At 38.0% G+C, this 576,716-nt stretch overlaps 45 protein-coding genes, 1 long non-coding RNA gene and 2 pseudogenes across 47 annotated transcripts; 18 read left to right on the top strand and 30 right to left on the bottom strand.

Moving 5' to 3' along the window:
- Nucleotides 1-1,827: 1,827 nt before the first annotated feature.
- Nucleotides 1,828-2,758, bottom strand: LOC146405139 (olfactory receptor 5M9-like). Its single transcript, XM_085015153.1, is given in 2 exon segments — nucleotides 1,828-2,710; nucleotides 2,712-2,758. Coding segments are annotated over 2 exon segments (930 nt in total).
- A 7,388-nt stretch (nucleotides 2,759-10,146) lies between these two features.
- On the bottom strand, nucleotides 10,147-11,079 carry LOC146405138 (olfactory receptor 5M3-like). Its single transcript, XM_085015152.1, has one exon. The coding sequence runs from the start codon at nucleotides 11,077-11,079 to the stop codon at nucleotides 10,147-10,149; it is 933 nt and encodes a 310-aa protein (XP_084871278.1).
- Nucleotides 11,080-20,305: 9,226 nt separating this feature from the next.
- On the bottom strand, nucleotides 20,306-21,238 carry LOC146405137 (olfactory receptor 5M3-like). The gene has a single exon (XM_085015151.1). The coding sequence runs from the start codon at nucleotides 21,236-21,238 to the stop codon at nucleotides 20,306-20,308; it is 933 nt and encodes a 310-aa protein (XP_084871277.1).
- A 7,602-nt stretch (nucleotides 21,239-28,840) lies between these two features.
- LOC146405136 (olfactory receptor 5M5-like) lies at nucleotides 28,841-29,779 on the bottom strand. The gene has a single exon (XM_085015150.1). It carries the CDS (start codon nucleotides 29,777-29,779, stop codon nucleotides 28,841-28,843), a length of 939 nt encoding a protein of 312 aa, XP_084871276.1.
- A 7,148-nt stretch (nucleotides 29,780-36,927) lies between these two features.
- On the bottom strand, nucleotides 36,928-37,863 carry LOC100511186 (olfactory receptor 5M8). The gene has a single exon (XM_085015149.1). It carries the CDS (start codon nucleotides 37,861-37,863, stop codon nucleotides 36,928-36,930), a length of 936 nt encoding a protein of 311 aa, XP_084871275.1.
- Nucleotides 37,864-49,384: 11,521 nt separating this feature from the next.
- Nucleotides 49,385-50,335, bottom strand: LOC100522065 (olfactory receptor 5M5). Its single transcript, XM_003124125.5, has one exon. The coding sequence runs from the start codon at nucleotides 50,333-50,335 to the stop codon at nucleotides 49,385-49,387; it is 951 nt and encodes a 316-aa protein (XP_003124173.5).
- Nucleotides 50,336-59,441: 9,106 nt separating this feature from the next.
- On the bottom strand, nucleotides 59,442-60,404 carry LOC146405135 (olfactory receptor 5M11-like). Its single transcript, XM_085011634.1, has one exon. The coding sequence runs from the start codon at nucleotides 60,324-60,326 to the stop codon at nucleotides 59,442-59,444; it is 885 nt and encodes a 294-aa protein (XP_084867760.1). The 5' UTR covers nucleotides 60,327-60,404.
- A 6,147-nt stretch (nucleotides 60,405-66,551) lies between these two features.
- LOC146405134 (olfactory receptor 5M5-like) lies at nucleotides 66,552-67,490 on the bottom strand. Its single transcript, XM_085015148.1, has one exon. It carries the CDS (start codon nucleotides 67,488-67,490, stop codon nucleotides 66,552-66,554), a length of 939 nt encoding a protein of 312 aa, XP_084871274.1.
- Nucleotides 67,491-80,941: 13,451 nt separating this feature from the next.
- LOC146405133 (olfactory receptor 5M11-like) lies at nucleotides 80,942-81,925 on the top strand. Its single transcript, XM_085015147.1, has one exon. The coding sequence runs from the start codon at nucleotides 80,942-80,944 to the stop codon at nucleotides 81,923-81,925; it is 984 nt and encodes a 327-aa protein (XP_084871273.1).
- An 8,289-nt stretch (nucleotides 81,926-90,214) lies between these two features.
- Nucleotides 90,215-91,162, bottom strand: LOC146405132 (olfactory receptor 5M10-like). Its single transcript, XM_085015146.1, has one exon. It carries the CDS (start codon nucleotides 91,160-91,162, stop codon nucleotides 90,215-90,217), a length of 948 nt encoding a protein of 315 aa, XP_084871272.1.
- Nucleotides 91,163-97,006: 5,844 nt separating this feature from the next.
- On the bottom strand, nucleotides 97,007-97,954 carry LOC146405131 (olfactory receptor 5M10). The gene has a single exon (XM_085015145.1). It carries the CDS (start codon nucleotides 97,952-97,954, stop codon nucleotides 97,007-97,009), a length of 948 nt encoding a protein of 315 aa, XP_084871271.1.
- A 3,611-nt stretch (nucleotides 97,955-101,565) lies between these two features.
- On the top strand, nucleotides 101,566-102,109 carry LOC146405130 (olfactory receptor 5M1-like; annotated as a pseudogene).
- Nucleotides 102,110-107,431: 5,322 nt separating this feature from the next.
- Nucleotides 107,432-108,364, bottom strand: LOC146405129 (olfactory receptor 5M10-like). The gene has a single exon (XM_085015144.1). The coding sequence runs from the start codon at nucleotides 108,362-108,364 to the stop codon at nucleotides 107,432-107,434; it is 933 nt and encodes a 310-aa protein (XP_084871270.1).
- A 3,820-nt stretch (nucleotides 108,365-112,184) lies between these two features.
- LOC146405128 (olfactory receptor 5AP2-like) lies at nucleotides 112,185-113,123 on the bottom strand. The gene has a single exon (XM_085011633.1). The coding sequence runs from the start codon at nucleotides 113,121-113,123 to the stop codon at nucleotides 112,185-112,187; it is 939 nt and encodes a 312-aa protein (XP_084867759.1).
- Nucleotides 113,124-117,561: 4,438 nt separating this feature from the next.
- Nucleotides 117,562-118,515, bottom strand: LOC146405127 (olfactory receptor 5AP2). Its single transcript, XM_085015143.1, has one exon. The coding sequence runs from the start codon at nucleotides 118,513-118,515 to the stop codon at nucleotides 117,562-117,564; it is 954 nt and encodes a 317-aa protein (XP_084871269.1).
- An 11,509-nt stretch (nucleotides 118,516-130,024) lies between these two features.
- LOC146405126 (olfactory receptor 5AR1) lies at nucleotides 130,025-130,957 on the top strand. Its single transcript, XM_085015142.1, has one exon. The coding sequence runs from the start codon at nucleotides 130,025-130,027 to the stop codon at nucleotides 130,955-130,957; it is 933 nt and encodes a 310-aa protein (XP_084871268.1).
- Nucleotides 130,958-136,160: 5,203 nt separating this feature from the next.
- Nucleotides 136,161-137,114, bottom strand: LOC146405125 (olfactory receptor 2G3-like). Its single transcript, XM_085011632.1, has one exon. It carries the CDS (start codon nucleotides 137,112-137,114, stop codon nucleotides 136,161-136,163), a length of 954 nt encoding a protein of 317 aa, XP_084867758.1.
- Nucleotides 137,115-149,672: 12,558 nt separating this feature from the next.
- On the top strand, nucleotides 149,673-150,587 carry LOC146405124 (olfactory receptor 9G19-like). The gene has a single exon (XM_085015141.1). It carries the CDS (start codon nucleotides 149,673-149,675, stop codon nucleotides 150,585-150,587), a length of 915 nt encoding a protein of 304 aa, XP_084871267.1.
- An 8,518-nt stretch (nucleotides 150,588-159,105) lies between these two features.
- On the bottom strand, nucleotides 159,106-165,446 carry LOC146405123 (olfactory receptor 4C3D-like). Its single transcript, XM_085015140.1, has 3 exons — nucleotides 165,306-165,446; nucleotides 163,264-163,345; nucleotides 159,106-161,350 (listed from the first exon to the last, which is right to left on the bottom strand). Exon 3 carries the CDS (start codon nucleotides 161,313-161,315, stop codon nucleotides 160,371-160,373), a length of 945 nt encoding a protein of 314 aa, XP_084871266.1. The 5' UTR covers nucleotides 161,316-161,350; nucleotides 163,264-163,345; nucleotides 165,306-165,446; the 3' UTR covers nucleotides 159,106-160,370.
- Nucleotides 165,447-171,177: 5,731 nt separating this feature from the next.
- Nucleotides 171,178-172,119, bottom strand: LOC146405122 (olfactory receptor 4C3D-like). The gene has a single exon (XM_085011631.1). The coding sequence runs from the start codon at nucleotides 172,117-172,119 to the stop codon at nucleotides 171,178-171,180; it is 942 nt and encodes a 313-aa protein (XP_084867757.1).
- An 8,007-nt stretch (nucleotides 172,120-180,126) lies between these two features.
- On the bottom strand, nucleotides 180,127-181,071 carry LOC110259555 (olfactory receptor 4C3D-like). The gene has a single exon (XM_021085048.2). It carries the CDS (start codon nucleotides 181,069-181,071, stop codon nucleotides 180,127-180,129), a length of 945 nt encoding a protein of 314 aa, XP_020940707.2.
- An 8,343-nt stretch (nucleotides 181,072-189,414) lies between these two features.
- LOC146405121 (olfactory receptor 4C3D-like) lies at nucleotides 189,415-190,341 on the bottom strand. The gene has a single exon (XM_085011630.1). The coding sequence runs from the start codon at nucleotides 190,339-190,341 to the stop codon at nucleotides 189,415-189,417; it is 927 nt and encodes a 308-aa protein (XP_084867756.1).
- Nucleotides 190,342-198,329: 7,988 nt separating this feature from the next.
- On the bottom strand, nucleotides 198,330-199,274 carry LOC146405120 (olfactory receptor 4C3D-like). The gene has a single exon (XM_085011629.1). The coding sequence runs from the start codon at nucleotides 199,272-199,274 to the stop codon at nucleotides 198,330-198,332; it is 945 nt and encodes a 314-aa protein (XP_084867755.1).
- An 8,338-nt stretch (nucleotides 199,275-207,612) lies between these two features.
- On the bottom strand, nucleotides 207,613-208,554 carry LOC100512650 (olfactory receptor 4C3D-like). The gene has a single exon (XM_003124155.3). It carries the CDS (start codon nucleotides 208,552-208,554, stop codon nucleotides 207,613-207,615), a length of 942 nt encoding a protein of 313 aa, XP_003124203.1.
- An 8,002-nt stretch (nucleotides 208,555-216,556) lies between these two features.
- Nucleotides 216,557-217,501, bottom strand: LOC100512461 (olfactory receptor 4C3D-like). The gene has a single exon (XM_003124154.1). The coding sequence runs from the start codon at nucleotides 217,499-217,501 to the stop codon at nucleotides 216,557-216,559; it is 945 nt and encodes a 314-aa protein (XP_003124202.1).
- Nucleotides 217,502-218,943: 1,442 nt separating this feature from the next.
- LOC100513978 (olfactory receptor 9G1-like) lies at nucleotides 218,944-247,070 on the top strand. Its single transcript, XM_085010063.1, has 2 exons — nucleotides 218,944-219,126; nucleotides 241,930-247,070. The coding sequence occupies exons 1-2, from the start codon at nucleotides 219,034-219,036 to the stop codon at nucleotides 242,863-242,865; spliced, it is 1,029 nt and encodes a 342-aa protein (XP_084866189.1). The 5' UTR covers nucleotides 218,944-219,033; the 3' UTR covers nucleotides 242,866-247,070.
- Nucleotides 233,250-239,289, bottom strand: LOC146405119 (olfactory receptor 4C3D-like). Its single transcript, XM_085015139.1, has 3 exons — nucleotides 239,152-239,289; nucleotides 237,134-237,211; nucleotides 233,250-235,494 (listed from the first exon to the last, which is right to left on the bottom strand). The coding sequence occupies exon 3, from the start codon at nucleotides 235,457-235,459 to the stop codon at nucleotides 234,515-234,517; it is 945 nt and encodes a 314-aa protein (XP_084871265.1). The 5' UTR covers nucleotides 235,460-235,494; nucleotides 237,134-237,211; nucleotides 239,152-239,289; the 3' UTR covers nucleotides 233,250-234,514.
- Nucleotides 247,071-255,382: 8,312 nt separating the features above from the next.
- LOC110259718 (olfactory receptor 9G19-like) lies at nucleotides 255,383-256,300 on the top strand. The gene has a single exon (XM_021085469.2). It carries the CDS (start codon nucleotides 255,383-255,385, stop codon nucleotides 256,298-256,300), a length of 918 nt encoding a protein of 305 aa, XP_020941128.2.
- An 11,808-nt stretch (nucleotides 256,301-268,108) lies between these two features.
- Nucleotides 268,109-269,044, top strand: LOC110259554 (olfactory receptor 9G19-like). Its single transcript, XM_021085047.1, has one exon. It carries the CDS (start codon nucleotides 268,109-268,111, stop codon nucleotides 269,042-269,044), a length of 936 nt encoding a protein of 311 aa, XP_020940706.1.
- Nucleotides 269,045-269,543: 499 nt separating this feature from the next.
- Nucleotides 269,544-436,489, bottom strand: LOC110259553 (olfactory receptor 9G4-like). Its single transcript, XM_085015138.1, has 5 exons — nucleotides 436,117-436,489; nucleotides 434,023-434,091; nucleotides 282,520-282,595; nucleotides 281,452-281,492; nucleotides 269,544-272,464 (listed from the first exon to the last, which is right to left on the bottom strand). The coding sequence occupies exons 4-5, from the start codon at nucleotides 281,479-281,481 to the stop codon at nucleotides 271,508-271,510; spliced, it is 987 nt and encodes a 328-aa protein (XP_084871264.1). The 5' UTR covers nucleotides 281,482-281,492; nucleotides 282,520-282,595; nucleotides 434,023-434,091; nucleotides 436,117-436,489; the 3' UTR covers nucleotides 269,544-271,507.
- OR9G4 (olfactory receptor family 9 subfamily G member 4) lies at nucleotides 284,083-285,030 on the bottom strand. The gene has a single exon (XM_021085045.1). The coding sequence runs from the start codon at nucleotides 285,019-285,021 to the stop codon at nucleotides 284,083-284,085; it is 939 nt and encodes a 312-aa protein (XP_020940704.1). The 5' UTR covers nucleotides 285,022-285,030.
- On the bottom strand, nucleotides 295,547-296,497 carry LOC110259551 (olfactory receptor 9G19-like). The gene has a single exon (XM_021085044.1). It carries the CDS (start codon nucleotides 296,495-296,497, stop codon nucleotides 295,547-295,549), a length of 951 nt encoding a protein of 316 aa, XP_020940703.1.
- Nucleotides 308,832-308,911, top strand: LOC146405118 (U2 spliceosomal RNA; annotated as a pseudogene).
- LOC100515647 (olfactory receptor 5G9) lies at nucleotides 321,655-322,596 on the bottom strand. The gene has a single exon (XM_003122766.2). It carries the CDS (start codon nucleotides 322,594-322,596, stop codon nucleotides 321,655-321,657), a length of 942 nt encoding a protein of 313 aa, XP_003122814.2.
- Nucleotides 340,138-341,082, bottom strand: LOC100515469 (olfactory receptor 5G9). The gene has a single exon (XM_003122765.3). The coding sequence runs from the start codon at nucleotides 341,080-341,082 to the stop codon at nucleotides 340,138-340,140; it is 945 nt and encodes a 314-aa protein (XP_003122813.3).
- Nucleotides 349,453-350,394, bottom strand: LOC100517632 (olfactory receptor 5G25-like). The gene has a single exon (XM_085011627.1). The coding sequence runs from the start codon at nucleotides 350,392-350,394 to the stop codon at nucleotides 349,453-349,455; it is 942 nt and encodes a 313-aa protein (XP_084867753.1).
- Nucleotides 364,970-365,941, bottom strand: LOC100517453 (olfactory receptor 5G3-like). Its single transcript, XM_003122772.3, has one exon. The coding sequence runs from the start codon at nucleotides 365,939-365,941 to the stop codon at nucleotides 364,970-364,972; it is 972 nt and encodes a 323-aa protein (XP_003122820.3).
- Nucleotides 372,916-373,848, bottom strand: LOC100517262 (olfactory receptor 5G3-like). Its single transcript, XM_003122771.3, has one exon. It carries the CDS (start codon nucleotides 373,846-373,848, stop codon nucleotides 372,916-372,918), a length of 933 nt encoding a protein of 310 aa, XP_003122819.3.
- Nucleotides 436,490-436,558: 69 nt separating the features above from the next.
- On the top strand, nucleotides 436,559-545,594 carry LOC110259266 (uncharacterized). Of its 2 annotated transcripts, XR_014836964.1 has the most exons (5): nucleotides 436,559-436,990; nucleotides 438,045-438,192; nucleotides 485,953-486,112; nucleotides 516,036-516,195; nucleotides 545,446-545,594. It is a non-coding gene; the product is annotated as an uncharacterized LOC110259266 (long non-coding RNA). The 2 variants fall into 2 exon arrangements; XR_014836963.1 differs by lacking the exon at nucleotides 545,446-545,594 and having other exon boundaries at nucleotides 438,042-438,192.
- LOC110259550 (olfactory receptor 5AK3-like) lies at nucleotides 444,088-445,458 on the top strand. The gene has a single exon (XM_021085043.2). The coding sequence runs from the start codon at nucleotides 444,088-444,090 to the stop codon at nucleotides 445,036-445,038; it is 951 nt and encodes a 316-aa protein (XP_020940702.2). The 3' UTR covers nucleotides 445,039-445,458.
- On the top strand, nucleotides 458,961-459,890 carry LOC110259268 (olfactory receptor 5AK3-like). The gene has a single exon (XM_021083049.2). It carries the CDS (start codon nucleotides 458,961-458,963, stop codon nucleotides 459,888-459,890), a length of 930 nt encoding a protein of 309 aa, XP_020938708.2.
- Nucleotides 475,902-476,831, top strand: LOC146405117 (olfactory receptor 5AK3-like). The gene has a single exon (XM_085015136.1). The coding sequence runs from the start codon at nucleotides 475,902-475,904 to the stop codon at nucleotides 476,829-476,831; it is 930 nt and encodes a 309-aa protein (XP_084871262.1).
- On the top strand, nucleotides 492,861-493,811 carry LOC146405116 (olfactory receptor 5AK2-like). Its single transcript, XM_085010098.1, has one exon. It carries the CDS (start codon nucleotides 492,861-492,863, stop codon nucleotides 493,809-493,811), a length of 951 nt encoding a protein of 316 aa, XP_084866224.1.
- On the top strand, nucleotides 505,227-506,227 carry LOC146405115 (olfactory receptor 5AK2-like). The gene has a single exon (XM_085011119.1). The coding sequence runs from the start codon at nucleotides 505,231-505,233 to the stop codon at nucleotides 506,158-506,160; it is 930 nt and encodes a 309-aa protein (XP_084867245.1). The 5' UTR covers nucleotides 505,227-505,230; the 3' UTR covers nucleotides 506,161-506,227.
- Nucleotides 522,969-523,919, top strand: LOC146405114 (olfactory receptor 5AK2-like). The gene has a single exon (XM_085010097.1). It carries the CDS (start codon nucleotides 522,969-522,971, stop codon nucleotides 523,917-523,919), a length of 951 nt encoding a protein of 316 aa, XP_084866223.1.
- On the top strand, nucleotides 535,379-536,308 carry LOC146405113 (olfactory receptor 5AK2-like). The gene has a single exon (XM_085011118.1). It carries the CDS (start codon nucleotides 535,379-535,381, stop codon nucleotides 536,306-536,308), a length of 930 nt encoding a protein of 309 aa, XP_084867244.1.
- Nucleotides 545,595-548,912: 3,318 nt separating the features above from the next.
- LOC110259549 (olfactory receptor 5AK2-like) lies at nucleotides 548,913-555,923 on the top strand. Its single transcript, XM_085011117.1, has one exon. The coding sequence runs from the start codon at nucleotides 552,223-552,225 to the stop codon at nucleotides 553,246-553,248; it is 1,026 nt and encodes a 341-aa protein (XP_084867243.1). The 5' UTR covers nucleotides 548,913-552,222; the 3' UTR covers nucleotides 553,249-555,923.
- A 10,543-nt stretch (nucleotides 555,924-566,466) lies between these two features.
- LOC110258748 (olfactory receptor 5AK3-like) lies at nucleotides 566,467-567,396 on the top strand. The gene has a single exon (XM_021082014.2). It carries the CDS (start codon nucleotides 566,467-566,469, stop codon nucleotides 567,394-567,396), a length of 930 nt encoding a protein of 309 aa, XP_020937673.2.
- Nucleotides 567,397-576,716: the final 9,320 nt, after the last annotated feature.

The raw sequence follows: 576,716 nt of genomic DNA, 5'->3' as shown, positions 1-576,716 counted from the left end.
ATCTTTTTCCTATTATACAGTATGGGCAAGCAATAAACACTTGGAAACTTCCAAATTCTGTGGAGAGATACTGCATATTAACCAATACCAAATAATTTGGAAATATAATCACTGATTAATTTTTTTCCTAATTCAGTGTCAAACTGCTACTTTTAATTTTTTCCAAATTAAGGTTTTTTATATATGCTGTGGCCAGAAGGCCCTGCTAGAAAGCACTAAAGAATACCAGTGGGCTTAATCCTTTACTGAATAAAGAAATCCAAATGAGTCAGCTAGGTAAAGGCCTATTCAAAAGGAAATGGGGTTGAAAAACAAATGTAAAATATACACACTAGCAATATAAGATGGTATATACTGTGTCTGCACAGTTTGGATAGAGGCGAAGGTCTGTGAGCGGCAATAATTAGGCAAAGTGTTAGAAATTATGAACTAAAATATGATAAAATGCTTATCACTATGATTTGATCATTTTCCTTTTTTTTTTTTTTTTTTTTTGTCTTTTTGCTATTTCTTAGGCCACTCCCGCGGCATATGGAGGTTCCCAGGCTAGGGGTCTATTCGGAGCTGTAGCCACTGGCCTACGCCAAAGCCACAGCAATGCTGGATCCGAGCCACATCTGCAACCTACACCACAGCTCACGGCAACGCTGGATCGTTAACCCACTGAGCAAGGGCAGGGACCGAACCCGCAACCTCATGGTTCCTAGTCGGATTCGTTAACCACTGCGCCACGACGGGAACTCCTGATCATTTTCTAAAAATTGCACAGCACACAAAAATCACATCACAAGGGAAACATATTAATTGCACGGTGAGTTTTTCAGGACTTTTAACCATGCCCCAGTGTCTACCATTTTGAGCTGTCCTGATCATATTTGAAAGCATGCACAGTGCAATGACATTTAGTTGAACAGAGATTCTTATTTGGTTGATCCATTCTAGGCACTGGACACTTGAATTAAGCTGCTAAATACAGAACTAAAGAATACAATGTTAGTGAGAAGGAAAAGGAATCAAACAGTAGTTTCAAACCATACTAATCAAAGGTGTAATAGGACAAAGTCCTATGACCAAAGGTAGACTTTAAATATAAGAAAATCCATACTGGTTCTTTTTTTTTTTTTTTTTTTTTTTTGTATTGTGATGAGGACAGGAAAGTCTTAGGTCATAAACATTTCACCTTTTTAAAATCAAGAACTATAACCAAAATACAAACCAAGTAGCAGAATAAGGGTAAGTAAACAGATTGTTTGAAACAAGCATATTGTTAATTATCAAGCAATATCTATTGAGAACGAATTTTATGATTGCACCATGACACTAGTTGAAGAGTCTGAATACAATTTTGTTTTTAAAACTCCATGTATGAACATTATTGATAGATTTATTGGTAAATCGGGGTCCATCAACATCTTGCATTCATAGAAAAGGGGTGTATTCTTACTCTTTTTCTCATGATTTCTTATAGAACTTAGGTGAAGAGCATATGTATATAGAACATATCTTAGGAAATTAAAATTGTTCAACTGGAGCAAGGATCCTCCAAATTAACATGTATTTATATAAACTTATTTATGAGTCCTCCAAAGATTACACTTAGCACAATTTTACATACACCATGAATGACATTAATATGTCCGTTTTAATCATTCACATGCATATGCAAAATAAAACAGGCATAGTACTTAGAGTCCATTCACTGGGCACAGCATCACTGCGTTAGACTGGACTTCTTAGTATATGTAAGAGTTGCCTCTAGAAAGTCCTTTTTGAGCTAGAAACTTTTATGCCAGGTAGTGACATACCGCACAAATATCGCTTGCAGTGTCACTGCTCCAAGTTTGCCTTGATGATTGCTTTGTTGAGCGCCTCTTTCACATCTTTGTTTCTCAAACTGTAGATCATGGGATTCAGCATAGGGATGACTGTGGTGTAAAACACAGCCACCACTTTCCCCTGTTCCACGGACTCTTCCGTGGGCCTCCTGAGATACATGAATATGAGAGTCCCATAAAACATGGTAACAGCAGTTAGGTGGGACCCGCACGTGGAAAATGCCTTCTTCCTTCCGTCAGCGGAGCGCATGCGTAGCACAGCTACTACGATAAGGGTGTAGGAGATGAGGACGACTGAGAGGGAATATGTGAAGTTAATCCCAGCAATAACAATCATGGTGTATTCTTTAATGTAGACCCCCCCACAGGCAATCTTGATGAGAGGAGGGTCAGCGCAATAGAAGTGGTTGATTTCAAAGTTTCCACAGAAGTACAAGCCGTATGTCCACAGCGTGCATATTAGGCTAACAGAGAATCCATAGAGGTAAGGAACAGAGATGAGCCGAACACAGACAGACCTGGACATTTTACTGCCATAAAGCAAAGGGTTGCAGATGGCCATGTAGCGATCAAAGGCCATCACAGCCAAGATATATACCTCCACATGGACCAGGGCAATGAAAAAGTAACATTGCACCAAACACCCCACATAAGAGATGGTTTTTGTCTCTGATAGTAAGTTTTCCAGCATTTTGGGAGTGACATTGGAAGAGAACCACACATCCACAAAAGATAAATGACTCAAGAAAAAGTACATCGGGCTCTGAAGCTGTGGACTGATGCTGATCAAAATAATCATACCAATGTTCCCTAACAGAGTGATCATGTAAACTACTAGGAACATCACAAAAAAGAGAACCCGAAGTTCCCGACGGGTTCAACCCCAAAAGAATAAATTCCGTCACATCTGTGAAATTTGGCATTGTGTTTCCTTAGACCCAGTCTGTACTGCCTATGGAAAAATAGAATTTTTTTTAACTGTGAATAGATTAGTTTATTCTTGAAACTGGATCATGTTTATCTGTATTCTAATTCAAATAATTTAAAAATTAATGAAGATTTTCCACAATGTCCAATATAAGAATATCTAAGCACAATTATTTTCTTCAATGGGTGTTATAGGTAATTATCACCAATATTTATCAGGTTATTATCTGTAAAATAGACAATTACCTTCATATATTCTTAGAATTAGATATTTATATTCTGCTAAATTATTGAAATAATGTTAACATCACAGGGCTCAAATAGGTCACATTTGAAGGTAATATTATATAATGAGGACGTATAGATGAGGTTTTATTTATAATTGCTTACAATAATTCATTTCACAAACATCCAAGCCAATTATATGTCAGATATATTTGTTATATCTAGAAGTATTCTAAATTCTGGAAATATGAGATTGAACAAGATATATAAGACTCTGGTTTATATTATATTTTTTTCTTGTTGAAAATGAGTAAATAATAAATATACAAATAAGATACATCAGCTAGTGGAGCTGCTGTGACAAAAACAAAGCATGCTGATAAGATCAAAAATAAGAAGAGGCAGGATGCAGACAGAATGGCCAAAAATCTTGAGGATATGACTTTTGGGTTAAGGAAAAGTAGCCAGCTATGTAGAAATATGGGGGAAGAAAATGAAAATGCAAAGTGTTAGAAGAGGAACTATTTCGCTTGCCGTATTGAAAAAAAAGGTGTTACTAGAGACACCCCTTTAATATTATGAAGTGTATTAATTCTATGATTATATCATAAGTTCCTCTAACTAATAGCAGAGCACGTTTAGGAAGTTAATTAATCTCAAAATATTTTCCTACTTCTGACATTATTTATATAGGAATTAAATACACCACATATTTAAAAAAAGAAGTTCCTGTTGTGCCTCAGCAGGTTAAGAACCCAACATAGTGTCCGTGAGAATGCAGGTTCCATCCTTGGCCTCTCTCAGTGTGTTAAGGATCTGGTGTTGCCAAAAGCTGTGGAGTAGGTCACAGATGTGGCTCATATCTGGTGTTTCTGGTGCTGTGGTGTAGGCTGGCAGCTGAAGTAGGATTCGACCCCTAGCCCAGGAACTTCCATATGCCACGGGTGAAGCCCTAATGAGAAAAAATGAAAAAAGAAAGAAAGAAAGACAGACACCATGAATAAAATGAATTAGGCCCGTAACACAACAGACACAAGTTTCAGTTCAGATCTGAGCTCCCCTTCACTCTAGATTCCCATGAATTTAGACATATGCCTTCTTTTAAGTGTAGAAATACTTAGTGAGATGCGAGCTGCAGACTCTGGTTGGGAAATAGAACTAAGGTCAGGAGTTTCCCTATGTAAAAAACTCCTAACCCTGCTCAATGAAACCATAATGCTCTAATTAACAGAGTTGGACTTGGGCTAGTGGTACTGCAAAGTATAAAATACATTAAAAAGCATCAAGGCATCGAAGAAACATAAGCTAATATTAATTCTCCAATTTTGCTTCCTATATGATATGTGTATTTTTTCTTCCTTTATAAGTAATCATTAGCTCTGTGGTAGCAGAATTTGTCTCATTCATCTTGGAACCCTTTAAACTGTCTGGCTTAGTTGTTAAATATAACAGATATTCAAGAATATCCATGATGTGATTTTTTAAGAGCCCTATCTCTAGATCAGCTTCATTCAATGCAGTTAATATTAATAAATTCTCTAGGAAAGATTGTTCTAGTGGCAATAGCCTCAGTTTTAAGATGTACTAAGAATAGCCAATTTGTATTGAATGCTTACTAAATCTTTTGCCTGCAAAGTTCCCATGAATCCAGTGCCATTAGGATAATTCTAAAATTGAGGAAACTGAAGCACTGAAAGACTAAGAAGGTCTTCCTAGACTGGACATCTACTAATTGGCCGGATCGAGATGCAAGCCAATTAATCTGACTCTAGTAGTATACCCTTAATAACCTTCTATCACTGCCTCTTTGATAACCTGTTCTAGTATTCTACTTCTTTGTATTTAAAATTCAGTTTTATTATCCACCCCAAAAGAAGAAAGTTTTCCTTTTAATAGCTCTTCCTTGATGGACCAGAAGAGCCTTGCATGACCTCGCAGCAGGCTGAACAACAGAGTTAATAGACTATGGCCTCTCTCTAGCTCTCAAAGTTAGGCAACCCCTAGTTCTAGGATCAGAGAACCCAGGTGAATTCTGGGATAGAGCCAATTTACTAAATGTGTTCATCATCTATTAAAATAATAAAGAATATAGAACATGAAATTTTAAAATTAAAAAAATATATATATATTAAACTTTCAGGAATTTCCCATGAAGAACAGTGGAGGTACAGTAAGTCATCAGTCATCACCACTAATACAACACCTTCAGCTCCATTCACATACATTTTATTTATTTATTTGCTTTTTTTTAGGCCCGCACCTGTGGCATATGAAGGTTCCCAGGCTAAGGGTCAAATTGGAGCTACTGCTGCTGACCTACACCACAGCTCAATGCAACAGCAGATCCTTAACCCACTGAGCAAGGCCAGGGATTGAACCCACAACCTCACAGTTCCTAGTTGGATTTGTTTCCACTGCACCATGACAGGAACTCCACATTTTAAAACACAATGGTCTTTGCAGAGAAGAGGTAAAAGGGCAAAAAATGAAGAATAAGAATTTTGCTAAATAAACTGTGGATATAAATAATGATATTTCCCAGTAATATAAATTTCACCCAGTAAAACATGGTGATAACAAATAAGCCTACAATTTAGGTCTTAGTCTCTTCAAAATAAGAATAAAAATTAAAATACCTGACTGCATTAATCTGTACTGCAAAGAGCATAAAATTAGTAGACCTACCTTCAGCAGCAAAAATAAGGGAATGATAATTCCTCACTATTTATAATAGAATCTTGAACACTGAGAGGATTAAGAGCATTTCCCCAAGGAACTTTCCAGGTAATTATGAAAGACATAGTAATTAAAATTCTGGAAACATCTCGGGGTAAGAGAAGTTAAGGAATATTAATTAGAAGAATAATACCTATGATAAAATTAAGATATCGAAATTTTTAATATCATGACCTAATTTCTCCCACTTTCACATGGGCCCTTCCTTCTTTCATTCACACTTGACAGTTATGTGTCTCTGGAAAACATTCTTATTTTACATTATAAAATATCAGTCAGTGGCTTTCTTTTCTGTTTTGTTAGAGTTCTTATAAGCATCATCTGTCAGGATAGGTGATCATAGCAAAGTGTGATCTGGGTATCTCAAGATTGTCTTATAGATAGCAGATGCCTCAAAAGTACACATCACTTGGAAACATCTGGGGAGAATTAGTAAAACCGGAGGTCACTGGTGAAGAACACGATTATTAGCAAGACAATTTTTCTCACTTATTTTAGGTTCTTGTGGGAGTCCGTGAGGATTGACTTTGATGTCCGATTAGGAATCACACCTCAGCTTTGACTTCAACTATGTGTCCTTGGGTAAGTAAGATTCTCAATTCTCAACAGTAGAATGAGGAAATTGCTGTCTCACTGTGTGTCATGGTGACCTTAGATAATATTGGCATAACTTTCAGCACAATGCCTGTCTTATCTAAAGCACTCAAAAAAACTGAAATGATTTGTGCCTTTTCACCTATAAACAGTTCACAGGTATGATCTCACCACCTCTCTAGGACTGTGGCCAATATTATCCTTATGTTGAAGAATAAAAATATGCACATGTAAAATAACCCTAATGTTAAGTTTTTCTGCCGAGTTTAGATATAGCTAGCAGGTTAACAAACTAGAATGCCAACCTAGATTGTTCATAAACCTTAGACCATATACTGCTTCAATTTTGCCTGGAAAACCATGGGCAGAATAGTGCTCAGGCAAAGTCTTCTTTTGCATTCTTCAATGTCCAAGTACCCAGAGCTCCTGAGTTCCTTTTCACTTATTATGATGAAAGTGCATCATGTAAACTCATTGACACAAGCTTATTATAATGTAATATGCACTTTCTCAAGAAAATGTAGTTTTGAAAAGAAGAAAGTGTGTGGGGTGTGTGTGTGAGAGTGTGTGTTAGGGAGAGAACAATGAAGGGAGGGAGAATGACAGAGAAAGATAATGCACTTTCTGTTGGAGATGCTTAATATAACAGTGTTCATAGATGTCAAAATAAATGTACAATAAGACCTGTTTTTGAAAGTACTTGTTAAAACTATCCTGAATTTTCAGCAAATAGCAAAATTGCTTTAAGTTCTGCTAAAGAATGCAGACTCATGGAAATTCCAAAAGCCAGAAGAGATCTTGGACATCAGACTCTACAACTTAAAAATTAACTGGGTCAATACAAATGACTTGTCCAAGGTTATCCACAAATTACTTTGAAATTTGGAAACTCAAATCAGTAACATGATGTAACCAGTGACCTTGTGGCAGGAGATATGTCTCTACAATCTTTTCTTAGCCTCTCTGCTTCTATTCTCTGTGCTGAAAACTCCATCTTGTCCTGCTTTACCTTTACCCCATATTCCTGCCTGAAAAACAGTCACAGTGCTGGCAAATAACGTAAGCTTAAGAACAAAGACCAAAAGGCATAAGTTATTCATGTGGTCAGCTGAATGAGGACATAATGCATTGGTCTAGGCAACTGGTCTAGGCAGGACCTGTGCAGATAGGCATGCACATCGTGCGCAGCACGATATGTCCTGTTAAAATAAGAGGAAGAGGAGCCTCGTGGCCCCATGGGGTTTATGAGGAGTCATTAGCAGGATATGCATCAGCAAGGAGAACAAGGTGCAAACCGAGGCACGCCCGGGTTACCACAGATAGGAATGCTGTCTGCAGAAGCAAAATGGTGATTCTCTAGATGCTGTACATAGACAACTGATGCCAGGCTTCCTCAATGCTAATGACTGTTAAATGCCTAAAGGTCAGAATAAAAGATTAACCAGGGACCAGCTATGTGACTTTTAAAATAGTAAAAAATCTATATCCTGCACCTACAGCCCCCTCCTCACTTGACGTAATAAATCCTAAAAAGCACAATAAAATCAGTGTGGTCTCTTGAGGCAGGGCTCTTGGTCCCTGAGATTAAGATAAATGTCTCTGTGTCTTGATTTATGTTAACCCTTTCTTAAATTTCACAGCACCCATTCATCAGCCCTCACTTGCTGAGCTATTCTCGGAAAACTTGACATCATCATTCTTCATGCAACACTAAACCAACTCTCCAAAAAAGTAAATCAAGAAAGTGGTTTAGGTTTGGGGAGAAAAAAAAAAAAAAAAAAGACAACAAAGTCATCCAAATCCACTTGCTGACAAAGAATTCAAATGCTTTAAAACCATATTTTAAAATATATTACTAATCAGCAAGTAATTTAGTATATTGAGTTTTCCAATAAATGGTGACTAAATGGTGTTCGTGGCAAGATAAATTACTTTAAATTCACCTGAAAAGTAACGTTAAGTAAGGTCTTGAATTCCTTAGAGGATTTAGGTTTTGCGGTGATAGACACAGTAATATTATTATAATTTAATCTGAATTAGAAATTTGTTTATATGCAAATAGCTTTAAAAAATGCCCATGACATATGTGTGTATATATGGAAATGAGCTCATATGAATTTATGATTTCCCTCGAGGAAAATAAAAACTTAAAAATGGACAAAGGAGACTGTCCTCATATTGCATCAATCTTATATTTTCATCTTTGGAGATAAATTTGTGATTATGTAATGTATAATTTAAATATGTGGGTAACCTTTCAGTATTATATATATTTTCTGCACCAGGACAGCAGCACATTATTTATTTATGTATTTATTTCTAGCAGAGGGCACAGAAATGTTTTGGAAATTGTCAAGTCGATTCCTCATACTAGTACTTAGTGATGTGAGATTCAAAGGAGAAGCCAAACTATGCTAATAATGTCGTCAGGACATGTCTTTGTTAACCACAAATAGACCACCCAAATATTTTATTTCTATCAAATACAAAAATTATTTTAAAACATTTAAGGAGTTCCTCTTATGGCTCAGTGGTTAACGAATCCAACTAGGAATCATGAGGTCACGGGTTTGATCCCTGGCCTCGCTCAGTGGGTTAAGGATCTGGTGTTGCCATAAGCTGTGGTGTAGGTTGCAGACGCGGCTCAGATCTGGCGTTGCTGTGGCTCTGGCATGGGCTGGTGGCTACAGCTCCGATTAGACCCCTAGCCTGGGAACCTCCATATGCAGCCCCTAGAAAAGACAAAGAGACAAAAATAATAATAATAAATTAAAAAATAAAACATTTAAGTACCATATCTTGGTCACAAAAATGCAAAATGGGAGTTCCCTTGTGACTAAGCAATAATGAACCCAACTAATATCACGAGGATGCCAGTTCGATCCTGGGCCTCACTTAGAGGGTTAAAGGATCCAGCGTTGCCATGAGCTTCAGTGTAGTTCACAGCCATGGCTTGGGTCTGGCATTCCTGTGTCTGTGGCATAGGCAGGCAGCGGTAGCTGCAATTCGACGCCTGGCCTGCGAAATTCCATGTGCCTCAGGTTTGGCCCTAAAAAGAAAAAAAAGTGCAAAATGTCAATTTGGTTTTTTGTCTGGAGAACTGTGCTTTCAAAATGACACATCTACTAATTCTACCTGCTTTTCATTCAGAATGAAGGCACTATAGCGAGGGCATGCAGGAGGGTACACAGTCTGGTCACAGGAAAATTTGGAGTTAAAATATGAAGTTACCAGAATCTGTAAAAGAGAGACACTTACCATGTTATATCTCTTAAACTAAAAAGAGGGAAAAAGGATTAAACACAATAGGATTGCTCTTTTCAAAATAGTAGTCTCTGAACAGACCCACCCTTCACATTAAAAGCAACATTACGCATCAATCAATCTTACAACCACAGCTGAGACCACCTTTTATAAACCTTCACACTAGAAAGTTACATGAAAGATGCTATTTTTTTCTGCCCCAAATTACTCCATAAATAGGCAAATCAGTAAATATTTCCTAAATTCATCCACTGCACTTTTGAATAACTAAAACAAAATCTCTTCATTCTAGATAAGTACATGAACAGTTTGAATGGAATACCTGTGAACCTGGACTTAAATCATCTTTTCTATTAATTTATTTATTATTTTTAAATTCAATTTAACTACTTAATCAATAGGAATGAGTCAATCACCTCATTCTCTGAATTTTGATCCTTTCCTCCTTTTTTAATGTACACAGTCTTTAGCTTTTGTAAAATGTCTTTAGCTATGTATTAAACAATAATCTGTTTACAAACACATACATGTAAGAGATAGAGGAAAAAATTAACCCAACCTCATTTTATTTTGTTAAACCTGTTCTGCTGATCACTTTGCTCATGGCTTCTTTCACATCCTTGTTCCTCAGACTGTAGATCATGGGATTCAACATGGGGATCAGTGTGGTGTAAAACACAGCCACCACTTTCCCCTGTTCCACGGACTCCTCTGAGGGACGTCTGAGATACATGAAGATAAGGGTTCCGTAGAAGACGATGACAGCCGTCAAATGGGACCCACAGGTGGAAAAGGCCTTGCGCCTCCCTTCTGCTGAATGCCTTCGTAGAATGGCAACGAGAATGAACAGGTAAGATACAATAACTACAGTCAGAGAATATGTGAAGTTAATGCCCGCGAGTATGATCATGGTATATTCTTTCACAAAGGTCCCAGCACAGGCGATTTTGATGAGAGGAGGATCTGCACAGTAGAAATGGTTGATCTCAACTTTCCCACAGAAATACAAGCCATGAGTCCACAAGGTTGCTGCCAGACTCGTCAGAAAACCGTACATGTAAGGGAAAGAAATCAGTCGAATACAGACAATCCTTGACATTTTGCTGCCATAGAGCAAAGGGTTCCCGATGGCCATGTATCTATCAAAGGCCATCACCGCAAGGATAAAAACCTCTACATGGACAAGGGCAATAAAGAAGAAACACTGGACCAAACAACCAGCATAAGAAATAGTTTTTGTTTTTGATAATAGATTTTCTAACATCTTAGGGGTGACATTGGAAGAAAACCACACATCAACAAATGACAAATGACTAAGAAAAAAGTACATGGGGCTGCTGAGCTGTGGACTGACCTTAATTAACATGATCATGCCAATATTACCCACTAAGGTGATGATGTAGATCACCAGGAAAAGGATGAAGAAGAGAACTTGCCATTCCGGGCGAGTGGTTAACCCCAAAAGGATAAACTCCGTCACATCGGTGAAATTGAGCATTTTCTCAGTTCTTGGTTAATATTAGTTACAAACCTCGGTGATAAGTAAAAGGAAACACAATTTAAAATCAAGTATCACTTATTTATTAATTCATATTTTTCCAATGACCTCCTTCATTTTTTTCTTTATTAATTATCTATGACTGGGTTTTGCCATTCTTTTCAGCAAATCATTTCTGAGTACTTGCTATGTAACAGTCTGTCTGAAGTTTGCTTGGATAAATGCACATTCTATATTATATAACATTTATACAAAATGTGATTGACATATGCTAGGACCAGGTTTCCAAGACTCCTACTTAAATATCCCTTTTTTCCAACACAGGCATGTTTGGTAATTACATATTTTAAGGTATTTATGGAGACTTATGGTTCTTATTTTAACATAACTCAAAAGTAATAATTTTACTCTTTTTCATTGTAAGCATAATCTTCATGATTAGAGATGGAAGCCATTTAATCCAAAAATATGTTAGCCCTAAATCTGAGATAAAATTATTTTTAACCTAACTTCACATGTGCACTCATTTAAAGAGGGGAAAAATGATCATGTTAGTCATTAAAACGAAATGTTAAACCACTTACACACATTCATATATCATGCATATTTCCTGGATAGGGCTCTTTTGCATGCCTAACATGAAATTATAATCTTATAGATATTTTCCATTGCTATGTTCTGTGAATTCGGAGATATGTTAGGCAAGGATATTAATTTCATTATTTAAAACAGTAGTAACGTAAATACACTTTCTAAAACCCTGACATATTCCTTCAGTGTTATCCTGGGTGCAGAAAGCAGGCAATAACTGGATCTGTGGAGATCCAGTGATGTTCTAGGAAAACTTTCTGGTATTTGCAAATTTATTTTTAAATATGGATTGTATCATATGAACATTTCCCAGAACCACATTACACAAATCATTTTTCTAAGAAAACACTAGTTCTTGGAGTTCCCATCGTGGCTCAGTGGCTAACGAATCCAACTAGAAACAATGAGGTTGTGGGTTTGATCCATGGCCTCACTCAGTCGGTTGAGGATCCAGTGTTTCCATGAGCTGTGGTGTAGTTCGCAGATGTGGCTTGGATCCCACATGGTTATGGCTCTGGTGTAGGCCAGTGGCTACAGCTCCAATTGGACCCCTAGCCTGGGAACTTCCATATGCCATGGGAGCAGCCTTTGAAAAGGCAAAAAAAAAAAAAAAAAAAAAAAAGAAAAGAAAAGAAAACACTAGTTCTTTGCATTATGTTTACAGGAGATAAATCCATAAATCTGTATTCATCAAATAATGAGAAATATTTATATCCCATCCAAACTCTTAGAGATACACAATGTAACTAGTAAAGTTAAGCTGTGAGAAACTGTGTGGGAAAGGATTCTGTTATACATATTCTAGCTACCATTTACTTTGCTTAAAAATGAGAGAAAGAGAGAGAGAGGGGGGAAGGAAGAGAGAGATATTCCATCACGATGAGCAAACATTTATGTTCTGTAGACCAGAGAATGGAATTCCATCCAACAAGAATCTTGAGATAGATTTTCAACAGGACAATGAATTTCTTGGAGTTGGGATTGTGCTGTGTTCTTCAAAAGCTAAATGCCAGGGGATTATTTCCAAGGCCCTATCTGAACCTCTAGAATTACATTTTGTGGAGCTTTGATTTGAAGGACACTATCCCTAGTTATCACTGGGTAGTAACAAGGAAGGATAAGAACAGGAAAGAAAGGTAAATTTCATTGCCATAGAGAAAATAGGTAGGCTCTTATGCATAAAGGTCTACTGTCTTCTATTCACCCCATTTGGAAAGAACATTTTTCTCAGGAGAAGGCCAAAAGCCATCAATCAAAACAGATTAGACCGAGACTATATGATTCCAGAGTTGCAGGCTGATTAATGAAAAACTGAGGCATTAACTAATGGCATAAAAATTTAAGAATAATATCAGGAGTTCCCGTCGTGGCGCAGTGGTTAACGAATCCGACTAGGAACCATGAAGTTGCGGGTTCGATCCCTGCCCTTGCTCAGTAGGTTGAGGATCTGGTGTTGCCATGAGCTGTGGTGTAGGTTGCCGACGCAGCTCGGATCCCGCGTTGCTGTGGCTCTGGCGTAGGCCGGTGGCTGCAGCTCCAATTAGACCCCTAGCCTGGGAATCTCCATATGCCGTGGAAACGGCCCTAGAAAAGGCAAAAAGACAAAATAATAATAATAATAATAATAATAATATCAGTTAAACTTACTGAAAATTGGATAACCCAGCAGCTGCCTGCTATTGAATTTTTCAAGGATTAGCATTGAGGAATTTTTATATGGAAAGTCAAATCTAATTGCACAGCACCAAGGATGATTTAGAAAAAAAATATGTGTGTGTATATGGAAAGTAGTGGAAAGTAGTGTCAGGTCTGATCTTAGGAAGTAAAAGTTCTAGAAAAAAGGGAAAGTCTTGGAGAACTTAGAAGAACTTAGAGGCTTTTCCTCACCAACACCAGGCAAAAATATATACTCAAACTTCCCATACTGTATCTCTCTGTATTTCAAATTCAGTTACCAATAACAGTGGTTTATTTTCCCCCCAAGAGCAAGCATGAGGAAATACTAAATATTCCAGTAAAAGATTTCTGTTTATATTGTCAAAATTTAATTGTCTTGGTTAAATTCTGGCTCCACAATTCATTTTACAAACTTGGGCAGGTTTTATTCTCATTTGCTTTGTTTTTAATTTCTCTATGTCTTAATGTGATGTAAAAATAATAATAGAATCAATTTCATTGTGTGTTTGTATGAAAAGACATATTACACATGAATACACAATGAAAATACAAGGCATACCTATTATTAAATGCTCTCCTAGAAATTGTAGCTTCCATTATTAGTTTGTAATAATTAAATAATCAAATATCTACAGAAAATTTACTTTTCTATCTCCCTCTCTCTCTCTTTCTCTTGTGCATACACAAATACACACCAATACATAGATAATATGTATGGCGTAAGTAATATTAATTGATGTCAGTGTTAATTAATAAAGAATAACAGAAAATAAAAATCTAAGATGCAACATTCACCTTCCAGTTCTAGATAGATGCATTTGTACACCAACCTCAGAATGAAGGGAGGTATTCCCAGTAAGAATGCAGAATTGAAAAGTTAATTCTATCTAAGTTGTAAACAACATATACCAACAAAATGAGAACATTGAAATCCACAAAAGAGGTTTTTCTTAAATGTTTGCCTTAGGAAAAAAAAAAAGCAATTAAGAGGCTTCCCCTTGAAATGACCCTGGGGAAATTATACCTCTAGAGGAAGAGTCAACTGCTGAGTTTTGTGGGGTTTTGTAACAGACTTGCAGTTTTATTTTTCCCCAATCTCAAGTGATTTTGAAAGTGTCCTGGGATCAAATAACAAGTTGCTTTGGGTTTGCATCACACTGAACTTGGGGATGGCATTGCTCAACCTGCAAAGCCAGTCCCATGCTCTGTGCTTCATGGTCTGTGCCACTTTGCTTTTCTAGTGAAAGATAAAACTAGTATTATCCCCTATACCAAAATGATGACATGCAAAGCAGGAAAACCTGTATCTGCTCCAAATCCCTCACTTTATAAACAAAGAAAACTAGAAACTTAATCATAGCAACAATAAAGCATTGATTGAAGTTAGCATATGCCAGTCACTATGCTAATTTAATTCTCAAAACTACTTCCTGTAGTCATTATTCCCGTTTTACAAACAAGAAAATTAGAACCTTAGAGAGGTTCAGTGACTTGCTTAAGGTCACACTTTCCATGAATCAGAGACAAAATTATTTTTTTAATGATTTTTATTTTTTCCATTATAGTTGGTTTACAGTGTTCTGTCAATTTCCACTGTACAGCAGTGACCCAGTCACACACACACATATATATACATTCTTTCTCTCACATTATCCTCCATCATGTTCCATCATAAGTGACTAGATGTAGTTCCCTGTGCTATACAGCAGGATCTCATTGCTTGATTCCAATGCTACCACAGCAGGATGACCAAACAACACATGGTTGTGTCTGTTTTTATAGCTGAGGGAGAGAGGTAAGGTCTTGCAATACACCTCCTGGCCTCCTGATTGGTTGGGGGCCTTTATTGCCCCTATAGGAGCAGGGTAGAGTGGGACACATACCTTTTCTAGTCGGGGTAGGAAGGAGTAGGCCAGGTTGCTCAAGATGAGGGAGGGGGGCATTACAAAGAAATGAGTGATGCTGATAATTCTTTCCTTGAGTTCTCCTTGAAGAGGCCTTGAAGTCCTATAAACTCTCCGTAAATTAATTGATAAGTGTTTCAATTTTGTACAATGGGAGGCAATAAAATAAAACTACTTTTGCCTACAGATGACACACATAAAACTCGGAAAGATTAAAAGGCACGGGACAAGTAAATTCAAATGCAAAGAAAGTAAAGATCACAGTGTTAATATAAAGCCAAGTAGGAGTTCCCACTGTGGTGCATTGGGTTAAGGATCCATTTGCAGTGACTCAGGTCAAGGTGGAGGTGCAGGTTCCATCCCTGGCCTGGCACAGTGGGTTAAAGATCCAGCATTGCCACAGGTCACAGCTGGGGCTCAGATTCAATCCCTGGCTTAGGAATTTCCACCTGCTATGGGTGCAGCCACGACTAACTAAATAAATAAATAAAGCAGAAGATAAATTATAAATCATTAAATAAGAGAGAAAATGTCACTTTTTTTTGGTCTTTTCTAGGGCCGCACCCTCGGCATATGGAGATTCCCAGGCTAGGGGTCTAATCGGAGCTGTAGCCACTGGCCTACACTACAGCCACAGCAACGCCGGATCCCTGACCCACTGAGCAAGGCCAGGGATGGAACTCACAACCTCGTGGTTCCTAGTTGGATTCCTTAACCACTGAGCCACGTTGGGAACTCCGAGAAAATGTCACTTTTAACTAAAGAATGGCATCCATAAAGAAGATATAATAGTCAATGTGTGTAATGAATGAATTACCCAGCATAAATTATATTGAGATAATATTTTGAATTAAAATTAAATTTGACTTCTTAATGTCTTAGATTTCTCAAAAGCAAACAGAAAAAATAAGAATAAATATGCTGAAGAATAAATAAATAAATAAATAAAAAGAATAAATAATCATAGATGTTTAATATATAAATCTAAATTTTTTAGAAAGCATGTAATAACACAACCATTGAATACTTTCCAAAATTGCTATTGAAAAACACAGGAACTATAATGTTATCTAAAAGATGTCAAAGAGCACAAGGTTTTTAAGACAATGAAGTATACATTTTTAATTAATAAGTTATTAAAACAATTATTTATAAGCTAAAACATTTACTTATATCATTATTAGGTCTGAGAGTAAAAAATAGCTAAATTAAAATTAAAACATAACATAGTACAAATGATGCATTTCAAAATGTATGATATGGTGAAAATGAAATATATTATTAAATAATCATCATTACTAATCAAGAAAAATGTACATTGATCAATCAAGCATTGAACTTCAAATGTCAGAAAAAATATATTCAGAGATAGTTAAAGAATGAGATTCATAACATTGCAACAGAAACTGATCATAGAAAACCCTAGGGCTGATTTTTTAAATCAAAGATGTAGTTCTAGAAGACATGCAGTTGGCCCATTTACACATTTGGACAATTACTAGCTAATGTATTTAACAAAAAGAGAAATTATGAAAACATAATATAATGAGTTTTATTCTTCACTCATAAAACCTATGGACAGGTGTTCCAGATCACGGTCCAGTGTCCATTCGTGCTGTCATTTAGGGTCTCAAGTCATCAGCCCTCTGCAATAGTGGTTTTCCAAGTCTACTTGAGCATCTATATCCAGCTTTCAGGTGTTGAAGAAAGAATGGGAAAGCCAGCTGTACTTAACCTCTTCAGTCTAGAAGTTTCATGTATAACTTGCATTCCATTGGTGAGACCTATTCAATAATATCTAATTCTAGATAATAATATCTAATTGAATACCTATATTCCAGAGCAAGGAGAATTTGTGGTGGACCATCACTTGCAAGCAACAACTCTGCCTCATGGAATGAGAGAGATCTGTATTGAAAACAGACACGGAGGTTGGGGTTAGTAGATTCAGACTGTTACATTTGGAATGGGTAAACAATGGGTCCTACTATACAACACAGGGAAATGTGTCTAGTCCCTTGGGTTGGAACTTGAAGGAAGATAGTATTAAGACATATATGTATATATGTGTGTGTGTGTGTGTGTGTGTGTGTGTGTATGTGTGTGTGTGTGTGGAAATTTAAGAAATAGTATAAATCAACTATACTATAATAATATAAAAAAGAAGCTTGGATAAACTAGGAGAAAAAAGAAAATATTTCCGGAATCTGAAGACCTCTCACCACTTTTACTGCTATAGCTTAGCAACCATCTCTCTTGCCTGAATTACAGGCTCTTGTTCTTCTGAACTCCATTCTAAATTCAAAAACTAAAGTAGGCCTTTAAAAGGGAATTCCCATTGTGGCTCAGCAGTAACAAACTTGACTGGTATCCATGAGGACGTGGGTTCGAGCCCTGGCCTTGCTCAGTGGGCTAAAGTTCGAGCCCTGGCCTTGCTCGAGCCCCAGTATTGCTGTGAGCTGTGGTGTAGGTCGCAGACAAGGTTCAGATTTGGCATTGCTGTGGCTGTGGTGGAGGCTGGCAGCTGTAGCTCTAATTCAACCCCTAGCCTGGGAACTTCCATATGTCACAGTTTTGGCCCTAAGAAGAAAAAAAAAAAAAGCAAGTCATATCATGTTGTTTCTTAGCTTAGAACCTTCCTAGAGCTTCCCATTTTTTCTCAAGGTAAAAGTCTTCCAATGGCTCACAGGGTCTTAAATTATTGGCCACTAATCCTCTATTATTCCTCTGATCTCATATTCCATTCATTTTCTCATTGCCCTGGACTCCAACCACGATGAATTCCACATTTCCTTGAAACACCCTTTGAATATTTGCATTATAAGGCCTTTGAAGTGGTTATTCCATCTCCCTGGACTGCCCCTCATGCACCTCCATGGCTGATCTCTGAACCACCTCCATAAGGTTTTTACTCAATTATCATCTTCTCAATAAAATCTGTCTTCATTTTCATGCCTAAGCCAGAGTCACTCCTTCGCTCCTTTATCTTACGGTATTTTTTTCTAGATTTTTCCATAATATCACTAACATACTATATGATTTACTTACGTATTACGTTATTTGTTTATGTGTGTTTCACACCATATGCTCCATGAGATAAAGGATTTGTTTTCTTCTGTTTTGTTCATTGATATTGATAACAAACAATTCAGAGCCTGGTACATAATATTCACTCAGGTACTATTTGTTAGATGAGTGAGCAAATTATCTAATTAAGCAGCAGGTTAGAATGCTGAGAAATAGACCAAAAGAAATATAAACAGTTTATGTATATTATAATTATTGACATTTTAAACTGAGTAGGGGTAGAGAGATTGCTTAATAAGTAATGATGGTTAATGTTTTATGGGAATTAGTGTTAGTTTTCTTGTTTCAGACAAAAAAATAAATTCTGAATTAATTAAGTGGAAATGTTTTAAATCTGTATGCACTGCAAGGCCTTTTATGTGAGTGATAATGCCATTTTTTCTTTTTTTATAGTGATTTTTATTTTTTCCATTATAGCTTATTTTTCCAAATTAGTTAAAATAACACTAGTGGTCATAACAACCTCTGAAATTGTCTAGCTTTCAAACCCACCATGTTTTATAATTAATGGTCAGAATACAGCCAAATAGAGAAAGTAGTTCTTTTGTTGGAGAAGTAGGCAACTTGGAATTATGCACACAAATGTGGAAAGGAAAAAAAATGTGGTACAAGATAGAATGTAATATTATAACATTATAATTGATATAATTATGTTGTTTATTTCATGTGACAACTAGTTTGCTCCTGAAAGATACTCCTAAATGGAAATCTGGGGAAAGTGCTGATCAAGTTGATTCCTCTGAAATACACACACATACAAACACAAAAATCCATACATATACCTTTGTACACATGTGTAACCTATACAATATATATAAACTTGCATATATAATGCATGCATAATTTTGCTTTACTTGTGAAAATCCAGCAATATTTTTTAAATGTTCTTATAAAACATTGGTAAATAAAAGAAAGTGAACAGGACTTGAATCTCAACAAGAAAAGTTATAGATTTTGAGCATTCATAATCAAATTCAATTATTTGTGCCTCAAATTTTTACTTAACTTTTAAATAAAAATATGTTGAAAATGAGGCAAGAATAGTGTAAAACAATGAAATTCAGGGCATCCATTTTATGGATGATGTGTTAATTTTACAATCAGATATAAAATTTATCACAAGTAACAAATGCACATGCTAGAATTACTAAGGGTTCAGCTAGTTTCTGCTACAACCAAACCCCAAAAATATTTAAAAAAAATAAAGAGAAAAAAGTATATCTCGACATTTTCCCCAAATTTTCTAAAAATAACTTGCTAAAATATATTTATGAAACCACATTCCAAATCAAAACATCAATGAGATTGTGTTATTACCTTCTGATGGTCATTATAAAGTAAGACATAAATAGGATCTTAAGTGGATACCATAGGATATTAAGTATATTTACATATAAATGAGGTTTAATTAATTAGTATACACTTGAAAGTGAAAACTCATCTAGCATACAGTTATATTAATTAGCTTTGCTTACATAGAGTTTATAACATGTTCTGCATAGAAAATTCCACTCAGTCATGTTTTCTGCAATTATAACAGTGACTTACAGGGGAATAATTGCCAATTTAAGCATTTAAAAATAATAACATGTATCTTGACCCAACACCTATTTTAGGTGCAAGGAGAAACCATTGCAGTTCTTCTAACATCAGAATTTAAACCGTGAGTTTGTAAACAATTGAAAATCCATAATTTTTTTTTCTAGTCACACCTACTGAATTTGACATTGTGTGGAAGGGAAAAAGAGTAGATGAAACTGTCAGCATGTTTTCATCTTGTCAAATTTTATAGACCCAGAGAGTCTTGTTTACAATGTGCCTCTCTTCCCATCATTCTCTTTTCAAATATATATTATCTTCATATAGTCATGGAAAACATAAATCACAAATGTCCTCAAAATTACTCAAAAGAAATGGTTAATTTCTACCCTATCTATTGAACTCATCATACATTTTAAGTTTTTATGTTATCTAGTTAAAAATGTCCTACTGATTGCTTTGCTCATGGCGTCCTTTACATCTTTGTTCCTGAGACTGTATATCATAGGATTCAACATAGGAATTACCGTGGTGTAAAACACAGCCACCATTTTTCCCTGTTCCACAGACTCTTCTGTTGGACTTCTGAGATACATGAAGAAAAGAGTTCCATAAAATATGGTGACAGCTGTCAAATGGGACCCGCAAGTGGAGAAGGCTTTCTTCCTTCCTTCTGCTGAGCGCATTCTTAGGATGGCGATAAGGATAAATATGTAGGAGATGACAATGACTAATAAAGAGTAAGAGAAGTTGAGACCTGCCAAAGTGCGCATGGTGTACTCTTTAATGAAGGTCCCTGCACAGGCCATTTTGATGAGCGCTGGGTCTGCGCAGTAGAAATGGTTGATCTCAATGTTCCCACAGAAATACAAACCATGGGTCCACAAGGTTGAGATCAAACTAATGAAGAAGCCATACACATAAGGGAAAGAGATCAGTCGGAGACAGATGGTCCTTGACATTCTGCTGCCATAGAGCAGAGGGTTACCAATGGCCATGTATCTGTCAAAGGCCATTACAGCCAGGATGAAGACTTCCACATGGACAAAGGCGATGAAGAAGAAGCACTGCACTATACAACCAGGGTAGGAAATGGTTTTGGTCTCAGATACCAAATTTTCCAGCATTTTAGGAGTGACATTAGAAGAGAACCACACATCTGCAAAAGACAAGTGGCTGAGGAAGAAATACATGGGGCTATTGAGCTGGGGGCTGATTCTGATTAATATGATCATACCAATGTTCCCGATCAGGGTGACAATGTACACCAGTAAGAAAACCACGAAGAAAAGGAGTCGTAAGTCAGGACGACTAGTTAATCCCAAAAGAATAAATTCAGTCACATCCGTAAAATTGAGCATTTTCTTAAATCTGATCCAGGTAGAGATGCATTTTATCTAATAAAATAAACAAAAATCAGAAGATGCATATACCAAATATAGCCATTCTTTGTTTATATTATCTTTTCTTAACCCATTCTCTTTCAATTTCTCTGGGTTTTTTTCTTCTTTTTTTCTCTCCTCTCTTCTTTCTCACATATCTTTACTTAGCAGTATTTCTTTATCTTATCTATGTATATATACATGAGGTTTTTTTTTTTTAACAGAGAAAGTGATAAAATAATACAAAATTATAGAAAATAGCGACAGAACATTTTTGTATCTAGTTCTACTTGTCTGCATCAAAACTCCAGAAGGAGAATTTTTGTTCTTGCTCTCTCCTGGAAAAGGAAAGAATTTTTACTACTGGCCCCAACTTTTAGAACGTGCATACAGTTTACTATTGATTAGATTTGTAGAGTTTGAAAGTCTATAATATATATAAGAAATGATTTCAAAGCCGTTGGCAAAGAAGTGTTATTCCATAATCAGAAAGTAAATTGTACCTCCTTGTATTATTCTTGCAAACTTGAGATGTATAAAACAAATGGCTTCAGGAGTTCTCTTGTGGCTCAGCAGGTTTAGGATCCCACATTGTCCCTGCAGTGGTGTGGGTTGCTGCTGTGGTGTAGGTTCGATCCCTGGCCTGGGAAATGCCACATGCCGTGGGTGCAACCAAGAAACACATAACACTGTATAAGATGATTTAACGTAAACCAATTATCCCTATTAGCAAAAAAGAAAAGTAAAACCTCTGAAAGCAACACATTTATTTAGCAATTGTTTTAAATTTTGAAAATCAACCTAAAGAAACCCTGAACCCTTGCCAGTCATTGTCCACATTACAAACAAGCCTAAAAAGGATAAATTTAAGCATCACCAATTTTGGACTTTTAGACTCTTTTTAAGAATTCCCTTCTTTGTGTTTTGAAGCATTAACAAGTTTTATGGCAGTCTCTCTACTTCCTTTCTTTCTCTCTGAGAACTTTGAATAAAAGAAGAACAATAGAATATTATTATTTTTCTATAATTATTTAAGCTTAAATTAATGACATTTCTAAAATGTACAAGGAAGCTAAGGAAAAAAATTGAGGGTTAGGAGAAGTCATTTTTAGCGGTTGACTATATCTGATTAAGATGGTTAGCTATCTGGATTCTGGACCTTCTAGCACATTCTAATCTGCTAGATTAAATATGTTGAGCTAATTTTCCAGCAGTAATATTCCACTTATATTCTATTTATGTATGAACCATGGGCTTGCACAATTGAGGTTTTATAAAATTATCCTGTATTTGCCACAAAGTAGAAGTTAGAAAAACTTGATCACTTTTTTTTTTTTTTTTTTGTCTTTTTGCCATTTCTTGGGCCACTCCTGCGGCATATGGATGTTCCCAGGCTAGGGGTCCAATCGGAGCTGTAGCTGCGAGCCTACACCAGAACCACAGCAACGCAGAATCCGAGCCACATCTGCAACCTACACCACAGCTCACGGCAATGCTGGATCCTTAACCCACTGAGCAAGGCCAGCGATCAAACCCACAACCTCATGGTTCCTAGTCGGATTCTTTAACCACTGCGCCACGACGAGAACTCCCATCACTTTTATATTTATTCATTCATTCAAGCAGTTAATACGTTCCAGAAAAACCACTGGTTCTCTTCTTACCCATAATAAGCTGTTATGACCATCCTGCTTCTTACCTGCAGAGACACATAACTTTTCCCACCCATTATCAGGTGAGATCCGTTCTTCTCTCCTTATTCACTAGAATTTGCCTCTTAGCTCCCCTGTTATACCTGTGCTTCCCACTATTCATCTCTTGGCTGAAATTTATGTGATAAATATCAAAGACTGAAAAACTAATAGATGAGTTCCATCCTTCTCTAGAATATTGGTGGTGACCGATGTAACATAAAAGAAACTATGCTATATTGGTTGCTTCTGCCAAAATGCCAAATACAAAGAGATGCTACCTCATTTAACTACGAATTTGTAAAGGAGAGAAATAAAGGGTACTGCCAAATCTATTTGAATATCCACATGTCTCTGAAGGGAGATTTACATGATTCACTTTGCCTCTTTCAAATAATTAGCCATTTTCCACACATTAAGGCAAGAAATCTGTTCATGTTCTCAGGCTCTCTATAAAAACAGTCTTCAGAACAATTTTTTACATTGTATTGGTTCATATCCTTATATTTATAATGAGAATATTTAAAACTGCTCTTTTGCTTATATGTCAAATATAGTCAAGAGAGATAAAATTTTAAAAAAAGGAAAATGATGTTAGGTTTCAAGTCCTTAAGTGTGGATTGTATTAGTAAGCGAAGCCACATTAGCTACATTTCCAATTCTAATTTTAGTAGCTGTTTAATGACAAATATGCACAGAGGAGAAGCATGAGATTCAAACAGGCGACCCGCTGATAAAATCCATCTATGTCTGCTACAGCTCAGTCTGCTGTGGGATACGTGTAGCCTAAACAGCTGCCACCCAGTTTGCCCAGGAATTTCTTGGCTTGGGAATGCAAGTTTTGCCCCTTCAGTCTTAGGCAAACCAAGACAATTGGCCACCCAAGAAAATGTCTGGGTCCCTTATTTAAACTGACAGTCTTACAGACATCTTCAGGGACTTATTTGCAAGAGGGAAGAAAATTGTAGCAGATGACATGGAGAGTCAAGTTCTTTCCTCAGGCTGTCTTCATGTTCGACTCCAATAACTGGGGAGTTCCCTGGCAGCCCAGTGGTTAAAGGACTCAATGTTGTCACTGTTGGTGGTGCTAGTTCGAGCCCTGGGCAGAGAACTTCTGCATGCTTCAGGCAAGGCCAAAAAAAAGAGCAAACTCCAACCATTGGGATGTCAAAGGAGGGAGGATAATGGAGAAAGAAGTATATGGTTTCTAAGAAGCACAAGATCATTTAATGTTTTGAAGTCAAATAAACTTCTTTGACAGTCATTGTGTTTGAAGACGTATGGTTGGTATCTTATACATGCTAGTACTGCATAAAAGTTTAAGTCAATGACTTTATACACGGGTATGAGAGAAAGAGAGAGAAGCAAAGACAGAAAGACAAAGATAGAGCAAGAGAAAGTGAGACTGAGCCTTGCACTAAGTGTCTTTAGTAAAGAAAAGAAAAATAATTATTTTGTTGCCACTTACTGACGCTTTATGGGGAGGGTTCTCATTGTTTGTTAGGCAAGATGGTATACATTTCTGCTGTTATCACAAAATTGCAGCTCTTGGATAGGGCATCAGGCCAAAGCCCCAACCACAACTGACAACCACTGCCATGGTGAAGCCTCTCTACGCTCACTTCCTAATAACCCTTCCCAGAACACGGTCCTCCTACTCAGAATGCCCAGGACCACCTAGAAGGCTAGCACTTCAGACTGATTTTTAAAAATACATGGACTGCCTGTGCATGAACCTACCTGGGCATGAAGAAAAAATGTTCTTGGAAACATCTCACCTGCCATCATCCATGGGTTGTGCATAAGGATTTATAAGTGTTGGATCTCCCACTCTGGGACTTTCTCACCAGAGAATATATATAGACAGAAAGCTGAAAAGGTAATTAAAATGCTCCACATTGCATCATCTATGAAAGAAAATGAACCTTAAGAGAAAAATCTCTCAGCAGAATTAGAATTTTTTTTAATAAATAAAAATAAATTAAAGGGCTAGAAGAATTTGATATTTTATTTTATTACTTTTTTTAAATGTTTTCTTTGCATTCTGGAGAGAAACAGTGTTGCCTTTGGGGGTGGGGAGGCGGTTCTTAGTTTCCCAGGTGATAATAATCATGCCTATATTGTATCAATCACAACATTTCAAATAATCTGTACTTAATGAGTACATTTCTTCATAGCAATAGAGAAAGTCTCTTCCATTATTCAGTAAGGGTTATAAAATTATAATGAAAAGACACATGTCATATGCACATCATTGATGAGTCCCAAATAGACTTCTTGTCTGAAACAATATACTTGTCTAAAACCCAAATTAACGCTCAGATTAGAGTTGATAGCTTTGTTATTGTTTATGCTATTTTGCTCTGTTTTTAACACTGTCACAAAAGAAATTCACTCATCAATATTTTTTATTGACAGAAGATGATTTCTAATAGCTCTTCTTCTCATGTTTACAGTTTCTACACATTTAGGAGAAAAAATTAACATGCTCAAGAAATATTATTTTAATTTTTATCGAAAGATAATTGTTCACAAATTCAATGGGTATAATTTTTAGCTCACAATCTCTTTATTGTGAGACATACCACTTTATTCCCCTAATTGAGCTTAACTGATATTTTAAGGGTCCATTTTCCAAAGTGGAAAAAATTTAACTTATTCCCTCTCTGCTTTCTATAAGACTGCACCCACATTCTAGGGGATGAGTGTACCCCATGGCACTGGAAAACACAACAGTTAATTTTTATTATATTTTTTTTTATGGCCTTACCTGTGGCATATGGAAGTTCCCAGGGCAAATTGGAGCTTCAGCTGCCAGCCTACACCACAGCCACAGGACAAAACCAGGTCCTAGCTGTATCTAGGACTTAGGCCAGAGCTTGTGGCAAAACCGGATCTTTCACCCACTGAGCAAGGCCAGGGATTGAACACATAGCTTCACATAGACAACATCAGGTCCTTAACCCACTGAGCCACAACAGGAATTCCAGGAAAACAGAAATTCTTGACCTTAACTTTATTGTCTATAAATTGTGACATTTATTTATTTATTTATTTATCCATTTACTGTGTGCCTAGAATAGAGTAAAAATTAAATAGATAATAATGTAGCAGTATTATAGAAACAATATACTTGTCTGAGTAGCAGTAAGCTGAGTAGCAGTAAGCTACTCTCATGGACTCTATGTTCCCGTTATATATTGTCATTCTTATTGGATGAATTCTCCACCTTCAGAACTCTCTTCATTTTTCCAATTTTATATACACGATACTGGACCATAAAAAGCTTCAGGAGCCTGAGATCCTAATGTGTAGACATATGCCACAATTATTATTTTGGGAATATGTTGCTTTCAATATTTGGTGAGAAGAAAGAATACAGGTCACCCTAATACTAATACTTGAATTCTAAAACTTGAATATATTGAATGTTGTGTCTAGCCTCAATTCCCAAATCTAAGGCAGAGAAATGGGACTAAAATCACAGATTTCTCTGTTTCTCCAGTAAACATAGCCTGAAAACTTCTAGGTTATCCTCTGTCTTGTCTCTTCCTCCAAATAAAGATATTTTTCGAGCTGTTAATAAACTCGACCTTCTTATTTACCCTTTATTTCTGAGTCCCCTTCCTCTTTCCTCATATGTATGTAATATGTAATTGTACAGTATTAACTAACATTAACAGAATGGAATTATTAGCAGTGATATCCTATAAAGCAACACTCTTTGGACCACCTATCAGTCAACACATTTTTAATAAGTGCTCACAAACCCTGACGGCTATATTACATTTTCTCCTAAGCATAACTTTCAACATACTGATAAGTTGCATTGCTACTGGCAAAGCTGTTTTTAAGAAAGACTTAGCGAACTGAAGATGAGATGTTATTGATTAATATTAATTTTAAAAAATAGTAGAACCTATATGGGAAAAGAATCTGAAAATGAATAAATATATGTATATGTATTACCAATTCACATTGCTGTACATCTGAAACATACACAACTTTCTAAGTCACCAAGCCTCCAATAACATGTATTTTAAAAAAAGAACAAATGATTTCTTTAGACATAAAAAGTCAAAGAAGAAAACAGTGATAGTCATTATAAGTGAACTGCTGTTTAAGATAACATCGTCTTACCTTTTATAAGACAACGTAGATGTGCGAGGAAACACCATAGGGTTGGACCACTACTTAGAATATCAGGCATAGCCCTCTGCTAAGTGCTGTTTCTCTTAACCCCATAGCCATTCAACCTGTAATCCCAAAGAGGTATGTTTCTATATCCAATATTTAGAGGTTTGGATAATGTGTTTCTCAATGCAGCTGAGTAACTTGATTCTAGCTCCTTGATTCTTGGGTTTGCTCTTACTCACACCAGATGATTTCGCACTTATGAAAAATCCTGCCATGACAATAGCCTATGAAAACAACAGGTCTTCTCCTCCTACAGATAATAACTAAGTATTTGCCTTTACTGCTAAGAAGTTTTAAGAAATAAGGCCAACAAATAGAGGAACTAAGTAAGAAAATTATAGTGCACGCTTGTTCTTCATAGATTTAAAATTGGCAATTTTGACCATTTCCTCACAACCTCAAAAGATGAAGGTGTGTTGTAATTTGGGTGAGGCCACAGTAGAATGTCAGGTACTAGGATGGTGAGGGAAATGGGTGGAAGATAAGAATTGCAGTAAGTCTTTTATTTGCCTTACTCCAAGTGTTGACATCAAAACACAACTGAACACAAAGGCCATGTTTCATAAAGTAATTTCATTCAAATGAAGGTTAAAAATGGTTGTGTGTTTATTTCAAAAAGGTCGTTGAACACACCAAAGAAAATTTAGGAAGTTTGCACCATCATCCTACCCAAAGGAAACACAATCTTGTATACAATCTTGATTTTTAAAACAGTTGGATACATTGAGTAGACACATCCATGAAGGCATTTTTATGATGCTTCAAGAAAAAATCTTGTTGTAACACTGAGCCTCTGGAAAAAAATGTTCATGTGGCAGAATACGTTCAATGAGATTCCAACATTTATGGAGTAACCTGTATCAGGTATCTACTCTCCTCTCATCATCTGTGAAATAAACTGTTAGTAATTTCAAGTGTTGGACATCATCGAAAGTGAATTAGGAAGTTGTTCCTTAAATGAATAAGGGGTGAAGATGAGATATTTTTAAAAAGTGGTGTGGAGATGTCTATTTACCATCAGAATGGAGATAGAACCCTCCTCTTTTAGCCTAATACACTGTGCCCTGGGATAGACATTCCCAGAAGCTCTTGCAGGGAGTTTTGAACATATGATTAAGTTTGGACCCAAGAGCTATGAGATGACATGTCATATAGAACATTTGGAATGTGTGACAATCATTTGAACATGCAGGCTGGCTTCCTGGCAGCATTTTGCATCATAAAGTGACCTTAAGCATGTAAACCATGTTTCACTGTAAACCAGCTACAATTGGAAAAAGTAAAAATAATTATAAATAATAATAATTACAAAAGAATGTATGCCATTAAAGTAAAATAAGCTATAAGGGAGAGACCAAACCTAATAAAGCTAGCATATAAAGTGGACACTTAACCTCCAGGATTCTTTCAACTGACATTAAAACAAAACAAAGAAAATTCAGATTTGCCTAAGGCACTTTTTTTTTTCAGTAGGAACTGATACTAATTGATACAGAAATGTGAATGAATTGCCCAAAGGGCAACTGCCCTATTCTTCCCATTTTCAACCACTGTTTTTAGGATTTGTAACCTAGTCAGCTACCTAACATAGAGCATTAGAAAAGTATTACATAACTAGCTTAAAATGAGATATTTGATTCAATCATCTCATGTCTTACTCGACCTAGAAATGTTTTCCATGACAGTAGTCCTTTTATTTCCCCAATTTTTGTTTCCCTATTGCTCTTCTCAATGCCTCTTTCACATCCTTGTTCCTGAGGCCGTAGATCATGGGGTTCAGCATAGGGATCACTGTGGCATAAAACACAGCCACCACTTTGCCCTGCTCCACAGACTCCTCTGTGGGGCGTCTCAGGTGCATGCAGAAGAGGGTTCCATAGAAGATTGTGACCACTGTCAGGTGCGAGCCACATGTGGAAAAAGCTTTTTTTCTCCCTTCCGCAGAACGGCTTCGGAGGATAGCAACGAGGATGAACACGTAGGACGTGAGAATGATCAGGAGGGACTGGACGTTGCTGTAGCCAGCCACTACGTACATGGATAACTCTTTGTTGTAGGTGTCAGAGCATGCCAGCTTGATGAGAGGTGGGTCAGCACAGTAGAAATGATTAATTTCATTGTCACCACAGAAAGAGAGGTTGTAGGTCCTCGAGGTTTCCATCACGCTAAGGAGGAAGCCATAGACATAAGGGATAATGACCAGGCGGACACAGACCCTCTTGGACATCTTGCTACTGTAGAGCAGAGGACTGCAGATAGCCATGTAGCGGTCATATGCCATCACAGCCAGCATGCAGTGCTCTGTAAGGACCACAGCAATGACTACATAGCACTGCACCAGGCAACCTGCATAGGAGATGGTCTTCTTCTCTGATAAGAAATTTTCCAGCATTTTGGGAGTGACATTTGTGGAGAAACACAGATCTAGAACAGACAAGCTTGAGAGAAAAAAGTACATGGGGGTGTGAAGTCGAGCGTCAATTCTGATTAAAACAATCATGCCCAGGTTTCCTATCACAGTGACTAGGTAGACCACAAGGAACAAAACAAAGAAAGCAACTCGCAACTCTGGATGGCTCGTCAGGCCCAAGAGAATAAATTCTGTCACTTCAGTGTAGTTTCTTTGGAGCATTTCTTTGTCTCATCTGTAAAGTGCTGGTTGATTATCTAAGAGGAGATAGAAAAGGTTTATTTTTGTTTCTTTTATTACAAAAAAAAAAAAAAAAAAAACACTGAATCAGACGGAGTTCCTGTCATGGCTCAGTGGTTAATGAATCTGACTAGGAGCCATGAGGTTGCAGGTTTGATCTCTGACCTCACTCGGTGGGTTAAGGATTCGGCGTTGCTGTGAGCTATGGCGTAGATCACAGACATGGCTCATATCTGGCATTGCTGTGGCTCTTGTGTAGGCTGGTGGCTACAGCTCCAATTAGACCCCTAGCCTGGGAACCTCCATATGCCACGGGAGCAGCCCTAGAAAAAGACAGAAAGACAAAAAAAAAAAAAAAAAAAAAACCAAAAAAAACAAACAAACACTGAATCTGTGGTTAAAATTATACAAGGTTAGATGTAAAAAAATCCAAAGGGCTTTAGTTATGTTATCGCAGTATTGTTCCCATAATTAGATATTGAGATATACCACAAAGCAAGTCTAAAAATTTTTCAACAAATGATTTTCATTTATGTTGTTTTTATAATTACACGGCAATTAAGTTGGAGACTAAAGACAAAACTGTAAGGTTAAGTATCCTGATACTCTGCGAAATTTTAAAATATCTAGGTAACTTATATGACAAGAAAAAAACCATACTACGAACTTAATTTTCCCATCTATGTTCTTTCATAAACACACATAGATACATCGGTTAAAAAGAACCATGAAGATAACACAGGTAAAGTTCATTCTGAACACTGAGAAGCTGAATCCCAGGGAGACTAAGATTTGTCAGAACTTCATCTCATATTTCCCCGTTCAATGATCCACTGATGTGCTACATCTCTCGCTAAGTCTGACTCATTTTCTGGAAGCCCACAAGAAGTTTAATTGTTTATTTGTGGTGATGGATGGCCATGGTAGTGGTGGTGGTGGTGTGTCAATAGTGTTTGTGGTGTGAAGGAAGAATTCCACATCGAGAGAAGGGAGGGTTATCTTTGTATATATTGACCGACTATTAAGACAAGCATAGTAATGAACATGCTGAAAAGGTTGCTGTAAAATCATAGGGAAACAAGTGATCTGAGAGTTAGTAGCCATCAGAAAAAATGACAAGCAGTGGGTAATATAATCCAAAGATATGAGATTAAAAGTGCCATCAAAATCCAAAGTGCATAATTGGAAAAATTTACTATATCTTCAACCAACTCTCTTAACATTCTTTTCCCCTATTTTCTGATTTTAAACAGAGGATAATCTTTTCTCTGTAAGGAGTTTCCTATCAGATAACAAGACTTACTATAAAACTGCAGTGTGGATTCAGGACAATGTGTTATTGATATTGAGAAAAAAATGAGGAAAAAAATGACCAACGTAGTGGAAAATAAAGTCCACAAAGAGAAATTACACACATAAGTAAAGTGATATATGATGCTGGTGAAATATCAGATCAGCATTAAAAAAAGGAAACTTTTCAGTAATTGCTATATGACTTTACTGGCTACTTAAATGAGAAAAAAATTAAATCATATCCTTAGTTACAAAAATAGCTTATAATGCAAGGTACAGGTTTAATGTGTATTTCTTATGTTTTTGTCTTATAATTTATATAAATGGTATGCATTTTATCGAATCTATAAAATTTTTTTTTTTTGTCTTTTTGCCTTTTTAGGGCCACTCCTGCAGTATATGGAGGTTCCCAGGCTAGGGGTCTAATCGGAGCTGTAGCTGCCGGCCTACACCAGAGCCACAGCAGTGTGGGATCCGAGCCTCGACTGTGACCTACACCACAGCTCACAGCAATGCTGGATCCTTAACCCACTGAGCAAGGCCAGGGATCGAACTCACAACCTCATGGTTCTTAGTTGGATTCATTAACCACTGAGCCATGACAGGAACTCCTATCACAAGTTATTTCAAATATATAATCAAAATAAGCTAAAATATTATGACAATATATCTCCAAATTTCAGTTTACGAACAAATTGCTGTATACTAAGAGTCACATAAAAATAAATTGACATGGAAATGTCCCTTTTCTGTGGAACAATTCTGACATTAAGAAATTTTATTATCAGAGAACTTGTCAGAGGCTATGTAAAACTTTTCCTACCTTCTGACCATTATAAGATGTCAATGTGAGTAGCACATCCTTTTTTACCAGCTCAAAGAATGTAAATAAAATTGATAGACTTGCTTAATTATATGCTTGAAGGTTTACATGACAATGACAATAATAACATTTGTTGGGTTCTTATAGTCCATGCACCATACTAAAGTACTTTTCTAAATATTTACTTAAGTCCAACAACCTTATGAAATAGATACTATATTAATTCATTTTACAATAAAGAAATGCATAACATTTACTGGGCCTTCTGATTTCAAATCTTGGTGTTATCAGCTATTGCACCCATCTTATTAACATTGCATTTATAGTTCACGAAACATTTTAACTTACTTTGTAAAATCCTGTAAGCTCCGCATTCATTTAGCTAAACCTGCTTATGCACCTTTCAAATTCCAGACATGACAGTGGATAGAAGAAAGGTGGTGGAGAAGACAAAGTCAATCGGTTCAGTTAGGTCTGTAATCAAGTCCAGAAAATTTAACACTGTGACCCGGGCTCACATCTCAGACACAGAACTAGGAGGGAAATCAAATATGATAGTTCCTAGTTTAGTGTCCTTCTTCTGTGACATGCTACCTTCCCATCACTCCCTCTCAGTGGGATAGACTGCTTGGGAAAATGTTAAAATTTGATTTATTCAACTCTATCACCTCCCTTGTCTCCATCAATGATTACACTATAGGCTACTAGAAGAGAGAAATATGAATAAAATAGAATTCTCAACTAAAGTTCTTTGGAAGTACAGAAGATAGGGACGTACATTCTAAAAAGATAAAAGACAGAGGAAGAAGAAAAGATAACAGTGTCCTGTTAAAAATAGGAAGAAACTGGGGCTCAAAACCTAGGGCAGTGGCTAGAGATCATGATTAAATCAGTAAAGAAAGAAAGCCACGAGCCGCCCCCCCCCCCTTTTTCAACTGTCTGCCCAGGAGCAACTTCTTCAGATCATCTACAGTCTAGCACTGAAGGGTTCTGCAATTTTGGTCAGATCTCACCGGTCATGGCGGCATGGCAATTTTTAGTGGAAACCATTATCACTAACTATATTTTAATCCTAGAATTGTGGGCCTATAGCAAACAGAGACAGCTAATACAAAGATATAGCCCACAGGAGATGTGTCAGACTGCTGCTGAGAATCCAAAACACTCACAGCAAATATTCATATGCACTCAAGTGACTACATGGGCAACTTGACCAAATAAGGATGAAAATTTTCACCAATTTACTGTCTTAAGTTCTTTGACCCATTTAGTTCTTTGAGTACTTTTAGTCTGATTCATATTTCAAATATCTTTGTTGAAAAAAAAAGAACAATATTCTGAAAAAAAAAATTCTCCCTGTAGCACAAGTATGACTTGTGAAAAATCAGCTCCTTAACAGAAACAAGGCATTGGGAAAGAATCCAGAATCTTATAAATGACAGAATTATTAAGGACTTAGAGATGTCCTAATAAAAACAAACCTCTTAGCCACATATACTGAAACTAACTTTTCCATATGTTTAACAGTCACAAAAAAATCTTGTTTGAGCATATACTTTACTTCTTAGAGTAGGAAAAATTTAAATTATTATAAATTTAAATTATTAATAAACCACAAAGACCTAAATTTCCAATGTGTCTTTTTCATGCAGAAATTGGTAACAGTAGACACCAAGACATTAGACAAATGGAAAACACAGAAAGAATATTACTTGAAACTAAATTATTGTAAAACATATGCTGGAGGTCCATACTATGGAATTCTACCAGAATGATTCAAAAACACTGGTCATATCTACCGTAAAAGAGAAAGATAGAGTTGAGTAAGCCTCTAAAGATTTTCTCTCATGGAACATGCCTTATCTGTTCAAATTTTTCGCCAAAACTTTCTGTTTCAATACATCAATATCCTCCCAAAAATGTAATTAAAAGAAGAGACTAGATACATTACTAGGTATTAAAAGTTAAGGTACACATGCCTTTCCTACCTGTGGAAATAAGAGTGTCTTCTCCAGGACCACAAAGGTCAAATTCTAGCCAGTGCTGTAGAATTTATACTCAGGCTACTGACATTAGCACTTATCTTGGGAGAATCCCCAACTGTTTCAAGAAACAATTAGAAATGCAATCCCAGTGGAGAATATCCATACTGGGAAAAATACTAATTGGTAACACTGGACCTTCTCAAATCAAGTTTTTGTTTTGTTCCATTTTTCAGTCCATGGTTCATCAAAGTTCAAACTGTTTGTCTGCTATGAGGACTTGGGCAATGCTTTGAGCAACATTCAAAGCCAAATATAAAATACTCTGGGGACATGACTTCTTATGAAACTAAATTCAAGTAAATTCAAGGTGTCATCATTTCAAGATCTCTAATATTTCCTACATTGTCCTTAACAAACTCACACAAAAACTATACTCAATGCAAATTTCCATGCTTTTTAATCTTGAAAATACAAGGATGAAAAATATATCCTTTCTATCAAGGAGTTTGTTCTTTGATGAGTTGCTTATGTTTGAAAATAAATTGTATTAGGTATAAGTGGTTTGTTTTCAGAAGAAAGACACATAGAATGTGACAGAACAGACTGATATCTAGCAACAACAATGGCAGTGCCTGGCATAGACAATAATCAACAAGTATATGTAAATATAAGAATGACTTAATAACTTATTTAATTTATTGTTTCTATCATGCTTCTCATGTTTGGAAAATTCCCTAAAAGTGAGTCCAAATTTGAACTCAGAACATTCTTTCTTCAAAATGTAATTGAGGGAAATATTCCCTACAAATAGTATTTGATGTTTCCAATAATCCCATGAGATGGCATCAGTCAACATGTTGTTTTCCCTGTCAGTTATGAGAATCTGCTGACCATCCAATGAATAAGGAGTCCCTTTTCTGGCATCAGTTCCTCTGATTGTTTCTCCCATTTGTTAAGGTCTGGCCACATGGCCTTTCTTTTTGCTGCCCCATCCCTGAAATTTTGTTCTTGCTATTGATTCTTTGGGTTACAGTTCCCAGTGGATCTGTTTATGTTTGCCTTCTTCTGATCATTTAGGCTTCAAACTCTCCTTCTCTGGCAGTCCTTTCCTATCAGTGGCATCCACAACCCAGGCATCTGACTCTGCCAAGTCATCATCTTTTACGTTGCCTTGGTCCATTGCACTTCACAGTATCTGAAATATTTTATTATCTGCTCATTTCGATGTCTTGCTATCTAACTCTCCATTCCACTCTAGAATATAATGGACATTATTTCTGTCTTGTTTATTGCTAAATCTCCAGTTTGTAATATATTGCCCAGTAATCAACATAGGTTGAATGAATGAAACATTTTAAATGAATAGTAGCGATCACTACTTCAAGATAGCAGCTCTGCAAGAGACCCAGAGAACAACCCCAAGAGAATCCAAAAGGAGGATAGAGGGTCTCCAGGGATGAAATGTGTCAATTATAGATCATGTATCAGGTTTACCTCTGCAGAGGTGCTTTAGAGTACTGCAGAAATTGGGGGGAAAGTAGGTACAAAAAGAAAAGCAAAAAATAAGACAACCATTAACTCTACAAAAATCAGATAAATGGTACAATAAGACAACTGCATTCCCAGGATTACTCATAATGTTACTAACACTCATAGAGTTTTCATAGTATTTTTCAGGTACTACTGATTTCATGCTCATAGTAATTTTAACAAGAAATATTGATTAAAGAAAAATTTGAATGTGATCATATTGTGAAAATGAGAAGTGATGATTCTGGGATAGGGATGCAGGGACTGGTAAAAAATGCTAATACCTTATCAATAATAAATTGATGTCAATCAATCATGGCCATGACTGAAAAATCAATAAATAGATATATAAGCATATAATTCAAAAGGGGTTAATTATCAAAGGAAATAACAAAAAGGTGTTATCTATGGGGAGATTGAGGTGGAAAAGAATGATACAAGAGTTTATATAACATACTCCATTGTGGCTCAGCAAAAATGAATCTGACTACTATCCCTGAGGATACGGGCTTGATCCCTGGCCTCACTCACTGGGTTAAGGATCTGGTGTTCCTGTGAGCTGTGGTGTAGGTCATAGAGGCAGAGCTCAGATCTGGAATTTTGGTGGCTGTGGTGTAGGCCAGCAGCTACAGCTCCAATTAGACCCCTAGCCTGGGAACTTCCATATGCCACAGGTGCGGCCCTAAAAAAAAAGTTTATATAAGTCTTATACTATTATTTGACTTTTAAAACAATATTTATATGTTAGAATTATAAGTAGTAATTAGAATAAGAAATTTCAGCTAAACTCATGCATATGTGTAAAAACGTAGAAATAAAAGACTGGAAGAACATACAACACCAAATGTGATTCCTTTGAAGGTTGTGGTATTTAATTTCTAAATTATATGCATCTGCATGATTGAATGTTGTGGAATTAATATTGTATCAGTCAGAAGAGGCTGCATTCAACCCTGGAGTTAAGCAACTAAACATATTGTAGTAGTTTATAAAACAAAGGGCATTTGTCATCTATTCCACATTTCTATTGTGAGATGGCTGGGGCTCTGTTCCATATATTCACTCAAGAACTCATGCTTAAATCTTGAATCTTTCTGGTCACCATAGAAGGAAAAATAAATAAATAAATAAAGTTATCTACTGCAGATTCTTTCATCTGCAATGAAATGTTCAACTGAGAAGGGACACAGGAATTTGAATTTAACTCATTTTCTGGAAGTAGCTATATATTTCCACCTAAAACCAAGGGGGAGGAAATGCAATGGTATCATGTCCACAAAAGGCAAATAAATTAAAATAACTAGTGAGCAAGATAAATAACAAATGCAAACATGAAATTTTGTAATCAAATTTTTATTTTTGTTTGTATTTTTTTAAAAAATCATTCATGTAGTGCCCCATTGGAGTACCACATTTCTCATTTCACCATCAATTCTACCCTGAAATTTATGGAAAAAAATCTAGAAAACAATTAGAGACCAAAATAACAGGGATATATCTTAAGAAAATATTTTTTTCCTTAACAGCTCTTTGGTTAATGCTTCTCTCACATCTTTGTTTCTAAGGCTATAAATCATGGGGTTCAGCATGGGAATTACTGTAGTATAAAAGACAGCAACCATTTTCCCCTGTTCCACAGATTCCTTCGAAGGCGGTCTAAGATACATGAAGAAAAGAGTTGCATAAAATATAATGACAGATGTCAGATGAGAGCCACAGGTAGAGAAAGCTTTGCGCCTGCCTTCTGTGGACCGGACCCTCAGGATAGCAGGAAATATGTAAATGTAGGAAATGAGGATGATGAGGAGAGAAAAGGAAAGGTTACATCCAGCCACTACAAACATGGACAACTCTTTGTTGTAGGTGTCCGAACAAGCCAGCTTAATCAGCGGTGGGTCGGCACAGTAGACGTGGTTAATTTCATTGGGGCCACAGAAGACTAGGCTGTAGGTCCACATGGTCTCCATCAGGCCAGTCAGTGCTCCATACACATAAGGCACCATGATGAGGGACGTGCACACACCCTTGGACATCCTGCTGCCATAAAGCAGAGGGTTGCAGATGGCCATGTACCGATCAAAGGCCATCACAGCCAGGATGTAGATCTCCACATGGACCAAGGCAATAAAAAAGTAGCACTGCACCAGACAAGCAGGATAGGAAATGGTTTTCCTCTCTGCTAAGAAGATCCCCAGCATCTTGGGGGTCACGTTGGAAGAGAAGCACAGGTCCACAAAGGATAAGTGGCTGAGGAAAAAGTACATGGGTGTGTGGAGGCGGACACTGACCCGGATGAGGACAATCATGCCAAGATTCCCTGCCACCGTGACCATGTAAATGCCCAGAAACAGCACAAAGAAGAGGACCTGCAATTCCAGGCGGCTGGTCAGTCCCAGGAGAATGAATTCAGCCACCGAGGTGGAGTTTCTTCTCATAATTTCCTTCCATGGAAAATGAGAACTTAGGATCAACATAGAAAATTCTTTAAATGGAAAAAATTCATATTATCTTAGGGACACTGTTGTTGTTTTATTCCCTCTGTAGTTTCTCCTTTCCTTTCCCATGATGGTTTTGTCCAGGGAGATACCAGAAATAGTGGTTTAATTTAAAAAGAAACTAATTAAACTTTAGCAAACGCTTAAACCAGGAGTTTCTACCACAATGCAGTGGGGTAAGAATCCACCTGCAGTGGCTGAGGTCACTGGGGAGGACCAGATTTGATCCCCTCCTAGCAGTGGATTAAAGGATCTGAAATATGTCCAAGCTGTAGCTCAGATTCAATCCCTGGCCCTGGAACTTCGGTATGCTTCAGGTGTAGCCATAAAATTAAAAACAAACAAACAAACAAAAAACACACTTAAACTGACTCTGGGTCTCTCTCACTACTCAGCTTCAAATACGTTTCTTTGCTAACCATTCTCTTATTTCTCTATTTATAGTTTTGGTTTATGTCACTACATTTCTTACCATCTACATTTCTACATTATTTTCTTTATTTCACTTAACCTTAGGTCATTTTTTTCATTGTAAATTTTGCCAATCAGTGCCAATAAACAAATAGGTACTCACCACTTAACTAAATGATTTGCTTGCTGGAAGTTGAGAATCTTGTAGCAAATATTCTCTTTCTGGCAACAATTATTTCTTCCGGGACAAGTCAGATAAAATCATCTAGGTTCTTTGTAAAAAGTCACTAAGTGATAAGGTACATCTTAATTCACCTTCATAAAATATAAAAGGCCGCTATTTTCTATTTTAAAATGACTAGAGACTATTTGGGGGAAAATGAAAGAAAAGATAAGTCTTTGAAAAGCCGCAGTTGCAAATCTTTTATCATGATTAGGACTGCATGTGATGGACAGGAAATTTTGAAAAGTCTTCTATCATCTTTCCAGTTAATTCAATAAAATTTGGCAAAGCTAATTTTTCCATCCCTGTACCTGAATTAGACCACAGTAATTACTTAGTCCAGCATGTTGTCTAAAACTGTGAAAACAGATTAAAATCGCACACACTAGGATTCTATGAGAGTCTAAGCTGGAAGCTGTGCCCAGCTCCCCTATTCATTTTAGCGTTCACTCTGTGGATCTAGAATTGGTCTTTAGGGAACAGCACTTAGAAAACAAAGCCAAAGTAAACAAAACAAAGAGCCACAAAAACCTCCCTTTTCTTTGTTTATTCTCAAGCTAGATTAGCTACAAAGAAAGGTGCAATTGTTATCTATCCCTTTTAACACAGGCTTGCTCTCTCCTTCCACTTTTCTGCCTACCGCTGGCTGCAATAAGGATGAAGTGCTGAGCCACTCTGGATCATACGGGTGAGATGGCAGAAAAATGAGTGAAGACATTTGACAACCAAACAAATATACGCACAATCTAAAAGCTGAGAGTTATTTTTTATTTGGTGGACAAAACTGAGGACGTAAGCCCAGGAGGCTGCATCTCAAGTCACCCTGAGAAAACTGGTCCAAATAGGTGAGGGGGGAGCCAGGATATATGAGTTTTGCAACAAACGGCAAGTAGTAGGAACAAAAGATTACTGTTAATAAAAGAGAACAAGAGAGCTCAAGTTAAGGAATTTATCATTTTTCTACATCTGTAAAGATGCAAGGATCTGAGGTCACTGAAATTATTCCTTTGATATGCACCTCAGCTATCCAGGGCCAGTATTCTGTGTTTTCACATCCTGAATTTCCTCAGGGCTCACTCTCAGGAGTGGCTGCAGTCTGATGGCTGCTAGATGGCAAGTACTCTTTGTTTCCTTCCTGAGTTCCCTTGGGGCTCACCGTGGTAGGTGGCTGCAATTGCTGAGGACTACAACTTCTTTTGTTTACTGATCTGGCAGGCAATATTTTATTTCTGACATTGAAACTTATAAAATCATGGCCGTGTTGAACTGATAAAGCTGCTCAGAATTCCATATAAATGAGAATTGAACTTCTAATTTGTTTAACTGTTTTCTTTGCCTCTTGCAGGAATGGAAAGTATTATCCAACTAATGCAAACCTTTAAAATCAGTGCCCAAGACTCCCATAAGCCTGACTGCTATATAACACTATATCATGATAATAATTAGTTAAAATTTAATTTATCTTTCAGGGTTTATGCCCAAGGATCACACTATAATTTAAAAACGGTGACAATAATGCTTAGATAACCCAGCTATCAGGCTCTTAAAACCTTGTAAAATTGCCTTAAACCTCTTTTCTCTCCATCCCATGCTATTTGAAAATCCAAAATGCACCCAATACACATACACACAGCAATTCTATGGAATGCAGGTGAAAGATAATATTTTTTTGGAAAAAGAATAAAAAGTAAAATTTAAATGATAGTCATATTTATTCTCTAAATTCCAGCCTTGCACCCTAACACAGAGGATTTTTCCACTGATTATTTTGTAGTGTTTAATTCCCAGCTTTGTTACACCTCTCTGGTTTCTCTTGTCTCCCCCCATCATAGTTCTCACCTCTTTTCTTTTCTGGAATGACTCATGAGCTCCAGATTTTCCTCTCCATATTTAATGGTTCACCTTTGGCTTCTGTGTGTGCATGAATTTCCGTGCAATTAGGAAGGAGGGTGTCCCACTAATTTTTTCTCATCTCCTACTAGAGAAAACATTGAAAGATCATGTTGTACCCTGCTGTGCATTTATATCCTATTCTTACATCCCACCTTTCTTAAAAATGGTCTACCATCTGGGGTTCCTGTTGTGGTGCAGGAGAAACAAATCTGACTAGCATCCATGAGGAAGTGAGTTCAATTCCTGGCCTCGCTGAGTGGGTCAGGGATCCTGCGTTGCTATGGCTGCAGTATAGGCCATCTGCTGTAGCTCCCATCCGACCCCTAGCCTGGGAACTTGCATATACCATAGATGCAGCCCTGAAAAAAAAAAAAAAAAGTCTACCACCTGTGACAATCTATGTGGGAAAAGAATCTGAAAGAGAATGAATGGTTGAATCATTTGTTGTAAAACAAATTTATCATAGCCTTGTAAATAAACTGCACTTCAATAAAACTTAAAAAATGGTCTACCAAGGTATCTTTGTGCTTTCCAAAATTAATACATATCCATTTGGAACTGGAAAGATTTAATATGAAAAATCACAACTATGTTTGGAACTGGGCAGATTTAGTTTGAAAAATCACGACTATGTTATGTATTAGTTTTATAATTGTAGAGAATAAAATATTTATGAGCAGTGTTCTCACCTTGAAAATATTGTTCCAGGGATTTTCTCTGAGGGTTTAAAAAATTATAATGTATGTAAGTATCTGACCATGTGTGAGTCACATAAAGCCATGAAATTCTTTTTTAGTTTAATATTTAGAAGAAATAAAAAAAAATAAGATTTTATCATTGGTATTTCCCAGATAATTAACCCTAATCTTTTCTACGTGGACTTTTAACTATTTCTAATCATGTACTTATTTCTATCAGATAAGAAATTAGAATCTGAAAGAGACTGTATATATTTATATGTATAACTGATTCACTTTTCTGTACACCTGAAACTAACACAACATTGGAAGTCAACTACACTCCAATTACAGTTAAAAATAAAAGAAATTGGATTCCAAGTATACTAGTAATCTTTTGGCTGGTTCCTAATATACCCAAAATAGACATCCTAAAACGATGTAGGAAAACCAAAGGGCTTTCCAAAGTTATAAGTGAGGGAAATGGTTGCTTGTATTTATAAGGTTGATTTCTTTTCCCTGTGGCATTATCTTTTTTTTCAAGTCAGGATTAAGCAATCAATTCTTATAATTAAAAGTTCCTTGAAGATAGTTCAGAAACTTTGAATGTGGAAATTAGGACTAGCTTAAGCATCTCTCCTGTGTTTTCTTCTTCATCTTTCTTAGTAGTGACCTTGCCTACTGCTTGCCATGCATTGTTAGGTACCATGCTCCCTCAGTACTGCCATCCCTCAGAAGAAAGAGCTGCATAAAAGAGTGAGTTAGTCATTCATTTTACTTGGTCACCAATTCAGCAAGGGCTTATTTTTACCACATGGATTAATTGCTGTGATCATACATTCATTTGAAAGAAAACAATATTTTGGTCTTCCTTGTCCTGATTTTTAAAAAAATATATGTATATTTTTCTAAATATATGTGTATACACACACATATACACATTTTTAAGAAAAAGGAAAGACCACGGGCAAATGAAATCAATTAGAGACACATTAGAAACATTTTAAAAACTTAAGAGTTCCTGGGTGGCACAGAAGGTTAAGGATCTGGCATTGTCTCTGTGACTTGCTTTACTGCCAAGGTGTGGGTTTGATCTCCAACCCAGCACAGCGGGAGTGGGTTAAGAATCCTGTTTTGCTGCAGCTATGGCTCAGATTTGACCCTTTGCCCCCAAACTTCCTTATGCGGCAAGTGTGGCAAACAAAACAGAACAAAACAAAACCTCAAGTTAAAATTCTTAAGCCCACTGTACAGCTGAAGATACTGAGCTTAAAAGAGAATAAGCAATTTTCTCAAATTCAAACAGCTAAGTGGACTGACTTGCTGAGATGAGAATGCACATCCGACTACAAATCTCTTGGTTTTAGTCATGAACATTTATAGATTCCCTCAGAGTTCATCTCATTTCACCAAAGGATTAAACATCTACTACCATGAATCAAAAAATCCCCATGCTTTCTAGGTTTATAGAAGCAATTTCTAATACATTCATTACAATATTTAGCTAGAGAGAGAACTAAGAAAAGTGGGTTTAATTACACTTTAATGATTCTTTTTCTAGAGTCCAGTCCATTAGTTTTAGGCAAATTAACCTACGTCAGCTTCTTCAACTTTAAAATGTTAAATATGTATATACTAGGTGTCATTTCCAATCCAAATATTTTACCCTTCATATTTCTTAATATTTAAGAAAATCAAATACATATCTTGGGACTTTTTTGGGGACTCTCAGTGATAAGAACTTTTTTTTCCTTAGAGGTTAGTGGTGCCAACTTAAAAAAAATATATGCACAAGCTAAATTTGACAGTTAAGTTTTATTGGAGGCAAAATGAGAACTGTAGCCTGGGAGGCAGCATTTCAGATAGCTCTGAAAAACTGCTCCAAAGAGGTAAGGGGGAAAGTCAGTATATATGTGGTTTTGGTGGAGGGAAAGGTACGTGCACTCAAGCACACAAATTGCAGAAGTTTGCTGCTAGTTTCTTAAAGGTTATTTCTAGTCACAAGGAGCAGATGCCACCATGAAGGATTTTAGTGCTTTTCTAGATAGAAGGGGATGCAAGAATTTGGCTCATAATTTTTTTTCCAGAAAATAATTTACTGTCTAAGACATGTTCTGCCAGTTTTCCCAAAGCACAGGGTGCCTCCCTCTTGATCTTCACCTTGAGCTTCTTTCAGGGGGTGTTGAGGGTCCGCAAGTGCAGTGGCTCATGATTCAATCCATGTAGAGGCAGATGGTGAGTGCCCAGCTCTAGTTTACAGTGGAACTCAGCTTCTGCTCAGCAACTGGGGGGATAAGGGTGCTTCATAACCCTGTATGTTGGGACCTTGATAACAGCAGGAAGTGGGCAGCAGGACTCTAAATCTGTAAAGAAGTGGGGAGCTAAAAGGACAGCAAAGATAAGAAAAGATAAATAAGTAACCAATTCCTATGGTTTTTGTTTGTTCGTTTGTTTTAATAAAGTTAATCCCAAAATGGAAGCAAAGAATTCGAAATCTTGGCAAGAAATGAAATCGGCCTGGGAAGGAGACTGTCATTTGCCAGATTAATAATGGAGACCATTCAATCATACCGTCACTGTCTACCTTGGTCAAAAGAAATCACTGCTCTTTACAGAACTCTTGTGTCAACTAAAAAAATACAATGTGAAGGTTGACAGTTAAGTTTTATTTGGGGTGAAATTAGGACTTAAGCTCCAGAGACAGCATCTTAGGTAGCCCTGAGAAACCACTCCAAGGAGGCAAGGAGGGAAGCTAGGATATATGAGTTTTGGCAACAAAAGGGAGGTAGTAGGAACACAAGATATAGAGAACCAGACTTACAAAAGATTTAGAGGAAACCATTTCTATGGAAAGACGTAAAGGCCTGGGATTACTGGAATCACTCCTTTGGTATGCCTTCCTGAGTTCCTCAGGGCTCGAAGGTCCACCCTTGGAGGTGGCTGTTCTCACAGGTGACCACGACATCTTTCGTTCGGGCCACTAACTACAGCCCAGGAAGACATAAGTCATAAAGGGGAAGGGGGAGGTGCATGCAGCCATGCACACATTTTACAGATGTTCTCTGCTGGGCTCATGAAGGTCACCACAAGTCACAGACATTAATCATCATTGATGGACCCTGGTGTTCCTCTAGATATGAGGAGATGCAAGAATTGGGCTCATAAAATCATCTCCTGAAAATATCCAGCTACCTGAAAGCCCATTCTTCCAGCCTTCCCAGAGCACAGAGTGCCTCTCTCCTGGTCTCCACCCTGATCTCCACTCAGGGGGGTGCTGTGGGTCGGCAGCTGCAGTGGCTCATGTTCTGCTCCACGTAGGGGAGAAGCACCGTGAGGATTCTCTGAAATGCTGTGCAGAGATAGCTAACTCAAATGCTCCATATACTCCTACACATATTCTGGACTTCCAATATGATCCATGGCAAATAATTTTACTAGTAGCTGAGTAGCTGCAAAGTGGCAAGACACCGTGATGATGTTCCCTGTTGCCAACTCTGCAGAAAACAGCTATGATATTAAGTCTATACAAAACCACATCTATAGGCAATGGTGGCTACATTAATGTATAATATTTCGGGCCCCATACTATAGCTATACGAAAACTGGGTAACCATGTGGATATGATTGTCAGAGAAAGCAGCAGGAACAGAATATTGAGTTAACAGGAATGCAATCATGTCATACTGTTCAAATAAATTGGATGAGGAAATGAGACTTTTAAATAAAAAGTTCACCAGAATGTGTGGAATTGGTGGATGCACAAAGAGACCAGATGAGGGTAGGATCTGAAGAGTTAGGTCTAAGGTTTCCACGAAAAAGAGAATACAAATAAACAGGAACAAGACAAAGAAACCAGGCTGCAAAACGGGACAACTGGTCAACCTCAGGAAGCTATAAACTTCTCTCTCGTCTGATTTATTCTGAACATTTCCAGATGATTTCTTCTGTTTAAGGAAATAAAAACAGATTTGTTATACATGAATAAATTATACACATTTAAGATTCCATCAATATGTTTCATATTTTTGAATTCTCATCACTTTATAAGACTTACATTATAATTTATATTTTTTACAATTGTCTATATTTATATCTATCTATTTTATCTATTTTCTTATGGAGGACAGACTGTACCAGGCTAAGCAGTAGAGAACTAATTGCTTTTAAACATTATATCTGACCTTATGGCATTTATAGTATCATCAGGAAAACAAGCTTTAATTAAGCAACCAAATCTATCGGGGTGTTCTAACTAAAGAGTGATAAATATAAAATGGAAATATACAGAAAGCTATGAAAGGAAAATGAGTCTCAAATAGATGAAGTTATTTCCTAGGTAACAATAAATATGAGAACTTTTACTGAGTGAAAACTATTAAGCAGGTAATGTGGTCAGTATTTAATGTATTAGTCCATTTCTTCTACACAGCTTCCCTATGAGAAAGTACTATATATTAACTTATAGAGGAGAGAAAAACTGAGGGAGGGAAAAGCTGAGTAATCTTCTCAGTAAATCTGATTACAGAGTTCATGCTTTTAACTATTAATTTGGCTCATAAATGATGTCAGGTTCTAATTACAAACCTCACTTTACTGAACAAGCTGAATTTGTCTATTATAAAATAGAATGTTTTATCAGAGTAAACTGCATCATTAGGTGGCCATACAACTGTCAAATACCTGATCAACAATGCTTTTGGAAGACGGAAAATGATAGTTTTATTCATTGCATGATTTTCTCTTCAACAAAATATATTGAAAGAAAAGTATGGTACAGCAGAAAAACAAAAACAAAAACAATAAGCTTTGGATCCAGATACATTTGAATTTCTCTTCTAAGCTATGTGATTTTAGGTTAAAAATTAATCTGCAGTTTCTGTATGCTCATATTTAAAATAGAATTTGTAACACTGAAACTTACACATTACGTGAAACTATATTAAAAAAATGTCTGATCTTTGGGAAGTAATATTATTTCTTCCTCTCTCCTTCATGTGTGTATGCATGAGTGTGAAAGTCTAAACATTCTTCAGATAGCCAATACACCCAGGAAAATAAATGACATATGAATAAAAATGTTAGACTTATAGCATTACCATTCCCTGGAATATGCAATTTTTAAAAAATACTTATGGGGAGTTCCCATCGTGGCTCAGTGGTTAGCGAACCTGACTAGCATCCACGAGGACATGGGTTTGATCCCTGGCCTTGTTCAGTGGGTTAAGGATCTGGCATTGCCCTGAGCTGAGGTGTAGGCCGCAGATGCGGCTTGGATCCTGAAGTGCTGTGGGTCTGATGTAGGTCGGTGGCTACATCTCTGATTGGACCCCTAGCCTGGGAACATTTATATGCCATGGGTGAGGCCCTATAGGGACAAAAAAGGCAAAATAAATAAATAAATAATACATTTGGATCATTTTTCCTGAAGAAAACTACCAGTTAGAGTCATGATATTTCAGATAGGTCATAAGAAAAATATAAACAATTTTATTATAATTATTGTTCCTTAGAGAAATGCAGTAAATATTCTCTATTGTCTCACGCTTCTTCCATCATCCTGTGGCTAAATTTGTTCAGTAAATGTTAAATACTGCAGATTTAACTTTAAAAGGAAACAGTAAAGATTTAAAAAACTTCTAACATTCTTCATGAGAGGTTTTATAATTAATAATGGGATTCCCTAACTTTTAGGTACAAATCCAAGGACTATTGAAATAATTTATACAAAAGCATTTCATGAGCACATGCTTACTCTCTGAATAGCACAGTGTAATATGAACTAAAAACCAAGACTATCTGATGTCAGCCAGTCAATTCATGAAAGCAATGGGTGAAAATCCTCTTTTATCTTAAACTTGTGTGCATGAGTATATAACTTTAGGCTTTATACTGTTAGTGTCAGTCATAAATATCAATGACATTATGGGTCACTTGTATTTCTGAACAGTACTGCTAGCTTAAAACTAATACGTTTCCTCAGAGTCACTTGATTCATTCAAAAAATTTTTCTTATATATGCAAAAATGGAGGCTCTTTTTTCACTTTCAAAATGGACATTTATTTATTTATTTATTTATTTTATCCTGCAATCATTATCAAACTTTTATTTGGTGTCAAGCCAAGTGAGGCTGTAAAGATAGAGCCATGAACACTCAGAATATTTGAAATAATAAACAGGCTTGTTTTACATAACTGAATGTGTGTGTGTGCTTCAAAGCAATAGATCTCTAGGTATTTGTTTAAGTAGAAGCCAACAAACTATTAACTGAATGTTAAATTTACAAGAATAGTTACTTGTTTGCATGTGTGTTTTAATGCAATTTGTGGGCAATTATTTTTAAAAAGTTTTAAAATAACATTTAGAAATAGAGAGCTTGAAATAATTGAATGAGACAATATAGAATTAATGACAATGAAAATATTATTCCACAGGAAATATTAAGCAAAAATAGGTTCTGTGGTAGAAAGGATGCTTGGAAATATAACTGAGAAAAATGTGCCAATGAAGGACTAATACAGTTATACTGCTTTTCCCTTTCCTTTGAAAGTGACATCAACCACGTGTTTTGTTCAGACCCTGCCTGCCTTATCTGACACAATATTGTATTTGGAGCTATCCGTATGTTGGAGCAGGTGCACAAAAAATGAACAAGTTCTTGCCTTGCACAGTCATAAGACTACAATTCTCTTTCCTCCATAGGATCAACCTTTTCATTTTCTTGTATTATAATACTTAAACAATTGGGTCAATCTTTAGTTTTACAGTTGTACAAAACTATACAATCCTAGAGCTCCTTAAAATGTCCTTGGTACTCGAAGCAGTACTTGGCTCAGTGTAGATACCCAGTAAATATTCATCACCTTCGCCTGTGCCACCCAGCTTCAAAATCACCTGAAATGCTAACAGCTTAAAAAATCAGCTTGTATTTGCATCCCTTAGCATTAAAATATTTACAGATAACCCATCATATTTAATTCTAAAATCGGGTGTATAATAACTAATTGTGATAACAACTGGGGATAAAATTTGAACTATAGATTTATAAATGGCAAATACTTTTCACATCCTAAAAAACAGATTGGTAGGCAGAGATTAGAGAAGGCATGAAAATCCCAGGTTCTAAGAGGCTGGAATATTGATAAACTCTAGAGAAGTCACAGTGCTCCTGAAGCAGGCCCTCACTCTTTGTAGGAACCGTTCTTTGTCTACTTCAGCAGTTAATACTTAAAAAATAAAATTGTTTGAAGATTCTTGTTTCCTGTTTTGTCCTGAGGAGGAAGATGTCTCTCACAGGCCAGAAGACATAAATGGATGCCAGGCATGGACATGAGGGTCTCATTGATTCTAAGCTCTGTCTCTCAAGGCAAGAGCAAGTCTTATCAGCAATTGTGGTCATATTTCTCTAAATTATGGGATCAAAGCCCCTGCACGGTAAATGCAATAGAATTATAAATGACTAAAGTTAAAGATAGTCAGCATGTGTGTCAACAATTTTGTGGTACATATATGGCCATACCATATTCTTGCTTGTAGATACACAGATTTTTTTTTTTTAAATATAAGGAATTTTTTTTTTTTTCTTTTTAAGGCCACACCTGCGGCATATGGAAATTCCCACACTCGAGGTCAAATCACAGCTGCAGCTGCTGGCCTATACCACAGCCACAACAACGTGGGATCCGAGCCACGTTGGCAAACTACACCACACCTCACGGCAATGCTGGATCCTTAACCCACTAAGCGAGGCCAGGGATAGAACCTGCATCCTCATGGATGCTAGTCAGATTCATTTCCGCTGAGTCACAATGGGAACTCCATAAATATAAGGAATTCTTAATAATGGTAACTTTGAGAAGTGAGAATGGAAGATCAGGGTGGGGCAAACAAAAGGAAATATTTTACACTTTTATGTTATAATCTTTCAAAGATTGAATGTTACTATAAAAATGTAAACATTTTATACGGTAAAATTTACATATAAAGTTATAAAGGTAAAAATGTATGAAGAAAGAAGAGTTACTCCCATACCTACATATGTAATAAAATAGTGCCCAAATTTTACACACAATTCACACACATATCATATGTAAAGCTAAATTTTTTATACCTGTCTTTACTATTTTGTCATTAGAGTATAGCTTTTCATTATGGATTTAAAATCAACTCTTCTGTAAATGCGGTGAAACTTGGTTCCAGTTCTCACATATATATTTTTTTTATTTAGTGTGTAAAGAAAAATACACTGTAATTTTACTTCTAAAGTACATTTCTTCTGATCAGTTTCCGAAAAGCTTGTTTCACATCCTTATTCCTCAGACTGTAAATGATGGGGTTCAACATAGGGCTTACAAAAGTGTAGAAAACAGCAATGACTTTGGACTGTTCCACTGACTTGTCCGTGGGAGGTCTAACATACATGCAGAACAGAGTCCCATAAAACACGGTCACTGCCACCAGGTGGGACCCACAGGTGGAAAAAGCTTTACGCCGGCCTTCAGCAGAACGCATCTTCAGGATGGCAATGAGAATGAAGATGTAGGAGATGAGGATTATGAGAAGGGAGTTGGAGAGATTAAATCCTGCCACCACGAACATGGATGTCTCCTTAATGAAGGTGTCAGAGCACGAGAGTCGGATGAGGGGCGGGTCGGCACAGTAGAAGTGATTAATGACATTGGAGCCGCAGAAGGTCAAGCGGTAGGTCCACATGATTTCCATCAGGCCACTAAGGAACCCATAGACATACGGACCAGCAATCAGGCAGATACAGACCCCCTTGGACATCTTGCTGCTATAAAGCAAAGGATTACAGATGGCCATGTACCTATCATAAGCCATTACAGCTAGCATGTAATATTCAGTGATCACCATGGCAATGAAAAAATAACACTGGATTAAACAGGCTGTGTAGGAAATGGTTTTTTCCTCTGATAAGAAGTTTATCAACATCTTGGGGGTCACGTTAGTGGAATAGCACAAATCCAAGCAGGACAAACTGGCAAGAAAGAAGTACATAGGGGTGTGGAGGCGAGAATCTACCCTGATCAACAGCAGCATCCCAAGATTCCCGCCCACCGTGATCAAATAGATCCCCAGGAACAGCACAAAGAGGATGGGCTGAAGATCTGGATCATCCGTTAATCCCAAGAGAACAAATTCAGTCACCAAGGTGAAATTTCCTCTGACCATTTTCTTAGGTGCCAGCATCGTTCACTTAGGTGAATTAAAATAAATTAAGTGAATGGGAAGTCCATCATATGCTCTTTCTCTCTCTTTCTCTTCTACCCTCAGTTATCCTCACACCCAGCTATTATTAGATGGAGTCACACAGTAGGATATAGGATGTTTAAGAAGATCATAACCCCTAAATCTAGGTATATAATGTGCAGATGATTCCCCAAAAGAATGGCTCCTGTGACTCTAATTTGTTTTGGAATTGAGAGATTTATGACCCACAATTTGTCTTAAAATGGGTTGAACCATCAACTGCCACTTATAATTTGCTATAACGTCACAGGCTTCATCGTCAATCCCAGGAATGGTTTTGAATAAAATGGTGACATGTTTGAAAATATTTGCTGTCCTTGGTGCATATTTAGAAAGTCAAACCTTGAGACTTGTACTCCCTGCTTGCCTTACTAGAGAGCCCCAAATGGTAAGGGTTTAAAGAAAATAAATTCTGTGGGGCCTTTCATACTGCTATATCCAAAAAATACAGGAGATTATGGTATTCCTATATGAATAGACCAAAGACAAAGTCTCCAAATTTGGAAATAACAAAGTCCTGTATGAATTGCTGATGACGAAATTTTCACTGAGAAGAGTTTGTATGAATAACGCAAGAGAGGCTTAGATTGGGGAAAGGAAAAGTGGCCAAAACTTAGATCATAGTTTTGTTGCTTATCCATTTATTTATGTTTTCATTTATCCCAGAAAACATTTAAGAAGTTTATAGCACATGACAAAATTTGGCAAATTTTTGCTGCTAGTGGAACACAAAATTAAGCTTCTTGGCAGCCTCTATAAATAGTTCAACCCTTTTCATTTACTGACTTACAATGTCCAGAAGTTATAAAATAAAACTAATCAACGGAGATAGAATTATTCCTAGTACAGAGTTCAGGTGATAATAATTACAAAGAAAGGATTATACTTCCAGATAAAATGTTCATATGCACAATTGTACTATGAGACAAGCTCCAAATTTTTCAGGTACTCTCATATAATTTGCACTTTGTGTTGAAATTAGTACATATTAAGGTTTTTAAAAATCATACCTCCTTGAATTTTTTTTCTCTCTCTTGTTTTACTTCTATCTTGCCATCCAAGACTCTATTCCCAGGACCACTCTAAGTTTCTTGCCTGATTTGCACTTAAAATACTTGTAAAGAATCTGGAAAACATGATTCCCTGTGTGTCAATATTTTTTATTAAAGTATAGTTGAGTTAAAATATAGAGTCAAATTTTGCTGTACAGCAAAGTGACTCAGTCATACATACAAGAACAGGTAGCAAATTTAGAATATTTTTGATTAATTTATACAATAAATTCAAAGTAGTTGCATTAGAAATAAAGCCTTTTTTTTCCACTAAAAATATCTGAATGATTTTGGAATACTTTATATTAACTGAAAATTATTTGTTTGCATAAACAAGTGCTTAAAGAGCTTGTGCCGCTGGGAGGTGTCAAAGGCTCATATTTAATAGTTGTGGGAAAGGAACTTGATAGCTTCCTGTTTAATTTTACTGCACCCAATGTTTCCTGTGTTTAGAAATATTATTTATTTGATATTTATGCAAAAAAGTAACAAAATTTATCCTCCATAAATCTTCCATTTTTTAGCTCCCTTTCCAATATAGAATGCTAAGTAATTCATATTAAATTATTGGAGAGATTGCTGAACCAGTTTTAAAATAGCCATGAATACTTTGTTCTCTGAATGAGAACTATCACACATAAAAAATTAAGTTAAACTTCAATGTGGCAGGGAACAAGACATCCTTCTAAAAGGGATTTTCCTGTGACATTGGTGTCCAGTTTGAAATTTCTGGGTCATTTGTAGTCAGTGTAGGTAGCGATCAGTTTTTAATAGTCTATGCTCCTTATTTCAAGAAATATAACTGAAATAAAACTCTGCATTAGGAGTTCCCGTCGTGGCGCAGTGGTTAATGAATCCGACTAGGAACCATGAGGTTGCGGGTTCAATCCCTGCCCTTCCTCAGTGGGTTGACGATCCGGCGTTGCCGTGAGCTGTGATGTAGGTTGCAGATGCGGCTCGGATCCTTCGTTGCTGTGGCTCTGGCATAGGCCAGTGGCTGCAGCTCCGATTCAACCCCTAGCCTGGGAACCTCCATCTGCCGTGGGAGCAGCCCAAGAAATAGCAAAAAAAAAAAAAAAAAAAAAAAAAACCTAAATAAATTGGGTAACAGAGAAAACAGACTTGTGTATGATAATGAATTTGATTCACAAGGATATTGATATGCACATATGTTTACTTTTATTATGTAAATATGCAAGAAAAAAAGCATCACTTGCAATTTAGCAGAAATTATTGAGCAAAAAACCAGAGGTGACATTTATGATAAATTGATAAACATAATAAATATTTGGTGAAAAACTGAAGTTTCAAGAGTTTCCTCTTCTCCTTCTCAAAAAAGAAACAAAACAAACAAACAAACAAACAAACAAAACGAACAAACAAGGAGTTCCTGTCGTGGCCCAGTGGTTAACCTATCCGACTAGGAACGATGAGGTTGCAGGTTCGATCCCTGGCCTTGCTCAGTGGGTTAAGGATTCAGCATTGCCATGAGCTGCGGTGTAGGTCACAGACACGGCTTGGATCCCACATTCCTGTGGCTCTGGCGTAGGCCAGTGGCTATGGCTCCAATTAGACTCCTAGCCTGGGAACCTCCATATGCCGAGGGTGCGGCCCTAGAAAAGGCAAAAAGACAAACAAACAAGCAAGCAAACAAACAAAAAACTATCAGTGAAACTGCAAAGCTCACTTCTACAAATGTTATAGGTACCTGAAATACTACTCATTGAATGTCTATTGGGGAAACTTGTGCCCACTTAAGGGTCCCATTAAAATGATCCAGCAGAATAATTTTGAACCATTGTCACAGTCCATGTGCCTACAGCTCCCATTTCGTGGTCCTATAAGATGGATTGAATGGGAGAAGAGGGGATGTTGGAGCCAAGGATAGGACAACGGAAAATGAAAATAACTAAACTATGGAAGTTTAGTTTCAGTCTAGAAACTACATCAACTGGTCATTCAGACATAGATAAATCTGCAAGAATAGCTGGGCGAGTAATATTTTAAGGCAAGACATGAAGATAGAGAAGTCAGGTAGTTGGTGGAATCATGCATTTCAAGTGAAGATAAATTTCCCAGGAAGGAGCACTTTCCTCGTCTGTTCTGCTGCAATAAACTCCAGCATGTCCCCTTCCCTTCCCTTTCCATTCCAGTATCTCACAAATATAAGGACAAGGTACATTTCCTGATTACAAAGCATAAACCTAAATATAAACCATGTTAACATACAGTGGCTTCATACTAGCCAATGACATACCAGTAAAATCTCATTTGTGTCTTGATTTAGAAAATTGCCTTTTTACCTTGTTATTGGTGGACTTCAGAGTCCTCATCTATTCAATATCAGACTCTCCTCAATAATTTTCAAATTATAATTCTGGTTCTTTATTCAGGTAGTTACAAGTCCTACACTTATTACTAGTCATATATCTCTTAGTTAATATTTAAAGTTTCCCCAAAATTATCTTTCCCCAATAATTTAAAGAGAGATTTATAAAGTTCCAGGAGCTTTATTTCTTGCTAGAATAAGTTTAATTCTCACTTAATTTCATCTCTCTTTTTTTAATTACTTCATAAAGTTGGCTTTTTGTGGAGGGGGAGAGACTGTTCTTTCAACAGATATTCTAGAAAAGTTTATAAGGCTATCAGGCTGTTACTTTAATATGGTTATTCAATATGTGTTGAATTATTGAATGAATGGAAAGAATGATATTTGTAAAGTGAAATGATGAGTGTAAATACATAATTCCTGTAAAGCTCTATAATTTCTATTGACCATTCTATATAAGAAATATGTAATGACTTACTTTAACTGGCTAAGAAAATAAGCTAACATTCAAAGCTGATTTTGTTATCACCTGATTCCTATGGGTGAAGATCCAAAATGGAAACAAGGAAAGAAAATGTAGGTACAGAAGTAGAGTTTTCATGCCTACCTGAACCAAAGAAAGACTCTCTCAGCGACACTAGTGCCAAGTGATGAACTGCTGGGAATGATTTATATCCTCCTTGTAATTTGGAGCTTTTATCCCAAAAGTGTTTTTGAACACACTCTGGGGAAATTATTACAATGTTACTACAAGAGAAAACTCTAGGGAAATAGTAATTTATGTAGATTCATTCTCATTAGGGTCTTGGGATTTGCACCATGGGATTGCATCAATTGGTAAACATTTTGAGCTGATTGCTTTGAGTGATCAGGAGATTTTTTGCATTAGGTAATCACCATTTATTTCAATCCCATCAATAGAACAATTAATAAAAATACATAGTGATTACATAATTCATAGACTATCATGTTTCCATGATATCGTCCCAGTCTGAATTGCCTTCCACTAAATTATTATTGAGTATGTTTGCTTAAAAGATCTCATATCAAGAATAAAGTGGTTAAACTCTAAAACCCTCTGAGGAGAGTCATTTGGATAAGATATCATAATGAGTTGAGGTAGAGTCAGTTCAGGGTGATAGGTCCAGGTATTAGAAAGTAGCATTTTAGGAGTTCCCTTCGTGGGGCAGTGGTTAACGAATCCGACTAGGAACCATGAGGTTTCTGGTTCGGTCCCTGGCCTTGCTCAGTGGGTTAAAGGATCCGGCGTTGCCGTGAGCTGTGGTGTAGGTCTCAGACATGGCTCGGATCCAGCGCTGCTGTGGAGGCCAGCGGCTACAGCTCCGATTCAGCCCCTAGCCTGGGAACCTCCATACGCCGCAGGAGAGGCCCTAGAAAGGCAAAAAGACAAAAAAAAAAAGAAAGTAACATTTTATGGAAACCTGGTGAGCATGTAATTTAGCAATATTATTTATTTGACCAAACAGGATAAAGATGAGGTGACAATAGTATGCCTACTTCTTCTTTCCATTTACCAAGTATTCAAGTATTCTCTCATCAAAGATATGCAAATGCAGAAATGACATAATCCATGTGCTTACATAATTCTTATGTCTAACTGTGAAGGCAGGAAACGTGAAGTCTTCAGCAGCAACACATTGTCCAAATGCCATATGGAGATCAATGCTCTTACAATGGTCTGTTCTAGATTCTCTGTCATTCTCTCCCTTGTCTATTCATCTAGCCATTATTGGTCTTGTGACAACCTCTTTCTAAACTCAAAACCTTCCCATAGGCCTGTCACTGCTTTGAATACTAATTCTTCTAAACTTCCTCAAGTTATTGCCTATCCATGATTTAGATACCTTAAATGTCGATTCCTGAGACAGGTATTCCTCTACCTAAATGAAAACTAATAATCACCATAATCATTCCAGCTTGTCTCACCTTTTTTTTTTAATACCGTTTACTAAAATTTTTTTTGGGGGGGGCACACCTGTAGCATGCAGAAGTTCCTGGGCCAGGGATCTTACCCATGTTACAGCAGGGACCAGAGCCACAGCAGTGACAACACCAGATCCTTAACCATTAATCCACCAGGGAACTCAAATTACAATTTTAATTGTCAGTAAAGTGTGGTTTATTTTCATAAGATTTGTCTTCCCTTCCAGACTATTAAATTCCAAGAGAATAGGGGACTATTACTTTATAGTCACTATGTATCCAGCATTTAGCACACTGACTTTCTCTGCTAAATGTCCCATAAATATTTATTGAGGGAACTGATGGAAAAAATATAGCAGGATTTCAACCACAATGTGTTTTGCTTTTGTTTACACGGTGTTTTAAAATTGACCTATTTTGCATTAATTTATGGTATTATGAAAATTACTTTAAAAATCAAACAAAAAAATGAATATACAAAACAAAACAAAATGAATAGCAGGTAGAAATGGGGATTACTAAAGGGGAGGGGTATTGGGAACCAGGCAAAACAGATGGAGGGGGTCAAAAGTACCAACCTCTAGCTATAAAATAAGGTGTTGGAATATAATGTAGAATTTGTTGCAGTGTATACAATACTTAATCATTATATTGTACAACTGAAATCAATATAATGCTATTTATCAATCATGTCTCAGCTTAAAAAAGAAAAACTAAAAAAAAAGGAAAAACTAAAAATCAAGATAACCCGACTTCCCATGGCTTGCAATCTCATGGTAACAAATGACTGTAGCTGGGTAGCAGCTTCTTCCATTAAAGGATAAATGCTCTCTGGATGGCCAAAAACCCCTCAAATGCTTATTATTATCTTCTCACCTTCATACCAACTTCACTGTTGATTTATGCTATTTGATTTTTTTAGTCATCTTATTGAATATAGTGTGAGATGCACTAAACATTTACTTACAACATAGAATAGTAACAAAATAGAGACGATGATTACTTCTACTTACAAAAGCCTGGCAACATAAATCATCAGTGATGTCTTTATATCCACAGTGCCTTGATCAGGTGAGCAAGGGAGAACAAGGCATCTTTCATTTATGAAGGTAGAACGTCATGACCTTTCGTTGTTGTAATCACATCTGTTCCATTTGAGTTTATGTCAGCTTGCCCTTGAAGAATCTTAGTTTGCCCTTGAAATAACACCGTCATTAAGACAGTCTGATACTTAGTAAAATAACCCAGATTTAACAACAGATGGATGGATAAATACATTGTGTTTTATCTTTAACATGTAATCCTATTCAATAATAGAAAATATATCAAATAATGGATCCAACCAACAAATGGATAATTCTCCAAAACATTTTGCTAAGTGAAAGAATCTACATAAAAAGGAGTATAGTGAGTTTGATTCTTTTTATATGAATTATGGGTATAAAAACAGATATGTGATCATTAATGTCTGGGAGAAAATATTTGCAAATCAAAACAAAAATATTTATAACCATGAGTAATGAAGAAATAATAATACATATGCATTATTTTACATATATATTCAAAAAACTCATAAAACTGCAAAAAAGCTAAATAATCCAATTTTTAAAAATGAGCAAAAGACTAGAATAGACATTTTTCCAAAAAAGACATGTAAATAGCCAACAAGTACATGAAATAGGTGCTCAATATCACCAATCATCAGTGAAATACAAATCAAAACCTTAGTCGGATATAACCTCACACTGTTAGAATGGCTATTATCAAAAAGGCAAGAGATAATAAGCGCTGGAAAGAATGTGGAGAAAAGAGAACCCAAGTATACTACTGATGAAAATGTAAATTGGTACAGTCACTACGGAAAACAGTGTAGATGTATGGAGTTTCCTTAAAAAATCAAAAATAAAACTATGATATGCTCCAGTAAAACCATTTCTGGATGTATATCCAGAGGAAATAAGATTGTGATGTCAGAGGTATTTGCACCATGTTCATTTCACCACAGCCAAGACATGAAGACAACCTAAGGGCCCATCAGCTGATTAATGTATAAGACACACACACACACACACACGTATGCTCAAAAAAATATGTATACAATGGAATATTATTCATCAAAAAGAGAAGGAAATTGGCATTTGCTACAACATGAATGATCCTTGAGGACATTATATTAGGTGAAATAAGTTAGACAAACAGGAAGAAAATTACTGAATGATCTCACGTTTATGTGGACTCTAAAAACATTGGACTAACAAATGGTGGTCAGGGCCTGGAGGTGAGGGAAATGGGGAGATGTTGATCAAAGGGTACAAACTTCCAGATATAAGATGAATAACGTCTGAGGAGCTAATGTACAGCATAGTGACCACAGTTAACTATCTAATGCGTGGCACATTTGAAAGTGCTAAGAGAACAGATCTTCAATGTTTCACCACTGTAGAAAAACAACAATAAATTGTACTTAGGTGAGATGTTAGATGTGACAACCAGTATTATTACGATAATCCTTTTTCAGTATATAAATATATCACATCATCCCATTGAGCTATCATCACATCATATTAAACTTACAAAATATTACATGTCATGTATGTATCAATAAATTTGGGAAAATACTAGTCAGTATTTTTATAGTATATAGTCTCACTATACATTTTCAATATTAAAATCATAAGGCATATGTTCTCTGAAAAATATAACTAAATTATAAACATTTAACCATGAAAATTTTTTTAAAATCACAAATATATGTTCATTAAGCACCATCTTCTAAACAGTGCACAGGTTAACAGAGGCCCTGGAAAAATAATAAAATATTACAAGCTAAGGGATAAAGCATACGAAAATGAGGGGTTTCAGAGAAAGCACACTGTAGGTAAAATATATAAAATTTTGTATAACAAAAGAAGCAAGGCAAATCAATAATCCAAATTTCTTTAAAAAAAAAAAAAAACCTAGAAAAGAAGGTAAAAGGAAAACCCAAGTAAGTTCTAAATTTTTCAAGTCCAAGCACACAGAAAGAATTCCCTGTGTTCCTAGATCTGAGTTCCTGGATCCAAGCTTGCAGATCTGAGGGCAGAGGTAGGTCCCTACAGACAAAGAGCACACACTATACCCACAAACACAGGTCTAGGAAAAGAATGATTGTTCTAGTACTCTCACTTCCTATTCCATACAGGCCAATACACAAGACTGCTCATAAGAAACAGAAAATTATTATCATGACTCAAAATTTCTAGTTTTACTTTGTAAGTCAGGGGATTCCTACAGAAGGCTGTACTTCTTAGATTCCCAGACATCCCAAAATAGATGGTAACAAAAATAGAATAAATCCAAGGAACTAAGCTGAGAGCATGTTTATTCTGTTTATCATTTTAAAAAGTAAGAGCATACCAGTGTTTCAGGGAATACCAAGCATAATTTTCACTTAGAGCAGGGCTTCTCCAAATGTAATGTGTATACAAAATACCTAAGATTCAGTAAAATACTGACTTAAACATAATGGATGTGAGGAGCAAAATGCAATTCTTCAATTCTAAAATATCCAAACTAGTGCTATTTCTACTGACCCATGGACAGCATATTAAGGGCAAGGATCTAGAGTAATAAATACATGCAGACCGTTTACTCGCAGACCCGAGGATTTTTGAAACATGGCCAGAAAGAACTTGAAAACTCATCACAAAAATCCAAAGACATTTGAGACAAGGGATTGGAATTATGGTTTATTGAAAATGGGAGGCACTACCATCTTAGTGACCACATTTCTACTGAGCACTCTCTTCAAGGCCTGTTTTACACCCTTGTTCCGCAGGCTATAGATCAACGGATTAAGCAGTGGACTTACAAAGGTGTAGAAGACAGCTGTGGTTTTGGATTCTTCAATGGTCTGCTCTGTGGGTGGTCTTACGTACATGCAGAAGAGGGTGCCATAAAAGAGGGTTACACCCATCATGTGGGAACCACAGGTGGAGAACGCCTTGCGCCTTCCCTCTGCCGATTTGATCCTGAGGACAGTGGCAATAATGAAGGCATAAGACACCAGGATGATGGTGAGGGAGGTGGAAAGGTTGAAACCAGCTGATATGAGCATGGCATGCTCTTTGACATAGGTATCAGAGCAAGAAAGCTTAATGAGTGGTGGGTCAGCACAGTAGAAGTGGTTGATGATATTGGAGCTACAGAAGGTCAAGCGGAAGGTCAGGATGGTCTGGAACAGCCCATCTGAGAAGCCATAGGCATAAGGAAATGTGGCCAAGCACAAGCAGACACGCCTGGACATCTTAACACTGTAGCGCAAAGGGTTGCATATGGCCACATAGCGGTCATAGGCCATGGCTGCCAGCATGTAAAGCTCAGTGAGGAGCAGCGCTATGAAAATGTAACACTGTGCAAAGCAGCCAGCAAATGAGATGGTCTTCTTCTCGGAGAACAGATGAGTCAGCATCGGTGGGGTTGCGTTTGAGGAGTAGCACAAGTCCACGAAGGCTAAGTTGGTGAGGAAGAAGTACATGGGGGTGTGAAGGCGAGGGTCCAGTCGGATTAGCACCATCAAGCCCAGGTTGCCCAGGAGGGTGACAAGGTAAATGACCAGGAACAGCATAAAGAGGAGAGGCTGGAGTTCTGGGCGACCTGTGAGCCCCAGGAGGATGAATTCTGTCGGCGCACTGGCATTGGTGATGGGCACTTTCTTCACTGGAAACACAAGCCATCAAAGCAGATGTGGAGGTGAACAACGTATCACTGACTGTGAAAGGATTTTCTCTACACTTCCAGATGCCATTCAATGAATACTACCATAAACTAATGTTTTATTTGTACTGAGCCATTATTTCAGCTTTCTTATTTCTGAAACACTATTATATTTCTATCTCCTACCTGTGTGATTATTACTTTTATAGTATGATTCTGGGAACGTACGTATAGATATCTGTATCTCTGTACTCACCTAGTGGCGAGAGGCTGGGGGCTTAAGTGGGGAGGCAGGCCAGGGTGGGGGAGGGGGGGAGAAGGGGAGAGAGTCCTGGGAAACAGGAAAAAGAAAAGGATAGAGAGAAGGAGAAAGAAGCCTGATGACAAGGGTTAAGCCCTGGCAAAATTATACTGGAGTGGAACTCAGCTTAATAGACTTGCTGTCTAGATGAATTTTCTAATTACAAGAAAATGGAAAAAGACTTTGTTTCAGAAGGAAAAAAATGGAAATAAAGTTAACAGGAAACTTTTAGCAAGAATTCTTTGGAAGATTGTCCTTACACTTCTTTTATTAAATTCTAAACTATGAAAATCTATTGAAACTATAGATTATCAACTAAAATAAATGTACAACTGCAGTATCTTACATAAAAAGATCCACAAAACAATGTGTAAGGAGTTCATAGATTGCCTGTTTCTAACAAAAAAAACTCTTGTGTATTTCTTACAATAAGAACTCAACTCTCTCCAATGCCTGAAAATGTCCTCACATTTGTGAGGGGTCTGCAGAATGTTTGCCTTTCTCAATTCTTTTGCACTAGTGACACATCTGTAAAATATTTCCAGGAAATTCAATAGAAATTTCAATAAGCCTGTTGTCTTGGAAATCAGCTGAGGTTCAAATTCTCCTGTTAAAATGTATTTTGAACAAAGAGGATAAAATTTGTGGGCCTCCATTTGAAACTTTACTATAAGCTCCCTTTGACTAAAAATAAAGAAGGTAGAAACACACAGACTTACTTCTGCTTTGAATAGGCACCTATTTTCTCAACCTCTGATTGAGGAAGTTCATTGGTCCTCTCTAAGCTGAAAAACTTAGTCGCATTTCTAGTAGGAAATGGGAGGTAGGAAGCTGCTTTTAAAGCAAATCTCCGAAGGATGTAAGAGCAACATAAATGAGTATGACATGGAAATAACCATTCTCAGGATTAATTGGAACACTTGGGATCAGAAAGCAAATCACATGCCTCAGTTGTATTCTCCATCATTTCAAATAACTACTTGCCCTAGGAATGCACACATTTCAACCTGAAATTTTGATGATTGTCTGATATTTTTTTTCTTTTTACAGCTGCACCTGCAGCATATGGAAGTTTCCAAACTAGAGGTCTAATCAGAGCTTCAGCTGCAGGCCTACACCACTGGCACCACAAAGCCAGATCCAAGCTGCATCTGCAACCTACACCACAGCTTGCAGCAATGCTAGATCCTTAACCCATTGAGTGAGGCCAAAAGGTGAACCTTCGTCCTCACAAACACTATGTTGGGTTCTTAACCCACCAGGTAAAAATGGGAATCCTTCTTTTTCTTTAAACCAAAACTCTCCTTTCCAATATCCAGAGCTCTTATGAATGTCTTTCCTGATGAACATCAGTGTCTTGGACAGGGTCAGGCATGAGCAGGGATGTGACATAGACAAGGTAATTGGCAAACACCTTTCATGTAGGCAATTTAATTGATTCCTCTAAATAACTCTTAGAGGTAGGGACTCCAACCTGCACTTTCAGCTAAAGAGCCACAGGTTCCACTAAGGAACAGTAAACCCTGTGCCTCATGGATTGAAAGAGACAGGGTAGGATTTGAATTCCTGCCTTCACATACCCAGTTGACGACTTTTTCAACTGCAGGTAGCTCCCATCTCTCAACCTAAAGTCATAGTTTGTCCTTCACCCCTTCACCATTTTTTAAATATTTCATTAGCTTTCCTTCTCCTCCTCAGATTCCAGTGTGTCCTAGCACTGACTAAAAGGCTCACATTGAAGTCCTCTCCAATGATCCTTTCTCTGCCTCCACAGAACTGGGTTTGACCTCCATCTTCCATGCTGTCTTACCACTCTGCACCACGGTTGGCTCACACGCTCTGTTTTAGTTATCTGCTAACTTGTCCGTTGCCATCACTAGATCACAAACTCTTGTGAGTAAAGACTGGGATCTCCACAGCTAGCACACACCCGGAGATAATAGCTGATCAATAAATTCTTGCTGAATAATTTAAGGAGTGTGCAATGTGCATTTAATTCAGGGAATGTACAACAAATTTTGGTTATCCTCCCTCAGATAACTCTACTTCTTATTGAATGCATTTCTTCATTCCTCAAAAATGAAAGTCTATGGGGAGATGATATGGGATGAGAGACTCTCTGGTTTAAAAAACACAGGAAAGAAGACAAATAGGAATAATAATTAGATATAGGTAATAGGCATTGAATACTTAATATGTGCCAGGCATTATTAGCTTGATGACTGTACAAGCATTAGCTGAATTAATCCTCACAAATTCTGTGGGGTTTTAGTGGTATCACCTTCATTTTATAGAAGAGAAACTGAAGCCAGTAGAGGTTAATTAATTTGTCTGATATGTATAGCTAATAAATTGTAAGGCTGAGATTCAATTAGGCCAACCAATAATCTCTTGACATCACATTGTTTAGGAAAGAAAAGTGACAAGCTCACACAATGCTATGGACTCTCTGAGTACAGCAGCATTCATTCAACCAGTAATGCATCCATTCATCCATATAGTTAACAAATATTCAGAGAAAACTTTCTATTTGTCACCATACTATACATGCAGAGGTGTGTAAGAGAAAGTCAAAAGATGGTTTGTGTCCTTAAAGTGTTTTGGTTTCATGGGTGGGGGGGTGAGCCATGGAAGTTGTAAAATCAGGTTTTAGATTATCAAGAATTAGTGAAAGTCATGTTGGAAAGTGAAAGGTAGTAGAGCTTGCACTACTCAAATAGCTATAATGCAAGGGGCATGGTGATTTTTAGGTCAATAGATGTTTACTGAAAACCATTTATATTTTAGGTTTTCGGGAAAATGCTAACTTTGATCAATGAGCAAAGCCAGACATACACCTGGCCCTTATAAAGCTGAAAATCCTGGGTATAATATAACAATGAATCAGTCATACATGTAATGTTAAAATTATTGTGGTGGACAGTTCTACAAAGTTATAGGATGTTGTGAGAACATACACTAAGAGGATAGGACTTCGAGAGATCAGCCAAGGAGGCACTGAAAATGCAGAAGGATAAATACAACTAAATTCCAACAAAGACAAAAACTGAAACTGACGATCAGAAAATTTTTTAAAAAGACAGAGAAATAACAAATAATCTGGGAGTGCAACTATCTGTATAACCAAACTAAATGAAGCCAGAAAATGAAATATTTTTAAGTACTGAAAACAATTATCTGTTTACATTCATACCCAAATAAATTCTTCTTTGAGGATGAAAGTTAAGACAAGCAATCTCAGACAAGTGAAAACAGAAAAACTTTCGCTGAAGGAACTGATTAAGGGTTTATATCACTCAGAAGAAAATTAAATCATGAACGAGGATTGGGTGCAAAGAGAACAGTGAGAGAATCACTGACAAGTTCACTAAAGTTAAAGGAACAGTGATATTGGATAATATTAAATACAAGTATAATTGTAATTACACATAATATATAATATCTAAAATTCATGATTAAATAATAATTTATTATGAATGATTTATTCTAAACTTACAAATGACAGCATATAAATTAGAAGCAGGACATAACCAGATTAAAAATATTCTAAATTTCTTTTATTATTTCATAGCAAAGTAGACTTACCAATTAACAGAGAGTTTGAGTATGAATATTAAAATTTAAGGTACTTTATTAAAATCAAATATGTAATAATCAAACAGGAAGTAAAAAGAAAAGAAACTTAGAAAATGCAATTTAATTCAGAGTAGGTAATGGGTAAAAAGGCATAGGAAAAATTTGTAAAAAGCACAAAATACACTGTTAGAAAGTCTTCTGTTCCTAAGTATCAATATTCACAGTAAAATAAACTCCATGATTAAAAGGACTCAGGGCCTGAACATAAAAGTGTGTTGTTCATAGGGAAATAAGTCAGATAAAAGAAAAACAAATACTGTACAATATCATTATATGTGGAATCTGAAAAATCAAACAAAATAGTAACTATAAAACTATAAAAAAGAGAAATAGATTTGCAGATATAGAGAAGAAACTAGTGGTTACCAGTGGGCAGAAGGAAGGGGGAGGGACAAGATAGGTTTAGAGAATTAACAGGTACAAACTACTAGTAATAAAATAAATGAGCTACAAGGTATATTGTCTACCACAAGGATGTAGCCAATATTTAATAAGGACTATAAATGGAGTATAACTTTAAAAATTGTGAATCACTATGTTGTCCACCTGAAACTTACATAATATTGTCCATCAACTATACCTAAATTTAACAAAGGGTAGACATACATATAACAGGTGCCCACTAACCAAAAACAACTAAGAAAATACTGCTGAAGATCTACCAAGTTCAGAAAAGACTTTTAGATTTTAAGCACCAGAGATGGATTAGAAACTATAAAGATAAAAGGAATAATACTATTTCAGTACCTGACATGGTCTAAGAATATAGCCTCAATGCTTAAAGAAAAATATTACAAAAAGAAAGACACAAATCCACAAACATTTCTCTCAGGTTTTATACATGAAACAATAAAATATTTGTAGAAGTACTGGAGATCTGAAAAAAGAAAAACAACAGCAACAACAAAATCAAGTAGACTGACCTAAGTGAGCCCTGCTCTGCTCAACTTCCATCTCTTTTCAGAGCCTTTCACCAACATAGGCTTCTCCATCTTAAATGGCTCAGGAAAAGACGTCAAAAATGACAAAAAGGGTTCCATGACATGGAGGGGTGTGCAATATCTGAGTTTCTAAAATATCTGAAACAAAAGCGATATTGTGTGAAGACATTAATGATTAATTACACTTATACTAGTGGTCTTTATATCAGTTTCTATGTTTGGCTGCATATTAGAAATAGTTCATAACCAAAAATAAACAAAAGCTGAAACCACAAAATCAATTTTAAGAAACAGAAACATATTGATTAAAAAAAAATTAAAAGAAACCATTAGGAGCTCCTCCTGTGGCATGGGAGTTAAGAACCCAGCATTGTCACAGCTGTGGCATAGGTTGCAGCTGCAGCTCGGATTCCATCCTTGGTGCAGGAATTTCCATATGCTGTGGGTATGGCTAAAAAAAGAGAAAAAAAAAAGAAACAATTTAAAAAATAATACAGGAGTTCTCTTTGCGGCTCAGTGGGTTAAAAACCTGTCAGTGTCCATGAGGACTTGGGTTCAATCCCTGGCCTTGCTCAGTGGGAGAAAGATCTGGGGTTGTTACAAGCTCTGGCATAGGTCACAGCTGAGGCTTAGATCCAATGTTGCTGTGGCTGTGATGTGGGCCTCGGCTGCAGCTCTGATTTGAACGTGAGCCTGGGAACTTCCATATGCTGCAAGAGCAGCCATAAGAAAAGGAAAAAAAATTAAAATTAAAAAAATACAAAGGAAGTTTGGCATTTTCATCAAAACCCTCTTGGAGTAATAACCTGAGATTCCTCAGGATTTTCATTGTTATATAACTTGAATAAAAGAAAAAAAAATAATGCATGTTATAGTTGACAAATTTCTGGAAAATAGTTTGGGAATCATTAAGCCCTGAAAATCTAAATTGTCAATGCTGTAGCATCATTTGATAATTCCCTGTTTTATAACTCGGTACACATATGAGTACTCTGGATAGAATTACCTGTCATTTACTGATTTTATAGAGCAATCATAATGCTTTCTGGTCTTATCTTTGAATTTCCATGTGATATTTCTTTTAAATAGACTGAGACAACATGAGCCAATGATTGGACACATTCATCTAAATCTCATAGGCAAATTACAAATGACAAAATAATAGCCAATGACAAAAGGTGATTTTTTTAATTTAACATGCTCACACATTGTTCGGGGAATACAGATATGTTACACTATTGTGACCAAAATGTTTACCCTATTTGACAAACAATTTCCTTTGAAACATTCTCCTTATTGCTCCTTTAACATCTTTGTTCCGAAGGCTATAGATCAATGGGTTTACCATGGGACTCACAAAGATATAGAAAACAGCTACAATTTTCCCTTGTTCTACAGATGCCTCAGAAGGAGGTCTCAGATACATGCAGAACAGTGTCCCATAAAACACAGTGACAGCCGTCAGGTGGGACCCACAGGTGGAGAAAGCCTTGCGCCTCCCCTCGGCAGAGCGGATACGCAGAATGGCTGTGAAAATAAAAATGTAGGAGATGAGGATGATGGTGAGAGAACAGGTGAGGTTGAAACCAGCCACCACAAACATGGCCGTCTCTTTGACATATGTATCTGAGCAGGCTAGGACTAGGAGAGGTGGGTCAGCACAGTAGAAGTGGTTGATTTCATTGGGTCCACAGAAGGAGAGGCGGAGCATCAGGATGGTCTGTGCTAGACCATTGGCAAAGCCGTAAATGTAAGGAGTAGCAACAAGAGCCAGGCAGACACTTTGGGACATTTTGCTCCCATACAGCAAGGGTTTGCAGATGGCCATGTAGCGGTCATAAGCCATCACTGTGAGCAAATAATAATCTGTGATCACCAGTGCAATGAAAAAGTGGAATTGTAGGAAGCAACCAAGAAAGGAAATGGTTCTTCTCTTGGAGAAGAAATGAACCAGCATCTGAGGAGTGATGTTAGTGGCGTAGCAGAGATCTACAAAGGCGAGGTGGCTGAGGAAGAAGTACATTGGCGTGTGAAGTCTTGAGTCACTTCTGATTAACAAAATCATGCTGACATTGCCGATTACTGTGATAAGGTAGATGACGAGGAATACCACAAAAAGGAGAGGCTGCAACTCGGCTCGATCTGTCAGTCCCAGGAGAATAAACTCAGTCACCGCTGTGTGGTTGTTCTTTAACATTATTTGCTTAGCGTCAAATGAGGTCTAAAGTAAAGAGAAATAAACATGCATTTGTCTTTTGCTATTTTGCCCGCTACTACAACATGTCATCTGATACATACTGTCCTCAAACTTGTAAATACGTGTGGCATAAAGAAATAGCCTAGGGGTCTCCACTGTGGCTTGTTGGATTAAGCATCCGACTGCAGCGGCTCAGGTCGCTGCAGTGATGTGAGTTAGATCCTGCCCCTGGGAAGTGGGTTAAAGGATCTGGCGTTGGGGCAGCTGCATTTTAGATCGCAGCTGCAGCTCACACTCAGTTCCCGGCCTAAGAACTTCCATAGCCTGCTGATGCAGCCGTTAAAAAGGGGGAAAGAAAAAAAAGAAAAGAAAAAAGAGCCTAGTCAGCATGTAATTGATGTGTTCAACATCTAAATTAACACAGAGCTCCTTTATATAAAAGAAGTCATAGTTTTAAATGCTTTTCTGCAAATCTTTTCTTATTTGAAAAGGCTTTGTCTTTTCTGCAAATACCACTATCGTAAATTGTTTACTTACGGTCCCCTTAAACATTGATGTTCTTTGAAATTATGACCCTTTGTTTTTCAATATACCTTTTGATGTAGTATCAGAAGCACAGGACATTGAAGCTCTGGTGCTTTCACAGATGAAGGTAGTAAAAGGAAGTGGAACTGACATGTGACACAGATCCTTATAGAACCAGGGTCTGTCTACCTGCCCTTCTAAACTCAAGGTCATTTTCAAGCAGGTCCCTCACCCTGTAGTGCAAACACTTTTTCACCACACTTGTCTATCTCAATGGCCCTCATATACCAAATATTACTTATATTTTTAGACTCAGCTCAGGAGAGGCTTGGATTTACATAATATAGAGAATTGTTAGGGGCAAAACTTGGTATACGGGACACAAAAATCAATGTTTTTGTATAAAAATAAACATGTAGTACATAAACAATACATAATATGTATGTGTGTAAGTATATACTTACACATTTTCAAAGTTTTAAATTTTCAGGAGGGGGATACTAATTAGGGGAAAAATAATGTATTAAAAGTCTCCCTGGTTGAGTAGCTGACAATTATTTAAAAAAAGATTGACATATATACCCCCAAATCCTAATGACTTTTGTTGTAAATCTACCTCAAGTTAATTCATGCAAAACATAACCTGAATTAAAGTTCTTTAAAACATGTAAAATATCATATTGATAATAATAATTGCATTACCCATACAACTGAGGCAGTATATAAGAAATCATAGAGTATATCTCGCAACATTTGTGCAGTATAAAAATGACAATGAAGACCATCGTGGAAAAAAAAAAATCTGTATTTTCCTTCAATAGCAGATAACCAGCTATGTCAATATGTCAATGTTACACTGACTCTTGTTAATAGCTGTAGTGCCTAAGATGGACATAGGTCACTTTGTGAGGCCTTTGTTTATTGTTTTGCTTTTTTGCTCTCAGTTTTTAGGGCTGCACCCACGGTACCTGGGGGTTCCCAGGCTAGGGGTCCAATTGGAGCTATAGCTGCTGGCCTATGCCCCAGCCACAGCAACGCAAGATCTGAGTGGTGTCTTCAGCCTATACCACAGCTCATGGCAATGCCAGATCCTTAACCCACTGAGTGAGGCCAGGGATTGAACAGGCAACCTCATGGTTACTAGTTGGATTCATTTCCGCTGTGCCACAGTGGGAACTCCTGTAAGGCCTTTGTAAATGAGTCACTCTGGCTTTCTTACCCCTTTACATTATCTCATTCTGCACTTGAGGACTTTGGACCTACTAACCAGGGTGACAAAATGCAAGACAAATTACTTAAATCAATGAAATCATAATCGTTCTGTGGTTTTCTAAGTTCTTACAATTATAATTGTCATAATAAGTAAATGTTCTTTTAGTTATGGGGTATCTTTTAACGTCTTTAATTTTTAAATCATTAATAAAGAGTCAAAATAATTAATACATTCACCCTTTTTTACTGTGAGGAATGAAGCTGTGCAAGCCATGAACATAATAGATCATTTAACAGAGTACTTTATGGCAATAACCTTCCTTAATAAAATAGAACACAATGTCCTACGTTACTGAGCAAGGAAAGCTGAGAAAGAAGTATTAGTAGGTGGACAGAAGTGGCTCATGGGGCAAACAGGCTTTGCATCCTCAAGGATCACCTTCACCTTGAGGCTCTGTCAGGTGGCCTTTCATCTACTTCCTTTTCCATTATGATCCTACTTCACTGTATAGTTATAAATATTTGTACTCTGATAAGAAAGGCAGAATTTAAATCAAGACGTTTGCTAATTCACTAGAATGTGTTTTGGACCACAATTTTATTCATATTAATTAAAATATTATCTCTAGATTTCAAAGCACGTTTTAACAAAACTTAATCCTACCTATGAAAGAAGAGTGATCTCCCAATGACAGCACAGATACAAAGAAACCAAAGCGTTTATAACAGATTTGTTGCAGAGGGACCAAGTCCCTATGGTTCAATTATTTCTAGCAGAATCTCATTCAGACTATAAGCAACCATTGTAGTTTTATTGTTTCAAAACTTAGGCTCACCGAGGACTTGAGTTTTTGCCACTCCCCACTGTCATCAAGGAAGGAAATCTCCTGAAATGATGAAAGAGTGGGATTCTCTCTTTATTTTGTGTATGAATGTCGATACTTTGAGACTTGATTTGGGGGAAATAGTAAGTTCTCTTATTTACCACATGCAAGATAGAAAAGTGCACGGTATACAGAATAAGTTTTGGAGTGTGGAAAACCACTGGAATATCAATTAACAATTCTAGAATTTGAGTTAATTATTTTCTGATTCTGAGTCTTGTTCTTTTCATTTTGAATATTATCTTTATATCCACAAAGGGAACATTGTGGATATAGCGATAATATAAATGTGCTGGTGATTCTTCCTTTATCAGCCTTCCCCACCCAGACCTGTTGCCTTTTCTCCTCTACTTTGCTTTCTCTACCTGGAATTTCATCCTTAGAGTCCATCAATAGAGCTCCTTTGGTGTCTACTTTCCATCTAACTTTGGACCTTGGGAGAAACCAGGAACACATAAGAAGTAGGAAGAAGAAAAAAGCAGCCCAATTTGTTTTTGTATTTTCCCCCAGTATCACAGGGAAAACTGCTTCTGAGTAACGTTCTTCCTGGTTCTAGCTCTCACTGGATTCCTGACAGTAGCCTCTGCCCTGGTTGCTTTGGGAGTAGGATGGAAATTCCTTTCTGCAATTAGCCTCCAAGTGCTTCAGCTTCTCGACTGATTTCTCTTATCGTTGCTTGTATTCTGTCTTTTCATTAAATACTCTTCAGTTAAATCTTCTGAGTAGAAATTTTTTAAGGACGTGTCCTGACTCACATTAGATTGACACACAGTAGTTATTCAATAAATGTCACGGTGGAAGTTATAGCAGTAGGAATAATTATTCATTTTGTTAAAAGTTTAAAGATTTGAGATATTCCTGGCTTCACCATTGTTGGAGGTCCAAAGGGCCATTGAATCACCCTTCTTCTGGATGCTGGATCAAGTAAAGCCTATACAAAGGATGCAGGTATTAATATTACTTGCTCTGCTGCAGGTGAAGTTGGATTCAAGGATGCAGCTTAGGCATGATTTGCTGTCCCTTTTCTCTGAACTGACCTCACCCAGGCATAGCAGAGCTATGAGATAATCTGCTCCCCTCTTCCCTTTCCAGAGCTACACCAGTCAGCATGTTCCACTGAGATGAGACATGTACGTCAGTCACATACAGAGGAAGAGCATGTTTTGTGTTGACAGCTAGGCAGCTGCAATGATCTTTTTCATACTCTCACCAATCTCCATTCACCCTACTAAGGTAGGTTTGGTGGTGTATATGGAGAGGAATCTGAAGTTCTCCAAAATCTCTCCCCCTAATGTCATTTAAAACCCTCTGCCTTAATCCTTTTTATCATAGTTCACACCCTCTTTCATCTGTGTACACATTCCAGAAATTTCTGTCATCCATGATTTCTCCCCTTTCATTCCCACTACCTCCCTTAACTAAATATTACCTTCTTGACCTTTTAACTATCTTAAGAGTCCAGTTTTTCCACATGAGGAAGAAGAAAGAGGAGGAGGATGAAGAGGAGGAGAGAAGGAGGAAAGAAAGGAATTCTTGCTATTGAAAAGAACTTCCAAGAAATTTGCAACAATAGTTGAAAAGTTTTGGGAGACCCCTTTTCTTGATTTGGGGTTTTCTTTGTTTATTTTGTTTTGTTTTTTGGCCACAGTGAGCAGCAGCACCTTGATGTGGGATCTCAGTTCCCAGATTAAGGATTGAACTTGGGCAGCAGCAGTGAAAGCATTGAGTCCTAACCACTAGACTGCCGGGGAACTCCCTGGGAGATGTCTTTTCTTAAAAGCTGAAAACGTTTTATTAATTTATTTCTCCTATAAAAATTTCAAATTTAGGAAAGTGCTATGACTTGGAATTGCATGATTGAGAAAAACAGGTAATGATTCTGACCACGTTTTATCTCATCCTCTACTATCACACTATTAACCTAGTTCCAGACTCCATCCTTGTAGCTTGGAATATATGCACAATATATACACTTTACATATATATATTATATATATATACATACACGCACATATAATGCATATGTATGTATATATACATGTGTGTACTTACGTATAATGAACATGCGCATACAAAATTCAGCAATTTTGAAAATTGCCTGAAACATAATTACCCATTAAATATCTAAACCCATGTGATTTGAATTGTTTGCAGAACCAGCCCAGAAATATCTGAGAGAATGATAATTTAACTTGAAACCTAGCTCTATGTCCTTGGAAAAAAGTGTCTAATTTCTCCAATATTCAGGCTTTTCATCTCTAAGAAATAAGTTATACTATCTCTCGCACAGAGATATTGTAAATATTAAAGAAGTTTTATTTTTCCTTGATAATAAATATGTGTATCTATTTTAAAACATTTATCACACTTGTTTCTGGGATCTAATAAATATTCAACAGATGGTAGTAACTGTCAAACTAAGAGAGCTGCAAATGTATGCACTTTACCACCATAAAATATAAATAAATTGTGAAAAGGCAGCTTTTTAAATTCTCTGTAACTGCTTTCCTCTTCCACAAGAGTCCCAGTCATCTGAGCAGAGATATGGTAAAACTTTAAAGTATGTATTTTATAGTGAATCTACTATAAAATAATTATATTTGTTCAACCTGAATTTTAAAAAGTCAGAGAGAATTGCAACTACCAAAGGCATTTGTACAGAGTATGTAATGTTGAAGTCGATTGTAAAAAATGCCCATGAGGTCATTGTGGTACATAACATCAATGAGCAAATTCAAATTTTATAATGAACTTAACATATCATCTTAAGGGAAGAAATACATTTTTTTTTTTTTTTTTTTTGTCTTTTTGCCGTTTCTTGGGCCGCTCCTGCGGCATATGGAGGTTCCCAGGCTAGGGGTCTAATCGGAGCTGTAGCTGCCAGCCTACGCCAGAGCCACAGCAACGCAGGATCCGAGCTGCATCTGCAACCTACACCACAGCTCACGGCAATGCCGGATCCTTAACCCACTGAGCGAGGCCAGGGATCGAACCTAAAATCTCATGGTTCCTAGTCAGATTCGTTAACCACTGCGCCATGACAGGAACTCCCTGAAATACAATTTCTTAACTACACTTTAAAATGTAATTTCTAGAGTTCCTGTCATGGCTCAACGGTTAATGAACCCAACTAGTGTCCATGAGGATGCCAGTTCAATCCCTGGCCTTGCGCAGTGGGTTAAGGATCCATCGTTGCCGTGACCTGTGGTGTCGGTCACAGATAAGGCGCAGATCCCATGTTGCTGTGGCTATGGTGTAGGCTGGAAGCTGTAGCTCCTGTTTGACCCCTAGTCTGGGAAACTCCATGTGCTGCAAGTGTGGCCCTAAAAAAACAATAAATAAATAAATAAATAAATAAATGTAATTTCTTCTAACCAATATATTTAATGAGGGATTTGACAATAACATGTATTTAGGACTAAATGTCATAAAACATGAGATAATAATATTATAGGATAGTTTTACCCATGTCAATAAACCAACTCAACAGAAAAGCATTTTCAGAATGACAAATTAAAGAATTTATATGGCCTTTTTCCCCCCTAATCAGTAGGGTCTCTGCCCACCTGACAAAGTGCTTTTATGTGCTTTATTTATTCATTCTTTGCATGTTTATGGCAACATATATATATATATATATACACAATATTTATCTCATCTTTTCAGAAAAATATATAATATATATAGTATATTTATCTCATCTTTTCAGAAAAATATTAATGACCAATAGCTTTAATCATCATATTGCTAGAGTTGTTATGTCAAGGTATAATTACATGTAGACTGGTGAAGAATGGTTTTCCTTGAAAGAGGAATTTTGGACTTAGTCAATTATTTAATAAAGTCTTAGTTGATCTTTCTTTTTAGCTAAATGCTCAGTCCTCATAGTTTAATGCTTTTCCCCCTCATATGACTCATGAGACCTCCCAGCATGGGGAAGAGAGGCTTTGATCTGCATCCATTATTTGTGTGCTTCTCTCTAGTATCTCTTGGCCTCTCACCTGCATGGTTCCTCTGCCCTGCTGCTATCCACCAGCACAAATGTGTCTTGGGGTCATTACTCTCTCGGTTGGACAGAGCCTGCTAATTTTCTCTGCTGGCCCAGCTGCAGCTTGGCTCTTGAGGGAATTATGGACTCTGTTTAGGGTCTTTATATTCATCGGGACCTAGTCTAAGAAGTCTACTGTACAGTGGTCCACTTCTCTGGTACACATGTCTTCATCATCAAATTTTAGCTGTTTTCATATTTCTCTATTAGGAAGACACTGGAAATTTGGAAACCAGGTTACTGGTTATGCCCCATGGAAACTAAAGTTACTGTAGGAGCATTAACTCAGGTCCAAGCATGAACTGCTTAAGTAAGCTGAGCCCAAAGTTGACTTTGCTTTGGCTATCCAACAAATGGACTCAAGGCTAAAGTCTACAACAAGGAGATTGGGACACCCAGTCTCAGAGAGATCTCCTAAGCCCTTGAATAACCTTTTGCTATTTTTTCTATTGATTGTTACTATTTCCATGCTGAAAGGCATGACTTAGGGCTCTTTAATTTTTTTCTGTCATAATCAACATTTTTTAAACATCAAGCATAAAAGGTGAATGGAGTTTGGAAAAGAAAGATTGGTTTAATCATACAGAAGATGTAAGACTATTTTCCTATTTTTGTTGTTATCTGTAATAGCATTCTTATAAACCTAACCAGAAATAATAGGATTTGTCTCAAATACTAGTGTAGACAAGACCTAAAAGGAAATAGTATATGAGTTAACAGTTATCAAGAATCATAAACTAAACATATCTACATATAAGTGATCTAAGCTAATACATCTACTTGAACTAATTTCATGTAAACTAACTGTTTATTAGATCTGAGAGTTTAAAAGCTGATTCCCCTGGAATTTGCACTTTAGTTCATGAGATGAAATTACCTTAGATTACCAGTGAAAATGAGGTAAGGTACAGTTTACATGAAAAACCACTAATTCACACCCCTCTGTTTATCATCATCGTTTGGTATTTATTCAATAAGTCTTCACTACATTTTACCTATGAACCCAAATATTTACAGATTGCAACTGGAGAAATCAAATGAAATTGACATGAATGCTGTCTTCAGACACTTACTGTCCTTAAAAGAAATAGAAAAGTTATAAAAGGAGACAAGGATCATGAAAGAGGCAGAAAAACAGCCGTGGAGAATCAGAAGACAGAAACATTATTCCAGTTGAGGATAAGGTAAGAAGAGATATTTTATTACAAAGAATGGGAGAGCGTTTCGGCCGTCTGAGAACTACTCCCAATGTCAAAATTGGGACTATGCGCTTTTACATTTACTAAAAGACACTGTGAGCTTCTAATGATCAACCCACACATTAAGATCCTGTTCACAGTTTGGAGATACCTTAGAAATCTATACATAGAACTTCCATATGACCCTGCAATCCCACTCTTGGGCATCTATCCGGACAAAGCTCTACTTAAAAGAGACACATGCACCCGCATGTTCATTGCAGCACTATTCACAAGAGCCAGGACATGGAAACAATCCAAATGTCCATGGACAGATGATTGGATTCGGAAGAAGTGGTATATATACACAATGGAATACTACTCAGCCATAAAAAAGGATGGCATAATGCCATTTGCAGCAACATGGATGCAACTAGAGAATCTCATACTGAGTGAAATGAGCCAGAAAGACAAAGACAAATACCATAGGATATCACTTATAACTGGAATCTAATATCCAGCACAAATGAACATCTCCTCAGAAAAGAAAATCATGGACTTGGAGAAGAGACTTGTGGTTGCCTGATGGGAGGGGGAGGGAGTGGGAGGGATCGGGAGCTTGGGCTTATCAGACACAACCTAGAATAGATTTACAAGGAGATCCTGCTGAGTAGCATTGAGAACTATGTCTAGATACTCATGTTGCAACAGAAGAAAGGGTGGGGGAAAAAACTGTAATTGCAATGTATACATCTAAGGATAACCTGACCCCCTTGCTGTACAGTGGGAAAAAATAAAAAAATAAAAAATAAAAAATAAAAAATAAAAAAAAAGATCCTGTTCATTAGGATGTGACTTTTGTAACCACTTCCAGAGGGAGTTCTAATAACATCCCTAGGTAACTTCTTGATGAGGGCTTCAGGGATGAGCCTCGCCCCACTCCTCTCCCCAGGTAGCCATTCAGGTATAAATCCTCCAATTTGGGGGACTTCTAAAGAACCTAAGAAACCACCATTCCTTCACAGGTAAGTCTGACGATTCTGAAAACCAAGAATTCATAAGAAATATTTTTTGATTTCTTACTATTTCCTCTTTCGAACATAAAAATGCAATGAGTAGTGACTCTAAGAAATGCCACATTAAGACCAAGCAGCAGGCAGACAGACCCCAGACTTTTTCCGTCAAAGGCAGCAGGTGACTTGTGATGTATTCGGAGGTCAGGCAGGCCTTGCTACCATCCCTGACTTTACTTACAGATTCATTTCACAATATAGCCAGGATTTAGAGTAGAGTTATATGTGGAGTGTTAGCTAATTTTTGGAATTTAAAAAGTCCAAACATCATACTTCCCTTCTAACCTGTTTTCATTCTCCGATCCTAGCATCTTAGAATTTGGCACAAGAAAATATACTCCCACTCCACATGTTCCAAAATGATTTCAAACACTTATTTTTTGAGAGGAAAGTGTAAAGGGATTTGGTAAATGAGTGTTAGGTTAAAGGTGAGTGTTAGGTTAAATGCTGTGAGTGTGGCCCTAAAAAGACAAAAATAAATAAATAAATAAATAAAATTAAATAAAATAAACAAATAAATATATAAAATGTCTTCTTCATTTGAAAGGATTTCTCAGGTTTTCCCAACTTAGTTTTGCATTGAAATATGATAGCTTTGGTATATCCAGAATCATCAAAACAGGTTTACATTGTTTTATTCAAGGGGAATATACTTTTCTCTACCGTATTTGTGTTGCTTCCAACACTGCTGTGAATTTTATTGAAATTTCAGCTGAATCATCCTGTTTGGCCAATGTTCTTAGAAAAGACTGTATAGAGATTTAAAAATTTTTGGTTTTCTTCCCCCTGCATTGGTCATGGATCTTGTTTTGTGTGTCTGGGTTTGTTTTTTTTTTTTCTTTTTGGCTACACCCATGGCATGTGAAAGTTTCCAGGCCAGGGACCCCAGCCACGGCAGTGACAATGCTAGATTCCTAACCCAATGAGCCACCAGGGAACTCCATGCATGAATCTTTAATTCTTACCTATGCTAAGTATAATGGTGATTCTTTTTAATAGTTCTACTATTTGAACTGTAATGATTTTATACATTTAGCTGTTATCTTCTTTTGGAATATCTTTATCACTCTCATTTTCTCACGTACCTTCCTCATGAAATGAAGAGGATCTCAACAATTTGGAGTGCAGCCATATGGTGGAGATCCATGGCATCAAGCTATTTAAGGGGGGGACTGAAAAATTCTCAGACACCATTCAGCACAAGCAATGTGCATTGGTGTTTTTACAACTCTGAATACATTAGTGAGAATGAGAACAATAAGTCTTTCTCTTCCACTCCCTCACTTCAGCTCCTAACTTGAAACATAATTATACTAAATCTTTTCACAAATGGTGTTTCTCCACATGAATCCCAGAACTAAGCCCACAACAACATATAATTAATAATAAAAGGGTGTTATCCTTGACAAAGTTTTCTTCCTTTTCCTTCTATTTCCTGAATGTAAGAAAACTTAAAGTCACAGAGTCTCTCAGAAAGATATTTTCTTTTCCAGCTTCCTAAAACCTAAAGAATGTTACAAGGGCTGAAATCATAGAATGGGATTTTTCCTTCATTATGGTTAATTAACAGAGTTCCTGTTTGGGCTCAGCATGTTGAGAACCCAACTAGTATCCATGAGGATGTGTGTTCTATCCTTGGCCCTCCTCAGTGGGTTGAGGATCTGGCTTTGGCATGAGCTGCAGAATAGGTCATAGACATGACTCAGTTCTGGCATTGCTGTGGTTATGGCATAGGCTGGCAGATGCAGCTCTATTCAGTCCATAGCCTGGGAACTTCTTTATGCCATGGGCCATGGGCGGCCCTAAAAAGAAAAAAAAGTTAATTAACAAATGTCTGTATACCTTTGATGATGATAATTCCATGATTAGGGGGTTTAGTGCAATGCCTCAGAATTCACTGAAAGGGGATGGTGTAAATTATCAGAGGGTAAAATTATGACTCCTTTTATTTAGATTAAGCATATCATCTCAATTGTTTTACTAACTTCTTCGGCCCTGGCTGTGCATTAAAACTTGTTAAAAATACACCAACTTGTGTACCCACCTCAGTTGAGCTGGGACCCAAGGATCAGTGATTTTATAGAAACTCCGCACCTGATTCCAATGTGAAGACAGTGTCTGTAACCACTGATCTGAGTCTTATATGTATGAATATATGATTTTAATAAAGCAATAGAGTTCTCCATTTAAAAATGTGATCTTTCTGGAGTTCCCGTCGTGGCGCAGTGGTTAACGAATCCAACTAGGAACCATGAGGTTGCGGGTTCGGTCCCTGCCCTTGCTCAGTGGGTTAATGATCCGGCGTTGCCGTGAGCTGTGGTGTAGGTTGCAGACGCGGCTCGGATCCCATGTTGCTGTGGCTCTGGCGTAGGCTGGTGGCTACAGCACCGATTCAACCCCTAGCCTGGGAACCTCCATATGCCGTGGGAGCAGCCCAAAGAAATAGCAAAAAGACAAAAAAAAAAAATGTGATCTTTCTGTGTCCTCCTACCCTTGCAAAATTTGCTGTAGAGATAACTATAACTCCTTGTTTCAGTCAACATCCACCTGTTCCCAAAAGAGCACCCTGCCATTTTTAACTGCCAGTTATCAAGGGCTTAAATCAGGTATCATTATCACTAGATTGCATTATTATAACCACCCCGTAATGGTGCTTCCCTCCTGTACATTGTTTGCATGACATCTGGAGATGTCTGTAGTAACTCCATCTCTCTTACATCATGGAGGTAAGAAATCCACATGCCATGGAAAATCAATTAATGTATGTAAGTGGCAAAGTTAATGGATAGATGCTGCTTATTGACCATAATTAAAGCATTTGCTCAGATTCTGGGGCTATACCGCACAAAAAGTTCCTGCCCCTATGTGGGCTCACATTCCAATAAAACATGAAACTAACAGCTATTTGTATAAATAAGTAATACTCTCAGAAGCAATAAATGATATGAGAAAAAAATATGGTTTACAATTAATCTGTTTTGGGGATGGAGTAACTGAGACAAGAGACCAGGCAATGCCTTTCAGTGTAGATGTTATTAGAAGTGAGATCTAAATGAAATGATGAAATGAGTCACTTAAGGGTCCCAGGGAAGAACACTCTAGGTGGAAGGAACAGTATGTGCAAAGGCCCTGAAGCAAGAATGTGGTCAGAATGTTCAAGAAACAGCTTGGGATAGACCATGATGGAAGATATAAGAAACGGAAGGAATACACATATCCCTTTCATACACACACACACACACACACACACACACACACACACACACACACACATATTCCCTTTCATATATATATATGTATATATACACACATGCACACACACACACACACGTATAGGCACATATGTATACATGTATATGTATATATGTATGACTTGGTCACTTTTCTGTACAGTAGAAATTGACACAACATTGTAAATCAACTATATTTTGAATTTTAAATAATGAAAGAAACAGCAAAATGGTCAATATGGCAGGAGAAAAGGACTAAAGAGAAAGTGGTGGAAGAGTTTGAAAGACATTACACAAGTCCCTCTAGACTCTGGTAAGACGTCTAGATTTTAGCCCAAGTGTAGTGAAAAGTCTTGGACCACTTTACCAGATCAGTAGCATGATGTTTTTATGTTCATAAAAGATCAGTGGCTTGTGTGGGAGGATAGAAGCTTTCAACTGTGGAAGAAGGAAAATTATTAAGTAGCTTAAGCAAGAGCTAATTTTACTGTAGACCTGACAGGTGTGGAGAAAATGCTGCCAAGATATTTTAAGATTCAGTACATAATGTGTTAAAGGTGAGCGGATGAGACTTTCCTAGAGTTTCTTTATTAGGTATGAAGTCAAAGGTATGAGATTAATAGAAATGTGAATCTAATATATAGCAAGTATTAGGGTAAGAAATAACCCAGATGACCAGTTCTTGATATAGAACAAAGGCAATGGGATGGAGAACATCAAAGGACCGGGAGAAGTTTACTGCTGCTGGAGAGTAAGGAAGAAATAAAGAAGAAACTGAATCTGAATAAATGTACAACAGGCTCTCAAGAAGTATATGCCACTCCGATTGTGGAAGGTTTGCTTTCGGTGACAATGACAGAACCGATGTGAGAAAGGCAACCATTCTCTTCATTGCCCAATCGAGCATTTATGGCATAATCAGACGATGGCAGTAGTTATGGCTGAGTATCAGGGGTTCTGATTCTACAGCCTAAAGAGGGACGCCAAAGGGCTAAATCGAATTCCATATGGGCTAGTTGAATTAAGATGGGGGTTGCAAAGATGCCAACACAGGTGGTGCATGAACTTCAAAACATATTTATCAAATATATCGTCCAGTTTTAATCAGCACCACCAACCATCTGAAGGTATCTATTGAAACTCTTGCAATAACTTATTTGAACTTCTCTTCTCAAAACCATTTGGTTTTAGTGCTAATTGTGTGTCTTCTTGAACTGCATACAATTCGTTTCTCTTTTGATATCTGAAAAATAAATTCTGAAATACATATCTGAAAAATTATTCTTCTCTTAGTAGAGAAAATGAAGAGGAAGGTATTTCCCCAACACAATGGCACTGAAGCAACTGAGTTTATTCTGCTGGGACTGACCGCTCAACCAGAGCTGCAGCCCATCCTTTTTGTGGTGTTTCTCCTGATTTACCTCATAACGCTGACCGGGAACTTGGGGATGATTTTATTAATCAAATTCACTCCCCAGCTGCAAACCCCCATGTACTTTTTCCTCACCCACTTAGCATGTGTAGATATTTTTTATTCCACTAATGTCTCTCCTCAGATGCTTGCTAATTTCTTATCCAAGAAGAAAAGCATTTCCTACGTAGGGTGTCTGGCCCAATGTTTTGTTTTTGTGACTCTGCTCCTTACCGAGTATTACATGCTTGGTGCCATGGCCTACGACAGGTACATGGCAATCTGCAGACCTTTGCATTACAACAGCAGAATGTCCAGGCCACGTTGCATCTGCCTGGTCACTTTCCCCTATCTCTGGGGATCTACAGTGGGCACCATGCAGGTAATATTGACCTCTCGCTTGTCCTTTTATGGACCCAACACCATCAACCATTTCTACTGCGCTGACCCACCCCTCCTAATGTTGACATGTTCTGACACTTACATAAAGCAAACTGCCCTGTTTGTGTCTGCAGGGATTAACCTCACAGGTTCCCTCCTCATCATCCTCATCTCCTACTTTTTCATTTTCATCACCATCATGAGGATCCGTTCCCGTGAAGGGCAGCGCAAAGCCTTCTCCACCTGTGGCTCCCACCTGACAGCTGTCACAATGTTCTATGGGTCCCTTTTCTGCATGTATCTGAGACCCGCAAATGAACAATCTGTTGAACAGGGGAAAATTGTGTCGGTGTTTTGTATTTTCGTGAGTCCCATGCTGAATCCGTTTATCTATAGCTTGAGGAACAAGGATGTGAAACAGGCTTTAAGAAGAGCATGTACAAGAAAACTTAGGACAAGGGAGAAAAGTTCTATTTTAACAGTTTCCCAATGAAAAATAAGTCTGTAAAACAATCCAAAAGTATCTGTTGTTGGTTCTGCCAACATTGGAATGAAATTATCTGGACTAGCAATAACTTTCTGTTTTATTTCATTCTTGTCTTTTTGGGGCCGCACCCGGAGCATATGGAGGTTCCCAGGCTAGGGGTCAAATTGGAGCCACAGCTGCAGGCCTATGCCACAGCCACAGCAACACGGGATTCTCAACCCTCTGAGCAAGGCCAGGGATCAAATCCGCATCCCCATGGATGCCAGTAGCGTTCCCTAACCACTGAGCCATGATGGGAACTCCTAGCAATAACATTCTATATGCAGAGGTCAGGATCAATGAGAATCTAATGCAAACAAAGAATTGAGGAATTGTTTGGAAATGCTGATTGGTAGGAAAGAGCAGCAGAAGTAAGCTGTTTATGATTAGGCAGTTTCAAGTTTTAGTCTCACTCAGGAATTCACTTCCTCTTGACTAATTAGCAGAGCAGTTCTTCCTTTTACTTCCTAGGTTACCAATGTTGAGCATCACTGAGCTATTCTTTCCAGCAAAGTGACATGCATTACAGTATAGTTCCTCAAATATGCTGTAACATATTCCCTAGGACAGATTACATATATTTATATTCTTTTCATGAAATTTGATTATCTTCTCCAAAAAATTTCATGTCTCTAATTTTCAATATCTGTTCTGAGTAAACTTTGGATTAATTTTTGGGTCTACTACTCTTGAGTGCAAAACTATATGGATATTATTATTGCAACAAAAAAACCTGATACTTTACATTTTAAGAACCAAATGATTTGTTTCCTTAGCGTCCTTTCATCAAACAGACACCCTTATGAATGGGAGTGTCCCATGCCTAATATATAATTTTTATTTCTTATGTAAGAGATTTAGATCATTTTGTCCCTACAATATTATTTCTGACATAATTTTAAATAGTATCTTTCAGTTCTTGTCCAGCCACAAACAATTTTAAAATAAAAGCTATTCTAATACACATGAAAATTTGGTTTTAGTGTTTTGCAGCTAAATATGTGCAAGCATAATCCAGACTGCTTGATAATCTTTGAAATTGATCTTTACTTAAAAGCATAATATAACTTAACTGTGATACGACATATATAGTTCACCACTTCCTTTTAATACTTAGGGAATTTTAATTTTTCCACTTTAGGAAAATCTTTATGCATAGAAGTTCTTACTTCCAATCAGTTATGTTAAGATAAATTACCACAGTTTTATTCTTGGGTGTCTTCATATTTCTTTTCTTTTTGGACATGGTCACATATGAAATCAACACCAACAAATGTGTACCCTAGTTTCCCTACATCCTTAATAACATTAGGAGTATCATTTTATTGTGTGAATATAGTAGATATAAATACAATATAGAAAGTATTCATGCAACAGAAACAAATGGAATCCAATTTTTTTCACTTTTTCTCAATTTTATAGTATAGTATCATAGCTACTGGGCTAGTGATATTTAATTTCAAGAAGAATAAATGCTTTATTTGGAGGAAATTTCTCTTGAGAAATGAATTTCTGTAAGAAAGAAAAATTTGGGTTCCAGATTAAAACAGTGAAGAGGGAGATAGTGATTCTCATGTGCCCTCATCCCTCTCTCCTAACACCCACATAAAGATAGCTTTGTTAATGCCTGAAGATCTAAGTCTATTCTAAAGCACAGTATTTTTAAAGGGAAAAATAATAGAAGCTTGAATTAGGACTCTGGATGATCATCAATTTAATACTTTTATTTTTTTTTTTATTTTTTATTTTCCCACTGTACAGCAAGGGGGTCAGGTTATCCTTACATGTATACATTACCATTACAGTTTTTCCCCCACCCTAGAGAACAAGTTTTAACCCCTGCTTTTTCCTACTATCATATTTAAATTCTAATATCCATAAATAAAGATCTTTTAATTTTATATCTGGATGAGTTTGGAAATATGCATTTGTTATTTATTTTCTTGCTTATAAAAGCAATAACTTTGAGTTCCTGCAGTGGCTCAGCAGAAACAAATGAGTCTGACGACTAGTATCCATGAGGACGTAGGTTCTATCCCTGACCTCACTCAGTGGGTTAAGGATCCTCCAGCATTGCCATGAGCTGTGGTGTAGGTCACAGATGCTGCTTGGCTTGGATCCCAAGTTGCTATGGCTGTGGGTCACGCTAGCAGTTACAGTTCAGATTTGACCGGTAGCCTGGGAACCTCCATGTGCTATGGGTGTGGGCCTAAGAAGACAACAAAAAATTTAAAGAAATAAATAACAGCAATAACTCTTTACAAGGGAAAATTGGCGCATAGATATAAAGAATGAATTTTAATTTTCCTTAATCCTAGTATTTTACAGCTATATGTATTGAAGTATCCTTTTTCTGTAAATAAACTGCATGAAAAGATATGGCCTTTTCTTAATTGGGAGCTTCTCTATTTTAATGTCTGTATAACATTCTAATGCAAAATCTGTCACGTGAGAGTGACATTCTCCCTTGTGACTACAGCCAGCACCCCTTCCAGGGGTTCTAGTTACATCCATGCAGCCCCTGCTCTGTCTGGCATCTGCCTGTGCGTAACTGTGTATTGAATGCAGGAAGTCCTCCCTTTGCACAGTGCTGTGGTCACTGAGATTCACGCAAAGCAAGGACATATTTCCCAGTTGTATGGGTACAATTAAGCAGATCATGCAAAGAGAGGGCTGCCTGTATTAGCATATCACTTGTTCCCTTTCACTCAGCTCTAAACATGGCAATGAAAATCTTTACCCAAGTTTCTTATTACGCCTTCAGCACATTTTTAAAACAGGACTGAGTAAAAGGGTAGAAACTTTTTTAAGACTCCCCAAAACATAACATTAAATGATTTCCAGAGAATTGTGTATTATTATTTTTCCTGACATCACCAATGTTCGAAAGGGCCAGGTATTTCATTTGTTTGTTTGTTTTTTGTTTTCCTCTCAAATACAGATATACAAAATAGTATCTTAATCTGTATTTGTTTTTTCCTTTTAGGGCCACACCCACAGCAGAAGGAGTTTCCCAGGCTAAAGGTTGAATCAGAATTGTGACCACCAGCCTACTCCACAGCCACAGCAACGCCAGATCTGATCTGCATCTGCAACCTACACCACAGCTCATGGCAATGCTGGATCCTTAACCCACTGAGCTAGGCCAGGGATCGAACCCAAGTCCTCAAGGATACTAGTCTAGTCAGGTTCGTTAACCACTGAGCCACGACTGGAACTCCTTAATTTGTATTTTTGATGACCAGTAATTTTAGTCATTAATTTTAACATTTGTTAATTTTTATTATTTTTCTATTCATAGCCTTCAACATGTCATTGTTCATGTGATTTCTATAAACTTAAGTTTAATACTGTTTCCATTTTTTTCTGACTTGAGACAAAACCCTTTGTGAGTCTGGTGGGTGTTGCTTAATTTTAAATTATTTGAGCAAAATAATTAAATTATTTTAAGTCAAATGCCAGTGACTTTTCTGTTGTGAATTGCTCTCACTCCTATAAAGCTGAGAGATTTTTTTCTCAATATGAAATGTTTAATGCTTATTTTCACTATGATCAACACAAAAATTTTTCAGTAATTAAATGACTCACAGTTGAGGGTACATATGGGCAGGTCAATTCTTTTAGGAAACGGTTGTTGGAAAAAGAAAAATCCCACCAGGAATAAGACTGTATTTAGATACCTTTGTTGAAAAAATATTTTGCATTACAAACACTGAAATAGTGCAAAATAAATGTTTATGTAAAAGTGTTCATAAATAAAAGCATTAATATCCCAAGTTTACTTAATTTTCTCCCCCATTCCATATATCTCCTCTCTGGGTCATGACCACACTATAGCAATATAATAGTAAAATATTTTTGCATTTTTCAAATAATTTACAATGAATATGTATTATATATATAGTCATACTTTATTGTTTGATTTTTATGTATGTGTGTGTATATAGATAGATATAGTTCATAAACCGAAAAGTGATATGCATTACTTCTAAGTTTTTTTGGTTTTGTTTGTTTGTTTGTTTGTTTGTTTGTTTTAGGGCTGCACCCATGGCATATGGAGCTTCCCAGGCTAGGGGTCTAATCCAAACTGTAACCACCAGCCTACGCCAGAGCCACAGCAACGTGGGATCCGAGCCACATCTGCAACCCATACCACAGCTCACGGCAATGCCAGATCCTCAACCCACTGAGCAAGGCCAGGGATCGAACCCACAACCTCATGGTTCCTAGTCGGATTCTTAACCACCGACCCTTGATGGGAATTCCTACTTCCAAGTTTAAATCCCACCATGGCTCAGTGGAAATGAATCCCACTAGTATCTATTAGGATGCAGGTTCGAGCCCTGGCCTAGCTCAGTGGGTTAAGGATCTGACATTGCTGTGAGCTGTGGTGTATGTTGCAGACAGGGCTTGGATCCCACACTGCTGTGGCTGAGGTGTAGGCTGGCAGCTGCAGCTCCCATTCGACCCCTAGCCTGGGAAGCTCTATATTCCCCAGGTGCGGCCCCTAAAAAGCAAAAAAAAAAAAAAAAAAAAAAAAAAAAAATTGGAGAACTAGAAACTCTGATTTATATTCTCCTGAGATAAATTTGACAAGGACGAATTATCATTATGGAATTTCTCAGCTAGAAATTAAAACACTTTAAATCTGCATAAATTACAATTTAATTTAAAATATATATAGAGATTAGACAAAGATAAATAATGGATTAACTCAGTGTACGATGAAGAAAATATCACAAATTAGTGAAATGATAAAACATTGCTCAATAAACAGCAGGAGGAAATAGATTAACATATTAACATCTAAGAAAAAAGTTATACATAATATTACAATAGACAACAAAACTTTATTTAGAATATTAAAGATGTTCCTATATGAGATGGCTGTGAAAAAATGATAATGTATTATAGATAATTGCTTATTTAATTTTAGAATGGAAAAAAGCCATAAGACAAATGAAAAATTATCGTTTTTTCCAAAAATGTAAATATTCAAGTGAGTAATCATCAGAAGTATCAAAAATGATCAATAAATTGAAATTATATACTTTATTTGTTAAATATATATTTGAATTCTGTTTGAATGAAAACACATTCCTTTCCTGAGAATCTCAGATGACATAACAAAGAAGCAGACAAGCTTAAATATTATTTTCTAATGTTAATAAATTTCAGTGAATGAATGTAACAAAATAGGAGTTCCCATTGTGGCGCAGCAGAAACAAATCAGACTGGGAACCATGAGGTTGCAGGTTCAAACCCTGGCCTCACTCAGTGGGTTAAAGATCCCTCGTTGCTGTGAGCTGTGATGTAGGTCGCAGACAGAGCTCAGATCCCACATTGCTATGGCTGTGGCATAGGTTGGCAGCTGCAGCTCCAATTAGACCCCTAGCCTGAGAACGTCCATATGCCGTGGGTGAGGGCCTAAAAAGACAAATACACACACACACACACACACACACACACACACATACACAAAAGAGAGAGAAAATAACAACAGCAAACAGAAAGAGAAATAGAGTCACATATACGAAGAACAGGTGATTATCAGTGAGAGGAGGGAAGGGGGTAGGAGCAAGATAGGGATAAGAGATTCAAAGATACAAACTACTATGGGTAAAATAAATAAGCTACAAAAACATAATGTACAACGCAAGGAACATGGTCAATGTTTTACAGTAACTTTAAATAGGGTATAATGTGTAAAAATACTGAATAACTATGCTGTACCCCTGAAATTAATATGATACCATAAATCAACTTTTATTTTTAAAAAGAAAAAATAAGGTTATGGTGAAATGATTACTCTCGAATATTACCAGTTATAAATGTAAATGATTCATGTCTTCTAGAGAAAAGTTTATTCACAGAAAAATTTAGCAATGAATGATTTTTAAAGTGTCCAAGATTAAAATCAGCATTTCCACATTTAGAAATCTATCCTAAGGGAAATCAGAGGATTATATACTTAGAGATATGAATCAATTCTAACAATAAGAGCATCAATATGATGGAATAACGGTTTGTGAGATAAGCTAAATGGAAAAAATACATCAAATGCAGAGAGGATCTCTCTTTTATTAGGAGATTACAAATAAATTGTGCTGCTTTTATTCCAAAATTGATATTAAATAATATTCTAAAATTGAAAAATCTTAAATATTAAAAGTTACAAAAATCTTCAGTATTTTTCAATGTGCTTTTCTGCAACTGATACATGGTATTTTTATAACTGAAATCAAGTATGATTGGATATTGTGTATTATACTACATCAGAAATTACGTTCGCTGAAAAATTTAGTCTGTATAAAAATACAAACACTATACTATCAAGTGAAATATCAATATTCAAACTTGTATATGGCATACTATTCCAATTTTTATTTATGAATTATCAGAATATATATGCATGCCAATTTATTTGAGAATATATAACAAAATATGTAAAGAAGTTGTCCTTTGGTTTGGAAGATATTTCTGATAAAATTACTTCCTCACAACCGTCTGTGCTTTTATTTATTTTTAGTAAATAGAATCAACCTTATTCGATCAATTAAGACTTAATGCAGCTCAGTTTTTTAAAACTGATGGTCATCTGGGTGATTTTCTGGAAAATAATTTGAATACATTACAGTAAATATGGAGTTGATTTCATATTAGTATCTAGTATTGTGGTCTTAATTAAAACCAGAGGGCATAATATTAGAATACAAACACTTAGGACAAATTTTTAAAAGTTTACGATGTGTTTCAACACATCATCATTTAGTTGACCACTAATGCGCATACAATGGGGATGAATTGTGTATCTCTTTCTATCTTTAAGCTTCTACACTATTGATTTTCTCAGCAGGAATTTTGAAAACTACTAGAACAACGTTGCGTAGAAAGTAATGTCACAGACAGTTTTATGAAATGAAGTAAACATTGGGTGTCCTCTGCCAGAGAGTTACCTGAACATGTATTCATTTGTATACTGTTTCAGGGCTTGTTTTAATCCAAATGATAGGCTCCATTTACTCTCAATAAATTAGACCTAGGTCAGCGCTACCACATGAAAAATACACCTAGAATGCCACTATACTTTACTGATGATGGAATCTGTATCATCAAAAATTTTTAAACAGGGGTTGACAGATTATTTTCCATAATAAGAGGCATAACCAATGTTTAAAAATGTACAAAAATTTTCTCAGGATATCTCTGATTTGGGTTGTGGAAAAAAAAAGATTACAGTAAGTTTCAACCTGTGGGTGATCCATATATTTAAAATTTCCCGGAGATTATTCTAGTGATTAATCAGGCACCAGAGTCATTGTTCTAAATGACACATTGGAGAAGAAATTATTTCATAACTTAAAAAAAATTAAGGAGTTCCCGTTGTGGCACTGTGGAAAAAAACACGACTAGTATCCACGAGGATGCATGTTCAATCCCGGGCCTTGCTCAGTGGGTCGGGCATCTGGCATTGCCATGAGCTATGGTGAAGGTCTCAGAGGCAGCTTGGATCCCCGTTGCTCTGGCTGTGGTGTAGGCCAGCAGCTGTAGCTCTGATTCTACCCCTAACCTGGGAAATTCCATATGCCCCAGGTGCGATCCAAAAAAAAGGAAGCACTAGGAGTTCCCATTGTGGCTCAGCAGGTTGAGATCCAGACATCGTATCACTGAAGATGTGTGTTCCATCCCTGGCCTCAGCCATTGTGTTAAAGACCTGGCATTGCTGCAAGTTGTGGCATAGGTTGAAGATGTGGTTTGGATCCAATATTTCTGTGGCGTAGGTCTGCAGCTGCAGCTCCAATTCAACCCCTAGCCCGGGGAACTTCCATATGCCACCAGTGTGGCCATATAAAGAAAAATATATAAATAAGTAAAATTCTAAAAACTAAGTGTAAAACCTATCATCTTATTTTGAACATAACTTTAGTTCTGTAAACTATAAAATTCAAATGAAATCAATTTCTAGCAGTACCATCAGAGTGAGTTAATTACAATATCTACTCACAAGTCAGTAAAACATTAAAATATAATATGGAATTACTGAATACCACCCAATTTATTTTCAGAGGTTCTGCTAAAGAAAATAATTTTGCATTTCAATATTAAAGTTTTTAATGAAAAAATGTATCTTGAAGGTATTAAGTTTGAGGGGAGTTTGTGAAAACAGAAAAACTATGACTATTAACCAATAAGTTTTATTTTAAAGGGAGTCACTATGTAATTACAGACACTCAGTAATTACAAAGGAACAGATGCCTAAACTGCAATTCTATGAAAAAAAGTTCCCTTAATCATTTGCTGCATGGCATGGATCACATGCTTGTTCCGTAAACTATAGATCAACGGGTTCAGCATTGGGCTCAGAAATGTATAAAAGACTGCAACTATTTTGGACTCCTCCACAGACTTCTCAGATGGAGGCCTTAAGTGCATGCAGAAGAGGGTCCCATAAAATAGAGTGACGGTCATCAGATGGGAACCACAAGTAGAAAAGGCTTTGTGCCTGCCTTCTGCAGAACGGATCCTCAGGATGGCTGCGATGATGAAAAGGTAGGACAGGAGGATAACAAAGAGAGAGCTTAAGAGAGTAAAACCAGCCACTGCAAACATTGCCATCTTTTTGACATAGGTGTCAGAGCAGGCCAACATTATGAGAGGAGGATCAGCACAGTAGAAGTGATTGATCGCCAGGGAGCCACAGAAGGACAAGCGAAAGGTCAGCAGTGTCTGAGAGAGTCCATGAAGGAAGCCACAGGTGTAAGGGACTGTGACTAGAGAGAGGCAGATGTGCTTGGACATCCTGGTGCTGTAATGCAAAGGGCTGCAGATGGCTACATAGCGATCCAAGGCCATTGAAGCCAGGATATAAAGCTCAGTGATCACCAGGGCAATGAAGAGAAGACACTGTGTGAAGCACCCGGCGTAGGAGATGGTCTTCTGGTGTGCGAGGAAATTGCGTAGCATGTTTGGGGTTACGTTGGAGGAATAGCAAATGTCCACAAAGGAGAGGTGGCTCAGGAAGAAGTACATGGGCGTCTGGAGGTGGGGATTGGTCCTGATCAGCAGGATCATGCCCAGATTCCCTGCCAGTGTGACTAGGTAGATCCCCAGAAACACCCCAAACAGGATCTTCTCTAGCCCTGGGTCATCCGTGAGTCCCAGGAGAATGAATTCTGTCGCAACAGTGCGGTTTGGGGAAGACATATTCTTATCCCTTTAAAACGGAAAGTGACAAAGGAAGTGAGGAGTTTTGTCTGATCCAAATTCTGCATATATTCCATCCATTTTATTGTGTACTCATTGGTCGATTCATCTATGGAGCAGTCAATTTTCTTTTTCAACAAACATGTCAGAATTTCTACCTTCTATCTCTGTGTTATCTGTCTCTATCTCTCACGCTCTGTTTTTCTCATATGTATATACATATATCATTAATCAAACATTACTATGCAGCTATATTATTTATTAATTAATGTATAACAATATAAGAATATTGCATGTTATTTGTACTTATACAGTTTTACCTGTCTTCTTATGGCACTATATATTTTTTATCTTGTGAAAAAAAACTCGAAAGAATGAAAACAGGTATAAAAGCAGCAGATCATTGGCATCGTTCAAATGGACAAAAGAGGGAAGTTTGGTTTCCAGAGACCCACCAACTCTGATAGCCTGTTGTTTTTAGATACAAAATAGAAGACATATGTTCATTGGAGCATTTTCACCTAAAACTCATAGTTTTCTGGCTTCATTCCACTCCAAAGACATTGAATTAGTGACATTTATGTCAACATATGACTCAGAAATTGCAGAATGAAGTATTCATTCATTGACTCATTTATTAATTTTTATCACAAAGACGGATATTTTTTCTCTGTTCTGGGCTCTGAGATTACAGCAGCAAAGAGATTCCCCAACCTCATGAAGTATGTATTGTAAGAGAACAAATGGATGTAAAAGATGCAGAAAAGATGTATAACATAACGTCAGAAACAAATGCTATGAAGACTGAAGGTGACGGTTTTTGATGAATTTTTTCCTCATGGTGGGAAACTAATTTCCATTAAAAAATAAAGAGCTCATATTTAGTGAACAAATTTATCAAATGACCTACCTGTAACAGCAGATTTACCACATTTTGAAAAAAGGGGGGGGATTTATAATCTATATCTTAATTATATTCTCTAGAGTATTTGTAAAGTAATTCTACAAAACCAATTAAAATTGTCTTTGTTTCTGAAAAGCATAACATTAATTTGATGCTTTGGGAACTAGATTCTCCTCTGAGGCCAATGGGCCGGCATAACCCTACATACAGTTGTTGATACTGTTCATGAGAACTTTAACATAGAGACATCATTCATCACATCTCGTACAATGGAAGTTAGCTACAACAGGTGGCTAAGTTTATCACATATTATTGTAAGGATGAGGGAATTCCAGTCCAAAAGCTCCAGTTTCTCTATAAACACTGCGAGTTCATCTAATGAGAATGAGAAGCAGGAAAGTGAAGTAAGAGAAGAGACTTGAGGAGCAGAAAGACTAGGAATGTCACAGAACAGAAAAAAAATACATTTTGTCATTTTGACAAGGACTTTTATTCTGAATACATAAAAATCCTCTGCTTTTCACTGATCAAAATACTACCAGACAATTAAAAACTCTAAGATGTTAATAGATATATCATAGAAGAAAACTTGTGAAGACCCAATAACGTATGAGAAGGATTTCAATATCTATAAATTTGTCAGGAAAATGTAAATTATAACTATTTGAGATACCACTGCACATCCACATCAATAGCAAAAATTAAAGCAATTGACAAAAACCAATAGACAATGATAATGGGAATCTACTACAATTCTCATAACACATCACTCGATGGAATGTAAAGTAATTCATCTACTTTGGAAAATTAGTTTTTTTCTCTTAAAATTATCTATAGTGTTTTAGTTCTTGTATAACTATGATCCAGCAAATATTAGGATTTTTATCTAAAAACAATGGCATATTTCCGCAAAGTAACTCAAACATATGTTGGCATGTACAGAAATAAACTGTGATATATCCATATAATGGGAAACTACTTAGAAATAAAAAATGAACAAAGCACTAATACGAATTAAATCTCAAAAACATTGTCTGAGAAGGAATTAATTTTCTATTTTTTTCTAATTATTTTCTATTATAGTTTACTACAAGATATTCAATATGCTTCCCTCTGCCATATAGTAGGAACCTGCTGTTTATTGATTTTGTGTGTAGCAGTTAATATCTGCTAGTCATAAACTCCTAATTTACCCCTCCCCACCTCCTTTTCCCTTTGGTTAACATAAGTTTGTTTTCTACGCCTATGAGTCTGGGTTTTGTAAATATATTCATTTGTCACAAATTTTAGATGACACATATAAGTGATATCATATTTGTCTTTTTCTGACTTATTTCACTTAGTATGATCATCTCTAGATCTATCTATAATGCTGCAGTAGCATTATTTCATTCTTTTTTATGACTGAGTAGTATTCTGTTGGATATTTACATCATGTATATAAACATGACGTATATATTTCGTTATTTCAAGAAAGAATACTGTATGTTTTAAAGATTTCACAATATTTCCTTAGTTTCTTTTAAGTAAAACAGATTCTTCTCAATATAGGATACACATTCTTGAGTCAGACTTTTCTTTCTTAGAGAAAAGTTTTATATCATTGTCCCTAGAACATCATTAACAACGGTTGTTAAATAAACATATATTAACTTTAATTTCTTGCCTCCTCAAAATTTTAACACCTGATCAAGTATGCATGAAAATTTGGTTTTAGTGTTTTATAACTAAATAGTAGCATAAGCATATTCCAGATTACTTAATAATTTTTTAATTGTTCTTTATTTAAAAGTATAATATAGCTTATCATTGATGTAACATATGTTAGTACTTTACTTCCTTTTAATGTTTAGAGAGTTTTATTTTCCCCCTCTTTAAGAAAATCATTATGTACATAAGTTATTATTTCTGATCATTTACTATGCTAAGATAGATTTCCAAAGCTTTATTCTCAATCCCCTTTATATGTCTTTCTTCTTGAATGTAGTGGTGTGTGAAATCATCAGAAGCAAGCAAGTACCCAGGTTTTCCTACATCACAATGTCATTGTTAGTGTTCATTCTACCATGTGTATATGTGAATATAGAGTAACTAAATTAAACACAGAAAACATTGATCATCAGACACTATTTATTGGAGATGTGTTTCATTTCTCAGTGTCATGGTATGCTAGGTACATGATAGTGAGGTTTAAACTTACAGAGGTGAAAAAAAATTACTGGATGAATTTTCTCATGAGAAGTAAATTTCTGAAAGTATAATTTTCCTATCCAGATTAAAATATTCTGGATGGATATTGATATTGACTTCCCTCCATCACCCACTCTTAACAAACATGGGAATGGCTTTATTTACCACTGAAGAAACTTGACCTATTCCAAAGCACAATATTTTTAAACAGATCAAGGCCAAGGAGAGCAGACTTGTGGTTGCCAGGGGTGGCAGGGGGTGGGAGTGGGATGGACAGGATGTTTGGGATTGGTGGAGGCAAACTGTTAAACTTGGAATGAATGGGCAGCGAGGTCCTCCTATATAGCACAGGGAACAGTGTGTGATTGGGCCACTTTGCTGAACAACAGAAATGGAAGAAACATTGTAAATCAACTACACTTTATTTTTAAAATAATAAAACAAAATACAAAACAAAACCAAAAAAAAATCCTTTCCTAAGAACTTCAGTTTAGACAAAAATAAGCAAAAAATTTTAAATGATATTTTCTAATATTAGTAAAGGTACATTGAAATGGTTACTCTGAAACATTTATTAATAGTCATAAGTATAAAGAGTTGACATTCTCCAGAGAAGAATTTACCTATAGAAAATTTAGCTGTAGGAGTTCCCGTCGTGGCGCAGTGGTTAACGAATCCGACTAGGAACCATGAGGTTGCAGGTTCGGTCCTGCCCTTGCTCAGTGAGTTAACGATCCGGCGTTGCCCTGAGCTGTGGTGTAGGTTGCAGATGCGGCTCGGATCCCGCGTTGCTGTGGCTCTGGCGTAGGCCGGCGGCTACAGCTCTGATTAGACCCCTAGCCTGGGAACCTCCATATGCCGTGGGAGCGGCCCAAGAAATAGCAAAAAGACAAAAAAAAAAAAAAAAAAAGAAAGAAAGAAAATTTAGCTGTAAAAGTGTTTAAAGCATGTAAGTCAGCAATGATAAATTTAGAAACCTCCTAAAGAAACAGAGATATGTACATACAAATATAAGTCAATCGTAACAATAATAGGATACATCAATATGATGGAATAATAGTTTGCAATATAAACTAAATGGAAAAAAATACAACAAATGCAGAGAGCAGTTCTCTTTCAGTAGGAGATTGAAAGTCAATTGTTTCTATTTCAATATTGAAATTTAATTTTATTTAGAATAATTCAATATTTCAGTATTTTTCAATTCACTTATATAACTGAAAAGTAATTTTTTATAATTATATACAAGTGTAATTTAATTTGTGTATTATACTACATTACAAACAATGTCCACTAAAGATTTCTAATCTGTATGAAATTACAGACATGACACTATCAAGTGAAAATCACTGTTCACACTTATACATGGCATACCATTCCAATTTTGTCTCAGTAATTTTTATATATACATGCATCAATTTATTGAGAAAATACAATGAAATATATAGAGAAGTTATCCTCTGGTTTAGGACATATTACTGATAAATATTTCTTCCTCACATCTGTTTGTATTTTATTTTTTGTAATAGCAAATATGCTCAATAGAATAAACCTTATTCAGTCAAATGAGACTTAAGAATGGAGCCCAGTTTTCTAAAACTACTGGTCATCTGGATGATCTTCTGGAAAATAATTTGAACGTATAACAATAAATATAGCATCTTATTTCATATGAACATTTAGTATAGTGGTATTAGTTAAAATCAGAGGGCACAATATTAGCGTAGAAATATCTAAGGCAATTTAAAGTTAAATATACATTTCAATATATGACTTTTTAGTTCACTAATAATGCATGGATTAGTGCGGATGAATTATATATTTTTGTAAAACCTTCTTTACTCGCGATTTTCTTAATAGAAATTTCGATAAGTACTGGAAAAGGCTTGTCTAGAAAATAAGGAGTTATAATTTTATGAACCAAAGTAAACATAACTCTTCTCATTCAGAAAGATATGTACATATCTCCTCCTTGTATACTTTTTCAGGGCATTCTTGAGTATGCAGAAGGCTTTTAATAGATTTGTCCTAATTTACAGCTACCATATAAAAAATATATCTAGAATGATATTATACTTTATTGATGATTGAGCTGTATCACTATTATTGGAAACTCATAAGCAGGAGTTGAGAGTTCACTTTCAAAACTGAGAACCACAACCAGTATTTACCAATGGGCAAAAAGTTTCTCAGGATATCTATGGTGTAGGTTGGGGGGAAGCTTAAAGACAGTTTAAACCAATGGGTGATCTACATACTTAAAGTTTCCCTGAAGTAATTCCAGTGATTATTCAGACTATGGAGTCATAGCTATATATCACACATTGAAAAAGAAATTATTTCATGATTTTTTTAAAAAAGGAGTTAAACACTAATTAACCTATTTTGAATCTCACTGTGGCTCTGTATACCATTTAATTCAGAGAAGATAGATTTCCACTGTTCACATCAGAGTGGGTAATATTAATATTTACTCCCAAGTAAATAAAGATATAAAATATGATATGGAATTATTGAATATGCCCCAATTTATTTTAGCAGTGGTTTTATGCTAAAATATTTTAATTTCAATATTAAATATTATTCAAGAAATAAATTTTCTTGAATGAATTTTGAGGAGAATTTATGTAATGACTTCAAGAATTCATGACGATGAAAAAGTAATGAAGATAGAGTTATAGGCTTTTCCGTTAAAGAGAGAGAGTTTTTTTAACAGACAAATGGATTACAAATTACAAATGAATGGATCCCTAAACTGCACTTCTATGAAAGAGGTTCCCCTTAAACATTTGCTTCATAGAATTGATCACATGTTTATTCCGTAAACTGTAGATCAACGGGTTCAGCATTGGGCTCAGAAATGTATAAAAGACTGCAACTATTTTGGACTCCTCCACAGACTTCTCAGATGGAGGCCTTAAGTACATGCAGAAGAGGGTCCCATAAAATAGAGTGACGGTCATCAGATGGGAACCACAAGTAGAAAAGGCTTTGTGCCTGCCTTCTGCAGAACGGATCCTCAGGATGGCTGCGATGATGAAAAGGTAGGACAAGAGGATAACGAAGAGAGAGCTCGAGAGAGTAAAACCAGCCACTGCAAACATTGCCATCTTTTTGACATAGGTGTCAGAGCAGGCCAACATTATGAGAGGAGGATCAGCACAGTAGAAGTGATTGATCGCCAGGGAGCCACAGAAGGACAAGCGAAAGGTCAGCAGTGTCTGAGAGAGTCCATGAAGGAAGCCACAGGTGTAAGGGACTGTGACTAGAGAGAGGCAGATGTGCTTGGACATCCTGGTGCTGTAATGCAAAGGGCTGCAGATGGCTACATAGCGATCCAAGGCCATTGACGCCAGGATATAAAACTCAGTGATCACCAGGGCAATGAAGAGAAGACACTGTGTGAAGCACCCGGCGTAGGAGATGGTCTTCTGGTGTGCGAGGAAATTGCGTAGCATGTTTGGGGTTACGTTGGAGGAATAGCAAATGTCCACAAAGGAGAGGTGGCTCAGGAAGAAGTACATGGGCGTCTGGAGGTGGGGATTGGTCCTGATCAGCAGGATCATGCCCAGATTCCCCACCAGTGTGACTAGGTAGATCCCCAGAAACACCCCAAACAGGATCTTCTCTAGCCCTGGGTCATCCGTGAGTCCCAGGAGAATGAATTCTGTCGCAACAGTGTGGTTTGGGGAAGACATGTTCTTAACCCCTGAAACCAAAAGTGACAAAAATGTGAAGAATTCACTCTTATACAGACTCTGCATTTGTTCCATCTATTTTATATTATTTATGGATCTATTCATTTATGGAAAAATCCTTTTTTTTCCAATTAATACACCAGAATTTCTACATGAATATTTTATCATTATCTCAACATTATCTTCTCTCTATATATATATATGTAAATATATTCATATATATATATACCCTTTCATTTATATATAAAATAATTATTATTTTGTGTATAAAATAATTAGCAATTATTACATACATAATCATCAATTTATACAAAATAATTACTAGTATTTAATATATAACTATGTTACATATTGAATTATGTGTAATAATCCAGTATTACTATATATTGTATATTTCCGTACACTTATACCTGTCTTTTTGGAAAGTTGCACATTTGATATTTTTGTTTAAAACCGTGTGGGAAAAAATTACAAAGGAATAAAAATCAGGTATGAAAAGCAGCAGGTCACTGGCATCATTCAAATGGACAAATGGGGGTTCCCTGGTGGCTCAGCTGGGTAAGGCTCCAGAGTTTTCACTCCTGCGGCTTGGGTCACTGCTATGGTATTGGTTTGATCCCTGGCACCAGAACTTCCATACGCCATGGATGCAGCCAAAACAAACACAAAAGGAGGGAAATTGTATTTCTAGGATTTCACCAGCTCTAATAGCCTATTGTTTCAGATACAAAATAGATGATGACTTCAAAACCCAGAGTTGTCTGGCTTAATTTCATTTAGAGCATATTGAATTAGTGGAATATATCCGGACATATGGCTAAGAAGGTACAGGGTCAAAAGTTGTTCTCTGTGCTTTGTAAATTCAGGCATTTATATATTCATTTACACTGGAATTTTTTTTTTCCTGTTCTAGGTTCTGGTGTTACAGCAGTGAACAAATTCCCCAACTTCATGTAGAATATATAGTAGGATAATGAAGAGATGTTATTATGCAGATAAAGATATATCACATAATGTCAATTAGAAGCAAGTACTATGAAGAAAAATGAAGGTGGGATGCTTTTAAATGAATTATTTTTTCCCACACGGTGAATGTCAATCTTCACAAAAAGGAAGATAAAAAATATATGTTTAGTGAACAAATGTATCAAATGACCTACCTGTAAAACTGGACTTACCATATTTTGAACAACAAAATAAGGAAATTTATAATGTGTATCTTAAGTATATTCCTTAGAGTATTTGTAAAATAATTCTTCAAGACCAATTAAAATTGTCTTTGTTTCTCAAAAGTGTAACATTAATTTGATGCTTTGGGAAATAGATTCTCCTTTGAGGCCAATGTGCCTACATAACCTCTACATACAGTGCTTGATACTGTGCATGAGAGCTTTGGCAGAGAGGGAAAGTAGCCATCACTTTTAGGACAATGGAAGGAAAAAAATATGGGCAGATAAGTGTAGTATTTACATTATAGTGAAAAGGAGGAAAGTTGATTCATAAAACTCCAGCTTCTTGAAAAACACTAAGGGGAGGTCATACATTTCTAGTGAGAAGTAGGAAAGTGAAGTAAAAGAAGTTATTTGAGGAACAGAAAGGCTAGGAAATTCAGAGACTAGGAAAAATATTCACATTGGGTCACCGAACATGACTTGTATGAAGAATACATAGGAGTTCCCTTCGTGGCTCAGCAGTTAGCAAACTCAACTAGCATTCATAAGGATTCAGGTTCAATCCCTGGCCTCGCTCAGTGGGTTAAGGATCCTGCTTTGCCATGAGCTGTGGTGTAGTTCGGAGATGCAGCTGGGATTCTGTGTTGCTGTGGCTCTGGCATAGGCTGGCGTCTACATCTTCAACTGGACCCCTAGCCTGGGAACCTCCATATGCCATGGGTGTGGCCCTAAAAAGACAAAAAAAAAAAAAAAAAAAAAAGAGAGCGAATACATAAAGATCTTCCACATTCACTGATCAAAATATAACCAGAAAAAAAAAATTTAAGTCTAAGATATGAGCACATACTTCATAAAAGAAGATCTATGAATACCCATTAACCATATGAGGAGTTCCCATTGTGGCGCAGTGGTTAACGAATCCGACTAGGAACCATGAGGTTGCAGGTTCGGTCCCTGCCCTTGCTCAGTGGGTTAACGATCCGGCGTTGCCGTGAGCTGTGGTGTAGGCTGCAGATGCGGCTCGGATCCTGAGTTGCTGTGGCTCTGGTGTAGGCCAGTGGCTACAGCTCCGATTCAACCCCTAGCCTGGGAACCTCCATATGCCGCGGGAGTGGCCCAAAGAAATAGCAAAAAGACAAAAAAAAAAAAAAAAGTATGATAAATTGAAAAATATTTCAATATCTATAACTACCAAGGAATGCAAATTATAGCAACCTTGAGCACTCACTTCACGTCCACATCAATAGCAAGAATTAAAATGATTAACAAAAAATGATAGACAAAGACAATGTGAAACAACTATAATTCTCATAATACATCAATTGATGGAGTGTAAAATAATTCACCTACTTTGGAAAACTTGTTTTACCTTCCAAAATTACTTATAATATTTTAGTTCCGTATAAAACTATGACCCAGCAATGTATTAGGATTTATTCAGAACACAGCAGACATTTATCTACTCAACTCAAACATAATTTGGCATATATATAAAATGTGATATAACCGTGTAATGGAACACACCTCAGAAATAAAAAAAAAAATGAACAAAACACTCGTACAACTTAAGTGAACCTCAAAATCATTGTATTAGAAGGAGGTCAAATTCTGAATGAGAAAGGAATGGTCTCTCAAAACATCCTCCTCATGAAAGCATTGAAAATCCTGTAAAAACTGTTAAAAATTATCTTTACAGAATTCTGGATATTATCTAAATGTTTGAAACAATCCTCGGAGTGTTTATTCAAGTGAAAAAAAAGTTAGAATTTGCTAAGAGAGACTCTTGTGGCTTTTGTGTGTGTGTGTGCCCTATCTTCATCCCCACTCCCTACCTGAATAGCAGCTCTGTAAACTTGACTTATGATTGCATGGCTGTGCACATGTGTCAAACTACTTTAAAATATCTACATTTTATTGTAAATAAATTTACTCCACAAAATTGACTTAAGGGTTAATTTTACTGTCCATGGACTCAAGCAGATCAAATTATTCACTAGATATTTAATACTGAGGTACTACTAATGAATAACAACATGAGCAAATTGTTAGGAGCCTTTCCATAGTTAGTTTAAAATAAGATTAAAACTAAGCATTGAAAGCTAAGGCTTTCTTCAAACTCATCCTTCAAAGTTTTTTAACAAGCTTTGCAAGAATGGAATCCAAAAAGCTATATGGTTTATCTCTGACCTTTTTTCTTTTATTCCAGGAAGCTTGGATATAAGGGGAGAAGGAGGAAAGGAAGAGGAGGAAGGAGAAGGAGGAGGAGAGGGAAAAAGAAGAAAAAAAAAAGGAGGAGGTGGAGGAATGAGGGGGGAAGGAGAAGGTGGTGGAAGAGAGAAGCAGCAATAGAAGAGAAGTTAGATGAGGATTTTCAGGTAGTAAACTGAAGTGGCCAATGAAATACTTGTGACATTTCTCTCTGAACATTCATGACTGCTCCTTACTGAGTACGACATTCTCAATGCCATGGCCTATGACAGGTACGGGGCAATTTGCAACCCCCTGCATTAAAACAGCAGAATGTCCAGGCCACTTTGCATCTGCCTGGTCAATTTCCCCTACTTCTGGGGCTCTATCAGGGCACAATAATATTGACCACTCACTTGTCCTTTTGTGGACCCAACACCATCAACCATTTCTACTGCACTGACCCCACCCCTCTTAATGTTGACACATTCTGACACGTACATGAAGCAAACTGCCCTGTTTGTGTCTGCAGGGATTAACCTCATCTCCTACTTTTTCATTTTTATCACCATTATGAGGATTTGTTCCCATGAAAGGCAGTGCAAAGCCTTCTCCACCTGTGATTATGGTCCATGGGTGCCTATTACACATGTATCTGGGACCAGGAAATGAACGATCTTTTGAACAAGGCAAAATTGTTGTGATGCTTTATATTTTTATGAGTCCCATGCTGAATCTTTTTATCTACAGCCCAAGGAGCAAAGACGTGAAACAGACTTTAAGAAGACTATGTTGAGAAACCTTGGGATTATGGAGAAAGTTCTATTGTTCTACTTCAACAGGCCCCAAGTGGTAAAAAAAAAAAAAAAGAAGAAGAAGAGTCCCCAAACAATCAAAAATAATCCCTTGTAGGTCTGTGAATGCAGTCTTCAGGACAACAATAATACTTTATATATATATATATATAAAGCTTGAAATCAAGTGAGAGTCTAATGGAAACAGTGAGTGGGAAAATTGTTTGGGAATGATGATTAATAATAAATAAAATTGCAGAAAAGCTTTTGTGATGAAGTAGGGTCATGGTTTTAGTCTTAATAATTCATTCCAGTTGATTACTTGGCAGATATTTCTTCCTTTACCTTCCTAGTTCTTCAGTATTGAGCATCACAGAGCTACTCTTAACAGCAGTGTGAAGTGAATTACAATGAATTTCACGAATATGCAAATGATTTACTTTCATATGACATATACATAGTTTCCTTTAATAAAATATGATTATCTTTTCAAAAGAATCTCATATAGCTAATTTTGATTTTTTCTTCTGGATGTTTGGTTTATTTCTTAGTCTACTTCTCTGGAATACAAAACTATAGGTGTTTTATTATTTCAACAAATAATATTTTACATGTTTTAATGATCCCACATTTTTCATTAATTTGTTTTAAACAAAGCAGATTCCCTTCTCAATAGAGGATTCCCATTCCCAATTTAGAATTTTCCTTTCTTGCAGAAGAGCTTTATATCATTTTGTCTCTACATTATTGGCAAATATAATTTTACATTTATCTTTTATCTCTTGTCTTCCCATAAACAATTTCAACTTAACACCTGTTCAAGTATTCATGAAAATTTGGTTTTAGTGTTTTACAACTAAATAGTAGCATAAGCATATTTCAGACTGCTTTATACTCTTTAAAAATTGTCTTTAAGAGCACAGTATGATTTAATATTGATATGAAACATTTTAGTACATCACTTCCTTTTTATATTTAGGGAGTTTTTAATTTTCCCACTTTAAGAAAATCTTTATGCACCTAAGTTATTATTTCTCATCCTTTATCATACTAAGAAGTTTTCCAAAGTTTTATTCTTACTTCCCTTTATGTCTTTCTGTTTGGATTTAGTGATATTTGAAATCACCACCAGCAAACAAGTCCTCAGGTTTTCTTTCATCCTCAATATCACTGTGAGTCTTTATTCTATTGTGTATATGTATGAATATATAGTAGATGTAAATTCAACACAGCATCAGAAAGTATTGGAATTGACTTTTTACTTCTTCTCAATGTCATGCTGAGCTAGGTACTTGGTGATATTTAAAATTGAGGAAAAGAAAAATGAATGAACAAAACAATCTAATATTTTTCTGTTTGAAATTACCTACAATTGAGACATATGTGTGGGCATGTCAGTTCTTTTGGAGGACATTTCCTGACAAAGGACAATAGAGTTGGGTATAAAATTCCATATATAGATACCTTTGTTGAAAAATAATGTTGCATAACAGAAACATAACGGTAAACTATAAAAAAAAAGTTTGCATAAAATTTTAATAAACACACAGTATAATGTGGTTAAATGTTTTTCCCCTCAATTGCAGGACAACTTTCTGGCAAACAAACAAAACAATACCTTAAATCTTTTCATCACTGAGCAGAGCTCTCCTTGGGCTCCATTGCATACCTCTCCCCATTTGCTCTGGGAGACAAACTATAGTAATATTATGCATACTAAGATATTTCTCCATATATTTCATGTAATTTATAATATATATGTAGCTATAGTCTTACCAGAAGTGGAATCTGACTGCTCACTGCTCCAAAACCAATACTCAAGAGGCAAAGTTGGTGGAAAGGAAAGATTGCTTTATCTCAGAGAACAGCAACTTGGGGGGAGGGTGGACCTGTGGCCAAAGATCAACTCCCCACTGACAATCAGTGGGCAGTGGCTTTTAAAGGGACATTTCAGGGATATATCAGTGGACAGAGGGGGCTACATGCAGAAACAGCACAGTCAACTCTGACAGTCATCTTGAAATCGATCATGCAGTGGTCTGATCAGCATCTCTTGATTGTTCTAAATAGAGTTAGTCATCAGTTCCAGGGTTAGTTTGTTCCCATTTCTCCAAGGTCAGTTCTCTAAATTGTGGCAGCTTATGTCAGGGCGATAATCTTGTCATCATGTAGTTAACTTCTTCCATGTGGTGGGGGTTTCGGCCTCTACAAAATAGCTCATAGGATATGGCTGAGAATATGATCTATAGCCCCTGGGGAGAAACTAAAGGTCCTTGACTTTGTTTAATGATTAAAATATCATTGGAGTTCCTGTTGTGGTTCAGTGGTAATGAACCCAAATAATAATCACGAGGATGAGGGTTCAATCCCTGATCTTGCTTGGTGGTTTAAGGATCCAGGATTGCCATGAGCTGTGGTGTGGGTCATGGCTTGGATCTAGCGTTGGCTTGGATCTAGCGTTGATGTGGTTGTGGCATAGTCTGGCAGCTATGGTTCTGATTTAACCTCTAGCCTGGGAACTTCCATATGCTGCAGGTACAGACCTAAACATTAAAAAAACAAATATATATGTATATAAATTGTTATTATTTGGTCTTATTTGACTACTTTTCTTTGCTTCTTCATTTTCTCACTTCTATGATTAAACTTATTCTTTGGCTAAAGTTTTTCTACAGACAAAAGCAGATGGAGGACATGGAGGAGAAGGACCTGCTCAATTTCAGTATTGGAGTTTCATGTTTATATGTGTACATACTTTCTAGATTGAACCCTAATATGCATAACTTTTAGGTTAAAAATATTTGATATCTACAAATATCTGATTTGTATTATCCTAAGACAAATTTCAAAGAAAAAACAATGAGGGTGGAATTTCTCTACCAGAAATTAAAATATAGGAGTTCCATTGTGGCTCAGCAGAAGTGAATCTAAATAGCATCCATGAGGATGCAAGTTTGACCCCTGGCCTCATTTAGTGGGTTAAGGATCCAGCTTTGCTTAAGTGTGTAAGCTGTGGTCTAAGTTGCAGAAGCGACTCGGATCCTGCGTTGCTGCTGCTATGGCTGTGGCCATTGGCTACAGATCTGATTTGATCCTTAGCCTGGGAACCTCCGTATGCTGCATGTGTGGCCCTAAAAAGACAAAAAAATGAAAGTAAAACATATTTTAAATCTACATTAGTGGTAAGAATTTGGTTTAAAATACATATAAACATTTGGTCAAAAAATAGAAGAAATAAACAGAAATGGATTAATTCATTGTATAATGAAATATAATGGTACAAATTAGTGTGAAGGTAAGGGATTGCTTACTAAAAGTGAGAGGAAATAGGTTAAAATATGAGGGAAATAGTTATATATTTTCAGTATTTATCAGTGTGTTTTTCTGCACTGAATATGTATCCTTTTTTTAATTAAGTTTTAAGAATGGTTTAATTCTCAATATTAACTGCATTAAAATAATATTTAATAAAAACAGTCTGTAAGAAATGTAAATCTTATCAGGTGAAATTCAATGTTCTGATTTGTATATAGCAAAGGATTCCAATTTTGCTTTGTTTTATCAATTAAAATATGTGTATAAAATTATTGAAGTGAAATACTTTAAAATACACACACACACACACACACACACACACACACATAGAGGAATCATCCAGTTGTTTGGGATATGTCACTCGTACAATAATTCTTTCATGTTTGAATTTTCTAGTTATTTATATCAAACATTTGTGTTTTTATGATCTAGAAAATATACTTATAAAATACAGTCTATATAGATCTTCTACATATGTAAGTTGCCTGCTTTACATGGAACGGCAAAAGAGTTCTACTCTACTGCCTACACATTATCATGTTTATCTGACATGCCCCCCCCCAAAAAAATCCACACTAGCTATTTTTAGGTATATCTCTCATCCTCATCACCATGATCACGTAGGGCAATAACCTCATCAGTTCATCATCCCCAACATCCCGTCCAGCATTTGCAGTGTGTTAAGATGTTTAACCACTGCAGTGTGAATCAGAAAGAGAGAGAACTTGGAATCAAGGGATTTGTGTTTGTGCTACTAAGTGGCTGAGTGACTTTTGCTAAGTCTTTTCATCTCTCTGTGCCTAAGATTCCAAATATTATAAGTGGAGATAATAACTTATCCACTAGTTCATTTGTGAGAATAATATACACAGTGATATAAAGGTAAGCAATACAGAGTTCCCAGCATGGCTCAGCAGTAACAAACCTGACTAGTATCCGTGAGGATGTGGGTTTGATCCCTGGCCCTGATCAGTGAGTTAGGGATCTGGTATTGCAATGAGCTGTGGTGTAGGTCACAGACTTGGCTCAGATATGGCATTGCTGTGGCTGTGGTGTAGGCTGGCAGCTACAGCTCCAGTTCAACCCCTACACTGGGAACTTCCATATGCCCCAGGTGTGGCCCTAAAAAAAAAAAAAAATAATAATAATAATAATAATAATAAAAGTAAGCAATAAACTGTAATTGAGTGTTAGTTATGATTACTTTACCTATGTTGATTTATGGTCTATCTTATCTCTAAAGAATTTCTGAAATGGGTTTCACCCAAAGACATACAAAATGAAGAAACTTAAATCGCAAAGAGAAGGCAATAAATAGGGTATTACAGATAGCTCAACCCATTTGGATTAAAACAGTTGCCAGGATTAAGTTTAAATCTGAGCCCTGAAAGCTACAGTATTTCCTAGGAATATAAAATAAAAGGTAGTATATAATTATTTATTCAAAATGTCAGTACTTTGCAATGAATCCAAGACACATTTTCAAAGAGAATCATAAATCTTTATATCAGAACACTCTGGTTGCTAAGAATGAAACATAACTCTTTGCTTAACAAAAGAGGAAGTTTGTTATAAGTTAAAAGAATGGCCCACAGAATATATTATGCTGATAACCAAAGGGAAATTGAAGAGCTCGTGTTGTGGGTCAGCAGTTAACAAACCTAACATCCATGAGGACACGGGTTCGATCCCTGGCCCCTCTCAGTGGGTTAAGGATCTGGCATTGTATGTCACAGACACGGCTCAGATCCCACGTTGCCGTGGCTCTGGAATAGACTAGCAGCTACAGCTCCAAATGGACCTGTAGCCTGGGAACCTCCATATGACGGAGGTGCAATCCTAAAAAACAAAGACCAAAAAAAAAAAAAAAAAAAAAAAAAAAAGAGTGAGAGAAATTGGAACCAGGAGGTCTATCACAGACAGAATCTGTTACTCATTTATTGGCTCTAAACATGATGTTGTCACAGATACTTAGTCATTTCAAATGAACAGACACTTAAATTGAAATTTTATGAAAGATTTCTCTTAATCCTCTGCTGCAAGGCTTGGATCACATCCTTGTTCCTCATACTGTAGATCAATGGGTTCAGCATTGGGCTCAAAAAACTATAAAAGACTGCAATTGTTTTGGACTCCTCCACAGACTTTTCAGACGGAGGCCTTAAGTACATGCAGAAGAGGGTCCCATAAAATAGAGTGACTGTTGCCAGATGGGAACCACAAGTAGAAAAGGCTTTGTGCCTGCCTTCTGCAGAACAGATCCTCAGGATGGCTGCGATGATGAAAAGGTAGGACAGGAGGATAACGAAGAGAGAGCTCGAGAGAGTAAAACCAGCCACTGCAAACATTGCCATCTTTTTGACATAGGTGTCAGAGCAGGCCAACATTATGAGAGGAGGATCAGCACAGTAGAAGTGATTGATCGCCAGGGAGCCACAGAAGGACAAGCGAAAGGTCAGCAGTGTCTGAGAGAGTCCATGAAGGAAGCCACAGGTGTAAGGGACTGTGACTAGAGAGAGGCAGATGTGCTTGGACATCCTGGTGCTGTAATGCAAAGGGCTGCAGATGGCTACATAGCGATCCAAGGCCATTGACGCCAGGATATAAAATTCAGTGATCACCAGGGCAATGAAGAGAAGACACTGTGTGAAGCACCCGGCGTAGGTGATGCTCTTCTGGTGTGCGAGGAAATTGCGCAGCATGTTTGGGGTTATGTTGGAGGAATAGCAAATGTCCACAAAGGAGAGGTGGCTCAGGAAGAAGTACATGGGCGTCTGGAGGTGGGGATTGGTCCTGATCAGCAGGATCATGCCCAGATTCCCTGCCAGTGTGACTAGGTAGATCCCCAGAAACACCCCAAACAGGATCTTCTCTAGCCCTGGGTCATCCGTGAGCCCCAGGAGAATGAATTCTGTCACAACAGTGCGGTTTGGGGAAGACATGTTTTTAACCCCTGAAACCAAAAGTGACAAAAATGTGAAGAATTCTCTCTGATCTTGATTTTAGATGTATTCCATTCTTATGCCATTCCTTGTCGATTCATTTATCTGTACGAAAATTACTCTTCTCAACAAATGCGTCACAGTGTCGTCAGAAACATTACCCTTATACCTCTTGTGTTGTCTCTTGCCCTATATATCGCAACCACACATTCACAAATTCTCTCTCTCTCTCTATGTCTATATACCCATGCACATTTATACCTGTCTTCTTGGAGAACTCCTCATATGGTATGTTTTCATATTTGTGGAAATGAAAACCAGAGAAATGAATATCATGTACGAAAAACAGCAGACCAGTAGCATCATACAAATAGACAAATGAAAGTAGGTGAATTTTAGAATCCCTCTAGTTTTGATATCCTGGTGTCTCAGATACACAATATAAGGCGTACCTTCAGAACAGCATTTTCACCTGAAACCCAGACTTTCCTGTCTTCATTACATTCAGAGGACATTGAGTTAGTAAATTTATCTCTTGATATATGGCTAAGAAATGGCAGAATGAAGAATCATTCTCCCTGCTTTGTAAAGTCACCCACTCAATATTTATGTCTACTCTAAATACTGATTTTTTTTTTTCTTTTTTAGATTTTATGTTTATGGCCGTGAGCCTATTCTCTGTCTTCATAAAGTGGGTATTGTAGGAGAAAGAATAGATACTGAACCCATAGACAAAGATTTACAACAGAACGTAAATTAGAAGAAAACACTTGTAAGACATCAAAGTTCGTGTGCTTTTAGGTGGCTATTCAGAGAAAGCAGAATTTGAACAATAAAAAAAGAATTCAAGTATCTAGAGAAGAAAGTGGACATTTTGGGCTCCATTCTAACATTTTTTTAACTAACGTTATATGTATAACACATTAGGATAATGTTTAAATGTGGACTTAGCTCCCAGGTGGAGTCAGTGTGTCTGTTTTGTTTTGCTTTTTTTTCCTGAAAAAAAAAGATATGACTGGAAAAATTGTGCCTCAGGAATTGCACCTTTGGCCTTTTTAAATTTAGTTTTCACATGGACATCACAAGAGCTTGCATATTAGAACTGATTATTTAGAGATGCCATGAAATACTAACATATCAATAGAAAAATCAAGTACAATTGATCAAAATATTTTTTTTCAAAATTAGCAAGATATCAAACAAAAGCACCAATATAGCTTTAGTAAATAAATGTAGAAAATGACCTACCTGTAAAAGCTGACTTACTGTATTTTCTAAAAACAAGGTGGGAAGATTTATAATGTATTTCTTAGGAATGTTCCCTAGGGCATTTTAAAAATAATTCTTAAAGTACAATTAAAATAAGTTTTGTTTCTCAAGGGCATAACATTAATTTCGTGCTTTGAGGTCTTAGATTCTCCTTCGAGGCCAAAATCTCTACCCGTCTTTTTATTCTGTTTGGTACTAAATGCCAACAATCTTTAACAAAAATAGAGAAATTAACCATCCCTTTTAATAATATGAAGGGAGGAAAATATGGATGGAAGAATTTGGAATTTTAATATGTAAAAATAATAATAGTCTCATCAGAAAGCTTCAATGTTTCTCTATAAACACTGATGTGTGTCTGCTAAATGAACACCTGATGACTTTAGCTACATAAACATCACAAAAGTCAGAGAGTTAGAAACACCCCACTAACACGGTAAGTTTTTTACTTGTCTTTCTGTGATTATTTAATTGTTTATTTTGTAAAAGTTACAACATGCTTAGCATTTAACTGGAAGTTCTAATCTGTTCCAGAAAATTATGCTAATTAGAAAGAAAAAATAAAAGTTATGTTATTCATAGAGCCCATGATAGTTAGATAGAATCTTCTTTTTAATATATGCAAAAGGAATGTTAACTATACATTTTGGTAATCATTTTACAACATATACTAATATTGAATCATTTTGTACATCTGAAATTTTTTTTAATGTGCAAAAGAAAAGTTAAGAGTATATTTTGGGAGTTCCTGTTGTGGCTCAGTGGTTAACGAATCTGAATAGGAACCATGAGGTTGTGGGTTTGACCCCTGGTCTTGCTCAGTGGGTTAAGGATCTGGCGTTGCTGTGATCTGTGGTGTAGGTTGCAGACGTGGCTCGGATCCCGCGTTGCTGTGGTTCTGGCATAGGTCAGCGGCTACGCTCCAATTAGACCTCTAGCCTGGGAGTCTCCATATGTCATGGGGGTGGCCCTAGAAAAGGCAAAAAATAAAAAAAGTATATTTGGAAGGTCATATTATTATAAAATCAATATACATAGATTACTTACATTATAATATGAAAACAAAGCACAGCTGGAAAATATTTTCAATATTATTTGTAATAACATCAAAATCATAAACTAGTGTGGTTGTGGGATGGAAATCCTATAAAATTGGATTGTGATGGTCATTGTACAATTACAAATGTAATAAATTCATTGAGTAAGAAAAAAAGAAAAAAGAAAAAAAAAGAATAAACTAGTTTGAAGTGATTTTTTTAAAAAAACGGCAAGGGGTGCATAGAGAAAACTGCAAAATAAATGTAGAGAGAAATTAAAGACCACCTTGATAACAGAGAGAGATTTCTCACTTGTGGATTGGAATCGTCAACATTTTTATGTTGCCAAGTCTTCCTAAATTGATTAATAGTTTTAACACCAGCTCAGTCAACATTTGAGCAGGCTTATTTTTTAAATCAATAACTGACTCTAAAATATATAATATATAAAAAAAGACTTGGGTTAGCCAAAAAATTTTTAAGAAGAAAACTTTAATAATATATACTACCTAATTTTAAGTGTTTTTTTGTTTTTTTTTTGTTTTTGTTTTTTTTTTTTGTCTTTTTGCCATTTCTTGGGCCGCTCCCGCGGCATATGGAGGTTCCCAGGCTAGGGATCGAATCAGAGCTGTAGCCACCGGCCTATACCAGAGCCACAGCAACGCAGGATCCAAACCGCGTCTGTGACCTACACCACAGCTCACGGCAACGCCAGATCGTTAACCCACTGAGCAAGGGCAGGGATCGAACCTGCAACCTCATGGTTCCTAGTCGGATTCGTTAACCACTGCGCCACGACGGGAACTTCCATTATTGTCTCATTTTAAGAAATTTCCTACTCAACATTGAGCAACTGCCACCGTGGTCAGTCAGCATCAACATTGAGGAAAGGCCCTCCTCCAGCAAAAAGATTACGACTTTTGAATTTTCAGATGATGTTAGCATTTTTTAGCAATAAAGTATTTTTAATTAGGGTATGTATATTAGTTTTTAGACATAATGCTATTGCATACTTAGTAAACTATATTACAATGAGGATGTAATTTCTACATGCATTGGAAAACCATATATATATAAAATAGATAATACCATATATATATCTTATATATACATACCATACACACACATATACACTATATATATATATACACTATATATATATATACATATATATATATATATGCGCCATTGTGTAACTTGCTGTATTATGATGCTTACTTTGTTGTTATGATCTGGAATTGAACACAGAGTATCTCCAAGGTATGCCTATATTGGGTTTTATGCCTCCAAGCAGGGAGCTGAAATGAGATATTTCTTTATTTTCAAGTATATAAGTTCTATGGAGTAAGTGGGATTTATACAGAGCAACAGTATTCTCCAGGATGTCTGAGATATTTGGTCAAATTCCACTATCAGAACTTCGTAACAGAATGACACGGAGCCCGAGTAAATGCAGGTGGATTTTGTCATTTCTAAGTTCCCCCAGAGTCCTAAAACCCCAGGCTTTAATAATTCTAAATACAGAAGCGAAAAGAGGTTGTTTTAAAAATTTTACCTAAGGACGTTTTAACCTCTTTGTTTCTCAGACTGTAGATAAGAGGATTTAACATGGGGATGACCGCCGTGTAAAACACGGACACCACTTTGTCTTGGTCCATCGCATAACTGGAGCTGGGGCGCAGGTACATGAACAGGATTGTGCCAAAGAAGATGGTGACCCCCACCAAGTGGGAAGCACAGGTGGAGAAGGCTTTGCGCCTCCCCTCAGCAGAACTGATCCTCACGATCGCAGTGAGGATGTAGAGATATGACATGAGAACAGTCAGAAGGCAACTCAGTTCGTTAAAACTGGCAAAAGCAAAAATGACAACTTCATTGACACGTGTGTCAGAACAAGAGAGTTGCAGGAGCGGTGGCGTGTCACAGAAAAAGTGGTGGATGACATTGGAATGGCAGAATGACAGTTGGAAGGTAAGGCCAGTGTGAATGGCAGCATTTATAAAGCCTGCAAGATACGTGGCCAACACCAGCAGGACATTAAGATAGGGGGACATAGTGACCGTGTAAAGAAGAGGCTTACAGATGGCCACATAACGGTCGTAGGCCATCACGGTCAACAGGAAGCCCTCGATGCCAGCAAAAGAACCAAAAAAGAAGAATTGAGTGGCACACCCATTAAATGAAATGATGGGGTTCTTCACCCAGAAATTCACCAGCATATTAGGGGTAATGACAGAAGAATAACAGAAGTCAATGAGGGACAAATTACTGAGGAAAAAGTACATTGGCGTGTGGAGACGTGAGTCCATCTTGATTATTAGGATCATGCCAAGATTTCCAAACACAGTGATCATATAGATGACTAGAAATACCGTGAAAAGAAGACACTGGAGCTCTGGATGATCGCTAAATCCCAGGAGAATGAATTCAGTCACTGATGAATGGTTGTTCATACCTTTGTCTCAGAATGGATGATTCACTTGCGGAGATAAGACAGAACCCAAGGAAATAAATTATACAAAAAAGCACCAAGAAAATCAAACAGTTCTTTTTCTGCTCTAAGTAAGATCGCTTCCAAGATGGCCTAGGAATGTGTGTATGAAACCTCTTTATTTATTTATTTATTTATTTATTTATTTATTTATTTATTTATTTATTTTTCTGCAAAACAGCAACAGAAAAAAAAAAAAAAACAGATTTCTTAAGTAAACTCAGTAAACTTATTTATTTAAAAATGAATATTTAGGAGTTTCTATGGTGGCTCGGTGGGATAAGGACCCAGCATTGTCTCTGTGAGGATGTGGGTTTGATCCCCGTACTTACTCAGTGTGTTAAGGACATGGCATTGGCACAAGCTATGGAATAGGTCGCACATGTGGCTCAGATCCAATGCTGCTGTGGCTGTGGCCTCAGCTGCAGCTCCGATTTGACCCCTGGCCTAGGAACTTCCATATGTCACAGACGTAGCAGTTAAATGTGTGTGTGTGTGTGTGTGTGTGTGTGTGTGTGTGTGTGTGTGTGTGTGTGTGTGTGTGGTCTTTCATAATCAACCCCATTCATCTATATCCTACTCTCCCTCCCAGCCTTTATCTCCTCCTCCCTTATTCCTGACTTCATGATCATCTAATTTCTTTGTATTCCCCTTGGCAGTGAAATGTATATACAACTGAATACACTTGCTGTATACAGTTCTGTTTCTTCTGTTTTCTGCTAAACCCAGTCTAATCAAGCTTTCACTCCATCACTCCACAGAAATTGCTCCTATCAAAGTCATCGGGGGTCTTTACGTTGCCGAATTCAGTGGTCAGTTCTCAGTCCTCCTCTTTTTGATCTATCAATAACATTTAGCAGAGTTCATTGCTAACTACACCTTGAAAAACTCTTTTATCTTATCACCCAGGACACCAGAGTCTGAGGTTTCCTCCTACTGTAGGGTCTGCTTCTTCTCAGTCTTTGTTTATTCCTCTTCTTTTCTCTGACTCTGAAGGTTAGGGTAGCTCAGAGCTGCTCACTTCTTTATCCTCCTTGCTGTTCTGTTTACACTCCACCTTGGTGATCTTGTTCAGCCTCATGACTTCAAATACTGTCTATATACTTACAATTGCTGAATTTATATCTCCAATCCTGATCTCTTTTCCAAACTTGACTTATAATTCAATTGCTTATTCACATCTCTGTACTAACATCAAGTAGTGACTCAACATGACCCAAAACTTATTTGCTCCTTTAATTTTTTTCCAAACATAACATTCCCTATCTCAAGTCAATGACAACTCTCTACTCCCATTTGTTCAGATAAAATTAAATACAAACAGATATTAGAAAAATTAATCTCTTTTCTTTCTTTCTCACACACTCTGTAACCAGTCTATCAGACTGTTATGTTGTCTCTACCTTCAAAATATATCAAGCCAGCCACCTCCTACCACCTCTATTCCTATAGGAAGCCTCAAGCACACATCATCTGTCCATCTAGATTATTGCAATAGCCCTTTAACTTATCTTTCTATCTCTAAAATCAGCCAAAATCCTATCCTGTAAAATACTACCTTTAAAATTGTACAGCCATTTTGTAGAGCTCTATCTTATGCATACATATGAAACATTAACAAACATTAACAAACATATAAATTGACATAAATGGAATTTTATTCTATATGATGTATAGAATCTTACATACATGTATGTATACATGAAGATAAAGGCTGAATATTGCAATATTTTCTCTATCTGTGCATTTAAATGTACAAAATAATTTTATTTAATGCCCTTCAGAGAGCATTAAATATGCCAAGTGTTTTGGCACTCTTTCTTCAAGAAATTAATTAAATATCCAAGCTTTATACACAAACAAAAACACACATGTATACATATATGCACACATATATACATGTATACATATATATAGTGTATGCATGTGTTGAATATTCTATAAAATTATCATCTGTTATTAGCCATCTTAAATCCCTTACTTCTAGAAAATCCATGTTTGTTTAGTTGGTAATATTAAATTAAATGTTTCAGACATATTATATTTAAGATATTTAGTCTTAACTACTTGAATGTTTTCTGAATCCTCTTGAAAACTTTCTATATCCAAACACTTTAAGATAAATTAAATCATCTTACCTTTTGCCTTTAAGAAATATTTATTGGAAGTAGTATATTTATTATTTTAGTCTAGTTTTATTTATTGGTTTTTGGAGGAATATGAGTTTTCTTCCTTACAATGTGAAATTTATAGCTTTGATGAAAATAGAAGTGGCATAAAGAATTCAGCTATGACACCTTTAAGACATGGTTAATTAATTCAACAAAGAGTAGAAAACGCTGCTTCTGAATCTGAGGCAGAGGTTCAGCCTATTATAGTTGTGACAGTGCTCTTGAGATGTAATCATCTCTACAAAACACTAAAAAATATAAAGCTTGATATGAGCTAATCCAAAATTAAAACATCCACTTATTTTTCACTGAGATCATTGAACTGCATTCTCCCTGGTGAGCCATTCATACCCTGGAGAATAACTTAGATGCTTAGAGAAAGGCAAAATCTCTTTGACAGTCTTCAGATTCCATTGCACACCAAACTGAATTAAGTGGCACAAGACTTATTAGGTCCTTCCTTCAATTTCAGAATTCCACTTAAAATATAATCCTTACTTATTTCTATTAGAATCTGAATCTCACTGCATTAATTCATTCATTCAACAAATATGTAGTGAATACATTTTATGTGGTAGAAGTATCCATGGTACTGGTAGAGGAATCAAAATCAGTCTTGTTTATTCACACTGCCAGTGTGGAAACCTACAAGCAGGAGGGCTATCACAATCTCAGAGATTCCCTCTGAGCGGAGAGAGGTCTGAGACTTGTGTCAGGTTCCCCAGCCTTGGGGATCTGCACCAGGAACATGAGCCTCCATAACATCTGGCTTTGAAGACCAGAGTGCTAGGGGAAACAGAAACTACACTCTGGAAGGGCTTGCACATAATACCACCAGCTCTAAATCTCAGTACAGAGGTAGAAGCATGAAAAGCTCCTGAGTCGTATAAGGAGACTCCTTGATTAATTTTAGGACTTGTGCAAAAGGGATGGGTATCTGGTGAAACTTTCTCTAGGAATGAAAGCTGTGGTGGGCACCTTTTGTTTTTCTCTCCTTCCACCTAGCTGGCCCAGTGCTGGCAGGCATCATCTCTGTCACTGTCCGTCAATCTAGCTGACATACACCTTGCCCCAGCATTACCCAGAGGACCAGCTCACCCAACCCTTTTTCCTTGGACAGCACCTCCAAACCAGCACCTGGCCCACCTCATCCAGAGGGTGGCTTTGTCCAGCACTAACATACCTCTTTTATACCAAGCTAATATCACAGGATATAGGGTTTTTTTAAATTATTTTAAAAGTCACACAGCTGGTTGCTGATTAAGCTTTTATTCTGACCTTTAGGCATTTAAGAATCATTAGCATTTGAGGAAGCTTGGCGTCAGCTATCTATGCATAGCATCTAGAGAATCACCGTTGTGCTTCTGCAGACCAATCTGCAGCAACCCAGAGTGCCTAGCTTTGCACCTTGGTTCTCCTTGCTAATGCATATCCTGCTAACGACCCCTCATAAACCCCTTGGGGCCATGAGGCTCCTCTTTCTTTTACTCTTAAGAGGACTTTTCATGCTGCAAAAATGGCGTGCCAATCTGCACATGTCCAGTGTGCCTGGACCTACACATTAAGTCCTCATTCAGCTGACCCTATGAATAACTTATGCCTTTAGGTCTTTGTTCTTAAGCTTATGTCATTTACCAGCACTGAGACTGTTTTCCAAGCAGGAAGATGGGGTAAAGTAAAGCAGGACAAGATGGAGTTTTCAGCAAAGAGGCTAAGAAAATATTGTAGAAATGTGTCTCGTGACAGAGTCTGTTTGCCCAGATCTAATCAAACACTAACATATATATAGATATAGACATAGATATATATACATACACATATATACCCACATTTATTATACATATATATAATAAAACTGAGTGTAAAAAAAACAAAATATTGAAATAGGGATTTAAACTCAGGACTGCCAATTCCAAGTAGTTTGATACTTTACCAGGCACTTCCTTCCCCCACTGTGTTTCTTGATCCTCTAGGCCCATGAATACACATTTAAGACACCAAAATATTAAGAAGTATAACTTATTTTATTGTTTAATAATTGTAAACCATTACTGTTTATTTAATAAGGAATCAGTGAATAATTACTTCTCAAAATGAACTCCCCACATCAGTATACCTCATTTTAAACCATCTACTTTAACATAGAAAAACAGTGTAAGCATGTAGACAATACAATTAACGTGAAAACATTTCTTTTTTCCATAACAAGGTAATAGGCAACATGGCTTTTTATATTATCTGTTTCTGTAGGATCTTCTTTAGGGCCTCTTTCACATCCTTATTTTTCAAACTGTAGATGAGAGGATTTAGCATAGGGATCACTACTGTATAAAAGACAGAGACGATCTTGTCCTGCTCCATTGAATAGCTGGATGTAGGACGCAAGTACATGAAGAGAATGGTCCCAAAGAATATGGTGACCGCCACGAGGTGAGAGGCACAGGTGGAGAAGGCTTTGTGCCTGCCCTCTAGGGAGGGCATCTTCAAGATGGCAATGAGGATGCACAGGTAGGAAATAAGGACAATCGTAACACAGCTGATGACATTAAAGCTGGAGAAAGCCATGATCACAATGCCATTTATGTGGGTGTCCGAGCAAGAGAGTTTGAGCAGGGGGGGAGTATCACAGTAGAAATGATTGATCTTGTTGGAACCACAAAAGGACAACCTAAAAGTCATTCCTGTGTGTATGGCTGCATTCCCAAAGCCTGCTAGGAATGAGGTAGCTACCAGCAAGAAGCAAATTCTCCCAGACATGAGAACAGGATAGAGCAGGGGATTCCAAATGGCTGCATAGCGGTCATATGCCATCATGGCCAACAGAAAGCATTCAGTCCCCAGGAAGGAGCCAAAGAAATAGAACTGGGCAGCACATCCATTAAAAGAAATGGCCTTGCTCTCAGCCACAAGGTTCACCAGCATCTTAGGAGTGACTGAAGAGGAGTAAGAGGCATCAACAAAGGAGAGGCTGCTGAGAAAGAAATACATGGGGGTGTGGAGACAGGGATCAATCTTAATTAACAAAATCATCCCCAAGTTACCCACCATGGTGGTCATATAGATTAACAGAAACAATCCAAAGAGGACAACTTGTAGATCTGAATTGTCTGAGAGTCCTAAGAGAATAAATTCTGTCACCTCTGTTTGATTCTTTCCCTGGACTTCTTTGTTATATCTGATCATTTGAGCTACAATAAGAGAGAAGATAGAACATGGCACTTGGTCAGATGAATACATGACAGAGCTATAAACATAATTTCGTTGACATGTACACATGAAAATTCTTTTTTTTTTTTTTTTTTTTTTTTGTCTTTTTGCTATTTCTTGGGCCGCTCCCGCAGCATGTGGAGTTCTCAGGCTAGGGGTCGAATCGGAGCTGCAGCCACCAGCCTACATCAGAGCCACAGCAACAACGCAGGATCCGAGCCGAGTCTGCAACCTACACCACAGCTCACGGTAACACCGGATCGTTAACCCACTGAGGAAGGGCAGGGAACGAACCCGCAACCTCATGGTTCCTAGTCGGATTCGTTAACCACTGCGCCACGACGGGAACTCCTCATGAAAATTCTAACAGAAGTGTGCAAAGTGAAAACCTTAGTAAAAAATGTATTAGCCTCAATGTCAAGTAAAAATACATGAAAGGACTGTTGAGTTCTAGGTGTGCTGCCCACTAACAAACGATTTTCAGAAGAGTGACTTAATATCCATTAACTAAGGTCACTTCTGGCATGAACTATTTATTGGATAATTGTAGAAACTTATCCTGAAGAAGTATTTTGTCATTATTTATGATAAATAAATTATGACAAATAAATAAAAGCACACCCTTTAGACACAACTTCTGGAGAAAAATGTCCAAATGAATTCAGGCCCCTGACTGTTCCTCTACAGTATTAATGGCATGAATGAAAAATATTGAAAGTTAGTAAAACTAATCAGCAATGCCAAACGATAAAAGAGTTTGGATTCCCTGGGGGTGGGGGGAATTTTAAAATTGATGGCCAAGCCAAGAGATAGGATATCCCATACAGCTAGCATGGTTCCAACCCTATCCACATTTCCCAGCATCAGCATTTACAGAAAAAAAAATTTTTTCAGTTAAATATTGAGCATTTTGAATAATTCCCTCCAATATTTAGAGACTCACATTGTGAGAATGAGTAGACATCCCAGACAAAAGCAGTAAGAACCAGCCACAGCACTGAAGACTCCTAACTCTCAGATTCACAGGATCACAACAAAACAAGAAGATATCACCAGCAGCAAGAGGAATATTCCAGCTACCATATTCAATCTGGGGAAAAATCCAGCACTAGATCATCTAAATGGAAATAAAATCCACTCCTTGCAACATGTAATGAAGAGAAATCTAGGACAAAAGAAAGAAGACAGAAGAAAAGATAGGAAGGAAGAAAGAAAGAAAGTTAGTTCCTGTCATGGCACAATGGAAACAAATCTGACTAGGAACCATGAGGTTGCAGGTTCATTCCTTGGCCTCACTCAGTGGGTTAAAGATCCAGTGTTGCCGTGAGCTGTGGTGTAGGTCACGGACGCGGCTCGGATCTGGTCTTGCTGTGGCGTAGGCTGGCAGCTGTAGCTCCAATTGGACCCCTAGCCTGGGAACTTCCATATGCCACAGGTGCGGCCCTAGAAAGAAAGAAAGAAAGAAAGAAAGAAAGAAAGAAAGAAAGAAAGAAAGAGAGAAAGGAAGGAAGGAAGGAAGGAAGGAAGGAAGGAAGGAAGGAAGGAAGGAAGGAAGGAAGGAAGGAAGAAAGAAAAAGAAAGAAAGGAGAGAGGGAGGGAGGAAGGAAGGAAGGAAGAGGGATGGAGTGGAGGAGAGGAAAGAAGGAAAAAAGAAAATTCAAAATAGATGTCCAACCTGGATCTTCCAAGTTAAATTTTAGGCAACAACCCCAGTGGAGGTCTTCTCCATTTCCACTCCAATTCTCTACTTCATCCATGACTTCAGATTATTAAACAGTAGAGAAAACGGTTCTAATCCAGCTGGCAACTTATAGCTCAAAGTGTTAAATTCTTTATTATTCACAGCAGGAAGTTATTTGATTAAAACACCTAAGCTAATATTGGAGTTAAAGGAGCTATTAAGCACAGTTGGGAAGAAGGGTGGGCAGGAACTGTTCCGCAGGAACTGTTCCATTATCACAGACACGGCCATACACAAAAGTGCCTATTGATGCTCTGCTTCACCTAGTTTCCAGTGGGACAGGGGCTCAAAAATCCTAACCAGCAATAAAACCTGGCATTTTTATAAGTATTACAATACTTTCAAAGTGTCATTGCACCCATTTATCTTATCTAGGCTTGCCATGAATCAATGAGGAAGATAAGCAAGGACAAGGTCAAGAGCATTATCAAGATTATCTTTTGATAATATTAATAAAATTGTCTAAGTGAGGTCAGTGAAATGCAGGGCTTTCTGAGATAATCCTTGGTGAATCCAGGCTAGAACCTAGGTCTCTGGAGGCCACATTATTACTTCCCCAACACTGCATTGCCTCTCTTCTGATTTCACTGGACAGATGTATGTCCCTGGCCCTCTTCCTTGGACTAAACTTTGTCTTTGAACTTCAAAGATAAGCATCTCCAGAAGGAATTAAAGGAGAAATGGATTTTTCCTCTCATCTTCAACCAGAAACTTTCCCTGAGAGTCCTTTCCTACCAGAAATAATAAAAGAAATAGGAGTTCCCGTCGTGGCGCAGTGGTTAACGAATCCAACTAGGAACCATGAGGTTGCGGGTTCGATCCCTGGCCTTGCTCAGTGGGTTAACGATCTGGCGTTGCCGTGAGCTGTGGTGTAGGTTGCAGACGCGGCTCGGATCCAGTGTTGCTGTGGCTTTGGCGCAGGCCGGTGGCTGCAGCTCCGATTCGATCCCTAGCCTGGGAACCTCCATATGCCATAGGAGTGGCCCAAGAAATAGCAAAAAAGACAATAAATAAATAAATAAATAAATAAATAAATAAATAAATAAATAAATAAATGGAATAAAATGCCTGAGACATTTTTGTATGTGTGCCAGACATGCAAAGGCAATGATGAATAAAAATAACAAGGTCTCAAGATGTATTGAGCGCTCCCTATGCTTTACAAGCTCTGTGTTAAGATTTTTGCTGCAGGATTTTATTTAAATTGTATGAGATAAGCAGTATTATAACCATTTTTTGCACATGGGAAATGGGAGGAACAGAAGGTCAGTGACTTGCCCAGAATCCCAGAGATAGCCTATGAAGGTCTAATTTATTTCCAGTTAATGAAATTCTCAGTTTTTGTTCTGAGACATCATAGTCAACACTCTAGTCCAGAGGTTCTCTGTCTTGGTGGTCACTTTCTAAGAGTTTGTGGAAATAATAGTGAGATTTCCTGAGACTCACTGGTATTTAAAAATCCTTAAAATCATATTATTTATTGCCCTTTATAGTTCTTCTAATGACTAACAGATTGCATATTGATAAAAATGGACAGAGTATTTATCTAACATACTTTCTTAGCCACTCAGTGCCCCTGGAACTTTGGGTCTAAAGGTGATTGGAAAAATTAACAGGATTGTGAATTTTTCTTCAAGTTAGTAACTTTCACGGACAGAACCTTCAATATGTTTTCTTACCTTTCTTAACTGCTTGACTTCTATTTGATTCTTTTGCTTGTTCTTGTCCAGTGCCTAAATTCACCAAAAAGAGAAAAGCAGCAAAAAAACCCTAAAATATTCTTAGAGAAGATGTCCACTCTAATTCTCCCAGGTTAAGCAGTAGGCTCAGGTGGAAGGGACCTAAAACACCATTTGTTACAGAGATAAGAAAACTGCAGCACTCTATACCTTCCCTGTCATAAGATAGTTTCTCTTGAATTCAGCAGAGACTGAATCCTTCTTTATTTTTCCTTAAATGTAAGTACCTCGATCTGTTAAAATATAAAATACATTTCAAAATATAGAGTATGTTGTTGCAGTGCAGCTGCAATATTTTTTCCAGCTATTTCCAATCGCGGAATCCCTAGACCAGAGGCTAGAGGAAGCATCCCATCTTATTTAAAACAGGATGTATTCTTTGTTCTTTAGTCTCTGGGGACTACATCCCTGATGTCACTTCATTTTATTCCACTGGTTTTATTTCTCTACGGAACTAAAGAAATCACATGCCCCTTTCATATTTCTCTCCTTTACCCTCACGATAGCTGGGCTCAATTCCCAGTAGAGAAGGAATTTTCAGTCTGATATTCCTAACCACTATTAAACATCTTTTTTCTTGTCCCTTCCTGACAGTTAGTGGTCTGGTCCCCTTGGGAGTATTTAAAGTCTCCAAAAAAGAGCAGGTTAGTTCCACTTCTGGCCTTGCCTTGTATAAGGACTTTGGGCACATATAAGTTATCCTACCTGAATCATGGTGGGGGACTAATTGCAGGAGGTGCAAGGATGTAGCCAAAACAAGGACTGTCTTGGCTTTCAGTCCTGGCTCTGTAGCTCACCAATTGTGTGACTTCAGATAATGCATAAAATCCCATTGGGCCTTGGCTTGTTCATTTCTAGATATCTACCCCATAGGGCAGATAATTAAATGAATGTGAACTGTTGCATCCAATGATCACAGATAGATGTTTTCCCCACCCTGACTCCTCCTGACCGTCCAGAGTAAGAAATAATTATCAGCCTGTGCAGCCTAGAGAGAGATGTACAAGATTTCCCATTGCCTAAATATATCTTCCATATAAGAGATGCAAAGTCCAAAACAAAGATCAGTATCTTATGATCATTTACATTATCTACGTCACTTTAAGAAAACACACTAAGTTCATCTCTCAATACAATGTAATCACTGAAATTTTCACTAAATACTAAGGGACATATCCATTTAAAAGATGTGTTGCTTTACCTCTGGCAATTCAGACAATATTTGCATTATTTTTGTTAAATATCAAACCTTTGCTTTTTTTATGTTAGTACCTTGGAGGGAAAATAGAGTAGACTCCAATCAACACACAGTCTGAAACATAATTTGCAAATAATGAGGATGTACGTATCAACTGTAAGGAAGGAAGCACTCCTTTACATTGCCTGGGGAAAATTGGAATATTTAGCAAAATTTCATATTAAATTTCCCTTTGACTCAACAGTCCCACTCCTCAGAACCCACTTAGGTGATGTGCTTGTAAAAGTAGGGGAAAAAAAATGCACTGAGCTATTTATTGTCAGATTTTTTTCTTCCAATAACAAAAGACCAGAACGAACTCAAATGTCTATCAACAGGATACTTGACATGGAAACAACCTAAATGTCCATTTGACAGATGAATGGATTAAGACGATTTGGTACATATACAAAATGGAATACTACTCAGCCATAAAAAGAACAAAATAATGCCATTTGCAGCAACATGGATGGAGCTAGAGATTCTCATAGTGTGGGAAGTAAGCTAGAAAGAGAAAGACAAATACCATATGATATCACATATGCAGAATCTAAAATATGGCACAGATGAACCTATCTAAGAACAGGAATAGATTCACAGACATGAAGAGAAGATTTGTGGTTACCAAGGGGGAGGGAGCAGGGTGGGCTGGGAATAATTTGGAATTGGTAGATGCAAACATCACATTTAGAATGGATAAGCAATGAGGTCCTGCTATAGAGCGAGGAAACTCTATCCGGTCACTTGTGATAGAACATAATGGAAGATAATATAAGAAAAAGAGGGAGTTCCCGTCGTGGCGCAGGGGTTAACGAATCCGACTAGGAACCATGAGGTTGCAGGTTCGGTCCCTGCCCTTGCTCAGTGGGTTAACTGTGGTGTAGGTTGCAGACGCGGCTTGGATCCCGCGTTGCTGTGGCTCTGGCGTATGCCGGTGGCTACAGCTCTGATTCGACCCCTAGCCTGGGAACCTCCATATGCCGCGGGAGCGGCCCAAGAAATAGCAACAACAACAACAACAAAAAAAGACAAAAGACAAAAAAAAAAAAAAAAAGGAAAAGAGTGTGTGCGTGTGTGTGTGTATAAAACTGGGTCACTTTGCTCTACAGCAGAAATTGACGGAACATTGTAAATCAACTATAATACATTTTTAAAAAATGCAGACAGTGTAGGCAGTGAGACCCTTACAATTGTTCATTTGCCTTTTACTTTATATAATGGAAAAGCTGAAAAAAAATTGTATGCTATCTCTTGAAATTAAAAAAAATTAAAGCATGTAATTTTTACCAACTTAATCATTTTTCCTTTTTTTGTTTGGCCACCCCACAGCCTCTAGAATTCCCTGGCCAAGGATCAGTCTGAGCCACAGCTGTGACCTACACTGCAGCTGTGGCAATGCCAGATCTTTTAACCCACTGTGCTGGGCTGGGGATCAAACCTGTGTCCTGATGCTACAGAGATGTGCTAATCCCATCATGCCACAGCAGGAACTCCTTGATCACGTTTTTGATATTTGAATCTTATCTTTCATCCTATTTTCCTTACAAATATTTGTCATGAGATAAGAAACAACAATGGGAGTTCCCATCATGTTGCAGTGAAAACAACCCAACTAGTAACCTTGAGGTTGCAGGTTTGATCCCTGGCCTCCCTCAGTGGGTTAAGGATCCAGCGTTGCTGTGTGCTGTGGTGTAGGTCACAGACACAGCTTGGATCTGGCGTTGCTGTGGCTCTGGCGTAGGCCGGCGGCTACAGTTCCGATTAGACCCCTAGCCTGGGAATCTCCATATGCTGCAGATGTGGCCCTAAAAAGCACACACACATACATACACACACACAAAGAGAAAAACAACAATGTTTGGTAAGCTAGCCTAGATCTCTTCCCGGAGTAGGAATCTTTGACCATGAATAGCGACCTTCTCAGACTCAAATAGATGAGTGTTTTCATTTTGAAACTACTGATTGTGCTTCCTGGAAAAGTCCAACGATCCTCACTCACCCACTTTACTTATGTATCAATAAGTCATTCGCTTTATCTGAAGGTGGAGCAATAATATTATCAACAGAAGATCCAATGGATCACATGTAGAAAGTACCCTGAAGAATCTCTGGTGAATAAATATTTTTTAAGCAAAAATTATTAATTTCCTAGAGCCTCTTTGTTCCTTTTCCTATCCACCAAACTAGGCTCTCAAAAAAGATCAATCTCATTAATTTGTTTCGTTAAGTTTCAGATACATACATTTTATTTAGTTTTTTTTTTTTTTTTGTTACATTAAGTTTAGTCACTACGCTAGGGTCTCAGATTAAAACATAATGTAAGTATAGTCACTCCATATAACATTGAAAGTAGCATCCTTTCTGAAAGGACTTCAGGCATTAGTAAAAGGACCTTTCTAAATCGCCATCAAAATCATACCAGGAAGACAGCATTGGGCTTGTAAAAAAGATAAAAAGAAAAAAAAGTGCATGCACAGCACTCATTATTGACTCAACCATCCGAACTAGAGGAGCAGAAAAGAATTCCCCTGTGTTCCCTTCTTTTATCATTAAAGTTGAAGAAATAGAAAGTAAAGTCCCTTAGGGGATGACGGTTTATTAAATTGTTAGGTGTCCTGTGAGTGCAGAAGAAATTTCCTCACATTTTTTCTCTGGGGATAATTTGAGATTCTGCAACTTAAATATTTCCAGCCATCAGAAGCAAAGGTGGGCTGAGCAAGAGACAGAGACAACTACTAGAGCAACTGACCATCTGTGAATTCTCCTCAGAATATTTGTCCAGTATAGCCCAGTAAGAGAAGAGGAAACATTCAACTTGGCCCCAGAAAGTGAAAGACAGGTGAGAATTTGGGACAGAAAGAGAAAGAGATACAGCCTATTGGGATTGGAGCGTTATACAGCCCAGTCTGCCTTTGGGCATAGATTTTCTTGGCCCCAGGTTCATCCCATCTTAAAATTTCAAAAAGAGAAACAGACAATTTGTTTGGTTTTCAGGTGTCTCACTCTAAGTCAGATTTCAAAAAATGCTAGAATCGAGTTTGCATTCTCTGCCCCATTCATTTCACAGATAAGGAAGCTGCATATCACACAGCAATTCATCGAGTTCAAACAATTAATTAGTTGGAGAAACAGGACCACAACCAGGATTCTGTGGTCTTACCCCAGGATTATTTACATATAAATATACAAAAACAGGTGATACATAGAAATCTAAAATATATTTGACTTTAATTTGCTCCTGGAAGACAGTATTTTTTTAAATATTGGAGTTTATTGTTAATTATGGAATATTCTTATTTACTCACTATTCTGCCGTTTCAAGAGTCAGACCATTTGTACTTTAGTTACAAGAAACTAAAAAGAAAAACATAGGGGTTTTCTTTTCTTTTGTTTTAATCAGCCCTGATTTTATAGCCTCATCTCTACTTGTTTTATTATTCAATAGAAATGTTGTATCATTAAAATCATACCTTCCCTAAGTGTCAAGGCAGTCCGTAATACATCACCTTTATGGAATAGGCACAGAATCTTTTTGTTTTTTCTGGGAGTTTTGAATGTACGCTCATCTATTGAGTTAAATCATCTTCACTTACACACAACTGCCAAATGCATAAAGCAATTAGCACGTAACAGTCACTGAACTAAACATCAGAGAGAGAGAGAATATATATGTATGTACATTCTATTTTTGCACAAAGTTGTTAATCTTGTTTTAAAAATGAAAAACCAAGACTCCAAGAAGATATGTTGAATGCTAGCCATCAACAGCAGAAAGTGGCAAAACCTGCATTTGTTTGTTCATTATAACTGAGAACAAGTAAGGTGCTTTATGATCAGTGAGACACCTTCTCATATACTTCCGTATTTAATTGGAACACTGAATCTATAAAGAAGGAAATAATGATTTTCTAATCACATTTTCCAATTGAGGGAAATGAGTTGGCCAGCACGTCCTCAGACACAGATCAGTCCTGACTCCTGTGCTGTGTTCTTACCAGACATAGCACGCCCGGCTAAATGCTACAGTTGAGTATCACCATTGCATTTCATGTCTGATGTCTGTTTCCTCATCTGCAAAATTGTGAGGCTGGACTAATTGAGTCCTCCTAGGGTCAACAACAGGATTATTTTCTCTCTTGCTAAAGCGCAAGAGCAACCTGAAAAAGGGAAGAGCTAGAGTAGATCTTTTATGTTATTTTCATGGTGGGTTATTTTTATATTCCTATGTGAAGCAGTGGGCCTGGAGGAGGGATGAACACAGCAGTATAGTTGAAATTGGCAGTTCCTGATTCAATCGATGATTCTGCAACAAACTCCCTGAGACGGCTTTATTGATGTATAATAAGTATAATAATAGCTTTATTGATGTATAACTGATGTACAATAAACTGTATATATGTAAAGTAAAAACGTAATATGTTTATATATATATCACTAAACCATCATCACAATCAATATAGCAAACGAATACATCACCCCACAAAATTTTCTCATGCCTCCTGCTAGTCCCTCCTTCCTTCTCCTCTTCACACACACCTCTCCCCAGTCATTATCTCATCACTAGATTCACTATTGCTTAGCATGTAGTTTCTAAATTTTTATAAGTAAAATCACATAAGATATACTCTTTTTGTCTGGTTGTTTTCTCTCTGCTTAATTACTTTGGGTTTCATACATCACGTTGCAAATATCGACAGCTGGCTGTTTTTAATTGTTGGGTAGCATTCCATTTTATGGACATATTAAAATGTATTTATCCTGCCACACATGAATGGGCATTTAGATTGCTCCCAGGTTTTTTTGGAACAGCTGGGCCATACTGTAGATAGTTGTATGTTTAATTGTATGCTGCCAAGGTATTTTCCAAATTGGTTGTACCCTTCCCACCAACAGTGAGAAATTTCCAGTTCCTCCCCTTCTTTGTCATTACTCAATATGGCTCATATTTTTCAATTTAACCATTCTAATAAATGTGTAGTAATATCACCTTGTGGTTTTAATTTGTATGTCCCTAATGCAAATGATTAGAGCATTTTTGTACATTTATTTGTCAGTCATATATCCCTTTGGTGAAGTGTCTGTTCAAAGTTTTGCCCTATTTCTTTTGGGTTGTTTGTTTTCTTATTATTAAATTTTAAAGGGTTTTTCTTCTGCATTGTGGGTACACATTCTTATGAGAATTATATTTTTTCAAATAATTTCTCCAAGGTTTATTTTTTCATTGTTTCCAAATTGACCTAATGTATGAAACAATGCACACATTCCCAGCGTATTATGGATGAGATGAGTTTAATAGGAGTAAACATACTTACTTTCAAATTATAAACTTGAAAGTAAAAGATATTTTACTTTTATATATTTTTTACAAATATAAGTTATCGATTGTTTGTTTATAGGACACCTTCTTTGCTGCAGTTGACTGTGTTCTATGCATAAACTGGAAGATGGAGCACTACTTTCAACCACTCTATGATTCTAGATAACATATTATGAATGTTCACAGTCCCACGAATGATGCATTCTTTCCGCTTTCTGATATCTGATTTTTTTCTTAAGCAGTAAGCCAATTACAATAGATAAACTCTGACTTCTCCTTTCAGGTTTTGGTAGAGGATGCTACTTATTTCTGAATTACTTCATGTTTTGGTTTGGTTTGCTATGGTTTTGCACACTTCCTTCTGACAATTCTTCAGTGGATCAAATATCTATCCAACCAAAGAGACAAAAGTTGACCAAATATGTGCTTCTGTGTGTCCACAGAGCTGGGTAACACTTTCTCTGTTTCTCTGAGAGAAAGATCCTTGAATTGATCTGTGTGACAGTCTGTTGGCTACGTGACAGAATTGCCTAAAGACACAGCTATGTCTTCATCCTGATTATAACCCATATCAAACTTCTCAGTGCTTCTAAAGATCAGGGAGACCAAAGGGTTAATTCTGAGCCAGTGCATAATAGGCAAGACAGGAGAAAGAAAAGCAGGCACAAAAATAAGGATATGTAACCTCCATCAAATCACATAAAGTGAAGACAATAAAGTGAAGAGGACTCTAGAGTCAGACTGACCCAGATCTGCTACTTACTGGCTGTTGATTGTCTGTTCTTTTCAGATATAAGATGGAGATGATATTGGTACCTACTTCATAGAGCTACGTGAAGATGAAATTACGTAATGTGTGGAGGAGCTAAAAATTCTGGCATATAGTTAACATTCAGTAAGTAACTCTTGGCTTTTTAAAAATTATTCTTATCCACTACTCATTCTAATAATGCTCGCCCTCTTCTCCAAGTATGTCACTTTGTGTGGGTGTGCGTGTCTGTGTGTGTCTGTGTGTGAGAGAAAGAAAGAGGTTACATATCAAGATGCATTACACATCTGTTACACGTTCATTTTTCTTTTTGCGCCTATCTGCCACGAGGGTTAATGTTTATTCATTATCTGCTTTGTTTTAGAAAGAAGAAGGCACACTCAAAACTGCTCTTCTTTACTAATTAATTAGGCAGATAATTGCACAGATCGGGTCAAACTGGTACCATGTGATAAATAATCTCAGAGCACCAAGGTCTTTGGTGAAGCAGAATTTGCCATCCCTAAAACACCAACATCTTGTCCTATTTCTCCTGGGTTCCTGGAGAAGACATGTGACCATTGTCTTCAGCAAAGTCATTTGAGTTACTCTACCAGTGAGTCATTGACTCTAATTACTGGGAGGATTTTTAAGAATCACCCCAAACAAGAAACCAAATCCAAGCACGCATTAAATGGAAAAGATGGATAAAGAAAACCACTCAATGGTGACTGAGTTTGTCTTTATGGGCATCACTCAAGACCCTCAGCTCCAGATCATCTTCTTTGTGGTCTTCCTCTTGGTCTACCTGGTCAATGTAGTGGGGAATGTGGGTCTGATTGTCCTAATCATAACAGACACTCGGCTGCACACACCCATGTATTTGTTCCTCTGCAACCTCTCCTTTGTTGACCTGGGTTACTCCTCAGCGATTGCCCCCAGGATGCTGGCGGACTTCCTAACAAAGCACAAAGTTATCTCCTTCTCCAGCTGTGCCGCCCAGTTTGCTTTCTTTGTAGGTTTTGTGGATGCTGAATGCTACGTCCTGGCTGCCATGGCCTATGACCGCTTTGTGGCCATCTGTCGACCCCTCCACTACAGCACTCTCATGTCCAAGCGAGTCTGCTTGGCTCTCATGCTGGGTTCTTACCTGGCTGGTCTGGCGAGTTTAGTAGCCCACACTTCCCTCACCTTTAGTTTGAGTTACTGTGGCTCCAATATCATCAACCACTTCTTCTGCGAAATCCCACCGCTCTTAGCCCTCTCTTGCTCAGACACCCACATCAGTGAGATTTTGCTCTTTAGTCTGTGTGGCTTCATTGAATTCAGCACCATCCTCATCATCTTTATCTCTTACACCTTCATCCTTATTGCAATTATCAGGATGCGCTCAGCTGAAGGCCGCCTAAAGGCTTTCTCCACCTGTGGGTCTCACCTCACTGGCGTCACACTTTTTTATGGCACAGTCATGTTTATGTACCTGAGGCCAACATCCAGCTACTCCCTGGATCAGGACAAGTGGGCCTCCGTGTTCTACACTATTATCATCCCGATGTTGAATCCTTTGATCTACAGTTTACGGAACAAGGATGTGAAAGCTGCTTTCAGAAAATTAATTGGAAAAAAACCTCAATGATAACAAAAATTGAAAATATTTTATTACCACAGGTAAATGATAGGGGCAGAAGGTTAGTGGCAGAAGATAGAGAATACAGATAACTTTCCAATAAACACTACTGGAGTTACCAACTAATTGCTGACTCAATCTTAAGTTCTTTCTTTTTAAATTGAAGTATGGTCAATGTACCATATTATGTAAGTTTCAAGTGTACAACATAGTGATTGAAAAGTTTTAAATGTTATATGTCATTTACAATTATTATAAAATATTAGCTATATTCCCTGTGCTGTACAATATATCCATATAGCATATTTATTTTATACATAATAGTTTTCGCTTTACTAGTTTATTTTTTTGGAGTCCACGTATAAGCGATATCATACAGTATTTGCTTTTCTGTCTGACTTATTTCATTAAGCATAATATCCTCCAAGTCAATCTTAAATACTGCAGAGTTTTCAGTAAACTTTAACTCTATCATCTGAAGCAAATATAAATTAATATTTTTGAAGGTCACCCTAATCAAGATGCACCCTTTTTTAAATTTAACATTGGCTCACATATTGCTTAGAAATGGAGATAGGACTTGAGAGGGGACATAAAGAGCCAATTACTCTGAGCATATCTTTTCAGGGTCATGAGGAATGTTAGATCCAAATGTCGAAAATTTCTTAGCTGTGAAGGAAAGTTAGAGAGCATGTAGTTAAATACATGGGGGAACAGGGCTGGTATGAAGGAAGACTTAACTCATCCAGGATCCACCTGCTCATATACTCAGCAAAAACTTGTAAACGCTAGACATGTGTCAGGTAAGAGAGGATATAAACATAAGACATATATGTGCCAACAACAAGGATTTTGTTGTGCTTACTGTTACTTTGTGATCTCTATGAAACTGCTGCCACCCATGAAATCAAGAGCTATGCAAAGCCCAAAAATAAGAGCTGGAGCTGGCTAACTAGCATATGAGTATTGAAAATACCCTTTATTCTGTTCTCAGTTTTCACTTCTGACAAGTCATTGGTTTCGCCTAGTAATCACTGAATCCCTTTGGTCTCTTTTGCCTAATATTCAGAATTGGTAGTCATCTCAATTGGATCAACTTCGCAAATCAACATACTTTTAGCCTTCAAGGAAGCCCTAGGATATAGTTGGGATCAATCCCTAAGGCTCATTTTAACAAGACTGTAATAGCTACAGGATTGGTTATCCTGGTCCCATCCCTAATTTTCCCTGTGCTTTTCTCTACATCGCTTCTAATGTCAGTTAAAACCTAGCCCTTTCTCTGGGGGCCGATAGTCTTCATGCTTTCTGCCATCATCCAAGGACACTATCGAAGAATAGTTTTATTAATCCTGATGTATCGACGACTGACAACAGAGGAGGTTATAACTCCTTTTTGCAGGTTCGAGGGTACAGATCCTGAATTAAAAAAACAGAGTGCTAGGTATCAGCATCAGGCAAAGGCAACAGACTGAGATCTGGGGAAAGCTAAGTTGTTCTCAGATATACTGAAATTACATCACACCATCTGTTTCAAACATTTGCAGTTAATAATGTTTTTCTCTCAGCCCTTCCTCCAAGGCAATATAGTCAAAAGTCAGGGTTTCCCTAAAGTGTTAGCGCATCCCCACTCCTCATGAAAAGACACCAAAGAGGACTTCCAGGCTTTCTAATTGATGCCATTAATAAGAGTTGAAATTGACTTGGTTTAAATTTACCCAGTCACATCATGAATTTCAGAAATATCTCTAGCTTCGCATTATGAAGAAATTATAGGGGTTAATAGACAAATGTAGGGTTGGTATCAACAATCCAGAGATTTAGCTTTCAGGGGTTTTTTGTTTGTTTGTTTTCTTTTCTTTTCTTTTTTAGGGCCACACTTGCAATATATAGAGGTTCCCATGCTAGAGGTCGAATAAGAGCTCTAGCTGCTAGCCTAAGTCAGAGCCACAGCAACTCCAGATCTGAGCAGCATCTGCGACCTACACCACAGCTCACAGTAATGCCAGATCCTTAACCCATTGAGGTATCAAAGGCCAGGGATCAAACCTGCGTTCTCATGGATGCTAGTCAGATTTGTTTTTGCTGAGCCACGATGGGAACTCCCAGTTTTGTTTTTTAAGCCAATGTGTAAGTCTATATGCTGTGGGAAAAATAAGAAAATGGGCTTTCCTTTCTCATTAGCCACAAACCATGTAGTATATGTTATAGTCGAAAAAGTAGTTGCATTAAAATCAAAATCTTTGAAAATCCTACTTATATATCTCAAATCAGTGATCTTGTTGCTAGAGAACTACCTTTTTTTTCTTTTTTAATTGATCATTGCATCCAGGCAATAAACAAAGCACTTTTAGTCTTTTAGGTTCTTAAAATAATCAACATAGATATATGCATTAGCCCCATTTTAAAAAAGATAAAACTAAAGCTCAGAAAGGTGAACGAACTTGTCAAACTTAAACAGTAAAATCAAAAACAGATGTAGGGGCTGTACTTTGCACTAAGACTGACTGCAAATATTTGGGGTTTGAAGGATTTAGAAAGAAGCCCTCATCTAGATTCTATTTCTTCCTATGTGACTTTGGGTAAGCCTACATTTCTCCATCAACTACATGGAAATAATAATGCTTACTTTTTAGCATTTTTTCCAAGGATATGCTGTAATTTTTCGAAATAACTTTTTGCTTAAAAGAGAGTTAATAAATGTTAGTTCCTTCTCCTTTTCCTTCCTTTATCTCTTAACTATCCATCATCTTGCTGTCACTGTGATGCAATTAAGTGAGGAAACCAATTTTTACATGTAATTGGTGGTCAAGGCACACATACAAACTTATAATGGAAAGAGAAAAATGGATAGAAGTCAGATCACTTTAGTCTGAGTCCCAGTCCCACTAACAATCATGTCCAATAAATCTCTTAACATCTCTGCACTTCAGTTTCTTCATCAGCAAAATGAGGGCGATTATTTACACCTCATCTATCCCATTAGTTTGTTCAAATAAGTGATACATAAATGTCTGATGTTTGAAAAGTTCTGAATTCTCTTTCATACACCCAAAAAACTTTGTCCAGTAGTGAAATTATAACAAAGGTAAACATTTCAATCATATTTTCTATCTTAGGCTGCAAAAATCTTGTGAACTAGTGTGTCCTTTAACCAACAGAGCTGGTAATCCCTGTGCTAGGAGCTATGAAAGGCAAAAATTGATGCAGAAGTGATTAAGATGGAAGATAACACAGTGCGACAAAGTTGAAATTACATTTGACTTTCTGCACTCTCAAGCTATTTGACCTCAGGTAAGATTATTTTAAACAATCAGTGCTGAATTAAACATATATATATATATATATATATGATATATGATACATGATATATATACTTACATATATATATCTAGACTTCACTGAGTCGATATTTGATATTCATAAGGAGATGAAATAAATGAAAATAACCCACGTAATAAGAAAAATAATAATAAATGCCAAAAGAAAATTGCAGACGAAGTGCTGTGGGAACTCAGGCTTGAAACAGAGCATTTCCTCGTGGGAGACCAGGGAAGTGTTGTAGAGAAGGAGCATGTGAGCTGTTTCTGAAAAAGGCCCAGAAATTAAAGAGGGAAGCAAATGAGCCAGAAGGGGGAAACACAGTGAACAAAAAAGCAAAGAGGCTAGAAACCATGGGACTTTTCCATGTAACATTTTAGCTGGGGGTCCAGTGGGAAGCTTTGATGGCAAAGTTGAAATGTGGCTCAAGATTTGGCACTGATTTAAGGACATAAGAATTTGATACTTGGGGAGTCGGGGAGCTTATGACTCATGGATTCTAGAGAAGAATCCTCTTTGCTCCCTGAAGTCCTATCACATATCCATCCACAGAGTGACCTTTGAGGAAACCAATGTAGCAGCACAGCCTTTAGGTTGGTAAAGCCACGTAGACTCTGGCTACTTCAGATGGGTTTCATGGCATAAGATGGTGTGCTTTTCTTACTGGGACTTGGATAAACCTCTTACGTTTAGAGCAAACTGTCTCTGTCCTTGTCCACAAAGATCCCCTACATAGAAAGCGTTTCTCAATCTGACTCCCACCTCTCTTTCCTAGCTTTGTATGCAGCCTCTTCAGAGAAGGTCATCCCACCTGTTAATGTCTGTCACCATTCCTTGACGATTAGTTCCTTTATTCCATTCATCACAATTTGTCAGTATAGGTGTGTATATTATATGTATACTATAAATATGTATGTATATATGAGGAAATGAAGTGTTTCTATTTTATTTAACATTATGGTGTATTATCATTTATGAATATGTAGTGAATGAATGAATTGATGCATTAATTAACATTTGACCAAATCTTCTGATCATTGTTATCCTCCTGTCCACACAATCAGCCTAAGACCATCAGGAATAAGTCTACATCAGATAAAATCAGATTTATTCATCCACTGCAAAGGGGAATGCCACATACCAGGATTTGACACAAAGGGGAATTGAAGGACAATTTAAATGAAGCAATATTTTGATAGATTCATTGCAAAGCATAGCTGTGTATAAAAGGTCAAAATCATGTATAGACCATAAAGGAGATGCAGGGTCTTGCCTTCTTGGAAACAACAAAATTAAGGCAGATGGGAAAGGTTTCACCAAAAACTCTTATCTGAAGTTCTACGCTAGAGTTGAAAATTAAGAATGCTTCTGTATAGCTGCTTTATATCTTCCAGGCATGACTAAGATGTTTCGTCATATTAATATAATTTGAAGCAAGTAATTTCAAAGGGTCTCTGATTGTAGAGAACCAATATTTCTCAGAGAGTAAGAAAATAGTAGTCACTCAATGAAGGGCATTGTTTTGACACATGAAAGCTTTGGGGAAAACATGTTTCTTGATGAGTTTGCAGCTGGAATCATGTGTCTTTTATAAATAGCAGGTCAGATGTCGACTATCTAAGCTATTTATTCTGTCACCTCATATGCAGAAGTCAGTTATCAGTGTTCCCCCTGTGTCACGATGGTTTAAGAATTCAACTGCAGTGGCTCAGGTCGCTGTGGTCACTGCACTCAGTTTCAATCCCCAACAGTGGGTTAAAGGATCTGGTGTTTCTGCAGCTACAGCATAGGTCACATCTGGGCTGAGATTCAATCCCTTGTCTAGGAACTTCCATATGCTATGGGTGCAACTGTAGAAAAAAAATCAAGTATCTTATATTAGGAACAGTTAACCTCAGAGCCCCATTAAGAGCTCTCGTGCCCTCTGTTTTGCAAAAGCTCTCCTTAAGGCTCCTTTTACATCCTGGTTCCTTAGGCTGTAGATCAAGGGGTTGAGCATGGGTGTGATCACCGTGTAGAACACCGCGATGATCTTGCCCCCAGCCCTGGAGGACTTCGACTGGGGTCTCATGTACATGAAGATGGCAGTTCCGTAGAATAAGGCCACCACCGTCAGATGGGAGGCGCAGGTGGACAGTGCCTTGTGCCTCCCAGAGGCTGACTGCATCCTAAGAACTGACAGAAGGATTTGGGTGTAGGAAACAACAATGAGGAGAAAAGGAATGAAGACAATGATGATACTGAAGATAAAAACAACCATCTCCGTAAATGAGGTGTCGGTGCAAGCCAACCTCAGGATGGAAGGAACCTCACAGAAGAAGTGATTGAGGACATTGGGTCCACAGTATGGCAAACTCAACGTGAAGACGTTGATGACCATGGAACTCAAGAAGCTGCTGAACCAAGAAATGGTTGCCAACTGGACGCAGGTGCTTTGGTTCATAATGACTGTATAATGAAGAGGATGACAGATGGCTACGTATCTGTCATAAGCCATGACGCCAAGGAGAACACATTCAATCATCCCAAAGGAGAGGGAGAAGTACATCTGAGCAGCACAGCTGGAGAATGGGATGGTCTTTTTTCCCACCATGTTCGACAGCATTTGTGGGACATTGGTGGATGTGTAGCAGATATCCAGGAAGGATAAATTAGTGAGGAAAAAGTACATGGGCGTGTGGAGACGAGGTTCTATCTGGATGACAGTGATAATAATAACATTTCCTGCCACCGTTAATAAATAGAAAAACAAGAACATCACAAAAAGAATGAGCTGCATCTTTGGCTGAGATGAGAGCCCCAGGAACACAAACTCAGTCACAGTGAAGTTTGTTTTTATCATATTCATTTCTTAGGCCACCTCCCTCTCATAGAACTACTTACTCACCTGAAGAAAAACATCAATATAGGGCAATATCACTGTGCCTTATATGTCACAGTGTTGGAAATTCAAGATGTAAATCATATAACAAGGAGATTACATCCTGAACCTCTGAGTTGTGTTACAAGCGGAACATTTTTATTCTGCTTTTGAAGGGAATATTCAAAAAAAAAATCAGATTCAAATGCTGATTAAGTTAAATAGATATTCTTAAGGGATATTGGTTAAGCCTTTTATCTGAGGTATTTTATCTCTTTTGGCTGTTCATAATCTTTCTAAACACATCCATTATTCAAAGCTTTGCTCATGCTCAGCTCTTCAAAAAGATCTAATTATGTCTTTGTTCTACACCTAAAAATGGTATGATGTAGCAAGCAGATAAATGGCAATAAAGGGTACTCTTTCATATGCTACCCGCTAACCTACAATTCAAGGGGAAAGTGGCAGCCTGTGCTTCTTCTGCATCACCCTGATGCAACTTTCTAGTGTTTAGATAGCCTGATACTCTAAAAAATAAAAACTGTACACACCAGTTCCAAACCCAGCCATGGGACACACTAGTTGCTAATTCTCCCAGCTTCACCACTTCTTGCAGTGAGTTCTTGGATAGCTTTATTATATATAAAATGAGAAAAATGATAGAACCAAATTTTGAGGATTATATCAAATAATATTTATAAGGAATTTAAGACAATGTTTACATGTAGGAAATAATCCACAAATAACACATAACTAATAGCCCTAATGACATGCAGTATTCCTACTTTTATCCAGAATTCACTTCTCTAATAACAATAATATTATTGAAAAGGATCTAGACAAATTAAAGTTACTGGGGCTATTCACTGAGAGCTCCTTAGCCCTCACCCTGTGCCCACTTACTCTTAGTTTGTGCACGGATATTAGGTTTGGTAAACTGACTTGTAGCAGATTAAAAGCAGGGAGTTAGAAAGATATAGGATAATGAAGAGTCTTAGAGGTAAGCACGGTTATAAGAGCAAGAAGCAGCTGCTAGTCATTCATCCATTCATTTGTTCATTCTTCTTTTTTTCCCTCTTTCTTTTTTCTTTCTTTCTTCTTTCTTTCCTCCTTCTGTAAACTGTATTTTTGATCATTTAGCATGTACCAGATGCTGGGCCTGCTCTGATAAACACAGCAGGTATTTTGATACTCTCATAACTTACAGTCCAATAGAAAGTTTTTTTTTCCTTTACTTTTTAGGGCTGCACCTGCAGCATATGGAATTTCCCGGGCTAGGGGTCAAATTGGAGCTGCAGCTGCCAGCTTAAGCCACAGCCATGATAACACTGGATCCAAGCCACATATGTGACCTACACCCCAGCTCGCAGCAATGCTGGATTCTTAACCCACTGAGCAAGGCCAGGGATGAAACCCGCATCTTCATGGATACTAGTTGGTGTGCTAAGCCACTGAGCCACAACGGGAACTCCAAGTCCAGTGGAAAGCTGAGATGAAGGGAACAAACTGACTCCTAAGGGAATGAGGAATCGTATCTATAAGACATTTAAGAATCAAGTTGCTGCAGGTTAAGAAAAAGATATGTTAGGCAAAACATCATTATTCAAATAGAATTAATTTGCAAGCAATACATTTTAGAGAGCACTATTATATTTTGCTTTAAGTCAGGGCTTTTCAAATAAAATAAGGCAGCAAACTGGTAAGCGAAATGGTCTAAAACATGAAGTCCAAGGATAAAGGGGGGATGGGTCTGGAAAGAGGAGAGAAAAGTCTAGTCACAGTCCTGTTTTCATCACGAGGAGAAAGAAAGGGAGGCTACAGAGTCCCTTTCCAGGCCCTCCAAACAACAGTCAATAAGTCCTGCTAAAAATAAGAATCATTTCAGTGATGTTTACGAGTGCCTGTGATGACAGCCAAAGACATCCACGGTGAGTTTCTCGGTTGACCAGATGGCACACCCTCAGGAGACTGCAAGACTAGTAGTGAAGAGCTCAGTCTCCACCGCTGGAGACGAGACCACGTCCTTGTCCCTGCCAGGTGCCTGCCCGCTGGGAGGTCTTGCTTGGACAATTCACACCACCACCCGTCTGTGTTTACCTTTCCTCACCTGCAGCTCAGGGGCAAGAGTAGCATCCTCATAGAAGTGGTAAATGAGGTAAGGAGATAATACATAAAAGCACCTAAAACAGAGTTAGGCATATACAGTAAGGGCTCAATATACGTGAACTATTGCCATTTTAATACATGCGAGCCTCTTCAAGGAATCATTGTTAAGTGTTCAGGGCAAGAATTGTTGGCACTCCTCATCCCCCTGCCAAATGACAGACACTAAGTCTTTTTTTTTTTTTTTTTCAGTCAGACCCATAGCATATGGCAGTTCCTAGGCCAGGGTTCAAACCTGAGCCACAGCAGCAACCAGAGCCACTGCAGTGACAACTCCAGATCCTTAACCCACTGCACCACAAGGGAACTCCAAGATTATTTTTAAGACAGCAAACAACTTGTCCAAAATTACTTGAGGAATTACTGAATACATATGAAATCCCCTACAACAAATATGTATATATCTATAGTAATAAAACCAGTGCCAAAAATTAAAGTCTGGGTTCATGCAAGGCATGCACGCACCTATAGAATCGTGCTTGTGTAAAGGGACATGAATATATTGATTCAACATTTAAATGTTGTCTATATTTTAAAGACAATAAAATAAGATAGTTCCTTAGTTCTTCTAAATGCATGGTTACCTTAAAAGAGCATTTCCAGTCACTTTACAACTCAAATTACAGAAAACCAGCTAGATGTAAATCTCCTTTTGTTCCACTGAGAATATATGGAGCTACATCTCCCTCCTAAGGATAAAAAAAATAGAGTTTTGTTTAAAAAAAAAAAAAATCTCATAATATAAAGCAAACTCACCAAAGTAAATTTGGGGTTGAAAAAGCCGGAGATGATTTGTAAATTACCTCTTGATTCTATGTAAGCATCTCAGTCAAGCAAGCAAACATGGAATAAACTCTGCAACCTCCAGGAGACCTCACAAAGAGAAAGTTACTGTTGCCAAATGCCTTCTTGCAACTTGTCTGCCTGGAAAACTCCTGTTTAGTCTTTTAAATGCTAAGCACTCAAGACATCCTGTTTGAAACTCTCCCTCATTTAATTCGCCCAGGCAGTTAATCAAAGTCCCCTCTGCTGAACTGTTCCATCCTTTCAACATACTCCCTGTTGTGTATGTGTGTATGTTTGCAAGTAAAAATTTATTCGTTTATCTCTCCAATTGGCTTTGGCCTTCTAGGGATCCTGTCACGTTTATTTATGTTTTTCTATTCTCTAACACATATTATGCACTATTAGATGTTCATAAAACTCAAATAAACCCTTCTTATTTCCTGTTTTTCTGAAGTCGAGCTCAGATTAAGAATAAATTCATCCTCAGAGTAGCCATGATTTAAGTCAAAGAATATAGTCAAGCAAAGTAATTTACTTCCTAATAGTTAATTTTTCTGAACAACACTGTCTAATGCTCAACAAATTCAGTTTGGGGAAAAAAAGAACAAAAAATTCAGTTTGGGGGGAAAAAGGAATAAAAGTAGTTGATATGGCTTGATGTCAAGAAGGTACAATGTGTGCTAAGTTACACTTTATTCAAGTTCAGGTTATTTGAGCATCACATAGACAAATGATAGTAGGCATTTTTGTATTACATGGATAACTGATTCATCTTTCCCATTCTGCAAGTCTCAGGAAGAAAGCTAAAATATATTTTACACCAAATTGGAAAAGTCTAATATTCCCTTGTAATTCAGGATTTTCAAAAGCTAACTACTTAATCTTTGTGTAACTTAAAACCCTTGTATAACTGAATACATCATTTTCTCCAATGTGTGATTAAATTGTTTCTTAAATTTAGAAGACGGATTTGATAAGATACCAGGGATATTGTTAGTCTTTGATAATACCTTACTTTCAAGGGATAATTTTCAAGGAACTATATAGCATGGCGATAAAACATCAACTCTGGACAAGGACAGACAAAATATGATTCTGACTCCAACATTTTTTTTCTAGGTCTCTTGATAGGTTTCCAAACTTCTCATTTTCTCCTGTTCTAAGTGGGAACTATATTAATACTTAATCCATAGAATTATCTTGATTACATTAGAAAATATATCTAACAATTTAGGCATAGTATCTGACACAGAGAGAAAAAATTATAGTTAACAATAACATTTAAACTTTATGTTGTTTAATTTTCTAGAAGTACACTTACATTTTAACAGAAGGATTATTAGACATAATTAATAATTGGAAGTACTTGATATATCACTGCAAAGCCATTTAGAGCCTTCACAAACTCATATAATCCCTATGTGTGTTTAGTGTTGCCAAAATTTGTGATTTCATTGGTCATCATTAAGAAGTTAGGTGAGAGGAGTTCCCGTCGTGGCTCAGTGGTTAAAGAATCTGACTGGGAACCATGAGGTTGCAGGTTCGATCCCTGTCCGTGCTCAGTGTGTTAAGGATCCGGTGTTGCCGTGAGCTGTGGTGTAGGTCGCAGATGCGGCTTGGATCCCGCGTTGCTGTGGCTCTGGCATAGGCCAGCGGCTACAGATCCGATTAGACCCCTAGCCTGGGAACCTCCATATGCCGTGGCAGTGGCCCAAGAAATGGCATAAAGACAAAAAAAAAAAAAAAAAAAAAAACCACATAACGACTAGAAGTTGAAGGACTAAGAATAAAGATAGCAGCATAATTGTGTTTCTTACTAATTAAGAAAGAATATTAGAAAAGCTTAACAGGAAGACCCTAAATATTTTTCTAAAGAATCCATAACGGATTTATGGAAATATACCAGTAGAGAAATGATAAAAATATCACTTATAGAGTTTACAAATTGCACCATAGATGATGATATACCATTTACTGTGAATTAGCTTCACAAATCCTTTTGAACAAAAAATTGGGATCTGGTTTTGATCATGCATGGGGTAGAAAGAGAAAGATAATGAAATTAGGGGTTCCCAGAAGGTCGTGCTCTAAAAGAGGGCCAGCCCCTAACATCAGCAAGAATGCTATGTTGGAAAACATCATAACAAAAGTTAACAACTTTTGATGCTCAGTAGAGGCAATTAAATCACTTTTCCACCCCTAGAAAAAATCTTTCTCTATGGAAAGAACCCCCCCACACACACCCCCAAATGATACTTACTATAATTCTCCATTTACATGACAAACATGTTTATGTACTTTGCTGATAGTAAATCATATCTTCACAACAACTCCAGTATATCATTTCAAATATGAAAAAACCTGAAGATCAGAGAGGTTATACAGCTGTTGCAAAGTCAGGATATTTAGCAAAGCCATAATTTGTACTTCAGTTTATTTAATTCCAAAATGTCCTTTAGTTAAATACCTGATAGTTTCATTTTTCTATTACTATTATTTTTAATTTTAAAAATTTTACTATTATCTTTAATATCTCAATAAGCAAGCAACCATAAGTACAACAGATAAAAAAATACCCTAACCCCATAAATGATGTGTAGAAATAATCTGCTTCATACCTGTCCTCACCACATATTCATGCAAAAAAAAAAAAAAAAACCATAAAAGCCAAAACAGACACGATATCCAGGTGCAAAAACTACAGTTCAGTGGAGAGGTAATGAAGCTTCTTCTATCATGACCACAAATGCAATACTGCTATAATCCAATGCTGCCCTTTTATATATTAAAAATAAAGGCAAGGAAGGCATACACAGTGAAATCCCCAAGTCATTTGAATCTTCTCATTTTAGGGCCTTAGGCTGAATTTTAGATTCTTGAGGGATGATGTCCCAGAGCAGTAATTAATATTTAAAATTTAATTATTTGTTCTGAGGGATTCCTCACTGATGTGTGTGTTTGTTGTCCCCCTCTGCTCCCTCCCCTGCGTGTAAAACTTTACCATGGTTAAGTGCAACCTGCCTTCCACGTGACTAGCGTGTCCTCATCCTTCTGTATTGCCTAATACTGGCAACCATGAAAATAGATACATTCAACGCAAAAACAGCAGAACCTGAAAGGTGGGTGTCAGAGACCACACACAGAGTCATTTCTTGGAATCACCTGAAATTTAGAGATGGTTTTGCTGGCCCCAGAAAAGACAAAAAAAAAAAAAGAAAGAAAGAAAAAAAAAAGTTATTAAAAATTCCACAGGTGAGCCATTGAAATCTTATTTTTCCGACAGTTTTATTGGGAAAAGAACACAGTTGTGGATTTAGACAAAGCTAAGCCCAAAATATGCATTCTCTTAGCCAGTTCCATGTAGTTAGCTTCCACTTGTATTTCTTTGAAGAACTGCTGTGGTAACTGTAGGGATTGGCATATGCACATTGTTTTATGGAATGGATGGTCAACGGGGACTTGCTGTATAGCACAGGGAACTCTACTCAGTATCTGCAAAAACCTATATGGAAAAAGAATCTGAAAAGAACCAATATGTGTATGTGTATAACTGAATCACTTTGTCGTACAGCAGAGAGTAAATCAACTCTACTTCAATAAAACCTTAAAGAATTTTAAAAACTAAAAAATACAGGAACTATCTCCAGTCTATGGGGTTGATGGAACATGGAAGATGATGGAAGATACCATGATGGAAGGTGGTATTTTAAAAACAAAAAGAATGTACATATATGCATGACTGGGCCACTTTGCTGAAAAACAAACATTGAAGAAACACTGTAAATCAACTATACTTTAATAAAAAATAAAAAGAAGGGTTGTGTGAAAATGTACAATATCCATCTGAGGCTTTCTGGAATGTCCAATTCCACTTTGCTTTAATGAAGCTGGAGTCTCAAGATGAGACCCCCACAAAGTACTATCTTCCCCAGAGGGCAGTGAATCTGGAATTGCAATAGAAGCTACTCAGTGTGATAAGGAGAAATAATACAGGGCAGACATGACTTCCTTGAACCTATATTTTCTCACTTGAGTCCTACAACTGTGGAAAACAGAGAGGACTCCACCAGACTGGAATCAAGAAGGAGCCAATCCGCGCCATGACTGCAACCTACACCACAGCTCAGGGCAACACCAGATCCTTAACCCACTGCGCAAGGCCAGGGATAGGACCCGCAACCTCATGGTTCCTAATCAAATTCATTTCTGCTGCGCCAAGATGGAAATGCCTGTATAATCATTTCTATGTCTCAGCTCATCAATACAATGGGCATAAAAATCATATTTATCTCACAAGATGACTGTGAAGGTTAAAGTAAGAGACTCTTTTAAAGCTCTCAGTGGAGTGTCTGATACATATTAAGTTCTCATTAAATATTACTGTGATAAATAATGAAAAAACTTGACAAATTGATTTTAGGCACATTAGTTAATGACACTTTCTGTCACTTAAAAACTGAGTAACAGGACTTCCCTGGTGGCCTGGGGGGTTGTCACTATGGCTTAGGTCACTGCTGGCCTGAAAACTTCTCCAAGTTGCTGGTATGGCCAAAAAAAAAAAAAAAAAAAAAAAAAGAGTAGTGAGTTGATGAAAAATGAGGCCAAATATGATTGTTGCAAAATCTTACTATATAGAAACTCAGAATAAGTGCAGTTTGCTTTTAAAGCATTATAGTCATAGCAGAATAGATAATTATTATACGCCTTTGAAATATGGTTGGCGTAGAAAAGACTATAAATTTCCTAATTAGATCAGTTTAAATCCTGACTTTATTTATTTATAATTTTACCTGGAAAATAGCCCTGGATCTATTTTTTATGATTTTTATTTTTTCTATTGCAGTTGATTTACAATGTTCTGTCAATTTCTACTGTACAGAATAAATACACACATATATATATACATATTCTTTTTCTCACATTATCCTCCATCATGTTCCATCACAAGTGACTAGATATATCTAGTCCTGTGCTATACAGCAGGATCTCATTGCTTATCCACTCCAAATGCAATGGTTTGAATCTATTAACCCCAGACTCCCAGTCCATCCCATTCCCTCCCCCACCCTCTTGGCAACCACAAGTCTGTTCTCCAAGTTCATGAGTTTGTTTTCTATGGAAAGGTAAATTTGTGCTGTATATTAGATTCCAGATACAACATCCCATGGTATTTATCTTTCTCTCTCTGACTTTCTTCACTTAGTATGAGATTCTAGAAACTATCATACTAAGTATTTTCTTGAGAGTGGGAATAGCAGTCTGTACTCCATAGAGGTGTTTGACAATCAAATAAAATTCACAAGAAAGTGTTTTACAATATTTAATTACTCAAAATACAGCAATTGTAGGTTATTTTAAAAATCATTCACTTTTACATTGAGTGAGAGTCTCCTAAATAAAGTTAACATGCTTTGGTTAATTGCCTTTTTAGAGACTTTCAAAGCTATGAACCCCTGAGGTACAAAATGCATCAAGTACACTGGGAACCTAGAGCAAGTATAAATTGTCTGGACCCATGGCATCGTCATTTGTTGCTTGTGACTGTGAGAGCTGCAGGTAAGTGTCCTGGTCCTGAGTAAAGTGAATAGAATATTTCTAGGACAAGAGTCAGTGTTGACTGTCAAGGTAAGAGACATAGGACTCTGCCCAAAGATGACTTGGAAGCATTTATCGGACAGCACATGTATGGAGGTACTTAGCTGGGATAGCATCTCAGCATGATCATGTTAAATTTAAGTTAGGATATTGTAACCAAAAAGAGAGGGACCCATGGATTGCACAAGCAACGTTAATCTAACATCAGGAAAGAAAGGAAGACACTTCATGGTTAAGCACCAGGTCTCTCGAGAAAGACAACACGTATGCTTTGTACTACTTGCTTCTCATAAGAACCCAATTAGGTCACCTTTAAAAATTATTTCCATTAACCATTAAGCATAGCTATGATGGATGTTGTGGAAATAGATAAAATAATGCTCGTGAAGCACCAGGCACAATGCTTATCAGAGTAAATTATGCAAAATACTTGTCTACTATTTTTATATATGATAAAGTTCTAGAATAAATTTATGAGAATCACAGGTATATAGAAACAGAAGATAAGTTTAAGGTTTAATCTAGGGCTTTTCAACTTTTTCCCACAAGAAACCCTTTGTATTTTTCATGGATCCATGTTTTCAAAGATTTTGCCTAGCACAAAATTGTTTTCAGTTTGCATTGTTTGTATTCTTTTAGAATAAACAGCCCACAAAACTTCACAGTAAGCCTCAAAATTAAAATGAAATAAACACTGAACTGATGTACATTTTCCATCAAAAGCAGATATGAAAGATTATATTCTATTTTAAAAAATGAAAAGTTAAATTAATGGGATATATGTAATTGCACATAATGAGCTGTTCTAGAGCGAATAATAAGGTAGAAAAGGGATATAAAGAAATGTCAAGGAGGTGGACTGCAGGAAGGTGATCAGAGAACACCTGAAAAACTGTAATATTAGTGGCAATTGACAACTGGAAAAAAGGGTAGGTGTTTATCGCAGAGATATCTGAGGAGGAGCATTCTAACTATAGGAGGGAGCAATGCAAAGACTCTGAATTAACTCAGTTTATCCCAGGAAGTGAAAGGAGTAAAGTAAAAAATGACGTTCCCATTGTGGCTCAGAGGGTTATGAACCCAACTAGTATCTGTGAGGATATGGCTTCAATCCCTGGCCTCACTCAGTGGGTTCAGGAACCTGTGCTGCTGAGAGCTGTGGTGTAAGCTGCAAATGCAGCTGCAACCCCATGTTGCTGTGGCTGTGGCAGCTGCAGTTCCAATTTGACCCCAGCCTGGGAAATTTCATATGCCACAGGGACAGGTGCATTCCTAAAAAGAAAAAAAGAGAGAGAGAGGGAAAAAAAAGGGGGGGGGGTCAGCTGGGCTGGAGTGGAGTAGACAGTGAAGGGGATAAAGTAAGAACCAGAAGCAGAAAGGTAATAAGCTTGCATGTCTTTAGAAGGATTGGGGATTTTACTCTGAATAAGTCATGAAGTTATTGGAGAATTTGAAGAGGAAAAACATGACCTATCTAGTATTTTAACAGGATCACAATTGCTGTCTTTGTTGAAAGGCTCAGGAGTATAAGGATGGAAGTGGGGAGGAAACAGGGAGACTAGTAAGAAGCTCTCTGATAAAGCAAATGGAAGAAGATAGAGGCTGAGTGTGGTGGACCCACTGGGGCTGGGAGAAAATGGGCAGGTTCTGGAAATATTTTGAGGGTTGAATCAAGGTGTTTCTGATTAGCTACAGTGCAAAAGACAAGGAGTCAAAAATATCTCATGATTTTCCCTAAACTGAGATAATGCAATCCTTTTACTGAAATGGAGAAATCTGAGAGCAAAGCAGGCTTTGGGAGGACTGTTAAGCACTCAGTTCTTCCTAAACTTTCCAGGGGACATTCCCGTAGCAATGTTAAGTGGACACTGGGCTCCAAGAGTCTGAAGTTCAGGGAAGAGAAACAGAGGACGAGCAACAGGTAGATTAGAAAGATGGATAAGATAGATTGACAGATGAGAGATAGATGATTAGACAGCTAATAGATAGATGATTAGATAGGTAGATAATAGATGATTAGATAGATGATTGGATAGGTAGATAATAGATGATTAGATAGATGATTAGATAGGTAGACAATAGATGAATAGATAGATAATAGATGATAGATGGTAGATAGATAGATAGATAGATAGATAGATAGATAGATAGATAGATAGATAAAGACTCAGGTATAGAGAACATTTAGAGTCATTAGATTGGATGATTCAGTGGGGAGTGACTATGGATGGAAAAGAGAAAGAGAAAGGATTCAAGGGTTGATTTGGGGGGCATTCTGAAATTCAAAGCTTGGGGCAATAACACCCGAGAACACACAGTCATAGAAATAGAAGAAAAACCTAGCAAGTATGACGGCCTGCAAACCTGGTGAAGTGACCATTTTCAGTAAGAAGAACCGATGAGCAATGTCCAGTGCTACAAACAGATCATCGGAGGAGAAACAATACATGATCACTTGCTTCAGTTTTGTGGGGTCTTTGAACCTAGACAAGAACACATTTAGAGGAGCAGAAGTAACAAAAGCCTAAGAAGAAAATCTTACATTATTTGAAATTTTACTCAGAAGTAGGTGTTAGTGACACTAATTGATAGTCTAGTGTTGACTCTAAGTTCCAACATACAAATAACAGTCATATTCACTGGATTTTATTTATTTGGCTATAAAATGATCTATGTTGGTGGAAAGTTAGTGTGATTGGAATTGTCTGAAAGTGGAATATAGATGTACTGTAGCTAGATATATTCCTATCTATTTCAATAGAACATTTATAGTCTACATGAAGAGATTCCTGAAGACAGTGAGCAAATTTCTGTATCATAAGATGGAATAATGAGTCTCACAGTCGTATTCTGAAACATATATTTTTGCCTAATAGTTATTAAGGAAAAATCCTTTATGAGTTAAAAGCAATAAAAATCTAAAATAATGTATAGATTTCTATAGTATATTATTTATGTGGTATATGTGAATTATATCTAAACTGGCTCTTTATATATTTATTTATGTATATATAATACATATTTTTATTGTTATAATATGCATAAAACACTGTTTATCCTGTGTACTTTATGATCCTATCATTGTATATCATCCTCTTACATACCCAAAACTTTGTCTATACTCTTTTTATTCTTATAATCTGTGTTATCTTGTCTGTAGATATCACTGTAAAATATGAATTTAATTGGCTGTGGGGTGTCCAATACATGGAAGCACTGAAAGAAAAGTACTTAATGCTTTCAAAATATAATACAAATAAGTGAAGCGCAATATTTCAGATACTAACAATTAGCAATTTGAGCAAAGAAGTCACACATTTGGCAATAGCAAATTTACATGATGGAGACCTAAGAACAAGAAAATAGAAATTATAAGTACATCCTTTCTTTAGTTGGATAATTATTTTAAGAAAAAAGGTAAATAACCAACATTAGAGATTTGGTATGAAATATTATTGAAATCATTAAGTAAGGGAACCATTAGACTGAGTTGGCTCGGATTTATACCTTGTAAGCAAAAATAAAACCTAAGCCAGAATCAGTGCAATTGAATCCAAGAAAATAAAACATAAGAACAACCAATCACAGTCATCTAGAATTTTTTTTCCAATTGAATGACCATTTAATCTATAGCCAATAAAATAATTTCCTTTTTTTGCCCTGTATCCTCTCTATAAAAACATTAACCAAGCTCCTATCCGTGAGTGCTCTTAACACCTTTGGCAGATGCCTGATTCAAATGGATGTTTGCTCAGATAAATTATTGAAAAATTTAATGTACCCAGTATATCATTTAACAATATGTAACTGTAAAGTCTAAGTGGTTTGTTACAAAATAAAAACTGTTTCTAAAATAAGAACTTATACTGTTGGATCATAGATTTGTAGGTTAAAAAGTGATATGGTGCAGTTTAATTAGCATATTTACATAGCATGTGTGTTCACCACAGTGATTCAAGATGAATTCATTTTCTCTCTTTGTAGGTCAGGGTCCCTATAACCATGGAGAAAAACAATGGTTTTTCTGAGTTCATCCTGGTGGGCTTCACAACAGACGCTGTGATGCAGCTGGTCCTGTTTGTGGTCTTCCTTTGTGTCTACGCTGTGACCATGGTAGGAAATACCACCCTCATGGTGTTGATCTGTTATGACTCCAGGCTGCACACACCCATGTATTTTTTCATTGGGAATCTGTCTTTTCTGGATCTCTGGTATTCTTCTGTCTACACCCCAAAGATCCTAGTGACCTGTATCTCTGAAGACAAAACCATCTCCTTTGCTGGCTGTGTAGCCCAGTTCTTCTTCTCTGCCGGACTGGCCTACAGTGAGTGCTACCTGTTGGCTGCCATGGCTTATGACCGCTACATGGCCATCTCAAAGCCACTGCTTTATTCTCAGGCCATGTCCATAAAGCTCTGCGCATTCTTCGTTGCAGCCTCATATCTTGGTGGCTTTATTAACTCCTCCATCATCACCAAAAAAACTTTTACCATGAATTTCTGTAATGACAATGTCATCGATGACTTCTTCTGTGATTTGCTTCCCCTGGTGAAGTTGGCTTGTGGCAGGAAGGAAGGTTACCAGGCTTTGATGTACTTCCTCCTGGCCTCCAACGTCATCACTCCCACTGCACTTATAATTGCCTCCTACCTCTTCATCATCACCACCATCCTGAGGATCCGCTCCACCCAGGGCCGCCTCAAAGCCTTCTCCACCTGCTCCTCCCACCTCATCTCTGTCACCTTGTACTATGGCTCCGTCCTCTACATCTACTCCCGTCCACAACCGGGCTATTCTTCGGATAGGGACAAAATAGTTTCTACATTTTACACCGTGGTGTTCCCCATGTTGAATCCCAAGATCTACAGCCTGAGGAATAAGGATGTGAAAGAGGCTCTGAACAAACTCCTCAAATAAATGAACACTCTTTCCTTCCTTCTGAGAGGATGCAAAGATAGTTATTGATCAGGTTATTATATTTCAAGAAGAGCTCCATTGGTTTTTCAATTAAATTTCATGTTAGACTAGGTTAAAAACAAACAGAAACCTTAAAACCAAAATGTTTCTTATACTTTCATAAAGTGCCAGACGATCCCACTTCTTTAGCATAAGAATAATTCTGGTTATCTGATAGACATAAGAATTATTTATATAGTTTTCCTTATAGAGAAACAAGTAGGCTGAATCAATGTTTGGCATTTTGTTATGACTATTAACTAGCTAAAATCATCACTTTCCATTCGCTTAAACAGAATTTCTTAAGCATGTTCTATGTACTTTTTCTGCCAAGAAGAATTACCATAAAGACCTAGAGGCCACCATATAATAACTCAGTATAACTAAGCTCAAGAAGCATAACCTCTTTCATAATGTTTCTTATATATGTTACTCAATTAATGAAATATTGATCAGGTCCCTATAAATATGATTTTTGAAAATTACTATATAACTCTCCAGACTCCTCTTTTATTTTAAATGAGTGAATCTGTAAGAGTATCTACTTTCAACTTGTGATATTCTGAGCACCAAAACACAATTATTACAATAAAAATAATGAAAACCATAGGAAGGTGGAACTCATTCAGAAAATAAAATTCAATAAGTACACACTAATCAAAAGGGAAAAATTTGTGTAGGGGACAGACAAAAGAGGAAATATGAGTTGCACATAATTTTGATTTTTAAAAGTGAGGCAATGTTAATGTGATTTATGTCAATAAAACATGAATGTGTCCTTGTTTCTGTCTGTATATGCAGTAATGAAATAAACAGTGGCAGAAAATGAAATTACAGCAAGAATTTCCCCCAAAATGTAGGACTTCCCCTCAGAGCTATGAAAGCTGATCAACACAGGGAGTGATACCTATTAACCTGAAAATTAAATCTAATGTGTCCAAAAATAGACTGCTAAATCCCCTGAGTTGCAAACAGAATTCTTCTTGACCATATGTTGCCATCCCCCTCACTTCTCTCTGGTGATTAGGATCAATTGCTGTGCCCAGTAGAGTGACCCGAGTCAGATCCATCCACAACGTGGCCAGGGTGCAGTCCTGGATTCCAACTGCTCAGAACACTGAGAGGATTTCCTTGGGGACACGTTCCACCCTCTGGCATGTAGACTTCCAAATATGCTGAGTACAAGGTCATAGGTAGGGAATTAAAATCTGGAAGAACATTTCACGTAACAACAAAAGAGGCTATGTGAGTCAGGGTCCTACAGAAAGCAGACACCAAGGTGGAATTACCTGCAAAAACTGTTATTAATGATATTTGCTCTGCCTATGGAAGATAAAACAGAGAAAGAGCCTGAAAAAGTGACAAGAATCAGCAAAATGCTGCCTGCCTCAGGTGAAGGAGAGAGGGAAAGAGGGATGGACAAAAGCTTCTTCAAGCATTGCTCAGTCTGTGATTAGTTCAGTAGGATTAATGGGTGGCCCTAGAGCTAAAATAGGTCATTGAGGGAGTCCTGTGTCTAACAGGATGATATGCATTGGGATCCCCATTCAGTTATTAGATGTGGGCAGACTTTTGGAAGCATGACCTTGACATACATGGAGAAATATATCTCAGAAATCATGACTTAGGGCCTTTGGACAAGGAGAGTCTCTATACTTGGACCTTCGGAAAACTTGTATTCCTGGACACCGCAGGGGCCATATAAGTGTGTACATTCTTGATGAAGAGAAGATAGAGCCATGTATTGGCTGCTCTTTAAAAGGCTGTTGCACACATAGAGGACACCTCGACAACCATGACTACGTTTTTATTTTTGTTTTTTGTTTGTTTTTTGTCTTTTTGCCTTTTCTAGGGCTGCTCCCGTGGCATATGGAGATTCACAGGCTAGGGGTCTAATCGGAGCCATAGCCATTGGCCTACGCCAGAGCCACAGCAACGCTGGATCCCAGCCACATCTGCAAACTACACCACAGCTCACGGCAATGCCAGATCCTCAACCCACTGAGCAAGGCCAGGGATTGAACCTGCAACCTCACGGTTCCTAGTCAGATTCATTAACCACTGTGCCACGACGGAAATTCCCATGACTACATTTTCTAATAGCCACTCCATTATTTTATCAGGCCAGTTACTTCTAAATGTTGGGACAAAGAGTAAAACCACCTATTTCTGTGACTTGGAGGGGATGGTTACTATTCCTTTCCTTTGGTATTTCTTGGTAGACATAAAGTGTAATGGAATACCATGTTTATGAAAAAGGCTGGTTTCTTGACCAATGCTTGCAAGTGAAAGCTGATGGGAAAGAGAGTAGGTGAAGCATATAAATCCACCCAAAATGTGATTATTCCTGGAAGAAAAGTCATTAACTCTGAAAATTTGCTTTAGTATGAAGTGAAAACTTATCATCTTGCCACACAAATTACTTCTTCCTACAAACGATGATATCTCAGAGCTGCTGTGAGAAGACCTTCTTTTTGAGCACATTCCAGCTGCTACGGCAACTTTGCATAAGGACTCATTTACATGAACTGGCTGGTGTGGAAATTTTTCTAAAGAGGAGTTCCTGGGGAAATACCTGAAAAGAGTGTTTCCAGAATATAAATCCAGGGATAGAGTGGTTTATAACCTTAAAGAAACAGCAACACAGGGTCTCAAACTTGAAGGGTAAACCAGAAAGAAAGCAGGAGAAATTGTATATGGATCCCAAAACTGTATATCAGAAACTAATTGAGGTATGGTATGATATTTGGTAGGTTCAGAGACTAATTTACAAAAACCAGATACCTGCTACATTGTTCTTAGGGGCAGTTTCATACATTTCAATAGGTAGAGAATCAATCTCATAATAAAAAAGTGCTCAAGCGCCGAGCTCATACTGTTTTAATCCACTCTAAAAGTCTTTCCCCCCATAAGGACATCCCCTAAACTGTTTGCCAGGAATGAGAGGTGGAATGAGGTCTCACAACTCTTCAAATTTTTGCTTATAATTGAAGCAAAAGCAAATAGACCAATTTTATGGCAATAAACACAATGGCCTGGGCAAAATCTCAGAACTTAGAAACTCCTTCTAATTTACCGAAGTAAATGACCTGTAGAAAAAGGGCAAGTTTTTAAAGGATAAAACAGAGGTGATGGCATAGTGTGAAATAAGTCCCATGTCTCCTGATGCCGAAGCTGTTCTTCATCATGTTCTCCTGACCACCTTACGCTTGCTAAGCATTGCTCCATCCAGAGTCCATTGATTTCTTCAGCACAGCATACAGAGGCCAGGAAATGGGAGCTGCATCTTCATGTCAAAGGAGGAAACTTGCACACATCTATGATATATACACACATTTGTACTCATTTTTATTTTAGAACAGATTTCATTTATGAAAAGAGCCACAATTAATTCACAAAAAAACTTTTATAAGTTAGGTATTTGTTGAGAAATTCTTTATTTGGTCAACTGTGGAGTAATGATTCCTGTTTTTGTTTTTTTTAATATACGTATTTCTTATAACTCATCTCCTCAGTTTTCTCAGAGGATTCCAGATTCGAGGAACTAAGTGGAAAGCCAAATGTCTAATAGTGATATTATTTTACTGATATGTTTTACTGTGTGCTTTTGAAAAGCACCTAAACGTAATTGCTACTAATAACTCTTAATCTAATAGATGCAGGCTATTGCCTTCAGAATGGATTAGCCATGAGATCCTGCTGTGTAGCACTGGGAACTATGTCTAGTCACTTACAATGGAACAGGATAATGTGAGAAAAAAGAATGTTTACATGTATGTGTAACTGGGTCACCATGCTGTACAGTAGAAAAAAAAAAGGTAAAAAAAAAAAACCAAACAAACAAACAAACAAAAAGTTCACTGCCTATCGCATATAATCAAAAATATTTTATATAACAAAATGTAATCAAATACACCAAACCATTCTGTGCAATGTAAAGATCACAGGATGCAGAGGAAGAGTATTTAGGCTCAAACTGACTTACAGGTCCTATGATCTAATTAAACTTTCTGATACTCCTTTTTTCTGTAAATTAAGAACACAACATCTTAACTTTATAATGTAACCATTTCAGAACACTTCAAAATTTTCACATCAGTTTAAATAGTGTGCCATTAAATTTTATAATCACTGACAACTCATCCCACAGAATCAGAATTCCAATAACCTTTGCATAGCTTTATCAGTTATGTGTCGAGAGAGTACTGGCAAATGTCTTCTTTCTGTTTCATATCTCACAGAATCCTAGGGACCAGTAGCCGCAGAGCTTTCTGAGAACCCACTGATTTCATATGCAGGCACAGTATATAACTACATAAGCAGAAAGAATTGTTTAGTTTGTTTTTGTTTTCAGGGCTGAACCTGCAGCATACATAAGATCACAGGCTAGGGGTCAAATTGGAGCTGCAGCTGCCAGCCTATGCCACAGCCACAGCAAGGCAGGATCAGAGCCACATCAGTGACCTACATACCATTCATGGCAATGCTGGATACTTAACCCACTGAGCAAAGCCAGGGATGGAACCTGCAAATTTATGTATCCTTGTCTGGTCTATAACACACTGGCCCATAATGGGAACTCCCTGAAAGGAAAATTTTCCATTACTACAAAATAAGAGAGGTTCTGAGGGGATGGTCTGTTCTCTGAGAGCATTGAAGCTATTGAAAGAGAATCAAATTTGGTTTCAGAAGAATGGACATCTGAATACTAGCCCTGTCCCTGATAGTGGGTGGGTTATTTAACTTCTTTGAACGCATGTTCTTCATGTGTGGAACGGAAATAATCATGATATCTTTTAGGTGTTTTTAGAGTCAAGTGAGACATATGGGAAGAAATTCCGAGTAATAAAATATGAAAATGTAAAGATCGTGATAGAAACAAAATTTTCATTTTGGGTCATTTATTGTCTGTACTTCGCTCCTATTTAATAACATCCTAGTTGCATTTTTGACCTCTGTGTTTTTACTGTGTAAGGAACAGGGTTTTCCATGGGAGCAAGAATAATAGTGAATACTGCTATGGCTTTATCCATGAGAAAGTAGCTACTGGTCACAAATACATGAAATTACACACACAAAGAATAAAGTACAACTGTGATGAGCCAGCTATAGGTAGAGAGGACTCTTACCTCCCTGCAAAGCTCTGAGTCCTCGAGGCACACAGGATGAACACACTGAAAACCAACAACATTGTAAAACTGACCACATGGATGACCCCACCATTGCAACCACCAAGAGACCACCAAGGAGCCAGTGTAGGCGATTGTATTGGGGGAAAATGTCACAGATGAAGTGATGCCTGGTGTCTGGACCACAGCATGGAAGCCAGAAAGTGACAAGGATCTGTCCAACCAAGGGAAGGAAATACCTAAATTATACCGAAAGAGACCTCAGCACGAAAGGGCCAACTGGGGCTGATTTTGTTTGGGGCGTGTTGTAGGCAGTCAAGTCAAAACACTGATTTAAAAATATTTTTACAGGCTTCTGACCTCAAACAAATGGATTGTATGGGAACTTCTATATGCCCTTGGAATGGCCATAAATTTTATTTTTGAAAAGTTTTAAAAAGAAGATAACACAAGACTAGATTTCATTTTCTATCTCTATTAAGAGAACAAAGTTTTCTTTGAGCACTGCCATTGATATCATGTGGATTTCTGTGCCCTTAAGTGATCTGTATTTGCTTTTGTATTTTATTTTTGTCTTTATAGGGCTGCTCCCATGGCATATGGAGGTTCCCAGGCTAGGGGTGGAATCAGAGTTGTAGCCGCCCAGCCTACACCACAGCCACAGCAACGTGGGATCTGAGCCGCATCTGCAACGTACACCACAGTTCATGGGCAACACTGGATCCTTAACCCACTGAGCAAGGCCAGGGATTGAACTGCAACCTCATGGTTCCTAGTCAGATTCATTTCTGCTGTGCATCAATGGGAACTCCTGCTTTTTTATTTTAATCTTGGCATTTTGGTTCAATAAATAAGTATTTTTTCACAGTGACTTGTGATCTTGTTCATTGTAAATTTTTTTGATATTTTTACAAATTTCTCAAATCACAAAATCTAACTGACGTTCTTTTAACTTCCAGCAAACTCTGGGATCCTTCAAAAGAACACTGAAACATCGCAGAGAGGAACTTTAAACTAATTAGGCTTTTTCGGTTTGTTAAATTGCATGAGAAACATTGTCAAGTGATTGGAGATAAACTCTTGATTATATTGTATAGATAAATGTGTTTATTATAGATATTCCAAAATGTATATGAGATTCCTAACATTTGACATGCTCCAACAAGTCATAATCCTTGCTACTCTCTTACAATGTTGTATATCACAGAAATCTCCCTCCATCCTGCCAATTACGTTGTATTCAAATGTTTAACCATGCCATTTTAGGTTTTGTCCTTTATGGGAAATCTTTACTTTACCTTAAGTCTTTCCTAAAATGAAGATCTACAAGAAAATTCGAAAAAGGAACATGTTGAGAAATTCAAGGTTCTGGTGGGCTGTATTTAGAGAACATCACTGAACTGAGTAACAAATGGCAAAACTCTGATGGAAAACCTGAGGCGTTCATGCAGATCAGCATTCATTAAACAGGGGGGACTTAAGGAAGTCATAAATATCATTTATAACTTTATATTTTTTTGAAATACCCTGGCCTTTGATCTTTGGTTTCCAGAAAAAGGGTTTCCTTCTGTGCTATGCCCCCCAACAGACTGATAAATAACACCTATGTGAACAAAGATGAACCATCCTCCCCACTCTAGCTGACCATTCTAGAATGTCAGGTCTCCGGTGGATTTGTTGGTTTATTGCAACCAGACTAAAACTCAGTACATTAATTTAATTCTATTGTCTGCACATTGTTTGCTTTGTATCTCCTGTTGCTATGTGCTATGACATTGCCAATGTCAGCAGCTGTGTGACTTATATCCTGTCTGTTTTATAAGATGTTTTCTCTTACATAAACCAACACGTATCCAAGACTCCAGTAAAATTGAACATCATGAATAAACAGACCATATTCATGACATAGAATAATTCTAATAGGGTGGTTCTAGCTGTGAGAGGGAAGAAGAAAGGAAAATATTTCCTGGATCACATTAGCACGGTAAGACAGAGGGTTCCTGAGAATTTTAACTTCTCAACAGGGCCTAATCCATAAATGATCACCAGGATTGGCATATCAACAGTATATATCTCACCTGGTCTGGGATGAAATTCCTAGGGACACAGGACATAAACGGTTCAGATATTGGTTGAATTTTTGGAGCAAAGGAAGGGATTGTGAACGAAAATGTTGCAGGCCACGTGAGTAAACAAAGGATGTGGCAGCCATCAAGCCAGCACATTACAGCCACCTTGAAGGGAAGCCTTGAGGGAACTCAGGATGGAAACAAATAGGACCTGGTACCGGCCACTTAGCAGCCACCTGCTGCAGAGATCCCAGAGTGTCCCCCGAGGAGACTGAGGATGAGAAAGCACAGGACCCTGACCCAGAGAGCTGAGGTGCCTATCCAAGAAATGACCTCAGGGAGCCCAGACCCCTGTATCTTCCCGAACGTGGAGAAGCGCTAAGTTCCTTAACGTGATTTATGAAGTTCTCCTTTATTAATAGCAATCTTGGTGCTCTGACTTCCTGATCTTTTGTGGTAAAACCTCCCATATATCCTGGCTCCTCCCCTTGCCTCTTCAGAACTGTTGCTCTGCATTATCTGAGAGGCACTCTCACAGGCTTGAGTTCTCAGTATACCCACCAAATACAGCTTAACGCTCCAATGTTAGGTCGTACACTTTTTGGTTGATACTAGCCACTACTTGTTGAAGAGACTCTCTTTTCTCCATTGTATATTCTTGCCTCCTTGGAGAAAGCCATGCACAACTTAGTAAACATTCTCCCCAGTGCCATTCTGGGGCATTACAATGTGGTCAGATGATGGAAGAAAGCGCTCAGGTTAACCACTGACTTGGAGAAAGTGATTTTGTGAGAAGTAACGTGAGGTGGAGTGTTGGAGGCAGAGAGGTTTGGATGAACAGAGATGTAGTAATTCAGAATTTCCTGGTATTCTCCAGATACGCAGAAGCACTTTCTGAACGCTCAACTCAGCCATTTTGAGTTTATGAAGGTCGATGTTAGTGCATTTTTTCACTGATGAGAAAGAAATCTGGAGGGGGTATTTGCTTTTGCGCGCGCACACACACACACACACACACACACACACACACACACACAGAGAACCCTGTTACCATTCCAGTGCTGGCCTTTTGTGAAAGTGAAGTGGCATAGCTTGAATGTTCAAAGAGAGGAATATAACTACAGTGATGAAATACATTGCTACATGTGAGAAAGTCTACATCTTATGGATGATATCTCCTTGAAGTTCAAAGTGAATGAATTATTATGACTGCAGTTGGATTTGCTGTTTATTGACCCAACAGATAATCACATTTCATTACAAAAAAAGTCGGTTTGAGGGTTTTTTCTTTTTTTTTCTTTTTTTTTTTGTCTTTCTAGGGCCACACCCACAACATATGGAGGTTCCCAGGCTAAGGGTCTGATTGGAGCTGTTGCCAACGGCCTATGCCACAGCCACAGCAATGCCAGATCCGAGCTGTGTCTGCAACCTACACCAGAGCTCACGGGCACGCCAGATCCTTAACCCACTGAGCGAGGCCAGGGATCGAACCCACAACCTCATGGTTCCTAGTCAGATTTGTTTCTGCTGTGCCACAACAGGAACTCCTAGGTTTGAGTTTTAAAGCCTTGGATTAGAAGCTTATGGCTAAAACTTTGAAAGGAAGCTGCATTCCAGTGTGCCATTTCCTAGCACAACTTATGGAGGAAGCATGGGTGATGTGAAAGGCAAGCAAATTAGTAAAACACGTTGGGCTTTACTTGGCTTTTCTGTAAAATGGAGATACTTGCAACGGAACTGCAGGTTTTCATAGGGTCAATCAAGTGATGGGATTATGCCTGATAGTCAATACAGTATTAATTTAATGTAAATATATGTAAATATATGTATCAGACATACAGAGCAATCGCTTTAGATCCTACTCACGTCCTTAATGTTCCACTTGGATAAAGATGCTTAATCTTGGGTCAAATGACTCATGTCATGGTATGGAAAATGAAAACATTTCTTTGATATTCAAAGCTGTGAGCCATAGGATACTTAAGTATAGAGAGCAAATTTAGAGGAATTTTTTAATTTTCTGGCTTATATTTTATGCCAAGTACACAAATGGATTTTGAAGTCTTCTTTTATGAGGGACTCTGTTTTTGCTTTTTGTGAAATCACATTAGAAAAAATCTAGCGATTCCTTCTTGCAACTGTTCCTTTCCTAGGCAGCCACTAAGAACCCCTATCCCTTCTTTGCTTTCATACAGGCTTAGCAAAAATGGAAGAAGTCCTGGGACCAAGGTGCCCTGGAAAAGCCAATTCCATCCGAGGAACACAAGTAAAGAATTTAGTAAAGCCATGGAAGACTCTGAAGTAAAACATACTCTCTACTCTTAAACTGGGGTTATACAGGTTTTCTCCCATTGTCAATTCTGAAGTGATGAACATGCACATTAAAGGCTGGCTAAAAAATAGTAAATGTTATCAAAATGCCCAATAAAGGCCTAGACATTTAAATAATCACAAGTATTAGAATTGGCCTTGTTTTCTGTCAATAATCTACAAGATTTCTTACTTTTCCTTTACAATTTGCAACTCCTTGTGTATTTTATCAATTTCTAGGCATCATGCACAACCCAAGTTACTCTCCTCTTCAACAGAATCTTCACGGCATTTTTCACCTCCGTGTTTCTCACTGTATAAATGATGGGATTTAACATGGGAGTGAAGCTTCCATAGAACAAACTCACCAACTTGTCCCCAGAATATGTAGCCACAGGACGTATGTAGGTGAATATACAAGGGACAAAAAAGAGTACCATCACTATAAAGTGGGAGCCACAGGTAGAGAGGGCTTTGCGTCTTCCTTCAGAGCCATGGGATTTCAGAGAGTTCAGAATGACTATGTAGGAGATGATTAGCATGAAAAAAAAGACCAAGCACATGCCCCCACTGTTAGCTGATACCACTATTCCACGCCAGTAGCTGTCAGTGCAGGCAAGTTCCATCAGTGAGAAGAAATCACACATGAAGTGGTCAATGACATTGGGACCACAGAAGGGCAAGTCAAGGACTAAGTGAATCTGCACAATGGCATGGAGCAGCCCTCCAACCCAGGCCACCACCACCAGGAGCTGGCAGAGCCCATGTCGCATGATGGTCGTGTAGTGCAGAGGCTTGCAGATGGCCACATAGCGGTCACAAGACATGGCAATGAGAACGATGATTTCTGATCCTCCCAGGAAATGTTCTAAGAACAGCTGAGTCAGGCAGCCACCCCAGGAGATGGTTGTCCTCTGATGCAGCAGGTCAATGGTAATTTTGGGGGTATTGAGAGAGGATAAGGAGGCATCTATGAAGGACAAGTGAGTGAGAAAGAAGTACATGGGAGTTGAAAGTGTGGGGCTGAGGGAAACGATAATGACAATGAACAGATTTGACAGGAGGGTAACTAGGTAAATGAACAAAAAGACCACGTAGAGTATTTTCCTCAAGTGTGGATTCTGTGTGAGTCCTAAGAGAACGAATTCAGTCACATTGTTGGGAGGCAAGGCGAGATCCATTCAGCAAAGGAGCACCTTCCCGAGACCTGAATTATCTACAAAAAATAAAGAATGATACCTATTAATCAGGAAAGAATTGTAGTCTCAATTCTTTTTTTTTTTTTTTTTTTTTTTTGCCTTTTCTAGGGCCCCACCTGTGCCATATGGACGTTCCCAGGCTAGGGGTCAAATCAGAGCTGTAACCAACGGCCTACTCCATGGCCATAGCAATGCGGGATCCGAGCCACATCTGCGAGCTATAACACATTCACAGCAAAGCCAGATCCTTAACCCCCTGAGAAAGGCCAGGGATCGAACCCTCAACCTCATGGTTCCTAGTCAGATTCCTTAACAACTGAGCCATGATGGGAACTCCTGTAGTCTCAATTTTTGAGAAATAAAATAGTCACCGTCAGTCAGGAGCATGTTGTTGGCCATCTTGCCCCAGTCCTTGTTTTAAGTCTTTCTTGATTTCTCCATGATGATTTATACATCTTCAGACACCTAGTACCTCTCACCTGTGAAACATCTATAGGGAAACTCCGAATGTGTAATTTACTGAGAAAACACTGTGCTATCTTTGAGAGATCTGGGCTATCCTCTGGGTTCCATCTCCAAGTGACGTTGTATGTCACTTCAGTGTCTCCTGTTTCTGAGCCCTCTTCTGAGTTTGTTAAATTACACATTGGGATTCTCAGATATATCCTGTAAGCTGAGAGGTCCTCATATACGTAAGAGTTATCCTCTCGTCCATGAAAACTGACAACTGAATCCTCCACTCTAAAACGTGGAAAGAAAGACACTGTCAATAATTATCTGCCATAAACAGCCAGGTTAGGGAGATGCACGTGTTGTTGGCAACACCCTCCCTGGTACCTGCCCAAACACATGTGCTATTCAATGGTTTCTTCACTTACCATAGTGCCTGGCCTAATGTCTACAGTGTCTGAAACTTGTTAGATACTAAGTAAATGCTTATGAACTGCCATTCTCCATGGGTGAGAACATGCATGCTTCTCCAGACCATAGACTTCGGAGGAAGTCAAGTGTTTCCCTCCTCCTGCTCTGTTTAGCATTCCTCTCTATATTATGAAAAACGGAAATAAATATTTGAAAGGAAGAGGCATTCTAGTTTTTTCTGACCCATCTTGTATGGTGAGTGTGAAAATACTAGTTGACTCTTGGGAGAGACTCTTCCTGCATCTTTTTACTAACAAGATACTATAATATTTAGTAATCAATATATTTTTTTTAATTCTGTGCAACACAAAACTTAACATTATCATATTCAGTAAACTTACTGCTTCCATAGATTAAGATAAAAACAAAATAAAACTCTTGCATAGGTGTTCAATATGCAAGGATCTATCGGGCAAAGGACATCCTTATTTTCAAAGTTCTACAACTAGAAATTTTACATGAAAAGCAAGAAGAAATAGATTACTAGGTATCTTAGGTATTGCACTATACATATATATACATGTACATGCATACGCAAACACATCTAAAGCCTTTGACTTACGGTAAATACCTACTAAAAGCTCACTCATCATACAAATATTTATGGGATGCTAACTGTGTATATGAATGCATGTTTGTTCACAAAAAGCCATGAAGCCTCTCCCTGGTAAATGCCCTTAATGCCTGAAATTTCATTACCAAATAACAGCAAGTCACCCATCCAGGACATAAATGACCTTCCCACTCCTTTATATTTCTGCTACATGCATTCTCATGCCTCCTTCTCCCATCTTCCCAAAGCATCCTTCCTCCATCATTCCTGCTTACAGGCTACTGTGTTACAAGTAGATGGAGAAATTTGGGGGACATGGATTTCCCAATGAGAAGGGAAGAAAAATATGAATATAATCAATGTATTCCTGAAAAAAGCATGTGTTTTTTTCTTTCAGAGATAATTGAGGTAAGACCTTATTTTTTTATTTTTTCTGAGATGAAATTTTATACATACGTGGAAACAAAGTTCAGCAACTTCATTACATTCCTTTATTCTGAGATGGACTCCCCCATGGATGGATTCAGAGAAGTGTGTCCTGTGAATGAAATTAGAATTTGATATAATTACTGAAAGGGATTTAGAAATAACTGCGAAGATATAAAAATTGCTGCTTCTTTTTTCTTTTTTGTCTCAACAATATTCTTTCTAGGGAAAAAAAACTAAAGGAAAATATTTCTAAAGGAGAAAAATCATTATATATGTTAATTTTATATATATATGTGTGTGTCAATACAATATGTAAATATATAAATCACTGTATATATATGTGTGTGTGTGTTGATACAACTGTTAAGAGCTATGGAAAATTTAGAAAGACATGGAATGTTTAATGTTGGAGAAATGGATTATTAAAATAGAGCGCACTTCTTTGATCAATGTGTACTTTTAAACAGAAGTGCTTTTCAAAAACATGTGCAACATCTAGGAATATTCTTAAGTTATAATGTAAATTGGAGACAATTTTGGATGCAAATTTGAATCACATAATTATTTTACATAATTTAAATCTCACTTTATTTTTTCTAATAACTTAAATATTTATCACTGAGAAAAATACTCCAGATAATTTTACTCCTAAATTCAGAATATTGTGCTTGAGTCCATCTTTCTTCATGTTTTGCAGGCTGGATAAGGGATTTAAAGCTCAGACTGGTGAGGGTGAGAAGTGATCATATAAGTTTGTAAGATACATTGAAACCCAAGAGTCTATGAATTTGATTTGCTGGAAAAAAAAAATCTCACCTATGAATCTGTCTGACAGAGCTCCATGGAAAGGGCACCTGGCAGCTGTTAGGTCACCAAGAAAGAGGTTCTAAGATTAAAAATGCCAACTAGCACAGCTACACTACGTGTCTTTGATGAGGCCTTTGCATAAATCCTTTCTCTTGAGCCTTAAAAGTGCTACCATATATTCTTCTCGTAGGCAAATGCTGTGAAGTTTCTAAACTGTGGCTAATTGGACCTCAGGGCTATTTCACCATCATTAGCAGATCATGAACACAATCCAATTATTTCATATAATTCGTTTCATCTTTAATTGTAAATTATCCTCTAGGTCTATATGAGAATTGAGTAATATGATGAGAAAAAAAAAAAAAAAACAGCCAATGAATCATATCTGAAATCTGGTATTTCATACGAAATGTGTGTAATATGGAGCCTGAGTATTGACTAACCTATAATAAACACTTAGGCAACTATCCAATTTAAATTTTTTTCATTATGCATTTATTTTCTTCTTTTAATGGCCACACCTACAGCATATGGAAGTTCTGGGCCAGGGTTTGAATCAGAGTGGTGGATACAGATCTACTCCATAGCCACAGCAATGCCAGACCCTTAACCCCCTAAGTGAGGCAAGGGTTCAAACCTGATCCTCACGGACACTTCGTTGTGTTCTTAACCCACTGAGCCACTGAAGGAATGTCAATGTTTTATTAATTTCCTACCATTCATGCTCAACATAATATTTAAATATCATTTTCTGATGTACGCTAGGGAATCATTATGAACCCTATTATAATATTGGCACTTCACACCAAGTAAAAAGTACACTACGTCTTTGAAGAACTTGTTTCCTGTGCCAATTCTGGATTTAGATGTATAAGATAAGAATTCCATCTTTAAAGTATCTACAAAGATGGTAAAATGCTTTTATTCATAATTAAAATTTAACCTCAAAATCATGCCTATGGAAAAGAAATATTAGGCAATAATAGTCACAATTTATAAGTAGAAAATACAACACATGGGATAAGAGCACCATTTTCCAAGTGGAAGAAAAGAGTTAGATCACTAAATCCTGTGCCACTTTCCTTATCTTAAAGTTGTTGGTTTACAACAAAAATGTCATGATACTCTTATTATAGTGCCCCCAATTGTAAGACCTACAACAATACTATACTAAATAAATAAATACCAGTATCTGAAATTATTTTGTAAGTATATGCAGTTCAATTCAACTCAGGAATATTCCCATATAGAAACGCACTTACCATATTCCAAAATGCATGAGTGAAGAAGAAGAAAAATAAATTGTACGTAACTCTGGATGGGCTCCAGAGGATGTAGTCACTGTGAGCAGCATGTGTCATGAAGGAAAATAAGTGAAGAGAGCTGAAGCCACAGGACTCAACCTAGTGCGATTAAACAGTCCAATATTTTAGCGCCAAAATAATATTTGTGATGGTAGACAACAAAACAGTTAGAATGAAGATTTTAGATTATCTAATAAATTATAAGGAATGTGGATTTAACTAAGTGTGATCCTGGAAGTATCTTGAACTAGTCTCTGAACTCTAGAATAAAAGCCATATTTCAGAGACTTAGCATGTTCTGAAAAAGTCATCATCGTGAACCTCAGGAATGATTCAAATCTATTCATTAAGTGGTGATCCAGTCTCTACTTAAAAAGCTACAGTGCAGGGTATCAAGCTTGTTTTAGAACCCTTACACCCATCTAGTCTAGCCCTAAGACCTAGAGTAGCAAGGAACGGAAAATGATTAAAGTTTAGATCCAAATCAGTGACATATGCCCATGAAAACAATTTTCACAAGGGGAGTAACAGGAGTAACACCAGAAAAGGCTGTTTCCAGACTACAAATACAAGAACAGAGTGGTTTAAAACCCTATGTGGACAGCAACACAGGATCTCAAACTTGGGTAAATCAGAATGAAAGCAGGAGTAATTATATATGGATGGTTGAACAGTATGATATTTAGTAGGTTCAGAGACCAATTTACAAAAAAAAAAAAAAAAAACAAAAAACAAAAGCAGCTACCCACTACACTGTTCTATGGCCAGTTTCATACATTTCAATAGGTAGAGAAACAGTCTCAAAACAACAAAGCCCTCAAGAGCAGAGATCCCACTGTATTCATCCATTCCAAAAAAATCTTCAGTCCATAAGGACAGCCCCTAAGTTGTTTGCCAAGAATGAGAAGTGCAATGTGGTCTCAGAAATCTTCCAGCTTTACTTATAATTGAATGAAAAGCGAATAGAGCCATATTTATGGCAATAAACATATTGGCTTGGGCAGAATCACAGAACTGGAAACACCTTCCCTTTTACCTAAGTAAATCACTTGCACAAAGAGGGCAAGTTGTTTAAGGTCCAAAAAGAAGAAACCAGCATAGTGTGAATACAATTCATGTCTCCTGATCCTGAAGCTAATGTTCTTCATCATGTTTTCATAACCACCATATACTTGCTACCTATTGCTATATCCATGTTCAACTGGTTTCTTCAGTACAGCATACTCTAGCCAGGAAACGGGAGCTGGCCCATTCTGTCACAGCAGGCAAATATAAACACTTCTATGACAGAGACACACATATGCTTTCATTTTTATTTGAGAAGCAGACATCATTTATGGAAAGAGCCACATTTCATTCACAACAAGCTCTCATAAGTTAGGTATTTGTTTATTTGAGAAATCCTTTTCTTTGGTCAACTATGGAGTACTAATTCCTTTTTTTTTAATAAACATATTTCATATACTCTTCTCCTCAGTTTTCAAAGAGGATTCCAGATTCAAGGAACTAAGTGAAAAGCCAAATGTCTACTAGTGAAATTATTTTACAGATGTATTTTACAGTGTGCCTTCGAAAAGCACCCACACTTAACTGCTAGTGATAAAGATTAATCGAAAACATTATTGTTGTCGATGGCATATACTCCAAGATATCTCTGTATACCAAAATATAATCAAATACAAGTACTAAAACTCTGTATTCAACGTAAAGATCAGAGGATGTAGAGGAAGAATATATAGGCTCACTGACTTACAGGTCATATGGTCTAATTAAACTTTCTGATATCCCATTAATTTCTATAATAAATTAAGTATATAAAATTTTAGTTTTATAACATTGTTGTAACCATTTCAGAACACTTCATAATTTTCACATCAGTTTAAACAGTGTGCCATTAAATTTTATAATCACTGACAACTCTTCCCCACAGAAAAAGGGTTCCAATAACCTTTGGATAGTTGTTTCAGTTATGGGTCAAGAGAGTACTGGCAAGTATTTTCTTTCTGTTTCATATCCCACAGCATCCTAGATACCGGTAGGCCGTACAGCTTTCTGAGAACCCACTGATTTTTTTTTTTATACTGGTACAGCATATAATTACGTAATTAGAAAAAATTTTTATGTCTATTTTTGCTTTTAAGGACCGCACCTGTGGCATTATGGAAGTTCCCAGTCTAGGGGTCAAATTGGAGCTGCAGCTGCCAGCCTATGCCACGGCCACAGCAAGGCTGAATGTGAGCTGGATCTGTGACCTACAGACCCATATCATTCATAGCAATGCTGGATAATTAACCTACTGAGCTAAGACAGGGATGGAACACACAACCTCATGGATATTAGTCCCATGCATAACCCACTGACCCACAACAGGAACTTCCTGAAAGGAAATTTTACACAACTACAAAATAAGGTAGGATCTGAAGGAAAGGTCTTTTCTCTGACAGCCCTGAAACTATTGAAAGAGTATCAGATTTGGTTTTAAAAGAATGGAGATCTGAATACTAGCTCTGTCTCTGATAATGGGTGGGTTGTTGAACTGCTTCAAAATTTACTATTTGTCGTGTGTGGAATGGGGATAATCAAGAGGGCAAGTTGTTTAAGGTCCAAAAAGAAGAAACCAGCATAGTGTGAATACAATTCATGTCTCCTGATCCTGAAGCTAATGTTCTTCATCATGTTTTCATAACCACCATATACTTGCTACCTATTGCTATATCCATGTTCAACTGGTTTCTTCAGTACAGCATACTCTAGCCAGGAAACGGGAGCTGGCCCATTCTGTCACAGCAGGCAAATATAAACACTTCTATGACAGAGACACACATATGCTTTCATTTTTATTTGAGAAGCAGACATCATTTATGGAAAGAGCCACATTTCATTCACAACAAGCTCTCATAAGTTAGGTATTTGTTTATTTGAGAAATCCTTTTCTTTGGTCAACTATGGAGTACTAATTCCTTTTTTTTTAATAAACATATTTCATATACTCTTCTCCTCAGTTTTCAAAGAGGATTCCAGATTCAAGGAACTAAGTGAAAAGCCAAATGTCTACTAGTGAAATTATTTTACAGATGTATTTTACAGTGTGCCTTCGAAAAGCACCCACACTTAACTGCTAGTGATAAAGATTAATCGAAAACATTATTGTTGTCGATGGCATATACTCCAAGATATCTCTGTATACCAAAATATAATCAAATACAAGTACTAAAACTCTGTATTCAACGTAAAGATCAGAGGATGTAGAGGAAGAATATATAGGCTCACTGACTTACAGGTCATATGGTCTAATTAAACTTTCTGATATCCCATTAATTTCTATAATAAATTAAGTATATAAAATTTTAGTTTTATAACATTGTTGTAACCATTTCAGAACACTTCATAATTTTCACATCAGTTTAAACAGTGTGCCATTAAATTTTATAATCACTGACAACTCTTCCCCACAGAAAAAGGGTTCCAATAACCTTTGGATAGTTGTTTCAGTTATGGGTCAAGAGAGTACTGGCAAGTATTTTCTTTCTGTTTCATATCCCACAGCATCCTAGATACCGGTAGGCCGTACAGCTTTCTGAGAACCCACTGATTTTTTTTTTTATACTGGTACAGCATATAATTACGTAATTAGAAAAAATTTTTATGTCTATTTTTGCTTTTAAGGACCGCACCTGTGGCATTATGGAAGTTCCCAGTCTAGGGGTCAAATTGGAGCTGCAGCTGCCAGCCTATGCCACGGCCACAGCAAGGCTGAATGTGAGCTGGATCTGTGACCTACAGACCCATATCATTCATAGCAATGCTGGATAATTAACCTACTGAGCTAAGACAGGGATGGAACACACAACCTCATGGATATTAGTCCCATGCATAACCCACTGACCCACAACAGGAACTTCCTGAAAGGAAATTTTACACAACTACAAAATAAGGTAGGATCTGAAGGAAAGGTCTTTTCTCTGACAGCCCTGAAACTATTGAAAGAGTATCAGATTTGGTTTTAAAAGAATGGAGATCTGAATACTAGCTCTGTCTCTGATAATGGGTGGGTTGTTGAACTGCTTCAAAATTTACTATTTGTCGTGTGTGGAATGGGGATAATCATAATACTTAGGTGCTTTTGGTATCAAGTGAGAGGTATGGGAAGAAATTTAGAGTGATAAAATATGAAAATGTAAAAATCATGATAGAAATAAAATTTTCATTTGGGGTCACTATCCTAAATTGTATATCTGCTTAATATCATTTTAGTAGCTTTTTTATTTATAACGATTTTTATTTTTCCCATTATAGCTGGTTTAAACTGTTCTGTCAGTTTTCTACTGTACAGCAAGGGGATCCAGTTACACAGACATGTATACATTCTTTTTTCTCACATCATCATGCTCCATCATGAGTGACGAGACAGAGTTCCCAGGCTACACAGCAGGATCTCACTGCTAGTCCATTCCAAAGGCAATAGTTTGCATCTATTAACCCCAGATTCCCAGTCCATCCCACTCCCCCCCATCCCTTGGCAACCACAAGTCTGTTCTCCAAGTCCATGAGTTTCTTTTCTGTGGAAAGGTTCATTTGTGCCATATATTAGATTCCAGATATAAGTGATATAATATGGTATTTGTCTTTCTCTTTCTGACTCACTTCACTCAGGATGAGAGTCTTTAGTTCCATCCAGGTTGCTGCAAATGGCATGATTTTGTTTTTTTATGGCTGAGTATCCCATTGTGTATATATACCATATCTTTTTAATCCGATCATCTGTCGATGGACATTTGGGTTGTTTCCATGTCTTGGCCTTTGAGAATAAAGCTGCAATGAACATGTGGGTGCATGTATCTTTTTTAAGGAGAGTTTTGTCCAGATATATGCCCCAGAGTGGGATTGCTGGGTCATATTGTAGTTCTATGTGTAGATTTCTAAGGTATCTCCATACTGATCTCCATAGTGGTTGTACCAGCTTACATTCCCACCAAAAGTGCAGGAGGATTCCCTTTTCTCCACACCCCCTCCAGCATTTGTTATTAGTGGACTTATTAAGGATGGCCATTCTGACTGGTGTGAGGTGGTAGTATCTCATGGTACTTTTGAATTTCATTTCTCTAATAATCAGGAATGTTGAGCATTTTTTCATGTGCTTGTTGGCTGTCTGTACATCTTCCTTGGACAAATTTCTATTCAGGTCTTTTGCCCATTTTTCAATTGGGTTGTTGGCTTCTTTGAGTAGGAGCATGAAAATACTTGAACTTCAAATTTTCTGACATACACTTTGTGCCAAGGAAAGAAATTGATTGTGAATTATTTTTTATCAATTTCATGAATGACTCTCTTTTTGCTTTTGGTAAAGTCATATTACAAAAACCCTCATTAGTCTTCTTACAACTGTCCCTTTCTTTCCTATGCCCCTACTTAGAATCTCTATCTCTTCTTGGCTTTAACAGACTCAGCAAAAAAAAAAAAAAAAAAAAAAAAAAAAATGGAAGAACTTCTGAGACCTAGGTGCTCTGGAAAAGCCAATTCCATCTGAGGAACGCAAGTAAACAATTTAGTAAAATAGTATGAGACACTGGAGTAAAACATAGTCTATGCTCCTAAAACTGTGGCAATATAGTTGTTTTCTTATTATCTATTCTAAAGCTATAACATGACTATTGAAGTCTTACTAAGAATATTAAATGTTATGAAAATGCCTAATAAGTACCTAGCCACTAATAAATAATCAACAAATATTTGTATGGCCTTTTTTCTGTCATGATCTGCAAGATTTCTTAGTTTTATTTCACAATTTACAACAGATATAAACCTCCTTATTTATATAAATTATTAATTTCTAGACATCATGCACAACCCAAGTTACTCTCCTCTTCAACAGAATCTTCACGGCATTTTTCACCTCCGTGTTTCTCACTGTATAAATGATGGGATTTAATATGGGAGTGAAGCTTCCATAGAACAAACTCACCAACTTGTCCACAGGATATGTAGCCACAGGACGTACGTAGCTGAATATACAAGGGACGAAAAAGAGTACCACTACTATAAAGTGGGAGCCACAGGTGGAGAGGGCTTTGCGTCTTCCTTCAGAGCCATGGGACTTCAGGGAGCACAGAATGACTATGTAGGAGATGATTAGCATGAAAAAAAAGACCAAGCACATGCCCCCACTGTTAGCTGATACCACTATTCCACGCCAGTAGCTGTCAGTGCAGGCAAGTTCCATCAGTGAGAAGAAATCACACATGACGTGGTCAATGACATTGGGACCACAGAAGGGCAAGTCAAGGACTAAGTGAATCTGCACAGTGGCATGGATTATCCCACTAATCCAGGCCACCACCAGGAGCTGGCAGAGCCCATGTCGCATGATGGTTGTGTATTGCAAAGGCTTGCAGATGGCCACATAGCGGTCATAAGCCATGGAAATGAGGACAATAATCTCTGATCCTCCCAGGAAATGTTCCAAAAAGAGCTGAGTCAGGCAGCCACCCCAGGAGATGGTTGTCCTCTGATACAGCAGGTTAATGGTAATTTTGGGAGTAGTGACAGAGGAGAAGGAGGCATCTACGACAACCAAGTAAGTTAGAAAGAAGAACATGGGAGCTAAAAGTGTGGGGCTGAGGGAGATGGTAATGACAGTGAACAGACTGGCCAGCAAGGTAAATAGGAAAATGAACAAAAAGACCATGGAGAGTATTTTCCACAACTGTGAATTCCATGTGAATCCCAAGAGAATGAATTCAGTCACATTGTTGGGAGGCATGAGGAGATCCATTCAGCAAAAAGGAGACCTTCCTGAGATCTGAATGATCTACAAAGGAGGAAAGAATGATACCTATTAATCAGAAAGTTATTCTAGTTTCAATGTCTTAGAACTATAATAGAGCAGTCACTGTCAGTCGGGAGCATGTTCTTGGGAGACTTGTCCCAGTTCTTGTTTCCATTCTTTCTTACTTTCATCATGATGATTTACATCTCCTCAGGCACCTAGTACCTGTCACCTGTGAAACATCTATAGGGCAGCATTGGGTGAGTAATTTAATGAGAAAACACTGTGCTACCACTGAGAGATCTGGGTTTTCCTCTTGGTTCCATCTCCAGGTGACTTTGTAAGTCATCTCAGGGTCCCATGATTCTGGGCCCTCCTCTGTGTTTGTGAGCTTACACACTGTGATTCTCAGATACATCATGTAAACTGAGAGGTCCCTCATACGGGTAAGAGTTACTCTCTCTTCCATGAGAATTGACAAGTGAACCCTCAGCTCTAAAACATGGAAAGAAAGGCACTGTTAGTAAATATCTGCCATAAACAGCCAGTTTAGGGAAATGTATATGTTATTGGCGACACCCTCCATGGTACCTACCCAAACACATATGCGATTCAACTGTATCCTCACTTACCATAGTTCCTGGAATAATGTCTACAGGGTCTGAAACCTGTTAGATGTTAACTAACCTGTTAGATGTTGCCATTCTCCATGGGTGAGAATATGCATGCTTCTCCAAACCATAAACCTAGGAGGAATTCAAGTGTTTTAATCTTCCTTCTCTGCTTGGCATTACTCTCTACTTTGTGAAAAACAGAAACAAACATTTGAAAGGAAGTGGCATTCTAGGTTTTTTTCCGACACATTTAATATTGTGAGTGTGAAAATAATAATTGCCTCCAGGTAAGACAGTGTTACTGGGTCTTTTTACTTACAAAATATTATTGTATTTATTAATCAATGTTTATTCTTTAAAATTCTGTGCCACATGCCACTTAAAGTAGCCATATTCAATAAACCTACTGCCCCATAGATGTGGATAAAAGTGGAACAAAATTCTTGCATAGGTATTCAATATGCAAGGATCTATCAAGTAAAGAAAATCCTTATTTTCAAAGTTTAAAAATAGAAATTTAATATGAAAAGCCAAAAGATATATTCTACTTGGTAAAATAGGAAATGCACTCCACATATATATGCATGTGTACATTTATGTAAACATTTATAATCCCTTTACTTAATACAAATACCTACTAAATGTTCACTTATTATACAAATATTTATTGGACTCAAGTAGGGATATGAATGTATATTTGATCACACAAATTGTGAAGATTGTCCTGTTAAATGCACTTAATGCCTGAAATTTCATTACCAACGAGCAGCAAGTCATCCATCCATGATATGAAAGACCTTCCCACTCCTTTGTATTTCTGCTACGTGCATTCTCATGCCGACTGCTCCCATCTTCCCACAGCATCCTTCCTCCACCTTTCCTGGTAACAGGCTACTGTGTTACTTACTAATTGATTGAGAAATTTGGGGGACATAGATTTCCCAATGAAAAGAGAAGCAAGAATATGAATATAATAAAACATATTCCTGCAAAAAGCATGTATTCTTTTTCTTTCAAAGAAAACTGAGTAAAAATCTATATATTTTTAATTTTCTAAGATGAAAATGGTCTACATGAGTGGAAACAAAGTGCATCCACTTCACTGCACTCCTTTATTCTGAGTTGGAGTCCCCCCAGCAATTCGGAGAAAAGTACAGTGTTAATAAAATGAAAATTAGATATAATTGCTGAAAGTGATTTAGAGAAAACTATGAAGAAATAAAAATCACTACTTCATTTTTCTTTGGCTCCACAATACTCTTTCTAGGAATAAACCCTAAAGGAAAATACTCTTAAAGAAGAAAAATCATACTTTACATATATGTCTATACGATTGCTAAGAGTTGTGGAAAACTTAGGAATGACTTGGAATGTTCAACATTGGAGAAATGGAATAATTAAAATACAGTGCATTTCTTTCAGCAATGTGTACTTTTTAACAGAAGTGTTTTTCAAAAGATTGTGCAATATCTAGGAGTATTCTTTAGTTGTAATATAGTGTGGAGAAAATTTTGGATGCAAATTTGAATTGCATAATTATTCTACCTAATATAAATCTCTTTTTATTATTCTTCTAAATAATTGAAATACATTTCCCTGAGAAAAGTACTCCAAATATTTTTACTTCTCCAATTCATGCTGTTATACTTGACTATCTTTCTTCATGTTCATGCTGGGAAAGGGATATAATGCTGAGACTAGTGAGGATGAGAAGTGATTATATACATTTGTAAGATACATTTAAACCCAAGTGTCTATGAATATGATTTTCTGGAAAAACAAAACAAAACAAAACAAAAAAACCCTCACCTATGAATTTGTCTGACATAGCTCCATGGAAAGGGCACCTAGGGGCAGCTGTAGGTTCACCAAGAAAGAACTTGTAATATTAAAAACACCAACTAGCTCACCTACAATAAGTGTCTTTGTTGATTTATAAATAGTACTTTTGCCTAAAGCCTTTCTCTTGAGCCTTAAAAGCGCTCCCATATATTCTCTTTGCAGGCAAACGCTGTGAAGTTTCTAAACTGTGGCTAATTGGACCTCAGGGCTACGTCATCACCATTTGCAGATCATGCCAACAATCCAATTATTTCGCATAACTTAAATGCAGAGTTCTTTTATTCTAGTCACTTTTAATTTTGACTTATTCCTTGGGTTTATATAAGCACAAGAAAACAGATGAGAAAAAAAAAGGTAAGTGAATCATATCTGAAACTGGTATTTGAAAAGAAATGGGCATAATTTGAAGTCTGAATATTGACTATTAAATAAATTAAACATGTAGGTAGGTACTATCTGATTTAAATTTTTTTCATTATACATTTTTTTCTTCTTTTAACGGCCACACCCATGGCATACAGAAGTTCCAGGCCAGGGATCAAATCAGAGCAGCAGCTGCTGACCTATGCCACAGCCAAAGCAACGCCAGACCCTTAACCCCGTAAGCAAGGCCAGGGGTCATACCTGCATCCCCACAGATACAATGTTGTGTTCTTAGCCTGCTGAGCCACAACAGGAATTCCAATATTTTATTCTTAATTGCCTACCATTCATGCTCATCATAACATTTAAATATAATTTTCTGGTGTACAGTAGATTATATTATGAACCTTATCATAATATTGGCACCTCACCCCAATTAAAAATTAGAGTACCTCTTCAAAGTAGTTGTTTCCTGTGTCAGTTCTGGAATTAGATATATAAGATAATGATGGAAAGAATTCCATTTTTAAATTATATTCAAAGATGGTAAAATGCCTTTAATTGTCATTTACATTTAATCTCAAAGGATACCTATGGAAAGGAAAAATTAGGCAATACTATTTACAATGTATAAGTAGAAAATACAACTCAGGGCATAAGAGCATGGTTTTCCAAGGGGAAATAAGAAGCTAGTTTGCTAAATTCTGAGCCTTGGTGATCCATGGCGTCAGTACCACAGCATAGAAGCCAGAAAGTGACAAGGATCTGTCCAATCAAGGGAAGGAAATGCCTAAATTATACCGAAAGAGATCTCAGCACGAAAGGGCCAACTGCAGCTGATTTTGTTTGGGGTGTGCTGTAGGCAGTCAAATCAAAACACTAACTTTAAAATATTTTTATAGGCTTCTGACCTCAAACAAATGGATTGTATGGGAACTTCTATATGCCCTTGGAATGGCCATAAATTTTATTTTTTAAAAAATTTAAAAAAGAAGCTAACACAAGACTAGATTTCATTTTCTACCTCTATTAAAAGAACAAAGTTTTCTTTGAGCACTGCCATTGATATCATGTGGATTTTTGTGCCCTTAAGTGACCTGTATTTGCTTTTGTATTTTATTTTTATTTTTATTTTTGTCTTTATAGAGCTGCACAAACAGCATATGGAGATTGCCAGACTAGGGGTCTAATTGGAGCTGCAGCTGCTGGCCTACACCACAGCCATAGCAACGCCAGATCCGAGCCGCATCTTCGACCTACACCAGAGCTCATGGCAATGCCGGATCCTTAACCCACTGAGCAAGGCCAGGGATTGAACCCTCCACCTCAAGATTCCTAGTCAGATTCGTTTCTGCTGTGCCACAATGGAAACTCCTGCTTTTTTATTTTAATCTTGGCATTTTGGTTCAATAAATATTATTTCACAGTGACTTGTGATCTTGTTCATTGTAATTTTTTTTGGTATTTTTACAAATTTCTCAAATCACAAAATCTAACTGACGTTCTTTTAGCTTCCAGCTAACTCTGGGGTCCTTCAAAAGAACACTGAAACATCGCAGAGAGGAACTTTAATTAGGCTTTCTCGGGTTGTTAAATTGCATGAGAAACATTGTCAAGTGATTGGAGATAAACTCTTGATTATATTGTATAGATAAATGTGTTTATTATAGATATTCCAAAATGTATATGAGATTCCTAACATTTGACATGCCCCAATAGAATATATATATATATATCAGTCATAATCCTTGCTACTCTCTTACAATGTTGTATATCACAGAAATCTCCCTCCACCCTGCCAATTACGTTGTATTCAAATGTTTAACCATGCCATTTTAGGTTTTGTCCTTTATGGGAAATCTTTACTTTACCTTAAGTCTTTCCTAAAATGAAGATCTACAAGAAAATTCGAAAAAGGAACATTTTGAGAAATTCAAGGTTCTGGTGGGCTGTACTTAGAGAACATCACTGAACTGAGTAACAAATGGCAAAACTCTGATGGAAAACCTGAGGCGTTCATGCAGATCAGCACTCATTAAACAGAGGGGACCGAAGCAAGTCATAAATATCATTTATAACTTTATATTTTTTTGAAATACCCTGGCCTTTGATCTTTGGTTTCCAGAAAAAGGGTTTCCTTCTGTGCTATGCCCCCCAACAGACTGATAAATAACACCTATGTGAACAAAGATGAACCATCCTCCCCACTCTAGCTGACCATTCTAGAATGTCAGGTCTCCGGTGGATTTGTTGGTTTATTGCAACCAGACTAAAACTCAGTACATTAATTTAATTCTATTGTCTGCACATTGTTTGCTTTGTATCTCCTGTTGCTATGTGCTATGACATTGCCAATGTCAGCAGCTGTGTGACTTATATCCTGTCTGTTTTATAAGATGTTTTCTCTTACATAAACCAACACGTATCCAAGACTCCAGTAAAATTGAACATCATGAATAAACAGACCATATTCATGACATAGAATAATTCTAATAGGGTGGTTCTAGCTGTGAGAGGGAAGAAGAAAGGAAAATATTTCCTGGATCACATTAGCACGGTAAGACAGAGGGTTCCTGAGAATTTTAACTTCTCAACAGGGCCTAATCCATAAATGATCACCAGGATTGGCATATCAACAGTATATATCTCACCTGGTCTGGGATGAAATTCCTAGGGACACAGGACATAAACGGTTCAGATATTGGTTGAATTTTTGGAGCAAAGGAAGGGATTGTGAACGAAAATGTTGCAGGCCACGTGAGTAAACAAAGGATGTGGCAGCCATCAAGCCAGCACATTACAGCCACCTTGAAGGGAAGCCTTGAGGGAACTCAGGATGGAAACAAATAGGACCTGGTACCGGCCACTTAGCAGCCACCTGCTGCAGAGATCCCAGAGTGTCCCCCGAGGAGACTGAGGATGAGAAAGCACAGGACCCTGACCCAGAGAGCTGAGGTGCCTATCCAAGAAATGACCTCAGGGAGCCCAGACCCCTGTATCTTCCCGAACGTGGAGAAGCGCTAAGTTCCTTAACGTGATTTATGAAGTTCTCCTTTATTAATAGCAATCTTGGTGCTCTGACTTCCTGATCTTTTGTGGCAAAACCTCCCATATATCCTGGCTCCTCCCCTTGCCTCTTCAGAACTGTTGCTCTGCATTATCTGAGAGGCACTCTCACAGGCTTGAGTTCTCAGAATACCCACCAAATACAGCTTAACGCTCCAATGTTAGGTCGTACACTTTTTGGTTGATACTAGCCACTACTTGTTGAAGAGACTCTCTTTTCTCCATTGTATATTCTTGCCTCCTTGGAGAAAGCCATGCACAACTTAGTAAACATTCTCCCCAGTGCCATTCTGGGGCATTACAATGTGGTCAGATGATGGAAGAAAGCGCTCAGGTTAACCACTGACTTGGAGAAAGTGATTTTGTGAGAAGTAACGTGAGGTGGAGTGTTGGAGGCAGAGAGGTTTGGATGAACAGAGATGTAGTAATTCAGAATTTCCTGGTATTCTCCAGATACGCAGAAGCACTTTCTGAACGCTCAACTCAGCCATTTTGAGTTTATGAAGGTCGATGTTAGTGCATTTTTTCACTGATGAGAAAGAAATCTGGAGGGGGTATTTGCTTTTGCGCGCACACACACACACACACACACACACACACACACACACACACACACACAGAGAACCCTGTTACCATTCCAGTGCTGGCCTTTTGTGAAAGTGAAGTGGCATAGCTTGAATGTTCAAAGAGAGGAATATAACTACAGTGATGAAATACATTGCTACATGTGAGAAAGTCTACATCTTATGGATGATATCTCCTTGAAGTTCAAAGTGAATGAATTATTATGACTGCAGTTGGATTTGCTGTTTATTGACCCAACAGATAATCACATTTCATTACAAAAAAAGTCGGTTTGAGGGTTTTTTCTTTTTTTTTCTTTTTTTTTTTGTCTTTCTAGGGCCACACCCACAACATATGGAGGTTCCCAGGCTAAGGGTCTGATTGGAGCTGTTGCCAACGGCCTATGCCACAGCCACAGCAATGCCAGATCCGAGCTGTGTCTGCAACCTACACCAGAGCTCACGGGCACGCCAGATCCTTAACCCACTGAGCGAGGCCAGGGATCGAACCCACAACCTCATGGTTCCTAGTCAGATTTGTTTCTGCTGTGCCACAACAGGAACTCCTAGGTTTGAGTTTTAAAGCCTTGGATTAGAAGCTTATGGCTAAAACTTTGAAAGGAAGCTGCATTCCAGTGTGCCATTTCCTAGCACAACTTATGGAGGAAGCATGGGTGATGTGAAAGGCAAGCAAATTAGTAAAACACGTTGGGCTTTACTTGGCTTTTCTGTAAAATGGAGATACTTGCAACGGAACTGCAGGTTTTCATAGGGTCAATCAAGTGATGGGATTATGCCTGATAGTCAATACAGTATTAATTTAATGTAAATATATGTAAATATATGTATCAGACATACAGAGCAATCGCTTTAGATCCTACTCACGTCCTTAATGTTCCACTTGGATAAAGATGCTTAATCTTGGGTCAAATGACTCATGTCATGGTATGGAAAATGAAAACATTTCTTTGATATTCAAAGCTGTGAGCCATAGGATACTTAAGTATAGAGAGCAAATTTAGAGGAATTTTTTAATTTTCAGGCTTATATTTTATGCCAAGTACACAAATGGATTTTGAAGTCTTCTTTTATGAGGGACTCTGTTTTTGCTTTTTGTGAAATCACATTAGAAAAAATCTACCGATTCCTTCTTGCAACTGTTCCTTTCCTAGGCAGCCACTAAGAACCCCTATCCCTTCTTTGCTTTCATACAGGCTTAGCAAAAATGGAAGAAGTCCTGGGACCAAGGTGCCCTGGAAAAGCCAATTCCATCCGAGGAACACAAGTAAAGAATTTAGTAAAGCCATGGAAGACTCTGAAGTAAAACATACTCTCTACTCTTAAACTGGGGTTATACAGGTTTTCTCCCATTGTCAATTCTGAAGTGATGAACATGCACATTAAAGGCTGGCTAAAAAATAGTAAATGTTATCAAAATGCCCAATAAAGGCCTAGACATTTAAATAATCACAAGTATTAGAATTGGCCTTGTTTTCTGTCAATAATCTACAAGATTTCTTAGTTTTCCTTTACAATTTGCAACTCCTTGTGTATTTTATCAATTTCTAGGCATCATGCACAACCCAAGTTACTCTCCTCTTCAACAGAATCTTCACGGCATTTTTCACCTCCGTGTTTCTCACTGTATAAATGATGGGATTTAACATGGGAGTGAAGCTTCCATAGAACAAACTCACCAACTTGTCCCCAGGATATGTAGCCACAGGACGTATGTAGGTGAATATACAAGGGACAAAAAACAGTACCATCACTATAAAGTGGGAGCCACAGGTAGAGAGGGCTTTGCGTCTTCCTTCAGAGCCATGGGATTTCAGAGAGTTCAGAATGACCATGTAGGAGATGATTAGCATGAAAAAAAAGACCAAGCACATGCCCCCACTGTTAGCTGATACCACTATTCCACGCCAGTAGCTGTCAGTGCAGGCAAGTTCCATCAGTGAGAAGAAATCACACATGAAGTGGTCAATGACATTGGGACCACAGAAGGGCAAGTCAAGGACTAAGTGAATCTGCACAATGGCATGGAGCAGCCCTCCAACCCAGGCCACCACCACCAGGAGCTGGCAGAGCCCATGTCGCATGATGGTCGTGTAGTGCAGAGGCTTGCAGATGGCTACATAGCGGTCACAAGACATGGCAATGAGAACGATGATTTCTGATCCTCCCAGGAAATGTTCTAAGAACAGCTGAGTCAGGCAGCCACCCCAGGAGATGGTTGTCCTCTGATGCAGCAGGTCAATGGTAATTTTGGGGGTATTGAGAGAGGATAAGGAGGCATCTATGAAGGACAAGTGAGTGAGAAAGAAGTACATGGGAGTTGAAAGTGTGGGGCTGAGGGAAACGATAATGACAATGAACAGATTTGACAGGAGGGTAACTAGGTAAATGAACAAAAAGACCACGTAGAGTATTTTCCTCAAGTGTGGATTCTGTGTGAGTCCTAAGAGAACGAATTCAGTCACATTGTTGGGAGGCAAGGCGAGATCCATTCAGCAAAGGAGCACCTTCCCGAGACCTGAATTATCTACAAAAAATAAAGAATGATACCTATTAATCAGGAAAGAATTGTAGTCTCAATTCTTTTTTTTTTTTTTTTTTTGCCTTTTCTAGGGCCCCACCTGTGCCATATGGACGTTCCCAGGCTAGGGGTCAAATCAGAGCTGTAACCAACGGCCTACTCCATGGCCATAGCAATGCGGGATCCGAGCCACATCTGCGAGCTATAACACATTCACAGCAAAGCCAGATCCTTAACCCCCTGAGAAAGGCCAGGGATCGAACCCTCAACCTCATGGTTCCTAGTCAGATTCCTTAACAACTGAGCCATGATGGGAACTCCTGTAGTCTCAATTTTTGAGAAATAAAATAGTCACCATCAGTCAGGAGCATGTTGTTGGCCATCTTGCCCCAGTCCTTGTTTTAAGTCTTTCTTGATTTCTCCATGATGATTTATACATCTTCAGACACCTAGTACCTCTCACCTGTGAAACATCTATAGGGAAACTCCGAATGTATAATTTACTGAGAAAACACTGTGCTATCTTTGAGAGATCTGGGCTATCCTCTGGGTTCCATCTCCAAGTGACGTTGTATGTCACTTCAGCGTCTCCTGTTTCTGAGCCCTCTTCTGAGTTTGTTAAATTACACATTGGGATTCTCAGATATATCCTGTAAGCTGAGAGGTCCTCATATACGTAAGAGTTATCCTCTCGTCCATGAAAACTGACAACTGAATCCTCCACTCTAAAACGTGGAAAGAAAGACACTGTCAATAATTATCTGCCATAAACAGCCAGGTTAGGGAGATGCACGTGTTGTTGGCAACACCCTCCCTGGTACCTGCCCAAACACATGTGCTATTCAATGGTTTCTTCACTTACCATAGTGCCTGGCCTAATGTCTACAGTGTCTGAAACTTGTTAGATACTAAGTAAATGCTTATGAACTGCCATTCTCCATGGGTGAGAACATGCATGCTTCTCCAGACCATAGACTTCGGAGGAAGTCAAGTGTTTCCCTCCTCCTGCTCTGTTTAGCATTCCTCTCTATATTATGAAAAACGGAAATAAATATTTGAAAGGAAGAGGCATTCTAGTTTTTTCTGACCCATCTTGTATGGTGAGTGTGAAAATACTAGTTGACTCTTGGGAGAGACTCTTCCTGCATCTTTTTACTAACAAGATACTATAATATTTAGTAATCAATATATTTTTTTTAATTCTGTGCAACACAAAACTTAACATTATCATATTCAGTAAACTTACTGCTTCCATAGATTAAGATAAAAACAAAATAAAACTCTTGCATAGGTGTTCAATATGCAAGGATCTATCGGGCAAAGGACATCCTTATTTTCAAAGTTCTACAACTAGAAATTTTACATGAAAAGCAAGAAGAAATAGATTACTAGGTATCTTAGGTATTGCACTATACATATATATACATGTACATGCATACGCAAACACATCTAAAGCCTTTGACTTACGGTAAATACCTACTAAAAGCTCACTCATCATACAAATATTTATGGGATGCTAACTGTGTATATGAATGCATGTTTGTTCACAAAAAGCCATGAAGCCTCTCCCTGGTAAATGCCCTTAATGCCTGAAATTTCATTACCAAATAACAGCAAGTCACCCATCCATGACATAAATGACCTTCCCACTCCTTTATATTTCTGCTACATGCATTCTCATGCCTCCTTCTCCCATCTTCCCAAAGCATCCTTCCTCCATCATTCCTGGTTACAGGCTACTGTGTTACAAATAGATGGAGAAATTTGGGGGACATGGATTTCCCAATGAGAAGGGAAGAAAAATATGAATATAATCAATGTATTCCTGAAAAAAGCATGTGTTTTTTCCTTTCAGAGATAATTGAGGTAAGATTTTAATTTTTTTATTTTTTCTGAGATGAAATTTTATACATACGTGGAAACAAAGTTCAGCAACTTCATTACATTCCTTTATTCTGAGATGGACTCCCCCATGGATGGATTCAGAGAAGTGTGTCCTGTGAATAAAATTAGAATTTGATATAATTACTGAAAGGGATTTAGAAATAACTGCGAAGATATAAAAATTGCTGCTTCTTTTTTCTTTTTTGTCTCAACAATATTCTTTCTAGGGAAAAAAACCTAAAGGAAAATATTTCTAAAGGAGAAAAATCATTATATATGTTAATTTTATATATTTGTGTGTGTCAATACAATATGTAAATATATAAATCACTGTATATATATGTGTGTGTTGATACAACTGTTAAGAGCTATGGAAAATTTAGAAAGACATGGAATGTTTAATGTTGGAGAAATGGATTATTAAAATAGAGCGCATTTCTTTGATCAATGTGTACTTTTAAACAGAAGTGCTTTTCAAAAACATGTGCAACATCTAGGAATATTCTTAAGTTATAATGTAAATTGGAGACAATTTTGGATGCAAATTTGAATCACATAATTATTTTACATAATTTAAATCTCACTTTATTTTTTCTAATAACTTAAATATTTATCACTGAGAAAAATACTCCAAAGAATTTTACTCCTAAATTCATAATATTGTGCTTGAGTCCATCTTTCTTCATGTTTTGCAGGCTGGATAAGGGATTTAAAGCTCAGACTGGTGAGGGTGAGAAGTGATCATATAAGTTTGTAAGATACATTGAAACCCAAGAGTCTATGAATTTGATTTGCTGGAAAAAAATAATCTCACCTATGAATCTGTCTGACAGAGCTCCATGGAAAGGGCACCTGGCAGCTGTTAGGTCACCAAGAAAGAGGTTCTAAGATTAAAAATGCCAACTAGCACAGCTACACTACGTGTCTTTGATGAGGCCTTTGCATAAATCCTTTCTCTTGAGCCTTAAAAGTGCTACCATATATTCTTCTCGTAGGCAAATGCTGTGAAGTTTCTAAACTGTGGCTAATTGGACCTCAGGGCTATTTCACCATCATTAGCAGATCATGAACACAATCCAATTATTTCATATAATTCGTTTCATCTTTAATTGTAAATTATCCTCTAGGTCTATATGAGAATTGAGTAATATGATGAGGAAAAAAAAAAAAACAGCCAATGAATCATATCTGAAATCTGGTATTTCATACGAAATGTGTGTAATATGGAGCCTGAGTATTGACTAACCTATAATAAACACTTAGGCAACTATCCAATTTAAATTTTTTTCATTATGCATTTATTTTCTTCTTTTAATGGCCACACCTACAGCATATGGAAGTTCTGGGCCAGGGTTTGAATCAGAGTGGTGGATACAGATCTACTCCATAGCCACAGCAATGCCAGACCCTTAACCCCCTAAGTGAGGCAAGGGTTCAAACCTGATCCTCACGGACACTTCGTTGTGTTCTTAACCCACTGAGCCACTGAAGGAATGTCAATGTTTTATTAATTTCCTACCATTCATGCTCAACATAATATTTAAATATCATTTTCTGATGTACGCTAGGGAATCATTATGAACCCTATTATAATATTGGCACTTCACACCAAGTAAAAAGTACACTACGTCTTCGAAGAACTTGTTTCCTGTGCCAATTCTGGATTTAGATGTATAAGATAAGAATTCCATCTTTAAAGTATCTACAAAGATGGTAAAATGCTTTTATTCATAATTAAAATTTAACCTCAAAATCATGCCTATGGAAAAGAAATATTAGGCAATAATAGTCACAATTTATAAGTAGAAAATACAACACATGGGATAAGAGCACCATTTTCCAAGTGGAAGAAAAGAGTTAGATCACTAAATCCTGTGCCACTTTCCTTATCTTAAAGTTGTTGGTTTACAACAAAAATGTCATGATACTCTTATTATAGTGCCCCCAATTGTAAGACCTACAACAATACTATACTAAATAAATAAATACCAGTATCTGAAATTATTTTGTAAGTATATGCAGTTCAATTCAACTCAGGAATATTCCCATATAGAAACGCACTTACCATATTCCAAAATGCATGAGTGAAGAAGAAGAAAAATAAATTGTACGTAACTCTGGATGGGCTCCAGAGAATGTAGTCACTGTGAGCAGCATGTGTCATGAAGGAAAATAGGTAGAGAAAGCTGAAGCCACAGGACTCAACCTAGTGCGATTAAACAGTCCAATATTTTAGCGCCAAAATAATATTTGTGATGGTAGACAACAAAACAGTTAGAATGAAGATTTTAGATTATCTAATAAATTATAAGGAATGTGGATTTAACTAAGTGTGATCCTGGAAGTATCTTGAACTAGTCTCTGAACTCTAGAATAAAAGCCATATTTCAGAGACTTAGCATGTTCTGAAAAAGTCATCATCGTGAACCTCAGGAATGATTCAAATCTATTCATTAAGTGGTGATCCAGTCTCTACTTAAAAAGCTACAGTGCAGGGTATCAAGCTTGTTTTAGAACCCTTACACCCATCTAGTCTAGCCCTAAGACCTTGAGTAGCAAGGAACGGAAAATGATTAAAGTTTAGATCCAAATCAGTGACACATGCCCATGAAAACAATTTTCACAAGGGGAGTAACAGGAGTAACACCAGAAAAGGCTGTTTCCAGACTACAAATACAAAAACAGAGTGGTTTAAAACCCTATGTGGACAGCAACACAGGATCTCAAAACTTGGGTAAATCAGAATGAAAGCAGGAGTAATTATATAAGGATGGTTGAACAGTTACTCAGTGACTAATTAAGGTATGGTATGATATTTAGTAGGTTCAGAGACCAATTTACAAAAAAAAAAAAAAAAAAAAAAAAAAACAGCTACCCACTACACTGTTCTATGGCCAGTTTCATACATTTCAATAGGTAGAGAAACAGTCTCAAAACAACAAAGCCCTCAAGAGCAGAGATCCCATTGTATTCATCCATTCCAAAAAAATCTTCAGTCCATAAGGACAGCCCCTAAGTTGTTTGCCAAGAATGAGAAGTGCAATGTGGTCTCAGAAATCTTCCAGCTTTACTTATAATTGAATGAAAAGCAAATAGAGCCATATTTATGACAATAAACATATTGGCTTGGGCAGAATCACAGAACTGGAAACACCTTCCCTTTTACCTAAGTAAATCACTTGCACAAAGAGGGCAAGTTGTTTAAGGTCCAAAAAGAAGAAACCAGCATAGTGTGAATACAATTCATGTCTCCTGATCCTGAAGCTAATGTTCTTCATCATGTTTTCATAACCACCATATACTTGCTACCTATTGCTATATCCATGTTCAACTGGTTTCTTCAATACAGCATACTCTAGCCAGGAAACGGGAGCTGGCCCATTCTGTCACAACAGGCAAATATAAACACTTCTATGACAGAGACACACATATGCTTTCATTTTTATTTGAGAAGCAGACATCATTTATGGAAAGAGCCGCATTTCATTCACAACAAGCTCTCATAAGTTAGGTATTTGTTTATTTGAGAAATCCTTTTCTTTGGTCAACTATGGAGTACTAATTCCTTTTTTTTAATAAACATATTTCATATACTCTTCTCCTCAGTTTTCAAAGAGGATTCCAGATTCAAGGAACTAAGTGAAAAGCCAAATGTCTACTAGTGAAATTATTTTACAGATGTATTTTACAGTGTGCCTTCGAAAAGCACCCACACTTAACTGCTAGTGATAAAGATTAATCGAAAACATTATTGTGGTCGAGGGCATATGCTCCAAGATATCTCTGTATACCAAAATATAATCAAATACAAGTACTAAAACTCTGTATTCAACGTAAAGATCAGAGGATGTAGAGGAAGAATATATAGGCTCACTGACTTACAGGTCATATGGTCTAATTAAACTTTCTGATATCCCATTAATTTCTATAATAAATTAAGTATATACAATTTTAGTTTTATAACATTGTTGTAACCATTTCAGAACATTTCATAATTTTCACATCAGTTTAAACAATGTGCCATTAAATTTTATAATCACTGACAACTCTTCCCCACAGAAAAAGGGTTCCAATAACCTTTGGATAGTTGTTTCAGTTATGGGTCAAGAGAGTACTGGCAAGTATTTTCTTTCTGTTTCATATCCCACAGCATCCTAGATACCGGTAGGCCGTACAGCTTTCTGAGAACCCACTGATTTTTTTTTTTTTATACTGGTACAGCATATAATTACGTAATTAGAAAAAAATTTTATGTCTATTTTTGCTTTTAAGGACCGCACCTGTGGCATTATGGAAGTTCCCAGTCTAGGGGTCAAACTGGAGCTGCAGCTGCCAGCCTATGCCACGGCCACAGCAAGGCTGAATGTGAGCTGGATCTGTGACCTACAGACCCATATCATTCATAGCAATGCTGGATAATTAACCTACTGAGCTAAGACAGGGATGGAACACACAACCTCATGGATATTAGTCCCGTGCATAACCCACTGACCCACAACAGGAACTTCCTGAAAGGAAATTTTACACAACTACAAAATAAGGTAGGATCTGAAGGAAAGGTCTTTTCTCTGACAGCCCTGAAACTATTGAAAGAGTATCAGATTTGGTTTTAAAAGAATGGAGATCTGAATACTAGCTCTGTCTCTGATAATGGGTGGGTTGTTGAACTGCTTCAAAATTTACTATTTGTCGTGTGTGGAATGGGGATAATCATAATACTTAGGTGCTTTTGGTGTCAAGTGAGAGGTATGGGAAGAAATTTAGAGTGATAAAATATGAAAATGTAAAAATCATGATAGAAATAAAATTTTCATTTGGGGTCACTATCCTAAATTTTATATCTGCTTAATATCATTTTAGTAGCTTTTTCATTTATAACGATTTTTATTTTTCCCATTATAGCTGGTTTAAACTGTTCTGTCAGTTTTCTACTGTACAGCAAGGGGATCCAGTTACACAGACATGTATACATTCTTTTTTCTCACATCATCATGCTCCATCATGAGTGACGAGACAGAGTTCCCAGGCTACACAGCAGGATCTCATTGCTAGTCCATTCCAAAGGCAATAGTTTGCATCTATTAACCCCAGATTCCCAGTCCATCCCACTCCCCCCCATCCCTTGGCAACCACAAGTCTGTTCTCCAAGTCCATGAGTTTCTTTTCTGTGGAAAGGTTCATTTGTGCCATATATTAGATTCCAGATATAAGTGATATAATATGGTATTTGTCTTTCTCTTTCTGACTCACTTCACTCAGGATGAGAGTCTTTAGTTCCATCCAGGTTGCTGCAAATGGCATGATTTTGTTTTTTTTATGGCTGAGTATCCCATTGTGTATATATACCATATCTTTTTAATCCGATCATCTGTCGATGGACATTTGGGTTGTTTCCATGTCTTGGCCTTTGAGAATAAAGCTGCAATGAACATGTGGGTGCATGTATCTTTTTTAAGGAGAGTTTTGTCCAGATATATGCCCCAGAGTGGGATTGCTGGGTCATATTGTAGTTCTATGTGTAGATTTCTAAGGTATCTCCATGCTGATCTCCATAGTGGTTGTACCAGCTTACATTCCCACCAACAGTGCAAGAGGATTCCCTTTTCTCCACACCCCCTCCAGCATTTGTTATTAGTGGATTTATTAAGGATGGCCATTCTGACTGGTGTGAGGTGGTAGTATCTCATGGTACTTTTGAATTTCATTTCTCTAATAATCAGGAATGTTGAGCATTTTTTCATGTACTTGTTGGCTGTCTGTACATCTTCCTTGGACAAATTTCTATTCAGGTCTTTTGCCCATTTTTCAATTGGGTTGTTGGCTTCTTTGAGTAGGAGCAATTAAATTACTTGAACTTCAAATTTTCTGACATACACTTTGTGCCAAGGAAAGAAATTGATTGTGAATTATTTTTTATCAATTTCATGAATGACTCTCTTTTTGCTTTTGGTAAAGTCATATTACAAAAACCCTCATTAGTCTTCTTACAACTGTCCCTTTCTTTCCTATGCCCCTACTTAGAATCTCTATCTCTTCTTGGCTTTAACACAGACTTAGAAAAAAAAAAATGGAAGAACTTCTGAGACCTAGGTGCTCTGGAAAAGCCAATTCCATCTGAGGAACGCAAGTAAACAATTTAGTAAAATAGTATGAGACTCTGGAGTAAAACATAGTCTATGCTGTGGCAATATAGTTGTTTTCTTATTATCTATTCTAAAGCTATAACATGACTATTGAAGTCTTACTAAGAATATTAAATGTTATGAAAATGCCTAATAAGTACCTAGCCACTAATAAATAATCAACAAATATTTGTATGGCCTTTTTTCTGTCATGATCTGCAAGACTTCTTAGTTTTATTTCACAATTTACAACAGATATAAACCTCCTTATTTATATAAATTATTAATTTCTAGACGTCATGCACAACCTAAGTTACTCTCCTCTTCAACAGAATCTTCACGGCATTTTTCACCTCCGTGTTTCTCACTGTATAAATGATAGGATTTAACATGGGAGTGAAGCTTCCATAGAACAAACTCACCAACTTGTCCCCAGAATATGTAGCCATAGGACGTATGTAGCTGAATATAGAAGGAATGAAAAAGAGTACAACTACTGTAAAGTGGGAGCCACAGGTAGAGAGGGCTTTGCATCTTTCTTCAGAGCCATGGGATTTCAGAGAGTTCAGAATGACTATGTAGGAGATGATTAGCATGAAAAAAAAGACCAAGCACATGCCCCCACTGTTAGCTGATACCACTATTCCACGCCAGTAGCTGTCAGTGCAGGCAAGTTCCAACAGTGAGAAGAAGTCACACATGAAGTGGTCAATGACTTTGGGACCACAGAAGGGCAAGTCAAGGACTAAGTGAATCTGCACAATGGCATGGAGCAGCCCTCCAACCCAGGCCACCACCACCAGGAGCTGGCAGAACCCATGTCGCATGATGGTCATGTAGTGCAGAGGCTTGCAGATGGCCACATAGCGGTCACAAGACATGGCAATGAGAACGATGATTTCTGATCCTCCCAGGAAGTGTTCTAAAAACAGCTGAGTCAGGCAGCCACCCCAGGAGATGGTTGTCCTCTGATACAGCAGGTCAATGGTAAATTTGGGAGCAGTGACAGAGGAGAAGGAGGCACCTATGAAGGCCAAGTAAGTGAGAAAGAAGTACATGGGAGCTAAAAGTGTGGGGCTGAGGGAGATGGTAATGACAGTGAACAGACTGGCCAGCAAGGTAAATAGGAAAATGGACAAAAAGACCATGAAGAGTATTTTCCACAACTGTGAATTCCATGTGAATCCCAAGAGAACGAATTCAGTCACATTGTTGGGAGGCATGAGGAGATCCATTCAGCAAAAAGGAGCACCTTCCTGAGATCTGATTGATCTACAAAAGAGGAAAGAATGATACCTATTAATCAGAAAGGAATTTTAGCTTCAATGTCTTAGAACTATAATAGAGCAGTCACTGTCAGTCGGGAGCATGTTCTTGGGAGACTTGTCCCAGTTCTTGTTTCCATTCTTTCTTACTTTCATCATGATGATTTACATCTCCTCAGGCACCTAGTACCTGTCACCTGTGAAACATCTATAGGGCAGCATTGGGTGAGTAATTTACTGAGAAAACACTGTGCTATCACTGAGAGATCTGGGTTTTCCTCTTGGTTCCATCTCCAGGTGACTTTGTAAGTCATCTCAGGGTCCCATGATTCTGGGCCCTCCTCTGTGTTTGTGAGCTTACACACTGTGATTCTCAGATACATCATGTAAACTGAGAGGTCCCTCATACGGGTAAGAGTTACTCTCTCTTCCATGAGAATTGACAGCTGAACCCTCAGCTCTAAAACGTGGAAAGAAAGGCACTGTTAGTAAATATCTGCCATAAACAGCCAGTTTAGGGAGATGTACATGTTATTGGCGACACCCTCCCTGGTACCTACCCAAACACATATGTGATTCAACTGTATCCTTACTTACCACAGTGCCTGGAATAATGTCTACAGGGTCTGAAACCTGTTAGATGTTAACTATATGCTTATGAATTGCCATTCTCCATGGGTGAGAATATGCATGCTTCTCCAAACCATAAACCTAGGAGGAATTCAAGTGTTTTAATCTTCCTTCTCTGCTTGGCATTACTCTCTACTTTGTGAAAAACAGAAACAAACATTTGAAAGGAAGTGGCATTCTAGGTTTTTTTCCGACACATTTAATATTGTGAGTGTGAAAATAATAATTGCCTCCAGGTAAGACAGTGTTACTGGGTCTTTTTACTTACAAAATATTATTGTATTTATTAATCAATGTTTATTCTTTAAAATTCTGTGCCACATGCCACTTAAAGTAGCCATATTCAATAAACCTACTGCCCCATAGATGTGGATAAAAGTGGAACAAAATTCTTGCATAGGCATTCAATATGCAAGGATCTATCAAGTAAAGAAAATCCTTATTTTCAAAGTTTAAAAATAGAAATTTAATATGAAAAGCCAAAAGATATATTCTACTTGGTAAAATAGGAAATGCACTCCACATATATATACATGTGTACATTTATGTAAACATTTATAATCCCTTTACTTAATACAAATACCTACTAAATGTTCACTTATTATACAAATATTTATTGGACTCAAGTAGGGATATGAATGTATATTTGATCACACAAATTGTGAAGATTGTCCTGTTAAATGCACTTAATGCCTGAAATTTCATTACCATAGAGCAGCAAGTCATCCATCCATGATATGAAAGACCTTCCCACTCCTTTGTATTTCTGCCACGTGCATTCTCATGCCGACTGCTCCCATCTTCCCACAGCATCCTTCCTCCACCTTTCCTGGTAACAGGCTACTGTGTTACTTACTAATTGATTGAGAAATTTGGGGGACATAGATTTCCCAATGAAAAGAGAAGCAAGAATATGAATATAATAAAACATATTCCTGCAAAAAGCATGTATTCTTTTTCTTTCAAAGAAAACTGAGTAAAAATCTATATTTTTTTAATTTTCTAAGATGAAAATGGTCTACATGAGTGGAAACAAAGTGCATCCACTTCACTGCATTCCTTTATTCTGAGTTGGAGTCCCCCCAGCAATTCGGAGAAAAGTACAGTGTTAATAAAATGAAAATTAGATATAATTGCTGAAAGTGATTTAGAGAAAACTATGAAGAAATAAAAATCACTACTTCATTTTTCTTTGGCTCCACAATACTCTTTCTAGGAATAAACCCTAAAGGAAAATACTCTTAAAGAAGAAAAATCATACTTTACATATATGTCTATACGATTGCTAAGAGTTGTGGAAAACTTAGGAATGACTTGGAATGTTCAACATTGGAGAAATGGAATAATTAAAATACAGTGCATTTCTTTCAGCAATGTGTACTTTTTAACAGAAGTGTTTTTCAAAAGATTGTGCAATATCTAGGAGTATTCTTTAGTTGTAATATAGTGTGGAGAAAATTTTGGATGCAAATTTGAATTGCATAATTATTCTACCTAATATAAATCTCTTTTTATTATTCTTCTAAATAATTGAAATACATTTCCCTGAGAAAAGTACTCCAAATATTTTTACTTCTCCAATTCATGCTGTTATACTTGACTATCTTTCTTCATGTTCATGCTGGGAAAGGGATATAATGCTGAGACTAGTGAGGATGAGAAGTGATTATATACATTTGTAAGATACATTTAAACCCAAGTGTCTATGAATATGATTTTCTGGAAAAACAAAACAAAACAAAACAAAAAAACCCTCACCTATGAATTTGTCTGACATAGCTCCATGGAAAGGGCACCTAGGGGCAGCTGTAGGTTCACCAAGAAAGAACTTGTAATATTAAAAACACCAACTAGCTCACCTACAATAAGTGTCTTTGTTGATTTATAAATAGTACTTTTGCCTAAAGCCTTTCTCTTGAGCCTTAAAAGCGCTCCCATATATTCTCTTTGCAGGCAAACGCTGTGAAGTTTCTAAACTGTGGCTAATTGGACCTCAGGGCTACGTCATCACCATTTGCAGATCATGCCAACAATCCAATTATTTCGCATAACTTAAATGCAGAGTTCTTTTATTCTAGTCACTTTTAATTTTGATTTATTCCTTGGGTTTATATAAGCACAAGAAAACAGATGAGAAAAAAAAAAGGTAAGTGAATCATATCTGAAACTGGTATTTGAAAAGAAATGGGCATAATTTGAAGTCTGAATATTGACGATTAAATAAATTAAACATGTATGTAGGTACTATCTGATTTAAATTTTTTTCATTATACATTTTTTTCTTCTTTTAACGGCCACACCCATGGCATACAGAAGTTCCAGGCCAGGGATCAAATCAGAGCAGCAGCTGCTGACCTATGCCACAGCCAAAGCAACGCCAGACCCTTAACCCCGTAAGCAAGGCCAGGGGTCATACCTGCATCCCCACAGATACAATGTTGTGTTCTTAGCCTGCTGAGCCACAACAGGAATTCCAATATTTTATTCTTAATTGCCTACCATTCATGCTCATCATAACATTTAAATATAATTTTCTGGTGTACAGTAGATTATATTATGAACCTTATCATAATATCGGCACCTCACCCCAATTAAAAATTAGAGTACCTCTTCAAAGTAGTTGTTTCCTGTGTCAGTTCTGGAATTAGATATATAAGATAATGATGGAAAGAATTCCATTTTTAAATTATATTCAAAGATGGTAAAATGCCTTTAATTGTCATTTACATTTAATCTCAAAGGATACCTATGGAAAGGAAAAATTAGGCAATACTATTTACAATGTATAAGTAGAAAATACAACTCAGGGCATAAGAGCATGGTTTTCCAAGGGGAAATAAGAAGCTAGTTTGCTAAATTCTGAGCCTTGGTGATCCATGGCGTCAGTACCACAGCATAGAAGCCAGAAAGTGACAAGGATCTGTCCAATCAAGGGAAGGAAATGCCTAAATTATACCGAAAGAGATCTCAGCACGAAAGGGCCAACTGGGGCTGATTTTGTTTGGGGTGTGTTGTAGGCAGTCAAATCAAAACACTAACTTTAAAATATTTTTATAGGCTTCTGACCTCAAACAAATGGATTGTATGGGAACTTCTATATGCCCTTGGAATGGCCATAAATTTTATTTTTTAAAAAATTTAAAAAAGAAGCTAACACAAGACTAGATTTCATTTTCTACCTCTATTAAAAGAACAAAGTTTTCTTTGAGCACTGCCATTGATATCATGTGGATTTTTGTGCCCTTAAGTGACCTGTATTTGCTTTTGTATTTTATTTTTATTTTTATTTTTGTCTTTATAGAGCTGCACAAACAGCATATGGAGATTGCCAGACTAGGGGTCTAATTGGAGCTGCAGCTGCTGGCCTACACCACAGCCATAGCAACGCCAGATCCGAGCCGCATCTTCGACCTACACCAGAGCTCATGGCAATGCCGGATCCTTAACCCACTGAGCAAGGCCAGGGATTGAACCCTCCACCTCAAGGTTCCTAGTCAGATTCGTTTCTGCTGTGCCACAATGGAAACTCCTGCTTTTTTATTTTAATCTTGGCATTTTGGTTCAATAAATATTATTTCAGAGTGACTTGTGATCTTGTTCATTGTAATTTTTTTGATATTTTTACAAATTTCTCAAATCACAAAATCTAACTGACGTTCTTTTAGCTTCCAGCTAACTCTGGGGTCCTTCAAAAGAACACTGAAACATCGCAGAGAGGAACTTTAATTAGGCTTTCTCGGGTTGTTAAATTGCATGAGAAACATTGTCAAGTGATTGGAGATAAACTCTTGATTATATTGTATAGATAAATGTGTTTATTATAGATATTCCAAAATGTATATGAGATTCCTAACATTTGACATGCCCCAATAGAATATATATATATATATCAGTCATAATCCTTGCTACTCTCTTACAATGTTGTATATCACAGAAATCTCCCTCCATCCTGCCAATTACGTTGTATTCAAATGTTTAACCATGCCATTTTAGGTTTTGTCCTTTATGGGAAATCTTTACTTTACCTTAAGTCTTTCCTAAAATGAAGATCTACAAGAAAATTCGAAAAAGGAACATGTTGAGAAATTCAAGGTTCTGGTGGGCTGTACTTAGAGAACATCACTGAACTGAGTAACAAATGGCAAAACTCTGATGGAAAACCTGAGGCGTTCATGCAGATCAGCACTCATTAAACAGAGGGGACTGAAGGAAGTCATAAATATCATTTATAATTTTATATTTTTTTGAAATACCCTGGCCTTTGATCTTTGGTTTCCAGAAAAAGGGTTTCCTTCTGTGCTATGCCCCCCAACAGACTGATAAATAACACCTATGTGAACAAAGATGAACCATCCTCCCCACTCTAGCTGACCATTCTAGAATGTCAGGTCTCCGGTGGATTTGTTGGTTTATTGCAACCAGACTAAAACTCAGTACATTAATTTAATTCTATTGTCTGCAAATTGTTTGCTTTGTATCTCCTGTTGCTATGTGCTATGACATTGCCAATGTCAGCAGCTGTGTGACTTATATCCTGTCTGTTTTATAAGATGTTTTCTCTTACATAAACCAACGCGTATCCACGACTCCAGTAAAATTGAACATCATGAATAAACAGACCATATTCATGACATAGAATAATTCTAATAGGGTGGTTCTAGCTGTGAGAGGGAAGAAGAAAGGAAAATATTTCCTGGATCACATTAGCACGGTAAGACAGAGGGTTCCTGAGAATTTTAACTTCTCAACAGGGCCTAATCCATAAGTGATCACCAGGATTGGCATATCAACAGTATATATCTCACCTGGTCTGGGATGAAATTCCTAGGGACACAGGACATAAACGGTTCAGATATTGGTTGAATTTTTGGAGCAAAGGGAGGGATTGTGAACGAAAATGTTGCAGGCCACGTGAGTAAACAAAGGATGTGGCAGCCATCAAGCCAGCACATTACAGCCATCTTGAAGGGAAGCCTTGAGGGAACTCAGGATGGAAACAAATAGGACGTGGTACCGGCCACTTAGCAGCCACCTGCTGCAGAGATCCCAGAGTGTCCCCCGAGGAGACTGAGGATGAGAAAGCACAGGACCCTGACCCAGAGAGCTGAGGTGCCTATCCAAGAAATGACCTCAGGGAGCCCAGACCCCTGTATCTTCCCGAACGTGGAGAAGCGCTAAGTTCCTTAACGTGATTCATGAAGTCCTCTTTTACTAATAGCAATCTTGGTGCTCTGACTTCCTGATCTTTTGTGGCAAAACCTCCCATATATCCTGGCTCCTCCCCTTGCCTCTTCAGAACTGTTGCTCTGCATTATCTGAAAGGCACTCTCACGGGCTTGAGTTCTCAGAATACCCACCAAATACAGCTTAACGCTCCAATGTTAGGTCGTACACTTTTTGGTTGATACTAGCCACTACTTGTTGAAGAGACTCTCTTTTCTCCATTGTATATTCTTGCCTCCTTGGAGAAAGCCATGCACAACTTAGTAAACATTCTCCCCAGTGCCATTCTGGGGCATTACAATGTGGTCAGATGATGGAAGAAAGCTTAACCACTGACTTGGAGAAAGTGATTTTGTGAGAAGTAACGTGAGGTAGAGTGTTGGAGGCAGAGAGGCTTGGATGAACAGAGATGTAATAACACAGAATTTCCTGGTATTCTCCAGATACGCAGAAGCACATTGCAAGTATCTCCCACTTTCTGAACGCTCAACTCAGCCATTTCGAGTTTATGAAGGTCGATGTTAGTGCATTTTTTCACTGATGAGAAAGAAATCTGGAGGGGGTATTTGCTTTTGCACACACACACACACACACAGAGAACCCTGTTACCATTCCAGTGCTGGCCTTTTGTGAAAGTGAAGTGGCATAGCTTGAATGTTCAAAGAGAGGAATATAACTACAGTGATGAAATACATTGCTACATGTGAGAAAGTCTACATCTTATGGATGATACCACCTTGAAGTTCAAAGTGAATGAATTGTTATGACTGCAGTTGGATTTGCTGTTTAAAGACCCAACAGATAATCACATTTCATTACAAAAAAAGTAGGTTTGAGGGTTTTTTCTTTTTTTTTTTCTTTTTTTTTTTGTCTTTCTGGGCCACACCCACAACATATGGAGGTTCCCAGGCTAAGGGTCTGATTGGAGCTGTTGCCACCGGCCTATGCCACAGCCACAGCAATGCCAGATCCGAGCTGTGTCTGCAACCTACACCAGAGCTCACGGGCACGCCAGATCCTTAACCCACTGAGCGAGGCCAGGGATCGAACCCACAACCTCATGGTTCCTAGTCAGATTTGTTTCTGCTGTGCCACAACAGGAACTCCTAGGTTTGAGTTTTAAAGCCTTGGATTAGAAGCTTATGGCTAAAACTTTGAAAGGAAGCTGCATTCCAGTGTGCCATTTCCTAGCACAACTTATGGAGGAAGCATGGGTGATGTGAAAGGCAAGCAAATTAGTAAAACACGTTGGGCTTTACTTGGCTTTTCTGTAAAATGGAGATACTTGCAACGGAACTGCAGGTTTTCATAGGGTCAATCAAGTGATGGGATTATGCCTGATAGTCAATACAGTATTAATTTAATGTAAATATATGTAAATATATGTATCAGACATACAGAGCAATCGCTTTAGATCCTACTCACGTCCTTAATGTTCCACTTGGATAAAGATGCTTAATCTTGGGTCAAATGACTCATGTCATGGTATGGAAAATGAAAACATTTCTTTGATATTCAAAGCTGTGAGCCATAGGATACTTAAGTATAGAGAGCAAATTTAGAGGAATTTTTAAATTTTCTGGCTTATATTTTATGTCAAGTACACAAATGGATTTTGAAGTCTTCTTTTATGAGGGACTCTGTTTTTGCTTTTTGTGAAATCACATTAGAAAAAATCTAGCGATTCCTTCTTGCAACTGTTCCTTTCCTAGGCAGCCACTAAGAACCCCTATCCCTTCTTTGCTTTCATACAGGCTTAGCAAAAATGGAAGAAGTCCTGGGACCAAGGTGCCCTGGAAAAGCCAATTCCATCCGAGGAACACAAGTAAAGAATTTAGTAAAGCCATGGAAGACTCTGAAGTAAAACATACTCTCTACTCTTAAACTGGGGTTATACAGGTTTTCTCCCATTGTCAATTCTGAAGCGATGAACACGCACATTAAAGGCTGGCTAAAAAATAGTAAATGTTATCAAAATGCCTAATAAAGGCCTAGACATTTAAATAATCACAAGTATTAGAATTGGCCTTGTTTTCTGTCAATAATCTACAAGATTTCTTACTTTTCCTTTACAATTTGCAACTCCTTGTGTATTTTATCAATTTCTAGGCATCATGCACAACCCAAGTTACTCTCCTCTTCAACAGAATCTTCACGGCATTTTTCACCTCCGTGTTTCTCACTGTATAAAAGATGGGATTTAACATGGGAGTGAAGCTTCCATAGAACAAACTCACCAACTTGTCCCCAGAATATGTAGCCACAGGACGTATGTAGGTGAATATACAAGGGACAAAAAAGAGTACCATCACTATAAAGTGGGAGCCACAGGTAGAGAGGGCTTTGCGTCTTCCTTCAGAGCCATGGGATTTCAGAGAGTTCAGAATGACTATGTAGGAGATGATTAGCATGAAAAAAAAGACCAAGCACATGCCCCCACTGTTAGCTGATACCACTATTCCACGCCAGTAGCTCTCAGTGCAGGCAAGTTCCATCAGTGAGAAGAAATCACACATGAAGTGGTCAATGACATTGGGACCACAGAAGGGCAAGTCAAGGACTAAGTGAATCTGCACAATGGCATGGAGCAGCCCTCCAACCCAGGCCACCACCACCAGGAGCTGGCAGAGCCCATGTCGCATGATGGTCGTGTAGTGCAGAGGCTTGCAGATGGCCACATAGCGGTCACAAGACATGGCAATGAGAACGATGATTTCTGATCCTCCCAGGAAATGTTCTAAGAACAGCTGAGTCAGGCAGCCACCCCAGGAGATGGTTGTCCTCTGATGCAGCAGGTCAATGGTAATTTTGGGGGTATTGAGAGAGGATAAGGAGGCATCTATGAAGGACAAGTGAGTGAGAAAGAAGTACATGGGAGTTGAAAGTGTGGGGCTGAGGGAAACGATAATGACAATGAACAGATTTGACAGGAGGGTAACTAGGTAAATGAACAAAAAGACCACGTAGAGTATTTTCCTCAAGTGTGGATTCTGTGTGAGTCCTAAGAGAACGAATTCAGTCACATTGTTGGGAGGCAAGGCGAGATCCATTCAGCAAAGGAGCACCTTCCCGAGACCTGAATTATCTACAAAAAATAAAGAATGATACCTATTAATCAGGAAAGAATTGTAGTCTCAATTCTTTTTTTTTTTTTTTTTTTTTTTTTGCCTTTTCTAGGGCCCCACCTGTGCCATATGGACGTTCCCAGGCTAGGGGTCAAATCAGAGCTGTAACCAACGGCCTACTCCATGGCCATAGCAATGCGGGATCTGAGCCACATCTGCGAGCTATAACACATTCACAGCAAAGCCAGATCCTTAACCCCCTGAGAAAGGCCAGGGATCGAACCCTCAACCTCATGGTTCCTAGTCAGATTCCTTAACAACTGAGCCATGATGGGAACTCCTGTAGTCTCAATTTTTGAGAAATAAAATAGTCACCGTCAGTCAGGAGCATGTTGTTGGCCATCTTGCCCCAGTCCTTGTTTTAAGTCTTTCTTGATTTCTCCATGATGATTTATACATCTTCAGACACCTAGTACCTCTCACCTGTGAAACATCTATAGGGAAACTCCGAAGGTGTAATTTACTGAGAAAACACTGTGCTATCTTTGAGAGATCTGGGCTATCCTCTGGGTTCCATCTCCAAGTGACGTTGTATGTCACTTCAGTGTCTCCTGTTTCTGAGCCCTCTTCTGAGTTTGTTAAATTACACATTGGGATTCTCAGATATATCCTGTAAGCTGAGAGGTCCTCATATACGTAAGAGTTATCCTCTCGTCCATGAAAACTGACAACTGAATCCTCCACTCTAAAACGTGGAAAGAAAGACACTGTCAATAATTATCTGCCATAAACAGCCAGGTTAGGGAGATGCACGTGTTGTTGGCAACACCCTCCCTGGTACCTGCCCAAACACATGTGCTATTCAATGGTTTCTTCACTTACCATAGTGCCTGGCCTAATGTCTACAGTGTCTGAAACTTGTTAGATACTAAGTAAATGCTTATGAACTGCCATTCTCCATGGGTGAGAACATGCATGCTTCTCCAGACCATAGACTTCGGAGGAAGTCAAGTGTTTCCCTCCTCCTGCTCTGTTTAGCATTCCTCTCTATATTATGAAAAACGGAAATAAATATTTGAAAGGAAGAGGCATTCTAGTTTTTTCTGACCCATCTTGTATGGTGAGTGTGAAAATACTAGTTGACTCTTGGGAGAGACTCTTCCTGCATCTTTTTACTAACAAGATACTATAATATTTAGTAATCAATATGGTTTTTTTTGTAATTCTGTGCAACACAAAACTTAACATTATCATATTCAGTAAACTTACTGCTTCCATAGATTAAGATAAAAACAAAATAAAACTCTTGCATAGGTGTTCAATATGCAAGGATCTATCGGGCAAAGGACATCCTTATTTTCAAAGTTCTACAACTAGAAATTTTACATGAAAAGCAAGAAGAAATAGATTACTAGGTATCTTAGGTATTGCACTATACATATATATACATGTACATGCATACGCAAACACATCTAAAGCCTTTGACTTACGGTAAATACCTACTAAAAGCTCACTCATCATACAAATATTTATGGGATGCTAACTGTGTATATGAATGCATGTTTGTTCACAAAAAGCCATGAAGCCTCTCCCTGGTAAATGCCCTTAATGCCTGAAATTTCATTACCAAATAACAGCAAGTCACCCATCCAGGACATAAATGACCTTCCCACTCCTTTATATTTCTGCTACATGCATTCTCATGCCTCCTTCTCCCATCTTCCCAAAGCATCCTTCCTCCATCATTCCTGGTTACAGGCTACTGTGTTACAAGTAGATGGAGAAATTTGGGGGACATGGATTTCCCAATGAGAAGGGAAGAAAAATATGAATATAATCAATGTATTCCTGAAAAAAGCATGTGTTTTTTTCTTTCAGAGATAATTGAGGTAAGACCTTATTTTTTTATTTTTTCTGAGATGAAATTTTATACATACGTGGAAACAAAGTTCAGCAACTTCATTACATTCCTTTATTCTGAGATGGACTCCCCCATGGATGGATTCAGAGAAGTGTGTCCTGTGAATGAAATTAGAATTTGATATAATTACTGAAAGGGATTTAGAAATAACTGCGAAGATATAAAAATTGCTGCTTCTTTTTTCTTTTTTGTCTCAACAATATTCTTTCTAGGGAAAAAAAACTAAAGGAAAATATTTCTAAAGGAGAAAAATCATTATATATGTTAATTTTATATATATATGTGTGTGTCAATACAATATGTAAATATATAAATCACTGTATATATATGTGTGTGTGTGTTGATACAACTGTTAAGAGCTATGGAAAATTTAGAAAGACATGGAATGTTTAATGTTGGAGAAATGGATTATTAAAATAGAGTGCATTTCTTTGATCAATGTGTACTTTTAAACAGAAGTGCTTTTCAAAAACATGTGCAACATCTAGGAATATTCTTAAGTTATAATGTAAATTGGAGACAATTTTGGATGCAAATTTGAATCACATAATTATTTTACATAATTTAAATCTCACTTTATTTTTTCTAATAACTTAAATATTTATCACTGAGAAAAATACTCCAGATAATTTTACTCCTAAATTCAGAATATTGTGCTTGAGTCCATCTTTCTTCATGTTTTGCAGGCTGGATAAGGGATTTAAAGCTCAGACTGGTGAGGGTGAGAAGTGATCATATAAGTTTGTAAGATACATTGAAACCCAAGAGTCTATGAATTTGATTTGCTGGAAAAAAAAAATCTCACCTATGAATCTGTCTGACAGAGCTCCATGGAAAGGGCACCTGGCAGCTGTTAGGTCACCAAGAAAGAGGTTCTAAGATTAAAAATGCCAACTAGCACAGCTACACTACGTGTCTTTGATGAGGCCTTTGCATAAATCCTTTCTCTTGAGCCTTAAAAGTGCTACCATATATTCTTCTCGTAGGCAAATGCTGTGAAGTTTCTAAACTGTGGCTAATTGGACCTCAGGGCTATTTCACCATCATTAGCAGATCATGAACACAATCCAATTATTTCATATAATTCGTTTCATCTTTAATTGTAAATTATCCTCTAGGTCTATATGAGAATTGAGTAATATGATGAGAAAAAAAAAAAAAAAACAGCCAATGAATCATATCTGAAATCTGGTATTTCATACGAAATGTGTGTAATATGGAGCCTGAGTATTGACTAACCTATAATAAACACTTAGGCAACTATCCAATTTAAATTTTTTTCATTATGCATTTATTTTCTTCTTTTAATGGCCACACCTACAGCATATGGAAGTTCTGGGCCAGGGTTTGAATCAGAGTGGTGGATACAGATCTACTCCATAGCCACAGCAATGCCAGACCCTTAACCCCCTAAGTGAGGCAAGGGTTCAAACCTGATCCTCACGGACACTTCGTTGTGTTCTTAACCCACTGAGCCACTGAAGGAATGTCAATGTTTTATTAATTTCCTACCATTCATGCTCAACATAATATTTAAATATCATTTTCTGATGTACGCTAGGGAATCATTATGAACCCTATTATAATATTGGCACTTCACACCAAGTAAAAAGTACACTACGTCTTTGAAGAACTTGTTTCCTGTGCCAATTCTGGATTTAGATGTATAAGATAAGAATTCCATCTTTAAAGTATCTACAAAGATGGTAAAATGCTTTTATTCATAATTAAAATTTAACCTCAAAATCATGCCTATGGAAAAGAAATATTAGGCAATAATAGTCACAATTTATAAGTAGAAAATACAACACATGGGATAAGAGCACCATTTTCCAAGTGGAAGAAAAGAGTTAGATCACTAAATCCTGTGCCACTTTCCTTATCTTAAAGTTGTTGGTTTACAACAAAAATGTCATGATACTCTTATTATAGTGCCCCCAATTGTAAGACCTACAACAATACTATACTAAATAAATAAATAGCAGTATCTGAAATTATTTTGTAAGTATATGCAGTTCAATTCAACTCAGGAATATTCCCATATAGAAACACACTTACCATATTCCAAAATGCATGAGTGAAGAAGAAGAAAAATAAATTGTACGTAACTCTGGATGGGCTCCAGAGGATGTAGTCACTGTGAGCAGCATGTGTCATGAAGGAAAATAAGTGAAGAGAGCTGAAGCCACAGGACTCAACCTAGTGCGATTAAACAGTCCAATATTTTAGCGCCAAAATAATATTTGTGATGGTAGACAACAAAACAGTTAGAATGAAGATTTTAGATTATCTAATAAATTATAAGGAATGTGGATTTAACTAAGTGTGATCCTGGAAGTATCTTGAACTAGTCTCTGAACTCTAGAATAAAAGCCATATTTCAGAGACTTAGCATGTTCTGAAAAAGTCATCATCGTGAACCTCAGGAATGATTCAAATCTATTCATTAAGTGGTGATCCAGTCTCTACTTAAAAAGCTACAGTGCAGGGTATCAAGCTTGTTTTAGAACCCTTACACCCATCTAGTCTAGCCCTAAGACCTAGAGTAGCAAGGAACGGAAAATGATTAAAGTTTAGATCCAAATCAGTGACATATGCCCATGAAAACAATTTTCACAAGGGGAGTAACAGGAGTAACACCAGAAAAGGCTGTTTCCAGACTACAAATACAAGAACAGAGTGGTTTAAAACCCTATGTGGACAGCAACACAGGATCTCAAACTTGGGTAAATCAGAATGAAAGCAGGAGTAATTATATATGGATGGTTGAACAGTATGATATTTAGTAGGTTCAGAGACCAATTTACAAAAAAAAAAAAAAAAACAAAAAACAAAAGCAGCTACCCACTACACTGTTCTATGGCCAGTTTCATACATTTCAATAGGTAGAGAAACAGTCTCAAAACAACAAAGCCCTCAAGAGCAGAGATCCCACTGTATTCATCCATTCCAAAAAAATCTTCAGTCCATAAGGACAGCCCCTAAGTTGTTTGCCAAGAATGAGAAGTGCAATGTGGTCTCAGAAATCTTCCAGCTTTACTTATAATTGAATGAAAAGCGAATAGAGCCATATTTATGGCAATAAACATATTGGCTTGGGCAGAATCACAGAACTGGAAACACCTTCCCTTTTACCTAAGTAAATCACTTGCACAAAGAGGGCAAGTTGTTTAAGGTCCAAAAAGAAGAAACCAGCATAGTGTGAATACAATTCATGTCTCCTGATCCTGAAGCTAATGTTCTTCATCATGTTTTCATAACCACCATATACTTGCTACCTATTGCTATATCCATGTTCAACTGGTTTCTTCAGTACAGCATACTCTAGCCAGGAAACGGGAGCTGGCCCATTCTGTCACAGCAGGCAAATATAAACACTTCTATGACAGAGACACACATATGCTTTCATTTTTATTTGAGAAGCAGACATCATTTATGGAAAGAGCCACATTTCATTCACAACAAGCTCTCATAAGTTAGGTATTTGTTTATTTGAGAAATCCTTTTCTTTGGTCAACTATGGAGTACTAATTCCTTTTTTTTTAATAAACATATTTCATATACTCTTCTCCTCAGTTTTCAAAGAGGATTCCAGATTCAAGGAACTAAGTGAAAAGCCAAATGTCTACTAGTGAAATTATTTTACAGATGTATTTTACAGTGTGCCTTCGAAAAGCACCCACACTTAACTGCTAGTGATAAAGATTAATCGAAAACATTATTGTTGTCGATGGCATATACTCCAAGATATCTCTGTATACCAAAATATAATCAAATACAAGTACTAAAACTCTGTATTCAACGTAAAGATCAGAGGATGTAGAGGAAGAATATATAGGCTCACTGACTTACAGGTCATATGGTCTAATTAAACTTTCTGATATCCCATTAATTTCTATAATAAATTAAGTATATAAAATTTTAGTTTTATAACATTGTTGTAACCATTTCAGAACACTTCATAATTTTCACATCAGTTTAAACAGTGTGCCATTAAATTTTATAATCACTGACAACTCTTCCCCACAGAAAAAGGGTTCCAATAACCTTTGGATAGTTGTTTCAGTTATGGGTCAAGAGAGTACTGGCAAGTATTTTCTTTCTGTTTCATATCCCACAGCATCCTAGATACCGGTAGGCCGTACAGCTTTCTGAGAACCCACTGATTTTTTTTTTTATACTGGTACAGCATATAATTACGTAATTAGAAAAAATTTTTATGTCTATTTTTGCTTTTAAGGACCGCACCTGTGGCATTATGGAAGTTCCCAGTCTAGGGGTCAAATTGGAGCTGCAGCTGCCAGCCTATGCCACGGCCACAGCAAGGCTGAATGTGAGCTGGATCTGTGACCTACAGACCCATATCATTCATAGCAATGCTGGATAATTAACCTACTGAGCTAAGACAGGGATGGAACACACAACCTCATGGATATTAGTCCCATGCATAACCCACTGACCCACAACAGGAACTTCCTGAAAGGAAATTTTACACAACTACAAAATAAGGTAGGATCTGAAGGAAAGGTCTTTTCTCTGACAGCCCTGAAACTATTGAAAGAGTATCAGATTTGGTTTTAAAAGAATGGAGATCTGAATACTAGCTCTGTCTCTGATAATGGGTGGGTTGTTGAACTGCTTCAAAATTTACTATTTGTCGTGTGTGGAATGGGGATAATCATAATACTTAGGTGCTTTTGGTATCAAGTGAGAGGTATGGGAAGAAATTTAGAGTGATAAAATATGAAAATGTAAAAATCATGATAGAAATAAAATTTTCATTTGGGGTCACTATCCTAAATTGTATATCTGCTTAATATCATTTTAGTAGCTTTTTTATTTATAACGATTTTTATTTTTCCCATTATAGCTGGTTTAAACTGTTCTGTCAGTTTTCTACTGTACAGCAAGGGGATCCAGTTACACAGACATGTATACATTCTTTTTTCTCACATCATCATGCTCCATCATGAGTGACGAGACAGAGTTCCCAGGCTACACAGCAGGATCTCACTGCTAGTCCATTCCAAAGGCAATAGTTTGCATCTATTAACCCCAGATTCCCAGTCCATCCCACTCCCCCCCATCCCTTGGCAACCACAAGTCTGTTCTCCAAGTCCATGAGTTTCTTTTCTGTGGAAAGGTTCATTTGTGCCATATATTAGATTCCAGATATAAGTGATATAATATGGTATTTGTCTTTCTCTTTCTGACTCACTTCACTCAGGATGAGAGTCTTTAGTTCCATCCAGGTTGCTGCAAATGGCATGATTTTGTTTTTTTATGGCTGAGTATCCCATTGTGTATATATACCATATCTTTTTAATCCGATCATCTGTCGATGGACATTTGGGTTGTTTCCATGTCTTGGCCTTTGAGAATAAAGCTGCAATGAACATGTGGGTGCATGTATCTTTTTTAAGGAGAGTTTTGTCCAGATATATGCCCCAGAGTGGGATTGCTGGGTCATATTGTAGTTCTATGTGTAGATTTCTAAGGTATCTCCATACTGATCTCCATAGTGGTTGTACCAGCTTACATTCCCACCAAAAGTGCAGGAGGATTCCCTTTTCTCCACACCCCCTCCAGCATTTGTTATTAGTGGACTTATTAAGGATGGCCATTCTGACTGGTGTGAGGTGGTAGTATCTCATGGTACTTTTGAATTTCATTTCTCTAATAATCAGGAATGTTGAGCATTTTTTCATGTGCTTGTTGGCTGTCTGTACATCTTCCTTGGACAAATTTCTATTCAGGTCTTTTGCCCATTTTTCAATTGGGTTGTTGGCTTCTTTGAGTAGGAGCATGAAAATACTTGAACTTCAAATTTTCTGACATACACTTTGTGCCAAGGAAAGAAATTGATTGTGAATTATTTTTTATCAATTTCATGAATGACTCTCTTTTTGCTTTTGGTAAAGTCATATTACAAAAACCCTCATTAGTCTTCTTACAACTGTCCCTTTCTTTCCTATGCCCCTACTTAGAATCTCTATCTCTTCTTGGCTTTAACAGACTCAGCAAAAAAAAAAAAAAAAAAAAAAAAAAATGGAAGAACTTCTGAGACCTAGGTGCTCTGGAAAAGCCAATTCCATCTGAGGAACGCAAGTAAACAATTTAGTAAAATAGTATGAGACACTGGAGTAAAACATAGTCTATGCTCCTAAAACTGTGGCAATATAGTTGTTTTCTTATTATCTATTCTAAAGCTATAACATGACTATTGAAGTCTTACTAAGAATATTAAATGTTATGAAAATGCCTAATAAGTACCTAGCCACTAATAAATAATCAACAAATATTTGTATGGCCTTTTTTCTGTCATGATCTGCAAGATTTCTTAGTTTTATTTCACAATTTACAACAGATATAAACCTCCTTATTTATATAAATTATTAATTTCTAGACATCATGCACAACCCAAGTTACTCTCCTCTTCAACAGAATCTTCACGGCATTTTTCACCTCCGTGTTTCTCACTGTATAAATGATGGGATTTAATATGGGAGTGAAGCTTCCATAGAACAAACTCACCAACTTGTCCACAGGATATGTAGCCACAGGACGTACGTAGCTGAATATACAAGGGACGAAAAAGAGTACCACTACTATAAAGTGGGAGCCACAGGTGGAGAGGGCTTTGCGTCTTCCTTCAGAGCCATGGGACTTCAGGGAGCACAGAATGACTATGTAGGAGATGATTAGCATGAAAAAAAAGACCAAGCACATGCCCCCACTGTTAGCTGATACCACTATTCCACGCCAGTAGCTGTCAGTGCAGGCAAGTTCCATCAGTGAGAAGAAATCACACATGACGTGGTCAATGACATTGGGACCACAGAAGGGCAAGTCAAGGACTAAGTGAATCTGCACAGTGGCATGGATTATCCCACTAATCCAGGCCACCACCAGGAGCTGGCAGAGCCCATGTCGCATGATGGTTGTGTATTGCAAAGGCTTGCAGATGGCCACATAGCGGTCATAAGCCATGGAAATGAGGACAATAATCTCTGATCCTCCCAGGAAATGTTCCAAAAAGAGCTGAGTCAGGCAGCCACCCCAGGAGATGGTTGTCCTCTGATACAGCAGGTTAATGGTAATTTTGGGAGTAGTGACAGAGGAGAAGGAGGCATCTACGACAACCAAGTAAGTTAGAAAGAAGAACATGGGAGCTAAAAGTGTGGGGCTGAGGGAGATGGTAATGACAGTGAACAGACTGGCCAGCAAGGTAAATAGGAAAATGAACAAAAAGACCATGGAGAGTATTTTCCACAACTGTGAATTCCATGTGAATCCCAAGAGAATGAATTCAGTCACATTGTTGGGAGGCATGAGGAGATCCATTCAGCAAAAAGGAGACCTTCCTGAGATCTGAATGATCTACAAAGGAGGAAAGAATGATACCTATTAATCAGAAAGTTATTCTAGTTTCAATGTCTTAGAACTATAATAGAGCAGTCACTGTCAGTCGGGAGCATGTTCTTGGGAGACTTGTCCCAGTTCTTGTTTCCATTCTTTCTTACTTTCATCATGATGATTTACATCTCCTCAGGCACCTAGTACCTGTCACCTGTGAAACATCTATAGGGCAGCATTGGGTGAGTAATTTAATGAGAAAACACTGTGCTACCACTGAGAGATCTGGGTTTTCCTCTTGGTTCCATCTCCAGGTGACTTTGTAAGTCATCTCAGGGTCCCATGATTCTGGGCCCTCCTCTGTGTTTGTGAGCTTACACACTGTGATTCTCAGATACATCATGTAAACTGAGAGGTCCCTCATACGGGTAAGAGTTACTCTCTCTTCCATGAGAATTGACAAGTGAACCCTCAGCTCTAAAACATGGAAAGAAAGGCACTGTTAGTAAATATCTGCCATAAACAGCCAGTTTAGGGAAATGTATATGTTATTGGCGACACCCTCCATGGTACCTACCCAAACACATATGCGATTCAACTGTATCTTCACTTACCATAGTTCCTGGAATAATGTCTACAGGGTCTGAAACCTGTTAGATGTTAACTAACCTGTTAGATGTTGCCATTCTCCATGGGTGAGAATATGCATGCTTCTCCAAACCATAAACCTAGGAGGAATTCAAGTGTTTTAATCTTCCTTCTCTGCTTGGCATTACTCTCTACTTTGTGAAAAACAGAAACAAACATTTGAAAGGAAGTGGCATTCTAGGTTTTTTTCCGACACATTTAATATTGTGAGTGTGAAAATAATAATTGCCTCCAGGTAAGACAGTGTTACTGGGTCTTTTTACTTACAAAATATTATTGTATTTATTAATCAATGTTTATTCTTTAAAATTCTGTGCCACATGCCACTTAAAGTAGCCATATTCAATAAACCTACTGCCCCATAGATGTGGATAAAAGTGGAACAAAATTCTTGCATAGGTATTCAATATGCAAGGATCTATCAAGTAAAGAAAATCCTTATTTTCAAAGTTTAAAAATAGAAATTTAATATGAAAAGCCAAAAGATATATTCTACTTGGTAAAATAGGAAATGCACTCCACATATATATGCATGTGTACATTTATGTAAACATTTATAATCCCTTTACTTAATACAAATACCTACTAAATGTTCACTTATTATACAAATATTTATTGGACTCAAGTAGGGATATGAATGTATATTTGATCACACAAATTGTGAAGATTGTCCTGTTAAATGCACTTAATGCCTGAAATTTCATTACCAACGAGCAGCAAGTCATCCATCCATGATATGAAAGACCTTCCCACTCCTTCATATTTCTGCTACGTGCATTCTCATGCCGACTGCTCCCATCTTCCCACAGCATCCTTCCTCCACCTTTCCTGGTAACAGGCTACTGTGTTACTTACTAATTGATTGAGAAATTTGGGGGACATAGATTTCCCAATGAAAAGAGAAGCAAGAATATGAATATAATAAAACATATTCCTGCAAAAAGCATGTATTCTTTTTCTTTCAAAGAAAACTGAGTAAAAATCTATATATTTTTAATTTTCTAAGATGAAAATGGTCTACATGAGTGGAAACAAAGTGCATCCACTTCACTGCACTCCTTTATTCTGAGTTAGAGTCCCCCCAGCAATTCGGAGAAAAGTACAGTGTTAATAAAATGAAAATTAGATATAATTGCTGAAAGTGATTTAGAGAAAACTATGAAGAAATAAAAATCACTACTTCATTTTTCTTTGGCTCCACAATACTCTTTCTAGGAATAAACCCTAAAGGAAAATACTCTTAAAGAAGAAAAATCATACTTTACATATATGTCTATACGATTGCTAAGAGTTGTGGAAAACTTAGGAATGACTTGGAATGTTCAACATTGGAGAAATGGAATAATTAAAATACAGTGCATTTCTTTCAGCAATGTGTACTTTTTAACAGAAGTGTTTTTCAAAAGATTGTGCAATATCTAGGAGTATTCTTTAGTTGTAATATAGTGTGGAGAAAATTTTGGATGCAAATTTGAATTGCATAATTATTCTACCTAATATAAATCTCTTTTTATTATTCTTCTAAATAATTGAAATACATTTCCCTGAGAAAAGTACTCCAAATATTTTTACTTCTCCAATTCATGCTGTTATACTTGACTATCTTTCTTCATGTTCATGCTGGGAAAGGGATATAATGCTGAGACTAGTGAGGATGAGAAGTGATTATATACATTTGTAAGATCCATTTAAACCCAAGTGTCTATGAATATGATTTTCTGGAAAAACAAAACAAAACAAAACAAAAAAACCCTCACCTATGAATTTGTCTGACATAGCTCCATGGAAAGGGCACCTAGGGGCAGCTGTAGGTTCACCAAGAAAGAACTTGTAATATTAAAAACACCAACTAGCTCACCTACAATAAGTGTCTTTGTTGATTTATAAATAGTACTTTTGCCTAAAGCCTTTCTCTTGAGCCTTAAAAGCGCTCCCATATATTCTCTTTGCAGGCAAACGCTGTGAAGTTTCTAAACTGTGGCTAATTGGACCTCAGGGCTACGTCATCACCATTTGCAGATCATGCCAACAATCCAATTATTTCGCATAACTTAAATGCAGAGTTCTTTTATTCTAGTCACTTTTAATTTTGACTTATTCCTTGGGTTTATATAAGCACAAGAAAACAGATGAGAAAAAAAAAGGTAAGTGAATCATATCTGAAACTGGTATTTGAAAAGAAATGGGCATAATTTGAAGTCTGAATATTGACTATTAAATAAATTAAACATGTAGGTAGGTACTATCTGATTTAAATTTTTTTCATTATACATTTTTTTCTTCTTTTAACGGCCACACCCATGGCATACAGAAGTTCCAGGCCAGGGATCAAATCAGAGCAGCAGCTGCTGACCTATGCCACAGCCAAAGCAACGCCAGACCCTTAACCCCGTAAGCAAGGCCAGGGGTCATACCTGCATCCCCACAGATACAATGTTGTGTTCTTAGCCTGCTGAGCCACAACAGGAATTCCAATATTTTATTCTTAATTGCCTACCATTCATGCTCATCATAACATTTAAATATAATTTTCTGGTGTACAGTAGATTATATTATGAACCTTATCATAATATTGGCACCTCACCCCAATTAAAAATTAGAGTACCTCTTCAAAGTAGTTGTTTCCTGTGTCAGTTCTGGAATTAGATATATAAGATAATGATGGAAAGAATTCCATTTTTAAATTATATTCAAAGATGGTAAAATGCCTTTAATTGTCATTTACATTTAATCTCAAAGGATACCTATGGAAAGGAAAAATTAGGCAATACTATTTACAATGTATAAGTAGAAAATACAACTCAGGGCATAAGAGCATGGTTTTCCAAGGGGAAATAAGAAGCTAGTTTGCTAAATTCTGAGCCTTGGTGATCCATGGCATCAGTACCACAGCATAGAAGCCAGAAAGTGACAAGGATCTGTCCAATCAAGGGAAGGAAATGCCTAAATTATACCGAAAGAGATCTCAGCACGAAAGGGCCAACTGGGGCTGATTTTGTTTGGGGTGTGCTGTAGGCAGTCAAATCAAAACACTAACTTTAAAATATTTTTATAGGCTTCTGACCTCAAACAAATGGATTGTATGGGAACTTCTATATGCCCTTGGAATGGCCATAAATTTTATTTTTTAAAAAATTTAAAAAAGAAGCTAACACAAGACTAGATTTCATTTTCTACCTCTATTAAAAGAACAAAGTTTTCTTTGAGCACTGCCATTGATATCATGTGGATTTTTGTGCCCTTAAGTGACCTGTATTTGCTTTTGTATTTTATTTTTATTTTTATTTTTGTCTTTATAGAGCTGCACAAACAGCATATGGAGATTGCCAGACTAGGGGTCTAATTGGAGCTGCAGCTGCTGGCCTACACCACAGCCATAGCAACGCCAGATCCGAGCCGCATCTTCGACCTACACCAGAGCTCATGGCAATGCCGGATCCTTAACCCACTGAGCAAGGCCAGGGATTGAACCCTCCACCTCAAGATTCCTAGTCAGATTCGTTTCTGCTGTGCCACAATGGAAACTCCTGCTTTTTTATTTTAATCTTGGCATTTTGGTTCAATAAATATTATTTCACAGTGACTTGTGATCTTGTTCATTGTAATTTTTTTTGGTATTTTTACAAATTTCTCAAATCACAAAATCTAACTGACGTTCTTTTAGCTTCCAGCTAACTCTGGGGTCCTTCAAAAGAACACTGAAACATCGCAGAGAGGAACTTTAATTAGGCTTTCTCGGGTTGTTAAATTGCATGAGAAACATTGTCAAGTGATTGGAGATAAACTCTTGATTATATTGTATAGATAAATGTGTTTATTATAGATATTCCAAAATGTATATGAGATTCCTAACATTTGACATGCCCCAATAGAATATATATATATATATCAGTCATAATCCTTGCTACTCTCTTACAATGTTGTATATCACAGAAATCTCCCTCCACCCTGCCAATTACGTTGTATTCAAATGTTTAACCATGCCATTTTAGGTTTTGTCCTTTATGGGAAATCTTTACTTTACCTTAAGTCTTTCCTAAAATGAAGATCTACAAGAAAATTCGAAAAAGGAACATTTTGAGAAATTCAAGGTTCTGGTGGGCTGTACTTAGAGAACATCACTGAACTGAGTAACAAATGGCAAAACTCTGATGGAAAACCTGAGGCGTTCATGCAGATCAGCACTCATTAAACAGAGGGGACCGAAGCAAGTCATAAATATCATTTATAACTTTATATTTTTTTGAAATACCCTGGCCTTTGATCTTTGGTTTCCAGAAAAAGGGTTTCCTTCTGTGCTATGCCCCCCAACAGACTGATAAATAACACCTATGTGAACAAAGATGAACCATCCTCCCCACTCTAGCTGACCATTCTAGAATGTCAGGTCTCCGGTGGATTTGTTGGTTTATTGCAACCAGACTAAAACTCAGTACATTAATTTAATTCTATTGTCTGCACATTGTTTGCTTTGTATCTCCTGTTGCTATGTGCTATGACATTGCCAATGTCAGCAGCTGTGTGACTTATATCCTGTCTGTTTTATAAGATGTTTTCTCTTACATAAACCAACACGTATCCAAGACTCCAGTAAAATTGAACATCATGAATAAACAGACCATATTCATGACATAGAATAATTCTAATAGGGTGGTTCTAGCTGTGAGAGGGAAGAAGAAAGGAAAATATTTCCTGGATCACATTAGCACGGTAAGACAGAGGGTTCCTGAGAATTTTAACTTCTCAACAGGGCCTAATCCATAAATGATCACCAGGATTGGCATATCAACAGTATATATCTCACCTGGTCTGGGATGAAATTCCTAGGGACACAGGACATAAACGGTTCAGATATTGGTTGAATTTTTGGAGCAAAGGAAGGGATTGTGAACGAAAATGTTGCAGGCCACGTGAGTAAACAAAGGATGTGGCAGCCATCAAGCCAGCACATTACAGCCACCTTGAAGGGAAGCCTTGAGGGAACTCAGGATGGAAACAAATAGGACCTGGTACCGGCCACTTAGCAGCCACCTGCTGCAGAGATCCCAGAGTGTCCCCCGAGGAGACTGAGGATGAGAAAGCACAGGACCCTGACCCAGAGAGCTGAGGTGCCTATCCAAGAAATGACCTCAGGGAGCCCAGACCCCTGTATCTTCCCGAACGTGGAGAAGCGCTAAGTTCCTTAACGTGATTTATGAAGTTCTCCTTTATTAATAGCAATCTTGGTGCTCTGACTTCCTGATCTTTTGTGGTAAAACCTCCCATATATCCTGGCTCCTCCCCTTGCCTCTTCAGAACTGTTGCTCTGCATTATCTGAGAGGCACTCTCACAGGCTTGAGTTCTCAGAATACCCACCAAATACAGCTTAACGCTCCAATGTTAGGTCGTACACTTTTTGGTTGATACTAGCCACTACTTGTTGAAGAGACTCTCTTTTCTCCATTGTATATTCTTGCCTCCTTGGAGAAAGCCATGCACAACTTAGTAAACATTCTCCCCAGTGCCATTCTGGGGCATTACAATGTGGTCAGATGATGGAAGAAAGCGCTCAGGTTAACCACTGACTTGGAGAAAGTGATTTTGTGAGAAGTAACGTGAGGTGGAGTGTTGGAGGCAGAGAGGTTTGGATGAACAGAGATGTAGTAATTCAGAATTTCCTGGTATTCTCCAGATACGCAGAAGCACTTTCTGAACGCTCAACTCAGCCATTTTGAGTTTATGAAGGTCGATGTTAGTGCATTTTTTCACTGATGAGAAAGAAATCTGGAGGGGGTATTTGCTTTTGCGCGCACACACACACACACACACACACACACACACACACACACACAGAGAACCCTGTTACCATTCCAGTGCTGGCCTTTTGTGAAAGTGAAGTGGCATAGCTTGAATGTTCAAAGAGAGGAATATAACTACAGTGATGAAATACATTGCTACATGTGAGAAAGTCTACATCTTATGGATGATATCTCCTTGAAGTTCAAAGTGAATGAATTATTATGACTGCAGTTGGATTTGCTGTTTATTGACCCAACAGATAATCACATTTCATTACAAAAAAAGTCGGTTTGAGGGTTTTTTCTTTTTTTTTCTTTTTTTTTTTTGTCTTTCTAGGGCCACACCCACAACATATGGAGGTTCCCAGGCTAAGGGTCTGATTGGAGCTGTTGCCAACGGCCTATGCCACAGCCACAGCAATGCCAGATCCGAGCTGTGTCTGCAACCTACACCAGAGCTCACGGGCACGCCAGATCCTTAACCCACTGAGCGAGGCCAGGGATCGAACCCACAACCTCATGGTTCCTAGTCAGATTTGTTTCTGCTGTGCCACAACAGGAACTCCTAGGTTTGAGTTTTAAAGCCTTGGATTAGAAGCTTATGGCTAAAACTTTGAAAGGAAGCTGCATTCCAGTGTGCCATTTCCTAGCACAACTTATGGAGGAAGCATGGGTGATGTGAAAGGCAAGCAAATTAGTAAAACACGTTGGGCTTTACTTGGCTTTTTTGTAAAATGGAGATACTTGCAACGGAACTGCAGGTTTTCATAGGGTCAATCAAGTGATGGGATTATGCCTGATAGTCAATACAGTATTAATTTAATGTAAATATATGTAAATATATGTATCAGACATACAGAGCAATCGCTTTAGATCCTACTCACGTCCTTAATGTTCCACTTGGATAAAGATGCTTAATCTTGGGTCAAATGACTCATGTCATGGTATGGAAAATGAAAACATTTCTTTGATATTCAAAGCTGTGAGCCATAGGATACTTAAGTATAGAGAGCAAATTTAGAGGAATTTTTTAATTTTCAGGCTTATATTTTATGCCAAGTACACAAATGGATTTTGAAGTCTTCTTTTATGAGGGACTCTGTTTTTGCTTTTTGTGAAATCACATTAGAAAAAATCTACCGATTCCTTCTTGCAACTGTTCCTTTCCTAGGCAGCCACTAAGAACCCCTATCCCTTCTTTGCTTTCATACAGGCTTAGCAAAAATGGAAGAAGTCCTGGGACCAAGGTGCCCTGGAAAAGCCAATTCCATCCGAGGAACACAAGTAAAGAATTTAGTAAAGCCATGGAAGACTCTGAAGTAAAACATACTCTCTACTCTTAAACTGGGGTTATACAGGTTTTCTCCCATTGTCAATTCTGAAGCGATGAACACGCACATTAAAGGCTGGCTAAAAAATAGTAAATGTTATCAAAATGCCTAATAAAGGCCTAGACATTTAAATAATCACAAGTATTAGAATTGGCCTTGTTTTCTGTCAATAATCTGCAAGATTTCTTACTTTTCCTTTACAATTTGCAACTCCTTGTGTATTTTATCAATTTCTAGGCATCATGCACAACCCAAGTTACTCTCCTCTTCAACAGAATCTTCACGGCATTTTTCACCTCCGTGTTTCTCACTGTATAAATGATGGGATTTAATATGGGAGTGAAGCTTCCATAGAACAAACTCACCAACTTGTCCACAGGATATGTAGCCACAGGACGTACGTAGCTGAATATACAAGGGACGAAAAAGAGCACCACTACTATAAAGTGGGAGCCACAGGTAGAGAGGGCTTTGCGTCTTCCTTCAGAGCCATGGGATTTCAGAGAGTTCAGAATGACCATGTAGGAGATGATTAGCATGAAAAAAAAGACCAAGCACATGCCCCCACTGTTAGCTGATACCACTATTCCACGCCAGTAGCTGTCAGTGCAGGCAAGTTCCAACAGTGAGAAAAAATCACACATGACGTGGTCAATGACATTGGGACCACAGAAGGGCAAGTCAAGGACTAAGTGAATCTGCACAATGGCATGGAGCAGCCCTCCAACCCAGGCCACCACCACCAGGAGCTGGCAGAACCCATGTCGCATGATGGTCGTGTAGTGCAGAGGCTTGCAGATGGCCACATAGCGGTCACAAGACATGACAATGAGAACGATGATTTCTGATCCTCCTAGGAAGTGTTCTAAAAACAGCTGAGTCAGGCAGCCACCCCAGGAGATGGTTGTCCTCTGATGCAGCAGGTCAATGGTAATTTTGGGGGTGGTGATAGAGGAGAAGGAGGCGTCTATGAAGGACAAGTGAGTGAGAAAGAAGTACATGGGAGTTGAAAGCGTGGGGCTGAGGGAAATGATAATGACAATGAACAGATTTGACAGGAGGGTAACTAGGTAAATGAACAAAAAGACCACGTAGAGTATTTTCCTCAAGTGTGGATTCTGTGTGAGTCCTAAGAGAACGAATTCAGTCACATTGTTGGGAGGCAAGGGGAGATCCATTCAGCGAAGGAGCACCTTCCTGAGACCTGAATTATCTACAAAAAATAAAGAATGATACCTATTAATCAGGAAAGAATTGTAGTCTCAATTTTTGAGAAATAAAATATTCACCATCAGTCAGGAGCATGTTGTTGGCCATCTTGCCCCAGTCCTTGTTTTAATTCTTTCTTGATTTCTCCATGATGATTTATACATCTTCAGACACCTAGTACCTCTCACCTGTGAAACATCTACAGGGAAACTCCGAATGTGTAATTTACTGAGAAAACACTGTGCTATCTTTGAGAGATCTGGGCTTTCCTCTGGGTTCCATCTCCAAGTGACGTTGTATGTCACTTCAGTGTCTCCTGTTTCTGAGCCCTCTTCTGAGTTTGTTAAATTACACATTGGGATTCTCAGATATATCCTGTAAGCTGAGAGGTCCTCATATACGTAAGAGTTATCCTCTCGTCCATGAAAACTGACAACTGAATCCTCCACTCTAAAACGTGGAAAGAAAGACACTGTCAATAATTATCTGCCATAAACAGCCAGGTTAGGGAGATGCACGTGTTGTTGGCAACACCCTCCCTGGTACCTGCCCAAACACATGTGCTATTCAATGGTTTCTTCACTTACCATAGTGCCTGGCCTAATGTCTACAGTGTCTGAAACTTGTTAGATACTAAGTAAATGCTTATGAACTGCCATTCTCCATGGGTGAGAACATGCATGCTTCTCCAGACCATAGACTTCGGAGGAAGTCAAGTGTTTCCCTCCTCCTGCTCTGTTTAGCATTCCTCTCTATATTATGAAAAACGGAAATAAATATTTGAAAGGAAGAGGCATTCTAGTTTTTTCTGACCCATCTTGTATGGTGAGTGTGAAAATACTAGTTGACTCTTGGGAGAGACTCTTCCTGCATCTTTTTACTAACAAGATACTATAATATTTAGTAATCAATATGGTTTTTTTTGTAATTCTGTGCAACACAAAACTTAACATTATCATATTCAGTAAACTTACTGCTTCCATAGATTAAGATAAAAACAAAATAAAACTCTTGCATAGGTGTTCAATATGCAAGGATCTATCGGGCAAAGGACATCCTTATTTTCAAAGTTCTACAACTAGAAATTTTACATGAAAAGCAAGAAGAAATAGATTACTAGGTATCTTAGGTATTGCACTATACATATATATACATGTACATGCATACGCAAACACATCTAAAGCCTTTGACTTACGGTAAATACCTACTAAAAGCTCACTCATCATACAAATATTTATGGGATGCTAACTGTGTATATGAATGCATGTTTGTTCACAAAAAGCCATGAAGCCTCTCCCTGGTAAATGCCCTTAATGCCTGAAATTTCATTACCAAATAACAGCAAGTCACCCATCCAGGACATAAATGACCTTCCCACTCCTTTATATTTCTGCTACATGCATTCTCATGCCTCCTTCTCCCATCTTCCCAAAGCATCCTTCCTCCATCATTCCTGGTTACAGGCTACTGTGTTACAAGTAGATGGAGAAATTTGGGGGACATGGATTTCCCAATGAGAAGGGAAGAAAAATATGAATATAATCAATGTATTCCTGAAAAAAGCATGTGTTTTTTTCTTTCAGAGATAATTGAGGTAAGACCTTATTTTTTTATTTTTTCTGAGATGAAATTTTATACATACGTGGAAACAAAGTTCAGCAACTTCATTACATTCCTTTATTCTGAGATGGACTCCCCCATGGATGGATTCAGAGAAGTGTGTCCTGTGAATGAAATTAGAATTTGATATAATTACTGAAAGGGATTTAGAAATAACTGCGAAGATATAAAAATTGCTGCTTCTTTTTTCTTTTTTGTCTCAACAATATTCTTTCTAGGGAAAAAAAACTAAAGGAAAATATTTCTAAAGGAGAAAAATCATTATATATGTTAATTTTATATATATATGTGTGTGTCAATACAATATGTAAATATATAAATCACTGTATATATATGTGTGTGTGTGTTGATACAACTGTTAAGAGCTATGGAAAATTTAGAAAGACATGGAATGTTTAATGTTGGAGAAATGGATTATTAAAATAGAGCGCACTTCTTTGATCAATGTGTACTTTTAAACAGAAGTGCTTTTCAAAAACATGTGCAACATCTAGGAATATTCTTAAGTTATAATGTAAATTGGAGACAATTTTGGATGTAAATTTGAATCACATAATTATTTTACATAATTTAAAATCTCACTTTATTTTTTCTAATAACTTAAATATTTATCACTGAGAAAAATACTCCAAAGAATTTTACTCCTAAATTCAGAATATTGTGCTTGAGTCCATCTTTCTTCATGTTTTGCAGGCTGGATAAGGGATTTAAAGCTCAGACTGGTGAGGGTGAGAAGTGATCATATAAGTTTGTAAGATACATTGAAACCCAAGAGTCTATGAATTTGATTTGCTGGAAAAAAAAAATCTCACCTATGAATCTGTCTGACAGAGCTCCATGGAAAGGGCACCTGGCAGCTGTTAGGTCACCAAGAAAGAGGTTCTAAGATTAAAAATGCCAACTAGCACAGCTACACTACGTGTCTTTGATGAGGCCTTTGCATAAATCCTTTCTCTTGAGCCTTAAAAGTGCTACCATATATTCTTCTCGTAGGCAAATGCTGTGAAGTTTCTAAACTGTGGCTAATTGGACCTCAGGGCTATTTCACCATCATTAGCAGATCATGAACACAATCCAATTATTTCATATAATTCGTTTCATCTTTAATTGTAAATTATCCTCTAGGTCTATATGAGAATTGAGTAATATGATGAGAAAAAAAAAAAAAAAACAGCCAATGAATCATATCTGAAATCTGGTATTTCATACGAAATGTGTGTAATATGGAGCCTGAGTATTGACTAACCTATAATAAACACTTAGGCAACTATCCAATTTAAATTTTTTTCATTATGCATTTATTTTCTTCTTTTAATGGCCACACCTACAGCATATGGAAGTTCTGGGCCAGGGTTTGAATCAGAGTGGTGGATACAGATCTACTCCATAGCCACAGCAATGCCAGACCCTTAACCCCCTAAGTGAGGCAAGGGTTCAAACCTGATCCTCACGGACACTTCGTTGTGTTCTTAACCCACTGAGCCACTGAAGGAATGTCAATGTTTTATTAATTTCCTACCATTCATGCTCAACATAATATTTAAATATCATTTTCTGATGTACGCTAGGGAATCATTATGAACCCTATTATAATATTGGCACTTCACACCAAGTAAAAAGTACACTACGTCTTTGAAGAACTTGTTTCCTGTGCCAATTCTGGATTTAGATGTATAAGATAAGAATTCCATCTTTAAAGTATCTACAAAGATGGTAAAATGCTTTTATTCATAATTAAAATTTAACCTCAAAATCATGCCTATGGAAAAGAAATATTAGGCAATAATAGTCACAATTTATAAGTAGAAAATACAACACATGGGATAAGAGCACCATTTTCCAAGTGGAAGAAAAGAGTTAGATCACTAAATCCTGTGCCACTTTCCTTATCTTAAAGTTGTTGGTTTACAACAAAAATGTCATGATACTCTTATTATAGTGCCCCCAATTGTAAGACCTACAACAATACTATACTAAATAAATAAATAGCAGTATCTGAAATTATTTTGTAAGTATATGCAGTTCAATTCAACTCAGGAATATTCCCATATAGAAACGCACTTACCATATTCCAAAATGCATGAGTGAAGAAGAAGAAAAATAAATTGTACGTAACTCTGGATGGGCTCCAGAGGATGTAGTCACTGTGAGCAGCATGTGTCATGAAGGAAAATAAGTGAAGAGAGCTGAAGCCACAGGACTCAACCTAGTGCGATTAAACAGTCCAATATTTTAGCGCCAAAATAATATTTGTGATGGTAGACAACAAAACAGTTAGAATGAAGATTTTAGATTATCTAATAAATTATAAGGAATGTGGATTTAACTAAGTGTGATCCTGGAAGTATCTTGAACTAGTCTCTGAACTCTAGAATAAAAGCCATATTTCAGAGACTTAGCATGTTCTGAAAAAGTCATCATCGTGAACCTCAGGAATGATTCAAATCTATTCATTAAGTGGTGATCCAGTCTCTACTTAAAAAGCTACAGTGCAGGGTATCAAGCTTGTTTTAGAACCCTTACACCCATCTAGTCTAGCCCTAAGACCTAGAGTAGCAAGGAACGGAAAATGATTAAAGTTTAGATCCAAATCAGTGACATATGCCCATGAAAACAATTTTCACAAGGGGAGTAACAGGAGTAACACCAGAAAAGGCTGTTTCCAGACTACAAATACAAGAACAGAGTGGTTTAAAACCCTATGTGGACAGCAACACAGGATCTCAAACTTGGGTAAATCAGAATGAAAGCAGGAGTAATTATATATGGATGGTTGAACAGTATGATATTTAGTAGGTTCAGAGACCAATTTACAAAAAAAAAAAAAAAAAACAAAAAACAAAAGCAGCTACCCACTACACTGTTCTATGGCCAGTTTCATACATTTCAATAGGTAGAGAAACAGTCTCAAAACAACAAAGCCCTCAAGAGCAGAGATCCCACTGTATTCATCCATTCCAAAAAAATCTTCAGTCCATAAGGACAGCCCCTAAGTTGTTTGCCAAGAATGAGAAGTGCAATGTGGTCTCAGAAATCTTCCAGCTTTACTTATAATTGAATGAAAAGCGAATAGAGCCATATTTATGGCAATAAACATATTGGCTTGGGCAGAATCACAGAACTGGAAACACCTTCCCTTTTACCTAAGTAAATCACTTGCACAAAGAGGGCAAGTTGTTTAAGGTCCAAAAAGAAGAAACCAGCATAGTGTGAATACAATTCATGTCTCCTGATCCTGAAGCTAATGTTCTTCATCATGTTTTCATAACCACCATATACTTGCTACCTATTGCTATATCCATGTTCAACTGGTTTCTTCAGTACAGCATACTCTAGCCAGGAAACGGGAGCTGGCCCATTCTGTCACAACAGGCAAATATAAACACTTCTATGACAGAGACACACATATGCTTTCATTTTTATTTGAGAAGCAGACATCATTTATGGAAAGAGCCACATTTCATTCACAACAAGCTCTCATAAGTTAGGTATTTGTTTATTTGAGAAATCCTTTTCTTTGGTCAACTATGGAGTACTAATTCCTTTTTTTTTAATAAACATATTTCATATACTCTTCTCCTCAGTTTTCAAAGAGGATTCCAGATTCAAGGAACTAAGTGAAAAGCCAAATGTCTACTAGTGAAATTATTTTACAGATGTATTTTACAGTGTGCCTTCGAAAAGCACCCACACTTAACTGCTAGTGATAAAGATTAATCGAAAACATTATTGTTGTCGATGGCATATACTCCAAGATATCTCTGTATACCAAAATATAATCAAATACAAGTACTAAAACTCTGTATTCAACGTAAAGATCAGAGGATGTAGAGGAAGAATATATAGGCTCACTGACTTACAGGTCATATGGTCTAATTAAACTTTCTGATATCCCATTAATTTCTATAATAAATTAAGTATATAAAATTTTAGTTTTATAACATTGTTGTAACCATTTCAGAACACTTCATAATTTTCACATCAGTTTAAACAGTGTGCCATTAAATTTTATAATCACTGACAACTCTTCCCCACAGAAAAAGGGTTCCAATAACCTTTGGATAGTTGTTTCAGTTATGGGTCAAGAGAGTACTGGCAAGTATTTTCTTTCTGTTTCATATCCCACAGCATCCTAGATACCGGTAGGCCGTACAGCTTTCTGAGAACCCACTGATTTTTTTTTTTATACTGGTACAGCATATAATTACGTAATTAGAAAAAATTTTTATGTCTATTTTTGCTTTTAAGGACCGCACCTGTGGCATTATGGAAGTTCCCAGTCTAGGGGTCAAATTGGAGCTGCAGCTGCCAGCCTATGCCACGGCCACAGCAAGGCTGAATGTGAGCTGGATCTGTGACCTACAGACCCATATCATTCATAGCAATGCTGGATAATTAACCTACTGAGCTAAGACAGGGATGGAACACACAACCTCATGGATATTAGTCCCATGCATAACCCACTGACCCACAACAGGAACTTCCTGAAAGGAAATTTTACACAACTACAAAATAAGGTAGGATCTGAAGGAAAGGTCTTTTCTCTGACAGCCCTGAAACTATTGAAAGAGTATCAGATTTGGTTTTAAAAGAATGGAGATCTGAATACTAGCTCTGTCTCTGATAATGGGTGGGTTGTTGAACTGCTTCAAAATTTACTATTTGTCGTGTGTGGAATGGGGATAATCATAATACTTAGGTGCTTTTGGTATCAAGTGAGAGGTATGGGAAGAAATTTAGAGTGATAAAATATGAAAATGTAAAAATCATGATAGAAATAAAATTTTCATTTGGGGTCACTATCCTAAATTGTATATCTGCTTAATATCATTTTAGTAGCTTTTTTATTTATAACGATTTTTATTTTTCCCATTATAGCTGGTTTAAACTGTTCTGTCAGTTTTCTACTGTACAGCAAGGGGATCCAGTTACACAGACATGTATACATTCTTTTTTCTCACATCATCATGCTCCATCATGAGTGACGAGACAGAGTTCCCAGGCTACACAGCAGGATCTCACTGCTAGTCCATTCCAAAGGCAATAGTTTGCATCTATTAACCCCAGATTCCCAGTCCATCCCACTCCCCCCCATCCCTTGGCAACCACAAGTCTGTTCTCCAAGTCCATGAGTTTCTTTTCTGTGGAAAGGTTCATTTGTGCCATATATTAGATTCCAGATATAAGTGATATAATATGGTATTTGTCTTTCTCTTTCTGACTCACTTCACTCAGGATGAGAGTCTTTAGTTCCATCCAGGTTGCTGCAAATGGCATGATTTTGTTTTTTTATGGCTGAGTATCCCATTGTGTATATATACCATATCTTTTTAATCCGATCATCTGTCGATGGACATTTGGGTTGTTTCCATGTCTTGGCCTTTGAGAATAAAGCTGCAATGAACATGTGGGTGCATGTATCTTTTTTAAGGAGAGTTTTGTCCAGATATATGCCCCAGAGTGGGATTGCTGGGTCATATTGTAGTTCTATGTGTAGATTTCTAAGGTATCTCCATACTGATCTCCATAGTGGTTGTACCAGCTTACATTCCCACCAAAAGTGCAGGAGGATTCCCTTTTCTCCACACCCCCTCCAGCATTTGTTATTAGTGGACTTATTAAGGATGGCCATTCTGACTGGTGTGAGGTGGTAGTATCTCATGGTACTTTTGAATTTCATTTCTCTAATAATCAGGAATGTTGAGCATTTTTTCATGTGCTTGTTGGCTGTCTGTACATCTTCCTTGGACAAATTTCTATTCAGGTCTTTTGCCCATTTTTCAATTGGGTTGTTGGCTTCTTTGAGTAGGAGCATGAAAATACTTGAACTTCAAATTTTCTGACATACACTTTGTGCCAAGGAAAGAAATTGATTGTGAATTATTTTTTATCAATTTCATGAATGACTCTCTTTTTGCTTTTGGTAAAGTCATATTACAAAAACCCTCATTAGTCTTCTTACAACTGTCCCTTTCTTTCCTATGCCCCTACTTAGAATCTCTATCTCTTCTTGGCTTTAACAGACTCAGCAAAAAAAAAAAAAAAAAAAAAAAAAAAAAATGGAAGAACTTCTGAGACCTAGGTGCTCTGGAAAAGCCAATTCCATCTGAGGAACGCAAGTAAACAATTTAGTAAAATAGTATGAGACACTGGAGTAAAACATAGTCTATGCTCCTAAAACTGTGGCAATATAGTTGTTTTCTTATTATCTATTCTAAAGCTATAACATGACTATTGAAGTCTTACTAAGAATATTAAATGTTATGAAAATGCCTAATAAGTACCTAGCCACTAATAAATAATCAACAAATATTTGTATGGCCTTTTTTCTGTCATGATCTTCAAGATTTCTTAGTTTTATTTCACAATTTACAACAGATATAAACCTCCTTATTTATATAAATTATTAATTTCTAGACATCATGCACAACCCAAGTTACTCTCCTCTTCAACAGAATCTTCACGGCATTTTTCACCTCCGTGTTTCTCACTGTATAAATGATGGGATTTAATATGGGAGTGAAGCTTCCATAGAACAAACTCACCAACTTGTCCACAGGATATGTAGCCACAGGACGTACGTAGCTGAATATACAAGGGACGAAAAAGAGTACCACTACTATAAAGTGGGAGCCACAGGTGGAGAGGGCTTTGCGTCTTCCTTCAGAGCCATGGGACTTCAGGGAGCACAGAATGACTATGTAGGAGATGATTAGCATGAAAAAAAAGACCAAGCACATGCCCCCACTGTTAGCTGATACCACTATTCCACGCCAGTAGCTGTCAGTGCAGGCAAGTTCCATCAGTGAGAAGAAATCACACATGACGTGGTCAATGACATTGGGACCACAGAAGGGCAAGTCAAGGACTAAGTGAATCTGCACAGTGGCATGGATTATCCCACTAATCCAGGCCACCACCAGGAGCTGGCAGAGCCCATGTCGCATGATGGTTGTGTATTGCAAAGGCTTGCAGATGGCCACATAGCGGTCATAAGCCATGGAAATGAGGACAATAATCTCTGATCCTCCCAGGAAATGTTCCAAAAAGAGCTGAGTCAGGCAGCCACCCCAGGAGATGGTTGTCCTCTGATACAGCAGGTTAATGGTAATTTTGGGAGTAGTGACAGAGGAGAAGGAGGCATCTACGACAACCAAGTAAGTTAGAAAGAAGAACATGGGAGCTAAAAGTGTGGGGCTGAGGGAGATGGTAATGACAGTGAACAGACTGGCCAGCAAGGTAAATAGGAAAATGAACAAAAAGACCATGGAGAGTATTTTCCACAACTGTGAATTCCATGTGAATCCCAAGAGAATGAATTCAGTCACATTGTTGGGAGGCATGAGGAGATCCATTCAGCAAAAAGGAGACCTTCCTGAGATCTGAATGATCTACAAAGGAGGAAAGAATGATACCTATTAATCAGAAAGTTATTCTAGTTTCAATGTCTTAGAACTATAATAGAGCAGTCACTGTCAGTCGGGAGCATGTTCTTGGGAGACTTGTCCCAGTTCTTGTTTCCATTCTTTCTTACTTTCATCATGATGATTTACATCTCCTCAGGCACCTAGTACCTGTCACCTGTGAAACATCTATAGGGCAGCATTGGGTGAGTAATTTAATGAGAAAACACTGTGCTACCACTGAGAGATCTGGGTTTTCCTCTTGGTTCCATCTCCAGGTGACTTTGTAAGTCATCTCAGGGTCCCATGATTCTGGGCCCTCCTCTGTGTTTGTGAGCTTACACACTGTGATTCTCAGATACATCATGTAAACTGAGAGGTCCCTCATACGGGTAAGAGTTACTCTCTCTTCCATGAGAATTGACAAGTGAACCCTCAGCTCTAAAACATGGAAAGAAAGGCACTGTTAGTAAATATCTGCCATAAACAGCCAGTTTAGGGAAATGTATATGTTATTGGCGACACCCTCCATGGTACCTACCCAAACACATATGCGATTCAACTGTATCCTCACTTACCATAGTTCCTGGAATAATGTCTACAGGGTCTGAAACCTGTTAGATGTTAACTAACCTGTTAGATGTTGCCATTCTCCATGGGTGAGAATATGCATGCTTCTCCAAACCATAAACCTAGGAGGAATTCAAGTGTTTTAATCTTCCTTCTCTGCTTGGCATTACTCTCTACTTTGTGAAAAACAGAAACAAACATTTGAAAGGAAGTGGCATTCTAGGTTTTTTTCCGACACATTTAATATTGTGAGTGTGAAAATAATAATTGCCTCCAGGTAAGACAGTGTTACTGGGTCTTTTTACTTACAAAATATTATTGTATTTATTAATCAATGTTTATTCTTTAAAATTCTGTGCCACATGCCACTTAAAGTAGCCATATTCAATAAACCTACTGCCCCATAGATGTGGATAAAAGTGGAACAAAATTCTTGCATAGGTATTCAATATGCAAGGATCTATCAAGTAAAGAAAATCCTTATTTTCAAAGTTTAAAAATAGAAATTTAATATGAAAAGCCAAAAGATATATTCTACTTGGTAAAATAGGAAATGCACTCCACATATATATGCATGTGTACATTTATGTAAACATTTATAATCCCTTTACTTAATACAAATACCTACTAAATGTTCACTTATTATACAAATATTTATTGGACTCAAGTAGGGATATGAATGTATATTTGATCACACAAATTGTGAAGATTGTCCTGTTAAATGCACTTAATGCCTGAAATTTCATTACCAACGAGCAGCAAGTCATCCATCCATGATATGAAAGACCTTCCCACTCCTTCATATTTCTGCTACGTGCATTCTCATGCCGACTGCTCCCATCTTCCCACAGCATCCTTCCTCCACCTTTCCTGGTAACAGGCTACTGTGTTACTTACTAATTGATTGAGAAATTTGGGGGACATAGATTTCCCAATGAAAAGAGAAGCAAGAATATGAATATAATAAAACATATTCCTGCAAAAAGCATGTATTCTTTTTCTTTCAAAGAAAACTGAGTAAAAATCTATATATTTTTAATTTTCTAAGATGAAAATGGTCTACATGAGTGGAAACAAAGTGCATCCACTTCACTGCACTCCTTTATTCTGAGTTGGAGTCCCCCCAGCAATTCGGAGAAAAGTACAGTGTTAATAAAATGAAAATTAGATATAATTGCTGAAAGTGATTTAGAGAAAACTATGAAGAAATAAAAATCACTACTTCATTTTTCTTTGGCTCCACAATACTCTTTCTAGGAATAAACCCTAAAGGAAAATACTCTTAAAGAAGAAAAATCATACTTTACATATATGTCTATACGATTGCTAAGAGTTGTGGAAAACTTAGGAATGACTTGGAATGTTCAACATTGGAGAAATGGAATAATTAAAATACAGTGCATTTCTTTCAGCAATGTGTACTTTTTAACAGAAGTGTTTTTCAAAAGATTGTGCAATATCTAGGAGTATTCTTTAGTTGTAATATAGTGTGGAGAAAATTTTGGATGCAAATTTGAATTGCATAATTATTCTACCTAATATAAATCTCTTTTTATTATTCTTCTAAATAATTGAAATACATTTCCCTGAGAAAAGTACTCCAAATATTTTTACTTCTCCAATTCATGCTGTTATACTTGACTATCTTTCTTCATGTTCATGCTGGGAAAGGGATATAATGCTGAGACTAGTGAGGATGAGAAGTGATTATATACATTTGTAAGATACATTTAAACCCAAGTGTCTATGAATATGATTTTCTGGAAAAACAAAACAAAACAAAACAAAAAAACCCTCACCTATGAATTTGTCTGACATAGCTCCATGGAAAGGGCACCTAGGGGCAGCTGTAGGTTCACCAAGAAAGAACTTGTAATATTAAAAACACCAACTAGCTCACCTACAATAAGTGTCTTTGTTGATTTATAAATAGTACTTTTGCCTAAAGCCTTTCTCTTGAGCCTTAAAAGCGCTCCCATATATTCTCTTTGCAGGCAAACGCTGTGAAGTTTCTAAACTGTGGCTAATTGGACCTCAGGGCTACGTCATCACCATTTGCAGATCATGCCAACAATCCAATTATTTCGCATAACTTAAATGCAGAGTTCTTTTATTCTAGTCACTTTTAATTTTGACTTATTCCTTGGGTTTATATAAGCACAAGAAAACAGATGAGAAAAAAAAAGGTAAGTGAATCATATCTGAAACTGGTATTTGAAAAGAAATGGGCATAATTTGAAGTCTGAATATTGACTATTAAATAAATTAAACATGTAGGTAGGTACTATCTGATTTAAATTTTTTTCATTATACATTTTTTTCTTCTTTTAACGGCCACACCCATGGCATACAGAAGTTCCAGGCCAGGGATCAAATCAGAGCAGCAGCTGCTGACCTATGCCACAGCCAAAGCAACGCCAGACCCTTAACCCCGTAAGCAAGGCCAGGGGTCATACCTGCATCCCCACAGATACAATGTTGTGTTCTTAGCCTGCTGAGCCACAACAGGAATTCCAATATTTTATTCTTAATTGCCTACCATTCATGCTCATCATAACATTTAAATATAATTTTCTGGTGTACAGTAGATTATATTATGAACCTTATCATAATATTGGCACCTCACCCCAATTAAAAATTAGAGTACCTCTTCAAAGTAGTTGTTTCCTGTGTCAGTTCTGGAATTAGATATATAAGATAATGATGGAAAGAATTCCATTTTTAAATTATATTCAAAGATGGTAAAATGCCTTTAATTGTCATTTACATTTAATCTCAAAGGATACCTATGGAAAGGAAAAATTAGGCAATACTATTTACAATGTATAAGTAGAAAATACAACTCAGGGCATAAGAGCATGGTTTTCCAAGGGGAAATAAGAAGCTAGTTTGCTAAATTCTGAGCCTTGGTGATCCATGGCGTCAGTACCACAGCATAGAAGCCAGAAAGTGACAAGGATCTGTCCAATCAAGGGAAGGAAATGCCTAAATTATACCGAAAGAGATCTCAGCACGAAAGGGCCAACTGCGGCTGATTTTGTTTGGGGTGTGCTGTAGGCAGTCAAATCAAAACACTAACTTTAAAATATTTTTATAGGCTTCTGACCTCAAACAAATGGATTGTATGGGAACTTCTATATGCCCTTGGAATGGCCATAAATTTTATTTTTTAAAAAATTTAAAAAAGAAGCTAACACAAGACTAGATTTCATTTTCTACCTCTATTAAAAGAACAAAGTTTTCTTTGAGCACTGCCATTGATATCATGTGGATTTTTGTGCCCTTAAGTGACCTGTATTTGCTTTTGTATTTTATTTTTATTTTTATTTTTGTCTTTATAGAGCTGCACAAACAGCATATGGAGATTGCCAGACTAGGGGTCTAATTGGAGCTGCAGCTGCTGGCCTACACCACAGCCATAGCAACGCCAGATCCGAGCCGCATCTTCGACCTACACCAGAGCTCATGGCAATGCCGGATCCTTAACCCACTGAGCAAGGCCAGGGATTGAACCCTCCACCTCAAGATTCCTAGTCAGATTCGTTTCTGCTGTGCCACAATGGAAACTCCTGCTTTTTTATTTTAATCTTGGCATTTTGGTTCAATAAATATTATTTCACAGTGACTTGTGATCTTGTTCATTGTAATTTTTTTTGGTATTTTTACAAATTTCTCAAATCACAAAATCTAACTGACGTTCTTTTAGCTTCCAGCTAACTCTGGGGTCCTTCAAAAGAACACTGAAACATCGCAGAGAGGAACTTTAATTAGGCTTTCTCGGGTTGTTAAATTGCATGAGAAACATTGTCAAGTGATTGGAGATAAACTCTTGATTATATTGTATAGATAAATGTGTTTATTATAGATATTCCAAAATGTATATGAGATTCCTAACATTTGACATGCCCCAATAGAATATATATATATATATCAGTCATAATCCTTGCTACTCTCTTACAATGTTGTATATCACAGAAATCTCCCTCCACCCTGCCAATTACGTTGTATTCAAATGTTTAACCATGCCATTTTAGGTTTTGTCCTTTATGGGAAATCTTTACTTTACCTTAAGTCTTTCCTAAAATGAAGATCTACAAGAAAATTCGAAAAAGGAACATTTTGAGAAATTCAAGGTTCTGGTGGGCTGTACTTAGAGAACATCACTGAACTGAGTAACAAATGGCAAAACTCTGATGGAAAACCTGAGGCGTTCATGCAGATCAGCACTCATTAAACAGAGGGGACCGAAGCAAGTCATAAATATCATTTATAACTTTATATTTTTTTGAAATACCCTGGCCTTTGATCTTTGGTTTCCAGAAAAAGGGTTTCCTTCTGTGCTATGCCCCCCAACAGACTGATAAATAACACCTATGTGAACAAAGATGAACCATCCTCCCCACTCTAGCTGACCATTCTAGAATGTCAGGTCTCCGGTGGATTTGTTGGTTTATTGCAACCAGACTAAAACTCAGTACATTAATTTAATTCTATTGTCTGCACATTGTTTGCTTTGTATCTCCTGTTGCTATGTGCTATGACATTGCCAATGTCAGCAGCTGTGTGACTTATATCCTGTCTGTTTTATAAGATGTTTTCTCTTACATAAACCAACACGTATCCAAGACTCCAGTAAAATTGAACATCATGAATAAACAGACCATATTCATGACATAGAATAATTCTAATAGGGTGGTTCTAGCTGTGAGAGGGAAGAAGAAAGGAAAATATTTCCTGGATCACATTAGCACGGTAAGACAGAGGGTTCCTGAGAATTTTAACTTCTCAATGGGGCCTAATCCATAAATGATCACCAGGATTGGCATATCAACAGTATATATCTCACCTGGTCTGGGATGAAATTCCTAGGGACATAGGACATAAACGGTTCAGATATTGGTTGAATTTTTGGAGCAAAGGAAGGGATTGTGAACGAAAATGTTGCAGGCCACGTGAGTAAACAAAGGATGTGGCAGCCATCAAGCCAGCACATTACAGCCACCTTGAAGGGAAGCCTTGAGGGAACTCAGGATGGAAACAAATAGGACCTGGTACCGGCCACTTAGCAGCCACCTGCTGCAGAGATCCCAGAGTGTCCCCCGAGGAGACTGAGGATGAGAAAGCACAGGACCCTGACCCAGAGAGCTGAGGTGCCTATCCAAGAAATGACCTCAGGGAGCCCAGACCCCTGTATCTTCCCGAACGTGGAGAAGCGCTAAGTTCCTTAACGTGATTTATGAAGTTCTCCTTTATTAATAGCAATCTTGGTGCTCTGACTTCCTGATCTTTTGTGGTAAAACCTCCCATATATCCTGGCTCCTCCCCTTGCCTCTTCAGAACTGTTGCTCTGCATTATCTGAGAGGCACTCTCACAGGCTTGAGTTCTCAGAATACCCACCAAATACAGCTTAACGCTCCAATGTTAGGTCGTACACTTTTTGGTTGATACTAGCCACTACTTGTTGAAGAGACTCTCTTTTCTCCATTGTATATTCTTGCCTCCTTGGAGAAAGCCATGCACAACTTAGTAAACATTCTCCCCAGTGCCATTCTGGGGCATTACAATGTGGTCAGATGATGGAAGAAAGCGCTCAGGTTAACCACTGACTTGGAGAAAGTGATTTTGTGAGAAGTAACGTGAGGTGGAGTGTTGGAGGCAGAGAGGTTTGGATGAACAGAGATGTAGTAATTCAGAATTTCCTGGTATTCTCCAGATACGCAGAAGCACTTTCTGAACGCTCAACTCAGCCATTTTGAGTTTATGAAGGTCGATGTTAGTGCATTTTTTCACTGATGAGAAAGAAATCTGGAGGGGGTATTTGCTTTTGCGCGCACACACACACACACACACACACACACACACACACACACACACACACAGAGAACCCTGTTACCATTCCAGTGCTGGCCTTTTGTGAAAGTGAAGTGGCATAGCTTGAATGTTCAAAGAGAGGAATATAACTACAGTGATGAAATACATTGCTACATGTGAGAAAGTCTACATCTTATGGATGATATCTCCTTGAAGTTCAAAGTGAATGAATTATTATGACTGCAGTTGGATTTGCTGTTTATTGACCCAACAGATAATCACATTTCATTACAAAAAAAGTCGGTTTGAGGGTTTTTTCTTTTTTTTTCTTTTTTTTTTTGTCTTTCTAGGGCCACACCCACAACATATGGAGGTTCCCAGGCTAAGGGTCTGATTGGAGCTGTTGCCAACGGCCTATGCCACAGCCACAGCAATGCCAGATCCGAGCTGTGTCTGCAACCTACACCAGAGCTCACGGGCACGCCAGATCCTTAACCCACTGAGCGAGGCCAGGGATCGAACCCACAACCTCATGGTTCCTAGTCAGATTTGTTTCTGCTGTGCCACAACAGGAACTCCTAGGTTTGAGTTTTAAAGCCTTGGATTAGAAGCTTATGGCTAAAACTTTGAAAGGAAGCTGCATTCCAGTGTGCCATTTCCTAGCACAACTTATGGAGGAAGCATGGGTGATGTGAAAGGCAAGCAAATTAGTAAAACACGTTGGGCTTTACTTGGCTTTTCTGTAAAATGGAGATACTTGCAACGGAACTGCAGGTTTTCATAGGGTCAATCAAGTGATGGGATTATGCCTGATAGTCAATACAGTATTAATTTAATGTAAATATATGTAAATATATGTATCAGACATACAGAGCAATCGCTTTAGATCCTACTCACGTCCTTAATGTTCCACTTGGATAAAGATGCTTAATCTTGGGTCAAATGACTCATGTCATGGTATGGAAAATGAAAACATTTCTTTGATATTCAAAGCTGTGAGCCATAGGATACTTAAGTATAGAGAGCAAATTTAGAGGAATTTTTAAATTTTCTGGCTTATATTTTATGCCAAGTACACAAATGGATTTTGAAGTCTTCTTTTATGAGGGACTCTGTTTTTGCTTTTTGTGAAATCACATTAGAAAAAATCTACCGATTCCTTCTTGCAACTGTTCCTTTCCTAGGCAGCCACTAAGAACCCCTATCCCTTCTTTGCTTTCATACAGGCTTAGCAAAAATGGAAGAAGTCCTGGGACCAAGCTGCCCTGGAAAAGCCAATTCCATCCGAGGAACACAAGTAAAGAATTTAGTAAAGCCATGGAAGACTCTGAAGTAAAACATACTCTCTACTCTTAAACTGGGGTTATACAGGTTTTCTCCCATTGTCAATTCTGAAGCGATGAACACGCACATTAAAGGCTGGCTAAAAAATAGTAAATGTTATCAAAATGCCTAATAAAGGCCTAGACATTTAAATAATCACAAGTATTAGAATTGGCCTTGTTTTCTGTCAATAATCTACAAGATTTCTTAGTTTTCCTTTACAATTTGCAACTCCCTGTGTATTTTATCAATTTCTAGGCATCATGCACAACCCAAGTTACTCTCCTCTTCAACAGAATCTTCACGGCATTTTTCACCTCCGTGTTTCTCACTGTATAAATGATGGGATTTAATATGGGAGTGAAGCTTCCATAGAACAAACTCACCAACTTGTCCACAGGATATGTAGCCACAGGACGTACGTAGCTGAATATACAAGGGACGAAAAAGAGTACCACTACTATAAAGTGGGAGCCACAGGTGGAGAGGGCTTTGCGTCTTCCTTCAGAGCCATGGGACTTCAGGGAGCACAGAATGACTATGTAGGAGATGATTAGCATGAAAAAAAAGACCAAGCACATGCCCCCACTGTTAGCTGATACCACTATTCCACGCCAGTAGCTGTCAGTGCAGGCAAGTTCCATCAGTGAGAAGAAATCACACATGACGTGGTCAATGACATTGGGACCACAGAAGGGCAAGTCAAGGACTAAGTGAATCTGCACAATGGCATGGAGCAGCCCTCCAACCCAGGCCACCACCACCAGGAGCTGGCAGAACCCATGTCTCATGATGGTCGTGTAGTGCAGAGGCTTGCAGATGGCAACATAGCGGTCACAAGACATGACAATGAGAAGGATGATTTCTGATCCTCCTAGGAAGTGTTCTAAAAACAGCTGAGTCAGGCAGCCACCCCAGGAGATGGTTGTCCTCTGATGCAGCAGGTCAATGGTAATTTTGGGGGTGGTGATAGAGGAGAAGGAGGCGTCTATGAAGGACAAGTGAGTGAGAAAGAAGTACATGGGAGTTGAAAGTGTGGGGCTGAGGGAAATGATAATGACAATGAACAGATTTGACAGGAGGGTAACTAGGTAAATGAACAAAAAGACCACGTAGAGTATTTTCCTCAAGTGTGGATTCTGTGTGAGTCCTAAGAGAACGAATTCAGTCACATTGTTGGGAGGCAAGGGGAGATCCATTCAGCGAAGGAGCACCTTCCTGAGACCTGAATTATCTACAAAAAATAAAGAATGATACCTATTAATCAGGAAAGAATTGTAGTCTCAATTTTTGAGAAATAAAATATTCACCATCAGTCAGGAGCATGTTGTTGGCCATCTTGCCCCAGTCCTTGTTTTAATTCTTTCTTGATTTCTCCATGATGATTTATACATCTTCAGACACCTAGTACCTCTCACCTGTGAAACATCTACAGGGAAACTCCGAATGTGTAATTTACTGAGAAAACACTGTGCTATCTTTGAGAGATCTGGGCTTTCCTCTGGGTTCCATCTCCAAGTGACGTTGTATGTCACTTCAGTGTCTCCTGTTTCTGAGCCCTCTTCTGAGTTTGTTAAATTACACATTGGGATTCTCAGATATATCCTGTAAGCTGAGAGGTCCTCATATACGTAAGAGTTATCCTCTCGTCCATGAAAACTGACAACTGAATCCTCCACTCTAAAACGTGGAAAGAAAGACACTGTCAATAATTATCTGCCATAAACAGCCAGGTTAGGGAGATGCACGTGTTGTTGGCAACACCCTCCCTGGTACCTGCCCAAACACATGTGCTATTCAATGGTTTCTTCACTTACCATAGTGCCTGGCCTAATGTCTACAGTGTCTGAAACTTGTTAGATACTAAGTAAATGCTTATGAACTGCCATTCTCCATGGGTGAGAACATGCATGCTTCTCCAGACCATAGACTTCGGAGGAAGTCAAGTGTTTCCCTCCTCCTGCTCTGTTTAGCATTCCTCTCTATATTATGAAAAACGGAAATAAATATTTGAAAGGAAGAGGCATTCTAGTTTTTTCTGACCCATCTTGTATGGTGAGTGTGAAAATACTAGTTGACTCTTAGGAGAGACTCTTCCTGCATCTTTTTACTAACAGGATACTATAATATTTAGTAATCAATATGGTTTTTTTTGTAATTCTGTGCAACACAAAACTTAACATTATCATATTCAGTAAACTTACTGCTTCCATAGATTAAGATAAAAACAAAATAAAACTCTTGCATAGGTGTTCAATATGCAAGGATCTATCGGGCAAAGGACATCCTTATTTTCAAAGTTCTACAACTAGAAATTTTACATGAAAAGCAAGAAGAAATAGATTACTAGGTATCTTAGGTATTGCACTATACATATATATACATGTACATGCATACGCAAACACATCTAAAGCCTTTGACTTACGGTAAATACCTACTAAAAGCTCACTCATCATACAAATATTTATGGGATGCTAACTGTGTATATGAATGCATGTTTGTTCACAAAAAGCCATGAAGCCTCTCCCTGGTAAATGCCCTTAATGCCTGAAATTTCATTACCAAATAACAGCAAGTCATCCATCCATGACATAAATGACCTTCCCACTCCTTTATATTTCTGCTACATGCATTCTCATGCCTCCTTCTCCCATCTTCCCAAAGCATCCTTCCTCCATCATTCCTGGTTACAGGCTATTGTGTTACAAATAGATGGAGAAATTTGGGGGACATGGATTTCCCAATGAGAAGGGAAGAAAAATATGAATATAATCAATGTATTCCTGAAAAAAGCATGTGTTTTTTTCTTTCAGAGATAATTGAGGTAAGATTTTAATTTTTTTATTTTTTCTGAGATGAAATTTTATACATACGTGGAAACAAAGTTCAGCAACTTCATTACATTCCTTTATTCTGAGATGGACTCCCCCAGTTATTCAGAGAAGTGTGTCCTGTGAATAAAATTAGAATTTGATATAATTACTGAAAGGGATTTAGAAATAACTGCGAAGATATAAAAATTGCTGCTTCTTTTTTCTTTTTTGTCTCAACAATATTCTTTCTAGGGAAAAAAAACTAAAGGAAAATATTTCTAAAGGAGAAAAATCATTATATATGTTAATTTTATATATATATGTGTGTGTCAATACAATATGTAAATATATAAATCACTGTATATATATGTGTGTGTGTGTTGATACAACTGTTAAGAGCTATGGAAAATTTAGAAAGACATGGAATGTTTAATGTTGGAGAAATGGATTATTAAAATAGAGTGCATTTCTTTGATCAATGCGTACTTTTAAACAGAAGTGCTTTTCAAAAACATGTGCAACATCTAGGAATATTCTTAAGTTATAATGTAAATTGGAGACAATTTTGGATGTAAATTTGAATCACATAATTATTTTACATAATTTAAAATCTCACTTTATTTTTTCTAATAACTTAAATATTTATCACTGAGAAAAATACTCCAAAGAATTTTACTCCTAAATTCAGAATATTGTGCTTGAGTCCATCTTTCTTCATGTTTTGCAGGCTGGATAAGGGATTTAAAGCTCAGACTGGTGAGGGTGAGAAGTGATCATATAAGTTTGTAAGATACATTGAAACCCAAGAGTCTATGAATTTGATTTGCTGGAAAAAAAAAATCTCACCTATGAATCTGTCTGACAGAGCTCCATGGAAAGGGCACCTGGCAGCTGTTAGGTCACCAAGAAAGAGGTTCTAAGATTAAAAATGCCAACTAGCACAGCTACACTACGTGTCTTTGATGAGGCCTTTGCATAAATCCTTTCTCTTGAGCCTTAAAAGTGCTACCATATATTCTTCTCGTAGGCAAATGCTGTGAAGTTTCTAAACTGTGGCTAATTGGACCTCAGGGCTATTTCACCATCATTAGCAGATCATGAACACAATCCAATTATTTCATATAATTCGTTTCATCTTTAATTGTAAATTATCCTCTAGGTCTATATGAGAATTGAGTAATATGATGAGAAAAAAAAAACAGCAAATGAATCATATCTGAAATCTGGTATTTAATACGAAATGTGTAGTATGGAGCCTGAATATTGACTAACCTATAATAAACACTTAGGTAACTATCCAATTTAATTTTTTTCATTATGCATTTATTTTCTTCTTTTAATGGCCACACCTACAGCATATGGAAGTTCTGGGCCAGGGTTTGAATCAGAGCGGCGGCTGCAGGTCTATTCCATAGCCACAGCAACGCCAGACCCTTAACCCCCTAAGTGAGGCAAGGGTTCAAACCTGTGTTCTTAACCCGCTGAGCCACCAAAGGAATGTCAATGTTTTATTAATTTCCTACCATTCATGCTCAACATAATATTTAAATATCATTTTCTGATGTACGCTAGGGAATCATTATGAACCCTATTATAATATTGGCACTTCACACCAAGTAAAAAGTACACTACGTCTTCGAAGAACTTGTTTCCTGTGCCAATTCTGGATTTAGATGTACAAGATAACGATGGAAAGAATTCCATCTTTAAAGTATCTACACAGATGGTAAAATGCCTTTATTCATAATTAAAATTTAATCTCAAAATCATGCCTATGGAAAAGAAATACTAGGCAATAATAGTCACAATTTATAAGTAGAAAATACAACACATGGGATAAGAGCACCATTTTCCAAGTGGAAGAAAAGAGTTAGATCACTAAATCCTGTGCCACTTTCCTTATCTTAAAGTTGTTGGTTTACAACAAAAATGTCATGATACTCTTATTATAGTGCCCCCAATTGTAAGACCTACAACAATACTATACTAAATAAATAAATAGCAGTATCTGAAATTATTTTGTAAGTATATGCAGTTCAATTCAACTCAGGAATATTCCCATATAGAAACGCACTTACCATATTCCAAAATGCATGAGTGAAGAAGAAGAAAAATAAATTGTACGTAACTCTGGATGGGCTCCAGAGGATGTAGTCACTGTGAGCAGCATGTGTCATGAAGGAAAATAAGTGAAGAGAGCTGAAGCCACAGGACTCAACCTAGTGCGATTAAACCTCCAATAGGAGTTCCCCTCGTGGCTCAGTGGTTAACGAATCCCACTAGGAACCATGAGGTTGCGGGTTCGATCCCTGGCCTCGCTCAGTGGGTTAAGGATCCAGCTTTGCCGTGAGCTGTGGTGTAGGTCACAGACTCGGCTCTGATCCTGCCTTGCTATGGCTGTTGCTTAGGCCAGCAACTACAGATCCAATTAGACCCCTAGCCTGGGAACCCCCATATGCCGCAGGTATGGCCCTAGAAAAGACAAAAAAAAAAAAAAAGTTGGGTAATGAGTAGATTAAAAAGTGAGACTGAATATGTTTATTGCAACATTTGTCTGTATAAACACTCAGAATAAGTGCAGTCCACTTTTAAAGCATCAGTGTCATAGCTGAATAGTCAATGATTCTGTGTCTTTGATGCATTCTTGGTGTAGGGGAAAGAGGATAAATTACCTAATCAGATTGCCTTGGGTTTAAATCCTGAATGTACTCTCTTCTAAGTTTGCCCTAACAAGTTAATTCACTGCTCTGAATCTCTTTTCTTGTCTTTTTTTTTTTTTTTTTTTTTTTTTGTCTTTTTAGGGCCGCTTTCTGCGGCATATGGAGGGTCCCAGGCTAGGGGTCTAATCAGAGCTGTAGCCACCAGCCTACGCCAGAGCCACAGCAACGTGGGATCCAAGCAGCATCTGCGACCTACACCACAGCTCATGGCAATGCCGGATCCTTAACCCACTGAGCAAGGCCAGGGATCGAACCCGCAACCTCATGGTTCCTAGTCGGATTCATTAACCACTGAGCCACGATGGGAACTCTTCTTTTCTTGTCTTTAATGAGAACTACACTCCACACTCCTTAAAGTTGTTTGACAATTAAAAAAAAAAAAAAAGATCCCAGGAAGGTGTTTTGCAAAAAGTAGTTTCTCAAACCATAATTCATTAACATCCTTTCTTTTTAAATCGATCACTTGTTTTGCATGGGACAACTGACTCAAAATAAAGTTAACCCACTTTTTGGTTAATTGCTTTTTAGAGACTTTCAAAGCTATGAATCCCTCAGGTGCTTAAGGAATCATACACACTGGGGACCCTGATCAAGTATAAGTAATCTGAATTCACAGTGTGGTCTTTTGTTGTCTGTGATTGTTAGAGTTACAGGTAAGTGTCCTGGACCTGGGTGGAGTGAGTAGAATGCTTCTTTGCTCCTAGTCAGGGTTTGCCGAAAAGAGAAAAACATAGGAATCTGCCAGGAGATGACTTGAGCAGTACTTGGAAGTATTTATCTGAAACCACATGCATGAGGAGTTCCCTGTGACAGCATCTGAGTGTCAGCATTATCCTATTGTTTTGGGTTAGGTCTCACAACCAAAAAGACAGGGACCCTGAAGGCCACGAGTAACTGTTAGCCTAATATCATATATGAAAGGAGGTGACTTTATGGCTACATCCCAGGTCTCTGGATTAAAATAACACCACATAACTTATTGTGTAATTACAAGCTCCTCAATAATACTCAATTTGGTCTCCTGCAAAATTATCTTTAATCTTAAATGCTATTAATCTTTAAACACACCTATGATGGATGCTATGGGAATAAATAAACAATGCTATGAAAAACCAAGCACAGTGCTTGACTCACAGTAAAGTATTCAAAATTGATAGCTATCATTTTATAAATAATAAAATGTTGATATAATCTCGAGAACCAGAAAACAAAACAATCAGAAGATATTAAGTTTAAGACTGAGTTCAGGAATTTGGAACTTCTTTCCACTGGAGATTACTTTTAGTTTCAATGGACCCATGTTTTCAAAGATGTTGCCCAGCCACCAAATTGCTCTCAGTCTGTACCGTGATTCATTTAAAATAAACAGCCCACAAACCTCATTAAAAAGCCTCTTGAGTAAGATGTGATAGACAGTAAACGGATATATCTTTCCCATCAAAACATAAGGGAAGGATATATTCTAGTGAAGGGGAAGAGAATAAACTAATAAGATATAGGTAATATTAGATAATGAGCTGTTATAGGGAGAATCATACAGTAGAAAAGGGATATAAAGAAATGACTGGGTCAATTTGCTGTACAGTAGAAACTGACAGAACACTGTAAAGCAACCATAGTGGAAAGAATAAAAATCATAAAAAGAGGAAGAAATGTAGCTATATGAGGTGATGGATATTAACCAGACCACCGTAATCATTTTGCAGTGTATACATATACCGAATTATTACATTGGACACCTTAAATTGATATGTAATCTGTCAATTATATCTCAACAAAACTTAGGGGAAAAATAGATAACCACTTAATCTATAGCCAATCAAATGACCTCCTTGTTGCTCAGTGTCCTCTCTATAAAGACATTTCCCCTAGCTCCTACCTAAGGAGTGCTCTGAACCTCTTTGGCAACTGCCTGATTCATATGGATGTTTGCTCAAGTAAACTCCTGAAAATTTTAATGTACCTAAGTTTACCATTTAACAGAGTATAAGAGTAAAGGTTAAGTGGTTTATGTTGCAAAATGAGCACTCACATGGCTGATACGTAGACGTCAAGGTTTAGACGTAATATAATGCCCTTTATTTGCTATGTGTTCAGCATAGTAAGTCAAGCCCAACTAATTTTCTCTTCTCCTAGGTGAGATTACCTATAGCCATGGAGAGAAGCAATTACACAGTGACTGAATTCATCCTGGTCGGCTTCACGACAGACCCTGTGGTGCAGCTGGTCCTGTTTGTGGTCTTCCTTGGTGTCTGCTCTGTGACCATGGTAGGAAATACCACCCTCATGGTGTTGATCTGTTATGACTCCAGGCTGCACACACCCATGTATTTTTTCATTGGGAATCTGTCTTTTCTGGATCTCTGGTATTCTTCTGTCTACACCCCAAAGATCCTAGTGACCTGTATCTCTGAAGACAAAACCATCTCCTTTGCTGGCTGTGTAGCCCAGTTCTTCTTCTCTGCCGGACTGGCCTACAGTGAGTGCTACCTGTTGGCTGCCATGGCTTATGACCGCTACATGGCCATCTCAAAGCCACTGCTTTATGCTCAGGCCATGTCCATAAAGCTCTGTGCATTCTTGGTAGCAGCCTCATACCTTGGTGGCTTTATTAACTCCTCCATCATCACCAAAAAAACTTTTACCATGAATTTCTGTAATGACAATGTCATCGATGACTTCTTCTGTGATTTGCTTCCCCTGGTGAAGTTGGCTTGTGGCAGGAAGGAAGGTTACCAGGCTTTGATGTACTTCCTCCTGGCCTCCAATGTCGTCGCCCCTGCTGTGCTCATCCTGGCCTCCTACCTCTTCATCATCACCACCATCCTGAGGATCCGCTCCACCCAGGGCCGCCTCAAAGCCTTCTCCACCTGCTCCTCCCACCTCATCTCTGTCACCTTGTACTATGGCTCCATCCTCTACATCTACTCTCGTCCACAATCAAGCTATTCTTTGGATAGGGACAAAATAGTTTCTACATTTTACACCGTGGTGTTCCCCATGTTGAATCCCATGATCTACAGCCTGAGGAATAAGGATGTGAAAGAGGCTCTGAACAAACTCCTCAAATAAATCAAGATCCTCTCATTTTAGGGAGATGCAAAGGCAATATTTAATCAGTTCTTTATTTTTCAAGAAGAGCTGTCATTGTGTTCCATTAGGATCAAGAATTCTTACAATACATACATGTAGGAGAATTTGCACCCTTGATACATGAAAATTCAAGAGACTTAGGATGAAAAAAATTAGCATAATTTAAGAGCTAATATTTAAATATAAAAGTAAGAGTTTGTTTTGAATTTCATATTACTTCAGGAACTACCAAAAAAAAAACTTAAAAGCAAAACTTCTACCTTCATAAAGTGACAGCTCTTTAGCATGAGTATTTCTGGCTGACTGCTATGTATAAAATAATATCCAGCTGTTACTTCCTAGAAGTCATACATATGCCAAATTAAGTTTTAATATTTTCAAATGACTATTAAGTTCTTTTAATCATCAATTTCCATTCCCATAACAGAATTGCTAAAGCATTTTCTCCTGGAAGCTTTAGCACAAAGGACCAGGGGTACCCATCAAATAACTCAGTAAAGCTATAATTAGTAATCATGAACTCTTCAATCTATGTATCTCTTATATGTTCCTTAATAAGGAAAGATTGGTCAGGTTCCCATAGATATGATATTTGTTAATCACTGTGTAACTCCTTGGTCTTCTCTTTTATTTTATAAGGGTGAACCAACAAGGACTTCAACACCCAAACTGTAACATTCTGGGCATTAAGACAAAATTATAATAATAAAAGTAATAATAACTATAGTGAGGGGAAACAAATAAATTTATGAGCACAAATTACTCAAAAGAAAAGTAGTGACCAAAAAAAAGGAAATATGAAATGCATATAAATTTGATTTTTACATCAATGCTAATGCAATGTATATTAATTAAAAGTGGGAGTTCCCTGGTGGTCTAGTGGTTGAGGATCCAGATTTGTCACTGCTGTAATTTAGGTCACAGCTCTGTTGGTGTGGGTTCGAACTCTGGCCCGGGAACTTCTGTATATCTGAGTCAGCCAAAACAAAAACAAAACCTAATGATGCCTTTGTTTCTCTTGGTATAAGTAGTAACAACAGCAATAGAAACATGCAAACAAGTGATATTTAAGCAAGTATTCTTCCAAATTGTAGGAGCTCCTCTCAGAGCAGGAAAAACCAATCAGTACTCGGAGTGATACATATAACCTGAAAATTAAATCCAGGGTATATAATCACTACTAGTTGTAACAAATAGTAACCCAAGTGAGACACTGACCAATACTAAGGTCAAATTGCCCAGATTAAACTATGTTCCAAAAAGGAAACCTATTAATTTCAACTCAGACCCTCATTTTCTAAAAGATATCTATTTCCCACCACTACTAATAAAATTCCTATAAGCCACATTCTTTTTAAGTAATGTTAATAGGTTTAATTGCTGTATTGCAGTCACAGAAAATAAGTTCTTTGATGTGGATTAATGGAAACTGGAAAATTCATCGTCCCAGAGAGAAATACCACTCGCAAAAAATAAAATTGGTGTAGTAAACCTGTTCTTAATTATAAAAGACATCTATTTCCCAGCTCTACTACTCCTGAAATTTGACTACAAAAAAAGATCTTTAACTACTGGTGAAAAATTCTTTTTCTAAAATAATGTTATCCTCTTAGGAGAAACATTTAAGTCTCATTCTCCAAATAATTATCAATATGTACCAGATACTGTACCTTTCACTGGCCTAAGTGTATAATCACAATATTTTGTTTATGGAAAAGTGATTTCAACTCCAAACATAGTCTAAATAATACTACCAAGACCCTAGTAAGAAGGTAAAGTACAGCTAAGGATAATCATAAGAAGGCATAAAAATATATAAGAATAGTAAAGCTACAATTAAATATATGACACTGATGTTTTAGAAAATGCTTTTAAAAATGTTTAAGTGTAAGATTGGCACTAAGTGTAAGTTTTTAAAGCACTGTTGGGAATGTTTTATGTGCATTTTATGGTAGTGAAGTATTCAGAAGATTTCACATGGTTTGTAATTACAATGTAAATTGGTCTCGATTTTATCAGGACAGTTACTTCTGAATAAGAGTATAAGTAGTAAAACCAATTATTTCTGTGGACTGGAGAAGATTTTTCCTATTCCTCTCCAGCCAATGTATTTCTTGGTGAACACCATTGTCATTAGAAAAGGGCATTATGAAGTCTACATCCAAAGGTACTGGAGGAAAAAGCTGGTAAGAAAAAGAGTACGTAAAGTAAATAAAGCCCCCAGTACCTGAGTATTCCTAGAAGGAAAGCCATTACCTTTGCAATTCTGACTTAGTAGAAAGCTATCTAATCTAATCACCCTGCTACCCAAATGGTTTATCAATCCTACCAGAATGTGACTATATTTCAGAGGCATTGTGATGGCCACTGTCATTTGCATTTTGGATACCTAACTGCAGCATTAGCCAAATAAGCCTTAGTGAGAAGAAGACAATCTTGATGATGCCATTCCAGCTGCTATGGCCACTTTGTACGAGGTCCCACTGAACATGAACTGTGGTGTGTGGGGAAAGAGGCTGAGGGACATTCACAGAGCCTGATGCCTCTCCTCCTCCTGACTCTTGAGAGCCTCCCAATGTATGCAGGTGTGGCTAGAATGAGTACATATGCATGAACGTAAAGGGTTTATGACACTGTCTGGATAGTTTATGACTTTGTAGTTTCAATAAAATGTGAGAGTCTCTCAGCCTCCTCTGCTAGCTGAGTGACCTCAAAATGCATTGTTTATCCCTGCTTAACCTTAGTGCGTGAGCCACTTACTTCAACAGTAGTCTTGGGGGGTATATAAGTTTGTTTTTATTCCAAACTCACTCTATTTTATTTCCCAAGATGAAAGTTCGTAATCCTGCACACTTTCTTCAATATCTCTGCCTGATAAGTTTCACACATGACCTCCACTTTGAAGAGCTCAAACTTTTCCCCTCAGACAAATAGACAGATTAAAGTCGATGAGTTGGGATCCCCACTTTGGCATCTTTTTTTTTTTTTCAAAATATTTTTATTTAATTAATTTCATCCTGTGAAATATAAAACTTTAATTGATACATATTTATGTTGCTGGTTATTGTCTATCTTGGTGAACATACTCTGTGCACTTGAAAAAAAATGTACTCTGCAGTTGTCGAGGGGAGTTTTCTCTAAATAGTCATTAATCCCCATTGGTGGATGGTATTAAGCCTTCTATATGCTTGTTATCTATACATTCTATCAATTACTGAGGAACACTGAAATCTCCACTAAAAACTGTGATTTAGTAGTGGCTTTGGAATTCTCATATTTTTTAATTTATGTACTTTGTTATTTTTTTCATTTTGTTAAAGTTATATTGAAGTGTCATCCATTTACAGTGATGTGATACTTTCTGCTACACAACAAAGTGATTCAGCCATACATATACTCCACCATCTTTAAGTTTCAATGAAAACACTCATCTTACATCGTCCCCTGGAGAATGTAATATTGCATTTTGTTCCTGTCTCAGCGGAGAATATCAGAGGAGAGTAATTTATATCTGGTCACACTTTTGAACACTAATCCTAATTCCAATTGGCAGGGACAGGGGACTGAAATGAGGCTTCAGTTTTATTCTGTAGATCTATACCCAATACAATTTCTGGGTCTGGGGAAGGAGTGACCAGCTATATGACTGGTCCTTTTGGTCCTACTGAGAGATACACACTGGGAAAATTATCTTTCATGTGGTTTCCCTGGCAAGTGTGTACCTCTGGTGTATTTCCATTTCTGGAGATATGTCAGGTCAGAGCCAGGATCCAATAATTTACAGAAGATCTGGGTACTTCCCTTTTCTCAAAGTGGGATTACCTTCATAGCTGGCTGTTAAGCCATCCACAAGAAGCCTTAGAGAAAGACACTGTAAACACTGGCTGAGGTTCAGGATCCTCCCTAAAAGGGCACTTGAACCACCATCAGTCTGTGGCTGTAAACTGGCTTAGATCAGAGAATTATATAAAAGGTTGGAATCTCCTACTAGAACACCGTGAGCAAGTTTTTATCTGTCCCCCCCCAAAAAAAAGTTAAAAATGATTTTTAAAAACAGTATTTTTTTCCTCACAAGATTCATATCATCTTGGCTGCTTTCTTGTCTACTTCATTCCTCAGAAATCACATAATCCATGAGACGTTTCCACCAATATCTGAGTAATAAAATATTCTGTTACCTTTTAGGTTGTCTGGTGTTTGGGTAATTTCTTCCATCTAATCTCTGAGAGTTCTGTTCTACAATGTGTCTTTCTTACTGCCTGTTTGTTTATTCTGCTGAATAGTCCAGGTTTAAATTTCAGCAAAAGACAACTCACGACATGCTATTTGTAACCTCTATGAGCATGAATCTCTGCAAAAAAAAAAAAAATAATAATGCCACTCAATGCTTTGATCTCCACCTGCCCTTCATGTTGTGATGCCCTTATTGACCATTAAAGTAAAACAGATGCCATGAATTCATAGGTTACCCCTGTCCCATTTATCACAATGATGGGTTTGTATTTCTAGCCTTCATTTATAAGAATAATTAAGTTCCATTGCAGTGTTTCTCTCTGGGACTACTTCTAAGACCAGCATCCCTTATGAATCTGGAAGATAGCAGAAGGCTACTTAAACTGGTAACTTTAGGAAGGGTTTAATAAAGGGGTTATGACAAAGGAATGTGTGTAGCTTAGGGAATTCTCAAGGAACAGTGTGATAACTCTGGAACTAAGAACTTCTGAAAGCTGTTGCCTCCTCTTTCCTGAAGGTGTGAGAAGAGGGAGAGGTTATGATCACTGAAGGGAGAGCTTTGAAATGGGTCACCCAGCTGTATCGATGGTGTTGGTCCAGAGATGTGACATCTCTGCAAGAAAGGAGAGGGAAAAACCCCTCTGGCCTCACTCTCCTCCCCGCCAGTGACAGCCACGGGCTAAACAACATATTAAGCTGATCAAATGGAGCCCAAGATGCAGTTAATAAAGCTGAGCATCCTGGAGCAAAGAGAAGGTTAAAAGGGTGGAGAATGGCTTTGGAAGGACCAATGAAAGGTATTCAACATATGACAAAAATGTCAGTGTCACTGAGCATCTGCGCTTTAATACTGGGAACTAGAGATTGGCATTTGCCATCTGCCTCTACATGGATTGAATTCGGAGCCATGGCAGCTGCCAACCCTCAACGCCTCCTCAAAGAGCTCAGGGTGGAGATCAGGAGTGAGGCATTCTGTGCACTGGGAAAAACTGGAGTGTTTTCACCTCCTCATATCTAGAAAAGCACTAAAATACCTCACAACAACATCTGTTCCTTGTGACTAGCAGTAAGCTTCTCTAGCAGCAATCTTATGCACAATGCATGTTTGATTTCATGTACCTCCTCCTTCACCAAAGCCTCATACATACTGATATTGCCCCCTTACCGCTTTGGAGTGCTGTTCTCAGAGCTATCTAAAATGCTGCCTCCTAGGCTGTAGTCCTCATTTTGCATCAAGTAAAACTTAACTCTCAACTTTTAGGTTGTGCTCATTTGGTTTTGGGGGTTTTTGGGGATTTTTTTTTTTATCTTTTTGTCTTTAGGGCCACACCCAGGGCATTTGGAGATTTCCAGGATAGGGGTCAAATTGGAGCTGTCGAGGCCAGCGTACACCACAGCCACAGCGAGGCAGGATCCGAGCTGCATTTGCGGCCTGTATCACAGTTCACAGAAATGCCGGATCCTTAACCCACTGAGGGATGCCAGAGATCAAACCCACATCCGCATGGATACTAGTCAGGTTTGTTAACCATTGAACCACGATGGGAACTCCCTTGTGCATATCGTTTAAGTCAACAACACAAAAATTCATACATATGAATATATATATATATATGTGTGTGTGTGTGTATGGTATATATAATGCGTGCACATTCCTGTTTTGTTTAACTCCTGTATAATCCTAGAGGGAATGAGAATAAAAATTCTGACTGATTAATTTTCACCTGGGATTTGTAGTCTCAAAAAAAAATTCTCTAATGCTAAATCATACCCAATTGTCAACATAAAGTTTGATTTAATTGTCTCGTTAGTTGTTTCCCAAGATCATGAAATCCTGACGGGGTTGTAAGGCTTTATAAGACTAGGAATCCAGAACTGATATAAAACATTCTGAGACAGAGCGGTTTGAATTCTCTTGAACTTTACTGGTGATGGTGTTGCTGAGAACTTTAGGTAAGTTGTCACATTCCGATGTTAGAAGTTAATGGAAAATTTTACTTGTTCCTCACAAGGAGTCCAATGGCCACTGACTTACTGAGATAAGTTAAGTGCTAAGGAAATGATTTCATCTGAAATATCTTCGCCAATTTCCCATTGCCGTTTCTACCCATACCAAGAGTCACAAGGAGAAGCAGCATTACTCACAAGCAGAGATCAAAAAGAGAAACTAATATTATAGAAAAGGACAAAGCAGAAACAACAAATGCACAAATAAGAAGCAACAATCAGGAACCATTTATAAAAGAAACAACACTATTAATATCTCAAAAGCAAATGTGGAAAAGGGATGAAGTAGCAGAGGTTACTAGAAATTGTTAATTTAAAAGTCAAAATAAATTTTAGGAAAGGTTAAATTTCTTTCAGTTGGATATTCTTTAAGAATGCTCAGAGGCCTAAGATATTTCTGGAAAGAATCACAGACAAGAGAAACTTATCTCTAAACATAAAAAAGTTGATTGTATTAATTTGGAAAGAAATTTTCATGATTTAGTTTACAGCACAACAATATATCCTTAGTTAGGAAAAATGACACGTCTGCTAGTTAATCAAACACAGCCACTCACCATAGTGTTCTGGTTCTGATTAACAAATACAGAACCCAATTCTTTTTTTTTTTTTTTTTTTTTTTTTGGTCTTTTGTTTTTTTTGTTGTTGTTGTTGTTGTTGCTATTTCTTGGGCCGCTCCCGCGGCATATGGAGGTTCCCAGGCTAGGGGTTGAATCGGAGCTGTAGCCACCAGCCTACGCCAGAGCCACAGCAACGCAGGATCCGAGCCGCGTCTGCAATCTACACCACAGCTCATGGCAACGCCGGATCGTTAACCCACTGAGCAAGGGCAGGGACCGAACCCGCAACCTCATGGGTCCTAGTCGGATTCGTTAACCACTGCGCTACGATGGGAACTCCGTGAACCCAATTCTTCAAGCCAGTCTCTACCCAAGGAAATATGTGTCCCATCTGGTTTTGAGTTGGCACTAGGATGCAAAAGAGATCTGTTTATACCTGGTCCTTCTTTTGATATTGAGCTGGATGAACTGTTTGTATCTTTTGGAAATTGAGTCCTCTTGAGTCACGTCATTTGTAGATGTTTTCTCCCATTCTGCAGGTTGTCTTTTTTGTTTTGTTTATGGTTCCCTTTGCTGCGCAAAAGCTTTTAAGTTTAAGTCAAGTATTTTAATACCGGTTCAGGTGAAGCCATTGTCTTTGAGAATTTTCTGAGTGGGCATAAAAAGCCCTTGGCAATCTCATCCAACATCATGCCAACAAATATATTCTGAACTCCAACAGATCTGACACACATTTGACTCCACTCCATTCCCTCCTTCCATGCCTAGTAGTTGTAGTTTTTTCTTTGCAAGAAATGTCTTCCTCTCACAGGGTAATTGTCCATGCATCTTTAAGCACACAAACATGATTCTCCCTCCTGTGTAAAACCACTCCTCAACACAGAGCACTTGCTTCAGTGCCTCTGGCAAGCTCTCTATTCTAGCCTGCCTCCCAGTATCGGCTACAATAGGTAATTCTGTCATAACTTCCTGCACCTTTTTGTTTACAAAAAGTCAACTGATAAACGAAACCCTTCTTGAGGTCATGCCTCATTCCTTGCTTCTGTCATTTAGCACAGTACCTGGAAGAGGATCTAGAACATAGGAAATGTTACACAGAGATGCAGGTTTGGACATAGGTGATGAGCACTGAGAGAACTGGTTTTGAAACTTGGCTCTCAAAGCATCCAATTTGGTGCCTCGAACAATTTACATACAATCAGTACTTTGCTGCAATAGCTTTTCCATAAAATGGGAATGATCATCATGTTTGTCTCACAAGATTACTGTGAAGGTTAAAACGAGATGACTTTTTTAAAGCACTCAGTGGAGTGCCTGCCATAGGTTAAATTCCCAATAAATATTATGACATAGAGAAACTCAACAAGGTACTTTTAGGGACATTGGCAATGGAACAATTTTGTCACTTAAAATCGAGTAATGAGTGGATAAAAAGTGAGACAGAATATATTTGTTGCAATATCTACCTGTATAGACACTCAGGAGAAGTGTAGTCTACTTTTAAAGCATCAGTGTCATAGTCGAATAGACACTCAAAGACTGTCTTCCCAAAGTACACTTGTGTTAGGGCAAAGACTACGACTTTTTTAATAAGATTGCCTTGGGTTTAAATCCTGACTTCCCTTACATCTAAGATTACCTGGGCAAGTTAATTAACTGCTCTCCACCTACTTTCTTATATATAATGGGGACTACGATGCATATCATAGTGTTAGGCAGCTTAATAAAGTTCCGAGGAAGGTGTTTTGCAAAGAGTAGTTTTGCAAAATAAAAAATTAGTGTCACTACTTTGAAAACGATGCCCTCCTTTTGCATTGAGTGACTTCCTCTAGATGAAGTTAATACTCTTTCTAGTTAATTGCTTTTTCAGAGATTTTCAAAGCTATGAAGCCCCGAGGTGCTTAAGGAATCAAATTCACCATGAGCCTGGGCAGGTATAAATTAGCTGGGTCCACAGCGTGGTACCTTTTTGGCTATGACTCTGAGAGTTGCAGATAAGTGTCCTGGTCCTGGACAAGGGGAATGGAATGTTTCTGCACATATAACCAGGACTGGCTGTAAATTCAAGAGATAAAAGGCTCTGAGAGAAGATGACCTGAAAGGTATTTGGAAAGTCATATGTGATGCCACATGTCTGTAAAAGGAATGCTAATTAATCTTTAAACATGCCTATGATGAATGCTGTGGGAATAAATACAATAATGCCTATGAAACACTAGGACAGTGCTTGACTCACAGTAAAGTCTTCAAACTTATCAGCTCTTTTCTTTTATAAATGATAAAATTCTGGAATATTTAAGAGAATCAGAGCAATAGAGTCAGAAGGCTCTAAGATTGAGATGCAGTCCAAGAGTGTTCACCGTTTCCCCACAGGAAGCCCCTTTTATTTCTCAGGGATCCATGTTTTTGAAGATATGGCCAAGCCACTAACTTATTCTCAGCTTGTGCTATGATTCGTTTAAAATAAGCTGCCCACAAAAACTCATAATAATCCTGCAAATAACATGACATAAAGATACAACTGAGATGTATTTTCCATCCAGCGCACACAGGAAAGAATATATTCCAGTGAATGGAAAGGAGGATAAGTTAAAGTAATGGGATGTATGCAGTATTAGATAATGAGCCATTCCAGGGAGAATAATACAGTAGAGAAATGTCACGGAAGTGGACTGGTGATCAGAAAAGGAGAGGTAATATTAGTGGCAATTTGATACCTGAAAAGTGTGAGGAAATGCTTTGTAAAGACACCATCTCTCTACAAAGAGAGAAGAGCATTCTCACCATAGGTGGAATAACTGCCAAGCCTTTAGGAGACCCAATTTATTCCAGGAATTGCAAGGAAGGCAGCAGGGCTGAGGCGGAATGATCAGTGAAGGGGAGAAGAACAAGAATCAAAAGACAAAGGTAATTAGCTTATACTTCTTTAGAAGGATTGGAGCTTTTCCTCTGAATAAGTTATGTCACTGGAGTGTTTGAGGATGAGGGCTAATATGATCGACCTGATATTTTAACAGGATCACTCTGGCTGCCTTGTTGAAAGGCTCAAGGGGGTAAGGGTGGAAGTGGGGAGGACAGAGGGAGATGAGTAGGAAGCTCTGCAGCAATGCAAGGGGGAGATGATAGAGGCTGAGTGTAAGTGGACCCACAGGGGCTGGGAGAAATTGGGCAGGTTCTGGATATATTTGAAGATAGAATTAAGATGTTGTTGATTATTCAGTTACAGTGTAAAAGACAAGGAGTCAAAAATAATCCCATGATTTTCCCTAAGTGATGATAATGCATTTTCTGCAATGGAGAGGTCTGAGAGCAAAGCAGGCTTAGAAAGGATTGTTAGGAACTCAACCTCTCCTGAACTTCCCGGGAGACATTCTGTAAGAGATATTAGGTAGGCACTTGGATCCATGCATCTCAAGTTCAGAGAAGAGAAATGGTCAAGAGATATCTGATGGATGGAGAGTAGATAGATAGATAGATAGATATGTGCATACGTACATACATACGCACATACATAAGGACTCACATATGGAGAGCACAGAAAGTCATTCGAAGTGATTGTGGGAGAAAAAGAGAATGGATTCAAAGGTTGAGTCTGGGCTTTCCAAACTTCAAAGCTGGGCTATCACTGACAACACGCAGCTGTAGAAGGAGAGGAAACCAGGCATGTCTGATGAGCTGGAAACCTAGTGAAGAGAGGGTTTCCAGCAGGAACCACTGATGAACTATTTCAAATGCTGCTGATAGATCAAATCAGATGAGGAGCTAAAGGAATTTTTGGATTTGACTTTTGTGTAGACATTGACCCTACTGGGGGGAAACATTCGTGGAGTAATCCTATCAAAGCCTAAGTGGAACATCTTATATTGCTCAATATTCTACTCAGAAATAATTTATTAGGATAAATAAATAATTTTACAAGACTAATACTGATAGTCTTGTAAAATTTAATATTTTCCTAGATTCCAAAACTATGAGATATGAATAATCATGTTGTCCATGATTTTTATTGAACTGTAAAAGGAGTTAGGTTGATGGGAAGTTAGTGTGACCAGAATTGTCCCTGAAGTGTAATATGGGTGTGCAGTCACTGGCTATGTTCTTGTCCATCATTTCAACTCTGAAGAGAGGAAAATGTCCATGTTATTGCACACAATATTAAGTCTCATTGTCATATTCTAACACATATATTTTTTTTGCCTAATTATTATCATTAAGGGAAAAACTCTTTAATAAAATATTATAAAAATAAAAATCTAAAATAATACAAGAGTCTCTAGTACTATATTGCTTGTGTAGTACACATGAACTACTTACTTCTTTTTTATTTTTAATTTTTTTTGGCTGTACCTGTGGCATATGGACGATCCCAGGCCTGGGATGAACCTGCACCAACTGTGCCACAGCAACAGCAATGCCAGTTCCTTAACCCACTGCACCACATGAGAACTTCCTGAATTAATTACATTTAAAATTGACCCTTTAGATTATTGTTGCTAATGTTTTTGGTAGAACATGTATGAAAAAGCTGATCCTATATAGACTTTTCCCCAAAAGTTTGTGTATATTCCCTTTTTTACTTAATCTTGTATTTTCTTCCACATTATATACTGTGATGAGATAAATTTATAATGGCTCTAGTTTGGCCTAATATATGGAAGCACTAAAAGAAAACTCCTAATTCTTTAAAAACATATGTTAAAAATAGGTAACATTCAGTATTTCAGATACAAATAAGGAATCATGCCATTAGCATAAAAGAAAACTGTGATTATGAAGACCAAAGTATGAGAAAATAGATATTAAGTCCATCTTTCCTTTAGTTGAACAATCATTCTTTTTTTTTTGTCTTTTTGTCATTTCTTGGGCCGTTCCTGCAGCATATGGAGGTTCCCAGGCTAAGGGTCGAATCGGAGCTATAGCCGCCAGCCCACGCCAGAGCCACAGCAACTTGGGATCCAAGCCGTGTCTGCAACCTACACCACAGCTCACAGCAATGCCAGATCCTTAACCCACTGAGCAAGGCCAGGGATCGAACCAGCAACCTCATGGTTCCTAGTCGGATTTGTTAACCACTGAACCATGACAGGAACTCCTGAACAATCATTCTTAAGAGGAAAAAATAATCAACCAAAGACAGAAATTTAGAATTGAATATTTTAAAGTCACTAAACAAGGAAACCATCAGCCTCAGATGTTTTTATCTATTGGTAGACAGTGTAAGCAATCTTACAAAACTAAAGACAGACTCAATTTACTTGAACCTGAGAAAATGAAACCTAAGAACAGCCATCACAAACAGCCTGCTAGGTTTTCCTAATAAGGCAACCACTTAAGCTATGGCCAATCAGATAATTTCCTTGTTTTGCCTCCACATCTTCTCTACAAAGTCCTCTCCCCTACTTCCTGTCTATAAACAACTCCTCATCACATTTGGTTTAGAGCTGCCTGATTCAAATTGAAGTTTGATCAAAGAAACACTTGGAAATTATAATGTGCAAACTCTATCTTTTAACAACATATAGTAAAATCTGAGTGGTTTTGTAGCAAAACGAAAATTCTTTCAAAAATGGACATTTACATTGTTGCATCTTAGACTTCAAGGTTTGGCAGTAATGAAATGTCCTTTGCTATGTTTTCAGCATAGAGATTCAAGCTCAACTCATTTTCTCTTCTCCTAGGTGAGATTACCTATAGCCATGGAGAGAAGCAATCACACAGTGACAGATTTCATCCTGGTGGGCTTCACAACAGACCCTGTGGTACAGCTGGTCCTGTTTGTGGTCTTCCTTGGTGTCTATTCTGGGACTGTGTTAGGAAATACCACCCTCATGGTGTTGATCTGTTATGACTCCAGGCTGCACACACCCATGTATTTTTTCATTGGGAATCTGTCTTTTCTGGATCTCTGGTATTCTTCTGTCTACACCCCAAAGATCCTAGTGACCTGTATCTCTGAAGACAAAACCATCTCCTTTGCTGGCTGTGTAGCCCAGTTCTTCTTCTCTGCCGGACTGGCCTACAGTGAGTGCTACCTGTTGGCTGCCATGGCTTATGACCGCTACATGGCCATCTCAAAGCCACTGCTTTATTCTCAGGCCATGCCCATAAAACTATGTGCATTCTTGGTAGCAGCCTCATACCTTGGTGGCTTTATTAATGCTTTCATTGTTACCAAAGGGACTTTTGCCTTGAACTTCTGTAGCAACAACATTATTGATGACTTTTTCTGTGATATCCCACCCCTGGTGAAGTTGGCTTGTGGAAGAAAGGACAGCTACCAGACTGTGCTCTACTTTGTCCTGGCCTCCAACGTCATCACTCCCACTGCACTTATAATTGCCTCCTACCTCTTCATCATCACCACCATCCTGAGGATCCGCTCCACCCAGGGCCGCCTCAAAGCCTTCTCCACCTGCTCCTCCCACCTCATCTCTGTCACCTTGTACTATGGCTCCATCCTCTACATCTACTCTCGTCCACAATCAAGCTATTCTTTGGATAGGGACAAAATAGTTTCTACATTTTACACCGTGGTGTTCCCCATGTTGAATCCCATGATCTACAGCCTGAGGAATAAGGATGTGAAAGAGGCTCTGAATAAACTCCTCAAATAAATCAAGATTCTTGCCTTCTCAGGACAGGCAAAGATAATTATTGATCAGGTTATTATATCTCAAGAAGAGCTCCATTGTCTTCCATTAGGATCATGAATTCTTGGAGTTCCCTTTGTGGTTTGGCAGGTCAAGAACCTGACAGTATCCATGAAAATATGGGTTCGATTCCTGGCCTTGCTCAGTGGATTAAGGATCTGGTGTTGCTGCAAACTGCAGTGTAGGTTACAGACATGGCTCTGATCTGGTGTTACTGTGGCTGCGGCATGTGCTGGCACAGCTCCAATCGGACCTCTAGGCTGGGATAGCAGACCCCTGGGGCCATAAAGAAAAAAAAGAATTCTTGCAACATAAATTAAAGAATTTGCACTCTTGATACCTGTCCATTCAAGAGAACTAAGGTGAGAAAATGGCAGCAATTTAGGAGATAAAATTTAATGTAAAATTATAAGGATTTGAATTAAATTTCTGTTACTCTAGATTAAAAACAAAGAACATAACACCAACCTCTCTCTTCTTCCTTCATAAAGTGATAGAATAGCACACTCCTTTAGCATGGGAATCTTTTGGTTATAGTTTTTCCTAGAAATGGAAAAAAAGCTGAATTAAGTTTTTTAATATTTTAATATGACTATAAACTAGTTTAAATCATTGCTTTACATTCCTATAAAAGAATTTCTTTAGCATTTTCTATGCACTTTTTCTCCCCAGAAGCATTAACATGAAACCCAGAGTTATCTGTGAAATAATCAGTACGACTAGATTCAGCAATCATGATATCTTCAATCTATGTCTTTTACATATGTTACTCTATTAAGAAAAAAAATCAGTCAATATGATTGTACATATGATTTGGGGAATCATTGTATAACTCCCTGGGTTCCTTTTTCAACATAGTGAATCCACATGGACATTTAGTTCCAAATTGTTCCAAATTGTGACATTTTGAGCATCAAAACACAGCTACTATAATAGGTAATAACTATAGTGAGATGAACTACTTGAGAAATAAAAGTCTATGAGTACACATTATCCTGAAGGGAAAAATTCATAAAAGGAGTACATAAAAGTAGTGATCAAGCAGGAGAGGAAATGCAATAAGATACATATAGTTTTGATTTTTAAATGTGAGACGTTAATGTAATTCACTTCAGTAAACCTGAATATGTCCTTATTTCTATAGAGATAACCAGTACAAAAAAAAAAAAAAAAAGGCAAGAAAGTAAAATGTAAGCAAGCAGTCCCACAAGTAGTTCCCCAAAATGTAGCAGTTCCACTCAGCAGAAAAGACTGAGCAGCAAATCAATGATACATATTAACCTGGAAATTAAATGCAATATAACATAATCACTATTAGTTTAACACAAAGTAACCCAGCAAAGACTAGGCCCAACAGTAAAATTCCAAGATGCTTGATTTAGAAAAAAATTTTTTTTTTTACTTTTTAGGGCCACACTCACAGCCTATGGAGGTTCCTGGGCTAGGGGTCAAATGAAGCTGTAGCCACTGGCCTACAACACTGCCACAGCAATGCCAGATCTGAGCCATGTCTACAAACTACACCGCAGCTCACTGCAAAGCCAGATCCTTAACCCAATGAGCAAGGCCAGGGGCCGAATCTGTGTCCTCACGGTTATTAGTCAGATTCATTTCCATTGAGCCATGACGGGAACTTCTGATTTAGACAATATTCTAAAAACAAAATTTATTTATGCCAACTCAGACTCTCATTTTCTGAAAGTTATCTATTACCCACTAATAATTTTTTCTATAAAATAGGTTCTTTTTAAGTAATGTTAATAGATCTAATTGGTGTATTACAGCGGCAGAAAAACAGTTATTTGATATCATTAAGCGAAACTAGAAAATATATTATTCCACAGGAAAATATCAGTGACAAAAAGTTAAGCTGGTATAATAAGTTTATTCTTAAAACATCTTAGTATCATACATCTTCATTTTAACAAAAAGAATACTCAAACTACTGGTCAAGAATTCTGATTTTAATCATTTTAGAAGAGGCAATCAAGCAAAACCCATTCTCCCAATAATTATCACTATATACCCAGATACTATAACCTTCTCTGACCCAAGTGTATAGTCATATTTTGTATATGGAAAAGTAATCTCAACTCCAAAACAAAGTCTAAATCACATTATCACAACCCTAGTAAGATGAGAAAGTATGGCGAATCTTAGGAAGACATAAAAATACATAAGAATGTAATAAAACTTTAATTAAATATGTGGAATTGTTGGTTTAGAATAGGTTTCAGTATGAATTTGGCAGTAAATTTCTAACTGCTGGAAGTATTCCATCTTAGCTTGCAGTTGTGAAGGATTCAGAAGAATATTCAACATTAATTTGAAATTACAGTATAAATTTCCAAAGGAATTTTCTTAATTCAAATTGCAAGTGAAATCTGAAGTCCTAAAAGAAAGTAGTTTCTAACTTGTGTCTTTTAGATATATGAGTTTTAATAAACATTTCTGTAAGTACAAATGTTTGTGTTTTCCATGCAATAAAAATCTCTTGAACTTATATGATTGATTTTAAAAAATGAACTCTTGGTGGTCTTTCACAGCATAGACAATAGCAGTGGACACTTCCCAATAATAGGACTTGTGGTACCCTCAAAAGCATACTATATTAGTTTCCAATTCAGTCTTGTGCCTGGTTTAAAAAAAAAAAGAAGAAGAAGAAGAAGTGGATAACTGGATTTATAGAGCTGAAATTTACAAAATTATCTACTACTGTAACTTTCTACTGCTGTGGTTATAAAACAAACACTTCACTACCTCCCTTGTTGCATGACTCTGGTCCATTCACTCTTTATCAGCACCTAAGTTGGATGAAAGTTACCAGTAAATTGTCCAAATTTACTTACTATTAGATCTGAATCTTCAATTATCTTGTTTTTATTTGTTTGTGGTACTTCTTTGAAAGTGAAGGCCAAGTTGATGCTAAGGAATATCCTAAGTCCCCTGAGTTCCAAGGATAATTCTTCTTGACCTCACGTTGTAGTACCATTCATTTCCTTCTGGTCACTAGGATCAACTGCCCCTCCCAGTACAGTGATCACTGTCATATCAATGCATGAAGAGTCCAACATGGCCACAGTGCAGTGCCAAACTCCAATTAATCAGAACATTGAGGTGTTTCTTTGGAGAGCATGCCATCCCTGTGCACTTAAATTTCCAGATACACTGAGTACAAGGTTATGGGTAGGGAAAGTAAATTGCCACGGGCTATTTCATGTTGCAATAGTTAAACAAGCTAGGTTACTTAGAGTTCTCCAAAAATCAGACACCAAAGTGGAATTAAATGTGCAAAACTTTTATTGGGGGAAATACTCCGCCTGTATCAGAGAAAATGGAGAGGGAGCCAGAAAAAAAAGAAAAAAAAAAAAGGAGTGTCATCAACATGATGCAAATCTGACCACAAGTGAAGAAGAGATGGAGGAAGGATGGAATGTTTTTTTCTTTACAAGAGAATTATCAACTTGGTTGTTTTCTCATCTACTTCATTCCATAAGAACCACCTAATCTATGAGACATTGCCACAAACATCTGAACAATAAAATACTTCGTTACGATCTAGAGTTTGTGGTATATTAGGAAATTGTTTCTATCTTTTCTCTGAGACAGAAAAATCTGGCTTTCTGGCTTCTTTGTTTCATTTTGTTTAGTTTTTTTTCAGTTGGATAGTCCAGGTTTAAATGTAAACAAAAGCCACCTTATCATGTGATGTTTATAATGTCTATTTGCATCCAAAGAAACAGTGTCATAAGTCTAGAACTAAGAACTTCTAAGAGCTGTTATCTCCTCTGTCCCTGAAGGTGTAAGTACAGAGTGAGGTTATGAACACTGGAGAGGGGGCTTGGAAACGGGTGACCTGGTGGGAGTTATGGTCTAGGTGCAGGAATACAGCCATCTGAGGTATCTTTGCAAGAAAGAGGAAAAGGAAAACTACTCTGACCTCACATCCTTTCCTGCCATTGGCAACCACTGGATAAACCTCTTAAGTAGGCAGAGTGCAAAGGAGCCCATTGATACCATTGATACAGCTGAGCATCCTGAAGAAGCAAAGAGGAGGTTAAAACTGTAGAGAATGGATTTGGAAGGACAAAGGAAAGATATTCAATAGAAGTAAAAATATCAATATCACCAAACATAAGTGCTTTAATCTGAAAATATGTGCATATGAATATATGCAGTATATAAAATAAATGTGTGCACTTAGATATATTTTGAATTCTATGCAATTTGAGAGAGTGAGAATTAGAATTCTGAATATATTTCACCAGGGAATTGTAGTCTCAAAAAATAAAGATTCTCCATCATTGAATAGTAACTAATTGGTCAACATACAAATTTATTTAATTGTCTTATTAGTTATTTCCCAAGCCTATGAAATCCTAAGAAGCTGCAGGAATCTAAGACTCTGGAGATTCAGAAACTGATTTAAAAAAAAAAAAAAGATTTTGGGGCAGGAAAATTTGAACTCTGTTGAAGTGATGGTGTTGCTGAGAATTTTATGTAAGTTGCCTAATTAAGATGTTAGATGTAGATGGAAAATTTTATTTGTTCCTCAAAATCAGTCTTAAGATCATTTAAATACTAAGATATAATATGTCAATTAAAATTGCCTCTTTGGAAATAACTCTCCATTTTCCTATTGCAATTTCTGAAACTGCTAAGAGTTCACATGAAAAATAACTTTTCTATTAGAGACAAAAAAGAAAAACTAATATACAAAAAAGGACAAGGGATGAGGGAAACCCTAAATGCACACACCCACACCCACACACATGCATGTGCACATACACACACACACACAACAAACCAGCAAGCTACCATCAGGAGCCACTTACGAAAAACCCAGCATTGGTAATATCCTGAGAGCAACTAAGGTAACTGGATAAAGTAGCAGTGATTACTAGAAATTATTATTCTAAAGACCAAAAGACATAAAAAATGTATTAACTTCTTTCAGTTTAATATGACTTAAGGAAGCACAAAGTCATATGGTATTTTTGAGAAGAATTTCAGATAAGAGGAACTTATTTCTAAACACAAAATGTTATATTTTAATAGTTTTGGTAGGAAATGTATTATTTATCCTAAAACAAAAATATATGTCCTGATGTTCAACACCCATAATTATTAAAGAAATGCAAATCAAAACTACTATGAGGTGCCACTTTATACCAGCTAGAATAGCCATCATCAAAATGTCTACAAACAATAAGTTCTGGAGAGGGTGTGGAGAAAAAGGAACAACTGTGACACTGTTGGTGGGACTGTAAATTGGTACAACCACTGTGGAAAACAGTATGGAGATTCCTCAAAAAACTAAAAATACAATTACCATGTGCTCCAGCAACACCAGTCCTGGGCATCCATCCAGAGAAAAACATGACTCAAAAAGATACATGTACCCCAATATTCACTGCAGCACTATATACAATAACTAAGACATGGAGGCAACTGAAATGTCCATTGACAGAGGAGTGGATAAAGATGTGATACATATACCCAATGGGATATTACTCAGCCATAAAAAGGAATGAAATAATGGCATTTGCAACAACATGGATGGATCTAGAAATTATCATGCTAAGTGAAATTAGTCAAACAGTGGGACACAAATGACATATGCTATCACTTATATGGAATCTTAAAAAAGGATACAATGAACTTATTTGCAGAACAGAAACTGACTCACAGATTTTGAAAAACTCATGGTAACCAAAGGTTGTGGGGGAGGGATAGGCTGGGAGATTAGGATGGAAATGTTGTAAAATTAGTTTGTGATAATGGTTGTACAACTATAAATATAACAAAATTCACCGAATTTAAAAAATATATATATAAGTCCTAAGGAAGAATAACATGTTTGCTGGTTATTAAGTACAGCCAATTTACCATAGTGTTATGCTTCTGATTAAAAATACAGAAACCATTTCTTCAAGGGGATCTCTGCTCAAGGAAATGTGTGAGCCATCTTGTTTAGAATTGGCATTAGGTTTTAAAATAGACCTATTGATAGCTCCTCTTTTTAAATGCAAACATTATTTTGTATTTTTTTTTTTTCCTTTTTTAGGGCCATAACCACAGCATATGGAAATTTCCAGACCAGGAGTTGAATTGGAGCTGGGAAGAAGGATAAAGACACAACTGACACTTACTGTAGCATTTTTCAAACTTGATCCTCAGACAACCTGCATAACAACCACTTGGGCTGCTTTATATAAGCTGGTTCCTGGACCCCACATCTAGCCTCCTGAATTAGGAACTCTGAGTTGGTCCAGCTGAGTCTTTTATGCACCACTGGTTATTTGAGAATTTATGATGTGTCAGGCTCTGTGCTTAGTCTTTTCTTAAGTTATCTCCTTTACAACAACACTAAGGAGAGATGAGTTATCATTGTTTTGCAATTAAAGAAGTGTAGCTTTTACAATGTGGACTAGTAATGGAGAAGTTGAATTCCTGTTAATTCCCTGAAAATTAAATGCTTTTTCCATGATACCACAGCCATCTTTGGTTTGAGCATTCAGTTCAATTTCTGAGACCTGCTTCCTACCCATCATGACATATAATGCCAGAAAATCTGTGCTGTCATGAAAAACATCTTCTTCACTGCTGATAGAAATAAAAACACACAACATGAGAGCTATGAGTTTCATTTTTATCAGGGGGGTACATACTAGGACTGTAGCCTGGGAGATGCCCTGTCAGATAGTTCTGAGGAACTGCTCTGAAGAGGTAAATGACAGCAGGGCCAGCACATATGTGATTTTGGAGAAGTGGTACAGGCAATTAAACATACAGCTTGGCAGAAAGTTTGTGCTATTCATGAGGCACAGATCTCTTAGTCAATGACTTTAGTGCTCTTCCAAATATGAGTTGGAAGAAATTGTGTTCATAAAATTTTCTCCCAAAAATACCTATCAGAAGGCCTGTTCTGCCAGGGCACAGAGCACAGAGTGCCTCACTCCCGATCTTCACCCTGAGCTCCTCAGCATGTGTTGAAGGACATCATAGCCGTGGCTGATGACTCAATCCTTTAGAGCCAGATGTGGAGGGACATTCTTTAGCAGGCATCACAGATGCACTCCTTCTGGATGAATAATTCCTTGGTCAAGCTATCTTGCAGGCAGATTTCTTTGTTCTTTCCTATTTCTATCTACAGGAAACACCAATGACCTGGGATTACTAGTGTCAGGAGAAACATATAAGATATTAGACACTTCTGACAATTTAAGGATAAAGTGACATCATTAAAAGCCACCTAAAAAATTGATATTATTGGCTTGTTTCTCTTCCCAACTCATTCATTCATTCTTGTTTATTCTTTCATTCATTAAATATGTATGTATGTCTACTATATCCCAGGTAATATTCTAGGCACAGGGTATATATAGTAATGAATGGAACAAAAATTCTTACTCTCATGGAGTTTACTTCCTAGTTGGTTCCTATCTCTGTGTGACTCTAGAGACCCAATAAAGGCATAAAAAGCTGAATGGAGGACCACATTACCACAGGTAATCTTACCACTCAGGGGTATTCTCCAGTTATTTTATGTTGTATTTCTTCACATAATTCCTAGAAGAATTTAATGAAGAGTCACAAACTAAAATACAAAGTTGTGGAGTTTCTCAAAGAAGTGATAATATCCTTTTTTTTTTTTTTTTTTTTTGAACTTTTAAGACCACACCCATGGCATATGGAAGTTCCCAGGCTAGGGCCTTAATTGCAGCTATAGCTGCTGGCCTACACCACAGCACACAGCAATGCTGGATCCTTAACCCACTGAGAGAGGTCAGGGATCAAACCTGAGTCCTCATGGATTCGTCTGATTCACTTCCACTGAGCCGCTATGGGAACACCAGATAATATCCTTTAAGAAACATTTTTTTTTTAAATAAGCAGTTGGATTTTTAACAGTCACAAATATCAGGGACCCTCCTGACCATAGTATGTAGTAGGCAAGGATGAAAATGTTTTTCATCCATGGACTAGTCCCACCCAAAGAAAAATGTCCCACCCTCTAAATCCAGGGTCTAGGACATTTATGATTGGAAAAAAGGTCTTTATAATTATGTGTTTACCACTTTACAAATAGACACAATTTATACTTTGCAAGGTTTTGCTATATATCTACTAGTCTAGGAATTCAAAACTGAGGGAAGATTGCCATTTGTTTTGTTTTGTTTTGGCCTTTATCAAGAATTATTCACCTTGTCAGAAATATCTCATCACCAATATAAATGCAATGCTTGATATCCGAGTTACTAACACATTCATAATGATTTTACGTATATGTGTATCCATTGCACTAAGTGTTCCAGAATTTACATATTGAAATTCATGTTATTTTATAGTAATCTTATCATTATTACCATGTAATAATGGTACTATAAGCTATCTTTCTCTCTTACCACCTTTATATTAGATTTAAGATATATATATATATATATATATGCATATATATTATTGAGGCAGGTAATTGCAAAATTATGATTTAAAATGAAAATATTTTTGGTCATCCAGATGACCAAATATATTTTTCCTACATATTTTGTCTTTTTCCAGAGTTCCTGGCTCACAGCTCTTAAAACTCTTGGAACTATCTAAGTGTTGAGAGTGATTTTTTTTTTTAAAGTGTCTTTTGTTATGTTAATGAGGTGACTTCTGGAAATGACTTAAAGATAGGGGCTGGTTGTCAAGGAAGCCAGTCTTGTGACCTCCAGGGAGGGGAAAGAAGCAAAAGGTTAAATTCATCACCAGTGGCCAGTGATTTGAACAATCTTTCCTATGTAATGAAGTCTCTATAAAAACCCAAAAGGACAGGATTCAGAGTGCTTCTGCGTCCATGATCAAAAGGAGGTGTGGGAAGGGTGGCACTCCTGGACATGGCATGAAAGCTCTGGGCCCTTTCCCCAGGCCTTGCCCTGTTCTTCTCTTCTGTCCAGCTGTATCTGAGTTCTACCCTTTTATAGTGAACTGGTGATGTAGCAAGTAAAACATTTCTCTGAGTTTTGTGAGTTGCTCTAGCAATTTAATCAAACCCAAGAAGAGACTCTGGAAACCTCTGATAAGCAAGTGGGTCAGAAGTACAGGTAACAAACTGGGCTTGCAAGTGGTATCTGAAGTTCTGTTGTGGGGTTGAACCTTTTCCTGTGGAACCTGACACTATCTTTGGGTAGGTAGTGTCAGAATTGAGGTGAATTCTTGGACATCTTGCTGATGTCCAGAGTATTGCCTATTGTATGTGTGGGGGAAGACCCTTCAAATCAGATTTGGGGTCTCAGAGCACCAAAATGTTGTATTAACTATAAATTTCACTTTAGGAATAAAAAGGAAACATTAGAAATATTTGTTATAAAGCATAAGTTTCTTAATGTGATAAGCAACTATAACTATAGATGATATGCAATTATGATGTGTCTTTTTGAGAACTGTTCATGGCTAGTTATTAAAACCAGAAAATAATGCTAAGCCCCAGGTTTTTAGACAGCAAAAGACCTACAGTTACTTCCTTTTTTAATTTGACATAACCAGATGTGTTAATTTGTTGGTCTTCACTCTGACACTTAACCCTGATTCTTAATTTGGTTTTATCTCTGGAATTTGTGATAAATGTGCCAAAGCCTTATGGTAAAAACACCTGCAGAATAACCAAGGGATGAATTTCTTCCGTGACTGTGGAGGAAAACTGTGAAGGGGGGCAAAATTTTACCTTAAGAGTGTTTGGCTGAGCCTGAGAATTAAATTGACATAAAACAGATTCACAGGAGAAAAGCATGCAAATTTATTTAATACACATTTTACATTACATGGAAGCCCTCATAAGGAAATGAAGACCCAAAGTGGAAAAACCGAAATGCATTTATACGGGTTGTACAAGGAGAAGCAATTTTGGAAAAATAACAGAAATACAGGAGGAAGAGAAAGGAAGACAATATTATTTTACAAAGAAGAGCAGGAGTTCCCATTGTGGCTCAGTGGGTTAAGAACACAATGTGGTGTCCATGAGGATGCAGGTTTGATTCCTGGTCTCACATAATGGATTAAGGATATGGAGTCACTGCAAACCGCAGCACAGGTCACAGATGGGGCTCCAATCCGGTGTTGCTGTGGCTGTGGCATAGGCCTGTAGCTTCAACTCCAATTCAGCCCTTAGTGCAGGAACTTCTATACATCACAGGTGCACCATAAAAAGAAAAAAAAATTAAAAGTTAAAATAAATTAATTAATTAATTAAGGACAAAGTTGAAGGACTCACACATTCCAATTTTAAAATTTACTACAAAGCTACAGTAATTAAGACAGAAAGGTACTGGCATAAGGATACATGTAAAGATCAATGACCAATGGACAATCCAAAAATAAACCCTTAGGTTCATGGTTTTGGTAGATAGGCTAATGCCTTCAAAAATGTTCACATTCTAATCTAATGTTATTCCAAAGAAGAAAAACAAATAGTCAATAAATATACGAAAAGATGCTTAACATTATTAGTCATTAAAAATCCATCAAAAACACAATATTATGACATTTTAAACACAAAAGCATCAATAAAATCAAAAAGATAGACAATTTGTTTTGAAGAGAATAAGAGAAAATTGGAGTCCTCATGCCTTGCTAGTGGGACTGAAAAATAGTACAGCTAACGTGGATGGTAGTTTTCAGTTCCTCAAAATGTTAAATAGAGATTCACCATATGACTCAGCAATTCAATTCCTAGTGTCCACACAGGGCAAATGAAAACACATCTCCACACAAAACTTGTAAAAGAATGTTCACTGAGGTACTGTTCATAATTGCCAGAAAGTAGAAGAAACAAAAAGCCCTTCAACTGATGAATGATGAATGAATGGGTAAACAAAATATGGCATAACTATATAGAGGAATATTAATAGGCAAGAAAAAGGAATACAGTAATGATACATGCTGCAATGTAGATGAAAAGGAGGAAAAATAATTGTTTTAACAAGGTCTCTTTTTGTAGAATTCTTTTGGTCTCATCTTCCTGTCTTTGAAAAAATATTTCTTTTTTCCTGGTTTTGGGAGGACAGCTCTCACATAGGAATTTTATCTCCTATTTTCAGGAAGAAAGGGGGGTTCAGAGTGTTCTTTAGGTTTCTACTGGGTTTTTTATGCTTTTAGTTCAAAATAATTCTTATGTCAAAGTGGCATATGTTAGGGTGGCCTATTCTACTGCCTTTCACATGTCGCCACCTTCCAAACCATGGGGATGTATCCACATTTCTGGGCTCTGAACAACTTTTTCATTTGTAGCTAGAAAATAGGAAATAGATTTTTTTCTCTGTCTAAATTTAACTAGCTCCTTTCCCAGTTTCTCTTCATCTAGTTTTCATTTCTTAATATCAGCCAACATGAACTCAAAATATTTATATACTTATACATTTATTTATTATGTAGTTTCCCTTATAAATAAAGGCTCCATAGAATAACAGTCAGCTCTGTCAGCCTCACTGCCATATCCCAATGCCTGGACATCAAGGGCTCAAGAAATATTTCCTTAGTAAATGACTAAATCCCCAAACAGCATTAAGGTTTCATATTACTAAATGCATTTTGTTGAAATAAATATGGAAAGACTCAAGAAACTTCCATCACCGGCCCAAATCACACAAGCTTCCTGCCCCGATCTTTCTTACTCTAATAACCATAGCCTTGACCATATCTCATAGTCTTGTAGAAGAGAATGCCCTCTGGTATTGGTTGAGATAATTAAAGACGTCGCTCTTCCATTTGTAGGTGAGGTCTCTTTAAACCATGGAAAGAAGCAATCACACTGTCACTGAGTTCATCCTGGTGGGCTTCACAACAGACCCTGTGGTGCAGCTGGTCCTGTTTGTGGCCTTCGTTGGTGTCTATTCTGTGACCCTGATAGGAAATACCACCCTCATGGTGTTGATCTGTAATGACTCTAGGTTACACACACCCATGTATTTTTTCACTGGGAATCTGTCTTTTCTGGATCTCTGGTATTCCTCAGTCTACACCCCCAAGATCTTAGTGACCTGCATCTCTGAAGACAAAAGCATCTCCTTTGCTGGCTGTGTAGCCCAGTTCTTCTTCTCTGCTGGGCTTGGGTACAGTGAGTGTTACCTGTTGGCTGCCATGGCTTATGACCGCTATGTGGCTGTTTCCAACCCCCTGCTTTATGCTCAGGCCATGTCAAGGACACTGTGCTGCTCTCTGGTTACATATTCCTATACTGGAGGTTTTGTCAATGCAATAATACTCACCAGCAACACATTCACCCTGAATTTTTGTGGTGACAATGTGATCGACGACTTTTTCTGTGATGTCCCACCCCTGGTCAAGTTGGCATGTGATGTGAAAGACACCTACCAGGACGTGCTCTACTTCCTCCTGGGCTCCAATGTCGTCGCCCCTGCCGTGCTCATCCTGGCCTCCTACCTCTTCATCATCACCACCATCCTGAGGATCCGCTCCACCCAGGGCCGCCTCAAAGCCTTCTCCACCTGCTCCTCCCACCTCATCTCTGTCACCTTGTACTATGGCTCCGTCCTCTACATCTACTCCCGCCCGAGTTCCAGCTATTCTCTTGAGCGGGACAAGGTGGTGTCTACATTTTACACTGTGCTCTTCCCTATGTTGAACCCCATGATCTACAGTCTGAGGAATAAAGACGTGAAAGGAGCCCTGAAAAAACTCTTCAGGATTATGCAAACTGAAGGGTAAATTGACATCTCTCTCTCAAATCAATGCTCCGTGAAAGCAGACTACTTCAGGGGAAGCTTGAGGAAAAGTATTTTTAAAACACCTGCTCTTCTATTTAAAGAAATCCAATGAGAAATATAATGTTTCTTACATTCATCTATTTTGCTTTAGGGATAGTGCTATAATATGCTCTACATGATAGATTCAAATTAATAGTAACATAGTTTTTTAAAAAACAATATAAGGGTTTAAGGCAGTATGAACAGTTTATATCACTTCTGGAATACCAAATGATTAAATTTTACTTTACTATCTCTCTTAGATAGATCCAATGTTTTTTTTCCCTATAGATGAGCATTAAAGAATTGGGAAGAAACTCTTCCATGGTAATGGAAAAATGAGGAATGTGAAGAATTTTGTGATGGAACAAGAGAGGGTGTCGAGACATTAGAATATAAACAGAGATGATAAATAAAATTTGAAATGAAGGAGCTAGTACAAATGGTGAACCGGCTACAAGTATGGGTTCTACAATTTTTATTTAATTCCATTTTATAAAAGTGCTCATGACAACAATAGCTATAATTGTTCAATAACAAATTCTAATTTATGAGGTACAAGCTGCTTATATGTCACATGTAGCTAATATTCCATAATTTGTAGTGTTGTTATAAAGAATGTTTTCAAACATTAACCATTTCTAAGTGTTTAAAAGGTACAAAGGAAATAAAGAATGAAAAAAATTCAATGTGCATTTTCAATGCCATTCCAAACTATTTTCCTTGCAATACTTATCAAGGGATGTGTTTTAACTTATTTTCACAAGAAAAAGGGAGTGCCTCGCTTTCTCTGGTTTTCCTCCCTCTTTCTCCATCCAATTATTGACTGTTGGAAGAAAATTTCCCACTAGCTAATGATCTCATGGTATAGTCCATAAATACAGATCTACATATACCACTTTCAAAATATTTTAAAAGCTACTTTTGTGAATATACTGTGTATGGGGAGGGGAGCAGAGCAATCAATCAGAAAGTTTGAGCCAACACCAGGACATGCTCAAATTTAGGGTAATATCCAGAGTTGGATGCTACCAATAAATTACCTTTTGCTTGTCATGCAAATTCACATTGGCGTGGAAGTCTGATTTGGACTTACTCTCTTTTTTCAAGGTACAACATAAACTACTTAATGCAAATACCAAAAATTGAAAGAAAAAAAAAGGTCAGGATAAGAGTGTAATGTAATAACCTACATCAGATGCTTAAGACTCCAGGTAAGAATCATAGTTTCTTTTTTGCCCTTTCTAGCTATCATTTATGCATATAAGTGGAAATGAAAACAGACATTCAAGGATCTTCTATAACGAATGACTTCGTATATCTCAGAAACATTATACGCAATTTATAGTTTATAGTTTCTATAAACTATGTTTATAGACATGAAAGTATTTTTGAGAGTCAACATCAGATTATAAGCAATAAAAGTAAATATCTGGGGACCAAATGTCCACTACCTTTGTCATGAATATAGATGAACCCCTACTCTTCCAAAAGAAATGAAGCTTGTCATTCCTTACAATGATTTAAAGTACTATATATGACATGCAGACTCAATTTTCAAAAAGAACTGTACATTACACACAAGTTATGAAAAAATATCAACTAAACCTGCCATGTTTTACATATGGAGCTGTAAACTTCTTGGTGGTTAAAATCTTCCATGCATGTCTATAGGAGTGAGAACAAGCATTGAATCTAGAATATGATGGGGCTTTTGTTGGTTGGTTGGTTTGTTTCAGTTTGTCCCACCTGATGATATAAATGTCCCACCTGAGAAATAAATGGTGTGTGACCAAGGGCTGGCATGGCAGACTCTTCATTCTACATTAAGTGATTGCTCTTTTAAGGTGACATGCAATCCTGAAGTCACATTTTAGCTATAGATTTAAAAAGGTTTTTTTTTTTCATAATCTAAAAAACTTAAACACTTTGCCTAATATTACATTGCTGTAGAAGATACAAAATTTCCAAGGAAATAATATACTCAGTTAGAGCTTTATGAAAGAGTTTGAAAGAATGCCTTATTTAAAATAAATAATTGTCAAGTTTTGAGTAAATTTCCAGTAGCTTAACAATTCTAAATCTTATTTATTTCTTATTAATGAAGTTTGCTCAACAAGAGACAAAGCCAAACCATGTACATGAAAGCCATCCAAATCCACTTTTTCTTTTAAAGACCTCCCCAAAAACAAACAAATAAGTTTTATGTAAACCTCATACCGAAAAGTAGTAAAATACAATATTGTAGAACATAAAACAATCCAATATTATAGGTTTAAAATAGTTCCAACAATAAAAATGGTTTGGTCAAGTTTTCATTATGTACAATATGTTGCGTTTACTTGAAAGGTTGCAATGTTATAAACTTATTTATAAGCCACTAATTCAGAAAATGCAACGAAAGCATTCTGCCAAAAGGTAGCCTTCATCTCTGAGGTCTTATGGTGTGAGTTGTTTTCCAGAAGGCCTTTTTGACATCTTCATTTCTCACACTATAGATGAGAGGGTTGAGCAATGGGTTGACCACAGTGTAGAAGAGAGATGCCACTTTGTCTTTCCCCAGGGAGTAGGCGGAACTTGGCCTTGAATACATGAAGAGCAAGGACCCATAGAAGAGCATGACCGAGATGAGGTGTGAAGCACAGGTGGAGAAAGCCTTACGTCTTCCCGAGGCTGTGCGGATCCTCAGAATAGCCAGAAGGATGTTGAAATAGGAGATCAGGATGGCAAGAATGTTGGAGAGGACCGTGAAACCCACCAGACACATGAGGATTTTTTCATAAACGTGGGTGTCTGTACAAGACATCTTTACCAATGGTAGAACATCACAGAAGAAGTGGTCAATGATATTTCTGCCACAGAAACTCAGGCGAAAAGTATTGGCAATGTGGGCTGCGGCATTCAAGAACCCACCTATGTAGGAGCCAGCAGCAAGTCTAGTACAGAGAGAACTGGACATGGTACTTGAATAAAGTAAAGGGTTGCAAATTGCCATGTGGCGGTCATAGGCCATGGCTGCTAGGAGATAGCACTCAGTGTAGGCTACAGTACAGGAAAAGAAAAGCTGGGCAGCACATCCAGCCAGGGACATACGCTGATTTCCTGAGACACAATTAGCCAGGATTTGGGGGTTGTACACAGAGGTGTACCAGAAATCTAGGAAAGACAGATTGCCAATGAAAAAATACATGGGTGTGTGTAGGTGAGAATCAATATAGATTAAGACAACAAGGGTCATATTCCCTGATAAGGTGAGCAAATAGAACACCAGAAATATTCCAAATAGAATCAACCTCCACTTGGGATCTGTAGAGAGGCCCACTAGGATGAATTCTGTCAGGATGGTATGATTTCCAACTTCCATGTCCACAGAGTAGAAAGCCTAATAAATATCATGAGGGGAAAAAAAATCTCTTAATAATGTTTTGTTGAAATAAATTAAGCAACAATTAAATCAGCAATTGCTAGGAAGCTTGTGGACTTTTGTCCCTACTCTCTAGAACGACAGAACTTCACTGAGACTTGGGAACCCCTGGACTTGGAGTTAGAACCTCATGTTGAATGTAGAGCTTTCAATTAATTGCTTAATGTAGCAAAAGATCCTAATTCCTACCAAATAGGTGAGAAAAACCATGACCCCCTACAGGTTGTCTGATATATTAAAGAAAATACACTTGAGAGGTGTGTTCAGTATGGCAGAATTGGAAGACTCTGAGCCCACCTTCCCCCCTAGTTACAACTGAAATTGCTACTATTTACTGAGCAACTATCAATGACAACAATCTGAACACCAACAGACTATATTTGCAGCTGTAAAAAGGTCTAAAAAAATTTCAAATATTTCAAGTCACAGAAAGTATATTCTCTGACTTCAGTGTAATTACATTAGAACCCAGTAATTGAAAGATCTCTGGAAAATTCCCAAATATTTGAAAATAAATAAAACCCTTCTAAAGTGACCTAAAAGCTAAAGAAAAAATTTAAACAATCTTAGAAATTATTGAGAGAATGAAAATAAAAATGTAACATATTAATTAGTGGGAAACAATAAAGTATTATTTTACAGAGAAATTTCTAACACTTACCACCAACAAAGAAAAAATAAAATGCCTTTAACCGGTGATATCAGCTTTTAAGTATGGATGGGGAATGACCAAGGTGGTGGAATAGAAGAACCCTGAGCTCAACTTCTCCGATACACATACCTAAATTATAAATATTGACAAAGAAACTATGGATGAGAATAGCACCAAGATGAGAAGAAAAGATTTTCCACAACTAAGCATCTTAAGAAGAAATAACTATGAGATGGATAGGAGGGTGACGATGCAATAGTGTCAAACACACACCCTCAAGCAGGTGACCGAAAGGAGGAGGGTAATCAAAATTGCAAAGATTCTTCTCAAGGAATGAGGGGTCCAAGTCCCACATAGTGCTTCCTAAGCTGGGGGTCCTGCATGGAAAGATGAAGTCCCCGCAGGACATCTGGCTTCAAAGACCAGGTAGGTTTGCATTTGGGAGAACCAGAAGGCTGTACATACCAGACACTCCACTCCTAAAAGACATCTGCAAAACCTATTATTCTCTGAATCCATTTTAGGGAGCACATTCTACTAAAAGGGTACTCATTTAATAAAGGCAGAGATAGCATAAAGTTAGATCATTATCTCTAGCCACAGTAAATGGGTAAGGAATATATCAAGCAAAAGTTGTAAAATATGATGTCAAAAACATTAAATGTGAAAGGGTGGAGAGGTACAACTGTAGGGTTATTAGAATACAGTCAAATTTAAGAGATTATCAACTAAAAACAATTAATAATAGTTAATTACATATAGCATGTATACATAATATATATAAACCTCATGGCAATCACAAACCAAAACCTAGAGTAGACACACACACAAAAAAAAGGAGAGAATCAAAACATAAAAGTAAAGATAGTCATCAAATCACAAGAGAGCAAAAGAAGAAGAGAGAAATAAAAAAGGCAACTATAAAAACAATCCCACAGCAATTAATAAAATGGCAAGGAGAACATACATAGGAATACCTATTTTGAATATAAATGGGGTATATTATTAAATCAAAAGACATGGTGTTGCTAAAATCTCAAATAAACAACCTGCCAATACACATAAAGAAACTAGTAAAATAATAAACCAAGCCCAAACTGAGTAGAATAAAGGATACAATAAAGAACAGAGTAGAAATAAGAAAAGTGAAGCCTAAAAAAAGACAATAGAAAAAAATTACTGAAACCAAAAATTGTTTTTTTGAAAAGATAAACAAAATTGATAAATTTTTAACCACACTCATCAGGAAAAAAAGAGGGAGTGTTGAAATAAATAAAATTAGAAATGAAAAAGAAGTTACAACCTATAGCACAGAAATACAAGCAATCATAAGAGAATACTGTGAACAGTTACATGCCAACAAATTTCAAAATCTACATGAAATGGATACATTTCTATAAATGATCAGTCTTCCAAGATCAAGTCAGGAAGGAATAGAAAATATGAACAGACTCATTGTTGGTAATGAAATTGAATCAGTAATGAAAAACTCACAGGAAATAAGTCCAGGGCCATACGGCTTCACAGAGAAATTCTACCAAATATTTAAAGAGGTAACATCTATCTTTCTCAAATTATTCCCTGAAATTGAAGAGGAGGGAACACTTTGAAGCTTATTCTAGGCCAGCAATACACTGCTACCAAATCCAAAGACACCACCAAAAAAAAAAAAAAAAAAAAATACAGTCCTATATGCTTAGTGAACATAGATGCAAAAATTCTTCAACAAAATTTTAGCAACCACAATTACACAATATATTAACATGATACTACATGGTAAAAATATGAAAGTTTTTCCTCTATGATCAGGAACAAGACAAAAATGCTCAGTCTTGCCACCTAACTTTAAAATAACATTGGAAGTCCTAGTCTCAGCAATCAGACAAGAAAAAGAAATAAAAGTCATCCAAACTGGATGGGAAGAAGTAAAACTGTCACAATATAGGAAACACTATATAGAGAAAACACTAAAGACTCCACCAAAAAAATACTATTAAATCTAATAAATAAATGCATATACAGACATCTGTTGTGTTTCTATACACAAATTATCGGAAAGAGAATTTAAGAAAATAATCCCAGTTACAATTGTGTCAAAAAGAATAAAATACCTAGGAACAAATCTAACCAAGGAAATTACAAAAGACCTTTATTCAGACAACTACATGATGTCGATAAAATAAATTGAAGACAATGCAAACAAATGGAAATATATGCCATGCTCATGGACTGGAAAAATTAATATTGTTCAAGTGGTCATACAAATCAAGGTAATCTACAGATTCAGTTCAATCCCTATTAACGTATCAATGGCATTTTTCACAAGACTAGAACAAATAATTCTAAAATGTATATTGAAACACATATAAAAGGTCCTGAAGAGTCCAAAAGGTCCTAGAGAAAGAAAACTGGAGCAAAGCTGAAGTTACCATACTTCCTGATTAGAAACTATACTAAAAATCAACGGTAATCAAAACTATATGACATTGGCACAAAAGTAGGCACATATATCAGCAGAACAGAATAAAAAGTCTAGAAAATGTACCCACTCTTACATGTCCAATTAATCTACAACAGACAAGCAAGAATATACATGTCAGAAAGATAGCTTCTGAAATAAATGGTGTTGGGAAAGCTAGACGGGTACAAGCAAAAGAACCAGTCTGGACAACTTTCTTTACCATATATGACAACAAAAAACAACAAAAAAAACCAAAAATTAATTAGACTTAAACATAAGACCTGAAACCATAAGACCTCTAGAAGGAAACATAGGCAGTATATTCTTTGGTATCAGTCTTACTAATAGATTTTAAAATCCATCTCTTCAGGAAAAAGAAACAAGAGCAGACATTTAAAAATGGGACATCAAACTAAAAAGATTTTGCACAGTGAAGGACACTGCCAACCAAAAGGCATTCTACTAAATGGAAGAGAATATTTGCAAATAATATATCCAATAAAGAACTAGTATCCACTATATACAAAGAATTTATACAATTCAACATCAAAAGAAAAAAACCCAAACAACCCAATATTAAAAAGAGCAAAGTGGAGTACCTGCTGCAGTGCAGCGGGTTTATGATTCAGTTTGTATCTGTGGACGTGCCAGTTCAATCCCTGGCCTAGCACAGTGGTTAACAACCATTGTTTTCCACAGATGCGATGTAGGTCTCAGCTCCAGCTCAGATTCGATCCAAGGCCCATGGACTTCCGTACGAAATGGGTGTAGCCAAAAAAGAAAATAAAATGGGCAGAGCACTTGAATAGATATTTTTCCAAAGAAGACATATAGATGGCCAGTGGACACATGAAAAGATATTCAACATTATTTATCACAGGAACATAGCAAACACTTTGAAATTTTCAGTATATTTCATATATCATGAAGAACTCACATCAGGCATTCTCTCTGATAGTTATACAAATACCAGTATATTATACTATTCTCACTACTATTAGTACAAGTAGAAAAAATATACATATATATGAATAGAAATATATAAAATATATATATATAAATTATATCTACATATACACACATATGTACATATACTAATAGAGAAACAAACTCACTATGTACCAGTTAATAGTCTAAGCCCGAATCGTAACCTACTTAATCCTTTCCACAACTCTATACATGATCATCATGTATTTTAAGAAACATTTCCAAGGTCACAGAACTGGCCAGCAGGACAGTTGGTGTTTGAACCCAGAATTCTCTTTATCAAGAGCATATACTCTCAACCGTTAAGCCATTTATGTCTTTTATAGATGAATTATTTTCTTTCCTGTTCAAGCTAAAGTAATACTGCAGCCCCTGAGAACCTGATTTCTTTACCTAATAAAAGATTTTTCTAATTATTTTTAAGGAATGCTTTGTTTTCCACTTTCTTCCAGGTGACATGCAATGTATATATGTATGTGAAGCATTTTTTTTATAAGATGGCTGAAAACCGTTAGAAAGAACTCAACTTTGTATCAAGCATTCATTAAGGAAGCATGAATACTTGAAAGTTTATGTCTCAAAGCTCTCAGAGACAAGCTAAAATGAGGTATTTAATTTAAAACATTACAGGGCTGATGCCCCAGTAGCTTAAGAGCTGATGCCCTCTTAGCTAAAACGGCAGTGGGAGAAAGCCAAAACCCACAGAGGATTGTGATCTACCCTGATGTTTAAAACATTTACTTTGGAGCCAATTCAGAGTCAGTGTTGCAACCTGATTCTTTTACCTGGAGGTCTAGTGCCTCCGCTTGCTAGGAAGTAAGGTATGGATGTCTGAATTTTTCTCATGTATTCCATGATATTAAGATAGATTGTGACTCCATGGATGGCACTGTGGTAAAAGCAGCTTGAAGTCTTGAAGACCATTCTCTACTCCAGCTATTACTATATAATGAACATTTTCTTATTAGCACACAAAGCACAAAAGATGCTTGTCATACAGCCAGTTTCATAAGCCAGCTTCGATTTACCTTCATAAGCCCTTTCTCGCTATGACTCTTCAATTATTGAGGGCTTCAACAAAGTAAATTACTCAGGCGATTGATTTCCCAAGATTAACCTCACACATGCTAGGATCTTCACAGGTCTAGTCCTATGATCTCATTCATTTCTACAAAATATACTCTTCTTCTAAATCTACTCAAGCTTGAGGAAATTATCTTGACAGCAATGTATGATTTTTATATTGATAACCTACAAAATACTGGGTTATAGCCACCATCTCAACAGATATTACAAACTTTCTGTGCTATGTTATCACTTCCTTACACAGGGAAAAATATCTGAGACTTATTAAGCTCTTTTTAATAAAATATAACTGAGGGGGATGGAAATAGCTGGATTGAGCCAATTACTATTCTTATACTTCTACCACCTAAAGAGGTAATAATGGAAAAAATAAATATTCTACTCTAAACTCAGTCTTCTCAGAAGACAAAAATATTTAAATGACCCCAAAAGGTGAGTTCAAATGCCAGCCTATTGCAGGGGGAACCAGAAAGGGGAAGGCATTTCCATGAGAAGAAAGAACATAAATCACCAGAGAAAACCACAATTCAAAAAGATACATGCACCCCAATGTTCATTGCAGCACTATTTACAACATCCAAGACATGGGAGCAATGAAATGTCCATTGACAGAGGAATAGATAAAGAACGTGTTGCACATATATATGAGGGAATATTATTCAGCCATAAAAATGAATGAAATAATACCTTTTGCAGCAACATGGATGGACTTAGAAATTATTATGGTAAGTAAATCCAACAGATAAAGACATATATCATATTTCACATGTATGGAATCTTAAAAAAAAAAAAAGAACTTGTTTATAAAATAGAAACAAACTCACAGATTTCAAAACCAATCTTTTGGTAACCACAGGGGAAACTGTGGGTGGAAGGGAGGAATTGGGAGGATGGTAGTAGCATATACACACTACTGTATAAAATAGATGACTAACAAGCACCTACTGTATAGCACAGGAAAGTCTGCTCAATAGTTTGTAATATCCTGTGTAGGAAAAAAGAATGGATATATTTATATGTGTGACTGATCCACTTTGCTGTACACCTGCAACTAATGTAACCTGGTAAATCAACTGTAATCCAATAAACTCAAAAATCTGTAATGACTTTTTAAAAAAAGAACGTATATCGGATCCCTCACATGAGTGAGAGTCTGGTGAGCAAAGAGGCTGAGAAGTTAACTGACGATGGGATGGATGAAGGAGCCAGTGGATGGGCCACCAGAGTTATCAGCTCACAAAGCTTACTGGAAGCCATAATAAGGATTTTAGTCTTTCAACAAATGGAAACACTGCCATGAAGAGGAAGTAGCATAACGATGTTTATATTTTTAAAGTTGTGGCTCACAGAATGGATGGAAAAGGAGCAAAAACTCCCTTTTAACAGAAATCTCTCTGAAATCCCCAATCCACTATTTGCTCAAGGTTAAGGCCAGTTCTCTGAGAAAGGCAGGAAAGAGGTATTCAAACCTCTTGAGAAAATTACAAGGAATTGTATAAACTGAGACCTTATCTTGACAGACATGACTCAAAGGCTCTGTTTCAATCTCTCTTCTACCCAGGAATGTGTATTTATATAGTACTTTAACCCCAAGATACTAGAAATGTTTAAAAGCAAGATCCTCTCCAAGTACTGTTGGGTAACAAAAGCATTCCTTCTATATGTTCAAACAGGAAGCTACAAAATCTTGGGAAAAGTAAATAAATTTAATGAAAGCTTTAGAACATTCTGTTAAAAGACAGTCATCATTCTGACTTTTGCATGAAACAGAATTGTGTTGGAAATTCACCACATGATATTTTGTAACAAAACTCTAACAACTTTTTGTTTTTTGTTTTTTGTTTTTTTTCTCTGTAGGACTGCATCCACCGCATATGGAGATTCCCAGGCTAGGGGTCGAATCTGAGCTGTAGCCACAGCAATGCCAGATCCAAGCCGCCTCTGCAACCTACAGCACAGCTCACAGCAACGCCAGATCCTTAACCCACTGAGCGAGGCCAGGAATTGAACCTGCAACCTCACGGTTCCCAGTCAGATTAGTTTATGCTGCGCCATGATGGGAACTTCCAAAACTCTAACATTTATAAGAGAAAGAGGATAAAACTAAACCACAAACAAAAGAACCAAAAGAATAAAAAGAATTCTTAATTGATTTCCTGATTTCAAAAGTAGATTCTGTTTTTCTACCTTTGATGTCTAGGATGGCCATGTGGTTTGTTTAGGCAAATAGTTTATGGCAGCATAGGCAGCATCCTGTGGATGCCAAGCCTGAGCCTCGAGAGGCTTTGCATGTTTCCCTTCTTATTTTTGAAAACCTACCACTACCATGTAAATAAACCTGGGTTAGCTTGCTGGATAATAAGACATCTGGCTGCATTCTCTTTATGACCTCAGCTGACAGCAAGCTAGACCCCAAACATGTGAGTGGGTCCATTCTTCATCCATAACCCCACCTGAGCTAATGGCTAAACACAGACATATGAGCCAGCCTAGCTGGAAGCAAACAGGACTGGCATAGGCAGTCTTGCATAACTGCACAATTGAGATGACAGCTGATTTCAAATCCTGATTCCATCCCTTGGTAGCTCTGCAATTTTTTTAGCCTCCATTCCTCATTTCTCCAAGTTTAGAAAATTTAAAAAAAGAAAAAAAATCAGTGCTATACATATAAGATGCATATCCCAGTGTGTCATCAGAAAATATTGCTAACTAATGGGAGCTATTTTTATTCTGAGAAAAATGAATAAGACCTGGCTCAGTTATAAAAGCTGAGCATGAGAAAAAAATATGCAAACAAAACCATGTTTTTTCCCAGAAGACAGTTTAAGCCAGAATGGTACTGTCCTTCAGAATTTTTTCCTAAAATCTTGACGGTTAATATTTTTGTTACTTATTCACATACAATTTGACAAAGGAGTGCAAAGTCCACTGGCCTGGAATTGAGGAGTCCTGTCATAGGGACAGAGCCTGACACTAATTACGTGTGTGTGTGTGTGTGTGTGTGTGTTTCATTGAGATATGACTGACATAACACTTGTGTGGTAATAAGTCACCTGTACGTTCTGGAACACAAGGTTACCCACATGAACAATTTGGTTGAACCTTTTTCAGGAACCTTCCCTGATTTCAATATGTTAACACTTAGAGAATCAATCACAAATATAAGGATAGATAACCTCACCTGCAACAATGCAGCATGCAGAGAAAATCAACAACCTTTACATATGCATATATCTTTGGCGACATTAGACATTACCATCCTCTTGGCTTAAGCAAGAGAGAAAATATAGTCTTATTTTAACATTAAGATTTGCACTGTCACACTTGTTTCAACAAAAATCAATCAATGAGCTTGTGCACACATTAATTTTTTCATCAAGAAAATGAGTAATTGCTCTTCAGTTTGTGGAATGCTGGATCTCTTCAACAACCAAAGGCAATGCACCTTCTCTCCAACATTCAAAACTGCACATATGTTTAAACAAACAAAATTTGAGTTCACAAATCCCCATAAATCTATCCATAGGTTTCTTGGTTATGATTCTTAATGAAAATTCTAATAATAAAAGATGCCTAAGTTCCTTTCCAGTGCTAACATTCTATAATAAGAGTTGAATATTAAATACTTTGAACGTCACATGCTTATACCTGAATTCCTAATCTTCAGCCCCACATGTTGATCTATCTGCTCATTTCTAAAATTAGGTAATAAATTCTATTCTTCTAGTTTCTCCAGCCACAAACCAGGAATCAACTTACTTTCTTTCTCTGCTGGTCCCTCTTCAACATCCATCCAGCACCTGAAAATGAGTAGTAAGGAGTAAAGATATCACACTAGCAATGTGGATTGCACAGCTACTAGAAGCACTAGCATCAAAAAGTGTGTCACCTTTTTGGTCCTCTTGTTTTCACCAGGATAACAGTTAATATATGATAATCCAGTGTAACTACTAGACTGAATTTGAATTCTAGATGAGAGTTACACATATGGAATTCTATTTAGAAGATGGTGTGTGTGTGTGTCTGTGTCTCTGTGTGTGTTTAGCATAGGACAGAATCTGTGTCTCTCTTCTTATTTCAGCTGAGGTCAGAGAGAGGACAAACCACTTCACTGCCCCTGATCCCAGTTGCTTACCCTGGATTAAGAAGGACACTCCTGGAAGTGATACTCGTTTCCCCCTCCTCTGATAATTTGGCATGCTTTATTAGACCCTATGCGTGTATTCCTCAACAGCCCTTTGGGATTCCTTCCACCCAGTAGCCCAGAAATATGTCCTTCAGTCTCTAAAGATACAATTACAGTTCATTTGGAGTATGGGGATGATATATTAATTAGGATATGAAAATAATGAGGAGTATTTAATTAAAAGTTGGCTCCCTTAGTTGGGCTAAGTCACAATATGATTTTTTTCCATATTGAAATTATGAGACATGTGCTAGTTTATTTTTCTTTATTTTCATTTTTTATTATAGTTGATGTACAATGGTCTGTCATTTTTTTCTGTATAGCAAAGTGATCCAGTTATACATTTATATACCTTCTTTTTTCCACAGTATCCTCCATCATGTTCCATCACAATGACTAGATATAGTTTCCTGTGCTATACGGAGGGATCTCATTGCTTATCCACTCCAAATGCAATAGTTTGTATCTACTAACCCCAAAACTCCCAGTGCATCCCACTACCTCCCCTTCTCTCTTGGCAACAGAAAGTCTTTTCTCCTGTCCATGAGTTTGTTTCTTTTCTGTAGGTAGGTTCATTTGTGCCACATACTAGATTCTAGATACAAGTGATATCCTATGATATTTTTCTCTTTCTGACTTACTTCACTTAGTATAAGAATCTCTAATTCCATCCATGTTGCTGCAAATGGCATTATTTTGTCTGCCGTGGGTGCACCCCTAAAAAGACAAAAAGACAAAAAAAAATTAAAAAATTGATAAAAAAATTTAAAACACCTGTTTGAAAAAAAAATAGCATTTTACTTTAGTGACCAGCGTATAATCTTTACTATAAAATGTAGATTCAATTTAATATTAATACAGTTTTTTAAAAAGTAGCATCCAGATTAAATGCAAAATAGCAGTGTATATTTTATATCTGGGATCCCAAGGGCTTAAATTACTTTAATATTTCCCTATGTTGACCCAATTGATTTTCCCTACCTAATGGGATTTATGGGAATATATAGAAAACATTATATTGAATTTGGATATTTGAGGAATACATCCTTCCTTTTTCTTGTCCAATACTTACAGAAATTCTGTCTAAATGGAAATATAAGGAATATTAACAATATTGTGATGAAAACAGAGAGGGCAATGGCATGTTATTTAATGAATGCAGACGAAAAAAATCAGAAATGTCAGAGCTAGTACAAATGGTGAAGTGGTTACAATTACCCATTTTACATTTTTAATATAAATGCATCTTATACATGTACTCACTGCAACAATAGCTATAATCATTCAATAACAAAGTTCTAACTTCAAGGTACAAGCCACTCATTCATCATATGTAACTAACAATCCCTCATTTTCCATGGTGTAAAGACTCGAAAAATAAAAAGCATTTTCATGTACTGAAAATGAAGCTATAATTTTCTCTGTAATTAAAATCTTCTGGTAGGAGAAAAAAAAATGTGTCTAGAATAGAGTAGCGCTTATGGTTGTTGGTTCATTTTTGCAGTTTGTTCCACTGGATGTTATTCTTCTTTATGGGAAAGAGGAGGTGTATGAATTGAGGAAACATATGGCAGACTGAGTCTCTGTGAGAGACCTCTTTTTCAGGGCAATGCATTATCGTAGAGGCACCTATTTCTCCGTGACTTACAATGATGTATGCTTGCTTTCCATCTAAATAACTATTAAACATTTTGCCTAATATTAAATTGATGTGGAAGATACCCATTTACAAAGATATTTTCTATATGCTCATCTAGAGCTTTATGAATGAATATGGAGGGAATTCCTTACTAAAAATAAATGTGCATAAAACCTTGACTAAATTTCTGGATATTTAGCCATTCCAAATCATTTCCCCATGGAATAAAATTTGTTCACGAAGAGTCGAAGTCAAACCATGTGCACAAAAACCATCTAATTCCTCTTTCTCCTTCTACAACCTTCCAAAGATGATCAAACAGATAAATTTTATAAAAATCTAGTACTGCTGAGAAACACAGAACTGCAGAACACCAAAGAGCCAAATATCATGTTTAAAATAATTTAATCACAACAAAATAATAACAATAAAAGTGATCTTATCAATGCTTCATCTCTTAAGATTTATGTGTTGCATTTACTTGAAATGTTGCAATGTTTACAAACATGTTTATAAGCCACTAATTCAGAAAGTGCAGCATAAGCATTCTACAAAAAAATAAGCTTCATCTCTGAGGCCTTATGATCTGAGTTGTTTTCCAGAAGGCTTCTTTGACATCCTTGTTTCTCACACTATAGATGAGAGGGTTGAGCAGTGGGTTGACCACAGTGTAGAACAGGGCAGCCACTTTGTCCCTCCCCAAGGAGTAGGTGGAACTTGGCCTTGAATACATGAAGAGCAAGGACCCATAGAAGAGCATGACCGAGATGAGGTGTGAAGCACAGGTGGAGAAGGCCTTGCGTCTTCCCGAGGCTGTGCGGATCCTCAGAATAGCCAGAAGGATGTTGAAATAGGAGATCAGGATGGCAAGAATGCTGGAGAGGACCGTGAAGCCCACCACTCCCAGGAGGACCTTTTCATAAACGTGGGTGTCTGTACAAGACATCTTTACCAGTGGTGGTGCATCACAGAAGAAGTGGTCAATGATATTTCTGCCACAGAAACTCAGGCGAAAAGTATTGGCAGTGTGGGCTATGGCATTCAAGAACCCTCCTACGTAGGAGCCAGCAACGAGTCCAGTACAGAGAGAATCAGACATAGAACTTGAGTAAAGCAATGGATTACAGATGGCCACATGGCGGTCATAAGCCATGGCTGCTAGGAGATAGCACTCTGTGTAGGCTACAACACAGGAAAAGAACAACTGGGCTCCACATCCAGCCAAGGAAATGCGCTTATCATCAGAGACACAATTGGCCAGGATTTTGGGGGTGTACACAGAGGTGTACCAGAAATCCAAAAAAGACAAGTTGCCAATGAAAAAATACATAGGTGTGTGCAGGTGGGAATCAATACGGATTAAAATAACTAGGGTCATGTTCCCTGACAAAGTAACCAAATAGAGAATTAGAAATATTCCAAATAACATCATCTGCCACCGGGGGTCTGATGAGAGGCCCACTAAGATGAATTCAGTCAAGACAGTGCGATTTCCAACATCCATGTCCACAGAGGTGAAAATCTGATATGATAAGGATAAAAAAAAAATTAGTGCTTTCTCTTTTGAAAGAAATAAACAGAGGTATCAATTAAGTCAACAATGACTAGAAGACTATCCCTCTTAATCCCTTACTATCTTAAAAAAAAAAAAAAGCATAATTTCAGTCCGTGACTTGAGAAGCCCACTGGAAATGGAGTCGAGATCTGATTTATTTATTTATTTATTTATTTATTTTGTGTCTTTTTAGGGCCATGCTCACAGCATATGGAGATTCCCAGGCTAGGGGTTAAATCAGAGCTATAGACACTGGCCTACGCCACAGCCACAGCAACCCCAGATCCAAGCTGCGTCTGTGACCTACACCACAGCTCATGGAAATGCCAGATACTTAACCCACTGAGCAAGGCCAGGGATCAAACCTGCATCCTCATGGAGAAGAGTCAGGTTCGTTAACTGCTGAGCCACAACAGGAAATCCAAGATCTGATTTTAGAATTAAGGTTTTCACTTGCTAATTGCTTAATGCAGTGCAAGTACCTTGTCTCATCAACAGCTGAGCAAAATGATGACCTCTGACAGTTTATTTGATTGAATTTAGATCATATTCAGGAAAATATCCAGCCAAATATCTTACATGGGAAGCACTCAAACATTTTCAGTGTTCTGTATGTATTATTGAGAACTTTTTATATGTCAGGCATTGTGTTAATAGTTACACAAATACCAATGCACTGTACTACTCTTGCCACTATTAGTACAAATAGAAAAATATCTGTATTACTCATTATGATCAGAGAGCATCCTAAGTCCTATTATTAACCCACTTCACCATTTGCACAATTTATAAGATAAGCATTATAATCTTTGCATGGTTTAAGAAACATTTTCAAGGTCCCAGAACTGGTAAACAGCAGATCTGGTATTTAAATCCAGAATTTTTTTTTTACCAAGAATACATGCTCTCGGTGTACCCATTATGGCACAGCAGAAACAAATCATACTAGTATCCATGAGGACGTGGGTTTGATGCCTGGACTCGCTTAGTTAGTCAGGGTTCTGGCGTTGCCATCGTGACCTGCAGTATAGGTTGCAGATGCGGATCCAATTCCAAATTGCTGTAGTTGTTGTGTAGACTGGCAGCTATAGCTCCGATCTGATCCCTAGCCAAATAGCCTGGGAACTGCCATATGCCATAACTGCCTAAAAAGCCAAAAAAAAAAAAAAAAAGCTCTCAACTATTAAGCCATCTCTTATAAGCAAATATATTTCTCTCACATTCCCTAATTAAGGCAGTCCTATACTCCTCTGACAACCTGAATTTCTTTATCTATTAAAAAAGCTTTATAGGTCACAGACACGGCTTGGATCTGATGTTGCTGTGGCTGTGGCATAGGCCTGCAGCTACAGCTCCGATTTGACCCCTAGCCTGGGAACCTCCATGTGCCACAGGTGCGGCCCTAAAAAGGACAAAAGACCAAAAAAGAAAGAAAGCTTTAAAAATTCTTTTTTTAAGTGTTTTTATTCTGCACTTTTCTTTAGTTGATGTGAGATTTATATATATAGTTGAAGTATTTTTTGATATAGCAGATGTTGAATATTAAGAAAAACCAAATTTTTGGTGCCAAAGATACATTGAAAAATCATGAATCCCTCAAGGTTTATATCTTGACTTTCCAGAGCTCTCAGAGAGAAGCTAAAAGAAGGAATCTAATATAAAACATCATAGCATTAGAGCTAATGCTCCAGTAGCCAGTTGACTTTCCCCCAGAGACAGTGAGAGAAAACTAAAACTAAGAGGGCTATGATTTACTTAAATGATAAAACATTTATTTTTGAGATAAACTGGAGACAATGCTGTTACTGGAATGCAAATCCAAGTTTTCTCCCTTAAAGTCTATTTTTTCCACTTGTTACTTAGAGAACTATCCTACAATGAAAACTACAATGAAGTACCATCTCACACTAGTCAGAATGGCTATCATTGAAAAGTCTATAAATAACAAATGCTGGCGAGTGTGTGGAGGAAAGGGACTCCCCCACATTGCTGGTGGGAATGTAAATTGGTACAACCACTATGGGAAACAGTACGGAGATTCTTTAGAAAACTAAAAGCATAACTGCCATGTGATCCAGCAATCCCCCTCCTGGCCATCTATCTGGACAAAACTATAATTTAAATGTAGCTGGTGGCTTCAGAGAACATGTGACTTGATTGATGATATTATGGTTAAAAAAAAAAAAGTAAAAAAAAAAAGTTGGAATCCTTACCAGTATAGAATGGATCTCTTCTTTTTTTTTTTAATACAGACTTTTATTTTATTGCATATTCTATGATACATTTAAATTTTTTATTTTCCCAATGCATTATTTTTTTCCACTGTACAGCATGGTGACTCAGTTACACATACAAGTATACATTCTTTTTTCTCACCTTATCATGATCCATTATAAGTGACTAGACATAGTTCCCAGTGCTACACAGCAAGATCTCATTGCTAAGCCATTTCAAAAGCAATAGTCTGCATCTATTAACCCCAAGCTCCCAATTCATCCCACTCCCTTCTTCTAATTAAGACACAAAGCACAGATGCTTTGGACATACATCCGAGGTTCTATAAACTGGCTTTACTTAAGTTTTTATAAACATCTTTCTCGCCATTTGTCTTCACCTACTGGAACTTCAACCATACTTTATTGCTCACATAATTGATCCCCACACATCCTAGGAGCTTCGCAATTATCATGCTATATTGTTATTCTTTTGCATGACACAAGCTCTTTCCACACAATATAAGTTCTACTCAAGCTTGAGTAGAATTATCTTGGCAGGAATTTGGGGTTATTATATTGATAATGTGTAAAATTGATTATAGACACATCTCAATAGTTACAATAAAGTATCTCTGCTACGTTATCACTTGTCTAAAGAATAAAAAATATCTGTGACTTATTAAGCTCATTTTTAATGCACTATAATTTGGGGAATAAAACAAATATCTGGACAGAACCAATGACTACTCTTCCGTAGTGCCCTCTAAAGAGACAAATAACTCAAAAAGATAATAATAATAATGTTCTAGTCTAAACTTAAAGTTTTCTCAGAAAAGACAGTTAAATGAGACCTGAAAAATGTGTCCAGTGATGCCCAGTGTCAGGGGTAATGAGAGATGAGAGAGCATTTCCATGAGATGAAAGAACACAGATCTACAGATCAGTGAGAGAGGCTGATGAGCTAAGAGGCTAAGAAGGTAACTAAAGATGGGATGGAGAAAGAAGGAATGGACCACAAGAGTTCTCAGCTCACAAAGCTTATCAGAGGCTATAGTTAGGATTTTGGCCTTTAAAACAACACAAATGGAAACATCGTCATGATAAAAAAGTAATAGGATCAGATTTACATTTTCAAGGTTTACTCTGGCTGCAGATAAGATAATGGATTAAAAGGGAGGAAATGTTCTCTTTTAACTGGAATTTCTCTGAAATCCTTAATCTTTCATCACCTGCTGACAAAGGCAGGAAAGAAGCATTCAAACTTCTTAAGAAAATTTCCAGGGATTATGTAAACTTAGAATTTATCCTAATAAACAAGACTCAAAGGCTCTCAGGCTCAATTTCTCTCTAATCAAGAATGTATATTTGTGTAGTAATTTAACGTCAAAATATTAGACAAATCTTAAAGACATCCTTTCAAGGTATTAGATGGTAATGAAAGCATGCCCTCTGTGTTTTTACATAAGAAACTATAAAATCTTTAACAGAGTAAGTAAATAATTTTGGTGAAAGTTTTAGAACATTCTATAAAAAGGCCATATCATACAGTCACTGTTCTGATTTCTGCGTGAAACAAAACTGTATCAGAAATGCGTCACATTTATATTTTGTACCAAGCTGCTAATATTTAAGAGAGAAAGTGGTAAATTAACCACAAATCAATGATCTACAAAATATATATATTTTAAATTACTGGGATTCTTTACTGATTTCCTGATATCAAGAGTAGATTCTGTCATTATCACCTTTGAATTGGGAGAGTTTTGCGATTTGTTTTGGCCAATAGTTTGCAACAGAAGTAGCACCACTGCAGCGGCCTATCCTGGAGTTCAAGAGATGCTGCATGTGTCTCTTCTCACTTTTGGAATTCTTCCGCCCCCAGGTATATAAGACTTGGTTAGATATTGAAACATCTGGTTGCATTCTTTCCAACCCCAGATGGCAGCAAGCTGGCCCCCAGACATGTGAGTGGGTTCGTTCTTCTTCCACCAGTCCTCACTGAGCTAACAAGCTAAACACAGACACATATGCCAACCCAGCTGAGCACAGATGGGACTGGCTTAGGCAGACTTGCATAACTGCCACAATTGAAATGGAAAATCCTGTTGAAATCCTGATTCCACCCTCTGGTAGGTCTGAAATCTTGGGAAAGACTTTTAACAATCTCCAAACCACATTTCATCACTTTTTAAAAAGTAAGAAAAATACCAGTGCCATATACAAAAGATACATACGCCTGTGTGTCAACTGAAAATATCCCTAACGGTAGCTATTTTTACTCTGCGAAAGATGAGTAATACCTGACTCATTTTTTAAAATTTGAACTCAAGAGAAAAAAACAGTAAGGCCAAGTTTCCTCAAGGAGACAGCATAAGCCAGAATAATGGTGTCCCTCATTTTTCTAAAATCCTGAAAGTTATTTTGTCACCCATTCACATGCATTTAACAAAGGATTGGCAGGCTTCAAAATGCAATTTTTTTTTACACTCTCTTTTTTATTCAAAATAGAATTGGAAGTACTGGCCCCAGCCATTAGGCAAGGAAAAAAAAAAAAAAAAAAAAAACGCATTTAAAGAAGTACAACTGTCACACTTTGCAGATGACATGATATTGTATACATAGAAAACGTCAAGGACTTTACCAAAAACCTATTAGAGCTAGTATACAAAATTCAGTAAAGTTTCAGCATAGAAAAAATATACAGGAATCTGCTGCATTTCTGTACACTGATCATGAACTACCAGAAAGAGAAATTAAGAGAAAAAATCCCATTCACAATTGGATCAAAAAGAATAAAATACCTAGGTTTAAATTTAATGAAGGCATAAGACCTGTACCCTCAAAGCTATAAGATACTGAGGAAAGAGGAGTTCCCGCTGTGGCATAGTGGAAATGAATCCGAGTAGTATCCATGAGGATGCAGATTTGATCCCTGGCCTTTCTCAGTGGGTTGGGGATCGGGCATTGCCGAGAGCTGTGGCACAGGTCACAGATGCCAAAATGCAATTTTTATTGGTTATGGATTAAAGTCATGTAATAGAGGCAGAGATAATCACCCATTTGTTTTTCTTTTCTTTTCTTTTTAATTCTTTGTCTTTTTTTTTTTTTTTTTTCTATTTACCACCTCACCTGTGGCATATGGAAGTTCCCAGGCTAGGGGTCAAATCAGAGCTGCAGCTGAGACTTACACCATAGCCACAGCAATTCTAGATCCAGGCTACCTCTGCAATCTATGCCACAGCTTGCAACAACACCAAATCCTTAACCCACTGAGCAATGCCAGGAATCAAACCTGCATCCTCATAGAACAAACATCAGGTCTCTAACCCATTAAGCCACAATGGGAATGCCTTTTTCTTTCTTTTTTTTAATTGAAGTTACTTGATTTACAATATTATGTTAATTTAAGGTGTACACCCTAGTGATTCAGTTATTTTCAGATTATATTCCATTACAGGTTATTACAAGATATTGCATATAATTCCCTTTGTTATAAAGTAAATCCTTGTTGCTTCTCCATTAGGCATATGGACTTAACAGACACAGGCCTATATGCTTTTAAGAGTGCCAAGGTCCTCCCTGGAACAAAGTCTCACTCACATGAAAAACTGGCTGATCCTTTTCTAGCACCCACCTTCTAGGATTCCAACTTGTTAAAGCCCCTTAGAGAATCGATCAGAGATATAAGAATAGATAATCTCACTCACAACAATATACTGTGCAGAAAAGATTAGCAACCATCACACATGTATATATCTTTGGAGACATCAGATATTATTATCCTCTTGAAGTGAGAGATGAAATATATTCTCATTTTCACATCAAGATTTGCGTGGTCTTACTTGTTTCCAGAAAAACCAACCATGTGAGCTTGTACATGTGCCTTAATTTCATTATCAGGAAAATAATTAATTGCTTTAAAATTTTTGGAATGCTGGATCTCTTTGAAAATCTAACAAAAGCAATGTATCTTCTCTCTATCAGGAAAATAATTAATTGCTTTTAATTTTTTGGAATGCTGGATCTCTTTGAAAATCTAACAAAAGCAATGTATCTTCTCTCCAACATCCAAAACTGTACCTAAGTTTAAACAGACAAAATTTTAGAGAGATGATGAAGCCCCAGAAACCTATCCATGGATTTGGTGGTTATGATTCTTAAAACAAACAAACAAACAAACAAACAAAAACCCACACTAAGAGTTTCCTAAGTCTCTTCCTAGTGCTAACATTCTATACTTACATAAGAGATGAGTAATAAATACTTCACATGTCTACAGCTGAATTCCTAGTCACCACCCCCCAAAATTGATCCATCTGCTCATTTCTCACATAAGGTAGTAAATTCTACTCAAGCCACACACTAGGAATCAACCTATTCTCCCTCTCTCCTACTTCCTCTTCAAACTTCCAAGAAACCCTGGTGTCCCTGCCTTCAACACACATCCTGAATCTGAGCACTTCTCATCACCTCCACTGATGCCACCTGGTCCAAGCAATCATCATTTTGCCAAGAACACTGCAAAAATCCTTCTAACTGGTCTATATACATATTCCTCTGTAACGTGTTTTTAATATATCAGTCAGTATGATTCTTTACCACAAAAAAAGGGCAATATCACTACTTCTCTTAAAAAAACAAACAAAAAACCTTCTAATCTACCAATTGATTTTAAGTTAATCAAAGTCCATATGGTGGACTAAAAGCTGTCTATTACCTGCATGTCTTTATTGTTTAAGACTCGCCACCCCCTGGAGTTCCCGTCGTGGCGCAGTGGTTCACGAATCCGACTAGGAACCATGAGATTGTGGGTTCGGTCCCTGCCCTTGCTCAGTGGGTTAACGATCCGGCGTTGCTGTGAGCTGTGGTGTAGGTTGCAGACGCGGCTCGGATCCCGTGTTGCTGTGGCCCTGGCGTAGGCCGGTGGCTACAGCTCCGATTCAACCCCTAGCCTGGGAACCTCCATATGCCGCAGGAGCGGCCCAAGAAATAGCAAAAAAAAAAAAAAAAAAAAAAGACTCGCCACCCCCTGATTTCTGTTCCAACCTTGATGACTTTCACTGTTTCTCCCAAACAGCAGCCTGTCCCCAGCATCAGAGATATTGGAACTATCTGTTCCTCCATGTGAATATTATCCCCCAGACATTTGCAAGGCTCACACCCTCATCTCCTTTCAAGGTCAATCAAATGTCATTTTCTGACATTTCTGCCTGTCCACATCATTCTAGTTTAAATTCCAGATCCTCTTCCCACCAACAATCCCCATCCTTCTTATTCTGCCCAGACTCTGCTCTATTTTCCCCAAGACTTATAGGCATCTTCTAACACTTGTTTATTAAATTGTATGTTTTTCCCCACTAGAATGCTTTAGCTATGGGGCAGAAAGATTCCTCTGTTTTGTTTACTGCTGTATCCCAAAGTATAGGACACTTCCTGGCATCGAATTGGCACTTAATAAGTATTTCTAAAATCAATTAGTGGGTTATTACCTTTACACTTTGAAGCTATTTTTCCCAAATTATTGTCTATGGCTATCCTAGCTCAAACTATTCAGGACAAATCTCCCCTTGAGTAGACTCCCCTGATCAAAAGAAGGAGGAAGACAGGACGCATAACCATCAAGATGGACTAAAGTGACTTCTGAATTTAATATAAATTGTAATTTGCAAGTAAACAAAATGAAAAACAAAGAAAATGTCAGAGGCAGTCCAGCTGAAACATGTCATATAAAACAACTTTAATTCTGTCCCTTTCTTCCTACATTGGAGTACTTAAAATTCTGGGAAGCCTACACATATCCCCCTAGCCCCTGAAAATAAGTACCAAGAAGTGAAAATACCACACATTGCAGTTTAGTGAGTAAATAGATGATGATCCAGTGTAACCACCAGACTGAACTTGAATTCTAGATGAAGGTTACGTACATCATTAATGGAATTCTATTTAGAAGATTGTGTATGTGCGTGTTGGCATAACAAGGACCCTTTGAGAGCCGTGTCAGACTCTGCCTGAGGCCACAGCTCAGGTCACAGAGAAGCCAAACTGCTTCTTTCCCCCTGATCCCAGTTGCTTACCCTTGATCAGGACCAATCACTCTTGGAAGTGAGACTCTCTTCCCTCTGACGTCTGGGCGTGCTTTGTTGGACCCAATATATGTATTTCCTTAACAGCCCTTCCTTTGGGAACTCTTTCACAGAGCAGCTCAGAAGCATGTACCTCAGTTTCCAAAGACACAATTAGAGTTCATTTGGGGTACGGAGAAGATATACTAATGAGGTTATGATGAAATGAACAGCATTTCATCAAAAGTGGACTCTCAAAATGAATCTATGTCACAATATAAGCAAACATGTATCTAACAATAGAAACTCTCCAAATTGTACTAATTAGACTTTTCTAGAAGCTATCATGTGATTCATAAGGTTTTTCCCTGACCTGTGCTCCTCTATCTTCCTAGGCTATGCTTTCATGTCTCATTCATCAAGAAAATTCCCATCCATCCTTGGTGCTATGGCTTGAGTCGTAACACTCCAAAATTCATACGTTGAAGCCCTAATCTCCAGAAATGTGGAATGTGACTGTATTTTGAGATAGAACCTTTATAAAAGTGATTCAGTTAAAAGGAGGTGGCTAGGATGAGCTCTAATCCAATCTGACTGGTACCTTTATAAAAACACAAAAAGTGGGAATTTGGACACAAAGAGATATGAGGGGTGCTTGGGCACAGGAAAATAGACCATGTGAGGAGAAAGCAAGAAGGTGGCCATGTGCAAGCAGAGGAAAGAGGCATCAGAACAAATCAACCTTGCTAGCTCCTTGGTCTTGCCTTTTAGCTCTAGAACTGTGAAAAATAAATTTCTATTGTTTACAACATCCAGAATCTGGCATTTTGTTATGGCAGCCCTAGGAAACCAACATACTTGTTAATCAATACTAGGACTTTTTTATGTTGATAAACCTCTTGTTTTATATGTAAAAAGACTACTTAAATTAGGAGATGGAATATATCATAATAAGGCATTCTTTAATTTTTCATTAATTCATATATATAACTGAACAAAGAAATACAAACACCCACATGATCTTAATTGTTATCAATTACTGTTTACCTCGTAGAGATTTCCACTCTGAATCCTCTTTTGGACACAAAGCTTTTTGAAGTGTCTCTGTCTCTCTACTTATCTATTTCTATCTACGTCTCCATTTCTGTCTGTTTCACGCAGCAACTCTTCTTCTTTTGACCTTGATTTTTTTTTTAACTATTGGGAAATTATTTATTGGAAGCTTGCAGTGACTCTAAATAAAAGTATTTGTTCTTTCATATACATATATGCTTTATTTAACAATACATATATTGTCAAGGAAATCTCTCTATCACAGCAAGCACAAATATGAAAATCAGAAAGAAAAAATAAATTTATTTTGAAGGGCATTTTATGGTAGATATTTTATTTATGACCTGCTAACTAACGCACTGTCCTAACAAATGAGTAAGTACCCCTGGAGTTATCAATTCTGAGTTTGCATTCTTGTTTTCTCACCTATGAATTACCTGATTTGAAGCAAGTCATTTCATCCATCTAATCATGACAAATAATCCATAATGAATATTATTATTTTATATTATAGATTATAGTACTATACTTATAGGCAACTTATGAACTGTGAAGTGTAATAAAAAAAAAAAGAGAAAAAAAACCTCTTACAACCTTCTCAGAATCTCAGCAGTGCTACTGACTCTGTTCTGAGTTAGCATGCATGGCAGTTTTTCCAATTGACCCAGACTCATTTATTTTAAACACATATTTAAAGATATTAATGCAAAATTAAAAAGACAAATGTAATATGCAATTTGTACATTATTCAATGACTTCATCTTTTGCTCATTTTATTTATTTCAGAGATTTACAAGCTGTTATCTGTTATCCGTGACATTGAATTTAATTTTTTAAAAAATAATAATAGGAGTTCCCATTGTGGCTCAGCAGAAATGAATCTGACTAGCATCCATGAGGATGCAGGTTCGATCCCTGGCCTTGCTCAATGGGTTAAGGATCCGGCACTGCCATGAGCTGTGGTGTAGGTCACAGATGCAGCTCAGATCCTGTATTGCTGTGGCTATGGTGTTGGCCAGCAACTATAGCTCTGATTCAACCCTTAGCCTTGGAATCCCCATGTGCCATGGATGTGGCCCTAAAAAAAGAGACAAAAAATAAAAATTAAAAATTAAAAAAAGAATACTTTTTTTTTTTTTTTTTTTACCAAAATCTTTGTTTAAGATACTTTGCTCTATCTATCATTTTCCTCAGGGCATCTTTAATATCTTTATTTCTTAAGCTATAGATCAAGGGGTTCAACATGGGAATTACCACTGTGTAGAACACTGACACCACTTTATCCCTTTCCAGGGTATAGCTAGTACTTGGTCGGGAGTAAATAAAGAGAATTGAACCATAGTACAAGGTTACAGCTGTCAGGTGAGAGCCACAAGTGGAAAATGCCTTGAGGCGACCTTGGGTAGAGCGAATCTTCAAGATGGCAGCAATGATGAAGAGATAGGAAGCAAGAATAAGCACCGTTGGAGTGATGACATTGGAGGCAAGTATGAAATAGAGCACAGCCTGGTAACTTTCCTTCACATCACAAGCCAACTTGACCAGGGGTGGCAGATCACAGAAGAAATCATCAATGATGTTCTTCCCACAAAAGCTCAAGGTAAATGTTTCACTGGTGATGATGGTTGAGTTCACAAAGCCACCAAAGTATGAAGCTGCAACAAGACTGGCACATAGCCTTGGAGACATCGCCTGGGAATAAAGCAAGGGGTTGGAGATGGCCACATAGCGGTCATAAGCCATGGCGGCCAAAAGGTAACATTCACTATAGGCCAGGCCAGCTGAGAAGAAGAACTGAGCTAGGCAGCCAGCAAAAGAGATGCTTTTGTCATCAGAGATACAGGTCATCAGGATTTGGGGGGCATAGACAGAAGCATACCAGAGATCCAGGAATGACAGATTCCCAATGAAGAAATACATGGGTGTGTGGAGCTGAGAATCAGCACAGATAAGAGAAATCAGGGTGATGTTTCCCAACAGACTGATGACGTAAATGCTGAGGAAGATATAAAAGAGAACGCTCTGTAACCACGGGTCTGTCGTGAACCCTAAAAGTATAAACTCCTTCACTGTTGTGAAATTTTTCTCATCCATTGATTTTAGGTTTCTTTGGTTCCTCTCTGTGAAAAGATTAATCAGTAGGTCATGATTTAAGACATTAGTAGATCAGTGTCCCCATCATTTGCCATTTGACATCATTGAAATAATCCAATGGATGCCTATGCATTGTTCATTTTAAGAAATGCTTATGCTGAACTGGGTACAATTCCTGTTGGAAAACTGGGAACTTATTCTATGGTGCCTTAAAAGATCAGCTATTATGTATATAACATAACATGTGTCACCTTATATGTTTAATCTAATTGTCCTCCTTTTGAGAAATTATGATTTGTTCATCTTCTCTTCTGTTTGTACTTAAGGTGATTGGGGACCATGTGGGAGAAAGGAGAAAGGGAGTTTGTTTTCTCTTTAAGTCCTTGAATCCTTTGGCTTTACTTGAGAAATACATGAAGAAATATACTTTTATTATCCTAACCGTATTTTGAGATATCCTTGGAAGTGCATTTGCACTAATTTCCTCAAAGGCAATAATTATATTTTATTCAACATTTTATCCACAAAACCAAGAACATAGCTGTACATAAAATTTTAAAAAAAAGTGTAACTCAAATAATAGGTTTACTTAGATCATAGGAATTTGAGACCACAGCTATCTGTATGACACTCAAATGTATGCTGAAAGGAAGAGAAAATATTTATCAATGGATGATGTGGATAATTGTGTTCAAAATGTAGTTGAATTCCCCACAGACTCAAGAGTTTAAAAAATAAAAAATTAACCCGAACCGGCCAAACCGAATGGTTTGGGAGAATAAGGTATACAGAATATGGCCCATAAAGATATCCAAGTTATTTTTTTTAATTGAAATGTAGTTGACTTACAATATTACATTAATTTCAGGATAAGTATTCAGCATTTTTACAGATTATACTCCATTAAAAGTTATTACAAGACACTTACTATAATTCTCTGAGCTATACAATAGATCTTTGTCACATATCTATTTTAAACATAGCAGTTTGTATCTCTTAATCCCGCACCCCTAAATTGCCCTTCCCCCTTCCTTTTCCCCATTGGTCACCACTAGTTTGTTTTCTGTATCTATGAGTATATTTCTGTTTTGCATATACATTCATTCATATTGTTTTTTAAATTCTGCATTTGAGGGGTATCATACAGTACTGGTCTTTGTCTAGCTTACTTCACTAAGCATAATATTGTCTGTGTCATGTTGCAAATGGCAAAAGCTCATTCTTTTCTATGGCTAATATTCATTGCATATATGTTTTATATACATACATATGTGTACATGTACATACACACATTAAATATACACACATATATACCACATCTTTATCCCTTCATCTGTTAATGGGCACTTGGATTGCTTGCCTATCTTGGATGCTGTGAACATTGGGGTGCTTGTATCTTTTCAAATTAGTGTTTTCCTAATTCCTGGAAACTTGGGATGCTACTTTATGGGAGAAGAGTTATTAAGTTAAAAACATAAGACATTTGAGAAAGGAAGAGTATCAGGGTAAGCCCTAAATACAATCACAAATATCCTTATAAGAAGGAACTAGAAGGAATCTTGACTATAGATACCCGGGAAGGAGGCACCAGCCATCGAAGCAGAGGCTAGAGAGATGCAACCCCAGGGGATGCTGGTAACCCCATTAGATTCTCCACTGGGTAGAGTGTGACCTGCTCACATCGTGATTTTAGCCCAGGGGTCTTGAGTTCTGACCTGCAGAACTGAGAAAGTTAATAAATTTGTGATGCTTTAAGCCACAAGGTTTATGATAATTTCTTAACACATGAAGTGATGGAATCCAATCTCTAACAGTCTTCTTTCCTTCAGACACAGAAGCAGGAGACTGATCTATTCCCAACGACGGCAGAAGCACCACTTCCACTCATTTATGTTACAACCCACAGGGACTGTACTGCAACACAGCATGATCAAAAAAGGGCTAAGTTAGGATTGTCTGTCAGGGTCCCAAACAGGCGAAGATATAACATTTATGCTATTAGATCTGAGGCTTTCAAAATCTCATATGCTTGAATAAAAATAGAAGGTTTTTTGTTTAGGTGATGGACTTAAAATTAAGATAGAAAAATAAAGAATTGGTCTTTTGGAACTGTGTATTTTCAATGGATGGAATCCATAGTTTTAAACTGTAAAATAAATATGAATGCTGCATTTATTATCAAAGTAGAAAGTACTGATAATAAGCAAAGGAGGATTGGAATAAGTAACATTTCAATTCCCTTAGAATATCAAGACTGTCATGGGCTAGTCATTTGTAACAAAGCATATTCCTGGAAGCAGCTTAAGATCAGCAATGGGGTCCTACTGCACAGCACAGGGAACTATATCCAATCTCTTGGGATAGAACATAATGGAAAACTGTATGAGAAAAAAATGTAAATATGTGCATGTCTGGGTCACTATGCTGTACAGCAGAAATTATCACATCACTGTAAATCGACTATACTTTAATAAATTTTTTTTAATTTTTAAAAAGATCAAGAATCAACAGATCTGAGTTCTGATCTGAGTTGACTGCTGCCAATTTTAAATGAAAAGCTCTAAAACATTATTTTCTCATCTGCCTTTCTTAGTTCAATGAGACTATGAGATCACAAATGTGATTACACACTGAAAACTAGAAGTGAAAACTATGTATTGCATTTCCTATAACTTCATGATTTCTTCATCTCTGTCCTTCAGTTATATTTGCTTTACCTTCCAAGGATTTCTAGTCACATCTTTAACGTATGGCTTTTGTGCAAGCTGCGAAATTGTAGAGCTTATTTGTAGAATTACAATTGGGAATGTAAACTTCAAAAGATATTTCTTCCCTAATCTCTTATTTTCCTCTATAATCACTGAAACATAAACTAGACATATGTATGGATGTCTACATATATGACATATACATCAATGCTTTTACAAATAAAAAAGGGTTGAATGAGGGAGGGAGTGGGAGGGATCGGGAGCTTGGGGTTATCAGATACAACTTAGAATAGATTTACAAGGAGATCCTGCTGAGTAGCATTGAGAACTATGTCTAGATACTCATATTGCAATAGAACAAAGGGTGGGGGAAAAAATGTATACATGTAAGAATAACTTGATCCCCATGCTGTACAGCAGGAAAAAAAAAGGTTGAAGGTGTCAGCGTGAGACATAGGGTACAGATAAATAGCATAAGTTAAGAAAACGGAAAAAGAAAAACAAGCCCTGGGCATAGTATGGAGGTAAAGATAAAAGCCTGCTGAATACCAACAGGTTCTACTTTCTGCTCTGTGCAGACCATAAATTTGACTTGAAAGTTTCTAGCAGCCCGTATATATAATTAGTAGCATTCAAAAGACAAGTGAATCAATCAAAAAATTGGGCACAACATTACCATTCTTGATATTAACTTTGAAATAATTTCTCTCAAGTGTCCCTGCAAAGAGAATGAGCAAAATATAATGCATAATATACTATGTTGAATAGAAGTCCTACATGTGTGTGCGCGCGCGCACACACACACACACACACACACACACACGAGCTTTTCTGAGCTGCTTTTACTTGCCATTCATTCATAGACTTAAAGCTGGATGAATGCCTTGTTAGATTCGAGGGACACTCAGAAATCTTCTCCCCACAATATTTCCCTTCCTTTTTTCTCAAATATCTCCCACTGTCAGGTGAACCTTTTAAGAGGTAGATGGTTCTGGGAGTGGGCATCCAAAAGGAGCTGATCTCTTAGTGATTTATCAGTCCTCTCCAGGCTCAATGCACCTGCCGTCTCTGTCATTCAGTTTGATACTTTAATCAGGCACTTCTTGAGTTAATATAATGATTATCATAGTACTGTGTGATTACAAAGACCTATCTATATTTATATATAAAATCTATCTATATGTTTTATATATAAATCTTAGATATTAAAAAGTGAAATATATACAGGACTATAATACAGATAAATACATATGGAAATATATAGATATAATAGATATAGATACGCATATAGACATTGAAGGATAGATAGATAGATAGATAGACTCACACTTCTTCTTTTAAAGAGCTCCTAGCACATGAACTTCCTAATATTGAAAAAGAAACATTTCAAAGCCATGAAAACATTGATCCATATTAATGTCTTTACTCTAACCAACTCTAAGGACAGATAAACTTGCTGCAAGATAAAAGGAGAAGCAGCAGAGTTACACACAACTACAGAGGGTTTATAAGAATGAAAGCATGCAGTAAGGACACATCTAATTAGCTACTGAAATGAAAAGGAGAGTAAGAATTGACAAAAAGACATTTGGAGACATTTCAGCTTCATCAAATATAATTATAGGAAAGAAAACCTTATTGTATTTCATGAATTAGAATTATGTTATGATTTGTTTATATTATATTGGTTTTGGTTTTGACCATATGATGATTTCCCGACCTTTCTTACCTGGTTAATTTGACATAATACTTACTTTGTGAACATAAACAGCTACTTCATTTCAATTTCAACTCAAGTCCAGATTTTCTCACATTACTTTAGAATAAAGAGGGCCTTCTATTCACTTCATAGGAATCCTCTTTCCAAACATAACAATATTGAGAGAAAATATAAGTCTAAGCATCCCTTTGGGATAGGCTGCTAAAAGCAAAGAAGACCTGCATGTGCTATTCTGGTGCCAAGTGATCGATTACAAGGCTCAGTTATGTTTCTGAAAAGAAGTAGGGAGAGATCATTCATCATGAATATAATTGGTCCAATTAATCTGTAAAGCCCTTAGGCATTGTGAGTTTCACTCATGCATTTGTGATTAAAGGAGAATTCGGCAGAAAGGAATAGCCAACAGAATAGTCAGCACACAATAGAATTATTGACACTCCATAACGATAAAGAAAATAATAATGATAAAGATCATACAACATCTCTCTTTGCTTCCAGGTCCAAGACAGAGAGTTACATCCAAGCAGAACTCAGATGGAGAGTTCAAAGACAGTGCTGGGAGGGCACATGTATACACTTTTGAGGAGTGGCCGGACAGTACTGGGCGGCCATGTGTATACACTTGAGGAGCAGCAGGACTGGGGACCTTTTCAGGGTGGTACAGCAAGGAAGTTGAATAAAGACAGGTAAACCATGATATAAGAGCCCCAGAAGTCCACAATCAATAGAGTTGAGATGCAAGACCAGGCTTTCCATACTGTCAAGGAAGGAGTCTAAACTTTGGGGAGACAGGAATGCTGGTGCAAACTGTTCAACCATCAGCTAAAACTGGTTCTCAAATCCTTTGATCTCAATAACCCTTTATACTCTTAAAACTTATTGGAGACTTCAAAGAGATTTTGTTTATGTGGGTTATATCCATCAATACTTACCATTTCTGATGTAAAAAATAGGAAATGTTTTCATTACTTAAAATAAATAATAAATCATAACGTGTCCACACAAAAATAGATTAATAAATACATATAACTATTTTCCATACCCCAAAATACAAAGGGAGCAGATTTTTAAGTTTTAGAAATTTTTTGTAAATGCTTGGCTTTAATAAGACAGCTGAATTCTTACATGAGTTCTGAGTTCAGTGTATGGTTAGCCCTTGAACAACACAGGGATTAGAGATACCAGCGTTCCATGGGTCAAAAATCCACGTCTAATTTATAGTCAGCCCTCTGTATATGTGGTTCCTTTGTATCTACTGTTTCCCATCTTTGAAGGATCACATTGTGGTATTTACTCCTGGAACACAAGTTCTATATTTAGGTAAAGATACATAGTGAATACATATAAGTGAATTCATGCAATTCAAACATCTGCTATTCAAGGGTTAAATGTATTGAGATATGTTGCTTCGGCCAAACCATATGAAAAAAAAATTCAGTCTTAAACGCATATGCACTTTGAAAAGATGAGAATATTGTCATCATCTTTGGATAATTGTAATGCTATTCTCTGATAGTATAACAAAACACAAGTAGCATTTTTAATTTCGGTGTGAAATATAAAGCCTATATCTGTAATATCTGGGTCTATTATCAAAGTGTTGAGGTTATGGACCCCATGAAAGTGTCGCAAAACCCTGAAAGTTTCTTACACTGCGCTCTGAGGATCTAAACATATCCCTTGAAAGAGCCCAGAGGACATTCCTTGCACAAAGGAAATGCATTAGTGAACAGAGCCTCAAAAATCTCTGTGACTGTCCTCAGTGGGCTGGAGATGACAGAAAGAAATGTTGCCACAAAATTCGATATCATTTTTAATTTACTTTATTTAATTAGAGTATAATCGATTGGCAGTGCTGTATAAATTTCTGCTATGCAGCGTAGTGAACAGGTACACATATATACATATATATATATATACACACACACACACATATATATATACATTCTTTTTCTCAAAGAGAAAGACAAATAGCATGTAATATCACTAATATGTGGAATCTAAAATATGGCACAAATGAACCTATCTACAAAACCGAAACAGACTGAAAGACATAGAGAACAGACTTAGGGTTGCCAAGGGGGTGGGGGGGAGAAGTGGGATAGATGATTTAAAATTAGGTTTCTTGATTTGAAAAAGAATAATGGAATCCTGGAGAGTTGCAGCTAAGAGAAAGCATGTCATCATCAGAGATAAATGGATGTGATCACTAGAAGAGCCACAGGAATATTTGCAGTTGCAGTCACCGAGGAAAAGGAATGACTAGGCATCAATTGTGCTGCATCACAGAGCTAGGGACATGCAGAAATAGACATGATTCAAATCCAGGTCTTCTCACTCCAAAACATCTTCTCCCAACAACTGTAATAGCCTCCATATCTATCAGGCACATATATGTATTAAGGATTATGGCCATCACTGGGAAGAAATAATAAAAAGAGGATCTTTCCTCAAGAAAAGAATAACATAATGGGAGAAATAAGCATCTGAAATCAAATAAGTGCAATAAAATGTGTAAGAGATATAGATTTCTGTAAAAAGTAGAGCAAAAGGAAAAATAAATGAGCATTTGATATATTAAGGGAAATAAGGAAATTGTATAATAGTCCGACAAAGTTTGTCCAATGGAAGAGATACTCATTTCTACTGAAATTAATATAAATATAGAAATCAATAATAAAGTAAAAATTTATCAGTCATTAAGCTATGGCTTCTCAACTCAGACCCCACTCTTCTTTCTGCTTTGGGTGCTTTGGCTGAGACAGCGCAAACCACATTTCTTCCTTGCCAACTTCTACCTACAAAGGGAGAAGGAAGCTGGTGAGCTGGAAGAGGGTCAAAGACTTGCTCCTTTCTGCTGTTACCGTCTATGCCCATTACCGTCACCCTATAAATGCTTCTTCACCTAAATATAGAAATTGCATTCCAATAGTTTAACATTTGATTCCACCTTGCAGTTTTCCAACATTGGTTGAGCCAGCCTTATGACAGCACCTCCAAGACACAAGCCTCAAATATTTGGGGTCTCTAGACCATGTGGCAGGTGGAGAGGGGAGGTCCTCTGAACTTTGCTGAAGACAAATACTTTCTCTGAGGTCTGAGTTTCAGCTTTTCAGGATCTAAAATTTCTAAATTTTAATAAATTCAACCTTTTCCCATTTTCGCTCCAGCCCTCAGTGTTAAAACTGATTCCTTAAATTGTTACTTCTTTTACTCTCAAGCTTTTTCTTTTGGTCTTTTCAATTCTTCAACAATCAGTTAGCAATTCTCATATTCATATTTTCTCTATAAAAATAATTGCCTGGGTTTCTGTCTCCTGGCCAGAATATAACTGATACAAAAAAACAAAAACAAACAACAACAACAACAACAAAAACACATGAATGAATGAATTATAATAGTCTTTCTCCTCAAAAAGCGGAAACGAATCCAACCAGTAACCATTCAGTTGCAGGTTTGATGCCTGGCCTTGCTCAGCATCTAGCAAAAGGAAAAATAAATGAGCATTTGATATATTAAGGGAAATAAGGAAATTGTATAATAGTCCGACAAAGTTTGTCCAATGGAAGAGATATTCATTTCTACTGAAATTAATATAAATATAGAAATCAATAAGTCACAGACTGGCTGGGATCTGGCTTTGCTGTGGCTGGGCTGTGGCACAGGCCAGTGGCTACAGCTCCGATTCGATCCCTAGCCTGAGAACTTCCATATGCTGCAAGGGCAGCCCTAAAAAAAACCAAAAATAAAATGTTTACTTTTCTATATAATTATTTATGTCCATATGTGTACAATCAAAAAATATATTCCAATTTCAGCATAGCATGGAAAGACACTTTTCTTGGAGAATTTCTGCCACCTTGTGGTGTATCAAAATAATACCACTTTTAGAGCCTTTGTAAGTGGACTCAAAAAAAACACCTTCTATTAGCCAGGCTCTCCTGCTCTAAACACTTATGGAATCCTTACCCTTCCAAGAGTCTATGACCAATAACCCCAATTTTGTAGTATATTGTGCTAAACAATTGACATATATCGGCAGTTAGACATTTCCCTGTCTGCTGGAGGCTTGCCAGATATGCATGTATACAGGCCATTGTGAATCAAAGAAACTAGATGGTGCTTGAAGAATGACACTAATCTAGGCTTGCAAAATATGTAAGACTTTCCCAGACCTCTGAGGGAAAGGGATTGAGACGGCAAATGTACATTGTATGAGTGGCTGCTTGAAAGCAAGTTGCCAAATACTCCAGATGTTGTTGATGGAAAGCCACTGACATTCTTGTTCCCATGACCAGAACCCTAAGGGAGTTGGAGAAAAGGGCGTAATAGCCTTAAGCATAAACAATATAATCTTTCTCTGGAGGGTTAATCATTTATAGCATCTATGAATACAAAGGGTCTGTGTCTTGCATATCTGTAGCCCTGATCAGTAACACTGTAAATGACACATGTGATTCCGTACCTACAAGGAGGTAGAAAATAGCAAATAAAAATCATGACTTGGCTCAGAGGGTTGCCATTGCCTCTTGAAGGCGGTAGCCCCCTGATCCCCACTCTATTTCTTTGTCTCTTCTTTCTTAAATCTGTGGCACTGCTGACTTTGGGACCTGGGTTGACGAGCAGGTCTCGTCATCTGCCTCTTGCCTAAATTACAAACTCTCAAGAACAGGGTCCGTATTTATTTTTTCCGACCCGTGTATCATATCCCAACCCCAGCACAGCCCCCTTAGAGCACCAAGCACAGGAGCACTTGAGAAATGTATATTGAATCAGTTAATTAATTTACTGAAATATATTCACCTCAGAGTTATTTTTTAAATTTAAAAAAGCAGTGCACGTACGTGTATATAGTATCTTCCCATTTGCTTGGGTGTGCAAATATATATATATTCTCATAATTGGATAAAAATCCTCCAGAACGAAACCCAGGAACTGTTCATAATGATCCATGTTAGAGAGGGAGCTGGAGGTCTGGACTGTGATGTCCGTGATGGTCATTACCTATTGTGTATCATTTGCATCCTTATTGGAATATTTGCAATGAACACATATTATTGCCTAATATAAATGCATAAACAAAACAGTAAATAGCATTATGTCATTCTTTTTATGGCTGAGTAGTATTCCATTGTGTATATATACCACATCTTCCGAATCCAATCATCTGTTGATGGACATTTGGGTTGTTTCCATGTCCTGGCTATTGTGAATAGTGCTGCAATGAACATGCAGGTGCATGTGTCTCTTTTAAGTAGAGTTTTGTCCGGATATATGCCCAAGAGTGGGATTGTGGGGTCATATGGAAGTTCTATGTATAGATTTCTAAAGTATCTCCAAACTGTTCTCCATAGCGGCTGTACCAGTTTGCAGCAACATGGATGGAACTAGAGAATCTCATCCTGAGTGAAATGAGCCAGAAAGACAAAGACAAATACCATATGATATCACTTATAACTGGAATCTAATATCCAGCACAAATGAACATCTCCTCAGAAAAGAAAATCATGGACTTGGAGAAAAGACTTGTGGCTGCCCAATGGGAGAGGGAGGGAGTGGGAGGGATCGGGAGCTTGGGGTTTTCAGATACAACTTAGAATAGATTTACAAGGAGATCCTGCTGAGTAGCATTGAGAACTTTGTCTAGATACTCATGTTGCAACAGAACAAAGAGTGGGGAAAAAATGTAAATGTAATGTATACATGTAAGGATAACTTGATCCCCTTGTTGTACAGTGGGAAAATAAAATAAAATTTAAAAATATATATATATTATAAAATTAAAAAAAAAGAAAAAACAGTAAATAGCATGGCTATTGCCAAATGCAAATTACTTGTATGTTTCATGATATAAAGGGGAGGGAATTCCACATTTTTTTACATTTTAGTTTTTAATTGTGCCTATTTAAGGCATGTAACATGATGTTTTGATTACAGTGAAATGATGACTACTACCAAGCTAATTAGCATATCCGTCTCTTCCCATCATTAGCATTTTGTGGTGAGGTCACGTGAGATCTACTCTCTTAGCAAGTTTCCAGTATAATGCAAAGTAATTATTAACTATAGTCACCATGCTGTACATCAGATTTCTTGAACCTACTCACCCTACATAATTGAAACTTTGAAACTTTTGACCAACGTCACCCTATTTCTCACATTTTCCTGCCGCTAATAACCACTGTTCTACCCTCCACTTCTATGAATTGACTATTTTTAGATTTCACATGTAAGTGAGATCATGCAATATTTGCCTTTCTATGTCTGGCTTATTTCACTTAGGATAATATCCTCCAGATTCATCCATGTTGTTGCAAAAACAGGATCTCCTTCATTTTTAAAGTAAATTACAGGTATATAGATACATCACAATTTCTTCATCCATTCATCCATCAGTGAATATTTAGATTACTCAAGGTACTGACTGCATTTTCTTTGGATATATACACAGAAGTGGGATTGTTGGATCATATGGTAGTTCTATTTTTAAAGGAACAGCCAAACTCTTTTCCATAATGCCTGGAACAATTTACATTCCCATCAAAAATGTGCAAGGGTTCTGTTTTCTCTACATCCTTGACTACACATATTTTTGTCTTTTTGATAATAGTCATCCCAACAAATGTGAGGTGACATATGTGGTTTTATTTTATTTTTTAATTTTATTATTATTTTTAAATTGTAATCAATTGTTATTTCCCCAATACATTTTTTTTCTACTGTACAGCATGGTGACCCACTTACACATACATGTACACATTCTTTTTTCTCACATTATCATGCTCCATCCTAAGTGACTAGACATAGCTCCCACTGCTACACAGCAGTATCTCATTGCTAAGCCATTCCAAAAGCAATAGTCTGCATTTATTAACCCCAAGCTCCCCATCCACCCCACTCCCTCCCCCTCCCCCTTGGCAACTACAAGTGTGGTTTTAATTTGCATTTTCCTGATGACTAGTGAGGCTGAGTATAGTTTTACATACCTATTGGTCACATGTATGTCTCCTCTGGAAAAAAATGTCTATTAAAATCCCTTGCCCATTTTTTAATTAGGTTGTTTGGGTTCTTTTATCCTACTGAGATGTTTGAGTTCCTTACGTATTTTGGATATTAACTCCTTATTAGACCTATGGTTTTCAAATATTTTCTCTGAATATCCAGGTTGCCTTTCATTATGTTGATTTTGTTTGCTTGCTTTTTTTTGCTGTGCAGAAGCATTTTATTTTTTATTTTTTAAATTTTATTGGAGTATTGTCAACTTACAATGTTGTGTTAGTTTAAGGTATACAGCAAAGTGATATCTCCATTTTTCTCAGATTCCTTTCCCATATAGGTTATTAGAGAATATTGTTTTTGGATATTTTTCCTATTTTTTAATTGGAGTTTAGTCGATTTACAGTATTGTGTTATAAAATAATGTTTTTCATTGTTAAAGTTTGCAAGACATTTTTATATAAAACAAAATATATCCTTATGAAAAGGTGAACAGTTTAATGAAAGGTATCTCCTCTACATCCATAAACTGAAAAAATGCTACGAATATTTTCTTTGTTGTAAATGATAAAACGTATCATTAAGTTTATTGTTTTAACCAATTTTAATAGAATAATTAATTGCTGCTATAGAAAATTCATTGCTGTTATAGAAAGTCTCCAGAGTTACCTCAGTTTTGCTGGACTTTCAGAGCATCTAAAAGTCAATTTTATTTTACATTTTATTTATTATTTTTAGTGTCCGTCTATCTATCTATCTATCTATCTATCTATCTATCTATCTATCTATCTATCTAGCTATCTAGCTAGCTAGCTATCCATTTTTGTTTTCCCATGTTATTACAAACTATTGAATAGATTTCCCTGAGCTCTATAGTAGGTTCCCAGTAATCATCTCTTTTACATAGAGTATCGCTTCTCGGTCTTTTGGCTAAGATCAAGTGTAGTATCTTTTACATAGAGTAGTGTATATTTGTTACTTACATCCTCTCAATTCCTCCCTCCCCCACCCACAGTTTCCCCTATGGTAACCATAAGATTGCTTTTGAAATCTGTGAGTCTGTTTCTATTCTATAAACAAGATTTCCTGCACTATTTATTATATTCCACATATAAGTGATATAATATGATATTTATCTTTCTGTCTTTTATTTTACTCAATATGATAATCTGTAGGCCCATCCATGTTGCTGCAAATGGCATTCATTTATTCTTTTCTTTAGCTGAATAATATTCCATTGTATACATGTACCACATCTTCGTTAACCATTCCTCTGCCCATGGAAATCTAAGTTGCTTCCATGTCTTGGCTAATGTAAATAATGCTGCAATGAACATTAGGGTGCATGCATCTTTTTGAATTATGGTTTTCTCTGGACATAGGCCCAGGAGTGGGACTGCTGGATCATATGGTAGCTCTATATTTAGTTTTTTAAGGAAACTCCATACTGTCCCCCAGTAGCAGTTGTACCAATTTACATTCCCACCAGCAGTGTAGGAGGGTTCCCTTTTCTCCACACCCTTTAATTTAATATAGTCCACTTGTTTATTTTTGCTTTACTTTTCTGGGCTCTTGGTGCCTTATTCAAAAAAATCATTGCCAACATCAATGTCAAGGGTCTTTTCCCTTACATCCTCTTCTAGTCATTACAGTTTCAAATTTTTTTATTAAGTCTTTAATCCATTTTGAGTTGATTAATGCATTTTCTGTAAGGCCAGGGTCCCATATCTCTTTTGCATAATTACACAGGCCTTTTTATTGCAGCCCTGCCATGTTTATCTTAAAACTTATCATTGTGATACAAAACTATTTAAAGCTGTCATCTTATCATTTTAGGATGCCCCCCTCCCAAGCAAGTGGAATGTTTGCCTTGTCATATATTTGCCCTATGGAGTATGTTTATGTGTGTGTACAATATGCACATATATATATATATATATATATAAAGTTTATATATATTAAAATATAAACTATATTTGCTATACCCATCAGAAGATAATAGCAATCAAATTCCTCTCAAAGGAAAGATCCAATTTTTTTTTTAAGTTATGTAGAAAAGAGAACAAAGTGGAGGTAAAGGGGAGCAAGGGTCATTATTTCAAATTCCCTTCCCCTTACTGCTTCATCAGAACATACCAGGAAGCACTGACTTTCTTTTCAAAAAATTCTCCTTAACTGCTCTGTCACAAATTTCTAAAATTCCACAAGACTCTAATTGTCTTTTTTTAAAAGGTCCTTTGGGAATAGTCATGAGTTGATCACAAAATGCTTAATATTCCCTTTCCATGTGATTAGCTATTTGAGCTTTCTTTCCTTTTTTCCTGTTCTCCTTCCTTCCTTCTTTCTTTCCTCCCTGTTTTTAAGAGCAGGTGTCTTGGTAACTGACCAGGAGAAATTGCCATCAGTATCAGGAGGACTGGGTTCTTAACAAGACTCTGCTCCCAACTAACCCCATGATCTTCCCCAGATCAATTCTTTATGTGTTACTTCCCTCATCTGACAATGAAGGGGCTTAGCCCAGATTATCGCTAAGGTAATTTCCACTTCTAACATTTCTGTGACTCAAAAAAATCTGGCTGTGAGTTTGAAACCCAAGCAATCAGTAGTTAATTCTTCAGAGAAGCCATTACAGCAAAAAGCTTGCTTAAACTATTCATGCCAGTGTGAAACCGAGGCCCCCAAGACCCAACATTTTTACTGATCTTCTTTCTAACAAGATGCTTTGGGCATTATTAAGATTGACTGGGCGCTTAGAGATAGGCAATTACTGAACTTGAAAGAAATCATTTGCCTCACTCCTAAATGAGTTTCAGAGGAACTAATTAATGAAGGCAATTTTAAACAAGGAAACTTCCAGGGTGATAATTGTTGTTCACCTCTGAAAGTTAGCTCCTGGGACCTGATGCAGGCCAGGCAGCAAAGAACCGACCCTGGGGATCGGTGATGCCTTTGTAAATTGACGTAAGGTGGGAGGGTGGCTTCCTAGCATGATTAGTTCATTGATAGATAGCCTGGCTTCTTGGAGTTAGATCCCTTGCCCTACAAAAGAAACAAAAGAAAAATGTATTCCAATTTAGCAAAAACTTGACAAACCCAGAAGATCAATTTATAAAACCAAAAAGTTATATAAAAAGCTGTAATTTGAAATCTTTGCTATGCTGAAGAATATGTGTCTTAGTCTGAAAAGTCTATGTATTTTATTATTCTCATTACATGACATTTCAGAAAAGACAAAAATAGAGAGACAGAAAAAGAGCAGCGATTGCCAGGGGTTCAGAAGAGGGTGGATGTGTTGATTAGATGAAGCACAGGAAATGTTACTATTGTGGAAAATTAGGTAAAGGGTACATGGGATCTCTCTGTATTATTTCTTACTGTTGCCTATGAGGCTACAGTTATCTCCAAATCAAAAGTTTAATTACAAAAAAGGAAAAAATAAAACAAAAGAACATGTGTCTGGCAGAAGGACACCTGTATGTTGAAAGGCCAGATCTGGATCTTGAGCAAGTTATTTAAACCTCCTGAGTTTCCGTTTCTTCAAGTGTAGCAGCATGTTAATGGCATCCTCAGTGGGGAATTAAGTGAGATGTGTGTTTAATGTGCCTGGAACATCATGAGAGCTCAATAATACTAATTGTCATTGTTGTCCATTCACCACTATTTTATTCCCACCCTGGCTACTGCACTATCTCCTACCAGGCTCCACCACATCTGGTCACTCTTCATGCCTGACCATCCTACCCAAAGCCACCTCTCCAACTGGGTCGCCCTACATGCTGGCCTCTTCTTTGAGAAAGAACAATGTTCCAACCCTCCAAAGTAATCAGACTGTAATCTGACTCCATCTATTTTTCTATTCATACCCCACAGCACACTACTTCACAGTTCCTACAATCCCAGCTAAACACAACCCTTTATCTGTCATATCACCAGGCTCTTCCTTGTGCCATTCTCTGCACTTGGTACCATTCTCACTGTTGCCAAGTCACAACCCTACTTCACTGCCACTGTTAAGGATCACCTTCTCTGTGATGGTGATTTACTGTCTAATCTAATAGGAAATTTCCTTCTTTTTCTCCTCCTCCTTCCTTCGAGTCTTCATCAAACCCTGTATTTCTCTCTTACAACTACTACAATCTGTCATCAATTTTAGTAATTTATACATTAACCATGCTTTATTTGGTTAGGAATTTCCTAAGCATAGAGACTTTCTGGTTATTTTTATTAATAGCCAATAACAAATGCCAAAAAAAACTGTGTAGTATTTTAACTTTAATAAATAACCCTTATATCTTTGCTCACAAATGGTTATAATTCTATTTTGTAAATCGGAAAATGAGGCCCCTCCAAGAAGCAGGGTAGCTTCTGGACATCACAGAAAAAGTTAGTGACAAAGTTTACCCTTTGACTTCCTATCCAGTGACCTTCCCAGGACAATATTTTCTAGATCTTATTGTTATGAGACGAAGGTTGTCAATGGTTCTGATGTTCTCAGGCTTCCCATATACATGCTTACATATTTGCCAGGGCACTAGTTGGATTTCTTTTTTCTTTTTTTCTTTTTTTTTTTGGTTTGTTTTTAGAAATGCACTTGCAGCATACGGAAGTTCCAGGGCTAGGGGTCAAATCAGAGCTGCAGCTGCTGGCCTACACCACAGCCATAGCAACACCAGATCTGAGCCACATCTTTGACCTCCTCTGCAGCTTGCAGCAACTTGGAATCCTTAACCCACTGAGCGAGGCCAGGGATCGAACCTGCATCCTCAGAGATACTCTGTCAGGTCATTAACCCACTGAGCCACAATTGGAACTCCAGATCTCAATTTTACAAAACAAAATTATGCAAAAATGACAGGCATTTAACTTCCTCAGTCCCCTTCTCTATTCTTTATTCTGTTCCTCCCGCATCCCCCTAAACCATAGTCTTTCCCACCAGAGGGTCTACAAGACCAGAACCTCCTAAGAGCCTTTCAAAGTACCTCATCAAGGGCCAAATCCAGGCCACAGGAGCCTCAAGTTTAAAACCAGGCAAATCAAAATATGGAATGAGAATGACAAATGCTTTTTTACACCAGGAAATGGTAAATTAAATAGTTGAAGTCTCTGCAGAAGCAAGCAATGCCTAAAACAGTGTTATTGACTGATGATGAATAATAAGTTCTTTATTATTAGGTTAAATAGTCTTCTTCTCAAATCCCAGTCTCAATTAAAAATAAAAAGAGAGGAGTTCCCGTCGTGGCGCAGTGGTTAACAAATCCGACTAGGAACCATGAGGTTGTGGGTTCGGTCCCTGCCCTTGCTCAGTGGGTTAACGATCCGGCGTTGCCGTGAGCTGTGGTGTAGGCTGCAGACGCGGCTCGGATCCTGCGTTGCTGTGGCTCTGGTGTAGGCCGGTGGCTACAGCTCCGATTCGACCCCTAGCCTGGGAACCTCCATATGCCGCGGGAGCGGCCCAAGAAATAGCAACAACAACAAAAAGACAAAAAAAAAATAAAAATAAAAATAAAAAAATAAAAAGAGAGTTACTAGCCTTAAAAGGGACAATAGAGAATTAAGTGAATATCCTGAACAGAATTCCAGATCTTTTTGTTATGTAGATATTTTAAAAACATGCTCATTACAGATAGCTTGTACAATAGAGAAGCAGAGAGTCATATGTGATATCATCCCACAAATATAACTGCTACTAAGTTAGGTGGTTCATCTCTTTTCTTCCTTTTAAAAAAAAATCTTTATTTATGTTTGGTGTTTTGAAAACATGTATATGACATTCTACTTTTAGTTCTCATTTAACCAGAGAATAAATAATATCTTCTGTTTTATCCATGCTTGGCTAAGGTTGGTAATAGCTGAGTAATATTTCTTTATAAAGGACATAATGCTGGAGTTTGCGGGGCTTAAATATTCAACGGAGGGAAAGGATTATTCATGCCATCTGTAGCTAGGGGCACCTGAGCCTACAACTTTTAATTTCAAGGATGAAAGTCATAAAAAGTCATTTTAAATTTATTATGAAATTCTTTTTTTTCTTTTTTATTAGTTGATTTACAATGTTCCGTCAGTTTTTGCGGTACAGCAAAGTGACCCAGTTATACATGTATATACACATTATTTTTCTCATATTATCCCTATCATGTTCTATCACAAGTGACTGGATATAGTTCCCTGTGCTATACAGTAGGACCTCATTGCTTAACAACTCCAAATGTAATAGTTTGTATCTACTAACCCCAAACTCCCAGTCCCTCCCATTCCTTCCCCATCCCCCTTGGCAACCACAATTCTGCTCTCCATGTCTGTGAGTCTGTTTCTGTTTTGGAGATAAGTTCATTGGTGCCATATTTTATATTCCATATGTAAGTGATATCATATAGTACTTATCTCTCTCTGACTTCACTAATTATGAGAATCTCTAGATGCATCCATGTTGCTGCAAATGGAATTACTGTTTTCTTTTTTATGGCCGAGTAGTATTCCATTGTGTATATGTACCACATCTTAATTCATTCATCTGTGGATGGAAATTTAGGTTGTTTCCAAGTCTTGGCTAAAAGAGTTGGATACTTCTTTAAGGCGGAACATGTCCCCATATTCTATGGAAGTCCTGTCAGTCAACATTTTTTTAATCATGGTAAAATACACATAACATAAAATTTACCATTTTCAACATTTTCAAGTTGAAAATTCAGTGACATTAAATAAATTTACACTGTTACACAAGCATCACCAGCATTTATCTCCAGAATTACTACCTATCAAACAATAACTGCAAACCATCCCCTCCCCCTGGTGACCACTATTCTACTTTCTGTCTCTGTGAATTTGATTACTCTTAGTACCTCATATAAGTGGAATCACACAATATTTGTCTTTTGGGGTATGGCTTATTTCATCCAGCCTAACATCTTAAACTTCATCCATGCTGTAGCCTGTATCAGAATCTCGTATCTTTTAAAGCTGAATAATATTCCATTGTATGGTATAGCACATTTGATTATTCATGTACTTGTCAATGGACATTTGAGTTGTTTCCACATTTTTCACTAGGATGGATAGAGCTGCTATTTATGTCAGTAACATTTTTAGCCATGCAAAAGACAAAGCAAAGATTTTCTGCTGAGATAAGGATGAATATGATAATACAAAGTATCAGCCAGTTAAAAAAAAAAAAAATTCATTCAGAGTTCCCATCGAGGCTCAGTGGGTTAATGACCTGATATAGTATCCATGAGGATACAAGTTCAATCCCTGGCTCAGTTAATGATCTGGCATTGCCACAAGCTGCAGCATAGGTCACAGATGCAGCTCAGACTGCTGTTGTGACTATGGCATAGGTCAACATCTCCAGCTACAATTTGACCCCTAGCCCTGGAACCTCCATATGCCACAAGTGCAGCTGTAAAAAGAAAAGAAAAAAAAATTCATTAGACAAATATTATTAAGCACCTACTCTGTACAACGCATTCTGCTAGGGGAACAGTGGTGAACAAAAAGAGCTATTCAGTGAGTGTGCAAAATGCAAGTGTGCCTAGAAATATGGCGGCAAGGATGGGGCAGCTGGCCACCCTGGTCTGGTAGGCTCTAACTATAGGTAGCCTCCTCAGGCATATTTCAGAAAGCAGCCCACACACAGTGGATCCCACAGAGACTAACACCAGCTTCCACTGCTCTATTCTCTGCTTTGCCGCAGTTTGCTAGTTCTGCTAATTCAGGCACCCAAACTGTCTGAATAGCCCCATTGTGGCTAAGAGTCATGGATAGTTACATGGGCCAAGGGTCTATGGAGATGGGGTCAGGTGGGAGGTAGGGGAAACGTGGGCCTAGCAAAGTGTCCTGGCAAAGGCAACTCCATGTGGGCCCCCAAATCTGTCTTCATATTTATCAGAAATGCCTCTATTTTTAAGCTGACATGTCATTTTACTGACATCCAGGCTGCACCATGATTATGTAACAACTTGTGAACATTCAGCAAATCAGGGATTCACTACTTTTGAAATACGTTCTATGTAAACGTTAGATTGGATTTGAAATTCATTTTCATAGAAATCTCCACATTGCATTTGTCAAAAAGAGAAAGTGAAGGAGAGCTTTAACACTGGTTCTTTCAATTTAATTTCAGGTCCTTTAAGTATTTGAATGATGTACAAAATTAAATTTCAAATTATTATTAAGCATTATTCCTCAGAAACTATTTGTAGTCATTTCAACTAAAAAACTTAGAGTAGGAATTCCCGCTGTGGCGTAGCAAGTTAAGAATCCAACTTCAGGCTTGAGTCCTGTGGAAGTGTGGGTTTGATACCCAGCCCCATGCAGTGGGTTAAAGGATCCAGCATTGTTGCAGCTGTGGATGTAGTGAAGGTCACAGCTGCAGTTCAGATTCAATCCCTGGCCTGGGGACTTCCACATGCCATGGGTGCAACCATTAAAAAAAGAAAGAAAGAAAAAGCCTGAAGTAGAACTGCTGGAAGCAAACTCAAGTTTCCCCATTCAAAAGTTTGGAAAAAAATATTTGTAATGCTTAAATAAACTCAGAACATCTTCCTTTTCATTTTGTACTTTATTTATATCATTACACTATTTAAAAATAATGAATGTCTAAACAAGTCACTCTTGGATACCCCAGTCCTTTTCCAATGTCGTCAGTGTGTGAACAATTATCAGTTTTCTTTATTTTATCATGGCATGAAATCTGTTGCGCTCTGTGATGGTTAATATATGCGTCAACTTGGCTGGGCCACGGTACCCAGACAGGCAGTCAAACATTATTTTGGATGTTTCTGTGTGGGTGTTTTTGGATAAGATTAACTTTTAAGCCAGTGAACTCTGAACAGAGTAGACTGCCCTCCACCATGTGGGTGGGCCTCATCCAATCAGTTGAAGGCATGCATAGACTAAAAGGTGCTCTTTCCTGAGCAAGAGAGAATCTTGCCGCAGACTTTTTCAGGTTTAAACTACAACATAGGCCCTTCCTGGGTCTTCAGCCTGATGGCACTTTCCAGGAGTGCAGCATGAGGCCATGATAACTACAATATAAATCTGTGCATTCAGGAATGATTATATTCCAGAGGATGTGTAAGGTGTTTAATTACACATTACGTTTGTTAATGTTTCAGAGTATGGCATCCCAAATGTGTGTTCATTATGGTAAATTGTTACTTATTTCAAAGAGTCTTCCATTGAGTGCCTTATTCTGAAACACTTTCCATTATTTAAAAAGAAGATTAAAAAAATAAAAAAACATTTCTAGATTTCCCATTAAGGCACAGCAGAAATGACTGCAAAAAAAAGAAAATTACAGACCAATTTCACTGATGAACAGAGATGCAAACATCCTCAACAAAATACTAGCAAACCACATCCAACAATACATTAAAAGGAGTGTACATTATGATCAAGTGGGATTTATCCCAGGGATGCAAGGATTCTTCAATATCCGCAAATCAATCAGTGTGATACACCACATTAACAAACTGAAGAATAAAAACCATATGATCCTCTCAATAGATGCAGAAAAAGCCTTTGACAAAATCCAACACCCATTTCTGATAAAAACTAGAAAATGGGCACAGAGGGAACCTACCTCAACATAATAAAGGCCATATATGACAAACCCAGAGCTAACATCATTCTCAGTGGTGAAAAGCTGAAAGAATTCCCACTGAGATCAGGAACAAGACAAGGATGTCCGTTCTCACCACTACTATTCAACATAGTTTTGGAAGTCCTAGCCACAGCAATCAGAAAAAAAAAAAAAAAAGAAAGAAATAAAAGGAATCCAAATTGGAAAAGAAGAAGTAAAACTATCACTATGGGCAGATGACATGATACTATACCTAGAGAATCCTAAAGACTCTACCAGAAAACTGTTAGAGCTCATCCATGAATTTGGCAAAGTCTCAGGACACAAAATGAACACACAGAAATCAACAGCATTTCTATACACTAACAACCAGAGCAGAAAGAGAAATTAGGGAAACAATCCTATTTACCATTGCATACAAAAGAATAAAATAACTAGGAGTAAACTTACCTAAAGAGACAAAAGACCTGTACTCTGAAAACTATAAGATGCTAATGAAAGAAATCAAAGATGACACAAACAGATGGAAAGACATACCATGCTCTAGTATTGGAAGAGTTAATATTATCAAAATGACTACTACCCAAGGCAATCTACAGATTCAATGCACTCCTTATCAAATTATCAAGGACTTTTTTCACAGAACTCAAACAAAATATTTTAAAGTTTGTTTGGAAGCGCAAAAGACAGAATAGCCAAAGCCATCCTGAGAAAGAAAAATGGAACTGAAGGAATCAGGCTCCCTGACTTCAGACTACTACAAAGCAGCAGTCACCAAAACTGTATGGTACTGGCACAAAGACAGACATAAAGATCTGTGGAACAGGATATAAAGCCCAGAATTAAACTCATGCACCTACAGTCAACTAATCTAAGACAAAAAAGGCAAGAATATACAATGGAGAAAAGACAGCCCCTTCAACAAGTGGTGCTGGGAAAATTGGACAGCCACATGCACAAGAATGAAATGAGAACACTCCCTAACACCATACACAAAAATAAACTCAGAGGAGATTAAAGACCTAAATATAAGACTGGACACTATAAAAACTCTTAGAGGAAAACATAGGCCAAACACTCTCCAACATAAACCACAGCAATATCTTCTCTGATCCACCACCTAGAATAATGATGATAGAAACAAAAATAAACAAATGAGACCTAATGAAACTTAAAAATTTTTGCACAGCAAAGGAAACTCTAAACAAAAGGACAACCCACAGAACGGGAGAGTATATTTGCAAAGGAATCAACTGACAAGGGATTCATCTACAAAATTTATAAACACCTTCTGCAGCTCAATACCAAAAAACAAACAACCCCATCGAAAATGGGCAGAAGTTCTAAACAGACAATTCTCCAAAGAAGATATATAGATGGCCAAAAAACACATGAAATGATGTTCAACATCACTCATCATTAGAGAATTGCAAATCAAAACCACTCTGAGGTATCACCGTATACCAGCCAGAATGGCTATCATCAAAATGTCTACAAACTTAAGTGCTGGAGAGGGTGCGGAGAAAAAGGAACCCTGTTACACTGTTGGTGGGATTGTAACTTGGTGCAACCACTGTGGAAAACAGTAAAGAGATTCCTCAGAAAACTAAAAACAGAAGCAATTCCACTCCCAGGCATCTATCCAGAGAAAACCATGACTCACAAAGACACATGTACTCCAATGTTCACTGCAGCACTATTTGCAATAGCCAAGACATGAAAACAACCTAGATGCCCATCGACAGAGGAGTGGATAAAGAAGAGGTGGTAAATATTCACAATGGAATATTACTCAGCCACTAAAAGGAACGAAATAATGGCATTTTTAGCAACATGGATGGACCTAGAAATTATCATGCTAAGTGAAGTCAGTCAGACAATGGGACACCAACATCAAATGCTATCACTTACATCTGGAAACTGAAAAAAGGACATAATGAACTTCTTTGCAGAGCAGATACAGACTCACAGACTTTGAAAAACTTATGGTTTCCAAAGGAAAGAGTTTGGGGGGGGTGAGATGTGCTGGGGTTGTGGGATGGAAATACTATAAAACTGGATTGTGACGATCATTGTACAACTATAAAAGTAATAAAATCATTGAGTAATAAAAAAAAAAGGCACAGCAATAACGAATCCAACTAGTAACCCTGAGGTGGCAGGTTCAATCCCTGTTCTCACTCAGTGGGTTAAGGATCCAGCATTGCCATGAATTGCGGTGTAGATCACAGACGAAGCTCAGATCTGACATTGCTGTGGCTATGGTGTAGACCGACAGCTGTAGCTCCAATTCAACCCCTAGCCTGGGAACCTCCATATGCTGCTGGTATGGCCCTAAAATGGAAAAAAAAAAAAACTTTTCAGAAACAATATTCTAGGATAAGTATTGTCCTCAGTTTATACACACACAAAAAAATTAAAGTAAAAATCACATGGATAATTCATTAGGGATTCTGTATTCTTATTTTCATCTCCTAATCCGAGATACAATTGAGAAAGGCATTTTCATGTCTCACTGTTTTCCCCACAAGCTGAGAACATTACAAAGTGCAGGATACAAATATTATTTAAATCCCATTGAAGAATTTGTGGGTAAATTAACTAAACTGTTATTTCTAACAATTTCATTATTTATACAAAGCAAAAATACAGGTCTTTATTCTGAAATGATTGCTGTAGAAATATAAAATACAACCCTGTGACTATGTACATACTCCCAGTTCATAGGAAATCTCACAGTAAACTGAGAAAAAAATCATATGCTATTTGTAAAGTACTAGAGAAGAAGCATGAGGCTGTTAATACAGAATTCAAAACTGTTTACATGTAGCAATGTTTAGGGATTGTCACAGAGAAAAATAACACTTTAATCAATGTCACAATGATAAAAATAGCCTACTTATTGAGAATTTATCATAACAAGGGACAACACTAGGTAGCTGACATTTATTATCTGATTTAAATTAAAGCAGGATGCTCAAATGTCTCAGAGTTTTAGCAGAGCTCCTTGAATCATGGACAAAATACTAGGTGGCTGAATTTGCTGAATTTTATCACAGTGTGGATACGGCCTCACTAAGGTGATGGAAATAGCCCACCCTGAATCCTCCAGCATTAGAAGATCATATCATTCACCTCTAATGTCTCTAAACCCAGAAGTTGTGGAAAGGTGAAGAAAATTTGGGGAGGATTTTTTGTGAAGGAATAGTTACTATGCCACTCTTCGCTTTACAAGCCAGAGGACAGAGCCTGCTCTTGCAGATTTTGGAAGACCCAGAAGCACCTGTTGTCCATGTGAGAAGGATATGGGCCTAATGGAAGCGGGAAGATTCTGGGTCATCTTAAAAGGAATTCCCTCTAGTCAGCATCCTGGAGGGGTGGGAGAATCACAGCTGAGGAGTGCTGCTGGAGGATCCATAAATGTCCAGCCAGAGGAGGCACTGGCCTCACAAAGAACTAAGAGACAGAATGCAGAGGTCACAGGGAGTGGGGCAAGGGGCACTCTGGCTCTGAGGACCCCATAAAAGCATCCCCTGAGAGAAAGAGGCAGTCATCATGCACCTGCCATTAAAAGAGGCTTTTCTGTGATCATCCATATGGAAAGAGAATCTGAAAAAGAATGGATGTGTGTATAACTTTGTTATACAGCAGAAATTATCACAACATTGTAAATCAACTATCCTTCAATAAAACTTTAAAAAAATGAAAAAAAAAAGAGGCTGAGCCAGGGTCCAACTACACCGGTCAACTTTTTCTGCTCTCTTTCCCCTCTTCTTTCCATCCTAGCATTTGATTTGGTCCTGGACTGGCCGCATACAGCAGAAAAAGAAACTATATATGCAGAATGATTTTTAAAAATAATAACTGATATTAAGTAAGATATTTTTCAGAACATAGACTGTGAGGTGTCTGAGAGAATCAAAATTAAACAGACTGTGGGTAAGAACTATGGTAGTGGCATATCATACAGAAAAGATCATATACAGGGCTTAATGAATCCACACTGATTAACTAGATGAATGAATAATTGGGTGGACGAATGGCTAAAGGGTGACACCAATGCCCCAGACACATGCAAGTGGCCTGGAATCTTAGGAATCTTCACAATGAATCTATCTTCTTAGATCCCCCAGTTTCCTTTCTCGAGGAGAATTTAGGCCCTACCAAACTTCCTCTTAGCGACAGTCCTGCGGATGGCATCTTTGACCTCCTTATTCCTTAAGCTGTAGATAAGTGGGTTCAACATGGGGATCACAGCTGTGTAAAAGACAGACACCACTTTATTGACATCCAGGGAGAAACTCGCACTAGGCCGTACATAAATAAAGAAAAGAGTTCCATACAGGATGGAGACGGCTGTCAGGTGAGAAGAGCACGTAGAAAAGGCTTTGCGCCTCCCGTGGGCAGAGCGGATCTTCAGGATGGCGACGAGGATGTACACATAGGAGATGAGGATACTCAGGCCACTGAAGACCCCCACCGCTCCGGCCACGACAAAGACCACCAACTCATTGATCCTGGTGTCAGCACATACGAGGGAAAGCAGTGGGGACATGTCACAGAAGAAGTGATTAATGACATTGGGACCACAAAAAGGGAGACGGAACGCATTGGTTGTATGAGTCATGGTGTTCACGAACCCAATGACGTAGGGGCCAACCACCAGCTGGATACAGAGTCTCTGGGACATGGCGACTGAATACAATAATGGGTTGCAGATGGCTACGTAACGGTCATAGGCCATGGACGCCAGGAGAAAACACTCTGCTGCCACAAAGAACCCAAAGAACCACTGCTGCAAAGCACAGCCCAAGAAAGAGATGGCTTTCCTCTTCACGAAGAAGTCAGCCAGCATCCTGGGGCTCACGACCGAGGAGAAGCACAGGTCCACAAAGGACAAGTGACTGAGGAAAAAGTACATGGGTGTGTGAAGGTGGGAGTCGATCTGTATCAGAAAAATCATACCCAAGTTTCCGGTTAGGTTGATGATGTAGAAACTCAGAAAGAGCAGGAAGAGGAAGACCTGCAAATGCGGGTTGTAACTCAAACCTCTGAAAATAAACTCGGTGACCCTCGTGTAGTTTTCACTGGCCATTGATTGACTCTGGTTTCCACTAGAAGAGCAGAGGTAGCACAACGGATTTGGTAAACAAATCTTCCAAAAGAGGCCATGGAAAAAACAAATTAGTAACTAGGAAAGCCTATGCCTTACTTGCCTGCTATAACAACTAAGAAAATAAAAGTGAGGTAGAAGTCAATGCAAAAGATCAGACCTGAAACTATAATAAGATTCCATATACAGAAATCCATCAGTATATGATGCGAAAATGGAAAGAACATGGAAGAAATCTGGAAAGGAGCCTATATTATCCCAACCCTGGATCCTCTGCATATTCTTTTTCATCCACTCTAAGAATGGCCTTGGTACACAACAATGTAATCAATGTAAATCAATCATATTTCCATTAAAAAAATTTAAGAATGGCCTTGTTTAAGTCAGCTGATCTCTTTGAACCTGAGCAGACCATTCATTCAATGTGGCTAAAACTTTGATTTCTCAGAATTGCCATCCACTTAGAATGAGAACATTGATGTACAAGTGCTCAGAAAACTACTTACACTTTAATTATTTTATTAGCCCATGAATATTTTAGTTCAAAATCACACTTAGGCTAGACCATTGTCCTTTACTTTCCTAATTCGAAACTTATCATTTGACTTCAGGAAGGTCTTCTCAGAGGCCAAAGAATACAGCTTACACTATATCTTTTGCTTCAGGAGCATTAAAGAGAAGATGGTATAGCCAGTCAAACTGTCCACCCATCATGTGCATTTCTCATTTGAACCTCTTCAAGGTCTCCTCCAGGATTGGTCATGTACTACAGCTCCATCTTCCATTTGACAACAGCCCCACACTCCTCGACTCTTCCTTATCAGCCTCGGTTTCTAAAGTTGCTCAAGTCTTCAGTGCACATGTTAATTTCTCAGTGTTTCTGTGCCACTAGGTGCTCCGAATCAAATATAATGTCCCATACAAGGTGGAGGACACAATGGGCTCTCAGGTTCAGAGCTCTAGGAGAATATCAACACAACCCATGATAGCCTTATCACAGCAAGGAAATCACTCAGGTGGTTTCAACTGGAATGTGAGCTGAATTCAATGCTATCTTTTCTCCTTACCCTGCTGCTGAAGCATCTCTCTCCTGTTTTATACTTATGTGATTACAGTTCGATCCAGTTGCAGAACCTAAGCTTATCACCACATAAATGATCTCTTCTTAGACCTCACTCAACCATCCAACGAAGATGAAGATCTAGCTAATCCTGGCCATGAACCAAATCTGTAATTTATTTTTAATTCCACTGAAAGTTTATATTCTCCCAAACTTGTTAAAAATCAGGTAGAAAGAAGACCAGATAATGATTCAGAAGTTCTCAACTTACATTTTAATGGGCTTCCTCTTCTTTAAAGGTGACAAGAAGAATTAGAGTAAAAATGGGCCAAATTCCCTCCTAGTTTTCATCTCTTCCCTTAACATTGGCTGCCTTCACACACAGAATGGGTGAGAATTTTCAATAGTTGTTTGATTTTATTCTGTTTTCTTCCAAAAAGAAAATGCGGAAGACTCCACTGTAAAATATATTCAGAGTCCTCATCAATTAGCTACAAGTTGTCTGAACTATTTGCATCATTTCGTCTTTGTTGTTACCGAAGATATTCTGCTCCCAAAGTGTACCGTATCTTGGGAATGAGCCACTAAGGGAAAGCACAATTAGTATTTTGTTACATAGCCCAAGTCAGTCCAATGAGGTCTATTTTTTTTTGTATTATTATTTTTCTGATAATTTTGTGCGTTTTTTTTTGCAACTGGATACAGCTCTCCATGTTTAGTTCCAACCGAAGCAAGGAAATTCTATGGGGTCCTTTGTAAAGTAGCATGGGGAGTTCCTGTTGTGGCACAGCAGAAACAAATCCAACTAGTACCCATGAGGATGTAGGTTCAATCCCTGGCCTTGCTCAGTGGGTGGGGGATCTGGCATTGCAGTGAGCTATGGTGAAGGTCACAGTGAAGCTCAGATCCTGAGCTGCTCTGGCTATGGTACAAGGCAGGAGCTGTAGCTCCAATTCAACCCCTAACCTGAGAACTTCAGATGCCTTGAGTGTGACTCTAAAAAACAAACAAACAAAAAAAGTAGCATGGATTCAGGGGTCAGTGGAGGACTTGGCTCTCCTTACCCTCTTGGTTTTATGCTAATATTGGGCTGGAAGAGAAGAACTTCTGATGATGTATTAACTGGTCATTAAACTTTAGCAAGAGATTACATCTGAACTGTTAGCACAGGGCAAAAGAAATGCATTTCTTATTGATGAAAAAAAAAAGGGATTACAAACCAAACAAAATACTCTAGGGTTATGTTTTGCTTCCAACACAAATAGCACCATCTTGACAAAAGAGAGTCAACTGGAAACCAAAACGTTGATTCTAGCCTGAGTCAGCAAAAACTTTCAGTCTGTTGACATGGAATACAACTTCTCTACTCTAGAGGGGTTTGCTTGGTTGGTTTTGTTTTTAATTTTTCTGTATGCTGCTGCATTCTTTAAAGTAATTTTTTCCCATAAGATCTTAATTTTTGATAATAACATTTTGGTGACTCTACATAGCAAAGACAATTTTATTTCTCCTCTGAAAACTCTGTAGACATTGCCCTTGCATTATTAATTTTTTTGCAATTAATACTGTTAACAAGATTGAGAATTGTTTGACTGTATTCACTTTTGGGGGTAGCAGGTTTTGATTGCCTTTGTACTTGATTATTTTATTAGCCTCACAGTTGCACTTTATTTTATTAACCTTAAAAAAAAAAACCCTCCTTTTTATTGATTTTTGTCTTAAACACAGCAAAAATTTTAAATCTAATCAGTTGGTTTTTTAATTAGCTCAGAAAACATTTTTTTAGTTTTAAAAACCCCTTTTGTTTTGATTGCTGACTTATCCTAAACATACATGTAATAATACTTGCTCAATCTCTATGTTTTTGATACGATTATGTTTCTTCTCATCTTTTAAACCATATTTGTTCTGTTCTCCACATCTTGCAAGTAGCTTTTCATATTGGCAATTTCAAATAAGAACTTGATCTTCTAAATGTCAATTCTTTATTTAAAGCTTCTCATTTGGCTTTTAACTGTGAGGTTGCACTGAGTTCCTCAATAATACTTAAATTGCCTTTATCTCATTCTTTTAAAAATTTAATCTCTTCTATGATTTTTTGCCCCTTCGGTCATGGTGACAAACACGTCTGAGATCTGCTTAGAAAAATCCAAGTATTTTTCTAATGTTTTTTTCTGGTTCCTTTGGTATGACATTTGGAAATTACGTGATTCTATTGAGTTGTCATAATAATCATTTTCTATTGTGTGACAGTGTGAGTTCATTGGTTTAATATTGCTGAGGGGTTTTATCTGTATCTTTTCTTGAATGAAGTGTCTTCTACAAACAACAAGCATTTGCCACTAATCAGGGTTTGTGGGGTACTTTTGGCCCTATCTGCTGTCTTCCTGATGGCTGGTAATAGCTTTTGCTTTGAGGAATTGGTTAATGCTTACATAAGCATAACATTTATAAAATTTTCTAAATTTTTGAAATATCACTTAGTAATTCAAATGGAAATGAATATTGAAGTCTTCTTATATTGTTTATCACATGATTATTTTTATTTTTTAAAAGAACATGAGAAATTTATTTATTTATTTTGTATTTCCCCAATACATTATTATTTTTTTTCTACTGTATGTCATGGTGACCCAGTTACACACACATGTGCACATTCTTTTTTCTCACATTATCATGCTCCATCATAAGTGACTAGACATAGTTCCCAGTGTTACACAGTATGATCTCACACGATTATTATTAATTTTGTTATGTAAATCTGTTTTGAATCATGTATTTCCAATATTTATTTTTAAATTTATTTTCTTAAGTCATGAGGTCCTAATTTCCTACATATTTCCAACATTTATTTTTAAATTTACTTTCTTAAGTCATGAAGTCCTAATTTCCAGGTATCTTATTTCTAGTTGTAATGACATAATTACTGTTGACTAAATCTGGAGTGTCAAGGTCATAAAACAAACCCATTTGTAAGACAAAAGACAGATAATTAGGTTATTGTCAATGTATATTTGCATTCTCTTCAAATCTATTTTCTTCTTTCACCTAAATCACTTACTGGGGAAGGAAAAGTCAGCAATGGAAGGAAAGGTACAAATAAATAATGCTAAACCTACTACAGAATACTCACCTGTACTGCAAATAATTTGTACATTGTTAGCTAAATAAGGATAAATTAGGAGAAAAACGTTTTATTTGTTTTATTATAATCATATCAGATTGATTTTGGAAACTCTGTTTCAAACTCACGCAATTCCTAGCTGAAGCCAAATGCCACATATAATTACAGATTTCATGTTTTACCAACATCAATGCTATCTTTGATAACCAATGAGTTAAAAATAAATAAATAAATAAATAAATAACAAGGTAGACAAATTAATAATACAACTGGTATTATCGACAGAACATGAATTTAGAAGATTATTATATCAAAAATACTACATGTGAAGGTAAACTACTCCAGATGTAAACAGATAAGAGAACTAGAACAAACAATCCAAAAACTTGTATGGAACCACAAAAGACCCAGAATTGCCAAAGCCATCCTGAGGAACAAAAACCAAGCAGGAGGCAGAACTCTCCCAGACTTCAGGCAATATGACAAAGCCACAGTAATGAAAACAGTGTGGTACTGGTACCAAAACAGACATACAGACCAATGGAACAGAATAGAAAACCCAGAAATAAACCCACACACCTATGGTCAATTAATCTTTGACAAAGGAGGCAAAAACATAAAATGGGAAAAAGACAGTCTTTTTAGCAAGTGGTGCTGGGAAAACTGGACAGCTGCATGTGAATCAGTGAAACTAGAACACACTCTCACACCATGCACGAAAATAAACTCAAAATAGCTTAAAGACTTAAACGTAAGACAAGACAACATTAAACTCCTAGAAACATAGGCAAAACATTCTCTGACATCAACCTTACAAATATTTTCTCAGGTGAGTCTCCCAAAGCAACAGAAATAAAAGGAAAAATAAACCAATGGAACCTAATCAAACTGACAAGCTTTTGCATAGCAAGGAAAACATTAAAAAAAAATAAAAAGACAACTTATAGAATGGGAAAAAAATAGTTTCAAATGATGCAACTGACAAGGGCTTAGTCTGTAAAATACACAAATTTATACAACTCAACAGCAAAAAAGCCAAAAACCCAATTGAAAAATGGGCAAAAGACATGAATAGACATTTCTCCAAAGAAGATATGCATATGGCCAACAAGCACATGAAAAAAAATGCTCAATATCACTGATTATTAGAGAAATCCAAATCAAAACTACCATGAGATACCACCTCACACCAGTCAAAATGGCCATCATTAATAAATGCACAAATAACAAATGCTGGAGGGGGTGTGGACCCTCCTGCACTGTTGCTGGGAATGTAAGCTGGTACAGCCACTATGGAGAACAGCACGGAGGTACCTTAGAAACCTATATGTGGAACTACCATATGACCCAGCAGTCCCACTCTTGGGCATATATCCAGACAAAACTCTCCTTAAAAAAGATACATGCACCCACATGTTCATTGCAGCTCTATTCACAATAGCCAAGACATGGAAAAAACCCAAATGTCCCTTGACAGATGATTGGATTAGGAAGATTTGGTATGTAGACACAATGGAATACTACTCAGCCATAAAAAGGAAGAAAATAATGCCATCTGCAGCAACATGGATGGAACTAGAGACTCTCATGCTAAGTGAAATATGTCAGAAAGAGAAAGACAAATACCACATAATATCACTCATATCTGGAACCTAATATATGGCACAAGTGAACCTTTCCACAGAAAAGAAAATCATGGACTTCGAGAAGAGACTTGTGGTTGCCAAGGGGGAGGGGGAAGGAGTAGAATGGGCTGGGAGTCTGGGATTAATGCCTACTATTGCATCTGGAGTGCATAAGCAATGGGATACTGCTGCATAGCATTGGGAACTATGCCTGGTCACTTGTGGCGTAGCATGATAATATGAGAAAAAAGAATGTATACATGTATGTGTGATTGGATCACCTTGCTGTGCAGTAGAAAATTGACAGAACACTGTAAACTGGCTATAACGGAAAAAATAAAAATCATTATAAAAGAAAGAAAAAAAACCAGCTCAGAGGGCTCCAGGTGAAATTTCTTTAAGAAAATGAAACTGACAGAATACCAGATCCATCTAAAATTATAACTGACTGGGAATTCCAGACAGAATTAGAAATTATTTCATAGAAAATTGAGCAAACAAAACTAAGACTATTATCGTGAGGAAAAAAAGTTATATGGCTCAGTATATATAGCGCATGGCTCAATTGTAATTAGCTTTTGCCTGGTTAAAAAAATGACATAGTTGAAAAATATGCATAATATATTGCATACCTCAAATAAAAGTGGCTTTTGCATAGTGAAAAGTGATACAGCTGAATACTGATCTAACAAAAACTACGATAAAATTGTAATTGCCCTTGTGGCACAGCGGAAACGACCTGATTAGTATCCATGAGGACACAGGTTCGATCTCTGGTCCTGCTCAGTGGGTTAAGGATCCGGCATGTTGCCAAGAGCTGTGGTGTAGGTCACAGACACAGCTCAGATCCCATATTGCTGTGGCTGTGCTGTAGGCCAGCAGCTGCACCCCTGATTTGACCCTTAGCCTGGAAACTTCCATACAATGCTGGTGCAGCCCTAAAAATAAAAGCAAAAAATGGGGGGGGTACAATAAAATTGTATTTGGTAGTGGTGGAATAGAAAAGATGTTGTTGATACAGTGAAATGGGACTTTGGGGAAAGTTAAATCCTCACTTTTCATACAGGGAAGTTAAAAGGCCATGACCAAAACTAACATAATCCATTAAGTAAAAAGAGAGGCAAGTTATTTAGTGGTTGTCTCTGGGGAGGGAGATATTGAGAGTGGGAACTCTCACAGGAACTGCTTTTTAAAAATTTTCTTTTGCTTCTTCATAAAAAAGCCTTATAGAACTAAATGATCCTTTAAATTTTCAGAGTAAGAGATGCTTGCTGAGTACAAGCTGGTTTCAAAGAGGACTGAGACTTGAAGGAAATCTTCAATGAAGAGGCAGAGGACCCAGGGGTGTTTGATAGCATGTCTTTGTCCACTCAGGCTGCTATAACAAAATACCCTCGACTGAGTCACTTATAAACACAAGAGTTCATTTCTCACAGTGGTGGGGCTGAGAGGTCCCAGATCAAAGTGTTAGCAGGGGAGTTCCCATTGTGGCTCACTGGGTTAAGAACCCAAAATGGTGTCCATGAGGATATGAGTTCAATCTCTGGCCTCACTCAGTGGGTTAGGGATCCCCATATATGGCTCTGATCACAGGTTGCTGTGGCTGTGGCTTAAGCTGTCAGCTGCCACTCTGATTGGACCCCTAGCTGGAGAACTTCCATATGCTGCAGGTGCAGCCCTACAAAAAAGAAAAAAATAAAAATAATAGGAAAAAAAAAAGTGCCAGCAGATTCATTGTCTCATGAAGACTTGCTCCCTGGTTCATAGAGGGCTGTCTCCTAACTCTGGCTTCACTTACCCAAAGGGTCAAGAGTGCTCGCCAAGGTCTCTCTGATAAGAGAATTCACTCCATTCATGAGGGCTCCACCCTCAAGATCAAGTCCCTCCCAGGGTCCTACTTCCAAATACTATCCTATCGTAGATGGAGCAGGTGAATTTGGGGGAGACACAAGCATTCAATCTATAAGACAGGGATTCCTCTGGGTTCCTAGGGAAGACTGGGAAGGGCAGTGATGGCAGATTGTGCCAGGAAATATATGTATGGAAGGGCGAAGTGAAGAGAGAATGGGTGGAGAGAAACTACAGTAGATGAGAGCAGCAGTGTCTTAAGGAACAGGAAAGGAAGAAAGAGATATATGATGTAGTGAGCCTGGCTGTTCCAAATGTGCCTTCAAATTAACTCTGTCATCACTTCTGGGATGGGGAGGGAGGGGCTCTCAGCTCTCTCAGGATTCCACGCAGCCCAGACGAGTTACCCTACCACGTGAAGTCAAAGCTCTGATGTATGGAACACCCCAGGTGTCCAGAAGTATCAGGTGTGGTTTAACTTAAATTCAAAGGCTCACAGCTGGAAACTCAGACATTCCGGAACACCTGGAAATGATACTTGGCAGCAGACAGTGGCGGTGTAGTCTTTACCCTGAGGAAGGTGATGAAGCATTTATCCTGTTTAGTCTCTTATCATCTCAATACCGACCACTGCTTCTCCAAATGATTTTCTATAGCTACACAGGAGCTATCCAAAGACAAACACAGGCATTTTTCCTTCTCCCATCCAAGGGAATGATTGTGGATATACCTAGGGATTTATGGAACACGTTTAAGAAATATGAACTTAACCAATAGAGCGCTATGAAAAACATCACTCGACTGTGAAATGTCATCTCCTCCCAAAGAGGCATTTTTCCTTATAATCCATAAAGGATTGATATTTATAATCCTTAAGTTACCATTCAAATGAGTTTTAGAAATTCAAAGATTCCCACAGAAAGTTTTAGATTGACACATAACATAATGAAAAGTGCCTTCGGGAGTTCCCATTGTGGCGCAGTGGTTAACGAATCCGACTAGGAACCATGAGGTTGCGGGTTCGATCCCTGGCCTTGCTCAGTGGGTTAACGATCCGGCGTTGCCGTGAGTTGTGGTGTAGGTCGCAGATGCGGCTCGGATCCTGCGTTGCTGTGGCTCTGGCGTAGGCCGGTGGCTACAGCTCCGATTCGACCCCTAGCCTGGGAACCTCCCTATGCCGCAGGAGCGGCTCAAGAAATGGCAAAAAGACCAAAAAAAAAAAAAAAAAAAAAAAAAAAAAAAGGAAAAGTGCCTTCGGACTCCAGTGTGGGAAACACGGACCTAGATGAAGAGTTCCCAGCCGGGCTGTATATTAGAAGCACCTTGGAAGATTTTTAAAGCACTGGAGAAAGGGTCTCTGAGGAGCCCCAGGAGATTCAAAGTTCAGCCACTGTTTGGACCGAGATCTAGAGCCTAGACCCCGGCTGAGCCTCCTCATGGGCATCCATGCCTCAGCTCTGCCCTCAGATCCCTCCCGCACCCAGCACCAGGACGTACATGGTGGCTGAGGCAGAGCCATAAGAAGTCCCCTGAGTACCAGATATTCTTGGAGTTGATCTTAGTTCCTTGCTCTTCAAACCTCATACATCCTGCCACAACCTGCCTTTCCAACATGACATTCATCTCCTCACCTTTAATTACTGCACTTTAATCCGATGGGGCTATCCATGCTGCCCTCCTGTGAATCTTTCATCAAACCACCGTGTTTGTTTTCAAACCAGTCCCCAGAATAGCTTAAACAGGACCTCCTCTATCAAAAGGCTTCCTCTGACACCTGCAATCCAAGCAATTTCTCCCTCTAAATTTCAAAACATGTAGTGACCTCACCTATGGAATTTATTGGTGCTACCAATTTTTAAATTCTGAAATAATTATATTAAAATTCAAGTATGAAAAACCATAAAACACAAAAATAAATTATTTGCCAAATATTCCAATCTATGGTCAATATGTATTTAAAAATGAAAATAGCAGTAAAAATTTTTAAACTACATTATTTTATATTTTTTTAAGCAGTAAAGGACACACAAGGAAAAGTATTTACAACTAATGTTAGAAAACCATTTTGTAAATTATTATGGTGATGTAAGGAATTGCATGGTGAATTTATGGTGATATAAGAATGTTTGATGAAGGACAAAAAATCTCTGAACCACGTTTCTAGGACAAGTATACCGTGATTCTGTTACATATCACAAGAAAATTATTTTCCCACTTTACGTTTTAGTTTCACAATTATGACAACAAGAATTTTAGAGTAGTTTAGGGATTTTTAATTTTTATGTGCTATGAGCTTTAAAGAATCTCTGAGATAGGAGTCTTTTTCTGTACCAAGGCCCAAACATATGAAATTTGTATACAATTTCACAGCCCTTCAAAGTTAGTTCTTACACTTTTGAAAGCTTTTTTCCATGCCTACTATCTTAACAATGCTTCCAATAATTAAAGGAAACGTTAGACAATTTTATTGTGATAGATAAGCTGATGCTGCCATCTGGTGGCAGAGTTTAACAACACCTTAAAAAAAGACCTAGAACACGGTGTTATTTCACTAGGAATGGCGCCTACACAACCTATATTAACTATATTAACTGAGACCGTGTTAACAGAAAATGAGTAAAGAGTAAAAGATGAAGGATGTTTCATAAAGAATGTTAAATAGTGCATCTCGTGGTATTGAAAGTCTAACAAACTTTGACCCTCTTGTTTTAAAATGCTCAATATTGAAAACTAGGTTTTCAAGAATTTATGGAATAAGGTCATTTTGAGGGAATCTTCATTAACCTCAAATTCAATCAGGGCTAATATCAGCCTTAACATTTAATGATATTTTATCACATTCCTTTCAAAATAACTTCATATAGATTTAACATATTTATATATGTTAAACTACTTTAGTGTCATATATTGCCCTAGATTCTGAAGATAAAGAAGTAGTATTTCCCCAGGTCATTCAATAAAGAAGAACTCTTCTTCTTCTAGGCTACTAAAATTTTACGAAATTTAAGCAGGTTCATATAGTGTCCTATGCCTTCCTAATATCTATAAAGATGATCATATGGAAATTTTATGAACCTAAATAAATAATAATGAGTAGCAGAAATATCAGTTACAATCCTCTGAGCCCTTATCTGTAATATCTTACTTAATTTTATATTAATATATATATAATGTAACATATAATGTTACCCCATTTCATAATGAATATAAGAAATTTTTGTTTAAATTACTTGTGATATTGGCTACTGCTTTTTATTTTACATATTTTGCAATATGTAATCTCATCTGCATAACCTGAGTATAACTGCGACATGCTCACTTAAATTCTCTCTCTCTCACACACACACATATATACTCACAAACTCTAAGCATATTTTAAAATATTTTTTTCCAAGAGTGTTTCTCACATTGGTAGGGGATAGGAAAGTATGAAAATGCTCTTTCTCTCTCCAAAGCATCTTCTTTATAAACCTTTCTTTCTCTTTCCTCAAAGTTCCATTTAAAATGTTTTTTCTGCCCAACTAGATCTCCCCTTTCTCTTCTTTGGCAACAGAAGAAACACTCTTTGTCCATCCCGCACCAGTGGCACTGAGTGAGGCCCTGCCTCTCCCCGGCCACATAGGTAAGTAAGCACCTGGTCCAGAGGAGAAGGGACCTCAGCACTCTGGACATGGCCACCAGATCGGTAAGCAAGAATTAGGCCAAACTCACAGCACTTGTGTCAAATGCAGAGCGGGAAAGTGAATAGAAACCTTTTCTCCACTATCTTCTCTGAACTGTATTATCTTTTAATGCACTGAATCTAAAAATCAAGCCAAGAGTCAACCAGAATGTGGTGTGGATATTTTGTCTGCACCCTCTCTCTCCAAAAGAGGCATCTGTGCCAATTTGAATTAGGATTGCCTATTCCTACAGTAGAAAACTCAGAATAATGGTGGCCTTTTAAAAGTATTTAAGGAATTTATTTTCTCTGTCATAAAACATATGTGGAGGTCTCAGTATAGGGCTGATACAGCTGATACACAGTATCAGGAACGCAAATGTTTCCTCATGGCCCAAGGTGACTGCTCAAGGTCCAGACATTAAGGTTGCATTCCAGGTCATATGAAAGAGGTGAAAGGAATGGCATTCTCTGAAAATCTAAGGAGACATCCTAGAAGTTCCTTCCACCTACAGACCAGAACTTAGTCACAAGTCAACATCCACCTATAAAGGAGAATGAGAAAGGCAGTTTTCCATCTTGGATTCAGTGTGCCCAGGTGAAACCGGGGCTTCCATTAAAAACAGGCAGAATGAAAGGTGGGATGCCTCTTTAGCAGTTCCTGACATGGAATGAAATGGAATTCATTTGGCTGTTTCTCATCCCTTCTTTTTCCAAGGTGATCTGATCATGCTGATGGCATTAGTACAATAGTTAAAAACAAAAGCTTTGCTGTCTGAGGATCTGAATTAGAAACTGAAACCACTACATACTAGCAGCATGATCCTGCCTCCTTTGCAAGAAAGCCTCCATCCTATTATGCTCTTCTTTTTGTGTAGTAGTACTGGTCACAGTTAGGTTTGCTTTTATTTGCAAGCCTCTCTTCTCCCAATGGCATGTAAGCTGCGTGGCGGAAGAGTCTTTGCCTGTATTGTTCACAGATATATTCTCAGAACCCAGGACACCACCTACCAAGGATCATGTATCATCGCATGTGTCTCTGTTAATTTCATACAATATTTTGGCAATTAAATCTCCCATCAAGAAGAATATTTAATAAAAAATAGTTTAAATATTTAGGATGTATGATTTAAACAGGCAAGATAATATTTCATGTGAAATCCTTAAAAATATTATATGTAATACACAGAAAAATACTGGAAGAATATAGACAAACGACTTACAGATGTTCTGCACAAACAAAATCATAAGAACATGTGTTTTTTAAGATCCCACTGTCATATAAAATAGACCATGTATATTTACATATTTCTGAATTCTACATATACTGTACAAATTTACATATACAGGAAAATAACTGAAATAAATATATGAAAATAGCCACAGTTTTCATATGTGACTAGTGTAATAAGATGAAATTTGCGTATGTGTTCTACCTTCCAGATATCCTAAAATGACTTTAAGCACCACCCCCAGATGTGTTTTTATTATTTGTCTTAGGCAACAAAATCTTTTTTAATTTAGGCAAATATGTTGCTTATTCTTGATAGTTTTTAATTGGATTTATACATTAAATTGTATAATAACCTAAGTTGAAATATCCTCTCAGTTTTAAAAAAAAAAACTGCCTCATAATTTTAAAATTGTGGGGAGGTCCTTCTGTGGCATAGCAGGTTAAGGATCCAGCATTTGTCTCTGCAGCAGCTCAAGTTGCTATTGAGGTGCAGGTTCAATCTCCAGGTTAGCTCAGTGGCTTAAGGATCTGGTGTGGTGTAGGCGGCAGTTGCAGCTCAGATTTGATCCCTGGCCCTGGAAGTTCCATATGCTGTGGGTATGCAAAAAAAAGAGTGGTAAAAACTATGATCAAGGAAAATAATTTCTGGAATCTCTGGGAGGACTCATAGCCTCTCATCACATGCATGCAATTGCATCTCTTGTCTAGGCTACAGACAAGTCTGTCTCCATCAACATCAACCCCATTATAGCTGGCTTTGAAATGGCTCAAGTGAGATTCAAGGAGACTGCGGTTACTACCCATCACCCTGAGTTCAGATGATAGCCAAGATAGTTAGATTCCATCTAACCAAGTCTAATCTTCCCTTCCTTGGATAAGCTACCCATGAAACATCCAGAGCCTTGGGAAAGCAGAGTGTCTAAACAGATAACCCCAGTGTATCTCAGGGAATTTCCAAACACCTGAAAAAGACCTTATAGCACCTAATCCATTCTGAAGGTTGGGTTCTGCCTCAAGATATAGTTTATATGCACAGAGGCTTATAATAAATGCACCCCCTTTTATTTACCTGTTACTCTGCCTTAAATTGCTAATAAAACTTTCTTTGATCGAGACATAAAATGCAGTATAGCTTGTCTTAGTGAAGTCTCCAGACATCATGAGATGAACAAAACCTAAGCCTCTGTGCCCACATTGTTTCTCCATCACTTCAGCTCCCCAGGGCTGCCAGAGTCAATTTTCTCAGAGGAGGATGCTGGCCTGTGACTTGGAGCAATCGCTGTTGAGACTCATCTTGGCCCCTGTAAGACCATGATCGAACTTCCTGGCCTCACCTTTCTGTAGCTCTCCTCCCAGATTGCCTCAGAGGGGCTTCAGCTTATACATCTGAGGGTAACACGGGGCTCCCAAAGCTCCCTTTGGGCCCTAGGCTCAACCAGAACTACCTAGATCCCAATAACTCAGGTGTAGGTGGTTTTTGATCTTTTTTTTTTTTTAACTGTTACATATTTTTCCTAGTCCAAAATCCAAGTTAAAAGAGATCAGATTTGTGAGTGTATCTTTTTTCTTTTTCTTTTTTTTTTCTTTTTTGCCTTTTAGGGCTGCACCTGCAGCATATGGAAGTTCCCAGGCTAGGGGTCCAGTCCGAGCTGTAGCCTCCAGCCTACACCACAGCTCAGAGCAATGCCGGATCCTTAACCTGCTGAGCAAGGCCAGGGATCGAACCTGTGTCCTCATGGATCCTAGTTGGATTTGTTAACCTCTGAGCCACGATGGTAACTCCGTGAGTGTATCTTAACAGCATCAAACTTAGGTATTAAAACTCAACAGCCAAAAAAATGAACTGGGGGTGGGGCAGGGAGAAACAGGGGATGGTCTAAAACCTTTGGTGGGTGCAGAGATCCAATAACGAGGTTTTGAGGAACTGCATGTGGTTCAAAGTCAGGATGCAGACTAAGCTCCTGCAAGTAGAATTTGACTCACTGAGCATAAGGTTTGAATTTATATTCTCTTCCTGGGAAAGAAGGGAACAAGGATACTGTTCAAACAACAGACACATAAATCCTGATCAGGCAGCCATTCCTCTGCCCATTCATCCAGAAGCACTGCCAAGAGGCCCAGAATCATAGGAACATTCCCAGTTCATTTGCTTTGCATAGAAGCTCTTTTTTTTTTTTCTATTTCCCATAATGAATATGAATTTAGGTCTTAGCAAAAAAAATCTTCTTTTTTATAGATATCCCTTTGGGGATGAAACTAAGTCTCAAATGCTTTTCTCCTTTAGAGAGAGCTGGGGAAACTTGAAAGACTGTCTTAGACATAAAAGCAATTGTCACTCAGCACAGAGATCATTTAGAATAAAAGCAGGAGTGGAAGCCTGAATCCTCTAGAAGCTGCGTAGATTCTCACGATGGCAGTAAAGAAGCAAAGAGAGAATATCCAGGAGGTCAGACCACACAACTGTGCTCTCACTGCAGACACAAAGAGGAACCCCTGGATGTCACGAAAGGAGGGGTTCATTATACTGTGTGATCATTCTATATGTAAAAATTCCATAATAGAAAATTTAAGTAGAAATATGTTGGATGAAGTGTCAGAATATTTGATGGTGAAGAGTAGGGAGATGTCTCAGAAATGACCTGGAGAATAATTGCAAAGCGACAGCTGTCATAAAGTATGATGGTTCACAGATGCAAGAGTAGAAACGCTATCCACCACACTGACACTGCATCTGTATCACAAGGCAAATAAATAGAGCTCTGGTTTCTAGGATATATGTCTATGCCATAGATGATAAGAGGAACCATTCACCAACCTCAAGAATCCAAAGAAGCTAACAACGAAGTCCCACTCTATAGCACAGGAACCTATATACAATCTCTTGGAATAAACCACAATGGAAAGAAATATTTAAAAGAATGTATATATGTGTATAACTAAGTCACTTTGCTGTTCAGCAGAAATTAAGGCAACAGTGTAAATGAACTTTAATTTGAAAAAGGAAAGAAAAAAAAAAGAATCCAAAGAACCTCTGTTCTAATGCAAGACCAAAATACTGATTATTTTTGGTTTCAGCAAGAGAAAAAGAAGTCACTCTTAGCAGCAAACATATCTGAATTTGTTCATCCCATCCTCTAGCTAATTCATTGTTTCCACAAGAAATAAATAACACAGCTTAAACAGAGGACATGTCTGAGCTAACACCAGGATCCTTTTAGTAGTGACCTATTGGCACTACTCCTGTCTTGCAGGTTAGGTAGCACCTGTCTCATTCCCTCTCTTTGGGAGAATGGCTTCACTGAAGCCATGACTACCCCTAGCCTACACACCGCCTTCCCGTCTTGGTATCCAGCTCCTTCCACTGCCTGCTCACTTCCTCTGCATTCAAGCCACTCCATGATCAGTCCTTGTAATGGGCTATGCTTACCTAACTGCAATATTCAAAGCAGGTTCAACAATCCCGCGGGTGCACAGGAATGGCTGTGACACGGTCATCTCAACACTGCCTGAGAAAGCATTTTCCTATCTAGCAACCACATCTTATCCAGCAACCCCATCAAGTCACTTGTGTGCACAGAGGATTGAGCTAAATCTTCACCCTAGCTTTTCCTTCTATCACTACTCACGACACTAAGCATGTCTCACTGTTTTTTTCCCACTCAGATGTTGATCTTTCTACAATCTTAAGATAAATTTTACATTTTTAGATGACTCACAGCTCAAGGGGCTAAAATGCCTGCAGAATATAGTTTGTACCAAAAAGATGCCTTTCAAAAACCACTTATCTTCCATGAAAATGATTGTAATTGTTCTTGAGTTCTTCAAAATATCTTCAGAGTGGGTGGTGGGGGAAGAAAGGTGTTAAGATAGTTCTTAAGCTCATTCTATTGTATGCAGTTTTTTTTCTTTAATTTGGAAACAAAGACAACAACAACAAAAAAGGCCAACATGAAAACATGATGGAAATTTTCTCCATTTTAGTTATCGCTAACTTTCAGCACCTATTTTCTCTTAAGTTTTAGAATTTTTCTCATTTTTTCACTCACATTTTTGCATTTTTTCTAATTTCTATAGTAAGCTATCCCTACTTATTTTCATTTAAAAGAACTAGGAAAAACTAGACATCAATAATGACATAAGAGTGGGAGTTCCTGCTGTGGGCCAGTGGGTTAAGAACCTGACTGCAGCAGCTCGGGTCACTGCAGGGCTATGGGTTCCATCCCTGGCCCAGCGCAGTGAGTTAAAAAGCTAACCCCCGCCCCGGAACTTCCATATGCTGCAGGTGCAGCCATTAAAAATAAATAAATAAATAAAATGAAGTGATAGTTGGAACAGCTAAAGAGTCAAATATATAAAGAGGCATCTGGAATTTATTACCAGTACTTGTCACTTGGTGGAAGGATAAGAATACAGGATTTTTGTTTTTATTAATATTGTTCCTCATTTACTTGCCTGTATTTTCTCTCTTTTTGCAACAATAATGACATTGCATTTTTAGAAGAAAAGAATAAAGAAAAGAGGCATAAAATATATTAAGAAGAACACGTTTAGTTTTTTAAAAGTCATCGGTAAGATAAGTAACTGCTCTGTTTGATATTTTCAGTTCTGTCGCGATATGGGAGCTGTACGCTGTTCCAAAGCATCTCCCCTGATCTGGACATTTATGCTTGCCCATCTAGTGTGAGAGTACTAGTAGCTAGGTGGCTTCAACATTTGATTTTATCATTTCTCAGGAATGAAGATGTTTGAGGAAGCAGAATTACTCGGGCTCAGTGGGTGACTGTGGGTTTTTATCACTTATAGGAACACGATGAAATGGAGCTTTTAAAAAGATACCATAATAAAAAGCAGATAGAAGAATGGAAGGATGCTGTCCTCCAAATTCTGCAAATTCTTTAGCATCTTTGCATGATGCCCAGGTAGTCTAGCCATGTCTGGAAGTTTTTCTTCTTATCGATTTTAGGTGGGAATTTAACTTCCAAGGCAAAACTTCCTCCTAGCAATCGTCCTGCACATGGCAGCTTTCACTTCTTTATTTCTCAAGCTGTAGATGAGAGGATTCAACATGGGGATCACCGCTGTGTAGAACACGGACACCCCTTTATTGAGGTCCAGAGAAAAAATTGCACCTGGTCTCACATAGATAAAGAAGAGGGTCCCATATAAGATGGAAACGGCTGTGAGATGGGAAGAGCAGGTGGAAAAGGCTTTGTGCCTCCCATCAGCAGAGCGGATTCTCAGGATGGCGATGAAGATGTAAAAATAAGAGATTATAATGGTCAGGCTACTGACGACTAGGACAGCCCCAGCCACAATGAAAACTAGCAACTTATTGATCCAGATGTCAGCACATATGAGCGAAAGAAGTGGGGACATGTCACAGAAGAAATGATTGATAATGTTGGAGCCACAAAACGGAAGTCGGAAAGCAGCTGTTGTGTGGGTCATGGTGTTCAGAAACCCCACAGTATAGGGTCCAACCACCAGTTGGATGCAGAGTCTCTGTGACATGGCAACTGAATACAACAGTGGATTACAGATGGCCACATAGCGGTCATAAGCCATGGACGCCAGGAGAAGGCACTCAATGGCCACGAAGAACCCAAAGAACCACTGCTGCAAGGCACATCCCAGGAAAGAGATGGCTTTCCTTTCAGCAAAGAAGTCTCTGAGCATCTTGGGACCCACGACGGAGGAAAAGCAGATATCCACAAAGGACAGGTGACTGAGAAAAAAGTACATAGGTGTGTGGAGGCGGGAATCAAGCTGGATGAGGATAATCATGCCCAAGTTTGCTGTCATGGTAACAAGGTAAAAAAGTAGGAAGAGCAAGAAAAGGAAGACTTGCATCTGAGGGTGGTACTTTAAGCCTGTGAAAATAAACTCTGTGATCCTTGTATAGTTTTCCCCAGCCATTGGCTAGTTTTAGACTGTAGAGTGAGAAAAAACAGAAAATTGATAGTGCATACAACTTTGAATTTCTTAAAAGCATAACATAACATGAAAGAAAAGAAAGTACAGGTTTTCAATTTAGGAATATTGGCTTAAAAAAAAAAAGCCTAAATAAGATGCTAACAAATCAAATATTTCACAGTTCTAAAGACCAACATGGCTTAAGTGTTTTAAAGAGAAAATCAGTGTTTAAGAATTCAGGAAAACAGGAGTGCCCGTCGTGCCTCAGTGGTTAACGAATCCAACTAGGATCCATGAGGTTTTGGGTTCGATCCCTGGCCTTGCTCAGTGGGTTAAGGATCTGGCATTGCCATGAGCTGTGGTGTAGGTTGCAGATGCGGCTCGGATCTGGCATTGCTGTGGCTCTGGTGTAGGCCGGCAGCTACAGCTCCGATTGGACCCCTAGCCTGGAAACCTCCATATGCCATGGGAGCAGCCCTAGAAAAGGCAAAAAAGACCAAAAAAAAAAAAAAAGAATTCAGGAAAACATATAACATTATTTAGCACATTTACAGATTAAAAGAAAAGCATTATTATTTCAACAGAATTTTTTAAAGAACTTGATTGTGGCTCAAAAAAAAAAAAAAAAATCCAAACTAGAAACAAAAAGGAACCATGTAACATAGTAAAAAAGAAATATTCCTGAAGCTCCCAGCAAATATGTGTGCAGCATAAAATACTAGAAATATTCACATTATAACCAGAAATATGTAAAGATGCTCATAATTTACACTATTTAACAGTATATTGAAATCAATGCCAAAATTCTAAAACATTAAAAAAAAAGAGATGTAAAAAATGTGGGGAAAAAAAAAAAAAGGAGAAGAAATACTGTCACTGTTTTTAGGCAAAACAGTCATCCACACAGGAAATGAAATCTTACCAGATATTATTTTTAGAAAAACACTGAAAGAGTTCACCAAAGTAACAGATTAGAAGATCAATGTTAAAAAATTCAATAACAATCACTTATGAATTAATAATGAAAAACCTCATATTCACTACCTCTTATTGATACAATAACCATAAAATAAGCCTACCAAGGAAATGTCAAGATTTATATGAAGAAAAATATAAATTAGTGAATTTTACTGAAACAAAGAAAGAAATGCCTAAATCAGTGAAAAAAATACTTTTTTATGTATTTCTCATGTATAATTGACTCAGACTCAATTATAAAGATTCATTGCCCCCTGAGAAAGTAAAACTTAGCTCAGACTCGAGTGGTAAGAACCTGCATGGCCATTCTTCACGTGGGAATAGCAGAGGCAGACAAGTCTACTGGGAAGTGAAGAGGAAACAGAATTGCTCCCACAGAAAACCCTTTAGTTTCTAAAATTGTAGGTTCGCTAAAATATTTGTTTGTTATTAAACCAGCAAGATGAAACATACTACTCTGACCCGGAAGACCTAAGTCTCTTGGCCACAATGCAGGCATCTCAACTTCCAGCACGGAGTCAGAGTCCCTCCGCAGCTGGGATTTCCAGATACAACATTCCATGGCTCTCATCACTTCCTAGATTCCAAGGAAATAGGACCCTGTGTCTGGGCCGTGAACCTACTGTGATACTGACCCCTTCACATTCAGCCTGCTTTGCTTTGACCTTGTCAAAATATTTCTTAAGTTTCACTTTGCTGTATAGCAGAAATTGACACAACACTGTAAGTCAACTAGAATTTAATTTAAATAAATAAATTTCACCTAAATTCTACCCTTCTCAAAATCCTACATTAACTCTCTTTTACCTTTTCTCAATGAGCCCAATGGTGCCTAGGGTGTGTGATCTGCTCATTGCAAATGGATCCATAAAGCTGGTTTGGTCCAACCATAGGCTTGCTTCTGGTTGTCTCTGGCTGACTGAGCAAGGACACTCACTATATTAGTTGGTTAATTTAATGCAATTTTAGCTAACATCTAAATATAATTATTAATGAAACAATCTGATTTAAAAATTTAAAAAGAAAAAATATTCAAAGCCCATTCTACTGCAGGGGTGGGGCCTCTCAATGGTAATTTTTCACTGTCTTGAATGTTTCTTAAAAATCATGTACCTGATGATTTAGAAATCCCATTACTTAATATTTACCCTGAGGAAACACAGAATGGAAAAACAATGATGTCTACTTCATCATTGTTTTAAATGATGAAAAACTCGAGTCCATGTAAATATTGTCCAAAAGAGTAAGCACAAAATAAACCTCGGTAAAGTCACTCTATGGAATACTGTATAGAAATGCAGAAAATGGGTAAGTCTTTATATACAAACATGGTTATTTTTCCAATATATATGAAGGAGAAGCAAGTTACAGAATAATCTGTACAGCATGATTTTAGGAACACTTTCACTTTAATATTTTCTTTATAGTTTATTTAATTATAATTATTTAAATATGTGTTTAAATAAAATAAAAGAATCTCTAAAGATTTACACCAAATGAGCAATCGTCATTTCTGAGAACAGAGGAAAAATGAACTAGATAATCTGGAAAATAAACTGGGAAAAACGAACTCGTGGATAATCAAAGAGAACTAGATTTAGGTGCAATTTTAGGATTTTGTTATAAGGAAAAAGTACAGATTCATTAACCTTAAGTTTAAAAAACAATCTAAAACAACTGTCATAATCTATAACAAGTCCATAAGGTATTTTAACAATTTTTTTTAAAAGGGAACAAGGGAAAGAAAATAGCTACAGTCAAACAGGGGCAGGAACAAGAGGCAAGGACTGAAGCCGAGGAGGGAGAAAGTGAGAAAAAATTGCAAGTTATGCACTTGGAGGTCTAGATTTCTAAAACCACAACAAGCTCAGAGCACTCCAGTCCCAACCTCACCTTTGTAAATAAGAAAACTGAGGACCCCAGACCAGTTCTGACCCAAGACCAGTTGACAGTGGTGAATGGGTGCAATCCTTTCCCAGCGTGCAGTGCTAGAGCCTGTGATCAGCTTCCTCATACAACTGAGGCTGCAATGAGTATGGGACAAAGAACAGCACTGAAAGAATATGCAAGTCTTACCAGATGCTGCTGTGCAAATATCAGCCCATTTGATTTCCACCCAAATCTGCGGATGAAACATGTGGTTATCCCCATTTTACAGAGCAGGCAATGGGGGCCGTACATCTGGAAGGTGGAGCCTGGAGTCCCAGAGCTAATATCTCATGAGCATCATCTTAGATGAAGACACTGCCCTGTCTGAATACAGAATCTCTATCCTTTCAACAATGTCACTGTCCCAAAGAGGGGAACTTAGATCTCCCAGGGTCCCAACCCAATTCTGCTCATTCTTTGTGGGACACAGAATTGGTCAATGCCCAAATGCAAAGTTAACATTGAAAGGCCTGCAGATTGCAAAGAAAGCAACGAAGCCCCAGAGAAATCCTAAATACACTCAAGTCCAAGTTCACTCAAGTAAAGGGCTCTCGGCACCTGCAAACTGTGCTCTCATTTCTAGGTCTTTCATTAACCTTCCCATCGCATGCTTTGAGCGTGATGCTTGTTAACTCAATGCCACATTCCACACAGATGGCACCACACCTGGGGTGGGTGGCCCAGCACAGTCTTTGGGACCTAAAGAGGGATTTCACTTGCCTATATAACCTCTTTGTGCATCTTACAGGATTTCACATTACTTCTTCCTAAATTTGGTGCAACATCCTAACTAGATGATACAGAAGATGTAGTAGTAGTAGATATGGTAATGGATATAATAAACACTTTTTTTTTTGGCTTTTATGGGTCACACCTGTGGCATGTGGAAGTTCCCAGGCTAGGGGGTGAATTGGAGCTGTAGCTTCTGGCCTACAGCCACAGCAATGCCAGATCTGAGCCCTGCCTGCAACCCACACCACAGTTCATGGCAATGCCAGATCCCTAACCCACAGAGCAAGGCTAGGGATTGAACCTGCGTCCTCATACACACTAGTCGGGTTCATTACCACTGAGCCACAATGGGAACTCCCTAATAAATACATTTAAAATGTCTGTCATTTATTTAGCCATAAATCCACATAACTCATTTTGAAATTCCTGGCAATAAACAAAGGAGTAGAAATGGATAAAAGATCTAAACTTACATTTCAATAAGTTCCTTTCTTCTTCAGAATATTAAAATCAAAATGGAATACAAATTGTACTCTTTTTCAGCATACATTTCATCTTCCCACCCCGACCTGTGCCTCTGCACAGAGAGGAGGTCAGACTTTCTAGCCGTCACTTGATTTTATTCTTAGTTTTCTTCCCAAACAACGAGTAAGATTCCTGCTCTGAAACACATAATCATGTTCACGTGGACTGAAGTTCCCAGAAGTAGTTACATTATTTTTTTTTTTTTGGTTGTTGCTTTGGGAGGATTTATGTCCCTAAAGGGTGCCATACCTTGGGAATTGTATTAATAGGGAAGTAAATTAAATGTTCTTGCTGTTCTTAAATGCTTTAAAAAATCCTCTGGGATCAATGTCTTTGTTTTCCCTGTTTGACTGGATAAACTTTTTCTTATCCTTCTTAAACTACTCAAAGAGTAAACTTTAGCCCAATGATGTAATAATGGCTCAGTTTTCTCCACGAGAAGGACATTTCTGGAACTGTTCAGCTAAAGTACATTATAGTAGAGAATCTGTCACCTTGTGATGGTTTATCTTTTTTCCAATACTGACCCAAAAATATCACTGAGAATCAGAATGTGTAAATAATCTCTATTATGTTCACACAGGTTTTTTTTTTTTTCATGAAAAACTGAAAGAGGTTTCACTGACCAAGGAAGTTTCATTGACAAAAGTAAGCCTGATGCTACATTTTAAAGCTTTTACTGATGAATAACACAAGGAAACATGTACAAATCTTAAATGTACTGCTCGGTGCTTAATACAAAGCAAACACACACAGGAAACCATCACTCAAGCTAAGATATAGATCTTCTCCATCATTTATGACGGTCCCTATTACTTGTCTTAAGATCACTATTTATTCTGTGAGCATCAGTGTGACTAGCAGCATTTCTAAATGGTCCCTAATCTTTGTCTTAATCCCTAGAATCTGAGAATTTGATGAACTAACATTTGTATGATTAGGCTCTATTATATGGCACAGTTAACCTTAAAAGAGGGAGATTATGCTGGATGACTGGATGGGTCCAGAACTTTCTCCAGCTGAGAGCAGAGGAGTCAGAGAGGCATTGTTTTTCTGTTTGTTTATTTTTATTTGTTTTGGAGGGTTTTTTGCTTGTTTTGTTTTTTGTTGCCACACCTGCAGCATATGGAAGTTCCCAGGCTAGGGGTCGAATCTGAGATGCAGCTATACCACAGCCACAGCAATGCTAGATCCGAGCCACATCTGCAACCTATGCTTCAGCTTGTGGCAATGCCGGATCCCTAACTCAGTGAGTGAGGTCAGGGATCTGACCTGAATCCTCACAAAGACAATGTCAGGTTCTTAACCCACTGAGCCACAAAGGGAACTCCTAGACATGTGACTGCTGATCTGAAATGGAGAAGCCACATAAGAAGGAATGCAGGCAGCCTTAAGGAGCTGAGAGAGGCACCTGGATGACAGGTGCAAGGAACAGGCACCATGGCCCTATAATCACAAAGAACAAGAATTTTGTCAAACACACAAATGAGGAGCTCCCGTTGTGGCTCAGTGGTTAACGAATCTGACTAGGAACCATTAAGTTGTGGGTTTGATCCCTGGCCTTGCTCAGTAGGTTAAAGATCCAGCATTGCTGTGAGCTGTGGTGTAGGTCACAGACACGGCTCAGATCCCACGTTGCTGTGGCTCTGGTGTAGGCTGGTGGCTACAGCTCTAATTAGACCCCTAGCCTGGGAACCTCCATATGCCATGGATACAGCCCTAGAAAAGACAAAAAGACAAAAAAAAAGTTAAAAATGTACGGTTGAGATAGGGAAGGAACAGAATTATTTTAGGCAAAGAAGTCTAGAGGCCCTCTTTGATGATATGATATGATGATTGAGCAGAAACTCAGATGCAATACGGAGTGAAAGGCAACACTGCTCCAGAAGGAGGAAACAGAAAAAGTAAAGGCCAGATAAGACCCCAGTATGACTGAAGAAATCCCAGAGAGAAGGTCTCTAGATGGTACACACATCGTTGTAAGGCATGAGCCTTGGCAGTGAAAGAAAGAAAGAAAGAAAGAAAGAAAGAAAGAAAGAAGGAAGGAAGGAAGGAAGGAAGGAAGGAAGGAAGGAAGGAAGGAAGGAAGGAAGGAAGGAAGGAAGGAAGGAAGGAAAGAAAGAAGGAAAGAAAGAAAGAAGGAAAGAAAGAAGGAAAGAAAGAAAGAAAGAAAGAAAGGTCAGATTAAATCGGAATGCACTGTTTAAGGCTACCATGATAATCTGCCCAGATTTTTATTTTATTTTCATGGTGCAAGGAGGCTTGAAGTGACTAAGAATTAATAGACCATAATTAACCCAGCATGATGTGCCTAGGGGGATCTTCATTTATGCAGCAAAGAGTCACCCGGTAAAAAGACAAGTACTTTCATCTCTTCTCCAAAGTAATTATTTTTATTAGCACTCATTAGCTCATAGTGAGTCCCTTCTACCAACAATGCATTGCATAATGTCCTCCTAGTCTCAACTTTCCTTTCCCAAAACATCTACATCCTGAAAAGAAAGGAGAAAATGATCCTGTGGATTAGCTTACCAACGCTGCCCTCTGTCCTAGAACACCCAAAGGTCCTGTTACTATTTCACAGGGTCCTTTCTCCTTTCATGACCCAAACAGCAGCATCTGAGTCCATGGAAAGCCGTATCATAAACAGAAGTTCTTCATTCTTCCCGACCCCTTTCTTAAAGAAGCTATTATTTACTACCCTTGCTAAGATACACACCTCTATGCTCATCTTGATTCCTCAATTATTTCTGTCACAGAAATTGCCCCAGATGGGTAGTCATTTTGAATCTTTTTGCTTGATTACCTGTCCTACTCCACTAGGCCTGTAACTTCCATGAGAACTTCTCCTTCAATGTGAACAACACACAATAAAGTGTCAGCCACATACAAGACAGATGTAAAAATTTGTTAAATTGCTTACTGATTATAGCATCCTTTTACTCCCATTTCTACTTAACTAAATAGCAGCTTGACATAAGTGTTATCCCACACAGACACCAAAACTGGCAGAAAGCATGGTAAAAAAAATAAGCAAAACAAAAACTTTAGGGCATTGCAGACTTCCCATCCTTCAAAGCTAATGAACTATAATTAAATGTGTTTTAAGGAAGGTCCTCAGAGATGACAGAGTGTAGATCTCAATGAATCTTATAATGGTATATAATCACGGCTTATTCCCTCGTGTCTTGGATTTGTTATGGTGTGCCAGAGAATAAAAGTGTGAGGCCACATCTTCATGGCTGTTTGGCTCTTTATCTATAAAGACAGACCTAATATCCTGCATATGACACAGAAGTCAATACATAACAATACTAGCAGCATTTTATTAAAGAACAGGAGTGTGTTCTGTACTTCAAAGGCACACATCATGTAATTATAGTGACAAAACTCTAACAAGTTACTACTATGACTAAAAACGCAGAGGATGTACAAGGCCTTAATAAAATATCTATGCCAAGCAAGAAGGTAGTATTAGAGGGCTGTGGTCACATAATTCCTGAAAAATTCACTTTTTTTCACCGAAAAAAAAATTCATTTTTACCAGTACATAATTGACATATAATATTGTATTAGTCCCAGGTATACAACACCGTGATTCATATGCACAATGGTTACACAATACATTTATCAATCACATGAAGAGTTATGAATCTTCTTTCTTATGATGACCCCTATTAAGATATACTCTCTCAGCAACTCCCAAATAAATACACAATGCAGTATTATTAACTATGGTCACCATGCTATCCATTAGAGTGGCAGAACTAATACACTTTTTAACAGTTTATGTTTAAAAAAGTCAAGGCCAAGATCACAAACAATGAGCACTCTTGACACACTACAGGCAAAACAGAAGTATTGTTAAGCCACCGTTTGTGATTACAGCACTTAGTTTCAGGATTTAACAAAGAACCTCTCATATCCTAGTCATAAAATGTTTTGTGTGTGTGAATAAAAATAGTTTTAAAGTCGTGGCGTTCAATAATCTACTCATCGGAGCTTAAAGTTCTAAAATGCATCCCTACTGAATCAGAAATGAGAAAAATAAAAAGTGAGAAAATTGTAACCTAAAGGCACTGTTTGACTTGTCAATGACACAGAGTGAATTCTCAACATAAAATTAAGATTCCCTATACCCACACCATGCAGTTGCATCTTGCATACATATTAGCTCCCCATCTGTAGTAAAATGGCATTCCAATTTATTTACCCATAAGAAAACTTCTTCCTTTGACATGCCCTTCTGAACGAATTCTTGACTTCCTTGTTTCTCAGGCTATAGATGAGTGGGTTCAACATGGGAATCACAGCTGTGTAGAACACAGAAACCACTTTGTTGATGTCCAAGGAGAAACTAGAACTTGGCCGTACATAGATAAAGAAGAGGGTCCCATAAAGGATGGAGACAGATGTCAAGTGTGAAGAGCAGGTGGAGAAGGCTTTCCGCCTCCCATCAGCAGAACGAATCCTCGAGATGGCCATGACAATGTAGGTGTAAGAGACCAAGATGGTCACACCAGTGAGGACTCCTACAGCTCCAGCCACGATGAAAAGTAAAAATTTATTGGCCTGTGTGTCTGCACATGCCAAGGAGAAAACTGGAAGAAGGTCACAGAAGAAATGATTGATGATGTTTGAACCACAGTAAGGCAGGCGAAAGGCAAAGACTGTATGAGTCATAGCACTTATAAGACCCATGGCATAAGGCCCTAGCACCAGCTGCACACAAACTTGCTGGGACATAACGAGTGCATACAACAGGGGCTTACAGATGGCCATATACCGATCATATGCCATGGAGGCCAAAAGGAAACACTCAGTCACTACACACTGACAAAAAAACCATAACTGAGCAGCACAACCAAAGAAAGAGATGACTTTTTTCTCCACAAAGATGTCAGTCAACATCTTGGGACCAATGGCAGAAGAGGAACAGACATCCACCAAGGACAAGTGGCTGAGAAAAAAGTACATGGGGGTGTGGAGTCGAGAATCCATCCAGATGAGAGTGACCATCCCCAAGTTTCCCAGGAGAGTGACGAGATAAACCAGGAGAAATATCACAAAAAGAACCACCTGGTGCTGGAAGTGATTTGTCAAGCCCACGAAAACAAACTCCATCACCAAAGTTTGATTTCCATAATCCATTTCTCCAATCTAAGCTGTCATGAAAAAGAGAAAGATTTTTCCTTGGAATCAATTCATAACTGGACTTCTTGATTTTAAAAATGAATATAGCTTCTACATTTTTATCTTTCATGGGGTACACTGTCAAATAACAGTCTGATTTTGACTTCTTGTCTGTCCTCCTATCTGCTAACTCTCTGTGCAATCCCACTGAATCTCACTGGGTTTTCAGTCTTTCTTGATCAAAACAGGATTTTTGAAGAGAAGCATAGATTTTTAGATGTAGAAATGGCCTCTGGAGATTATCTAAGGCAAGTCCTCTAACTATGCCAGATTATGTTTCTAAAAATCCCTGCCTTTGAACCAAGGATGTTTTAAAACACATTTCATAGGTAAAGTATTTTATGTGAACTTTATGAATTCAGGCTGACAGTTCTCATTCTAGAGAAAGGGTGTTAGGAATACAACTTTCTTTCCACTTCCTTTAGATTCTAGAAAAATAGTTAAAATCTAAAATATAACTTCTGAAGTCTAAGAAGGAGCGCAAGCCTAGATAAAAGAAGCTGGGTTTTGAACAAAGTCAAAGTTCTCCATAGTGTCTACTCTGTGACACCTTCTCCAAAACACCGACATTCCCCATATCACGTAGGTGATTAAAATAATCAAAATCCAGTGAATATTTAGTCCATAAGGAGAGATCAGTTCTTAAATAGTGAACAGGTGTTGTCATCCATTGAGTGTTATCTGAAACTGGGAAAGAAAAATAATATCTTGAGGATGAAAAGGACACTTTTGGGCAATGATCTTGAGAAATAAAAAGCCATTTTCACAGAAAACCTGTACAGTTTTTATTCATAGGAACTTCATTCATAATGGCCAAACACTTGGAACAATCAAAGTGTCCTACAATAGGTTAATGGTTAAGCAAACTGTGGTATATCCATACCGCAGAATACTATTCAGCAATTAAGAGGCACAACATATGATACATGCAGCAACTTGGCTGTGTTTCAAGGGCATTAAGGTTGAAAAAAAAAATCTCAAAAGGTCTCACACTCTATGATTCCATTTATATAATGTATTCAAATGGCAAAATTTTAGAGATGAACAGGTCACCTGGGATTAGGAATGTTGGGAAAGTAGGGTAATAATGTGATTATAAAGAAGGAAGCACATGGGAGGTCTTTGTGGAGATGGAATAATTTTGTGTCCTGAGTGTGGTAGTGGTTAAACAAATCTACACATGCTAAAATGATACAGAAGTATACATACATTATACCAATGTCTGTTCTCTGTTTTTCATAGTGTCCTGCAGTGGTAAACTGGGGGGAACCTGAGAGAAAGGTATGTAAGGCCCCTCTCCTATCTTTGAAGTTGACTGTGAATCTTTATTTATGTCAAAATTGAAAGGTTTCAGAAAAAAAAAAGAATAGGATGTTAGAGAAAGTGAAAGTGAGTATAGTACGAAAAATGAAAACTGAAGAAGGGAGGTATAAATTTTGGACTTTGAAATAACCATGACAATCCCAGCAGCACAATCACACAAAAGTATTATGCATTTGGAGTTCCTGTTGTGGCTCAGTGTTAATGAACCCAACTAGTATCCAAGAGGATGCAGGTTCGATCCCTGGTCTTGCTCAGTGGGTTAAGGATCCAGTGTTGCCGTGAGCTGTGGTGTAGGTCACAGATGTAGCTCAGACCCTGCGCTGCTATGGCTGTGAGGTAGGCTGGCAGCTGCAGCTCCTATTCGATACCTAGCCTGGGAATTTTACATATGCCACGGGTGCATCCCTAAAAAGAAAAAATATATATATTAATGGGGTGTGTGGTGGGAGATGTACTGACAGACATCACATGCCATCCTCCCTGGTAAGACAGATTGAAAAGGGTTTAGCTTAGCTGGAAATGAATGAAATAAAAGCCACTGACCTCCTGTGATCTCAGATGCAATGGAACTCAGAAAAGAGGGATGGAATTTAAGATTAGTCAGAATTATCATACATTAGTTAGTAAAATGTTTCAAAAATTTAATATTTTCTAAATTCAGAAACATTTCAGGTCATTTACATTTGTTAACACACAAGCAAGATGAAAACAAAACAGTTTAAGTGCCAAAATAAATTGGGGTAATAAAAAAAATTGTATGAGGATAAAACTAGAATATACTCATCTATGATCTCAACCAACTCAAACTCTTACGTGAAAGCAAAAGTTTCTGACTGTTGAAGTGCATATTACTTTATTTTCCCCAGCCTTACCCAAAACAAAGTTTCCAATACAGAAAACTCACGGTCTTAGGTATGCATGTGACCCTGGGCATGAGTAGCAGGAATTCAAGCTAGCTGATTCAGAGGCTTGTTTTCTACATATAATATTCAGTATACATAACATGAAGATACTAAGACCCAGGAAAGGAGTTCTCTTTGTGGCTGAACGAATTAAGAACTCAACATGGTCTCTGTGAGGATGTGGATTCAACCCCTTGCCTTGCTCAGTGGATTAAGGGTCCAGCAATGCCATAAACTGCATCACAGATCACAGATGTGGCTTGGATCCAGGGTCGCCGTGGCTGTGGCATAGGTCATGGCTGGCCCAGGAACTTCCATAAGTTTCAGGTATTGCCATAAAAAGAGAAAAAAAAAAGACCCAAAGAAACCAAAGTCTCTTCATTATAACATTTTATGAGCCCCTATGTCTTATAGCATACTTAGTATCTCCATGCCAAATGCAAAATTCAAACAAAATGTACATTCAAGTTAGGTCATTAAAACCAAAAGACAAAGACTAAACATTCTATGCATACCGAGTTACTCCTCACAATAAGCTTAGAGGGGATGTTTTGTTAGACTTCTAAACTCATTTTCTCTATCTGGCCTCCAGAAGGTAATTTAGGAAATCACTTAACTCACCTGTCCTAAGAAACATGCCCTGCTGTTTATGTCAAGGTAAATTACAAAATTAACATTTCCTGATAGGAAAATAAATTACCCTACAATGGAGACATGTCATTCTTCTCAGCTCCTACAATACAGTGATACCACCTTCAAATGTGGGCCTTCCCAGATTAAAAAAGGGTTTATTGACTCAATTCTACACAACACACACCAGAGGTTTTTCTAAAGAGCTGTTGTATAATAATTCCCAGGGAAACAGAAGCTCAGGAGATCAGGCCTATAGAGAAGAAATTAAAGTTATTTTATTAGAAAATTATTTGGAGACTAACTGCACAAAATAAAATTGTATCTCCCTTTGGGACCATCCTCCCTCTTGGAAATTCCAGTGTTGAACCTTCAACCACTGCATGATAAGCACCAGCCATTGGCACAGTGCAGATTTGAGAACCAAAAATAAAGCCCTGCTTCAGAGAGATTACAATCAGAGTGTGGATGCACAGAGCACTAGGGACCTCGTGATTGGCCCATGAATTACCAGGAGGGTGGGATCATTATAGCAGAGGTTTTGGAAAGAGTCTCTTGGACATAATGAAGCTCAAAGGGACGTTAAGATTCAGGTAAAGAAATATAAGATGAACTAGGCTTATCTATGCAGCAGTAGAGAGCTATAACTTTAAACAGCACAGCATCTTTGAGAGACAAAAATAGTCCATACTGGATATATGAAATTTTCAAATATAAGGTTGGAAAAACAGGTTTGAGTTCAAATTTTAAAATATTTTAACATGAAGCAAAAAATTTCTGTAAGCAATGAGGTGTCTTCCAATACATGTCAGAAAACAGATGACATCTATTCACCTAAAAGTTGCCTCATGACATTAATCTTGTTACTGGAGATACTTACTACATGCTGGGCATTCTTCAAAGTGTTTTGAGAGCATTTATTCATTCAGAACCTCATAAGAGCCCAATGAAGTAGATTGATACAAAGAGGTAGATTTTCCTACTTTTCACCACCTCACTCAAACACGTTCTGTTTTTGGAAAAAGCAAAGCAAGCTTCTACCTCGGATGAGACTGGGTGTGTTCAGGGTGGCATGGCTGTAGAAGAAGATGTGGTACATGTATAAATGGAATACTACTCAGCCATAAAAAAGAATGAATTAATGCCATTTGCAGCAACATGGATGCAGCTAGAGATTCTCGTACTAAGTGAAGTCAGAGAAAGACAAATACCATATGATGTCACTTATATGTAGAATCTAAAATACAGCACAAATGAACCCCTGTCTACAAAAAAGATACAAACTCACAGATGCAGAGAATAGACTTGCAGATGCCAAGTGGGAGGGGGGATGGAGTGTGATGGACTGGGAGCTTGGGGTTAGTAGATGCAGATTATTACATTTACAATAGATAAGCAATGAGGTCCTACTATATAACACGGGGAACCATATCCAATCTCTTGGGATAGAACATTATGGAAGACTATATGATAAAAGGAGTGTGTATATGTGTATGCTGGGGTCCCTATGCTGTACATAGAAATTGACACAACATGTAAATCAACTTTAGTTTAATTTAAAAAATAAATTAAGAAAAGATTCTACCTCAGAAGCTTCCTCTCTCTTCTTTCTGTTCATAGTGTATTTCTATCCTTACAGCCATAGTTTTCTCCTCTACTTCATTCAGGTTTCTGCTATAAAATCCCCTCCTCATGGAGGACATCTCTCACCATCATTTCAGAACACTTTTGAGTACAACTAACCACACTCAAACTCATTCACTTTCTCTTTACCCAATTTTATGTTTCTTCAAAGCAACTACCATTACCTAACATTGAATTTTAATGGCATCCTATCATCCTATAAGATGAGCATGAATTTTGTTGCTTTTTCTATGCTGTGTCTTCACCTTCCATAATAATGTCTTAAATAGCAAATTTCAATAAGCATTTTAAAACAATCAAGTACATAAATAATGGGAAACTATATCTAAGAATATGGCCATGGGAGGAAAAGTCATGAGATGAATCTAACTTCTTTCAGCTATTAGGTAATGAGATGAGAACTTTCCATGAGAACTGAAAGGAATTAAAAGTTATTTCTTTGAAAGATAGTCCTAGGAAGATCAAACTTGAATGGACAGAATTTTGTTCTGGGAGAGGGATGATGTGAGCCAAGGCTGAATTCTAAGTGCCAGACTTGAGACTCTGGGAAAATTTTTATATATCTTCCTAGACCTCAACTGGCTGGCTATATACCTTATATACCTATGACCTTATATAGTTTTACAGTTAATCTTCACCTAGAGCATGACTGACACTTGGTCTCACCACATAGATCATTTGGACATATTGTATAAAATTATATAACCTTAGAGAAGAAAGTAATTCGGATGGCATTGAGTCCAGTACGCTCCTTTTACAAATTAAGATTCTGAGAACCAGAAATGGTATAGGATTTATCTGCTTTTAGTTCTCTTAGTAATTGGTGATCTCCTGAAGCCAAATCCAGTTATCTTCTTAAGTAAATAATTGAGTGCTCCACCTGTACAATGGCAAAAGTCACCCTCTAAATCACCTACTCAGCAGGAAATTTGTCTTAACCAATGTCCTCCAAAATGCATCTTTTTCGCCCATGAATCAAGGTGGTAGAGAATGCAGAAACCACTTTTTTTTTAATGTCCTGAGATGAGTGGGAATTGGGCTAGATATGAATGAAGAAAAGGGTACCATATAAGACGGTCATGGCAGACAAGTGCGACGAACAGGCAGAGAAAGCTTTTTGCCTCCCATCTACAGAGTGGAGATTCAATATGGTTTTGACATATATATTTAGGAGGCCAAAATGATTACAGCACTGAGCATTCCTACGAATCCAGACAAAACAAAAAGAATTATTGTTCTGGGTCTCAGCACATGCCAGGGACAGGACAGGGAGAACATCTCAGAAAAAAATGGTTAACCACATTTGGACCACAGAAGGGTAAGCAAAAAGTAAAGGTCATGAGTATATATATGTGCATATGTGTATATGTGCGTATGAATGTGTGAATATACATATATAGACACACATATATACACATGTACATATATACACTCACAAACATATATATATATGGCTTTGTATTATTAAAGTATGTTAAAGAGAAATGATGAAGGCTTAGCCGACAGAGGTATTTGAAGAATGAATTAAATAAAATGTGTAAAATACCTTCCATATAGTAAATACTCACTAAAACTTAATTCCCTTCTACTTTGCCTCTGTCCTCTACTAAGTTCTTCTAGAACCTTGGGTCACCATTTGTTTCTCTCTCATTGTTATTCCATAGCATCTTTATTAATAAAGCATCCCTTTATTACAGCATTTATCAAATACATACAGTATTTCCCAACACAGAACGACTTGGGCAAAGCAAATATGTTTAACTCATATTTGCTCCCCCAGTGCTTATCAGAGTACATGAGGCAGGAGTTAGGGGGAAGGTGCTAGATACTTGAATAAATGAAAAAGGAAAGAAAATTATTATTATAATTTTAATCATATTTTCACCAACCACACATCATCCCTGGATAGTATCACTATATAATTATGAAGACAACATATATGTCTGATCTCAACAAAGAAACATGGAGCCAGCAAAATAACAAATGTAGCAACAAAAACAAAGTCAGTGACACAATCTTAAGTGATGCTGTGATCTTATTTGGAAATTCGGGCTTTAGGCTGGAGATAAGATCAGAGGATGTGTAATCTTATCTTCAAATACTGAAAGCTTAAATTATGGCAAAGGGCTTATTATGAACAATGGTGGTTTTATCTTTTCTCCTTCAAGTAATCTCAGGAGACAGATCATATTTTAGGGGATTTCAGTCATAAAATTATAAATTTTAGCTCAAGAAGGTAATGAAATTTTCAACAATTAGAACATTCCAAGGGTAGTTGCTTTTGGACTATAAGAATCCACAACATTTTAGGGGACCCATGCAATGATTGGATGGCAATTTAACAAGACTATTTCAGAACAAATGAAGTGAAGGAGTGGAGAAATTAATCTGTAAAACTTAAGCTTCTGTCATCTTATTAAATGTGTTGTTCTAATTCAGAGTAATGGAATTATTTTCATTATTTACTCAATTCCATATGAACACAATTCAAGATATCATAGTGAATAAATAGACTATTAATATTGATAAGTTCTGATCAATGTTCCTGACTCATCAAGAGGAATAAGAAAGGAAGAACAGACTCTTTCAAATGACAACAGAAAGTCAAGGTGTAGGACACTGTGGAACAGTCATGTGAACACTATAAAGCCCCACTGTGCAATACATAGTCCATGAGTCAGCAACACCAGCATCACCTGGAAGCATCACATTATCTGAAATGTAGAATTTGAGGCCCCACTCCAGTTCAACTGAGTCAAAATCTGCATTTTAATAAGGTCCCCAAATGATATTCATACATTAAACACTGTAAACACAGATACAGAGTCATTTATGTTTCTCTACATGTAAACTTCCCAATGAATCACCTGTGTAAACAAGGACAATAAAATGTCATTGTCCTATGATATCAAGTAATGTTAAATATAAAATTTAATTGCCCTTACAGCATAACTATAGTTAGCCAAATTGCTTGCAGTTGCATATTTTATCTCTGCAATGAATTATGTGTGGTAGATACACAGGGATTGTGCTTGCTTTAGTCAAATGGGTGAATGTCACTTAATGATATATCTTACATAAATCTAAGCTTCCAACAGAAGCATGATCCATTGCAGATAGTATTTTTATTTGCTCATAAATGGGTTCATATAATTATAGGAAAATGATGAAATATATTTTTTAAATAATTAGTTTTGAAAAACTATATGTCAAAGAACTACCACCAGTGGAACATAGGTCTTGTTAACATCACCAGATTCCGATTGAGATGGCGAGGCTGGGTGAACATTTTAGCAACTCAGGCCAAATTAACCTGACATTCAGGTTTAAAAATCATGCAAGTGTTATGTTTACTGTGAAGCATGCACAAGAGTATTTGAGCCAAGCTGTTCTGTTTGGAGGATTTATAAAACTAATTTTAGCCACATAATTATACTATCATTTTATGAATTTCACTTATCCAAAATTCAGCAAACTTACCGCCTTGGTAAAATCTTTTATTTGCCTTTTTTTTTTTTTTTTTTTTTTTTTTTTTTTTGTCTTTTTGCTATTTCTTTGGGCCGCTCCCGCGGCATATGGAGGTTCCCAGGGTAGGGGTCGAATTGGAGCTGTAGCCACTGGCCTATGCCAGAGCCACAGCAACGCAAGATCTGAGCCGCGTCTGCAACCTACACCACAGCTCACGGCAACGCCGGATCGGTAACCCACTGAGCAAGGGCAGGGACCGAACCCGCAACCTCATGGTTCCTAGTCGGATTCGTTAACCACTGAGCCACGACGGGAACTCCTATTTGCCTCTTTTAATTACTTCAAAATTATACCAAACTCTGTGGACTTCTGGCCTCAGACAAGAAAAGTTAAGGGTGTACAATGTGGTATTATTTTTTTTTAATTTTTATTTGCTGCTTCCCAGTATGCAGAAGTTCCGAGGCCAGAGATGGAATCCCAGTCACTGCAGTGACAACACCAGATCCTTAAGCCACTAGACCACCAGGAACTCCCCCAATTTGGTGTTCTTGAAGTATCATGAATTCTTATTATAGCCTGATGAAGAAGGGTTACCTTTGTGCTGATTGACCTTGGGTTCTAATACACATGAAATAATTCCTTGCTCTTTTCTGGCTCTCACATGACACAGTATGAGTGAATTTTTCTTGAAAATTTTGAGCCAATTGGCACCTGATCCCTGAAGAACCCTGAACCTCAAGAGTCTATATCCATAGAGGAGATATTAAAGTAAAATAGATGTTATGGAGTTCAAGCCAATATTACCTCACAATAGGATTTTTTTCTCAAGAAAAATTTCAAAAAAAAAAAAATACTCTCCTCTTGGGACTATCTTTGAAAAAGAATTCTACTGAACAAGAAGCACTGAGTGCTAAGAGATAGAAACCCACAGTTCAAAAAACTACCCCTTGGAGAAATGTCTATTCAGGTCTTTTGCCCATTCTTCAATTGGGTTGTTGGCTAGTTTGCTGTTGAGTTGTATAAGTTGTTTGTATATTTTAGAGATTAGGCCCTTGTCAGTTGCATCATTTGAAACTATTTTCTCCCATTCTGTAAGTTTTCTTTTTGGTTTCCTTTGCTGTGCAAAAGCTTGTCAGTTTGATTAGGTCCCATTGGTTTACATTTGTTTGTATTTCTGTTGCTTTGGGAGACTGACCTGAGAAAACACTTGTAAGGTTGATGTCAGAGAATGTTTTACCTATGTTCTCTTTTAGGAGTTTGATGGTGTCTTGCCTTATATTTAAGTCATTCATAAATAACAGAGAACAGACTGATGGTTGTCAGAGGGGAAGGAGGCTGGAGAGGAAGTAAAAATGGGTGAAGAGGTGGGTTAATTGTAGGATGACAGATAATAATTAGACATTGTGGGGATCAGTTTATAGTAGATACAAAGATCAAATTATTATGTTGTACTCTTGCAACTAATATAATGTTGTAAACCAATTTTACCTCAATTTTAAAAAGCTGAAATAAATGACATCTTATTTTTTTCTAAAAAAAAAAAAAAAAAAAAAACTGCCCCTGAAAGTTGATACAGGCTGTTTAGGACACCGGACATAAAGTGGAAAAATCAACTGTGGAACACAACCTGATGACACACAGACTTGGAAATTCCTTATTTTAGGTTTATTTAGAATGACTGGGGAAAGTCCTCAGTTGGGAGATGGGCTCCTGGAGACCACTTGCAGGTGCACCTTTATATGCATAATATACTCTTAGGGGTCAAAACACTACACAAACTTTCTGGTTATCAGTAAAATCCACCATATTTTAACCTTAATTTGTGTTAGCTTATGCCCAAGAACAGGGTTTTGCAAACTAAACTCCATATGAATTCTAATCTATGTGTATTAGAAATCCAAGCATCTGGAAAACTCCAAAACAACCAAAATCCCATATTTCAGGTGATAGCGTCTATGAGATTTCAAGAGGAATAGCTCATTTTGGTTTGGAATGATCTGGTTTTAGGTCATAGATTGTTTAATAAAAGGGAAAATACTTTGAAGCTCAAAAACATCCTCTCTAATCGGTGCTATGGACTGAATTGCATTGCCCTCAAATTCATATGTGGGTCCCCTGGCCCTCAAGGTGACTGGATTTGAAGAAAGAGCCTTCAAGGAGGTAATTAAGGTTAAATGAGGTCATAGGGTGGGTGGGACTATAAAGAAATTCATTTGTTTACACCACCCAACCTGTGACATTTTGTTATAACAGCACTAGCAGACTAATAGCGTTGGATAAAAACTTTTTGGAAAGAAGTCACTGTTAAAAGAAGGATAACACTACAGTTTTCAAAGAGAAAATAAATGGGCCGTGTAATAAGACCAATGAGACTTAAAAGGCAAGGGAAGGAAACATACACTCTTTATATCCGAATGACAAGTTTCACACATTTCTCTCACCATGTTATCTTTACCTGATATATATAAATATGCTTCCTTATCTTTAGATACTTCAAGGTATTATATGTGATTCTATTTAAAACCAGTCTATCCAACCCTGCATCTGATTCTGTTACCTCATGCTCTCTCAAGAACTCCTAATTTTAATTTGGCCATAGTCTTGTGTCTTCAATTTTTAATATTGAAGCATTCCAAACAGATGTAATAATTTTATGTCTAATATTCAAAAGAGAGCTCCCATCTGCTCCTCATGCATGCATTAGAAACTATCCTATCATTATCTTCTCTATTAGATGGTAATTCTGCCTGGTAATCATGACTTTGTTCTCTGTCACTCTGTTTCTATCTTGTCCTATTTGCAACTAAGACAATATTGTAAGTTAACTACCACTTCAATAAATAAATTGAAACAACAAACAATAAATGTAAAAAAATTCAAATGTATTATAGGTTGGAAGTCATAAATGTTATGGATAACAGAAAAGGTACACCAGAGTAAAGAGACTCTAAGTTTCTTCATGAGGTAGTGATGGTTATAAAAATTCAGTATTAAAGAAGTTAGGGTAAATCCCATTGAGAAAATGAGCTTCAAGAAAAGACAGAAAGGTATGGCATCCCCCAAGCAAACATGTGAGGATGAGCAATCTCAGGCAGAGGGAACATTATTACAAAAACTATGAGGGGACTTTTGGTTTCTAGGTCTGCATAGGAGGAGCCTGGAAGTCACCATTCTGCCCTAAAACTGAAAAGAATGAAAAATCAACAATGCTTCTTAGATCTTGTAAGAGAGGGGAGGACACAGTAAACTGCTGACCGCAGGATCGGGGAGGCCAACAGGTGACCACAAGGAGTCACTGGTTACCAGAGCAGACTCATGGGAGGAAACCACCAGGGGAACCATGAGCAGTATTGTGAGATTTACCTCCTGGAGTCTGACCGGGTTCCCTCAGTAAATAGCACGGAGAAATCCCCTTATGCTTCCAGCAGAGGGAGGTGAAGAGGTACCATCTGCAAATACACCACAGCATTCTGTACTCCGTACCATGGCCTGCCCTCAAGAGCAACTAGTTAACCAGAGCCTAACTTGCTAGGAGATTATCAGAGTCCAGCTGACCTGTGGGAAGGGAAATAGCCAACCTCACCTTCCACTGACCTTCCATATAGCAGAAGGGAAATACCCAACTCCAGCCCACTCTAGCCTTCCTGAACCAACTTATGGGGAGATTGGGAGGAACCCTGAGAAACAATTGTGAAGTTCACAATCCAGAGACACAGTTTCATAAAAGACTGAGACCTTATCATAGGACACAGAGCACGTCCCCTCCACCCACAGCTCACACCATAGTACTGAAGACCTATTTACAGCAGTTCCTTATACCTAACACATCAGGTCTGGCTCTCAGGAAAAAATCACAAAGTATACAACAGGTATAAAATGCAGTTGAAAGAGAGCAAACATCAGAACCAGACATTGCAGGGATGTGGAAATTACAAGACCATGAATTCAAATCAACTGTGATTAGAATGCTAGAGATCAAAAACACTGAAACAAAAAAAAAAGTGCCTTTGATTGGATGAGTAATAGACTGGATATGACTAAGGAAAGAATCACGGTGCCAGAGAAAACAGCAAATAGAAACTTCAAAACAGAAAACCAAAGAGTGGAGAAAAAAAAGAGAACAGGATATCTAAGGACTATGAGATAACTACAAAAGGTGTCGTATACGCAAGATGGGACTATCCAAAGAAGCATGAAGGGAACAGAAGAAATATTTGAAACAATAACAGAATTTCCCCCAAATAATGTTAGACACCAAACCACAAATCCAGGAAGCTCAGGAAACACTAAGCAGGATAAATGGCAAAAACAATCAACTATACCTGAGCATAACATTTTCAAACTACAGAAATCAGAAAGAAAGAAAAAAATCCTGAAAGAAGCCAAGGGCAAAAAAAATCTCACCTACAGAGAAAGAAAGATAAAAATTCCATCTGAGTTCTCCTGAGAAAAGATGCCTTATGAAAATTGATGATCTCTTCCCACGCACCAGTATTGCAAATCATGGGATTTCAGTGTGGGGGCCCTAAGTGACAGGGAATTTCCCTGTTCCTAAAATTGGGACTCACTCTTTTTATACAAAATAAGGAGAACCACTTAGAGGGTGAACAAAAAAAAAAAAAAAATGCAGCTCCAAGTGAATTTCTGTCCCTGCCTACTATAAAGAATCAGCTGGGAATATTTCTCACTAATAAAAATAAAGCAAAACAAAACAAAACTTAACATGTATTGTGTTATAAAGTCTGAAGAAAAGAAATATGATGCGGTCAGAGAAAAACACAAAGAGGTTCAATTGAGACTGAAGAGTGAGGGTGACTCTTTGAATGGAAGCAATGCTTAAGCAGTATATGAAAAATGCAAAGAGCTTTCCAGACCGAAAATACATTAGGATATTAGAACAGCAATAACTCGAGCTAGAGAGAACAGCTGGTTTGGAATACATTTGCATATACTTAGGGAAGCAACAGAGAGCCATTGAGGAAATTTATAATTATCACTTGCTTCCTGCTATTCTCCCAATCTCCTTCCAATTGCTTAAGAAACAGTTTAAAAGACAGAAAATACTTCAGGTCTCTTACTAGGAAATGACTATCTCAAAAGGTGACTTGTGGTTTGAGACATGCTATATAACAAATACACAGAATGGAGGAATGTTAAGGCAAAATTCAACTGGGAAAGAAAACTGTTCATCTTTCTAGATAAAAACGGGAGAAAATACATTTCCCTTTGTCACACCTAAGTCTGTTTTAACAGTGCTTAGTAAAATGGTGTTGGAAATTTTTATAAGACTGACAATTAACTATGGTAGGGTTTTTTTTGTTGTTGTTTTGGTTTTGGGTTTTGTGGATTTATTGTTTTTCTTCGTTTGTTTGTTTTTGCTGTTTTAGGGCCTCTCCTCCGGCATATGGAAGTTCCCAGGCTGAAGGGTCGAATTGGAGCTACAGCTGCCAGACTATACCACAGCCACAGCAACATGGATGGGATCTGAGCCATATTTGTAACCTACACTACAACTCATGGCAATGCCAGATCCTGAGCGAGGCCAGGGATTGAACCTGCATCCTCGTGGATACTAGTCTGGTTCTCACTGCTGAGACACAACAGGAACTCCAACAATGGTAGTTTTATACGGATATATTTAAGACAATATTTAGTATACCTATCAAATGTCATATTTGCATTGTGTCGTTTTTAATTTAGCGTTTTGTTATCATTTCAAAGAAAATACCACTATGTGTACAAGTTATAGACTAAGAGGAAGGAGAAAAATGCAGATACTAAGAGGGAAAAAGTGAGAGACTGAAAGCATAGTTGCAGAGAATCTGTCTGTTTTACTTAACTTTTTTTTTTTTTCTTTTTAGGGCTACAGCCCACGGCTGCATATGGAGGTTCCCAGGCTAAGGGTCAGATCAAGACTATAGCCATTGGCCTACACCACAGCCACAGCAAGCCAGATCCGAGCCACATCTGTGACGATTATCTGCAGCTCTCAACAATTCCGGATCCTAAACCCACTGAGCGAGGCCAGGGATCCAACCTGCACCTTCATGGATACTAGTCAAATTCATTTCCTCTGAGCCATGATGGGACTCCCATTTCACTTACCTTCTGACAAAGATTTCATTCACCAATGTTCAGAGGTATTTCATGAAACCAGAGAATGTTAGAATGTAGAAGTAGCCTTCAAAAAGGCCTTGAGCTTCATCCCCTTTGATTTATTTGGTTGCTGATAAATTCATTCATTCAGTTTTGACACAGATTGCAGTTTTTCAAAAGTGAATCTTCATTACAAAATTAAACATATTTGTTATAAGTTCAACAACCTGGATGAGTAGGATATACCATCCCACTCTCCTCCTCCAATGTCATGCCACTAAAGTAAGTAATGTAGCTTTCCACGCTTCTCTCCATGATTTTGTATATATGCCCAATACCAACATATTTTTCACGTTAGGTAGAATCTACCCTTACCCCCCCCTTTTTTTTTTCACTAAGTATAATCAGTACTGGAACTAAAAGAGTTTCCAATTCTCAGTCTGGTATTCTTTTTACTACGTATAATGGAATCAACCTCTGTGGTCAATTAGAATTCTATCTATCTTTTTTAAAAAAAAGTTCCTTTCAACCGTCCTACCGAATGCATTTTTCACCTCCTTGTTCCTCAAACTGTAGATGAGGGGGTTCAACATGGGGGTCACCACCGTGTAAAACAGAGAAACCACTTCATTGATATCTAGGGAGGAACCTGAGCCAGGTCGCACATAAACGAAGAAAAGAGTCCCATAGAGGATGGAGACCGCTGCCAGGTGAGAAGAACAGGTCGAGAAAGCTTTCCTCCTCCCACCAGCACTCTGGAGCCTCAGGATGGCCACCAGGATGCAGACGTAGGAGACCATGATGATCAGGCCGCTGAGAACCCCGACTGCCCCAGCCAAGGTGAAAAGCACCAATTTAATCACTGAGGTGTCTGCACATGCAAGGGAGAGCAGTGGCGAAACGTCACAAAAAAAGTGATTGATAACATTTGGACCACAGAAGGGTAAGCAGAACGTCAGTGTGGTATGAGTCATGGTGCTCATGAGAGCCACAGCATAAGGGCCCATCACCAGCTGCACACAGACCCTCTGGGACATGATCTGTGAATACAGCAAGGGCTTACAGATAGCCAGGTACCGATCATAGGCCATGGAAGCCAGGAGGAAACATTCAGTTGCCACAAAAAGGCCCAGGAACCACATCTGTGCAGCACAACCCAGGAAAGAGATGCCTTTCTTCTCGGCAAAGATATCACACAGCACCTTGGGTGCAATGGAAGACGACGAACACATGTCTACAAAGGACAGGTGGCTGAGAAAAAAGTACATAGGTGTGTGGAGCCTGGGGTCCATCCAGATGAGAGTGATCATCCCCAAGTTACCCCCCAGGGTGACAAGATAGACAAAGACCAGAGTGACAAAGAGGAGAATCTGCTGGTGGAGCTGGTCAGTGAGGCCCAAGAAGAGGAATTCAGTCACTGCGGTCTGATTCTGATCTTCCATTGATCTTTTGTAATCTGTTCGAAGAAGAAACATCTTTATGATAAACATCTATCATCTTTTAACAGCCTCACAGAATACGTTAAGCCAATAACAGAGTGTATGAAACAGGTCTATCAGAGACAATCACAGAAGGACTGCTGAACTACAACATAATATTCCTAGATACCAGGTTGGAGAAGTTTGTGCAAAGATCCTGTGTAAAGGTGGGCAATTCACCTTTGATCTTTACTTTTTCCCATGAAGTGTCCCACTCTATCCCTGGTGGCCTAGCAGTTAAGGATCTGTTGGCAAGAAATATCTTTTTCCATCCCCTCACTTTCATTCTGTATGTGTCTTTTGCCCGAAGGTAAGTCTCTTATAGATAGCCTATTGTAAGCTCTTGCTTTTTTATCCTATCTGACACTCTGTGTCTTTTGATTTCAGCATTCAGCCCATTGACATTTAAGGTGATTATTGATAAATATCTATTTATTGCCACTTTAAACTTGTTTTGCAGTTGATTCTATGTTTCTCCTTTGTTCATTTCTTGAGATGCTGCTGTATAGCACAGGGAGCTATAGCTAGTCACTTATGATGGAACATGATAGAAGATAATGTGAGAAAAAGAATGCATGTGTGTGTGTGTGTGAGAGAGAGAGAGAGAGAAAGAGAGAGACTGGGTTAGTTTGCTGTACAGTAGAAATTGACAGAACACTGTAAACCAACTATAATGGAAAATAAAATAAAATTTAAAAAAATAAATTAAAAAAAAGAAGGATCAGGCATTGTCACTGCTATGGCACAGGTTCAATCCCTGGCCCAGGAACTTGCTCATGGCCAAAAAAAAAAAAAAAAAAAAAAAGAATCCAACTCTATTATTTAAAACCCCATCAAGGAGTTCCCATTCTGGCTTAAAAGGTTACAAACCAACATGGTCTCCATGAAGATGCCCGTTTGATCCCTGGCCTCTCTTAGTGGGTTAAGGATCCAGTGCTGCCACAAGCTGGGTCATATGTCACAGATGTGGCTTAGATCTGGTGTTGCTGTGGCTGTGGTGTAGGCCACAGCTGCAGCTCCAATCTGACCCCTAGGAACTTCCATAGGCCACAGACACAGTCCTAAAAAGAAAAAGAAAAAATAAAACCCTATCAATTTATAAATTTGTATAAGAATTATCCCCCCATGTTTCAGCTTCCTCTATGATGGGATTTAAAACAACAACAACAACAACAACAACAACAGAAAAAAAAAAAAAAAAAAGCCTGCGAAGAATGCTTTACTGGGAATAGTGTAAAATCACTGATATTCAGATCCTAATATATAACAACTAGGAAAGGCTAAACAGGGGAGTTCTTGATCTTACTGATTGATCAGTACCATTCTAGTGTAAGAAAGACACAGTTCACATATGCGTTCATCAGACTATTCGCAATTGCAACTTGCAACACATTAAAAAGACGGCATACACAAATGACAACGTAGTAACACATACAAAATGGTATCACGCCATGGAGGGAATAGGGAAGCCATACCTGTAAGATCAAGTGATCTGGCAAACGTTGGACAGTATAAAACATCATGGAAATTGCATAGAAAATTAACCATCTTTTGCACCAAAAGACCATAGAAATATTGTATGTGATTTCTCAGATTTCGTACAAACTGCTTTTTAGACCCTTATCCTGAAAATCGTTAGGCAATATTACTTATAGTAATAATACACGTAAAATGTCAAATGCATAATACTTTATGCAGGGAACACATTCAAGAATATGTTACTTTCTGACTCATTAGACAAGGAAGAAAATATCCAGCCGTTGAAAATTCCTAACAGAATACTGCGTAGATAATTCACAGGAAAAAAATCTTAAATAACATTTATTATCACTGCAATCAATGTCTTCCTTAAGTAAAACAAAAGTAATATACAGTTCATTATATAATAATTACATGTGGCACTGGATAAAAAATGTAGTGACTGTATCTATTTGATTTATGATTATGCATCATTATCATGATTCCTTGCCTAATGCTCTGTGGAATATAGTTTCAGCAGTCACAAAAACAATTCTAAGCTTGGATTAGAAGCAATATTCACTGCCTAAGTTTGCACAAGAGTTTATGTCCATCCAAATATGTCAGTATAGGTAGGTGGAGGCAGAGGGTTGAACAGACTGCTTCTAGGTTTTTCGTTTTTTTTTGTCTTTTTGCTATTTCTTTGGGCCGCTCCCGCGGCATATGGAGGTTCCCAGGGTAGGGGTCGAATCGGAGCTGTAGCCACTGGCCTACGTCAGAGCCACAGCAACGCAGGATCTGAGCCGTGTCTGCAACCTACACCACAGCTCACGGCAACACCGGATCGTTAACCCACTGAGCAAGGGCAGGGACCGAACCCGCAACCTCATGGTTCCTAGTCGGATTCGTTAACCACTGCGCCACGACGGGAACTCCTGCTTCTAGTTTTGATCCAACCCCTATCTGTCTGTCTGTCTGTCTGTCTATCTATCCATTTATTTGAATGCAAATCATTATCATACTTCCATAAAACAAGCAGAATGGTGTCTATGCCCCTTTCATCACTAAATATTCTGTTGCCTTAAAATTCCTTATGGGCAATGCAGAATATATTCTATAAAAAAGTAAACAAGAAAATCAGTTCTGGAAAACTAAAACAAACAAAAACAGGTACTTAGTTTCACAAGCATGTGAACAAAATGCCAATTTGCTCTCTTGAGAGACCCTTGGCTTGGGGTGGGGGGAGTTTATACTCCCAAGGTTCAAACTTATCCTGGTGTTTCTCCATCATACTTCAAAAACTTCAAGATATCCAAAATGCAATGTACTCACGTCTTTACGTATCTCCCTTAATTGCGTCAAAGGAAATAATCATTTTCTAGATATAAGAATGGAACATGCAACTTCCCTCAGGGGGGCACCCTTTTCTGAGAGGTATGACTTTCTAGGTCCTTGAGAGTAAAAAAGATACTCTGACCTGCACATTGCTTGACATACTGCACAGAAGAAGGCACTTTTTCTTGGGAGTTTTCAATGCTTTACAGCCAGGTCCCTAAAGAACTCAAACCTCAAGGCTTAAACCTGGAGGGACAAAATTAACGTGATCTCGGTGGCATCTAGACTAAGCATTATATCTTAACTGTATCTTTTCTCAAAGAGACGTTTCCTAGGAAGAGAGAGGGGTTTTTCCCTCTGGGATCTGCCTCTGTCAGAAGGAAGCTCTCTTTTCTATGAGGCAGGAGTGATGCATCAAGCACCTGGCATCAGCTGGGAGGAGGGCATTTGCTGCCTGGTTCTGGAGCCACCTTGCCTGGGTGTAATCTTAATTTCATCACCTACTGGCTGTGTCAGTTTAAGCAAGTGTTTCAGTCTCTCTATGCCTCACTCTCTCAATCTCTTGCCTCACTCTTCACATCTCTTAAGTACACAAAAATGGTCACTAGCTCACAAAGATGTCACAAGGATTTAATGAAGTAAAACATTTAAAGTATTTTTTAAAAGTCTCCAGCACAGAATCAGGGTTCAATAGTCACTGAGTATCCTAAGGCACAGCTGAGGAGACAGTCTCTGATATCAAACTAAAATATCAGTTCAGAATAGTATTTTCTTTTCTCGAAGCAAAAATTTAAAAGTCACTAGACTCCAAAGGAATGGCAGCTCACTATAAGCCAAGACAGATGATAATTTTTCAAAGAAGGAACTGTTCTGAAAAGGTAATTATAATTTAGATAAACTGAAGTTAAGGGGAAAAGCATTCCAGGGGATGAACAGAAGCAAGGAGGTAGAAACAGAGTCAACAAGGTCGTTCGAATAGAAGGGTCACGAAAGACAGGAATGTACATTCTGATGACACAGGGTGAACACGCTAACGGACCACCTTCGGAGTTCCCATTGTGGCTCCCAACTAGCATCGATGAGGACTCGGGTTCGGTCCCTGGCCTCGCTCAGTGGGTTACGGATCCGGCATTGCCGTGGCCTGTGGTGTAGGTCGCAGACACGGCTCGGATCCTGAGTTGCTGTGGCTGTGATGTAGGCCAGCAGCTACAGCTCAAATGCCACCCCTAAACTGGGATGCGGACCTTCAAAGACACAAATAAATAAAGAAGTAAAATAATAAAACTGTTAAAAAAATAAATAAATGAATAAATGACCACCTTCTCTGGGAATGTGATTATTACCCCATCAAAAAGAGCTGATCATTCCTTCTCTCAACTCCCATAACACTTCGCTGTTAGCTCTCTCTTAACCCCTCTTATGTCTTTACCTCAGAAGGTTGTCAATTATTGGTGTTGTGTACAGATTTGTTGAAATAGTGGAAAACAAACTCATAAAACCTACATAATTTATAATGTTCCTATTTAGCAATTAAAATTATGTAATCCACATTTTGATTAAAGATGTCAGGGGAAAAATCATTTATGAGTTATTTATAAAACCATTTAAAAAATGAGAGCGAAAACAACAAAAACAGATTTAAAAGAAATAAAATGACATCATTAAATCTATGAAGAAAAAAGAATATGAAAAATAAGAGGGAGAAATGTTCTAGTCACCAAAAAAATTTTATTAAAAAATTCCTTTATTCCATTTTAAAAAACTAAAACACATGTTCTGTGAAATAGAAGTGTTGAATAAAAGAAATACCAAGATTATATCAGAGGATGGGAAGTAAGCTGGCTGAGCACAGGAAAGGAAAGGATATCAGAATCATCAGTCACATGTAACAAAACAAAAAAGGAGGAGACATGCCACTTCATCATGGAAGGCATCTGAGAAATTAACATACCAAATATTTAAACTACAAGTTCTAAAATTTAAATTCCTAAAACTACAAGTTCCCTCTAAACAAGAGAAAATGATTACTATACAGAGAGGAAGATCTAACGCAAATGATTGATATCTGTGAAAAAAGAGAGATGAAACATTCACTTCCCATATTGCCGAAGGTCTATGTTAACTTTCCTGCTCTACTTCATATATCCTGCAGATATCTGGCCCTATCCACTGTTCCTGGTGGATAATAAGTATATCCACTGCACTGGATAACATCACACTAATACAGCAGGTTACACAAGCAGTTGCTCAAACCCTGGAACCCTTGGTAAAACACATGTGTTCCAGAGAGTGGGAGAGAAACTCCTAATAAGATGCAGGAACTTGACCCTTGGGGTAAGTTTTCACAGGTCTAACAGTCAGGGGCATGCGAAGCACCCCACCAGAGTAAAATTCATGAATAAAGGAACCAGAGAGTCCAGGTAGCCTTGCTTTGGTTTTGGAGGCAGAAGATCCCACAGCCAAGACTTTGTCCAGCTCATATGGCACCTGGTACCGAAGGCTGCCAGCGATAAGTGGGTCAGAGCAGGAAAGTCTGAAGCGGGTCCCAGGCGCAGCCTCAGCAGTCCTGCTACTGGTGCCACGTGATACAACGGATTCTATGACCAAAGTTGTAGGGAGAGGAAAAGAAGCAGAGCGGAACTTATGATAAGTTTCCACTGTGAGAATAACACAGGTCCTAGGGCTTCAGGAGCAATGGTATGCCATTCCCAGCAAAGAATAGTATGGCTTTTGAGAAAGTGCTCATGGTCTATTTCTGGGCCCGGATAAAGAGGGAACACTTGCACAAGTGGCATTATGGGAACATGCCTGCAGCCTGCCACAACCACCTGGGTCCTGCCAGGTCCTCCCCTAACAGTCAGACAGACACAGCAGCAATCTCTCATATGATGAAAATGGTACCTCTCAATCCAGCCCAAGCAGGACCAGAGAGCGTGAATAAGCCACTATTCAAAAGCATATGATTAAAATATCTCCTTCCCTACTCCAATGCCATTCCCCTTGAAGTAATTATTGTCATATGTCTTTACAGTTCCCCCTGATGCTCATTTTCACCTACATAGAGACATATACATCTTATTCATTATATAGGTTCTGCTCTTTTCCTTAATGATCAGTGTTGCACATCGATCTTCAACTTGACTTTTCTTCTCAATGAAGAGTAGACTGTGTACAGTAGTTCTGTCCAATTCAATCCATGAATACCTAATTCCGTCTTTATTTGCTACACAACATAACACTGGTAAAAGGTGTCCTTTTCTTCGATGATTAATATTCAAGTTATTTCTTCTCTCTTTCATTGCCTATAAACTTAATCCTGAAACCTATGGAATCTTATGCTTTGGCATTCATATGTCTGTAGTTTAGATTTCTAGTAGAGGGACTTCTTGGTCAAATGCTATGTAAACTTATCGTTGTAAATGAAAACTACCAAAGTGCCTTGTGGAAACAAAGCAATCCTTACGTCAGCAGGAAATAATGATTGTATATAGCCAAATAAGAACTGCACTCTTATGGAAGCTGTCAATGTTTCATCTGCATTGAAAGGCACTGCATTGGCATCCTGACATTTCATTTACTTGATCAATCAAAATGTTGAACTGATTCTACACACGCCTTTGGCAATTTGCATTTGCATTTTCGTGAGTTGCCTGTTTATTTGTTCATTTATCTATGCTTTTTCTGATTGGGAATTTCAGACTATTCTCTGAACAACAAAGATATTATCCCACTGTGTGTCACATGTGCATAAACATTTTTTCTTGGTTTTATTTGCTTTTTAAATATGGTTTGTAGCACTTTAAACTTTCCAATATAACTTTTAGTTTTCATGCCCAGATTTAATAGTATTCACAAATCCACAACTATACAAATATTCACCCAAATATCCTTCTAGTATAGTTACACATTTATATTTTCAATCCCTATATTATTTAGAAACCCCTATCATGTGACAGAGAACAAGACTGAAACAGACAAAAATATTTAAGAACGGTTCCATTTTTCAAATCATCGTGAACAGGCAGAGCCAGACCTCACACGCAGCCTCTAATATCCATTCTAGGGTTCTTTTACTTCACATTTATTACACATTCTGCATCAACAACTACAGTAAAACACAAATATAGTTCTATTCCACCTATCTACTAGACAATGTCCCTTTCAAACGTCCTACCGAATGCGTTTTTCACCTCCTTGTTCCTCAAACTGTAGATGAGGGGGTTCAACATGGGGGTCACCACCGTGTAAAACAGAGAAACCACTTCATTGATATCTAGGGAGGAACCTGAGCCAGGTCGCACATAAACGAAGAAAAGAGTCCCATAGAGGATGGAGACCGCTGCCAGGTGAGAAGAACAGGTCGAGAAAGCTTTCCTCCTCCCACCAGCACTCTGGAGCCTCAGGATGGCCACCAGGATGCAGACGTAGGAGACCATGATGATCAGGCCGCTGAGAACCCCGACTGCCCCAGCCAAGGTGAAAAGCACCACCTTATTGGCCCAGGTGTCTGCACATGCAAGGGAGAGCAGTGGTGAAACGTCACAAAAAAAGTGATTGATAACATTTGGACCACAGAAGGGTAAGCAGAACGTCAGTGTGGTATGAGTCATGGTGCTCATGAGAGCCACAGCATAAGGGCCCATCACCAGCTGCACACAGACCCTCTGGGACATGATCTGTGAATACAGCAAGGGCTTACAGATAGCCAGGTACCGATCATAGGCCATGGCAGCCAGGGGGAAACATTCAGTTGCCACAAAAAGGCCCAGGAACCACATCTGTGCAGCACAACCCAGGAAAGAGATGCCTTTCTTCTCGGCAAAGATATCACACAGCACCTTGGGTGCAATGGAAGACGACGAACACATGTCTACAAAGGACAGGTGGCTGAGAAAAAAGTACATAGGTGTGTGGAGCCTGGGATCCATCCAGATGAGAGTGATCATCCCCAAGTTGCCCCCCAGGGTGACAAGATAGACAAAGACCAGAGTGACAAAGAGGAGAATCTGCTGGTGGAGCTGGTCAGTGAGGCCCAAGAAGAGGAATTCAGTCACTGCGGTCTGATTCTGATCTTCCATTGATCTTTTGCAATCTGTTTTAAGAAGAAACATCTTTATGATAAACATCTATCATCTTTTAACAGCCTCGGAGAATACGTTAAGCCAATAACAGAGTGTATGAAACAGGTCTATCAGAGACAATCACAGAAGGACTGCTGAACTACAACATAATATTCCTAGATACCAGGTTGGAGAAGTTTGTGCAAAGATCCTGTGTAAAGGTGGGCAATTCACCTTTGATCTTTACTTTTTCCCATCAAGAGACCAAGTGTTATCGAAAACACCTTCCAGTTCTAAATTTGTGTATGAATTACTCTCCACTTTTCATCTTACTGTATAATGATATTTTTAAAAAAACCCACTAGGAATACCTTACCAGGAATTATTAATTTAAAACCAGTGAGGTTTTCAGATCCAAACATGTCAGATATGAGAAAGGTTTAACAGGGGAGTTCTTGATCTTACTGAGTGATCAGTAACATTGTAATATTATTAACGCAAAATTCACATACGTTTATCATTCTATTCCCTACTCCCACTCATAAAAAGGTATGGAAAAGATAATATACACAAATGAAACAAAGGTTACTCATATAAAAAATATGATACTATGGAGGGAATAGGGAAGTCATGCCTGTAAGATTAAGTGATCTGGCAAATGTTTAACAGTCTCATGTCATGGAAATTGCATAGAAAATTAACCATCTTTTGCACCAAAATACCATAGAAGTATTGTATGTGATTTCCCAGATTTCATATAAACTACTTTTTAGATATTTATCCTGAAATTTGTCAGGCAACATCAATTATAGTAATAATATACATAAAATGGCACAGGCATAATACTTTATGCAGGGAACACATTCAAGAATATATTACTTTCTGGCTCATTAGTCAAGGAAGAAAACATCAAGCTGCTGAAAATTCCTAAGAGAAGATCACTATCGAGGATAATCTGTACGAAAAAAATCTTAAGAAACAATGATTATCACTGCAATTAATGTTCTCTTTAAGTAAAACAAAAACAATATAGTCATTCTTCATTGTATAGTAATTACATGCAGAGCTTGATAAAAATCGAGAGATATATCCGTTTGATTTATGACTATTCGCCATTATCATGATTACTGGCTAATGCCATGTATTCTCAGCAGTCACAAAGACAATGCTAGGCTTCGATTAGAAGCACTAGCCATTGCATGAATGTTCTTCTCTATGTCCAACCAAATATGACAATATAGGCGTGTGAAGTAGGGGGTTGAACAGACTGCTTCTACTTTTGTCCCAACCACTATGTTTGTATGTATGTATATACATATGCATTTAAATATAAGTCATTATTAGTCTTCTATAAAACAATGGGGAGAGTCCCTGTGCCCTCTTCATAGCTAAAATTATAGGATCTTAGAATTCCTTGTGGACACTGCAGTAACTCTACATTGTAAAGAAATAAACAAGAAAATCAGCTCTGGAAAAGTGATGAAACTGGGCTGGGTACTTTGTTTTTTAAGGATGTGAACACAATGCCAATCTACTCTCTTTGGAGACCCTTGGCTTGGGGTGGGGGAAGTTTATACTCTCAAAGTTCAAACTTATCCTGGTGTTTCTCCATCATACTTCAAAAACCTCATACTATCCAAAATGCAGTGTACTCACATCTTTAAGGATAGCCTTTATGTAGCTCCTTAGATTGCTTCAAAAGAAATAATCATTTTCTAGAAATAAGAATGGAACATTCAACTTCCCTCAGGGGGGCACTGTTTTCTAAGAGGCATGACTTTCTAGGTCCTCGGTAAACAAGACAAATCCCTCATCTTGAAGATCTTGGGAGTGAAAAAGATACCCCGACCTGCATGTTGATTCACATACTGCACAGAATAAGACTTTTTCTTGGGAGTTTTCACTGCTTTACAGCCAGGTCCCTAAAGAACTCAAACCTCAAGGGCTTACACCTGGAGGGACAAAATTAACATGACCTTGGTGGCATCTGGACCAACTGCTGCATCTTTTTTTAAACTTTATTTTTGTTAGAGTATAGTTGATTTACAGTGCTGTGTCTGGGGTTTGTAGGAAATGGTGGTATGACAATAGCAATTTAATCAATAAAGATTCTAATTTGAATACTACAGTAGTGCAATCAAGCTTCACAAACTCAAAATAAAAGAAGAGGTAATTTTATAATTACTCTTAGCCTACAAATCTCCTCCTCCTTGGTGTAGGGAATTATTAAATATTGTTTAAGTGTGACAAATATTATTTAACGTATAAGTATATTCTAAGACATAGAAAGAGGCTGCTAGAGGCACTGAGAATAATAACAATGTAATCTATCAAAATCAGGCTACAGAAAGAAAGTAAGAAATATAAATGTACTAATATGAATATCTTCATAGCAATATGGTCTCAAGGTAATAATTGTGTCTTACATCTAATCTCTACCATTCAGCCAAGTAGTAGCTACAAAGCTGGTGCTTCTGATGTGATAAATTAAACTGCAATACCGTATATTTAGTATTATTGGAGTCTATTCATAGTTTCTCCTAAAACGAAAAAAATAATTTAAAAGGAGCCTTAGTCATTTACTCATTGGGTACTTCTACCACATCATGAGATTGCCTCTCCAATTACTAGCCAGCAAGAAGGTTTTAAAATCATATCTTAGTTAAATTTCAGGCACACCATAATTACATTGCTTATCAGCCTGGCAGACTCTGTTTGTGCCTTACCCTAATCATTTCAGTAGACACCAGCCAACTTTACCTGCCACCACCTGCATTTCTTTATTTGAGGATTTCTCTTTCCACCACTTTTCTACCACCCATCAAAAAAGATGTGCCAAAAAAAATTGAATAAATAAAAGAACTCTCCTCAAGACAAGATATCAACCAAGCACTGATTCAAAGAAATGAGGAAATGAGGCAAAAATGGATAAAGAATAGATGGGACAAAAAGAACACAAAAAGTAAGATGGCAGATTTAAGACCAAGCATATCAAAAATCACTCTAAATGTAAATTCTCTAAATAGCCACAAATAAAATGTAAAAAAAAAATATTATTGTGAATAAAGGAAGATAAACAATATAGCTCCTAAGAAAAACCTATTTTAAATATGAAGACACATACAGGTTAATGTTAAAAGTTATACTCTACCAAACATTTAAATTAACATCTATCCTTCTGAAATTATTCCAAAAAATTGAGAGGAACACTCCTGAACTCATTCTATGAGGCCACCATCGACTTGACACCAAAGCTAGACAAAAAAATCACAAAAAAAGAAAACTACAAATTAATATCACTGACTAACATAAATGCAAAAATTCTCAACAAAATATTAGCCGAATCCAACAATCCATTAAAAGGATCAAATAGGATTTAGCCCAGGGATGCAAGGATTTTTCAATACCTGAAAATCAATCAGTGTGATATACCATGTTAACCAACTGAAGAATAAAACCCCTACTATAATAGCAGTAGGTGAAGATAAAACTTTGGTTAAAATTCAACACCATTTATGATAAAAACTCTCCAGAAAGCAGACATAGAGGGAATATACCTTAATGTAATAAAGGCTATATATGACAGACCTACTGCTAACATCATACTCAATGGTAAAAAAGTTTAAAGCATTTCTTCTAAGATCAGGAACAAGACAAGGATTGTCCACTAGCCACTTTTATTCAACATAGTTTTGGAAGTCCTAGCCACAGCAATCAGAGAAGAAAAAGAAACAAAATGAATTCAAATTGGAAAAGAAGCAAAACTGTCACTGTTTGCAGATGATATGATGCTATACTTAGAAAGTCTTAAAGACACCACCAGAAAACTATTAGAGCTCCTAAATGAATTCAATAAAGCTGCAGGATACAAAATTAATATGTAGAATATTAATATACAGAATATATTGCATTTCTATACACTAACAACAAATGTTCAGAAAGAGGAACTAAGGAAACAATGCCATTGTATCAAAAAGAATAAAATGTCTAGGAATAAACCTACCTAAAGATGCAAAAGACCTATAGTCTGAAAACTATAAGATGCCAATGCAAATAACTGAAGACAATACAAACAGGTGAAAAGATATACCATATTCTTAGATTGGAAGAATCAGTATTGCTAAAATGACCATATCACCTAAGACAACCCACAGATTCAATGAAATCCCTATCAAAATATCTATCGCATTTTTCCCAGAACAAGAATAAATAATTTTTTTAATTTATATGGAAACACTAAAGACCCAGAATAGTCAAAACAATCTTGAGAAAGAACAGGGTTTGAGGAATCATGCTCCCCATCTTCAGACTGTATTACAAAGCTACAGTAATCAAAATGGTATGGCACTGGCACAAAAATAAATACAGGTCCTAAAACCTTAGCAAAATATTTCTATCCTGAAATAGGACAGAAAGCCCAGAAATAAACCCACACACTTATGGTCAATTAATCTACTACAAAGAGGACAAGAATACACAATGGAGAAAAGATAGTCTCTTCAACATGTGATGCTGGGAAAACTGGACAGCTACATGTAGAAGAATAAAATTAGAACATTCTCTAACACCATATGTAAAAATAAACTCAAAATGTATTAAATACCTAAATGTAAGACCAGATACTATAAAGCCCCTAGAGGAAGATATAGGCAAAACACTCTTTGATATAAATTACAGCACTATTTTTTTGGATCTGTCTCCTAGTGTCATGGAAATAAAAGCAAAAATGAACAAATGGGACCTAATTAAACTTAAAAGCTTTTGCACAGCAAAGGAAACCACAAACAAAATGAAAAGACAACCTACTGAATGGAAGAAAATATTTGCAAATGATATGACCAAAAGGGGATTAACTTCCAAAATATACAAATATCTTATACAGCTTAATATTAAAAAAAAAACAAACAAACAACCCAGTCAAAAAATAGACAGATATAAAAAGACATTTCTCCAAAAGAGACATACAGATGGCCTTCGGACACATGAAAAAATGCTCAACATTGCTAATCATCAGGGAAATGAAAACCAAAACCAAAATGAGACATCACTTCACACCTCTCAGAATGGCTATCACCAAAAAGAACACAAATAACAAATGTTGGTGAGCATGTGGAGAAAAGGGAAACCTTATACCCTGTTGTTAGGAATGTAAATTGGTACATCCACTGTGGAAAAAAGTATTCCAGTTCTCAATTGATAGAACTACCATATGAACCAGTAATTTCACTCCTGGGTGTATGTCCAAAAAAAAGATGAAAACACTAATTTGAAAAAATTACATGCATCTCAATGTTCATAGCAACATTATTTACAATTGCTAAGTTATAGAAGCAACCTACGTGTCCATCAACAAATGAATGGATTTTAAAAAAAAGGATAATACACACACACATATATACATATATACATACATATGCATATGTATACATATATATGCATACACACACACAATGAAATACTCTCAGCCACAAAAAAGAACAAATTTTGCCATCTGTAGCAACATGGATGGACTTGTTTTTTGTCTTTTGATTATTTTTTTGTTTTTTCTGATTGTGTTTTTTGTTTTATTTTGTTTCATTTTTTGTCTTTTTAGGGATGCACCTTCAGCATAAGGAAGTTAAGTTGGAGCTAGGGGTTAAATCAGAGCTGTAACTGCCAGCCTACACCACAACCACAGCAATGCCAGATCTGAGCCATGTCTGCAACCTACACCACAGCTCACAGCAATGCCAGATCCTTAACTTACTGAGTGAGGCCAGGGATTGAACCCATGTCCTAACGGATACTAGTTGGGTTCATTACCCCTGAGCCACAACCGGGACTCCTAAGGGAAGAATTAATACCTGTTGTTCTCAAACTATTCCAAAAAAACTACAGAGGAAATAATGTTCCTGAACTCACTCTGCATGGCCAATACCACCCTGATACCAAAACCAGACAAATATATCACAAATAAAGAAAATGATAACAAATAGAAAAAAAGATAACAAATCACAAGTGTTGGTGAGGATGAGGAGAAAACTGAACACATGCACACTGTTGGTGAGACTGTAAATTGGAGCAGCCACTATGGAAAAGAGTATAGATGTTCCTCAAAAAAAATTAAAATAGAACTGCCATAACTGCCAAGGTCAGGAGCAAGTTAATACCATTTTGGGGACTAGAATCCATGCCTCCTGATTTCCACCCAACACAAAAAAAAAATCATCAGAAAGCCTTCTAAGCTATCGAAACAAGAAGTCATAACTAGAGTGAGTTCATATTTTCATCCCAACGTTCAGTGCAGCATTATTTACAATAGCCAAGAGGTGGAAGCAACCGAAGTGTCCACTGATAGGAGAATGGATGAGGAAGCTATGATGTATATACAATGAACTATTACTCAGCCATAAAGGCGAAGGAAATCTGGGCAATTTGCAACAGCATGGATGGTTCTAGAGGGTATTATGCCAAATGAAATAAGCCAAGCAGAGAAAAAAATACCATCAGTTTTCACTTAAATGTGGAATTTTTAAAAACAAAAGAGAAACAGACTCACGGATACAAAGAACAAACTCATAGTTACCAGAGAAGAGCAGGGCTGTCAGTTGGGTGAAATAGGTGAAGAGTATTAAGGGGTATAGACTTCCAGTTATAAAATAAATAAATCACAAGGCTATAACGTAAGGATAGTTAGAGTCAGTATATTATTATTGTAATAACTCAACACGGTGACAAATACATTATAGACTTATCATGGTAATCATTTAGCGGTGTACTTAAATGTCAAATCACAATGTTGTGTACCTGAAGCCAGTGTTATTCTGCACTTCAATTATACTTTAACAACAAAAAGAATACACTGAAACAGCCTTTGAAACCTGGTCAATGACATATAAAGACCAACAGGTGGCAGTGTATTTACATACAAAGAGGTGAGCTGTATTGATTTTGTCTGCTCCTGTTTTTCCTCCCTCTATTCAAAAACACACACACTACTACATATAACATAGATAATTAACAAGGACATACTATATAACACAGGGAGGTCTACTCAGTGTTCCGTAATAACCTAATGGGAAAAAATAATGTTATATATGTCTATATATATTTATATATATAAAACTGATTCACACCTGAAAATTAATACAAAACTATAAATCAACTATACTCTGATAAAATTTAAAATATATGTATATAATATAAAACAGGAGTTTCCATCATGGCACAGGGGAAACGAATCCAACTAGGAACCATGAGGTTGCGGGTTTAATCCCTGGCCTCGCTCAGTGGGTCAAGGATCTGGTGTTGCTGTCAGCTGTGGTGTAGGTCACAGATGCAGCTCGGATCCTGCATTGCTGTGGCTCTGGCATAGGCCAGCAGCTATAGCTCCGATTGGACCTATGGCCTGGGAACCTCCATAGTCCATGGGTGTGGCCCTAAAAAAAAGGCAGAAAAATTTTTTAATTTTTTAAAAAATAAGTAAAGTAAAATATATATGTAATATAAAATAGAAATGTTGCTATGATTAAACAAGTACACAGTTAAATTAATAACACTATTTTGCACATATTTGTAAAACAACAGATTATAGGACAATAAGATAATTGTTCATTTTTCTTATTTATTAAAACGCACAGGATTGGTGGAAAAGAAAAACACAACCCAAACTCAATTATCAATATCCTGGTCACACTACAGTATCTCCTTTACCTGAATAAGCTTCAGATATCCCTAACTATGGACTCTGCTACCAACTCAGAATAGAATTTCTCACAAGATTGTTCCTGAAATCCTTATTGTAAATTAATTGCTTTGCTGAAGAAAAAGCACCATTTAAGAACTTAAGGAGCATCAATGCATCTAAGAGTCAGCCATTATGTTATTCTGGTATTTATCAAGTAAAAAGAAAAAAAAAAAAAAACTATGGTTTATAGCAGTTTATGGGGTAACATTAAGATGTCTCACTTCAACCTCCATTATTCCTGCCCTCCAAAAATTAAAATATTTGAAAAAGAAGGAAATTAGGATTGCCTACTCTGAGAATAAATGTATAAATGAGTGGGGAATAATTGAGGACAGAAAAATATCCAAAGTCGCTTTTGAAAGACCCATCCAGCTACACTGGACAGAAATAAGATTAAATGATCGCTTTGTCTAAAGATTAAGAACATTCATTAGAAGGGGAATTTGCCAGTTATACAACCACACACACACACACACAAAAAAAAAAATCAGCCCAACAAACAAAAAACTCAAAAAACTTTGTATCCAAATGTATCAAAAGGGGTGAGGAAATCTAGAGTATCACTCTTATAGCAGCTTAACCAAAGGCCACTAAATATTCAAATCTTAACTACAATTCCTTTACCCATCTCCACATCCACCAAGCAAGCTCCAAACTAGCACATGGCACACCCTTCCCAACATACGTATGTACATATCCTCCACAGAGCCTCAATAAATGAGGCCTTGTGAGTTTTTCTGTCTATGGAAACTACATACCCACTGATAAAATCATAAATGAGTACTCTGCTTTCATGTATCATCTTTTTTTTGGGGGGGCGGGGGGGCATTCCTGTGGCATAAGGGAGCTCCCAGGCTAGGGGTCAAATTAGAGCTGCAGGTTCTGGCCTTCACCACAGACACAGCCATGTCAGATTTAAGCCACATCTGCAACCTATGCCACAGCCTGCATGGCAACACCAGATCCTTAACCCTCTGAGGTCAGAGATTGAATCTGCATCCTCGTGGATACTCTTCAAGTTCTTAACCCACTGAGCCTCAGTGGGAACTCCTCATGTATCATCTTTTTTTGTGACTTTAGGGAAGCTTTTAGATATCATTCTCTTATGATTTTTTTTGTCCAAACTAAACATTTTTGTAAGATCTCTGGGCAACCATTCACCTTCCTCTCACGACACCTCATGTCCATGGACTTAACTTTCAAACATTAACAAATTTGCTTTGGTGAATATTCACCTTTCTTACACAGATGCTCTTATTTTTGTCCTCTACAGAAATGGAAATAAATGGTCACCTGACTACATCAGAGACTTAATGATGGCTATAAACTTGCCATGGAGTCTCTTTCCAGCCATAGGAGCAACTGGACAATTGGATGGTATCAACTTAATAGCTGATTCCAAACCTGGCATGATGTGCTTTTAGACCAAATAAACTGACATCTAAAAATACCGTATAATCACACATTTTTTCCCCAATTCAAAGGTAACTTGTTAATCTTCCATGCCACAGCTACTTTCTTTGCAAAGAAAGTGAAAGGTGATTGTCTTAGCAATTTCACATAAAGCACTTGCTTTTCTAGTAACAGACACATAAAATATCCACCAAAGGGGACTCCAGAGGTTAAAGAAGGCAACTTCTTATTTTACAAATAAGGAAGTGAAGACTGGAGATAGGATTAAGATGGCAGAATAGAAGAACTGGAGCTCAATTTCTTTCATAAAAACAACAGAATTACAACCAAATGCTGAATAGTCTTCAACCAAATGGGCTGGAAACTTTCAAAAAGATATCCTACTCCAGAAGACAAAGAGGAGGCCACATCAAGAGGCAGGAGGGGTGATTACCTGATATAAGCAACCCCATACCTGCCAGGTGGGAAGCTCAAGACTGGAAAGTAACTGTATCACAGACTCACCTACGGATCGACAGTTCTGAGCCCCACGTCAAGTCCCCATGCCTGGAGATTTGGCACTGGGATAAAGAGCACCCAGAGCATCTGGCATTGAAGGCCAGTGGGGCTTCTGCACAGGAGCTCAATGGGACTGCAGGAAATGGAGACCCCATTCTTGAAAGGTGCACACAGGCTTTCATATGCACTGGGTCCCAGGGCAAAGCAGAGACTCCACAGGGATCTGGGTTGGACCTGACTGCAGTTCTTGGAGGATCTCCTTGGAAAATGGGGTGACCATGGCTTTTTGTGGGGGAAGGGCATTGGAGGCAAAGCTCTCAGGAACATTCATCACTGTTTCTCTGGAGGTGGCCATTTTGGGGAAATCTCTCCCTACCCATCAGTGCTGAGAAGCCCAGGCCAAACAATAATCCCAGTGGGATCACAGACCCACCCTTCAGTAAACAGGCTGCCTAAAGACCCCCCAGGAACACAGTTGCCTCTAATCTCAGCCAGAGACAAAGCCCCAACCACAATATGGAGAGAAATCACTCAAACTACCAGTGGACAGGCATCAGTCCCTCCCATCAGAAAGCCTACAGCAAGTCCCCTTGCCAACTTCAGCCACAAGGGGGGCAGACATCAGAAGTAAGAGAGGCTACAACTCTATTGTCTGCAAAAAGGACATGACACCAAAAACCTATAAAAATGAAAAGACTGAGAACTATAGCTTATATAAGGGAGAAAGAAAAAACCCCAGAAAAACAGTTAAGTGATCTGGAGATTAACAGTGTCCAGGAAAAAGACTTTAGACAGATGATGCTAAAGATGATGCAAGACATTGGAAATATACTGGAGGCAAAGATTGATAACTTACAGCAAGCACTGAGAAAGAAATACAAGATTTAAAACTTAAGCAAGGAGAGATGCAAAATACAATAACTGAAATAAAAAATTCATTAGTAGCAACCAAAGGCAGAATTCAGGAGGCAAAAGAAGAAATAAGCGAGGTGGAAGACAGACTAGTGGAAATCACTGATGCAGAACACAAAAGAGAAAAAAGATTGAAAAGAAATGAAGATGATCTAAGAGAATTCTGGGACATTAAATGCACCAACATCTGGATTATAGGAGTGCCAGAAGGAGAAGAGAGAGACAAAGGGACAGAGAAAATATTCGAAGAGATAATAGCCAAAAACTTCCCTAACATGGGAAAGGAACCACTCACTCAAATCCAGGAAGCACAACGAGTACCATATAAAATAAACCCAAGAAGGAATACCCCAAGAACATATTAATCAAATTGACCAAAATTAAAGACAAAAAGAAAATACTGAAAGCAGCTAGGGAAAAGAAACAAATAACATACAAGGGAACCCTGATAGGGTTATTGGCAGATTTTTCAGCAGACATTCTGCAGGCCAAAAGGAAGTGGCATGATATACTTAATGTGATGAAAGGAAAACAAACTCCAAGCAAGATTACTTTACCAGCAAGGTTCTCATTCAGATTTGAAGGAGAAATAAAAAGCTTCACAGACAAAGAAAAGCTAAGAGAATGCAGCAACAATAAACCAGCTTTATGAAAAATACTAAAGGAACTTCTCTAGGTGGAAAAGAAAAGGCCACAAGCAGAAACAAAAATACCACAAATGACAAGGCTTACCAGTTCAGGCATATATACAATAAAGGTAGGAAATTATCCATGCACAATTATGCTACCAAAATCAGAAACTGTGAGAAGATGAGGGTACAACTGCAGGACACTGGAGATGTACTTGCAATTAAGAGACCAACAACTTAAAACAATCTCATATATATACAGACTCCTATATCAAAACTTCAGGGTAACTTCAGGGTGTTTATGTATTTGTTGATACACAAACAAATAAGAAAAATCAACTCAAATAAAATGCTAAAGATAGTCATCAAACCATAAGAGGAAAGAGTAAGAGAAGGGAAGAAGAAAGGGCAACTTAAACAAATCCAAAATAGTTAATAAAATGGCAATAAGAACATACATATCAATAATTACCTTAAATGTTAACGGACTAAACACCCCAACCAAAGACAAAGACTGGCTGAACAGATACAAAAACAAAACCCATACATATGCTATCTTCAAGAGACCCACTTCACTTCTAGGGACACATACAAATTGAAAGTGAGAAGGTGGAAGAAAATATTTCATGCAAATGGCAATTAAAATAAAGCTGGAGTAGCAATACTCATATCAGACCAAATAGATCTTAAAATAATGAATATTTTAAGAGACAAGGAAGGGCATTACATAATGATCAAAGGATCAATCCAAGAAGAAGATACAACAATTGTAAATATCTATGCACCCAACATGGGATCACCACAATATATAAGGCAACTGCTAAGAACCTTGAAATGAGAAATTGACAATAATACAATAATAGTGGGGGACTTTAACACCCCACTTACAGCAATGGACAGATCATCCAGACAGAAAATCAATAAGGAAACAGGCCCTGAATGAAGCATTAGACCAGATGGACTTAATAGATGTTTATAGGACATTTCATCCAAAAGCAGCACAATACATATTCTTCTCAAGTGTACACAGAACATTCTCTAAGATTGATCACAATCTGGGCCACAAATCAAGCCTCAGTAAGTTTAAGAAAACTGAAATCATATCAAGCATCTTTTCCAAACACAATGCTATACGACTGGAAACCAACAACAAGAAAAGAACTGCAAAAAAACATGAACATGTGGAGACTAAACGACATGCTACTGAACAATCAATGGATCACTGAAGAAATCAAAGAGGAAATTAAAAAACAATCTTCCAGGACTAAACCAAGATGAACTAGAAAAGATGAACAGACCAATCACAAGTACTGAAATTGAAACTGTGATTTAAAAACTTCCAATAAACAAAAGTCCAGGACCAGACGGCTTCACAGGGATGCTATCATTGCTATCAAACACTTAGAGGAGAGCTAGAAAGAAATGACAACAAAGATACGACACTCCAAAATCTATGGGATGCAGCAAAAGCAGTTCTAAGAGGGAAGTTTATAGCAAAACAAGCCTGCCTTAGGAAACAAGAAAAAGCTCAAATAAACAAGCTAACTTTACATCTAAAGGAGCTAGAGAGAGAAGAACAGATAAGATCTAAAGTTAGCAGAAAGAAAGAAATCATAAAGATCAGAGAAGAAATAAATGAAATAGAAACAAAGAAAACCATATAAAAGATCAATAAAACTAAAAGCTGGTTCTTTGAAAAGATCAACAAAATTGATAAACCCTTAGACAGACTTATCAGATAAACCCTTAGACACACTTATCAAGAAAAAAAAAAAGAGGACTCAAATCAACAAAATTAGAAATAGGAAAGGAGAAGTTGCAACGGGCATCACAGAAATACAAAGGATCATAAGAGACTACTACATGCAAATATATGCCAATAAAACGGAAAACCTAGAAGAAATACACAAATTCTTAGAAAAGTACAATCTTCCAAGACTAAACCAAGACAAAATAGAAAAGATGAACAGACCAATCACAAGCACTGAAATTGAAACTGTGATTAAAAAACTTCCAATAAACAAAAGTCCAGGACCAGACAGCTTCTCAGGAATGCTATCAATGCTATCAAACATTTAGAGAAGAGCTAATACCTATCCTTCTGAAACTATTCTAAACAATTGCAGAGGAAGGAACACTCCAAAACTCATTCTATGAGGCCACCATCACCCTGGTACCAAAACCAGACAAAGATACCACACACAAAAAAAGAAAACTACAGGCCCATTTCACTGATGAACATAGATGCAAAAATCCTCAACAAAATACTAGCAAACTGCATCCAACAATACATTAAAAGGATTGTACATCATGATAAAGTGGGATTTATCCCAGGGATGCAAGGGTTCTTCAATATCCGCAAATCCATCAGTGTGATACACCACATTAACAAACTGAAGAATAAAAGCCATATGATCCTCTCAATAGAAGGCACTTTATATTTGAACCATGAACTCCTAAGATGCATACAAGATAACTTGGGCTCAAGATAGCCACAATCTTGTCCAAGGAGTAGGTTGTGTGGCCAGAATTAAGCTGCATGACCAAGAGCAGTAGGAGAAACCAAGAGAACATAACAGAAACTGGGTACAAAGCACCTGTTTTTTTAATGTGCAACAGTAATAAACTAGCACCACATCGCAGACTGCCCACCATATCTCTTTCAGACCCTGGCACAGGAATATTTACCACTAGCTAGTTGATTTAATTCTGAATTAACCAGGATTAGCACCTTGGCTCCAGGTACCCCTGAAAAGATGCATAGAATTGCAATAGGTCAGCTGAGGTTAATTCTTTGTCAACGCATAGCATATAACCTATACTTCCTGAAACCATGAGAGGACAATTAAAAAGGAAGTAATCAAAGAATGAAAGGAAACATATCTTTTGGCTTCATTCCCAAACCGCATTCAAATATTCTACCTATTCATTGCTAATCCATTCCAAAGGCAATAGTCCGCGTCTATTAATCCCAAGCTCCCAATCTATCCCACTCCTTCCCCCTCCCCCTTGGCAACCACAAGTCTATTCTCCAAGTCCATGATTTTCTTTTCTGTGGAAAGGTTCATTTGTGCCATAAATTGACAGAACAATGTAAACCAGCTATAATGGAAAAAATAAAAATTATAGAAATAAATTAATAAAAGGAAAAAAATATTCTACCTATTCAAATATTTCCCTTTCAGCCTCTGTTAGGGATCAGAAGATTCCTGAAGTCTTCTTGGGCACTGGCTGAAACTGAGCCTGGTATCTCTTTTCCTCCTGGGGCTAGGCTTAGTTGCCACTAAGTACATCCAAAAAGTACATCCAACTCATGCTTGAGCACTCTCATTGCTGTTGCTGGAGGTAGAGGCTCCTCTCACCAGCCTCAATAATGATTCCGCTCTAAGGCACAAAAGAGAGATTCACTGCTTTCTTCCTGTCAATCAAGTTAAGGCTGGATACTCTGGGTTTTTGCTATGAAATTAGGGTTGGCCACATATAAGCTTCAGAGCCACTGGTATAAATTGCTTTTGACTCAGATTAAAGGGCTTTGCATGGTGAACTTCCCAGCAGTTTAAATGGAAAGGATTTCAAGTCAAGGGTGGAATATAAAACAGACAGGACAAACATCATACACACGTCCAGAAACGTCTCTGTATGTGAAGGTTTGTGTGCAAGGCCCTCTCCTCAGGGATGCTGATGGACTCAAATCCATTAAAATTGCTACTTCTTTTAAGTAGAATTTTGTCCGGATAGATGCCCAAGAGTGGGATTGCGGGGTCATATGGAAGTTCTATGTATAGATTTCTAAGGTATCTCCAAACTGTTCTCCATAGTGGCTGTACCAGTTTACATTCCCACCAACAGTGCAGGAGGGTTCCCTTTTCTCCACAGCCCCTCCAGCGTAGTTTACATTGTGGCGCAGCAGAAACAAATCCAACTAGTAACCATGAGGTTGCAGGTTTGATCCCTGGCCTTGCTCAGTGGATTAAGGATCCAGCGTTGCCGTGAGCTGTGGTGTAGTTTGTAGATGTGGTTCAGATTTGGCATTGCTCTGGCTGTGGCGTAGGCCAGTGGCTACAGCTCCAATTCGACCCCTAACCTGGGAACCTCAATGTGCCGCGGATTCGGCCCTAAAAAGCAAAAAAGAAAAAATTGCTGCTTCTCTGAAAGACTGACTCTCCCTCCTAGAAACAATGTTTATCAGGGTGGACAGTAACTAGGATTCAAATGACAAGTTAGCAATTCATATCCTGACTTGAAAAACAACTGTAGCATGCCATTCTCTAGCTACAATAGAACAATGCTTAGCAGCTCTTAAGTAAGTGAGTTGACTCTTTGATTGAGCAATATACAGGCAGGACTCATTAAATAAGGATAAGAATTATCCCTATACCAACAGTCAGTGGTTTTTCCCCAGTTTTATTGAGAAATAGTTGACATAAATCACTATATAGGTTCAAGATGTACAGCATGATGATTTGATTTCTACATATCGCAAAATGATCACCATAAGAGTCTCAACAGCCATCATCTCATAAAAATACAAGAGAAGGAAAAGAAGGAATATAAGGAAAAAGAAAAAAATATTCTTGTGATGAGAAGTTTTAGGATTTACTCTCTTAAATTTTTTTCCAACATTTATTTATTTATTTATTTATTTATCATTTTGTCTTTTTCTAGGGCCGCACACATGGCGTATGGAGGTTCCCAGGCTAGGGGTCTAATGGGACCTGTAGACGCCAGCCTATGCCACAGCCACAGCAACGCAGGATCCAAGCCATGTATGCAACCTACACCGCAGCTCACAGCAATGCCGGATCCTTTACCCACCGAGTGAGGCCAGGGATCAAACCCGAAACCTCATGGTTCCTAGTCGGTTTGTTAACCACTGTGCCACAACGGGAACGGCCAGCTTTTATTTTTTTATTTTTTAAATAATTTTTATTTTTTCCATTATAGATGGTTTACAGTGTTCTGTCAATTTTCAACTGTACAGCAAAGTGACCCAGTCACATATACATATATACATTCTTTTTCTCACATTATTCTCCATCCTGCTCCATCGTAAGTGACTAGATATAGTTCCCAGTGCTATACAGCAGGATCTCATTTCTAGGCTAGGTGTCAAATTGGAGTTGAAGCTGCTGGCCTACATCACAGCCACTGCAACACAGGAGCAAGTTGTGTCTGCAACCTATACCACAGCTCACAGCAATGCCAGATCCTTAACCCACGTGAAACCAGGGATCCAACCTGCATCCTTATGGATACTAGTTGCGTTTGTTACTGCTGAGCCACAACAGGATCCTGGTCATGTATCTTTCTGAATAAAGATTTTGTCCAAATATAAGCCCAGGAGTAGAATTGCTGGATCATATGGTAGCTCTATATTTAGTTTTCTGAGGAACCTCCACACTGTTTTCCATTGGGGTTATACCAATTTACATTCCCACCAACAAGAGATTCTTGTTGAGTGAAGTAAGTCAGAAAGAGAAAGACAAATATCATACAACATCACATATGTGGAATCTAAAATACGGCACAAGTGACCCTATCTATAAAACAGAAACAGATCACAGACAGGGAGAGGAGACTTGTGGTTGCCATGGGGGAGGGGGTGGAAGTGGGAAGGACAGGGAGATTGGGGTTGATAGATGCAAATTATTACATTTGGAATGGATAAGCAATGGGTCCTACCATACAGCACAGGGAACTAGGTCCAGTGTCTTGGGGTAGAGCATGATGGAAGATAGTATGAGAAAAAAAATGTGTGCATATATATATGTGTGTGTGTGTGTGTGTGTATACATTTATACATATACATATGTGTGTGTGTGTGTGTGAATGACTTTGTCACTATGCTGTACAGCAGAAATTGACACCACACTGTAAGCCACCTATACTCTAAAAAAAAAATAAAAATAAAAGAAAGGTCAGAAGTGGTATGAGTAGACTCTTGGGGTAAGAAAACAGAGTGTGGATGAATGACCCTTTTCAGGATGCTGACACCAGAGACAGCTGATCATATAGAAGGCAGGAATCAGACAGGAGAAGTACAGAAGGAGAAAAGAAGTCAAAAGTGAGGTGACAGAAATGAAAAGGAAAAATCTTCTGAAGTAGAAAACTGAGTGGCTCCTGGAAGTTGTAAGTGCTAGAAAAGGAGAGAGGACAGGGGGAGAATATCCACTTTGAATTTGAATTTGATAGGCCATTGGCCAATGTGATCAGCACAGTTCCTTCCTTTGAAGAGCTGAAATTTAAAAAAGAAAAGGCAAGATGTTCACAAAAGATTAGGAATGCCTATTAACACATGAAAAATGTGTTAAAACAAAATCGCCTTAAAATAAAAAGGCATCCTTGACCTATCAAAATGGCAAAAGGCAGTGGGAGACACAGCGGGAGACTCAGGAAGGAGCTGCCACCCTGTGGATCTCAATCCCAGCAGCTTAAGAGGTTTGTTTTTTTCACTCTAACATATTCTGCTGGGTGAATGGGTGGTTAACTTGCAGGTTCCACCCTCCCCGTTAGAACTGTTCCGACAAGGATGCTCCTGGTACAAGTATAGACCCTAAATGATGACCATGAAATCCATCTTCACATTAGTGTGGGGATGATGGACATTTGCAGAAATAAAAGATCCATTGCCATTTGGGAGTGTGTGAGCATGAACACATCATCTTTTAAGGTTTATGGCCTTTAGACACATAGGCTCCACACATACTTGAGATCCTCAGGCGATCTCGCCAGCCTGACTATATGCAGCCATCCTTCCCTGTCTTATCTCACAAATTTTTATCACACTGTATGAGGGTTCTCATGAGAGAGCCTAGCCATCTGCTCATAATTTAGGAAGCTTTGTTTGCTTTATGTTCATCTTGAATATGGTAACTCACATAAAGGGATGAACCTCTTTTGAGGAGAAAGATAGGTATGATTTTAAATAACGCCCCTCTAAAGAAATCCAATTTCTAGTACTGGAGATGGAAGTAAAGAATCTGAGAAAGTAATAGTTCTCAGACTGAAAGCAAAAGATTGGCTTGAATGTGAAAGTGGGATATCAAATTTAGTAATAGCTTACAGCAATAGCTTATATCTCCAAGGTGAATGATTCTAAGGGCTTATACACAAATAGAAGAATTTAACAGAACTCTTTCCGTAAGAGTTCCTACCAGTGACAAAAAATTGCTCATCAACTGAGAGAGACCTCAGGAGTTCCCGCTGTGGCTCAGCAGTTAAGGATCCAATGCTGTCTCTACAGCGCTGATGAGACATGGGTTCCACGCCCAGCCCGGCGCAGTGGATTAATGATGTGGTGTTGCCACAGGGGTGGTGTATGTCGCAGCTTTGGCTGGGATTCAGTCCCTGGCCCAGGAACTTCCACGGGCCACAGGTGTGGAGAAAAAATAAATAAATAAAATAGAAGTGAAAGCTAAAAAGGTGGTTGACTTGTCCTGAGAAAATAAATACAGGAAATAAATGCCTCTTAGTAGGAAGGCACTTCAGGGAAAAGTCAGGAATATACAAATACACATCCTTAAATTATAAATGGGAACGGGTCTAGTGAATTTGCCCAAAGTTTACCACCGAGTAAAGATTAGTGGAAGAATTTTAAGAATACTTTTTCCTTGCTTAATGTAAATTTAATATAAGAAGGAACATGGTTTTTATTTTTTTCCTAAATTGAAAAGCTGAAAAGGTTCATTGTGGAAAAGGCATGGATTGGGATAAATCCTCGACACAGACAAAATATGCCTGTATTAGATGAAAATGCTCTGGCACACAAAATTACCCAAGGGAAAAATCAGCTTCTGGGTTTAGAAGGTTAAGACAGACTAACTCATCTTTTGGGGGTCAATGCTGTAAGCATTATTATTAAGCTGATTTGTCCTACCACCAAAACAACCTCCAGCACTGAGAGATAACAGTAAGAACTTACTGCAGGCATGTTGGCTGTACCAACAAAAAAGGAAAGAGAGAAAAAGAAAAAGAAGCTTGGATAATGCCATGCAGAATAAATTTTAGTAGTATTTATTTTAGTAACTTTATAGATCACTTTAGTAATATATTTATATAATTATTCATGTGCAAAGAAACCAAACCCCAATTGAAAAATGGAGAACAGAATTTCTCAGATAATGAAATATAAATGCAGCCCTAAACATAAGAAAGGAACCCATCCCTTTCATAAAATGAAAAATGCAAATTAAGACTATACTGAAACAATATTTCTCACCTATTTGGCAAAATTCAAAAATTTAACACTATGCCAGCATCTGGGGAAGCTGTAGAGAAGCAGATGCTCACTTACATTGCTGGTGAGTATGAAGAATGTTTCAGGATCTAAGTGCAATTTTGTAACATCTATCTAACAATTCTCTGAGTCCAGTATCCTACTTTTGGGACTTTATCTGGTAGATACTCCTGCAGGTGTTTAAAGTTGCTTTTGTTGGTTATTTGCTGAAGTTCTGTTGGTAACAGAAAATATCAGAAATTACCTGCCGAGACCAGCTCAGCAGGTGAGAGCTGAAGAATGGGTGCTGTGGAAATTAAGAAAAAGTTAACATAAAACAAGACACAGAGACATTTATCTTAATTAAAGGTGGGAACCGGAGGACTCAAGGTCTCAGGGACCAAGAGCACCACCTCAAGAAACCACACTGCTTTTATTGTGCTCTTTAGGATTACCTCAAGTGAGGAGGGAGTTGTAGGTGCAGAATATAGTTCTTTTGTTATTTTAAAAGTCACGTAGCTGGTAGCTGATTAAGCTTTTATTCTGACCTTTAGGCATTTAAAAAAATTTTTTTTAATTTTTTTTTATTGTTATTTCCCCCAACACACTTTTTTTTTCTCACTGTACAGCATGGGGGCCCAGTTACATATACATGTATACATAATTTTTTCTCCCATTGTCATGCTGCATTGTAAGTATCTAGACATAGTTCTCAGTGCTATACAGCAGGATCTCATTGTAAATCCATTCCAAGGGCAATAGTTTGCATCTGTTGACCCCAGGCTCCAGATCCCTCCCACTCCCTCCCTCTCCCCCTTGGCAACCACAAGTCCATGACTTTCTTTACTGTGGAAAGGTTCACTTGTGCTGTATATTAGATACCAGATATGAGTGAGATCATATGGTATTTGTCTTCTCTTTCTGACTTATTTGACCTTTAGGCATTTAACAATCATTAGCATTGAGGAAGCCTGGCATTAGCTGTCTAGGCATAGCATCTAGAGAATCATCATTGTGCTTCCGCAGACCATGCCTATCTGCAGCAACTGAGAGTACCTATGTTTGCACTTCATTCTCCTTGCTGATGCTTATCCCGCTAACGACCCCTCATAAACTCCTGCAGCCAGGAGGCTCCTCTTTCTCTTATTCTAACAGGACATATCATGCTGTGCAAACGGCATGTCTGTCTGCACAGGTCCAGCATGCCTAGACCAACGCATTATGTCCTCATTCAGCTGACCACATGAATAACTTATGCTTTTTGGTCTTTGTTCTTAAGCGTACACTATTTGCCAGCACTGGCGACTGTTTTTCAAGCAGGAATTTAGGGTAAAGGTAAAACAGGACAAGATGGAGTTTTCAGCACAGAGAATAGAAGCAGAGAGGCTAAGAAAAGATTGTAGAAATATGTCTCCCGACAACTACCCAAGTGTCCATTAGTGTGGGATTGATGGAATAGATTGCAATAAAAAATGAATGAAGAAGCACTCTTATGTATTAATCTGGAAAAGTGCCCAGTATATATCAATAAAAGCAAAGTGAAGAACTAATGGCAAACTATGTTATTTTATAAGAGAAAGAGATGGGGGGTTGAGGAACAAATACATTCATGGTTATGTTTATACTAAAGAGACCCTGGATCGAGACTCAAGAGAGTAACAGAAATTGTTACAAATATAAGGCACTGGCAGATAAGGAGAAGACAGGACCAGAGGCAGGAATGAGGTTTGAAATAAGGTGTATGGTATTGATTTATGACTTAAATCTATACCCAATAAAATAAATAAAACAAAGTCTAAGAATCACTTAAATTCTTCAGTAAGTGTTTATGGCAGCTTATAAGGGTAAATGTGAAGGACATAATGCAAAAACTCTCACAGAGGTCTTTGATCTTTAAGTGGTAATGGTCCCTGGATGGATTTTAAGGTGCCTTTGAAACCCTGAAACCAAATAACAAAATACCAGATCTTGCATACGTGCATATTTCTAGAATAATTGTTCACAGCAGGCATCATATTATTCAAAGGACTCCATGGTCTAAAACAATGTGATGTCATGAATTGGAGGATTCATAAAAGTCCCCAGACTTACTGTTCCTGAATATAAGATACTGTGTCACTTGGTAGTTATGAATATGAGTTCTGGATTCAAGAGAGCTGGAATCTCTGCCAAACTTCACCATTTACTAGTTGTGCATCTTTGGGCACTTTATTCGAACTTTCTAACCTCACTTTTCTGTATTATCAATAGAAAGAAAATAGTAATATCTACTCTAGATGAAATTGGGAGGATTAAATAATGCATGTGAAGTGCTTAGCAAAATGCCAGACACCTAATAGAACCTCAAGGATATCACCTATTAAAGTCATTGAGCTAAGTATTAGCACTGTGATTATTTAGCAAGCTTCGGAAGGGGTCAGAGCCTGCACTGATTTTTGGACATGTTGAATCTGAGATCCCTGCAGGATATATACGTGGAGATCTGAGATCCCTGAAGGATACCTAAGATACCTTTCTAAGCCAGGAGAAAGTTGGAGTTAAAGCTCTAAAATGACTCTGATGTGCTGTTAAATTTTTGTTTCTGTCTCCACTCACTCCCTTGATGAACTCATCTAGTTGCATTGTCATCAGTGATGACTCCCAGATATATATGTCCAGCAGACCTGTTCACAGAGACTCAAAATACCTACTCAACAAATATTCTTGAATATTTTCTAGGCATCTCAAATTTAACATGGGTCCCAAAACAAACTCTCAATTGTTTCCTCTTAACCTGATCCATCTTACAGCCTCCACACATTAATTAATAACATTTTCATTTGTCTAATTACTCAAGTCAAAAATTTTGAAGTCATCCTGATTTTCTTCCTTCTCTTCCCACCCCATATCCAATCCATTCATCAATACTATTAGTTCTACGACAAAATACTACATACATATCTAATTTTTTCTTACTCTTTTCCTTGCCACCACTCGGGTCCAAGCTACTAATAATTCTCTCACCAGAATTAGGCTACTAATAACCCTCTCACCAGGAATTATGGTAATTGTTTTTTCTGGTTCCACCATTCCTCCTAGAGCAAGATCTTAGTACAGTGATCAAGTGATTCATTAAGAAATTGCATGATCATTGTCTTTTTCTGACTTACTTCACTTGCTATAAGCATCTCTAGTTGGATCCATATTGCTGCAAATGGCATTATTTTGTCCCATTTATGGCTGAGTAGCATTCCCTTGCATATATGTACCATATCTTCTTAATCCATTCATCTGTCAATGAAGATTTAGGTTGTTTCCAGGTCTTGGCTATTGTGAATAGTGCTATAATGAACATAAGGGTGCATGTATCTTTTTGAATGAAAGTTCTGCTGGATATATGCCCAGAAGTGGGATTGCTGGATCATATGGTAGTTCTATATTTGGTTTTCTGAGGAACCTCCATACTGTTTTCCATAGTGGTTGTACCAGTTTACATCCCCACCAACAGTGAAGGAGTATTCCCTTTTTTCTCCACATGCTCTGCAGCATGGATAAGCAATGGGATCCTACTGTACATCACAGGGAATTATGTCCAGTCTCTCAGGGCACAGTATTACAAAGATAGTATGAGAAAAGGACTGTGTATATATGTTGGGGGGGGGGTGTACGTGTGTGTGGGTGTAGGTGTGGGTGGGTGGCTAGGTCGCTATGCTGTATAGCAGAAATTGGCACAACATTATAAATCAACTACACTCCAATAAAAAAAAAAAAGAAAAGAAATCAAATCAGGTCCCTCCTCTGGTCAAGACCTCAGCAGCTTTCATCTCATCTGAAATACAACCAAAAGGCCTTTCTACAATCATGACCCTAACACTTTCTCTCTCTAACCCCATTACTTTCTAGCCCCAATGACCTCCTTCTGGCATCTTCGCCATACACCTGAAACAGCCCTACCATCTACCTGGAATTCTTCCCCAGATACCGCATGGCTCACTTCCTCACCTCCTTCAAGTTTTTGTTCAAATGTGATCCCCTCAGTGAGATGTTTTCTGACCAAACCAACTTAAATTGCAACACCCCAACTCCCTCTATCCTCCTCATAGCTTTATTTTTTCTGAAACATTTGTCACCAGTTAACATACCATATATTTCACTAAGTTATTTTATTTATTACTCACCATCTACAATGCACATAAGTCTCATGAAGTTGGCTATTTTTTGTCTGTCTTTTTTCTTCTCCTAACACCCCAACTCCCACTCCTCTGCTTTTTCCCCAGTACCTAGAGTAGTGTTGGCACATCACAGGTATTCAATAAATATGTATTTTTAATTTAATTACTCTAATTTCTCATAGTGCAGTCAATCGACCTCTGAACTTGCAAAATACTTCCCTGGTATAGGTCAAGAAATTTTGAGATTCATAACTCTGGATCAAAACTAGATGCTACTTCCCAGTCAATATCCAGCCACTGTCCTGGAGCCAAAGGCCCTCACTGCCTGTCTAACTAAGAGACACCACCTTACCTACAAAGAGCTCATGCTGAGAGGATGAGTGGTGGGCAGGGAAGTTTTAGTCATTTCTGCAGAAATTTGAGTCCACTGATGTTGAGACCTCCTTAGGATGACTTAGGATACTAATCAAATCCTCCTCCAAGAAGAACCAGCTATGCCCCTAAGTCCCTTGACTAAAGAGAAGAATATTCATCATTTCCTCTCCCTTTCAATTCTGCACAGTCAATATAAGCTAGTTTGGGAAGAGATGCAATGTGGTGGGGTGTTGAGTAGAGGGTTCTCTTTTCAGCCTGACAGTAGAAACAGTATGAGATCTTTTTTGCTTTGAACATTTATGGATACAAATTCTATCTATGGATGGAACTGATTGGTACCTCGGCCCCTTCCGGGACTCTCTACACTTCTTCTTGTAATCCATACCATCATCACCAACAGCACCAGGGTGGATGCCCTGAAAACAGCCAGCTCTCAGAGCCACTAACACTTACCTACTCTGAGACTTGGAACAATTTCTTAACTTCTCTGCTTCCTTATCAGTAAAATAAGGATCATATACCCGGTTTTGAACTATAGGTCTTTCTAGTAAATAAAATAATAAATATCAAAGACATTGGCACATATAATAGTATTAAAAATACTATCATGTTGCTTCAAATGGCATTATTCTGTCCTTTTTTATGGCCAAGTAGTATTCCATTGTATATATGTACCACATCTTCTTAATCCATTCAAGTCAATAAACATTTAGGTTGTTTCCATATCTTGACTACTGTGAATAGTGCTGTGATGGGGTCCTACTCTACAGCACAGGGAACTACATCCAATCTCTTGGGGTAGAATATGATGGAAGATAGTATGAGAAAAGGAATGTATATATATGTGTGACTGGGTCACCTTGCTGTACATAAGAAATTGACAGAACACTGTAAATCAACTATATGCTTTAATAAAAAAATTTTTCTTAAATAGCATCAATCAGTTGCCTACTATATGGTACTAGAGAGTGCAACTTTGAACAAGACACATTCTCCCTGGTCTTGAGTTTTTAACAGTCTAAGGATAATATGGCAGATTCACCTGGTTTACCCTCTGGATCCTGCTCTGGCTTATTTGAAATCAGTTTACTTCATGCTGAGAAAGAAGGTTTGAACTTATGAAAATCACAGGGTTTGATTCCAGTCTCTTCACTTGAAATGAGTCGCTTGATGGTCTACAATTTCCTGATCCATGAAAACAGCACCTGCACAAAACCCTATTTCTTCACCCACCAGGTAGATGAGAAATATAATGGACACACATGCATACACACAGGGGAACTGAAATGTTATCTCACAGAAAGTATAAGCCTCTCCGCACTCGTATCTTGGACATGTCTGTTAAGCTCTTAAAAGCAAAGAAGATGCTTTAAAGATTCCCTTGCATAATATCTGCAGTACCGCATCTAAATCTCTCAGCTTGCTCACCTCATTAATTCAGTCTTTATCTGTGTAGTGGGAAATTGAAGTTAGCAACCAAATAATAAACACTTGAAAGTTTGCTACTGCAGGACCTGGAATTAGCCAAATAACCTAGTGACATTAGGCAAAGTGGCTGGAAAATAACTCATCTCTCCACCTCATTTTACTAAAACTATACACACATGTATATATGTACATATAACATTATACTTATGTAATAAGACATTACATATTTTCTTTGTCTTTTTAGGGCTGCACCCACAGCATATGGAGGATCCCAGGCTAGGGATCAAATTACTGTATCCACAGGCCTACAACACAGCCACAGCAACATGGGATCCAAGCTGCATCTGTGACCTACACCACAACTCATGGCAACACCAGATCCTTAACCACTGAGTGAGGCCAGGGATCAAACCTGCACCCTCATGGATGCTAGTCAGATTCATTTTTGCTGAGCCACAACAGGAACTCCTATAATGTTCATTTTAAATTAAGCATGAAGATAAGCCTCCCAAAGGCCCCATCATGCTTGAACATGAGAAAAAGGAGTCCAAAGGAAGAAATATGTGAATTAGAATTTAATTTCACCACTGCACACACACACTGTGTTTAGGGTTTAAGTCCCTTATGTCACTAAATATTGCTCTATAAAACCAGAAAACAAGGGTTTCAAAAAAAAAAAAAAACAATTTGGATGGAAAAAAAGAAATCTATATATGTTTTTTTTTCCCTTCTGCTTCACAAGGCGAAATCAAGTTCAAAGACATTACTTTTCTTAAGGAGGAAAAAAAGTAATGAAGGAAACAGATACAGTTTTCTCCAGAGACTCTGCATAAGGAGAAAATAATTAGGCTCCTTCTCTGATAAGATATGCAAACTAATTATGAGCAATTATCTGACTCCAAGGTACAAGCAGCTGCAAGACTGCTTTCACTCCGAGCCCACAACTTAGAGAGGTGGTTCTTTGGTTGCCGTCTATTATGGAACAAAATCAGAGTGAGATTGTAATGAGGTTAGGAAAACACCAAAAGTCTAATTAAGGAGTTCCTTCTGCGGTGCAGTGGGTTAAAAATGCAACTGCAGTGGCTCAGGTCTCTGCAGAAATGCAGCTTAGATCCTGGCCCAGCATAGTGGGTTAAAGGAGCCAGCTGCAGTTTGGATACAATCCCTGGCCCAGGAACTTCCATAGACTGCAAGTACAGCCATAAAAAAAAAAAAAAAAAGTCTAATTAAAAAGAAAGGTCAATCTAGGGAGCAGGAGAGTCCTTCCTCTAGAAAATCTTTTCATTTTACTGAATTCTTATTCCAAATGCTGTCTATATGAGGTAAGGCTTGCTCTTAAACAAATAACTATATGCTTAGTTTGTAAGCATATAGTATCTGGATAACTGAAGCAGGGAGTTAATGCTCAACACAGCCTGATCCCTGATGTGTAACCTATGATAAAAATAGCTAAAATCAAGAGAGCTTCCTCTATGCATGTTTCACTGGGTACATTTATTCATTCAAAAAAATATATCATAGACATGAGGTATGTTTCTGGGTTCTTGGGATTGGAGTGGTGTAGAAGGAGGCCATGTCATTTTCCCCTGGTATTTATAATGAAGGAGACACAAAACATCAAAGGAACAAGTAAAACAAAAAATTAGAGACAGAGAGAGAGTTTAGCTAATAATAAAATGAAAAGGAGTTATAAGCAAAATAGAGAAATAAGCTTATTTTTTCTTTTTATGGCCATACCTGCATCATATGGAAGTTTCAAGGCTAGGAGTCAAACCAGAGCTGAAGCTGCAGGCCTACAGCATAGTCACAGCAACACCAGATCTGAGTGGCATCTGTGACCTAGGCAATAGCTTACAGCAACACCAGATTTGTAACCCCCTGAGCAAGGCCAGGGATCAAACCTACATCCTCACAGACACTATGCCAAACTCTTAACCTGCTGAGTAACAATGAGAACTATGGCTTGATATTTTACAAAGGAATCTTTCTTCAATTTCTGACCTATTCTCTATGGGCTGGCTCTAAATTGGGGAAGTGGTACTCAACACGGTGTTTTGATGTTTCTATATATTTCAAAATGATCACCATGATACGTGTGGTTACCATCTGTCTACATACAAAGGTCTTACACGGAGTTCCCTGGTGGCTCATCAGGTTAAGGATCAGGCATTGTCACTGTTATGGTACGGGTTTGCTCCCTAGCCCAGGAATTTCCACATGCCACAGGCATGGCCCCCCAAAAAGGTATTACATTATCACTGACTACATTCTCCACACTAGACATTTCATACCCTTGAGTCATTTATTTGTGACTAGAAGCCTCTTAATCTCCCTCACCTATTTCTCTCATCCCTCTCCCCCCTCCCCTCTGGCAACAGCCTATTTATTTTCCACATCCATGACTCTGTTTCTGTTTAGCTATATTTGTTTCTTTGTTTTGTTCTTTAGAGTCCCTACATGAGTGAAATCATACAGTATTTGTCTTTCTCTATCTGATTTATTTCAATTAGCACAGTACCTGCTAGGTCCATACATGTTGTAGCACAAGACAAGATTTCATTCCTTCCTATGGCTGATTAATACTGCATCATATACATACATACATGTTACACCCTCTTCATCCACTCATCTATCTTTCAGTGGGCACACAGGTTGCTTCCATATTGACTATTATAATAAAAAATGTTGCAGTGAACAATGGGGTACAGATACCTTTTTTGAATTCATGTTTTTTGTTTTCCTTGGATATATACCCAGGAGTGAAACTGCTGGTTCCTGTGGCAATTCTATTTTTAATTTTTTGAGGAATCTCCACACTGTTTTCCATAGAGGTCAGAAATTGAAGAAAGATTCCCTTATAAAATATGCAACATCTCTACCCAAACTAGGGAGGAAGATGGAGGACCATTAGGATGCAGTTTGACAATAAACTGACATCCAATAAAATCAGTCATAGTAGAATGCCACTGAGACAAAACAGAAAGAGCTTCAGCTATAAAGCCAGCTGTAACCAAGTCCAAATCCTAATCCAGTCACTTTCTAGCTGTGTAACTTTGACAAGGTTCTTATCTATTCTGAATCTCACCTGCAAAATGAGGCTAAGGGTCAACTGCTAAGACTGCTTAAGGAATTGCCGTTAACATTTTGCAACACACTAGTTATGCAAAAAAGGTAAAAATGACAACTACAAGAATCAGAAAAATCAAGGGCAGTGTGGAACGCTAGGCAAGAAACTACCACTTGCAACAGCAAACAGCTCTTAGAAAATCAAGGTTTGGCTCTTTGTCACCTAAAGAGATGGTTATGCCTTCAGAAAGCACATTTTGCCCTTCATGAGAATTTATCTAGCAGGCTTTACAATTATCATCAGCTCTGGAAATAATGCAAATGACACAAGAATATAAACAGCACGTCAAAAAAAAATGTATGCACCTGGAATTAAAGACCTAAGAACACTTCTAATTAGGGTGAGCAAGAACAACAAGGGATGGTACTGAGATGAGTCACATGGCCTGGCACTGCGAAGATGAGGTGGGAGATGGGGGGTTATTTTAAGTGGACCTTGTACCAATCCACCCTGCCCCTCCGTCACTGGGAATATACGACAGAATAAACTCTGAACTCCTCTGGGTCTTAGTTACCCACCGAACCATCCATTCACTCTTTAATCAAATACTGAGCACCAGTTAGTGCCTGGTTTGAAAAATTAGGAAGTGAAGAAAGCATGATCCCTGCCTTCAAACAATTAATGGTCCAGTGGAGGAAAGAGACAATAATGACAGCAACACACGCAAGATGTACAAAAGCAATAATCTCGCCCTGCCCAAGGGACGGTGAGAACACCATGAAGGAGCTGCAGCTCAAGCGAGGCTGAGCATGAAAACATTAAAGTGCTGCTTAAACTGAGTTTTAAAGAATGAGCAGGAGTCCTCTAGAAAGCAGGATGGTACGCAGGCAGTCACAGTGTCCCCATTGTAACTCTACACATAGTCCAGGGAGGAGTACAGAAAACGCAAAAGGGCAGCAGATGGTAAACCACTGAGCAGTGATCACACACTCTCTCTCTCTTGGTTATCATCTAAGAAGGCCTACTAGGATGTTTAGCACATATGGTCTCAGGAGATGAGTGTTTATTATTAAGTCACATGTTATGTGTAGACTTAATCTCCATATGTGATAGAGCAGAATGAAGTACACTTTGTCTATGGTCAGGGATGAAGACTGAAGAACTTATCAGAGCAAGGAAATCAGACATGGCTTCTTTTTATCAGAACTGGAAGGAACGTCAGATATTATTTAATGCAATGTTTTCTTAACTTGGCATCCTCAAATACTCTATGAAAAATTTTGGTTTTATTCTATATATATATATGGACCACCTTATTATCAAGTTCTGCCATGCAATTGTGGTACTCAAGTTTTTGTATTCGTGGTTTTGAACATCTTGACTCCAAATGGTCAGCCAATATGATAGCTTTTGAAATTCTAATTTAATATTCTTGGGATCCTTGAGTTTGAGAACAACTATAATGCAATTTCTCAATGGATAGATGAGGATATGTAGACCCAGAAAACAGAAATGGTTTTGTAATGCATCCAGCTAATCAGTAATGGAGACTAGATTCCAGATGTCTGGATTATTGTTTGCTTTATCACAGTTTACCCACCACCCCTCTGAATAGGCAGTCACCAGTCCCATGACTTTCAGGATCTCCAAGTTCAGACTCAGGTTCATAATTCACAATGATGCGATCTAGCTTTATGGTCAGAGTGTCACGTTTGATTTTATCTTGGATGAGGTCTGTGCCCTATCTCTCTGAAAAGCAAGCAAAAAGGATCAGGATAAATGACTCCAGCTTAAGATAATGAAAATAGCTTTTTAAAAGATCCACATGCTCTGACCTTCTCATATTACAGATTTGTGACTTCGCACATACAAGAGGGATGTGTCCTATAGTCTGATGAGATGGTATCATGAAACTTCTGACCCCTAAATACTTACTGCTTTTTTGTTCATTGAAGGAAGGTGGTAACTGCTTTCTTACAAGGAAATTTGAAAAGCAGAGCAAGCAACCAGTTTGTGCTGTGCTTACATATACTTGATACTTAATCAATGAACAGCAAATTCATGTCATCTTAAACACATTTAATGCAATAAAAATTCTAAAACAAACTGGGAGATTAGTAAACTACAGGGTGTGGAAATTCATGAAACTCTGAGAACCTGGTTATCAAAATCACTTGGAGAACTTTTGGAAAATGTAGAATCTGGAACCCCATACCAGACTAACTGAATGAGAATTTCCACAAACTGATACCCAGAATTCAACATTTACAGAAGCTCTCTGGGCAACTCATGATTATCTAATCTATCCAATGAACTCTAGCAACATCTTTCAGAGCAGAAGACTCTAAGTTAAAGTGACAATCAAGTGGTAATCAATTTTAATTCTACATGAGATACAAGAATTTCCAGGATCAAGGAGTTCTCATTGTGGATCAGCAGTTTTGAGTTAAGTGGGTTAAGAACCTGACATAGTGTCTGTGAGGATGCAGGTTCGATCCCCGGCCTCACTCAGCGGCTTAAGAATCTGGCATTGCTGCAAGCTGTGGTATAGGCCTGCAGCTGTGGCTATGATTCCACCCCTAGCCTGGGAAATTCCATATACCACAGGTATGACCGTAAAAAGAAAACATAAAAAAGAACTTCCAGGATGGATCAAGACAGTTGGAACTTGCTGCACTCCCTTTCCTTCTTCCATGTATTTCATCTTCTCAAGTCCCTGCTTATTTATTCACTGAGGAAAGAGTTATTAAATGATTATTCTGTTACCCCTGAGACTATAATAGTGAACACCCTATAAACAGCCATTTTTTTTTTTTTTAGTGATAGCTCATTGTTGTTTTATTTATTTATTTTTTTTTATTTTCCCACTGTACAGCAAGGGTGTCAGGTTATCCTTACATGTATACATTGCAATTACAGTTTTTCCCCCACCCTTTCTTCTGTTGCAACATGAGTATCTAGACATAGTTCTCAATGCTATTCAGCAGGATCTCCTTCTAAATCTATTCTAGGTTGTGTCTGATAAGCCCAAGCTCCCGATCCCTCCCACTCCCTCCCCCTCCCATCAGGCAGCCACAAGTCTCTTCTCCAAGTCCATGATTTTCTTTTCTGAGGAGATGTTCATTTGTGCTGGATATTAGATTCCAGTTATAAGTGATATCATATGGTATTTGCCTTTGTCTTTCTGGCTCATTTCACTCAGGATGAGATTCTCTAGTTCCATCCATATTGCTGCAAATGGCATGATGTCATTCTTTTTTATGGCTGAGTAGTATTCCATTGTGTATATACACCACATCTTCCGAATCCAATCATCTGTCGATGGACATTTGGATTGTTTCCATGTCCTGGCTATTGTGAATAGTGCTGCAATGAACATGCAGGTGCATGTGTCTCTTTTAAGTAGAGCTTTGTCCGGATAGATGCCCAAGAGTGGGATTGCAGGGTCATATGGAAGTTCTATGTATAGATTTCTAAGGTATCTCCAAACTGTTCTCCATAGTGGCTGTACCAGTTTACATTCCCACCAGCAGTGCAGGAGGGTTCCCTTTTCTCCACAGCCCCTCCAGCACTTGTTATTTGTGGATTTATTAATGATGGCCATTCTGACTGGTGTGAGGTGGTATCTCATGGTAGTTTTGATTTGCATTTCTCTTATAATCAGCGATGTTGAGCATTTTTTCATGTGTTTGTTGGCCATCTGTATATCTTCTTTGGAGAAATGTCTATTCAGGTCTTTTACCCATTTTTCCATTGATTGATTGGTTTTTTTGCTGTTGAGTTGTATAAGTTGCTTGTATATTCTAGAGATTAAGCCCTTGTCAGTTGCATCATTTGAAACTATTTTCTGTAAGTTGTCTTTTTGTTTTCTTTTGGGTTTCCTTTGCTGTGCAAAAGCTTTTCAGTTTGATGAGGTCCCATGGGTTTATTTTTGCTCTAATTTCTATTGCTTTGGGAGACTGACCTGAGAAAATATTCATGATGTTGATGTCAGAGAGTGTTTTGCCTATGTTTTCTTCTAGGAGTTTGATGGTGTCCTGTCGTATATTTAAGTCTTTCAGCCATTTTGAGTTTATTTTTGTGCATGGTGTGAGGGTGTTCTAGTTTCATTGCTTTGCATGCAGCTAAACAGCCATTTTCTCATGGAGCCTGTTGAACTTGGCCACTGGTGAAATACAAGAGCTCTCCTGAGGAAACTGTCCTGAGCTTATAAATGCAGGTTTTCTTCCGGGTATTTCCTTACTTTTCACACTGGCTACAGACAAGCCATTGGGTTTCACCGTCCAAACGGTGGCAAGTAACAGTTGTCAACAGTTCTTAAAGTACATGTCCTCCATGCAAGGTAATAACCTGTTCCAAATAAAGTTCACTGGCTCGCCTGGGGCTGAGGGGCCCTCCTGAATCAGCCACAGAGGCTTAGAGGAGAAGGGTCACATCACAAAGACATGGTTGCTTCCATGGAACTACATCAGCAGTGATTGGGGCAATTTCATTAGAAAGAGATGATGGGGAGTTCCCTTCATGGCTCAGTGGTTAACGAATCCAACTAGGAACCATGGGGTTGCAGGTTTGATCCCTGACCTTGCTCAGTGCGTTAAGGATCCGGCATTGCCGTGAGATGTGGTGTAGGTTGCAGACGCAGCTGGGATCTCATGTTGCTGTGGCTCTGGCGAAGGTCAGCGGCTACAGCTCCGATTAGATCCCTAGGCTGGGAACCTCCATATGCTGTGGGTATGGCCCTAAAAAGACAAAAGACAAAAAAAAAAAAAAAAAAAAGAGAGAGAGAGAGATGATGGTAGACAATCTGATACATTTCTTCAACACAATTCATGCACCTCAGGGCATGACTGCTGTGCAATTCACTGTGGCTGCTTACTGCCTGAACTTTGGCTCTGTTCAGATAATTATTATAATCATTCTTTCATTATTCACTCAAAACATCAGTTAGGCATTGACCTTTTCCTGATCCTGAGGAGAAGAAGAAAGAAGCATCGCAACGTTCATATTGGAGCTCAAAGCTTATTGAGGGAGGCAAATATATAGACACATAATGATAACTGAATGTGGCAGAAAAATGTACCAATTATGAAGAAAACAAAAGAGAGAAAAATCTTCACATATTTCCTTAAATGGGTCTTACTGGATACAGAGAAGGTTTCCAGGCTAGGTATAAAGTGAGAAAGCTCCCAAACAAAGCCTATGATAAAACAAAGTTAAGATCTGGGCAGGAGGAAGAAGTTTCATGGGTTGAGAAGTGAAGCATCACCATGGCTAGAGGAGCAGTCCCTGTATAAGTGATTTCCTAGCCCCACCACTTAAGAGCTATGTAAATATGGGCAAATTACTAAAGCTTTCTGTACCTGTCTCATAGGAATGCTGTGAGGATTAACTTTTCTAATGCATGTGAGGTGTTGAGAATAGTGGTGGCACATCTTGTGTGCTTAATAAATGTACTAAACCATTATCATCATCATCACCATCAATATTTCAAACAAATGTGCTGCTCCTCGGTACTTGTGAGAGCACAGCCTATTCTGTCTATCGTCCTACCAGAGACTGTGATTTGGATTCCTCTCAGTGTACAAAGGACTAGGTTCAAAGATCACGTGCATTAGGTTGCTGATAAGGTCATGGTAGATATCATAGGATTAGCAGAGAAAACTCCATTCCCCATGAAGGCATGTGCTGCTTTTAGATAGTTGTATATTCCCATCGTGAGAGACCAGTTCTACTTTGTTTCATAAGACTTTTACTGGCTATATCTGCCATTCAGCCCAGTCCCCACCACAGAGTCCATAAACCAGAATCCAATCTCATTCTTCCAGAATAATGTTCAAAGCATGAGCCCATCTTAAAAAAAAAAAAAAAAAAACAATACCACATCATAGGAACAGCTAAATTCCAACTTTAGGATTATTTCCTGCATATTCTTAGGACTTTGGCTCAAGAGAGAAGACCAATGCCCCCTTCAGTTTTGGTATGAATTATAGAATTATCTCTGCTCCTCCCACTCTTTTCTCTATCTTTTCAGTCAATTACCAACAATAAGGACAGTAACATTTTGAACCAGTAAATCCATCCCAGAGCGACTACCTTTGCTGATTCTTATTCACATTTCTCTCCTGGCTTGGCCAAGGACGTCAACCTTTGCAGGTTTGCTTCTTCTTTACAAAGAATGCTCTTACTGCTAAAATGTGCCTTTCACTGTACAGGTGGTTGGAAATGCAGATATAAAAGTTGTGATCTCTGCCCCTTAATGGATGTCTGTGTGTGACAGCAATGTCTCATGATTAAAATAGACATGTACAAGAGAGGAGGAACCAGCACAAGGCTGGCACAAAACAAACATTCAACAAGTGCATGTTCAGCTGAACTAGGTTTATTAGACTGAGCCATAAGAAAGTAATGATGTTTTATTGTATTGACATCCAAATAAATGGCAATTATATATGATTCCACCTAATACAGGTTCTGATGGGATTAAACACTGCGTTACAGAGAAATGGTTACATGGGCTAAGGACCTGCCTTTTTATTTTATTTATTTATTTGCCTTTTAGGGCCGCACCTGCAGCATATGGAAATTCCCAGGCTAGGGATTGAATCGGCACTCCAGCTGCCAGCCTATGCCATAGCCACAGCAACGTGGGATATGAGCCACATCTGTGACCTACACCACAGCTCACAGCAATGCCGGATCCTTCACTCACTGAGTGAGGCCAGGGATTGAACCCGCATGCCCATAGATCCTAATCGGGTTCATTAACCGCTGAGCCACGAAGGGCTGCCCAGGACCTGCCTTTTAAAATTCAACTTTTTTTCCTGGTGAGAAAAAAAATATATCTGAGAAGAATCTTGAAGAATATATTCAGTTGTACGACCTCTCCATTTCCACTGCTACTCCTCTTACGCAATCCATCATCACCTCTCACCTGGACTACTACAAGAGCTTCCTACTGGTCTCTCCATTTTCATTCTTCTCTAATTTCTTTCTACACAGTATCCAGATGAATGATCTTTGAAAATCTCAAATCAGATCGTATTGCTCAGCCACTTAAAACTTTTCACTCGTGGCCAGTTGTATCTCAAGTAAAATCCAAACTCCATCAAGGTGTCCACATGATCTTGGATCTGTTACCTCTTTGACTCTTTTCATGCCATTGTCTGACTCTCACTCAAAGACCTCAGGCACATAAGCCTTCATTTTCAGTTGCTCCAAAAAGCCTTTTATTATATTTGTGGCTCAGGCTTCAGAAGATATTTCATCTAAAGAATAATGAGAACGTTATATAAAAGAGCAGAATGAGATGGAATAAGAAGAATCTTGAACTCAGCTCCTCCCACAGACACTCTAAAATTACAGCAACATATGGAGATACTATCTCTAAGAATGAGCTGAAGACTAGTAGGAAAGATTTTCTACAACTAAAGATAAACAGAAAGAGCCACACTGAGACAGGTAGAAGGCATGGAGACTCGGTCTGGCTGGGACCCACACCCCTGGTGTTGTGACTCACTAGTGGGAGGAATATCACTCCTTAGAGGTCCTCCCTGAGGGGCGAGGGCTCCAAATCTTACATCAGGATCCCCAGCTTGAGGACCTTCACCAGGAAGATGAGACTTCATAATGTCTGGCTTTGAAAAGCAGTGGGGCTTACAGCTGAGAAAAGGGAGGGCAGTGGGAAGTCAAGAATCCATTCTTAAAGAATGCATGCAAAAACTCACTCACTTCAAGTCCCAGTGCAGAGGCAGTAGATGGAAAAGTAACCAGTCTTATGCACCAAAATGATAAAATACCTAGGAGTAAATCTAGCCAAAGAGGTAAAAGACCTGAATTCAGAAAACTATACAACACTGATGAAAGAAGTTGAAGACAACACAAACAAATGAAAAGATATACCATGCTCATGGACTGAAAGAATTAATATTGTTTAAGTGACCATACTCTCCAAGGTAATCTACATATTCTATGCAGTACTTATCAAAACAGCAATGGCATTTTTCCTAAATCTATAATAAGTAATTCTAAGATACAGAAATACAGAAGACCCCAAATAACCAAAACAATCTTGAGAAAGAACAAAGCTGCAAGGATCATGCTCCTTGACTTCAAATTATAATACAAAGCTAATCAAAATAACATGACATTGGCATAAAAATCACATACACAGATCACTGGAACAGAACAGTGAGCCCAAAAATAAACCCACACTTAAATGGCCAATTAATCTATGGCAAATTCATTCTCAGTAGCCACACCACATACTAGCTACAGGTTAAGTCTCCAATAGCTACTCTAGTGTCTACTGTATTGGACAGCACAGATGTAGAATTCTGTCATAAGGGCATAATGTTCTACTGGACAGAATTGAGAGAATTTCAGACCCTTAAACATGTTTAATACAAGTGAGTCTTTTTATAATATTATGTTGTTTTGTGTGTTTAAAAATATATATTTGCAAGAAGAACTCCGTAGGCCTCAAAGGTTTGCCAAATATGATCTAGAGCCACAGTAAAATAGCAGAGCTAGAGGTAGAGACTGTAAGACATCCTTGTGCAGAAGTCATGAAGGTCAAGGTTATGGCACAAGGAGGAGTGTATATATGAAGGAGACAGAATGTTAGGAAATGCTCACTGCTAGGAAGAAAAGCTGATGGACTGGAGAAGGCAAAGAACAAAGAGAGTTGAAAAGTTCAGAAGCTAGCAGAAGAAAAAGTGAGCTTGTCAACTGGGCCAGATGCTACACGGAGATCAAAGAGCATGACACTGAGCCAGAGCTCCTGGGCTGGGCAGCTAAGCAGTCATGGTAACCCAGGGAGAAGTTCTTATGGGTGGTTGTGGTAGTAGCAAGTTTACAGGGAAGTAAATGGTGCTTAGGGATGGTAGAATAAACTGAAATCTATTCTTTCAAGAAGTTGGCAAGAGGGAAGGGAGAGAAAGGATGGTAGCATGAAAACAGAGAATGAAGTATCTTTTAATGAACCTGTGGCTTGGAAGAGACAAAGGAAAATGAGCTCCTGATCGGGGATGTACTGGGAAAGTTCTATTAGAGGCTGGATGAGGGCAAGAAAAGAGACTGCATTATAGCCAATATGTCCACACAAGCCCTTCATCTCATACTGGAGGAAGCCCTTGACCTTGGAGGCTCTCCTTGGAAGACAGATTGGCCTAGAACTCAAACTAGAAAGCATCGACTCTAGCTCAGTGTTAGCTTTTCAGGGCAAATCTTTCATTTAAGAATCTCCATTTCCCAAAAGTCTGTTCTGGGGCCTTTCCATTCTTTAAAACTCAGCTTAGTGTCACCTGAACCAAGGATTCCCTGAATTCCCAAAGACAATTCTGGGAACCCAATACTCCACAATGTTTCTCACACTGAACCAAGACATATGAGAGTTAGTGTTTTTACCTGTTCTTATTAGTATCCCCAACATCTAGCTTACAAAAGGAACTTGGTAAATATTCACTGAATGAATAAACATTATACATTTCTCCATTTAGAATTTTGAGATGCCTTTCTGAATAACCTATGCCATCATTCCTGAGGGGAATTCCCTTTACCCCCTTCCTGAGGTCAAGAAGGAAATAAGGACTCTTACAACTAGTGTGATTGCCAAACCCAACCACACCTGAACAGACAAGCTATGATTTAACATTGTCCACATCAAATTACTTATGGTAAAGTTAGCAGAGCACTGTGGATTTACACAGACCAACAATCAAATCTCACTTCAGTCTCTTGCTAAATAAGTGATCCAGAAAAAACCTCTCAGGCCTTCAATTTTTTCATCCACAATATGGGAATGAAAATATCTACCTGTCTATTATGAATAAAATTAAGTAACACAAGGGACGCAGATAACCAATAGTAGGAACTCCATAAATGTTAGCTGAATGTATTTGACATCTTGAGTATTTAGTCTAGGTGCGACCTACAGTATAGAATTAAAAGGGAGTGGTTGCAAAAGGCCAGTTTAAAACCTACCTGGTTATTTGTTCAATGTCTTTTCAATTATTCATCCCTTTGAAGGCCACAAAGATTTCAGAGAGTCTGAAATGTCTTGTTCTCCTAGTTTTTTTGTTGTAATTGTTCTTTAAAATTTATTATGATAAAAGTAACACTTGCTACTGATAAATTTTAAAACAATAAAAAAAAAAGTAGAGAGTAAAAGATTCCTTTCAAAGACCCTTAAGATCCACTCATGGCTTCTTATATCTTCATATAAAATTATTATGCATTTATTCAATCATTTGATTAATCTACTATAAAAAAATGTTTGTTAGGCGTTATCTTCCTGCATAGACAGATAAGTCCTCTCGGTATCTTTATCAGACCTGCTCTGATTCAGGAAATTTTGACGGTATCAACAGAAATGAATCCAAAAAGCAACCCCTTAGCACCTACAAGAAATTCTGCATTTACCCCAAACTCTAAGAAGGGGTGTTGTCAGCCAATGAATCTGCTAGTGAGATCTAGGGAATTCTGCAAAGCAATCAAGTAGCAGATTGAATCAAGAATGGCAATATGAATCAAGAACATTACAAAAGTTCTCATTCACTCCTTTGACTGCGTAGTTATAAAATTTTTAAAGAAACTAATGAGCATAAACTATCAAAGATAATTTGATAAAAGGTGTCATAACTTTAAAACAGTCAAATTCTGGGAGTTTTCTGGTGGCCGAGTGATTATGAATCCAACATTGTCACTGCTATGGCATGGGTCGCTGCTATGGTGGATGTTCCAATCCTGGCCCAGGAATTTCTGCATGCCAAAGGCATGGCAAAAAAAAAAAAAGTCAAGCTCTTTGACCCCGTTATTTCCCATTCAAGGCATTTTTCCTACAGAAAAAATGCAGATTAATACTTCTTTAAACGGATTTCATTACTTTCGTATGAATTACAAAAACAATTTAAGAACCACCTAACCAATGACAGAGGTTTTGCTATATAAAGAATGGCACCTCATTGGTGTGGAAAATTGCTGTGGTGCAGCAGGCTAAGAATCCAACTGCATAGGAGTTCCCATCATGGCTCAGCGGTAACAAGCCCAACTAGGATCCGTAAGGATGCGGGTTCAATCCCTCGCCTCGCACAGTGGGTTAAGGATTTGGCACAGCTGTGAGCTGTGTTGGTGTTGTAGGTCACAGACAAGGCTCAGATCCAGAGTTGCTGTGGCTGTGGTGTAGGCCAGCAGCTACAGCTCCAATTCGCCTCTTAGACTGGGAACTTCCATATGCCATTGGTACAGCCCTAAGAAATAAAAAAAATAAAAAATTTAAAAAATTTTTAAAAAGAATCCAACTGTAGCAGCTCAGGGCACTGCAGAGGCATGGATTTGATAGCTGTCTAACTGCCTGAAGCAGTGGGTTAAAGGACCTGGCATTGTCACAGCTGAAGTGCAGGTCACAGCTGCAGTTTCAGACTCAATCCCCTGCCTGGGAACTTCCACATGCCAAGGATGCAGCCTTAAAAAATAAAAATAAAATAAAAAAGAAAGAAAGAAAGAAAAAGAAAGTTACGTAGCCATTTAAAGATATGCTTTTCAAATAATGTTTTACAGAGAAGAAAGTTTTGAAATGTATATATGTATATATGCATATTAACTACGTAAAGGCAGGATACAATAATTAAACTCGTTTTCTTACTTGGGTTTCTTAAAATCCATCCAATAACTCTCTTAAAAAGCCCCTATTCTCCCTTGATCCCACATCTTCTGAATCTCTCATCTGCTCCCACATCTCTTCGTTCTAAATTCCCTGAAAATTTCACCTTCTGCCAGTCTAAGTGAATATAGTCTTCATTTTTCTAGCTTATACGAAATCTAGTTCCAGATCACAAATGCTAGAAAGAAAGCCCCAAATAAAGTATCGTTCATGCTACTCCTTACCCTTATCTGGTAAAAGAATCTCAAAATTTACCTAACACCAAAAGAAATAAAGTGATAATAAAAACATGCCCCATCTTCATTTTGTGACAATCATCCTCGTTACTCCTTACTATTGATCATCCTGCTACACAAAACTATTTTTTATCAGCCAACAATTATTGATTCTTCCACTGTGTCATGTGCTGAGCTAAATGCATTTTCTGACTCTTCATCACAAAGCCATAAGAAAGGAGAACGGTACTCCCATTTCCCATCACTTGCTTTGTAACTTAGGTCCAGTCATTTCTCTTCTCTGATGATCAATTTTCTCTTGTAAAGCAAGATGAAACTAGGTGGCTTCCCCAACACTGACATCTGACTTTTCCTTTACTACACACAAAAGTAGCAAACAACAGATGGTAATAAAGGAGGCAGGATGATCCCATCCTATAAACTGGTTCTGTTTTTCTGGACTGACCCTGTACAAACAGGTACTGGCTGAAAGTAACTTTATCACTTGTTCACCATATACTGTGATCTTCCCAGGACGGATTGGGACCAAAAGGAACTCTCTCGATACATAAACACAGTCATGTTATGGAAGACTTTCTGATCATTTCAAATCTTAGTTTCCGAACACTATTTCTTATTAACTGGGTTCAGGGCAGGGGCAGAAAAAGTGAACCTTTTTTGTGCCAAGAAGTAAGGAGATGTTCAAAGGCTAAAGGGCTTTCTTTGATCATAATTGGTAAAATTTGCAAATGAATAATGATAGAAATGGGTTAAAGTTCATTGGTTTAAAAAGAATCCATTAGTCCTCACTCACATAAAAACAGAAAGACAGGTGACAGAGGGACAGATAGATAAGTTGGTAGATAATGTCCTTACCCATGCAATATGAAAGAAGTAAAGCAATGTCATAAAGGGTTGACAACTGGGGAATCTAGATGAGAGGTTAAGGAGTATCCATTTCTCTATGCTTGCAACTTTCATGTAGGTTTCAGATTTTGAAAAATAAAAATTGAGGGGTGTGATTTGAATTAAGTGACTTTGTTCTTTTTCTTTTTCTTTTTTCTTTTTGTCTTTTTGCCATTTCTAGGGCCACTTCTGTGGCATATGGAGGTTCCCAGACTAGGGGTCTAATCCGAGCTGTAGCCACCAGCCTACGCCAGAGCCACAGCAATGCAGGATCCGAGCCGCATGTGCAACCTACACCACAGCTCACAGCAATGCTGGATCCTTAACCCACTGAGCAAGGCCAGGGATCGAACCCACAACCTCATGGTTCCTAGTCAGATTCGTTAACCACAAATCCTGAGCCACGACAGGAACTCCCAAATTTCTCTTCTTTCTTACATCTGAACAATCACCCTGTTTTCTTTCTTATATCTTGGTCACTTTCTCAACTGTCCTGGTTTCAAACCCATTACAGTCATTAAGCTAAGACATACCTCTTCCCAGCCCTTGCACTGACACTCCAGTATGATGTGGCAAGCTTGTAAACCCATGCTAGCATTGAACTTACACACACATGTACATTTGTACAGTCCACGTTCACAGAATCAGGACCTCTCCAACCAAACATTACACACTAATACCACCAGAGACCCTGTCTTGTTTCTGGGGATCCACTGAGCCTCTAACAGAAAATTCATCCTTTGAGCTAATCTAAGTGAACTAGATCTTTCATAATGGAGCCTTTTGCACCTGCTAAGCAGTTGATAACATGGAAAACACTTTGTAAACTGTACCACTTATTACAGTAACAGAGATTCAAACAGATAACAGTTCCCCAAAGCATAACCAGACATCAAACAACACCTGAAATAATACTGATGGTTTAAAAGATAACTATTATTAACAGATACACACTACTATATATAAAATAGATAAACAACAAGGACCTATTTCCTAGCACAGGGATTTATATTAAATATCTTATAATAACTTAAAATGGAAAAGAATCTGAAGAAGAATACAGACACACAAAAACACACACACATATATATAAAACTGAATCACTTTTACAGTATACTTGAAACTAACACAACATTATAAATCAACTAGACGTCAATGAAAAGTTGTTTTGAAAAAAATTTCAAATAAGCTATTACATTTAGAATGGATAAGCAATGAGGTCCTACTGCACAGCACAGGGAACTATATCCAATCTGTTGGGGCAGAACATGATGAAAGATAGTGAGAAAAAAGAAGGCATATATATGTACGACTGAGTCACCCAAGTATACAGCAGAAATTGACACAACACTGTAAAGAACACTATAGTCTAATAAAATTTTTTAAAAATAAAAAGTAAATAAAAGGCAACTGTTAAGAGTTACATATTTCTTTATTGTAATGTATTTCATATTTCTTATTACATATTTCATATTACACACTTCTTTCCACCCCCACAAAAAAGAAGTTAATTTTAACTGAGTCCCATAACAGTTGCAGAGCAGTCTGCAAATCACTACTTATCTTCCTCTTCTCTAGCAAAAAACAATCATATTTTTTAAAGGTTTAGCTTGTTTGCTCATTGTTTGTCTTTCATTATGCCCAATTAAATTTATTAATATTAATAAATTTCTATTCCTAAAATTAAAATATTAGTTGTTAACGTAGATTATTAATTATGTTCATTTATGCTCCCTCTCCCCTGAAGGCATCAACTTCTCCTTGCATATCTATTTCATAGTCCCAGTCGGTGGAAGACTTCTAAGAATTACAGAGGAAACTGGAGGTTATGAACATGTTCGATGCCATCCTGGGGTTCTTCCTTCACCTCGTCCAGATTTTGATTTTGGAAGCCCTGGCTTGGGCGATGCTATGGCATTTTGGCAGTGGCTGGCATATCAAAACAGTCATTTCCCTTCTTCTCACAGTTGCTCAGCCCTTGCAGTGCACTTCAGGGGAAGACATGGAATTTTTTCTTCTCTCTTTACACTGGTATCAGCTGCTGCCTGGCCCTTCTCGGCAACATTCTCATCAGTATCTGACAAATTGCTAAAGCTCACTTGGCCTCATTTCTCTTGTCTGTAAAATGAGGTAGGGAAATCCCATCATGGCTCAGCGGTAACAAACCCGACTAATATCCATGAGGAAGCAGGTTTCAATCCCTGGCCCTGCTCAGCGGGGTAAGGATCTGGCGTTGCCGTGAGCTATGGTGTAGGGTGCAGATGCAGCTAGGATCAGGCTATTGCTGTGGCTGTGGTGCAGGGCGGCAGCTACAGGTCTGATTTGACCCCTAGCCTGGGAACTTCCATGTGCCATGGGTGTGGCCCTAAAAAGACAAAAAATAAACTAAAATAAAATGAGGTAACAATGTTTTTGTGGAAATACTCTGAGAAGAACTAAACAAGTTCATGTGCAAAGCCCTCAGCAGCGTGACTGGCAAGTGGTAAATATGTAATTTATGACAGCTGCTAACTGATATAACTTTGCCCAGTTATATCCACACAAGTTCAGTTATTGAAGTTCTGCTCTCAGCCATGTAACATTCACCTTTATCTTTTATTCATTAACCAACAACCATTTACCAATGCACCAGCCTATAAAGAACAGAGATTACATCTTATTACATGATAATAGGATCGAAAAGATTCTGCTAGAAATGGCAATCAGCAACTGGCAGGTAGCAGGGCATCTGAGAAATTCTTGCTGAATGAAGAATAGATCTCCAAAGCGTTTTCGATGAGCACAGCACAGTGTTGAGGACACAAAGGGGGATGCACCTGGTCCCTGCCCTTGGGAAACAAGTCATCCAGTGGGGGAGATGGTCATTCAAATATCTAAACATATAAGACAGAACAACACTGAAAGGAGCATATGCTGTTGGAGCAAAAAGAGGCATTTAATTCTAATTGGAACAATTGGGGATGGTTTTATGGAGAATTAACATCAATGTTAATTCCAAAATTTTATATTTTTTCTCTTCTTAAAAAGTCAACTTGCTTTACTCCTTGAAAAGCGACTTTTGAAAACAAGAAAAGGAAGCAAACACTTGTTTGCTTGCTTGCATTAGCAGGAGCTTCACCTGTATTTGAGGTGCATTGACAGCCCAATGATAAAGCATTATCATCCCTGCTTCTCAGATGAAGAACCAAGGTAACTCGCTAAGAGTCATGTAGCTCGTAAGTGGTGAAGGACGGTTTAGAACTCAAATCTGCCTGCCTCCGAAGGCATCCTCTCTTCACTCCACACTGGAAGATTCCAACAGTGGCAAGAGGAATGTCTATGGGTGAGAGAACCACCTGTGCAAAGGCACAGAGCAGGGAAAGAACCTGACATGTGTGTGAAGTGGAACAGAAACTCGGCTTGAGGTCAGACAAGATCATCCACTGTGCTCTCAAATGGGCTCCCGCATCCACCATCGGCTCCTTTATTAATTTCTTCGTGCCTTGCCAGTTTCTCTGACAACAAGTCTATCTCTTCTAGGCTCAGAGTTCATTTCTGCAGCATAACATCGGACACCTTTCTGTATTTAAGAAGTCCAGGTGGAACCACCTGAGGCACAAATTTGTGATGTGTCATCTCAGGGTGCGGAATGCTCGAGGAGAATGTAGGGATTCTTGAAAGTCATTCCATTAAGCAGTAGTTGCCAAGTGTGTCTGATTGTGCACTTGTAGAAGTAAAAAAAAAAGCTTGTCCACACCCCACAAATAAATATAAATATACTAATGATGTAGATACTATATATATACACTGTGTGTGTATATATATATATATATATATATACACACTAACATGTAATATAATGTTATAACACATATGCTATAACTTCAAATTTTGCAGGAAAATTTCTTTAAAAAGTTCTAATGTGTTGTCTCACCCAATAAACTATTTGGCCCAATTCTTGGTACCCCATTAAGGAACCACCTCTCAGGAGAAGATATGCTCTATTAAGTCATGAGTAGGAATATTCTTAGAAAAGGTCTGGACATTTACTGCTGGGAACCTTGGAGAATCCGGCAAGCCTGATAAGTCTTGGAAGGGTGGGCTATGAAGAAATAAAGGAAAAGATGCAGAGGAATAAGTAAAAGTTAAGAGAGAGAGAGAAAGTGGACAAGGAAGGCCAGATGGATCTGTTCAAGAGTTGAGGGTTGCAAAGCCCAGATGTCTGGAAAAGGCAGATGGCACTGATTGGCAGTAGGTCTTATCCCTCCCTAACATATGCTCCAGGAGGGCAGGTATGCTGTCCTCTGCACCACTGCAAGAGTGCCTGGCACATAGCAGACATTCAATAAGCATTTGTTGAGTGAGGGAAGGAATGAATGAATTGATGAGTGGATGGATGGATGGATGGATGAACAAACCAACTGTCCAACCCAGGTAACACACAGGACTGCTGAAAGTAGCTTTTGAACCTGGCTCTGATAATGCTTACTGTGTGACCTTGAGTAAGTCACGGTCTATCTCTAATTCTCAATGTTCTCACTTCTAATATCAGGAGTTGAACCACATCTCTGCCTCTCTACAAGACTCTAGGATTTGGTGACTAAGTACTCTGGCCCAGAAGGAAGGAAATGTCTCTGAGCCTTCTAATAAGCCAAATCCTTGCACTCAAGCCAGGTCTATTTTAGAAGAAAAAAAATGAAAAACTGATAATCTCTGACTCAGAGCCTGTTTTCCTTTAACACAGAGGTTTTACATTGAATTAGAAGATACTCAGAACCACCAGCTTAACTATGCTGTTTCCAGTTAAGCAAACTGAGGTTTAAATAGATTAAACAATACACAGTTGGATCTTGACTCATCTGAGAAACAGGTCTGTACCCAAAATGGTTAGAATGAAATAATATATTGTCATTTTCTGCAACATGTTTCATTTCATCAGAAAATATATATTTTCATGGTTATCTGGTCCCTCGGCCCATAGTGACTCGGAAGTGGCCAAAAAATAAGAGAGTGAAGGGGATGCTGGAGCCAGGCCTACAGAGAGCAGTGAGCAGAAACCACTGACAGCAGATGATAAGGAGGAGATTAGATGAGAGTCAGCAAGTGCCAGGTTCAAAACTAACCCCTTCAGGCAACTGTCTCATGTAATTCTTCCAAGGTGGGGATTATAGAACTCCTAGTTTGCAGCCAAGACTGATATCAAAGGCGTTAATTATTTAAGCCAATGTCCATAAGCTGGTAAGTGAGAGAAATCACTACATAGTGTTCAGTGATGCAGACTCCAGATCTTCCCAACTGTGGCTGTCATTTACAGGCCTCCAAAGAGCTTTTAGAAAACACTGCTGCCTGGAGACTGTCTAGATCTTCTGACTTAAGTCTTTTGTGGTGGAGTCTGGATGCCAGGTCAGCAAGGTTTTGAAAGCCCCCAGGTGATTCTGACCTGCAGCCAGGATTAAAGATCACTCCCACCTTCTGTGGAAACCCAGCTACTCATTAGTTGAGTCACCTCGAGGAAGTTACTCAATGCCCGTAAACCTCAGTTTCTCCAACTGTAAAATGGAGATAACAGGCTGTCATTAGCATTATATGTAATATTCAGTGCCGGCCCCACGGAAAATGCTCGGTAATTGTCAGCTGTTCCTAACACTAGGACCAGTCTTTCCACTCTCAAGCTGAGGACCCAGCATCAATAAAAATGTTTACTTGTGATTTTATTAAGAACCAAGGACACAGACCATAAACCACAGCATCGTTAAACGGGATGATACTTAGAATCATCCCGTCTTTATCTACTCTCTTTCCAGCTGAGCAAATGGAGGAGGTTTCAGTAGATTAAATAACACAAAGTTGGATCTGATTCATATTAGAATTATGTCTTCTACTCAAAATGATTGAAAGAATACTATCTTGTCATTTTATGTGACATTGCTTCATTCAGCTAGAAAATACTTATAGGCACACTGTTCTGCCCTCTACCCACCAGTGTCAGATAAATGAAATGTTTCTGGTTTCACTGGAAATCTTTACCACAAAAAAAAAAAAAGTAGAGACGGCTTCTTGTCTCCTTGTGAGACTCAGGAAATGGACTCTCCAGAGCCACTCCTACCTCCCTACCCCTTTCTGAGGGATCAGAGGAAAGGTGAGAATCATTGCCCTGGCAGCTGATCTGATGCCAGGAGATGCAATATTTCAAATCTGCCACACCCTCGCAGGGGCATTTTTTTTTTTAAATCACTGCTTTCCCGCTGGTTCAAACTCTACACAGTCCTCTATAAATTGTGTCTCCAGAAACAATTTGCTCTAGTTGAAATGAATATAACCCTGATGACTCGTGAACAGATCCAATAAATGGGAAATGGCTCTAAAAGCAAATCAAGTGAACCTTGCCTTTTTGCAGACAAAACCAGTGATTTATGAGCGAAGTGAATATAGGCTTCGACTATGTGCAGGAGAGAAAATTACCTGTGGCCAGGAAAGAGGTAACAAAGAAAATTATAAACAGCAACATCTTCAGTTTAGACATGTATCACAATTTTAAATTTCAAAACTTGATTTTACATCAACATACCTTTACCCTGGAAAAGGCACAGATATTAAAATTCTCTGGATTTTCATTAACTAACTGCACATATATATATATATATATATATATATATATATATATATATATAAAATGTTCTTCTCTTTATAGTGTTTGCACAATAATAGAGCCATTCTGAAAATAAACCATGAAATACCTACATACATTTTAGACTTCCTATGCAATGCTAAAATCAACATGAAATCCCCATAGCATATTTTTTCAACTCCCCCCCATCCCGCATTTGAAAACTATGAGTAGCAAGTATTACTATAGGGATAATGGAGCAGAATACGTGAAGTTAAGACCTGCTTTGAAAATCTGGCCTACACTGTTCCCATGACTCAAATATTTTCAGAGGGAGCAGTGTCAAGCACGTTATTTCCTGAAATCCCTTCAGGAACATTGTCCGTTTAACAGATGAGGGAATTGTCCAAGGCCACATGCCTGGTAGCAGGGATTTAAATTCAGGATGGTTTCAGTCCAAAGCCTGGATTCTTTATACTGCATCAAGAAAGGAGCTAACTTGGAAATGAAGAATGGTTCCTGTGTGAAACTGAGTGCAGGGGAAGCCGATTGACATGCAGCTGATAATCCTCACTTTCCCATGGATCATTCTCTTCCTCGTCTCCAGTAATTGTGGCTTCCAGAGAGAAGGGTCAGGGTGGGGCCAGCTGCTTTAGGTCACACCCACAATTCCCCCAACCACTGTTCTAAGCTCCAAGACCTTGAGCTGTCAAGATGTGCTCCCTGATCCATCATGAATCAAAACCTGTCTCTCCTATTACCAATTTCCACAGAGAGGTGTTAGGAAAGGATACAGTGAGCTGGCAGAAGAGGCCAAAATGCTGGCTCTCCGAGAATTTAACTGAAAAAGAGAATTATTTCTTATCAGTGCCCTTATATAACTGTGTACTGATCCCATTAGATGTCTATTTCCTAAGTGTGGGAACCCCATTTTATCACATCTATCTTTCTATTCCAAATGCCTAGCTCAGTATCTGGCACATGGGACATACTTTAAAATAAAGAATGAATGGGTGAATAAATGAGTGAATAAACAATTGTAAGAGTGAGTGGGTGGTATGCAATTTGATGAGAGAAGTATAGAGAGCAGTTGAGTCCTAGAGCATGGATGGGTACATGCTGAGTTTGAGATACCCAAAAGGAAATGTATGGAAAGTGACTGCCCTTTGAAGCATGAGATTCAGGAAAATGCTCTGAGATGGAGAGAGAGATTCTACCATAAGGATGCTATGAAGTATTAGAGGTGAAAAGAGAACATCGCTCCTGACAGATGCAGTCAGAAGGGTTTAAGAGAGGACTCTTCTGGGAGTTCCCGTCATGGCTCAGTGGAAACAAATCTGACTAGTCTCCACGAGGACACAGGTTCAATCCCTGGCCTCGCTCCGTGGGTTAAGGATCTGGTGTTGCCGTGAGCTGTAGTGTAGGTTGCAGATTCGGCTCGGATCCTGTGCTGCTGTGGCTGTGGTGTAGGCCAGTGGCTATAGCTCAAATTCGACCCCTAGCCTGGGAACCTCAATATGCCACGGGTGTGGCCCTAAAAAGACAACAAAAAAGAAAGAGGACTCTGCAACAGACTACGTAGAGGCAGTGCTAATACCTAGAGATTTTTAAACATATACGCCTCCTACTACCATAGCTGTGTAGCATCTAAACAAGCATAATCCAACAGAAATTTAATGCAAGCCACATCAAAGTGACCTGAGTCATTTTTTTAAATTATAGTTGATTTACAACTTTATGCCAATTTCTGCTATACAGCAAAGCGACTCGTATGATATCACTTACGGCACAAATGAACCTATCTACAAAACAGAAATAGACTCACAAAGAGAACAGACTTGTGGTTGCCAAGGCAGGGGGTGGGGTGTGGGATGGACCGGGAGCTTAGGGTTGGTATTACATTTAAAACAGATAAGCAATGAGGTCCTACTATAGAGCACAGGGAACTATATCCCGTCTCTTGGGATATAACATGATAGAAGATAATATGAGATAAAAAGTGTGTGATTGTGTGTATGTGTGTGTGTATACATACATACACATATATGTATACATATATATATATGGGATGTGTATGTATGTGTGTGTGTGTGTGTGTGTGTGGCTGGGTCAGTATAATATATAGCAGAAATTAGCACAACACTGTAAATCAACTATACTTTAATTTTTCAAAAAGTAATTGAAATGATTCTCAAAAAAAAAAAAACAGGAACAGACTCATAGACATAGAGAGCAGACACAGAGAACAGTGGTTTACCTGAGTCCTTTTAAATTTTCTAGTAACCACATTTAAAAAAAAATTATTATCTCATATATGCTCAAAATATTTTCATTCCAAAATGTAATCAATATAAAAATTCTTAACATCGTCTACATTCCTTTTACCATTCTGAGGCTTTAAGTCCAGTATGTATTATTTACTGGCAGCCCAGCTTAGTCTGACTAGTCACATTTTAAATGTTCAGTAGCCACACATGGTGCATGGCTACTGTATGGGACAGTGCAGACCTAAAACATGTATAGACAAGTTATTGAGAGACGTCAAATATGAAAAAAAAAACTACTGCTGCTTATTCTTCTATAAATGATTAACATAATAGGGGAAGGGAGGAGAAATTGAATATCTCAATCTCCCAACATTCTATGTATAGCATCTCCTGTCTCCTCAAACAACCCATGGAGGTAAATGTCATCATATTACATTTACTGAAGTTGGAATTAAACTCCGAAAAGAGTGGGTAATTTGCCCAAACCACACGGAAGTAGTTCTACATCCAGTACATGAATCTAGGATAATGTGCCTCCAAATCCTGTGCTTTATTAAAATCTTCAAATTTTCAATGAGAGAGAAAAAAAACCTCAAACAGCCTAATCAGAGGCGATGTGAGCTTGGCATCAACTAAAATATCTTTATTCTCATTTATGTTTAATGAGAGCACTAAAGCTTGAAACATGCAGTGATCTGAGCCAAGCCCCCCTAGGAGATTACTTCAGATTCACAACTCTTTAAAATATTCATTGAAATAGGATTCCTTGGGCCATTTTTTTCCCTCAACTAATTAAAGTCTTAGAAATGAGGTTTCTTTATTTGTAAAATAAGACTATTCTCTGCCCTAACTTTATAAATTTTTTTTAATGAGGATCAAAAAAAGGAAGATGGAAAAACATTTAATTTCAGCAGGTTGTCAGTTTGTTTTGTTTTGTTTCATTACCAGGAGTTGTTTTGGCCTGAATGTGTGTTCCTGGATCAGATAATTATTTGTTCATAAGCTTTGAGAATCTCAGTCCAGGGAATCATTCTGTGACTCAACAGTGGAGTGAAGGGGGGGGCAACTCTGAGAAGTCAATATCTTATTTTGACCTTGGAGATGCAGGCAGAAAGCTCTGATAGTGAAGGATATTCCAGGAGGAAATCCTGCAGCTAATGAAACCTCTCTTCTCCTCAGGGCTCATCGACAAACTGGTGGAGTCATCGGCACTTCCAACATCATGTAAAACAAACATCCACCCCAAGTACCCAGACATTGATTTGGGCCCACTTTTTGTTCTTGGAGAGTCACAACCTGTCAAGGTATGTTTAGAAATCCTGGGCACTGGAGAAGTGTTCCTGGAAGTGGTTCTTGGTAGGGTCTACAGTCTTGTCTCAGGGAAATCAAGCTGGAGGTTTCAGCTTCAAGCATGTTTTCAGAGCAACTCTTCTTTTAAGTCCAGGATATAGATTTGAAATAAATGAATCTGGGACTAGAAAAATAGAAGAACATGCGGAGTGCATAACTCCATGACCTTAGTGGTCATCCAGTCCAATCCCCTTTAGCAAGAAGTGATAACTCATCTCACTCTCTGCTGATAACAGATCCCTGCCTGGTACACATCCCTCCCTCTGAGGCAACACAAGATAGTGTTAGAGAGTGAATCTAGAAGGCTGAGGTTGGCAATACATCTCCAGAGTTTAACAAGAATATGGAGACATTCACTCAGAGAAGACACGTCAGTTCATTCAACAAGTACTCAATCACAAACATCTACATAGCTATTTATGTCAATGAATTCTGGCTCTGCTAGAAGAAACTAAGCTGTTATTTTTTAATTCAGGTTCATGTTGGCTCATTTACACATGAACCACAGTCCAAATGCTTCATAAGTCACTTAAGAGATTGCATCTCCTAACCCAGACTTCTTAAATGGAAAAAGGAAGAATGTCTCAGTGTTGATGTTCTTGAAACCTCAACTTCAAATCATCATGCAAGATTATTACCACGTGTTTTAGAAGGGAGTCTTTTTTCACCATCAGAGGTATAAGAGTAAGGACAGAAAGGTATCTCTCCTCAAAGGGAAAAGATGGATCTGGAGAGTCAGATGCTTTGGAAGAGGCTTTTCCCTCCTCCTAGAAGAATCTAGAGTTTTATAAAAACAAAAGAGTGTAACTTTGTCTGCTGCTGTCAGACTTTTCCCAGCTTTGGAAGATTTACCTCCTTCCAATTAGGAAACAACGTCTCCTGCCTACATTTAAAAAAGCAAAACAAACAAAATCCTTTACTGAATTTTGTTTGTTTGTTTGTTTTACTTTTTAGGGCCTAACCTGTAGCATATGGAAGCTCCCAGGCTAGGGGTCCAATCTGAGCCTCAGCTGCTGGCCACAGATATGGGCTGTGTCTGCAACCTACACCACAGTTCATGGCAATGCCAGATCCTTAACCCACTGAGTAATGCTGGGGATCAAACTCACATCCTCATGGATGCTAGTCGGGTGAGTAACCCACGAAGCCACAACAGAAAATCCTGTATTCTTGAATCAGTTGCTTTTGACATTGGCTCCACAAGCAAGGTAGACTTCTCCAATGTTTGTGGACTCCTATGCTCATCACTAGACGTGTGACATTTTGATTTCTGTAATCATCCCCCAAAACTAGGGAATTTGTCTCACTGAAGTTCATGGAACAGCCCACCCCTCTACACAAGTGCCTTCTTTTGAGCCACATCCAATACACAAGCCGCCTCATCACTGATGATGGAGGTCACCTCTCCATGTCTTACAGCCACTCTTATGAGACATCCCTGGAACCTTAGGTTTCTGTATATGATAGTTTCAAAGCTACCATACAAGACATTACTTAAAATTATTGAAACTCTGAGTCAGTTGTTTCACATAAAAAATTGTATTGATGAGTCCTAAACATTTCCTTTCTTCCCATTTTACTGTCAATCTTTCTACTGCTTTCTTCAAACATTTACTTCTTCAACAGGCATTAATGAAAGCTTCCATAAGCTAGGTCCTGGGCTCATATTCTGGAAAATTTAGAATTCTCCTTGGAGTGACATTCAAAGTCAATCCTTCACCCAACTCCCCTAAATTTCCCACCTACTCCCTCTTTCATGTTTCCTACTACTTAAATATCCAAACATTTGGAAGTAACTGCAAATAACTATTATGACTTTATCACCATGACATTTCTTCCGATTTATGACAGTAAGAGAAGGGAAGATAAAGCCTATTCTCCAAATAAGAGAAGAAATCTCTACGTAGAAGGGAAGGTACCAAAAGAACAGAGAAAAAGCAAAAATCAAACCCTTCCCCTCTGGTTGTAACTGAGTGAACATATGGGAAAACCATAGAGGAAATGTGAATTACCATTCATCATTTAATTCTTCAATTAAACATTTATGAAGTGTCTGCTAGGTACTGGAGATAATCTAACCATTGCTTCTATGCCTCCTCTCAGGATATTTGCTGCCTTTGTGCACTGGCATAGACTAAGTCAACTAAGGGGGCCCATAGAAAAATGAATCAAATGCCCAGTGGTAAGATTATATACATTATCATCATGACTTGAAAATAGTCCATCAAAGCATGAGATCCATGATGGTAACACAAAGAAGGAAAGATGAAGCAGATACTAGGGCCTGTATCTTTTATCACATGACCATTCAATAAATACCTGTTGAATAAATGAAGGGAGATGGAGACTGAGCATCAAGAAGAATTCTGAGCACTTCAGCAGAAGAATAACTAGAAAAACTTACGAGAAATGTTTCTTTTCAATCACCACCCCTGTTCATATGATGACAAAAATTTCCAAATGGCTTTCATAGGAATAACAGTAGTAAAAAAGATCACAAAGTCAAATGGAATAAACCATTCATGCAAGAATTTCCACATTTCAATAAAGAAAAAATATGCCACAATATTTCCTTTCAATCCAGTTCTGGTTCTTCTAGTGCCTCAAATTTGATAGCAATAAACTCTAACCAGATGACTTTTTCCACAGAGATTTTATACACCACACACACACACACACACACACACACACACACACACACACCCACACACAGATAACCTTGAATATAATGACCAGTAATAAATATTGTCTCTTATTTCAGTTTTATTCTCTCTCCATTCAGTACATCAAGAAGAAAATCAAATTCATCAGTCATGAGAAACAGCACCTGTACTTCGACTTTGGTGAGTCCCCTCAGAGCCACATTCCTTATCATCCATTTCCTTGAGGCAAATGTTTGTCAAGCCAGAAACCATGACTAGAATCCTCTCACAGAGAGACCAAACCCCTGTCTTACTACGGCTAAGAAAGTAGCATGTCTTATTTCAGACTTGCTGGGATGAAAATCCAAAAAGGAAAACGGAAAAACTAATAAACATTCTTAACGGGCATCTCATCACTCTGGGTACCAGGCAGGGAAGGAGACGCTCTAAGAAGGATGGGAGGCAGGATGAGAATCAAGGGGTCTGGCACCTGGGACTGTCATTTTGCAAAAACTTAACATCTATCAGGAAGAAGTGGATAGGAGTTCCCACTGTGGCTCAGCAGGCTAAGAACCCAACTAGTATCAATGAGGATGAGGGTTAAATCCCTGCCTCACTCAGTGAGTTAAGGATCCAGCATTGCCACAAGTTGTGCTATAGGTCACAGATGCAGCTTGGATCTGGCATTGCTGTGGCTGGAGTGTAGGCAGCTGCAGCTCCAATTTGACCCCTGGCCTGGGAACTTCCATATGCCGCAAATAAAGCCCTAAAAGGAAAAAAAAAAAAAAAGGAAGAAAAGGATAGTGGTCTTTGGGTAGGGAGGAGAGAGAGATCCAGGAAGAGAATGCTGAAACATTGACAATATGATGTGCCAGAAAAAGTAGAGACTCATGAATAAAAGTCACCTATAGTGCTTCTGTGTGGAAGAAAGCTGGCTATTCCTATAGTTACATACAGCTGTAAAAGATACTTTAGTGGACAGAGACACATAAATTTTACAAATAAAATAGTTCTACATGGGGGTCTAGACTTGAGAGAAAGTAGGGTAGCTGAATAAGACTGATACCAATTTAAAAAACATTAGAAGTGGAGGCAGGATCAAGGTGGCACTCACTTTCTCCCACAAAAAGATAAGAAAAAAATCTACATGTATAATGATTCACACAGAACACCTACTGAACACCAGCAGAAGACCTGAAGCCTCCAAAAAGAGCAAGAAACCCTCCACATAACTGAGTAGGACAAAAGGAAGAGAGAGAGGGAAAAAGAAAGGTATCAGGACAGGACCAGCACTCCTGAGAGGGAGCTGAGAAAGAAAGGAAAGTGACCCACACCCTGAGAAGCCATCTAACTGACAGGGAGATCAGCTGAGACAGAGGGACCTCGAAGCCTCAGAGAAAAGGGCAGCAGATGGACTGAGGAGGGCAAAGCCAAGAGAAAGCCAAAAAGACCATCAGCACCACTGCCCCCAGACACCACACCCGGAGATGCTCAGTCGGGGGCTGGGCACTGAGATTCAGGCTCCGGAGGCCCATTCAGGGGAGAGGATTAGGGTTGGCAGTACAGAGATAGCCTAAGGGAGTTAGGGAGCAGTGTATCAAGGGCAGGGAGTGGAATGCCACAGCCAAGGGAACCCAGGAGGAGGTCTGGGCCAGCAGGAGAAGCAAGGTGCCGCTGTTGGGGAGGGCAAGAGGAGGAGGGGCAGACCACCAGAAGAATTTCTTTCTCTACACATGCATGGACTCTTGGAGGGCAGGGCTACGGACAGCGAGGCTCCTCTTGGGTCAACGAAGGCCCCTCTTGCACTGGCTACAAGTGGCGGCAACTCCTGTTCAGGCTAAGCAGGATGGTGTGCTTCCTGTGTGGTCTACAGGTGGCGTGGGGGGGGGGGGGGCTCGGAGACCACCTGGGATTCATCCCAGGTTCACAAGGATGATTCACCATATGCAAATCAATCAACATCACACACCCCATTAACAAAAGAAAAGTCAAACCACATGACCATATCAATAGACGCAGAAAAAGCATCTGACAAAGTCCAACATCCATTCATCATAAAAACTCTTAGCCAAGTGGGTATAGAGGGAATATACCTTAACATAATCAAAGCCATTTATAACAAACCCACAGCCACTATAACACACAATGGAGAAAAACTGAAAGCCTTCCCGCTAAAATCTGGAAGAAGACAAGGACGCCCACTTTCTTTTATTCTCTTTTTTTCTTAAATTTTTTATTATAGTTAATTTACAATATCTGTCAATTTCTGCTGTACAGCAGCGTGACTCAGTTCTACACATATACGTATTCTTTTTCTCCCATTATCCTCCATTATGTTCCATCACAAGTGATCAAATAGTTCCTTAGGCTATAACAACAGAATCTCATTGCTTATCCATTCCAAATGCAATAGTTTGCCTCTACTAAACCCAAACTCCCAGTCCTTCCCACTCCTCCTCTTCCTTCCCCCTCCCTCTTGGCAGCCATAAGTCTGTTCTCCATGTCCACGAGTTTGTTTCTTTTCTGTAGATAGATTCATTTTTGCCATATATCAGATTCCAGATATAAGTGATATCATATGGTATTTGTCTTTATCCTTCTGACTTACTTCTGTTAGAGTGAGCGTCTCCAGTTCCATCCATGTTGCCACAAATGGCATTATTTTGTTCTTTCTTATGGCTGAGTAGTATTCCATTGTTAAGCTGGTGCCATAGTACTGTCCTGTATGCACATCGGACAGCAAAACCTCTGCTTGGTGACAATTCCAGGGAAGCTCCCCCTTAAGTCAAGGCTTCTCTTTACACACTCTGTGTTAATCACTACAGGTATAATTTTACATCCACTTGTGTGGTTTCTTCATTAATTTGTCTCCCACTGTAACCTGCAATATCCACGAGACTGCCTGATATGATAGGGACCCTCAACAAAGATGTACTGAATGAAGGGAGGAGGAAGGGAAGGAAGGAAGGAAGGGGAAAAGGGAGGAGGGAAGGGGAGAAAAAGGAAAAGAAGGAGGGAGGGAGGAAGGAAGGAAGAGAGGGAAGGAGGGAGGAGAGAAGGAGGGAGGAAGGAAGGAGGGAAGGAAGGAAGGGAGGGGGGGAGAAGGAAGGGAGGGAGGGAGGAAGAAACGGAGGAAGGAAAGAGAGAAGGAAGGAAGGGAAGGAAGGGGAGAAGGAAAGAAGAAGGTAAGGAAGGAGAAAGGGAAGGAAGGGGAGAAGGCAGGAAAGAGGGAAGGAAGGGATGAAGGAAAGGAGAAAAAAGGAAGGTAGGAAGGAAAGGATTGTATAAAGGTAATTCCTTCTAATTAGTAAATGAACATTGTCATATATACGAGGAGCACTTCTAACTATGAATTTTTTAAATTGTGACCAATACGTATGAGCATCTACCAAACAAGAAGGACTGAGTCGCACCCTTCAAGGGTATGATTCAATTTAAGCCTCATAACAGCTCCATAGGACAAATCCTATAGTCAATCTCATTTTATTGGTAAAAAAACGTAAGACAGAGACGGCTAGCAACTTGCCTGACGTCACAGGTGGGAAGTGGTCAAGCAGAGAGGCAGACCCAGGGATGTCTGACTCCACAGTCTCCACTCATTCATTTCCACGCCAAGAAACCCAAAGTAAAAGGGAATTAAGTGGTATTAGAAGACATGGGCAGTGGGCATTTCTGGACTATTTCTAACAACTTCCCAGGAGCTGATGGAATAAGCATTAAGGGAATTATCTTTCCACCTCAGCAAGAACAGGCTCCTGGGAAGAGGAAGGTGCAGGGAACATGCCACAGGTGTAGCAGCAACTTAGAAAGGGCCCCTGTTGGCTAATGTCTACTCACCAATCCTAAGAGAGTATCCAGCTCAGACAAATTCACTTGGGAGGAATCAAGCTGAAACTTAGTCTTTCAGGAGGAACAGACACTGCATTAAACGTGGAAGAACAGGTTGGAGAAATGGATGTGAGCTTTTGCAGTGACAAAGCATAAATTCAACCCAGGGAAAATTCACCTTCCCTGCGGCTATCTTCTCGGGACTTTTCCTAATGCTCTATTTCTTCTAAAGCCTCACTGATAAAACTGGGTGGTGAGAACGTGCCCGCATTTTCCACTTGGCATTAACTAAAGGTGACTGACTGGATTAGGAATCAAGAACCTCCATCCTAACCGCAGTTCCTTAACTAAATACCCTACAGTGAAACTGGCCAGGTCTCTTCCACACTATCTGTGAAATAGGTATGGTGCATAATACTACCTGGCCTATATGCATCAGAGCATGGTTGGGACAACCAAATGAAGTAAAGCGAATAAGCCAGAAACACCCATTCCAATGCATTTTATTAATATAATCAGGGTTCCACCCATCCTAGACCCACCAAAAGCAAGAGAAGCCATAACATCACACAGACCCACATGATGGAAAGATACTAAATCATTTTCACAATGATAAAGGCTCATTTCCTTAGATGAGAGGCTTAAGAAGCACCAGTGAGAAAATTATTTTATTGCAACAGGTACTGCCCAGGAGTCACCTTGCACTTCTGCCTGTACTAAATCCCCTGGGACCAGCATCCAGATCTCAAGCAAGAGGTTCTAGTGATCCAAATTTCCAGTTAAACATGTAAGTGCACCATTCCCTGTTGGAAATCATACCAAATACATCACTTGTTGCTTAATCAGTATATTATAAAGGACTTCCTTGACTATTGCCCTGCTAATCATCAACCTAAAAGGATAAGAGATTGAATTTAAACTCTATTGAGGGGAGGAATGTACTCAATTACTTTTTCTTTCCCAACTTCATTTATGAGAGTTTGCCAATGGACAGCAGCGTTGAAAGAATTTTACACTGAACATCCACTGAGCCATGATCAAAACTGCACCATTAAAACGTTACTAAAATTTTTTTATTTTATATCTATCCATCATATATCTCCATATCCATTAATCCATCTTCTTTGTTCATGTGCTCCAAAATAAATTTCCAGGGGCTTATTTTTAAAAACAAACCTAGGACTATGCAAGCAACAAAGTGCATTTCTCCTCTCTAATAATGAGTTGTGTACGTTGATGGGAATGCAAACTGGTGCAGCTACTATGGAAAACAGTATGGAAGTGCCTTCAAAAATTAAGTACAGAGCTACCATATGATCCAGTAATCCCACTCCTGGGCATATATCCAGAGGAAACTCTAATTCAACAAGATATGCGTACCCCAATGTTCACAGCAGCACTATTTACAAAAGCCAAGACATGGAGGCAACCTAAGTGTCCATCGATAGATACATGGATAAAAAATATGTGATACACACATACACACACAATGGAATATTACTCAGTCATAAAAAATAGTGAAATAAAGCCATTTGCAGTAACATGGATGGACCTAGAGATTATCATACTAAGTGAAGTAAATAAGACTGAGAAAGGCAAGTGTTACATGCTATCACTTATAGATGAACTCTAAAAAATTTTACAAATTCACTTATTTACAAAACAGAACAGATTCACAGTCATAGAATACAAACTTATGGTTACCAAAGGGGAAAGACGCAGTAGGGTTTGGGGAGTATAAATTAAAAGTTTGGGATTAGCAGATACAAACTACCATATACAAACCAGAGAAACAAGGCCCTACTATATAGCACAGGGAAACTATATTAAATATCCTATAATAAACCATGATGGAAAAGAATATGAAAAACAATATATATATATATATACACATATATATACATATATATTTATATAACGATCACTTTGTAGTACATCAGAAACTAACACAACATTGCAAATCAGCTATACTTCAATTAAAAAAAGATTGGTATAGAGAATTCCCTGGTTGCCTAGTGGTTAGGATTTAGCACTTTCACAGATATGGCCCGGGTTCAATCCCTGGCCTGGGAACTGAAATCCCACATCAAGCAGCTGCACACCTTGGTTAAAAAAAAAAAAAAAAAAAAAGAGTTGTGGAGCAGCTTCATCTTTAAGGGAATTGTGATGTATTAAGGGAATAGAACATGGTTAACTTTCTACAAAATCAATTTTTAACTCAGAACAAATCTTGTGCATATATTTATCTCTTGCTATTTTTCAATCATTGCTATATCTTTATCTTCACCATTGTCATTCATTTGGCAACATCTATGGAGCACCTACCATGAGTCAGGCTTGGGCCAGGTGATGTAAACAATAAATGCAGGAGCTCAGGCTCTTGGAGTTTACAATCTAGTGAGGAAAAAAAAAAAAAAGTCAATAAACAAATAAATGGAAGAAAAACCATGATTACATATGAAGAAAATAAAAGGGTGTTGTGAGAGAGTGATAAGCAATAAGGATAGTTTAATAAGGGAGTCACAGAAGAATATGAAGGAGCCTGCCAGGAGATTCTGATGAGCAGCAGCATCAGAAGCAAGTGCAAAGGCCCTGAGGCACAAAGAAGCTTCTGTTCAAAGACCATAGCAGGAGGCCTGTATGACTACAGAAGATCATGCCAGGTTGTCTCTCAGTCACTTCAACTTCATTTCTGCATAAGTGTGTTCTACCTTGGCTTTTCAGAGGCGTTCAAAAATAATTTCTGGAGTTCCCTTTGTGGCACAGTGGAAACAAATCCGACTAGAAACCATGAGGTTGTGGGTTCGATCCCTGGCCTCACTCAGTGGGTTAAGGATCCAGCGTTGCTGTGAGCTGTGGTGTAGGTCGAAGACGCAGCTCGAATCTGACAATGCTGTGGCTCTGGCGCAGGCCCAAGTCTACAGCTCAGATTCAACCCCTAGTCTGGGAACCTCCATGTGCCACAGGTACAGCCCTAAAAAGACAAATAATAATAATAATAATAATTTTCTAGCTAACTAAGAATAAACTGTAAAGTACAGGAAATTATAGCCATTATCTTATAATAACTTTTAATGGAGTATAAACTATAAAAAAACTGAAGCACTATAATGTATACTTGAAACTAGTATAACTCTGTGAATCAACTACACTTCAATAACATAATAGTAACAATAGTTCTCTATTATTTGCACAAGCATAGCTTTCTCTAGGAAATCTACCCAGGTTAATTCTCCCCTTACAAGGTCTTGTGTCTTGTACACCTCACTAATACAACGTATTCTCCCTGTACACTCACTAGACTGAAAACTCCATGAGGGTAGTGACCCATATGCTATTACTCATCATTTTATTGCCAGCCCCAGTTCATTGTTTGGCATCAGCTGGGGTGTTCAATAAATGTTTTAATAAATAATTAATCTTCTCATGACAAGCATTCCAAAAATTACTGGTAATTGCTACTTAAAAATCCAGTTGTCACTCTGATGCTCTCTGTTCCATATGGAGACCAAAAACAGAGGGGAAAAAAAAAGTGCTTAAGGAGACAGAATTGCTAAAGCCTATAATTAGGAACACTCTGCTCAGTCAATTGAACACTTTGCATCAGAGTAACTTGGGTCTTCGCATTGGGACAAACCCAAACAATGACTCACACCAAGAGAGTTTGCATTCTGACACATGACTTACTGGGGGAAGGACCAGGCAGAGCTGACAAGATGAGAACCAGGCAGCCCTAAAGCCAGATGAGGAGTTTCTAGATGTGGGGGTGCAGTGATCAGAGCCCTGAACTTGGCTTCTTTTAAAAGTTACACATCCACTCCAAATTCTCTGATCGTGGGCTTGCTTCTTGCTTTCTAAAAATTACTTCCTTTACTCACAAATAATGAATGAAACAAGCAATTATCTGGGGTTTTAAAAATGCACTGTATGTTAAATGTCAGGATTTTGCCGGCTACTGCGTCAGTTTCCTAACTGTTCTCATTGTTTCCCCTCTTCTCCCCTCATCAGCATCTTTGAACTTGATGTCCCAGCTTCATGGCATCTCCCAAATATTTACATGAGGGGTACCTATTTAATAATCTGGTCACCTTCCATACAATGCAATTTATGCACAGAATGTCTGTGCCCTTCCCTGCCCCCCATGATGGCATATCATTCCCTAACCATTCATCTGTTTTATTTCCTTCACAATATTTCACATCATCCGAAATCACCACATTTATTTATTACCTCATTTCACTGGAATGTAAGTTTTAACACAGAAACCTGGACGAGTGCTTGGCAAATCAATGAATGCATGTAACTATATCCTTACAGGGAGAATGGGAAAATAACATCAACTCCTTGAGAGCAGTGGTTTCAGACTATTTGTTAGCTCGCCAGCAGCGAAGCTGCCCAGAGGGTGACTTCAATAAATACCTGTTCTTCAAGGACTGCTTTTTCCACCTTCAAGCTGTCAATCACATCTCAGAGAGGTCTTGCAGCGGGTGCAAGGTCCAGGCCTGGTTGAAACACCCTAGGGCAAAGCCACCAGCACTGTCCAGCGGAGTAAGATTTGGAGAACGTCTGAGGTCCGGCTTCAGAGAATCCAAGTAACAGCGGGGCTAGGATGCATTGCAGACACATGGAATATGGGCATGCCATTGTTCCACCCTCAGAGAGTTGGCAATTTTATGAAGAAGACAAGACTAATATAAATTTAAAAGAGACAAAATTAAGACGCCCAGGCTGTATCCAAAGCAGCGGGGAAACGGGGGCCCCCGCGCGGGGCGGGGGTGGCGCTCTCGCCTGCGGCGGGGTGCTGGGCGCCTGCTCAGTAGTGGCCAGAAGCCCCAGAGCCGCTGGGGCGCAGGGCTCCCGCGCATCCGCGCAATGCGCGTGCGTGGGAAGGCAGGCACCTGAGGAACTGCAGGCCTGGTCGGGCCCAAGGCCAAGGTATGTCGCTAGGGGAAGAGGCCTGACGGGCTCCATTGGTCCCTGAGAAGCTGATGGAGAACCCCTCGCACGGCGCCTCCTGATAAGGAGAAAGGAAAAGCGGAGGAAAACCAGCCCATGCAGCTAGCACCGTGGCCCTTTCGGCTTCCCTTGAGCAGCTCTCAGGGACAAGGCCTTCCCAGGTGATGGCGGGGCTTTCCACCTGCGGTGCAGGGAGATGGATGGGGCCTTGCTGGAGAACGGCCTCCCTGCCAGCCCCGTCCCCGGGGCCCAGAACCTGCTGTTGCTGCTGCTGCTGGCTGATCTAGAAGAGAAGGGGCCTCTACCACGGCTACCTCCGCTTCCGTCTTTTGCCCAGGTTAGTGCCGGGCCTTTGGGCAGGCCACCTTCCCCATCCGAAGAAGTCCACTGCCCACCGAGGGCTGCAGGCTGCCACATACCCAGTGGGCCCTTCTCCCAGGGGAGGTCCTGGTGGGCCTGCAGTGGGGAGAAACTCTGTTGCACCCCACCCTTCAGCACAGCCCCTTGGCCCCACTTGGGGACGTGGGCTTGTGTTACATTAGCAGCAGGGAGGTTGGGGTGCTGCAGATGGTCAGGAAAGTGGAACGTGCTACATTTTCTGTAGAATCACTCAGGGACTGAGCTCCTAGAAGGCTTGTAAAGAGCCCTGGAACATGAGGGTCCAGAACTGTAGGGCAGTGCTTGTGAGCTTTCTTCTAATGACCACCACAGGGTTAATAAAGGGAGGCGTGGAGTTAATATCGTTAATAAAGTGAGGCATGTAAATGTCTTTGCGGATGGTGGGGTCAGAGCTTCAGTTGAGGAAAGCCCCAGAGAGCCCTCTAGGACAACGGGGATAGCTGCAGCAAGACAGAAGAAAGAGGGACACCCAGATTTGGAGAAGTCTGCTAATAGGAATAATCCTGAGAATCCCTTTCATAGCAATGCCCTTCACAGTTCATAAGGCCTATGCATGTGCGTTCCTCGCTTGCATTGCCAACACCACCCAGGCAGCCACCTCTGGTGTCATTAGCCCTATTGTACAAAGGGAGAAACTGAGATTTAGAGTCAGTGGAAGATCCAGGATACAGAGTCAGGTTTTCAGAATCCAAGATCTGTTTCAGGTTGGAACAGATGGTCCCCAAACTCATGAAAGTAAACAAGTGCAAAGTCCCTAAGGACAGAAACTTGAAAACACAATTTCCAAAGGCCTCAACTGGGAAGCTCAATATTGTACACTCAACTCAGCCCCTTGTGTCTGAGACTCCCATGAGAATAGTTCTTCATCCCCACAGCCCTCAAGAATACCTCCCCACCCCCCCAATTGGTGGCAATTGCTACAAGTGTAGAAAGGAATATCCTGACATAAATAGGACTTTCTAAAAAAGTAAATCTTGTGTTTTTCTCAGCAGACATTTGCTGTAGTGTCTGAAAGAAAATCCAAGCTTATGAGTCAGGGAAATACACCAAGAATTTCATCTCTGCTTGTTGGCAGGCTCCAGAAAAATCTTCCTCCAGAAAATCAGAAGTGGGAACAGAATAGCAGGACATGCTGATGGGGTAAGTTGGGGGCACTTTTGGTCATTAGCACTTAAAACAACACCTCAGCTATTGTCAGTGCTTGGTGAATGTTGCAACTGAAATAATTCGTCTTAGTTACCACTTAACACTTAGGAAAAGAAGTCAGGTCTAGACTCAAAATTTACCTTCCTTAAAAATATCTTTGAATAAAAAAAACAGTAGTTGCCAGTGGCTAGAGGGTGGAAGAAATGAGACATTCAGAGACACAAGCTTCCAGTTATAAGATGAATGAGTTCTGAACATCTAATATACAGCGTAGTGACTAGTTAGCAATTCTGGATTGTCTTCTTCAAAGTTACTTTAAGAGTGGTGTTTTAAACATTCTTATCACAACATAAACACGTATATGAAGTGAAGGATGTGCTAACATAACTAGCCTGATTGTGGTAAATATTTAGCAACGGGTGCGTGCATCAGAGCACACATTACACACCTTAGATTTACATGATTAACCCTAATTTTTGTCACAGAGAATCACCATAGCAATTGAACCTGAGGACTGTGGATGTAACTTATTTCCATGTTAGAGGTCTAGACATTGTTTTTAACAACTGAGATGCTCTGTTTTTCCTTTGGATTGAATTGATGTCTTTTAACCTGTAAAATGGTAATACTCTTGTTTCTCTAATGTCTTATAAAGGAGGTGTGGCTTTGATTTCATAAAACTGGCAGTATTTTGACCTGCTGAGGGATGGTATATACGTACGCTTTGCTTTAAAGGCAATTTGAGGGTATAAATATATACAAAAAAATTTACTAATTACAAAAAGGCATGTAGCACATATAATAAACACATGTAACCACCAGATAGCTGTGGATATAAAATATCACCAATAGCAGTGAAGACCCAGTATTATACTGTACTACAATTAGTACAATTAATTAATAAACTCTTGCTCTCCATGTTATGTTTTTAAGATTTGTGTTGAGAAATATAGCTCTTGTGAATTCATTTTCACTAATGCACAATATTCTTCTCTATACCATGATTTAATTATTAGTTGTTTAGTTGCTTTTTAATCTTTGTCTGTTATATCCTATGGCTTCATTTATATTTATAAAATCCAGTTTCACAGTCTTTGAATTTTAAAGATGAATTTAGTCTATTTATATTTATCTTTCTTACCAATTCATTTGGATTTATTAATGGCTTCTGAAATAATCTCTAATTTGTCTTGATTTATTTTCCTACTATTCCTTTTAGCTCCTTTATTATGTTTATTTACATTGATTGGTTTTAAAAGTCCATTTATCCCCCTAAACTTTAAAAAAAAAACTTCATTTTTAACTTTTGTAATTTTTGAAAATACGCACATCTAATAGCGTAAAGTACAAAAATTTTCGAGCTCCCTAAATTTAATGAATACTCCAATATGTTATATTAATGTTAGTTGATGTTTTTAATTTATCATTTCCCCATAGAAGTATTATTAATATTTAATACTGCCTCTGTTTATCCCAGTATGTTATTTCTTACATGTTTACCAGTTTCTAAGATCACCATTTCTTCTTGCTTCTGAGACTTTCAGAGAGCATAGACCTTTCTTCTGAACGTCTGTAGGAGCATCTTTACTGCACAACTATTAAACTCTCTCCATTTGTTCTTGCGTGAAGATGTTTTATTTAATCCAAGTTTTTCATTGACTTCTTATTTTTAAACAGAAAACCTTCATAACAGTTACAATGATAGTACAAGAAATATTAGTATATACGTCATCTAGATTAACCAATTCTTTTTCTTTCCATTTAGCTTTATCTGTGCATTGACAAATAGATGAGTGCTATTCAGTAAATATCTCCTACAAAGAAAATCTCTGTTACAACCAAGCTTTCAAGCCAAAGGAATGTAATATTGGTAATTGATATTGATAAAACATTATCTGTTATATATTCATTATTTAAATTCCCCTACCTGCCCAACAATATCCTTTGTAGATATTTTCTTCTCAGAGTGAGCATTCAGTCCAAGGTTTGTGTATTACATTTAGTTATGATATCTTTCTAGCCTTTTAAAATCCAGAACAGTTCCCAGCTTTGTTGTTGGTTTGTCTTACATGAAATTGACATTTTTTTTAGGTGTCCAGGCCAGTTGATTTGTAGAAGGTCCCATCATCAGGAGGTCTTCAGGTTGCTTTGTTGCGATCAGGATAAACATTTCTTTCAATAAAACAACGCAGGTGATGCTTTTGCCCTTCCCACCTTGTATAATTGATAGGTAGGTGTACAGTTATCCGATCAGTGTGCAGGTGTACAATTGCATAATGGGTATGTAGCCCTGCAGTTCCGCACCGGCACGACTTTCTCCCAGCACTTTGAGGATCTAAATTCTGCTCTCTTCTGGGTTTTACTGTAACCCTCGGAAAGACTGTGTCATTCTCTTCTCTCTGATGGCTTTTATGATCTGTTTTCTTTTGCAGTTTGACTTTTTATTCAATGATATTTCTAGATGTGGACAATTTTTATTTCTTCTGCTTGAGAGTCTTCAGACATTTCAATTTTTTTTTTAATCTTTTGGCAGTTCTCAAAATTTCTCCACCTTCATTTCCTAAATGGTCTTTCATTCTTATATGCCAGTTTTATGCATTCTAAGCTAACTTCCACGTTTCTTAACCTCACTTTCATAGTTTCTGTCACCTTGTCGTTGTGTCCTTATTCTAGGGAATTTCTTCATATATGTCTTCCAGCTCACCAGTGCTCTCTGCAAATATTTCTAATTTGTTAGTTTAACTCACCAAGTCTTCGGTGATTTTTTTTTTTTTAAAGGAAACCGGTAAATACTCATTAATAAATCCTTTTGGTAATCTTTGATCAGTCTTTCTTTCCTTGCTCTTATTTTCATTTTTTAATTTCTTTAAATAATAAAAAAATCTATTCTTCCATATTTCATACCTTGTAATTCCAGTATCCCAAACCCGATTCTGCTCTTTGTTGTTTCTGCTAAGTTTTGTTCAGGATAACTTTTTTCTTTGTATTTTTTAGTTTTTAAAACTATAATATTGTTTTTACTGATTTTACCTGCAGGTAATCTGGATTATTGGTATACTCTGCCTCATGATTTTACTTTGCTTCTGCCAGAGAGCTAAGGCATGCACAACCCAGCACAATCTTCTGTTGGTTTCTTAACTAGTAATACAGATTTAAACTCCAGACCCATAAGAATTCAGGGAAGTAGTTACAAATACTCATGTAGGACTTTTTTTGTTGTTGCCAAAGCAGAAGCTCTTTTTCCATTATGGTGATTTTTTTACTAAGCCATTATTTACTAAAGTTGTATATTTGGTCCATTTACATTCTGCATATGCAAGACATAGTTTCCCATCCCCCCACTTAGGTCTTTAAACCAAAGAGCTATGTTTCATGTAATGTCAAAAGTCCTTGAGGCAGCCTCAGCATCTTCTCAGGACCACCACTCTGGTTTGTAGGCTCCTTTTCAGTCTTCGGTCCTAGGCATTTTTCTTACTTGCTTCTGAGCTCTGTACGACTTTACAATGATCTTTGTTATATTTTATCCAGCATTTGCAGGTGTTCTGTACAGATTGGTTTTCTCATTATCTTTTTTTTTTTTTTTTTTTAGTTGAAGTGTAGTTAATTAATTTTCATTATCCTTTATATTATACAGCTAGGAGCAGAGGAATGAATGGGATTTTCAAAAATAATTCTTCCCCCTTCCTCACTTGTTTTGAATTACACCCCCCGCCAAGGGACAATAATTCCAACCATTGATTTATGTCCACGAAGATGGATTCCAGATTCTGAAAGCAGTTACCAAAAAATAATTCTCTAAAACTACTTTGTTAAAGGCAAACAAAGTAGTATTAAATATTCAGCATCTGAAGCACATTGAATATGCCAATATTCATTGAAATTCTTTCTGGTAGAATTATTAATCTTAATATCTTGCTAGAATACTACATATAATGGATCCTGTTGTTTTGCAGCCACATCCTCACAAAGAGTTGTCATTTACATTCATGATGGTTACATTTAGAGAACTTCTTTAAATTCATAATTTCTTTTAATGCCTCATAAGGCAAAGCATAGAGAAGAAAAAAGGACATCAAAATATATCAATTATGTTTTCTTTTTGGTAAAACAATGCATTCTACAAAGACTCAGTTCACAAGACTCAGTCTGACCTTCATAGCACTCCAAAATATTATGTGTCAGAAGGAGAGGTCACTCATGAATAATCAAAAGTGTGACTGCCATGAGCGTTGATCAAAATAACAGTAACTATTATAATAAATAAATTCCCATATCTCAGTGACTCATCCAAGAGAAGGTCTCAATCACACAAAATCCAGTGAAGGGAACAGGCTGCTGGCAGGGGTCTCTGCTCCTCATGGTCATTCAAGAGCACCGCTTAAAGGGGACCACCATAAGCAACCCAGGTAGGCTTGCCAGACTTAGCAAATAAAAATATAGGAGTCTCAGGTAAATGCAAGTTTCAAATAAACAGTGAGTAATTTTTAATGTAAATATTTCCCATGCAATATTTAGATGATACTTATACTAAAAAATTATCTGTTGTTTATCTGCTGTTCAAATTTAATTGGGTGTCCTATATTTTATCTGGCAACCCTAACAGATGGCTTCCAAAATTTCCCTGAATGTCACCACTCAGGCAGCAGATGAGAAATAAAAGGAGTGGAAAGTCAGATGTTTCCAGTTTGAGAGGAGGAGGAAAGAGCTGGTTCAGGCTATAAGTAGTCTTCATTCCTTTGGCCTGTGTTCTATTGCAGAACATGGCATCATACCCACACTTAAGAAAGTTTGGTTGAGAGTTCTCTTGTGGCACAGTGGGTTGAGTATCTGGCATTCTTACCACAGCAGCTCTGGTCACTGCTGTGGCACAGGATCTCTCCCTGGCCCAGGAACTTCCATGTGCCATGGGCACAGCCAAAAAAAAAAAAAAAAAAGAAAGTTGAATTGGAAGTGCGCTCTAACTTCATACCCAGAAGAAAAGACAGAACTACTGATGAGCGGTAGGTCAATTTCTGCCATAGCAAAAGTCCATGTTGCATTCCTCAGTGCTCAGCAATGCAGAATGGTGTTTAAGAGTAAAAATACTGGAATAGGGGAGTTTGAGGGCTTGATAGATTATGGATGAAAACACCTCAGCTATATACCTAAGCAGGTACAGGGGTAGCATAACTCAAAGTGAGAAACAGAAAGCTATCGTTATATATTAATCAAATTATTACAAGATGATTTGTTCTGTAGCTAGGGTATAGCTAAAAAGAAAAACAATGGAGTGGGAAATGCAAGACTCTCTCAAAAATCCACAAATATATATATATTTGTATACATGTGTGTACATATATACATATATATATATTTATCTTATGAGAAAAAGGAGTTTCATACTAAGGAAAATAGTATAAAGATGCTCTAAAGCCTTCATACATAAGTGGATCATAAACAAGTATCAGAAAATTCCTCTGAATGCCACTAACTTCAGAAACCTGAGTAGGATTAAAATGATAAGTGGCTGAGAAAAACCTAGGTTGTTAAAAAGGTACAAAATCATGTTTGAATACTGATTTAAGCAAATATGGATACCTGTATACTATATTGGAAATGTGTGTTAATCTGTGTTTCTTAGAATCTCACGTATTAAAAATCAGTCTTCTTCTATGAAATCTTCCTTATTGTAGAAATGAGTCTATGGCTCACCTATCACTGTTTATATGGTGGGTTCTTTTATCAAGACAATAAAGGGAATACTTTGAAAGCAATAAACCCTGTTGTAAGTGCTTGCCATGAAAATCTTATTTTAAAAAAGTGACTGGAATGTAACTTTTATATTCAAGAAGTTTAAGATTTTATTCTTTTCTTGGTCTGCCTCTTGGCCCTTCTAGACTCCAAGTACTTATGACACAAGGGAATAGCACTGAAATAACGGAATTCTTTCTTCTGGGATTTGGGGCCCAACACAAGTTTCGCTATGTCCTCTTCCCTGTATTTCTGCTCATCTATGTGACCTCCCTGGTGGGTAATATTGGAATGATCCTACTCATCAAGACAGACTCCAGACTTCAGACACCCATGTACTTTTTCCTACAACATTTGGCCTTTGTTGATCTCTGTTATACCACGGCTATCACTCCCAAGATGCTACAGAACTTCATAGTAGAAAACAAAGCAATATCCTTCAAGGGTTGTGTCATGCAGTTACTGGTTTATGCAACATTTGCCACCAGTGACGCTTACCTCCTGGCTGCGATGGCCGTGGACCGCTATGTGGCCATCTGTAACCCACTTCACTATCCCATAGTCATGTCTCGAAGAGTCTGCTTCTGGTTGGTAGCTGGTTCATATGTCATGGGCTCAATAAATGCTTCTGTGCACACGGGTTTTACCTTTTCGCTGTTCTTCTGCAAGGGTAATACCATCAATCACTTTTTCTGTGATGTTCCTCCAATTCTCGCCCTTTCATGCTCCAGCATTGACATCAACGTCATGCTACTTGTTGTCTTTGTGGGATTTAATTTACTGTTCACTGTGTTGGTTGTCATCTTTTCCTACGTGAATATCATCCCTGCCGTCCTGAAGATCTCTTCTGATGCAGGGAGGAGAAAAGCCTTCTCCACGTGTGGCTCCCACCTGACCACAGTCACCGTTTTCTATGGGACCCTTTCTTACATGTACTTACAGCCTCATTCTCATACTTCCCAGGAGAATATGAAGGTGGCCTCCGTATTTTATGGCATTATGATTCCCATGTTAAACCCCATGATCTATAGTTTGAGAAATAAGGAGGTAAAAGAAGCTCTAAAAGTGCTATGGAAAAAATATTCTTCTAGATTAGACTCGAATTCTTAAAATTCAGCACATCAAAGCATTCAGGAGAGATGTTTGACCACTATTTAGTATTTTTGAAAGAAGGAACACATCCAGTCCTTAACCATTGCTACCTCCTTCTATAGTTAATTTCTTAGAATGCAGTAAACATAGTCACATCTCATAGAACTGATATTCCCTTGAATTTAGTTTGAGAAACATATCCCATACTACCCAGATATTGATACTACTATTGATACTACTCAATAAAGAAAAAGGGCTTTATTGAGATTATTTAAAATGCTAAGAAGTATGTATAGACTTAGCAGAGTCTATAGTTATTTCAGTTACATTTCACATACATTCTTAAAGACTAGAAAAACCCAATTCTGTATGTAGTAAGTGTTAAAATTGAAGTTCATTATTTCTTGTGCATTTAAATGTTTCCTAAATTGTCTACAAAGAGGCTCCTATGTTCTTTTCCAATTATTGCATAAACCTGAATGTAAAATAAACATACTGCTTTAAAAAAAATGCAGCTCATAATATTTTTATATTAGTTACATTCTCTAAAACTTGAAAACACGTATTCATTATGGGATAGTGTGACTTCATTTTGTTATTAGTTACCCTCTTTATTCTGAATCCATCTCTTTTTCATAAGGTAACGAAATTCATGGAAATATTTTCTATATCTCTCTCCGGTAGAGATAGAAAACCTAGAATATGAATGGATCTAAAAGCCTAAAACAGGTGTCCCAGTCGTGGCACAGTGGTTAACAAATCCAACTAGGAGCCATGAGGTTGCGGGTTCGATCCCTGCCCTTGCTCAGTGGGTTAAGGATCCGGCATTGCCTTGAGCTGTGGTGTAGGTCGCAGACGCGGCTCAGATCCCACGTTGCTGTGGCTGTGGCATAGCTGGCAGCTACAGCACTGATTAGACCCCTAGCCTGGGAACCTCCATATGCTGCGGGAGCGGCCCAAGAAATGGCAAAGAAAGATAAATAAATAAATAAATAAATAAAAGCCTAAAACATGGTCATTCATTTATGAAATATAATTCCAGTCATTTTAGTCCAGACAGATAGCTTTATAGAGTTTCACAGAGAAACCGAAGGGAGGCCAAGGGCCCTTTCAACCAGGAAAGTAAACTGTTTACAAAAAAGTTTTAATGGATAGATTCAGGGTAAGTGATGGAATCCTGCACATGAATCTCCATATACCATGCTAATTAGGTAAAAGAGGGAGTCTCACATTAAAATGACACTAACCAACCTAATGAACTGGTCCAAAAATGTACTATTAAGTAACAACCCAAGGAGCATTGGGCAAAAAAGAAAAAGATGTATTTTTCAACTACAGTGTCCTACATTCTAAGAGAAAAGAAAATAGAACGTGAAGTCAGTGTAGTAAACAGAATCTCACCAGCAAAGACCCTGCTTATCAAGGAAGAGATCATCTGTCCAGGGCAGGTCCAATATTTTCAAAGACCGGGAACCAGGACGGTAGCTGGACAGTCATCACGAAGTAGACAGAGGATGTCCTGAGACCCTGAAGGGAAAATTGGAAGCTAATGTATAGCATCGTGGCTAAAGTTAAAATACTGTATTGTATACTGGAAATTTGCTAAGCAGGTAGAATTTAAGCATTGTTATCAGAAAGAAAGGAAGGATGGAAAGGAAGATGGGGGGGGCAAGGAAATAGATGTTAAGTATGTGAGGTGATGGATGTGAACCTTTTGTGGTGATCATTTCACCATGTATATCTATATAAAGTACCAAGTTGTACATGTACACACACACACACACACACACACACACACACACACACACACACACGTTTTATCAGTTATACCCCAGTAAGGCTTGGAGGAAAATGATAAAGAAAAACGTAGTACAAGTTAAGAAGTCCAGGTGTCCACAGTGGACATGGAGCACAAAATAGAGGCTCACATAGCACTCTGCATTCAATACTGAGGCCAAAGAAATCCCCAAAGAAAATATTTGTAAAGCTCAAATAGACAAAAGCAGCAAAATCCCTGAGGCTTATGTGAAGGAGGAAGTAGTTGATCTCAGCTCTGACCAGGGAATGATTAGCAATTATTGGCACTTCAAGAAAGAACCTTCCTTTCTAAGACTATGTATAGTAGGAATAGTCTGATGTTGCATAATCCCACACTGATTCATAAGTCATCAGTTGTTTGGGCCCAAACTAGACCGAGGAGCAGAAAATATAGACTCCAGTCTTGACCAAATCAACATTTTGTGTATCCATTTGTGTATTTATTTGCAATTTCAAACATTTACTGATGGCCTAGTGTAGAATCACTGGACGGCTCTAATTGAATCAGAGACAGTCTCTAGCAAGAGATTGGGAAGTAATTGCATGACTTAAAAGACAAAAAAAAAAAACCCAAAAAACCTGTAGACCCTGTTTCCCAAGGAAAGAGAGGAATAGAGATATAGGACTCCTTCCCAGTCTAGAATAGCAGCCCCAGGGTCTGAGAGAACCAACTGGAACGGTGTCTAAGACAGGATGAAAACTAAGCATGTATCCATCAAACAGAAGCGCAAAGCTCAACCATCAAGAGGACACCCATGTAACAAATGAAATCCCTCAAAAAGAAAAATCCATTGCCGAGACCAGCTCAGCAGGATGGGGCTGAAGAACCAGTACTGTGAAACTTAAGGAAAAAGTCAACATAAAACAAGACACAGAGACATTTGTCTTAATTAAAGGTGGGAACCGGGGGCTCTCAAGGTCTCAGGGACCAAGAGCACCGCCTCCAGAAACCACACTGCTTTTATTGTGCTCTTGAGGATGACGTCATGTGAGGAGGGGGCTGTAGGTGCAGGATATAGTTTTTTATTATTTTGAAAGTCACATAGCTGTGTGCCCTAACCAGCTAAATCGTAGCTGGTTAAGCTTTTATTCTGACCTTTAGGCATTTAGCAATCATTAGCATTGAGGAAGCTTGGCTTCAGCTATCTATGCATAGCATCTAGAGAATCACCATTATGCTTCTGTGGGGTGCCTATCTGCAGCAACCCAGCACGCCTATGTTTGCACCTCGGTTCTCCTTGCTAAAGCATATCCTGCTAACGACCACTCATAAACCACTTGGGGCCATGAGGTTCATCTTCCTCTTATTCTTTAGAGGGCATATCATGCTGTGCAAACGGAGTGCCTATCTGCACAGGTCCAGCGTGCATAGACCAATGCATTATGTCCTCATTCAGCTGACCACATGAATAACTTGCGCCTTTAGGTCTTTGTTCTTAAGCTTTTGTCATTTACCAGCACTGCGGCTGTTTTTCAAGCAGGAATATGGGGTAAAGTAAGGCAGGGCAAGATGGAGTTTTCAGCAGAGAAAACAGAAGCAAAGAGGCTAAGAAAATATTGTAGAAACATGTCTCGTGACAATCCATGAACTATTGATAACACACAACAGCTTCGATGAGTGTCCAGGGAATTATGCTGAGTGAGAAAAGCTAAACCCCAAAGTTAAATATTGCATGGTTCTCATTATACTTGAAAAGACAAAATCTTAGAAATGGAGGATAAATAGACTAAATGATTACCAGGGTTAGAGATAGAGTGAGTAGGGATAGGGGAGGAGGAGGTGGTGGTTTAAAAAAGAATACAAGGAGAACTTTTAGTTTGCAAACTGTTCAGTATCTTGACTGTGGCCGTGAACAAGGGAAGCTACCCAGGTGATAAAATGTTACAGAATTTAATACAAGGGCACACACACACACACACACACACCTTCACACACATGGGAAATCTGAGTAAAATCAGCAGACTGCATCAATGTCAGTATCCTAGTTGTGGGATTATACTTTGATTTGCACAATGATGCCATTAGGAGTGTGGTAGCTTTCCATTGCTGCTCTATGGAATTACCACAAATTTAGTGGCTTAAAACAACACACGTATATTATCTTGCAGTTCTGGATGTTACCAGTTCAAAATGAGTCTCTAAATGAAGGTATCAGCAGGGCTGTGTTCATTTTTGAAAGTTATAGAAAAGTCTACCTCCTTGATTATTTCAGCTTGTAGAAGCCACCTTATTCCTTTACTTACAGCCTATTGTCTCCATCTTCAAAACCTGCATCACAGTATCTTCAAAATTCTCTCTGACTCTCAATTTTCTGCATCCCTCTTCCAATTTTAAGGACTTCTGAAAAATCCAGAATGGTCTCTCCATCTCAAGATGACCTGCTTAGCAACCTTAATTCCATCTGCAACCTTCTTTCCTTTTTGCCACATAGCCTAACAGATTCATATTTTCCAGGTATTAGGATATGAAATTCCTTCAGAAATTTTACTCTATCACAGGAGGACTCTGGGCAAACTGTAAAAAGGATCTGTCCATATTTGTTTTAAAACGGCACAAGAATCTATTATCATCGCCATAAAAACTCAGTTAAAAAATACACTCAAGGAAAATATCCTTTAATCTATCCTGTAGTTAATTTCATTTTAAACTGTGTTGATCATCATTTCCTGTACATACCTGTCTTTCATCAACCTCACCTTGCACTCTGCTAGCAGAGAAGAAAAAGACCTTGCCTTCCTCCACAGATGTCTTGCTCCTGACAGCTTTCATTGTGTTCTTTGGGTATCTGACTCACATGAACTTACAGCCCAGGTTTACCAACTCTCAAGAGTAGGGAGAAGCATTTGTATTTTGTGCCATTACGATTCCATGTCAGACTTCCTTATCTACTGCCAATGAGAAAGTAAAAGAAGCTTTAAAATCAGTAAGGATTAAGTCCTTCCTGCTTGGGCGTAAATTACTGATGCTGAGTGCCAGAAGTAACCATGGCGAGTGTTCTGCTGCATTTGCTGATATCACATTGGCCATAGCAAATCATATGGCCAGCCCAGATTCAAAGAGGTGGAGTAACTGATTCCACCACTTAATGAAAGGATCTGCAACATCACCTGGAAAGAATTTGTGGCCATTTTTGTAACCTATGCACCATATTCCTGCCTGGATATTATTTATACTGCCAAATGTGTATCCACGAAAAACACAAATTTAATCTCCAAACATAGTGTTAATATGTAGTTTGATCATTACTGTAACACTAGTACCTAATAATTCAGGAATATGTTAGGTACTCATGAAATGCTTCCTAAAAGAATAAGCAGAGAATGCACAAAGAACCCAACCGTGGTCAATGCCGTGAGACAGAATGTGCATTATAGTCTCTACGTGCTGTCTACAGCACCACACAGCTGACGGTTCTTGTAGCATCCCATATTATGAGGGCTTTAAGGGTCTGGCAATTGTCCATAAGACATTATGATTGAGGCTCAATTTCCAACCAAAATTGTAAGTCAAGGAATAGCAACGACAGCTCTTATTTAAAAATTGTGTTAGTCTAGGCCAAGGTGGAAGAAAACATGGTTTCACACATAAAAGTTTTGAACAAGAAGGACATGGAAAAGAGAACACCTACAGAATCTTAAGACAAAGAATCTATTCACCATCCCTTATGTGTATTCATTAGCTGCGGCAAAGTATACTTGTTTTTCTGTCCCCTGTCCGTTATCCTCTTATTTCTTCCTGAAAGGAACCCAGTGTTATGTGGAAGGTGATGCTGTCAGATAAATCGGGACTCGACTTCTCGGTGTCCACTGTAGCTGGAATGATGTATCTTAGTCTACATTCCTGAGATAGGGCCTTGGGTAGGGTGATGTATGTGTGTGGGAGGGGGATGTATTGAAGAATTCACCTACCTAAATGAAGATCTGGCCTTTGCCTTCAGCCGCTGAAAGTTGATCTCTAAGCCCCTACAATGCCCTTCCTAATAGCAGTGTCTTTGCCTGGAGGCTTTGGCCACTAAACAGTCTAACAGCATGTTTTATGATTGGGAATTTAGGGTATGAACCTAAATTTCCAACCTCCAGAGGAACTGGGGGCTAAAGGTATAACCCTGAGCCTCCAAGAGTGGTTGATAACTAAAGATTATCCACCTGAGCCATGACACAGGACCCCAGAGAAACAGTGGGCACCAGAGGCTCAGGTGAGCTTCCCAGGATGGCCACACTCCGTGCATATGGCCACACATTGATACCGAGGAGGGTGATGAACCCCTGAAGATGAGAGAAACTCAAGTTTGGAACCTTCACAGGGCTGTCCCTTTATGTATCTCCCTTTGGCTGATTGTAATGTGTATCCTTTGGCTATAATAAACATGTAATTGTACAAATAGTGCTTTCCAGATGTGTTAGTCAGTGAAGGCTCTATTATAGTATACTAAACAATAGAAATGTATTTTTCACAGTTCTGAAGACTAGAAGTCTGGGACAGGGTGCCAGCATGGTTGGAGTCTGGTGGGAGCCCCATTCTGGGTTGCAAGTAGCAAGCCTCTCCTTGTGCCCTCATAGGGCTAAAAAAATGGGTCTCTGGGGTCTCTTTTAGGGCAGGACTCCCATTCCTGAGGGTTGTACCCTTGTGACTTAATTACAACCCTAAGGCCCCAGCTCCTAATACCATCATGTGAGGAGGGTGGGGGTTGGTGTTAGGCTTTCAAGAGATGAACTTGGGGAGGACACAAACATTCAGTCCATAACCTAGAGTGATTCTGGTGAATTATCAGACCTGAAGGTGATTGTGGAAAATGCCTCATTTGTAGCCAGCTACAGCTGAAAATGGCTCCGAGGACCCTGGAGCTTTTGTCTGCTGCCTGAACTGACATCAGCCTAGGGGAACAGTCCCCTCATCCTATTCAGTTTACCCAAACTTTTGGAAGAGAATTATTCCAGGCAGCATAGAGAAGGCAGGAAGAATGAGCTATAGAAGGACAAAAGCGAGCAAGAGGGAATAAGTTATCAGGCTGACAGGCTGGGAACTGGAATTGGCTCCCCACAGGGCACTGTGGTAAACTGTATAGAATGTCCTGCACAGCTGTCCCTGTGAAGGACAAGAGCTTAGGACATCTATTCAGTTCCCCCTCCCATTGCTTGATGGTCTTCCACTGTCTTCCACAGTTTGCGAGATATTCCTAAGTCAGTGAAGCAGAGAGATACTGTGGGAAACCTGCCACTAGTGGCACAGGCAGAGCTGTCCACCACAGCTGTGCTGAAATCAAGTAGCCGAGATGTGGTGCAGGACACACAGGTTGCTGCTACTCCACGTAACACAGGTCTAGCCAGCGGGATCTAAGTAGAAGTCTGCTGGACCCAGGGGAGCTTTTGTCGTTGTGACCAGGAGTGTGTGTGTGGCTATCACTCTACCTACCGTCCAGGATGCCTTTTCTGCTCTGAAAGGGAAGGCGATGCCTAGCACTATGGCTGACACGCTAGACTGAGAGACAACCAGCATGTGGGGGAGACTAAGCAAGTCACAAAATGTGAGCCTTGACTTCCAAACTGCTGCTGTAAAGGAAAACGAAGGCTCTGGTTTTGTGAAAGTCCCAGCCGAAGGGAAGTTGGATTTTCTTCTACTCTCAGGAGACCGCATTCCACACACATTCCACTTGATCATGCAGTGAGGAATATGGAATGTCAGTTCCCCAGACTTTGGCAATAACCCTCCTTCAGACAAGAAGCGACAGGCTCACTGACTCTAGCTTTCTCCTCTCATTAACGAAAGGTTTAATACTAGAAGCCTCATGGCCAAACACTACTCAAAATCTCTCACATCACAATGCTTACCTGAAATATGGTGAAGGTGTAAAGTACCAATAGGAGACAGGGTGTCTTTAACCAGGGCTGATTTTTTTTTTTTGCTTTGCTTTTTAGGGCCACACCAGCGGCATATGGAGGTTCCCAGGCTAGGAGTCAAAGCAGAGCTACAGCTGCTGGCCTACGCCATAGCCGTAGCAACGAGGGATACGAGCGACCTCTGCAACCTATGCCACAGCTCACAGCAGAAATGGGCCCCACACCCACTGAGCAAGGCCAGTGATTGAACCTGTATCCTCATGGATGCTAGTTGGATTCTTTTCTGCTGTGCCATAACAGGAACTCTCCAGGGCTGATTTTTAAAATGTAAACATTTATATTTTTAAAATATAAACATTGTTAGAAAAAAAAGAAAGAAGGGATCGAGAGTCAATTTTTCCTTCAAATCAAAATAGTCAAAGTGGTAATATAAAAAGTTAATCAAATAATAGTAACTCAATTTCTCATATCAGGGATTATGGACTTAAATTTAGATTAGCTTTGGATTTCTTTTTTCCAGATAGCCCTATGTTTTGCTTGTTGTGGTGAAAGGTCAGTTTTCTAGAACCGAACACAAATTTTATATTCAACCTGATGCATAACAATAAAAATTTCTAAAGGCATTGTTCTACAGCAAAGCAACACACACACACACCCGCAAAACATCCCTAATGACAATAGCATGATGAAACACACCTTCTCTAGAGAAAGCTTAAATGCTCTTTAGCTGAAAATAACTACTGAACCTTGCTTATTCCGACTCCATCACAGCCCCTCAAAGCTCAGGCTCTCAAGGGAGCAGGGATCTATCCCTTAGGCTCCAGCTTTAAACTCCCCAGGTAGGAGGAAACACACAGAGAGCCTGGTGGCCAATCATCCTGTGCCAGGTGCAGAAAGAAAATCTGGGAGCAGCTCGGGTGTAAGTAAGAGAAAGCAAAGCCTGTTTCCCAAAGCAGCCATGTTATCATCCCAGTGTGTGCTGGTAACAGTGGAGCACAGGGGTCAGAACGAAAGTTTCACCCCGAGACCAGGAGTAATCCCTTCATCCCTGGTGACGCAGTGGAAATGGAGTGAGGAACCGAACTGGGCTGCGTGTTGTCTGAGGAGGATATGAATGAGCACACGATTGAATGATTAACTGAAGGAGTGGGGAGCAGTGAGCAGCAGAAGGCTTTAGTGTGGTATGTGCATGTGTCCTCATGACCCGATTTGAGTGCCCTTTCAGTGCTGCCTCTGTGCTGGGGAGTTTACATCAATCATGTCACTTTAAGTCACATCATTACAAGGCAGACGTGACTGCTTTCCCTTCCTGTTCCTTCTTAAAACTTTTCCCTTCCTCTTCCTTCTTTCCTTTCTTCTTCCTTCCTTCATCCTTAAGTTCTTAAAAAACTTAAAAGTTAAAGTTCTTTTACAATGAAAAGGTGATAAAGTTTAAAAGTTCAAAGACTTTCTCTCTGGAAGTTCCTGCAGTGGGTTAAGAATCCAACTACAGCAGCTTGTATCACTGTGTAGTGGAGGGTTTGATCCCTGGCCAGCTCAGTGGATTAAAGTATCTGGCTTTGGGAGTCCACTAGTGACTCAGCGGCTTATTACCAACCTGACTAATATCCATGAGGATGCAGTTTCCTTCCCTGGCCTCACTCAGTGGGTTAAGGATCCAGTGTTGCTGTGAGGTGTGGTGTAGGTTGCAGGCGCAGCTCGGATCTGGCATTGCTCTGGCTGTGGTGTAGGTCGCAGGTGCAGCTCGGATCTGGCATTGCTCTGGTTGTGGTGTAGGCTGGCAGCTACAGCTCTGATTTGACCCCTAGCCTGGGAACCTCTATATGCTGCAGGTGAGACACTAAAAATAATAATAAAAAAAAAAACCCTCAGGTTCTTGTCTTGTGTTTGTGTGTGTTTCAGCCTTGTGCTGGTTTTTACATAGCTCCTAAAAAATATCACATGAGACATTTTATTTGAATTCAAAATGCTTAAATTAACACAGCAAATGTCATTAACTCATCAAGATTCTAGTTTAAATGGACTCAGAACTAGTGCTAAGTTCCTCTGACAAATGCCTTCACCCATTGGAAAGAAGTCTCCCTGAAAGGGTTGCATTTAATCTTTTTCAAGGTAAATTTACCTGAGGAGGCAACTTCCACATACTTATTCACCTTTAGCCCTGACTAAATGTTGAAAGAAGAGAATTGGCCCTTATTCTTGCACTACAAAAGCTATCCCACTCTGTTTATTTCTCAAGATAGTTGAAAGACCCTGATGGTCCATATCAACCATGGGTTTGCTTTGCTATGCTCCCCACCAGTAAAGCACCTTCTTATCCCACAGTGACCATCTATGGCTCTGCAGCTCTTCCTGGTGTTACTGACATCAGAGTAAGGAGCCCTCTGCTGATGTGTGGGCACGTGGTTTTTTACTTTGTGAGGAAACATTTAAAGTGTATTAAAATATATTTAAAATAAGGTATCTTTGATAGCACTTATATGTGGAATCTAACATACGGTACAAAGAAACCCATCTACAAAACAGAAACAGACACAGACATGGAGACTCAGATTGTGGTTGCCAAGGGGGGCGGGGGGTCAGGTGGACTGGGAGTTTGGGGTTAGTAGATGCAAACTGTTACATTGAGAATGGATAAGCAATGAGGTCCTGCTGTATAGCACAGGGAACTATATCCAATCTCTTGGGATAGACCATGATGTAAGATAATATGAGAAAAATTATAATATATATATGTATATATATATATATATATATTTGGGTCATTGTGCTGTACAGCAGAAATTGACACAACCCTGTAAATCAACTGTACTGTAATAAAAAATTCAAAATAAAATAAGGTGGCAACCTTTCATGTACTTGTCATCTGAGTTCTGCGACTTGCTTGTTACTCAGCATTCCATTTGAGAAGTTGGTCCACATGAATGTGTAGCATCAGTATACTGAATTCTCATTGATTTATTAATAGTTCTTATTTATTTTCAACATTCAGGATTATGATGAACATTCTTCTGTATGTGTGTGTCTGTGCATCCTTCTTTATGTGGTCCTAAGTTTATCTAGAATACATACCTATAATGGAAATGCTGGACCAAAGAGAGGCATATATTTAATTTATTAATGTTCCCAAACTGGTCCCCAGTGTTACTATTCTAATTTACCTTAATGACCAGAAATACGAGTCCACATTGTCACATAAACTTCATTTTAGCCTGAGGAGTGTAAAATTATATTCAATGCAATATCAACATACAGTTATCTGAATACTAATGAGTTATTTGTATATCCATATTTCTATTAACCATTTAAGTCTCTCCTTCTATAATTATCCTGATTATACCTTTTGTGAATGTTTCCCATGGGGCAATTTATAAAAATTACTTAAATATACTGGATACTAATCCTTTGACACTTATATGTGTTTCAAACAAGGTTACCTAAGTAAATTTTTAGTCAGTATCTGGGATTTTCTTTTTTATGATGTTGGTATTTTTACTTTAGATATAGGCAAATTTTCAGTGTTTTATGTTTACATGAAACACATAAACACAAGTTTTATGTTTTATATGTCTTATGTAAATTTCTTACTGCATATCTAAGTCATAGATACTTTGCTGTATTTTACCCTCACAGGTTTTCAGTGTAAATCTTTATCCCATTTGGAACTGATAAAATGAAAAGTAGAATTACAGTATACTTTATTCATATGCGTAAGCATTTATAGCACCACGGTTCGTGGGGCCTTTTGTACCGATTCACATACTACTGTTTTCATACATCAAGCTTCTAAAGACTTGTGGGCCTGCTTATGATATCTTCTTGTCAGTTCCATTGATTTGTCTGCCCTCAGACTGGTACCACCTGTCTTTATTATTACTGCTTTATAATAAGTTCTGATATCTGATAGGACAAGCTCCCAACATTTTTCCCTTCAAATTCTCCTAGCTTTTTTTAGCTCTTTTCCATATAAATTTTGTAAGTTTGTGCAAGTACCTGTGCCGTTTCCTCAAGCATTTCATTGAAATTACATTGAACTTATAAATTAGAATGAGAGGAAATACCATCTTGAGTCAACTTTCTCTTGACCGCTGATGGGAAAATACTTTTTCCCTGCCTCTAATGTTTCTGTCCTGCAAAAGGAGCTCATGTTGTGGAATCATGGCCATCCTGTTCCCATTCTATTCACTCACTTCCTAGGAGGGTGCAGTGACATATCTGATTGGTGCTAGGAACCACCTAGCATGCTCTGCTCCACCCTTATCCTCAGAAGCAGCCAGCATGCTGAAGCCCTTGTCTCCCTGCATCTCAGAGGTGCTTCCTCACAACATGCAAAAGGCGTGCCCCAGTCACTGCCACCAACACTGGGTGGATAAGCTTGTCTACTCAGGGTGTTCACTGGGCACAAGTAACCTGACTAAGAAAGTCTTCCTACAGGTGTCTGAAGGTGACACAATGGTCTCCATCTATACACTTCTTTTATTTTTCAACTTGTCCATACACAGAGAAAAGAAGAGAATAGCTATTTACTAAAGCCTCTTTAAAACCATAGCAGTCATTTGTTCATGAATGGATGGGTTTGATTATTGAGTGTGTATTTATTAAAGGCTGTTGCATCTGTTTTCACACATTAAATTGCTCTGATATTCTTTTCTCAAACTATCCTTAATTGGGTGTCAGGGTTGCATTAGCTGTACAAAATGAGTTGTGGAATGTTTTCTTTTGCGATTTACAGGAAAAAATTGTTTAATATTAGAATTAGTTGTTCCAGAAATGTTAGGTAGAAATTTCCTGTAACATAACTGGGTCTAGTGTCTGTGTGTAAATTTAGAATAAAAAGTAAAATCACTTAATGATTTTTAAAGTATTTAAATTTTTTGCGTACACACAGAGAGACACACAGTGACTACTATCACTCTATCCTCCTTGCCTACTTTTTTTAAAGAAATTGAGAAAACACAAATGACATTTATCAAATTATATATATGATGCAAAATATTATGGTGCCACAAATACCATATGCCAGCAACCTAAAGTGAAAAAAAAAGTTTTCTTATTACTTTTTACTATATTAAGGAAATTAAATAGGGGATGAAATTTATTTTTCAAAAGAATAAAAAACAAGGCACAAAATAAGAACTATTATTTTACATTTAAAGATTTCTGTTCCATAAAGGATAGCACAGGCAAAATTAATAGATGATAGATAGAATGTAAGGAAAAATTTTAAGTCAAAAACCGACCAGAAATTCAAGTCTCACTTGAACATCTAAAATCAACTCAATAGGAAATTTGCAAAAAAACATAAATAGGCAATTTACAGAATAATAGAAACCCAAAATTCTAAAAAGAACATTAGACTGTGATCAAATTTACTTGTAATTAAAGGGGGGAAAATGAAAGAAATCAAGACTACACTTTGCATCTATTTTCCTGGACAAAAAAATATTAGGAAAATACCAATGTTCACTAGGAGGTGAGGACACGGGAGCCCCCATGCACAAATGCTAGGAGCGTATACTAGCTAATCCATTACGGAAAGTGATCTAGAAAAACTCTTTCAAGTTAAATGTGTGCATACCTCCAGACTCAACAATTTTGTTCGTAGGACTACTCCCTAGAAAATTTCACCCTGAGTTATTTGTAGTGGAGACAAGTTGTAGATAACCTACTATCCATCACTAGGAAAGCACATGAATAAATTATGACAAATGGACACCATAGAGCAGTGCTACTCAGTGTGTGACCCAGGGACCAGCATTAGTCCTTGGACTCTCTGTTTCCACTCTATGATGCGCTTAACTACCAAAAGTGAGATTGAGCTTTTAAACGATCACAAAATTTTGACAATGCTGAGAATTTCTTTATTGCTTTTCCAAAAAGAGACAAAACTGAAATTTTTAAAAGAGAATGATACTTTACTATCAATACTTTGATAAACACTTCCACAAAGAATGCTACAATTTCATGAGAACATCATGGCAGAAAAGAGTTATTACTAAGGAAGAAGGAAATGAGAAGAAATATCAATCACTCTGCACCGTGAGAAACCAATACTGGACCACGACAACATGCTCAAACTCTAGATGAAAATATCTAAGTCAGGTATCAAGGTTTAGACTTCAAAAATCTAAGTTAATTATGTCATGGAAATTATTCTCTTACCCTGCTATGAAATTAAAGATGATACCATTTCCAACGCCAGAATTAAAGGATCACAGTGGTCTTAGATTTCTCTGCTCTTTTTTCTTTGCATCTTTTCAGCTGATAGTTAATCTTTACCAGCCATGGAACAAAACAATGGCACCAAAGGGACGGAATTCATTCTCCTGGGATTTGCTGGTCAACACAAGTCTTGGCTTGTCCTCTTCATAGTGTTTCTGGGGATCTATGTGGTCACCCTGGTGGGTAACATTGGCATGATCCTGCTCATCAAGATTGAAGCTTCCCTTCACACCCCCATGTACTTTTTCCTCCAAAACTTGGCTTTTGTTGATCTCTGCTATGCTACTGCTATCACTCCCAAGATGTTGCAAAACTTTGTGGGGACAGAACACTCTATCTCATTCATAGGCTGCATGGTGCAGTTGCTAACCTACGGTGCTTTTGCAACAAGTGATTGCTACATCCTGGCCGCAATGGCGGTGGACCGCTATGTGGCCATCTGTAACCCACTCCGCTATCCAACAGTCATGTCCCAGAGAGTCTGCATTCAGCTTGTAATTGGTTCATACTTCATGGGCTTCCTAAATGCTTCTGTAAACACAAGTTTTACTTTCCAACTGAACTTTTGCAAATCCAATAAAATTAACCACTTTTTCTGTGATGCACCCCCAATTCTTGCCCTCTCATGCTCCAGTATTTACTTCAACATCATGCTTCTAGCAGCCTTTGTGGGGTTTAACCTGACGTGCACTGTGTCGGTCGTCATCTTTTCCTACATATTTATCCTGACTGCCATCCTGAAGATCTCTTCTGCTGCAGGGAGGAAAAAAGCCTTCTCCACGTGTGCCTCCCACCTGACAGCAGTCACCCTTTTCTATGGGACTCTGTCCTACATGTATCTGCACCACCGCACCCTAGAGTCTCAAGAGCAAGAAAAACTGGCGTCCGTGTTTTATGGGATTGTGATCCCCATGTTCAACCCCCTCATCTATAGCCTGAGAAACCAAGATGTGAGAGAAGCTCTGAAAGGGGTTGGAAAGCAGTGTTTCTAGCTTGGACACCAACTACTAACTCAGCATGTTCAACAAGCAAGCCAAAATTTCTCTCTCATTTCTCAACAACAGGTGTGGCAAATATTTGGGAGTTACAAAAACATTCCTTAATTATAACAATAGATCTGAAATGTAATGAACACATACTACATTTTTAAATAAGTTTCTAATTCATGTGCTTCTTAAAAGAAAGCATCTGGAAAGGTCTTTGATACTGCCTTTGTACATTTTGAGGAGATCTGTTCTCAAATACATGCCCTTAAAAAAGAAATGTGTAAAAAAATTTTGTGAAGTACTTGCAACAACTGTAATATTAAAAACTCACAAAGGCAAAAATCTTTTCTGTTTTCCCTAAAGAAGTGCTATTACTCTTACTGTGACTCTACTATTACTCTTACTGTGACTCTATAGTTAAGCTCTTTTAATTTTGTAGAGAATAGTTGAGAGAGCCATTTTTGGGGGGAAATGCAGAGAAAACAAAGAGGAAAAAACACTTTTATGAATCCACATACATATTCAGACGTTATGGAACAATATCCCTCCTTTCTATACAGGGTTTCTAACCAACAAGGAAACTGACACAGGAATCAGGCAGATATAGGTCATGTCAATTTATTTTGGTAAAATTGTATGTTAAATATAATTTGAATCTCCCTCTAGATACCCTCTTTCAGATGTGCAAAATCCTGTCTCCAGAGCAGACTCATTTACCCAGAATTGATGGCTTATTTCCCCCAGTCTCAAATAGTGTGGAGAGATGGAGGAATCCAGGTTAAACGTGAGAAGTCATACTTGGCTTGGACATGAGTGTTCGCTTCACTTAGGAAAAAACAGAATCAAGCACAGACCCATCCTATTGAAAGGCATGTTAACAAAAAGGCTAGAGTTCCCACTTTGGTGCAATGGGATCAGTAGCATCTTGGGAGCTCTGGGTCACAGGTTCGATCCCCGTCCAGAACTCCATATGCTGTGGGGCAGCAAAAAAATGAAAAAAATGTTTAAAAATTAAAAAACATTATTTTGAAAAGGCTGAGATCAAGTGTTTAGTTCTTTAAATCTCATTCATCAGTTAAACCATAGGATGTTGTGAGTGAGAAGATAGACAAGATGAGAATTACTGCCTTTTTCAACATTTCCAGAAGTTTTAAATTTGGGGCTGAATGATGAGCACAGAAACATTGTGATATGGATCCGGTTGTAACACAAACAAAGAATCCAAATGGCACCAGCCCATACAGCAGAGTGCATTTTTCTGGAGAGAAATCTCAACATTAGGAAACTCTGATCTTATGAAGGCTGCTGGTGACCTGCCCATATTTTCCTCTGCAGAGAGAAATTTTACTTTCACTTGGATCGTTAGCAACTCCTCTCCTGAGAGGGAAGGAAAGGTATTTACCTTTACTACCCTGAACTGTATCTGGAGACAGACAACTCCTAAGTTTTGCTATTCTCATAGGTCTCCTTTTACAAGCATTCTTAAAAGTAATGGCTGTAAATACCTTGAGTAGAGGAATTGGACTGTGCCTAAATATTCATGGAAATAGCTGTATATTAAATAATATTTCCTTGATATTCATAAAGTGAAAAAAACCAGGAAATATATAGACGAAAGGAATGCAATGATACTGTCATAGTAAATGTTAATTTACGTCTTCTAGTTCATGACAGGTCAAGTTGAGAAAAGAATTTTAAATATGGAAGAGCTATTTGGTATCATTAATGACAATAAGTACATATTACAGAAACTCTGTATTATTGAAGCTTACCAATCAAATACACTTATAATTAAAATTTAGGCTTATTTTGCTTCTGCAACTCACTCTATAGAAGCTGTAGCCCTCTCAGTAAGAGGAAGTGGGAAAGAGCTTTTTTTTTAATTTTTATCATAATTGCTTTACATGTTCTGTCAATTTCTGCTCTACAGCAAAGTGACCCTATTGTACACATATATACGTTCTTTTTCTCACATTATCCTCCATCATGTTCCATCACAAGTGATTGGATACAGTTCCCTGTGCTATACAGCAGGATCTGATTGCTTATCCATTCTAAATGCAACAGTTTGCATCTATCAACCCCGAACTTCCAGTCCATCCCACTCCCTCTCCCACCCCTCCCCCTTGGCAACCACAAGTCTGTTCACCATATGCATAAGTTTGTTTCTTTTCTGTAGATAGGTTCATTTGGGCCATGTACAAGTGCTATAGTATAGTATTTGTCTTTCTTCTTCTGACTTACTTCACTTAGTATGAGAGTCTCTAGTTCCATCCATGTTGCTGCAAATGGCATTATTTTGTTCCTTTTTATGGCTGAGTAATATTCCACTGTGTATATGTACCACATCTTCTTAATCCATTCATCCATCAATGGATATTTAGGTTGTTTCCATGTCTTGGCTATTGTGAATAGTGCTGCAGTGAACATAGGGTATCTCTTCTCCTCACCCCCTCCAGCATTTGTTATTCATTATTTGTTATTAATGAACTATAAAGACTCAGAATTGCCAAAGCAATCCTGAGGGGAAAAAGAAAAAACAAGCAAGAGGCATAACTCTCCCAGACTTCAGACAGTATTACAAAGCTACAGTAATCAAGACGGTGTGGTATTGGTACCAAAACAGATATACAGACCAATGGAACAGAATAGAGAATGCAGAAATAAACCCAGACACCTTTGGTCAATTAATCTTTGATGAAGGAGGCAAGAATATAAAATGGGGAAAAGACAATCTCTCTGGCAAGTGGTGCTGAGAAAACTGAACACTGCATGTAAATCAGTGAAACTAAAACACACCCTCACACTATGCACAAAAATAAACTCAAAATGGCTTAAAAACTTAAACATAAGTCAAGACCCAATACAACTCCTAGAAGAGAACAAAGGCAAAACATCCTCTGGCATCAGCCATACAAATTGTTTTCTCAGGAGTTCCCGTCATGGCACAGTGGTTAACGAATCCAACTAGGAACCATGAGGTTGTGGGTTCGGTCCCTGGCCTTGCTCAGTGGGTTAAGGATCCAGCGATGCTGTGAGCTGTGGTGTAGGTTGCACATGCAGCTCGGATCCGGCGTTGCTGTGGCTCTGATGTAGGCCGGCGGCTACAGCTCCGATTCGACCTCTAGCCAGGGATCCTCCATATGCCGTGGGTGCAACCCTAGAAAAGACAAAAAAAAAAAAAAAAAAAGCCAAATTGTTTTCTCAGGTCACCCTCCCAAGGCAATAGACATAAAAACAAAATTAAGCCAGCCGATGGGACCTAATCAAATTTACAAGCTTTTGCACAGCAATGGAAACCATAAAAATAAAACAAAAAGACAACCCATGGAATAGGAAAAAATAGTTTCAAATGATGCAACCAGCAAGGGCTTAATCTCTAAAATATACAGACAATTTATACATCTCAACAGCAAAAAAACAAACAACCCAGTTGAAAAATGGGCAGAAGACATGAACAGACATTTCTGCAAAGAAGCCATACACAGGGCCAACAAGCACGTGAAAAAATGCTCAGCATCACTAGTTATCAGAGAAAAGCAAGTCAAAACTACAATGAGGTACCACCTCAGGTTATCATCAACAAGCCTGCAAATAATAAATTCTGGAAAGAGCTTTTTATATCATCTGGGCTTTGCTGACTGAATCCTAGTATGGAATAGGAAAGCAGGTACTCTCTCTAGATTTGAATACTGTCAAAAGGGTGAAGACCAGCAACTGGATATCTCAATAATCTTTACTCAAGAGGTGGTCGGAATTCAGTAGGAATAGTTATGTCATTGGTGAAAAAGTAGGAGTCACTTAGAAGATAGAGTTGTCAGTAGTTCTGCTGCAAGTTCTAGTTATAAATGCTATTTTTTATTGGTTTTCTCTGACCATCAATAATGTGTTAGATATATCACAGTTCAATTTATTGACAGAACTGATTTTCATCTTCATATTAACTCGAAACTAGAAAAACCTTTTTATTTGTTTCTTCTTTTCTTTTTCTGTTTTTCCTTCCTCCTTGTTTCCCTTTCCTTCTTCCCTTCCTTTTTTCATTCCTCCTTTCTTTTTTTTAATGTGCCCATGGAAGAATTAAAGAAATATGATAAGCTCCAAAAACCAGAAATAGTGTGGAAAATATTCCCTGATCCAGTGGGCTAGATCTAGAATTTAATAATACAGCTTCGGGTTAAAAACACCTAAAATCCTACCACTTAATACTGAAATTCTCTTTCAAACAAATCTTTAGTTGAAGGTGAAATAAAAACAGAATTGACAAGTATCTATAAAATTATGTTTACAAACCACTATAAATATCTATAAACTACAAAGGATGTTCAAATAAAAGTTTTTTACTCTACAAATACTTGTGTTAGTACATAGGAAATTTAAAAATATGTAAATTTCAAGACATGAGATAATATTTTAAAAAGAAGAGAGAAGGAGTTCCTGTCATGGCACAGTGGAAACGAATCCAACTAGGAACCATGAGGTTGCAGGTTCGATCCCTGGCCTCGCTCAGTGGGTTAAGGATACAGTGTTGCCCTGAGCTGTGGTGTAGGTCACAGATGCAGCTCAGATCTGGCATTGCTGTGGCTGTGGCGTAGGCCGGCAGCTGTAGCCCTGATTAGACCCCTAGCCTGGGAACCTCCATAAACCCCAGGTGCGGCCCTGAAAAGACAAAAAAAAAGTAGTAATTAATTTTAATTGATGCTAAAGCTATAAAAATAACAGAAATAATAAATAAGAACTCATTCTCTGAAGCTAAAAATAACAGTAAAATGGGTAAGTCAGTGGCTTATTTACCAAGAAAAATAATACAAGGGCACAAAGAAAAATTTTTTAATAAGAAAATGCTTAGACCAGCAGTATCCAGATGTATTAGAGAACCTGTTGGAATGGATGCTTTTTGACCGAGAGAATACTGGTTGCCAAAAATTACCACAGAAGAGATTAAAGAGCAATTAACACAGAGGAAATAAAGTGGTGAAATTGCAGCCTTCTCCCCAAAAATAGCATCAAGCCCTCTTGGAAGAGCGCTAAATCTTAAAATGGTCCAAAAACTTTTTTTAATGTTTTAACGTTTGAGGGCCTATGCTGCCTGTTTTCACATTTAACTTAAAGATACTGTAAATAAACCAGTTTTTGTAATAAAACAAAGATATATTGACCAGTGGGACAAATATAAAGTTAAAAAATGCAACAACAAACATGCAGTAAGCTGAATTTCAACAAAAGTGCTAAGCCAATTCCATGATGAAATTATTGTCTTGAAAAGAAAATAGGAGTTCTCTTGTGTCACTGTGGGTTAAGGATCTGTCACTGCAACAGCTTGAGCCATGGTTGTGCAAAAAAAAAGAAGACCACGAAGACAGAGTTCTCTCAGTGACTCAGTGGGTTAAGAGTCCAACTGCAGCAGCTATCAGGTCACTGTGGAGGTGCAGATTTCATCCCCAGCCTGGTGCAGTGGGTTAAAGGATCTTAAAGGATCTGGCATTGCTGCAGCTGTGGCGTAGGACACAGTGGCAGCTTGGATTCAGTTCCTGCCCAGGAACTTCCATATGCCATGGGTGCGACCATAAAATAATTTTTAAAACAATAGTGTTGAAAACAACTCTACAGCCTCCCCACCATATCCACAGTTTCTGAATTAGCAGATTCAGCCAACCACGGATCAAAAATATTATTTCACCCGTATAGTGCTTCCCTGGAAGACCACACTAGCAAGCCTATTACTATTTGTCCTAACTGAAAACTCATTCAATGCCAAGCACCTTTTTTCCGGAGAGCCTTTGTTAAAAAAAAAAAAAGAGAGAGAGAGAGACCATGCTTTAACATTGCAGCTGCTGAAAGATGTAGGTAAGTATCAAGGCAAACAATAGTCAAAGCAAAATGCTTAAAAGCAAAAGCTATAGCATGAAACTTTCACAGTGGTATGGAAAACTTGCAGTATACTCCTGATCATCTGTAATTACGACTGTGAGCTTGACCAGGGCTGGGTTCATTTTTAGGAAAGACCTCAGGAGATTTCAAACACACCCTCTAGCTTACCCTAAGGCTATACTCAAGCAGGAAGTAAAGGCTAGTGTGGCATTATAAAATACCTATACTGAGGGTTAAATGCATAATCTAACCTATATTCAGATATTTGGCAAAGACTGGGAAATTTATGGGGGCATAAAAGTCGAAATTTTTTTACATGCAAAATATAAAATTAGCAATATAAAATATTAAGAAATACATATATGCAAATTTTATAAGGAAGGAAGGCTTCTTGACTCAGACTATCAATATAGAAGCAAACAAACTATTTTTAAGAGGGCAACATATATAAACAGTAATTCACAGAAAAAGAAATACTAACTGTTCTTGGACATGGGAAAAGATGCTCAATCTGGTTTGTAGGAGAAAACAGCAAATAAAACAAAAATACACTGTTTTTTTAAACCTATCATAATGACAAAGTGTAATAAAATTGTCTAAGCCTTGTGTTAGAAAGGATTTGCAAAAAAACGGTCACTCTAGATTTGCTAGAAGCAATTTAAATTGACAGAGTCTTGCTCCAAAGGACAGTTGGGCAACGTCTCTCAAAATGTACAATGTTGATACCCTTTGACCCAGAGGATCTTCTCCTAAACATCTTTTAATCCTACGGATATATTCACACCTACACACACTAGTCTATTTATTATTGTTTTTATTAATAAAGATCTGAAACCATCTAAATGTCCACCAGTAGGGAAGAGAGTTTCATTAGACATGGTAAGCAATGCAGCTGTCCAATAAAATAACAAACAACCAATAAAGACTGAGATTTCTCTTTCCATGTACATCACCCAGAAATATTGTTATATTCAGGCTGCAGAAAAATGTGAGTGATACACTGTCATTTATATGGGTGAGGAAGAAATAATATAATATTAGAATGTTTGCACATGCAATTAAAGGCTAATCTAGAAGAATACAGAATTGTAACAGTGAAATTCTCCAGGGAGGGAAATCAGAAATTGGGAAACAAGGGATAAAGGGGGCGATGTTTTTTACTCTATGCACGTTGGTACATCTAAACTTTTAACCACACTGCTGGTTTGTAATACACCTTCCCTCCAAAAAGGAAGGCAAGGAGTTCCGGTTGTGGCTCGGCTGTTAAGAGCCTGACTAGTATCCATGGGGATGCCGGTTCGATCCCTGGCCTCAGTGGGTTAAGGATCTGGCATGGCCAGAAGTTGTGGCATGGGTCCCAGATACGGGACTGGCATTGCTGTGGCTGTTATTTTCCTTTGGCCGGTGATGATTTGTATCCTTTGGCCATAATAAACATGTAATTGTATGTGTAGTACTTTCCAGATGTGTTAGTCCATGAAGGCTCTGTTAACAGTGTACACAGACTGAGTGATTTCTAAACAACAAACATGTATTTCTCACGGTTCTGGAAGTTAGAAGTCTGGGACATGGCTAGAGTCTGGTGGAGTCAGTTTACGAGATATTCCTAAGTCAGTGAAGCAGAGAGATACTGTGGGAAACCTGCCACTAGTGGCACAGGCGGAGCTGTCCACCACAGCTGTGCTGAAATCAAGTAGCCAAGATGTGGTGCAGGACACACAGGTTGCTACTACTCCACGTAACACAGGTCTAGCCAGCGGGATCTAAGTAGAAGTCTGCTGGACCCAGGGGAGCTTTTGTCGTTGTGACCAGGAGTGTGTGTGTGGCTATCACCCTACCTACCGTCCAGGATGCCTTTTCTCCTCTGAAAGGGAACGCGATGCCTAGCACTATGGCTGACACGCTAGACTGAGAGACAACCAGCATATGGGGGAGACTAAGCAAGTCACAAAATGTGAGCCTTGACTTCCAAACTGCTGCTGTAAAGGAAAACGAAGGCTCTGGTTTTGTGAAAGTCCCAGCCGAAGGGAAGTTGGATTTTCTTCTACTCTCAGGAGACCGCATTCCACACACATTCCACTTGATCATGCAGTGAGGAATATGGAATGTCAGTTGCCCAGACTTTGGCAATAACCCTCCTTCAGACAAGAAGCGACAGGCTCACTGACTCTAGCTTTCTCCTCTCATTAACGAAAGGTTTAATACTAGAAGCCTCATGGCCAAGCACTCAAAATCTCTCACATCACAATGCTTACCTGAAATATGGTGAAGGTGTAAAGTGCTCATAGGAATAAGGGTGTCTTTATCCATGGCTGATTTTGAAAATATAAACATTGCTAGAAAAAAGAAAGAAGTGATCAAGTCTTTTTTCTTCAAATTAAAAAAATAGTCAAAGTGGTAACATACAAAATTATTCGAACAGTGGTAACTCTATTTGTCATATTCGGGACTGTGGATTTAAATTTAGATTAGCTTTGGATTTTGGATTTTTTTTTTCCAGGTGCTCCTGCTTTTTGCTGATTATGATGACAAGGTCAGCTTTCTAGAACGGAACACAAATTCTGAGACATTGTAAAAGTTATTCAACCTGATTTTTAACAAGAAAAATTTCTAAAGACATTGTTCTACAGCAAAGCAACACACACACACCCGCAAAACGTCCCTAAAGACAATAGCATGATGAAACGCACCTTCTCTAGAGAAGGCTTAAATGCTCTTTAGCTGAAAATACCTACTGAACCTTGCTTATTCCGACTCCATCACAGCCCCTGAAAGCTCAGGTTCTCAAGGGAGCAGGGATCTATCCCTTAGGCTCCAGCTTTAAACTCCCCAGTTAGGAGGAAACACACAGAGAGCCTGGTGGCCAATCATCCTGTGCCAGGTGCCGAAAGAAAATCTGGGAGCAGCTCGGGTGTAAGTAAGAGAAAGCAAAGCCTGTTTCCCAAAGCAGCCATGTTATCATCCCAGTGTGTGCTGGTAACAGTGGAGCACAGGGGTCAGAACGAAAGTTTCGCCCCGAGACCAGGAGTAATCCCTTCATCCCTGGTGACGCAATGGAAATGGAGTGAGGAACCGAACTGGGCTGCGTGTTGTCTGAGGAGGATATGAATGAGCACACGATTGAATGATTAACTGAAGGAGTGGGGAGCAGTGAGCAGCAGAAGGCTTTAGTGTGGTATGTGCATGTGTCCTCATGACCCGATTTGAGTGCCCTTTCAGTGCTGCCTCTGTGCTGGGGTGTTTACATCAATCATGTCACTTTAAGTCACATCATTACAAGGCAGATGTGACTTCTTGCCCTTCCTCTTCCTTCTTAAAACAGTTAAAGTTCTTTTACAATGAAAAGGTGATGAAGTTTAAAATTTCAAAGAACTTTCTCTCTAGGAGTTCGCACTGTGGCACAGTGTGTTGAGCATGTGACTACAATGCCTCATGTCTCTGGGAAGGTGAGGGTTCAATCCCTGCCCAGCGCAGTGGGTTAAAGGATCTGGCATTGCCACAGCTGTGCCCTAAGTCACAATTGTGGCTTGGACTCAATCTCTGGCCCAGGAACTTCCATATGCAGTGGGTGCAGCCATAAATAATAATAATAATAATAACAACAACAATAACAAAACTTAAGCTGAAAGGGCTGCAAACCGTCTCCTTAGGAGTGGAATTGGTGAGAGGGAAAGGATTGCTAAATTTTTGCATTGTGAGCTTAACTAGTTTCATTTAACTATGTGCAGATATCACCTGTATGCAAGAAGTTAAGTTCAAATTAATTTTTTAAAAAAAGTTTCTCTCCTCATTCCCATGCCCAAGGATAACCATTAAACTTTTGGTGTGAACCCTTTCAAGGCTTTTTCATGGATAAATAAAGACAATGAGAAATAGAGAGAGAGTTTTAAAGGGGAAAAAAAACTTTATATTAAGAGGATCCACACTATAGACATTAATCCGCAATTTGCTTTGTTCATTCGACACTGTGATAGCACCACCTTTCCATAGGAGTATACAGTTTTCTCATTCTCTTTGGACTGTGTATTGACGCATAATATGAAATGATTCCGACGTATTTAACTCCATTTCCACACTTTTGCTGTTATACACAGTGTCACAAGGAGCATTATTACGTTCCAAGTGATTCTGCGATCCCCATTTTATATAAGGTAGAACTGAGGCAAGGGCTGGGGCTGACATCATTTGTCACCCAGGTCCTATCAGATGCATTGTGCTCAATATAAATGAAACTTCAGAAGCTCCAGGATTCAGGCTAGATTACGCACGTTCAAAATACATGAGTTCTTGTCTTGTGTTTGTGTATTGGCCGTTGTATGTGTGTCATGAGTCCTTTGTACTGGTTTTTACATACGTCATGAAAACTACCACATCATGCATTTTATTTGCATTCAGAATGATTAAATTAACACAGCAAATGTCATTAACTCATCCAGATTCTAGTTTAAATGGACTCATGAGCAGTGCTAGGTTCCTCTGACCAGTGCTTTCACCCACTGGACAGAAACCTCCTTTCTAATATGTTGCACTGTAATTGTACCTGAGGAGGCCACATACACATTCTCATTGGCCTTTAGGCCTGACTAAATGTCGGAAGAAGAGAAGTGGTCCTTGTTCTTGCACCACAAACTCATCCCACTCGGTCTATTTCTGAAGAAATTTGCAAGAGCCGGATGGTCCATGTCAGCCACAGGTTTGCTTTGCTATGCTCCCCACCACTAAAGCACGTCTTATCCCACCGTGACCATCACGTCCGTGGCTCTGCAGTTCTTCCTGGTGTTACTGACATCAGAGTAAGGACCTCTGCTGATGTGCGGGGGTGAGAAATTCTGTCCTTGCACAATATTTAAGGGGCATAAAAATGTCCAAATTATGTAACAACCACCCATGTAGCCACTATCTAACTTCCTCCATTGCTTTCTATTACTCAGCATTCGACTTCAGAAAGTTACCTACATAGGGAATGTAGCACCAGTTGACTGAATTCATACTTATTTCTTTAATGGTTCCTTTTTTCCTACGTTCAAAGATGCTGCTGTGGCCCTTCTTCTGTGTGTATATTATAGGTACACATATTCATACATATACTGACATGTGTATATATGTGGATATATATATATATATATATATATCCTTTTTTACATGGACAAAAATTTATCTTGAATATATTCCTTTAACAAAAACTTTGGACCAAAGGGAGGCATGTATTTAATTTTATAAACATTTCCAAATTTATCTCCATGACTGTTCTAATTTACCTTTGCATCGGGAATGTATGAATCCACATTCTCACTTAAAATAGGTATTTTTATACTGAGAAGTATAAAATTATCTTTCAATGCATTATTAATACACTGCATTCCTCATGCTCTACATGTATATCCATGTATATCCATACTTCTGTTGACTGCGTTTTTCCTCCTCTAACTATCCTGATTATATCTTTTGACTTGGAGCAGTTTTTGGAAATTACTTAAATGTACTGGGTACTAATTGTTTATCATTTATATGTGTCAGAAACCGATTGACCTGAGTAAATTTCAGGTCAGTTTCTAGTCTTTTATTTTTCTATTAAAGTACAGTTGATTTACAGTGTTGTCCCAATTTCTGCTGTATAGCAAAATAACTCAGTTATGTGTCTCTCTGTGTGTGTGTGTGTGTGTGTGTGTGTGTGTGTGTGTGTGTACATGTACTTTTTAAAATTCTTTTCCATGATGGTCTATCCCAGGAGATTGGAAATAGATCCCTGTGCTATAAATACCTCCTTGTTTATCCATTCTAAATATAGTAGTTTTCATCTGTCTTTTCTTTTACATAACATTGGTGTTTTTAATTTAGATGTAGTTGAATTTTCAGTGTTTCGCTTTCTGTGCACTTCTATCTTTATTAAATTTTTCAGTGCATAGCTAGGTCATAGATATTCTGCTGTTTTATTCTCACACCTTTACAGTTTAATCCTTAATCCATTTGGAATAATAAAATGTAATGTAGGAATACAGTACAATTTTTTATATGTATAAGCATTTATAGCACCACCGTTTATTGGGTCTTTTGTACTGATGCACACACTACTGTTTTCATACCTCATGCTTCTAAAGACTTGTGGGCCTGTTTATGATATCTTTTATCTCCATTGATCTGTTTGTCTGCCCTCACACTAGTACCACACTGGCCTTATTATTATTGCTTTAGAGTAAGTTCCGATAGCTGATGGGACACGTTCACCCTTTTTGTCCATTGAAATTCTCTTAGCAGTCTTTAGTTCTTTTTTCTTCTATATAAATTTTGTACGTCGGTACAGATGGACATAAAAATCCTCCCAAGCATTTCATTGAAATTACATTGTGCTTATAAGTTATTGAAATTACATTGTGCTTATAAGTTAATATGGGGGGCCTATCATGTTGATATGGCTGATGGCCTTGATAGCTGATGGAAAATACTTCTTTCCCTACTTCTGATATTTCTTTCCTACAAAAGGGGCTCATTTTGTGGAATCATGGCCATCCTGTTCCCTTTCTAGCCACTCAGTCTTCCCAGAAGGGTGCAGCAACATATCTGATCAGTAAATCTAGGAACCACCTGGCATGCCCTGCTCCACCCCCTCAGGAGCAGCCAGGCTGCTGGGCCCTTGTCCCCCCTGCATCTCAGAGGTGCTTCACCACAACTTGCAAGAGGCATGACTCAGTCACTGCCACCAACACTGGGTGGATAAGCCTGTCTACTCAGGTTGTTGACTGGGCACAAGTAACTTGACCAAGAAAGTCTTCCCCCAGGTGTCTGGAGGTGACATAATGGGCTCCCTATATACATTTCTTTTATTTCTCAACTCGTTCACGTCCTGGGGAAGGAGGAAATAGCTATTCACTGGAGCCTTTTCTGAGACCTCTGGCAATCATTTGTTTAAGGTATAGGTGGATCTGACTCGTGAATATTTATTCTTTACACATACATCCGGAAGTGAAATTGATTCAAATTTTCTTTTCTCAAACTTTCCCTAACTTGCAGGAACATATTGTGCTGTATTAGAATTATCAGTTTCACAAAAGTTTGGTAGAACTTTCCTGTAACATAATTGGGTCTAGTTTTGTGGGTAAATGTTTAAATAACGAGTCAAAGCGCACAGTTCTTTACAAGATTTAAGTGTTTTGCAGACCCCACCCTAACACAGAAACCAGGCACAGAGACTGCAATCACTTTCTGTTCTGTTAGTCTGCTTTCTTCTTTGCTTCTTTGCTTGTTTGTTTGTTTGTCTAAAGCAGGCTGATCTTCGTTAAAAATAAAGTTTGTTGGAGTAGAGTTGACTTAGAAAGTTGTCCTAGTTCCAGGTTTAGAGCAAAGTGAATCAGTTATACATATACCTACATGCATTCCTTCTCAGATTCTTTTCCCATGTAGATTATTACAAAGGGCTGAGTGGCCTACCCTGTGCTATACCGTAGGTCCTAGTTCTGCTTTCTTTTTAAAAAAGTAAATATTGGGAAAACACAAATAATGTATATTAAATTCTGTATGAGGAGTCCCCTGGTGGCCTCACAGTAAAAGATCCAGTGTTGCCACTGCTGTGGCTCAGGGTCACTTCAATGGCACGTATTTGATCTGTGGCCTGGGAACCCCACATTGACATGGGCACAGCCAAAACAAAATTATTTGTGTGATATAAAATATCATAATGCAGCAGCTACCACATGCCAACAGTTCATTTCAGATTGAAAAAAACTGTTCTCCCAGTCCATGATCTTCTTGTCTGTGGACATGTTCCTTTGTGCCATATATTAGATTCCAGGTATAAGCGATATCATAAGGTATTTGTCTTTCTCTTTCTGACTTACTTCACTCAGCACAAGAGTCTCAGGTTCCTTCCCTGTTGCAGCAAATGGCATTATTTTGTTCTTTTTATGGCTGAGTAGTATTCCATTGTGTATATGCACCACATCTTATAATCCAGTCATCCTGTAGATGGACATTTGGGTTGTTTCCATGTCTTGGCTATTGTGAATAGTGCTGCAATGAACATGCGGGTGCATGTGTCTCTTTCAAGGAAAGTTTTGTTCGGACATATGCCCAAGAGTGGGATTGCTGGGTCACATGGTAGTTGTATGTCTAGTTCTCTAAGGTACCTCCATACTGTTCTCCAGAGTGGTCGTACCAGCTTACATTCCCACCAACAGTGCAGGAGGGTTCCCCCTCCAGCATTTGTTATTTGTGGACTTATTAAAGATGGCTCTACAATATAAAATTGACATAACACTGTAAACCAGCTATAATGAAAAAAATTTTTAAATCATTATATATAAAAAATTGAAAAAAATTATGATTATTGTTCTTTACTCTCCTGGGGACATCAACTAGGAAAGAGATGGCCTTCATTCATTTAATTTTTCAAAAGAACAAACCATAAGGCAAGAAAATGATAAATTATTATTTTACATTTAAGGATTTCTCTCCCATGGAGGATATTATAGACAAAATAATAAATGACAGAATGAAAGAAAATCTTTGTCAAATGACCACAGATTCAAATCTTGGATAAATAAAGAACATGTAAACTCAACTCAATAGAAACATTCACAAGGAATTCCTGTTGTGGTGCAGTGGAAACGAAGCCGACTAGTAACCATGAGGTTGCAGGTTCAATCCCTGGCCGCACACAGCGGGTTAAGGATCCAATGTTGTCATGAGTTGTGGTTCGGATGGCTCAGATCCTGGATTATTGTGGCTATGGCATAAGCTGGCAGCTGTAGCTCTGATTCGACCCGTAACATGGGAACTTCCATATGCTGCAGGTGTGTTCCTAAAAAGAAAAAAAGTAAAAAAGAAAAAAGAAACATTCACAAAAAAATTTAGCAAGCAATTTGCAAAACAATAAAATCCCCAAATTCTCAGGAGAACATTAAGTAATGATCAAAGTTACTCGTACTTAAATGGGAGTAAACAAATAAAAATAAGACATCGTTTATACTCATTCTCCTGACCAAAAAAACATTAGCAAAATACCAGTCTTCAGTAGGAGGTGCAGTCGTGGAAATCCGCAGGCGCAAATACGAGGAGTTTGGGCTGAGGTATCCATTGTGGAAAGTGATCTGGAAGAACTTGGTCAAATTAAATATGTGCAGAGCCTCAGACTGAAAAATTCTGTTCCTAGCAACAGACCCTAGAAAGATTTCACACTGAGTTGTTTGTAGTGGAGGCAAGTTGTAGGCAATCGGCTGTCCATCACCAGGGAGGCTCATCAGTAAATTACGATGCATGGACACCAGAGAGCAGTGCTACTCAGTGTGTGGCCCATGGACCAGCATCAGTCCTTGGATTCTCTGTTTCTCGTCCATGATGAGATAACTACTTAAAGCGAGATCGAGCATTTGAATTATCACACAATTTTACCCTACCAAAACCTTTTCTTTGCTTATACAAAAATACTGGGCCACAGCAGATGAGAACATTTCTGAAGAAAATCATCTTTTACCATAAATACTTTGATAAACACTTCCATAAGCAGCTCTACGATTCCATGCAAGAAACCATCATGGCAGAGAAGAAGGGCCTAGGAAGGGGAAAAAATAAAGGGAAAATATGGACATAGGTGGGAACGAGATCATACAGGACCCCGTGGCCATGTCAGAATTTCAAACAGAATGATGAGTATTCAGGCACACTGGGATTTCCAATTAAAATGTAGGCGGGACCAAGGAAAGCATACTTAACTAAAAGAATGTTCTTGTAGGGGTTCCCTTTGGGCCCAGAAGGTTAAGAATCTGGCCTTGTCACTGCAGTTCAGGTCACTGCAAGGACGCAGATTGGATCACTGACCCAGAAACATCAATATGCCACAGGTGTGGCCCCCCAAAATGTACTTATATAATCCCCAAATTGATACCTTTCTTAACTGTACCATCAGTTTGCATGCTGAGAACACAGCTACTGGGCCATGGCAACTTCCCCAAACTATAGAAGAAATAATCTCAGCCAGGTGGAGGGTCAGCCTTTAAAGTCCAAGCAAGATATGTCATGGAAAATATTCTCAAAAGTACAATGGGCTTAAATATACCATTTCCAACTGCACAATTAGGTGGATGCTCCCAGTGGTCTTAGCTTTCTCTGCTCCTCTTTTTCAGCAGCTTTTCAGCTGATACTTCATCTTTACCACCCATGGAACAAAACAATGGCACCAAAGTGAAGGAATTCATTCTCCTGGGATTTGCTGGTCAACACAAGTCTTGGCTTGTCCTCTTCATAGTGTTTCTGGGGATCTATGTGGTCACCCTGGTGGGTAACATTGGCATGATCCTGCTCATCAAGATTGAAGCTTCCCTTCACACCCCCATGTACTTTTTCCTCCAAAACTTGGCTTTTGTTGATCTCTGCTATGCTACTGCTATCACTCCCAAGATGTTGCAAAACTTTGTGGGGACAGAACACTCTATCTCATTCATAGGCTGCATGGTGCAGTTGCTAACCTATGGTGCTTTTGCAACAAGTGACGGCTACATCCTGGCCGCAATGCCAGTGGACTGCTATGTGGCCATCTGTAACCCACTCCGCTATCCAACAGTCATGTCCCAGAGAGTCTGCATTCAGCTTGTAATTGGTTCATACTTCATGGGCTTCCTAAATGCTTCGGTAAACACAAGTTTTACTTTCCAACTGAACTTTTGCAAATCCAATAAAATTAACCACTTTTTCTGTGATGCACCCCCAATTCTTGCCCTCTCGTGCTCCAGTATTTACTTCAACATCATGCTTCTAGCAGCCTTTGTGGGGTTTAACCTGACGTGCACTGTGTCGGTCGTCATCTTTTCCTACATATTTATCCTGACTGCCATCCTGAAGATCTCTTCTGCTGCAGGGAGGAAAAAAGCCTTCTCCACGTGTGCCTCCCACCTGACAGCAGTCACCCTTTTCTATGGGACTCTGTCCTACATGTATCTGCACCACCGCACCCTAGAGTCTCAAGAGCAAGAAAAACTGGCTTCCGTGTTTTATGGGATTGTGATCCCCATGTTCAACCCCCTCATCTACAGCCTGAGAAACCAAGATGTGAGAGAAGCTCTGAAAGGGGTTGGAAAGCAGTGTTTCTAGCTTGGACACCAACTACTAACTCAGCATGTTCAACAAGCAAGCCAAAATTTCTCTCTCATTTCTCAACAGCAGAAGGTGTGTCAAATACATGTGAGATACAAACAACGAAAACGATATAAAGTGTAATTTCTTAGCTATATGAAAACCTCGTGAAAGGTAATAAAAACATCTGAAAGGATGAAATACATAACTTTCTAATTCACATATTTCTTGGAGAGAAAGCATCTTAAAAGAGCTTTGATATTCCTTTTGTCCATTCTGAGGCATGAGTATTTCCCAAATATACTTGCCTTTAAAATAGAAAATAAAAATAAAGAAAAATGGATGGTCAGCGATGGAAAGTACCTCCAACAACCATAGCATAAAGACTCACCAGGGCAAAAATCTTTTCTGTTTTCCCTTGAGAGATATCATTACTCTTGCTTTTACTCTATAGCTAAGCTATTTTCGTGTTATGAAGAATGAGTTACAGAAATTCTCCATATCTTTGGAGAAAATGTGCCCAAAGCAAGAGGAAGAAAGGAACAGTTGAATGAATCCTCATACATGTACATTCAGGCATTACGGATCAATACCTCTCCCCTCCGTACACGAGCTCTAACCAACTAGGAACCTGACACAGGCATCTGGCAGATAGGGAGCATATCAGTGTACCATTGGTAAAGTTGTATTTTAAATATAACTTGACTCTTCACCTGTGCCTTCTTGAAGGGTCAAATTCAATGCCGAATGTGGTGCTTCAGAGCAGCCTCACTAATCCAGAATTGATGCTTTATTTCCCTCAATCTCCAAGAGTGGAGAAAGATGGAAGAAACCAGGCCAAACACAAGAAGTCCTGCCTGGACTTGAACACGAGTGTTCTGTCCACTTGGGAGAAAATAAAATTAAAGCGTATGCCCGTTCTGTCGACAGACATGTTAACAAAAAGGCTGAGATCCCATGTGGTCTTTCTTCTCTCAATCTCATTCTTCAGTTGAACCATAAGAAGCTGTGAATGAGATGACTGACAGGATGGAAGTTTCCAGGCTTTCTCAACATTTCCAGAAGTTCCAAACTGTGGACTGAGGCAGAAATACTATGATTTAGAGCCAAACATAACCTGAAAAATACCAAGAAAATTCAGATAGTACCAGCCCATTACAGGAATGCATTACAGGAGATGAATCCCCAAATTAGGAAACTCTAATTTTTTTTTAGGACTCCTGGCGACATGTCCATATTACCCTCTGCAGAGAGAAATCCTGTTTTCAATCTGGTAGGTCATAAAGTCCTTTCCTGAGGGGGAAGAAATCTTTACCTTTATATTTAGCTGAACTGTCTCAGGATACAGAGAGAAATCTTTATATATATATATATATGTATATATATTACATTTATAGTTCTACAATGATCATCACGACCCAATTTTATAGCATTTTCTTCCCAAACCCCCAGTGAATGCCCTGCAAGCCCCCAACCTGTCCCATTTGGAAACCAAAAGTTTTTCAAAGTCTATGAGTCAGTATCTGCTCTGCAAAGAAGTTCATTGTGTCCTGTTTTCAGATTCCACATGTAAGTGATAGCATTTGATGTTGGTGTCTCATTGTCTGACTGACTTCACTTACCATGAAAGTTTCAAGGTCCATCCATGTTGCTAAAAATGCCAGTATTTCACTCTTTTTAATGGCTGAGTAATATTCCATTGTGCATATGTACCACATCTTCTTGATCCACTCCTCTCTCGATGGACGTTTAGGTTGTTTCCATGTCTTGGTTATGGCAAAGAGTGCTGCAGTGAACATTGGAGTACATGTGTCTTTTCGAGTCGTGCTATTCTCTGGATAGATGCCTAGGAGTGGGGTTGCTGGATCAAATGGTTGTTCTATGTTTAGTTTTCTGAGGCATCTCCATACTGATGTCTCAGAAAGTGGTTGCACCAATTTGCAATCCCACCAACAGTGTACTAGGGTTCCTTTTTCTCCACAGCCTCTCCAGCACTTATTGTTTGTAGACTTTTGGATGATGGCCCTTCTGGCTGGTGTAAGGTGGTACCTCAGAGGGGTTTTGATTTGCATCTCTCTAATGATGAGTGATGTTGATTATCTTTTCATGGGTTTTTTGGCCGTCCCTATGTCTTCTTTGGAGAATTGTCTGTTTAGATCTTCTGCCCATTTTTGGATGGGGTTATTTGTTGTTTTGATATTGAGCTGTAAGACATGTTTGTAAATTTTGGAGATGAATTTCTTGTCAGTTGATTTATTTGCAAATATTTTCTCCCATTCTGTGGGTTGTCTTTTCATTTTGTTTAGGGTTTCCTTTGCTGTGCAGAAACTTTGAAGTTTCATTGAGTCCCATTTGTTTATTTTTCTTTTTACTGTCATTATTCTAAGATGTGGATCTGAGAAGAGGTTGCTGTCATTTATGTCGGAGAGTGTTTGGCCTGTGTTTTCCTCTAAGAGTTTGGTAGTGTCTGGTCTTATATCTAGGTCTTGAATCCATCTTGAGTTTATTTTTGTGTATGGTGTTAGGGAGTGTTCTAATTTCCTTCTTTTCCATGTGGCTGTCCAGTTTTCCCAGCACCGCTTGTTGAAGGGGCTGGCTTTTCTCCATTGTATATTCTTGCCTCCTTTGTCATAGAAGAGTTGGCTGTAGACGTGTGGGTTTAATTCTGAGCTTTCTCTCCTGTTCCATTGATCTGTAGTTCTGTTTCTGTGCCAGTACCATACGGTTCTGATGACAGAACTTAAGTTTCACTATCTTCATATGTCTCCTTACAGACACATTCTTAAATGCAGTGCCTATAAATGCCTTACACAGAGGAATTGGACAGGGGCAGAAATGTTCTTGGGAAAATCATGTGTTAAATAAGAGCAACTTAATATTCATAAAGTAGAAAAATAGAAAGTATGGGGACAAAGAAAACACATAATTGTCACAAATTTATTTCTTCCTGTCCATGATAGACCCAGTTAAGCACAAATTTTAAAACGTGATTGCAGAAGAGCTACTTGACATAGTCAATGAGAACAAATTTGTATTGAGAAACTCTATATTCTTAAGGCCCACCAACCAAACACACCTGGAGGCAAAGTTTAGGAGTCAAAATTTGACTTCTGCAACACACGCCACAGAAGCTGTGGACAGCTCAGGAAGAAGGCCTGGGGCGGGTCTTTTTACGGGGTATAGGCTTTGGCTTTTGCTGAAGGTTTCCAGGTATGGACCAGGGACCCAGGTACTCCCTCTAGATTTGGATACTGTCACAAAGCAGAGATATTTCAGTAAGCAATGCTCAAGAGGGGGAAGGAATAAGGTAGGAAAGCTATGTCATTGGCAAGAAAAGGTCTCCATCCCTTACAAGAGGGAGCTGCTAGCCTTTTTCCCATCGCCTTGTGGGCATGGGAGGTCCAGGGAGAAACATGTTTCTTACTGGCGTTTTGTGACTGTTGACATTGTGTTAGATACATGACAGGCTGATGTATTGGGGGAACTGAATTTTATCTTCATAGTAACTTGGAACCAGGAAACTAACTTCCTTTTCTCTTTCTTCCATTTTTCCTTTCTTTCTTTTTTTCCTTTTCTTCCTTCCATCCTTTCTTCTTTCCTATTCATGTGACCATGGGATTATTATAAAAATGCAATTAATGCAAAAATTAGTACGAATACATAAAATATTCTCTGCTTCAAAATCGTAGAGCTGGAATTATTAATGAAGCTTGAACGTAAACACTAAATTCGTCCACTTAAAACTGAAAATTCTCATTGAAACAAAGCCTAGGGTGAAGACGAAATAAAAACAATATTGCTACATATCTATAAAACAATAATTTGCAAACCATTACATAATCCTCTGTAAACTACAGAGGGTTTTCAAATAAAATTTTATAGCTCTATAAATACTAGTGTTAGTAAATAGGGAATAATTATAACAAATTATGTAAGCATACATTTTAAGGCATGAGAAAATAATGTGAGGTAAGGATAAGAGAGTAATCATTATTTTTTAAATTAATATTTAAAATCTATTAAGTAACAGAAATAGTAAAATCAAGAACTCATTTTCTGGGGCGAAAGGTAACATCACAATAAAATGGATAAATCACTTGCTGATTGATCAAGAAAAATCATACTGGGGAACAAAAAAATTTGTAAATGAGAGAATACTAAACAATAACAATATCCAAATGTATTAGCAAGTCTGATGGAATGACTGGTTTTCCTAAGGGAATACTGACTGCAAGAAGTTACCACAGGAAAAGTTAAACAACAGGTAATATAGGAGAAATAAAGTTGTGAAAGTGCAACATTTTTGCCAAAAAGCACCAAGCCCTAGAGTTCTAAACAAATATTAAGAAATAGACAATATCAATAAAGCTTGACCTGTTGGTGACCATGGGAAAAAAACAAATGTTTCAACATAAGTTTTATAAACTAAGCATCAAAGACAGCTCAAAAACTATACTCCACTGCCACACGCAAAGATTAATATATAAATACGTGGTAAAAATATAAACACTCACAAAGAAAAAAACCTCAGCAGCATAGTGAAGAATAATACACCATAATCAGGTTAGTTATATTATAGGAGCACAGAATAGTTTGATAATAGAAAAATCTATTCATGTAATGATGTATGTATTAATTGTTAAAAGATAAATCATTAAATCATATCCAAAGATACTTAAAAACTATTCCTCAGGTTAAACATTTATTCTTAATTCCAGTGTTTAAACAAAATTTAAAATATTTCAGCCCAAAGACTTGATCCTATTTATACGAAAACACTGACAGCATCCATTTAATCTCAGAAACAAGTAAAAGATGGCCTCGGTCAAAATTGTTCTTAAAATTATTCTGGAGCTACTGATCGAAAGCACTTACATTACAGAAGGCAGTCCAAAAAAAAAAAAGGAACGAGGCAAAAGGAAGTAAAACTAATTATTTGAAGAGAACATGATTTTTTTTCAGGACATACCCAGGAGAATTAACTGTTATACACAATAGGGCCAATCATGTGGCTAGAAATAAATGAGTGCACGTAAATCATTAAATTAATTAGAAAAGCAACAAACTACCATAAGTAGAAAAAATCATTCTTATGTCTATAACATTATAAAAAATAGAAATGAGTTTTAATACCACTAAAATAGCATCCAAAAGCATAAAATATTCTGTGGGCAACAGAACAAAATAGGCATAACCTCTGTATGGTGAAACCTATAAGCATTTCTGAGAATCGTTAATACATCCTATTATAAGGAGAGAAATGCATATCAAAATAGCAGTGAGGTAACCCCTCACACGGGTCAGAATGGCCATCATGAATAAGTCTACAGAGAACAAATGCTGGAGAGCGTGTGGAGAAAAGGGAACTCTCCCATACTGTTGGTGGGCATGTAAATTGATACAACCACTATGGAAAACAGTATAGAGCTTCCCCAGAAAACTGAATATAGAACTACCGTATGATTCAGCCATCCCACTCCTGGGCATGTCTTCAGACAGAACTACAATTCAAAAAGATACATGCACCCCTGTGTTCAGAGCAGCGCTATTCACAATAGCCAAGACATGGAAACAACCATTGGAAGATGAACGGATTAAGAAGATGTGGTACCTATACGCAGTGGAATACTACTCAGTCATAAGAAAGAATGAAACAGGACCACTTGCAGCTACATGAAGGCAACTAGAGATTCCCATACTGAGTGAAGTCAGAAGGAGAAAGACAAATACCACTTGATGTCATTTATGTGTGGAATCTAAAGTATGCACAGATGAACCTATCTAAAAAACAGAAACAAATCACACACAGGGAGAGCAGACCTGTGGTTGCCTGAGGGAAGGAGGAAGGAAGTGGGATGGGCGGGGAGCTTGGGGTTGGTAGATGCAAATTATTGCATTTTGCATGGATAAGCCTGGGGTCCTACTGTGCAGCACAGGGAACTATGTGCAGTCTCTTGTAGTAGAACCTGATGAGAGATGGTATGAGAAAAAGAATGTGTGTGTTTCACATTTCATAAGATGCTAATGTCCAGAATATTCAAGAAACTCCTGTGCTCAATGGCAAAAAACTAACAAACCAAATTAAAAATGGGCCAAAGATTTGAAAAGACATTTTTCCAAAGAGAGACAGTTGGCTAAAATGTACATAAAAAGATGCTAAATGTCACGAATCATCAGGGAAAGAAAAATCAAAATGACAATAAGATATTGTACTATTTAGTATACCTATTATTAAAAAAAAAGCTAAGTTTCAATGAGAATGTAGAAAAATTGAGACTCTTTCTGCGTTGTTGGTGGAAATGCAAAATGGTATCGCCATAGTGAAAAACAGTATAGGGATTTCCAACATTAAAAATAGAATTACCATATGACCCAGCAATTCCACATATGGGTATTGATCTGAAGAAAATGAAAACACTAACTCAAAAAGATCTCTGCACCCCCATATTCATCGCAGCATTATTTACAATAACTAAGATGTGGAAACAAACCAAGGGTCCATCAAGGGATGAAGGGATAAAGAAAATGTGAACATTATTCAGCCCTAAAAGAGAATGAAACCTTGCCGATTGCAACAACATGGGTAGATTTGGGGTGTGGGGGGCAGTATGCCCAAGTAAAAGAAGTCAGATAAAGACAGATACTACATGATCTCACTTATATGTGAAATCTGAAATAAACAAACAAACAAAACCCGCCAAACTCATAGGCAGAGGCAACAGGTTCTTGGTTGCCAGAGGCAAGGGGTGGAGGGAGGGTGAAATGGGTGAAGGGAGTCAAAAAGGACAAAGTACAAACTGACAGTCAGAAACTAAATAAATAATGGGAACGTAATGGACAGCATGGCATCTATAGTTAATAATACTGTATTGCATAGACAAAATCTGCTAGGAGAGTAAATCCTAAAGTTCTTATTCCAGGAAAAACAGTTACGACTATGTATATGGTGACAGATGTTATTTCGAATTACGATGGTCATCCTTTTGCAATATACGCAAATCAAATGATTGTTGCAGACCTGAAACTAAAATAAGGTTATATATCAATTACACCTCACTAAAAATATCAATAGGACATTTGGATTCACCCCCAAAATATGTTTGTGATAAGGTAGCAGCAGGAATTTTTATATGTCTCTAAATGCACTATTATTAAACTTCTAGATAGAATACCTGGAAATTTAGGAAAAAGCTCTTCAGATGGAAGTGAAAAATCTATCAGTAACTTGTCTTATTCAGGAGTAGATTAAGAATAAAAAATCAACCTGGGTTAAAATATGCATGTATATTTAAAGCTGATGTCTAAAATAACTCTACAGTGTAACCAATAAATAAGTAAATGTTAAACCTGAAGTTCCATTTTTTAAAAAATAGATGGAGTTCCTGTTGTGGCTCAGTGGTAAGGAAACCGACTAATACCCATGAGGACTCAGGTTCTATCTCTGGCCTCACTCAGTGGGTTAAGGATCCAGCATTGCCCTGAACTGTGGTATAGGTTAGAGACAGCTCAGATCCCTCGTTTCAGTGGCTGTAGAGTAGGCCAGAGGCTACGGCTCAGATTTGACCCCTAGCCTGGGAGCGACCATATGCCCTAGGTGTGACCGTAGAAAGACAAAAAAATAAAAAGTAGATAATTATTTTTAAATCTTTGAGGTAAAGAAGGTCTTTATAAGTATAACACAAAGTACAAAACAAATTTCTAGCACGAAAATGAAAAGTGTTTGCCTGTCAAAATACACAGTTAACAAGGTAAATAATTAACATTGAGAAATAAATATTTGCAAATTTTATAAGGAAGGGAGAGTTTTTGACACAAGATTTTATTATAAAAGCAAACAAAATATTTTTCAGAGGGCAACATATGTAAACACGGAAATCTCAGAAAAAGAAATATGAGTGGCTCTTGGACATAGGAAAAGATGCTCAATCAGGTTTATAGGAGAAAACAAATAAAACTAAAATATATGTTTTTTTTCCTATCGCAATGACAAAAATGTAATAGTATTTTCTTCACAGTGTGTTAGAGAGTATTTGCAGAATAATCACTCTGGATTTGCCAGAAGCAATTGAAATTGACAGAGCCTTGTTCCAAAGGACAGTTGGGCAATGTCTATCTACTGTGTTTGCACCCTTTGACCCGGAGGCTCCTCTCCTAAACATCTTTTAATGCTATAGATGTATTCACACTTATGCACACTAGTCTATTTATTATAAGATTATTTTTAGTAATAATGATTAAAACCATATAAATGTCCACCAAAACGAAAGACACTTTCCTTAAACATATGAAGCAATGCAGCTGTTCAATAAAATACCATGCAACCCATAGAGCATAAGATTTCTCTTTCCATGTAGATCACCCAGAAAGAATAAGTTAAATGCAATCTCCAAAAAAAAAAAAATGTGTGTGATACACTGTCATTTATATGGGTGAGGAAGAAAGACTATAACATTAGAGTGTTTGTAGATGCAATGCCAGGCTACTCTAGGGGATAGGACTTGTAACAGTGAAATTCCCCGGGGAAGGAAACTAGAAATTGGGAAGCAAGGGATAGAGGGGGAGATGTTGATACTTCTGAGTTTTTAACCACACGGATGGTTTGTTAGACACCTGCCCTGCAAAAAGAGAGGCAGAGAGTATCCATTGTGACTCAGTGGGTTAAGAACCTGACTAAAACCCATGAGGACTCAGGTTCCATCCCTGGCCTCGCTCAGCGGGTTAAGGATCCAGTGTCGCTGTAGCTGCGGTGTAGGTCACAGACTAGTGACCACAGTCACTGGTGTGGCTGTGGCTGTGGCACAGGCTGGCAGCTGCAACTCTGATTCAACCCCTAGCTTATGCTGTCCACATGCCACACAAGCAGCCATAAAAAGAGAAAAAAAAAAAAAGAAAGACAAGAAAGAAGGCAAGGAGTCAGGGTGGATGAAGAGAGGAAGGAAGGGAGGTAGGGAGGAAAGAGCGAAGACAGAAAAACAGAGAGGAAGGGAGGGAAGGAAGGAAATTTGTCAATACCAGGGCTGTCCTTAACAGAGAAACCAAGAAGTCCCTAAAGGCAGTAAAACAAAAATACATTTTGTCCCCTCTGCAAACCTGAATTTTATTCAACAGGGAGTAACTAATGAGTGTTATGTTTTTCCAGTTCCATCACAGGCCCTGGGAACCCAGTTTCTCAAGGGATCCATTACTGATCCCTCAGGCCCCAGCTACAGACTCCCTGACTGGGAGGAACCACACAGAGAGGCCTGGGGAGCAGTCAGCCTCGACCTGTTGCAGAAAGAGAATCTGGAGGCAGCACTGGTGTAAGTAAAACAAAGTAAATCCCATTTTGCAGCATCAGCCATGTGTCCCTGCAGTGTGTACAGGGAGTGGCAGCTGAAAGGGTCGGAATCCTGCCGCCCTTTGCCCCAAGACCGGGAGGAATCCATTCATCAGTGGTGATGTAATGGAAGTGGAGTGAGGGAACTCGGTGGGGCTGTGTGTGTGCAGGGAAAAGACATGCATGGACAAATAATTGAATGAGTTCATCGATCAATCAATATTTTGTGCCTTTAATGTGTTGCTCCCATGTGTTATTATGGACTTTTGAGAAGCGCTAATTCAATACCCGGTCTTCCGCAGGCAGAGGGACATAAATTAGCTCGCTTGAGCCTCACATCACTGCAAAGCAGGCTTTATATTTTCCTATTCCTCTTGCTTTTAGCTTCCTTTTTAAAATATATACATTCCCAGGAAGTTGCAAGGGCACTACAGAGAGACCCCTGTATCTTTCACTCCGTTTTCCCTTAATGAATATATCTTGCATGAATATATTATGACATCAAAGCAGGATTTGTATGTTGGTGTGTGTGACTCTGTATGTGTTCTTTGCTTGGTTGTTTGCTTCTCTTTTTAGGGCCGCACTTCTGCAAACAGAAGTTCCCAGGCTAGAGGTCAAATCAGAGCTGTAGCTGCCGGCCACGGCAACACCAGATCTGAGCCACATCTGTGACCTACACCACAGCTCATGGCAACGCTGGATCCTTAACCCACTGAGGCAGGCCAGGGATCAAACCCCATCCTGTAGATCCTAGTAGGGTTCATTCCCACTGAGCCGCAATGGGAACTCCTGTGAGTCATTTTATCACATGTGTAGATCCATATAAACGCCACTGTGATCACGGTACAGACCTATTCTGTCGCAGATGTCAGAGTCCACACAGATCTTCCTTGTACTGCCCCTTGTAGTCACACCACTCCCTCCCCCTACCACCCTGATCCCCGGCATTCACCAATCTGTTCTCCATCTCTGTTACTTGGTCATTTTGAGGATGTTAGATAAAAGGAAACAAACGTATGTGACCTTTCAAGCTTGGCTCTTTTTCACCCAACATAATGCCCTTGAGTTCCATCAAAATTGTTAAGAGTATCAGTAGTCTGTTATTCTTCACTGCTGAGCGCTATGCTAAGTCCTGAGTGGTATGCTAAGTGTATGTTTAGTTTTCTAGGGAAACTGCCAATCTGTTCTCCAGAATGACTGGACCATCTTCCCTTCCCACCAGCCACACTGTGAGAGACTCACACACTTTGCATCCTTACAGGCGTTTGATATTGTCGCTGAGTGTTTTTGAATTTCATCCGTTCTGATGGCTATGTAGTGTTCTCTTTCTCTCATTGTATCCTTCATGTGCATTTCCCTAATGCCTAATGAAGTTGGACATCTTGTCATGTTTTTGTTTCCCAAGCATAGAGCCCTCTTTGGGGAATTGTCTGTCCATATCCTTTAACCAACTTCTACCTTGTTTTTCAATTTTTGTCTAAGGCGTGGTATACTCAGGTTGAGTTTCATTTCTTCCTCATTGGATATCCAATTGCTCTGGCGCCATTTATCGAGAAGACTCCCCGTCTTCCACTGCATTGCTTTTCCATCTTTATCAAAATCCCGGTGGCTCTGCTGGTGTGGATCTATTTCTCAGTTCTCTGTTATGATCCATCTTTGTGTCTCTCTCCACAATATAACAGTGTGGATTACTCTAACTACAGGACACATCTTGGCATTAGGTGAAGTGGTGCATCCCATTTTCTTCTTTTTCAGATTTCCTTGGACTAACTACTTTGTCTTTCCCTATAAACTTTAGAATAACCATATCTGTATCTTTAAAAAATCGTGTAGAATTTTGATAGAAACTTCCTTAAACCTTTACATCAATTTGAGAACTAACATTATATTGTATTGAGTCTTCTAATCCACTAACATGGTATGTCTGTCTGTTTCACTTTTCTTTGATTTCGTTCATCATTGTTTTGTAACTTTGCAGCATGCAAATCGTATACAAGTCATGTTAGACATGCACTCAAGTGTTTCATTTTTGGAGTGATTGTAAATGATAAATGTGTTTTCAGTTCAGTAACCACGTGCCCATTACTGGTACATAAACGCAATTCATTTTCGTGTGACCATTTTATGTTCTGCAACATTCCTGATGAACTCCTTACTAATTGAGGAATATTTTGATAGATTCCCACGTATCTTCTGCACAGGCTGTCATGTCATCTGCAAGTAGACAGTTTCGTTTCTTCCTCTGTGATCTGCATAACTTTGATTCCTTTTCTCGCCTTATTTCCCTAACTAGAACTTGCAGAACACTGCTAAATGGAATTGTTGGTGAGTGGATCTTTGCCTTGTACTCAACACTTAGGGGGTGGGCATTCTCTGACCTTTAAGCCTGATGTAAGCTGTAAGTTGTTGTGGATGTTTTTCATCAAGTGGAGAATGTTCCTGCCTATTTCTAGATTTCTGATATTTGTTATCATAAATAGGTGTTGGATTTGGTCAGACACCTTTGGTTGTCAATTTATGTGATACTGTGATTTTTCTCCTTTAGACTATAAATGTGATACATTATATAACTTGCTTTCAAACCAGCCTGTCATCCCTATAATAAATGCCATTTGGACATGGTTAACATACATACATATGTGTGTGTGTATACATATGACTATAAATCATATGTAATGGTATTATATACATTCTGCATGTTTGTGTGTATTAATTATATTCGCTAGTATTTTGTTGAACATTTTTCAAACTATGTTCATGAAAGATTCTGCGTTTGTACTTTTCTTTCTTTGTACGTCTTTATCTAGTTATGTTATCAAGTAATACTAGATTCATAAAGCAAGTCAGGAAGTATTCGTTCCAAATCTGTGTTCCAGAAGAAAATGTGTGGATTTAGTGTTAATTCTTCTTTAAATACTTGGTAAGTTCTCCAGTGATTTTTGAAGGAAACTTTTAATTATTAATTCAATCCTAATGGGTGTAGAGCTGTTCAAATTATCCATTTCATGTTAGATAAGTTATGTGGGTTTGTACTTTTCTAGGAATGTACTCATTTTGTCTAAGCCGCCCAATTTCTGTGGGCAGTGTTCCTGGTGGTCTCTTAATTTTCTTCTGGATGTCTACTGGGTCTGAAGTGATACCTCTGTTTCATTCATTCCTTATTTTATAATTTGTATCCTCTCTTTCTTTTTCAGTGTCAGACCTCCTAAAAATGCATCCACTATATTGGTCTTTCAAAGAAACAGTGTTTTTGTTTCACAGCCTTTCTGTTGTTTTCCTCTTTTCAATTTGATTGATTTCTGCTCTAAGCTTTATTAGTGTCTTCCTTCTACATGCTCAGGGTTTGATTTGGTCTCTTTCTGTTTTAACGTAGGGGCTCGATATTTGGTTCGAGTTTTTTCTATTTCTACGGTAAGAATTTTAGGGTGGTATTCTCAACACCGCTTTGATTGCATTCCATAAATTTTGGTGTATTTGCATTTTCACTCAGCTTAATGTTTTTTCTATTTCCCTCGAGACTTCCTCTCTGACCCATGGATTATTTGGAGATGTATTGTTCTTATACCCAGTTTTAGAGGGTTTTCTATTTTCCCTCTCCTGTTGATCTCTATTTTGGTTATTGATCTCTAGTTTGATTCCACTGTCTTTGGGGAAAACACACTATATGATTTCAATTCTTTGAATTTGATAAAAGAATTTTCATGTCTTAATATATGGTCTAATTTGATAAATACTTTACTGGAGCTGGAACTATATATACATATTCTTTTCTTCTTAGAGAGACTGTTCACCTGATGTCTGTTGGATCGTGTTGGCTGAGGATGTTGTTGAGTTTTTCTCTATCCTTGTGATTTCCCGCCTAATTGTTCTATCACGCCTTCAGAGAGGAGTGTTGAAGACGCCAGTTATTATTACATATTTGTCTGTTTCTCCCTTCAGCTCTAACAGTTTTTGCTTCGTGTATGAGTTGTAGCTCTCCTGTGTGGTGCTCACACCTTAAGGACTGAAATTTCTGCTTGGTAGGTTAACCCTTTCATCATTCCATGGTATCTCTCATTGTCCTTGGTACTGTTCCTTGCTGTGAAATCCACTCGATATATTAATATAGCCACTCTTGGAGTTCACATCATGGCTCAGTGTTTAATGAACCCGACTAACATCCAGGAGAATGTGGGTTTGATCCCTGGCCTCACTCAGTGGGTTAAGGATGCAGCATTGCCATGAGCTGTGGTATAGGTCGCAGATGTGGCTGGGATCCAGCATAGCTATTGCTGTGGTGCAGGCCGGTGGTTAGAGCTCCAATTGGACCTCTAGCCTTGGAACCACCATATGCCTCGGGTGCAGCCCGAAAAAGGAACAAAAATATATTATAGCCCCTCGTTCATTCTGTGGGTTAATGTCTGCATAGTATGTATCTTCATTGTTGTACTTGAAACATACATATATCATTGCATTGACATGCATTGCTGCTCCACAGAATAAATAATTTCATCACATCTTTCTCTCCACTCTGCCACATTCTTACTTGTAATTAACATTTTTAAAACATTGAGAAAGAGGGAGCAAGAAAAGAAAAAAATACGGAAAAATACAATGACTTTCTTCCCCTTGAGCTTTCTAAGTTGTTTGACCGTACAAGCAAAGAGTTTAACCCAACTAATGTGGTTCTCAGTGTACCCACATTTCACTCAAACTGGTCAAATGTAACACCAGCTGTGCATATATGATGTAAACCTCGAGTAGCCACTGGGAAAGCTATTCAGCGATATGCAGTGAAAACACTATAAATAAATCAAAATGGGAATGTTAAAAAAAATCTCAAGTAGTGTACAGAAAGGCAGGCAAAAAAAAAAAAAATGGAGAAAGAGAAAAGGAAGACAGGAAACAACCCACCCCCCAAAAAAGCCAAACATAAGCCTTAACTGACCAATGATTCCATAAAATGTAAATGGTGCTCTATTTTGAAAACAACAAACATCATCAATTCCCACTTTTAAAATGAAAAAGGAAGTGCAGAAATGCATAAGTTTAAAACCTTTAAAATTCTTTCTAGACTGTGTATTGATCCATGAGATGAATGTGCTATGATCTCCTTAATGGTATTTCCAAATTTTGCTATTATAAACAGTGTTTCAGAACACCACTAACTTCTAAGTAGTTTCAGGACCCAAGTTACAAAGGAAGGAACTCAGGCTGAAGGTAGTTACATCCTTTGTCTCTAATGTCTGGTAGGACAAGAAGTCAGTGCAGACCTGCCACTCTCCTTTCCACTGTCCAATGCTGAGCCTAAAAGAGGCTTCAGAAGCTCTGAGACTCAACATGAGTTAAATGTGTTCAAGTGGCTTGGGAGCTGGCCATTTTCTTCAGAGTTTTCATTTGATTTGCAAATACCTTCATCATAAACGAAGCAAGAAATTTCATACTGAGACAACCCACCCTTAACGTTCGTTTTCTGGGTCCCAGGTGGGTGGTGAGGTTTGTACTCATTTCTTCCACTCTTGAAAAGAGCCCCCATGGTGTCCTATCACTTCATTTGAATTCAGAAGGATTAAGGTCAAGTTGATATGGTAACTGGGATAATAATAATTACCCATCATTCTACATTATGTGGACCCTGGACCAAGTCTAGCTTCCTCTTGGAAGTGCTTATAATACCCAGTGGATGCTTGCATCCAGCCTCCCTCAAAGGGCTGCATTTCAGCTATTTTAATCACAAATTAACCTGAGGAAGGAACTTGCACTTAAACTTAGGTCCCCACGCCCTCACCAAATGTTAAATTAAAGGGAACAGCTTCATATTCCCTTACAACAAAGGTATTTGACTCTGCTTACTTCTCAAGGTGTTTTAGAGAACCAGAGAAGTCCAGTCAACGACAAGCCTAGTTTGCTACATTCCTACCACGAAAGGCACATTCTCACTGACCATCTCGTGTTTGCATGTACATCGCTCTGCTTAGAGTTACCTATATCAGGATAAAGAATCCTCTGATGATGCACTGAGTATGTGGATTCTTCTGCTATGAGTAAGTTTCTTTCATTACATCGTTTCTAACATGTGCCAATGAAGAAGAATATAACTCTCACAAATCAACCAATTCAGAATACAAATGACACCACATATAGGTAGTGAGTGTGTGTGTGTGTGTGTGTGTGTGGGTAACGAATGTCGCTGTATGTGTTGTGACGAATGTCAACTAGATGGCAATTCCATGCTCAGGATAGTAGTACAAACATTCTGAAGCCTTCAAACATATGTAGACCATAAAGATATCTCAGAAAGTTTCTTTTCCTACTTTATGCTACTAATTTCAAGACCGAACTAGGATGAAAGTAATAAATGGCTGACGCAAAAACTATAGGTTGCTGAAAAGGTACTTAATTATTTGTGTATATTACTTTATAAAAGCACAGATATCTGTTTATGGTGGTGGAAATGGGTTAATATATTTTTTAGAATCAGACATATTAGAAGTCAGTCCCCTTCCATGAAATCTTCTTTATTTTGCGAATGACTCTATGGCTCCCTTACCTCTGTCCATGTGGTGGTTTCTTATCAAGGAAATGCAAAGAACTATTTGGAAAGAAATAAACCTTTTTATGAGTGTTTGCCATGAAAACCCACTTTTTGAAAAAGGGACATGAAATGTAAGAGCCTTTTTTATTCACCAGGTCACATAGATTTCCCTTTTTTCCTAGTCCCCCTCCTGGTTCCTTCTAGACTCCAAGTACTCATGACACAAGGGAATAGCACTGAGATAACGGAATTCTTTCTTCTGGGATTTGGGGCCCAACACAAGTTTCGCTATGTCCTCTTCCCTGTATTTCTAGTCATCTATGTGACCTCCCTGGTGGGTAATATTGGAGTCATCCTACTCATCAAGACAGACTCCAGACTTCAGACACCCATGTACTTTTTCCTACAACATTTGGCCTTTGTTGATCTCTGTTATACCACGGCTATCACTCCCAAGATGCTACAGAACTTCATAGTAGAAAACAAAGCAATATCCTTCAAGGGTTGTGTCATGCAGTTACTGGTTTATGCAACATTTGCCACCAGTGACTGTTACCTCCTGGCTGCGATGGCCGTGGACCGCTATGTGGCCATCTGTAACCCACTTCACTATCCCATAGTCATGTCTCGAAGAGCCTGCCTCTGGTTGGTAGCTGGTTCGTATGTCATGGGCTCAGTGAATGCTTCTGTGCACACGGGTTTTACCTTTTCGCTGTTCTTCTGCAAGGGTAATACCATCAATCACTTTTTCTGTGATGTTCCTCCAGTTCTCGCCCTTTCATGCTCCAGCATTGACATCAACGTCATGCTACTTGTTGTCTTTGTGGGATTTAATTTACTGTTCACTGTGTTGGTTGTCATCTTTTCCTACGTGAATATCATCCCTGCCATCCTGAAGATCTCTTCTGCAACAGGGAGGAGAAAAGCCTTCTCCACGTGTGGCTCCCATCTGACCACAGTCACCATTTTCTATGGGCCCCTTTCTTACATGTACTTACAGTCTCATTCTCATAATTCCCAGGAGAATATGAAGGTGGCCTCCGTATTTTATGGCGTTGTGATTCCCATGTTAAACCCCCTGATCTATAGTTTGAGAAATAAGGAGGTAAAAGAAGCTCTAAAAGTGATATGGAAAAGAAATTCTTCTAGATTAGGCTCGAATTCTTAAAATTCAGCACACCAAATAATCCAGTAGAGATGTTTGACCACTATTTAGTATTTTTGAAAGTGGGAACACATCCAGTCTTTAACCCAATGCTACTTCCTTCTATAGTTAATTTCTTAGAATGCAGTAAACATAGTCACATCTCATAGAACTGATATTCCCTAGAATTTAGTTTGAGAAATACATCCCATACTACCCATGAAAAGGGCTTTATTGAGATTATGTAGAACATTAAGAAGTATTTATTGACTTAACTGAGTGTAGTGTTATTTCAGATACATTTCACATACATTCTTAAAGACTAGAAAACCCCATTTTTGTATATAGTAAATGTTAAAATTGATGTTATTTTCTGTGCATTTAAGCAAGTTCTCTAAATTGCCTACGAAGAGGTTCCCCATATGTTTTTGCCCAATTATTGCATAAACTTGAATGTAAAATAAACATACTCAGAGAAATTAGGGGAACAAATCCATTTACCATCACATCGAAAAAAATAAAATACTCAGGAATAAACCGACCCTAGGAGACAAAAGACCTAATTTCTGAAAACTATAAGATGCTGATGAAAGAAATCAAAGATGACACACCATGATCTTTGGTTGGAATAATCAGTACTATCCATGCTCTTTGATTGTAATAATCAGAATTATCAAAATGGCTGTACTACCCAAAGCAATCTGCAGATTCAGTATGATCGCTATCAAATTACCAAGGACATTTTTCACTGAACTAGAACAAAATATGTTAAAGTTTGTATGGAAGCCCAAAAGACCCCGAATAGCCAAAGCTATTCTGAGAACGAAAAATGGAGCTGGAGGAATCAGTCTCCCTGTCTTCAGATTATCCTACAAAGCTACAGTCGTCAAAACTGTATGGTACTCACACAGGAACAGAAATATAGATCAGTGGAACAGGATAGAGAGCCCAGAATTAAAGCCATGCACCTACAGTCAACTAATCTATGACAAAGGAGGCAAGAATATACAAAGGAGAGAAAACAGCCCCTTCAATAAGTGGTGCTGGGAAAACTAGACAGCTGCCATGTAAAAGAATGAAATTACCACACTTCCTAACACCCCTACACAGAAATAGACTCCAAATGGATTGAAGACCTAAATATATAACTGGATACTATAAACCTCTTGGAGGAAAACATAGGCCAAACACTCTTCAACATAAAACTACAGCAATATCTTCTCAGATCTACCACCTAGAGAAATGATGTTAAAAACAAAAATAAACAAATGGGACCTCATTAAACTTAAAAGACTTTGAACAGCAAAGGAAAACCTAAAAAAAATGAAAAGAGAGCCCACACAATGGGAGAAGATATTTGCAAATGAAGTGACTGACAAGGGATTCATCTCCAAAATTTATAAACACCTCCTGCAGCTCAATACCAAAAAAACAAACAACCCCATCAAAAAAAAAATGGGCAGAAGATATAAACAGACAATTTATATCTGTTCAACATTACTCATTATTAGAGAAATGCAAATCAAAACTACTATGAGCTTCCACCTTCCACCTGCCACAATGGCCATCATCAAAATGTCTATAAACCTTAAATGCTGGAGCAGGTGTGGAGAAAAGGGAACCCTATTGCACTGTTAGTGGGAATATACATTGGTGCAACCACTGTGGAAAACAGTGTGGAGATTCCTCAGAAAGCAAAACATAGAACTACCATTTGATCCAGCAGTCCCACTCCTGGACATTTATCCAGAGAAATCCATGACTCGAAAAGATACATGTACTCCTATGTTTCATTGCAGTATTACATGCAACAGGCAAGACATGGAAACAACCTGTATGCCCATTGACAGAGGAGTGGATAAAGAAGAGGTGGTACATGTACACAATGGAATATTACTCAGCCAATAAAAGGAAAGAAGGAATGGCATTTGCAGCAACATGGATGGACCTAGAAATTATCATGCTAAGTGAAGTTAGTCAGACAGACACCAACATCATATGCTATCTATCACTTACGTGTGGAATCTAAAAAAAGGACACAGTGAATTTCTTTGCAGAACACATACTGATTCACCGAGTTTGAAAAACTTATGGTTTCCAAAGGAGACAGGTTGGGGGTGGGAGGGTGAGAAGGGGATTTGAGATGGAAATGCTATGAAATGGGTTGTGGTGATCATTGTACAACCGTAAATGTAATAAACTTCATTGAGTTAAAAATACAAGTAACAATGTAAATAATTAATATTGAGAAATAAATATGTGCAAATTTTATAAGAAAAGGTTTTTCACTCAAGATATTACTATCAAAGCAAACAAAATATTTTTCAGAGGACAACATATTTAAACAGGCAATTCACAGAAAAAGAAATACCAGTGGTTCTTGGACATAGGAAAAGATGTTCAATTTCCTTTATAGGAAGAAGCAAATAAAACTAGAATAGTTTTTTCCTTATCACAATGACAAAATTTTAAACAATTTTCTTCACATTGTGTTAGAGAGGAAATAATCACTCTAGATCTGCTAGAAGAAATTTAAATTTACAGAGCCTTGTTCCAAAGGACACTTGGACAGTGTCAACTGTGTTTGTACCCTTTGACCTATAGGTTCTTCTAAATATCTTTTAATCCTAGAGATATAGTCACACGTAAGCACACTAGTCTATTTATTATACGAGTCTTTTTATTAATAAAGATCGAAAACCATATGACTGTCCAATAGGGAAGAGAGTTTGATTAAACACATGAAGCAATGCAGCTGTTCAATAAAATACCATAGAACCAATAAAGAGTGAGATGATTCCTATAGATCACCCAGAAATATTAAGATAAATAAATCCAAGCTGCAGGGAAAAAATGAGAGTGATACACTGTCACTTATATGGGTGAGGAAGAAAGACATTAACATCAGAATGTATCCATGCAATGCCAGGCTAATCTAGGGAAATACGGAAGTTGTAGCAGTGAAATTCTGGGGGGAAGGAAACTAGAAACTTGGAAACAAGGGATAGATAGAGAGAGATTTTTTTTACTCTATGCACGCTGGTACATCTGGTTTTTAACCCCATGGATGGTTTGTCAGACACCTCTCCTCCAAAAAGGGAGACAAAGAGTTCCTGTGGAGGCTCAATCGGTTAAGAACCCAACTAGTACCCATGGGAATGGGGGTTCAATCTCTGGCCTCACTCAGTGGGTTAAGGACCCGCCTTTGCCAGAAGTTGTGGCACAGGTCCCAGATGTGGCTCAGATCTGCATTTCTGTGGCTGTGTTATCTTCCTTTGGCGGGTTATAATGTGTCTCCTTTGGCCAATGTAAACATGTAAGTGTATGTATAGTGCTTTCCAGATGTGTTAGTCAGTGAAGCTCTGTTAGAGTGTACACAGACTGAGTGGCTTCTAAACTGCAGACGTCTCTTTCTCACAGTTTTGGAAGTTAGAAGTCTGAGACATGGCTGGAGTCTGGTGGGAGCCCCATTCTGGGTTGCAGGCTGCCAATGAATGTCAGTTCACTGGACTTGGGCAGTAACCCTCCTTCAGGCCAGAAACTACAAACTCACTGGCTCTAGCTTTCTCCTCATTAACTAAAGGTTTAATGCGAGCAGCTTCACAGCCAAACACTACTCAGAATCTCTCCTACCACAATTTGTTATCTGAAATATTGTGAAGGTGTAAAGTGCCACTGGAAGAAAGGGTGGCTGTATCCAGGGCTGATTTTTGAAGTAGAAACATTATTAGAAAAGAAAGAAAGAGGGATCAAGAGTCATTTTTTTTCTGCAAATTAAAAAAAAATTCAAAGTGGTAATATAAACTTATTCAAATAGTAGTAAATCTATTTGACATATTAAGGACTATGGATTTAAATTTGATTCGCTTTGAAATTCTTTTTTCCAGATGTCCCTGATTTTTGCTTGTTGTGGTGAAAAGGTCAGTTTTCTAGAACCGAACACAAATTCTGAGACATTGTAAAAGTTATTCAACCTGATTTTTAACAAGAAAAATTTCTAAAGACATTGTTCTACAGCAAAGCAACACACACACACGCAAAACGTCCCTAATGACAATAGCATGATGAAACGCACCTTCTCTAGAGAAGGCTTAAATGCTCTTTAGCTGAAAATACCTACTGAACCTTGCTTATTCCGACTCCATCACAGCCCCTGAAAGCTCAGGTTCTCAAGGGAGCAGGGATCTATCCCTTAGGCTCCAGCTTTAAACTCCCCAGGTAGGAGGAAACACACAGAGAGCCTGGTGGCCAATCATCCTGTGCCAGGTGCCGAAAGAAAATCTGGGAGCAGCTCGGGTGTAAGTAAGAGAAAGCAAAGCCTGTTTCCCAAAGCAGCCATGTTATCATCCCAGTGTGTGCTGGTAACAGTGGAGCACAGGGGTCAGAACGAAAGTTTCGCCCCGAGACCAGGAGTAATCCCTTCATCCCTGGTGACGCAATGGAAATGGAGTGAGGAACCGAACTGGGCTGCGTGTTGTCTGAGGAGGATATGAATGAGCACACGATTGAATGATTAACTGAAGGAGTGGGGAGCAGTGAGCAGCAGAAGGCTTTAGTGTGGTATGTGCATGTGTCCTCATGACCCGATTTGAGTGCCCTTTCAGTGCTGCCTCTGTGCTGGGGTGTTTACATCAATCATGTCACTTTAAGTCACATCATTACAAGGCAGATGTGACTTCTTGCCCTTCCTCTTCCTTCTTAAAACAGTTAAAGTTCTTTTACAATGAAAAGGTGATGAAGTTTAAAATTTCAAAGAACTTTCTCTCTAGGAGTTCGCACTGTGGCACAGTGTGTTGAGCATGTGACTACAATGCCTCATGTCTCTGGGAAGGTGAGGGTTCAATCCCTGCCCAGGGCAGTGGGTTAAAGGATCTGGCATTGCCACAGCTGTGCCCTAAGTCACAATTGTGGCTTGGACTCAATCTCTGGCCCAGGAACTTCCATATGCAGTGGGTGCAGCCATAAATAATAATAATAATAACAACAACAATAACAAACATTAAGCTGAAAGGGTTGCAAACCTTCTCCTTAGGAGTGGAATTGGTGAGAGGGAAAGGATTGCTAAATTTTTGCATTGTGAGCTTAACTAGTTTCATTTAACTATGTGCAGATATCACCTGTATGCAAGAAGTTAAGTTCAAAATAATTTTTTAAATAAAGTTTCTCTCCTAATTCCCATGCACAAGGATAACCATTAAACTTTTGGTGTGAACCCTTTCAAGGCTTTTTCATGGATAAATAAAGACAATGAGAAATAGAGAGTTTTAAAGGGAAAAAAAACTTTATATTAAGAGGATCTACACTGTAGATATTATTCAGCAATTTGCTTTGTTCATTTGACACTGTGATAGCACCACCTTTCCATAGGAGTATACAGTTTTCTCATTCTCTTTGGACTGTGTATTGACGCATAATATGAAACTATTCCGACTTATTTAACTCCATTTCCACACTTTTGCTATTATACACAGTGTCACAAGGAGCATTATTACGTTCCAAGTGATTCTGCAATCCCCATTTTATATAAGGTAGAACTGAGGCAAGGGCTGGGGCTGACAGCATTTGTCACCCAGGTCCTATCAGATGCATTGTGCTCAATATAAATGAAACTTCAGAAGCTCCAGGATTCAGGCTAGATTAAGCACGTTCAAAATACATGGGTTCTTGTCTTGTGTTTGTGTATTGGTCGTTGTATGTGTGTCATGAGTCCTTTGTACTAGTTTTTACATACGTCATGAAAACTACCACATCATGCATTTTATTTGCATTCAGAATGATTAAATTAACACAGCAAATGTCATTAACTCATCCAGATTCTAGTTTAAATGGACTCATGAGCAGTGCTAGGTTCCTCTGACCAGTGCTTTCACCCACTGGACAGAAACCTCCTTTTCTAATATGTTGCACTGTAATTGTACCTGAGGAGGCCACATACACATTCTCATTGGCCTTTAGGCCCGACTAAATGTTGGAAGAAGAGAAGTGGTCCTTGTTCTTGCACCACAAACTCATCCCACTCGGTTTATTTCTGAAGAAATTTGCAAGAGCCGGATGGTCCATGTCAGCCACGGGTTTGCTTTGCTATGCTCCCCACCACTAAAGCACGTCTTATCCCACCGTGACCATCACGTCCGTGGCTCTGCAGTTCTTCCTGGTGTTGCTGACATCATAGTAAGGACCTCTGCTGATGTGCGGGGGTGAGAAATTCTCTCCTTGCACAATATTTAAGGGGCATAAAAATGTCCAAATTATGTAACAACCGCCCGTGCAGCCACTATCTAACTTCCTCCATTGCTTTCTATTACTCAGCATTCGATTTCAGAAAGTTACCTACATAGGGAATGTAGCACCAGTTGACTGAATTCATACTTACTTATGTAATAGTTTCTTTTTTCCTACGTTCAAAGATGCTGCTGTGGCCCTTCTTCTGTGTGTATATTATAGGTACACATATTCATACATATACTGACATGTGTATATATGTGGATATATATATATCCTTTTTTACATGGACAAAAATTTATCTTGAATATATTCCTTTAACAAAAACTTTGGACCAAAGTTTATCAACATTTCCAAATTTATCTCCATGACTGTTCTAATTTACCTTTGCATCAGGAATGTATGAATCCACATTCCCACTTAAAATATGTATTTTTATACTGAGAAGTATAAAATTATCTTTCAATGCATCATTAATAGACTGCATTCCTCATGCTCTACATGTATATCCATATTTCTATTGACTGCGTTTTTCCTCCTCTAACTATCCTGATTATATCTTTTGCGAATTTTCCACTTGGAGCCGTTTTTGGAAATTACTTAAATGTACTGGGTACTAATTGTTTATATGTGTCAGAAACCGATTGACCTGAGTAAATTTCAGGTCCGTTTCTAGTCTTTTATTTTTCTATTAAAGTACAGTTGATTTACAGTGTTGTCCCAATTTCTCCTGTATAGCAAAATAACTCAGTTATATGTGTGTTTGTGTGTGTGTGTGTGTGTGTACTTTTTAAAATTCTTTTCCATGATGGTCCATCCCAGGAGATTGGAAATAGATCCCTGTGGTATAAATACCTCCTTGTTTATCCATTCTAAATATAGTAGTTTTCATCTGTCTTTTCTTTTACATAACGCTGGTGTTTTTAATTTAGATATAGTTGAATTTTCAGTGTTTCGCTTTCTGTACACTTCTATCTTTATTAAATTTTTCAGTGCATAGCTAGGTCATAGATATTCTGCTGTTTTATTCTCACACCTTTACAGTTTAATCCTTAATCCATTTGGAATAGTAAAATGTAATGTAGGAATACCGTACAATTTTTTATATGTATAAACATTATAGCACCACCGTTTATTGGGTCTTTTGTACTGATGCACACACTACTGTTTTCATACCTCACGCTTCTGAAGACTTGTGGGCCTGTTTATGATATCTTTTATCTCCATTGATCTGTTTGTCTGCCCTCACACTAGTACCACACTGGCCTTATTATTATTGCTTTAGAGTAAGTTCTGATAGCTGATAGGACACGTTCTCCCTTTTTGTCCATTGAAATTCTCTTAGCAGTCTTTAGTTCTTTTTTCTTCTATATAAATTTTGCACGTTGGTACAGATGGACATAAAATCCTCCCAAGCATTTCACTGAAATTACATTGTGCTTATAAGTTAATATGGGGGGCCTATCATGTTGATATGCTGATGGCCTTGATGGCTGATGGAAAATACTTCTTTCCCTACTTCTGATATTTCTTTCGTGCAAAAGGGGCTCATTTTGTGGAATCATGGCCATCCTGTTCCCTTTCTAGCCACTCAGTCTTCCCAGAAGGGTGCAGCAGCATATCTGATCAGTAAATCTAGGAACCACCTGGCATGCCCTGCTCCACCCCCTCAGGAGCAGCCAGGCTGCTGGGCCCTTGTCCCCCCTGCATCTCAGAGGTGCTTCACCACAACTTGCAACAGGCATGACCCAGTCACTGCCACCAACACTGGGTGGATAAGCCTGTCTCCTCAGGTTGTTGACTGGGCACAAGTAACCTGACCAAGAAAGTCTTCTCCCAGGTGTCTGGAGGTGACATAATGGGCTCCTATATACATTTCTTTTATTTCTCAACTCGTTCACGTCCTGGGGAAGGAGGAAATAGCTATTCACTGGAGCCTTTTCTGAGACCTCTGGCAATCATTTGTTTAAGGTATAGGTGGATCTGACTCGTGAATATTTATTCTTTACACATACATCCAGAAGTGAAATTGATTCAAATTTTCTTTTCTCAAACTTTCCCTAACTTGCAGGAACATATTGTGCTGTATTAGAATTATCAGTTTCACAAAAGTTTGGTAGAACTTTCCTGTAACATAATTGGGTCTAGTTTTGTGTGTAAATGTTTAAATAACGAGTCAAAGCACACAGTTCTTTACAAGATTTAAGTGTTTTGCAGACCCCACCCAAACACGGAAGCCAGGCACAGAGACTGCAATCACTTTCTGTTCTGTTAGTCTGCTTTCTTCTTTGCTTCTTTGCTTGTTTGTTTGTTTGTCTAAAGCAGGCTGATCTTCGTTAAAAATAAAGTTTGTTGGAGTAGAGTTGACTTAGAAAGTTGTCCTAGTTCCAGGTTTAGAGCAAAGTGAATCAGTTATACATATACCTACATGCATTCCTTCTCAGATTCTTTTCCCATGTAGATTATTACAAAGGGCTGAGTAGCCTACCCTGTGCTATACCGTAGGTCCTAGTTCTGCTTTCTTTTTAAAAAAGTAAATATTGGGAAAACACAAATAATGTATATTAAATTCTGTATGAGGAGTCCCCTGGTGGCCTCACAGTAAAAGATCCAGTGTTGCCACTGCTGTGGCTCAGGGTCACTTCAATGGCACGTATTTGATCTGTGGCCTGGGAACCCCACATTGACATGGGCACAGCCAAAACAAAATTATTTGTGTGATATAATATATCATAATGCAGCAGCTACCATATGCCAATAGCACATTTCAAATTGAAAAGAATTGTTCTCCTAGTCCATGATCTTCTTGTCTGTGGACATGTTCCCTTGTGCCATATATTAGATTCCAGGTATAAGCGATATCATAAGGTATTTGTCTTTCTCTTTCTGACTTACTTCACTCAGCACAAGAGTCTCAGGTTCCTTCCATGTTGCTGCAAATGGCATTATTTTGTTCTTTTTTATGGCTGAGTTGTATTCCATTGTGTATATGCACCACATCTTATAATCCAGTCATCCTGTAGATGGCCATTTGGGTTGTTTCCATGTCTTGGCTATTGTGAATAGTGCTGCAGTGAACATGCGGGTTCATGTGTCTTTTTCAAGGAAAGTTTTGTTCGGATATATGCCCAAGAGTGGGATTGCTGGGTCACATGGTAGTTGTACCTTAGTTCTCTAAGGTACCTCCATACTGTTCTCCAGAGTGGTTGTACCAGCTTCCATTCCCACCAACAGTGGAGGAGGGTTCCCTTTTCTCCACACCCCCTCCAGCATTTGTTATTTGTGGACTTATTAAAGATGGCTCTACAGTATAAAACTGGCATAACACTGTAAACCAGCTATAATGAAAAAATTTTTTAAATCATTATATATAAAAAATTGAAAAAAATTATGATTATTGTTCTTTACTCTCCTGAGGACATCAACTAGGAAAGAGATGGCCTTCATTCATTTAATTTTTCAAAAGAACAAACCATAAGGCAAGAAAATGATAAATTATTATTTTACATTTAAGGATTTCTCTCCCATGGAGGATATTATAGACAAAATAATAAATGACAGAATGAAAGAAAATCTTTGTCAAATGACCACAGATTCAAATCTTGGATAAATAATGAACATGTAAACTCAACTCAATAGAAACGAAATTCCTGTTGTGGTGCAGTGGAAATGAATCCGACTAGTAACCATGAGGTTGCGGGTTCAATCCCTGGCCACACACAGCGGGTTAAGGATCCAATGTTGTCATGACTTGTGGTTCGGATGGCTCAGATCCTGGATTATTGTGGCTATGGCATAATCTGGCAGCTGTAGCTCTGATTCGACCCGTAACATGGGAACTTCCATATGCTGCAGGTGTGTTCCTAAAAAGAAAAAAAGTAAAAAAGAAAAAAGAAACATTCACAAAAAAATTTAGCAAGCAATTTGCAAAACAATAAAATCCCCAAATTCTCAGGAGAACATTAAGTAATGATCAAAGTTACTCGTACTTAAATGGGAGAAAACAAATAAAAATAAGACATCGCTTTTACACATTTTCCTGACCAAAAAAACATTAGCAAAATACCAGTCTTTAGTAGGAGGTGCAGACGTGGAAATCCACACGCGCAAATACGAGGAGTTTGGGCTGAGGTATCCATTGTGGAAAGTGATCTGGAAGAACTTGGTCAAATTAAATATGTGCAGAGCCTCAGACTGAAAAATTCTGTTCCTAGCAATAGACCCTAGAAAGATTTCACACTGAGTTGTTTGTAGTGGAGGCAAGTTGTAGGCAATCGGCTGTCCATCACCAGGAAGGCTCATCAGTAAATTACGATGCATGGACACCAGAGAGCAGTGCTACTCAGTGTGTGGCCCATGGACCAGCATCAGTCCTTGGATTCTCTGTTTCTCGTCCATGATGAGATAACTACTTAAAGCGAGATTGAGCATTTGAATTATCACACATTTTACCCTACCAAGACCTTTTCTTTGCTTATACAAAAATACTGGGCCACAGCAGATGAGAACATTTATAAAGAAAATCATCTTTTACCATAAATACTTTGATAAACACTTCCATAAGCAGCTCTACGATTCCATGCAAGAAACCATCATGGCAGAGAAGAAGGGCCTAGGAAGGGGAAAAAATAAAGGGAAAATACGGACATAGGTGGGAACGAGATCATACAGGACCCCGTGGCCATGTCAGAATTTCAAACAGAATGATGAGTATTCAGGCACACTGGGATTTCCAATTAAAATGTAGGCAGGATCAAGGAAAGCATACTTAACGAAAAGAATGTTCTTATAGGGGTTCCCTTTGGGCCCAGAAGGTTAAGAATCTGGCCTTGTCACTGCAGGAGTTCAGGTCACTGCAAGGACGCAGATTGGATCACTGACCCAGAAACATCAATGTGCCACAGGTGTGGCCCCCCAAAATGTACTTATATAATCCCCAAATTGATACCTTTCTTAACTGTACCATCAGTTTGCATGCTGAGAACACAGCTACTGGGCCATGGCAACTTCCCCAAACTATAGAAGAAATAATCTCAGCCAGGTGGAGGGTCAGCCTTTAAAGTCCAAGCAAGATATGTCATGGAAAATATTCTCAAAATTAACTATGGACTTAAATATACCATTTCCAACTGCACAATTAGGTGGATGCTCCCAGTGGTCTTAGCTTTCTCTGCTTCTCTTTTTCGGCAGCTTTTCAGCTGATACTTCATCTTTGCCACCCATGGAACAAAACAATGGCACCGAAGTGAAGGAATTCATTCTCCTGGGATTTGCTGGTCAACACAAGTCTTGGCTTGTCCTCTTCATAGTGTTTCTGGTGATCTATGTGGTCATCCTGGTGGGTAACATTGGCATGATCCTGCTCATCAAGACTGAAGCTTCCCTTCACACCCCCATGTACTTTTTCCTCCAAAACTTGGCTTTTGTTGATCTCTGCTATGCTACTGCTATCACTCCCAAGATGTTGCAAAACTTTGTGGGGACAGAACACTCTATCTCATTCATAGGCTGCATGGTGCAGTTGCTAACCTACGGTGCTTTTGCAACAAGTGATTGCTACATCCTGGCCGCAATGGCGGTGGACCGCTATGTGGCCATCTGTAACCCACTCCGCTATCCAACAGTCATGTCCCAGAGAGTCTGCATTCAACTCTTAATTGGTTCATACTTCATGGGCTTCCTAAATGCTTCTGTAAACACAAGTTTTACTTTCCAACTGAACTTTTGCAAATCCAATGAAATTAACCACGTTTTCTGTGATGCACCCCCAATTCTTGCCCTCTCGTGCTCCAGTATTTACTTCAACATCATGCTTCTAGCAGCCTTTGTGGGGTTTAACTTGACGTGCACTGTGTCGGTCGTCATCTTTTCCTACGTATTTATCCTGGCTGCCATCCTGAAGATCTCTTCTGCTGCAGGGAGGAGAAAAGCCTTCTCCACGTGTGCCTCCCACCTGACAGCAGTCACCCTTTTCTATGGGACTCTGTCCTACATGTATCTGCACCACCGCACCCTAGAGTCTCAAGAGCAAGAAAAACTGGCTTCCGTGTTTTATGGGATTGTGATCCCCATGTTCAACCCCCTCATCTACAGCCTGAGAAACCAAGATGTGAGAGAAGCTCTGAAAGGGGTTGGAAAGAAGTGTTTCTAGCTTGGATACCAACTACTAACTCAGCATGTTCAACAAGCAAGCCAAAATTTCTCTCTCATTTCTCAACAGCAGAAGGTGTGTCAAATACATGTGAGATACAAACAACGAAAACGATGTAAAGTGTAATTTCTTAGCTATATGAAAACCTTGTGAAAGGTAATAAAAACATCTGAAAGGATGAAATACATAACTTTCTAATTCACATATTTCTTGGAGAGAAAGCATCTTAAAAGAGCTTTGATATTTCTTTTGTCCATTCTGAGGCATGAGTATTTCCCAAATATACTTGCCTTTAAAATAGAAAATAAAAATAAAGAAAAATGGATGGTCAGCGTTGGAAAGTACCTCCAACAACCATAGCATAAAGACTCACCAGGGCAAAAATCTTTTCTGTTTTCCCTTGAGAGATATCATTACTCTTGCTTTTACTCTATAGCTAAGCTATTTTCGTGTTATGAAGAATGAGTTACAGAAATTCTCCATATCTTTGGAGAAAATGTGCCCAAAGCAAGAGGAAGAAAGGAACAGTTGAATGAATCCTCATACATGTACATTCAGGCATTACGGATCAATACCTCTCCCCTCCGTACACGAGCTCTAACCAACTAGGAACCTGACACAGGCATCTGGCAGATAGCGAGCATATCAGTGTACCATTGGTAAAGTTGTATTTTAAATATAACTTGACTCTCCACCTGTGCCTTCTTGAAGGGTCAAATTCAATGCCGAATGTGGTGCTTCAGAGCAGCCTCACTAATCCAGAATTGATGCTTTATTTCCCTCAATCTCCAAGAGTGGAGAAAGATGGAAGAAACCAGGCCAAACACAAGAAGTCCTGCCTGGACTTGAACACGAGTGTTCTGTCCACTTGGGAGAAAATAAAATTAAAGCGTATGCCTGTTCTGTCGACAGACATGTTAACAAAAAGGCTGAGATCCCATGTGGTCTTTCTTCTCTCAATCTCATTCTTCAGTTGAACCATAAGAAGCTGTGAATGAGATGACTGACAGGATGGAAGTTTCCAGGCTTTCTCAACATTTCCAGAAGTTCCAAACTGTGGACTGAGGCAGAAATACTATGATTTAGAGCCAAACATAACCTGAAAAATACCAAGAAAATTCAGATAGTACCAGCCCATTACAGGAATGCATTACAGGAGATGAATCCCCAAATTAGGAAACTCTAATTTTTTTTTAGGACTCCTGGCGACATGTCCATATTACCCTCAGCAGAGAGAAATCCTGTTTTCAATCTGGTAGGTCATAAAGTCCTTTCCTGCAGGGGAAGAAATCTTTACTTTTATCTTTAGCTGAACTGTCTCAGGAGACAGAGACAAATCTTTTTATATATATACATATATATATATATATATTACATTTATTACATTTATAGTTGTATAATGATCATCACGACCCAATTTATAGCATTTCCTTCCCAAACCCCCAGTGGATGCCCTGCAAGCCCCCAACCTGTCCCATTTGGAAACCAAAAGTTTTTCAAAGTCTATGAGTCAATATCTGCTCTGCAAAGAAGTTCATTGTGTCCTTTTTTCAGATTCCACATGTAAGTGATAGCATTTGATGTTGGTGTCTCATTGTCTGACTGACTTCACTTACCATGAAATTTTCAAGGTCCATCCATGTTGCTAAAAATGTCAGTATTTCATTCTTTTTAATGGCTAAGTAATATTCCATTGTGCATATGTACCACATCTTCTTGATCCACTCCTCTCTCGATGGACATTTTGGTTGTTTCCATGTCTTGGTTATGGCAAAGAGTGCTGCAGTGAACACTGGAGTACATGTGTCTTTTCGAGTCATGGTATTCTCTTGATAGATGCCCAGGAGTGGGATTGCTGGATCAAATCGTTGTTCTATGTTTAGTTTTCTAAGGCATCTCCATACTGATGTCTCAGAAAGTGGTTGCACCAATTTGCAATCCCACCAACAGTGGTTGCACCAATTTGCAATCCCACCAACAGTGTACTAGGGTTCCTTTTTCTCCACAGCCTCTCCAGCACTTATTGTTTGTAGACTTTTGGATGATGGCCCTTCTGGCTGGTGTAAGCTGGTACCTCAGAGGGGTTTTGACTTGCATTTCTCTAATGATGAGTGATGTTGACTATCTTTTCATGTGTTTTTGGCCATCCCTATGTCTTCTTTGGAGAATTGTCTGTTTAGATCTTCTGCCCATTTTTGGATGGGGTTATTTGGATTTTGATATTGAGCTGTAAGACATGTTTGTAAATTTTGGAGATGAATTTCTTGTCAGTTGATTTATTTGCAAATATTTTCTCCCATTCTGTGTGTTGTCTTTTCATTTTGTTTAGGGTTTCCTTTGCTGTGCAGAAACTTTGAAGTTTCATTGAGTCCCATTTGTTTATTTTTCTTTTTACTGTCCTTATTCTAAGATGTGGATCTGAGAAGAGGTTGCTGTCATTTATGTCGGAGAGTGTTTGGCCTGTGTTTTCCTCTAAGAGTTTGCTAGTGTCTGGTCTTATATCTAGGTCTTTAATCTATTTGGAGTTTATTTTTGTGTATGGTGTTAGGGAGTGTTCTAATTTCCTTCTTTTCCATGTGGCTGTCCAGTTTTCCCAGCACCGCTTGTTGAAGGGGCTGTCTTTTCTCCATTGTATATTCTTCCCTCCTTTGTCATAGAAGAGTTGGCTGTAGAGGTGTGGGTTTAATTCTGGGCTTTCTCTCCTGTTCCACTGATCTGTAGTTCTGTTTCTGTGCCAGTACCATACAGTTCTGAGGACAGATCTTAAGTTTCACTATCTTCATATGTCTCCTTACAGACACATTCTTAAATGCAGTGCCTATAAGTGCCTTACACAGAGGAATTGGACAGGGGCAGAAATGTTCTTGGGAAAATCATGTGTTAAATAAGAGCAACTTAATATTCATAAAGTAGAAAAATAGAAGGTAGGGGGACAAAGAAAACACATAATTGTCACAAATTTATTTCTTCCTGTCCATGATAGACCCAGTTAAGAACAAATTTTAAAACGCGATTGTAGAAGAGCTACTTGACATGGTCAATGAGGACAAATTTGTGTTGAGAAACTCTATATTCTTAAGGCCCACCAACCAAACACACCTGGAGGCAAAGTTTAGGAGTCAAAATTTGGCTTCTGCAACACACGCCACAGAAGCTGTAGACAGCTCAGGAAGAAGGCCTGGGGTGGGTCTTTTTACGGGGTATGGGCTTTGGGTTTTGCTGAAGGTTCCCAGGTATGGACCAGGGACCCAGGTACTCCCTCTAGAGTATCTCTGTCACAAAGCAGAGATATTTCAGTAAGCGATGCTCAAGAGGGGGAAGGAAAAAAGTAGGAAAGCTATGTCACTGGCAAGAAAAACTCTCCGTCCCTTACAAGAAGGAGCTGTTAGCCTTCTTCCATTTCCTTGTGGGCATGGGAGGTCCAGGGAGAAACATGTTTCTTACTGGCGTTTTGTGACTGTTGACATTGTGTTAGATACATGACAGGCTGATGTATTGGGGGAACTGAATTTTATCTTCATAGTAACTTGGAACCAGGAAACTAACTTCCTTTTCTCTTTCTTCCATTTTTCCTTTCTTTCTTTTTTTCCTTTTCTTCCTTCCATCCTTTCTTCTTTCCTATTCATGTGTCCATGGGATTATTATAAAAATGCAATTAATGCAAAAGTCAGGAAGAGTACGTAACATATTCTCTGCTTCAAAATCGTAGAGCTGGAATTTAATAATAAAGCTTGAACGTAAACACTAAATTCGTCCACTTAAAACTGAAAATTCTCATTGAAACAAAGCCTAGGGTGAAGACGAAATAAAAACAATATTGCTACATATCTATAAAACAATAATTTGCAAACCATTACATAATCCTCTATAAACTACAGAGGGTTTTCAAATAAAATTTTATAGCTCTATTAATACTAGTGTTAGTAAATAGGGAATAATTATAACAAATTATGTAAGCATACATTTTAAGGCATGAGAAAATAATATGAGGTAAGGATAAGAGAGTAATCATTATTTTTTAAATTAATATTTAAAATCTATTAAGTAACAGAAATAGTAAAATCAAGAACTCATTTTCTGGGGCGAAAGGTAACATCACAATAAAATGGATAAATCACTTGCTGATTGATCAAGAAAAATAATACTGGGGAACAAAAAAATTTGTAAATGAGAGAATACTAAACAATAACAATATCCAAATGTATTAGCAAGTCTGATGGAATGACTGGTTTTCCTAAGGGAATACTGATTGCAAGAAGTTACCACAGGAAAAGTTAAACAACAGGTAATATAGGAGAAATAAACTTGTGAAAGTGCAACGGTTTTGCCAAAAAGCACCAAGCCCTAGAGTTCTAAACAAATATTAAGAAATAGACAATATCAATAAAGCTTGATCTGTTGGTGACCATGGGAAAAAAACAAATGTTTCAACATAAGTTTTATAAACTAAGCGTCAAAGACAGCTCAAAAACTATACTCCACTGCCACACGCAAAGATTAATACATAAGTACGTGGTAAAAATATAAACACACACAAAGAAAAAAAACCTCAGCAGCATAGTGAAGAATAATACACCATAATCAGGTTAGTTGTATTATAGGAGCACAGAATAGTTTGACAATATAAAAATCTATTCATATAATGATGTATGTTTTACTTGTTAAAAGATAAATCATATCCAAAGATACTTAAAAACTATTCCTCGGGTTAAACATTTATTCTTTCTTTTTTTTTTTTTATTTTCCCACTGTACAGCAAGGAGGTCAGGTTATCCTTACATGTATACATTGCAATTACAGTTTTTTCCCCCACCCTTTCTTCTGTTGCAACATGAGTATCTAGACATAGTTCTCAATGCTATTCAGCAGGATCTCCTTGTATATCTATTCTAGGTTGTGTCTGATAAACCCAAGCTCCTGATCCCTCCCACTCCCTCCCCCTCCCACCAGGCAACCACAAGTCTCTTCTCCAGGTCCATGATTTTCTTTTCTGAGGAGATGTTCATTTGTGCTGGATATTAGATTCCAGTTATAAGTGATATCATATGGTATTTGCCTTTGTCTTTCTGGCTCATTTCACTCAGTATGAGATTCTCTAGTTCCATCCATGTTGCTGCAAATGGCATTATGTCATGCCGGTGAGAATGTAAACTGGTACAGCCACTATGGAGAACAGTTTGGAGATACCTTAGAAATCTATACATAGAACTTCCATATGACCTTGCAATCCCACTGTTGGGCATCTATCCGGACAAAGCTCTACTTAAAAGAGACACATGCACCCGCATGTTCATTGCAGCACTATTCACAATAGCCAGGACATGGAAACAACCCAAATGTCCATTGACAGATGATTTGATTCGGAAGAGGTGGTATATATACACAATGGAATACTACTCAGCCATAAAAAAGAATGACATAAAAAGGATGACATAAACATTTATTCTTAATTCCAGTGTTTAAACAAAATTTAAAATATTTCAGGCCAAAGACATGACCCTATTTATACGAAAACACTGACAGCATCCATTTAATCTCAGAAACAAGTAAAAGATGGCTTCGGTCAAAATTGTTCTTAAAATTATTCTGGAGCTACTGATCAAAAGCACTTACAGTACAGAAGTCAGTCCAAAAAAAAAAAAAGGAAGTAAAAATAATTATTTGAAGAGAACATGATTTTTATTCAGGACATACCCAGGAGAATTAACTGTTATAAACAATAGGGCCAATCATGTGGCTAGAAATAAATGAGTGCACGTAAATCATTAAATTAATTAGAAAAGCAACAAACTACCATAAGTAGAAAAAATCATTCTTATGTCTATAACATTATAAAAAATAGAATTGAATTTTAATGCCACTAAAATAGCATCCAAATGCATAAAATATTCTGTGGGCAACAGAACAAAATAGGCATAACCTCTGTATGGTGAAACCTATAAGCATTTCTGAGAATCGTTAATACATCCTATTATAAGCAGAGAAATGCATATCAAAATAGCAGTGAGGTAACCCCTCACACGGGTCAGAATGGCCATCATGAATAAGTCTACAGAGAACGAATGCTGGAGATGGAGAGCGTGTGGAGAAAAGGGAAATCTCCCATACTGTTGGTGGGCATGTAAATTGATACAACCACTATGGAAAACAGTATAGAGTTTCCCCAGAAAACTGAATATAGAACTACCGTATGATTCAGCCATCCCACTCCTGGGCATGTCTTCAGACAGAACTACAATTCAAAAAGATACATGCACCCCTGTGTTCAGAGCAGCGCTATTCACAATAGCCAAGACTTGGAAACAACCACTGGAAGATGAACAGATTAAGAAGATGTGGTACCTATACGCAGTGGAATACTATTCAGTCATAAGAAAGAATGAAACAGTGCCTCTTGCAGCTACATGAATGCAACTAGAGATTCCCATACTGAGTGAAGTCAGAAGGAGAAAGACAAATACCCCTTGATGTCATTTATGTGTGGAATCTAAAGTATGCACAGATGAACCTATCTATAAAACAGAAACAAATCACACACAGGGAGAGCAGACCTGTGGTTGCCTGAGGGAAGGAGGAAGGAAGTGGGATGGGCGGGGAGCTTGGGGTTGGTAGATGCAAATTATTGCATTTTGCATGGATAAGCCTGGGGTCCTACTGTACAGCACAGGGAACTATGTGCAGTCTCTTGTAGTAGAACCTGATGAGAGATGGTATGAGCAAAAGAATGTGTGTGTTTCACATTTCATAAAATGCTAATGTCCAGAATATTCAAGAAACTCCTGTGCTCAATGGCAAAAAACTAACAAACCAAATTAAAAATGGGCAAAAGATTTGAAAAGACATTTTTCCAAAGAGAGACAGTTGGCTAAAATGTACATAAAAAGATGCTAAATGTCACGAATCATCAGGGAAAGAAAAATCAAAACGACAATAAGATATTGTACTACTTCATATACCTATTAAAAAAAAAAGCTAAGTTTCAATGAGAGTGTAGAAAAATTGAGACACTTTCTGCATTGTTGGTGGGAATGCAAAATGGTATCGCCATAGTGAAAAACAGTATAGGGATTTCCAACATTAAAAATAGAATTACCATGTGACCCAGCATTTCCACATATGGGTATTGATCTGAAGAAAATGAAAACACTAACTCAAAAGGATCTCTGCACCCCCATATTCATCGCAGCATTATTTACAATAGCTAAGATGTGGAAACAAACCAAGTGTCCATCAAGGGATGAAGGGATAAAGAAAATGTGAACATTATTCAGCCCTAAAAGAGAATGAAACCTTGCCGATTGCAACAACATGGGTAGATTTGGGGTGTGGGGGGCAGCATGCTCAAGTAAAAGAAGTCAGATAAAGACAGATACCACATGATCTCACTTATATGTGAAATCTGAAATAAACAAACAAACAAAACCCGCCAAACTCATAGGCAGAGGCAACAGGTTCTTGGTTGCCAGAGGCAAGGGGTGGAGGGAGGGTGAAATGGGTGAAGGGAGTCAAAAAGGACAAAGTACAAACTGACAGTCAGAAAATAAATAAATAATGGGAACGTAATGGACAGCATGGCATCTGTAGTTAATAATACTGTATTGCATAGACAAAATCTGCTAGGAGAGTAAATCCTAAAGTTCTTATTCCAGGAAAAACAGTTACGACTATGTATATGGTGACAGATGTTATTTCGAATTACGATGGTCATCCTTTTGCAATATACGCAAATCAAACGATTGTGTTGCAGACCTGAAACTAAAATAAGGTTATATATCAATTACACCTCACTAAAAATATCAATAGGACATTTGGATTCACCCCCAAAATATGTTTGTGATAAGGTAGCAGCAGGAATTTTTATATGTCTCTAAATGCACTATTATTAAACTTCTAGATAGAATACCTGGAAATTTAGGAAAAAGCTCTTCAGATGGAAGTGAAAAATCTATTAGTAACTTGTCTTATTCAGGAGTAGACTAAAGAATAAAAATTCCACCTGGGTTAAAATATGCATGTATATTTAAAGCTGATGTCTAAAATAACTCTACAGTGTAACCAATAAATAAGTAAATGTTAAACCTGAGGTTCCATTTTTTACAAAAATAGATGGAGTTCCTGTTGTGGCTCAGTGGTAAAGAAACCGACTAATACCCATGAGGACTCAGGTTCTATCCCTGGCCTCACTCAGTGGGTTAAGGATCCAGCATTGCCCTGAACTGTGGTATAGGTTAGAGACAGCTCAGATCCCTCGTTTCAGTGGCTGTAGAGTAGGCCAGAGGCTACGGCTCAGATTTGACCCCTAGCCTGGGAGCGACCATATGCCCTAGGTGTGACCGTAGAAAGACAAAAAAATAAAAAGTAGATAATTATTTTTAAATCTTTGAGGTAAAGAAGGTCTTTATAAGTATAACACAAAGTACAAAACAAATTTCTAGCACGAAAATGAAAAGTGTTTGCCTGTCAAAATACACAGTTAACAAGGTAAATAATTAACATTGAGAAATAAATATTTGCAAATTTTATAAGGAAGGGAGAGTTTTTGACACAAGATTTTAATATAAAAGCAAACAAAATATTTTTCAGAGGGCAACATATGTAAACTGGGAAATCTCAGAAAAAGAAATATGAGTGACTCTTGGACATAGGAAAAGATGCTCAATCTGGTTTATAGGAGAAAGCAAATAAAACTAAAATATATGTTTTTTTCCTATCGCAATGACAAAAATTTAATAGTATTTTCTTCACAGTGTGTTAGAGAGTATTTGCAGAATAATCACTCTGGATTTGCCAGAAACAATTGAAATTGACAGAGCCTTGTTCCAAAGGACAGTTGGGCAATGTCTACTGTGTTTGCACCCTTTGACCAGGAGGTTTCTCTCCTAAATATCTTTTAATCCTATAGATGTCTTCACACTTATGCACACTAGTCTATTTATTATAAGATTATTTTCAGTAATAATGATCAAAACCGTATAAATGTCCACCAAAACGGAAGACACTTTCCTTACACATAAGAGGCAATGCAGCTGTTCAATAAAATACCATGCAACCCATAAAGCATAAGATTTCTCTTTCCATGTAGATCACCCAGAAAGAATAAGTTAAATGCAAGCTCCAGAAAAAAAAAAAATGTGTGTGATACACTGTCATTTATATGGGTGAGGAAGAAAGACTATAACATTAGAGTGTTTGTAGATGCAATGCCAGGCTACTCTAGGGGATAGGACTTGTAACAGTGAAATTCCCCGGGGAAGGAAACTAGAAATTGGGAAGCAAGGGATAGAGGGGGAAATGTTGATACTTCTGAGTTTTTAACCACATGGATGGTTTGTTAGACACCTGCCCTGCAAAAAGGGAGGCAGAGAGTATCCACTGTGACTCAGTGGGTTAAGAACCTGACTAAAACCCATGAGGACTCAGGTTCCATCCCTGGCCTCGCTCAGCGGGTTAAGGATCCAGTGTCGCTGTAGCTGCGGTGTAGGTCACAGACTAGTGACCACAGTCACTGGTGTGGCTGTGGCTGTGGCACAGGCTGGCAGCTGCAACTCTGATTCAACCCCTAGCATATGCTGTCCATATGCCACAGGAGGAGCAATAAAAAGAGAAAAAAAAAAAGAAAGACAAGAAGGAAGGCAAGGAGTCAGGATGGATGAAGAGAGGAAGGAAGGGAGGTAGGGAGGAAAGAGGGAAGACAGGGAAGACAGAAAAACAGAGAGGAAGGGAGGGAAGGAAGGAAATTTGTCAATACCAGGGCTGTCCTTAACAGAGAAACCAAGAAGTCCCTAAAGGCAGTAAAACAAAAATACATTTTGTCCCCTCTGCAAACCTGAATTTTATTCAACAGGGAGTAACTAATGAGTGTTATGTTTTTCCAGTTCCATCACAGGCCCTGGGAACCCAGTTTCTCAAGGGATCCATTACTGATCCCTCAGGCCCCAGCTACAGACTCCCTGACTGGGAGGAACCACACAGAGAGTCCTGGGGAGCAGTCAGCCTCGACCTGTTGCAGAAAGAGAATCTGGAGGCAGCACTGGTGTAAGTAAAACAAAGTAAATCCCATTTTGCAGCATCAGCCATGTGTCCCTGCAGTGTGTACAGGGAGTGGCAGCTGAAAGGGTCGGAATCCTGCCGCCCTTTGCCCCAAGACCGGGAGGAATCCATTCATCAGTGGTGATGTAATGGAAGTGGAGTGAGGGAACTCGGTGGGGCTGTGTGTGTGCAGGGAAAAGACATGCATGGACAAATAATTGAATGAGTTCATCGATCAATCAATATTTTGTGCCTTTAATGTGTTGCTCCCATGTGTTATTATGGACTTTTGAGAAGCGCTAATTCAATACCCGGTCTTCCGCAGGCAGAGGGACATAAATTAGCTCGCTTGAGCCTCACATCACTGCAAAGCAGGCTTTATATTTTCCTATTCCTCTTGTTTTTAGCTTTCTTTTTAAAATACATACATTCCCAGGAAGTTGCAAGGCACTACAGAGAGACCCCTGTATCTATCACTCCGTTTTCCCTTAATGAATATATCTTGCATGAATATATTATGACATCAAAGCAGGATTTGTATGTTGGTGTGTGTGACTCTGTATGTGTTCTTTGCTTGGTTGTTTGCTTCTCTTTTTAGGGCCGCACTTCTGCAAACAGAAGTTCCCAGGCTAGAGGTCAAATCAGAGCTGTAGCTGCCAGCCACGGCAACACCAGATCTGAGCCACATCTGTGACCTACACCACAGCTCATGGCAACGCTGGATCCTTAACCCACTGAGGCAGGCCAGGGATCAAACCCCATCCTGTAGATCCTAGTAGGGTTCATTCCCACTGAGCCACAATGGGAACTCCTGTGTGTCATTTTATCACATGTGTAGATCCATATAAACACCACTGTGATCACGGTACAGACCTACTCTGTCGCAGATGTCAGAGTCCACACAGATCTTCCTTGTACTGCCCCTTGTAGTCATACCACTCCCTCCCCCTACCACCCTGATCCCCGGCATTCACCGATCTGTTCTCCATCTCTGTTACTTGGTCATTTTGAGGATGTTAGATAAAAGGAAACAAACGTATGTGACCTTTCAAGCTTGGCTCTTTTTCACCCAACATAATGCCCTTGAGTTCCATCAAAATTGTTAAGAGTATCAGTAGTCTGTTATTCTTCACTGCTGAGCGCTATGCTAAGTCCTGAGCAGTATGCTAAGTCCGGAGTGGTATGCTAAGTGTATGTTTAGTTTTCTAGGGAAACTGCCAATCTGTTCTCCAGAATGACTGGACCATCTTCCCTTCCCACCAGCCACACTGTGAGAGACTCACACACTTTGCATCCTTACTGGCGTTTGATATTGTCGCTGAGTGTTTTTGAATTTCATCCGTTCTGATGGCTATGTAGTGTTCTCTTTCTCTCATTGTATCCTTCATGTGCATTTCCCTAATGCCTAATGAAGTTGGACGTCTTGTCATGTGTTTGTTTCCCAAGCATAGAGCCCTCTTTGGGGAATTGTCTGTCCATATCCTTTAACCAATTTTTACCTTGTTTTTCAATTTTTGTCTAAGGCGTGGTATACTCAGGTTGAGTTTCATGTCTTCCTCATTGGATATCCAATTGCTCTGGTGCCATTTATCGAGAAGACTCCCCGTCTTCCACTGCATTGCTTTTCCATCTTTATCAAAATCCCGGGGGCTCTGCTGGTGTGGATCTATTTCTCAGTTCTCTGTTATGATCCATCTTTGTGTCTCTCTCCACAATATAACAGTGTGGATTACTCTAACTACAGGACACATCTTGGCATTAGGTGAAGTGGTGCATCCCATTTTCTTCTTTTTCAGAGTTCCTTGGACTAACTACTTTGTCTTTCCCTATAAACTTTAGAATAATCATATCTGTGTCTTTAAAACATCATGTAGAATTTTGATAGAAACTGCCTTAAACCTTTACATCAATTCAAGAACTAACATTACATTGTATTGAGTCTTCTAATCCATTAACATGGTATGTCTGTCTGTTTCACTTTTCTTTGATTTCGTTCATCATTGTTTTGTAACTTTGCAGCATGCAAATCGTATGTATACAAGTCATGTTAGACATGCACTCAAGTGTTTCATTTTTGGAGTGATTGTAAATGATACTGTGTTTTCAGTTCAGTAACCACGTGCCCATTGCTGGTACAGAAATGCAATTCGTTTTCGTGTGACCATTTTATGTTCTGCAACTTTCCCGATGAACTCCTTACTAATTGAGGAATATTTTGATAGATTCCTACATATCTTCTTCACAGGCTGTCATGTCATCTGCAAGTAGAACAGTTTCGTTTCTTCCTCTGTGATCTGCATAACTTTGATTCCTTTTCTCCCCTTATTTCCCTAACTAGAACTTGCAGAACACTGCTAAATGGAATTGTTGGTGAGTGGATCTTTGCCTTGTACTCAACACTTACGGGGTGGGCATTCTCTGACCTTTAAGCGTGATGTAAGCTGTAAGTTGTTGTGGATGTTTTTCATCAAGTGGAGAATGTTCCTTCCTATTTCTAGATTTCTGAGATTTGTTATCATAAATAGGTGTTGAATTTGGTCAGACACCTTTGGTTATCAATTTATGTGATACTGTGATTTTTCTCCTTTAGACTATAAATGTGATACATTATATAACTTGCTTTCAAACCAGCCTGTCATCGCTATAATAAATGCCATTTGAACATGGTTAACATACATACATATGTGTGTGCGTATCCATATGACTATAAATCATATGTAATGGTATTATATACATTCTGCATGTTTGTGTGCATTAATTATATTTGCTAATATTTTGTTGAACATTTTTCAAACTATGTTCATGAAAGATTCTGCGTTTGTACTTTTCTTTCTTTGTACGTCTTTATCTAGTTATGTTATCAAGTAATACTAGATTCATAAAGCAAGTCAGGAAGTATTCGTTCCAAATCTGTGTTCCAGAAGGATGTGTGGATTTAGTGTTAATTCTTCTTTAAATACTTGGTAAGTTCTCCAGTGATTTTTGAAGGAAACTTTTAATTATTAATTCAATCCTAATGGGTGTAGAGCTGTTCAAATTATCCATTTCATGTTAGATAAGTTATGTGGGTTTGTACTTTTCTAGGAATGTACTCATTTTGTCTAAGCCGCCCAATTTCTGTGGGCAGTGTTCCTGGTGGTCTCTTAATTTTCTTCTGGATGTCTACTGGGTCTGAAGTGATACCTCTGTTTCATTCATTCCTTATTTTATAATTTGTATCCTCTCTTTCTTTTTCAGTGTCAGACCTCCTAAAAATGCATCCACTATATTGGTCTTTCAAAGAAACAGTGTTTTTGTTTCACAGCCTTTCTGTTGTTTTCCTCTTTTCAATTTGATTGATTTCTGCTCTAAGCTTTATTAGTGTCTTCCTTCTACATGCTCAGGGTTTGATTTGGTCTCTTTCTGTTTTAAGGTAGGGGCTCGATATTTGGTTCGAGTTTTTTCTATTTCTATGGTAAGAATTTTAGGGTGGTATTCTCAACACCGCTTTGATTGCATTCCATAAATTTTGGTGTATTTGCATTTTCACTCAGCTTAATGTTTTTTCTATTTCCCTCGAGACTTCCTCTCTGACCCATGGATTATTTGGAGATGTGTTGTTCTTATACCCAGTTTTAGAGGGTTTTCTATTTTCCCTCTCCTATTGATCTCTATTTTGGTTATTGATCTCTAGTTTGATTCCATTGTCTTTGGGGAAAACACACTATATGATTTCAATTCTTTGAATTTGATAGAAGAATTTTCATGTCTTAATATATGGTCTAATTTGATATATACTTTACTGGAGCTGGAAATATATATACATATTCTTTTCTTCTTAGAGAGAATGTTCACCTGATGTCTGTTGGATCATGTTGGCTGAGGATGTTGTTGAGTTTTTCTCTATCCTTGTGATTTCCTGCCTAATTGTTCTATCACGCCTTCAGAGAGGAGTGTTGAAGACGCCAGTTATTATTACATATTTGTCTGTTTCTCCCTTCAGCTCTAACAGTTTTTGCTTTGTGTATGAATTGTAGCTCTCCTATGTGGTGCTCACACCTTAAGGACTGAAATTTCTTCTTGGTAGTTTAACCCTTTCATCATTCCATGGTATCTCTCGTTGTCCTTGGTACTTTTCCTTGCTGTGAAATCCACTCGATATATTAATATAGCCACTCTTGGAGTTCGCATCGTGGCTCAGTGTTTAATGAACCCGACTAACATCCAGGAGAACGTGGGTTTGATACCTGGCCTCGCTCAGTGGGTTAAGGATGCAGCATTGCCATGAGCTGTGATATAGGTCGCAGATGCGGCTGGGATCCAGCATAGCTGTTGCTTTGGTGCAGGCCGGTGGTTAGAGCTCCAATTGGACCCCTAGAATTGGAACCACCATATGCCTCGGGTGCAGCCCGAAAAAGCAACAAAAACATATATGTGGCCACTCGTTCATTCTGTGGGTTAATGTCTGCATAGTATGTATCTTCATTGTTGTACTTGAAACATACATATATCATTGCATTGACATCCATTACTGCTCCACAGAATAAATAATTTCATCATGTCTTTCTCTCCACTCTGCCACATTCTTACTTGTAATTAATATTTTTAAAACATTGAGAAAGAAGAGGGAGCAAGAAAAGAAAAAAATACAGATAAATACAATGTCTTTCTTCCCCTTGAGCTTTCTAAGTTGTTTGACCGTACAAGCAAAGAGTTTAACCCATCTAATGTGGTTCTCAGTGTACCCACATTTCACTCAAACTGGTCAAATGTAACACCAGCTGTGCATATATGATGTAAACCTCGAGTAGCCACTGGGAAAGCTATTCAGAGATATGCAGTGAAAACACTATAAATAAATCAAAATGGGAATGTTAAAAAAAATCTCAAGTAGTGTACAGAAAGGCAGGCAAAAAAAAAAAAATGGAGAAACAGAAAAGGAAGACAGGAAACAACCCACCCCCCAAAAAAAGCCAAACATAAGCCTTAACTGACCAATGATTCCATAAAATGTAAATGGTGCTCTATTTTGAAAACAACAAACATCGTCAGTTCCCACTTTTAAAATGAAAAAGCAAGTGCAGAAATGCATAAGCTTAAAAACTTTAAAATTCTTTCTAGACTGTGTATTGATCCATGAGATGAATGTGCTGTGATCTCCTTAATGGTATTTCCAAATTTTGCTATTAGAAACAGTGTTTCAGAACACCACTAACTTCTAAGTAGTTTCGGGACCCAAGTTACAAAGGAAGGAACTCAGGCTGAAGGTAGTTACATCCTTTGTCTCTAATGTCTGGTAGGACAAGAAGTCAGTGCAGACCTGCCACTCTCCTTTCCACTGTCCAATGCTGAGCCTAAAAGAGGCTTCAGAAGCTCTGAGACTCAACATGAGTTAAATGTGTTCAAGTGGCTTGGGAGCTGGCCATTTTCTTCAGAGTTTTCATTTGATTTGCAATTACCTTCATCGTAAACGAAGCAAGAAATTTCATACTGAGACAACCCACCCTTAACGTTCGTTTTCTGGGTCCCAGGTGGGTGGTGAGGTTTGTACTCATTTCTTCTACTCTTGAAAAGAGCCCCCATGGTGTCCTATCACTTCATTTGAATTCAGAAGGATTAAGGTCAAGTTGATATGGTAACTGGGATAATAATAATTACCCATCATTCTACATTATGTGGACCCTGGCCCAAGTCTAGCTTCCTCTTGGAAGTGCTTATAATACCCAGTGGATGCTTGCATCCAGCCTCCCTCAAAGGGCTGCATTTCAGCTATTTTAATCACAAATTAACCTGAGGAAGGAACTTGCGCTTAAACTTAGGTCCCCACGCCCTCACCAAATGTTAAATTAAAGGGAACAGCTTCATATTCCCTTACAACAAAGGTATTTGACTCTGCTTACTTCTCAAGGTGTTTTAGAGAACCAGAGAAGTCCAGTCAACGACAAGCCTAGTCTGCTACATTCCTACCACGAAAGGCACATTCTCACTGACCATCTCGTGTTTGCATGTACATCGCTCTGCTTAGAGTTACCTATATCAGGATAAAGAATCCTCTGATGATGCACTGAGTATGTGGATTCTTCTGCTATGAGTAAGTTTCTTTCATTACATCGTTTCTAACATGTGCCAATGAAGAAGAATATAACTCTCACAAATCAACCAATTCAGAATACAAATGACACCACATATAGGTAGTGAGTGTGTGTGTGTGTGTGTGTGTGTGGGTAACGAATGTCGCTGTATGTGTTGTGACGAATGTCAACTAGATGGCAATTCCATGCTCAGGATAGTAGTACAAACGTTCTGAAGCCTTCAAACATATGTAGACCATAAAGATATCTCAGAAAGTTTCTTTTCCTACTTTATGCTACTAATTTCAAGACCGAACTAGGATGAAAGTAATAAATGGCTGACGCAAAAACTATAGGTTGCTGAAAAGGTGCTTAATTATTTGTGTATATTACTTTATAAAAGCACAGATATCTGTTTATGGTGGTGGAAATGGGTTAATATATTTTTTTAGAATCAGACATATTAGAAGTCAGTCCCCTCCCATGAAATCTTCTTTATTTTGCGAATGAATCTGTGGCTCCCTTACCTCTGTCGATGTGGTGGTTTCTTATCAAGGAAATGCAAAGAACTATTTGCAAAGAAATAAACCTTTTTATGAGTGTTTGCCATGAAAACCCACTTTTTGAAAAAGGGACATGAAATGTAAGAGCCTTTTTTATTCACCAGGTCACATAGATTTCCCTTTTTTCCTAGTCCCCCTCCTGGTTCCTTCTAGACTCCAAGTACTCATGACACAAAGGAATAGCACTGAAATAACGGAATTCTTTCTTCTGGGATTTGGGGCCCAACACAAGTTTCGCTATGTCCTCTTCCCTGTATTTCTAGTCATCTATGTGACCTCCCTGGTGGGTAATATTGGAGTCATCCTACTCATCAAGACAGACTCCAGACTTCAGACACCCATGTACTTTTTCCTACAACATTTGGCCTTTGTTGATCTCTGTTATACCACGGCTATCACTCCCAAGATGCTACAGAACTTCATAGTAGAAAACAAAGCAATATCCTTCAAGGGTTGTGTCATGCAGTTACTGGTTTATGCAACATTTGCCACCAGTGACTGTTACCTCCTGGCTGCGATGGCCGTGGACCGCTATGTGGCCATCTGTAACCCACTTCACTATCCCATAGTCATGTCTCGAAGAGCCTGCCTCTGGTTGGTAGCTGGTTCGTATGTCATGGGCTCAATGAATGCTTCTGTGCACACGGGTTTTACCTTTTCGCTGTTCTTCTGCAAGGGTAATACCATCAATCACTTTTTCTGTGATGTTCCTCCAATTCTCGCCCTTTCATGCTCCAGCATTGACATCAACGTCATGCTACTTGTTGTCTTTGTGGGATTTAATTTACTGTTCACTGTGTTGGTTGTCATCTTTTCCTACGTGAATATCATCACTGCCATCCTGAAGATCTCTTCTGCTGCAGGGAGGAAAAAAGCCTTCTCCACGTGTGGCTCCCATCTAACCGCAGTCACCGTTTTCTATGGAACCCTTTCTTACATGTACTTACAGTCTCATTCTCATACTTCCCAGGAGAATATGAAGGTGGCCTCCGTATTTTATGGCGTTGTGATTCCCATGTTAAACCCCCTGATCTATATTTTGAGAAATAAGGAGGTAAAAGAAGCTCTAAAAGTGATATGGAAAAGAAATTCTTCTAGATTAGGCTCGAATTCTTAAAATTCAGCACACCAAATAATCCAGTAGAGATGTTTGACCACTATTTAGTATTTTTGAAAGTGGGAACACATCCAGTCTTTAACCCAATGCTACTTCCTTCTATAGTTAATTTCTTAGAATGCAGTAAACATAGTCACATCTCATAGAACTGATATTCCCTTGAATTTAGTTTGAGAAATACATCCCATACTACCCATGAAAAGGGCTTTATTGAGATTATGTAGAACATTAAGAAGTATTTATTGACTTAACTGAGTGTAGTGTTATTTCAGATACATTTCACATACATTCTTAAAGACTAGAAAACCCCATTTTTGTATATAGTAAATGTTAAAATTGATGTTATTTTCTGTGCATTTAAGCAAGTTCTCTAAATTGCCTACGAAGAGGTTCCCCATATGTTCTTCTCCAATTATTGCATAAACTTGAATGTAAAATAAACATACTCAGAGAAATTAGGGAAACAAATCCATTTACCATCACATCAAAAAAAATAAAATACTCAGGAATAAACTGACGCTAGGAGACAAAAGACCTATTTTCTGAAAACTATAAGATGCTGATGAAAGAAATCAAAGATGACACACCATGATCTTTGGTTGGAATAATCAATATTATACATGCTCTTTGATTGTAATAATCAGTATTATCAAAATGACTGTGCTACCCAAGGCAATCTACAGATTCAGTATGATCCCTATCAAATTACCAAGGACATTTTTCACTGAACTAGAACAAAATATGTTAAAGTTTGTATGGAAGCCCAAAAGACCCCGAATAGCCAAAGCTATTCTGAGAACGAAAAATGGAGCTGGAGGAATCAGTCTCCCTGTCTTCAGATTATCCTACAAAGCTACAGTCGTCAAAACTGTATGGTACTCACACAGGAACAGAAATATAGATCAGTGGAACAGGATAGAGAGCCCAGAATTAAAGCCATGCACCTACAGTCAACTAATCTATGACAAAGGAGGCAAGAATATACAAAGGAGAGAAAACAGCCCCTTCAATAAGTGGTGCTGGGAAAACTAGACAGCTGCCATGTAAAAGAATGAAATTACCACACTTCCTAACACCCCTACACAGAAATAGACTCCAAATGGATTGAAGACCTAAATATATAACTGGATACTATAAACCTCTTGGAGGAAAACATAGGCCAAACACTCTTCAACATAAAACTACAGCAATATCTTCTCAGATCTACCACCTAGAGAAATGATGTTAAAAACAAAAATAAACAAATGGGACCTCATTAAACTTAAAAGACTTTGAACAGCAAAGGAAAACCTAAAAAAAATGAAAAGAGAGCCCACACAATGGGAGAAGATATTTGCAAATGAAGTGACTGACAAGGGATTCATCTCCAAAATTTATAATCACCTCCTGCAGCTCAATACCAAAAAAACAAACAACCCCATCAAAAAAAAAGAAAAATGGGCAGAAGATATAAACAGACAATTTATATCTGTTCAACATTACTCATTATTAGAGAAATGCAAATCAAAACTACTATGAGCTTCCACCTTCCACCTGCCACAATGGCCATCATCAAAATGTCTATAAACCTTAAATGCTGGAGCAGGTGTGGAGAAAAGGGAACCCTATTGCACTGTTAGTGGGAATATACATTGGTGCAACCACTGTGGAAAACAGTGTGGAGATTCCTCAGAAAGCAAAACATAGAACTACCATTTGATCCAGCAGTCCCACTCCTGGACATTTATCCAGAGAAATCCATGACTCGAAAAGATACATGTACTCCTATGTTTCATTGCAGTATTACATGCAACAGGCAAGACATGGAAACAACCTGTATGCCCATTGACAGAGGAGTGGATAATGAAGAGGTGGTACATGTACACAATGGAATATTACTCAGCCAATAAAAGGAAAGAAGGAATGGCATTTGCAGCAACATGGATGGACCTAGAAATTATCATGCTAAGTGAAGTTAGTCAGACAGACACCAACATCATATGCTATCTATCACTTACGTGTGGAATCTAAAAAAAGGACACAGTGAATTTCTTTGCAGAACACATACTGATTCACCGAGTTTGAAAAACTTATGGTTTCCAAAGGAGACAGGTTGGGGGTGGGAGGGTGAGAAGGGGATTTGAGATGGAAATGCTATGAAATGGGTTGTGGTGATCATTGTACAACCTAAATGTAATAAACTTCATTGAGTTAAAAATACAAGTAACAATGTAAATAATTAATATTGAGAAATAAATATGTGCAAATTTTATAAGAAAAGGTTTTTCACTCAAGATATTACTATCAAAGCAAACAAAATATTTTTCAGAGGACAACATATTTAAACAGGCAATTCACAGAAAAAGAAATACCAGTGGTTCTTGGACATAGGAAAAGATGTTCAATTTCCTTTATAGGAAGAAGCAAATAAAACTAGAATAGTTTTTTCCTTATCACAATGACAAAATTTTAAACAATTTTCTTCACATTGTGTTAAAGAGGAAATGATCACTCTAGATCTGCTAGAAGAAATTTAAATTTACAGAGCCTTGTTCCAAAGGACACTTGGACAATGTCAACTGTGTTTGTACCCTTTGACCTATAGGTTCTTCTAAATATCTTTTAATCCTAGAGGTATAGTCACACGTAAGCACACTAGTCTATTTATTATACAAGTCTTTTTATTAATAAAGATTGAAAACCATATGACTGTCCAATAGGGAAGAGAGTTTGATTAAACATATGAAGCAATGCAACTGTTCAATAAAATACCATACAACCAATAAAGAGTGAGATGATTCCTATAGATCACCCAGAAATATTAAGACAAATCCAAGCTGCAGGGAAAAATTGAGAGTGATACATTGTCACTTATATGGGTGAGGAAGAAAGACATTAACATCAGAATGTATCCATGCAATGCCAGGCTAATCTAGGGAAATACGGAAGTTGTAGCAGTGAAATTCTGGGGGGAAGGAAACTAGAAACTTGGAAACAAGGGATAGATAGAGAGAGATTTTTTTTACTCTATGCACGCTGGTACATCTGGTTTTTAACCCCATGGATGGTTTGTCAGACACCTCTCCTCCAAAAAGGGAGACAAAGAGTTCCTGTGGAGGCTCAATCGGTTAAGAACCCAACTAGTATCCATGGGAATGGGGGTTCAGTCTCTGGCCTCACTCAGTGGGTTAAGGACCCGCCTTTGCCAGAAGTTGTGGCACGGGTCCCAGATGTGGCTCAGATCTGCATTTCTGTGGCTGTGTTATCTTCCTTTGGCGGGTTATAATGTGTCTCCTTTGGCCAATGTAAACATGTAAGTGTATGTATAGTGCTTTCCAGATGTGTTAGTCAGTGAAGCTCTGTTAGAGTGTACACAGACTGAGTGGCTTCTAAACTGCAGACGTCTCTTTCTCACAGTTTTGGAAGTTAGAAGTCTGAGACATGGCTGGAGTCTGGTGGGAGCCCCATTCTGGGTTGCAGGCTGCCAATGAATGTCAGTTCACTGGACTTGGGCAGTAACCCTCCTTCAGGCCAGAAACTACAAACTCACTGGCTCTAGCTTTCTCCTCATTAACTAAAGGTTTAATGCGAGCAGCTTCACAGCCAAACACTACTCAGAATCTCTGCTACCACAATTTGTTCTCTGAAATATTGTGAAGGTGTAAAGTGCCACTGGAAGAAAGGGTGGCTGTATCCAGGGCTGATTTTTGAAGTAGAAACATTATTAGAAAAGAAAGAAAGAGGGATCAAGAGTCATTTTTTTCTGCAAATTAAAAAAATATTCAAAGTGGTAAAATAAACTTATTCAAATAGTAGTAAATCTATTTGACATATTAAGGACTATGGATTTAAATTTGATTCGCTTTGAAATTCTTTTTTCCAGATGTCCCTGTTTTTTGCTTGTTGTGGTGAAAAAGTCAGTTTTCTAGAACCGAACACAAATTCTGAGACATTGTAAAAGTTATTCAACCGCATTTTTAACAAGAAAAATTTCTAAAGACATTGTTCTACAGCAAAGCAACACACACACACGCAAAACGTCCCTAATGACAATAGCATGATGAAACACACCTTCTCTAGAGAAAGCTTAAATGCTCTTTAGCTGAAAATAACTACTGAACCTTGCTTATTCCGACTCCATCACAGCCCCTGAAAGCTCAGGTTCTCAAGGGAGCAGGGATCTATCCCTTAGGCTCCAGCTTTAAACTCCCCAGTTAGGAGGAAACACACAGAGAGCCTGGTGGCCAATCATCCTGTGCCAGGTGCAGAAAGAAAATCTGGGAGCAGCTCGGGTGTAAGTAAGAGAAAGCAAAGCCTGTTTCCCAAAGCAGCCATGTTATCATCCCAGTGTGTGCTGGTAACAGTGGAGCACAGGGGTCAGAACGAAAGTTTCGCCCCGAGACCAGGAGTAATCCCTTCATCCCTGGTGACGCAATGGAAATGGAGTGAGGAACCGAACTGGGCTGCGTGTTGTCTGAGGAGGATATGAATGAGCACACGATTGAATGATTAACTGAAGGAGTGAGGAGCAGTGAGCAGCAGAAGGCTTTAGTGTGGTATGTGCATGTGTCCTCATGACCCGATTTGAGTGCCCTTTCAGTGCTGCCTCTGTGCTGGGGTGTTTACATCAATCATGTCACTTTAAGTCACATCATTACAAGGCAGATGTGACTTCTTGCCCTTCCTCTTCCTTCTTAAAACAGTTAAAGTTCTTTTACAATGAAAAGGTGATGAAGTTTAAAATTTCAAAGAACTTTCTCTCTAGGAGTTCGCACTGTGGCACAGTGTGTTGAGCATGTGACTACAATGCCTCATATCTCTGGGAAGGTGAGGGTTCAATCCCTGCCCAGCGCAGTGGGCTAAAGGATCTGGCATTGCCACAGCTGTGCCCTAAGTCACAATTGTGGCTTGGACTCAATCTCTGGCCCAGGAACTTCCATATGCAGTGGGTGCAGCCATAAATAATAATAATAATAATAACAACAACAATAACAAACATTAAGCTGAAAGGGCTGCAAACCGTCTCCTTAGGAGTGGAATTGGTGAGAGGGAAAGGATTGCTAAATTTTTGCATTGTGAGCTTAACTAGTTTCATTTAACTCTGTGCAGATATCACCTGTATGCAAGAAGTTAAGTTCAAATTAATTTTTTAAAAAAAGTTTCTCTCCTCATTCTCATGCCCAAGGATAACCATTAAAAGTTTGGTGTGATCCCTTTCAGGGCTTTTTCATGGATAAATAAAGAAAATGAGAAATAGAGAGTTTTAAAGGGAAAAAAAACTTTATATTAAGAGGATCCACACTATAGATATTATTCAGCAATTTGCTTTGTTCATTTGACACTGTGATAGCATCACCTTTCCATAGGAGTATACAGTTTTCTCATTCTCTTTGGACTGTGTATGGACGCATAATATGAAACTATTCCTACTTATTTAACTCCATTTCCACACTTTTGCTATTATACACAGTGTCACAAGGAGCATTATTACGTTCCAAGTTATTCTGCGATCCCCATTTTATATAAGGTAGAACTGAGGCAAGGGCTGGGGCTGACATCATTTGTCTCTATGAGGTGGTGGGATCAGCATTCACACCCAGGTCCTATCAGATGCATTGTGCTCAATATAAATGAAACTTCAGAAGCTCCAGGATTCAGGCTAGATTAAGCACGTTCAAAATACATGGGTTCTTGTCTTGTGTTTGTGTATTGGTCGTTGTATGTGTGTCATGAGTCCTTTGTACTAGTTTTTACATACGTCATGAAAACTACCACATCATGCATTTTATTTGCATTCAGAATGATTAAATTAACACAGCAAATGTCATTAACTCATCCAGATTCTAGTTTAAATGGACTCATGAGCAGTGCTAGGTTCCTCTGACCAGTGCTTTCACCCACTGGACAGAAACCTCCTTTTCTAATATGTTGCACTGTAATTGTACCTGAGGAGGCCACATACACATTCTCATTGGCCTTTAGGCCTGACTAAATGTCGGAAGAAGAGAAGTGGTCCTTGTTCTTGCACCACAAACTCATCCCACTCGGTTTATTTCTGAAGAAATTTGCAAGAGCCGGATGGTCCATGTCAGCCACAGGTTTGCTTTGCTATGCTCCCCACCACTAAAGCACGTCTTATCCCACCGTGACCATCACGTCCGTGGCTCTGCAGTTCTTCCTGGTGTTGCTGACATCAGAGTAAGGACCTCTGCTGATGTGCGGGGGTGAGAAATTCTGTCCTTGCACAATATTTAAGGGGCATAAAAATGTCCAAATTATGCAACAACCACCCATGTAGCCACTAACTAACTTCCTCCATTGCTTTCTATTACTCAGCATTCGACTTCAGAAAGTTACCTACATAGGGAATGTAGCACCAGTTGACTGAATTCATACTTATTTCTTTAATGGTTTCTTTTTTCCTACGTTCAAAGATGCTGCTGTGGCCCTTCTTCTGTGTGTATATTATAGGTACACATATTCATACATATACTGACATGTGTATATATGTGGATATATATATATCCTTTTTTACATGGACAAAAATTTATCTTGAATATATTCCTTTAACAAAAACTTTGGACCAAAGTTTATCAACATTTCCAAATTTATCTCCATGACTGTTCTAATTTACCTTTGCATCAGGAATGTATGAATCCACATTCCCACTTAAAATATGTATTTTTATACTGAGAAGTATAAAATTATCTTTCAATGCATCATTAATAGACTGCATTCCTCATGCTCTACATGTATATCCATATTTCTATTGACTGCGTTTTTCCTCCTCTAACTATCCTGATTATATCTTTTGCGAATTTTCCACTTGGAGCCGTTTTTGGAAATTACTTAAATGTACTGGGTACTAATTGTTTATATGTGTCAGAAACCGATTGACCTGAGTAAATTTCAGGTCCGTTTCTAGTCTTTTATTTTTCTATTAAAGTACAGTTGATTTACAGTGTTGTCCCAATTTCTCCTGTATAGCAAAATAACTCAGTTATATGTGTGTTTGTGTGTGTGTGTGTGTGTGTACTTTTTAAAATTCTTTTCCATGATGGTCCATCCCAGGAGATTGGAAATAGATCCCTGTGGTATAAATACCTCCTTGTTTATCCATTCTAAATATAGTAGTTTTCATCTGTCTTTTCTTTTACATAACGCTGGTGTTTTTAATTTAGATATAGTTGAATTTTCAGTGTTTCGCTTTCTGTACACTTCTATCTTTATTAAATTTTTCAGTGCATAGCTAGGTCATAGATATTCTGCTGTTTTATTCTCACACCTTTACAGTTTAATCCTTAATCCATTTGGAATAGTAAAATGTAATGTAGGAATACCGTACAATTTTTTATATGTATAAACATTATAGCACCACCGTTTATTGGGTCTTTTGTACTGATGCACACACTACTGTTTTCATACCTCACGCTTCTGAAGACTTGTGGGCCTGTTTATGATATCTTTTATCTCCATTGATCTGTTTGTCTGCCCTCACACTAGTACCACACTGGCCTTATTATTATTGCTTTAGAGTAAGTTCTGATAGCTGATAGGACACGTTCTCCCTTTTTGTCCATTGAAATTCTCTTAGCAGTCTTTAGTTCTTTTTTCTTCTATATAAATTTTGCACGTTGGTACAGATGGACATAAAATCCTCCCAAGCATTTCACTGAAATTACATTGTGCTTATAAGTTAATATGGGGGGCCTATCATGTTGATATGCTGATGGCCTTGATGGCTGATGGAAAATACTTCTTTCCCTACTTCTGATATTTCTTTCGTGCAAAAGGGGCTCATTTTGTGGAATCATGGCCATCCTGTTCCCTTTCTAGCCACTCAGTCTTCCCAGAAGGGTGCAGCAGCATATCTGATCAGTAAATCTAGGAACCACCTGGCATGCCCTGCTCCACCCCCTCAGGAGCAGCCAGGCTGCTGGGCCCTTGTCCCCCCTGCATCTCAGAGGTGCTTCACCACAACTTGCAACAGGCATGACCCAGTCACTGCCACCAACACTGGGTGGATAAGCCTGTCTCCTCAGGTTGTTGACTGGGCACAAGTAACCTGACCAAGAAAGTCTTCTCCCAGGTGTCTGGAGGTGACATAATGGGCTCCTATATACATTTCTTTTATTTCTCAACTCGTTCACGTCCTGGGGAAGGAGGAAATAGCTATTCACTGGAGCCTTTTCTGAGACCTCTGGCAATCATTTGTTTAAGGTATAGGTGGATCTGACTCGTGAATATTTATTCTTTACACATACATCCAGAAGTGAAATTGATTCAAATTTTCTTTTCTCAAACTTTCCCTAACTTGCAGGAACATATTGTGCTGTATTAGAATTATCAGTTTCACAAAAGTTTGGTAGAACTTTCCTGTAACATAATTGGGTCTAGTTTTGTGTGTAAATGTTTAAATAACGAGTCAAAGCACACAGTTCTTTACAAGATTTAAGTGTTTTGCACACCCCACCCAAACACAGAAACACAGGCACAGAGACTGCAATCACTTTCTGTTCTGTTAGTCTGCTTTCTTCTTTGCTTGTTTGTTTGTTTGTTTGTTTGTCTAAAGCAGGCTGATCTTCGTTAAAAATAAAGTTTGTTGGAGTATAGTTGACTTAGAAAGTTGTCCTAGTTCCAGGTTTAGAGCAAAGTGAGTCAGTTATACATATACCTACATGCATTCCTTCTCAGATTCTTTTCCCATATAGGTTATTACAAAGGGCTGAGTAGCTTACCCTGTGCTATATAGTAGGTCCTAGTTCTGCTTTCTTTTTAAAAAAGTAAATATTGGGAAAACACAAATAATGTATATTAAATTCTGTATGAGGAGTCCCCTGGTGGCCTCACAGTAAAAGATCCAGTGTTGCCACTGCTGTGGCTCAGGGTCACTTCAATGGCACGTATTTGATCTGTGGCCTGGGAACCCCACATTGACATGGGCACAGCCAAAACAAAATTATTTGTGTGATATAATATATCATACTGCAGCAGCTACCACATGCCAACAGCTCATTTCAAACTGAGAAAAAAATTGTTCTCCTAGTCCATGATCTTCTTGTCTGTGGACATGTTCCCTTGTGCCATATATTAGATTCCAGGTATAAGCGATATCATAAGGTATTTGTCTTTCTCTTTCTGACTTACTTCACTCAGCACGAGAGTCTCAGGTTCCTTCCATGTTGCTGCAAATGGCATTATTTTGTTCTTTTTTATGGCTGAGTAGTATTCCATTGTGTTTATGCACCACATCTTATAATCCAGTCATCTGTAGATGGCCATTTGGGTTGTTTCCATGTCTTGGCTGTTGTGTATAGTGCTGCAATGAACATGCGGGTGCATGTGTCTCTTTCAAGGAAAGTTTTGTTCGGATATATGTCCAAGAGTGGGATTGCTGGGTCACATGGTAGTTGTATGTCTAGTTCTCTAAGGTACCTCCATACTGTTCTCCAGAGTGGTTGTACCAGCTTCCATTCCCACCAACAGTGCAGGAGGGTTCCCTTTTCTCCACACCCCCTCCAGCATTTGTTATTTGTGGACTTATTAAACATGACTCTACCGTAGAAAATCGGCATAACACTGTAAACCAGCTATAATGAAAAAAATTTTTAAATCATTATATATAAAAAACTGAAAACAATTATGATTATTGTTCTTTACTCTCCTGGGGACATCAACTAGGAAAGAGATGGCCTTCATTCATTTAATTTTTCAAAAGAACAAACCATAAGGCAAGAAAATGATAAATTATTATTTTACATTTAAGGATTTCTCTCCCATGGAGGATATTATAGACAAAATAATAAATGACAGAATGAAAGAAAATCTTTGTCAAATGACCACAGATTCAAATCTTGGATAAATAAAGAACATGTAAACTCAACTCAATAGAAACATTCACAAGGAATTCCTGTTGTGGTGCAGTGGAAACGAAGCCGACTAGTAACCATGAGGTTGCAGGTTCAATCCCTGGCCGCACACAGCGGGTTAAGGATCCAATGTTGTCATGAGTTGTGGTTCGGATGGCTCAGATCCTGCATTATTGTGGCTATGGCATAATCTGGCAGCTGTAGCTCTGATTCGACCCGTAACATGGGAACTTCCATATGTGCAGGTGTGTTCCTAAAAAGAAAAAAAGTAAAAATGAAAAAAGAAACATTCACAGAAAAATTTAGCAAGCAATTTGCAAAACAGTAAAATCCCCAAATTCTCAGGAGAACATTAAGTAATGATCAAAGTTACTCGTACTTAAATGGGAGAAAACAAATAAAAATAAGACATCGCTTTTACTCATTTTCCCGACCAAGAAAACATTAGCAAAATACCAGTCTTCAGTAGGAGGTGCAGACGTGGAAATCCGCATGCGCAAATACGAGGAGTTTGGGCTAAGGTATCCATTGTGGAAAGTGATCTGGAAGAACCTGGTCAAATTAAATATGTGCATAGCCTCAGATTGAAAAATTCTGTTCCTAGCAATAGACCCTAGAAAAATTTCACACTGAGTTGTTTGTAGTGGAGGCAAGTTGTAGGCAATCGGCTGTCCATCACCAGGAAGGCTCATCAGTAAATTACGATGCATGGACACCAGAGAGCAGTGCTGCTCAGTGTGTGGCCCATGGACCAGCATCAGTCCTTAGATTCTCTGTTTCTCGTCCATGATGAGATAACTACTTAAAGCGGGATTGAGCATTTGAATTATCACACATTTTACCCTACCAAGACCTTTTCTTTGCTTATACAAAAATACTGGGCCACAGCAGATGAGAACATTTCTGAAGAAAATCATCTTTTACCATAAATACTTTGATAAACACTTCCATAAGCAACTCTACGATTCCATGCAAGAAACCATCATGGCAGAGAAGAAGGGCCTAGGAAGGGGAAAAAATAAAGGGAAAATACGGACATAGGTGGGAACGAGATCATACAGGACCCCGTGGCCATGTCAGAGTTTCAAACAGAATGATGAGTATTCAGGCACACTGGGATTTCCAATTAAAATGTAGGCAGGACCAAGGAAAGCATACTTAACGAAAAGAATGTTCTTATAGGGGTTCCCTTTGGGCCCAGAAGGTTAAGAATCTGGCCTTGTCACTGCAGGAGTTCAGGTCACTGCAAGGACGCAGATTGGATCACTGACCCAGAAACATCAATGTGCCACAGGTGTGGCCCCCCAAAATGTACTTATATAATCCCCAAATTGATACCTTTCTTAACTGTACCATCAGTTTGCATGCTGAGAACACAGCTACTGGGCCATGGCAACTTCCCCAAACTATAGAAGAAATAATCTCAGCCAGGTGGAGGTTCAGCCTTTAAAGTCTAAGCAAGATATGTCATGGAAAATATTCTCAAAATTAACTATGGACTTAAATATACCATTTCCAACTGCACAATTAGGTGGATGCTCCCAGTGGTCTTAGCTTTCTCTGCTTCTCTTTTTCGGCAGCTTTTCAGCTGATACTTCATCTTTGCCACCCATGGAACAAAACAATGGCACCAAAGTGAATGAATTCATTCTCCTGGGATTTGCTGGTCAACACAAGTCTTGGCTTGTCCTCTTCATAGTGTTTCTGGGGATCTATGTGGTCACCCTGGTGGGTAACATTGGCATGATCCTGCTCATCAAGATTGAAGCTTCCCTTCACACCCCCATGTACTTTTTCCTCCAAAACTTGGCTTTTGTTGATCTCTGCTATGCTACTGCTATCACTCCCAAGATGTTGCAAAACTTTGTGGGGACAGAACACTCTATCTCATTCATAGGCTGCATGGTGCAGTTGCTAACCTACGGTGCTTTTGCAACAAGTGACGGCTACATCCTGGCCGCAATGGCAGTGGACCGCTATGTGGCCATCTGTAACCCACTCCGCTATCCAACAGTCATGTCCCAGAGAGTCTGCATTCAGCTTGTAATTGGTTCATACTTCATGGGCTTCCTAAATGCTTCTGTAAACACAAGTTTTACTTTCCAACTGAACTTTTGCAAATCCAATAAAATTAACCACTTTTTCTGTGATGCACCCCCAATTCTTGCCCTCTCGTGCTCCAGTATTTACTTCAACATCATGCTTCTAGCAGCCTTTGTGGGGTTTAACCTGACGTGCACTGTGTCGGTCGTCATCTTTTCCTACGTATTTATCCTGGCTGCCATCCTGAAGATCTCTTCTGCTGCAGGGAGGAGAAAAGCCTTCTCCACGTGTGCCTCCCACCTGACAGCAGTCACCCTTTTCTATGGGACTCTGTCCTACATGTATCTGCACCACCGCACCCTAGAGTCTCAAGAGCAAGAAAAACTGGCTTCCGTGTTTTATGGGATTGTGATCCCCATGTTCAACCCCCTCATCTACAGCCTGAGAAACCAAGATGTGAGAGAAGCTCTGAAAGGGGTTGGAAAGAAGTGTTTCTAGCTTGGACACCAACTACTAACTCAGCATGTTCAACAAGCAAGCCAAAATTTCTCTCTCATTTCTCAACAGCAGAAGGTGTGTCAAATACATGTGAGATACAAACAACGAAAACGATATAAAGTGTAATTTCTTAGCTATATGAAAACCTCGTGAAAGGTAATAAAAACATCTGAAAGGATGAAATACATAACTTTCTAATTCACATATTTCTTGGAGAGAAAGCATCTTGAAAGAGCTTTGATATTCCTTTTGTCCATTCTGAGGCATGAGTATTTCCCAAATATACTTGCCTTTAAGATAGAAAATAAAAATAAAGAAAAATGGATGGTCAGCGATGGAAAGTACCTCCAACAACCATAGCATAAAGACTCACCAGTGCAAAAATCTTTTCTGTTTTCCCTTGAGAGATATCATTACTCTTGCTTTTACTCTATAGCTAAGCTATTTTCATGTTATGAAGAATGAGTTACAGAAATTCTCCATATCTTTGGAGAAAATGTGCCCAAAGCAAGAGGAAGAAAGGAACAGTTGAATGAATCCTCATACATGTACATTCAGGCATTACAGATCAATACCCGTCCCCTCCATACACGAGCTCTAACCAGCTAAGAACCTGACACAGGCATCTGGCAGATAGGGTGCATATCAGTGTACTATTGGTAAAGTTGTATTTTAAATATAACTTGACTCTCCACCTGTGCCTTCTTGAAGGGTCAAATTCAATGCCGAATGTGGTGCTTCAGAGCAGCCTCACTAATCCAGAATTGATGCTTTATTTCCCTCAATCTCCAAGAGTGGAGAACGATGGAAGAAACCAGGCCAAACACAAGAAGTCCTGCCTGGACTTGAACACGAGTGTTCTGTCCACTTGGGAGAAAATAAAATCAAAGCATATGCCCATTCTGTCAACAGACATGTTAACAAAAAGGCTGAGATCCCATGTGGTCTTTCTTCTCTCAATCTCATTCTTCAGTTGAACCATAAGAAGCTGTGAATGAGATGACTGACAGGATGGAAGTTTCCAGGCTTTCTCAACATTTCCAGAAGTTCCAAACTGTGGACTGAGGCAGAAATACTATGATTTAGAGCCAAACATAACCTGAAAAATACCAAGAAAATTCAGATAGTACCAGCCCATTACAGGAATGCATTACAGGAGATGAATCCCCAAATTAGGAAACTCTAATTTTTTTTTTAGGACTCCTGGCGACATGTCCATACTACCCTCTGCAGAGAGAAATCCTGTTTTCAATCTGGTAGGTCATAAAGTCCTTTCCTGCAGGGGAAGAAATCTTTACTTTTATCTTTAGCTGAACTGTCTCAGGAGACAGAGACAAATCTTTATATATATATATACATATATATATATATATATATATATTACATTTATAGTTGTACAATGATCATCACGACCCAATTTTATAGCATTTTCTTCCCAAACCCCCAGTGGATCCCCTGCAAGCCCCCAGCCTGTCTCATTTGGAAACCATAAGTTTTTCAAAGTCTATGAGTCAGTATCTGCTCTGCAAAGAAGTTCATTGTGTCCTGTTTTCAGATTCCACATGTAAGTGATAGCATTTGATGTTGGTGTCTCATTGTATGGCTGACTTCACTTACCATGAAATTTTCAAGGTCCATCCATGTTGCTAAAAATGCCAGTATTTCATTCTTTTTAATGGCTGAGTAATATTCCATTGTGCATATGTACCACATCTTCTTGATCCACTCCTCTGTCGATGGACATTTAGGTTGTTTCCATGTCTTGGTTATGGCAAATGGTGCTGCAGTGAACATTGGAGTACATGTGTCTTTTCGAGTCGTGGTATTCTCTGGATAGATGCCCAGGAGTGGGATTGCTGGATCAAATCGTTGTTCTATGTTTAGTTTTCTGAGGCATCTCCATACTGATTTCCACAGTGGTTGCACCAATTTGCAATCCCACCAACAGTGTACTAGGGTTCCTTTTTCTCCACAGCCTCTCCAGCACTTATTGTTTGTAGACTTTTGGATGATGGCCCTTCTGGCTGGTGTAAGCTGGTACCTCAGAGGGGTTTTGATTTGCATTTCTCTGATGATGAGTGATGTTGACTATCTTTTCATGTGTTTTTGGCCGTCCCTATGTCTTCTTTGGAGAATTGTCTGTTTAGATCTTCTGCCCATTTTTGGATGGGGTTGTTTGGTGTTTTGATATTGAGCTGTAAGACATGTTTGTAAATTTTGGAGATGAATTTCTTGTCAGTTGATTTATTTGCAAATATTTTCTCCCATTCTGTGGGTTGTCTTTTCATTTTGTTTAGGGTTTCCTTTGCTGTGCAGAAACTTTGAAGTTTCATTGAGTCCCATTTGTTTATTTTTGTTTTTACTGTCCTTATTCTAAGATGTGGATCTGAGAAGAGGTTGCTGTCATTTATGTCGGAGAGTGTTTGGCCTGTGTTTTCCTCTAAGAGTTTGCTAGTGTCTGGTCTTATATCTAGGTCTTTAATCTATTTGGAGTTTATTTTTGTGTATGGTGTTAGGGAGTGTTCTAATTTCCTTCTTTTCCATGTGGCTGTCCAGTTTTCCCAGCACCACTTGTTGAAGGGGCTGGCTTTTCTCCATTGTATATTCTTGCCTCCTTTGCCATAGAAGAGTTGGCTATAGACGTGTGGGTTTAATTCTGGGCTTTCTCTCCTGTTCCACTGATCTGTAGTTCTGTTTCTGTGCCAATACCATACGGTTCTGAGGACAGATCTTAAGTTTCACTATCTTCATGTGTCTCCTTACAGACACGTTCTTAAATGCAGTGCCTATAAATGCCTTACACAGAGGAATTGGACAGGGGCAGAAATGTTCTTGGGAAAATCATGTGTTAAATAAGAGCAACTTAATATTCATAAAGTAGAAAAATAGAAGGTAGGGGGACAAAGAAAACACATAATTGTCACAAATTTATTTCTTCCTGTCCATGATAGACCCAGTTAAGAACAAATGTTTAAAACGTGATTGCAGAAGAGCTACTTGACATGGTCAATGAGAACAAATTTGTGTTGAGAAACTCTATATTCTTAAGGCCCACCAACCAAACACACCTGGAGGCAAAGCTTAGGAGTCAAAATTGGGCTTCTGCAACACACGCCACAGAAGCTGTGGACAGATCAGGAAGAAGGCCTGGGGTGGGTCTTTTTACGGGGTATGGGCTTTGGGTTTTGCTGAAGGTTTCCAGGTATGGACCAGGGACCCAGGTACTCCCTCTAGAATATCTCTGTCACAAAGCAGAGATGTTTCAGTAAGCAATGCTCAAGAGGGGGAAGGAAAAAGGTAGGAAAGCTATGTCATTGGCAAGAAAAAGTCTCCGTCCCTTACAAGAGGGAGCTGTTAGCCTTCTTCCCATCGCCTTTTGGGCATGGGAGGTCCAGGGAGAAACATGTTTCTTACTGGCGTTTTGTGACTGTTGACATTGTGTTAGACACATGACAGGCTGATATATTGGGGGAACTGAATTTTATCTTCATATTAACTTGGAACCAGGAAACTAACTTCCTTTTCTCTTTCTTCCATTTTTCCTTTCTTTCTTTTTTTCCTTTTCTTCCTTCCATCCTTTCTTCTTTCCTATTCATGTGTCCATGGGATTATTATAAAAATGCAATTAATGCAAAAGTCAGGAAGAGTACGTAACATATTCTCTGCTTCAAAATCGTAGAGCTGGAATTTAATAATAAAGCTTGAACGTAAAAACTAAATTCGTCCACTTAAAACTGAAAATTCTCATTGAAACAAAGCCTAGGGTGAAGACGAAATAAAAACAATATTGCTACATATCTATAAAACAATAATTTGCAAACCATTACATAATCCTCTATAAACTACAGAGGGTTTTCAAATAAAATTTTATAGCTCTATTAATACTAGTGTTAGTAAATAGGGAATAATTATAACAAATTATGTAAGCATACATTTTAAGGCATGAGAAAATAATATGAGGTAAGGATAAGAGAGTAATCATTATTTTTTAAATTAATATTTAAAATCTATTAAGTAACAGAAATAGTAAAATCAAGAACTCATTTTCTGGGGCGAAAGGTAACATCACAATAAAATGGATAAATCACTTGCTGATTGATCAAGAAAAATAATACTGGGGAACAAAAAAATTTGTAAATGAGAGAATACTAAACAATAACAATATCCAAATGTATTAGCAAGTCTGATGGAATGACTGGTTTTCCTAAGGGAATACTGACTGCAAGAAGTTACCACAGGAAAAGTTAAACAACAGGTAATATAGGAGAAATAAAGTTGTGAAAGTGCAACATTTTTGCCAAAAAGCACCAAGCCCTAGAGTTCTAAACAAATATTAAGAAATAGACAATATCAATAAAGCTTGACCTGTTGGTGACCATGGGAAAAAAACAAATGTTTCAACATAAGTTTTATAAACTAAGCATCAAAGACAGCTCAAAAACTATACTCCACTGCCACACGCAAAGATTAATATATAAATACATGGTAAAAATATAAACACACACAAAGAAAAAAAACCTCAGCAGCATAGTGAAGAATAATACACCATAATCAGGTTAGTTGTATTATAGGAGCACAGAATAGTTTGATAATAGAAAAATCTATTCATATAATGATGTATGTTTTAATTGTTAAAAGATAAATCATTAAATCATATCCAAAGATACTTAAAAACTATTCCTCAGGTTAAACATTTATTCTTAATTCCAGTGTTTAAACAAAATTTAAAATATTTCAGCCCAAAGACTTGATCCTATTTATACGAAAACACTGACAGCATCCATTTAATCTCAGAAACAAGTAAAAGATGGCCTCGGTCAAAATTGTTCTTAAAATTATTCTGGAGCTACTGATCGAAAGCACTTACATTACAGAAGGCAGTCCAAAAAAAAAAAAAAAAAAAAAGGAACGAGGCAAAAGGAAGTAAAACTAATTATTTGAAGAGAAGATGACTTTTTTCAGGACATACCCAGGAGAATTAACTGCTATAAACAATAGGGCCAATCATGTGGCTAGAAATAAATGAGAAATTAGAAAAGCAACAAACTGCCATAAGTAGAAAAAATCATTCTTATGTCTATAACATTATAAAAAATAGAAATGAGTTTTAATACCACTAAAATAGCATCCAAAAGCATAAAATATTCTGTGGGCAACAGAACAAAATAGGCATAACCTCTCTATGGTGAAACCTATAAGCATTTCTGAGAATCGTTAATACATCCTATTATAAGCAGAGAAATGCATATCAAAATAGCAGTGAGGTAACCCCTCACACGGGTCAGAATGGCCATCATGAATAAGTCTACAGAGAACGAATGCTGGAGAGCGTGTGGAGAAAAGAGAACTCTCCCATACTGTTGGTGGGCATGTAAATTGATACAACCACTATGGAAAACAGTATAGAGCTTCCTCAGAAAACTGAATATAGAACTACCGTATGATTCAGCCATCCCACTCCTGGGCATGTCTTCAGACAGAACTATAATTCAAAAAGATACATGCACCCCTGTGTTCAGAGCAGCGCTATTCACAATAGCCAAGACATGTAAACAACCATTGGAAGATGAACGGATTAAGAAGATGTGCTACCTATACGCAGTGGAATACTACTCAGTCATAAAAAAGAATGAAACAGGACCACTTGCAGCTACATGAATGCAACTAGAGATTCCCATACTGAGTGAAGTCAGAAGGAGAAAGACAAATACCCCTTGATGTCATTTATGTGTGGAATCTAAAGTATGCACAGATGAACCTATCTATAAAACAGAAACAAATCACACACAGGGAGAGCTGACATGAGGATGACTGAGAGAAGGAGGAAGGAAGTGGGATGGGCGGGGAGCTTGGGGTTGGTAGATGCAAATTATTGCATTTTGCATGGATAAGCCTGGGGTCCTACTGTACAGCACAGGGAACTATGTGCAGTCTCTTGTAGTAGAACCTGATGAGAGATGGTATGAGAAAAAGAATGTGTGTGTTTCACATTTCATAAAATGCTAATGTCCAGAATATTCAAGAAACTCCTGTGCTCAATGGCAAAAAACTAACAAACCAAATTAAAAATGGGCCAAAGATTTGAAAAGACATTTTTCCAAAGAGAGACAGTTGGCTAAAATGTACATAAAAAGATGCTAAATGTCACGAATCATCAGGGAAAGAAAAATCAAAACGACAATAAGATATTGTACTATTTAGTATACCTATTATTAAAAAAAAGCTAAGTTTCAATGAGAATGTAGAAAAATTGAGACTCTTTCTGCGTTGTTGGTGGGAATGTAAAATGGTATCGCCATAGTGAAAAACAGTATAGGGATTTTCAACATTAAAAATAGAATTACCATGTGACCCAGCATTTCCACATATGGGTATTGATCTGAAGAAAATGAAAACACTAACTCAAAAGGATCTCTGCACCCCCATATTCATCGCAGCATTATTTACAATAGCTAAGATGTGGAAACAAACCAAGTGTCCATCAAGGGATGAAGGGATAAAGAAAATGTGAACATTATTCAGCCCTAAAAGAGAATGAAACCTTGCCGATTGCAACAACATGGGTAGATTTGGGGTGTGGGGGGCAGTATGCCCAAGTAAAAGAAGTCAGATAAAGACAGATACCACATGATCTCACTTATATGTGAAATCTGAAATAAACAAACAAACAAAACCCGCCAAACTCATAGGCAGAGGCAACAGGTTCTTGGTTGCCAGAGGCAAGGGGTGGAGGGAGGGTGAAATGGGTGAAGGGAGCCAAAAAGGACAAAGTACAAACTGACAGTCAGAAAATAAATAAATAATGGGCATATAATGGACAGCATGGCATCTATAGTTAATAATACTGTATTGCATAGACAAAATCTGCTAGGAGAGTAAATCCTAAAGTTCTTATTCCAGGAAAAACAGTTACGACTATGTATATGGTGACAGATGTTATTTCGAATTACGATGGTCATCCTTTTGCAATATACACAAATCAAACGATTGTGTTGCAGACCTGAAACTAAAATAAGGTTATATATCAATTACACCTCACTAAAAATATCAATAGGACATTTGGATTCACCCCCAAAATATGTTTGTGATAAGGTAGCAGCAGGAATTTTTATATGTCTCTAAATGCACTATTATTAAACTTCTGGATAGAATACCTGGAAATTTAGGAAAAAGCTCTTCAGATGGAAGTGAAAAATCTATCAGTAACTTGTCTTATTCAGGAGTAGACTAAAGAATAAAAATTCCACCTGGGTTAAAATATGCATGTATATTTAAAGCTGATGTCTAAAATAACTCTACAGTGTAACCAATAAATAAGTAAATGTTAAACCTGAGGTTCCATTTTTTACAAAAATAGATGGAGTTCCTGTTGTGGCTCAGTGGTAAAGAAACCGACTAATACCCATGAGGACTCAGGTTCTATCCCTGGCCTCACTCAGTGGGTTAAGGATCCAGCATTGCCCTGAACTGTGGTGTAGGTTAGAGACAGCTCAGATTCCTCGTTTCAGTGGCTGTAGAGTAGGCCAGAGGCTACGGCTCAGATTTGACCCCTAGCCTGGGAGCGACCATATGCCCTAGGTGTGACCGTAGAAAGACAAAAAAATAAAAAGTAGATAATTATTTTTAAATCTTTGAGGTAAAGAAGGTCTTTATAAGTATAACACAAAGTACAAAACAAATTTCTAGCACGAAAATGAAAAGTGTTTGCCTGTCAAAATACACAGTTAACAAGGTAAATAATTAACATTGAGAAATAAATATTTGCAAATTTTATAAGGAAGGGAGAGTTTTTGACACAAGATTTTAATATAAAAGCAAACAAAATATTTTTCAGAGGGCAACATATGTAAACAGGGAAATCTCAGAAAAAGAAATATGAGTGGCTCTTGGACATAGGAAAAGATGCTCAACCTGGTTTATAGGAGAAAGCAAATAAAACTAAAATATATGTCTTTTTCCTATCGCAATGACAAAAATTTAAAAGTATTTTCTTCACAGTGTGTTAGAGAGTATTTGCAGAATAATCACTCTGGATTTGCCAGAAACAACTGAAATTGACAGAGCCTTGTTCCAAAGGACAGTTGGGCAATGTCTACTGTGTTTGCACCCTTTGACCAGGAGGTTTCTCTCCTAAATATCTTTTAATCCTATAGATGTCTTCACACTTATGCACACTAGTCTATTTATCATAAGATTATTTTCAGTAATAATGATCAAAACCGTATAAATGTCCACCAAAACGGAAGACACTTTCCTTACACATAAGAGGCAATGCAGCTGTTCAATAAAATACCATGCAACCCATAAAGCATAAGATTTCTCTTTCCATGTAGATCACCCAGAAAGAATAAGTTAAATGCAAGCTCCAGAAAAAAAAAAATGTGTGTGATACACTGTCATTTATATGGGTGAGGAAGAAAGACTATAACATTAGAGTGTTTGTAGATGCAATGCCAGGCTACTCTAGGGGATAGGACTTGTAACAGTGAAATTCCCCGGGGAAGGAAACTAGAAATTGGGAAGCAAGGGATAGAGGGGGAGATGTTGATACTTCTGAGTTTTTAACCACACGGATGGTTTGTTAGACACCTGCCCTGCAAAAAGGGAGGCAGAGAGTATCCATTGTGACTCAGTGGGTTAAGAACCTGACTAAAACCCATGAGGACTCAGGTTCCATCCCTGGCCTCGCTCAGCGGGTTAAGGATCCAGTGTCGCTGTAGCTGCGGTGTAGGTCACAGACTAGTGACCACAGTCACTGGTGTGGCTGTGGCTGTGGCACAGGCTGGCAGCTGCAACTCTGATTCAACCCCTAGCATATGCTGTCCATATGCCACAGGAGGAGCAATAAAAAGAGAAAAAAAAAAAAGAAAGACAAGAAGGAAGGCAAGGAGTCAGGATGGATGAAGAGAGGAAGGAAGGGAGGTAGGGAGGAAAGAGGGAAGACAGGGAAGACAGAAAAACAGAGAGGAAGGGAGGGAAGGAAGGAAATTTGTCAATACCAGGGCTGTCCTTAACAGAGAAACCAAGAAGTCCCTAAAGGCAGTAAAACAAAAATACATTTTGTCCCCTCTGCAAACCTGAATTTTATTCAGCAGAGAGTAACTAATGAGTGTTATGTTTTTCCAGTTCCATCACAGGCCCTGGGAACCCAGTTTCTCAAGGGATCCATTACTGATCCCTCAGGCCCCAGCTACAGACTCCCTGACTGGGAGGAACCACACAGAGAGTCCTGGGGAGCAGTCAGCCTCGACTTGTTGCAGAAAGAGGATCTGGAGGCAGCACTGGTGTAAGTAAAACAAAGTAAATCCCGTTTTTCAGCATCAGCCATGTGTCCCTGCAGTGTGTACAGGGAGTGGCAGCTGAAAGGGTTGGAATTCTGCGGCCCTTTGCCCCAAGACCGGGAGGAATCCGTTCATCAGTGGTGATGTAATGGAAGTGGAATGAGGGAACTCGGTGGGGCTGTGTGTGTGCAGGGAAAAGACATGCATGGACAAATAATTGAATGAGTTCATCGATCAATCAATATTTTGTGCCTTTAATGTGTTGCTCCCATGTGTTATTATGGACTTTTGAGAAGCGCTAATTCAATACCCGGTCTTCCGCAGGCAGAGGGACATAAATTAGCTCGCTTGAGCCTCACATCACTGCAAAGCAGGCTTTATATTTTCCTATTCCTCTTGTTTTTAGCTTCCTTTTTAAAATATATACATTCCCAGGAAGTTGCAAGGGCACTACAGAGAGACCCCTGTATCTTTCACTCCGTTTTCCTTTAATGAATATATCTTGCATGAATATATTATGACATCAAAGCAGGATTTGTATGTTGGTGTGTGTGACTCTGTATGTGTTCTTTGCTTGGTTGTTTGCTTCTCTTTTTAGGGCCGCACTTCTGCAAACAGAAGTTCCCAGGCTAGAGGTCAAATCAGAGCTGTAGCTGCCAGCCACGGCAACACCAGATCTGAGCCACATCTGTGACCTACACCACAGCTCATGGCAACGCTGGATCCTTAACCCACTGAGGCAGGCCAGGGATCAAACCCCATCCTGTAGATCCTAGTAGGGTTCATTCCCACTGAGCCGCAATGGGAACTCCTGTGTGTCATTTTATCACATGTGTAGATCCATATAAACACCACTGTGATCACGGTACAGACCTACTCTGTCGCAGATGTCAGAGTCCACACAGATCTTCCTTGTACTGCCCCTTGTAGTCACACCACTCCCTCCCCCTACCACCCTGATCCCCGGCATTCACCAATCTGTTCTCCATCTCTGTTACTTGGTCATTTTGAGGATGTTAGATAAAAGGAAACAAACGTATGTGACCTTTCAAGCTTGGCTCTTTTTCACCCAACATAATGCCCTTGAGTTCCATCAAAATTGTTAAGAGTATCAGTAGTCTGTTATTCTTCACTGCTGAGCGCTATGCTAAGTCCTGAGTGGTATGCTAAGTGTATGTTTAGTTTTCTAGGGAAACTGCCAATCTGTTCTCCAGAATGACTGGACCATCTTCCCTTCCCACCAGCCACACTGTGAGAGACTCACACACTTTGCATCCTTACAGGCGTTTGATATTGTCGCTGAGTGTTTTTGAATTTCATCCGTTCTGATGGCTATGTAGTGTTCTCTTTCTCTCATTGTATCCTTCATGTGCATTTCCCTAATGCCTCATGAAGTTGGACGTCTTGTCATGTGTTTGTTTCCCAAGCATAGAGCCCTCTTTGGGGAATTGTCTGTCCATATCCTTTAACCAATTTCTACCTTGTTTTTCAATTTTTGTCTAAGGCGTGGTATACTCAGGTTGAGCTTCATGTCTTCCTCATTGGATATCCAATTGCTCTGGTGCCATTTATCGAAAAGACTCCCCGTCTTCCACTGAACTGCTTTTCCATCTTTATCAAAATCCCGGGGGCTTTGCTGGTGTGGATCTATTTCTCAGTTCTCTGTTATGATCCATCTTTGTGTCTCTCTCCACAATATAACAGTGTGGATTACTCTAACTACAGGACACATCTTGGCATTAGGTGAAGTGGTGCATCCCATTTTCTTCTTTTTCAGAGTTCCTTGGACTAACTACTTTGTCTTTCCCTATAAACTTTAGAATAACCATATCTGTGTCTTTAAAAAATCGTGTAGAATTTTGATAGAAACTGCCTTAAACCTTTACATCAATTCGAGAACTCACATTACATTGTATTGAGTCTTCTAATCCATTAACGTGGTATGTCTGTCTGTTTCACTTTTCTTTGATTTCGTTCGTCATCGTTTTGTAACTTTGCAGCATGCAAATCGTATACAAGTCATGTTAGACATGCCCTCAAGTGTTTCATTTTTGGAGTGATTGCAAATGATACTGTGTTTTCAGTTCAGTAACCACGTGCCCATTGCTGGTGCAGAAATGCAATTCATTTTCATGTGACCATTTAATATTCTGCAACTTTCCCGATGAACTCCTTACTAATTGAGGAATATTTTGATAGATTCCTACGTATCTTCTGCACAGGCTGTCATGTCATCTGCAAGTAGAACAGTTTCGTTTCTTCCTCTGTGATCTGCATAACTTTGATTCCTTTTCTCCCCTTATTTCCCTAACTAGAACTTGCAGAACACTGCTAAATGGAATTGTTGGTGAGTGGATCTTTGCCTTGTACTCAACACTTACGGGGTGGGCATTCTCTGACCTTTAAGCCTGATGTAAGCTGTAAGTTGTTGTGGATGTTTTTCATCAAGTGGAGAATGTTCCTGCCTATTTCTAGATTTCTGAGATTTGTTATCATAAATAGGTGTTGGATTTGGTCAGACACCTTTGGTTATCAATTTATGTGATACTGTGATTTTTCTCCTTTAGACTATAAATGTGATACATTATATAACTTGCTTTCAAACCAGCCTGTCATCCCTATAATAAATGCCATTTGGACATAGGTAACATACATACATGTGAGTGTGTGTATACATATGACTATAAATCATATGTAATGGTATTATATAAATTCTACATGTTTGTGTGTATTAATTATATTTGCTAATATTTTGTTGAACATTTTTCAAACTATGTTCATGAAAGATTCTGCGTTTGTACTTTTCTTTCTTTGTACGTCTTTATCTAGTTATGTTATCAAGTAATACTAGATTCATAAAGCAAGTCAGGAAGTATTCGTTCCAAATCTGTGTTCCAGAAGAAAATGTGTGGATTTAGTGTTAATTCTTCTTTAAATACTTGGTAAGTTCTCCAGTGATTTTTGAAGGAAACTTTTAATTATTAATTCAATCCTAATGGGTGTAGAGCATCCATTTCATGTTAGATAAGTTATGTGGGTTTGTACTTTTCTAGGAATGTACTCATTTTGTCTAAGCCGCCCAATTTCTGTGGGCAGTGTTCCTGGTGATCTGTTGTTATCTTCTGGATGTCTACTGGGTCTGAAGTGATACCTCTGTTTCATTCATTCCTTATTTTATAATTTGTATCCTCTCTTTTTTTTCAGTGTCAGACCTCCTAAAAATGCATCCACTATATTGGTCTTTCAAAGCCTTTCACAGCCTTTCTGTTGTTTTCCTCTTTTCAATTTGATTGATTTCTGCTCTAAGCTTTATTAGTGTCTTCCTTCTACATGCTTAGGGTTTGATTTGGTCTCTTTCTGCTTTCACGTAGGGGCTCGATATTTGGTTCGAGTTTTTTCTATTTCTATGGTAAGAATTTTAGGGTGGTATTCTCAACACCACTTTGATTGCATTCCATAAATTTTGGTGTATTTGCATTTTCACTCAGCTTAATGTTTTTTCTATTTCCCTCGAGACTTCCTCTCTGACCCATGGATTATTTGGAGATGTGTTGTTCTTATACCCAGTTTTAGAGAGTTTTCTATTTTCCCTCTCCTATTGATCTCTATTTTGGGTTATTGATCTCTAGTTTGATTCCACTGTCTTTGGGAAAACACACTATATGATTTCAATTCTTTGAATTTGATAAAAGAATTTTCATGTCTTAATATATGGTCTAATTTGATAAATACTTTACTGGAGCTGGAAATATATATACATATTCTTTTCTTCTTAGAGAGACTGTTCACCTGATGTCTGTTGGATCATGTTGGCTGAGGATGTTGTTGAGTTTTTCTCTATCCTTGTGGTTTCCTGCCTAATTGTTCTATCACGCCTTCAGAGAGGAGTGTTGAAGACGCCAGTTATTATTACGTATTTGTCTGTTTCTCCCTTCAGCTCTAACAGTTTTTGCTTCGTGTATGAGTTGTAGCTCTCCTGTGTGGTGCTCACACCTTAAGGACTGAAATTTCTTCTTGGTACTTTAACCCTTTCATCATTCCATGGTATCTCTCGTTGTCCTTGGTACTTTTCCTTGCTGTGAAATCCACTCGATATATTAATATAGCCACTCTTGGAGTTCGCATCGTGGCTCAGTGTTTAATGAACCCGACTAACATCCAGGAGAACGTGGGTTTGATCCCTGGCCTCGCTCAGTGGGTTAAGGATGCAGCTTTGCCATGAGCTGTGGTATAGGTCGCAGATGCGGCTGGGATCCAGCATAGCTATTGCTGTGGTGCAGGCCGGTGGTTAGAGCTCCAATTGGACCCCTAGCCTTAGAACCACCATATGCCTCGGGTGCAGCCCTAAAAAGCAACAAATATATATATACGGCCACTCGTTCATTCTGTGGGTTAATGTCTGCATAGTATGTATCTTCATTGTTGTACTTGAAACATACATATATCATTGCATTGACATCCATTACTGCTCCACAGAATAAATAATTTCATCATGTCTTTCTCTCCACTCTGCCACATTCTTACTTGTAATTAACATTTTTAAAACATTAAGAAAGAAGAGGGAGCAAGAGAAAAAATACGGATAAATACAATGACTTTCTTCCCCTTGAGCTTTCTAAGTTGTTTGACCGTACAAGCAAAGAGTTTAACCCATCTAATGTGGTTCTCAGTGTACCCACATTTCACTCAAACTGGTCAAATGTAACACTAGCTGTGCATATATGATGTAAACCTTGAGTAGCCACTGGGAAAGCTATTCAGAGATATGCAGTGAAAACACTATAAATAAATCAAAATGGGAATGTTAAAAAAAATCTCAAGTAGTGTACAGAAAGGCAGGCAAAAAAAAAAAATGGAGAAACAGAAAAGGAAGACAGGAAACAACCCACCCCCCAAAAAAAGCCAAACATAAGCCTTAACTGACCAATGATTCCATAAAATGTAAATGGTGCTCTATTTTGAAAACAACAAACATCGTCAATTCCCACTTTTAAAATGAAAAAGCAAGTGCAGAAATGCATAAGCTTAAAAACTTTAAAATTCTTTCTAGACTGTGTATTGATCCATGAGATGAATGTGCTATGATCTCCTTAATGGTATTTCCAAATTTTGCTATTAGAAACAGTGTTTCAGAACACCACTAACTTCTAAGTAGTTTTGGGACCCAAGTTACAAAGGAAGGAACTCAGGCTGAAGGTAGTTACATCCTTTGTCTCTAATGTCTGGTAGGACAAGAAGTCAATGCAGACCTGCCACTCTCCTTTCCACTGTCCAATGCTGAGCCTAAAAGAGGCTTCAGAAGCTCTGAGACTCAACATGAGTTAAATGTGTTCAAGTGGCTTGGGAGCTGGCCATTTTCTTCAGAGTTTTCATTTGATTCGCAAATACCTTCATCATAAACGAAGCAAGAAATTTCATACTGAAACAACCCACCCTTAACGTTCGTTTTCTGGGTCCCAGGTGGGTGGTGAGGTTTGTACTCATTTCTTCTACTCTTGAAAAGAGCCCCCATGGGGTCCTATCACTTCATTTGAATTCAGAAGGATTAAGGTCAAGTTGATATGGTAACTGGGATAATAATAATTACCCATCATTCTACATTATGTGGACCCTGGACCAAGTCTAGCTTCCTCTTGGAAGTGCTTATAATACCCAGTGGATGCTTGCATCCAGCCTCCCTCAAAGGGCTGCATTTCAGCTATTTTAATCACAAATTAACCTGAGGAAGGAACTTGCGCTTAAACTTAGGTCCCCACGCCCTCACCAAATGTTAAATTAAAGGGAACAGCTTCATATTCCCTTACAACAAAGGTATTTGACTCTGCTTACTTCTCAAGGTGTTTTAGAGAACCAGAGAAGTCCAGTCAACAACAAGCCTAGTTTGCTACATTCCTACCACGAAAGGCACATTCTCACTGACCATCTCGTGTTTGCATGTACATCACTCTGCTTAGAGTTACCTATATCAGGATAAAGAATCCTCTGATGATGCACTGAGTATGTGGATTCTTCTGCTATGAGTAAGTTTCTTTCATTACATCGTTTCTAACATGTGCCAATGAAGAAGAATATAACTCTCACAAATCAACCAATTCAGAATACAAATGACACCACATATAGGTAGTGAGTGTGTGTGTGTGTGTGTGTGTGTGTAACGAATGTCGCTGTATGTGTTGTGACGAATGTCAACTAGATGGCAATTCCATGCTCAGGATAGTAGTACAAATTTTCTGAAGCCTTCAAACATATGTAGACGATAAACATATCTCAGAAAGTTTCTTTTCCTAATTTATGCTACTAATTTCAAGACCGAACTAGGATGAAAATAATAAATGGCTGACGCAAAAACTATAGGTTGCTGAAAAGGTACCTAATTATTTGTGTATATTACTTTATAAAAGCACAGATATCTGTTTATGGTGGTGGAAATGGGTTAATATATTTTTTAGAATCAGACATATTAGAAGTCAATCCCCTTCCATGAAATTTTCTTTATTTTGCTAATGAATCTGTGGCTCCCTTACCTCTGTCGATGTGGTGGTTTCTTATCAAGGAAATGCAAAGAACTATTTGGAAAGAAATAAACCTTTTTGTGAGTGTTTGCCATGAAAACCCACTTTTTGAAAAAGGGACATGAAATGTAAGAGCCTTTTTTATTCACCAAGTCACATAGATTTCCCTTTTTTCCTAGTCCTCCTCCTGGTTCCTTCTAGACTCCACGTACTTATGACACAAGGGAATAGCAGTGAAATAACGGAATTCTTTCTTCTGGGATTTGGGGCCCAACACAAGTTTCGCTATGTCCTCTTCCCTGTATTTCTACTCATCTATGTGACCTCCCTGGTGGGTAATATTGGAGTCATCCTACTCATCAAGACAGACTCCAGACTTCAGACACCCATGTACTTTTTCCTACAACATTTGGCCTTTGTTGATCTCTGTTATACCACGGCTATCACTCCCAAGATGCTACAGAACTTCATAGTAGAAAACAAAGCAATATCCTTCAAGGGTTGTGTCATGCAGTTACTGGTTTATGTAACATTTGCCACCAGTGACTGTTACCTCCTGGCTGCGATGGCCGTGGACCGCTATGTGGCCATCTGTAGCCCACTTCACTATCCCATAGTCATGTCTCGAAGAGCCTGCCTCTGGTTGGTAGCTGGTTCGTATGTCATGGGCTCAATGAATGCGTCTGTGCACACGGGTTTTACCTTTTCGCTGTTCTTCTGCAAGGGTAATACCATCAATCACTTTTTCTGTGATGTTCCTCCAATTCTCGCCCTTTCATGCTCCAGCATTGACATCAACGTCATGCTACTTGTTGTCTTTGTGGGATTTAATTTACTGTTCACTGTGTTGGTTGTCATCTTTTCCTACGTGAATATCATCCCTGCCATCCTGAAGATCTCTTCTGCTGCAGGGAGGAAAAAAGCCTTCTCCACGTGTGCCTCCCACCTGACAGCAGTCACCGTTTTCTATGGGCCCCTTTCTTACATGTACTTACAGTCTCATTCGCATAATTCCCAGGAGAATATGAAGGTGGCCTCCGTATTTTATGGCGTTGTGATTCCCATGTTAAACCCCCTGATCTATAGTTTGAGAAATAAGGAGGTAAAAGAAGCTCTAAAGGTGATGTGGAAAAAAAAAATCTTCTAGATTAGGCTCGAATTCTTAAAATTCAGCACATCAAAGCATTCTGGAGAGATGTTTTACCTGGATTTAGTATTTCTGAAATAGGGATCCTGTTCACATCATAAACCAATGCTACTTCTTTCAATAGGTAAGTTCTCAAATGTGGGCAATATAGTGAAAACACCTCGTGGGACTGAAAAATAAACTTGCCAGGAGATTCCGATGGTGCTTGCTTCTGAGACTTGTTTGTAAGTCCACTGATGTTACCACGTCAGGCACAAAGGAATTAAAGAACACGCCCTGCCTAAGAATAGTCAGAGAGATGTCTAACCACACAGGAAGCACTGTAACATCCTTGTTTCGGGCTGACGGCTAATTTCCCTCTTTGCTTTCTCCCTACTTATGGTGTGATTCATCTCTCCACCAGGAGAGATGCATATCCCCACCAGTGCAGAAGCATGAAGGTGAGGAAAGTAATCTTCTCAAAACTGGATTCCCAACATCTAGCTTATTCTTAAAATATTGTAGTGGTTCAATAAGTATTTGTTGGATAAATAGATTGACAAATGGAAAAGGTGGAAAAACAGACCAGAAGTCTAAACACAGCACTCTCACATTAGTTGAAAGTAAAAAACTGCAATCCAGCTCTGCTGTTCCTGGTCGAAAAGTAAAGCAGTCATTGAATGAGATATACAGATGGAAAATAAGCATATGGAAAGATGTTACACATGTGTCATCAGGGCAAATGCAAATGAAAACGAGATACCACTACACTCCTATTAGAATGACCAAAATCCAGAAAGCTGATAGTGCCTAATGCTGATGAAGATGTGGAAACAGCGAGAACTCTCATTCATTGCTGTGGGAATGCAAACGGCTAGAGCCACTTTGCAAGTAAGTCTGGAGGTTTCTTACAAAATTAAACATATTCTTACCATATAATCCAGCAATACCCTTGGTATTTACCCAAAGGAGTTGAAAACTTATGTCCACAAAAACCTACACCAAACATTTATAGCATCTTAATTTATAACTGCCCAAACTTGGAAGTTAACAAAAATGTCCTTCCATAGGTGAATGGGTCAGTAAACCGTGGGTACAACCAGAGAGTGGAATACTTTCAGTGCTACAAAGAGATAAGCTATCATGCCATGAAAAGACATTGGGGAACCTTAAATGCATATTACTAAGTGAAAGAAGACAGTTGTAAAAGCTGGCACTGTATAATTACTTCTATGTGGTATTCTCTGAAGGACAAACTGTGAAAACATCTTTTTAGATCAGTGGTTGCTATAGTTTGAGGTCGTAGGAGGGGTGAATAGGTGGGGCGCAGAGGGTTTTTAGAACATATTGTGTATGATACCATAACGATGGATACACATCATTACACATTTGTCTAAACTCATAGCGTGTACAACACCAAGAGTGAACAGTGACATAAACCATGGACTTTGGGTAACTATGATGAGGCAATGTAGGTTTATCAGTTGTAACACATGTACCACTCTTTTGGATGATATTGACATGAGGAGAAGCTATGTAGGTGTGAGCTTTGGGGCAGGGGGGAATATGGGAAATCTCTGCGGCTGCCTCTCAATTTTTCTGTGAACCTAAAACTGCTGTAGAAAAAAAGTCTTAACGGAAAGGGAAGAAGAGTAAAGCAGCATCCATGATTTTACCAAGCTTACCAACAGGAACAGTTGCCTATAACAACATCAAAATAGCACTATTGGAAATAAACACACAGAATGAAATTGTATTTTCTTTTTTTTTTTTTTTTTTTGTGCGTGTGTGTGTGTGTGTGTCTTTCTGTCTTTTTTAGTACCGCACCCATGGCATGTGGAGGTTCCCGGGCTAGGAGTCTAATCAGAGTTGTAGCCACCAGCCTACGCCAGAGTCACAGCAACGCCAGATCCAAGCCGTGTCTGCGACCTACACCACAGCTCATGGCAACGCCAACTCCGTAATCCACTGAGCGAGGCTAGGGATTGAACCTACAACCTCATGGTTCCTAGTCGGATTCAATAACCACTGAGCCATGACGGGAACTCCCAGAATGAAATTCTAAAGTAAGTCTCTGTCATGGTATTTGCATGTATGGGGTGGGCAGGTGGGAAGGACATGAGTGGTGAGCAGATCCGCTCCCTTGGATCCTTAGTTTCTTGACCTGATCGGTTTCTTAATACACATTTTATGGAATAAATCCGTGAAACCAACTCAGTAAATGAAGCAAACTACCAGGGATGTCTTTATGGAAAACGTTTGTCTCTTTTTGTTACTATGGCTATCTAGGAATTGTTGTTGTTGTTATTGCTAATGTTATTTTCTCCTAGGATTTTGAGGTCAGGAGTGTGTGTGTGTGAGAGAGAGAGAGAGAGAGACAGAAGACACATACAGCTAAGAGCATAGGACAATCATGAGCACTAAGGAGAGTAAGAGCAGAGAGTTGCCGTTTAACCCAGAGGAGGGTGAGCAATCCTTGCAGTGGATGCATGAGTGGTATTGCCATCAGTCCCCACCAGACAGACCACACGTTTCATCAGTTAACCATCAATATTGATATGACTGTTTACACAGATAACTGATTAATGAGGTCAAGGAAAAGGTCAGACTGTTGCCAAGAATATTGGAGCCGGGAAGATAAAAGTCACCCACCACCACAGTGAAAGGGGAGTAAACATGACAGCATCTCAGAAGCATTCCAGGTAGAGTGGAAAAAAGTGGAACGGAGTCACCCTCGAAAACCTAAGCTAAATCACATGATTAGAGGTTTGGACCTTTCAGTTCCATCCCCCAACCTCCATGCAGGGGAGAGGGGCTTGAGATTGAGTTTAGTCACCAGTAGCCAATCAATCAAGCCTATGTAATGAAACCTCCACAAAAACCAAAAGGACTAGTTTCGGAGCACTTCCAGGTTGATGAACATGTGGTGATTCAAGGAGAATGACATTCTGAAGGAAGGCATGGGAGCTCTATGCCCTTTCCCCATACCTTCCCCTATGCATCTCTTCCATCTAGCTGTTCCTGAGTTAAATACTTCTATCATAAACCAGTTATCTGGTAAGAAATAAATGAATAAATAAAAATAGAACCTAGGCTAATACAACAATGGGGTCCTCATTATATCCCTACTTACTCATAAGTCCAAGTCCTAAAAAATACAGATGACAGCAGATGAAAGCCATAGCTTTACTTCTAACATTCTTAGGAAGATTGTGTGCTCACTTAACCTGAGCTGTCATCTCCAGTATCAAGTCATTCAAAAGTCAGTATATAGGACAGAATAACTCATTGTGAGACTAGCCCTAATCCACAACAAAAATAAAATTACATGTTCCTTTATTAAAATCCAATCAATTTCTTGATTGTTTAAAATTTATAATTTATTTAAAATGTATTCTAAAGTATACGTTATCTCTGTGTATTTCCAAATTAATTTTTAGATAAGTTATGTGAATCAAAAAGCAAAAGGAATTAAAGGTTTAGTCACTATCTCCCTATTACTCAAAGGCACCCACTCTTTTTTTTTTGAATTATTTTATTAAAGTGTAGTTTAAAGTGGTGGAATGTTAGGCTCAAGAGATTGGAGCTAAAGGCAAATATTTATATTCAAATTTTATATTTAGGCACCTTCAACTTTAATATCTGAGGTACTCGATGTTACACAGAACCCCAGCTTCATACATCTTTCCCTGACAAGTTTTGGCCATTCTCTGGTAGGACAAAAAGGGGGAAATTTAAGATTTCCCTCGCATCAACTTTTTATAGGCATGTAATAAAGACAGAGAAGGCAGTACATCACACGTTTTGTAGCAACCTTTAGGTGCTCTTCAGAATTGGCTCTCTGCTGAGGTATCTCCTGCCCTAGGAAGCAGGGTTAGGGGTTCTGTGAGCTATTTTGAGCTATGTAGGCTGTAATGCAACTCTCTAAAAGGAAGTGTAATGGTTCATTTTACATGTCAACTTGACTGAGCTAAGAGGTGCCCAGAAAGGTAGCAGAACATTCTTTCTGGGTGTGTCTGTGATATGTTTTAGGGTACAGGAAAAGTAAGCATGTACTCAGCAGGATACATGAACAGATAGTGTCAGAATGGCTGAGAAGTAGAAAAATAAACATTATCAAATACACAATTATAAAGCATTAATCAATTTGCTACAAGATTTTTCTTCTAACTAGGCAATAATAATAACAGCAAAGTGAAATGTGAAATATAAATGCAGCATATTCATCAAAGTATGAAGTTATGTGAGAGATCTAAAATCTAAAGTACAGCAGCTAAGTGAGAGGTGCTTTCAAGAGATTTTCATGAAAAAGAAAGGGAAAGGAAAAAGCTACCAGCCCCAAAACCTTTAAGAAACATTCATAGACCTGGTGAAATGATTCACTTCTGCATTGCAATAAACTAATAATCTATCAGGAAAAGTCTTCAAAATCACATTTAAAATTACATCAAAAAGAACAAAATACCTAGGCATAAACTTAATCAAGGAAGTTAAAGACCTATACTCTGAAAATTATAAGACACTAATGAAGGAAATTGAAGATGATACAAAGAAATTGAAAGATAGATCATGCTCTTGGATTGGAAAAATTAATGTTGTTAAAATAACCATGCTACCTAAAGCAATCTACAATTTAATGCAATCCCTATCACAAATACCCATGACATTTTTCACAGAATTAGAGAAGATAGTCCTAGAATGCATGTGGAACTCAAAAAGATCTTGAATTGCCAAAGCAATCTTGGGAAAAAAGAACAAAGCTGGAAGTATAACCCTCCCAGACTTCAGACTGTACTACAAAACTATAGCAATCAAAACAGCATGTTATTGGCACAAAAACAGACACACACGTCAGTGGAACAGAATAGACAACCCAGAAGTAAACCCCTGCACCTATGGCCAATTAATCTACCAAAAAATAGGCAAGAATGTATAATGGATAAAAGACTCTGTCTTCAAAAAGTGGTGCAGGAAAACTGTATTGTTACATGTAAAACAATGAGATTAAGACATTTTTCTCACAACATATACAAAAATAAACTCAAAGTGGATTAAAGATCTAAATGTAAGACCTGAAACCACAAAACTAGAAGAGAACTGAGGCAGAATATTCTTTGACATAAATCATAGCAATATTTTTTGAATCTCTCTCCTAAGGCAAAACAAATAAAAGCAAAAACAAGCAAGTTACATCTAATTAAATTTAAAAGCTTTTGCACAACATGGGAAACCACTGATAAGACAAAAAGACAACCTAGGGGATGGAAGAAAATATTTGCAGATGATGTAATCGACAGGGGGCCAGTATCCAAAGTATATAAACAGCTCATACAACTCAAGATCGAAAAAAAAAACCCATTAAAAATTGGGCAGAATACCTGAATAGACATTTTTCGAAAGAAGACATACAGATGGCTAATAGCCACGTGAAAAGATGTTCAACATCACTAATTAGAGATATCACAGTGAGATATCATCTCACACTTAAAGTCTACAAATAACAAATGTTGATGAAGATGTGGGAGAAAGGGGACTTTTGATGGGAATGTACACTGATGTAGCCACTATGAAAAACTAAGAATAGAACTACCATAAAAGATCCAGAAATTCCACTCCTGGGTATATATATACAAAAAAAAAAAAGCAAACAAACAAACAAAAACTAAAAACAAAAGCACTAATTTGAAAGATATACATACCTGAATGTTCATAGAGCCTTGCTCACAATACCTAAGATATGGAAGCAACCCAAGTGTCCATCCATAAATGAGAGAATAAAGAAGATATTGCACACACACACACACACAGGATTATTACTCAGCCATAAATAAATAATAAAATTTGCCATTTACAATGACATGTATGGACCTGGAGGGTATTATGCTAAGTGTAATAAGTCAGACAGAAAAAGGCAAATAGTGTATGTTTCTACTTATATGTGGGACCTTAAAAATAAAACAAACAATGAATATAAATAACAAGATAGAAACAGCCTTACAGATACAGAGAACAAACTAGTGGTTACCCATCAGGAAAGGGCCGTTGAGAGAGTCAAGATAGGGGAAGGGGATTAAGAGGTACAAACCCAGTAGGTGTAAAATAAATAGGATACAAGGATGTAATGTACAGTACAGGGAATAAAGCTAATATTTTATAATAACTTTAAATGGAGTATAATTATAAAAATATTGAGTCAATATGTTGTATACCTGAAACTAGTATAATATTGTAAATCAACTATACTTTAACTTTAAAAAAGACTCCTTGTTTTAGGGACCCAAAGTAAGCTGTGTTTTCTTTTACTTGCGGTTGAACACATTCCTACTTGAGACCCTGGTCATGCAATAAGTAATGCCGAATGCCAGTTAAACAGCTGTTGACCATAACTCTCCTTCATATGTTTGTTTGTTAATCAAAGAGCTACAGACTCATTGAATATAGCTTTCTCCTTTCATACTTATTCAGTGAAAGGCTTAACCCTAGCAGACGTTAGCCAAACACAACTTGAAGTCTCTTATTCCACAGAATTTTTTTTACCAGAAATATTTTTATGTCATAAAGTGCAACTGGAAAAAAAGATGATTTTTATTGAGGGATAATTTTTTAAGTATATAAACTTTTAGGAAAAAAAGAAAAAAGGAATCAAGATTAACTTTTTTCTTCAAATAAATAAAAATGGTAAATATGATAATATAAAATATGTTTAAATGGTAGTAGCTCTGTCACACTAGGGAGGGACCATGTGTCCTTAAATTTAATTAGCTTTGGATTTTGTTTTTCAGAAAGTCATCTCTTTCACTAATTATGGTGACAAATATAATTATCTAGACAAAGCATAGGTCCCTGGATGTAAGAAAAAATGCTCCATCACATTCATAACAATGGAGAAAAGGGAATTATTCTACAGCAAGGCGAGTCTAAAAAACCTACAATAAATAAATAAATAATAAATAAATTTAAATTTTCTTCAGCAGAACATAGTGAATGCTATTTTTTTTTTTTCATTTCCATCTTAGTCCCTGGAAGCTAGGATTCTCAAGAGAGTGAGTATTGATCCCTTAGGTCCCAACTATAAATTCCCCAGATAGAAGGAACCACACACACAGACACTGTGGGCAGTCAGCCTGTACCAGTTGCAGAAAGACAAGCTGGAGGCAAGCCTGGTGTAAGTTCAACATCCAAATCCCATTTTTCACACCAGCCATGAATCATCCCAGAGTGGGCTGGAAATGGTGAAGCAAAAGGGTTAGAGCCTAAGGTCTCATATGTTTCACCCGCCCCCCAGAAAACCAGATCAGTTCATCCCTGGTGACCTAACAGAAATGGAGTAAGAAAGTGGAATTAGACTGTGCATTGCCTGGGAAGAATGTGACTGAATGGATATTGTACAATTGGATGAATGAATGAGTCTGTATCTTGTGGCTTTCATGCATTATTTGCACAAGTTATTATGACCTTCGGTGAGTTCCCATTCAATGCCTAGCCCTGTGCTGGCAAGTTTGCAGAAGACACAGCCCTTGAACTTTACATCACTCCCAAGCAGTCTTTACTTCTTTCCCTACCTCTTCTTTTTAAAAAATGTTAAGCTATCTTAACTACCTGCAAGAAAATGAACCCCAAACTCACTCTTTGTCTAATTTAAATGTCACATTTGCAACACGGCATTATGTGTGTATAGGTGCACAGATAACATTTTGAATATTAAATATTCCTGATTATTGCACTAATTGCAAAAATCAAGCTATTTTTCAAAGAAAATAAGTTTATTAGTTTAAAGATTTGTCTCTCTCCTACTCCCGTGCCCACGGATAACCATTAAAACCTTAGTGTGACTCCTTCCTGAGCTTTTCCACACACTGAGAAGGAAAATGCGAAAAAGAGAGTGGGAGTGAAAGAAACTTTTATTTTTAAGAATCCACACTCTATGTATTATTCTGAGACTTGGTATGTTCATTGACAATATGACAAGAGCACCTTTCCATAAAAGTATACATTTATCTCATACTTTTTGGACCATGTATTGACCCATAATATGAATCTACTCTGACTTTATGTAACATTTTTTTTAATTTTTGCATTAATAAACAGTGCTACTACAAAAATCATGACCTTCTAGGTAATTCTGTGATCCTCATTTTATAGAGGACAGAACTGAAGGTGAAAGGAGTTACATCCTTTGTCTCTGTGAGGTGGTAAGACCAAAATTCAAACCGAGGTCTGCCTGTTGCCTTTCCACTGCACATCGTGTGTGTGTGTGTGTGTGTGTGTGTGTGTGTCCTTGTTTATATGGGACGAATTTATCTATAATATGTCCCATGATGGAAATTCTTAACCATAGGAAGGCATATATTTAATTTTACTACTATTTCCAAATTTGTCTCTAACATGACTGTGGCTAATTTACTTTCCCACCAGAAATATGTGAGTCCCCATGGCTCAACTTTCCCACCAAAACTTTGCATTTTAGATTTAGGAAGGTAAGATTGTATTTCAGTGCAATCTGATTACTACTCAATTATCTGATTACTAGTGAGTTGTGTATATTTTTATATCTCTGTTGACCATTTAGGTTTTTTCTTCTATAATAACTCTGTGTACGTCTTTTGTGAGTTTTTCCACTGGGTATTACATGTATACTGGTTACTAATCCCTTACATGTGTATTTGTTACAAACAAAATTACCTGAGTAAATTTCCAGTGAGTATCTAGTCTTTCTTTTTATTTTATAATATTGGTATTCTTAATTTAAATATAGTTCAATTCGGTGTTTTATGATTCTTGCATTCATGTCTTGCTTAAATTTTGTTGTTTTCCTCTCAAAGCTTTACAATATAAGTCTTTAATACATTTGGAATGAATCTTTATAAAATGTAAAGTATAAATACTAATTTTTTTTGGCTGCTCCAGCAGCATGTGGAATTCCCAGGCCAAGGACTGAAACCATGCCACAGCAGCAACCCAAGCTGCTGGAGTGACAGCATTGGATCCTTAACCAGCTGTGCCACAAGGGAACTCCTACAATATTATTTTTAATATGTAAAAGCCCTAATAGCTCCATAGTGTTTATTGGGCTATCTTTCATTGATGTACATGCTACCGTTTTCATACGCCAAGCTTCCAAAGACTTATGCATCTGTTTTTGGTATCTTTTTCTCAGTTCCATTGATCCGTTTCTCCACCCTGACACCACACTGACTTTATTAGTATTACTTTATAAGATGTTTTTATTTCCCATAGGATAGGTTCTCACCTGGTTTCCCTTTAAGATTGTCTTAGCTATTTTTAGCTCTTTTCTCTTCCATGTAAAATTTAAAATAAGTCTGTCAGGGTGAACATAAAATTCTTTTAAGCATTCTATTGGAAGTACATTGAATATGTAGGGGAAAAAACCGAACGTTAACAATATTGAGTTCCTCTTCACGATCTTGGTTTATGCTTCAGTCTTCTTCAAGCATTCGAATAAAGTCTTACTTACTCTATAATGGTCATGAACATTCTTAGATTCACATCTAGGTACTTTTATTCTGGTCCTTATAAATTAAAATTTTTCAAACTCTTTCAAAATTATTGCTGGAGAACAGAAATCCAATTGATTATTAAACTACTATCAAGTAACTTTACTAGGCTAAGAATTTCTCTCTCAGTTCTCTAGGGTTTTCTATAAAGATTTTACATTCCCTAAAAATAATAATAGTTGCGTTCTTCCTTTAAAATCACTTTAGGAGTTCCTGTCGTGGCGCAGTGGTTAACGAATCCCACTAGGAACCATGAGGTTGCGGGTTCGGTCCCTGCCCTTGCTCAGTGGGTTAACGATCTGGCGTTGCCATGAGCTGTGGTGTAGGTTGCAGACGCGGCTCGGATCCTCCTTTGCTGTGGCTCTGGCGTAGGCCAGTGGCTACAGCTCCAATTCGACCCCTAGCCTGGGAACCTCCATATGCCGCGGGAGCGGCCCAAAAAATAGCAAAAAGACAAAAAAAAAAATCACTTTACATTTTATTTTATTTGTATGTCCTTTATCCTGGCTAGGACTTCCAGAAAAACGTTGAATACATTCAATCATAACATGCATCCTTGTCTTATTCCTTAATTTACAGGCATTGCTTCTCATGATATATTAGTAACTATAATGTTTACTCCAGCAATATGTTAGATAATCTGTACCACGTTATATGTAGTTCCCAACTATTTCCAGTTGTGATCTGTTCTGTCATGAAAGTTATTGAGTTTTTCCAAATAATTGTGGCTTTCTACTGAGATAATCATGTGACATTTTCCTTTAAAATATTAATATGGCAAATTATATCCATAAAATTTCCAGCATTAAAAAAATACTTTCATTTTGGGATAAATATAACTTAGTCTTGATTACTGGTGGAAAATAATTTTTTCCCTGCTACCGATGTTTCTTTCCTACAAAAGGAGCTCATTTTGTGGAATCATGGCCATCCTGTTCCCTTTCTATTCACTCAGTTCCTAGAAGGGTGCAGTGACATATCTGATTGGTACATCTACATCTGCTCCGCCCTTATCCTCAGGAGCAGCCGGCATGCTGAAGCCCTTGTCCCCCTGCATCTCAGAGGGGCTTCCCCACAATGTGCAAGAGGCGTGCCCCCGTCACTGCCACCAACACTGGGTAGATAAGCTTGTCTACTCAGGGTGTTCACTGGGCACAAGTAACCTGACTAAGAAAGTCTTCCTACAGGTGTCTGAAGGTGACATAAGATCTCTGTATATACACTTTTTTTATTTCTCGACTTGTTCAAATCCAGGGAAAGGAAGAAAATGGCTATTTACTAGACCCTCTTTGAGACCTTAGTAATTGTTTAACACATGATGGATTTGGTTGATGAATGCATGTTTTTAAGCTTTTTGCATCTATATTCATAAAGGAGATTTGTTCCAGAGTTCCCATCACGGCTCAGTGGTTAACGAATCCGACTAGGAACCAGGAGGTTGCGGGTTTGATCTCTGGCCTTGCTCAGTGAGTTAACGATCCAGCGTTGCCGTGAGCTGTGGTGTGGAATGCAGACACAGCTAGGATCTCGCATTGCTGTGGCTCTGGAGTAAGCCAGTGGCTACAGCTCTGATTAGACCCCTAGCCTGGGAACCTCCAAGAAATGCCAAAAAGACAAAAAAAAAAGGGGGTGAGATTTGTTCCAATGTTTTTCTCATATTTGATTATTTTGGCTTCAGTGTTACAGTGATGTGAATTAGAGAATGTTCTTTACTGAGATTTTTAGGAAAATTTATATAATATTAGAATGAATTAGTCCATAAATATTTGGTATAACTTTCCTATAACATAATTGGGCCAAATGTTTGTGAGAGTAAATTTTAAAATAACTAGCAAAACTCTTCAATTAGTTTAAAATAGTTGAATATTTCACATGCAAACACACATACCAATTACTATCACTCTCTATCCAATTAGTCTGCTTCTTTCTGAAAATAAAATTTAGTAAACACAAAGTAACTATTTTCAAATTATATGTGTATATAGAATATTGTGGTTCAAAACATGTACCAGCAACTCAGTATAAGGAAAATAAGTTTTGTTATTACGTTTGACTCTCCTGGGTCAAACGAGCTAAAGGAAGGAATGAACTTTATTTAATTTCTTTAAAAAAAAATAAAGTATAAGGCAAAAAAATGATGAATTATTATTTCAAATTTAAGGATTTCTGGTCTGTGAAGAACACCAAACATAAAGTTAATAAATAACAGAATGTGAGAAAATCTTTGTCAAGTCAATATCAAATATTCAAATCTAGATTTTTTTAAAAGAGCAACCCTAAATTAACTCATAGAAACATTGAGAAAAAAATGAAGTCAATTTTTTACAGAAAAATAGAATAGCAAAATTTTAAGAATATTAGACAATGATCAGATTTATTTCTAGTTAGGGAAAGAAAGAAATAAAAATTAGATATCACTTTACACTTATTTTTCTGACCAAAAAATATTAGGAAAACACCAATGTTCACTAGAAAGTGAGGACATGGGAACCCCATACACAATTAGTAGGAGTGTACACTGGCACACTCATTAAGGAAAGTTATCTGGAAAAACTTGTTAAATGTGTGCAAACCCTCAGACTCAAAATTTTTGTCCCTAGTAATATGCCCCAGAAAAGTTTTCACAGTGAGTTACATGTGATGGAAACAAGTTGTAACTAACCTACTATCTATCCATCACTAGGAAAGCACATATAGAAATTAGGATGCATGGACACCATAGAGCAGTGCTACTCAGTGTGGGGTCCATGAACCAGCATCAGGCCTTGGACTCTCTGTTTCCACTCTATGATGAGATAACTCTGAAAGTAACACTGAACATTTCAAAGTATAATAGAACTTTGCTGAGAATTTTTATTGCATTTTGCAAATATTGGTCTACAGCAGATTGGAAATTCCACAACAAAATGTTCCTTTCCCATAGACCCTTTGAGAAACACAATAAAAGATTCTGCCTGGGTATGAGTCTGTGATGGCCAGAGTAGAATTAATAAGGAGACAAAAAGAATAGGATGAGAATATGGAGATAAATTATAGGAAGATAATAGAACTCTGTGGGTAAGTCAAGATTCTCATATACAACAATTTACATTTATGTAAATTACAGTGTATTAATTGAAATGTATAAAGTGTAATTTTAAAGTGAGTTTTTATATGTTCCCTAACCTATATATTTATGAAATGCCAATCATTTTGCACAAGAGAACACAGCTGCTGGTCCATGGCAATTTCCCCACACTGTTTATCAAGTTCTCTAAGTTAGGCAGCAAGCTTCAGCCCCCTGCATGTTTGCTTTTAAGATCCAAGTTAATTATGTCATAGAAAGTATCTTGAGTCCACTACAGTACCACATTTTATACCATTTTTAGATCGAAAATTAATTAGAAAATCACAATGGTCTTAGCATTCTTTTTTTTTTTTTTTTTTCCTTAGTGCGGCGTGTGGCATATAGAAGTTCCCAGGCTAGGGGTCCAATCAGAGCTGCAGCTGCCGAGCTATGCCACAGTGACAGCAAAGCCAGATCTGAGCCGCATCTGCAACCTAACACTGCAGCTTGCAGCAATGCCAGATCCTTAACCCACACAGCAAGGCGGGGGATTGAACCCATATCCTCATGGGTATTAGTCAGGTTCTTAACCTGCTGAGACACAATGGAAACTCCAGCTCTTAGCGTTCTGTGTTCTGCCTTTACAACTTTTCAGCTGATATTTCATCTTTGTCAACCATGGAACAAAACAATGGCACCAAAGTGACGGAATTCATTCTCCTGGGATTTGCTGGTCAACACAAGTCTTGGCTTGTCCTCTTCATAGTGTTTCTGGGGATCTATGTGGTCACCCTGGTGGGTAACATTGGCATGATCCTGCTCATCAAGATTGAAGCCTCCCTTCACACCCCCATGTACTTTTTCCTCCAAAACTTGGCTTTTGTTGATCTCTGCTATACCTCCGCTATCACTCCCAAGATGTTGCAAAACTTTGTGGGGACAGAACAATCCATCTCATTCATAGGATGCATGGTGCAATTACTTGTCTATGGTACTTTTGTAACAAGTGATTGCTACATCTTGGCTGCAATGGCGGTGGACCGCTATGTGGCCATCTGTAACCCACTCCGCTATCCAACAGTCATGTCCCAGAGAGTCTGCATTCAACTCTTGATTGGCTCATACCTCATAGGTTTCCTAAATACCTCTGTACATGTAAGTTTCATTCTCCCCCTGAACTTTTGCAAATCCAATAAAATTAACCACTTTTTCTGTGATGCACCCCCAATTCTTGCCCTCTCGTGCTCCAGTATTTATTTTAACGTCATGCTAATTGCAGCTTTTGTGGGGTTTAACTTGATGTTCACTGTGTCGGTCGTCATCTTTTCCTACATATTTATCCTGGCTGCCATCCTGAAGATCTCTTCTGCTGCAGGGAGGAAAAAAGCCTTCTCCACGTGTGCCTCCCACCTGACAGCAGTCACCCTTTTCTATGGGACTCTGTCCTACATGTATCTGCACCACCGCACCCTAGAGTCTCAAGAGCAAGAAAAACTGGCTTCCGTGTTCTATGGGATTGTGATCCCCATGTTAAACCCCCTCATCTACAGCCTGAGAAACCAAGATGTGAGAGAAGCTCTGAAAGGGGTTGGAAAGAAGTATTTCTAGTTCGAACTTTGGTTTCTAACTCAACATGGTTTGACAGGCAGACCAACATTTCTGTCTTATTTCTCAACAGCAGAAGATGTAGCAAACGTTCATGAGATACAGTCATTCCTTAGTTGTATCAGCAGCACCTGAAAAATAATGAAAACATTGCAAATGATTAAATGAGCTTCTAACTCATGTGTATCTTAAAAGATTGAAAAAATTTTGATATTTCTTTTATACATTTTGAGGAGCCCTCTTCAAATACTCCACATTAAAAAGGGAAGGAAAATTAAGGAGAAATGTATAATTGATATTGTATAAATACCTCTACTAGTGAGAGTATAAGGAATCACTAGGATAAAAACATTTTAACCTTCTCCTAAGAGTTACTGTTACTCTGTAATTTTTTATTAAAGTAGCCAAGCAACTTTATTATTGTAAAAAAATATTTTTGGAAAGAGCCATCTCCTTGGAGAAAACGTGCAGTAAAGAAGAGGAGGAGAAAAGGACCTTCGAGTGAATCTCCATAAATTTGGGGACATTTGACGTCAATATCCCTCCTTTCTGATGTATCCCATAAACAATTAGGAAATTGACACTGGAGTCAAGAAGACATACCACTTTTCTCTCTGGTAGTTATAACTTGAATCTCCAGATAAATCCCCTTGCAGATGTACTTAAGAAAATAAAATCCAATTAAAAAGTTGGTGCTATAAAGTAGACTCATTTATCCAGAAGTGTTCCATTATACCTCTCAAATTCCAAGAATGAAGAAAAATGCAGGAGTCTAGTCTTATTTCTAGAAGTCAACTAAGGGCTCAAACCCTTGTTGCCTTGCCATTTGGATTTTTAAAAGAATGAGAGGGAGTTCCCTCGTGGCCTAGTGGTTTCAGGATCCAGCATTGTCACTGCTGTGGCAGAGGTTCAGTTCCTGGCCCAGGAACTTCTGCATGCTGTGGGTGGGGCCAAAAAAAAAAGAAGAAGGAAAGATCAAACACAGTCATTCTGTGCTCAGGCAGCATAAACAAAATGACTGACATCACATATTTCATTTCTCCTCCCAGTCCTACTAGTCAGTTAAACCATAGGGAGAAGTTATTTGGAGAGCTGATGGGATAAGAGTTAACCATCTTTCCCAACAAGTTAACCATCATAACCCAGATAATACCAAGAGAAATCCGATGGCACCAGCCCATGCAGCAGGGTGCATTCCAGGAATCTCCAAATTAGGAAACTCTGATATTATATCAAGTTACTGGTGACCTGCCCATATTTCCCTTATGTAGAGAGAAACTGTTCTGCTCTAGCATATGAGCAGATCCTCTTCTAAGAAGGAAGAACTTACTACTCTAAAACATCATCCGAGAGGGATACACCTGTTTTACTGTGCTGATATGTCACCTTATACAAACATCCTTATATTAATGTTTATTAATGCCTTTTCTCAGAGGAACTGGGCTGTGCAGAAAGGTAAAATAATCGTGAAGAATATGTGTACATAATAATGTTTAATATTCATAGAGTGGAAAAAACAGAAATACATGAACAAAAGAAACACAATAGTAACAGTAAATGTAAACCCATCTCTTCCAATCCGTGACAGATGAAATTGAGGAAAAAATTAATAAGGATATTTATGGGAAAACATTGAGGATGTTCCTTTTAAAGTCAAGAATAAGGAAAAGATGGAGTTCCTGTCGTGGCTCAGTGGTTAACGAATCCGACTAGGAACCATGAGGTTGCAGGTTCGATCCCTGGCCTTGCTCAGTGGGTTAAGGATCCGGTGTTGCCGTGAGCTGTGGTATCGGTTGCAGACATGGCTCAGATCCCGCGTTGCTGTGGCTCTGGTGTAGGCCGGCGGCTACAGCTCCGATTAGACTCCTAGCCTGGGAACCTCCATATGCCACAGGAGCGGCCCTAGAAAAGGCAAAAGACCAAAAAAAAAAAAAAAAAAAAAAAAAAAAAAAAAAAAAAAAGAATAAGGAAGAGATGGCCTTAATCAAAATTATTCTTTGGCTATTGTGAATAATTCTGCAATGAACATGCAGGTGCATGTGTCTTTTTTAAGGAAAGTTTTGTCCAGATATATGCCCAAGAGTGGGATTGCTGGGTCATATGGTAGTTCTATGCAGTTTTATAAGGTAACTCCGTACTGTTTTCCATAGTGGTCATACCAGCTTATATTCCCACCAACAGTGCTGGAGGGTTCCCTTTTCTCCACACTCCCCCCAGAATTTGTTATTCATGTGTTACAAAGGATGGCCATTCTGACTGTGGTGAGGTGATGTCTCATGATAGTTTTGGTTTGCATATCTCTAATTATCTACTCAGCCATAAAAAAGAACAAAATAATGCCATTTGCAGCAACATGGATGGAACTAGAGACTCTCATACTGAGTGAAGTCAGAAAGAGAAAGACAAATATCATATGATATCACATATCTGGAATCTAATGTATGGCACAAAGGAACCTTTCCACAGAAAAGAAAATCATGGACCTGGAGTATGATTGTGGTGGCCAAGGGGGAAGGGGAGGGAGTGGAATGGACTGGGAGCTTGGCGTTAACAGATGCAGACTGCTGCCGTTGGAATGGATTAGCAATGAGATCCTGCTGTGTAGCACTGGGAACTCTGTCTAGACACTTATGATGGAACACGTAATGTGAGAAAAAAGAATGTATACATGTATGTGTAACTGGGTCAACATCCTGTACAGTAGAAAAAAATAAAAGGTAAAAAATTAAAATTAAAATTAAAAAAATAAAACCACCCGAAGATTTAAAAAACAAAGTATAGTTGATTCACAATATTTCTTCGATTTCTGTTGTACAACAGAGTGACCCAATCACACCCAGTTCCCTTCACTGTACAACAGGACCCCATTGCCCATCCATTCTAGATGTTACAGTTTGTATCTGTCAACCCCAAAATGCCCACCCATCTCACTCCCTACCCACTGCTCCCTTCCCTCCAACCCGGAAATCTGCTCACCATGTCCATGAGTCTGTTTCTGTTTTGGACATAGGATCATCTATGCCGTATATTAGATTTCAGATATAAGTGATATCATATGGTATTTGTCTTTCTCTTTCTGACTTACTTCACTTAGTATGAGAATCTCTAGTTCCATCCATGTTGCTGCAAATGGCATTATTTTGTTCTTTTTTATGGCTAAGTAGTTTTCCATTGGATATATATACCACGTCTCTTAATCCACTCATCTGTTGATGGACATTTAGGTTGTTTCCATGTCTTAGCTACTGTGAATAGTGCTTCCATGAACATTGGTGTGCATTTATCTTTTTGAATGAAAGTTTTGTCTGGATATGTGCACAGGAGTGGGATTGCTGGATGATATGGTAGTTCTGTTTTTAGTTTTCTGAGGAATCTCCATACTGATTTCCATGGTGGTTGTGCCAATTTGCACTCCCACCAACAGTGAAGGATGGTTCCTTTTTCTCCACACCCTCTCCAGCATTTGTTATTCGTAGACTTGTTAATGATGGCCAATCTGACCAGTGTGAGGTGATACCTCATTGTAGTTTGACTTGCATTTCTCTAATAATTAGTGATGTTGAACATTTTTCCATCAGCCTGTTGGCTATTCTTGTGTCTTCTTCAGAGAAATGTCTATTTAGGTCTTCTGCCCATTTTTCAGTTGAGTTGTTTGGGTTTTTATTGTTGAGTTGTATGAGTTGTTTACATATTTTGGAGATTAGGTCTTTGTCTGTTGCATCATTTGCAAAGATTTTCTCCCATTCCTTGGGTTATCTTTTTGATTTTTTAATGGTTCCCTTTGCTGTTCAAAAGCTTTTAGGTCCCATGGGTTTATTTGGGGGTTTTTTGGTCATTATTCTAGGAGGTGGATCATATAAGATGTTGCAGTGATTTAGGTCAGAGAGTGTTCTCCCTATGTTTTCTTCTAGGAATTTTATAGTATCTGGCCTTATATTTAGGTGTTTAATCCATTTGGAGTTTAGTTTTGTGCATTGTGTTAGAGAATGTTCCAATTTAATTATTTTGCATGTATCTTTCCACTTTTCCCAGAACCACTTATTTAAGAGACTCTTCTTCCACTCTATGTTCTTGCCTCCTTTGTCATGGATTAGTTGACCATAGGTGCTTGGGTAAAGTACCAAGCCAATTCTATGATGAAGTGATTGAATGTTTTTTTAAAGTGGTGCTGGACTGAATAGCCAGGGAGATAAATCCCAACTTTTAGCTTATACTATACACAAAAACTAACTTGAAAAATGTTGTGTATACCTAATACATATTACATACAAATTGTAAATGCTAAAACTAAAAATTTCTAAAAGAAAATTTCTAGAAGACAAATCTCATGACCTTAATAGTGAAGATTTCTTCGATAGGAAACCAGAATACAAACCATGTAATTAAAAATTGAAGTATTTACTTTATTAAAATTTAAAACTTCTGCTTTTCTAAAAACATCAGGAAGTAAAAAGATATAACACAGACTGGGGGGAAATTTTATATATATATAATATTATACATATAATATACATGTTTTATATATATATTATGACAAAAACTTTCTGTTCAGAATATATAAAGAACATTTACAACCCAACAATAAAACTGTTCATTTTGGAGTTCCCATCGTGGCTCAGGGGAAACAAATCTGACTAGGATTAGGATGCAGGTTAAATCCCCAGCCTCACTCAGTGGGTGCAGGATCTGGCATTGCCATCAGCTGTGGTGTAGGTCTCAGACACGGCTCAGATCTGGCATTTCTGTGGCTGTGGCTGGCAGCTGTAGCTCCAATTCGACCCCTAGCCTGGGATCCTCCGTGTGCCATGGGTGTGGCCTTAAAAAAAGGACCAAAAAAAAAAAAACTGTTCATTTTAAAATGGGAAAGCGGTAACAGTGAAAATCTCAGAATAAGTTCCTCTGAAAATTCATTCCTTCATAAAAGCAACTAGAACACTGGGATGTGCTGCACACATGCACACACATACAAACACACACATCACAATCAACTTTTTTAGCCTCTGGAAGTTAAACAGACTTGCAGAAATCCAGGGAGCATCTATTCAGAAAACACAATTGAGTCTTAGCAAGAATGCCAAGCTTTGGGGTGCTTTAATGTGCCCTATCCTCATCCTTCCCCTCCCCATCTCCACAGAAACCCTAAAAACCAAAAGTTGGCAATCAGGTTGAAAAGCAGTAGCCTGGCAGCCAGCTGGAACAGACCAGTTTAGGAGCACCTTCAAAGCCTCATTCACAGCGAATTGTCATCCTTTGGCCCATGTAGTGGTTCTCTGGAAGGTCCTGTTTGCAAGGCTGTCAATATTTGTCCAAAGCTCACTCAGTCCAAAGAGCCTTTTTTCTGAGGTCATTTGTCAAAAACAGTCACAGGTCAATTAATTGTCTAACATCACAGCTGCTTATGGATGGAGGTAAGAGTTGAAGCAAACAATAGGCAAACCAAAAAGCTTAAAAAAAACCTCATGAACAAAATATCCATAAGGATGTTGAAAATGTCCAGTATACTCTTGAGAATATAGAAAACAAAGAGCAACAGTAGGGGTATATTCAAAATTGAACTAAGAAAGCCCTAAGCATTCACTTTGGCCAATCTTGAGGCTATACTCAAGCAGGAAGTGAAGGCTAAGGTGATATTGTAATCTGCCTGACTGAGCATTGAAATCTTACCCCAAAACACTCAGAGGCCCTTAGCAAAGACTAATTGACTTGTGGGTTCCAGACGTTTTCAAATCACTAGCTAACTGCTAAGCTAACTGAGCAGAAACTTCAGTGGCTGCATATGAGAAGGAATATACACTTTACAGAATTAACTCAGAAAAGTCACTATTCAAGCTATCAGCAGCAGCAATAACAACATCACAATAATGAATGCTGGGGAAAAGGATAATCTGATTTTCTGATATGCCACGTTATATCATTTGAAAAGTTCATTTTTCAACAACAGAAAAGAAAGGTTGTGAGTCATGCAAGGAAAGAATAAAATATGACCCAGGTGCAGGGGGAAAAAAAAAGCAGTCAATAGAAATAGTCCCTGAAAAGCACAGACTTTAGAATTAGTAGATAAGTCTTTAATTAAGCTATTTTGAATATGTCTCAAAACACTTCTTAAAATTTCTAAAATACTAAAGGAAACTGGGAGAGTATATTTCACCAAGAGGAGAATATCAATTAAAAATAGAAACTATTTTTAAACAATAGAAATTCTAGAGTTAAAAAGTAAAGGAACTGAAATGAAAATTTCACTAGAGAGCATCACCAGCAGATTTGAGCAAATAGAAGAAAGAATCAGTTAACTTTCAGCTAGATTGAGATTATCTAGTCTAAAGATTAAAAAAAAAAATTAAAAGAATGAAGAAAAATAGCCAGGCCCTGAGACGTCAGTAGAACACCAGCAAGCATACCAAAATATACATAATGGGGGTCCCAGAAGGAAAGTACAGAAAGAGACAGAAAAATCATTTTAAGGTGTATTGGCTGAAAACTTCCCAAATATGAAAACATTCATCTATACAGCCAAAAGACTCAATGAAGTACAAATAGAAGTGAAAAGGGATTCATTCCTGGACAATATATGACCTAACTGCCAGACGCCAAGGACCAAGAAAGAATCTTGACAGCAGCAAGAGAGGAGTGACCCATCGCATAAAAGTGTTCTCAAAACTATCAACAGCCAACTTATCTTTAGAAATCATATAGGCCATAAATCTATAGGGGTGACATATTTAAAGTGTTGAAAGGAAAAAATTATCAAAAATTACATTCAGCGTAATTCTCTTTCAAAAATGAAGGAGAAACAAAGATTTTCCAAGATAAACATAAACTAATGAAGTTAGTTACAAGTAGACTTGTCCTGCAAGAAATGCTAAAGGGGATCATTCAGGCTGATACAGAAGGACAACAGATGACAGTAAATCAAAGCCATATGATGAAATAAGACAGTGGTAAGGTAACCCAGTAGGTAAATATAAAAGCCATTATTACTGTATTTTTGTTTATAACTTCTCCTTTTTTTTTTCCTATATAGTTTAAAAGACAAATCAGGAGTTCCTGCTATGGCTCAGCAGTAATGAACCTGACTAGTATCCATAAGGACAAGGATTTGATCCCTGGCCCCACTGAGTAGGTTAAGGATCCAGCATTGCCATGACTGCAGTGTAGGTCACAGACACGGCTCAGATCTGGTGTTGCCATGGCTGTAGTGTAGGCTGGCAGCTGCAGCTGCATCTTTAATTCGACCCCTAGCCTGGAAACTTCCATGTGCTACTGGTGCATTCCTAAAAAAAAAAAAAAAGATGAATTCTTTAAAAGACAAATCATAACAAAATAGTTATAAATACATGTTAACAGGCACACAATATATAAAGAGGTGTCAATAAAAACATAATGGAGGCAGAGCTGTGTAGGAGCAGAGATGTTATATGCCTATGAGGCTAATTTAGTATTAATTCAAGTTAGATTGATACAAATTTAAAATGTTAGGAGTTCCCGTAGAGGCTCAGTGGAAACAAATCTGACTAGTATCCATGAAGACACAGGTTCAATCCCTGGCCTCACCCAGTAGGTTAAGGATCTGGCCTTGCTGTGAGCTGTGATATAGGCCAGCGGCTACACCTCCAATTTGACCCCTAGCCCAGGAACCTCTATATGCCACAGGTGTGGCCCTAAAAAAAGACCCCAAAAAATGTTAATAGTAATTCCCAGAGTAACCACTTAGAAAATAACTGTAAAAATAGCAAAAGCAAAATGAGAAGAGAATTAAAATGGAACACAACCAAAAAAAAAAAAGAAAAGAAAAGAAATGAAAAGAAAAACAAAGAAACACTAACGGAGGAAATTAAGTACTAAAAAGATAGATGACACACAGAAAACAGGAAAATGGCAGAAGTAAGTCCTTTATTATCAATAATTACTTTAACCAAACATAGATTGGCAGAATAATTTTTTAATACACCAGCTGTATGTTCTATTCAAGAGACTTGCTTTAAAGCCAAAGATGTACAGGTTGAAAGTGAAAGGATGGAAAAAAATATCTCATAAAAATAGTAACCAAAAGAAGGCTGAGGTGACAAATTTATATTACACAGAATAGACTCTGTCAATAATTATTCGAAGATACCAAGAAGAAGGTTATATATTATTAAAAGGACCAATCATCTAGAATATATAACAATTATGAATATATGCCTACCTAAAAAAGAGCCCCCAAATAAATGAAGGAACAATTGACAGAATTGAAAGGATAAGTAGGCAGTTTTACAGTAATAGCTGAGGACTGTGACACTCTACCTTCAAACATAGAAATTATGTGCAGAAGATCCTTGTGGAAATAGAGGCCATGAGCAATACCAGACCTAACAGAAATCTAGAGAACACTCCAACAAAAAACACAGAATACATTAAACATGGAACATTTCTCCAAGATAAACCATATGTTGGGTCACAAAACACATGTTCACTGAATTTTGAAAGACTAAAATCATGCAAAGTATAATCTCAGACCACAATGAAAAGAAACTAGAAAAATCAAAACAGAAGGAAGATTAGAAAACTCACAAGTATGTATGGCATATGGAAGTTCCCAAGCTTAGGGTTGAATTGGAGCTATAGCTGCAGGCCTAAGCCACAGCCACATCAATGCCAGATCTGAGCCACATCTGCGACCTATACCACAGCTCACGGCAATGCCAGATCCTTAACCCACTGAGCAAGGCCAGGGATCCAATCTGCATCCTCATGGTACTAGCTGGGTTCATTACCGCAGAGCCACAACAGGAACTCTAAAGCAACACAGTCCTAAACAACCAATGGGAGAAAGAAGAAATCACAGGGGAAATTAGAAAATACTTTGATGAATGAAAACAAAAGCACAGTGTAGCAAAACTTATGGGATGCTGTGAAAGCCGTGCTCAGAGGGAAATTCATAGCTTTAAAAATTGAAGCAAACATTAAAAATGAAGAAATATCTCAAATCAATAAACAAATATTACACCTTAAGGAACTATGAAAAGAACCAAATGAAACCCAAAGCCAACAGAAAGAAAGAAATAATAAACACTTGCTATATGACCCATAAATTCCACTCCTACTTATTTATCCACAAGAAGTGAAAATATATTTTCACACAAAGACTTGTATAAAAATGTTCTTAGCATCTCTATTGATAATAGCCAAACATGGAAACAATCAAAATGTTTATTAATTGACCAATTAAATATGTAAATAAATTGTAAGATATTAACTCAATGGAATACAATACAAAAATAAAAATAAAGGAATTATCGAGGGAGAGTACAGACTCTAGAGTGGAAGCTCATGCCTCTCCATTC

The sequence above is a fragment of the Sus scrofa genome, chromosome 2, assembly GCF_054392235.1.
Source record: "Sus scrofa isolate SSC_HxYL_T2T_F1_AM1 chromosome 2, Sscrofa_HxYL_maternal_Yorkshire_Landrace_v2.0, whole genome shotgun sequence".
NCBI lineage: Eukaryota > Metazoa > Chordata > Mammalia > Artiodactyla > Suidae > Sus > Sus scrofa.
This window is presented reverse-complemented; position numbering and strand designations above follow the sequence as displayed.

Coding starts and splice junctions, on each gene's coding strand:
- LOC146405138 (XM_085015152.1), bottom strand. CDS start 11,079: ATGCTCAATTTCACCGATGTGACGGAGTTTATCCTTTTGGGGTTAACC.
- LOC146405137 (XM_085015151.1), bottom strand. CDS start 21,238: ATGCTCAATTTTACGGATGTGACTGAATTTATTCTTTTGGGATTAACT.
- LOC146405136 (XM_085015150.1), bottom strand. CDS start 29,779: ATGCTCCAAAGAAACTACACTGAAGTGACAGAATTTATTCTCTTGGGC.
- LOC100511186 (XM_085015149.1), bottom strand. CDS start 37,863: ATGAGAAGAAACTCCACCTCGGTGGCTGAATTCATTCTCCTGGGACTG.
- LOC100522065 (XM_003124125.5), bottom strand. CDS start 50,335: ATGCTGGCACCTAAGAAAATGGTCAGAGGAAATTTCACCTTGGTGACT.
- LOC146405135 (XM_085011634.1), bottom strand. CDS start 60,326: ATGCTGTTCCTGGTCATTTACCTTGTCACCCTCCTGGGCAACCTGGGC.
- LOC146405134 (XM_085015148.1), bottom strand. CDS start 67,490: ATGTTAAAGAACAACCACACAGCGGTGACTGAGTTTATTCTCCTGGGA.
- LOC146405133 (XM_085015147.1), top strand. CDS start 80,942: ATGAAGAGGAAGGTATTTCCCCAACACAATGGCACTGAAGCAACTGAG.
- LOC146405132 (XM_085015146.1), bottom strand. CDS start 91,162: ATGTCTTCCCCAAACCGCACTGTTGCGACAGAATTCATTCTCCTGGGA.
- LOC146405131 (XM_085015145.1), bottom strand. CDS start 97,954: ATGTCTTCCCCAAACCACACTGTTGCGACAGAATTCATTCTCCTGGGA.
- LOC146405129 (XM_085015144.1), bottom strand. CDS start 108,364: ATGTCTTCCCCAAACCGCACTGTTGTGACAGAATTCATTCTCCTGGGG.
- LOC146405128 (XM_085011633.1), bottom strand. CDS start 113,123: ATGAACAACCATTCATCAGTGACTGAATTCATTCTCCTGGGATTTAGC.
- LOC146405127 (XM_085015143.1), bottom strand. CDS start 118,515: ATGATCAGATATAACAAAGAAGTCCAGGGAAAGAATCAAACAGAGGTG.
- LOC146405126 (XM_085015142.1), top strand. CDS start 130,025: ATGGATAAAGAAAACCACTCAATGGTGACTGAGTTTGTCTTTATGGGC.
- LOC146405125 (XM_085011632.1), bottom strand. CDS start 137,114: ATGAATATGATAAAAACAAACTTCACTGTGACTGAGTTTGTGTTCCTG.
- LOC146405124 (XM_085015141.1), top strand. CDS start 149,673: ATGGAGAAAAACAATGGTTTTTCTGAGTTCATCCTGGTGGGCTTCACA.
- LOC146405123 (XM_085015140.1), bottom strand. CDS start 161,315: ATGGATCTCGCCTTGCCTCCCAACAATGTGACTGAATTCGTTCTCTTA.
- LOC146405122 (XM_085011631.1), bottom strand. CDS start 172,119: ATGGATCTCCTCATGCCTCCCAACAATGTGACTGAATTCATTCTCTTG.
- LOC110259555 (XM_021085048.2), bottom strand. CDS start 181,071: ATGGATCTCGCCTTGCCTCCCAACAATGTGACTGAATTCGTTCTCTTA.
- LOC146405121 (XM_085011630.1), bottom strand. CDS start 190,341: ATGGATCTCCTCATGCCTCCCAACAATGTGACTGAATTCGTTCTCTTG.
- LOC146405120 (XM_085011629.1), bottom strand. CDS start 199,274: ATGGATCTCGCCTTGCCTCCCAACAATGTGACTGAATTCGTTCTCTTA.
- LOC100512650 (XM_003124155.3), bottom strand. CDS start 208,554: ATGGATCTCCTCATGCCTCCCAACAATGTGACTGAATTCATTCTCTTG.
- LOC100512461 (XM_003124154.1), bottom strand. CDS start 217,501: ATGGATCTCCCCTTGCCTCCCAACAATGTGACTGAATTCGTTCTCTTA.
- LOC100513978 (XM_085010063.1), top strand. CDS start 219,034: ATGGATTTCCCAATGAGAAGGGAAGAAAAATATGAATATAATCAATGT. Junction 219,127..241,929: donor TTCTTTCAGAGATAATTGAG/GTAAGACCTTAT, acceptor CTCTTCTCCTAG/GTGAGATTACCTATAGCCAT.
- LOC146405119 (XM_085015139.1), bottom strand. CDS start 235,459: ATGGATCTCCCCTTGCCTCCCAACAATGTGACTGAATTCGTTCTCTTA.
- LOC110259718 (XM_021085469.2), top strand. CDS start 255,383: ATGGAGAGAAGCAATCACACAGTGACAGATTTCATCCTGGTGGGCTTC.
- LOC110259554 (XM_021085047.1), top strand. CDS start 268,109: ATGGAAAGAAGCAATCACACTGTCACTGAGTTCATCCTGGTGGGCTTC.
- LOC110259553 (XM_085015138.1), bottom strand. CDS start 281,481: ATGTTGAAGAGGGACCAGCAGAGAAAGAAA. Junction 272,465..281,451: donor GGGACCAGCAGAGAAAGAAA/GTAAGTTGATTC, acceptor GATATTTATTAG/GCTTTCTACTCTGTGGACAT.
- OR9G4 (XM_021085045.1), bottom strand. CDS start 285,021: ATGGATGTTGGAAATCGCACTGTCTTGACTGAATTCATCTTAGTGGGC.
- LOC110259551 (XM_021085044.1), bottom strand. CDS start 296,497: ATGGATGAGAAAAATTTCACAACAGTGAAGGAGTTTATACTTTTAGGG.
- LOC100515647 (XM_003122766.2), bottom strand. CDS start 322,596: ATGGCCAGTGAAAACTACACGAGGGTCACCGAGTTTATTTTCAGAGGT.
- LOC100515469 (XM_003122765.3), bottom strand. CDS start 341,082: ATGGCTGGGGAAAACTATACAAGGATCACAGAGTTTATTTTCACAGGC.
- LOC100517632 (XM_085011627.1), bottom strand. CDS start 350,394: ATGGATTATGGAAATCAAACTTTGGTGATGGAGTTTGTTTTCGTGGGC.
- LOC100517453 (XM_003122772.3), bottom strand. CDS start 365,941: ATGGAAGATCAGAATCAGACCGCAGTGACTGAATTCCTCTTCTTGGGC.
- LOC100517262 (XM_003122771.3), bottom strand. CDS start 373,848: ATGGAAGATCAGAATCAGACCGCAGTGACTGAATTCCTCTTCTTGGGC.
- LOC110259550 (XM_021085043.2), top strand. CDS start 444,088: ATGACACAAGGGAATAGCACTGAAATAACGGAATTCTTTCTTCTGGGA.
- LOC110259268 (XM_021083049.2), top strand. CDS start 458,961: ATGGAACAAAACAATGGCACCAAAGGGACGGAATTCATTCTCCTGGGA.
- LOC146405117 (XM_085015136.1), top strand. CDS start 475,902: ATGGAACAAAACAATGGCACCAAAGTGAAGGAATTCATTCTCCTGGGA.
- LOC146405116 (XM_085010098.1), top strand. CDS start 492,861: ATGACACAAGGGAATAGCACTGAGATAACGGAATTCTTTCTTCTGGGA.
- LOC146405115 (XM_085011119.1), top strand. CDS start 505,231: ATGGAACAAAACAATGGCACCGAAGTGAAGGAATTCATTCTCCTGGGA.
- LOC146405114 (XM_085010097.1), top strand. CDS start 522,969: ATGACACAAAGGAATAGCACTGAAATAACGGAATTCTTTCTTCTGGGA.
- LOC146405113 (XM_085011118.1), top strand. CDS start 535,379: ATGGAACAAAACAATGGCACCAAAGTGAATGAATTCATTCTCCTGGGA.
- LOC110259549 (XM_085011117.1), top strand. CDS start 552,223: ATGAAATGTAAGAGCCTTTTTTATTCACCAAGTCACATAGATTTCCCT.
- LOC110258748 (XM_021082014.2), top strand. CDS start 566,467: ATGGAACAAAACAATGGCACCAAAGTGACGGAATTCATTCTCCTGGGA.